We start from the raw sequence: 576,716 nt of genomic DNA on the forward strand, positions 1-576,716 counted from the left end.
GTTGTTTGTTTGTTTTTTCAATTAGATCGGTATCAATTTGGAACAAATTGCAAGAACAAGTCATATCTGCAAAATTTTATTTTTTTTAATTTTTTAAAGAGTCAGACAGATACTGGAAAAAACAACTTTACTGCTTTATAACTACAGGGCTGAAATCACTTAATTATGGAAATGCTTAAACTAAAAATGTAATACGAGATGATATCTTATACTTACTTTTTATGAACCAGAAATAAACTTATCTTGTCTTACATACGATGTAATTTTTGAAAATCTCGACTCGGGGTTGCCAATGTCTATGTCCAGAACCCTAAATGTTTTAGCGTTCTTATCATCGTTATTTGATCGGTGTTGTTTGATGTTCATCATGTAAAATGGATGCAGCTATAATGGTTCCTGGTGACTTTTGGTGAAATATTCTTGATGTGATATTAAAAAAGACTGTTTAATCTGAAGTTTGACAGGATAGGTACTCGATAATGTATTAGTCGAGTGTCAAACATATCAGTTATATTTCATACCAGAAATTTGTTTCTGACTTCCATTACAGAAATTACCCCATCATCTAGGTCCGAATTGTTCTAATTATCCGAAATTTATCTTATTTTATCTTTTTTTGTCGCGGTCAATCAAGAAAAAAGTTGAATAGAAAATAAATAATCAGTACATTAGCCTATTCAATTATATAGATTACCTAAGAACTAGTCCTTCAGCATTCATGCTTGTTCTTTTACACCTCCTGTAAAGATTTATGAGCTAAATTGGGACGTTAATTTCAATATACACGTCTATGGAAAGCTATGCCGTAAAGTTGGTTGGACTCACTTTTAGGGAGGTTTATTCTTGAAATAATCAAGTTTCGATTTTGGTTTGTTTTTTGTTCGACTTTGACAAATTGTTCGATTAATACGTGTATATGTCAGACAACAAGGGGTTGGGGAGCAGCAGTTGTTTGTTAGATTTGTCAGTAACGTGAATGTCCATGCTGGCACATATAAATAAAATCACGTTTAAACACTGTTCAGTATTTAATAACTGCAAAGATGAAAGTTGGACAGGTCAGCGGTATAGAAATAGTTATGAATTATACCAGAGCGTATTTCATGGGAAGTACGTCACTAAGCCACGAAGAAATCGTGAATATCATCGAATTTCTTGGTGAAGATATATTGTATAATCGTAGAGTTTGTTGGCATGATTCTCCAACATTCTACTGACATACGAGAAGAAATCCTACACATGCGTCTTTTGAATGACTTTGTTTTTGTTTTCAAATAAGGATGAATTTATAAAAAAGTTTTCAAGACCAGGCAAAAAGTCCTTTCCGAACCATCCAAGTTCAACTTCAATAATGCTGATGTCTTGTCTTTAACAATAAGAGATTTATTCTCCTCTATCGATCTGTATATGACAAAGCAAATTATACAATCTAAAAGTTGATTTAAACATATTTTATTTGTTCAATATAACAAATGTGATTAGGCACAAGTTATCACAACTAAGAAACGCCTTCTTCCAAAAATTACATTTTACAGAAATCTAACATATCTACAATAGTTTACACTTTCATCAACTTTGATTTGTTATTTTTTAATACTGTATGTAAAACGTTCAATTTTTCCATTTCCAACATAATGATTGATAGGTAGCAAGCTAGCTGTCAGTGTTGCATGTAGTACTCGTCCCCTGCCGTTAATTAATTTTTCTAAGCAACACAGACCTTGATAGCAATGAACCGAGCCTCTTGACAGGAAGGATGCCAAAAGCAGAAAATAACGCAGAAAAATAACTTTATATGCTCTCCCTTGTGCTTAATACTATATGAAGTTTTAATCAAGTTTGTCAACCCTAATTCAATTAAGTGGAAAACAAGCTAAAACAATGACGTCAGAAAGGAACCGGCTTTGTGTCTGACTTTTCAGGTAAACTTAATCATTCTAGTCACATTGTCAGCATACACATGAAAAGATGTAAACTTTGACATTGATCTTTTGACATAGTGGCCTTGAACATTGGTCAATTGGTGTTAGTCTGACAACTTTGCTTCCCGCACCTTTGAAGCCGGTCCCTATGAATGGTGATAAATGTCTATTGTAGTAAGTGACCTTCACAGCACTCACAGCTGACCTTTTGACCTCTAACTAAATCCCACTATATATATTTTCTAATAATATAGAGTGAATCAAGTTTCAATATAATCGATCAACCCTATCAAAAGTTACCACATGGAAGCCAAAATATGACGGTAACCAAAATTTTAGTAAAAAATCTATTTCTCGCAACAGTGACCTTCCTAGTGGACCTTTTGACTCCAAACTCAATCTCACTCTGTATTACCTCATAAGCTTACACTATACGAAATTCCTTTCTGAAGCTATCAATTCGAAACCAAAATGTGACGAAAAATATTGATTTCTAGCAGCAGTGACTTTTGAAGTTGACTTCAGCTTCACTTGCATGGGACTGTTATAAATCAGGGTTGTATTGAATTTTACATTTAAAACATTAGATGGACGGCTTCTCTCTGACACTGATTGGCAAACTATTCCACAGCCTAACAGAAGATGGAATGAAAGATTTCGAAGTATTGGACAATCGAAAATAAGGAACAGAATAGCTTTAATTGATTCTAATCTTGTACAGATTACGTTCTAGGAAGAAGGCTGTGTAAATAGGAAGGACACAGATTATGATGAAGTTTATATATAAATGAAACTTTTAAAAGTTTCCTTCTTTCTGATAATGGTTGGAGTTGGGGTTCTTTATATTAGGATTGTTTACCTGAGAAAGAAGGCATACCGGTAATAATTCTAGCTGTTTCAAATTGTACTTGTTCAAGCTTGTCAGAGAACAATCATCCCGTATATTCTAACACAGGAAACTCAAATACTTTGTATATCTTCAATAATGGTTTTCTACTCAACAAAAAATTGAATTGTCATAATACCGACATTTTCCATACACGTTTTTGTTTGTTTGTTTTTTTTTTTTTTTTTGTTTTTTTTTTATTTGCTGTAATTTATTGAGATCATTTTGCACCCAGAAGAAAGTTACATAAGTGGTACATCTTTGGGATTTTGTTGTGAATAGTATTTTGTTTTATTTTCTTTTTTTTTGTGGATTAAATTTAGTGAGCCAGTCTTGGGACCATTTATTAAGTTTCTGCACGGCTAAAGATTTTTTTAATATCTACACAAGATGATGATGAACACACCAAAGAAGTATCATCGACAAATAAACGTAAAATACTGTTCATGTTGTCATCATTAATTTATATTAAAACCAGAAGTGGGTCCAACACACTTCCTTGCGGTACACCTGCATTTGTAAAGCCTGGATCAGAATACACATTAGTGACTAGTGCTTGCTGTTGTCGTCCTGATATCTAACTTTTCATCCAAATTAAAATTTACATCTGATACCATATGCTTCTTATTAGATCCCATACAGGGTCAAAGCTTTAGACACATCACGAAAAATAAGATGGTATGTGTGTGTTTTTAAGAGAACAGCATACACAATGGTATATCTCAATTGATTTATGTAACACAAAATCACATTGTTTCTAATAAAATAAGAAGTTATCAGGAGAGTAATTATAGATATACTGTGTACTTAAATTACCGATACAGGATTTTTAAGGATACATCACAAGTTTATCATTTGGTCTTATATCAACTGCCATTTTTGTGTTTTTTAATACATTTTAAAGCAAGAGATATGAAATGCTCGGTAAATTGAACGGCGGTAACATAATCAAAATTTTGCAAAAATGCAATCCAGTTTAATTTGTCTATCAAAATTTTAACTAGTTAAAATCAGCATGTTTATATGACCAAACTTGAAGTGAAAAGGCAAGCGATAGACAAAACTGCTAAACATGTATCATGGTCACATATATTACGGTCTGTCATAATAACATGTGAATCAGTGCATTTAGAAATATCACTTAGTAAAATTGAACTAGTAAACTATGTCTTGTTTGTCAGTGACATTGGTTAAATCCATTTCCAACATGATTTGATGTAAGATAAGGTTATGGTTTAAAGTTAACAGATATACATTGATATCTCCCTCCGACAATTATCACATAAGATGTGATTTCTAAAGCTTTCTAAACTGAATATTTCAAATTTTCCCAGAATGGGTGACATGAACTTTCTGGTCTGTATAGAATACACAATAACATAATATGATGAACTATTTCGACTTGTATCCAAATAATTTCTCCATCCAAAAATTCAAATTTCAAGGAGACAGAGTGATAAAGTAATATTCCTCTCCCCAAAAAATTCTATCTTTCTAAAGGGTTTCATAAAACCTGGTACACACGATTCAAATGAGGAAACATAATGATCTCATTATGTTTCAGTAAAACACAAAACATTGAATTCATTAGTGATATTTTTAATATAATCCAATTTATATCGTATCAAAAAGTTACACTTTTGTGTCAATTTAAGGAGAAAGCGATTAAGCTATTTTTTCACTGAAGTGAACTTCTTTTTAACACGGGAAGGAAAAATTAATTGGAGTTTTGTTTTAATTCACGTAAGTGAGAAAAAAAAACATTTAAGTTGAATTAACTGCATTATGTTAAACAAAAAAATATGACTTTAAGAGGCAATATAACTAAATGTTAAAACGATTAAGTTTAAATGCCGCAGTTCATTATTTGTGGAATTAGAAGTGTCATTCTAGTAATTAAGAGTTTCCATGACAGATTTGTTCTATTCACAGATAACTTAATCCCAGAGCGTAAGTAAAAATGAAATGTCATCTATTGGAGTAGAATATATTTTACAGGTGCCCCATCACCAAGTACACCCCCGCATTGATACGTCAGGTACCATGTGTCGTAGAAAGTTCAGTGAAATTGATTAGGTTGGACAAGATACATGACAGGTACCACACGTGTTGTAAGAAATTAAGCATACATAGATCATACTCTGTGTGATAGTTGTCTTCGGCAATTTACTAATTCTCGTACACGTGGTCCAGATAGGGCAAGGCAGGATGGCGTCTATGCGGTTAATTTCTGATCTGGTGTCACTGATACTTGCAGATTTATTTTCATACAAACAATTCTGATTTCAGTCTTTAAATACAATTGAATATATGTGTAAGTGTTCACCCCGGGGAGTGAACATGGGAACCCGACTGATTCAATAGTGCAAATACCAAGACTAACACGTGTTGAAGGCTACTTGTTTAGATTTTCGATGTAGAAGTTTTGTGAATATCTATACAATCGTTTGTACAGGTTTGTAATGGTATGTCAACCCCAACTGGAATGTTATGTCTGAACTTGTTCGATAACGATATCATCCCATTCTGGGACCCATGTGAATCTGTCTGTCTGTTTGCCCGTCCGTCTGTTTGTCTGTCTGTTTGTACATCAGAATGTCACTTGTGCCAAGTTCTTGTAGTTAATGTCACTTGCTTTTGAACGTCCTTGTTCCGGTTATTAGGACACTAAGGGGGAGCTGGTAGGGCCGAGGCTTTAGGGTGTGCAATTTCGCTTTTTAGTAATCACCAAAACTTACACTATATCTATACCTTAACGTAGGTAGTACTCACTAGAACTAACCAAAATTTTCATGACAGGTGTCCTGAATGAAGCCCAGAAGACGTCAGTGGAGATTCCAGGATATTGGATGGGCCGACATTTTTTTGTCGACCCTATAAAATTGCTATTAAAGGGAACACATATCCCCACTAGATCCGCTACTGAACTGTGGACACTTACCCTTTCGCAACTATAAAATTGCTATTAAAGGGAACACATATCCCCACTAGATCCGCTACTGAACTGTGGACACTTACCCTTTCGCAACGCGAAGTCTTATTTTCCCTGCATCCTCGTGAATACTTCTTTCTTTCATATTTCGAATATTCTTTTTTTTTGTTCTGAGTTTGAATCACGTTTTTTTAATGTTGTTATTCATTTGGTGTCAAAATAACCAATAACCCACTGATGCATGATGTTTATATCCAATTGAATTATATGTAGAAGGCAGCACCAGAGACGTATATATCACATGTGATATATACGTCTCTGGTAGCACTAATTGATTCCTTACACTACAAAATAAATTGAATCAAGCCTTTCTTCCGATCTATATTTAAACAATTAACATAGTAATTTTCATTACTTTTAAGTCGTCTCCTGGATTCCATCACTGTAAGCCTGTAGCATCACCGACGAATCTAAGTAAGAGATAGAACAGCCGTATGACGCAATTTAATTCATTATTGTATCTGATTTCTCTTTAATGTCTTTTGTACATCCAGTGGGATTATTTCAGAATTTTAGTGATGTTCACAATTTTTTTTGTTATTCAATAGGTATTTCAGCCATAAATGTGGGTTGTTCAAATCACCATGGGCCATTCTTAGTCCATGATTAATCCGTGTTAATACTATTTCTTTAGAAGTACTGGATGGATATTTATCAAAATTTTGGGACTGATTATAAAAACAAAATGGCTGACAGGTGGCCATCTTGAATTTGACAATTTCTTTAAAGAATGTTTTAAATTTCATCTAACTAGAGCTAAAAATATGAAGGAGGAGATATTTATCTTTTCGGAACTTGCAAGAGTCCAAGTACGTTTTTTTTTGCTGGTATTTTGTCTTGGCTTGCCAGTGTTGCATTAGATTGAAAAGTTAAGTTTTATCATCACAATGTAAACTTTTTTCCTGCAAAGTTTATTTACACAGTTCAGTTGTCTGTGATCATTAGGTTAAAACCAGGACAGAAAGTAACCAGGAACTATTCATTTACAGTCAGGGAAGTAGAGGGAAGAGATAATGGAATTTTGAGGAGCATTATTTGCTAAACGCCAACAAATACTTTATCAACCAAGTTCCCTGAAAGGAAGTTAAATAATGTTAAACATGAGTGTCTAAAATTTGATTTGGTTCCAATCATCTTCTGAATAATGTAATCAAATGCTAGAAATCAGAAAGGTCTTGTCCCTGTAAGTAATGAGAGACCAGATATATATTTGATAAATGACAATATTTCTCAATGACTTTTGGAATATCCATGTTTTCAAAACTGATATGTTCCTTTTTTGTTTTCTACATTTCTATGTTGAGGTTGATGATATGTGCTACACATGTGCTTTGTTATCTATTTTTTTTTTTACTTTATTATGATTGTTTTATTGTATCAATCATGCAAACGTGCAAAGGATGTTATAAAGTCAGAGGAAACCTGAAATACCTCACCATGTCAGGCAGGTGACTCATTACGTCTGCCTGTATGGGCACTTGGATGACCCAGTGGTACACCTAGACATCCAAGTTTGATTCCTGGAAAGGATGTGAAAAGATATGGGGTCCCCACATGGGTACTCAGGTTTCCTCTCACAGGAAGTTTCCTTGCACACTTCCATCTGAGTAAACAAGGGTGATTAATACAAGCTGCTAGTTTATTTTGTAACTGTTGTAAAATAAATAATGTTTACATATCAATGTTTTCTAGTGATCATAATTCCACTACACGTGGCTTGAGATATAGAGGACCCTACACAAGTTTCAGTTCTTTAAAGATTGATGAACCTGAAAAATTGGCAACAAATTCCATAATGCAAATCTCATATAAAACAGGAAACAGTAAAAGATTCTGTTTATAACATAGCTCTAATATTTTGCAAACATTTGTGAAACTATCCTTTTATTATACTGATACAAAAATCTTCATTGGTGACATTCTCACCCTGTATCTCTTTCTTTGGTGACATCACAATGCCCATGATGCTATAGAGTTATGACGTCACATTGGAAACCTTCAGCCAATCACAGCTAGGCTAGGTCAGATTCCATATGTGTAATAACACATATTAATGCAACAGGTCTTATTACACTGCTAACAGGGTAGTTATGTAATTAGTCTCTATAAACTAGAGTTTGTAAGACACTCAAAGATAAGTCAATGGATTTGATCACTTAGTCACTAAGTCTACCTGGTTGATATGTTACCTTTGTGACTAAAAAAGAAAGCAAGAACACCAGGACACTTGTTACAAGTTTATTTATGATATAACTGCCTTCCCAAAGCACTGACTGCCCTGTAATTACAGAACATCACTTTTCTGTGATTCCTCACACCATGTGCATCAATGTTCATCTACTCTAGTCAAGTTTCTATATGTCATTTTCTCAAAATAATTTCTATAGATGTGTTAAGATCTGTTTTACATCAAATTTCAACAATATCATTGATAAAAGTTAAATACGTATGGTTGTGTGTTCTTTCTGTGTATTTTTTCATTCCACTAAGTTCATACAAAAAATGTACATAAAACTTTTAAAATACAGGTGTATTTATTGTCTGTTACATTTGAGTTCCAGTTGCTATCAAATAACTTAAAAATATCATTAACATGCATTTCATTTCTTTAATGCATTGATAATAAATATATACATGCATGTTATTTCAGAACATTTTTCCTGTTATACAAATTATAATAGTATTAAGTAATCCTCATCCTGTTTTGACAAGTTTCCGTATCCTGCCATGATGGCTATAAACAGTGCCATATGCTTTCTTAGCAGGGTAAAGTTTGTGTCTACTTTCAAATATAAGGGCTCAAAGGTTCTACCTTCACTTGACACAATGCACGCTATAACAGCAGTAGGCTTATCTTTTATTTAACTATTTATACAATAAGCCATGTTATATAAAATAACATAATGATGACAGTGGCTGAATTCCTGTACTTATTGACCTTTTATAATTACTATTGCTGGACATGTTCAATCTGTTAATTACAAAAAAATCTTTTTGTTTTTTTTAACCTGTTCTGATAGATTGTGATAAGAACACATTTCTGTATGCAATTAAAAAATGAATATTTAGAACAAACTTTTAAATATAACATTGGAAAATGAAGATTGTATTTTGAAAAATTTTCCAAAAACAATGACAAAAGTTATGATATAAAAGGAAACAAAAAATTGTGTTTCATATGTTCAACAATACATGTGATTTTCTCATATAAAAAAAGGGATAAAATACTCATAATTAGAGAAAACGTTGCCTTGTCTTGGGGTCAGGGGTCATGGACTCTGTTTTTTTTTTTACAATACAATATACAAGATATACCTGTGTGAGCTAGCTCTAAAGAGGGTTACTGGGTATTTACTATAACTTCATTTATCATTTTTCTTGATTTTTGTCTGATTCTCATTGGCTGGATGCAGGTCAGGTGACCACCTATTAACAGCATCAATGAAAATATTTATAAAAAATGTATGTTGCAATGTTATTATTAATATATGTTGTTATTTTGCTTACAGGTCACTCAGTGTTATGGGTGCTAATAAATCATACATAGATATGTTTATAGGCACTTGAAACAAACATTTCACTAACTCGGAGTTAGTGTAACATAAAAAATGGCAGCCAACACAAGTTGGACAGGAAGGTTTCCTAGTTTGTCATAAACAGATATGGAAAAATGTTTTAGAGAATGTATATTATTCTACCAATTCTAAGCAACCAACTAATATTACAGCAAAACTATTTAATGTTTATATTACCACCTCAAACAAACTCATGAGGTTTGAAAATTGTGTTCAGGAATTAGAAGCTACAGTATCATAACAAAATAAACATAGTGTTTATTATATGAATTGTAATCGCAGAGTACCACATCATTGTCCAGATAATTAATCTTTTTCCGCAAAATAAATATCACATGTATTGTGATTCAATATTTTGTATCTCCCTACACATCCTACTCCCTAATCTCCAACGAAATCAAGAAAAATGATAAGATAATTATAGCATTATAATTACAGTTAATACATGGTTATATCAACCTGAAAAATAATATCAACCTTGGATGGTATTTCTTTCTACTGTCAATATAACCATGTATATACCTTCTTCAAGTGATCCATTTGTTTAATATACTTGTGTGAGGCCCTAGAGAGGGTTACTGGGTATCCTCTCTTCTTAAATATATACCTGTGTGAGGCCCTAGAGAGGGTTACTGGGTGTCAACTCTTATTAAATATATACCTGTGTGAGGCCCTAGAGAGGGTTACTGGGTATCAACTCTTATTAAATATATACCTGTGTGACACCTTAGAAAAGGTCAATGGGTGTCCACTCTTATTAATTATATACATGTGTGACACCATAGAGAAGGTTACTGTGTGAGGCCCTTGAGAGGGTTACTGGGAACCCTATCTAATTTAATATACACCAATGTGAGGCCCTTCACAGGGTTACTGGGCACCCTATCTGATTTAATATACACCAATGTGAGGCCCTTGAGAGGGTTACTGGGCACCCCATCTAACTCAATATACACCTATGTGATGCCCCAGAGAAGATAACTAGGTTCTCCTATACACCTACCTATTGAGGATTTGGGTAAACCATGAATCTACTGGGTAGATACTGGGAAATGATACCCAATTCCATTGTAAAATGTATTAACTTGGATTCAATTCAAATTCCCCAAACAGATTGGGAATATATAATCATCATTTCATATCTTTTTATTTAAAAAAAAAATAAGTGCCATTTTGTATGTAACCACCTTGGAGGTATACATGTTGTTATATTTTACAAATAACAGATCCATCAAAAGAATACGGTAAATGAAATAGTATGTTAGGAGGGGCCCAAAGATTTGGTATTACAAGTATACCAATCATGGTGTGAGGGGCCCGAAGATTTGGTATTACAAGTATACCAATCATGGTGTGAGGGGCCTGAAGATTTCGTATTACATGTATACCAATCATGGTGTGAGGGGCCCGAAGATTTCGTATTACATGTATACCAATCATGGTGTGAGGGGCCCAGAGATTTCGTATTACATGTATACCAATCACGATAGAACACATTCTACAAATCAATTTACTCGAGGAAATATACAAATAACAATACAAATAATAGAAAAGTGTGTAACAATATGTACAGTTAACTCACAAATTGACCTTTACACATCACACCACTACTCTGAATAAAATAGACCTCTCTACACAGTAAACTCCCATATAGATCTATAGAGACCAATCTATACCAACACATACAGTTGCACATTCCCAAGATTATAATATATAGTTACCCAGCAACAGAACACTCATCATTCTGTTGAACTTTGACCTTGCACATAGTTTGTATATCAGAAATTAACGATCATTATAGTTAACATAACTAGATATATCACATAACATAAATCAGCAGATGAAAGACTAGACGAGTTTGTTTTAATCTTTCAACAACAACCTTTGTCATCAATAGCTATCCTACAACCCACAACCACTATGTGACCTTGACTGAACTCTGACCTTCATATATAAGGTCTACAAACTGGCAGTGAAAAATATTAAACCAGTAAAAAGACCCTCGTGAATAGTCATACAAATTACATGTACAATATATTATCTAGTGACCTTTAACCTTGAAAGTTAGAGGTCATGGTGTAAGACAGTGTATTACACAGCCACACATTGTCTTAGGTGGTTCCAGTTTAAAATTTGATCATTAGAACCTTCATTTCATTTTAGCTAACTTTGACTCCTGTTCCTTTCCACTGACCCCTGTATAGATAACCTTGGCTCTTTCACTAAGGATAGTACTAAGGATAGTACAATATATGTGACCCGGATCATGGCCAATCTCAGCGACCTTGACTCCTGTTTTGAAGACACAATCCAGTACTGGTGACCTTGATTCCTCAAGGCCAATCCAATGAAGGTGAGTCTGGCTCTGGTCAAAATGTCAGTCTTGCTCAGGTGACTAGCTATTTAATTCTATGATGTTCCGTTGAGAGCAGTGGACATGGGTGGCACCAAGAGGGCTCGGTACTGGTGGAGAGCATCCTTGAGGGCACGGCAGACATTGGGTGAGGAGGAGGTGGTACAGTCGACTAGATAGGGATAGAGTTGTATAACCTGCTTCCATACACTCAGTTCCACTGTAACACAAATAAACTTAACAATTAATATTACAGGTGTAATTTGTTTGCCGAGTTCATTGGCCCATTAACAGCCATTTTGTCATTTTGAGGCAATTAGTCTAAAGTGTCTTGCCCATATACCAAATCAGCACAGACCAGTCCATTTCTTGGCTACAAAAGCTCATTAACTCAGATTTGCACAAATTACAAAAAAATTAACAAAAAACAAAAATTATGAAACTTTCAACCATTGAAAGGAACCAAAGTTTACATGTTTATTACATTAAATATCTCGGTGATCTTACAAATCAAAAACATTAAGCATAACCTACAATAAAACAGAACGAAGACCCCAATGTTAAGTGTTGATCATAAATTAAATATGCCTGTGTACAACATTACCATTTCCAGGAGGGGCCTTTTTCAGTGATACTAATAATGTCGTAATGGCCTTTAAAACTGATGCCATCTCAGCCAAACGGGGTCTGGAACAAAAACACATAGATCTGTAAACATTTCTCATCATTGTCAAAGAGGATATGCAAAAAACAATAGGCCTATAGGCCTTTGTTGATCATTCCGAACCTAAGTGGGAGTTATTTCCCTTCATTTTTACTGCGCGTGTGGGCCATGCAAATCAAGAGAGGTCATGGGGTCACCAACTTTGGGATCGGTGGGATGGGCTGTCCGATTTATGAACAGAACGACAATCGCCCAAAAAACTTCCGGACTCATTGAATTCCAGATACATCATCAAAATGAGGCAGAAATTTAGACACTACTGTAGCCCCGACCAATAGTAAGACCGTCACTATTTGAACGACGGGATTCAAGGTAGTGTTAGCGTGAATGGCTGATGATTAAAACATTCGAAATTTATTTTATTTTATTTCATTTTTTGTTGTTTTTATCTTCAAACTATCATATAAGACCGACGACTTTTACATGTAACTATGTGAAGGGAGGTAATTCAATATGGCGGACGCAGAACTCGGGAACGATAACCCCAAGAATGGCATGTTCCTGTGTATAATGCGCACCCCCTTTTTGACACGACAGTTTTAGCTTGAAAAAGTGCGCACTATACGCGAAAATTTACGGTATGTATGAGGCATTCATTTGTAATTTTAAACAAATTTAAAGATACCTAGGAAGTGGACATTTGCCACTGAGTTTCTCGTCGTCAACATATTTCTTGACAACGTCCTGACAGCGTTGCAACAGAGACAATACAGCAAGTTTGGTGATGGTTCCCTCCTCAGATTTTGTTTGGCTGATAAATGAAAACTGCAGTAATGTTTCAAAACAGGTCTTGGCAAACTCCTCTCGCAGTTTCCGACTTGAGTCTGTATCTGTAAATAACAGAAGGTTCACTAAGACAGTGTGGTAAAAAATGTTATCAAATACAACAGTATTTTACATATCCTAGCAGACTTGTTATATTCCTTATAATAATGAAAACCTGATGTGTCAAAGTGACGTGAATGCCATCACTGTCAAGCTCAGAGAATCTTAAAACTTTGATGTTTTTTGCTTTGTTATGATATGTACTCAACTCATAAAATGAAAATGATATTCTGCCACAAAATCTATGATAAGGAATCCGAAATAAAATTTCCATCTTTCTTTTTCCCCCAAGATTCAATTGGAGTTAGACAAGGCTCTCCAAAAATGGTCTGACTTTTTTTGTTAAAATTTGACTCTTTTTGTTAAAATTTCCAAGAAAATTCTTTCAGTTAAATGACTATAACTCTGAAAAAAAGTTAACCAAACCTGAATTAGACCTTGACCTTCATTTCATTATTACACAACTGCATACATATACCAAATTGCAAAGCTATATCTGAAGCCATTTTAGAGTAAACAAGCAGAAAAAAAGATTTCGACAGAATGGCATATAATAATAACACTTTAAGTCCCCAAAATGAAAACTTCAGTACGGTATTCAAAGTGCAGAACAAAAATACTCTTCTAACATCCTCAAATTTGTTTACATCCACTTTAAAAGCAACCAAGGTAACACAAGGTAATAAAGTAATGCTAACACTGAAAGTTAAAGAGCACCTTCATCATCTACAACTGAGAGAAGACATCAGCTGACAATAAACAGCAGAAATTATTGGGGTCTTTTGACTGAACAGCAGAAGTTGTTCAACACACTCAATGCTAATGACCTTGAATGCGGGTAAAAGTCATTTTCTGAAAACTGTGACATCTCTCAAGGTCAGAAAGCTATTGGCTATATGTCATTGTAGGCCTTTTAGTTATTTAAAAGAAGTTGTGATATTCTTACAACTATGACCATTTTTTTTATTTTTGTTCCTAACACATACTAGTCAAACATCATGATAGGATGTCTTTCTGTGTACCAAATGAAGTGAGTTCCACTGATAATGTGAATCAGGTGTAAAGGAAAACAGTGATGAATGTTTGACTGACCGATGAAGTTGTCGGAGGTAGTAGAATGGATTGAGCCACGATTCAGCAGCTTCATTATTCTCTTGACAAAGTCTTTAGGCATGTTACCAGCGTAGGGCAGAATATCATCTCGTATCATCTGAATCACCTACAATAAAATCAGGCTATATAACCAAGGATCATAGAACCAGGACAAAATTTCTTTGCAAGGCTCATGATATTAAAGATGTGCGACTGGAAAGACACAAAATACAGCATTGTTGTTTACCTGTCATGGTATAACATTAATGTTTTGGATATCATACTGAAACAAATATTGTAGATAGAATGTTTAAATTTCAATTTTGTGTTTATTCAGGTTGATATGATTATAATGAAAAACAGTGTTTCCAACCTCTTCTAATATCTTGTCATAGACCTTCCAAAATCAAGGACTACAGGGTGTTTGAAAGGGTCATCAAATCAATGCTTTGAATTTAGATGATGTTCTTTGTTTTCTCTGAGCATTATTTAAGTTTGTAATTTCAAACACTGATTAACAGTTAAGAAATATCATGATATTTTAGTATTTTTCAGGATTTAAGCCAGTCATATGGTCAATATTGTCTTGACATGACAAAATCAGCTGAGCTGACAACACTTAAAGTGTTACTTAGATTTGTGTCTTAATTGACCTTGACCTTGATTAGTTCAGTAAAATCCTAGTCACTTTGTATGACTTTGTATTGACCTACCTTACAGTCAATGGCTTCATCCCGCTGGAAGTCTTCAACAGACATGGTGGGTGGTGAAGTACTGAAACAAGAGTTACTCCCCTTAGAACAATCCAATATTTTGCATCAAAATACAAAATCTCATTAAGAAAGGACACACAATAAAATGTGCTAATTGAAGATTAAAACTAACCTCTTAGAGAACAGAAATTCCTCCAGTGTATGTGCAAGCTCTGGCCACATAGATTGGAAGGCTGCTTCTACAATACAGATAAAAACATTCAACCACAAAAATTACAAAAGTGTACATGTTTGGATGTGGTTTTTTTCTCACCCTTTAAAAAACAAAAATTTGGAAAGAATTGTGACTGATCTGTCTTTGACACTTAGTTGTTAGGATTGAAATGAGACAATTATTTTCTTAACTGCAAGGTCAGAATTATCAGCTTATACTAATTTGATGTAGTTGACTAGAAGTGCTGATCTGATATGTCTTAGTATGTTTGTGTAATAGTGTCTAATAAGTAGTGTATTATGTTAAGTGTCTGATCACTTTAATTTACTGACAAAGTCTTTTGACTAGTGTCTGATATGTAGTGTCTGTAAGCTAATACATGGCAACTGTATACTATAAAGTATGTATTCTCCCAAAGCCTATAATGTCAGCATTAGACTAAAAAGAAAATACTGAAAACACAGGTCAGTAGAAACTAGTCAGTAGAAACTAGATAGTAGTAGACTCTAGCCAGTAGACACTTGTCAGTATACACTAGTCAGTAGAAACTCATAAGCAAAAACTAGTCAGTAGACACCAGATTGTAGTGGACTCTAGCCAGTAGACACTGGTCAGTAGACACCAAAATGTAGACACTAGTCAGTGGACAGTATTCAGTAGACACTAGGTAGTGGTAGACACTAGCCAATAGACTTTAATCAGTAGACACCAGTCAGTAGATACCGATCAACATGCACAAGTCAGTATATATTAGTTATTAGACAGTAGTCAGTAGACACTATTTTGTATACAGCAAACAACAGATACAAACTGACAGACAGTAGTCAGTAGGCAGTATTTTGTATACAGCAAACAACAGATACAAACTGACAGACACTAGTCAGTAGGCAGTATTTTGTATACAGCAAACAACAGTTACAAACTGACAGACACTAGTCAGTAGGCAGTATTTTGTATACAGCAAACAACAGATACAAACTGACAGACACTAGTCAGTAGACACAATTTTGTATACAGCAAACAACAGATACAAACTGACAGACACTAGTCAGTAGATACCAATCAACATGTTACAGTCAGTAGACAGGTTTAGTGATTAAACTCTATTCGGTAGACACTAGTTACTAGACATCAATCAATAGACACCAGTCAGTAGATACCAACCAACATGTTACAGTCAGTAGACAGGTTTAGTGATTAAACTCTATTCGGTAGACACTAGTTACTAGACATCAATCAATAGACACCAGTCAGTAGATACCAACCAACATGTTACAGTCAGTAGACAGGTTTAGTGATTAAACTCTATTCGGTAGACACTAGTTACTAGACATCAATCAATAGACACCAGTCAGTAGATACCAACCAACATGTTACAGTCAGTAGACAGGTTTAGTGATTAAACTCTATTCGGTAGACACTAGTTACTAGACATCAATCAATAGACACCAGTCAGTAGATACCAACCAACATGTTACAGTCAGTAGACAGGTTTAGTGATTAAACTCTATGTTACAGTCAGTAGACAGGTTTAGTGATTAAACTCTATTCGGTAGACACTAGTTACTAGACATCAATCAATAGACACCAGTCAGTAGATACCAATCAACATGTTATAGTCAGTAGACAGGTTTAGTGATTAAACTCTATTCGGTAGACACTAGTTACTAGACATCAGTCAATAGACACAAGTGAGATACCCATTGAAAAACACTCAGTAGACACTTCTAAGTAGACATCAATCAACAGACACAAGTCAGTTGACAAGAGTTAGCAGACACCTGTTAGTAGGCATCTCTCAGTTGACACCAGTCAACAGACACCAGTAAGTAAACACTAGTTAATAGACACCAGTCAGTAGACACCAGTCAGTAGACACTAGTTAGTAGACACCAGTCAGTAGACACCAGTCAGTAGACACTAGTTAGTAGACACCAGTCAGTAGACACCAGTCAGTAGACATAAGACAGTTGACACTACTCATGATCATCCTGACGAGTCTGGTTGATAAACAGCCTCTACTTACCATGTTTCCTGGCCACAGAGAGACCTACATTGAGGATTGTGAGGAGGGAGTGGATGACCAGTGTCCAGGTGGTGGGGGATGGGCAGTTGTATTTGTAACCCAGGGGTAGTCGGAAAGTCTGAAAGTAAAAAAATCATCTCAAGAGTACAAAACTACAACAACACCATTAATACAAAACTATAACAACAGTACAACCACCACAGCATTAAAACCAGGACAACAAACGTACAATACAATACAGATAAAACAGCTGCCAACTGTACTGTAACACTGGTATATATCTGATATCCTAAAATAAGCTTCTTCTCCAGTAAATATTCAAGGACTTAAGGAGTTGTCTCCCCTTGTTCTAAAGCAAACATTTTTGCCTCGTCAAAGTGTAGTGGAGTAAGAAATTGTAAAAGAACAATTACATCCCTTTCACGATAAGAGCAAATAAACACTTCTAATATCAAATTTATTAATATTGATATGTCAATAGCCTGTATCCAGGACTCTTACGCCTTAACAGATCCGGGGAATTTCATCTAAAAATACTGTACAATATTTTGTAACCTGTAAGATTATCAAGCATGCCAACATTGACAACATTCTTTAATCAGTACTAAGTCCCCTCTCTGGTGAAGATTTCATGGTACAGAAAATCAACTGGTTTAAAACTTTTGTTGGCAGATCCATCAAGTGACTGGCACGTGATAGGCTTTGGTATCTTAGCGTAGGATGAGGAGACAATTTCAGTGTATTGCCTCTTGGACAGAATTATTCTAATTCTGATGTTAAAACCCTGTGAATTGTCTCTTGAATATAACTTTTACAGATTTGAGAAATATCCAATTTAAACTTCTTAACCTGTGCCCAGAATCGTGATCGTTTCAGCGATAATTTTAAATCATTGCCTATACAGGTCTACTCACAACCCTATTAACTAATAAGTTTCACATGATTCCACTTGGTTTCAATTATTTTTAGCACTCTTAACTAAGTTGTTATTAGTTCAGTTACATATGAATCCTGATGTTTCAGTTATTCTTAGCACTTTTAGCTGAAGTGGTATATATTACACTTACACGTGCCTCTGCTCTGTTTCACCACAATTTCACATGATACCCCGGTGTTTCATCATTTAAGGTGCCTTACAATCTACATTTGTATCAGGAGATTTCAGGGATGTTAAAAAAAACACCTGACATGTCGAAAGTATCCTGACAAATGCTAGTTAATGTTGAGTTAAGTAAAAGTTTCCAAGGTGATGAAGTCGTAACATTGTATTGGTACCATGCAACACATGCAGGTACCAGCACAGTGTGTTTGTTAATGTCCTTCTGACAATAAATTTCTTTTTTCAGTCACAAAGGGAAACCTTGTCTATTCAAGGGTATTATAGAAGAACAGGTTAGAAATTTTTAAAAGGTATTTGAAAATTAAAAGGAATATACTGATAAAGAAAATAGAAAAGGTCTATAAAATGTCTCCTTATTTTATGCAAACCAGTGCCATTGTGGGAAGGTTCTCAAGATATTGAGATTTAGAACAGCTGGTGTGGGACAAAGGTGACAGACAATTATCTTAATTATAACTTAATATAAAAAATATCTTCAACAGTACTATTTTTTTAGTTGGTGACAGTTGTAAGATTTCAAACTTTTATCACATAATGAGCATCCTACAAGAGTTTTCACTAAACTAGAAACAAGTTTAAGTTGATGTTGAGCTTCAGAAATATTACATGAAAAGAAAATGAATGTATGAATCTATTTATTACATAACTCAGATACTTGGGCAATATTTGTGAAAAACAGAATTTTATACTAGTATGAAAAATTTTAATCTTTTACTCATGTTGTGTGATAATACATATGAGGTATGCCTTTAGTTAACATCACACTGGTATAGGAACCTTCAGTGGATCACAGCTCACCTAGGTGTGAACAATCGCGTAATTAATTCATAATACTGTTGTAAAAGGATACAAATTAAACAGAATTTGATGAGGAAATTAAAATAGTTATAGGATAACTCCTATGTTATTTTCACAATGTCTTTTACAGGTGTAAAACTTCACAATTGCCCATTAGTACTACTATCTTACACTCTCTATCAGTTAGTGCATGTGCTCTTCAGTCAAGGAGCTGTAGGTGAACATGTGTGACACAGACAAGATGTAAAGGTCACTTGACACCTGACCCAGAGGTCAAGTGTGTTTATGGTGTAGATAAACAGAATGAGGTTATGTCATCCTTCCCACCATTAAATCATTCAACATAAGATAATGCACACACAGGTAACAACTGACCAGGTGTGTAACAACCAGTCGGTCAGTGTCCTTATCCACTACTGACCACCACTGACCACCACCACCATCACGATACCACAGTGTAAATTATTCAAAATTATTATCTCATCACTACCCACTAACTAAATATACATTATCTAACATCTGGTGCTGAAGAGATCATACAGACAGGTCAGCATGGAGCCCTTAATGTCTGTAACATCCCCTCTCTCCCTTGCTTTATTTGACCTTGACCTGGACCTCAGTTATTATATATCTATTGCACATGATCTTGTTTACTAGAACAAGTAATTCTGAGAAATAGTTTACTTCTACAAACCACATACTGACAGAGATTCATACAGCTTGCATGTTTATTTCAAAAATGAAAAAATTATTTTCAATAATGAAATCCGTTGAAATTACTGACCATCCAAAATTCTAATCTCCTATGACTTAGATAATGGCTCTAAGCTCACTACAGGGTCTCTGCATGTGTTAAAATATTCCCAGCGGACTCTGTTGCATAAAATAATTCACCAACTACACAAGCCCTTGTCACACACTGACCACACAGGCTCTGGAGATATCGGACACCTTAATATTCACTGACCACACAGGCTCTGGAGATATGGGAGACTTTACATACACTGACCACACAGGCTCTGGAGATATGGGAGACCTTTACACATACTGACCACACAGGCTCTGGAGATATGGGAAACCTTTTATGATCACAGACAACATATTCACAAATTAATATGGCTATAACCCTATGTGAAACCTGATGAAATGTTGACCATTCAGATATTTTCCCTTATTTATCCTGCGAGATGGTCAGGTGACAAATACATTACTTCTTACTTAAAATCAGAGGATGGACTTATTACAGGCAATAAAATAGTATTTTTACTAAATAACAATACATATTAACAGGCATGGGCTTATTACTTGATGAATACAGCAATATCAATTAAAATATTTCTTAAATTCTGAGTAAATATTGTGCTACCTGTAAATACAATAACATATATATTCAGTTAATTACAATACCAGACAGTGGGGTTATATACTAATACTTGTGGTCCAGTATCTGATATATCTATTTGTATTATTTTTCATTGTCTTAGAACCACCAGCCCTGATGTACCTTGGTATATTCAGGACCTGTTAGTTCCTGGTATAGATTTTCTGACCCTGTTTTCCTAGTGGAGTACTGTAAACAGCCACTGTTACTGTCAGTACAAACAACTAGTCTATATTCCTTAGGAACCCTATATCCTAAAAAGTACCTGAGTAAACCTGCTTCAGTCCTGATTATTGACCATTCAAAGTACATCTATTTTACTGGATAATGAAATGTCCGAATCTGATGACCTTGTTTTTCCACAGGTCAGTCAGACCAACAGAAATGGACAAAGTCCAGCATATTGATTGTTATAACAATAGACCCTCTGTTAAACTGGGATTGAATTTCGGACCATCATTGTCTGACCAGCCTTTGATGTCGGTCAGTCTACATAAATCAGTGGACAAACTAATGTATTATGATGGTCAGATGTCCGGGTGGTCAACAGTGCTATCTAATGTCATGGTCAGTCAGTCAGTGTTGATGGTGGTCATAACCAAATAAAATGTAATTAGATTTAATCTGGTCATCAGTGCTTTTAGGACTGAAGTAGTCATGCTTTCTACAGTGTATACAGCTGACATAGCCTCTATATGACCATTATTTCTGATACTGACGATCAACACTGACCTATTCCTGACATTGTTTTTATGAAATTGGACACTGCAGTAAACAAGAACCTCTACCAATTCTTGTAAATTGTGTCATGAAGTTTCTTATTATTATTATTCGATCATAAATTGACATTTTGACCTACTTTTAATTCATAGATAGAAACCAAACATATCGTAACTTTTTAACTGTGTATATTCTTACTGCTAGTATCTACACTGTACTTATCATCACTTGTAATATTTCCCTCTTACCACTTAATATTAACTCCCAGTTAAATCTAATTTCTATAAATATGGTGACATGTCGCTACATTTTAAAATGATATTCATCTTACATTTTTAGGTATATAGCCATTCTGTTAATTAAACCTATAACAGATTTTAATAAACAGTTAATATGACTACCAATTAAATGGCATTTCTTCCTCATTTTTAGCCTGGTGTTTTTTAATTCTTTTTAACAATACCATATATAAAGCATACCCATAGGAATATTCAAATTTACTTACATCTAACTCAACCTCATTAACATTTTATTGGTTTTTGTTGTACACAGAATGACCATGCATTGTCGTATTAATCGTTTATGCTCAGAAATCCATAGCCGGGACAAAATCCGACAGAGATACACTACATATCAGTCCAGTTGAGATCTAAAGCCTTTTTATCAGGAAGAATTCGTAGTGACACAACATCCAGGTAATGGTGAGTAATCTAACACCCTTAGTACTGCCCAGTGGTCACTCAGTGGTCACTCAGGCCTGGTTCATCTGACCATGATTAATGAGGGGAGTGTGTGAATGGCATTCCTTGCTGGCCTGTGGAGCTGAACTAGAAAGCCTGGCAGCTTGCCTCTGTAACATAAGATCTCTTGCTATATAAATTTCCTGTATCTCTTTCATCATAAAAGATACAATGACCAACAGTGCCCTAGTTGGGCTTTATTAAATTCTTTAGCTTCCTGTGGCCACTCCTTCTTAAACTAAAGCTTGGAACCCAGGGGTCACAACCCTGACTTCTGGCTATGGAAAGAGGAACACAATAAGGCAGGCAGAAACTCTTATGTAAGGCGGTGAAACCTAGCACAGGGGGTCAAATCTCACTAATCCTTGGTAATGTTGACCATTAGTGACCACTACTGAGGCTGACCCACACTTAGGGCCAGTAGTGGACACTAGCTGACCAGGCTAATTACTAGGTAAGGCTGTGTTGTAGACTTCCTTACTTTCTCTGCACTTTAACATACCAATTTTATTTTAATCAGTCAATTCCTAATTCTTTACCTAAATGTGAGGTAGTTTTGCATGCATGAATCTAGCATGAGGTTTTTCAGATTTCAACAACAAGTATTTGAAGATGAACTAGTAACTATTATCAAGGTATTGCAGAGATGTTTGATAGAATGGTAGATAACTATCTATGTCTCTCTGTAGATCTACAGCAACTAAATTTGTGTTTAGTTTATATAACCTCTTCCCCACCAAAAGTACAAAACAAACTATACAAGAACAAACAGTTTTTGGAAGATTAATCATTTTCAAATCTAACATACTGAATTAAAAGGTCCCTACTGCTATATGTATTACATGCGCTGACATCACATTCATCATTGTCTCAAAACAAGTTTGAATAGAGTTCCTAAAATTGTACTTAACCTTCTCTTCTTTCATGTAAATGGCATATATAGACTCAGTTCTCCTAATGACCAGCACCATCTTTATTGGCCTGCCACATCTACTGTGTAGACTGTGAGGGTGATGGTTAGTGGTGGCCCCTAACCACTTGTGATTGTTTGTTCCCCAGAAGTATAGGAGCCATCTTACCTATCGGTTGTTATTACAGTGACTTTATATTGTCAGTGTTGTATTTAACATGACATTTTGTCAGGTCTGCTGTACTTTCATACCACCTCCAGTCCACAGAGACACAATCTGTTAATCACAATTGCAGACATCACTCAATACCTCCCAGTACTCATTTGAAATTTGATCTTCCTTAAACAAAAGTAACACAACTCATGCTGGATTGTGGTTCATAGGTATCTGGTTCATGTTGGGTGACCGGCCATTATTTATTGTGACCTGGTTCATACTGAGTGACTGCCCATTATTTATAGTGACCTGGTTCATATTGAGTGACTGGTCATTATTTATAGTGACCTGGTTCATGCTGAGTGACCGGTCATTATTTATAGTGACCTGGTTCATGGTGAGTGACCGGCCATTATTTATAGTGAACTGGTTCATGCTGAGTGACCAGTCATTATTTATAGTGACCTGGTTCATACTGAGTAACCGGCCATTATTTATAGTGACCTAGTTCGTACTGAGTGACTGGTCATTATTTATAGTGACCTGGTTCATATTGAGTGACCGGCCATTATCTATAGTGACCTGGTTCATAATGAGTGACCGGTCATAATTTACAGTGACCTGGTTCATACTGAGTGGCCGGTCATTATTTATAGTGACCTGGTTCATGCTGAGTGACCGGCCATTATTTATAGTGAACTGGTTCATGCTGAGTGACCAGTCATTATTTATAGTGACCTGGTTTGTACTGAGTGACCGGTCATTATTTATAGTGACCTGGTTCATATTGAGTGACCGGTCATTATTTATAGTGACCTGGTTCATATTGAGTGACCGGTCATTATTTATAGTGACCTGGTTCATACTGAGTGACCGGTCATTATTTATAGTGACCTGGTTCATACTGAGTGGCCGGTCATAATTTACAGTGACCTGGTTCATATTGAGTGACCGGCCATTATTTATAGTGACCTGGTTCATACTGAGTTCATAATACTGACCTGGTTCCGGTCATTATTTATAGTGACCTGGTTCATGCTGAGTGACCGGCCATTATTCATAGTGAACTGGTTCATGCTGAGTGACCAGTCATTATTTATAGTGACCTGGTTCATACTGAGTGACCGGCCATTATTTATAGTGACCTTGTTCGTACTGAGTGACCGGTCATTATTTATAGTGACCTGGTTCATATTGAGTGACCGGCCATTATTTATAGTGACCTGGTTCATATTGAGTGACCGGCCATTATTTATAGTGACCTGGTTCATACTGAGTGACCGGTCATAATTTACAGTGACCTGAATCATATTGAGTGACCGGCCATTATTTATAGTGACCTGGTTCATACTGAATGACCGGCCATTATTTATAGTGACCTGGTTCATACTTGGTGACCAGCCATTATTTATAGTGACCTGGTTCATACTGAGCGATCGGTCGTTATAAATAGTGACCTAACTCACGTTGAGTGACTGGTGGTTATCAATAGTGACCTAACTCTCGTTGAGTGACTGGTGGTTATCAGTAGTGACCTAACTCACGTTGAGTGACTGGTGGTTATCAGTAGTGACCTAACTCACGTTGAGTGACTGGTGGTTATCAGTAGTGACCTAACTCATGTTGAGTGACTAGTGGTTATCAATAGTGACCTAACTTATGCATGGATCATATAAGAAGTTAAATTATCAAATTATTTTTTTTAATGTTGTACTACCATGCTATAATACACAACCACCTGCCAGGAATAAAAAGTATGAGTTGTAATCTAAAGTTAAAACAAAAAATTAGTAGTTAACTTTTCCGTAAATGTCTGTAAAGTTAAACTTCAATTTTTGCTAACTTAGATAACTGAACTAGGCTAAAAGTGGACATCAGTACCACCAGATGGACATCAGTACAACCAACAACAATACAAAAGGTGGTAGAAACACTGTATTTATTAGGATATCATAAGTATTTCCATACCTCCAATATATGAAATAGTTCTCACAGTTTTACAATAGAAGGCCCTGTTACAGTTAACATTTTACCTGTAAGAGTTTAAACACTGTTAAGGCAAGACTTTCAAGCCACGCCAGACATTCTTCTGTGGACCCTACACAATGACTGAAAGTCCTGTCTCATTACGGAAATGTGAAAATGAGAGAAAACACGTGATTTCCTAAACTTTTCAAGATTCAAGGGTCATAACTCCAGAAAACATTGGTTGGCCAAAACCAAATGACACAACAACTGACTTGCATCTTCTCATGATAAACCTTTAAACCAAATTTAGTTAAGTATCTCAATATATCGATGAATAAATAAGTGGAAATCTAAATTACAAAATATATGATAGAATGACGGCCTAGGGCAGCAGTGTGGGCTGTTTCATTATTGGACACGATAATAATGCCCCACCTAGTCTAAGATATATGCAGCTGGTTATCATATTTTCTGCAATGCTAAAAAGTAGTATGATTGATTTATTGATAGCTTGGTTAGAACTGTAGTTAGTGTATATGTTTGACAGGGGATGCTATTCTATACTATACAAGGACACTATATTGTAACCGAAGTCAATACCCATTATAGACACAGGTAGGATACTATGTATAATCAATACCTGCATCAGACTTCATCAATATCTGTACTTCCATACCCTCAATTCACTGACTCCATCAATATCTGTACTTCCATACCCTCAATTCACTGACTCCATCAATATCTGTACTTCCATACCCTCAATACACTGACCCATCAATATCTGTACTTCCATACCCTCAATACACTGACTCCATCAATATCTATCTACCCTCAATATATTGACTCCATCAATATACCCTCAATACATTGACTCCATCAATCAATCTGACTATCAATATCCTTCCATACCCTCAATATATCTGACTCCATCACCCATCAATATCTATCTGTACTTCCTTACCCTCAATACACTGACTCCATCAATATCTGTACTTCCTTACCCTCAATACATTGACTCCATCAATATCTGTACTTCCTTACCCTCAATACATTGACTCCATCAATATCTGTACTTCCATACCCTCAATTCACTGACTCCATCAATATCTGTACTTCCATACCCTCAATACACTGACTCCATCAATATCTGTACTTTCTTACCCTCAATACATTGACTCCATCAATATCTGTACTTCCTTACCCTCAATAAACTGACTCCATCAATATCTGTACTTCTATACCCATAATACATTGACTCCATCAATATCTGTACATTGACTCCATCAATATCTTACTTCCTTACCCTCAATAAACTGACTCCATCAATATCTGTACTTCCATACCCTCAATACACTGACTCCATCAATATCTGTACTTCCATACCCTCAATACATTGACTCCATCAATATCTGTACTTCCTTACCCTCAATACATTGACTCCATCAATATCTGTACTTCCTTACCCTCAATACACTGACTCCATCAATATCTGTACTTTCTTACCCTCAATACATTGACTCCATCAATATCTGTACTTCCTTACCCTCAATAAACTGACTCCATCAATATCTGTACTTCTATACCCATAATACATTGACTCCATCAATATCTGTACTTCCTTACCCTCAATAAACTGACTCCATCAATATCTGTACTTTCTTACCCTCAATACATTGACTCCATCAATATCTGTACTTCCTTACCCTCAATAAACTGACTCCATCAATATCTGTACTTCTATACCCATAATACATTGACTCCATCAATATCTGTACTTCTTACCCTACATTACCCTGTACTTCCTTACCCTCAATAAACTGACTCCATCAATATCTGTAATCAATACATTGACTCCATCAATATCTGTACTTCCATACCCTCAATTCACTGACTCCACCAATATCTGTTCTTCCTTACCCTCAATACACTGACTCCATCAATATCTGTACTTCCATACCCTCAATACACTGACTCCATCAATATCTGTACTTCCTTACCCTCAATACATTGACTCCATCAATATCTGTACTTCCTTACCCTCAATACATTGACTCCATCAATATCTGTACTTCCATACCCTCAATTCACTGACTCCATCAATATCTGTACTTCCATACCCTCAATACACTGACTCCACCAATATCTGTTCTTCCTTACCCTCAATACACTGACTCCATCAATATCTGTACTTCCATACCTTTAACACTCTATACAACACAAGAACATTCAACACCATCTCAATTCCTTCTCCCACTCTATACAACACCAGAACATTCAACACCATCTCAATCCCTTGTCCCACTATCTACAACACCAGAACAGTCAACACCATCTCAATCCCTTCTCCCACTCTATACAACACCAGAACATTCAACACCATCTCTATCCCTTGTCCCACTATCTACAACACCAGAACATTCAACACCATCTCAATCCCTTTTCCCACTATCTACAACACCAGAACAGTCAACACCATCTCAATCCCTTGTCCCACTATCTACAACACCAGAACAGTCAACACCATCTCAATCCCTTCTCCCACTCTATACAACACCAGAACAGTCAACACCATCTCAATCCCTTCTCCCACTCTATACAACACCAGAACAGTCAACACCATCTCAATCCCTTCTCCCACTCTATACAACACCAGAACAGTCAACACCATCTCAATCCCTTCTCCCACTCTATACAACACCAGAACAGTCAACACCATCTCAATCCCTTGTCCCACTATCTACAACACCAGAACAGTCAACACCATCTCAATCCCTTGTCCCACTATCTACAACACCAGAACAGTCAACACCATCTCAATTCCTTGTCCCACTCTATACAACACCAGAACAGACAACACCATCTCAATCCCTTGTCCCACTCTATACAACACCAGAACAGTCCACACCATCTCAATCCCTTCTCCCACTCTATACAACACCAGAACAGTCAACACCATCTCAATCCCTTGTCCCACTCTATACAACACCAGAACAGTCAACACCATCTCAATCCCTTGTCCCACTATCTACAACACCAGAACAGTCAACACCATCTCAATCCCTTGTCCCACTATCTACAACACCAGAACAGCCCACACCATCTCAATCCCTTCTCCCACTCTATACAACACAAGAACATTCAACACCATCTCAATCCCTTGTCCCACTCTATACAACACCAGAACAGTCAACACCATCTCTATCCCTTGTCCCACTATAAACAACACCAGAACAGTCAACACCATCTCTATCCCTTGTCCCACTCTATACAACACCAGAACAGTCAACACCATCTCAATCCCTTGTCCCACTCTATACAACACCAGAACAGTCAACACCATCTCAATCCCTTGTCCCACTATATACAACACCAGAACAGTCAACACCATCTCAATCCCTTCTCCCACTCTATACAACACCAGAACAGTCAACACCATCTCAATCCCTTGTCCCACTATATACAACACCAGAACAGTCAACACCATCTCAATCCCTTCTCCCACTCTATACAACACCAGAACAGTCAACACCATCTCTATCCCTTGTCCCACTCTATACAACACCAGAACAGTCAACACCATCTCAATCCCTTGTCCCACTATCTACAACACCAGAACAGTCAACACCATCTCAATCCCTTGTCCCACTATCTACAACACCAGAACAGTCAACACCATCTCAATCCCTTGTCCCACTCTATACAACACCAGAACAGTCAACACCATCTCAATCCCTTCTCCCACTCTATACAACACCAGAACAGTCAACACCATCTCAATCCCTTGTCCCACTATCTACAACACCAGAACAGTCAACACCATCTCAATCCCTTGTCCCACTCTATACAACACCAGAACAGTCAACACCATCTCAATCCCTTCTCCCACTATCTACAACACCAGAACAGTCAACACCATCTCAATCCCTTGTCCCACTCTATACAACACCAGAACAGTCAACACCATCTCAATCCCTTGTCCCACTATATACAACACCAGAACAGTCAACACCATCTCAATCCCTTCTCCCACTCTATACAACACCAGAACAGTCAACACCATCTCTATCCCTTGTCCCACTCTATACAACACCAGAACAGTCAACACCATCTCAATCCCTTGTCCCACTCTATACAACACCAGAACAGTCAACACCATCTCAATCCCTTGTCCCACTATATACAACACCAGAACAGTCAACACCATCTCAATCCCTTGTCCCACTCTATACAACACCAGAACAGTCAACACCATCTCAATCCCTTGTCCCACTATCTACAACACCAGAACAGTCAACACCATCTCAATCCCTTGTCCCACTCTATACAACACCAGAACAGTCAACACCATCTCAATCCCTTGTCCCACTATATACAACACCAGAACAGTCAACACCATCTCAATCCCTTGTCCCACTATCTACAACACCAGAACAGTCAACACCATCTCAATCCCTTGTCCCACTATATACAACACCAGAACAGTCAACACCATCTCAATCCCTTGTCCCACTATCTACAACACCAGAACAGTCAACACCATCTCAATCCCTTGTCCCACTATCTACAACACCAGAACAGTCAACACCATCTCAATCCCTTGTCCCACTATCTACAACACCAGAACAGTCAACACCATCTCAATCCCTTGTCCCACTATCTACAACACCAGAACAGTCAACACCATCTCAATCCCTTGTCCCACTATCTACAACACCAGACCAGTCAACACCATCTCTATCCCTTGTCCCACTCTATACAACACCAGAACAGTCAACACCATCTCAATCCCTTGTCCCACTATCTACAACACCAGAACAGTCAACACCATCTCAATCCCTTGTCCCACTCTATACAACACCAGAACAGTCAACACCATCTCAATCCCTTGTCCCACTATCTACAACACCAGAACAGTCAACACCATCTCTATCCTATCCTCCTTCTTCCATTACCTACTGTCCTCATTGCTTTACCCATTCTCCTTGTTTCTGTCAGAAGGCTGAAATATATCAGACATAAAGCCTTTAACACCAAAATTGTATCAAGCTGTGATGTCGTAAAGGTTTGACATAACAATCATATTCAACGATGACAAAATTGAGTGTCAATTAACCATATGTGACATCAACCAAATACTTTGTTGTCGCCTCTTAACAATTTGAAATTGGAACAAGAAATTTACACCTATTTCTCCTTCACTTTTGTCATGTTTATTACCTGACAAACTGTCAGGTTTTTGTGGAGAGTTATTAAGTTGTAGATAGTCATGTTTTTGTTTTTGTAAAGTCAGTTATGTGAGTTTGTATGGTGTTATCTATATATAGCCTTACTATCTAGTTTGCCTGTAATAGTGCTACCTGTGGACCTGTCCTACGTATATCAATGAGTATAATTGTCCACCTGGGCAGCACTACTCCTAATAATCAAGCCGATGGCTTTACTATACCCTAATCCCTTCCCTTTGACAATTTCGTAAACACACCTTAATCCCTTACCTGTTAACTGTTACCTGTGTGTGAGATTATTTCCCCTCGAAAACACCTGTATAAGGAAGGCGATTAATACGTAAGAGTTATGTCATTTTGCGAGTGTGGACAAGATTTTGACCAGGAAAGGAAGGTGATTCAACCTGTCCCAGAAAAACACTTACAGACAATTTGTTATGAACACTGGACAAGCTTTCATTTTGGCATTTCAATATTTGTTTTCTAGCATGACAAAAAAATTCCATTCACATGATTAAAGGTACAAGATTAATGATGTTCCCAAGGCTGTATATATCTACACATCTGGTGTACTATATACATGTATATACCTCACCATATAAATTTAATATACCTCTCCATGTCTATTTTATATAAAGTAATAACATTACATATGATATATAAGATATCATGCATATTTAATTCAAATTTATTTTCAAATTTGTTTCCTCATTTTTTTTCTAATTTTGAATACCTGATTTTTTCACAGTAACTGATACAAATAAAATTACCTTTGCTTTTGTGATAACATGGGTTTAGAAATAACAGGTGTACATGTGTTTAATAGCAAAACCAGCTGACTCATTTAACAACAGAATTTAACTTTTCAACCTTTTCCAATTTGCAGTGATATTTAGACAATTTTGCCATAAAATGAAAAGATATGAATCATTCTTATTACAATGTTAACTATATACCCCAAATCAACCTGATCTTGCACCAAACACTCTTTATCTGAATTATTATAGGTCTTCGACCTGCATTAGTTTCCTAAATTTTTATATGATGACAGAGAAAAAAACAACAAAAAAAGCAGAAATCTATTTTCAGGATTATTTAGTGAAATTTCTATGATTTTTTTTAAAAATGATTTGACAAATCTCAAGTCTCCATGATTTTAATTCAGAACCCATTTTAACTGCTTCAGACTTTTCAAATCTTGCTGACTCAAAGAATTCATTTCACAGATCACATTCATCTTTTTTAGTCAGATTTTATGATATGGTAGTGATGATATCAGTCTTCAGACATTTTAGCTGGCAATCTCTAAATAAAAAATCTAGAACATGATGACAATAACTGCTAATTCAGACTTTAATGGGGACTTGTCTGTAACTAACAAACACAACGATAAACGCTACGAAAAGTGACCTATCTCAAAGATATCTCAAAATTTGTGCAAAAAGATGCTTTATTTTTAAGAAGCTGGCCATAACCTGATTGGAACTATGTACAGACTTAGAAAGTCCATGCTGGAACATCTCAAATTGAGAAAATATCTCAACAATTCACATACTTTCATTTCTCTTTTTTTATAACAGTGTTAAGAAATAAGGATTATCTCAGTGAGAGAATACAGAGATCAGTAGAAAATGGATTTAATGTTCCAAACTTACGGACCCTATATATGTTAGATCAAAACCTTTGACTTTTTCGTGGCTGGAATATTTTGTTGCATAGGTACCACATTAAAATGATGACAAACCCAGTTAGACTGAAGAGGAGCTTTTCTTGATGGAAGACAAGGTTATAATACCATTGGAGATTTTTATTGGGGACAAGTCATCTAAGGTCAGTTCAACCAAGATCTGCATCATCTGACCTTGACTAAGGTCACAATGGTGTAACCTTCAGTCATCTGTTGATTTAATGTCCAGTTAAATGACCTCTGTCCAAACATTCTGAACAGAATGTGTTATAGAGATAGCCATAACACTGATCAATTGACTGGTGCTATTGGGGTTGCATCACTGAGAGTAAGATTGCAGAGGGATACAAACAAAAGGACTGGGGCATTCACTCCCTGGGAGGTTATACACCATACACAAGCATTTACATAGCTGGTGAGGCATACTGAGTATTGAAGATAAATAAATACAAGAGATTCTGACTTCGTGTTGAGATAGGTGGTTAGAAACATGATTACCAATAAGCCAATAAGGAAAGGAAAATGATTTAACTAATCAATCAATAACAGAGAATTTGTTTACTCCTTAACAATGCAGACATACAAATCAGCTCCTAGGCAGTGACAACAGAGATATATTAACTACACAGATATTGCATGGTATAGGCAGATGGCCCAAGATCAGGGATACAAAACTTATTTTCTGTTAGAAATGGAATTAATGATATACTAAACATCAGTTTAGCTACAGATTGAAAATCTTATACCAAGTACAGCACTGTAATTATCAACACAGATCAATGTGCAATTTGAATGTAGTTTGCAGAAAAAAAAGAAATCTGTTTTTCACAAATTATTTACAGCAGGGACATATAATACTGTATTATACATCCCTGTTTAGAGTAATTTATTTGTAAGAAAATAATTTGTCAGGATGCAGTTGGACTCTCTGAGCACTAGGAAGTGACCATCAATACCGACCATCAGTACTGTATGTTGACCACCACCAGTGACCACCCAGGGCTATTTCCACTTATGCATATATTGATGAATGGTTATGTCAGCTGACATGACAGTCCAGTGCTGGCTAATTTGTATGATGCCATGGCGACAATGATTGACCACTGGAAGTGACCAGAGTCCCACTGGCCTTGCTCCACAGCTTCCTGACATTGACCCATGATTTATATCCTTTCTATGACAGCTTTAAGTTCCTGGAAGAATATTTCAGATCCTACTTAAGATCCTTAAAGAGTGTCAATCACAAAACAAGTATGTGAAGGTACTTGAAAACCTGCCACTAAAATGTACAAAAACAAGCATATTTGGTTTTAAAACCTAAATAAAAATAATGACTCCCTGAAGCTATCTGTTCTAAATCCTACACTCAGCATATTTAGGGTAATATGTTTCTGCCTCTGTTCACAGAAATACCTGGTAATTATGTATAAATTTATCCCTAAAATCAATGCAATTATATATATATACACACAGTATTATACATATATATATTAACTGATGCATGAAAATTACAAGCAATATCTTCCCACTAATGAAAACTGCCAAACACTCTTGTTTTTTTCAAACCTATAGAAATTTTCTTCTCTTAATTATATAGCAGTAAAACGCTCTATTTTAACAAGAAGGATCTCATTTTAATTTTCTCTAACAACAGGTAAAAATAAGTTTTATAATTTGAACATTAATTATCACCTCAGTCATTTTAACAACATTTTAATGACTACCATCAGAATTAAGGGCTACTTAATTAATATTATTTATCAAATAAAATCAATAAAATTGGGAGGATTTCTGTAAATAACATATCAAATTTATTCTTGATCCAAAAAGCTGGTGGAATGGATCCATTGTTGATAAGATCTTTAGAACCACTATCTGAGCTTTAATGTTTTAATTTGTTGGTAAACAAGTCTCTACAGAGGCCAGTATTTTAGTCTTGTTGCCAGTACAACTAAGTTCTACCTGAAACAACACACAGGAACACACTTGCTAAATAATAACTATTGATCAGTTCAGAGAGAGCACTTTTCAATGCTTACAGGTAATCCCTATTGTCAGTGGTCAGTGTAGTGTGAGAGCACATGGTCAGTCTATACTGGACAGACTGGAGTGGCCATTAGCTAACATTGTGCTCTCTTTGTTATCTTGAATTATTCAACATTGCTGGTTGGGCTAAAGGATCACATGACTTGGCTATAAATAAACAGCCTAGGGGTTAGAGGTCACACTTGGAAAATACTCTATATTAATTGGTCAGTTGATAGCTGTGCAAACTTTGTGTAATGTTGATTGACCACTGGTAACAGGGTCATTCACTGGACTAGTAAGTGGGGTGGACAACTGGATGGTCAGTGACATTTTCAGGAAGTACTACATTTCTCCTATGGACATAGTGCTAGATTGGATTCACTACACCAAAATTTTGTGAAGTGGTCAGTGTAACAGGTCTGGCCATCCTTGGAAGGTAATGCTGAATATTTGGACAAAATTGCATGGAATTTTATCATTTTAAGGCTACAGCTGGCTCAGAATGTTTACTGGTCAGTGTGACCTACAACACAGTGGTCAATTCTGGGGCCATACAGGGGGAATACATATGTAGTGATTCAATATTGCTTGTCTCCTTGGTTGTGTTAAGATCCAGCTTATTGGAATTATTGATTCATATTGCCTGTTTATTACTCTTGGAACACCCAGTTTATTAACTCAGGGCACTATTACATATGGTCAAGATGACCCAACCAAAGGACACTGGTCAATAGGAGGTGCATCATGGGCATCTTAAAGAAAGTTCCAAACCAGAGTTATTTCAAGCTCTATGAGGTTATAAGTAGGTCTGACAGTTTTATCAGGGAACTGCATGATGGTCAAGGTTTCTAATCTTTAATTGGATTTCTGTCAAATATATATTCAATATTACCCAATATTTTATAATGGTTACCACTTTTATTTAAGAAACAACTTGATCTAAAAGTGCATAAATGCTAAATAAAAATGTCTAAAACACCTATTTTCCAACTTTCTTAGCTTTCAAAGAAGGTCATGTGTGATTATAAGCATACAGGCAATTATTAGAACAAATACAATATTTTAAAATAATAGATGTTCATCTCAACAAATTTTATTACTAACATTAATTAATATCACATTTTTTAAAATTTTGTGTAATGAATGGATAAATTTACATTTTAATAGCCAAGATACTTCTGATTAGGAATTTATATGTTAATATCTTTCTGGTTGTAAACTTATCATTTATCAACCTTTTACAGTCACCATGGAGAAGTATTCACATAAGTGTAACTATCTGTACAAGGTTCACTTACTTACACATTGTAATGAGTGAGATGTCAGTGGTGTCAAGTGATGAACAGTACTGTAATATAAACTATACAGTTCTGCATTCCAAGAATGATTAACTGTGATCCGTTAACTGTGGATAGTCATTGTGAGTTACCTTCTGTAATGTAAGTGATTGTGGGTATACAGACCCATTCTATAATGTAAGTGATTGTGGGTATATAGACCTGTTCTGTAATGTAAGTGATTGTGGGTATGTAGACCTGTTCTGTAATGTAAGTGATTGTGGGTATACAGACCCATTCTATAACGTAAGTGATTGTGGGTATATAGACCTGTTCTGTAATGTAAGTGATTGTGGGTATATAGACCTGTTCTGTAATGTAAGTGATTGTGGGTATATAGACCTGTTCTGTAATGTAAGTGATTGTGGGTATATAGACCTGTTCTGTAATGTAAGTGATTGTGGGTATATAGAACTGTTCTGTAATGTAAGTGATTGTGGGTATATAGACCTGTTCTGTAATGTAAGTGATTGTGGGTATATAGACCTGTTCTGTAATGTAAGTGATTGTGGGTATATAGACCTGTTCTGTAATGTAAGTGATTGTGGGTATATAGAACTGTTCTGTAATGTAAGTGATTGTGGGTATATAGACCTGTTCTGTAATGTAAGTGATGTATATAACCTGTTCTGTAATGTAAGTGTGGGTATATAGGGTATATAGACCTGTTCTGTAATGTAAGTGATTGTGGGTATATAGACCTGTTCTGTAATGTAAGTGATTGTGGGTATATAGACCTGTTCTGTAATGTAAGTGATTGTGGATAAACACACCTACCCTTTCCATATGGATTGAATATATCACAGCCCACTATGTAAACACAATAATGAAGGAAAATGTCCTAAAATCATTTCAAAATTCAAGTAAATTTTGGAAATGATGAAAATCTTATCTGTCTTCATCCATACAACCAATGATATCATCTCAACCTCTAACACAAGAAAATGAACACAGTATTATATTACTATATCCTGGAGTTCTCCAATGTGAAAACATACTGTTTTAGGGAATTTTACTTACTACCCATATATTTATAACATCTGAGATTTTTGTCACTTGATACTCCATACAAATGTCAAGGTCAATGAAAATGAAATGGAAATTCATGTAAGATATTCTACATATTATGCACATGTAACATAACCCTTCAACCTTTAAACAATTAATAATTGATGTCTTTCAGAATGATGAGAAGTGACTAGTGATCAACGCCAGAGTGACCTCCCAGCTGACAAATTATAAACAGTGTACCAAGTCTCGTCACATCTACAAAGCACCATGCAGGATCCGTACTCTGCTATGATGCACCGTGACGACCGTTTCTTCAAACCCTACAGCACCAATGTGAGAGCAGGAAATGGAAGTGTCCCTACATCATACTACGGGATGGGGTATCCTGCCCCATCTCACACCATGAGCCATACAGACCTGGCTGGACTTATGCAAGGTGCTGGGCCTTCTTCTGCTGGTTTGGATTATTCTCTTGTGTCATCCAGCAATAGTCAGGACCTTTTGTCCCCGATTCCTCAGAGCCACACATTACATCACACCCCTACTACAACGAACACTGGTGACATGCACGCCACAATGAAGTCCATTGGTAATATGGCTATGTCTCACTTGACCTCAAATGTACCAACAAGTCCACCTCTTCCAAACTCCATGGTGAAACATGAGGTGGATGAAGACGCAGACAATTCTGATTTAAATTCCCCTTCCTCCACAGGAAGTAATACCTCTGGGGGGCACTTAGACCTTGGAAATGGTGATGGGGAACCTAACTTTAAAATGCCACCCAAGAAACGACCTCTTTCTGTACCGGATAGTCAAAAGGATGAATTATATTGGGATAAACGAAAAAAGAACAATGATTCCGCCAAACGATCGCGCGAAGCAAGGCGTATGAAGGAAGAACAAATTGCTCTTAGGGTTGTGTTCCTTGAACAGGAAAACCTACAGTTACGGACAGAGGTCTCTTTGCTCAAGAGTGAGATAGAAAAGTTACGATGTATGCTGTATAACCCGTAACTAGTGTGTATATAAATTGTGCAGTAAAACTGAAGCACGTCCAATGCTCAATTGTGTTCAAGGATACTGTCATATTGTTTTGATTTTCATTTTCAAAGTGACTATATTTATATGTCAATACCATCATTCAACTGTTATATATTGGAATATATTCAAGAGCTGTTTTTTCCAAAGCCATACAGTGTTTTATACAGCTATGTTGAATTTTTAATAGAATCCAACAAAAATTATGGAAAAACCCTTGCCCATGATACCTTAAAGAATAACCTCTCATTTATACATACGGTAAATCAAGTACAAAGCAATGGCTGTTTTGCTTCCTGTTTCTTAAAAATCTAAGAGCTGTATAAAACAAGTTGATAAATGATTAACATATGACCTTGTGAAAGATGTGACTCAAATATTGTGAATGATAGAAATATTCATCATTTCTTTTACTGTCATCCTGATCACAGGACTTACTTCAAACTGGCAGTATATGTTGGAAACAGTAGACAAAGAGAACACCAGAGATTCTAAACAAAATGTTTGATGTCCAGGAAATCCTGTCCATATTAGTTATTTGTTTCACAGTGTAAAATTTCAATAATTCCAATGTCAGATTTGAAAATTTTGTATACAAAAGAGATTAAGATTTCAATAGTTCTTATTGTATATTACAAAAAGTAATAGGTCATGTGGTATGCACAATAACATGACATCACCGCTTCCATGGTGATTAAAGGGACATAATGATGCCTAAAATGGGCAAATAATTATTCCTTGTTATTTCATTATCAGGAATTGAACAGCTCGGTTTTATAGGTATTTAATTTACACATAATAGAATATAACACACCAAAACATTTAAATGTGTATTTCTAGGCTAAATAATGAAATTACTTTTAACTTTTTGTGACAACTATGAAATTTATTTCTAAGAATACTAATTTCAAACAATAAATTTGATTTTGACTGAAAAAATCACAGTAAATTTACAGTTAAGTATATACTTGATAAGAGTTTTGTGTAATCCATATCATGAATAATATTGTTGTTACCTGTGTTTTTTGTTTACAACCTTTATACTGCTGATGTGTGTTGAGACATTTGTTTCTGTGATTCAGTTTGACTTACAAAGGATGCAATCCACCAGCATTACCAGACTCTGTGAAGTATGGCTGTAGAGATTTTCTATTCTGGTTGTACAAATGTATTTTTTCTTGGCCTGTTTTTATTACTTTATTTTCAGTTTAATTTTATTTCATCTTTTAAAACAGTGAAAATTTAAAACCACTTGAATAGTAAACAAACTACAGAACGTTGATTTCGTCAGCTTGAGAGTTGATATTTTGTCTTACATGCTTCATTCAGACTTACAAATATGAACTGTTTTGGTAAGAGAAGATAATGCGTTTGACAATTCAGCGTTATCTGACTATATACTGACCATGTTGAGAGATTTTACTGTCAATAAACTGTACGATATTGTATTGATGAGTGACATATGTGCTTACAATGATAATTAACAAACACTAGTATAAACTTATATAAGTTACTTTGTGGGCCTAGTAGCCAGAATAATGTGAACTACTTCTTCCTGTAGCAATAAGGAAATAAGCCCATGTCTTATAATTATAATTAGAGTGTTAACTTCTTAATGTAGCAATAAGGAAATAAGACCATGTCTTGTAATTGTAATTAATATAATTTTTGATGAAAATCACATAAAACAGTATTATTGTCCTTTAATAAGCCCACCTCACGACTGTGTAGGAAGTGATGAGTTGACAACCCCTCCCCTTCCCACTTGGGCTTATTACATTGGGATAAATAAGTGTATATTGGAACAGAATAAAATACTCAAAAAGTTTCAAAGACAAAAAATTATCCAACAAATCTTACATTAGTATGTTGGTGATGGTTCTGAGTGAACCTCAGAATTTTCATTTTGGATCTCAAAGTAATCCCCTAAAGTTTTAATGATAAACTCCTCTACAATTCATATAATTAGCTTACAAAGTAGAGTCAATGTTATTAATGAAAGGTCTCACACAAGTGACCTTTGAACTCAGGTATTTTACATTTGTATGTTTCTATTGCTGTTGCCTCACCTTATACACGAGGGAGTTGTTAATTACGTGTTTGTCAATTGTACATGTGGCTCAGGTCTTAGAAGAATGGTGCTATTCTCAAAAACACGGTCATGGTTATATCACTTTTATATCAGCAATTTTATCAATATTGACCTCATGTGTACAAATGTTTGTATCATACCCGGTGATCAAGCACATATTTCACATACATGTAGATGTTTTAAGCACATTTAAAGGTTGTTTTTTGAAATTGATCTTGATTATAATTCTCAGGGTCCTTGTTAATTATTCATGTGTTGTTTACCGAAAAATATATTGTTGATTTAAAGGGTTACATTTCCATACTACATTTGTTTTAGAGAGTATGTTACATTTCCATGCTGCTTATGTTTAGAGAGTACATGTTAAAATTCACCTGACATTTTAGTTTCAAGATGGCAAATCTTTTCACTGGGTATTATCTAGTAGAATTAAAATTGTATTTAATAGAACACTCTGAAGAGATTAAGGAAAGTAACAGAGAGAGGAGTATGAGTAAATGGTGATTTGGTGTGACATCAGAGGTGTATAAATGAAATCAATGTACAAAAATGAATTTTTATAAGCCTGTTGTCTTTGATTGATATGGGTGTGAATGGTTGATAGTGGAATCCAAATTTGTACAAATAAATGTTACCTACAGTATATTATATTGTTCCTGTTTTCATTTCAAGGCCATCCTCTGTTACATCAGGAATGCACTAGCTTGCTATTACAAGAAATTTCATTTGTCACAAAACATAAAGGTTTCTGACCTGGAATTTAAATTCTGGTAATCGACTGAGTTATATCTGTCATGCATATTAATTAGTGACTGTTGATGGTGATGCACATTAATATGTCTTCCAGTTAACTTGTAACATTGAAATTTTTACCTAGAAATCATAAAAAGTCTGACCTTGACTAGAAACTAAAATTGATAATATTGTGGTGCCAATAGACTTGGTTCCCTCTATGTATGTGATAAGATATTGACTTATCTAAGTCAAGGGAATTGTTTTGAAACAAATTTCACTTGAGGCAAAGCTAATGTCAGTCTGTGGCAATGGAGGTTTATTCACAGAAAAAAACATAACCATATGGAGATACGATGTAAATTTGTAGCTATACTGAAATGCAGAACTATTATTGGAAAAAACTCACAAAAATAGAGTAAATTTAAAAAAGAGTTGCAAAATCTTTTCCTGAAATACCGAATTATTTTACCTGATGCAGACAAATATATTTGTTGGTGGTGTGGTGTTCAGTGGTTTCATCTTGATATATGGGAACCAGAACAGACATGAAAAAGTATGAGGTGACCTGCCCAACCACATGTGTTTTCCCCGGGTACACTGGTTTCATTCCTCCCACAGAAAGACCCCTTACCTGCTTCGATTTTGGCCAACAAGAGTAATTAATAAAGTTGGAAAAACTTGTTTTGCAATTGTTGTAAAATCAATAAAGTTTCAATTGAAATTTGTGATGGTAACAAAGTTTTTAATTTTGTTCCAGTAATAAAGTACATGTCAACACTTCACCCTCAAATTTATTAATCAATTACCAAAAGATCTTTGCTCTGAGTGCCCTAAGACATATCATTAACAGTCTCAGCTAATACATAGTTATGTATAGGATAGCTGAAAGTCTTTCCTGACTGTACCCCTGGGCAAATCTATTAATAGATATATGCACCCTAGTTTGACCAGGTTTACCTGTGCCCTGTGACACTTTGAATTTGAGTATGTGACACTCCCTTTCACTGGTGTGTTGTCATGGTAACCAGTGCCCCCAAGGGAGTCAAGCAGCTGCCAACCCCACCAAGCTGACAATTGCTCCACCAATACCCACCCAGACCCCCAGGGATTTGAGTGTCACTTCACATTTTAGGGAACAATTCAAATTAGCTAGAGTTTAATTTATGACAAAATTCTTTATCTGTTGTTAAGAAGTAAATCAATCCAAACAGCCAGAGGGTTTGATCAATCTTTCAAAATATTAGTGTGTTTACAATACCACTCTGATAATCTAAAGTGTTACTAAAAAACAAATCCTTGTCCCATATAGACACACTGTCTCCTTAGTAGCCGCTGAAAGTGAGAACTCTACACCAGTAAGTCTTGGTTCTCCGACAATTAAGATGTCACATCATCACTTTTCTTACAAGTATAGACATTTTTGTCTACATATAGCCACACCTATACATCTTTAATATGTTTTCGATTACACTGGAACATTCCCTGTACAATTTTAATACTTACACATGCCTGAAACCATTAGTGTGTTATAAATAAGATTTATAGCAAGGCAGATATATAAAATAATTTAGTATACAGATATATATGTACGTGTAACATAAAACACCAATAATTTGAAGCCTTAATTCCAATGTTGTTTGATAAAATTTCAGGTTGTTTGGTAAGCTATAGGTCTATGTTCATGCCATCACATTCTATTTCAACATAATTGAAGAATAGTGCCATGCAGCAGAACAATATATGCCAATCCCATACCACAGAAAAACACTGTAAAGGCCCTTATTTGGCGGGGATGATATTTTTACTACCTAGTAGCACATTAATATGACTGCAAATGTTATATTATTGGAATAATACTTGTGTATTATATGTTCTTTTGAATTAAGATCATGAAATACTATTATCCAAAAGCAAAAAAAATCCATCAGTGTTTGCGACCTAAATATTATGTTTAAATGAATACAAATGGATATTCTAATATATGTATCGAGTCAAAATGGCAAGAGAGAAATAAGTGAGATATGTTGTGATGACAAATTAAAACATACCACGTTTTAAAAGAATGGAAAATTTAAAAAGTTTATGATATTGTTGAATCAAAATACTGTTCATAAAAAGGCAATAAAATATGTTGTGGTTTTAAATCCATCTAACATACATACATGAACTTTGAGTGAGATCTGTTCAGTACAAGAAATAGCGTTAAAAAAATTGTTTATGGTGGACGACGGATGGGCCGATGATTAATGGATGGATGAGGGTGGACTAATAAAAGTTGATATGCCGGATGAACAGCAACATACCATAATATGTGCCATCAAAAAGTTTTGATAAATGTATAAAAAAATCAAATTTTAAAACAAAAACAATTTTATCAACGTAATGTGTCTGAGGATCCTTAACTTTGCCTATGTGAGGAAATGTAGGCGGGTCGAGTTTCTGAGAGCTGTCAGAAGCTGTGAACTAAACATTCTGGTGGTAACAACTTTTCCATTTGTTAGTCAAGAAATAATCAAGTGCTGAAACAAAAAGCGATATGCTGACGAGGCGAAAAAGATGATAAAATTTTGTAATAATTTAAATTAGGTTGACAATTCATTTCTGTGGGTTGATTACATTTTTGCAATCTCCATGACTCTTCCTGGGCATGGTCTCACCAACAAATGTCAGTGTTCTGGCAATATGACTAAGTGATCTGCATCCCCACACAACATGGAATCATCTGCACTGATGTCTGGATATTGAATAGCTTTAAAGGACAGTTCTATGGTCTAAAGGAGCCTTAACATACTAATGTTGTAGATGTTAATGTTCACCAACATATGTTATACCAAATATCCCTGAACTGACTTGGCAAAAGAGGGTCAACACTGGCTATAGGGTCTAAAACTGAAAATTTAAAATCTCACACAATTAAACACAACACACAACCATACATACAAAAGAACATAAGGCACAAACATACCAAACCAAATAAATAAATAAAATACAAGACCTATCCTACCCATGCATGCAATAAGAATCTCTGTCCAAAATCTTAAATCTATCTTTGATAATCTCAGCCTATCATAACACTTTCTACTTCAATGTAAAACATATCTTCAGAAACCTATCATGACCCTTCTGATTCAGCACATTCACATAAATCACATATATAATTGTAAAAAGTCAGTATTGCAATCAAATGTATGAAGAAGGAATGGAGTGGAATCATAGAGAGCAATAGGCATTTGTAGCTTAGTCAATAAGATCGGAAAGATTTCCAGATAGGAAAACAAAAAAACGAGTGGTAATCACAAATTCACCTGCACCAAACTAACCACTAACCACTAACTATAGTCTGGTGGATGGGACTTTAAACGGTGGTCATGTGAGAATTGTCCACTCTTGCATACTAAAGATCCTCCTGTGACTTTTTGTAAAAAGAGCAGGCATGATAATGCCGGTCCAGGGGTCTAGGGGTAGTGTCAAACAATAAAATTATTCTGAAGACATTAGACGGACTTCAACACTAACACAAACCAAAAATAGATAGGCCCCCAACTCTTCCTTTTATGAGACCTTGGAGATTTTTTCTAAAACAAGTATAATCAAATGATCACTGCCACAGACTGTTCCATCCCTCTGAGGGAGATGCAGGTTGACCCCTCACATCGCGAGAACATTGACATCCGTCGGTGAAATGATACCTGGATACGAGAGGAGTCACGGAGACAAAAATGTCAACCAACCAAGACTACAAGTCACCTGTCATAAGTTTCTCGCAGTGGGAAACCTCTATCATTGTTTTACTTTATGAAATGTTTCACTGACGATCTTGATACATTGTCCCCCGCTGTCTGTTATATCAATGAACTTTGGTCAACATAACGGTTACCACTTCGTAAGAGCTGCCTTCTGTTAACTGTTACCGGTATATGATAAAAGTGAACATGAAAGAATACTAGGACAAACAGTCTTCAGAAGAAGCAAAAACTTATTGAAAGTTATGAATTTAGGGTGGTTGAGTGGAGCAGTCACCTAGCCATCCGGGGTTCATCTCCTAGAACGGACATGAAAAGGTAAGTATCACCCGTCTGACCATGTGGGTTTTCCCTGGGTACTCAGGTTTCCTCCCACAAAAAGACCCCGCGCATGCTTACATCCGGGCCAACAAGAGTGATTAGTATAAGATGAAATAACTTGTTTTGCATTTGTTGTAAAATAAATAACGTTTATATGATTTTATCTGCACTGAACATTAAACATGAGATCTCAGATGGCTCTTGGCACCCTCCATAAATGACTTTTATTTCTTCCCTCATCATGGTGAAGGCAGTACCATGATCAAACCTCCCTATTACTGTGTTTTTAATTTGTCCTTTTAAAGTGAAAATGTCAAGTGTAATGACTAGAATAGAAATGCCTGCATGTTATCAAAATTCAAAATTGCTGCTCAAGCATCTAATCAATCTCAAACTGGCTATTCCCAGGAGGCCATATGAAGACACAATCCAGACACTGAAAAGGTAGCATGCACATGAAGAACAAATTATAATGAATGTGTTCCTCCAGTTCCAATGATATCCCTTTGAAAAGTTTTCAGAATTAACATCAAAATATTTTTAACGTAAAAATTCAAAATGGCTGCTGATGGCCATTTTGAAAAGCTGGTGTTACTCAAAATGAGGCAAGCAAAGCTGGGATACATATATACTGAACTTGTCTCTTCACTAGTTCTTGAGACAAAGTGAAGTACTGACCTTAATGATGTGTTGTAATATCTGTGAATCTACTACAGCTGGATGTTTGGCTGTCGACCGATAAAGATCTACCGCCAGTTCTACAGACTTCTCCGCAAATGGCACAAAGTTCATGGTCACCCAGTCAACCTATCAACACAAAACACAGATGACCTTGTATAGAAGCATAGGTCACGATGTCAAAGTTAACAAATGTAAGTACGTAAAAGTGAACTGATAATGGGAAAGGTTTAAGTCCTTTTGTGGAACATTGGTAGCCCTGAACATAGATATGATGGTGTATGGAAAATACTGATAAATAATGACGGCATCCAGTTACATCGGTGCTATATAGCAAAAGAAAGAAAAAGGAAATCAAATTTCATAATTACAAACTCTAGCAATCGAATGTTGAAGATCAGCTGTCCAATGTTCCTATCACTTTGTTGTCAACTTGTCCACCTTTTATTACACATGCATTTGAAATACTTAAAACTATTAAAATATTTTCTGCAAATGTTATTTAAAGTTTTGTATTAGTAAAACTTATATATATAGTCAAACTGTTGCTTTTGGAAAGTTCATTCACAGAGGATGGTAAGCAGTATAACTGATATCTATGGTTTTCACACATCCATAGTAAGTTACTGATCTCTAGAATACCACAATCTCATCTTCAACAGACCTCCAATAGTATAATTCATTATAGAATATTTGTATAGAAGAATACATTTAAATAAATCCTACCTGTGGCCCTTTCACTGATCCAAAGGCTTTTGCGTCCAGTTGACCATATTTGGGTACTTTGACCCCGTACTCTATAAAGGTCAAGAGTTGGTGGAAGATATCAGGGTACATAGTTTGCATAGATTCTGGACCATTGTGTATTGCCTGCAATTCAACAAGGATATGATTGACATGAGTTATGACAATGTTTAACAAAGTACTCACTTTCAAAAGGTCTCCTCAATGTCCTGATATATGGCAATGTAATTACGCTTCATCCCGAATACAGTATATTATCACAGTCTCTGGTAATTTGAATCAAGTCATATATCTGTGATTCATTTAAACAGATTTTGTTATTAGTTTTAAACAGTATGATATGATCACACTATCTTCACTGCCATAAGTCCAATGGACCAACAGATTACAACTGACACTATGAAAGGGAGTCAGCTTATTACAGGACACTGAAATAGCTACTGAACAGAACATTTTACTATCACCTTTCCAGGCTTGTGACAATTTAAGTAATAAATGATTTGAAGAAAGATTAAAATGTTGACGTTCTGATATGACCAATTGGATTTTCATTCTTTGTTCCATATGATATGTTATTTACCCTGAACGAAAAGTGCTGAAGATGTCAGCAGACGTAAGCTGCTCCCTTAAGCTTTTCAGGGCATGTGTGATAATTTTCTAAGTTCAATTAGGCCTTACTCAGACTTCATTTCATGAAAATTCAAATTAATCATATTAGCATCTTAAGTTTTGTATCGGAAGTGTTCTCATCGATTTCAGATGGTGACATTTGTAATGACGACATTGACATGCCGCAGTTTGGAGTCTCATAGGTCATTGTAGAAAGAAACAAAACAAACACAATTTATCAGAAATTACAGTTCATGGTTGATTGATTTTTTAAATGTCTTTTGTTGGACCTTACAGGTAAGTGGGTCAATCTAGTGTTTGGGAATTGCAATATGTGAAAAAATTTGCCAGTTGGGCAGTGAAGATGTTTACATAATGGGTTCAGGTGTGACGTATGGCCCTTAGAGCCTGCATTCATAGACTCAGTCCTCAGTTAACTGTAATTGACTTCTGGTTTATTGTAAAAGTTGTCAAAATGAAGTGATATTAAGCATTGCCCACATGAAAATAAGTGACATTATGAGATGTTGGATTACAAAGAATATGTAGGAAAAAATTGGTGTTTCAAGAAAATGTGATATTAACCGGAAAATGACATTAACAGACATAACATTAAGTGGGTTCCACTGTAATAGATATAGACGAGCTTATTAGAGGATACAGAAATAGTTTTAATTTGTAATTCTACTGGACAGCATTAGATATTATTATTATCAAAAGGTATAGGCTTATTACCGTTTGAATATGATAAATATTAATCTCTTTAATCATATTCAAAATAGCAATGTGGAGTTCCAAGTCCTACCAACATTTACGTAGATATTGCTATACCTGGATGAGTGCCTCCATGGACTGTAGAGTGGCTTCCTGTAGCGGCGTGATTGTTACATCAGGGTAGGATGGAATGATGAAGGGTGAGGCGTCACCGTGCACAGGCACTGTGAGCGCAGTCCGTAACACAGTGCACAGCTTTTGTAAATCGGCACCAACAAATCTTGTTTTGATGTGTTCGAAGAGGGATGGAAATGTCTGAATCAAGGCAGTAAGAAATGGTTGTGATGGCACATATACCTTCTCAGATCGCGGTGCAGTTTCTGGTGGTTTAGTTGCATTTGTTCCAATATTTAGCCATACTTTCCAGGCTGTTGCCCATAGCGATGGGTCATAGTCCATGTCTGAACTTAGTGACACCTGACCCTCGCCTTCCTGGCCTTTCGTTTGTTCAGATCTATTTATAATTTCCTCCAATGGAGGAGCCATGCTTGGAAGTCCATCTACTACAGATCCCTCCCCTTTGTCTCGAAGGTCACGATTTATCTGTAGAATTTCCTGGAAACTTTTCAGTGCTGCTAGAGACACTTCAGCATTGAGACAAAGGGCAGAGAACTCTATATATTCCAGTAATAGTGACCAAGCTCTTGGGAAATCCCCAGCTAGATAAAATAAAGTCATCAGTTTTAAATAAATATTTCTCTTAAAATTTGTGCTTAATTCATTCTCAATATAAAGAATAGAATGTTTACATGTCCATCAATCTGTAAGGCTGTTTTTTTTTTAATTCAGCATGAGTGGATATACACAAGGCACAAATTATTCTTGCTTGACATAAGCCAACCATACAGTTAGCCTCTAGTTTGAAGGGTTTTGTGTTTGGAGTGGTACTAACCTATATTATGGCTGGATACATTGTTAGGAGTGAAACTGACTTAATGTATGGAAGGATTCTTTGTAAGTAGTGGTACTGACCTATAGTTTGAAGGGTTTTGCGTTTGGAGTTGAAAGTCCTTGCAACTCCAGCCAGAGTGAGGACCCTGGTTTCTGCCCACTGTTTTTCTGCAGTATCCCGAGAGTGATGGATCAGAATGTTGCCTGTGGCAGCCTCGTCTTTCACCCTGGACGCAGTACTAGATAGCTTCTGAACCTTTTCCAGCAAAGGGAACAGCACCTGGTGGTCAAGACAACAGAGGTAAATATTCTCTTTAAAGGAACAAGATATGATAACAAAATGCCAGAGCATGTCACAGTATTACTAGCCTAAAACTGTAACACAATTACTCTGTACATGTGCTTTGTAAAGTTTGTGACATAGTTTCAAAGAAATTTCTATCTCAATAAAAACTTAACATGATTTTGATATATATAAGTCTGTAATTTCAGTAAAATGTACTTCTGGGCAACACTAGAAATTATTCTGCTAAAAGTAAACTGTACAATAGAGTTTAATGAACTTGAGACTTCTTGACTTCCTGGTTACTCATCTAAGACTTTGAAAGTAGGTCAAGATTGTTTAAGTGAACAAACTTGATAGAACTTCATCACAAGATGTCTGGATGTGTCTTGGATATTGTGAAGCTAAAAAGCATGTAGTTCGATTCTGATCCCAGCTGTCTCAATTATGCTCTGTATAGTCCATAGATAAACAAGACTCTGTCACACATTTTAATGTCACATACACTGTTTCTTTGTAAATTGTCCCAGTATGATGGAGAGACTTGTTGAGACAACAATTTAGATCATGTACCTGCCACAGAACTCGTTTCCAAGTTTCTTTATGAAGCAGACCTCCATGGGCAGATATTGTGGAGAACAGAGTCTGTCCAGCACTTTTCCTCACAGCAGGGCGCTCATCCACACACAGCTGGCCTAGCTTCATAAACAGACACATCCATAGCGCATCAAACGCAGGCATGCCCAGTTTGTTTTTCTCAGCATCTGTCATATCCTTACCAAGGTCGCTATGGATACGCTGGCGGTTCTGATAGAAAAAGTCAGCAACATTCCACTGCAAAAGAATATCCATTCATTTAAAATCAAGAATAATGTCCAGTTTAAACCAGCCAGTATAATTAATATGCTGGTTTCTGTTAGGCTTCCATACTGTGTATCCTGTTTTAATGGCTAAGTTAAACCAGGAAAACAAAATCCAATGTGAAATAAGACTTATTTATGGTTTTCATGTACCAGCAAAAATGTTTTACCCTTGAAATGATTTCTGAATCATATTTTGGTGTGCTTAAATTTTAGTGAATTACCAAATTTAAGTAGATTTATTTCATGATGAATTTGCTTAAAATAACTGCATAACTATATTAAAATACTGCATTAGTGCAATCGTAATTTAGCAGAATGCGTCAAGCATGAAAATTGCTGAAATTACCATTAAAATATGTCTGTTTGCAGTATACAGTATTATCAGGACTAATACATTGTGCCCTGTACTTGCTGGCTAAGGCCCTATCCTGTATTATCAGGACTAATACATTGTGCCCTGAACTTTCTGGCTAAGGCCCTATCCTGTATTATCAGGACTAATACATTGTGCCCTGTACTTGCTGGCTAAGGCCCTATCCTGTATTATCAGGACTAATACATTGTGCCCTGTACTTTCTGGCTAAGGCCCTATCCTGTATTATCAGGACTAATACACTGTGCCCTGAACTTTCTGGCTAAGGCCCTATCCTATATTATCAGAACTAATACATTGTGCCCTGAATTTTCTGGCTAGGGCCCTATCCTATATTATCAGGACTAATTCATTGTGCCCTGAACTTTCTGGCTAAGGCCCAATCCTATATTATCAGGACTACCGTTAATATTCGCGTATAGTGCGCACTCGCGTATAGTGCGCAGGTACTTTTGGAGATCAGATTTTAAAAAAAAAAAATCTACAGAAAAATTAATTGACTGGTCACTGCGACGAAACATTTGATGTGGTCTGATCCATTGATAATTAGGAAACCACAATGAGCGTGACCCTAACACATGTAATTACCTTAAGTAAACAAATTTACCCAGGTGACCTAACAAGCATGAACGGCTTGGCTGATTGTATAATTAACGGTTAATGACAGTTACCACGTTGAGTATGAGGAGACTGATGACACCCGGCTTGGGCTGAACATGTACTATTGGTCAGAAAATGATGTTGTTTTAACTGTCTGAACATTTTCAATCCTACCTTGTCCCCATAAAAGCAGGTGGTTTGTTCAGTATAGGCATGATCTTTCATGGTATCTGTACCCACCGCGGTATCCGAAGGTATTTAATAATAGATTGTTTACACCGACTTCAACATGGGGAAACTGCGAACGCCATTTGACTACGCCGAGAGACTGGAGTTTCGTGCCGCCGGTCGCTGCTTCGACATTCCAGAGTGAAATATCAAGGCACGGAAGAAAGAAAAGACCATTTAAATTCCCAACCACTGACCAGAAGGGCTGACATAGGTGTGACAGCGAAACACCCAGAGATGGAGAGAGAGAGCTGTTCAACTTTGTATGCGATCGCCGATATCCCGGCATCGCTGCCAGTACAACAGAACTGCGCGTGCGGGCCATGCAGATCAAGAGAGGTCGTGGGGTCACCAACTTTGGGCATCGGTGGGATGGGCTGTCCGATTTATGAACAGAACGACAATTGCCTAAAAACTTCCAGATTCATTGAATTCCACAGGTACATCATCAAAATGAGGCAGAAATTCAGACACTACTATAGCCCCGACCAATAGTAAGACCGACCGCAAACGAAAAAAAATTAGATTCACCGTAATGCTAGCGTGAATGGCAGATGATTAAAACATTTTATTTTTTTGTTGTTTTTATCTCCAAACTATCATATAAGACCGACGACTTTTACATATAACTATGTGAAGGGAGGTAATCCAATATGGCGGATGCAGAACTCGGGAATGATAACCCCAGGAATGGCATGTTCCTGCGTATAGTGCGCACCCCCTTTTTGACACGACAGTTTCAGCTTAAAAAAGTGTGCACTATACGCGAATATTTACGGTAATTCATTGTGCCCTGTACTTTCTGGCTAAGGCCATATCCTATATTATCATGACTAATACATTGTGCCCTGAACTTTCTGGCTAGGGCCCTATCCTATATTATCAGGGCTGATACATTGTGCCCTGAACTTTCTGGCTAGGGCCCTATCCTATATTATCAGGACTAATTCATTGTGCCCTGTACTTGCTGGCTAAGGCCCTATCCTGTATTATCAGCACCAATTTATTGTGCCCTGTACTTTCTAAATTTAGTCCCATATTTGCAAAGTTTGGGCCCCTTTCCTACATTATCAGAACTAATTCCATGTACCTTTTTCTTGCTAAATCTAGACCTACACTATATATACCCATGGCTGTTAAAAGAAACTGAGAAATCAAACACCTAGCAAACTTATTTCTACAGAATGAAACTCTCACATAATGTATTTTGTGGCTGTATACATTGACATACAAAAACAATTATTATAAGAGTAAACTAGCCCAAACTTGGACAACCAGAAATATTAGCTGCGTGAAAATAAACAACTATACAGTACTTACCAGTAAACCTATGGCTGTTAGACTGATGTTCAATTCTTGGTTCTGCAGTCCAAATTTGGCTGCCACCTCCACACACACTTGTAGGTACATACAAGGAATGATGGGAAGGAAATCAGTGACCACCAGCTGTAGACTCTGGAAGGCTGTCTGTATGAGCTTTTCCCTGAAAACAAAGTTGGCAAAGTGATCATATCTATAAGTGGGTGAAATTCTCATTGAAACAAGAAAGTAATGTAACGTGACACTAACTAATATGTATGGGCACTACAGGATATTTGTTATTCCTTGTACGTCATCTTCCAGATGGACAACGTTGGTATCTAAACTGGACAATATGGTCATCTAACGTACAGTAGAATTATTCTTACAGCTAACAATGCCATGGTGAATGCAACACCTTGCTGTATCATTTTAATAGGATGAAAGTTAAACATATTATAACTCATGGTTATTATTTGCTGCTAGAAAAGATGGAAATGGCACTAACATAATTAAAAATTTGTGTTACATCACCGACCTAACTATGGATCTACCTTCGGTCAGTTCTGCTAACCCTGACTTACCACTGGCTGTTTTTGATAGCCCCTATGACCTCTGACCTATTTCTGGCCATTTCTACTACCCCCAACTTGCTCCTGGTTGTTTTTGATAGCCGCTTTGACCCCTGACCTATTTCTGGCCTATTTTACTACCCGACTTGCTCCTAGTTGTTTTTGATGGAACCTTTGACCCTTGACCTACTGTGACTGTCCACATAACCCCTGACCTACTTTCAGTCAGTCTAGCTACCCCTGACTTAGTTGTTTTTAAAGGCCCCTGTGATCACTGACCTACCTTTGGTTGGTGAGTCTTGGTACCTCTGATTTACTCCCGATTATTTGAGACTGCCTCTATGACCCCTGACTTACTTTCAGTCAGTCTTACTACCCCTGACTTACCCTTGGTTGTTGTTAACAGCACCTATGACCCCTAGCATTAGGGGCCAGCCATGCAGAAGTGTGTCCCCATTGTTATGTAAGATCTGTAGGACACACTCTAGCTGTCTCTGTCTAATGTCTGGCTGAAGGATGTCTGACAATTCCTGTAGGGGGGCTAGGATGGACATCTGAAGTTTCTGTAACAAAATCAAAAGAGAAATTACTACTTTTGACCAAACAATCTTTTTTACCAAATAACTACCATTAAACGAGATATTTTATTTTGAAGAATGTTTCTTGAACATCATTTCCGGTCATCAATCCAAGTCAGGTAAAGCACAAATGGCTGCTCACTTGTAAACAAAGCCATTTATTTCACTTTCTTTTATTTAGTATTTTTGCTGGTAAGTACGAGGAAGGCCTATAGCCTAAATTAAAATTACTGAATAAAATACTCATTTTCTATTTGACATGTCAATGAGAGTAAACTGTGTAAAATACAAATATTAATGACAGTTTACATACCATACAATGTATACATGTGGATTTTAAATGGATGGACTATAATTTATGAGGAATTATAATTAAACTGTTTTAAAGCTTCCAAGGGAACAAATCAAATGCTGAGCATTATATATCAGAAACAAACTAAAAAAAAAATTGATTTAAAAAAAAAACCTCTACTGATTTTTTTATTTGTGTGGTACAGGGGAGATAACTCATATAGTAACTGCAGGAAATGGTGATGTTGATAAATGTTGATGAACAAGTTCAAGCTTTTGTGTGACCTTGCTCTAAACAAACTCAGTGGTATCAAGAGTCTCACACAACTTATCATTGTCATCATTATAAATCTGATTGTCAAACAAAAAAAATTGTTTAAATTTGGGCAAAAACAGTAAACTGAAAAAGAAATGTATCAAGACTGATGAAAAAGGACAAGGATAATAAGACCAACTGTTCTTTGGAGGAAAGTGTCTCCTTCTTCCTCGATGAGAATACATGTAAAATATATCATTGTCATGTTTTAGAAATGACAACAATTAAAATTTTCGCAAGGAAACGATTGGGTAGAAAACTAATCCTGATGATATGGTGATTTTAAAAGTGACCCTAGTCTTCGTCAATCTGTTTTGTTAGTGTGTCTGCTATCAGTTGATATACATCACATTTAAGATGACATGAACCAGACAGGCTTAAAGAGCAGTACTTAGTACATAGTTACAGACAGATTAACAAAACATCTACATTTGAAATTTGAACAATGGTTGACAAGAATTTATATTTTATACTATGTTTTGAGAACATTTAATTATTTGCTTTTAAAGTTGCTGTACATCTTAGTGTTGCTATCTCCTTGAGAAACATTTCAGTTGCAACTACAAAACTTTGCTAAACACACAACTTTTCTATGATTTTTTCCGTTTTCTATTATGAAGATATCTTTAGATCTCAATCCCTTTTGTATTGTCTAGATTCTAACAAGTTTGGAAACGAACCGTCCTACTCTAAGTTAAACATGATACATATGTACATATGGTGACAGGATTTAATGAAGTACAATCCCTGATCATAATTTTATTTCTATAAATTGGTTTCCATTATATTATGTCCATAGCTAATTCTTAAGAGAAGACGAATCAGATGATCATGATGGTTTGGATGTTTGAGGTTATATCTTTGTTTTGAATAAGATAATAAAACCTGGACTACTGAGTATTGATATATTCTGTATATGTACTTATTTTACTGTTATTTAAATATAAGCCTCTTGCACTGTTAATTCATTGCACTAAATTTTTCCATCCTATAATTTGCAATACAACACATACTGTAAACCAATTAATTTTCGCAGCAACTTAGTTTTTTGTTCTTAATGTGTAATTACTCTTCCTGGTGATTTAATTTTGTGGTTTACAGTCATAAATTTGGATACTCGGAACTGATTTTCAGTTCTGTCTGTCTAATTCAAGTGTCAGATGAATTAATAATGGCTAATTTCACATGACATGTTTTACCAAATATATGTAAATGTATTGTGACAACTGAGTTGTGCTCACTCCTTTTTTTGTATGCCAGTCTTTTCTTATTGAGCTGGCATTTATACAAAGTTAGCACACTTTTGTGTGTTAGTTTCACTGAGTAATGCCAAGTCCAGCCTAACATAAGGATCCTAAAATTTTACACCAGACAAGCCAAAATCTTGCACTTTTGTTACTGATTTATAAGATATTCATTTTGCATTATTTTAAATTAGGTAGATAAAGCTTGTGTTGTTATTGCCAAGTGTAAATTATCTTTCATATATGAAATTACTGTATGAGATTATCACTATTTCTCGAGCTGTATCATCAGTTGACTGGAAACATAGACTCCAGTGTATAGGCCTACTCTACCTGTGATTGAAACCATTTCACAGCAATTAATTTTTGTAAAATTTCAGTCGCCTGCGAAAGATGTGTGTGAAAATTAATTGCACGTCGAAATAAATTGGTTTACAGTACAACAATTCAGTGTTTGCATGTTTTATCATAAACATAGCTCCATGATATTCCAACTTGTAGATGGTCACTGTCAAAAGGACAACTTTTTTTGCATGAATTTTAGATTACGCTAATAAGTCTAACTGTCCTCAGAGAACTTAAATATGAATGGAGTAATTAATAAGTACACAAATAATACACTATACACTAGGTGATTAGTGGTCCTGGTCCCCAATACTTTTACTTGGTAAAATATATCTATTAAGTGAGTACTGTTCATTATCATCTAGCTCGAGATAGAGTTACAGTCCTAACCATATTATTGATAAAACATACAACAGAAATCCACGTTTTTTACTGGAAGCTGAGAGGTATTTTGTTGAGATATAAAACTTAAAAGGAATGCGTATTTCCATGGTGTGGTATGGAAAGAAACAATTACTTCAAACAAATGAAAGGTCACGTTTAAGTTACAGTAACCTACTTCTGGTATGTGATACACCCACATTTGAATGCAATGCAACTATGGAAAAATATGAATAAATATATCTTCAGATATCTGTACAGAAACAGAGATGTATTATGTGTCCAGGATGCAATATATTTTGCAGGAAATACACATCTAATATGGAAAAAAAAATCAATATCGATCTTAGGCCTTAATAAGAATATCATGATCCTCCTGCTCAGGGGCTGCGAAAACTCCAACCCACAACAGAAAGTCATAGAAAACAAGTTTCTGTGCCTAGAAAGATGATTATTAAAGAAATTTATTTAAAAAAAAAATGACTCTAAATATATTTGAAATTATATTTTTTGTAAGCTTTTTGATAATGATGATTAACCCTGTAAAATCCTGTATTTTTAGTTAGGCTCGATTTTTGTGGTTTTGGAAAAAAAATTTGTGAACATTTGATCTTGTGGATAAAAAGAGCTCAATAAATCTTATGCTAATTTAAAAGGTCACAGACATATGGATTCGTGGATTATGGAGTTCCATGAAATCAACAAAAACATACAATATAACAAATTTCAATTAAAACATATTGTATGATGTGTGGTAACTACTACTAAGAACTACAGAAGATATAGTCTTATATTGAGCTGTTATTTTTGTTTATGTGTATAACTGAAAAGACTGCTCAGGTCCAGAGGGAGTGATGACAAGCACTATCTAATACAGCAGACACAACTTCAAAACTTACAAAAAAATCTTCAAAAACATAATTTTTTTCTAAAAGATTAAATTGTTTAAAACATGATAAAATGTACATCATTTATTTGTACATGTGTAGATACTGTGTCATCAGATTTATCACATGGCAGTGAAGGAATTTTAATACAATCAGAGTTATTCCCCCTGGAGCAGGAAAAAACTCTACTCCAAAGACTATTATCTTAAATTAAGTAAGTCAGTAACTTTTGCCTGTCAGATTTGACTGTTTATGAATGGTTTACTTCATTCAAAGTTAGGCTGTGTGTGTTTGTATCAGTTTGAATTTCACTGGAAATGCCAACAAGAACCAATCCGAATGCGGTAATTAATACAAACATGACAAGGCGTTGTCGATGAGGCCCGGCCATTTCGTATGTGTACTTCTTAGGATTTTGTGGCAGAATGTTCTTATTGTTTACATTCCTCTCATACAGAAATTTATGAAATCATTCAACAAATCAATATCTTTGATCAGTGAATGTAAGAAGATATCCAAACAAAGAAGATATTTGATAAAGATAGTCATACCTTGATTTTTTTTTTAAGTATACTTGTGTGTAGGACATATTACTATATCAACCATGTAAGGGACTTCATGATGACTTGTTTACTTTAAATATTTACATATAACAGTTTGTCTCTTTCATCTCATTGGCTTGTACTAGTAGAGTATAATGTTTAACAGATAAAAGGCTGTTATCTAAAATTTTGTTGTCCAGCATGTCCATGGTAAGGAAAACAGGATCAAACACCTTTATAATGGCTGTGTGATCCTCCTGTTATATGTGACCTGGAACCATCATAGCAACACCATGACCTCACATATACCATATTGTCTATAAATTGGTTTCAGGGAACATCTTAATAGCATCAAACATTGGTATCACTATTAATCTTTAAATCATAGTCAGTTTTTGCCTTATTTTCCAAGAAATATTTTTTTGTTTTGAAAAATAACCTTGAATTATTTCAGCACAATTTCACTTTTGGATTCAATTACCTTGATGTGACAGCACTGTCATATACTTGCGAAAACATTATTTACGGAGATTATTAACCAGAAGAGATATCATGATTAAATTTTAAATTACTTCAAAAAGGGAATTTTAATAGACAATAACAATCATTACGATTATATAGCTTTGTTGATATGGTTAAAGTTACCTTGGGTAATGTATTTTCAAGTCTAAATATGAAACATTTAATCTTAGAAACTTTTATGGAAAGCTATAATCAAAATCCCTAACTATTCAATAATGTTTATGTGTGTAGATAGGAGCGTTGAGTAGGATAAGTCTGATGTAGGACTTGTCACATTGCCTCTAAAGCAAAGCTCTGCATATTAGAAATTGTACAAATGCATTATATTCCACTAGAGGAGTTTTAAAATGTCACCTTACATTTTAGGTAATTGTTTTACGGGATAGATTTAATGACGAGGTTACATCAGGCGACTGCTGCTTCGTTCTGCGATAAGTAGAGGTTGGGAGACATTTACACTGATCTACACCCGTGGAGTAACTTCTTGTTCGGATCTCACTGATTTTTTCAAGGATGCGAGCTCTTTGCTACGTAATGAACTATCGCTTTATCTCACTACTGTTATATGCATGGCTGTCATGATAGATCTGTATTACTGGTCTTCACAGCCACCAGTTGTCAATATCACGTAAGGAGTTACTCTGCTTCACTGATGGATGGAAACAATTGATAAAAAAAAAAGACTTAAATATCAAAAACTAATTTTTATCTCCTTTAAATGATGTAGAAACAAAAGAATCTGGAATCGCTGTCAAGTGAACATCCTCATCATTAACTTACTTCGTTGTAATCATACAATACTAGTGTTGGGAATCGGTTGAGATTTCCTGATCGATCATCAACTTTGTGTAACCGATCGATGATCGATTAAAATCGATTAATTCTTAATTGTCTGTTTTTGGATATTATTTAAGTCTAAATACGTATTTTGTGTTATGTTTTAACAGCAATTCACGTAATTACTAAAACTGTTGTACCTACACCATCATTTTGTGTGCTTGTTATTCGTTTATTGCACAGAATACTTTTTAATATAAACAAATGTCGTTTTTTTTAAAAATAATTTTATTAATGTTGAAAATAATTTAAATGTTGAAATAATCTATTTTCATACATCACGATGATCGATTACAGATTTCTTAATCGATTAATTGATCAAACATCTCAAACAAGTGATAATCGATTAACTCAATTAATCGGAACAACACTACACAATACCTTCACAAACATCACAGAAAACTAGAAAATCTCTAAGGCAAATCTGAGGCCACTCGCTTCCTGCAGATTAACATCAATTGTCTGAATTTCTATAAATAGTAACAGTAACCTTGACTCTATGACCCATGAACCACATATTCCTCTACAGTGTTATTGAAGCTGACCATTTTTTTAAAACCAGTATTATCAAAATCGGTAAAGAAATGAAGTTGGTAGTGTGATGACATTCATAGGTAACACAGAAAGAACAGGTGAGGAGGATTGTGTTAACCAAAGTATGTGTATCCTGGATATTTGATAGGTAACACAGAAAGAACCGGTAAAAAGGACTGTGTTAACCAAAGTATGTGTATCCTGGATATTTGATAGGTAACACAGAAAGAACCGGTTGGAATTATGAAATAACATAATATGGTGTTTCTGCCAAAGAAACAAAAAATTGTTTTCGGAATGGGTTACCCAGGATATAATGAGTTTGTTTTGTTTTGTGTTCGTAAAACCCATCTTATTATCATTTCTGTCATTGTTGACACCCTGCCATACCGTGAGTTAAATCTTCCTTGTTAGTTTACCTTGACTAACATTACGATGGTATGTTTTACATGCCTGTAGGTGTTTCACTGCTACACCTTTATTGTAAATCACCTGACAGGTGGCTTACGGAAGTGACTAATGACCAGTCTATCATCCCGTAACAAACTCATTCTTTGCTGGGAAAAACATGTCTTGTTTTCCCTTCAATATCACAGATAACAGTTTCAGTTCCAATTGTAGACAGAGTATGGCTTAATTTCTCTTCGTGCTGGATTTTAGAGACTAAGCAATGGAGACTCACTGATTATATGTGTACAGGCAGTTGGTGGGGGTAATAGCAAACCTGTCAGACCCATATATTCTCATCTTTGAAGACCAAACCTAGTACCGAATACCAGTCACGATTGCGTTACACGACTGCACCCATTACTGAATTTTTGTTAAGGAATGGTGGCGACTGGTTAGAGCTTTTCTTTTCTTTCCCTATTTACTACAATTGACAGTACAGAAAATTGCCAAAAAAATTTAGACACGTCATTATCTGTGTTTTTATAAAGAAATGAGGCGACTGTTTCCAGGAACTCAAATGCCTTCATAAAATGAAGACAATTGATGAGGATGAGCGGGTGCTCTGTGTACTATTAGGACTATTACCACAGAGAAAACGGTTAATACACAAACTTCTCCAATTTGGTAGAATGTTTTGTGTGGCAAAGTATTAATGTCATACAACAAACTACTAATGTCAAACAAAACACAATAAATGTCAAATGATAACCCATTAATGTTGTATAACAAACAATAAATGTTATATAACCCATTAATGTTGTATAACAAACAATAAATCTCATATGATAACCCATTAATGTTTTATAATAAACAATCAATGTCATATGATAACCCATTAATGTTGTATAACAAACAATCAATGTCAAATGATAACCCATTAATGTTGTATAACAAACAATCAATGTCAAATGATAACCCATTAATGTTGTATAACAAACAATAAATGTCATATGATAACCCATTAATGTTGTATAACAAACAATCAATGTCATATGATAACCCATTAATGTTGTATAACAAACAATAAATGTCAAGTGATAACCCATTAATGTTGTATAACAAACAATAAATGTCATATGATAACCCATTAATGTTGTATAACAAACAATAAATGTCAAATGATAACCCATTTATGTTGTATAACAAACAATAAATGTCATATGATAACCCATTAATGTTGTATAACAAACAATAAATGTCAAATGACAACCCATTAATGTTGTATAACAAACAATAAATGTCAAATGATAGCCCATTCATGTTTTGTAACAAACAATCAATGTCATATGATAACCCATTAATGTTGTATAACAAACAATAAATGTCATATGATAACCCATTAATGTTGTATAACAAACAATAAATGTCAAATGATAACCCATTAATGTTGTATAACAAACAATCAATGTCCCATTAATGTTGTATAACAAACAATCAATGTCATATGATAACCCATTAATGTTTTATAACAAACAATAAATGTCAAATGAGAACCCATTAATGTTGTATAACAAACAATCAATGTCATATGATAACCCATTAATGTTTTATAACAAACAATAAATGTCAAATGATAACCCATTAATGTTGTATAACAAACAATCAATGTCATATGACTTACGGTTAATGTTATACGAAGAACAATGTCATGAGACAAAAATTGATGTAAAAGAACAAACAATTAATGTCATAAGATAAAGATCAATTGTCATAAGACAAGCATTAACGTCATACAACAAATAATTAATGTCATAAGTCAAAGATTAATGTCATAAGACAAGCATTAACGTCATACAACAAATAATTAATGTCATAAGTCAAAGATTAATGTCATAAGACAAGCATTAACATCATACAACAAATAATTAATGTCATAAGACAAGCATTAACGTCATACAACAAATAATTAATGTCATAAGACAAGCATTAAATCATACAACAAATAATTAATGTCATAAGACAAGCATTAACATCATACAACAAATAATTAATGTCATAAGTCAAAGATTAATGTCATAAGACAAGCATTAACATCATACAACAAATAATTAATGTCATAAGACAAGCATTAACATCATACAACAAATAATTAATGTCATAAGACAAGCATTAACATCATACAACAAATAATTAATGTCATAAGACAAGCATTAACATCATACAACAAATAATTAATGTCATAAGTCAAAGATTAATGTCATAAGACAAGCAGACAAGCATTAACGTCATACAACAAATAATTAATGTCATAAGACAAGCATTAACATCATACAACAAATAATTAATGTCATAAGACAAGCATTAACGTCATACAACAAATAATTAATGTCATACAACAAACAATGTCATACAATAATTAATGTCATATGACAATATACTAATGTCAAACAGCAAACTGTAAATTTCATACTGTTAATGTTAACATCTTATATAGTCAATTGTGAAAGTAAAATGTTGTTTGATATTTAATGCTTTCTACATACCAGGTTTGACTGTAGAGGAGGATCATAGCCATGTTCCAGGGCTGCCCTAACAAGGGAGGTAACTGCCTCTGCACCCCAGCAGCGCATCCCTTGGTGAGGATGCTGACATACCTGTGAATAATATCATAACATCTCCATAAATCTAGGCTGCTTATAACAATAAAAATCTTTTATTTCATTGAACATTCTGTTGTAGATATTTTCTAAAATACATAGAAAAGTGTGTGTTGAAGGTAGAGACTGAATTGATCATGTAGATATGCTGTGATGTGAGATGTGGTGGACTGGTGTTAATGTATAGTTAACATCTTACACGTTGTTGGGTTGAGGTATAATGCCACCCTAGCTAGCCTAACACTACTGACACAGGTAGAGTCTAATTAAAAACCTAATTGAATCTACAAATCTACTATCTGCCCATTATTGTTACAAGTTACATTAACTTGAAGAAAGTTTGACTTCATCCCAACTTACTACGTTTAGCAGCTCGAAGGTTGCCTTTAATGATTAATAAATCTAATAGAAGGATAGCTAGGCAGGTAAATTAATGGCACAGTGTAACAGATCTCCTGTTCAATAAAACTAGTTTACTCTTATGCTATATCAAATACACACATTCCGTAAATCTTTTATAATCAACCCCAAATTTCAGAAAAACGGGGTTTAATGATCTCCTTGGAGAGAAGTAGGAATTCTAAAATTCTCTTGAGAGCCGGTAACTAATGCAAAAATGGAAATTCCATCATTTCCAAAATGTCACTGAGGTTGTTACAAAACAACTAATGCAGGACATGCCCACATTTGAATGACATAAGTTGCTGAACATACTGGTTAATGTGATTTCAACATTAACATGCAGAGCAAATGATCCTCCTTGACAATGTTGTTAGATTTAATTATAACTATTAATTATACAGCAACGACAATCCTGAATATATCACTTCCAAGGAGATCGAGTAAACATAAGCCCTTAAGGTGAGCTGGGAATCTTTACATTGACTCAGCTGCTGGTAATTAACAAAGTTTAGATGGTTACAATAAAAAAGATTTATGATGATATGAATGTTCTGATAATTTATAAAACTTACATAAAAGAAGGATAAAAATTACTACATCCACATATTTGCGGCCTAGGATAGTAGTTCCTTCATTTCTAGATGGCAATTTTGTGAAGTATAAGATTTTAATTCCCCCTTAATGAAGACGATCCACTTTCAGTCATTGACATATACTTCTCCTTGTTAAGACTGATATGTCTTTAAGTAGTGGTGACATTTTCTCTACACAGGGTGACATTGCCAATATATAGACTGACATTGCCAATATTTAGGGTGACATTGCCAATATTTAGGGTGGCATTGCCAAAAGTTAGGGTGACATTGCCAAAAGTCAGGATGACATTGCCAATATTTAGGGTGACATTGTCAAAAGTTAGGGTGACATTGCCAATATTCAGGGTGACATTGCCAATATTTAGGGTGACATTGCCAATATTTAGGGTGGCATTGCCAAAAGTTAGGGTGACATTGCCAAAAGTCGGGGTGACATTGCCAATATTCAGGGTGACATTGCCAATATTTAGGGTGACATTGCCAATATTTAGGGTGGCATTGCCAAAATTTAGGGTGACATTGCCAATATTTAGGGTGACATTGTCAAAAGTCGGGGTGACATTGCCAATATTTAGGGTGACATTGCCAATATTTAGGGTGGCATTGCCAAAATTTAGGGTGATATTGCCAAAAGTCGGGGTGACATTGCCAATTGTTAGGGTGACATTGCCAATTGTTGGGAGATATTGCCAATATTTAGGGTGACACTGCCAATAGTTAGTAAACTTTTTTCAATAGTTAGGGTGATATTTCCACTAGTTAAGGTGACATTTCCAATAGTTAAGGTGGCATTTCCCCTAGTAGGTTAATATATATTGAAATGATAGTACCAAATCCAAAAAAGTGGTAAGTGACAAAAAATAATGATTTTAGAAGGTTTTATTTCTACAGTTAGTTTTTGTTTACCCTGTACACTTGTTCAACATTTGTTTTTCTAAATTTGACTTGTTTCATTTCTAAAGAAAAACAATCAATCAATCACACAGGCATACCAGGTATTCATATAAAGGAAACACATCAATACATAATAACAAACATCACAGATCAAAAGAAATGCCCATCATCTAAATAATACAGTTATAAATTCTAAAATTTAGAAATACTTAAAAACAATAAATACACAGGTAACAAAATATCAAGGTTTCGGGTCATGTTACCTGTCAACAGAAAAAATACAGCTTTAGAACAATAAATAACATATACATTATCTTAAAGTGAAAGTATAAACATAAAAATTCTCCTGAATGTCTATCATTAAAATTATTTAAGTATTAAGCTTGAATATTTCAAGAAAGTCTCTACATGTATGTATAAGAATTAAAATGCATTTCTTCACATTTTGTACAATCAACATTTAAGTTCATTAAAATGATTTCTATTGTGTATGTCACAAAGGACTAAAATATTACAAATATGTCACAATGTACAAAGCAAGATGAACACTCTACCTTAATTATTTTCTCTGTCCATACATGAAATTCATTGTGTCGAAGGATGGAAGCCAGTCTGAATCCCCTGAAATATCTATATACTGAAGGATCAAATGCCAGCCTGAATTTTCCGAAGAGTGTATGTCCAAGGACTGAAGGCTATGTCCAAGGGGACTGAAGACCAGTCTGAATTTCCTGAAGAGTGTATGTCCAAGGACTGAAGGCCAGTCTGAATTTCCTGAAGAATATAAAGTGGTTATACAGAAAAACATCTTATTCAAACACAAAATGTTAAAGACAAGTTGCTTCACAGCCATACACAATGACAGCTATACATGAATGTATATCATTAGGTATATGAGCTGACCTTGGTACAAATGTATATAGAAGGTGACCTTGGTACAAATGTATATAGAAGGTGACCTTGGTACAAATGTATATAGAAGGTGACCTTGGTACAAATGTTTATAGCAGGTGACCTTGGTACAAATGTAATAGAAGGTGACCTTGGTACAAATGCATATAGGTGACCTTGGTACAAATGTTTATAGCAGGTGACCTTGGTACAAATGTTTATAGCAGGTGACCTTGGTACAAATGTATATAGAAGGTGACCTTGGTACAAATGTATATAGAAGGTGACCTTAGTACAAATGTTTATAGCAGGTGACCTTGGTACAAATGTTTATAGCAGGTGACCTTGGTACAAATGTAATAGAAGGTGACCTTGGTACAAATGTAATAGAAGGTGACCTTGGTACAAATGTAATAGAAGGTGACCTTGGTACAAATGCATATAGGTGACCTTGGTACAAATGTTTATAGCAGGTGACCTTGGTACAAATGTATATAGAAGGTGACCTTGGTACAAATGTATATAGAAGGTGACCTTGGTACAAATGTTTATAGAAGGTGACCTTGGTACAAATATTTACAGAAGATGACCTTTAAAGTTTAATGGGGTCTTTACTCGAAACCAAAAAACAGTTATTAAGTTTTATTTCTTTTATATTTCTGTGGAAATACAAGAGGGATGAGAAACAAAAGTCTTTTGTTGAAGGTGACGGCATACACAGGACATTTCTGTATATGTATGAAGTTAAAGGGACAGTGTCACTTAAGAAATTTGTCTCCCTTTCACTGAGTCACAATTACACTTATATTCTTATATAATTTATTTACAATTTATATGTTACACTGAAAATACCAAGTTTGATGCAGTTTGGCTGTACTTAAATATACACTAAAGATGAAACAATACAGTTGTGACATCAGAAAAAGGCATATTGTCTATTAAAATCATCATAAGTCAATTGCAAAGTTTGTATTTTCATTTTCACTTAAAATAATACATTCTTCACAACTAAACTCCAGCAAGGTCTAGTAATTCCATATGAAATGAAAATTTTGAGGATCTGGGACCAACCAACAGAAATAACAAGTGTCCACATAGCAAATCTGAGTAAAAAAACCCATAATGTTGTACTTTATTCTCAGAAAAAGTGATAACAAGACCTAAATGGCAGATTAAAAGTGATCTCTGATAATGAAGGGTTTCTATTCAATACAGAAATGGTAAATAATGGGTCCCTAGGGTTCCAGATTTTCTCTTCCTTAATGCATGTATGAATATATTGGTTTTTTTTTTTTTGATAATTTAATGCTATTTGCTAGATCCTTAATGGGTTTTAGGAATTTGAAATCGTACATTTCATCACACGTCATAGAACCTATTTGATATGACCCTACTATATAAAGGCCATCAGGAATGTCTTCACACCGCTGATGAACGAAACCATTCTATCACTGCACTGAAAGTCATCTTTTATGATTGCTTCACAAGCAATTAGGACATTTTTCTTAGAAAGTAATTTGTCTGCTATTCATCAGTTAGAGATGTTGTCAAATATCATATCCATAATCCAGGCCTTAAGAGAAAGAAAAGCTTGTCAAATGTAGAAATCCATACACGAACAAGCGTACAGATCTCACGTTTCCTTCTGTTATTGAAGAAGTTTCATTTTCTGACATTTTCTCGAGTGGCTTTCTCAGCAATATATTGACCAAAACAGAAAGCTCATTAGGTAAGACATATTAATATTTGAGGTTCTATGATACTTTTGTCGTGATTGAATTGCTTTATAAAAAGAAATATATCTCAGTCCACAGATCTAATAAAGCAAAACAATGACAGAAAGGTAATGATTGAAAATTTTGTTAAGAAATGTGAAACATTCTCCTTGGTAAGGTAGATCCTTTTGGCTCTGTTGTTTTCAACCTTAATCTCATTAAGTCATGTGACACTGTTTACTTTGATTGACCAAATTTACAAGGTAGGTGTCAACTATGAAGCAAAAGAAGTTAAACCTTTTGCAACACCTGGTTTCATGTTCCTTGTACTTTGTCAGTAATCTCCTTGTGAACCCATCCTTCCTTCCTTCATACTTGAGTTTGGATTCAGATTTTGTTGAAATGTCAGTATTTTCAATGTAGGTTCATTTTACACTTTTTTGGGGGCCAACAGATACTTCTAACTCTATGTTAGGGGACAGGTTTATTAATGGCAAATGGATGAACATTCCTTTGTAATTTTTAATCTCACATTTACAGAAATGAGTGGACTTATTACCAGACATGGGCTTATCACCAGACATTGGTTTATTACTAGATATTAACTTATTACTAAACACTGACTAATTACCAGACATGGGCTTATCACCAGACATTGGTTTATTACTAGATATGAACTTGTTACTAAACACTGACTAATTATCAGACATGGACTTATTACCAGACATGGGCTTATCACCAGACATTGGTTTATTACTAGATATGAACTTGTTACTAAACACTGACTAATTATCAGACATGGACTTATTACCAGACATGGGCTTATCACCAGACATTGGTTTATTACTAGATATGAACTTATTACTAAACACTGACTAATTATCAGACATGGACTTATTACCAGACATGGGCTTATCACCAGACATTGGTTTATTACTAGATATGAACTTATTACTAAACACTGACTAATTATCAGACATGGGCTTATCACCAGACATTGGTCTATTACCAGACATGGGCTTATCACCAGACATTGGTTTATTACTAGATATTGACTTATTACTAGACACTGACTTATCACCAGACATGGGCTTATCACCAGACATGGGCCTATTACCAGACATGGGCTCATTACCAGGCATTGGTTTATTACCAGACATGGACTTATTAGCTAGACACTGACTTATTACCAGACATGAACTTATTACCTATGGCCTATCACAAGATAAATGAAGTACATACTTTAAGTTAAGAAATCAAATGAACTATTAAAGTATTTATTTCAAAAGCTTCAGAAGGGTTTGAAACCAGGTCCCCTGGTTTGTGAGCCACACATAAATTCCAAGGTTACATTAAAATAATGTTCAATAGGAAGATCAGAAATTTGTTTAGTCACTGTTATTATGTGTATAACATGTTAATCTTATAACTCTGGGTTATAAATAATCTATTTCAGTATGCAGAAGGGCTGCAACTATCCTATGAATTAGTTGTGTCGAGTGTTTGATCCTATGGTGGCCCTGGAGGGAGATAATTAATGGGGCTACTTGTCCAATCATCTGATGTGTATCTTACTTCTGAAGAGCCAATGTAAAAAAAGTTCATTTGTAAGAAAATAGTAAATTGCTTCACTTTACTAAAATGGTTAACAGATGCCCTTTGCTTCATCTTAACGTTTCCCACTCAAGACATTTTTTTTTGTTATTCGTGTGTTTCAATGAATGAATCAGGGTAATTTGAAAAAAAAAAAAAAATGGTGAAAAAGTTAATTAGTAAGGAAAAAGTGATATGTTTTACTTTACATGGAAAGTGACACAAGGTCCCTCGCCTCATCATCAATTTCCCGTCCCTTGTTACTTTTTTTTTGTTTTATCATGTATGGAAGATCAAAAATATAAAGTGACCTCACTCTACCAAAAACGGGTTCATTTCACCTTTATGGTGACACGGTTCACCTTACCGTGGACTTCCCTTTATCATACTTCACTGTAGCTAATGATTCACAGTTCTCCCTTTTTGGAGTAGTTCACCAGTATCAGATTTCAATTTTATTGACTAGGAATATAGTGAAATAAACCCTCTGTGAATATCACCAACTTATCAGTATCAAAATAGCTGAAACCTGTAATTATCAAGCAGTGATTTGTATTGAGTACTAAGTTCTTATTGATATATGTGTTGAATCCATTTCTGAAACAATTTACATACATTTGCACTCACATTCAAAAGCTTGTCACAAAAAACAGTTAGAATGGCTGTATTTTTTTGATAATGACAGCTAATGGATTATAACATTTTCAGTCATAATCCATTAGCTGTCATTATCAAAAAAATACAGCCATTCTAACTGTTTTTTGTGACAAGCTTTTGAATGAACAAATCCTCATAGGTAATCAATTTCTGATAGTTTTTGGTAATTTCTGGTGATATTTTTACCAATCTGAAGAACACTTCAGTAACACGTGCTACAATTTTTGACCAATCCGAAGAACACTCCAGTAACACGTGCTATTATTTTTGACGAATCCGAAGAACACTCCAGTAACACGTGCTATTATTTTTGACCTATCTGAAGAACACTCCAGTAACCTGTGCTATAATTTTTGACCAATCTGAAGAACACTCCAGTAACACGTGCTATAATTTTTGACCTATCTGAAGAACACTCCAGTAACACATGCTATAATTTTTGACCAACCGAAGAACACTCCAGTAACATGTGCTATTATTTTTTACCTATCTGAAGAACACTCCAGTAACCCGTGCTATAATTTTTGACCTATCTGAAGAACACTCCAGTAACCCGTGCTATAATTTTTGACCAATCCGAAGAACACTCCAGTAACCCGTGCTATAATTTTTGACCAATCAGAAGGGTAGATTGCCCTCATGTAATAAAACAATTAATGTGTATCATTAACAACAATCTCAGCCATTCAACTTTTAAAATTCTGGAGTTACAGATTAAATTATGCTGTTCTTAGGCACCATGCCAAATGTTGATGTCCTTTTGAGTTAGGAAACATGATGGTTATTTGTCTGATGGTTTGGCCCTTCCTATATAACGGGAGTGTGTTTCAATGTTCACCGTAAGTGTTGGGGGAGTAATTACAATGTTGTAATGGTGTCTATCAAAGCCAGATGAGGAGGAGGGGGGGTGGGGGTAGATACTTGGTTCGTTGGCCAGTTCACTCCAGTGTTCCAGTGGCTTTTAGATCATCCTTAAGTGTAGATGACACCTAAGAGCTCTTTAAAACTAGAGGAGTGAAAATACACACAACCAACTATTTATCTTGAAATTGTGTTGTTATCTGATCATATGGATTTGGTTAGGTTTAGTAGTACATTTCAATTGACAAAATACTTGGATTGGCCATAACCATCACAAAAGTACAGATAACATTCAAACCATAAGAATTTGTACGTTATTCTGATAATCTACCTTAAAGTTCACCAAAACAGTTTGTTTTTGTCAAATTTTCTGGATTCCTTTGTGTTTGACTGAAGGAAGCACAGAATTTTGATATGTTACATGTGACAGCTACATTATTCTAGAAGAGGCAAAATCTGATGAACCAAAACACCAAGGATGGCTCTTACAATTATAACTGAACTTACCAAAAGGAAGAGGAAACCTTTTCTTTGTACTTCGGGAAATAAAAAATTTCTAACAGCAATTATCAGCATTAGACATGAATGATACGAAAGCCTGTAAGTTACACACTGGGGATTGAGATACCATTCTAGAGGATCTGGGTTGAGTAAGAATTCTTTGCTAGATAATTTTGATAGCACTCCTTCTTACAAAGTAACAGATCTCAAAGGTAATGTAAAAAAGGCCTATTTAAGGCCAGAAAGATATAACCCTTCCAACAGATGTATAAACAGTTTCTGGAGAGAATAATGTCTACAGGTAAAAACGAATCATTTAACTTGAAGTCTCCAGATAACTCTTTATTTTTAAATATCAGTTTGCCTTTGTACGTTACAATTTACTAATGTAACAGGGAGCCTCTCTGGCACTTTCACGCAAAACCTTTATCAACCTATTCAACGACTTACCATTTCTCTTCCAGCCTTTTACACAGTTTATATCTTATTGACATACAGACAAGATTAGTATTTTCTTTTTATAATTTCCTGATCGCCAGGGTGGGGACACCCATTAAGTAATTAGTGGAACTAGAACTTTATTGAGATTTACAACAAGACTGTCAGCCTCAGTCTGGTGATCACTTCCTGTTCAGGTGCTTTGTGGGAGTTACAGTACACCTGCTCTCCTATTACCCTCGCATCCAGGCAATGATGGCTTGTTCCCCAATTAGTTAAGTCTACAGTGTATCATTTCCTTTGCGTCAGACATATGTCATGTCTTACCATAAGTTAACACAACAATGGTAGGAAGTTTTTAATCCTTCTAGCCACCATTTAAATAAGGGTGAATAATGATAATTTTCTGTTCTACGTAAACTTATTCAATAAAAAGAATAAACTTCAGTATTTACATAGAGAATACAATTCCAAGGTCAAGTTGTGTAAAATTAACTGTGTGACACATCTGGAACAACACTCTCTTTCAATAGCGTTGTAACATAACCTGCATTTCCTATTTTCATTCATTTGAATACTAGCTTAGAATTTATTTTGACAGCTCATTCAATATAGAGATCTATGAAATTTATTGAATTTTGGGGTTGTGCGCGTCAACGTCTGGTTTTCAACTTTTGCTTTGACCAATTTTTCTTTCCCTTAGTTGCCTGCTTCAACAATTTAGGCCCTTTTCAGAAATGAAAGGTCCTTTGGGAATGGAAAAGATGTATGTTGCAGTTTAATTTATTTGGTTTGACTGTATCTAATTTAAAATTTGAATTGAATGGTGCATATTCACTTGTGTGTCTTTTGTACAATCTTTGTAATCTAATTTAAATTTACGATAATGAGTGCAAATACCATGTTTCATATAGGAACAGTCAGCTTCAAGCAAATTTCTCCAAATTCACTACTACATTGCCCATTTAATTGTATTTGATATTAAACTATAGACAATTTATTCAGAATCAATGGAACTTGCAGTGCCATTTAAAATTTTCAAATTTAAAAAATCTGGTTCAAAATTATAGCATTCCGACTTTCAGGAATTCACAAACCTCTAGTCATCTAATATCTGGTCACAGACCTTTAAAATCAAGGTGGAATAGGTATTTCAGAGAATCATTAAAGAAACGGTCTTATTATCAATTATATTGTATTGATAATGTCCCATATGTATTTAGATGATATTCTATGTTATGTTAGAACATTATTTTGTCAAATTAGACAAAAAAAGAATTATTTCAAATTCCTTTTCCATCAAAGGTCAGGTAAGCTTTCTCAAACAACAGTCCTATACATTCATTAACAAACAAAACTTTTTCAAACAACTGTCATAACTTCATTAGCATACAAAGATTGATCAAACATCTGTCTTATAACTTCATTAGCATACAAAGATTTATCAAACATCTGTCTTATAACTTCATTAGCATACAAAGATTTATCAAACATCTGTCTTATAACTTCATTAGCATACAAAGATTTATCAAACACCTGTCTTATAACTTCATTAGCATACAAAGATTTATCAAACATCTGTCTTATAACTTCATTAGCATACAAAGATTTATCAAACATCTGTCTTATAACTTCATTAGCATACAAAGATTTATCAAACATCTGTCTTATAACTTCATTAGCATACAAAGATTTATCAAACACCTGTCTTATAACTTCATTAGCATACAAAGATTTATCAAACATCTGTCTTATAACTTCATTAGCATACAAAGATTTATCAAACATCTGTCTTATAACTTCATTAGCATACAAAGATTTATCAAACATCTGTCTTATAACTTCATTAGCATACAAAGATTTATCAAACATCTGTCTTATAACTTCATTAGCATACAAAGATTTATCAAACATCTGTCTTATAACTTCATTCAAACACAAAGCTTTCTCAAACATCAGTCCAATAAATCCAATAAATACTTTGTGTAAAAATGAATTTATAGGACAGAAGTTTGATGAGACTTTGTGTATAAATGAATTTATAGGAAAGAAGTTTGATGAGACTTTGCGTTTTAATGAATTTATAGTACAGAAGTTTGATAAGACTTTGTGTTTTAATGAATTTATAGGACGGATGTTAAAAGTAACTTCTAATTATGCCTTTTGACTCTGGGAACCTAGCTCTGACAGCGCCCTGTGCTATAATTTTCTCAAACTGTCGATGTATTGACATTTGGTTTCATCCTTTATATGATAAAGTTGTTCTGTACCCCATGAAAGTATGCTGGAGTAGTATATGCCAGAGGTACCTACTTTTGGGAACGTGTGTAAGACAAAGTACCAATTAGAAAAGAATAATGACAGTTTACAAATGGTGACCTACAAACCATACAAGTGCACTTCTGGCCATTGCGGCTTCGTCAACAACCCTCATTGTAGTCATGACAACAAGGAATCAATGACTTACATTTCCTCCAAAAAAGGAAACAAGATTTTGCACATTAAACGATTAGTTCTGTAAGGCAATAAGTGAGATCAGACCTGATTCATATTTTTGTAATCTTTATAGAGTAAGAATACAATCCAGTGTCACTGTGTTTGGATCATTGTACTCATTAGTTACAGACCTCAAGTGTGGCCATTGTTATAAACATCAACTGTGACACTTATTATGAGTGAAAACCTCTTATTATCATGTTTTTTTTTGTCAGGAAAAAATGTGATAATTATGAAACCAGACCTTCTCTTGAACTGTACCCTTGACTTGTTGCTTAACTTTCCCTGACCTTCTCCTGACCTGTCTCTGAAACCTGTCCCCTGACTTATTGCTGGCCTGTCTCTGAGACCTGGCCACTGACTTGTTGCTGACCTGTCCATGAGACCTGTCCCTAACCTTTCCCTCACCTGTCCCTGACCTTCTCCTCACCTGTCCCTAACCTTCCCCTCACCTGTCCCTGATCTTCACCTCATGTGTCTCTGACCTTCCACTCACCTGTCCCAGACCTTCTCTTTACCTGTCCTTGACCTTCCACTTACCTGTCCCCGACCTTCCCCTTATCTGTCCTTGACCTTCCACTTACCTGTCCCCGATCTTCCCCTCACCTGTCCCTGACATTCCACTCACCTGTTCCTGACATTCCACTCACCTGTCCCTGACATTCCACTCACCTGTCCCTGACATTCCACTCACCTGTCCCTGACCTTCCCCTCACCTGTCCCTGACATTCCACTCACCTGTCCTTGACATTCCACTCACCTGTCCTTGACCTTCCACTTACCTGTCCCTGATCTTCCCCTCACCTGTCCCTGACATTCCACTCACCTGTCCCTGACCTTCCCCTCACCTGTCCCTGATCTTCCCCTCATCTGCCCCTGACTTTCTCCTCACCTGTCCCTGACCTTCCCCTCACCTGCCCCTGACCTTCCACTCACCTGTCCCTGACCTCTCCTTCATTGTCAAGACCTCAAAATATTGCTTATCTCCTGAGACCTTTCTGCATATTGGTCCAGACATGCTTCATCGCTTTCTGATGCCTGAAGTAAATCAGGTCAGTACAGATAGGACCAGACCCAGACCTCAACACTGTTGTTACTTTGATATAATATGATAAAAACTATTTAGTCTACATACACCAGTCAGATTCTTATCCATCCATTTCAATTGATTTGGACACAGACAAAAATACTGCCAAATTAGTTTTACAAGGAAGATCCCAATTCGATATATCAGAACATCATCTCAACAAAATGGGAAGAAGACGCAGAAAAATTGTAATGTGTGTTTTGTTATTCCATAAATCTCATCACTTTAGATGACTGATATAGTGAAAGAACAGCACCTAACAGGGTTGTCTAGTCTATGTCCACTCGCGTCCACCAGTGATGACAGGTCTTCAAGTCATAGGGAATGTGTCATATGTTACTGGTGAAAAACAACACTTCGGCAACTGTTTCTGAAAATGACAAACGATTTTCCATGCTTTGAATCGGTACATGTAGTGCACACCAGAGGTCACAAGACTCAGAACCTCCTGATAAATAGTGTTTATCACTGATTGGTCGAAATAATAGCCACTTCTGTACAGGACATTGACAGTCACAAAGATATGATATTCTCACAGAACAGAATTAAATTGTACTTTTAATGGTGTGAGGTTTGCTTCTGTGATATACGTTCGGTAAACATCCAGTGTAAGAGCACAACGAAATGAAACTTGACCACTTAAGAATACCAGTGATAAAGACGATGATAGATGATACATGTTCAATCATTATTGATTATCAGTGTATTGATAACGCCAGGTTTTTCTGAAAATGACATCGGAGCTGCACTATAGTGACAATCCTGTGTGCGGTACACACAGTGAACTTTAACGCAAGGGGCTATGTATGCTAATTGTCGGAATTCAGGTAAAGAGGAGTACAGAGTTCACAAACAAGATAAGTCTTTTTGAGTGAGAGAAGTGATAAGAAATCTTTTGATGTGAAGTTGGTACTGAATGCTCGGCCATTATGGAGCTATAAACATTACAGGAAGTGTCATCCTTAAGCAGCTGTTAGGTAGCACTATCTCGCCAAAAAACTTCAAACATATGATAAGTAAGAGATTGATGATTTAGAATAACTTTTAATAGACGTTACCAATCTCTGGAACAATAACCTTTCCTCCATTCTCCTCTGTAGAAATCTTTGAAATTCACACTGTCAGCATATGACAGCATTTCTGCTAATTTATCATTTACTTTATATCTAAAGACATAACATGAAATAACTGCGAAATGTACATAAAGTCAATTTGAGGTTTCGAAGTTCAAGGAATCTGCCCGAAAAAACTTTTAACAGAAATTATTAAGAAATGGATGATATGTCCTTAAGAAATGATGTTTCTATGGTAGGTTTATAAAAATGCAGGAAATGTATTTAACAGATCAATTTTATACAAAACGAAATGCATCACTGAAGTGTTTATCATGTGCAGCAGTTCAGGATTTTCTCTGTATGTTTTCACCATTCTGTAAATCAAATCTCACTATACATATATTCTGCATTTTGTTTTCGAATGTTAGTCGTGAACATCAAACAATGTCCCATTATTATTGATTAAATTTCATGGCTTGTACATACTCAGTTTAACTTGTGCCGAGTCATTTATTAACCTTGTACTTGTACGTATTCAATTAAACTTCAATCTGTGTCTTGTCATTAATTACTCTCTTAACACAGTAAACAAAAGTGCTCTATTGTAATCCCTTTGTCAGGTAGTGCCTTTGTGGAAATGTGTGGAATTCTGTTTAATATACAAAACTTTAATTCATAAAAGGGGTGACCATCCAAGCTATGATCTTCCTGTACACTCCACGGTATGAGGGCATGTAGAATCTCAGTGATCTCAACAGAACATTTAACTAAATGATAATTATTCTTTTCTTTCTATAGCTAAAAATGGGTTACGGTATATTCCAGGTTATAAATCGCACCCTAGCATAAGCCGCAGGGCTGTGTTTTAGCAATTATTTCTATTTGATCCACATAAAAGATGCACAGGAATATAAGCCACACCCTTTATTACGATGTGGTAACTATTATGTTGACCAAAAGTTTGTTAATGTAATAGATAAGGTAAGGCAATTTATCAAGATCGTCAGCGAAGTTTGAAAATGAATTATACACAGATAGTACTTTATTTTTATTGATGTGTTTGAAAAATGTAAAACAGCAATAATCAAACGCATTTGACTTGGGAAATTTCAAAGATTGTCTACACAAAGATATAGGGCCTGACATTACATACAATATCTCCATCAGTGTCTGTCAGTGAAGGCCCTTGCATGCTTACAAAATTCTGATAGTCCCATATCATTTCTTCTTGTAATTTACACGAAGCCATTCATATCGTGTACAAGCATTGCGGTCCTTCTAGAATTTGACCTGATGACTTATCTATCCCAAGATGCAACAGGCCCTTGTAAACTTCCGCTATGGCTTCCAAAGCAACCATGAAAGTTCAGGAGATATCATTGTGAATCATATTAAAAAGTATTATTAATTACATCCATGAGAATATTATGTTTAATTAAATCTTAAAATCATCCAGTATATGGTTGCAAAACAGTTCGAGATGATCTGTTTCGGTCACGTTATGGACAGGTACTCTTAAAAACCTTGGCATCAACATCTCATACAGGTGTACAGTTATCCTTGGTTTAAATCACTATTTTTTATTCTTTCTGGAAGCATGAAATGTTACAGCAAGGAAAATGATCAAGTAAGTCAATAGTGCATGTGATACACTCTGCATAATGGCCTTATTGTAAAACATAATGGTCTAGAATTGATGTCCAGACAATATTCTTCATTTTCTAAAATTTTCATTCTGCTGATTTTGTTCATTCACATTTAAGCCGCACCCGTATATAAGCCGCACCTGTATATAAGCTGCCCCGTATATAGCTGCGCCCGTATATAAGCCGCACCCGTATATAAGCTGCACCCGTATATAAGCTGCACGCACGACTACCGAGGAAAAATGTCGCAGCTTATAGCCCAGAAAATAGGGTACACTTAAATGTTGGATGGAAACTCACCTTATTCCATGGTGCTGACCTGTCCTTTCTGCTGACCGACTCAGGGTGCAGTCATGATGTCTGCTGTGTTCACCAATACTGGAGTTGACCTGTTGTTTATGCTGATATGCCATGATGTATGGAATCTGAAATAGTAATGGGTAGCAGTTGTATTAATCAGTGTCCGTTTTAACAGTCATTATAATTTGACTGGTTTTGTGTAATCAAATGGAAAGTAAAGCTAGGAAAAATGAAAAGTTAACCAAGAGTTACTTCCCCTGTCAAGTTATTTCTGTTGAATACTAATAAAGCAACACTGGTATAATAACAGTGTAAAGTCCAGACTTAAGTTTTGTCTTGGTTTTGTTTTGTTTCCATTCACTTAACCACAAGTACTGTAGGCCAATGTGAACCAAATGCCATCAGCATGAACAGACAGACTTCCAGGTTCACAGGTACTGTATGACAAGGTTCATAAGTACTGCATGACAATGTGAACCTAATGCCATCAGCATGTACAGACAAACTTCCAGGTTCACAGGTACTTTATGACAAGGTTCATAAGTACTGCATGACAATGTGAACCTAATGCCATCAGCATTGAAATGATAAACAGACTTCCAGGTTCACAAGTACTGTATGAGAGCATGTATTAAACATCATCAGCACTGACAGACAGTGTAACCAGAAAAGAAAAATGTAGTGACCACAGGATTGACAAAATGAGGCGGGGCTTACAATATTAACCTGCTTCTGGATCAGAAAACCATCTGCAGTGATAGCTAACTGGTATTAAATGATAAATGAATTTCTGTCTTGTGTACAGGTATAGGTGTTGTATAATCTACTGTACAAACACTAGGTTTACCTGTAATCACAGCTTACTGACTTACACTCAAACATTATTTCTGCATGTTTTAGATAGTGTGATGTGTACTTTATGCAAATAGTTACAGGATTCCAAGACCTCTGACAGATTTCTAAAGGCAATTAAAGTCAATCTAATCTAACCCTTAGTAATGGTCCATTCCATTTAAATATTGAATTTATCATAATTAGTTTAAAATTCATTCCACATGTTGAAACTCATCAGTTCTTTACATGATTTTTTATCCTGCAAATGAATTTCAATCACATCTTAAATGAAATGTTTTACAGGAAACAAATTTCTTCAACATAATTTTCTATCTGGGAAGAGAATACAAATCAAATCATGTTTGTTTAAGAGTGAAATATTTCTTAACAATCTCAGGAGAGCTCAGAACAAAACAATGCAGATTATAAAATAGCTGATATCTGCCTGATCTACTACTACACTAGTACCTTCCAGATCCTACTGCACAATGGTACCCTACAAATACCCTTGTACACCAGTACACTACAAATACCCTTGTATATCAGTACTCTCCAAATCTTACTGTACACCAGTACACTCCAAATCCTACTGTACACTATTATCGGTACACGCCAAATCCTACTGTACACCAGTGCTCTCCAAATCCTACTGTACACCAGTACTCTCCAAATCCTACTGTACACCAGTACTCTCCAAATCTTACTGTACACCAGTACACTCCAAATCCTACTATACACTATTACACGCCAAATCCTACTGTACACTATTACACGCCAAATCCTACTGTACACCAGTACTCTCCAAATCCTACTGTACACCAGTACTCTCCAAATCTTACTGTACACTATTACACGCCAAATCCTACTGTACACTATTACACGCCAAATCCTACTGTACACCAGTACTCTCCAAATCCTACTGTACACTATTACACGCCAAATCCTACTGTACACTATTACACGCCAAATCCTACTGTACACCAGTACTCTCCAAATCCTACTGTACACCAGTACTCTCCAAATCCTACTGTACACTATTACACGCCAAATCCTACTGTACACCAGTACTCTCCAAATCCTACTGTACACTATTACACGCCAAATCCTACTGTACACCAGTACTCTCCAAATCCTACAGTACACCAGTACAAACAAAACAGTAGAAACATTTGAATTTAAATCTCTACCTCCCTCATACAATGTTAATTGTAGCAATTCACTTCCCATGCCCCGGTTTCATAATTTGCTGAATGAAATCAAGGTAAGGATGCTGGAGCAGTACAAGAATAGCCATTGTACTATCAAAGAAGAGTTATTCAAGATGGACCCCTGCACATTTTCGTACATTTTCTCTTCCCTTTGGAAATTTCCTGTATCAAATCATAAGTTTTCTATTGATAACACAAATACTGAGGTAACTAGGAGTATAAATAACAAAATAACCAGCTATTTTCTTGGCAATATTATCCCCCACAATATAAACATCTTCACATGTTTGTGTCAGATATGAATTATGTAAACAGGACATGAAACAAGGCCATCTGAAAGCTTGGTCATTTAAGTAGGTAACTGATACAAAAGCTGATTACCAGATCATGCAGCCATCTTACTGTCCAGTTTATACAAATAACACCAACTCTCAAGTATTGTAAAAAATTATCTCTTATAACTAAACAATCAATAACGGATACCAGACTTACATTATAAACTTTGGCAATCTTAGGGGCTACTCTGCATGTTTATTTCTAGAGACATTTAAAATGACTGAAAATCCTGATCAACATAGATACTGGGTGAGCCCAGCATGTTGTGGCTGTGTACCTGTGGCCATGTGAGGCCACCAGGTATATGCCACTTAAAAGAAATGTCAGATAAACCATCAGGTTAATATTGAATACTAAATACATTAAGTAAATTGTGATTTATAACTGTAATAACTATACCTGAATTGGGGTAAAAAATTCAAATATGTTGGACTGATCAGGCCAAAATTTTGTGAGTATATCTAATATCTATACTGATAAAACAGTATGGATGCGTGTATTTCTTTCAGTCAGGGTTTATAATATAAAGAGACATATCTACCTTTTCTAACACATTACCCTATGTGCTACACTTGTTGGAGAGAGAAAGTTTTTTTCAGAAATATCAATTAGGAGTTTTATACTGAAAGAACTTAATTTTCCTGCAAACATAAATATTTTAGTGATAATCTTACTGCAGCACTATTCAAGCTTCAGATATTACACTGAAGTATGATTGTGGTTATTGCACTTCTGTAGGTTGTTAATATAGAAATAATTGTGAATACATTTATCAAGGTGCTGATTACTATGAAATTGATATTTCCCTAAACATTCACTGTACCACACAAATTGAAGTTTACACATTTATCAATGTATATCATAAAGTTTATTATTTGAATATAACAGCAATATAACTTAAAAAATTCTCTGTGACACTGTGGGCCCATCAACTTCAAAGCTACTGGATCATATCATCAGGTCCTGTTTACCTTTCATTATCACAAATTGCATGATTAAAGGTATGCAAATACTAATAGGTAAGCATTATAGGTAGATCAATAGGTCTTCATATTATACTCACTACAGCTTAACAACGAATAGACAGTAATACTTTAATATTTGTTTTCCATAAAGGTAAAATTTAATGAGTAAAACATGATGGTTTACAGGTAAAGATCAACTAACACATTGATCTTATCAACAGTAAAAGGCACTTTGCATAATGTTAATGATTGGGGTTTTATAATGCTTACAAAAATCTATCAATACAATGGAACGTATTTTGAAAAAGCTTGTAATTTTCAGGCTATTTCTATCATTTCACTTGCGTAGAAGAATGTATGTTAATAAATCCTTAACAGGTATGTATGCTTGAATTATACCTGGTTTGTAATCAGGGTATCTATGTACTACTGTTAGTTCTTCTGAAAAAAAACCCCACAGATAAGAAAAGCAATTCATTGGGTTACATTTAGTGTTAATGTAGTGACGATGGTGCCTCCTGCTAACAGCATTGAGTAACAGTTCACCTCTACAAAGATCATGCTGGTAGTATGAATCTGTTCTGTTTTCTCATGTAAATGAGTGTTAGTCCACATCAGACATACATCCAATGTATAAAATGACAGCAAGATATGGAGGAAAAATACTTCATCACCCATCAGACTTTCCGTTTCTCTGTATGTGTTGTCTGCTGACATTTTTAGCTGTAGGAGAGTGTTAGGGTGTCTGATGTCACAAGGATGGGATGCACCACTGCCTCAGCGTGGTTCCAACATTTGGAGTCATTGTGTCTGGTCAGTGAGAAACTTTGCCCCATCTTACTATCTTTAGTTTCTGCCTGGGAAGTTAAAGCCGCTGCACAACTTCCTCTACGTTCCTGCTCATTGGTTCGGCAAATAATGCTTCCTGCACCGAGCTTATTGCACGGGTATACAAAGCGGTGCTGGGAATGTCTTGTGTCACTCTATCATACCAATGTATTGGAACCCCATAGGTCAGCTGATCATCAGTAAATTTTGTAATGAGTATATTGTTGAGAGTAAAGAATGGACATGTATATCAACATAATGTTTTCTTTAATGAGTGTGTACTGGTCAGTGGTGACAACAGCGTAAATTAACAGCCCAATCGTTTTCTGTCATAATTACACCAGTCTGGTAATAACAGATTATTTTAGGTCTGACATCTGACAGGACAATAGTAATATGATAAATTATACTGCTACGGTTAAGGAAATCTGATCATGAGCTAACCCATAAAATTAGTAGACCGCCACGTAGAAGGAAACCTGCTATAAAAGATCTATATATGAATGTCTTTAGGAACTGTTTCTAGAATGTTTTCTGTGTGAAACATTAACCGACCGTTACATCAATTTCCGTCTATCATATTTTCAATTTAGTCGTTGTTGTTGTTGATAAGTTACAATGTTTTTATTTCTTTTTGTGAGCGTGCAAAACTAAAGATAAATATAAACCTCCAAACTTTAAAATTGTCGTTACAATATCACATAATTAAATAGTCAACTTAACAATATGTACAAAAATAAACAGTCAACAATATTTACAACAAGAGGCCCAACGGGCCTGCATCACTCATCTGGTATTCAATGTTCATCAAAAATAATCAATGGTCATCATAAATACATTAGCATGTACACCATTGACATTCAAAGTGGGCACATTTAATCAATTTTAACCACTTTCAACAACAAACTTTAGCTTCTGACAATCAACTCTTTCTGTTTTTTTTCCTCCAAATTTGTTGGGCTTTGACCTAGAAACACATTTCTACCAGAAATTCTGTTTTGCAGAGTTTTGGTTTATGAGAAGAAATCTTTCACAAGCTTTGACAAATTTGGCCCCTGTGACCTTGAATAGGGTTAAAGTTTTGCAAACTTTGTCAACCTTCATTCAAGAGACCTACCTGCGTAATATTGTGTTTCTAGAATGTTTGGTCAATTAGAAAAATTGTTCCAAGTTTCAACAAATATGACCCCTGTGACCTTGAATGTGAATCAAGGTAATTTCTTTTCACAAACATTGTCATCTTCATCAGAGATTTTTCAAACCACATATCATGTTTCTACACCTTTTGGTTAATCAGAAAAGGTCGTTTTAACAAATTTGACCCCTACAACTTTGAATATGGGTCAAGGTTTTTTCCTTTCATACACTTCGTCAGGGTTCATACTAGGAATGCATCAGCCAAATATCATGCTTCAGAGCCTTTTGGTAGTCAGTAGAAGTGGTTTGAACAAATTTGACTTCTGTGATCTTGAAAACGGGTTAAGGTAATTTCTTTCTCGAAAATTTGTAAGGCTTCATCCCTGCAACATAGCCAAAACTCATGACTTTGTCCATTCTGATTGACCAGAAGATGTTTTTATCAACGTTTTAACAAATTTTACCCTCGTGACCTTGAATAAGGGTCAAGGTAATTTATTTTCACAAACTTTGTAAGGTTTCATCCTAGGAACCTGTTAGCCAGATATTGTGTTTCTGGGCCAGCTTACCAATACTGACAAACAAGAGGGTCATGGCCCTTAACAGTCATCTGACAATCAACGAATGGATGGACAAACTACGAAAATCATGTATGGTGGTCCGACAAATCTGAGGAATTCAAATTTTGAACATTCCCTTAAAGTATCAGAAAGTAATAAATGGTAGGTTCTGTTCATAAAATACAGTAGTACAATCATGTTACAAAATGGCAACTGTGTTTACCATGTTGAAGTTTTGATCAGACTGAAAAATAACAACAAATCATTTCTTTCTTTTCCTTAACGAATCAAACCGGGAATATTTTCCAATTGGTGTGAATGAAACTTGAGAAGTACTTTAGAATATTTGTTCAAGATGAGCTATGTTGGATTTTGGACCAAAGTGAAAAGAGAAGATTTAATCAGGACAATCTAAGGATTACTTCATGCATGTTTGATATCATTGCCATTCCCTGATAATTTTTGAGGCCTAATGTGGTTAAAATCTACCTAGGCATTAAGAAAGAGTAGTGTTTTGGAGCAAAATATTGTCTAATTTTCCCTTTTGGGCCCCCTCCCCCCCTCCCCCACCCTCACCCCAAGTCCCTTGAGACTGAATCAACTTTCTGAATTTAAGAAGTATTTGTAAACCCCTACTGATGTTACAGACAAAATTTGAACAAAATCCATTCAAGCTTTTTAGAGTAGCATTTTAAAGCAAAGTATTGTCTAACTACCCTTTTGGGGCCCCATCTCCAGGGGTTGAAACAACTTTTTGAATTTGAGAAATGATTCTTTCAGACCAAATTTAAACGAAATCTGCTGAGGCGTGAAACAGGAGTAGTGTATTAAAGGAAAAGTTTATGGCCAGCAGACAACGGATGGTGGAGGGTGGACAGTGGATGGCACACAGGCCACGATGATGGATGATGCATGGTAGCAATAGGTCATCTTGGCCCTTTTGGTCAAATGACCTAAATAGGAAAAGCAGTCAACAATACAATTTCTACAAAACAAATTTCTCCTTGACATCAAGATGATCTAAAATTCCCATTCTGTCTAAATAAGCAATCAATATCTTGAATTTGAAAGCAAATAATAAAACATTTCAGTGATAAAGCGTTCCTTTCTGAAGTCCACATTAAAAAAAACATAAATAAAACACTGTGAAGTTTTTAGATAAACTTGAAAATAAATCACCTCTATAACAGTAACATATATATCACCATTTTCTAAATAACAGTTTTCGGTGTGAAATATCAGCGTCCACTTATCATGTATATGTTTTGACTGAATATCGTAGAATCATATCTCGACAATTTATTTTTTGAATACATTTTTGATATACTTTAGTTAAAACTGAGGCCGTATGTAGATAGTAAGGTTATCAAGCCTTTGGAGAGATCAACTGTTCACAAATTGGGTGATGGTATCAGCACAGAACAAGGTGTGTAGATATGGTTAGTGCTGCCATTACATAGAACATAACTCATCCAACCCATCTATCCCCTATAAAACCTGTCAGGCCCCGCACTACGACTTCCCAGTAATGATAACATTGATGTATAGCTCTTCTCTCCTGGACATACAGTAGTGTGTCCAACTTCTCCAGGATACCAAGCAAGCTGTTAAACTTATTCATATTTAACAAAGTGTTCAAAATTTCCCACTGTTCTATACTGCTAAGAGTCACACTTGTTTGTATTTAGCAAGGTGTCAGACTTGTTTGTAGTCAGCAAGGTGTCCAACTTGTTTGTATTCAGCAAGGTGTCATACTTGTTTGTATTTAGCAAGGTGTCAGACTTGTTTGTAGTCAGCAAGGTGTCAGACTTGTTTGTATTCAGCAAGGTGTCAGACTTGTTTGTATTTAGCAAGGTGTCAGACTTGTTTGTATTAAGCAAGGTGTCAGACTTGTTTGTAGTCAGCAAGGTGTCAGACTTGTTTGTATTCAGCAAGGTGTCATACTTGTTTGTATTTAGCAAGGTGTCATACTTGTTTGTATTCAGCAAGGTGTCATACTTGTTTGTATTTAGCAAGGTGTCAGACTTGTTTGTAGTCAGCAAGGTGTTTGTATTCAGCAAGGTGTCATACTTGTTTGTATTTAGCAAGGTGTCAGACTTGTTTGTATTTAGCAAGGTGTCAGACTTGTTTGTATTCAGCAAGGTGTCATACTTGTTTGTATTTAGCAAGGTGTCAGACTTGTTTGCTTTTTCAGCAAGGTGTCACACTTGTTTGTATTTAGCAAGGTGTCAGACTTGTTTCTATTTAGCAAGCTGTTAGATTTGTTTGTATTTAACAAGGTGTCCAACTTGTGTGTATTCAGTAAGGTGTTCAACTTGTGTGTATTCATCAAGGTGTCGATCTTGTTTGTAGTTGGAAGGGTGTCAGACTTGTTTGTATTCATCAACGATTGTTTGGAGACAGAAGTAAAGTTGATGATTTTTTATTTATCAACAATCAATTTCTATGTCAGTTTATTTCTATCACTGAAATGGTAGGCAATAATATAGGCAATGATACTAACCTTCTAATTTGCACTAGTGACCCTTTGGTCTTTAGCTGCACACTCTATGGCTCAAGGGATATTCTAACTAACTATGGCTATTATTCTCAACTCCTACACTAAATCCTTCTTCGCAAAAGCCTGAAAAAGAGCCATACCCCTTCCCCTGGTGAGGTTTGAACTAACTACCCTTCAGTCACCTGCCAGACAATCTACCACTTGAATAAAGGGTAATTTCCCCAGCTGAGGCTAGTAAGGTGACTTGCACTTTCAGCTTCTACTCTACTCCTTCCTTCACAAATTTTTCACCTCAGAAGAGAACAACAACTGCAGGTTCAATACCTTAGGGAAGCATCTCACTCTCCTATAATGAATGAATAATGAAAAACAACATGTTCATGCTGGGATTAGAACTAGTTAGCCTTCAGTCTTTTGGCATTCACTCAACCGCCTGGCTTGAGGGAAATTCCCACTAGTCGAGGCTAGTAAGGTGACCTTAACTCTCAACTACTGTAGTATAATGACTGTAGAATTGACAAGGAGACAAATTCTGTCATTCTGTGTTCTTAAATCTATCTCATCTTGAGGAGAAAGTCACGAAGAAAAAAAGTGTTGAAATTAGTGAACAACACTGAGAATATATATCAATCATTATTAACAGTTAGTGAAATCAAATTGAATGTCATTAGAAAAAAAAAAAAAAAAATGTAGCTCTTAATTAAATACAATGACAGTGATGACAAATAGGAGTAATTATCATTCTTAGTATTTAATTATTCTGTTTGAAATGAAAAGAAATCACCTGTTTCAATAATTTGCTTCTAAATGAGACATAAACGTATTGCTTCATAGTGCATTGAAATACAACATTACATTATTATTGGGCGAGGCAAAACTTTTCAAATAACAGAATTCTGACTTCGATCTTTTTTTTAACAGACATGTAATGGCCATTAACAGATAATGAACACAAATGAAGATAAAATGTTGGAGTTTCATTTGTTTAATTGCTTTCTTTGAAATAGAGTGTCATTATTTATTTCAAGACATTTGCAGGGAATTGAACCCGGAACCTCTGGCTTACTATGAATGGAGCTTAATATAGCCAATCGATCAATTTAAAGAGAAATTCCCTCTAGCCCAGCAGTATATTGCGGCCAGTATTTCAATTCTACCAAAGTTACATTTTCATCAATAACCCTATCTAAAAATCAATCAATTATTTTCTATCAAATTGAATTAATTTTTACATTTCATTAAATTTTCTTTCCTGACTTGGAATTCGGTGAAAACTCAAAGACAATACATACGTACCAATAGTAAACATGGCAGATTCTCTAGATAAGAAACAGATTTACAGAGAAGTATTTGTAGAGAGTGGAGAAATTTTATTTCACTGGTACACCCATGGTATACTTAAAATGTAATACCTATACAACATCTTCTCGGCAAGTTATTTGATTTTGATGGTAGATATACGGGAAATGCTCTGTCATATAAGTTATAGGCAGGGTACATTTCTCCCCTGTGAAACATAAACTGCAGTGAAACCATCAGTTGTGTTTCTGTTACAAATGTATGTTTGCTTGGAAAGAATTCTCTGTCAAGCTCCATTACATATGGAAGAGAGTTTACATCTCAAAAGTAATGATACACTCGTATCCAAACCAAGCAATTTTCATTACAAAGTAGTGTGAAAGAGACTGGAGTGGGATTAGCCCCTGGGTGCTCAAATTTGTCGACTAGAATTTAATATTCTATTTATAGGATCCTGTATTGTTATTCTTAATGGAAGTATCATATACGTCATAACAATGGAAAATGATGTACTGTTAGAAATTTAAGCTGAATTGATCAACAGGTGTTAGTTACCATGCAAGAAGATAGACAGACAGACAGACATATAAAAAAATCTGAATTCAAATTCAAAGAGATGTGGGCTAGATATGAATGCAAGAAAGATTTACACAGAGACCCCAGAAAATGTTCATGGAAAATAAGACCAGGTGTTCTGGAAGGGTAAACATCTTCTGGTTCATTAATCTCATCTATCATGTGTTCATATCTATATTGTCATCTTCATTCTTGATCAGAGGTGGAGGTGTTAGATCATCACTTCCATTTTTCAATATAAAGAAGATATCAGATGACTGCAAACCTTGCTATTAGAAATTATTCAAATATAACTTTTGTCTCAGAATAGCTGTGAGCCTTCTAAGGAACTGTAATACATTTATCTTATAGTAATTAAAATCTTCAGACAAATCAGTCAAAATTAGGAAATGAAATCAAACTCAGATGAGACATTATTTACTGGTGTGTTCTGCAGGGCTACTAACACTGGGTTCCAACTAATGATAACGTCAAACCTGGCGACTTTCTGCTTAAATTTGGTCATCAAATGAAGATCCTGGCATTACAATGGCATTTATAAGTGTTCTTTAATTACAACTGAAACTTTAATCAATTTATAATTCATAAAGTTAATGCTTCCACAGAAAAGTGGCAGACTTGCCAGGATGTTTAAGGAATGGGGGTAGACTTTGAGGGACGCCAAGACAGATTTACAAGTAATGCTGTCTCTCGTTGTAGCAAAGTAAAAAACATTGAAGTATAAAAATGACAATGAAATGATTGGAGTTTCCCCAATACATCATATTCAACTTCTCTCCAGGAATAGTTAACGAACCCACACAACATCAATGTACAATTAGTGTTTCCTTTTTCTATTCCAATTAAAAACTGAAATTGAAAATTGTCTTAATTTTTTTTCCCTTACTGATTGAATGTTTTTTTATTTGAATCAAAATAAAAGATCATGAGAATGTCGATACGATACCATGGAAACTGCTATTTTCTATCAATCATATGAAATAGTTGGCTCAATTTTCCTAACGTTCATGTCAGTAACGAGAGATACCATGCTTCAAGTTCATCTCTTCTGGTCAAGGATGCTCGAAGTTATCGGGTTATTAAGAAGAAATCAATTTTTTTCTTTACATAAATTCTTGAACCATTCATAATTAGATTTGAACAGTCGACTTGTCAGAGAGAGCTCCCGATGGCTGTTTTATTGCACAGTAGTAATACTGTTTAGCAGAACGGTTAGCGTAATGGCTTTGTTTGGTTTTCTGCATATTTCAGATATACAATGACATTTTAGGAAAATGGGACCTTTTCAATAGAAAAACACTAACAATACTTCATAAATCGATCATGAATATATGATATCAACACTCAAGTATGTTTTAATGTTCACTTCCATTTGTCCTAGTCACAAAAATTTCCTTATTCATACCTGAGTTGTCTTAGTTACCAAACTTTCCTAATTCATGCCTGAGTTGTCTTAGTCACCAGACTTTCCTAATTCATGCCTGAGTTGTCTTAGTCACCAGACTTTCCTCATTCATGCCTGATTTGTCTGAGTTACCAAACTTTCCTGATTCATACCTGAGTTGTCCTAGTTACCAAACTTTCCTAATTCATACCTGAGTTGTCTTAGTTACCAAACTTTCCTAATTCATGCCTGAGTTGTCTTAGTCACCAGACTTTCCTAATTCATGCCTGAGTTGTCTTAGTCACCAAACTTTCCTAATTCATGCCGGAGTTGTCTTAGTCACCAGACTTTCCTAAAGTTACCAGACTTTACTGAGTATTCTTCGTTACCTGACTATATGGATTCAAATCTGAGTTGTCTTTATTGATCATGAAAACAAAGAAACAACAGAATTATAGCTCGTATTCTCAGACTTTCTGAAACCTGTAGTTGTCTACATTTTCTATTGATACATATATGAATTAGTACAGGAGGGCACAATCCAGCACAGGAAAGGTGACACTAACACTGACCCAATCCATCAAAACCCTCGGGTGTTATTAATAACTGGTTTCTCTGTTAGCATTATCTCCCTTTTAATATGTACATACAGTTGAAACTCTTTATCTCGAAATTCAAGGGACTGTGGAAAATATTTCAACTTATCCGAATTTCGACTTAAAAAAAGTGTCCAAAAAAGGTTGACGATATCAGTTACCTGGTGTAGATTACAGTTGGACGAAGTAAGGGTATGATAGCATGGTACACCGTGGTACAAACAGCGTTATTTAATCTGTTATTTGAAACGGTGGTTAATAAACAGAAACAAATAAATTTCTAGTTCTACTTTTATTGTTTATTCTTCCAAACAACAAAACATGTAATAACACCAATTTAATACATCTGAACTCATGTCATTCCGCCCCATCACATGTATAATACCCTTACTTACCAGGAACATATAGATCATATACTTTACGGAATGACAATAAAATGAAAATAAAATTTGCTTTTGATATACAACTAGAAATGATGTATTAAGCCACAAATCATATTGATATGACATTTATATGAATAGATAAACATACGAAAAACGGCACACTAATAAAAGAAAACATTGTACAAGCACTGGGCTTACCAAATTACACACAGATATAGACTCTATTAATGAAAATTACATCCAGCACTTCATTGTCCACGCACTAAATCTAATGAAGCGCCCGATCATAGTCCTTGTTTACTCAAACTAGCTCAAAAAATATTTTCTCTCGGAATTGTGAGGATCAGATTTTGTCAAAAAGATTAATGTTGGTTTGACGGTTTTGTTTTGAACATTCCTGAAGATGCACGCAACCAGCCTAAATGTTTTCATGTCTTGTGTAAAGGCGTTACATGTTTAACGTACGCGCAAGTCACTGCTAAGGATGATGACACTAATTTAGTGGCCGACATTTAATTTGATAATTAAACTGGATGTACTGATACGCCGTAATTAGCTAAGTGTTATAGAAGGACTTGCAAATTATTTCAACTCAAATGGAATTTTGACTCAATGAGTTTCAGTTGTATACAATCTTCAGAGAGCCATACTTACTAATTTTCACTTCTCAGCTTCATCTCTTAACTGTTATGGTAAAAGAAGAGGCCCATAGGGTATGTATTGCTCACCTGGATCTTAAAGCCCAGCAACATTATACATGCCTATAGGATGGGTATTTAAAATGTTTTTTCAAATTAAATGTAAATGTAACCCATTTGTTGGGGCAAGACCAGGTAAATCCTGATATCATTATTGTCTTTCACTTTTAATACCCAGTAAGAGTTATTGGGTTGGTATCTCAACTATATCAAAACTATGACACAGGAATAGTGTCCATTGAGATGTGTCAATTCTTACATAACAAATGTGTTTATCTCTTGATGCCAAGCAATTCTACATATATATGGTAATAGGGTGGTGATTTCAACTGTTTGCAAGATATCACCTAGAAATTAAGTCCAGAGGGGTGTGGCTACATCCAAGGGCCAATTCTTACATTGTGAATGATTTGACATGTCAGATATACGAAGGATGTGGGGATATCCCTGTAAAAATGCAGTAATCTTCTGCTTGGTAGGTCACACATAAACCCGCTGTACTTGTCAAACACTAAAAAGTAAAACTGACCGCCTGGCCTATGTGAGTACAATGACAGATTATCTATTTAGTATCACCAAAACCTAATCCTTGATGACCAATGACTACCATGCTTGAGATCACACTGTATATACATGGCTGTAGTTCCCTAATGAACACAGATTAACAGACATGTGCAGTAGACCATTAGTCAGGACTCAGGACCGGACCGTGGCAAACAGTCAGTTAAGATGAAGTCATTAGACAGATGATCATGTATTACCATGTATATGCTACCTGCTTGGCTAAATAACAAGTTCAACAAGAGAAAGTGATCTGTATGATGTAACATTGAATAGACATTCCCAAATCAATAGCAATTATTTAACCATATCAGTCTTAAATGAAAACTTTGTATTTGGCATCTTGAGTAAAAAAAAAATCAGATCAAAGAAGCATTTCACTTACTGAAAAGTTGACGAAAAATTACGAGAATGTGAATTCTCCCCTAGAAAAACATGATAAAGGACAAACAGGAAGTAGCTACATTGTATAAACTATTTATGTATGATAAGAAAAGATCTGGACAGAATTCCCAGATTCTTATTTGTCTACAATTCTTTCATAAATATTAGTTTCATAGTGAAAACTAAATTTCAAATATGGATCAGTAGATCTAGAGTACCACAAACCAAACAGGTAATCATACATTTTAATATATATTAGATGGTACAAGTTCAATTTATACTGAAAAACAAATGAATACTATTTTATAGAGGATTCATTGTGGAGCATACTAGCGCTGACGTACGTAGTGATCGAGAAAGGTAATGAATCTACGAATTTTTTCCGCTGTACTATAATTCTATGTTCACTAAAGTTTAAAATAGTGTGATGAGATGGTAAACACATATACATGTATAACTACTACTGTAAACCAATGTCTGCTTATTTTTACACTATGATATATATTTTTATAATTGAAACAATAGGGATTTCCAATTAAACATTGGAATGACATTCAACACGTTTCTTAAGGAAAAATGACGGAGGATCCAGAAACCATTATGAATAAACAAATAATTTACAAGTAACATTTACAGGTCTTAAGGCGATCATGGATGGATGTCTCATAAACGTTCCACTACATAAGGTCTGGTCTCCTATCAGTTATAGTTAAAGGAAATTGATACATGATTGGTATAATACCCATAGATTGGTAATCATTCCTGAAGGACATATCTTATTTAGCACATGGCTTGCTGGTCAGGCAATAAACTTGTTGGCTATCTCCGACCAATCACACTTGCTGACCACTACTAGGGACAAAGCTTGCTATGAACACCTAAGGATCTTTTTGCTAAATTAATTTTCCAGATTGGTTGTAAAACAAGCTTAAGATAGATTGAGAATGAGGTTAGTGATTGCTATGGAAATCCTTCCTGTCCAACATGAGTATTAGACGGAATATGAGGTTGGTGATAGCCCATGGAAATCTTTCCTGTCCAACTGGAGTAGTATTTACAGGGAGGACGGGGGAGTCAAGTGTAGATAGGAAAACGACTGACCATGTTGGTCAGACTGGTGGGATTATGGAGGATTACAGTAATCAATAAAAACCATCAAGTCTACCTGTAGATAATTGCCTGAGATAAACTGCAATCATCTCTAGTAGCGTTGATCCTGACCCTGGATCAGATGTCCAGCACTACATAGAATGATGGGTGTGTCAATATAGGGGGTCAGGTGGTCAACTAGGGTCATGGACAAGGGCTATTATCAGCAAGGGCAGTGGTCAATAAGGACAGTGGTCAATAAGGACAGTGGTCAATAAGGGCAGTGCATGTAGGGTCAACAAGCATTGTAGTCAAAAAAATAAAGTAGTGGACAAGAGCTGTTGTCAAATAGGGCAGTGGTCAATAAGGGCAGTGGTCAATAAGGGCAGTGGTAATCAAGGGACACAGTGATTAGGTACAGTAGAGTGATGGACAACAACTAGGGCACTGTGGTCAACATGGTTAGTGGTCAACAAAAGGCAAAAGTCAACAGGAACAGTGATCAACTAGGGCTGATGTCAAACAGGGTGATGAACAACAACTAGGGCACTGTGGTCAACATGGTTAGTGGTCAACAAATGGCAAAAGTCAACAGGAACAGTGATCAACTAGGGCTGATGTTAAACAAGGTGATGGACAACAACTAGGGCACTGTGGTCAACATGGTTAGTGGTCAACATGGTTAGTGGTCAACAAATGGCAAAAGTCAACAGGAACAGTGATCAACTAGGGCTGATGTCAAACAGGGTGATGGACAACAACTAGGGCACTGTAGTCAACATGGTTAGTGGTCAATAGAAGGCAAAAGTCAACAGGAACAGTGATCAACTAGTGCTGATGTCAAACAGGGTGATGGACAACAAGAACAGTGCTGATGTCAAACAAGGTGATGGAAAAAAGGCAGTGAACAACTAGGGCTGATGTCAAACAAGGTGATGGAAAAAAGGCAGAGAACAACTAGTGCTGATGTCAAACAAGGTGATGGAAAAAAGGCATGATCAACTAGGGCTGATGTCAAACAAGGTGATGGAAAAAAGGCAGTGAACAACTAGGGCTGATGTCAAACAAGATGATGGAAAAAAGGCATGATCAACTAGGGCTGATGTCAAACAAGGTGATGGAAAAAAGGCAGTGAACAACTAGGGCTGATGTCAAACAAGGTGATGGACAACAAGAACAGTGGTGATGTCAAACAAGGTGATGGAAAAAAGGCATGATCAACTAGTGCTGATGTCAAACAAGGTGATGGAAAAAAGGTAGTGAACAACTAGGGCAGATATCAAACAAGATGATGGAAAAAAGGCATGATCAACTAGGGCTGATGTCAAACAAGGTGATGGAAAAAAGGCAGTGAACAACTAGTACTGATGTCAAACAAGGTGATGGAAAAAAGGCAGTGAACAACTAGGGCTGATGTCAAACAAGGTGATGGACAACAAGAACAGTGGTGATGTCAAACAAGGTGATGGAAAAAAGGCATGATCAACTAGTGCTGATGTCAAACAAGGTGATGGAAAAAAGGCAGTGAACAACTAGGGCTGATGTCAAATAAGGTGATGGACAACAAGAACAGTGGTGATGTCAAACAAGGTGATGGAAAAAAGGCATGATCAACTAGGGCTGATGTCAAACAAGGTGATGGAAAAAAGGCAGTGAACAACTAGTACTGATGTCAAACAAGGTGATGGAAAAAAGGCAGTGAACAACTAGGGCTGATGTCAAACAAGGTGATGGAAAAAAGGCATGATCAACTTGGGCTGATGTCAAACAAGGTGATGGAAAAAAGGCAGTGAACAACTAGTGCTGATGTCAAACAAGGTGATGGAAAAAAAAAGGCTGATGTGAACAACTAGGGCTGATGTCAAACAAGGTGATGGAAAAATGGCAGTAAACAACTAGTACTGATGTCAAACAAGGTGATGGAAAAAAGGCAGTGAACAACTAGGGCTGATGTCAAACAAGGTGACAACTAGGGCTGATGTCAAACAAGGTGATGGAAAAAAGGCATGATCAACTACAGCTGATGTCAAACAAGGTGATGGAAAAAAGGCATGATCAACTAGGGCTGATGTCAAACAAGGTGATGGAAAAAGGCAGTGAACAACTAGTACTGATGTCAAACAAGGTGATGGAAAAAAGGCAGTGAACAACTAGGGCTGATGTCAAACAAGGTGATGGAAAAAAAGGGCTGATGTCAAACAAGGTGATGTAAACAACTAGGGCTGATGTCAAACAAGGTGATAGAACAACTAGTGCTGATGTCAAACAAGGTGATGGAAAAAAGGCATGATCAACTAGGGCTGATGTCAAACAATGTGATGAATGGAAAAAAGGCAGTGAACAACTAGTACTGATGTCAAACAAGGTGATGGAAAAAAGGCAGTGAACAACTAGGGCTGATGTCAAACAAGGTGATGGAAAAAAGGCATGATCTACTAGGGCTGATGTCAAACAAGGTGATGGAAAAAAGGCAGAGAACAACTAGTGCTGATGTCAAACAAGGTGATGGAAAAAAGGCAGTGAACAACTAGTACTGATGTCAAACAAGGTGATGGAAAAAAGGCAGTGAACAACTAGGGCTGATGTCAAACAAGGTGATGGAAAAAAGGCAGTGAACAACTAGTACTGATGTCAAACAAGGTGATGGAAAAAAGGCAGTGAACAACTAGTACTGATGTCAAACAAGGTGATGGAAAAAAGGCATGATCTACTAGGGCTGATGTCAAACAAGGTGATGGAAAAAAGGCAGTAAACAACTAGGGCTGATGTCAAACAAGGTGATGGAAAAAAGGCAGAGAACAACTAGTGCTGATGTCAAACAAGGTGATGGAAAAAAGGCATGATCTACTAGGGCTGATGTCAAACAAGGTGATGGAACAAAGGTGATATATGAAGTTGTGCTGGTGTTAGACCTTGAAATTTCAGTGATAGTTTAAGACATCTGGAGTCAGTAACTCTGTGGCATGTAATTTTGTGATACACAAACAATTAAAACAGAATCTGAAGAATATTGCCTAAAACAAGTTTTATACAACATTTGTCTGAGAGATTAAGAACAGCTTGAAACAAACAGACAGGATATATTTATGAAGTAAAGCACTGAAGACAATAAGATGTTATCTAGACAGACATGATTAGATTTTTCTGATGTTACATATAATGGTCGGATATTAAAGTATTAAGGTATGAAAAGTGAAACATAAAAAGCTTAAAAAGGAGTGTAAAATGTGATTATATTTGAAGTACAAGTTGTAACGGAAGGTTTGAATCTACATCTGTCTCTAAGGATGTCTGATCACTTGATCTGCCAGGGACTAACCTGAGTCCAGGGATAGGAAAATCTGGAGCCATCCTGGACAAATCGGATAATTAAATCACTTCCAAGTCAGGGACAACATAAGTCTGTATATAACTATATGTCTGAAGGACAATTAGGCTGGTAGCCGAAGAAAGAGTGACCATCCTTCATCATAGACAGGATGGCCTTTCTACAAAAGAGCTGTTGGTTTGCATTTTAATCTTTGACACAAAAACTTTCCTTTTTGATACCAGGTATATATATACATACATATATATAGTGAAAATATGGTAAATTCTCTCTCTGTGTCCAGAAAACATATAAAAACTATACATTATTATACTGTATATATTGATTGAAATTAAAATGTGATTTAATTCTCTTGAAAATGAAACATCAAATGGACAAGTCTGTGCATCAGACTTTGTACTGGTTACTGATGGACAGTGTTAAAACTTTGTACAGGTTACTGATGGACAGATTTATTTGTAAAACTTTGTGCAGGTTACTGATGGACAGTGTTAAAACTGTACAGGTTACTGATGGAGAGATTTATGTGTAAACCTTTGTACAGGTTACTGATGGACAGTGTTAAAACTGTACAGGTTACTGATGGAGAGATTTATGTGTAAAACTTTGTACAGGTTACTGATGGAGAGATTTATGTGTAAAACTTTGTACAGGTTACTGATGGAAAGATTTATGTGTAAAACTTTGTACAGGTTACTGATGGACAGTGTTAAAACTTTGTACAGGTTACTGAAGGACAGATTTATGTGTAAAACTTTGTACAGGTTACTGATGGACAGATTTATGAGTTAAAACTTTGTACAGGTTACTGATAGACGGTGTTAAAACTTTGTACAGGTTACTGATGGAGAGATTTATGTGTTAAAACTTTGTACAGGTTACTGATAGACGGTGTTAAAACTTTGTACAGGTTACTGATAGACAGATTTATGTGTTAAAACTTTGTACAGGTTACTGATGGACAGATTTATGTGTTAAAACTTTGTACAGGTTACTGATGGACAGTGTTAAAACTTTGTACAGGTTACTGATGGACAGTGTTAAAACTTTGTACAGGTTACTGATGGACAGTGTTAAAACTTTGTACAGGTTACTGATGGACAGATTTATGTGTTAAAACTTTGTACAGGTTACTGATGGACAGTGTTAAAACTTTGTACAGGTTACTGATGGACAGATTTATGTGTTAAATCTTTGTACAGGTTACTGATGGACAGATTTATGTGTTAAAACTTTGTACAGGTTACTGATGGACAGATTTATGTGTTAAAACTTTGTACAGGTTACTGATAGACAGATTTATGTGTTAAAACTTTGTACAGGTTACTGATGGACAGATTTATGTGTGAAAACTTTGTACAGGTTACTGATGGACAGATTTATGTGTTAAAACTTTGTACAGGTTACTGATAGACAGTGTTAAAACTTTGTACAGGTTACTGATGGACAGTGTTAAAACTTTGTACAGGTTACTGATGGACAGATTTATGTGTTAAAACTTTGTACAGGTTACTGATAGACAGATTTATGTGTTAAAACTTTGTACAGGTTACTGATGGACAGTGTTAAAACTTTGTACAGGTTACTGATGGACAGTGTTAAAACTTTGTACAGGTTACTGATGGACAGATTTATGTGTTAAAACTTTGTACAGGTTACTGATGGACAGTGTTAAAACTTTGTACAGGTTACTGATGGACAGATTTATGTGTTAAAACTTTGTACAGGTTACTGATGGACAGTGTTAAAACTTTGTACAGGTTACTGATAGACTGATTTATGTGTTAAAACTTTGTACAGGTTACTGATGGACATCTTTATGTGTTAAACTTTGTACAGGTTACTGATGGACAGTGTTAAAACTTTGTACAGGTTACTGATGGACAGATTTATGTGTTAAAACTTTGTACAGGTTACTGATGGACAGTGTTAAAACTTTGTACAGGTTACTGATGGACGGTGTTAAAACTTTGTACAGGTTACTGATGGACAGTGTTAAAACTTTGTACAGGTTACTGATGGACGGTGTTAAAACTTTGTACAGGTTACTGATGGACAGTGTTAAAACTTTGTACAGGTTACTGATGGACAGATTTATGTGTTAAATCTTTGTACAGGTTACTGATGGACAGATTTATGTGTTAAAACTTTGTACAGGTTACTGATGGACAGTGTTAAAACTTTGTACAGGTTACTGATGGACAGATTTATGTGTTAAAACTTTGTACAGGTTACTGATGGACAGTGTTAAAACTTTGTACAGGTTACTGATGGACAGTGTTAAAACTTTGTACAGGTTACTGATAGACGGTGTTAAAACTTTGTACAGGTTACTGATAGACAGATTTATGAGTTAAAACTTTGTACAGGTTACTGATAGACAGATTTATGAGTTAAAACTTTGTACAGGTTACTGATGGACAGTGTTAAAACTTTGTACAGGTTACTGATGGACAGTGTTAAAACTTTGTACAGGTTACTGATAGACAGATTTATGTGTAAAACTTTGTACAGGTTACTGATGGTACAGGTTACTGATGGACAGTGTTAAAACTTTGTACAGGTTACTGATGGAGAGATTTATGTATAAAACTTTGTACAGGTTACTGATGGACAGATTTATGTGTAAAACTTTGTACAGGTTACTGATGGATAGATTTATGTGTAAAACTTTGTACAGGTTACTGATGGACAGTGTTAAAACTTTGTACAGGTTACTGATGGAGAGATTTATGTGTTAAAACTTTGTACAGGTTACTGATGGAGAGATTTATGTGTTAAAACTTTGTACAGGTTACTGATAGACAGATTTATGTGTTAAAACTTTGTACAGGTTACTGATGGACAGATTTATGTGTAAAACTTTGTACAGGTTACTGATGGACAGTGTTAAAACTTTGTACAGGTTACTGATGGAGAGATTTATGTGTTAAAACTTTGTACAGGTTACTGATGGAGAGATTTATGTGTTAAAACTTTGTACAGGTTACTGATGGACAGTGTTAAAACTTTGTACAGGTTACTGATGGACTTATTAATATGTTAAAACTTTGTACAGGTTACTGATGGACAGTGTTAAAACTTTGTACAGGTTACTGATAGACAGATTTATGTGTTAAAACTTTGTACAGGTTACTGATGGACAGATTTATGTTAAAACTTTGTACAGGTTACTGATGGACAGATTTATGTGTTAAAACTTTGTACAGGTTACTGATGGACAGTGTTAAAACTTTGTACAGGTTACTGATGGACAGATTTATGTGTTAAAACTTTGTACAGGTTACTGATGGACAGATTTATGTGTTAAAACTTTGTACAGGTTACTGATGGACAGATTTATGTGTTAAATCTTTGTACAGGTTACTGATGGACAGTGTTAAAACTTTGTACAGGTTACTGATGGACAGATTTATGTGTTAAATCTTTGTACAGGTTACTGATGGACAGATTTATGTGTTAAAACTTTGTACAGGTTACTGATGGACAGTGTTAAAACTTTGTACAGGTTACTGATGGACAGATTTATGTGTTAAAACTTTGTACAGGTTACTGATGGACAGATTTATGTGTTAAAACTTTGTACAGGTAACTGATAGACAGATTTATGTGTTAAAACTTTGTACAGGTTACTGATGGACTTATTAATGTGTTAAACTTTGTACAGGTTACTGATGGACAGTGTTAAAACTTTGTACAGGTTACTGATGGACAGTGTTAAAACTTTGTACAGGTTACTGATGGACAGTGTTAAAACTTTGTACAGGTTACTGATGGACGGTGTTAAAACTTTGTACAGGTTACTGATGGACGGTGTTAAAACTTTGTACAGGTTACTGAAGGACAGATTTATGTGTTAAAACTTTTTACAGACTACTCAAGGCAGAGTTACATGTTATACCAATGTACTATATATTTGTAAAGTTAACTACTGATTAGAATGTTTTGTAATACTTAAGAAAAGTAATAAACATGATACTTACATATGAATTTCTCCAAACAGATAGAACTAACAGTTTGTGCGATATTATATAGGGGTCACTTCAGTGTAGAACTATTTATTAAAAGAAAATTTCTAACCAGACAGTATACAAAATATCTAATGGATATTTATAGCCTGTACATGATAAATATATCTTTTTGTATATGTAATGGGCTCAATAGACCTTTTCATTTGACTGCTCGACTGCATCAATGGTTAGTAAATCCCAAAGCACTTGTCCCTGTCAGTATCACTACCATATCATCAGCATCATGTTAATTCATGACATCAGCAACGTTTGCTCTCTGATGTTACAGTCCTTTTGGGTAAAGTCAAACGAACTTAACGCCATTTGCTAGGAGCTATGAATCTCACCAACGGTAAGATAAGTCTAACACGAAATCTAAACATAAATGTTTTGTTGCGAGCCTCCGAACGAGTTCAATAGTATTAAAACTAAAACCGTGTCACGGAGAGTCCTCCTGTGTACCTCACCATATATAGACCTCGTAAACACCAAACATCGTCTGGTGGAGTAAAGGATAATGCAATTACCTGTCACCATGGTTGCTGTGGTCTGACCCTCGATTGACTTTGAAAGAAATAAACTCTAGCTACATACAGTAGCATTCTACTATTCGAACCGACAAGACTGATTGATACTAACAACGTCACATTTAATTACACAACTGTTTATAAATAAATCATGTTTCACTATAAAAGTAGTAGAAGTATGGTCTTATACACTGAAGACATCAGTCAAAAGCTACTTACAACAAACAAAATATAAAAACAGAAACATACAAATGGAAGATGTATTGCCCAAAGTCTTAAGCAAATCAAAACTTGAAGAGGGATGGAAGTAATCTTAGACAAAAGTCAATTTATCAGAGCACCAGGAGGTGTGTCACAAGATATTGTACAACAGATATGTTACATTGAAATGTTAAAAGATGGATAGATCAGTCGGAACTCATATCTCTGACAAGGTGAACACACACAATGCTGTAATAGTGTGGAGTGGTTGTCATCGCTGACAACAATATGTCACTCAGTCTCCTTGTATTTGTTAGCATGGGTCAGACTTGGCCAACATGGTTTGGTGATAAAACTGTGCTGTCGGCAGACAAGATTTTGTGATAAATGTCACTGTCAGGAAACAAGATTTTGTGATAAATATCACTCTCAGGAAACAAGATTTTGTGTTAAATATCACTCTCAGGAAACAAGATTTTGTGATAAATATCACTCTCAGGAAACAAGATTTTGTGATAAATATCACTCTCAGGAAACAAGATTTTGTGTTAAGGAAACAAGATTTTGTGATAAATATCACTCTCAGGAAACAAGATTTTGTGATAAATATCACTCTCAGGAAACAAGATTTTGTGATAAATATCACTCTCAGGAAACAAGATTTTGTGATAAATATCACTCTCAGGAAACAAGATTTTGTGATAAATATCACTCTCAGGAAACAAGATTTTGTGATAAATATCACTCTCAGGAAACAAGATTTTGTGATAAATATCACTCTCAGGAAACAAGATTTTGTGATAAATATCACTCTCAGGAAACAAGATTTTGTGATAAATATCACTCTCAGGAAACAAGATTTTGTGATAAATATCACTCTCAGGAAACAAGATTTGTAATACAGACCTCTAGTGACTAAAGTCAAGATTTCTTTCCTGTGACAAAACACTAATCTTATTTTAAAATTATTTATAATCATGATCTGTAAACTTCTTTGTCACACTTGCCTGTCACTCAGGATGTCTTTCAGCCCAACTTTACTATCATCTTAGATCTAATTATATGTCCAACTTTCTCAATATTCATCGCATGAACAATCCAATTATAGGCAGAAAAACACAATGGTCAAAATATAATCTATGTTGAAATTTGGCCAACAAAAGTATTTAAATAATTCATAAAATTTGAACATTAAAAATCTTTACTATAAAAATTCCTTAAAAGAACTAACCGAGACTCGAGCCAATGCTGTGATTTTTAGAACAGGTCTATAAAGTTCCCGATACCCGTCACTTGGATACCTACGCTGGCATGCAAGGTGATTGAGGAATCAGGAGCAATCAAAGACAAGTATCAATCGCAACAAGCTCAGGGTAAGGTGTTTGTAAATTTATTGGTTGTATAAGATAGGAACGTTAATATCCACATATGAACTTAGAGCCGTTATGGATCTATTAATAGTCACGGTAAGCATCTCATGAGACTCTACTGTTTACGTCATAATATAAGGGTGCCCACTTTTTTAGTACTTTAGGTCTAAATTTCCACTAGATTGGTGTCCTGATGAAGCCCACCAAGTTCGGGAGAAACCGGTTGACAAACCAATTAATTTACAAACACCTTACCCTGAGCTTGTTGCGATTGATATTTGTCTTTGAATTCCTTAAAAGTGTACAATTTTCTCTGTAGAAATTATACAAAAAGTGCACTACTTCCAGTATAGAAATTCCACAAAAGTGTGCAGCTTGCTTTGTAGATCTTCCATAAAATGTGAATTATCTCCCCTGCAGAAATTCGAAAATTTTTTATTATCTCCCACATAAAAATTCCACATATTGTATTTTCCAGGTTATAAACTGCACCGCACATAAATCGCAGAGCCGATTTTTATTGATTTTTCGACTTGATCCACATATTAGCCGCACCTGGATATAAGTCGAACCCTTTTTTACGATATGGTGACCCCATTTGATATACCTGTAACAGATAACGGAAGGCAGTTCTTACTAAGCGGTAAACGTTACACTGACCAAAGTTTGTTGATATAACAGACAACTGAGGGCAATTTATCAAGATTGTCAGTGAAACATTTCATAAAGTTTGCAAATGAATTATACACAAATAATTCTTTATTTTATTGATGTAGTTCAAAAAACCTAAAATATTAAATATGGAACTTGTTTGGCTTGAGTGCCTTCACAGATGTCAGCATCTGTACTATTAAATATCAACGAAGGCCCTTGCATGCTGACCAAATTCTTATAGCCAGATGTTATTTCTTCTTCTAAGTTACATGAAGCCATTCATTTTATAATCGTAAAGCATGACGGTCGTTCTAGAATATGACCTATAACCTAATGACCTGACGATCCCAGGATGCAACAGGCTATTTATTGTAAACTTCCGCTATGGCTTCCGAAGCAACCATGAAAGTTCAGGAGATATCATTGTGATTTATATTAAAAGGTATGATTAATTAAATCCACGAGAATGTTATTTTTATTTCGATCTTCAAATCATCTTGCATACAATTGCATATGACGTTTCGTGACGATCTGTTTCAGTCACAAACACGTGACAGGTAGGCACTTGTAAAAAAACTCAGTACCATCTCTATGCCAACAATGTTAGAGGTTTTACACTGCAAGACATTTATGATGGGCGCTGTGTAGTCACAGTCGGCACAATAATGACAGATAATAAAACAGCTGACCAGTGGCCTCTGGTGTACTGGTACGCTTCCTGGTGTTTTTTTTTTATACTGCTGATTTTTTTTCCGTCCACATGAAAGCAGCACAAGTATATAAGCTGCAAGCCAGACTCACGAGGAAAAAGGTTGCTGCTTTTAATCTGTTCAATATGGTAAAATGTATTATCTCCCCACAAATATTTCACATACGTGTATCATTTACCCGACATAAATTCCACAAAGTTTTCTTATCTTCCCTACAGATATTTCACAAATGTGTACCACCCATTGAAATTTTCCTAAAAAGTATTATCTCCACTGTAAAAATTCTTCAAAAGTATATAATTTCCCCCTGTAGAAATTACACAAAGAGTATTATTTCCTTATAGACATTTCATAAAAATACACAACTTTCTCCCAAATATAATTTAAAAAAAAGTGTTTTATCTTCCCTGTGGAAACTCTACAAAAGTGTATAATATTCCCTGTTAAAATTCTGCAAGTACATCATTTCCCTTATAGAAATTTCACAAAAGTATGTTATCTCCCTTATAGAAATTTCACAAAAGTGTGTTATCTCCCATGTGGAAATTTCACAAAAGTGTGTTATCTCCCTTATAGAAATTTCACAAAAGTGTGTTATCTCCCATGTGGAAATTTCACAAAAGTATGTTATCTCCCTTATAGAAATTTCACAAAAGTGTGTTATCTCCCATGTAGAAATTTCAGAAAAGTGTGTTATCTCCCAATTTCACAAAAAGTGTGTTATCTCCCTTGCAGAAATTTCACAAAAGTGTATTCCCCTGTAGAAATTTCACAAAAGTTGTGAACTCCCTTGTAGAAATTCTACAAAACTATAAAACTTGCCCTGTAGAAATTCCATAAAAGTGCTACCTCCAATACAGAAATTTCACAAAAATGTATCATCTCCCCTGAAGAAATTTCACAAAATTTATTATCTCCCCTGAAGAAATTTAATTTCACCAAAAGTGTCTTAAATGTGGTTATATTTACATGAAAATTGTTACAAAATCTCATGTTCCAGATTGATCAGAACAGTAAGTTTCCTGTTTGCCTATATAAGTGATCAGAAAACTGAATTTTTAGCAAAGAATAAATTTCCATTGCTCAATCAATGCTTAATGGAGTGAAGGACTTTAAACAAAACATAAACTACATAATGCTGTTCCCTTACAATGAAGCCAGGATATTTGAAATTCAAGCATAGGATATAAGTTGCTACATTTCTAAAATATGACCTTCAACGAGCTGTTGTGTGTGTAATCGCACAGAAGATATGACAAAGTGTTTTCATTAAAATAATGAGAAGAACAATTAGAAACAATTAGATACTGGCACCATCCACTAGAATCAATGTCTCCACCATTACTCCACTCATAGCTTCCTACAGCTTCTGTCTCCAGGCGACATAAAAACTAACGGCCAGCACCTATATCCTGCCTGTAAGCACACATGATTGATTTTTCCTGTTTGCCTATATAAAGGAGTCAGAAAACAGTAATTTTGTGCTATTTTAGATATATATATATATATATACCTGTTATTTAATACAGAAAGTAATAAATTTCCATTGCTCAATCAATGCTTAATGGAGTGAAGGACTTTAAACAAAACATAAACTACAGCCTGTGATGTATATCAGACCTTAATGCTGTGATGTTCCCTTACAATGATCAGACCTTGATCAGGATATTTGAAATTCAAGCAAAGGATATAAGTTGCTACATTTCTAAAATATGACCTTCAACGAGCTGTTGTGTGTGTAATCGCACAGAAGATATGACAAAGTGTTTTCATTAAAATAATGACCTTGGCCAGAACAATGTGATGTATATCAGTGACCTTGATCAGCCTCTGTGATGTATATCAGTGACCTTGATCAGCCTCTGTGATGTATATCAGTGACCTTGATCAGCCTCTGTGATGTATATATCCTGGCCAGCCTGTATACACAGCACATGTATATCATAGCACACATCTTGATTTTCAGTGACTTTGATCAGCCTCTGTGATGTATATAGTGACCTTGGCCAGCCTCTGTGATGTATATCAGTGACCTTTTCAGCCAATGTGACAGTAATTTTGTGACCTATTTTAGATATATATATATATATAGCCTCTGTGATGTAATACACTGACATTGGCCAGCCTCTGTGATGTATATCAGTGAGTTCCCTTTGTATCAGACCTGGCCAGCCACTGTGATGTAAAGTGACCTTGACCTTATATTGCTTAGCCTTGTGATGTATAAGTGACCTTGGCCAGCCCTGATGTATATCAGACCTCTCTGTGATGTATATCAGTGACCTTGGCCAGCCTCTGTGATGTATATCAGCGACCTTGGCCAGCCTCTGTGATGTATATCAGCGACCTTGGCCAGCCCTGTGATGTATATCAGTGACCTTGATCAGCCTCTGTGATGTATATCAGTGACCTTGGCCAGCCTCTGTGATGTATATCAGTGACCTTGGCCAGCCTCTGTGATGTATATCAGTGACCTTGGCCAGCCTCTGTGATGTATATCAGTGACCTTGGCCAGCCTCTGTGATGTATATCAGTGACCTTGATCAGCCTCTGTGATGTATATCAGTGACCTTGGCCAGCCTCTGTGATGTATATCAGTGACCTTGGCCAGCCTTTGTGACTTATGTCAGTGACTTTCATTAGCCCTAACCTTGGTCAGTCTCTTATGTGTGATGTATATGTCAGTGACCTTGGTCAGCCTTTGTGACTTATGTCAGTGACTTTGGTCAGCCTTTGTGAGTTATGTCAGTTATTTTGGTCTGTCTCTGTGACTTATGTCAGTGTCTTTGTTCAGCCTCTCTGATTTATGTCAGTGACTTTGGTCAGCCTCTGTGATTTATGTCAGTGACTTTGGTCAGCCTCTGTGACTAATGTCAACGACCTTGGTCAGCCTCATTAAGAGTGCTGTTATTTTATTATTGAAGAAGTTGATCTATATCCTGTATTATTAACCCAGAATTTGATGGTCAAGGTACAAAGACATTCATTAAAAGTTCTGATATTGCAATCCCGGTCTCTATGACCTCTATATCGAAATGACACATTACATCTCAATATCAGTTACTATGGTAACCAATCTAATCTCCTTTTTTTGGTATCACAAATCCTGATTTGTAATGTATTAAAAATAAAGCCAAAAACAGATATGGTGCTAAACAATGATATTGCCATTTATCTGTGTGTTATTTGACCTGACAGGTGTCATCGCCTTGACCTTAGCAGATTAGTGGAATGTCATCAGCCACTATCTGGGCCCACAGTCTACCACCAAATCAATAACACCTGGGGTCCGCAAGAAATTTCCTTATCTCAGCAAATCATTTCAGATTTAAATATTTATGGAGAACAGAAATAGACAGCCCCTATTAGTTCTGCAGGATATTCTATTTTTCTGGAGAATTGAATGAAATTCCATCAACTGGTATAATCATTTAGACATTAATCTAAAGTAAAAAAATTCAGCTGTTGGAATCTTGTGCACTTTCTCAGTCCACTGGAGATGTAATATGGTATCAGCAAGTGTTTTTTTGGTCAGGACTTTCGCATGTGTCTAATACTTCTCTTTCGTGTCTTTGAAAGCCTTTATGATATGAATTGAATATTTTAATACTTTAAAGATTCCTGCAGAGGCTGTCAGATTTTAAACAGTCCTGTTTTTATATATTTTTTAAATTTTTTTTTCTAAAATGAATTCATACAAATGTTAATGATCAGGTTGACGAAACAGATACTAAAGTCCCTAATCTATCTTATGACTTAATCTGCGAAAAATACATAATCTGTTTTTTCAAGAATTATGTAAAACCACAAATATTTGATGCAACAAAAAAGAAATAAAAAATAAGCTTTTACAACATATGTCATCAATCTGGTTAATAATCATTTTTCTCAAGTTTGATACACTACAACAACTTATGTTATCTGTTCGCTGGGTCCCAAGTTACAATGAATGTTCATCCTATGGCAGAACTTTCTATTATATGACTATGTTATTTATACATCACAACCAGCTGTAGAATTTTGATGGTTTGATAGGTGAAGCAATCCTAATAAGAACATATACAAAGGTATGACCACAAGGAAATTGTCAAATTGACTCCTTTTTTTTTCTTTAATGTACAGAAATCAGTTGATAAAATTAATCACACTTGTTTCGGGAAGATCAAGAAATAATCTATTATAAAAAAGGAAGACATTTGAAATCTACCATCAAATAAGATTTTGGAATATGTATGCTGGGATAGCAGTGACCATATGCATGAAATCTGGAACTTTGTGAATTCTAACTACATGCTATATAGTTCCCTCTCCAGAACTGTCATACTTGTCAACATCACTTAATTATTTATCTCCCATGAACCTTATCAATCTTCTCTACATTCAAATGCAATATGATTGTCAGAAACTGGCGATGTACAAAAATAATAATATTAAATTTCCTTACGAAGAGCAAAATCCCGTTTCTTTGTGTGACAGATGCCACGTACAATTCACGCACATGGAGAAATTCAACACTGCGTAAGATTTCTAATATGTTTAGATTTATAGAGAAAGGCTGGGAGGAAGAGTAATACAGACGCCACATTCTATAAAGGAGATCACTAGGACGCTACATATCAGTAAATAAAATTATGGATAATATCTATCTACGCAAAGAACGGTCCTACTGATGGCAGGAGGAAACCAAAGATCTCTCCAAGGAAAATTCAGAGGATCGTATGGTGATCATCACCGAGTCTGCCGACAAATAACTTGGTACAATGTGACTTAGTGCACCCACGTGTGACTTAGAACACACTGATGTAGTGTACTGACAAATAACTTGGTACAATGTGACTTAGTGCACCCACATGTGACTTAGAACACACTGATGTAGTGTACTGACACATGACTTAGGACACTGTGATGTAGTGTACTGACACATGACTTAGGACACTGTGATGTAGTGTACTGACACATGACTTAGGACACTGTGATGTAGTGTACTGACACATGACTTAGTACACTGTAATGTAGTGTACTGACACATGACTTAGTTCACTGTGATGTAGTGTACTGACACATGACTTGGTACACTCTGACGTAGTGTACTGACACATGACTTAGTACACTCTGACGTAGTGTACTGACACATGACTTAGTACACTGTGATGAAGCGTAGTGACACATGACGTAGTACACTGATGAAGCGTAGTGACACATGACATAGTACACTGTGATGATGTGTACTGACACATGACTTAGTACACTCTGACGTAGTGTACTGACACATGACTTAGTACACTCTGACGTAGTGTACTGACACATAACGTAGTACACTCTGAGCCTATGTAGTCCCCTGAATCTGATATACCATGGCTGTTATTGGCAAGAATGTGTAATATTGATACCCAACACGTCACTATCAAAATCACACATACTTGTTAATAACAACACTCATTTTACATGTTATTAGTAAGTTCCATTCTTAAAACTGAACACCAGCTTTATCTTCTTAGCCAAGGTGAAGTTTGATAAGCTTTAATATGATATTGTAACATCTGTCACTGGAAGGTTGGAACAGTCCCTGATCTAGACCTGACTGGGGAAAATGTTTGTTTTGAAGTCAGTGAAAATTAAATCTTTCTTCGATTTTGGAATGACACTTTGATCAGACTACATTAAGAGTCACTTTGAAAATCAGGCATTCTGGATTACATTTCAGAAAACAATACTCATCTTTCAATTTTGTCTGACTAGTCCTTGGACAAAGGGACATTGTAAAAACTACTCTCAACTGAAAAAACTGAGAAACACAAACAGAATATCAGCTGAGGAAGGAGACATGCTAAAATCACAGCAGAAGTGCTCCATTCCATATTTTCAATTTATATTAAAAGGAATTGTAAAATCAATGTGGTCCATTTGGAAACTTTGATGAATAATAAAAGGAGAATTCTGCTTGATGTTAGTTCTTAAGAAAGTTATTTTAGATTTTTGGTGGGCCTCTATAATGCTGTAGCTACCTATTTTTACAACTTCTCATCCTAACATCATATCTGCCAATCATGCTGGTAGTCTAATAACCATTTATGAGAACAATATTATGTGCAGCACAGAACAAGCCATTCCATGGAGAAAAGTGGCCTTTATAGACAGATCATCAAAGGAGAAAAGTGGCCTTTATAGACAGGTCATCTTTACATACACTACTAAGAACCTAAACAAGTAGTGCATTATAAAGGTAGTTTTATCACCAGACATTCATTTTCATAAAAGATCAGGCTTTCATAGACAGGAACTTGCTATATGGAGGTGGCCTTTATAGACAGGTAATTGTTATGTAGATGTGACTTTAATAGACAGCTATTTGTTAAATAACAATGTCCTGTATAGACAAGTACCTGTGTTGAAGATGTGACTTTTATGGACAGGTAGTTGTTATGTAGAAGTGTCATTTATGGACAGATATTTGTCGTACAGAGGTAACCTTTATAGACAAATATTAATATATAGTGACCTTTAAACACAGGTTTTATTATATACACAGGAAATTGTTATGTATACCTTGTTTTAAACACAGTTTTTTGTTGTATAAAGGTGGCCTTTCAACACAGTTTTTTGTTGTATAAAGGTGGCCTTTAAACACAGTTTTTTGTTGTATAAAGGTGGCCTTTAAATACAGTTTTTTTATTGTATAAAGGTGGCCTTTAAACACAGTTTTTTGTTGTATAAAGGTGGCCTTTAAACACAGTTTTTTTGTTGTATAAAGGTGGCCTTTAAACACAGTTTTTTTATTGTATAAAGGTGGCCTCTAAACACAGTTTTTTTGTTGTATAAAGGTGGCCTTTAAACACAGTTTTTTTGTTGTATAAAGGTGGCCTCTAAACACAGTTTTTTTATTGTATAAAGGTGGCCTTTAAACACAGTTTTTTTATTGTATAAAGGTGGCCTCTAAACACAGTTTTTTTGTTGTATAAAGGTGGCCTTTAAACACAGTTTTTTGTTGTATAAAGGTGGCCTTTAAATACAGTTTTTTTATTGTATAAAGGTGGCCTTTAAACACAGTTTTTTATTGTATAAAGGTGGCCTTTAAACACAGTTTTTTTGTTGTATAAAGGTGGCCTCTAAACACAGTTTTTTGTTGTATAAAGGTGGCCTTTAAACACAGTTTTTTTATTGTATAAAGGTGGCCTCTAAACACAGTTTTTTTGTTGTATAAAGGTGGCCTTTAAACACAGTTTTTTTGTTGTATAAAGGTGGCCTCTAAACACAGTTTTTTTATTGTATAAAGGTGGCCTTTAAACACAGTTTTTTTATTGTATAAAGGTGGCCTCTAAACACAGTTTTTTTGTTGTATAAAGGTGGCCTTTAAACACAGTTTTTTGTTGTATAAAGGTGGCCTCTAAACACAGTTTTTTGTTGTATAAAGGTGGCCTTTAAACACAGTTTTTTTATTGTATAAAGGTGGCCTCTAAACACAGTTTTTTTGTTGTATACCTTATAAAGGTGGCCTTTAAACACAGTTTTTTTGTTGTATAAAGGTGGCCTCTAAACACAGTTTTTTTATTGTATAAAGGTGGCCTTTAAACACAGTTTTTTTATTGTATAAAGGTGGCCTCTAAACACAGTTTTTTTGTTGTATAAAGGTGGCCTTTAAACACAGTTTTTTGTTGTATAAAGGTGGCCTCTAAACACAGTTTTTTGTTGTATAAAGGTGGCCTCTAAACACAGTTTTTTATTGTATAAAGGTGACCTTTAAACACAGTTTTTTGTTGTATAAAGGTGGCCTCTAAACACAGTTTTTTGTTGTATAAAGGTGACCTTTAAACACAGTTTTTTCTTGTATAAAGGTGACCTTTAAACACAGTTTTTTGTTGTATAAAGGTGGCCTCTAAACACAGTTTTTTGTTGTATAAAGGTGGCCTCTAAACACAGTTTTTTGTTGTATAAAGGTGACCTTTAAACACAGTTTTTTCTTGTATAAAGGTGACCTTTAAACACAGTTTTTTGTTGTATAAAGGTGGCCTCTAAACACAGTTTTTTGTTGTATAAAGGTGGCCTCTAAACACAGTTTTTTGTTGTATAAAGGTGGCCTCTAAACACAGTTTTTTGTTGTATAAAGGTGACCTTTAAACACAGTTTTTTCTTGTATAAAGGTGACCTTTAAACACAGTTTTTTGTTGTATAAAGGTGGCCTCTAAACACAGTTTTTTGTTGTATAAAGGTGGCCTCTAAACACAGTTTTTTGTTGTATAAAGGTGGCCTTTAAACACAGTTTTTTATTGTATAAAGGTGGCCTCTAAACACAGTTTTTTGTTGTATAAAGGTGGCCTTTAAACACAGTTTTTTGTTGTATAAAGGTGGCCTTTAAATACAGTTTTTTTATTGTATAAAGGTGGCCTCTAAACACAGTTTTTTGTTGTATAAAGGTGACCTTTAAACACAGTTTTTTGTTTTACTGATGTGGACTTGAGGCAGATTTCACTGCTATCTCTGTTAACATTAATATTTCAGTTCAAATTTTTTTCTGAGTTCAAAGTATAAATTAAGATATTTGACTATTATTCATATCATTTTTGCATGAATCATAAACACATAGCAAAAACAATGACTGTGAAATGATAAACATCCACATGTGTTGATGAATGAGTACTTACTTTGGCTGCTGAAGTATTCTAAGATTTCATCTTTGCAACAGAAACATGGACTGCTTGAGTTAACCTGTAAAAATCAATTTTGTTTTCATTACTTGAGAAAACTCCAATAGGAAGGGAGGTAACTATGAAAATCATTACCTTATAGAAGGGTACTTTTTCTTTTTCAATTTCATCATTTATTACGCATATCAAAAAGCATGAGCATTTCACAATGCTTACAAAAGGAAATAATTGCAAACAGTAAGACAATGACTTTTATTCTGATGTAATTTGGATAGTACAGTCGTATGTACATCAATGTATAGTTAAAACCACAATAACATTTCAAGTATTTCTTTCCAGCTAACCCAACTGTTTGGGAAGAGGTGCAGCACACTCAAAATATTTACAACTGATATACTTTAATGGAGGCTCTATCTCTATGCGTGTCTTCAGTTTATAAAAAAAAACCACAAGACAAATCCACGAATTAAAGTTCTCTCTGATATGTGAAATCACATGCCAAGAATGCACAGATGATGGATTTGAGCAGGAACTAACTCTAACTCTAACACACTTATCTATCACATAGCCTGACCACATGGGTTTTTCCTGGGTATTCTAATTTCTTACCCAGTAAGACTCCTCTTCCATTCAGGCCAACAAAAGTGATAAATAGAAGCTGTCAGTTTGTTTCTCAATTAAGTTTACAAGGTTTTATATCCAATACAAAAATAGTGCTGGAGTAAGAGGTGTCCGAGGTGCCTTTTGACTATCAAATCACAGCAGGTCACATCATGTATTTGTTGCCTTGAATTTTGAATTGAATTGGTGGTATCAACAAGACTGAATTCAGTTATATGTAACCTGAGACCAGAAAAATCCTTTTTAATGCAGGTTAAAGGTCAAAATGTAGGTCAAAGTGACACACTTTCTTGCCTTAGTCAGACTATGCCTGAAGAATGACATTTTAGTGATAAGTAAGAGATAGAGCCTCAGCGAGATAAGTGCAGAAGGAAGGATGGAATGATGGAAAGATAAAGCACAGACCTAAACAAGATAAGTGCAGAAGGAAGGACGGAAAAATGGAAAGATAAAGCACAGACCTAAACAAGATAAGTGCAGAAGGAAGGATGGAAAGATGGAAAGATATAACACAATCCTCTACAGGATAAGTGCAGAAGGAAGGATGGAATGATGGAAAGATAAAGCACAGACCTAAACAAGATAAGTGCAGAAGGAAGGATGGAGTGATGGAAAGATATAACACAATCCTCAACAAGATAAGTGCAGAAGGAAGGATGAAAAGATGGAAAGATATAACACAATCCTCAACAAGATAAGTGCAGAAGGAAGGATGGAATGATGGAAAGATATAACACAATCCTCAACAAGATAAGTGCAGAAGGAAGGATGGAGTGATGGAAAGATATAACACAATCTTCAACAAGATAAGTGCAGAAGGAAGGACGGAAAGATGGAAAGATGGAAAGACATAACACAATCCTCAACAAGATAAGTGCAGAAGGAAGGATGGAGTGATGGAAAGATATAACACAATCCTCTACAAATAAGTGCAGAAGGAAGGATGGAAAGATGGAAAGATATAACACAATCCTCTACAAGATAAGTGCAGAAGGAAGGATGGAGTGATGGAAAGATATAACACAATCTTCAACAAGATAAGTGCAGAAGGAAGAATGGAAAGATGGAAAGACATAACACAATTCTCTACAAATAAGTGCAGAAGGAAGGATGGAGTGATGGAAAGATATAACACAATCTTCAACAAGATAAGTGCAGAAGGAAGAATGGAAAGATGGAAAGACATAACACAATCCTCTACAAATAAGTGCAGAAGGAAGGATGGAATGATGGAAAGACATAACACAAACCTATTATAAGTCCCCTTACGATTTCAACATTACGTATTTCTAGAAGAAGAGTATAACAGGCCTTGGTGATCATTTTACTAACTATAAAGACACAAGTTAAACTGTAGTAGTGATAGTAAGATAATAATAAAACTATGAAAACTATTCTGAGTGTATGTTGGAGCTATTCTTCACAAGTTTACATTAAAATTATTTAAGAGAAGCAGTACAGTATACTTTACTTGGAAATGTGTAATTTTCCCTCTGACAACTGCCCATAAAGGTAATATTGTCAGTTTCAATAGGATGTTGCAAAATACAATTAAAATTGATTGGCTAGTTAAACAGAAGATGTCTACGTTATACTTTTCCTTTATAGCCTATAGCAAACTTCCCCCCTCCCCTGGGCACCTGAATACAGGACAGCTCTGAATTTCACAACTTTTGGTAAAGCCACTTCAGGCTTTACAACTGTAATTTTGAAACTTTGGAGAGACTTCCTCTGGCTCCCTTAGCGTCATAAATTCATAAATTTCAAAATTTTACTTGCCTTGCCTTAAGGATGTTTGTGGCCAAATATGATTATATTCGACCTACTGGTTTTTAAGATGTTGAAAACACGAAAAAGTTAACGAAGGGTGCATGACCACGGACAGCAAGTGATGGCATTAGGTCATTCTTACATGCAGAAATTAACATATACGAATAAATACAGAAGCTTACGTGAATTTTTTGAAACTCCCAATTTGACAACCAAACATGCAGAAATGAACATATACATGTAAAGACAGAAGCTTATGTGAATATTTCTAAACTCCCAATTTGACAATCAAACAAACAAGTTTAGCGGTTCCTGTGTCACTAGTTTCATAATCTTGGATTAGCATTCAAAATTCAAATATTGTTCACGATAAAATATCCTCCCACTTATTGATTCAACTGTAAGTGACAATTAAATCAAACGAAGAAAAAAGTGATTTGCATATTCAGCACAAACAACTTGATATGCTTCCCACTGTACAACTTTGCTATTGCTATGAGGAATCTGACACGAGATTTCGAAATGGAAATGGATGGGATGTGATAACTTTAAATTCGTTTGACTGGTTAGTTGGTGACATCGACAGTTGCTTCACTGATTTAGAGCCATTCAATCACGAAACATTGCACTAAAAATTCTGGAAGATGGAATATAAAATTCAATTTCGGCAAGGTCCAATACTAAAATCTGTTTACTAAGCATCCTGGTAATAGAAGTAGGCAGTCCATAGTTGATGGGAGTGTTGTAGATTTTCAACATGACAGCTTAGGGAAATCCTGAGAAACACATTCATCTGGGTTTTTATAAACAATTACTGGTTAACTGATCTTTAACCTCCACAATTCCAAAGAAAATATCGCAAAAAACTGAAAGTTTGAGTGCTTTGGATTCAATAAATTTCATTACTTTTGCTGTAATGATATTCCATTCTATAAACAGCGAATTTGTTTTAATATTGAAAGATTCCCATGTTTATTTAGATTTTGTTGCAGTCAACTTACGAGCCTGGAGTGTTTAGTGGATTACTGAACCCTTATAGTATTGTGTTAGTTGTCAGAAACAGTGATATCAATTTCAATCAAACTAGATTAATTTACCAGAGTTCTGAAGTTTCATAAGCTGAAATTGTCCCTAAGTCTGGCTCTGAATCTCTTGCTCCTGCAAGCTACTAATCTGTTTCTCAGAGTATGTTCCTCTCCATTACACAAAATGCCTGAGTGGAATGGCTGTTGCTTTGTTAGTGTCTAGACTTACATGTCTAATTTTGGTTGAAATCCGTAGAATATTGTGTTATACAATGCAGTTTGAGTATGATTGTTTCGTTTTATTTTCAAAACCCAGACAGATCAAGATAAAAGATGAAAAAACATGCTCCAAGGTACAGATTAGTATTGCCAGGAACTGTTATCAGAGTTGCAGAATGCTTTGTGGTGTCAGCAGCAGGCAGAAGACAAAATCAGGAGTTGACACTCTGATGACAAATTAGGATGTAGTGAAGGTGAGTAGGGCTCTGCACTAGCTCCCCATAAGATTCCCCACCAAATATGTATTAAGGTGTTGGATGATTTTTCATTGACCACTGACAATGTAAGCTAGTAATAACACTGCCTAATATAGACAAAAATTCTGCTAGCCAGGTAAAAAAAAACCAATCCTTCTGGCCAGGTAAAAAGTAACCAATCTAAACAGGTAAAAAATGAAACCTTTCCAGACAGGTAAAAGAAACAACCTGTTTAACCAGGTAAAAAACCATTCCTCTAGACAGGTAAAAAAACAACTCTTCTGGCCAAAAAGAGAATAACCAATGTACAAAACCAACTTGTCTAACCAGGTTTTCAATTTCAATCTAATTAAAGTTATACAAATAATTGGATAAATAACAGTTAAAAGGACAAAGACACCCAAACACTAACCAGCATATACACCATGTCATCATTCATAATGCTGGAATAATTATTTTGGAGGAAACTATGTAAGTGCTAATTAAATTGAGACAATAAATCTTTCCTACATTTATTTGCTGATGTTAGATACTTTCCTAAATTATCAAATTTGTTTATATTTTCGACATTAATTAACTGAATGAATTTAAACATACTAGGCTTTTTCAAATAATGTGGCTTAATAAAATTGGTAAAATAACACTTACATTTGATAATGAAATAAGATTTGTTTTCTATATTGTTCTCATTACATAAAACACACTTTCTTTCTTCACTGGTACGTCCCTTTATCGCCCATGTTCAATGGCTAAATCATGTGTAGATAAACGGATCTTAGATAAAAGTTTCTGAAAATCAAAATTAACTGGCTTATGTTGAGCAACCAACCCTGCAAGACATGTGATAAAACCATGACTTTTCTAGCCAGGTAAAAATCAACACTTCTAAACAGGTAAAAACCAATCCTACTTAACACGTTAAAAAATAGCCCTTTTAACCAGATAAAAACCAAAACTTCTAACCTGTTAAAACAATCTTTCTAGACAGGTAAACAACAAACCCTTTGAGCAAGGTATAATTTGACTTATAGGCAGGTAAAATACGTCATTTCCGGCCAGGTAAAAAAAAAAAAAGAAAAGAAAAAAAAAACCTTTTTAGAAGGTAAAAAATAACATTTCAAGCTAGGTAAAAAACCAGCCCTTCTTAGGCAGATAAAAACAAATCAATTCATACAGGTAAACAACCATCCCTTTTAGGCAGGTAGAGACCTACCTTTCTTGGAAGTTAAAAGCTGACACCTCTCGGCTGGTACAGACCTACCTTTCTTGTAAGGTAAAAACTAACCCCACTTGTCCGATGAAAACCCAAGGATCAGTAGTTCATATACAACAATTTATACTTTTTTCTAAAATAAAGTTTTAAAGAACACCAACCTTTCCTGTATATGACATGATAATGATAAATTGGCACACAAGGCTAGTTAGCTAAATTAAGGTGGCTGTGTCTCCAAAATTGAACAAGAAGTTGCAGAAATTGTTATGATGTGAATATTTTTATTTTTAGGTGAAATTCTGACAATTAAACAGATGAACAACTCCCCCCATTGGTGCTGTAAATGAAATGTAGATGAAGAATATTTGTAATAATGAGTCACAATACAAAAGTCTATTAAACCTCCTACACTAATCTGTATAGTTTCGACATTAAAACCATTCAGCAACCTGTTTCTACACTCAACACGGACAATAAACCCAACCCTTGAGAGGGTCTGAGTTTTAGTAGATACATGAGTAAACACCAGGGGTCTGAAATAAAAAAGGCTGAGTGGGAAAGGGCAGATTCTTTATTTAAGAAAGTCCCCTTCAAAGATACTGATCCATTGTATAATTAAAAGGTTAAAATTTTACAACAGATATAAATGCAAGTCTGTTGGTAACTTCCCAAAAGCAGTACCATTTGTGTCTGAACAAAACATTTTCTATTTCTTCTTCATCTCAATTGAACAAATTATTTTCAGAAATTCTAACAAAATCATTCCTAAGTCAATTTTCAGCTTGAAAATGTAAGGCTTTTCTTTGCTATCTGATAAAATTCCCAACCCCGTGATAGCAAAATAAATACAACACATCCCTAAGGATGTTTTTATTATTTGCTTAAAAAAACCTTAGGGAAAAACACTCGCTAAAAGTAGAATAAGGGAACATTGAAAGGATCATTAGCTCTCATTCACTGAGCTGGATTCCGACATCATAACTATGTAATCACCATACTGTAACTCAAAATTGCATTCTACGGCTTTCCTTGAAATCCAGTCTGATTTCAATTAATCCATCCAACTCATAACAATACAGGTTCTTACATGGTAAGTTGTGCCATGGAAACCTTCAAATATCTCATTCAAGCACAGTTCATTGTGCTGAGTGGCTGGGCATCACACATCACCAGAGGCAGTGTACTTCTCTTACACCAACAATTACCATGAATTTTGTCACTGAATTTCCTTTTTGTTTTGATCTTCATTCTTAGATTAATTGATCTATTACCAGAAGAAATAACTTTTATGCACCCAAAGAATCTTGAACAGACTGGAACAACAGTATCATTAAGAGGCTTGAATGTCCGTTTACATATCATTGTACCATTAAGTGACTTCAAACACCAGACCTTGTTAGGCTTTGGTACACCAGACCTTGTTAGGCTTTGGTACACCAGACCTTGTTAGGCTTTGCTACACCAGACCTCGTTAGGCTTTGGTACACCAGACCTTGTTAGGCTTTGGTACACCAGACCTTGTTAGGCTTTGGTACACCAGACCTTGTTAGGCTTTGGTACACCAGACCTTGTTAGGCTTTGGTACACCAGACCTCGTTAGGCTTTGCTACACCAGACCTCGTTAGGCTTTGGTACACCAGACCTCGTTAGGCTTTGGTACACCAGACCTTGTTAGGCTTTGGTACACCAGACCTTGTTAGGCTTTGGTACACCAGACCTTGTTAGGCTTTGGTACACCAGACCTTGATAGGCTTTGGTACACCAGACCTTGTTAGGCTTTGGTACACCAGACCTTGTTAGGCTTTGGTACACCAGACCTTGTTAGGCTTTGGTACACCTGACCTTGATAGGCTTTGGTGCACCAGACCTTGTTAGGCTTTGGTACACCAGACACCAGACCTTGTTAGGCTTTGCTACACCTGACCTTGTTAGGCTTTGGTGCACCAGACCTTGTTAGACTTTGGTGCACCAGACCTTGTTAGGCTTTGGTGCACCAGACCTTGTTAGGCTTTGGTACACCTGACCTTGTTAGGCTTTGGTGCACCAGACCTTGTTAGGCTTTGGTGCACCAGACCTTGTTAGGCTTTGGTACACCAGACCTTGTTAGGCTTTGGTGCACCATACCTTGTTAGGCTTTGGTGCACCAGACCTTGTTAGGCTTTGGTGCACCAGACCTTGTTAGGCTTTGGTACACCAGACCTTGTTAGGCTTTGGTACACCAGACCTTGTTAGGCTTTGGTACACCAGACCTTGTTAGGCTTTGGTACACCAGACACCAGACCTTGTTAGGCTTTGGTACACCAGACCTTGTTAGGCTTTGGTACACCAGACACCAGACCTTGTTAGGCTTTGGTACACCAGACCTTGTTAGGCTTTGGTGCACCAGACCTTGTTAGGCTTTGGTGCACCAGACCTTGTTAGGCTTTGGTACACCAGACCTTGTTAGGCTTTGGTACACCTGACCTTGTTAGGCTTTGGTACACCTGACCTTGATAGGCTTTCGTACAACAGACCTTGATAGGCTTTAGTACACCAGACCTTTTTAGACTTTGATACACCAGACCTTGTTAGGCTTTGGTACACCAGACCTTGTTAGGCTTTGGTACACCAGACCTTGTTAGGCTTTGGTACACCAGACACCAGACCTTGTTAGGCTTTGGTACACCAGACCTTGTTAGGCTTTGGTACACCTGACCTTGTTAAGCTTTGGTACACCAGACCTTTATAACCAGATTGGGGTTATTTAGTACACTGATTTTACATAGTCAGAATGTGCCATTGAATCATGGTTTTATTTTCTGTGAAACTGCTGTAGAATGTATCAGCATTTTTATCATTATTGTTTAACAATGATACAGAAGTTGCCTTCAATTCAAATATAAAAAGTATGTTTAAGAGTTTCTATGTTAGAAATGTCTTTCCGCAATAATCACAATGGAATCAATTAAAAAATCACATATAGTAAGCGCAACAGCTGAGCAGATAATCTCAAATCACAGTAGGTGAGTACTCCATGGCTGTTCTACACACTAAACAAAAAGGCAGCTGTCTGGCAGTAATTTTCCCAATACATGACCTCTGTCTCCTTTTGAAATATGTGCACTGGTAAACCCCTTCCCCCTGCTAACATGTCACAAGCCTATACCCTTACACAGTACCTAAATCTAGATCAAGATTGACACAAAACACCTTAAGATGCAGAATATTATCAGGCATACTTAGAGCTTATTGACGTCATAATGACTTTTATAAATGGATAAATCTTGTTTCGATATCTGAACTAACAATTTTGATAAAGAATATCATTTCAAAGTATTTCTTAAAAACAAATTGCTGGCAGGAGACTGTTTAATTCTCTCAACACTATCATGACCCATGCTGCCATTGTACCTGAGTCCAAGGTTTTGAGTGCCGTATCCTACCTGGCTGTAAGTAAACAGACCCTTTACATTAAGAAGGTAGACAAATCCTCTATCTAGATTAATTCTGGAGTACTACTTCAATTGATAGGTTCAGGGAGTACTTTTCAAATCTTCAGTAGAATTCTTCCTTGATTTCTCATTACAAAAGATGGCACTTGTTGGCCTCCACCACACTAGGTAATCAACTCAAACTATATTTTACCTGGAAATGTTACCATCTATATTTTACCTGGAAATGTTACCACCAGTTAATCAACTTAACCTATATTTTACCTGGAAATGTTACCACCAGTTAGTCAACTTAAACTATATTTTACCTGGAAATGTCACCACCAGTTAGTCAACTTAAACTATATTTTACCTGGAAATGTCACCACCAGTTAGTCAACTTAACCTATATTTTACCTGGAAATGTTACCATCAGATAGTCAACTTAACTTATATGCTACCTGGAAATGTTACCACCAGATAGTCAACTTAACCTATATTTTACCTAGAAATGTTACTATCATTTAGTCAACTTAACCTATATTTTACCTGGAAATGTAACCACCAGTTAATCAACTTAACCTATATTTTACCTGGAAATGTCACCACCAGTTAGTCAACTTAACCTATATTTTACCTGGAAATGTTACCACCAGTTAGTCAACTTAACCTATATTTTACCTGGAAATGTTACCATCAGATAGTCAACTTAACCTATATTTTACCTGGAAATGTTACCACCAGTTAGTCAACTTAACTTATATGCTACCTGGAAATGTTACCACCAGATAGTCAACTTAACCTATATTTTACTTAGAAATGTTACCACCAGTTAGTCAACTTAAACTATATTTTACCTGGAAATGTTACCATCAGATAGTCAACTTTACCTATATTTTACCTGGAAATGTTACCACCAGTTAATCAACTTAACCTATATCTTACCTGGAAATGTTACCACCAATTAGTCAACTTAACCTATATTTTACCTAGAAATGTTACCACCAGTTAATCAACTCAACCTATTTTACCTGGAAATGTTACCACCAGTTAGTCAACTTAACCTATATTTTACCTAGAAATTTTACCATCATTTAGTCAACTTAACCTATATTTTACCTGGAAATGTTACCACCAGTAAGTCAACTTAACCTATATTTTACCTGGAAATGTTACCACCAGTTAATCAACTTAACCTATATTTTACCTGGAAATGTTACCACCAGTTAGTCAACTTAACCTATTTTACCTGGAAATGTTACCACCAGTTAGCCAACTTAACCTATATTTTACCTGGAAATGTTACCACCAGTTAGTCAACTTAACCTATATTTTACCTGGAAATGTTACCACAAACTTTATATACAGTAAAAAGTGAAGAAAAGAAAATATTGAGATATACAGTAGAAATTTGGAAGAAAAGAAATGTACAGTAAAAATTTAGGAGAAAAGAAAAGAAAGATGTACAGTTTCTATTTCAACCTTTCAATATTTCATGATCTGGATGCAAAACATCTTATACACATGTGTCTCATTAATTTACAGATTAAATTGTTGCAATCACATCATGTATGACAAAACAGCAAAAGCACCATCCTAACTAAATATAATCGGCTATGTGGTATTTTTTGGAAAATTATACAAGGCAACAAAAAACTGTTGCTATGCTAACAAATGGCCCAAATATCGTTCACTCCTTTTACCATTTTCTATTTTACATACTTCATTCCTATAAAACACACTACAATCTGAGAAAAAAATCTGGTATGTGATTGAGTGTTGAGATCAGGAATCTTACAGAAGTCATCAAACATCTTAGATAAATTGGGGAGAAGTTGATCCTGACTGACTTATACAGCACCACCTGTAATCCTTTTAATGGTTCTAATGGTATAAAAAAACCCCAACTAATTAAATAACCTGTCAGGGACCACTGCCTTAACACTCGTCAGCCGTATAAATGTCTGACATAAAGCCTGTTCTCTGTCATAATAAAACTTAACCAATTAACATAAAAACTCTACAACTCTAGTAACTGTCTCTGCCATAACTCCTTCATCTCCGACGTTTTAAGATGAAGAGTCAAATTAGACATTTAACAAACTTTTTTTCTCATTACTGGCATAGTTTATGTCCAATGTTTCTCTGTTCTACATGCCAATAGTTTCTAACCTACCACAGCACCACAAATAGAGTAGGAGGGATTCATACCTACCATACAACACCACAGATAGACAAGGAGGGATTCATATCTACCACACAACACCACAGACAGACAAGGAGAGAGTCATACCTACCACACAACACCAGAGTCAGACAAGGAGAGAGTCATACCTACCACACAACACCACAGACAGACAAGGAGGGATTCATATCTACCACACAACACCACAGACAGACAAGGAGGGATTCATACCTACCACACAACACCACAGACAGACAAGGAGGGATTCATACCTACCACACAACACCACAGACAGACAAGGAGGGATTACAACCTGCCACACAACACCACAGACAGATTTACAAGAACATTCCCGAATGACATTCATGCAAACATCATGAAATTAAAGTTTTACTTCAATTAATTGTGGGTGTTTTTAATGCATGTGAAATTTGAATAATTCTTTTTATTAATATTTGATATACTTTTATGGGAGATCAGTGATATGGAGTGTACTTTACTTTGAAATGTGTTCACAAATGATCAATGTCTGGTGAATATATAATCAAACACAAAAAATTAAATTAATTGTGGGTGTTTTTAATGCATGTGGAATTAGAATAATTCTATATATTAATATTTGATATACTTTTATGGGAGATCAGTGATATGGAGTGTACTTTACTTTGAAATGTATTCACAATTGATCAATATCTGGTGAATATAAAATTAAACACAATGTTCTTCTCTCAGGTACATACATGCTTTTCATCCTTAAATGTATTGTTGTGTTTGAAAATGATTCCTTTGTGTAATAAGTCAGTCACAATGACTCTGTCATAGTGAACTACATTTTTCACTTTGTGTTAATCATCCCATTGGTTAATTCAATAGAGAATCTATTACACACCCTCATAGCCCAAACATATCACACAACATATATACACCCTCATAGCCAAAACAAGACCCACAGCATATAATCACCCTCATAGCCCAAACATATCACACTGCATATATAAACACCCTCATAGCCCGAACATATCCCACAGCATATATACACCCTCATAGCCCAAACATATCCCACAGCATATATACACCCTCATAGCCCAAACATATCACACAACATATATACACCCTCATAGCCAAAACATATCCCTCTGTATATACACACCCTCATAGCCAAAACATATCCCACAGCATATATACACCCTCATAGCCCAAACATATCCCACAGCATATATACACCCTCATAGCCAAAACATATCCCACAGCATATATACACCCTCATAGCCCAAACATATCTCACAGCATATATACACCCTCATAGCCCAAACATATCTCACAGCATATATACACCCTCATAGCCCAAACATATCCCACAGCATATATACACCCTCATAGCCCAAACATATCCCAGAGCATATATACACCCTCATAGCCCAAACATATCCCACAACATATATACACCCTCATAGCCCAAACATATCCCACAGCATATATACACCCTCATAGCCCAAACATATCCCACAGCATATATACACCCTCATAGCCCAAACATATCCCTCTGCATATATACACCTTCATAGCCAAAACAAGACCCACAGCATATACATTCCCATTGTGGGAAGCATGTACACCTTCACAGTCCACAACATATACACTCTCACAGCTATTAGCATACAGATATACCCTTATAGCCCACAACAACCCTCATGTGATACCTCCCCTCAAAGTAAGTTAATACACCCTCATTATCCTCACAGCTAATCCACTATACCAATCATAACGCATTTAACAGCATTGGGTTATTTTCACATTATGTTACACAGTATAGTCGGAAATGAGAAGCCTGGACTTCCTGTTTGACGACTCCCATGTCTGGACTGAAAGACAAGATTGACCGATCAGGATATGTTAGAGCCCTTTGAACATCAGTATTGTCCATCAGATCAACCAACGTACAATATCTTGTCTTGTCCTTCCTAATAATCTAACTCCTGGGGACAGGATATAGACATCTTCAGTGATCATGTCCGTATAACATAGTTAATATCTACACCGCTTACTTCCTTTTAAACTGTAATATCTCCTGCCCTTGTCGAGGCTCCGGCGCTCTTGATAATCAGTGGGGATTAGCACAAATATTGTCAATAAGGCGTGTTGATGAGTAGTAAACTTGTTGTAGTGCCGACCAATACCTAACAGTACAGCCCAAATCATTTCCCAATACTGGTAATGGTAAACCTTATCTACTGTGGCTTGACAATTAGCACTCGTTTGATAGAGTTTGGGTGAAGAGTGCAGACCTGACTAATGGATAACCAGGGATATGGTAGTGGACTAACAAGTTCTTCATACATTTTACCTACTTACGATCTCACCCTTAAACACCTGGCTTACCTAAATTCCTCCACAGTTCTGGATTAGACCAACTCTCTGGTAATTTTGGAAGATCAGCTAGACAGCGGTCTGCCAGTTCCTGTAATAAACAAACAGATCTTTATAGTATGATCTGGTTTATATATCAAACTATTCTCCATCACAAATTTAACTTCAGTAGTTTGATAAATGTACTCTACTGTTAGTACAAAATGACAGGGAGGTAAGACACAGCCATACTGTCTGTATAGTGTGGGAACTGTATTACTCTACTGTTAGACCGGACAGAGAGGTAAGACACAGCCATACTGTCTGTATAGTGTGGGAACTGTATTACTCTACTGTTAGACCGGACAGGGAGGTAAGACACAGCCATACTGTCTGTAGTGTGGGAACTGTATTACTCTACTGTTAGACCAGACAGGGAGGTAAGACACAGCCATACTGTCTGTAGTGTGGGAACTGTATTACTCTACTGTTAGACCAGACAGAGAGGTAAGACACAGCCATACTGTCTGTATAGTGTGGGAACTGTATTACTCTACTGTTAGACCAGACAGGGAGGTAAGACACAGCCATACTGTCTGTATAGTGTGGTGTATTGTTGTACTGTTAACCGGACCGGTACAAATGAGAGGGAGGCAAGACACAGCCATACTGTCTGTATTGTGTGGTGTATTGTGGTACTGTTAAACCTGACAGGTAGGTAAGACACAGCCATGCTGTGGGTATAGTGTGGTGTATTGTGGTACTGTTAAACCATGACAGGGAGGTAAGACACAGCCATACTGTCTGTATAGCGTGGTGTATTGTGGTACTGTTTAACCTGACAGGGAGGTAAGACACAGCCATGCTGTCTGTATAGCGTGGTGTATTGTGGTACTGTTTAACCTGACAGGGAGGTAAGACACAGCCATACCGTCTGTATAGTGTGGTGTATTGTTGTACTGTTAAACCTGACAGGTACAAAATGACAGGGAGATAGGACACAGCCATGCTGTCTGTATAGTGCGGTGTATTGTGGAACTATTAAACCTGACAGGTATAAAATGACAGGGAGATAGGACACAGCCATGCTGTCTGTATAGTGTGGTGTATTGTGGTACTGTTAAACCTGACGGGGAGGTAAGACACAGCCATGCTGTCTGTATAGTGTGGTGTATTGTGGTACTGTTAAACCATGACAAGGAGGTAAGACACAGCCATGATGTCTGTATAGTATGGTGTATTGTGGTACTGTTTAACCTGACAGGGAGGTAAGACACAGCCATGCTGTCTGTATAGTGTGGTGTATTGTGGTACTGTTTAACCTGACAGGGAGGTAAGACACAGCCATGCTGTCTGTATAGTGTGGTGTATTGTGGTACTGTTTAACCTGACAGGGAGGTAAGACACAGCCATGCTGTCTGTATAATGTGGGATCTGTTTTGCACTAACATGATGTCTTTATAGTGTGGTGAATTGTTGTACTGTTAAACCTGACAGGGAGGTAGGACACAGCCATGATGTCTGTATAGTGTGGTGTATTGTGGTACTGTTTAACCTGACAGGGAGGTAAGACACAGCCATGCTGTCTGTATAGTGTGGTGTATTGTGGTACTGTTTAACCTGACAGGGAGGTAAGACACAGCCATGATGTCTGTATAGTGTGGTGTATTGTGGTACTGTTTAACCTGACAGGGAGGTAAGACACAGCCATGCTGTCTGTATAGTGTGAAATCTGAACTGTTCTACTACTCAACATGAACGGGAGGTAAGACACAGCCATGCTGTCTGTACAGTGTGGTGTATTGTGGTACTGTTTAACCTGACAGGGAGGTAAGACACAGCCATGCTGTGGGTATAGTGTGGTGTATTGTGGTACTGTTAAACCATGACAGGGAGGTAAGACACAGCCATGCTGTCTGTATAGCGTGGTGTATTGTGGTACTGTTTAACCTGACAGGGAGGTAAGACACAGCCATGCTGTCTGTATAGCGTGGTGTATTGTGGTACTGTTTAACCTGACAGGGAGGTAGGACACAGCCATGCTGTCGGTATAGTGTGGTGTATTGTGGTACTGTTTAACCTGACTGGGAGGTAAGACACAGCCATGCTGTCTGTATAGTGTGGTGTATTGTGGTACTGTTTAACCTGACAGGGAGGTAAGACACAGCCATGCTGTCTGTATAGTGTGGTGTATTGTGGTACTGTTTAACCTGACAGGGAGGTAAGACACAGCCATGCTGTCTGTATAGTGTGGGAACTGTTTTGCACTAATGTTTAACCTGACAGGGAGGTAAGACACAGCCATGCTGTCTGTATAGCGTGGTGTATTGTGGTACTGTTTAACCTGACGGGGAGGTAAGACACAGCCATGCTGTCGGTATAGCGTGGTGTATTGTGGTACTGTTTAACCTGACGGGGAGGTAAGACACAGCCATGCTGTCTGTATAGCGTGGTGTATTGTGGTACTGTTAACCTGACGGGGAGGTAAGACACAGCCATGCTGTCTGTATAGAGTGGTGTATTGTGGTACTTTTTAACATGACAGTGAAGGTAAGACACAGCCATGCTGTCTGTATAGTGTGGTGTATTGTGGTACTGTTTAACCTGACAGGGAGGTAAGACACAGCCATGCTGTCTGTATAGTGTGGTGTATTGTGGTACTGTTTAACCTGACAGGGAGGTAAGACACAGCCATGCTGTCTGTACAGTGTGGTGTATTGTGGTACTGTTTAACCTGACAGGGAGGTAAGACACAGCCATGCTGTGGGTATAGTGTGGTGTATTGTGGTACTGTTAAACCATGACAGGGAGGTAAGACACAGCCATACTGTCTGTATAGCGTGGTGTATTGTGGTACTGTTAAACCTGACAGGGAGGTAGGACACAGCCATGCTGTCTGTATAGTGTGGTGTATTGTGGTACTGTTTAACCTGACAGGGAGGTAAGACACAGCCATGCTGTCTGTATAGTGTGGTGTATTGTTGTACTGTTAACCGGACCGGTACAAATGAGAGGGAGGCAAGACACAGCCATACTGTCTGTATAGTGTGGTGTATTGTTGTACTGTTAAACCTGACAGGTACAAAATGACAGGGACTGTTAAACCTGACGGGGAGGTAAGACACAGCCATGCTGTCGGTATAGCGTGGTGTATTGTGGTACTGTTTAAGCTGACGGGGAGGTAATCCACAGCCATGCTGTCTGTATAGCGTGGTGTATTGTGGTACTGTTAAACCTAACAGGGAGGTAGGACACAGCCATGATGTCTGTATAGTATGGTGTATTGTGGTACTGTTTAACCTGACAGGGAGGTAAGACACAGCCATGCTGTCTGTATAGTGTGAAATCTGAACTGTTCTACTACTCAACATGAACGGGAGGTAAGACACAGCCATACTGTCTGTACAGTGTGGTGTATTGTGGTACTGTTTAACCTGACAGGGAGGTAAGACACAGCCATGCTGTCGGTATATTGTGGTGTATTGTGGTACTGTTTAACCTGACAGGGAGGTAAGACACAGCCATGCTGTCGGTATAGTGTGGTGTATTGTGGTACTGTTTAACCAGACAGGGAGGTAAGACACAGCCATGCTGTCTGTATAGCGTGGTGTATTGTGGTACTGTTTAACCTGACAGGGAGGTAGGACACAGCCATGCTGTCTGTATAGTGTGGTGTATTGTGGTACTGTTTAACCTGACGGGGAGGTAAGACACAGCCATGCTGTCTGTATAGCGTGGTGTATTGTGGTACTGTTTAACCTGACGGGGAGGTAAGACACAGCCATGCTGTCGGTATAGCGTGGTGTATTGTGGTACTTTTTAACCTGACGGGGAGGTAGGACACAGCCATGCTGTCTTTATAGTGTGGTGAATTGTTGTACTGTTAAACCTGACGGGGAGGTAAGACACAGCCATGCTGTCGGTATAGTGTGGTGTATTGTGGTACTGTTTAACCTGACGGGGAGGTAAGACACAGCCATGCTGTCTGTATAGCGTGGTGTATTGTGGTACTGTTTAACCTGACAGGGAGGTAAGACACAGCCATGCTGTCTGTATAGCGTGGTGTATTGTGGTACTGTTTAACCTGACAGGGAGGTAAGACACAGCCATGCTGTCTGTATAGCGTGGTGTATTGTGGTACTGTTTAACCTGACAGGGAGGTAAGACACAGCCATGCTGTCTGTATAGCGTGGTGTATTGTGGTACTGTTTAACCTGACGGGGAGGTAAGACACAGCCATGCTGTCTGTATAGCGTGGTGTATTGTGGTACTGTTTAACCTGACGGGGAGGTAAGACACAGCCATGCTGTCTGTATAGCGTGGAAATCTGAACTTTACTCTACTGTTAGACCAGACAGGGAGGTAAGACACAGCCATACTGTCTGTATAGTGTGGAAACTGTATTACTCTACTGTTAGACCAGACAGGGAGGTAAGACACAGCCATACTGTCTGTATAGTGTGGGAACTGTATTACTCTACTGTTAGACCGGACAGGGAGGTAAGACACAGCCATACTGTCTGTATAGTGTGTATTACTGTACTGTTAACCTGACAGGGAGGTAAGACACAGCCATACTGTCTGTATAGTGTGGTGAACACTCTACTGTTAGACCAGACAGAGAGGTAAGACACAGCCATACTGTCTGTAGTGTGGGAACTGTATTACTCTACTGTTAGACCGGACAGGGAGGTAAGACACAGCCATACTGTCTGTATAGTGTGGGAACTGGTGACTGTGAAATAAGGCACAGTCCTACTGTACATATAAGGTGGGAACTGTTCCCCTGACAAACCTAATTGATGCTGTAACTAACTTGTATCTGGTGAGATCCTTTTTGAATGGAGTCAGTGGTCGGAGATTAGGCAGAGAGGCACAACCTAATATTTATGATTAAGAAAATCCTTTTATTGCCTTTGGTGTCAAAGGTCAAAAGGGATATGAACACGAAATGCAACCAATAGATCACAATATAAAGTCTAGAGAAAGGCTGAACCTGACAGACGAGAGAGCATTAATCGGGCTACATTCTGTGATCGGATTCTAAATGACTTAGAAACATATCATATAGTAGACAATGTATCAAAAGAAAATTTGTTCATCCATCATAAAAAGGCAGCCTTTATCTTTCTGCAAAAGCCATCTGCGGATGATAATAGTTTGTACATATCTCGCATTCCAAGGCCTAAACTGGCAGATCAATGGAACTACAGCAGACAGCCAAACTTATACAGTGTTGTAACCTGGTAGCTATGACATGGAACGTAGCTTTATGTAGTCAAAGGCTCAAAAACAATCATATCTTCACTTGATCTCGCCTTATTGACCAGGCAGATGTTGTATCATAACTGTAGGTACACTAAAATCAGTAATAATCAGAGTAGATATACCAGGTACAATGGAGTCAATAAAACACAGAGTAGATATACCAGGTACAATAGAGTCAATAAAACACAGAGTAGATATACCAGGTACAATAGAGTCAATAAAACACAGAGTAGATATACCAGGTACAATAGAGTCAATAAAATACACAGTAGATATACCAGGTACAATAGAGTCAATAAAACACAGAGTAGATATACCAGGTACAATAGAGTCAATAAAACACAGTAGATATACCAGGTACAATAGAGTCAATAAAACACAGAGTAGATATACCGGGTACAATAGAGTCAATAAAACAGAGTAGATATACCAGGTACAATAGAGTCAATAAAACACAGAGTAGATATACCAGGTACAATAGAGTCAATAAAATACAGTAGATATACCAGGTACAATAGAGTCAATAAAACACACAGCAGATATACCAGGTACAATAGAGTCAATAAAACACAGAGTAGATATACCAGGTACAATAGAGTTAATAAAATACACAGTAGATATACCAGGTACAATAGAGTCAATAAAACACAGAGTAGATATACCAGGTACAATAGAGTCAATAAAACACACAGTAGATATACCAGGTACAAAAGAGTCAATAAAACACAGAGTAGGTACAATAGAGTCAATAAAACACAGTAGATATACCAGGTACAATAGAGTCAATAAAACACAGTAGATATACCAGGTACAATAGAGTCAATAAAATACAGTAGATATACCAGGTACAATAGAGTCAATAAAACAGTAGATATACCAGGTACAATAGAGTCAATAAAACACAGTAGATATACCAGGTACAATAGAGTCAATAAAACACAGTAGATATACCAGGTACAATAGAGTCAATAAAACACAGTAGATATACCAGGTACAATAGAGTCAATAAAACACAGTAGATATACCAGGTACAATAGAGTCAATAAAACACAGTAGATGTACCAGGTACAATAGAGTCAATAAAACACAGTAGATATACCAGGTACAATACAATACAATAAAACACAGTAGATATACCAGGTACAATAGAGTCAACACAGAGTAGATATACCAGGTACAATAGAGTCAATAAAACACAGTAGATATACCAGGTACAATAGAGTCAATAAAATACAGTAGATATACCAGGTACAATAGAGTCAATAAAACACAGAGTAGATATACCAGGTACAATAGAGTCAATAAAACACAGTAGATATACCAGGTACAATAGAGTCAATAAAACACAGTAGATGTACCAGGTACAATAGAGTCAATAAAACACAGAGTAGATATACCAGGTACAATAGAGTCAATAAAACACAGTAGATATACCAGGTACAATAGAGTCAATAAAACACAGAGTAGATATACCAGGTACAATAGAGTCAATAAAACACAGTAGATATACCAGGTACAATAGAGTCAATAAAACACAGTAGATATACCAGGTACAATAGAGTCAATAAAACACAGTAGATATACCAGGTACAATAGAGTCAATAAAACACAGTTGATGTACCAGGTACAATAGAGTCAATAAAACACAGAGTAGATATACCAGGTACAATAGAGTCAATAAAACACAGTAGATATACCAGGTACAATAGAGTCAATAAAACAAAAAAAATGTAGATCCCTCCCCCCAAATTGTGTAAACACAACATTTTTATTTGTAAAAGGGTCATGGGTGACCTTTACCCTTGGCCAATGACCACCAAAATCTCTCTAGGTCAGATCTAGACATTGGTGTGGTGATATTTATCTCAACTAAATCTGTTCACAAGATATCTTATTGGCAAACTTTTTATTTCCAAATTTGTCCAGAGTGATCTTTGACCACCAAAATCTGATCAGGTGTTGACCATGGTGGTTTGATACTAGGGTGTGAAATTAAACCAAATCTTTCTGAGGTTTATAAAATACTGGATATCCAGACCTTTTCATGTAGTGCAATTTTTGTGAAAATCTCCAAAAATTGCTTTTTTGAGAAATTTGCATATTTCATTTTTCGCAATTACATTGTTTAAGAAATTTAAATGGCCACTTTTAATTACTTCAGAATTTAAATATATAGCAGTGTAAATTCTAATATCAACTAATAATCTAACTTAGAAGCAGTCCTACTAGATAAAAGTTTTATATACCGTCTCGTAATTCTATATTACAGAAGCATTCTAAAGTACATACAATCTATAGATGTTATTACTCATGTATTTACAATAAAAACAAAAACAAAAAAGGAAAGAAACATGCCAATTTCACAATTTTGAGTTTTTTGCTTTTGAATGGGTTGCTCAATTCACATAAATTAGATAAGTGCTAAATATTCCAGATATACAGTTTCTTGTACAAGATTGAACAAAAGTCACACAAGTAGTGAGTAGCACCATTAAAACAAAGATACAACTGAACCAAACAATGACGTGAACTGCATCATACAGCTGTTCCATCATTCTAGGACTTGTCAGTGATGCTAAGGGCCTTAATGTTATTAAACTCGGAGGTGACTGAGAGAAATCCAAACTAATCAAAAGTACTGTCAGAGTATAGATGGAGAGGAGCACTTACCCCTTAATTCAGTAACTTTTGTAATTTTCCTTTTTCCTATAGTATATTGCCACAGCCTCATTCCAGCCATATTGACCAAACAGGTGTATACCTGGTACACTAGAGTCAATGACTCGCACCATCACAGCCTCATTCCAGCCACATTGACCAGACAGGTGTATACCTGGTACACAAGAGTCAATGACTCGCACCATCACAGCCTCATTCCAGCCACATTGACCAGACAGATGTATACCTGGTACACTAGAGTCAATGACTCATATCATCAGGCCTCATTCCAGCCACATTGACCAGACAGGTGTATACCTGGTACACAAGAGTCAATGACTCGCACCATCACAGCCTCATTCCAGCCACATTGACCAGACAGATGTATACCTGGTACACTAGAGTCAATGACTCATATCATCAGGCCTCATTCTAGCCACATTGACCAGACAGGTGTATACCTGGTACACTAGAGTCAATGACTTGCATCATCACATCCTCATTCCAGCCATATTGACCAGACAGATGTATACCTGGTACACAAGAGTCAATGACTCACACAATCACATCCTCATTCCAGCCATATTGACCAAACAGGTGTATACCTGGTACACTAGAGTCAATGACTCTCATCATCACAGCCTCATTCCAGCCATATTGACCAAACAGGTGTATACCTGGTACACTAGAGTCAATGACTCTCATCATCACAGCCTCATTCCAGCCATATTGACCAAACAGGTGTATAACTGGTACACTAGAGTAAATAACTCATATAACTGGGACAAGTTTTGTTTGTAAAACTTGAACAACCTAAAGTCAATGGTTAAAACAGCAACGACCCAAGTAATATCTCATTCACTAACAGCCTGTTATCATATGGGAAGGACTTAGTCAAGGTCTCTGATCATCTGTCAATACTCAGTACATATAAGCTTACAGTACAGATACATATAATGACTGTTTAGGAAGCCATGAATCAAAATAACAATCTTTATTGACCCAATAATAAACTGTATTGACCCCCAAACAGTGCTGACCAGTCAACAGGCACATTAAAGGTGATGCGGAGGCTGACAGCATCACCATAAATGTCTATTAGTATTGTCACAGTGCCCCACTGTCACTGTCAGTCTGTCTCCGGCCTGACTCTATATAGGATTCCAACTCTAGGGAATGGCTCTATATATAATGTTATTATTAGTAGTCACTTCCTCATCAACCTACACAAAGAGTTTAATTACTTTAGCTACTGATAACCAGTTGTTGATATAACAAAATCTCTTTGAAAATATTGGAGCTTTCAACACCGACAAGAAGGACCTGTCCCATGATATGTAAAACTGTCACGTACCACTGCAGATCAATATGTTTAAACCTACCCAACAGATCAGGTAATTGTATCACATCAGGTAATCATATCAGGTCAGGTAATCATATCACATCAGGTAATTATATCAGGTCAGGTAATCATACCAGGTCAGGTAATCATATCACATCAGGTAATTATACCACATCAGGTAATCATATCAGATCAGGTAATTATATCAGATCAGGTAATCATATCAGGTCAGGTAATCATATCAGATCAGGTAATCATATCAGATCAGGTAATCAAATCAGATCAGGTAATTATATCAGATCAGGTAATCAAATCAGGTAATCATACCTGGCCAGGTAATTATACTTTACCTGTTTTTGCTTGGGTAGTGAGGAGGCATGATGGAAACACACTTACCTCCCACCTCCATGACAGGGACTTATTTCCTGAGGTCTGAACACATTGGTTTTGTTTAAGATGTTCTTTTTTCTCCCATAGTCATAGGAACCTACATGCTTCTATTTGGGCAAACAAGAGTGAATGATATAAGTTGATAGCTTGTTTTACAAATGGTGTAAAATAAATAAAGTTTATAGATACAATAGGACTGACTGTTAGTTCGCTGTTTCTGAACTACATACCCATCACATCAAGTAATCAGTGTCTCATCTGTATCAGGCATCACAATAAGGAATGACAGATGTGTTTGTTTACTGTTTATAAATATATCATATACAAGTAAGTAACTGGCTTATCGATTAAAGAGAAAGGAGAAATTGCTATGACAAACAAACATCTGTTGTTGGAACAATTGTGTTGGAACAATCGCTCTCACTAAATAGCACAGTTCATAGACCTCTCGGAGCAAACAGTTGTCAAGGTTATCTCTCCTGACTAGAGAATCATGTAGTACAAACATGGATGAGTAACATTATCAGTCTATATTTTCTGCTAAATCCATCAGTGTCTACCTTTAACAACATTTTTCTTCTACTCCCTCATCATTCCTCTGTCCTTCAGTAATCACTATGAACAACCAAATCATTCCAAACGAACCGGCTGCAGAGAATTGACCAGTAAACCACTAAGACAGGCCCTGAATCAGCAGTTGTACACTAAGACAGGCCCTGAATCAGCAGTTGTATCTGAGACTTGACCAGTAAACCACTAAGACAGGCCTTGAATCAGCAGTTGTACACTAAGACAGCTCCTGAATCAACAGTTGTATTTGAGACTTGACCAGTAAACCACTAAGACAGGACCTGAATCAGCAGTTGTATCTGAGACTTGACCAGTAAACCAATAAGACAGGCCCTGAATCAGCAGTTGTATCTGAGACTTGACCAGTAAACCAATAAGACAGGCCCTGAATCAACAGTTGTATCTGAGACTTGACCAGTAAACCAATAAGACAGGCCCTGAATCAGCAGTTGTATCTGAGACTTGACCAGTAAACCAATAAGACAGGCCCTGAATCAGCAGTTGTATCTGAGACTTGACCAGTAAACCAATAAGACAGGCCCTGAATCAACAGTTGTATCTGAGACTTGACCAGTAAACCAATAAGACAGGCCCTGAACCAGCAGTTGTATCTGAGACTTGACCAGTAAACCAATAAGACAGGCCCTGAATCAACAGTCGTATTTGAGACTAGACCAATGAACCACTGAAATAGGCCCTGCAGCAGTATACATGGATCTGAGACTAGACCAATAAACCACTGAAATAGGCCCTGCAGCAGTATACATGGATCAGAGACCAGACCAATGAACCACTGAAATAGGCCCTGCAGCAGTATACCTGGATCTGAGACTAGACCAATGAACCACTGAGATAGGCCCTGCAGCAGTATACCTGGATCTGAGACTAGACCAATGAATCACTTAGATAGGCCCTGCAGCAGTATACCTTGATCTGAGACCAGACCAATGAACCACTGAGATAGGCCCTGCAGCAGTATACCTGGATCTGAGACCAGACCAATGAACCACTGAGATAGGCCCTGCAGCAGTATACCTGGATCTGAGACTAGACCAATGAACCACATAGATAGGTCCTGCAGCTAGACCAATGAACCACTATAATGGGTCCAGAACCTGACCAGTTATAATGAAATAGACTAGTAAGCTGCACTCAACACATGATCTTGAACTGTTTTCTTGGCAAATAAATTAATGGACACTTGCAATTGGACCTGTCACAACAAAATGAAGGCAGAATTCTTTTTCAGCACCTGAAATTTCAAACTGCCATTCTTACTTCATCCTGTAGCTTCAAGGTCAACATCGGTTATTGAATATAAAAAACATGTAGTGTAATTCTAATGAACTTTGTTAAGCGAGGAAAGTATCTGTAATTAAATGATAAGAATAGACATGAAGTTCCAAATGACTTTGTTATGGAAGATCAATTTCAATTAGGAAGTGAAGAAAGACATTTGACCAAGGTCAGATACCTTTATTTGACTATGTTTCAGAATTAGATACAGAATTTTATTATAAAAGTCTGCGGCTTTGTGACCTTCAGCTAAGTTACATTTTATTTTGTGTAGTCTCTAGTTGATACATCACATGAGAGATCCCAGAGGGATCTTCATCACCCAACATCAGAGATCACAAAAATCAACTGCAGATGGATCATTTGTTCTTGTTATCCCAAATCTGTTTTTTATAATGTTAGTTTTTTATAATGAAATGTAGGAATTTGAACATTGATAAGTGACCTTTAACCTTTATAATAGGTTAAACTACAGAAGGATCATTCTCCCACATTATCTGTCCCAAGTTTTGTCTTCACAATGTTGATTTTGTTATAATGAAATGTCGGAATTTGACCTCTGACAAAGTGACCTTTAACCTTTATCGAATGACATCTTGTCATTCCCTATAATACTGTTTCATAATGTTGTGATGTGTAGTGTTTGCAATTCAGGTCATAGTGAATGGCATTAATGACCTTGACCTTGGATATTGGCAAGTTGTAATTATTGACATCATATGTTTTGTAGCCTTATATGACATAAGGAAACATATATTGTCAAACTTTTATAAATCAAACTTTGACAATTCAAATTTCTCGATGTATATAAGTTTTTGTCCAGTCCCGAATTTTATTCCTATATACTACTACTAACTTACCCTTTATGAATCGAAGTTTTATAAATCAAACTTTTTCGAAGTATCAAAGTTTTTTCATGGACCGTAAGCTATGAAAAAACAATCATTACCATTTTAAGATTTGAACAAAACATTTACTTGTTCTGCACAGGTATGTTCGCCACGCAGCAGAATTTCACACATTTCAACAAAGCATGCTACCTGACAATGGGATTACAATTGCCCACTATATAAGCACTGTGTTATGATGTTAATTAATGACTGGACTCAGATTAAAATTTAATTGCTTACTTACAAGACATGATATTTGATCAAAGATAATGGGACATGTGATGTTCACTACCGCCATTGTGCTAATTAAGTTAGGTCTAATTTACGGAATTTTAAAAACAATCAGAGAAAATCCTATCACTTGTATGATGATTTTGCTCATTCCCAAAGCATGACATTTCAGTTTTAACCATAAAGGGCATGATTATATGTCAATCATCTGTCCTCCAATTGATTTAGATCAGCCATCGTCAGAACATCGGCAAACACTTGTAATTTCTATGACAGAAGATGTGTAACAACAGTGTCGTCGTTTCAGGACAGAATTCCTCATGATATTAATTTGCTTTCTTTTAAATTAATTTGTGCCTAAAACGTTTATGTATCAGACTTGATATAATTACTGTAACACTTGAAGACCACTTTAATTCTGTGTGTTGTTTCATTTAAAGGCCGTAAAATACATATACTGTGTGACATTCATTTAAACTTTTGTTATATTTTTTAATTTTGTGTTTTGGTATCTGTTGTGTTTTTGTCATCAGCTATATATAGCCATGAACATGAAAACATCAATATAACCCATCACGAATTATTTGATGGTTCTATGTATCAAAGACTTTTTGGTAGACCCTTGAACTTTGAAACATTGTAGTTTAACTTGTATTTTTATTTGAACTTTGTGATCTTCCTTGTGATGACCTTGACAGCATTTGGTGTAAATCCAGACATCAATGCTTTGAAATTGATAGATGCAAAGCTTAACAAAGACAAGAATTAAACTGTCTGACCTTGGCTTTACCCAAGTCTATCTCAACAATATTGTTTTATCATGTTACTGCTGCTTAGACACAGAATTCTAACTGCATGACCCTGCCCTTATAAAGCACAATGAGACTAATTAGAAAGGATCAGTCTTGTCTCCTCCACTCTGAATTGCATATACTGCTTTTCCTTTTAACTTTATCTCCAAACTGAGTGAACAGCACACACTGTATGTTGAAGGTGTTGTAGTAATTGATTCCAAACTACATCTTGATATTAGATCATGGTCCAAATAAGGAAAATACAACTAGATTTCAGATGATGAAGTTCACAGAGTCAATTACCAGATATTAAGAAATAGTGCTAAAATGTTTCCAATGTAAAAAACTAAATTGGCAATGGATAGCCATTTGGAATATCGGAATACCTTAAAACATGAGCTACAAACAAAACATAGACTGAACATATCAAATAAGACAAAAACTTGAAAACAGGATACGTGAGGGGACAGAATTGGAAAAATCACAGTTACTACTTAAGGAAAGAATTTTTTAGCGCAAAAATGTGAAAGCAAAATGATTGCTTTCTTCTATTACACAATCCTGATAATTGTGATAAAAACAGATTATTGTTCAGGGTGAAAGCAATAAATGCTTTCAAAATAGAAACTGTGCCAGAGAAAATAAACCTGTAATAAAAAGGCAAAGTTTGACAGTTCAGGCAAATGCCATCAAAAAGAAAAGATTTACTGGTAGGAGACAAGCATAAAAGACATTAAACAAAATGTAACCCTTTTAATTGTATCTGTATGCTGAAGTCAAGGATGTTAACAGAAATGGTGTTGAAATAAACACTGCTGATCACTTACAAGGAGATATGATAGCACAGGGACAAATAATAATATCACAGACACGAAGGTTCCAGGGCAACTGTCATTATAACAAACTAGAAGGTTAAAAGGTCAACTGTCACTATAACAGACAAGAAGGTTAAAGGTCAACTGTCACTATAACAGACTAGAAGTTACCAGGTCAACTGTCACTATAACAGACAAGAAGGTTAGAGGTCAACTGTCACTATAACAAACTAGAAGGTTAAAGGTCAACTGTCACTATAACAGACTAGAAGGTTCAAGGTCAACTGTTACTATAACAAACTAGAAGGTTCAAGGTCAACTGGCACGATAACAGACTTGAAGGTCATAGTTCATCATGCATTTGAACAGACATGGCGGTACCACATCATCTGGTACTATTATAGACTAGAAGATACTCTGTCATCAGGCACTATAAAAGACTTAAATTTACTGTGTCAACTAGCATTATCATGAACTTGATGTCACATGACATTACTACAGTTGAAAGTCCATGTAAATTGACATCACCACATACTTGAAAGTATTAGTGACACTATCACATACTCTAAGATAACATGTTAACTGACACTATCACATACTCTAAGATAACATGTTAACTGACACTATCACATACTCTAACATGTTAACTGACACTATCACATACTCTAACATGTTAACTGACACTATCACATACTCTAAGATAACATGTTAACTGACACTATCACATACTCTAAGATAACATGTTAACTGACACTATCACATACTCTAAGATAACATGTTAACTGACACTATCACATACTCTAAGATAACATGTTAACTGACACTATCACATACTCTAAGATAACATGTTAACTGACACTATCACATACTCTAAGATAACATGTTAACTGACACTATCACATACTCTAACATGTTAACTGACACTATCACATACTCTAACATGTTAACTGACACTATCACATACTCTAAGATAACATGTTAACTGACACTATCACAGACTCTAACATGTTAACTGACACTATCACATACTCTAAGATAACATGTTAACTGACACTATCACATACTCTAAGATAACATGTTAACTGACACTATCACATACTCTAAGATAACATGTTAACTGACACTATCACATACTCTAAGATAACATGTTAACTGACACTATCACATACTCTAAGATAACATGTTAACTGACACTATCACATACTCTAACATGTTAACTGACACTATCACATACTCTAAGATAACATGTCTACTGACACTATCACATACTCTAAGATAACATGTTAACTGACACTATCACATACTCTAAGATAACACGTTAACTGACACTATCACATACTCTAAGATAACATGTTAACTGACACTATCACATACTCTAAGATAACATGTTAACTGACACTATCACAGACTCTAACATGTTAACTGACACTATCACATACTCTAAGATAACATGTTAACTGACACTATCACATACTCTAAGATAACATGTTAACTGACACTATCACATACTCTAAGATAACATGTTAACTGACACTATCACATACTCTAAGATAACATGTTAACTGACACTATCACAGACTCTAACATGTTAACTGACACTATCACATACTCTAAGATAACATGTTAACTGACACTATCACATACTCTAAGATAACATGTTAACTGACACTATCACATACTCTAAGATAACATGTTAACTGACACTATCACATACTCTAAGATAACATGTTAACTGACACTATCACATACTCTAACATGTTAACTGACACTATCACATACTCTAACATGTTAACTGACACTATCACATACTCTAAGATAACATGTTAACTGACACTATCACATACTAACATGTTAACTGACACTATAACATGTTAACTGACACTATCACATACTCTAAGATAACATGTCTACTGACACTATCACATACTCTAAGATAACATGTCTACTGACACTATCACAGACTTCAATTTACCAATCAACTTTTCACTGGTCTTAATAAAGATTACTTATAACTGTAGATATTATTCATGACAAATACACTTACAAATTCACCATACTGGAAGCAAAATTCACATATGAGATATATTACTCCAACAATTATCTTGTAAAATATAAGCTGAGGCCATGAAAAATAATTTGGGTGTTTTGAGCAGAAATTTGATAGAAATTGCTTCAGTACAACAGCATGTTTTCGGTATGCCTATGGTATGTTACAGAATGGACAGTATCTGATGGCCACATAGAATCTTTTGCATGATGTAATACATTCTACTGAATTGCAAAATGCAATCAAGATACTGTCAATAATTTTCCCCTGAAACCAATTGATTTTTAAGTGCGGTTGTATGAAACAATCCCATAATCTTTGATCACTTATCCTGATATTAAATGCACTTTCACAGCTGTAGGTTTTTGGATTGAAAATTGTGAAATAAATGTCAAATATGGGAAAGCCGACAAAGACTTATTTTTTTACATAAATAAAGGATAGATTTTGTTAATTTTTTGGCAGTAACCTTAGATTTAATACTACCAAGGGCATTGCTTTCCATTAGAAACAAAGCTGATATAAAACAATAAAATGCTCACTCACCAAACAGTTTGCAGTCTTAAAGGACTATACACAGAGCAGTCTACAGGAGACAAAGTCTTAAAGGACTATATACAAAGCAGCCTACAGTCGACAAAGTCTTAAAGGACTATACACAAAGCAGCCTACTGGAGACAAAGTCTTACAGGACTATACACAAAGCAGCCTACTGGAGACAAAGTCTTAAAGGACTATACACAAAGCAGCCTACTGGAGACAAAGTCTTACAGGACTATACACAAAGCAGTCTACAGATGACAAAGTCTTACATCTTACAGGACTATACACAAAGCAGTCTACAGATGACAAAGTCTTACATCTTACAGGACTATACACAAAGCAGTCTACAGGAGACAAAGTCTTAAAGGACTATACACAAAGTAGTCTACAGGAGACAAAGTCTTACATCTTAAAGGACTATACACAAAGCAGTCTACAGGAGACAAAGTCTTACATCTTACAGGACTATACACAAAGCAGTCTACAGATGACAAAGTCTTACATCTTAAAGGACTATACACAAAGCAGTCTACAGGAGACAAAGTCTTAAAGGACTATACACAAAGTAGTCTACAGGAGACAAAGTCTTAAAGGACTTTACACAAAGCAGCCTACTGGAGAAAAAGTCTTACAGGACTATACAGAAAGCAGTCTACAGATGACAAAGTCTTACAGGACTATACACAAAGCAGTCTACAGGAGACAAAGTCTTAAAGGACTATACACAAAGCAGTCTACAGGAGACAAAGTCTTAAAGGACTATACACAAAGCAGTCTACAGGAGACAAAGTCTTAAAGGACTATACACAAAGTAGTCTACAGGAGACAAAGTCTTAAAGGACTACGCACCAAACACCTTACTATACACTCCAGTGTAAGAGTTACAGGGTCAAGAAATATTATGCTGGTGTCAATATTTTAAACAGTCCATACTGTTTAAGGAACTTTATTTTAGTTCCCAAAAAGTGACACTGACCATGTGATACAGACTTCAGGTCTTAAATGGTCATTTCTTAATATACAGCCTTTTAGACTTGAATGGCCCTAAAGGGTTGTCATTCACCACAAAATGTTCAAATGTTAAGGTTCTTACAGGCTGCTTACCAGCCTACATGAAATTCTAGGTCTTTACAGCTCCACATGCCACAGTCTTTGAGTGGGTTGTTTAAAGAACTACATCCCCTAGGCCTAAAGGTTTGTTAAATAGATAGTTTCTACAGGCCGTGTCTGAAAATGTCAAACATAGATCACTGATTTGATGAACTAACATCAATATGTCGCATACATGTTGATCTGATCTTACAGAGCAACGTCCAGAGCAAGAAATAAGCATGCGGAGGGAGGAAACTTGTCCACTGGGACAGATAAGGCAAGCAGTTCCCTTTATCGACAAGTGCAAATCTCTTAAAATCAAGTTAACTGTCAACAACTACTTTTCATCTTCTACTCATGGGAGTATACTTTTACACTTAATGGATGTTAATTTTGTGGACTTCAGCTCAATGCCTTTGTCAAAAGACACCCAAGGGAGATAACTGAATCATGTGCCAAAAATACATGCATACCAAGCAATGGTTTTGAAGAAGTCTTTTCTTCAAATACTGGTATGGTGTTGTAGGAGTACACACTGATAGTATGTTGTAGGAGTACACACTGATAGGGTGTTGTAGGAGTACAAATTGATAGTGTGTTGTAGGAGTACACACTGATAGTGCGTTGTAGGAGTACACACTAATAGTACGTTGTAGGAGTACACACTGATAGAGTGTTGTAGGAGTACACACTGATAGTATGCTGTAGGAGTACACACTGATAGTATGTTGTAGGAGTACACACTGATCGTGTGTTGTAGGAGTACACACTGATAGTGTGTTGTAGGAGAACACACTTATAGTATGTTGTAGGAGTACACACTGATAGTGCGTTGTAGGAGTACACACTTATAGTATGTTGTAGGAGTACACACTGATAGTATGTTGTAGGAGTACACACTGATAGTGTGTTGTAGGAGTACACACTGATAGTGTGTTGTAGGAGTACACACTTATAGTATGTTGTAGGAGTACACACTGATAGGGTGTTGTGGAAGTACGTATACATTTGGCCAATCAGCAAGCTTTAGCTTTGACAGTCGGTGCCGAGTAACGAGTAGCACAAGAGAAAGAGCACCATAAGTTATATAACCTAATTAGTTGTTAAAAGCTAATTACAGTGTAAACCACCTGACATGAACTATGATATACTGAATGTCACATATATATACATACATAAAAAATACACATCCATATGCCTGCTGGAGCTTTCTTAAATTAAAACTCTGACATTCCAATTTTTTAAGAGGAGCAGTAATATAGTATTACTGTCAAGCTGGAAGATGAAGTGGCTAGTTTCAACTGACAAGAACAGATAAAAAAATGTCTTAAAATTGCAGTTTGTGTGATTTTTCTTATTGTAGGGCCATTTATAATACAAGGGTACATAATTTCCTGGTTAAGCATACTGCACAGTAAATATAATCTTCATTATACAGTACGGGTACATAATGTCTTTATTTGTCTTAAACATGCTTGAATTTCTAGTTGTTTCATCGTGATTAATGACCAGACAAACAAGCACATATTTTCGTTACACTGTCTACATTGTATCAATTGATGTAGACATGAAGAGTGTGGAATCTAAAGATTTGTGAACTGATGAATCGTGTCAACATCTGTATCCTGATGATTTCTGACGTCCAACTCATCACTGACATAGATCTACAAGTTCCTAATATTTCTTCTGACAAACCACCTTTACATCTGAATTTGGTCTTCTCGAGAATGACAGAATCCCAAAATGCTTGGAGCTCTGCTGTACAGATAGAAGTTCTATCTTGACATTCAAAGTTTATTACTGTAACAGGTGGATGTTATTCAACCCCTTCGGCCTCAACTAATCATTACATTTATACCACATGTGGAATAAACTGTTAAAGGGTTTTGATTGGTTGATATGGTAAACTTTGACCAGTTCACTGAGGTCAGTGTTTTTTAAAAACTTTTTGAATATCTCAAGTGAAAGAAACAGCATACAACAACTACTTGTTATGTAATCTTTATATATACAACAAAGATGTTACCTATCATGAAACATAAACTCATACAACCTTCTATCTCAAAGAAAAAAACAAAATCTGATCTAACTGAAGGGGAACATTGAAAGATAATCTTATCTGAAAAGGAATACCAAAACATGATCTTATCTGGAGGGGAACACCAAAACATGACCTTATCTGGAGGGGAACACCAAAACATGATCTTATCTGCAGGGGAACACCAAAACATGACCTTATCTGGAGGGGAACACCAAAACATGATCTTATCTGGAGGGGAACACCAAAACATGACCTTATCTGGAGGGGAACACCAAAACATGATCTTATCTGGAGGGGAACACCAAAACATGACCTTATCTGGAGGGAAACACCAAAACATGACCTTATCTGGAGGGGAACACCAAAACATGACCTTATCTGGAGAGGAACACCAAAACATGACCTTATCTGGAGAGGAACACCAAAACATGACCTTATCTGGAGGAGATAAGATATATTTTCATGTTACCAATACTCTGATGCATGTACTACAAATAGTATTGCACCAACATATTGAATTTTACCTTTGATCTACTTTCTAAAATCAAACCTTTAAATGAAAACAGAAAAAAGTTATGGAAACATGTCTAACATCACACATATAATAAAATGATATAAATATGACAAGCACATTTAATCAGGCAACTGTTATTTCCAAGATAAATATATTGTTAGACATATCTACAATGATATACTGAGACATATCTACAATGATATACAGACACATCTACAATGATAGACTGAGACACAATATACTGAGACACATCTACAGTGATATACTAAGACACATCTACAATGATATACTGAGACATATCTACAATGATATACTGAGACATATCTACAATGATATACAGACACATCTACAATGATAGACTGAGACACATCTACAATGCTATACTGAGACACATCTACAATGATAGACTAAAACACAACTACAATGCTATACCGAGACACATCTACAATGATAGACTAAAACACATCTACAATGCTATACCGAGACATATCTACAATGATAGACTGAGACACATCTACAATGATATACAGAGACACATCTACAATGATAGACTGAGACACAACTACAATGATATACTGAGACACAACTACAATGATAAACTAAGACACATCTACAATGATATACCGAGACACATCTACAATGATAAACTAAGACACATCTAAAATGATATACAGAGACACATCTACAATGATATACCGAGACACAACTACAATGATAGACTGAGACACAACTACAATGATATACTGAGACACATCTACAGTGATATACAAAGACACATTTACAATGATATACAGACACATCTACAATGATAGACTGAGACACATCTACAATGCTATACTGAGACACATCTACAATGATAGACTAAAACACAACTACAATGCTATACCGAGACACATCTACAATGATAGACTAAAACACATCTACAATGCTATACTGAGACATATCTACAATGATAGACTGAGACACAACTACAATGATATACTGAGACACAACTACAATGATAAACTAAGACACATCTACAATGATATACTGAGACACAACTACAATGATAAACTAAGACACATCTACAATGATATACAGAGACACATCTACAATGATATACCGAGACACAACTACAATGATAGACCGAGACACAACTACAATGATATACAGAGACACATCTACAATGATAGACTGAGACACAATATACTGAGACACAACTACAATGATAGACTGAGACACATCTACAATGATATACCGAGACACATCTACAATGATAGACTGAGACACAACTACAATGATAAACTAAGACACATCTACAATGATATACAGAGACACATCTACAATGATAGACTGAGACACAATATACTGAGAAACATCTACAATGATATACTAAGACACATCCACAATGATATACCATGACATCATAACTAAATAACATAAAACTTTTTTATAAAACAAGTCCTCATTGGCCCCAAACTAATCTTATCGGGGAATAAATGGGACTTTTCTCATATTTTCGAAAGAGTTATGTAATAAATAGCATCTTACAGTTGTGTCTTTTTGAATTTATTGAACCCATCTAATCATTTAATATGACCTTCATCGTATCTCATTAGTTGAACTTGTTTGATCAATTCAATATTGGATGAAGGCACAGCCTCTTCTGAAAGATCCTATATTTGAAACTTCATAAAGTAGACAGATCAGCTATTGATCATTAGGTGAAGCAGCTGGATCACAGTCACAAACACTCATTTTATATGTGATGCTGATTCCTTAATGCACTAAATTCTCTGTTTAGATTGTCCTTTTTGTTTGATGTAGAAAATTAAAAAAAAATATCAAAGACACTGTCACTCATAACACTGCATCAAGGAAAATAATATTCTTACTTTAAAACCAAAATCTTGCGATTTTTGAAAATAATTTGAGTTTGCCAGGCAGCAGGATTCATTAACATTGCTGCTGGTGCCGTCTTAGCTTTACGTCACTGCATATAGTTCCATACTAAGATGGATGATGGGTTCTAAAAAATACTGAGTAAAAACGTACACATTAGCAGGAAATATTAGCTGAGAATGTAAATAGAATTGACGAGTCTTGGGTAGATACTTTATTGCGCCAGTTTATCGTCAGTCGAGGCTGTAGTCATTTTTCAATCTGTCATCTCTCGTACTGTACAGATTATCACACTATAAAGATGCCTCTTTTTGCTGTCATATTAAAAGGATGGATACCCAAGGCACAGGCTTTCACTACTACATTCTGATGAAACACATTTGTAACAGATCATGTCAGATTTTTTACAGACCACCACCAACAAAAAAAGTGAATAATTGGTAACTTAACTGATCATAGTTTATGTCCAAAAAGACTTTTCATAATGAAGAGAATACCCCTGTAATATGATAATATATTTTAGCTCATTTTACAGGTATCAGGGACAGCAAAAATGTCAAAAAGAGAATATTGTTTAGTACTGACAGGTAACGGTTTTATAAGGAGGGGGAGACCTACTTTGTTTCCAAATTATTCTAGGGTGGCATGTGACAGGCCTCTTGTAAGCTATCCATTAAGTGAGGTAGCCATGACACCTGGTACCAATAAGAGACTGTACCTTAAAATAATCCTGGCTTTTTTCCAGGTTATAAGCAAGACAAGTAAAGATATGTTTTCCAGAAATCCAAAGATTACAGTTGGTGTAGTCTATATTGAGACTTTAAACGCCACTGCAACAAACGCTCATACTGACATGAAAGGCAGGGACAACAAGGAAGGGACATCACAGTAAAAATCATTAATTATGTTATTAATTGTACCTGTTTTATACGCTTTCACCTACATTTTCTATGCTATCCCGATATTACAGTCGATTTCCAATGTCCTGCTTGACCACTTGGTTTGGGCAACCCCTCTCTAATTTAGTGCGGATTACGTCATGTGATAGTTTTGATAACAAGGCAGTTATTTTGTAAACATGAACATTTGATGGAAAGTAGTAATGACAGTAAACAGTGGTGACATGGTCGGTAAAATCCTGTTTTTAGCACTGGATTATGGTAGCAGTCCAATAAACGTTATGTAATAACTCTAAGTCACTTCAGAATTATGAAATATGCAACAATAATTGCAACTGATTCAGTTGGGAAGAATTTTTTTGTTTACAGGCGACATTTTTTTTGTAAATGTGTTATCATATAAGATGCAAAAATTGACATATCCAGACTGTTGATCAACAGATAAGGCTTTCCTTTCTATGATTATTATTTAACATCTGTACGTGCATGTTTCATTAAAACCAACTGTCATTGTTTACAGGTGATAAACTTGATATATATATATAATAATAAAATAATCAGAAATCTAAAACATCATTTACTGTGATGTCGCTTTTAACAGATATAAATCCCAGCTGAGTAATGATAAATAGTGTAGACGAGATTACCTATTTAATTGGGTTTAGAGTTAGGTTAACATTACTAGTAACTTACTGACTGTCCATCTCGTCATTATAGAAAATTGTCAATTTGCTGCAAGTAACTGGAACCTTTTTACAGCACTGTGTTATCTGGGAATGATCATGACCCAGCACCACATTATGACCTGATTACAGAAATATTGTTGAAGGATTTTAAGTGATGTTTAAGCCATTACTTTGAACATAACAGAAAGAAGTACTTAAGTACAAAAGATCAAAAGTGAATCTTAAATTGTCTTTTCACCTGAGATTCAAATCTGATCAAAATCCCTGTAGGTTGTAGCAATATGCCAAATCTCAAATCATTATCTCTGAACAAAGGTAAAAAAATCAGGAAAACTGCCATCTTGCACAATACTTTAAGTGCAAAGGGCAATAACTCTACCTAAATTTCAATTTTTACCCTAATGTGCACTCTATCTGTAACCTGATGTTTGAAGCCACTAACCAAATGCAACGTCATCATCTCTGAACGTAATGGAAAAAAATCCAGAAAACTGTCATCTCGCACAATATTTAAAGTGCAAACGACAACAACTCTTCACCTCAATCTTGGGCTTTTGACCGAGATTTGAATTTGATTGGTTACCTGGAAGTTCAAAGCAATTAACCAAATTCAAATTCATTATCTCTTAACATAACAGAAAAAAATTGTTTTGGGAGGTATGTATGTAAAGACAGATGAATGAACGAGAATAACATATTATGCCTTCCTATTTCATGATGGAGGCATATAAAACAAAGGTAATTTTATCAATTAGCTGTGGTAATTTGCTTTTACAATTAAATCACAATGAAATAGCCATCAATCAAAGAAACCATTGAAAGCACATGACCATTTGACAAACAAAAATAACACATTTGACAATAACAAACAAAATCTCACCAAAGTGGCACACTTGTTCCCAAGGTTTAGCAGAATCTGTGTGCTGATCTCCGCTGGATGGTACCCCAGAACCATATTGTTACCATATATTGTGAGTTTCAATGAAAGATCAATACAGAAGTACAGAGACAGGCATGTGAGGTGGCAGTCCCCTCATCGTTGTCGTCGTCGCTATGCGTCCAAGCAGCATGTCTGAGGGACTGCTGGTAATCGTAAGGTAGTCGTACCTAGACAGGACAAAGTTGGATGTCTATCAACACAGACAATTACATAATCAACTTTTTTTGTGACTTTTTGTCTTAAATCTCCGACATTTATTTGTGCATCAGACAATTGTGTATTATCTTGAGAACTTTTCCACCATTGGCGGTAGACGTCCATGAAGTGACAGACAGAGGAAATATTATAAATGAACTGGTAGGTAATATTCATTTTCTCGTTTGAGGTTAACTTGTTTTTTCACACTTGTCTTTACCATCACAAGAAATCAGTAACATTATCTAAAAATAGACAATAATCTGCCAATCAAAAAACAGTTCTCTTGATCAGGGCTGATGGCTCAATATTCTAAAAAAAATAGTAAAAAAATAAAGGGTTAAAAAAAAAAAACAGCATTCATGCAGAAACATTCACACCATGGTCTTATAATGATTTTGTCTGATTTTAAATACTGACCTGCTATACTGAGGAAATGCTTTATGCGTTATGAAATATAACAAATGACATCATACTGTTTCACCAATAATCGGTGTGAATAATTGATACGTACAGTAGTATCCCCCATTGTGTGGTGTTTGTTGGGTATAGCTTGTAGACTTCTGTAAAGCTATACAATGTGGCAGAAAGTCTCTTAGAGAAGATGAATCCTCATTTAAGGTTTAATCACCATCATTCATACCTTTTTTGTTCAAAGGTTAAATGTTCATGTTTATCAATAAAATTCTATGGCAAAATATTTTGTTTGGTTTAAGGTAAATAATCTACCAATTTAAGACCCGTCTTGTCTCTAATGACAAAATCAAGTCTCTAGACGTTAGGAACTGCTTTGTGAAATACATTTTGACATATATCCTTCGTATGAGGTATTTCAGCATAACATTGTAATGACACTCAAATATATAAAGTAAAGCTTTCAGATGCCTAAACTATCTGTTTTACTAGTTAGATATTATGGGATACATCTGAGCCTTAAGGAAAATGTCTGTAAATGATTTTTTTTTATTTTGGACCATAACATTAGAGAACACAATGATTCTGCGTAATTAAATGTCTGGAATGGCTGCTTAGTCAGACATGTTTAGCATCCGTAATTTTCTGAACCGTTTTCAAAAATAATTGGTGTTGTAGGAAGGGGTTCCTGGTGTCCACTTACGATGTGATATAAGTATATTTCATATTTATTTAAAATAGGACAACTCATTTTGAGTAATAAATCTCTACCCACAAAACTTACATGCAAATGAAATATTGATGACAATGCAGGTCTCACAGGCAAGATAAAAACACAACCATTCAACTTAAAAAATGTAATCTTACTACAGGATAGACTTCTCTGTTGTCTTTTCAAAAATACGTTATTTAGAGATAGTCTAGCCTTCCGCCACAACACTGAAATTACGCTTAATAGAAATTGATTCTTTTTATATACAGAACAAATTAATTGACTGATTTAACATGAACATTGATGTAAATACAATGTATCTATAATTGACAAAATTCTCAAAAACATGATAGAAACTATTACTCTGAGAGCTGTTTCAATGATAGATTTCTACACAAACACTTGTTAAGATACTGATTCAATTCTGAAAATGGGATTCAGTCTGAGAAATGAGATGGTTTTTTTTTATAGAAATGTTTTAAACCATCACCAATCTTCCTTCGTCGGCAATTCAGGGTGATGTTGTGTATAATGCACTTCAATCTCAATGGAACTTTCTCCGTCTAAAATATCTTAAACATTAAAACTTTAGATTGGATAAAATTTCTTTCAGCTGCAGTTAAAAATTCATCTGAATTACAAAAACCTTTGAGTTGGTTATGTAGTTGGCGATCACGACATTGTGTTTACATTTGCACCACAAAGAAATGCATTATACTGTGAGTCTCTAACACCACAGGAAGTACTACATCACTTTCAATTCCTATATTGACCTAAAGACTAAGAGCAGCCATCAGTCATCATAGTTTTGATCAATGGACACATTTGTTACACAGTAAACATGCAGTCTTCCACACTGAAAGCTGGTGTTCAAACCCTTTAACACTGAAGCAAGATAAACAACAGGTACATTGGTCCTGTATCGCCCAACTGGCTTTGCTTGGCTAAAATTGCTTCATTCAAACTGCAGGAAAAGAAATTCTGAAGGTTTGTTTCTATTTACCATTGTACCCCATCCTTCTGGGAGTTGGACTCACCATTCATACAAAGTTGTGTTCCCTTCACCAAAGGATGTTTCAGACAAAACTGGGACAGAATCTAAGAATTACTACAGAAGACAAAGCATTTTAAAGAATTTGCCCTATTTTCCTTTTGGGCCTTACCCTTATAGCCCAAGAGAGCCAGGTGCATAATTTATACAAAATTGATTCATGTTCACCAAAGGATGCTTAGGATCAAATTAGACTAGAATCTGACATTCCTACCAGAAGAAGAAGGAATTTATAGAATTTGCTCTATTTCCCCTAATGTATCCTTTGCCAATCCTACCTTAGGGGGCCAAGATCTACCTATTCGGCTCTGACCTTCCTGTCCCTGGGAACCAAGACTTACAATTTAAATAAAACTGATTCTGCTTCACATAGGATGATTCAGACCAAACTGAGACAGAATCTTAGATTTCTACAGAAAAAAAAGGATTGTAAAGAAAATTAAATTATAGTACAAATTTAATAACAGCTGAAGAATTGAAATTTCCATCTCATCTAGAATTTGATATGAAGCTTTGAAGTATTTCTAATTGGAAGTTAAATCTTATTTGAAGCCTCGAGACTTTTCCCGGTTAGCTATGGGAGTTTTAAACTCATTTTAACCAGATATGAAGCACTAATTATAAACCTAAAACATTGCAATGCTTTTAAAACTTATCTAAAGCACTGAAAATATTTCACAACAGTTAAGCCAAAATTCTGAGTCGTTGCACTGCTTAACTGTATCTGAAGCATTGAAATATCTTACTGAAGTTATATTATAAATCTGAGTCTTTGCCCTGCTTAACTTTATCTGAAGCATTGAAATATCTTACTGAAGTTATGTTATAAATCTGAGTCGTTGCCCTGCTTAACTTTATCTGAAGCATTGAAATATCTTACTGTAGTATATTATAAATCAGAATTATGAATAATTGCTGTAACAATCTTTATTTGAAGCACTGAAATATCTAACTCAAATCTCAATACATGCAACTTTTACTAAAAAATATAAAAAAAAAGAACAATTTATATATTTATAGATATAGATTGATCACATGACTTTTCCTTGGTGGCCATTGGATTTTTATTTAAACTTTGATGGGAATGTTTTTTTACATGCGTTAAAGATAAATTTGCAAAAAGTACTTTCTTTTATACCAGCATGAAACTTAGATATATTCCTTCCAAAGATATATGCTGGCGTGACACTTCACATGATGTGACACCAGTAGTGGGCCCGACACAATCCAAACTGAAATATGTAAAAGTATGAAATAACATATTTTCTCCGATAAATCAGTTATTTGTTTGTTGTTTATTGTTTGTGTATATGTATAACGTATAAGATATATAAATATTTTATGATGTTGTAGTTCTTTCTTGTTGCCACTATTGAATGACAGCAATCCACACAGTAGGAGAATGTGCAAACAGAGATTCTATTCTTTAAAAAGAGTTCCAACAGACCAACAGCAAGGTGCCTTGATGTCACTGACTCTTCCAATCATTATCAAGTGGGCTGAGCTAGATGGGTTTTTTATTTTATCAAGAAATAAGAAAAAGTCGATGAATCAGAAAGCTGTATTTTGTGTACAGATAACATGAAATTAATTATATAATATTGCTTTATATTTTCAGTAAACCCACTTTTATAAATTTTAATCTGTTATGATATCTCCACAAAATATTTTTAATAGACACTACTCAGTATAATTATGTTTTAATCTCATCTTTCCATAATGACCATGTGGAAGTTTTCTCAAAATTTTTCTGAATATCGTAAATTTTCCAAATGGTGCATATATTGAGGCATTATAGTCCATCAGACCACTTGACCAATATATCGTGGCAATAATTATCTCCATTTCAGGTTACAGGCAGCCAAAGAAAATGCTGGGCCATCCAACATTACTTGTTAACACATATTTATAGTGTGACTGGGGGCATACACATCATATCCTATGCTTTAGATAATTTTTTGCCTCTGGTATTTTTTTGTTAAATGTCAGTGGGTTATGCTATAACCAGTGTTAATGACTTTTCAAATGTAACCTACATCTGACCAGAAACAGTAACGCCAGTTGTCTGCCCCTTCTGGCCACCATTACAGGGACAGTTTAGCCATTGTAACTCTTCTCATCATCTTTGACCTATTTTTTTCTCCAATGCTGTGTGACACAATATTATAATATATCTCTAAATAGTATACCTCAAAGGTGAACATGTCTCCCTAGTTACCAAACATTGAAGCAGCTAATTCATTACCATATAATTGACGCCGTGAATGACGAGTCCTCGATGCTACAGGGTATGTTCTACACCATCATTTTGCTGCCACAAATAACAATTCTCTGGGACAGTGTTTTAAAAGCTATCTAATCATATCCCATAATTCATCTCGATATCATCATAGTCATTTTTTACCAAAATGGAAGTTACAATTTTTTGTTTTAATATAATTGCTGAAATCAACAACAATTTACGAAACGATATTGGATATGGCATGTTATATAATCAGACAGCACAGAAACACATTTTTTGTAAATTTTCCAGACAAGACCACACATGCTTATTCGGAATCTTAAGAATCTTCGTGGATTCATTCCAACAATTAAAACATCGATAAATCAATCAAATAATCCGCCTCATTGTGAAGCAATCGCAGATTCAAAAACCAAAAATTAAAAGTCAAAAATCATTAATATTGATTCATGTAAAATCTTTTAATTAGAAAACTATGCTATTATAGTGAGATCAACCTATAGATATGTATCTGATACCAACAAAGATGCAAACCGTAATCTTGGAATAATTATTTTTTTTCTATCCTAATTGATTTATTTCTCCAATAAGCCCTCGGAAACCTTTGAGTCACAGTAAGAAGGTGGGGTTCTTGCAGATAAAACATTTATTGTCAGGTCTACTGGAATTTAAACAGGGCTGCGGTGGCCATGTGGTTAAGGTGTCTGACTGTCTTTATCACTCACAGGTTTAAAACCTAAGTCGAACAGTTGCCAGGTAAATTGGGACAGTCGCCAGGTAAATTGGGGCAGTCGCCAGGTACTAGCCGCAGGTCAGAGGTTTTTTTCCTGAGACTTTAGCTTTCCTCCACCACCCAAATCTGGCACATCCTTCAATGACCTTGGTTGTTAATGAGACTTAAAGTAACAATAAACTAAACTGAATCACTGAAACTTAACAATGTATAACATTTAATTTGTCTGATGACCATGAAAATCTGACCAGGTGTGGTGTGAATATGAACTAGATATTGTTGAAAGGTTCATAAGATATTTTGTACACAACATTGTTTTTTTTTTAAAAGTGGTGAAATTTCAGCTTTGACCATTAACTTGAGGGTTTTTTCTGATACTTTTTTCGTGAGTCTCCAAGTAACCTTTCGTTCAAATTATGTCATAATTTTATTGAACTCGAGTTTGGATTATAATCATTGACATGTTGGTCTTTTCTTGTTGTTTTTTTTTACTGCATGGTGGCCAATCAGGTGTAGAAATCCAAAGTGGTGTACTTTTGTTTGAATACAAACTAAATCTGTTGATGGGTTCATGAGATATCTTGCACACAAGAATTGAACTATTATACAGGGACAAGAGAGAACTATGCATGCTGTTTTACTAAACAGGTTGTAAGATAAAAGTACTTAAACCTTAATGGAGATATTTTCTGTGTGATTGGCAGTTTAGGAGGCAGGGGAAATCGTTACATTCATTAGTTAAATTATTCTTCCCAGGTGTGTTAAAACTTTTCTGCTGTATATCTTCACTTAATACATTAAAATCATGCAGGACTTAAAAGCTAGCAGAAAGATAAATCTGAAGTCACGATTTGTAGATCCTTTCCAATGTTTTACAGCTATTAAGAAAATTTCAACCTGTTAGCACAAATTTATTGAAACATTCTGCCCAACCTTTCGGAAATTTCTGTCTATTCGTGTCTGGAGAATCTGTTTTCTCTGACGTTGTTTTTATTTATTTATTGTTTACCTGTAGAGGTACAGGTATGTGTTAATTGTGACCACACTTCCATTAAAAGCATTTAATTGAATTAGACACCATTAAATAGAGTATAGCCAATGTGCTATTAATATCATTAGCGTTTATAGGTAGACACCCTTCCAGTAAAGTGTGATGCTTTAGGTGCCAAACTACATGTACACCAGTGAGAAAAACAGATAACCTAGAAGTCAAACCTTGAAAAACACAACATTACACAACAAGGCAGCATTTCATTTTCATATCACTATTGAAACAATTACCAACAGAAACGGTTTGACAATACAGAACCACAAAACCAAAGTCAAAACAGTTAATACAAGAACTCTGACATTTTACAACCAGTGAGCTAATTGTTAAAAACCATTTTGTCACTTGTTCTAATTAAAAAAGACAGTAAATTAATTAAGTGTTAAACCTACGGCATTTTACCTGTAACCCTTGCACATCTGATGACAAAATTATCACATACGATAGGTCGAAAACAATTCTGTTGTTGTATTTCTAAAAATTCATTACCCAGTTTCAATATTTAATTTTCAAGGCATGTAATTTTTTTTTTATAAATTTCAACATTCTTTTTTTCCAACTTAAATTAGCAATCATTGTTCCATTCCAATAAAACCAAGTATTAACACACCCACGCTGGGGGAAATGAGCTAGTCAAGTCGTTGTAGCAATTCACTTTTTACATAATACCATTGAAATTCAGGTCATTGTAAAAATCTACTACAGTTGAATCTCATCATCTCAAAGTTAGCACTTCGGGAATTGCTGAAAAAATCACATGACTCAGCAACAGGACCCGATGGTAATCACTATCAGTTCCTGAAACATTTACCAGAGTCATCATTAGATAAACTTCTTGATATCTTTGATTATACTTTTTCAATCGGACAATGTCCAAAAGTCATGGGAAAAGGCAACTGTGATTCCTATCCCCAAACAGGGTTAAGATACGACAAGGTACCGCCCAATATCACTTGTGTTTGTACAAATCTAGAGCGGATGATATATTCAAGATTAATTTGGTATCTAGAATCCAATCATATCATATCAACAGTACAAACCTGTTTTAGATCTAATAGAGGTACCTATGATTATCTAGTTAGACTTGAATCCTTTGTGAGTGAGACTTTTCTACAGAAAAGACACTCGGTTGTGGTTTTCTTCGATTTGGAAAAGGCTTATGAAACAATATGAAAATAACGTATACTGAAAGATCTGCACAATATAGGTATCAGAGTTATCTACCAAATTTTATTTCAAATTTTCTATCAGATATAGTATGGATGTTCATCAGCAGAAAAAAAGTGTACGACAAGGCAGCATTCTCTCTGTTACACTTTTTGGAGTTCAAGAGAAAACAATATTGAAGAACCAACACCCTATATGTCTAAGATTACAGCAAGGTTCCTGAATGGATACCAGAGGTATTCTGTAGAGATCCTTACAATGTGGTCAACATAAGGAAAAAATAAAGGATTCTCACCATCCAGGAACAATTGTTGTAGTCTTATTTATGGACTAATTTGTTGACATATTTCGACAGCTATGCGGCTGTCGTCAGTTGCGCAAAATTGTACTTTATATGTCTTTATATTCTGTAAATTTGTCCTGATGACAGCCTAATAGCAGTCGAAACATGGCGACAAATCGGTCCGTAAATAAAACTACAACAAGTGTTCCTAGATGTTGAGATCCTTTATTTTCTCTGTTTGGAGTTAAACTTAATTGTTGAAACTTTATCCCCTTCAGTGGAAGGGGCTCCTTATGACAACATTATGATCCAAATCTCTCTCTTTGTGGTGTACCCATTCCAGTTGTTGAGCAAACCAAATTTGACAGGATATTGTCGTTCCTTCCACAAATAAAATATCTTAAAATGCCTGAAAACACTGAATGTTCTAAAGGTAGTGTCCCGCATTGGTTGGGGAGATGATAGAAAAGTTTTGCCAAGACTTTATAGAGCTCTCATCAGATCCAAATTAGACTACAGATCCATTGTGCATGAATCTGCTAGACCTTCATATCTTAAATTATTAAACACTGTTCATCACCAGGATCTGAGGTTTGCTCTCCAAGATTTTAAGACCACACCTACAGCAAGCCTCCATGTAGAGGCTAAAGAACCATCACTATATAGCTGTCGAAATAAATTGGCTTTGCAAAACACCATTCAGCTAAAGTCAAATCTTTTAAATCCTGCTTTTTCACTTACATTTGATCCAAAATATAAAACTTTGTTTAAAAAACAAACCAAAGACCATTTCACTATTCCGTATTCAGATTTCCACTCTTTTACAAAACGCAAATATTGATATCCACAAAATTCAGTCATTTGGAATGACAGAAATTCCACCCTGGCTCTTGAATTCACCTGAAGTTGACTTTTCACTATCACCTCCAGTACAGAAGCAATGAAGAGAGACTGGGTGTTATCATCCAAACAGACCTGAAAATATTTCGAACAGTGAACAGAAGCACTTCCTTCAAAAGCATCAGGTAAAGTTTGAGTGCAATTGACCTGACAGAACTTGAGATGTTGTGACAAAACAGACAGAAAACCTGATTACAATAGGCTACCAGCATCTTTGGTGACTGACCTTAACTGCCATTTGATAAAGATTCAGTAAATTTTCAACAAAACGCATGTAGAGATGATTTATCAGATTATTGCAGGCAGGAAGCAGGTGACAAAAAAGACACACAGGAGATTATAGAGAATGCATGGTGCAATAAGCTGTTGTAAAAGTACACATCACATGGAAGGGCTAAAGGCAGGAGAAACTGACACTAAAATGTATGGCATTTAAAAATAATGTCAGAAATTACCAGTCTCAAACCACTCTATGTTAAACCATCAAAATGATATTACCATCAACAGGAATCAGAATATGTTTATCTGGTGTAGCATGTAATACAGAAGTGTTAGGTTATCACAGGTGTATGGGTAGCAATTCAGGTCAAAACCATGTCATATTTATTACAGGGACATAGCAACCACTACAGGCCAATACCATGTCATATTTATCACAGGGACATTGCAAACATTTCATGTCAATACCATGTCATGGTTATCAAAGGGACACAGAGGCCACTAAAGGTCAATACAAAGTCATGTTTATCACAGGGACATAGGGGCCACTTCAGGTCAATACAAAGTCATGTTTATCACAGGGACACAGAGGCCACTACAGGTCAATACAAAGTCATATTTATCACAGGGACACAGAGGCCACTAAAGATAATACCATGTCATGTTTATCACAGGGACATAGGGGCCACTACAGGTCAATACAAAGTCATGTTTATCACATGGACATAGGGGCCACTTCAGGTCAATACCATGTCATATTTATCACAGGGACATTGCAAACATTTCATGTCAATACCATGTCATGTTTATCACAGGGACACAGAGGCCACTACAGGTCAATACAAAGTCATGTTTATCAAAGGGACACAGAGGCCACTAAAGGTCAATACCATGTCATATTTATCACAGGGACATAGGAGCCACTACAGGTCAATACAAAGTCATGTTTATCACAGGGACATAGGGGCCACTACAGGTCAATACCATGTCATATTTATCACAGGGATATAGGGGCCACTACAGGTCAATACAAAGTCATGTTTATCACATGGACATAGGGGCCACTTCAGGTCAATACCATGTCACATTTATCACAGGGACATAGGGGCTACTTCAGATCAATACAAAGTCATGTTTATCACAGGGACACAGAGGCCACTTCAGGTCAATACAAAGTCATATTTATCACAGGGACATAGGGGCCACTACAGGTCAATACAAAGTCATGTTTATCACAGGGACATAGGGGCCACTACAGGTCAATACCATGTCATATTTATCACAGGGACATAGGGGCTACTTCAGATCAATACAAAGTCATGTTTATCACAGGGACACAGAGGCCACTTCAGGTCAATACAAAGTCATGTTTATCACAGGGACACAGAGGCCACTTCAGGTCAATACAAAGTCATATTTATCACAGGGACACAGAGGCCACTTCAGGTCAATACAAAGTCATATTTATCACAGGGACACAGAGGCCACTTCAGGTCAATACAAAGTCATATTTATCACAGGGACACAGAGGCCACTTCAGGTCAATACAAAGTCATGTTTATCACAGGGACACAGAGGCCACTTCAGGTCAATACAAAGTCATGTTTATCACAGGGACACAGAGGCCACTTCAGGTCAATACAAAGTCATATTTATCACAGGGACACAGAGGCCACTTCAGGTCAATACAAAGTCATGTTTATCACAGGGACACAGAGGCCACTACAGGTCAATACAAAGTCATGTTTATCACAGGGACATAGTGGCCACTTCAGATCAATACAAAGTCATGTTTATCACAGGGACATAGGGGCTACTTCAGATCAATACAAAGTCATGTTTATCACAGGGACATAGGGGCCACTACAGGTCAATACAAAGTCATGTTTATCACAGGGACATAGGGGCCACTTAATTCAGCACAAAAAAATCCTGTGAAGCATTTCATATCACAGTATGCACCGCAACTTTGCACATGCCCTGATGATGCACACTGACAATGAAATTTGTGTTTTTATATTAAATTCTCATAATATCCCAACAACGTGATTTTTTGAGAAGAAATGTGAGATTCATATTGCTTACAGACCCATGGAGATAAACAAAAGGTGACTATAATAGACATGAAATTAGATATTCTGCAGGATAAACATTGTTTTGAAATTGTATTAAATAAGAAGTAGTCTGGAGGCCACTGTTGTAATGAAATACTGAATTTTGTATTCATTAATGATAATCAGTCAGAATTCCAAGTAATCTTATACCAAAAATTCAATTAGGAAAAGCCTTCACCACTGTACAAACTGTCATTACCCATACACACTCTAAAACAATATGGCATTAAGTCAGATATGTATACTTAACATTGAAATTGCTCAAGCAAATGCTAGGCTTCTTACAGATATCATTGTTTTATTGTTTGGACGTGTTTTGAAGTATATGAGGAACCTCCAGCCCCAATATTCTACATTGTCAATAATATATGTTTATTGTATATATTGTCTGGTGTTGGCGAACCTTGCTACCTTTAATCCTGCCGTAGGCCTTGCAAGCAGCCATCTTTCTTGTAGTGCCTGACATGCCATTTCCGTATGTAAGGATATTATTACTTAACTGGTAGAGTAGACAACTTACCACTGCAATTGGGCATTGAAATAAATTATCATATTGAAAAAATTCCCTTTATGAAAAAAGCACTGCCTTAAAGCTGGCATCATTTGCTCAAGACGATGCAAATTTATATATTGATGTATACTATATACATAGATAGACGCTGTACACATATATCACTTTGAATTGCCTGTCTCATGGCTTCACTTAAAGTGTCTATAAATCATTTTAAACGGAATTTCATAAATATAATGGCAATTGAATAAAAAAAAAATATTACAAGTACATCCATATAATGCCGTTGTAATACAGGAGATGTTGTAACCCCAATATCCCAAGTTTCATGCTAAAAAAGGACTTTAAGTCACCTTCTGTTTAATAGACAAAACTTTTCTTGTTTTTTGGAGGGGAAAGTGATGAAGATTCTGAGTCTTTCATGGGCAAACATAAATCAGCTTCTATCTCGATTGCTTGAAATGTCGTTTTTTTCAACAAGCTTTTTGGCAACATGCATTTAAAACTATTAACGGTATGTTTTTTAAATCTATAATAATCTTCCAAGACTTTTAGCATGTTTTCAATTCCATATGAAACTTTGAAAAGATATCTTGTTGGCTAAGGGTATATGGTATATATATTATATTGCTGGCTGTGGGTAAAACAATTATATTATACACTGTTGGTAGAGGGAACATGATTTATTTTATATACTATTAATATTGGTTGATGGTAACTGGTTGTTATCAGGTATTTTGTACACATATTACATGCTTTGTGTACAATGATATTTGGCTGTTTGGACAATACATTATATATTGCTAGTTACCATGATCGTTTGAGCAATGGCTGTATACCTGACAGTATCAACTAGCAAGCCCCGGTTAATATGTTCAGTAAGTAATACATTTTGTTTGTTAATGGTTTGTCTGAGGAGTAATTGTACCTGATTTGTTGGATGCACTTTAGGTTTTCTTTCCTCATCCTTCTATCAGCAATGCCATTGTTAAGACTTCACAAAAGCCCTGCAATAGCTTCACCAAACCAAAGCTGGTTTTAGATTCATAATCACGTTTACTCAGCCTGTCTATCATGTCAGTGTTCATCAATGTACCAATGGCTGGTTTTACATTTTATCTTTCCCTAATACGTTGTCAGGAAACATCTGGACTTTTTCAACTAAAACCATCATATTCTACATTTGTAAACATCATTACAACAATTACTGTCTGAAATATCATGGACTTACCTCTAACTCTTAATCGCAGAAACAATAGCATTCTGATACTGACTCTAAAATCTAACAAAACCATTATTAGAAATAATCATAGATCTTTGGAGTTATCTCCCCTTTCTTTCTGGTCTTGGCATAATAATCAACATATCATGTCTCATTCCTAAAATCTGATGCAGAGAAATAAAACATGGCTGTAGGCCTATTCAGCCTCTGACAGGAAATGTAATGTAACAGACACTGACAATGTTTTCAATTGACATCTGCTTTAGAGAGATTTTCACTTTTGACCAATCGTATCCAAGAATCTATACAAACAGCCTTAATAAAGAGTAATATTTTTCTTTTCTTTTTTTTTTTTTTTTTGCAAACTACCTTAAATTAGAATATTTCTGACATTCAATTTAATTTTTAAGTCAGTAAAAATAGCATTACAGACAAGAAAAAAAAGAAATAGAAAAAGGATGAAGCAAAAGGTTGGTATGGCCTTGAGATTCTGGTATCACAGAATAGAACAGGCTGGATTAGGGAAGGTCTCAGAAACCATTCATAAAACACAGAAACAGGCTTGATTAGTGAAAGTCTCAGAAACCATTCATAAAACACAGAAACAGGCTGGATTAGGGAAAGTCTCAGAAACCATTCATAAAACACAGAAACAGGCTGGATTAGGGAAAGGTCTCAGAAACCATTAATAAAACACAGAAAAAGGCTGGATTAGGGAAAGGTCTCAGAAACCATTCATAAAACACAGAAACAGGCTGGATTAGGGAAAGTCTCAGAAACCATTCATAAAACACAGAAACAGGCTGGATTAGGGAAAGGTCTCAGAAACCATTCATAAAACACAGAAACAGGCTGGATTAGGGAAAGTCTCAGAAACCATTCATAAAACACAGAAACAGGCTGGATTAGGGAAAGTCTCAGAAACCATTCATAAAACACAGAAACAGGCTGGATTAGGGAAAGTCTCAGAAACCATTCATAAAACACAGAAACAGGCTGGATTAGGGAAAGTCTCAGAAACCATTCATAAAACACAGAAACAGGCTTGATCAGTGAAAGTCTCAGAAACCATTCATAAAACACAGAAACAGGCTGGATTAGGGAAAGGTCTCAGAAACCATTCATAAAACACAGAAGCAGGCTGGATTAGTGAAAGTCTCAGAAACCATTCATAAAACACAGAAACAGGCTGGATTAGGGAAAGTCTCAGAAACCATTCATAAAACACAGAAGCAGGCTTGATTAGTGAAAGTCTCAGAAACCATTCATAAAACACAGAAACAGGCTGGATTAGGGAAGGTCTCAGAAACCATTCATAAAACACAGAAACAGGCTGGATTAGGGAAAGGTCTCAGAAACCATTCATAAAACACAGAAACAGGCTGGATTAGGGAAAGTCTCAGAAACCATTCATAAAACACAGAACAGGCTGGATTAGGCTGGATTAGGTGAAAACACAGAACAGGCTGGATTAGGGAAAGTCTCAGAAACCATTCATAAAACACAGAAACAGGCTGGATTAGGGAAAGGTCTCAGAAACCATTCATAAAACACAGAAACAGGCTGGATTAGGGAAAGTCTCAGAAACCATTCATAAAACACAGAAACAGGCTGGATTAGGGAAAGTCTCAGAAACCATTCATAAAACACAGAAACAGGCTGGATTAGGGAAAGTCTCAGAAACCATTCATAAAACACAGAAACAGGCTGGATTAGGGAAAGGTCTCAGAAACCATTCATAAAACACAGAAACAGCCTGGATTAGGGAAAAGTCTTAGAAACCATTCATAAAACACGGAAACAGGCTGGATTAGGGAAAGTCTCAGAAACCATTCATAAAACACAGAAACAGGCTGGATTAGGGAAAGTCTCAGAAACCATTCATAAAACACAGAAACAGGCTGGATTAGTGAAAGTCTCAGAAACCATTCATAAAACACAGAAACAGGCTGGATCAGTGAAAGTCTCAGAAACCATTCATAAAACACAGAAACAGGCTGGATTAGGGAAAGTCTCAGAAACCATTCATAAAACACAGAAACAGGCTGGATTAGGGAAAGTCTCAGAAACCATTCATAAAACACAGAAACAGGCTGGATTAGGGAAAGGTCTCAGAAACCATTCATAAAACATGGAAACAGGCTGGATTAGGGAAAGTCTCAGTCATAAAACACAGAAACAGGCTGGATTAGGGAAAGTCTCAGAAACCATTCATAAAACACAGAAACAGGCTGGATTAGGGAAAGTCTCAGAAACCATTCATAAAACACAGAAACAGGCTGGATTAGGGAAAGTCTCAGAAACCATTCATAAAACACAGAAACAGGCTGGATTAGGGAAAGTCTCAGAAATAATTCATAAAACACAGAAACAGGCTGGATTAGGGAAGGTCTCAGAAACCATTCATAAAACACAGAAGCAGGCTTGATTAGTGAAAGTCTCAGAAACCATTCATAAAACACAGAAACAGGCTTGATTAGGGAAAGTCTCAGAAACCATTCATAAAACACAGAAACAGGCTGGATTAGGGAAAGTCTCAGAAACCATTCATAAAACACAGAAGCAGGCTTGATTAGTGAAAGTCTCAGAAACCATTCATAAAACACAGAAACAGGCTGGATTAGGGAAAGTCTCAGAAACCATTCATAAAACACAGAAACAGGCTGGATTAGGGAAAGGTCTCAGAAACCATTAATAAAACACAGAAAAAGGCTGGATTAGGGAAAGTCTCAGAAACCATTCATAAAACACAGAAACAGGCTGGATTAGGGAAAGTCTCAGAAACCATTCATAAAACACGGAAACAGGCTGGATTAGGGAAGGTCTCAGAAACCATTCATAAAACACAGAAACAGGCTGGATTAGGGAAAGTCTCAGAAACCATTCATAAAACACAGAAACAGGCTGGATTAGGGAAAGTCTCAGAAACCATTCATAAAACACAGAAACAGGCTGGATTAGGGAAAGTCTCAGAAACCATTCATAAAACACAGAAACAGGCTGGATTAGGGAAAGGTCTCAGAAACCATTCATAAAACACAGAAACAGGCTGGATTAGGGAAAGGTCTCAGAAACCATTCATAAAACACAGAAATAGGCTGGATTAGGGAAAGTCTCAGAAACCATTCATAAAACACAGAAACAGCCTGGATTAGGGAAAAGTCTTAGAAACCATTCACAGAACACTGAAACAGGCTGCATTGAGAAAGGTCTTGCAAACCATTTTCAAAACATGTCAGGCTGGATGAGGCCTTGGACACAATCACATAACACAGTAACAGGTTGGTCCTCAGAAACCTATTATTTTGACTATGGTGTTGAGTAACTCCTGAGAACCAAAGTATGTAGTGGAAATGTTTCAGAAACTGTTAAGAAGTCTTTAACTCCAAACACACTTACTCAACACTTTCTCTTTGAATAATAAAATCTTCAGACAAATTAGATTCATTGCTGTCATTTTTCATTGATAAATGACATTACAGTTGCCATAGCAGTGATGAGTGTTGGTAAATGGTCAGCTACATTTCTTCAGACAAAAACGAGAGGTTATTATAGCTACACTTCATCAACACTAGACATCCAGACAACATATATACCTGACACAAATAATTCCAGTATTTCTATAAGAAGCAGACACAGCATTTCAAATCTAACTAGCTGGTGGAGCTGGAGTCTGCAGACAAGAATTCTATTCATATTTATCAGTAAATGAGATTCGGCTGACATTGCTGATACTGTTTGTCCAGCAAAACAACAAACAATAATGACCAGTGTGATTTATCATAGTTGTGTATCATTGTACACACAGTTTGTTACTGATCAACAAAGTCCTGACTGATTCACTCTGTATAGAATATAATGTTCCCAAGTGTTTTTGTTCTGGAGAATTTGATATGCAATGTTCCCTAGTGTTTTGTTGTTCCGGGGTTTTTGTTATGCAATGTAAAAGATGTCAAATTAAATCACACCAAAATAAGTAAAAGGCTTCTTGTATGTAATATACAGAACATCCATTGTTGGTAGTTGTTTTATTGGAATATTACTATACATCAGTCTGCTGTTCATGGTAAAGGTCTTCTTAGAAGCATACATGTCTTGGCACTTAAAAGTCATACAGGATAGTCAGGGACATCTCTTACACAGACCAAATTCTGTATACTATGATAAAGGTCTTTTTAGAGACATTTGTGTCTTGGTACTTTCAAGTTCTACAGGATAGTCAGTGAAATCTCTTATGTAGCCCAAATTCAGCATACTATGAAAAAACGCTTTTTTTGAGACATCTGTATCTTGTTACTTTAAAGTTCTACAGGAGAGTCAGTGACATCTCTTATACAGACCAAATTCTGCATACTATGATAAAGGTCTTTTTAGAGGATGTTATTTATTGATCTGTCCTTTGCTTTCCACATTGTCAAGGACTATTCAATACTGCCGGGCCATCAAGAACAAACTGATACACTGTCTAATTGTTTCAATGTAAAACCACTTACCGCATTATCTGTCCTTTTCCTAGAAACAACACCGTTTTCACAGCCTGCAAAGAATAAAACATGAAACTTGAAGAATCAAGTTTGACAAAACATCCATTACAATGAGAAAACATGTTCAAATGAAGCCCTAGAAATAAGGGCAAGACAACAAACAAACAAAATTTACATTGGCACCTAGATAAAGTACATAGAGAATAAAACCAGGCGCTCTGGAATGATAATTTGAGGATAAAAATCATTTTAGAAATCTGGGGGTTTCCAAGCTATCTTCTATATAACCTTAGAATAGGTCGACACAAACTGTAGGCTCTTTGCCTTTATTGTTGTTGGTGATCTTACTGACACATGATAAATAGAATCTCAATGTATCTTAACACCGACTGCTGTCTGTTTAACTTTCATTTTGAAAAAGGGATATCAACTTATGATTGGTCAGTTCTTTACTTCTGGAGCCAATGAAATTGCTGATGAGAGCCTATAAGCTTTTGCTATGACACATTCAGTGATTGGATAAATAATACAATAAAAAAAACATGTTATGTCACAGTTAGAATTGTAAACATAATGGGTTGACTGCATCTTCTTCTGACTAAGTTTAATTTTGTGATAATGACACACACAAAAATAATGGAGTTGAATCTTGGAGCCATAAAGGAAAAAATATTTCATTATTTCAAAAAAAAAAAAAAAAAAACAACAGAATTCAGGATTTGGCCTTGTAAAACCTTGTCAGAATCTGAACTGTTGCCTTTAATCTCAAAAATGTTGAATCTTTCATGTAAACACTGTAGGCAAGCAGACTGCCTACACTTTCATCGATGTTGAACAAAACTAAATAAGATATCAGAATCATATAAGACAGAGATAATTAATAACAAATAATAAACAAAACTGAAAATTCAGGTAACTTAAGTACACTCAGCTCTGGTGCCAATTTTCATAAAAGATCTCATTACATGTATATAATATGATTTGCATAAAGGAAATCTGTTTTGAAGAAAACTGACATGTTAGTATTGAGTTTACAGTCTTTTCATCTCTAATGACCACAAACATGCAATTTACATACATACATAGAAGTTACAAAGATTTCATTACGCAGGAACATGTAACCAATTTAATAAACAAGATTGTGGTGCACAGATTGAAAAATTATCCAGCAGGCGGTTGTTCATTAATTTTTTCATTAGAGTAACTGTTAATTTGATATCCTATTTCAACATGTACAAATCTGAATAAATGAGTACATGGAGGTAAAATTCAATTTGTATATTTTCTTTGCAGTTACAGCAACATATTTTCATTAAAAGCTTTTGATGGTATTACTGTGTCGAGCTTACAGTGCTGTGTAATTACACAACGTAACACTAACAGGGGAGATAATCTATGGCAGATGATTTGGGTGATTATCCAAAATTACATACCCAGTATCTCTCACATCAATTTCTGAGGATCCTTTTAATCAGAATTTTGCACTCAAACCTTTTGCAGTGTTACAAACAATTTAGGAAAATGATTTACAATGTGGGAGTGGGAGGGAGAAAAATACCAAACAAACAAACAAACAAAAAGTCAAAATAAAGTTTAACACAAGTTGAATGACTGAATGGATGTTTACTGGCCGAGCTGCCATTTTGCTTGCTGTTGCCTTGTTATGATAAATCTCTACATCATGTAGCTGTCAGTGCTGGAGTTGTCATAATTTCTCATGAGAAAGTTACACAGGAAATCACAGTTTGGTTACAATTTGAAAGTTTCAGATATAAGTCAGCAAGAGGGACCATGTTCCATGGTTACTGCCTTAATCAACACTATTGGCAAACACATTGGACATCTGTTACATTCAATATCAACGGCAAATGAAATATCAGGCCAATTAACACTGAGGCTTTACCATCCTTGTGCTATATATTAGGAATTTTGGTGAAGATTGTAATTTTCTTTTATTCAAAGATGGTCGACACATTTGTGACCAATAATTTTTCTTTTAAGTATCTGACTCTTTCTGACCAATCACTTCCTATTACAGTAGAGGTTGTGGTCACTTTGACATCCTACTGGCACAGCAATGACCTCCTAACTCTGACCTGAAACTGGGTCAAGGTCATTTATTTGAACAATAAGTCCAATGGGACTGAATGAATCACCTATTCTGTTGCTTACACAGATGACTTTGTTGATTCATTCAGTTTCTGCAAACTTGAAATCCTGTTCTGTAATCATACAACTACACAAAACTGAAAAGAAAGGATTTTAAGTTCCTAACACATGTGACCCATAAAACTTTGAAAGTGGGCTAAGGTCATTCATTTGAAAAACATTGGAATCCATCAAGCATATTACAGACCCAATGATGAACACCCTTTTTGACCCTGGCTATTTAAAAGACAGAAAACAATAATGAACTAAACTTGCTTATTGAAAAGGAAAAAAAGGAAAATTTCCTAACAAATATGATCCGTTTGACCTTAAAAGTGGAACAAGGTGATTAAAAAAAAATTTGGTAGCCCTTTATCCTAGCATGCTACAGGCCAAAAATGAGCACCCTAGACTTTTTTGGTTAATAAAAAGAAGTTATTTATTGATTTAAAGACGTTGGATCAATGTGATATTAAAAGTTGGTCAAGGTCAAAGAACAGATTGATATTATTACCTTGTGCCATTTAGGTATTGCAAAGAAGTAGTTGATGCTAACTTGATGCTAGATAGACACCAAATAAATCTTAATCTTTTAAGAGAGAGACAGTTTGAATGTTTTCAGCAAATATTTTAACCTCATTAAAATGAAAGTAGGTCACTGCATCCTCAATTAACTTAGAGCCAATGAAAATATACCTTATGTAATCTATTATTCAGTTTAGCGTCAGACTATCTAGAGGGATTTGTAATTTAACTCCATGTTTGGAAAGGTTACCAGAGGATATTATACAGTGAGACTATACATCATAAGCCTTGATTACATAAAAATTCTTTGGGGAGTCTTTCTGTAAACAAGTGTCAAATACAAACCTATAATTACAGGTAAAATATCCACTACTTCACAAATGTGTTGTGTTTTCATCTGAAGCTCTCAAACCCAGTTATTCCCCCTGTGGACAAAGCTGCACTGATAAGTGGTAATGTAGCAGAAAATATATGATTGGTGAGACATCTGTGTACATACAGACATGTACAGGATCAATCAAGTACTTTTACACACAAATAACTTTTAAACACTTCACATGACATTTTATCTGTCAGTAACAGATCCACAAGAATTACACAGAATCATATGCATCACCTGTCCTGCTTTGTTAGTATGGTAATTGTCCAGCAATCCGCAAAATAGATGTCTCCCCCCCCCCCCCCCCCTTTCCCTCTGAAACAAGCAAACACCAGATTTACATGTAATTAACAGCAAGTGATATAGACTCATTGCAATGCATAAAAATGAGTTTTGTAAATTTACTACTTCTCAAAATTTATTTAAATATGACCCCCACCCTCCATCAATAACATTCCTTTTTAGAAATAATTTCCAAAAAACTGAGTTTATTTACTCCAAAAATAAAATTTAAATTAATCTATCTGTTGGGCAAAAGATGTCATGCAATGACGCAACTATATTCCTAGTTTAATTGGAGTGGCATTTAAATTTAAAGAGAAATTGTGTAAGTCCAGTCTCTCAGTGCCTCCAATCCCAAAGAAATTGAGTAATTTATGGATATGCTGCGGTGTCTATCTATGTACTCGAACGATATATATCAAGATTGGTTAAAAATGGATTTGAACGTTTTGACAATGAATCTAAACACAAATGTTTAAAGTGCAATTTTCCATTGCTGGAAAAGTATCAAACACAGCTGTATCACTTTTGTGACTTTACTTCACAGTAGATACAAAAATTCACCTCACTACTGACTTGTTCATTTTCTATAACATTGACACTGAAGGTCATTAAACTCAGTCACTTCATTGGAGCTGATATCCTTATCCATCTTAAGATTCTGAATCATTCCATGACCCTGTAAATGGATCAGTGTCATTAATTTTAAACAAATTTTAGAGCTTTCTCATCAAGATGTAAGACAAATATGGTCATAAGAATGACAGATACATGGGGAGGGAGAAGGAAAGTAGATAGATAGATTAAGGGAGAGGTTTGAGATGAGGGTAGAGAGAATGAGAAATAGTTCGGGGAAGAGGTTTGTAGCGGAATGGACTAGTTCCAGTGAGAGGTTGCAGATGAGGAATAGAATTCAAAAAGATGTTTATAGGGAAGTGGATAGATTGAGTGAATGGTTTTAGTGTTGAATAAGATTGAGTGAGAGGTTCGTTTGGAAGACATAGATTGAGTTAGAGGTTTTTGGGAGAGAAATACGTTCAGTGTGAGGTATCTGGTGTAGGAATATAGGATAAACATGACTGATAATGATCTAAACAACACTAGACAAATAAAGCTATTACAAAACCATTAATGTTGATATAATGGAGTTTTAATTAGATCAGTTTTATTCAGCACACTTGGCTTTTTGTCATTAAAGCTCATAAATTACCTATATATTATCATCTTATCGCTAGCAAAAATATTTGAAAGTAATTAGCAATGAAGTCTTCAGCTGATGCCACATCACTCTAATCCAAACATCAATGGTGGTTACTTCAAGAATGTCTGTATTAGATAATATTTAAACATGGAAGCCTGTTTATGCAAAGGGGACAGAGAGAGATTAGATCCAATTTTTCTTATCTCCCCTACCCCCTACCCCCATCCTTCTTCCTGTAACCTTGTTTCCCTGGTTCGTGCCCCTCCAGGTATCTGTCCCATTTGTGTACAGAAAGAGTTGTGTAAGCTACAAACACAGGTAACAGCGGCCCATATAGGTTCCTTTGTCCTAACAAAAAGCATTCATGTTACACCACAGCAGTTGCACCATTTTACCACCTTCTTTTACATAAAACTTGCACCCTTTACCCAACAGTAGCGATGTAATATCAGTGGTGTATTCTATAAACACTAATGGACCAGTGAAGCATGGTAACTTTAACAACCAAGGAGAGCTACTTTTCTCTGGAGACAGAACCATTAAAATCCAGAAAACCTGCCAGAAACTTTTCACATGTGGCATAATCCAACGGAGAACAGGAAGCGATAGATCTGCTTACTTTTCTCGTGTTTTTCATCCGAGATGTTTTACAAATTATATGAGGGCATTCGTATGAGGAAGAAAGCACGTACCACCCAAATACAACATTGTTAGGTGTGCCAAAGGATAAATTATGTAAGTAAACAAAGGCAATGATCCCATCCCAACCTTCGTCTCCGTTTACTTCCATCACTTACTGTATACTTACAATATCACCATCCATTTTTAGCACAACATGTCTGAGAGTGTGCAGGACTACACTCAGGTAGAAATAGATATATACATCTGATTATCTGTTAGACCTTACATTGTTCTGAAAAAACACACCTATGACAGGAAATCAAGGAAATAATGTCATTCTTGATATCCTTTGTCAATCTGCAAGCTCACTATATGAATGCCTATATCTAGGATTGAAGTATAACTTACATTAGGAATGCTGGCAGGTTGATGAATGTGGTAAATATTTCTAATAGGTAATTAGTACTTCTCTAGATGAAAGTCAGTGAGATCAAGGGGAATCCTTTGCATAAATTTGAGAATTCATATTATTAGGGAATTCTGAAGGTTGGTATGAAACATTTTTAATTTGGTAATTATACAATAATAGTAAGAAGTATAAGACTTACTTTATTATTTATAATATGTCAGCTTTTGTCAAAAAGAAAACTTTAAAAAGACATATAAAAAAGAGGCCCAATGGGCCAGCAGCACTCACCTGGTGTATATATATATATACCAGTCAAATATCATGCCTCTAGACCTTTTAGTTCATAAAAAGAAGTCATTTAAATGTTTTAACATATTTTACCCTCGTGACCTTGAATATAAGTCAAGGTCATTCTTTTTTGCAAATTTGTTGGGTTTCATCAAAGGAACATGCCAGCCAAATATCATGACTCTAGACCTTTAAGTTCATGAGAGGAAGTAATTTAAAGGTTTTAACAAATCTGACCCCTGGGAATTGAAAGTACTTCAAGGTCATTTCTTTTTGCAAACTTTGTCAGAATTCATCCTGTGAACATACTAACCAAATATCAAAACACCTGGTGCATTGGTTATAGAGATAAAGTTGTTTAAAGGAAAAAGTTGATGCCAGATCATGGACAGACATATGACGGATGATGGACACAGCCATGGCATAAGCTCACTTGGGCCTCCAGGCCAGGTGAGCTAAACATCTTAACAATATATTCAATAGATCAAAAATAAACAAAATGAATACACATATGAAACACAGACAGATAGGAACTTAGACAATTTATTAACTATTTGTTATTGTCATGAAAAAATTGACAATTTAAGGGTAAAATCTTTTTTTTAGTATAAGAATGATAGGTACTTTAAGTTAAACAGGGTCTTGGAGTTTTCAGAGATCTCGCAATAAATACAGGTTTCTGAATACTAAAGTACTTCCACACTTTAGCGAACCATGTTTTGATAACACAATATTACTGCCTTAGTAAATGGAATAAGAATATTTTCAAAATTGATCTGTCTCTTCAACGATAAAAAATATAATAATGAGATGATCTGTGGGGACAGACTAGACAATTTATTGAGTATTAAGTTAATCATATTTATATCTGATTCCTGATAGCCAATGTAAATCTTTATATGCTGATAGCCAATGTAAATCTTTATATGCTGATAGCCGATGTAAATCTTTATATGCTGATAGCCGATGTAAATCTTAGCCGATGTAAATCTTTATATGCTGATAGCCGATGCAAATCTTTATATGCTGATAGCCGATGTAAATCTTTATATGCTGATAGCCGATGTAAATCTTTATATGCTGATAGCCGATGTAAATCTTTATATGCTGATAGCCGATGTAAATCTATATATGCTGATAGCCAATGTATATCTATATATGCTGATAGCCAATGTAAATCTTTATATGCTGATAGCCAATGTAAATCTTTATATGCTGATACTAGTAATACAGTACAGCTGAACATCACTTGTAACAGCAAACAAGTTCATACAAAGTAAAATCTCTTATCTTTGCTAAAGCATTTCATACACTGTAATACCAGCATCTACATTCCTTGATGTAAGTAATTACATACAGTGTTATAATCCTACCTTCACTGATGTCAGTGATTTTATACAGTGTTATAATCCTACCTTCACTGATGTAAGTAATTACATACAGTGTTATAATCCTACCTTCACTGATGTAAGTAATTACATACAGTGTTATAATCCTACCTTCACTGATGTAAGTAATTACATACAGTGTTATAATCCTACCTTCACAGATGTAAGTAATTACATACAGTGTTATAATCCTACCTTCACTGATGTAAGTAATTACATACAGTGTTATAATCCTACCTTCACTGATGTAAGTAATTACATACAGTGTTATAATCTTACCTTCACTGATGTCAGTGATTTCATACAGTGTTATAATCCTACCTTCACTGATGTCAGTGATTTCATACATTTTTATAATCCTACCTTCACTGATGTCAGTGATTTCATACAGTTATAATCCTACCTTCACTGATGTCAGTGATTTTATACATTGTTATAATCCTACCTTCACTGATGTCAGTGATTTCATACAGTGTTATAATCCTACCTTCACTGATGTCAGCGATTTCATACATGTCACTGATGTAAGTAATTACATACAGTGTTATAATCCTACCTTCATTGTCAGTGATTTTATACAGTGTTATAATCCTACCTTCACTGATGTAAGTAATTACATACAGTGTTATAATCCTACCTTCACTGATGTAAGTAATTACATACAGTGTTATAATCCTACCTTCACTGATGTAAGTAATTACATACAGTGTTATAATCCTACCTTCACAGATGTAAGTAATTACATACAGTGTTATAATCCTACCTTCACTGATGTAAGTAATTACATACAGTGTTATAATCCTACCTTCACTGATGTAAGTAATTACATACAGTGTTATAATCTTACCTTCACTGATGTCAGTGATTTCATACAGTGTTATAATCCTACCTTCACTGATGTCAGTGATTTCATACATTGTTATAATCCTACCTTCACTGATGTCAGTGATTTCATACAGTGTTATAATCCTACCTTCACTGATGTCAGTGATTTTATACATTGTTATAATCCTACCTTCACTGATGTCAGTGATTTCATACAGTGTTATAATCCTACCTTCACTGATGTCAGCGATTTCATACAGTGTTATAATCCTACCTTCACTGATGTCAGTGATTTTATACAGTGTTATAATCCTACCTTCACTGATGTCAGTGATTTTATACATTGTTATAATCCTACCTTCACTGATGTCAGTGATTTCATACAGTGTTATAATCCTACCTTCACTGATGTCAGCGATTTCATACAGTGTTATAATCCTACCTTCACTGATGTCAGTGATTTCATACATTGTTATAATCATACCTTTGCTAAACTCAGTGACTTAATGGAAGACATGCTTTCAGTGACAATATAATTTTCTTATAGTCTTGCAATAAATTCATATGTGTCTTTACTTTTAATAAAAGATCCTGCATCACTCCCCTGTGATTGAATCCCAGTAATCTATAATACCTCATTCTATCCTCAAATCCAAGGACTTCTACTGATTAATTGTTGACAGTGAATATATATATATCAACACTTTCATTATCTATGACAAGATAAAATTTCAAAAGTGTCAAATTATCAGTCTGTAACAAAATGAATTCCTGTTAATCTAGTCCTGCTATTGAAATCTTGTGCGTCTGCGATCAGTTGATTATCAATCTTCTGTTTTATCTCTACAACAGATGTCAGATAAAGTAACCTGCTGATTACTTATAAATACAAACACTTATTATAGTACAAACCTAGAGCTGATCAAAACATGTCTATCTTATTACTCAGTCTCTAAACTTAGCGGTATTTTTATCTAGAAATAATTAACTCCATTCTCAAGCCTTGATACATACTCTGGTAATGAAACAACTGAAACAAAAGCAATTTGGATTGCTTAAGTTTCAATCTTAGATTGAAGTCTTGGTATAAACAGCCTATCAGGTCCTGATTGTTCAATCTTAATGATGTAACAAACCTCGTGTTATTTTATTTTGAACAAACAAGTACAATAATATTTTGTAAACAAAGTTTGAATCATATTGCTGATATTTCAACTAGTATATATTAAACCTGTATATTAAAAATATGAAGAGCCTGGCTAATTTGTCCAGCTGATTACAATTGGATTATTAAATTATTTAAATACATTCTATAAAGAAGGATAACAACAAGTGTCTATCAAAATGAATCAACACACGAATTAGAATGCAGAACAAGCCAATCAAATATAACAGCTATGCTCTTAGATAAAAAAGTACTTTTATCAATTGAAGATAACTGACTTCCAATGATATGTGATAAGAATTTTTATCCATTTTAAGTAATTTTGTAACAAGAACCCACATGAGACTGGCTCTTCTTCTACAAACATTTACTGGCTTGACACATGACATGGTTGGAGGTATGGAAAAAAAAATGACACAGCTGGATGTATGACAAAACAGGACATGGCTGGGTGTATGACAAAACATGGCATGGCTAGACATATGACAAAACATGATACAGCTAGATGTATGACAAAACATGACATGGCTGGATGTATGACAAAACATGACACAGCTGGATGTATGACAAAACTGGATGTATGACAAAACATGACACAGCTGGATGTATGACAAAATCCAAATAATTGAACAGCAGATATGTTCATTAATGTATAATTATTAAAGGTCTATATATGAGGTGATCTCCTCACAAAAAGTGGTATCTTACAGGGGTTGTCTGTTAACACATGTAATTATTTTAACAAACAAATTTATCTTGACAAAGGTGGTCTCTTACAGAGGTTGTATCATATCAGATTTCTTTGTATAATGAACCTCATTGTCCTGTATGAAACACATTTCAATAGGAATTTTTCTGAAATAGGCTGGTTTCTCTGGAGAAAATGTTTTGCCATGAGCAGTCTCTAGTGAGTTTAGAATTCAATTAACCTACTGGTTTCTTCAGGAAGAGAAAATTTCTAATTTGGGTTAAAAAATGTCTCCTTAACCTGAGTTATACCAAGTACACACATCAGTAAAATGTTCTACCATGATGGATCTGGGTTTCAGAGCATTGAATTGATACTTAGTAACACACATATCCCTTAACAAAATAACTTCTTTCTGTGAAGACAGAGCGTCAACAAATCAAGAGAACGGATTAATAGAATATCTTTTTTCAACATTACAGTTATGGAAATAAAAGCGATTTGTTCTGGGAAGTCTATTTGTATGTATGGTTTCTGTCTACAAGATGATTATAGAGAAAACAGGTATATGTTTCTGGAATTTTGGTATTTTCTGTAAAGTTGAATACATATGAATACATTATGTATTTATTTTGCTGTATGCTACAATAACAGTTGGTTTAAACAGTATAAACCTGCTGGTAAAAAATGAATGAGTACATAGAAATAACTGTGATCTCTGATACTTTATTTACAGAGCTGTTATTTTAGATACGGGGAGTATGTACTATGAATGTATCCCCAAAAACAAGAAAAACATTCCTGCTGAATAAAATAGATTTAACTTATCAGCACAGATGTTAAAAGAAGGGCTAACCTTGTCAGACATTACTAGACCTGCTGATGCCAGTCTGCTGAAAATATGGAAATATTTTCTTAAGAGTTTTTATTTTCCATCTGCATTATTTAGCTCTCATACTGTCCGAAGTTTGGACCTAATTTGTGTGATTGACCGTAATCTTCATAAACTCGATGGCTGAAGTTATCATTTTCTACATAAACACGATGGTCTTGAGGTCATTGAAGCACAGGAACAGGAATTGTTAAACATTTATTTGATAGAGATATAATGGTTAAGATGTCAACAGCTAGCTAATACATTTTTCAACAGCCATGTCATCTTTAGAATATATTTGAATTTTTAACAAGAGATCCGAGAGGGACCAATGTCATAGATATAAAAATGTATGATTATCTGTTTGGTTGGTGGTAATGACATGGATTTCCAAATGTGTTGCTTCATAAACAATTTATCAAATTGAAATTAGTAAAAATTAAAAAAAAAAAAAAAAAAAAAAAGACCTATACTGATTTTAGTATGATATTTTCAGCCATCATCGTAGTACAACTTTAGAAAAATACATAGAAAAGAAAAAGGAAATAACATCTTTCAAGAATTTCATAATATTTTCATCTAGATCTAGTGGTCCATAATATTTAAATTTTGTTAACACTATGAAATCAATATTTATATATAAATAGGTAGACAGACATCAACCTGGAAATTTGGTCTGGATCCATTCCTATTTTGAATAAATATTGTTTACCCTGTGCTCCATCCTTGTTTGCCCATCATTGTCTTTTTTAAGGGGAGACCTTTGTAATTTTCATCATTTTTTCATTAAATGAAGTGCTTCTTTGATGTAGCTGATTTTTTTCCCCTAAAGATGCCAACTTTTTAAAACTGATATGGTTAAATGTTAAATGATTGCTATAGATAGGTGAACATCTAAAGAATGTTAGGTCATAAAGATGATTTTTAGCTCCCCTGGCCTGAGGGTCCGAGTGAGGTTATGCTGCAGTAGGTTGTCTGTCCAGCACCAACAGTCTCATTTAAATGACTTCTTTCCAATTACCAACAGACCAAATGTCACGGTATTTGGCTGGTGGATTGCTGGGATGAAGCCCAACGTAGTTTCCAAAAGTAGTGACTTCACTGTTATTCAAGGTCATTGCAGACAAATTTGAGAAAATATTAGGATAACCTCTTCCAACAAAGCCAATGACACAGAAGCATGATATTTGGCTTATAGGTTACTTGGATGAAGCCTGACAAAGCTTGTGGTAAGAAATTACCTTGACCAATATTTAAAGTAACATTGGTGAAATTTGCTGCAACCATTAAATGACTTCTTCTGACTAACCAAAAGGTGCAGAAGCATGGCATCTGACAAACAGGTACTCAAGATGAAGCTTGACAAAGTTTGCAAAAAAATGACCTTGACTTTTGTTGTAACAAGGGTTGAATTTGAAGAAACCTTAAAAAGAACTTTTCCTGACTAACCATGGTATTAGGCTGATAAATTCCTAGGAAAAAGCCGGACAATGTTTGTGAAACTCCATCACCCACAGATGTCTCCATCACACCTTTGTCTTACCCAGAAATCTCCTCTGATCTGTCTTCATCACACCCACGTCTTACCCAGAAATCTCCTCTGATCTGTCTTCATCACACCCACGTCTTACCCAGAAATCTCCTCTGATCTGTCTTCATCACACCCACGTCTTACCCAGAAATCTCTTCTGATCTGTCTTCATCACACCCACGTCTTACCCAGAAATCTCTTCTGATCTGTCTTCATCACACCCACGTCTTACCCAGAAATCTCTTCTGATCTGTCTTCATCACACCCACGTCTTACCCAGAAATCTCTTCTGATCTGTCTTCATCACACCCACGTCTTACCCAGAAATCTCTTCTGATCTGTCTTCATCACACCCAAGTCTTACCCAGAAATCTCCTCTGATCTGTCTTCATCACACCCATGTCTTACCCAGAAATCTCTTCTGATCTGTCTTCATCACACCCACGTCTTACCCAGAAATCTCCTCTGATCTGTCTTCATCACACCCACGTCTTACCCAGAAATCTCCTCTGATCTGTCTTCATCACACCCATGTCTTACCCAGAAATCTCCTCTGATCTGTCTTCATCACACCCACGTCTTACCCAGAAATCTCCTCTGATCTGTCTTCATCACACCCACGTCTTACCCAGAAATCTCCTCTGATCTGTCTTCATCACACCCACGTCTTACCCAGAAATCTCCTCTGATCTGTCTTCATCACACCCATGTCTTACCCAGAAAACTCCTCTGATCTGTCTTCATCACACCCATGTCTTACCCAGAAATCTCCTCTGATCTGTCTTCATCACACCCATGTCTTACCCAGAAATCTCCTCTGATCTGTCTTCATCACACCCATGTCTTACCCAGAAAACTCCTCTGATCTGTCTTCATCACACCCACGTCTTACCCAGAAATCTCCTCTGATCTGTCTTCATCACACCCACGTCTTACCCAGAAATCTCCTCTGATCTGTCTTCATCACACCCATGTCTTACCCAGAAATCTCTTCTGATCTGTCTTCATCACACCCATGTCTTACCCAGAAATCTCCTCTGATCTGTCTTCATCACACCCATGTCTTACCCAGAAATCTCCTCTGATCTGTCTTCATCACACCCACGTCTTACCCAGAAATCTCCTCTGATCTGTCTTCATCACACCCATGTCTTACCCAGAAATCTCCTCTGATCTGTCTTCATCACACCCATGTCTTACCCAGAAATCTCCTCTGATCTGTCTTCATCACACCCATGTCTTACCCAGAAATCTCCTCTGATCTGTCTTCATCACACCCATGTCTTACCCAGAAAACTCCTCTATCTGTCTTCATCACACCCACGTCTTACCCAGAAATCTCCTTTGATCCTTCACAGATGTCCCCATCACACCTGAGCCTTACCCAGAAATCTGGTTTCTAAAGCCCATATTTATGATCACATTTACATGCAACACTATTGTTAAACTGAAAACATGTTTGGTCAAAAAAAGTCATATTTCCAGTAATTGTACTTTGATAATCAAATTATCTCCTGAATTATTGATAACAAGGAAGGTTTTACTAAAAAGCACTGACTGAAATGTTATAAAATGTTGAAATCTGAAGAATGAACTGTAAAAATGAGACACAATTGAATTACTTCCAGCAGCTGGTGCAGCATGAATTCAAAATGATGTCAGGGCATGGTCAACATTAAAATCAGGCCATCTTTGATAAAATCAGGCCATCTTTGATAAATCAGGCCATCTTTGATAAAATCAGGCCATCTTTGATAAATCAGGCCATCTTTGATAAAATCAGGCCATCTTTGATAAATCAGGCCATCTTTGATAAATCTGGCCATCTTTGATAAAATCAGGCCATCTTTGATAAATCAGGCCATCTTTGATAAATCAGGCCACCTTTGATAAAATCAGGCCATCTTTGATAAATCTGGCCATCTTTGATAAATCTGGCCATCTTTGATAAATCAGGCCATCTTTGATAAATCTGGCCATCTTTGATAAATCTGGCCATCTTTGATAAATCTGGCCATCTTTGATAAAATCAGGCCATCTTTGATAAATCTGGCCATCTTTGATAAATCAGGCCATCTTTGATAAAATCAGGCCATCTTTGATAAATCTGGCCATCTTTGATAAAATCAGGCCATCTTTGATAAATCAGGCCATCTTTGATAAAATCAGGCCCAGGCCATCATTGATAAAATCAGGCCATCTTTGATAAAATCAGGCCATCTTTGATAAAATCAGGCCATCTTTGATAAATCTGGCCATCTTTGATAAAATCAGGCCATCTTTGATAAATCAGGCCATCTTTGATAAATCTGGCCATCTTTGATAAATCAGGCCATCTTTGATAAAATCAGGCCATCTTTGATAAATCTGGCCATCTTTGATAAATCAGGCCATCTTTGATAAATCAGGCCATCTTTGATAAAATCACATCTCTTCTTCTTTAAATCAGATCGGAAACCATTCAATTTTTCTATATTGAGAATTGAATTGTAAGAACTGAAGAAACATTAACCTGTATTTCACAGGATATTCCATGTGTACTTCTGTAATACACCATTAAGAATCAACTTGTTTAATCCTTAATTACAGACTTCACAGTGGAGTTGATATCGCTGTATAAGATCAACCAGTTTTCTTTAAATCAAGTGTAGAATGATTCTTAGCAAAACTTAATAATCTGTCTTCTACTACTTCTAGTACTTGAAAAGTTAAAGCCTATTGAATCTTGGGGATAGAGTAAGGACGACAGACAGGCCAAGACAAACTAGGACAGAGTAAGGATGACAGACAGGCCAAGACAAACTAGGACAGAGTAAGGATGACAGACAGGCCAAGACAAACTAGGACAGAGTAAGGATGACAGACAGGCCAAGACAAACTAGGACAGAGTAAGGATGACAGACAGGCCAAGACAAACTAGGACAAACTAGGCCAAGACAAACTAGGACAGAGTAAGGATGACAGACAGGCCAAGACAAACTAGGACAGAGTAAGGATGACAGACAGGCCAAGACAAACTAGGACAGAGTAAGGATGACAGACAGGCCAAGAGTAAGGATGACAGACAGGCCAAGACAAACTAGGACAGAGTAAGGATGACAGACAGGCCAAGACAAACTAGGACAGAGTAAGGATGACAGACAGGCCAAGACAAACTAGTTATGTTGATTAATTACAACGATATGTCCATACATCAAATTCAAGTCATTTTTCATTTTACATTTATTTAAAGACAAAGTTTCATCAAAATTTAAATTCAGGATGCAATGCTTCGTTTTATATTCCCTACAAGTTTTACAAGTCAGTTGAGAAAGAGCTAAAGCACATACGCTACTTGAAATTTTGGCATATTCCAACATACAGGATATACCTAGATATTATTTTTCTCGTGATGATTTGGGTACTTCTACTGACTTGACATGAATAACTGTATTTTTCAGGCTATAAACCACACCCGACCATAAGCAACAGGGCTGGGTTTAAATGATTTTTTTCAATTTAATTCACTTAAAAGACCCATTGGAATGTATGTGCACCCTTTCTTATGATGTGGTAACCGTAATGTTGACCAAAATTTGTTAATATAACAGACAACTGTAGGCAATATATCAAGATTGTCATTGTAACATTTAATACAAGTTTGAAAATGAATTACACAAACATAGTCCTTTATTCTATTGATGTGTTTGAAAATAGCAATTTGAATAGCAATTATCCAACTTGTCTGGCTTTGGAGCCTTCAAAAATTGTCTACACACAGATATAGGGCCTGACATTACGTATCTCCATTGGCGTATGTACTATTAAATATTTGTCCACATATAAGCCTCACCCTCGACCACCGAAGGGAAAAATGCAGCTTATAACCTGGAAAATACGGTACCTATTTCAACAGTAAAGAGAAGAAGTCTGTCAACAGGAATACACATACACAGATGCTAACACCACAAATGATCTTGTTTACAGAATATTTCTGTCTGTGCTCATGTCCTGGGAATTAGATATCATTTATTTGTCTAATGGCTGTTTACTTGCCAGTAATAACCATTCCTGTGCAGTACAACACGGATACATACATAAAGTTACCTCTCTTGTGTGACTCTCTCCTGTCTAGAGGTGTGGAATCAGGTCAGCTGCTGGCTTAACTGATCAAACCTGACGTATACTTTATCAGTAGTGATTGCCTTGGCCAGAATGACAAAGAAGGTTAATGAACGAGGTCTTAGCCCATCTTTCATCATCATTAAATCAAGGAAATAATGTACAGGACATTCCAAATCAGGAAATATGTATCACAGAATTTTTAATGAAGCATTGATCACACATGGTAACTATTTAATTGGTTACCATGTAGTTATGCATCATTGTGACTCTATCTGGTCTTGTAAAGTCTGACTGATCTAGATCTGATAACCTTTTTTGCCATGTAAAAACTCAAATCTAAATTTTAGTTTTAAGTAAAATGTAAATTCACAAAATATGCCATTTGAAAATGTTCATGAATAACTGTGGTGCAGAACAATGAGCTGCTTACAGACCAGAACAAGTATAAAGAGATGGAATCTAAATATCCATTGTTCTCTGAATGGCACAACAACACAGTGACATTTCAGCCACTCTCATGAAAACTCCACTAATGCAGACAAATGGTTAATGGTATTTTACAATGCTGTTCCTGCGACAGAGTACTTACTTAACACAACAAACATATGTGACCTTCTAATAATAGAATAGCTAGAATACTAAACTTGCTGTACTGTACTGTTGGATGATAAAAACTATCCCAAATTGTCAATATAAATTGAAATAACACACTTTTTGATTTGGTGATACAACACACTTTTTGATTGGGAGATATAACACACTTTCTGATTGGGAGATATAACACACTTTCTGACTGGGAGATATAAAACCTTTTGATTGGGAGATATAACTCACTTTTTGATTGGGAGATATAATACACTTTTTAGATAGGATAATTAACATATGATATCTAACTTCTAGCTCATAAGCCCAAGGGGAACCAACTCATAACTTTTGGCTTAAGTTGGGTAAGTGGACAATTTAACAGCATTTGTCACAATTTCTACTCTACCTGCAATAGAGGTGACAATACAGGTAATCCTGTATCAATCTAGCACTTTGCTAAGATAGATATAGTAGCAAATCTTAATCAACAACTCAAAAGTAATCCATTATTATGATTTCACAGTTTCAAGCGACCAGCATCATAAGTTCTTTTTAAACACTGGGAGTTGTGAGTGTTCACACACAGGAGTGGGGAGTGCTCACACACAGGGATTTGGGAGGGCTCAAACACAGGGAGTGGGGAGTGCTCACACACAGGGAGTGGGGAGTGCTCACACACAGGGATTTTGGAGGGCTCACACATGGGGACTGGCAAGGGCTCACACACAGGAATTTGGGCAAGATCACATACAGGAATTGAAAAGACTATATACATAGAGACTTGGGAACACTCATTATACAGAGTTTTTGGAAGGCTCACACACAGGGAGTTGAGAGTACTCACACACAGGGATTTTGGAGCACTCAAAGACTGGAACTTGGTAGCTTTCTCACAAACAACACAGATTGTTCACACACTGTGACTTGGGAGTGCTCACACATTGAGATATGGGATGGCTCACAAATGGGGATAATCAAGAGCAGGAAAGATGGGTTACGAAGTAGTACAGGGTAATATTGATAGAGTGTTGATGATATACAGCAAAACAATGTTTCTTGTAAAAGTATGCTTCATATATCTACCAGTGATTAGATCAACATTTTAGCACTCATCAATGTTACTAAAACCCAAAATTCCAATCGCATAATGACAAGCAAATTATCCCCCTTATGATAATGTGATCTCCAGTAATATGAAGACAAGCAAATTATCCCCCTTAAGATAATGTGATCTCCAGTAGAATAAAGACACACAAATTATCCCCCTTAAGATAATGTGATCACCAGTAGTATAAAGACACACAAATTATCCCCCTTAAGATAATATGATCACCAGTAGAATAAAGACACACAAATTATCCCCCTTAAGATAATATGATCACCAGTAGAATAAAGACAAACAAATTATCCCCCTTAAGATAATGTGATCACCAGTAGAATAAAGACAAACAAATTATCCCCCTTAAGATAATATGATCACCAGTAGAATAAAGACAAACAAATTATCCCCCTTAAGATAATGTGATCACCAGTAGAATAAAGACACACAAATTATCCCCCTTAAGATAATGTGATCTCCAGGAATATAAAGACAAACAAATTATCCCCCCAGGAATATAAAGACAAACAAATTATCTCTCCTGACAATAATGTGATCACCAGTAGAATAAAGACACACAAATTATCCCCCTTAAGATAATGTGATCTCCAGTAGAATAAAGACACACAAATTATCCCCCTTAAGATAAAGTGATCTCCAGGAATATGAAGACAAGGAAATTATCCCCCTTATGATAATGTAATCTCCAGTAGAATAAAGACAAGCAAATTTTCCCCCTTAAGATAATGTGATCTCCAGGAATATAAAGACAAACAAATTATCCCCCTTAAGATAATATGATCACCAGTAGAATAAAGACACACAAATTATCCCCCTTAAGATAATGTGATCTCCAGGAATATAAAGACACACAAATTATCTCCCTTAAGATAATATGATCTCCAGGAATATAAAGACAAACAAATTATCTCTCCTGACAATAATGTGATCACCAGTAGAATAAAGACACACAAATTATCCCCCTTAAGATAATGTGATCTCCAGTAGAATAAAGACACACAAATTATCCCCCTTAAGATAAAGTGATCTCCAGGAATATGAAGACAAGGAAATTATCCCCCTTATGATAATGTAATCTCCAGTAGAATAAAGACAAGCAAATTTTCCCCCTTAAGATAATGTGATCTCCAGGAATATAAAGACAAACAAATTATCCCCCTTAAATAATGTGATCTCCAGTAATATAAAGACACACAAATTATCTCTCCTGACGATAATGTGATCTCCAGGAATATAAAGACACACAAATTATCCCCCTTAAGATAATGTGATCTCCAGTAGAATAAAGACACACAAATTATCCCCCTTAAGATAATTTGATCTCCAGTAGAATAAAGACACACAAATTATCCCCCTTAAGATAATGTGATCTCCAGGAATATAAAGACACACAAATTATCCCCCTTAAAATAATGTGATCTCCAGTAGAATAAAGACAAACAAATTATCCCCCTTAAAATAATGTGATCTCCAGGAATATAAAGACACACAAATTATCCCCCTTAAATAATGTGATCACCAGTAGAATAAAGACACACAAATTATCCCCCTTAAGATAATTTGATCTCCAGTAGAATAAAGACACACAAATTATCCCCCTTAAATAATGTGATCTCCAGTAGAATAAAGACACACAAATTATCCCCCTTAAGATAATTTGATCTCCAGGAATATAAAGACACACAAATTATCCCCCTTAAGATAATGTGATCTCCAGTAGAATAAAGACACACAAATTATCCCCCTTAAGATAATGTGATCTCCAGGAATATAAAGACACACAAATTATCCCCCTTAAGATAATGTGATCTCCAGTAGAATAAAGACAAACAAATTATCCCCCTTAAGATAATTTGATCTCCAGTAGAATAAAGACACACAAATTATCCCCCTTAAGATAATGTGATCTCCAGGAATATAAAGACACACAAATTATCCCCCTTATGATAATGTGATCTCCAGGAATATAAAGACACACAAATTATCCCCCTTAAAATAATGTGATCTCCAGTAGAATAAAGACACACAAATTATCCCCCTTAAGATAATGTGATCTCCAGGAATATAAAGACACACAAATTATCCCCCTTATGATAATGTGATCTCCAGGAATATAAAGACACACAAATTATCCCCCTTAAAATAATGTGATCTCCAGTAGAATAAAGACACACAAATTATCCCCCTTAAGATAATGTGATCTCCAGGAATATAAAGACACACAAATTATCCCCCTTAAAATAATGTGATCTCCAGTAGAATAAAGACACACAAATTATCCCCCTTAAGATAATGTGATCTCCAGGAATATAAAGACACACAAATTATCTCTCCTGACAATAATGTGATCTCCAGTAGAATAAAGACACACAAATTATCCCCCTTAAGATAATGTGATCTCCAGGTGATCTCCAGGATCTCCAGTAGAATAAAGACACACAAATTATCCCCCTTAAGATAATGTGATCTCCAGGAATATAAAGACACACAAATTATCCCCCTTAAGATAATGTGATCTCCAGTAGAATAAAGACACACAAATTATCCCCCTTAAGATAATGTGATCTCCAGGAATATAAAGACAAACAAATTATCTCTCCTGACAATAATGTGATCTCCAGTAGAATAAAGACAAGCAAATTTTCCCCCTTAAGATAATATGATCTCCAGGAATATAAAGACAAACAAATTATCTCTCCTGACAATAATGTGATCTCCAGTAGAATAAAGACACACAAATTATCCCCCTTAAGATAATGTGATCTCCAGGAATATAAAGACACACAAATTATCCCCCTTAAGATAATGTGATCTCCAGGAATATAAAGACACACAAATTATCCCCCTTAAAATAATGTGATCTCCAGTAATATAAAGACAAGTAAATTACCCCCTTAAGATAATGTAATCTCCAGTAATATAAAGACACACATTATCTCTCCTGATGATAATGTAATCTCCAGTAGAATAGACACGCAAATTATCCCCCCCCCACCGTAAGATAGTGTGATAAAAGCTTTAGGAAATAACCACCATGTTTATTTAATTAAGTGTGACAAGTGATTTTAACACCGATTACCCTGTAGGTATAAAACATTGTTGGTAATTTACTACTATTGTGAAGGAAGCACCTGCCACTGTAAAGTTGTAGCATTGCGACATTCTTACCACCTGATGCACCAGTACAGCAGACACTTACCTAAAATATGGATATTGAAAGCTGTGTTGAGAAATTAGCTTAAGTAATAATATCCCCACAAGTCAAAATGTACCATCTGCTGTCAGAACTTACTCCAAAATCTAACCCCTCCAAAGCACCTGCTGACCTTGTCATTGGCAAGGATTGATAAAACAACATCTCCATTGTATATATCATAATATAAAGAACAGTACGATATCTTCTTCATACACAAAACTAACAAACATATTATCTACTCTGTTAAATAGAAGTGATAAAATCATCCAACAATTCAATCAAGTGTTTGCTAAAATCATGCTGTGTTATGATTTTAATATTTGCTGTTTTGATAAATTTGATACCTCCAACCTTGAATATGTATCAAGCCTATTTCTTTTCTTTGCTGTGTTGGACTTCATCCCAAGAACCTTTAAGCCAAATATCATGATTCAAGACCTTTTTATCAATAAAAATAGTTAAGAGTGTTCTTGTTAATTTGATCCCTGTGACTTTGAATATGGGTTAAGATAATTTTGTTTCTTGAACTTTTGTGTGGGTCAAGTTATTTCTTTTGGCAAACATTTTCATATCAATCCCAGGAACCAATTTGCCTTATCAGTAGTGACCAAAGTATATAAATAATTTCAAACAATTTTCTTTCCAGATGTTTGACTAATAGATTACTACAGGATATTTATTTTTCACTTTGTTGTGTAGCTAAAGTAGAATTAATCTGGGATATGTACTGAGATCATGGTGATTGCCTTTTTGGTCTGTCCATGGCAGAGACAATAGTCAGGTAAGGGAGACAACTCTATCTATTGAGGCAAGATCAAGCATGCACACACTACAATGTTGTGTCATTTTGTTTAGTAAATTAAATTGCTTGATGTTTTGTATAAGCTTTAATTAGATTAATTCATTGATGAATATATCAGTATGGTTCTCAGATCTGACAACAGAAAAAGTGAAATGTTTTTGATGTTTAATTCTAATGCTTTGGAACATCGCAATAACATTCTGACAATCATGTCAGTGTTATAACAGTTTGTTATTTTCACATAAAAAACAATTATTTTACCACTTCAAAGAAAAGAATAATACAATTTTTTGTTGATTCATTTTTCTGTCGAACACTTCTTACAATGATCAAAATATATTCCTCCACAACATTTCACAGACATACATCAAGCTACCATACTCAAAGGCAACTCCAGGAATGACGTATGTATCAAAAGAATTTGAGTAAAACTAATGTAAATAAATATAATAAATTAATTTTTCTTTTTTTGACTACAAAATTCAATTTCTTTGTTTCAAGGATGTCCTACATTTATCTAGGTCAAAGCCACTTCGCCCCATATATAAAGATATTCCAGACTAGACATCATAAAGGGTAATGCTTGCATCTGTACTTCGGGACAGATAGACAGACAAAGGATGCCACACAACAACCTCAGTTCATTTACGCCTTGGACCAGGTGAACTCAAAATGACTTGAAATGTGCATAAAATTTCTGTGGACTGGTAAAGCTAAGTGACATAAATCTACAGTTGGAGCTGTTGAAGCCACAGAGTAAAGACCTCAGATCTGTGGATACTGAAGGGATTACGACCTGATGACTCTCCCCTTCCCTGGGGCCCTTCTCTTCATTTGGTATGCATTAATAGCAGGCAATAAGGCTATCCCTTAATGCAATCAATTTATGCCTGTGAAAAGCCGTTCTAATTGCACCCAGGCTGTGGAGAATCTGTGAAATTTTCACAGTAAGGATACCCTTCTTCTCACACTGTCTCTCCCCCATTTAGCCACATCACATACATACATACATATATATATATATATATCAACTCTTCCCAAACCTACAACACACAAACCATTCTCCATCAAATTGTCCAAACTGCTTTGTGCAGATTCAATAATTAGACTGATTGTAAACACTTGCTGCAGTCTTAGAGAATTAAGTAAACATCACTGAGCCACATATTCTGCAGTCTATCAATAAAGACATTAAAACTCTGGACAAGTAGGAATTCGAACTTCAGAAAAGAGGGGTCCAAACTCTGGACAAGTAGGAATCCGAACTTCAGGAAAGAGGGGTCCAAACTCTGGACAAGTAGGAATCCGAACTTCAGGAAATAGGGGTCCAAACTCTGGACAAGTAGTAATCCGAACTTCAGAAAAGAGGGGTCCAAATTCCAGACAAATGGAGTCCAAATTCCAGACAAGTGGAGTCCAAATTTGAGCAAACATTGCTTACATACACACAAAAAAACCTTATGTTTGGAAAGAGCAGTTCTGTTTTCTATTTGTCACCACAGCTTCTTTGAAGTTTTCTATCATACTTAGTATTATATAGAGACCTGAGGAAACCTAACGGTGTAAGGAAGACTTCAGGTATTTGGCATGACCAAACAGTAATATACCAGACAAGACATTCCTTCAAGTTCAATGATCTGTGTTGATTCCACTCAACACTTCACCAGTTGTGGAAACAAGCGATTCCTAAAATATCATTAATGCTGCCACAAGTTTCCATCGCCTGTAAACATGCAGTAGGCTTCCTAAAATACTGCCACGAGCTGGCACTGTACCACCTTGTTGTCCCCGCTACACACTTCCACAAGTCATCTTGGCACCCGCCCTCTAATGATTAGTCAAACATTTAAACATACAAATGGTTTAAAATTACAGCCATTTGTAAACTGAACGGCACCTCTGACACATCTAATACTAACAATGGCGTGTCTTCAACCACCTAGTGACAGCTTACCTTCACACACTAATTAATGAAACCAATCCATTTTCACCGCCTTTCAGTACCACCAAACATATTGCAATGACGACAGAAACTTTTTATCATGTAAAACCTTCTACTTGTATACACATACTGATAAAAACGGTGTATTAAAGGTATAACTGCATTCCTGAAGAAATGCATCATATTGTTGAAAGTTTTTGTTACATGAACTTATCTAAATACAAGAAAAAACATCAGTTCAAACTAGCTGATGACAAATGCTAGAAACATATACCTTCAAATTCTCCACATTCTCTTTAAAATCATACAGTTCTATAGCTCATCAATATCTAAATCAATACTTATTCATACTCTATGCCCTGTGAGGTTGCCCTGTGAGGTTGCCCTGTGAGGTTACTCTGTGAAGTTGCCCTGTGAGGATGCCCTGTGAGGTTGCTCTGTGAAGTTGCCCTGTGAGGTTGCTCTGTGAGCTATTTTAACAAGATGACAAATGGGCCTGTATCACTGGTCTGTTCTACAGATCATGAGAAGAGTTTATTTGAGTACTTTGTTCCCATAATTTTTAAACCCATTTTATAAAAAGACCAAAGTGGTTATGTTTGGGTCCGGTTCCCTTGCTAGGCCTCATTCCCTAGTGATGACTGGGTCTGGTCCTGTACTAAGTCTTTATTTCCCTGGCACTGACTGGGTCTGGTCCTGTACTAAGTCTTTATTTCCCTGGTACTGACTGGGTCTTGTCCTGTACTAAGTCTTTATTTCCCTGGCACTGACTGGGTCTGGTCCTGTACTAAGTCTTTATTTCTCTGGCACTGACTGTGTCTGGTTCTGTACTAAGTCTTTATTTCCCTGGCACTGACTGGGTCAGGTCCTGTACTAAGTCTTTATTTCCCTGGCACTGACTGGGTCAGGTCCTGTACTAAGTCTTTATTTCCCTGGCACTGACTGGGTCAGGTCCTGTACTAGGTCTAGATTTTCCTAGCACTGACTGGGTCTGGTTCTGTACTAAGTCTTTATTTCCCTGGCACTGACTGGGTCAGGTCCTGTACTAAGTCTTTATTTCCCTGGCACTGACTGGGTCTGGTCCTGTACTAAGTCTAGATTTTCCTTGCATTGACTGGGTCTGGTCCTGTACTAAGTCTTTATTTCCCTGGCACTGACTGGGTCTGGTCCTGTACTAAGTCTAGATTTTCCTTGCACTGACTGGGTCTGGTCCTGTACTAAGTCTTTATTTCCCTGGCACTGACTGGGTCTGGTCCTGTACTAAGTCTTTATTTCCCTGGCACAGACTGGGTCAGGTCCTGTACTAAGTCTAGATTTTCCTAGCACTGACTGGGTCTGGTCCTGTACTAAGTCTTTATTTCCCTGGCACTGACTGGGTCTGGTTCTGTACTAAGTCTAGATTTTCCTAGCACTGACTGGGTCTGGTCCTGTACTAAGTCTAGATTTTCCTAGCACTGACTGGGTCAGGTCCTTTACTAAGTCTAGATTTTCCTAGCACTGACTGGGTCTGGTTCTGTACTAAGTCTTTACTTCCCTGGCACTGACTGGGTCAGGTCCTGTACTAAGTCTTTACTTCCCTGGCACTGACTGGGTCTGGTCCTGTACTAAGTCTTTATTTCCCTGGCACTGACTGGGTCTGGTCCTGTACTAAGTCTAGATTTTCCTTGCATTGACTGGGTCTGGTCCTGTACTAAGTCTTTATTTCCCTGGCACTGACTGGGTCTGGTCCTGTACTAAGTCTAGATTTTCCTTGCACTGACTGGGTCTGGTCCTGTACTAAGTCTTTATTTCCCTGGCACTGACTGGGTCTGGTCCTGTACTAAGTCTTTATTTCCCTGGCACAGACTGGGTCAGGTCCTGTACTAAGTCTAGATTTTCCTAGCACTGACTGGGTCTGGTCCTGTACTAAGTCTTTATTTCCCTGGCACTGACTGGGTCTGGTCCTGTACTAAGTCTAGATTTTCCTAGCACTGACTGGGTCTGGTCCTGTACTAAGTCTAGATTTTCCTAGCACTGACTGGGTCAGGTCCTTTACTAAGTCTAGATTTTCCTAGCACTGACTGGGTCTGGTTCTGTACTAAGTCTTTACTTCCCTGGCACTGACTGGGTCTGGTCCTGTACTAAGTCTTTACTTCCCTGGCACTGACTGGGTCTGGTCCTGTACTAAGTCTTTATTTCCCTAGCACAGACTGGGGGGTTAGAGGGAGGTGGAAGGGTGTATGAATTCTTGAGTAAACCTTATTCCATCCGACAACTATACACATCATAGTTATGTTCCATACAAACTTTCCTGATACAAGAACACTGATACCATGCTTACAGGTTACATGTCTAGGAAAACAACTTAGCAACCAATATGTTAAAATCCCCTCATTTAGAGAGCATGATATTTATTGATTCCAAGTACAGCCAAACTAGATAAAATGCATACTTGTTGTATCTTTAAAGCATTTGTACACTCCTGATCTTTTCCTTACTCTTTCTACATCCTGACTTAAGGCAGGTGCCCCTCTATGCCTCCCTGTGTTGTAACTTTGTAAATTCCATCAGCCTAATTGGGCTGATTAATAAAGATTTTTTATCCTCCATCCCACCGATTAGATAGATAAATTAATCATCCACATCAATCAGAGTTCATTAAGATATACATGGTTCATCTTCATATATAAGAGTGCCCGGACCATTTCTGTAATTTGTCGGTAAATATTATCTCATTTGTAGAAGCCAACATTATCCATATTCATTTATCTTTTTAATTGATTTACGTCCAAAATTCATTGAAATCATCTAAAATCAAAGGAAATATATTATGAAGCAATGAGTGATCTGCATGGCACAGAAAGGGAATGTTCAGACCTATAGGCCCTGTATATTATGGCTGTAAATCTCAAGAATGGCTTTTTATTTATCCCTGGCCTATGATCAGCCTTTCCACATAGACCACAACTTATGACAGAAGGGATTCATAAAATACCTACCAGTCTTTCATGAAAATTTGTTAGAAATGAAGGCCATTTCATTTTTATAAGAAATCAATGCAAGATATTTATATTTTTTTATATATATATACATAAAATTCTTTAACTTTTTTTGTCAAAAATGACCAAAAATACCAAAATGTTCAATTAATCTTAATTCTCTAAATCAATGAAACACGGACAAAATAGGAATGAAAGAAAGATCTTTGAAAAGTAGAAGGTGAATAAGACCAAGTGTTGCAAAGGGGAAAGCATCTTCTGCTTCATTGACGACGTCCACCAAATAAATCTTTGTCAATCCAAGTAACAATGACACATGAAAAAAGTTAACAAGACAATGAAGTATATCAAATGGCATTGAACACATTCAATCCATATCACATGAGGAAAAAGAATATTTCTTAAGATGGTCGTCAGGACAACCACAGACATCAACTTTCCCACAATTTTATCAAATTGCATTTCTGGAAACTCTCTGGTTGTGAGTTTATCTGTCAGCTGTCAACATTTTGCATGAAATTGTGATATTGTTAACAGGCCCTTGAATATCAAATCAACAGCAACATATAAATATCAAAGGCTGTGGAAGCAGTTCTGTTACTATCAAGAAATGGAAAACTCTATTGTCTCTATTGGTTTTGTTGTGGTAGAAAAGTGGAGATTATAATCAGTAACTTTTCCTTTTCAGACCAGAACTAACATTTCTGTTAATTGTTTGAACTGTATGACCATCAAACTTCCACATTAAAATTTCTTCAACTGATTCCAAAGTTATCAACAAAACTTGTCACATACCATGAAACTGTTAGTCAGGGGGTAGACTTATTACAGGACATTGAAAAAGTATTGTTTTTTTCATTGTAAACGATCTGGACGGCCAGTCATGACTTATTGCTAAATAATTGTAGTGTACAGGAGCCAGATGTTTGAATTATTACACTACCCAATACACCATCGGAACTCAGCTTGCCCTCTTGACAGAGAATAGACATGAACTAAATACAATTTTATATAGCCACTGTAGAAGAAATAAATTGTCTAACTCACTAACATCATGTAATATATGATTTTTTTCAGAGATTGCTTGAAACTGCCATGATCTATTGAAGTTAAAATCTACAGTATTCTACAGGGGACCTGAATGCTTACTAGGCAATATACTGTATTGATCAGTCATTTTATTACACCGACGTTTTATATCAAAGCACCTTACCACACGATCTCAACGTCATACATCTGTCACTACACCCTCTTCAATCATTTCGCCCGTCATCGTCTATATTTTCACAGCAATTCTGAAAAAGACAAATTCAATCTGTTTCCAATTTTTATAAACAATGAGTAACTTCTGGTCTGCCATATTCCTTATAAATGTAATCTGTAATTTTTTTTATATCACGCTTCATACCAAACCTTTGACAGCAGGTACACCAACTTACGTGTGAATGAAAGGAATAGACGTAAGTTGTTGACCTAGATTTGTGTTTGTAACAGCCAATCAAAATCCTCTATATATCAGTCTTTATTAGATTTGCCAGTTACAAGCTTGTTTCTATTTGATTTGCCAGTTTCCAAGTTGTCACTTATCTTGTCCTGGAGTATCTCGAATCTGATAATTTACAAGGCATCAAGCATTTCAATACAAAATGAAGATGAAACACCAAATATCCCACACATGTTTAATTTGAATTAAGCTTGGAGGAAATCCTTCCATAAATCGATCAATCTAAGCAGTTGGAGATATGGAATCACAGAAATACCCAAACAATCAGAAATTAATGATGGATAATTACAGGTTTGTTATTGCCTGAAGACTTTGTGACAGGGCTTTGCCTGCTCCAAGCTATGGTGACAGGAACCAGTATCTCATCAGGCACAACAAGTGGGTGATGTATGGCAAGAAAGTGTGTTACAGTATGCCATTCATCATAATGGAGTCGGTAGATCCTGACAATGTGAAACCTTGAAAAATTACCTGCCCAGTTGTTCAAGCAATCGAAAACTGCAACTTGTATGTCTTGGTAGATTGATCTGACTTTGCGACCTTGAGAGCATCTTACTGAGTTGATAACACACTGTGTGACCTTGACAATATCTTGTCAAGTTGTTTTGTTCTTGTGAGACTTTGAGAATACCTTGTCAAGTTGTTTTGTTATTGTGCGACCTTGAGAATACCTTGTCAAGTTGTTTTGTTATTGTGCGACCTTGAGAATACCTTGTCAAGTTGTTTTGATATTGTCAAACTTTGAGAATGTCTTGTGATTTGTTTTGATATAGTGTAACCTTAAGAATATTTTGTTGACATTGTATAATCATAACAACAGCTGGTTGAGTTGTTCTCACAATGTGTATGTGACCTTCAAGAACAATTTACTGACTTAATCTGACATAATATGACTTTGAGAATGTCTTGGTGAATTGCTATGACATTGTGTGACCTTGAGAATGTCTTATCAAATTTTGTTTGCATTGTGTTACCTTTGAGAATTGATGTTTTGAATTATTCATTTTAGTGACATTGTGATATCTATATCCTGTGGATTGTCCTTAAATTGTATGACCTTGAGAAGGACTTTTTGAATTGTTGATGTTAGTGGCATTGTGATATTTATATCCTGTGGATTGTTCTTAAATTGTATGACCTTGAGAACGATTTGGTGTGTTGTTCTAACATAAAATATAGGTCTAAAGTTGCTGAAGCATTACAAGGAAAGTGACAGGGCTGAACATATTGGATTGGGTTGAGAGTGGGCGTTGTAACCATGATGAAACAGTTCTGACAAATAAACCCAGTTGTAGCAGCATTACAAACCAAAGCAGTGCAACAAAGTGACACTGATAGATATTGGTGAAATAGGAAACGTACACAGTAGCAAAACGTCACATCAAACCTGTATTTTACTCACAGACCTAATTACACCCACAAATAAAAATAAATCATTGTAACTGCTATATTTTGATTTTTGCTTTTTCACCCCTGTTTTCAAAAAGACAGATTATTTAGATATGCAGTTACAAAATGAGAAAATCATAGCAAGCTGCCCATGAGCCTTAACAGTCATCTGACCACAAAGACCTATGAATGAAAAAGGCAAAATAGGCCTAAAATGAATTGCTGAACTACTCTACAGCTTACATACTAGACTTTGTTGATTCATCACAACATTTTTCTGCCAACTTGAAATCATATTCTTTATACATGCACTACACAACTGCCATTACTTTGGACACATTGTTTGTTGAAAAAGCAAGTTACTGGCCCAATATCAAGACCCTTGGCCTTTCAGTTCTTGAGAAGAAGTTGCTTTAGCATTTCAACACATTTGACCCCTGAGACCTTAAAAGTTGGTCCACTATCAGCACCCTGGGCCTTTTGGTTATTGAGAAGAAGTCAATTAAACATTTTACCACATTTTATACCAGCTGTGACCTTGAAAGTGGGTCAATGGCATTTATATTAACAAAGTTGGTAGCCCCTCATCATAGCATCCTACAGGCCTAATATCATCATCCTGGGCCTTTCAGTTCTTGAGTGGAGGTTGCTTGCTTTAGCATTTCAACACATTTGACCCCTGTGACCTTGAAAATTGGTCCAATATCAGCATCCTAAGCCTTTTAGTTAAACATTTTATCACATTTGATTTCAGCTGTGACCTTGAAAGTGGGTCAATGTCATTTATATTAAGTTTGTAGGCCTAATATCATCATCTTTAACGTTTTGATCATTTAAAGATTTTAACATAATTGATCCCTGTGACCCTTCAAGCCAATCAAGGTCTTTCCTATCAACTAGAGGTCAAATCAACTTCTGAATTTAAGAAATGATTCCCCACTCTCCATAATGTTTTAGACTAAATTTGGTTGAAATCTGTTTAAGCATTAAGAAAGAGCAGCATTTTGGAGCAAAATCTTGTCTAACTTTCCCTTTTGGGTCCCCACCCCCAAGTCCCTAAGTGTTAAATCAACTTTCTGAGTTTAAGAAATAATTCTCTACTCTCAACAATGTTTCACACCACATTTGGTTGAAATCCATTCAAGCATTAAAAAGGAATAGTGTTTTGAAGCAAAATATTGATTACTTTTCCCTTTTGGGGCCCCATCCAAAAGTCCCCAGGGGTCAAATCAACTTTCTGAATTAAAGAAATTATTCCCCACTCAACATGTGTGTTAGACTAAATCTGCTTGAAATCTATTCAAGCATTAAAAAGGAGTAGTATTTTGATGCAAAATATTGTCTTATTTTTTTCTTTCTGGGCCCCGCCTCCTAGTTGCCGCATCAAATTTCTGAATTTAAGAAATAATTGCCCACCCTGACTGATGATTCAGGCCAAAGCTTGTTGAAATCCACTCAGGCAGAAAGGAGAAACAAGATTTTAAATTGTATTTCAACACCTCCCAGTTTGGGGCCCCATCCCCCTTGACCCTTTGGTGTCAAATAGAATTTCTGAATTTAAGAAATAATTACCCTCACCCAATGGTGCATCAGACCAAATTTGGTTGAAATCCATCCAGGTATGAAAGAGGAGTAGGTTTTTAAAGCAAAAAGCTTACACACCATGCACGATGCATGACAGACGAAGCTTGACATCTATAGGTCATCTTGACCCTACTAGTCAGATGACCTAAAAATTCTAGGAGATCATGATCACAAGCTGAATAAATCTGATAAATACATTCAAGACCATCAAATGAAATTACCCTTGGATCATTCACTCACTTTTTCAGCAATATAAAAACATAACACATATCAGAGAATAGGTCTACAACATTTTTGTTCCACCTTCTTCCTAAAACAAAAATCTCAAGATAATTTTACTGCACTGTTTTATATTCGCTGTTTTTAAAGCAACATTTTTTTTATCTTCTGTATAATTTTATAATTATGAAAAGTGCAAATAATATTTGTTGATAACTGATGGCTTCTAGGTATTAAGGTGTATTATATCATACATTACAGTGGATGTTATAGGAGAATCCCAATCTGTTGAGGGCTAGTAATGGCTTACAATTATAACCGTGCTGTAGAACTACAACGACAAACTCCCATTACTGGAATAAAGCTGTCAAAATGTCACACAACCGTATGGTTTGTGGCCTATATTGGTCAAACATTCCACAAAAAGAATGACAGACTCATAATAAAGCTGATCTCTTAAATCAGAATTTCCAATAATAAGGTTTTTAGTTGCAATCATCTAATTGACCGTGACTTTTAGTACAAGTGCTCACTTCAGAACAATCCTGCTATAATGTATGATTTATTGTAAAGCGGTGCTGTTACATCTACTATGATATATTTGTAGTATAAATAATGGCGAGGATAGCCGATATAACATCTTGTTGGAAGTCTTTGACAATGTACAGACATTAATGGAATCTTCATAGAGTTCAATAGTCAAATATAAACACTAACTTCCCCAGAGTCTTCAACATTAATGGGCTATTGTCAAACTTTGTCTAGTCAACGAGGACTGGGATGGAATGGTCACATAAAATTTAGGGATTCAGAGGCTGGTCAAGTATATAGGATATTGCCAGAAACCTTTAAGATTTGCTGGGTTGGCAAATTAAGTGTTCAGAATTTTTTTTGAAGAAACCATGGAATATATGGTTGGCTAGATGGGGCTTGTTTGAAAGTAAGGAATGCTGTCTGAAGCCTTTAGTGTAAAGTGGTCAAGCATTAAGACAACTGCATGAAGCCAGGATTGGAGGTCTGGTCCAAAACAATATCAACATGTAATTATAAGGATAAATAGACTAGTGGATAAAACGGTTGTCAAGGTCATAAGAGGGGAAGGTAGACTGTCTGGGAGCATTATAGACACTTGTAGACTAGCCTTGGTATAGGGTCGACAATTTGATGTATGAATCATTGCCTTCAATAATATCTGGATAAAAACACTATTACAGCTTCAGGAATGGCATGATATTAGCACCGTGGGTAAAACACCTTGTTAACATAAATACTTTACACAGAGTTGGGACCTTCACTGACTAAAATGATTGTGATAGGCACCGGAAGAGTTTAGCTCTAGTGATAGAGGTTGACAATTGTAGACTGTCACAACCCTGCGCTGTATAAATATCACTAATATCAAGCTTCTCAGTTTGTCTTTGAAATATGTATGTCTGTAGAGATAGCTGAGTATGTGTGATCTTTAAGATGGTTAAGTATGTGTGTCCTTGTTATTCAGGAATCCTGATGTTTGTTCTACATAAATTCATGTAACTTCACATTGACATATACATCTTTGACACATTCAAGGCCATGTAAATGACCTGCAGTTAATGATTTTAATAGAGCCTTGATCAAATTGGACATGTATTTCTAAACCAGAAATCACAAGAAAAAACACGCTAACCATTTGATCTTAATTTTCTAAGCCATATTCCATTCTTTTGTCAGCATGGCCTCATTTCGTAGAATTTTCAGTACATTAAGGAAAACCATCATGTTATGGTTAACCAAGCCTTGCTTCTTTGATGGCACCCCGCCATTTTATCTCAATGGATACAGTTTCAGACTTATGGTGAAGATTTGTTTCATACATCTTTCGAGAATCCAACTAACCACAAATGGAAAATTTGGCAATAACGTAATATTGAAGTTAAAAACATTTTCATTACTTTACAGTACAATCCCTCTTACAGTACAATCCATCTTACAGTACAATCCCTCTTACAGCAATCCCTCTTACAGTACAATCCCTCTTACAGTACAATCCATCTTACAGTACAATCCCTCTTACAGTACAATCCCTCTTACAGTACATTCCATCTTACAGTACAATCCCTCTTACAGTACAATCCATCTTACAGTACAATCCCTCTTACAGTACAATCCATCTTACAGTACAATCCCTCTTACAGTACAATCCATCTTACAGTACAATCCATCTTACAGTACAATCCCTCTTACAGTACAATTCATCTTACAGTACAATCCCTCTTACAGTACAATCCCTCTTATAGTACAATCCCTCTTACAGTACAATCCATCTTATAGTACAATCCCTCTGTACAATCCCTCTTACAGTACAATCCATCTTACAGTACAATCCCTCTGTACAATCCCTCTTACAGTACAATCCCTCTTACAGTACAATCCATCTTACAGTACAATCCCTCTTACAGTACAATCCATCTTACAGTACAATCCCTCTTACAGTACAATCCATCTTACAGTACAATCCCTCTGTACAATCCATCTTACAGTACAATCCCTCTTACAGTACAATCCCTCTGTACAATCCATCTTACAGTACAATCCCTCTTACAGTACAATCCCTCTGTACAATCCATCTTACAGTACAATCCATCTTACAGTACAATCCCTCTGTACAATCCATCTTACAGTACAATCCCTCTTACTGTACAATCCATCTTACAGTACAATCCCTCTGTACAATCCATCTTACAGTACAATCCCTCTTACAGTACAATCCCTCTTACAGTACAATCCATCTTACAGTACAATCCATCAGAACTATTCCTGTATGACATTTCTCTCCATGATAAATCATTGTAGATCAGAATAACTTCGTGTATTGTTTGTCTTCCTTATATTACAGTTGTCAGAATTGTTCTTACAAGACTACTGACCTTGACTGATGAGAATAAAGAACTACTGACCTTGACTGATGAGCATAAAGAACTACTGACTTTGACTGATGATAACAAAACTATTTACTTTGATGAAAATAAAGAACTACTGACCTTGACTAATGATAACAAAACTATTTACTTTGATGAAAACAAAGAACTACTGACCTTGACTGATGAAAATAAAGAACTACTGACCTTGAATGATGAGAATTAAGAACTATTGACCTTGACTAATGAAAATAAAGAACTGCAGACCTTGACAAATGAGAACAAAGGACTATAGACCTTGACAAATGAGAACAAAGGACTGTAGACCTTGACAAATGAGAACAAAGGACTATAGACTTTGACAAATGAGAACAAAGGACTAGAGACTTTGACAAATGAGTACAAAGGACTATTGACCTTGACAAATGATAACAAAGGACTATAGACCTTGACAAATGAGAACAAAGGATGATAGACCTTGACAAATGAGAACAAAGGATTATAGACCTTGACAAATGATAACAAAGGACTATAGACCTTGATATATGATAACAAAGGACTAGAGACCTTGACACATGAGAACAAAGGACTATAGACCTTGACAAATGGGAACAAAAGACTATAGACCTTGACAAATGAGAACAAAGGTTTATAGACCTTGACAAATGAGAACAAAGGACTATAGACCTTGACAAATGAGAAAAAGGGATGATAGACCTTGACTACTGAGGTATAAAAGAAATAGTGACCTTGACTGATAAATACAAAAGACTATTGACCTTCACTGAGGAGAACAAAGTGTGGTCAACTTTGACTGATAACGAAGTATAATTGATCTTGACCGACACAAAAAACCTATTGTTCTAGATTGATAAGAGCAAAATACTTATGACCTTGACATATGACAACAAAGGATCATTCACCTTGACTAACACCATAAAAGAACTTTTGACCTTTACTGATGAGAACAAAGAACTAATGACCTCAACTGATAAGAATTAAGAAATATTGACCTTGACTGATGAGAACAAAAGACTATTTACAATGATTGAAAGGAAAACATAACCTTTGACCTCAGCTGAATGGACTATGGACTTTAGTTGATTAGATTACAGAAATAAGTAATTTGACCAATGAGAGCACAGGACTTTGGTCCTTGACTGATGTAGCTGCAGAAGGAAACATGTGTCCCACACAATGAGCATGCTTGAAGGCCAGGATGAGGCCAAGCACATCTATCACTGTCACACTGCTGGCTATAATCTGATAGCCATGTAAATCCTGTCACATGACTACCCATTAATTCTGTTTTCATTGACACATATATGTACTGGCTGTCCTTGTCTCCCGCCTGTGGCTGGTCTGCAGGCCTACTAACTGACCAGTTCAGACCAGACAAGAGGTGACATTTTAAGTCTTCACTGTCAGAGTTTTTCTTGACATGACCATTACTCAAACTGCATCATATCAGACAACATTTCAAGAAATGTGTCCATCATCCTTATATAACAAAAATAAAAAAAATGGTTTGATAATATCTGTCGTTAGCATATATTTGTAAGGAATCAGTAACAGCAGAGGTTGCTTGTCAAATGTTGTTAGACATAGGGACAAGAAAGGAAGCTTGTTAAATATTGTTAGGTATCTGTGACAACAAAAGGTAACTTGTTAAATGTTGTAGGAGGTCCATGACAACAAAGGTAGCTTGTCAAATGTTGTTAGACATCAGAGACAAAAAATGTAACTTGTCAAATGTTGTTAGAGGTCAATAACAATAAAGGTAGCTTGTTAAATGTTGTAGGACATCAGTGACAACAAAGGTAGCTTGTCAAATGTTGTTAGATAAAGGGACAACAAAGGTAGCTTGTTAAATATTGTAAGGTATCTGTGACAACAAAAGGTAGCTTGTCAAATGTTGTTAGAGGTACATGACAACAAAAGTAGCTTGTCAAATCTTGTAGGACTTCAGTGACAACAAAAGTAGCTTATCAAATGTTGTTAGATATCAGTGACAACAAAAGTAGCTTATCAAATGTTGTTAGATATCAGTGACAACAGAGGGAACTTGTCAAATGTTGTTAGATATCAGTGACAACAGAGGGAACTTGTCAAATGTTGTTAGATATCAGTGACAACAGAGGGAACATGTAAAATGTTGTTAGATATCAGTGACAACAGAGGGAACATGTAAAATGTTGTTAGATATCAGTGACAACAGAGGGAACTTGTAAAATGTTGTTAGATATCAGTGACAACAGAGGGAACTTGTAAAATGTTGTTAGATATCAGTGACAACAGAGGGAACTTGTCAAATGTTGTTAGATATCAGTGACAACAGAGGGAACATGTAAAATGTTGTTAGATATCAGTGACAACAGAGGGAACTTGTAAAATGTTGTTAGATATCAGTGACAACAGAGGGAACATGTAAAATGTTGTTAGATATCAGTGACAACAGAGGGAACATGTAAAATGTTGTTAGATATCAGTGACAACAGAGGGAACATGTAAAATGTTGTTAGATATCAGTGACAACAGAGGGAACATGTAAAATGTTGTTAGATATCAGTGACAACAGAGGGAACATGTAAAATGTTGTTAGATATCAGTGACAACAGAGGGAACATGTAAAATGTTGTTAGATATCAGTGACAACAGAGGGAACATGTAAAATGTTGTTAGATATCAGTGACAACAGAGGGAACATGTAAAATGTTGTTAGATATGTGACAACAGAGGGAAATGTAAAATGTTGTTAGATATCAGTGACAACAGAGGGAACATGTAAAATGTTGTTAGATATCAGTGACAACAGAGGGAACATGTAAAATGTTGTTAGATATCAGTGACAACAGAGGGAACATGTAAAATGTTGTTAGATATCAGTGACAACAGAGGGAACATGTAAAATGTTGTTAGATATCAGTGACAACAGAGGGAACATGTTAAATGTTGTTAGATATCAGTGACAACAGAGGGAACATGTCAAATGTTGTTAGATATCAGTGACAACAGAGGGAACATGTAAAATGTTGTTAGATATCAGTGACAACAGAGGGAACTTGTCAAATGTTGTTAGATATCAGTGACAACAGAGGGAACTTGTAAAATGTTGTTAGATATCAGTGACAACAGAGGGAACTTGTAAAATGTTGTTAGATATCAGTGACAACAGAGGGAACTTGTCAAATGTTGTTAGATATCAGTGACAACAGAGGGAACATGTAAAATGTTGTTAGATATCAGTGACAACAGAGGGAACTTGTAAAATGTGCTTAGATATCAGTGACAACAGAGGGAACTTGTAAAATGTTGTTAGATATCAGTGACAACAGAGGGAACTTGTCAAATGTTGTTAGATATCAGTGACAACAGAGGGAACTTGTCAAATGTTGTTAGATATCAGTGACAACAGAGGGAACATGTAAAATGTTGTTAGATATCAGTGACAACAGAGGGAACTTGTAAAATGTTGTTAGATATCAGTGACAACAGAGGGAACTTGTCAAATGTTGTTAGATATCAGTGACAACAGAGGGAACATGTAAAATGTTGTTAGATATCAGTGACAACAGAGGGAACATGTAAAATGTTGTTAGATATCAGTGACAACAGAGGGAACATGTAAAATGTTGTTAGATATCAGTGACAACAGAGGGAACATGTAAAATGTTGTTAGATATCAGTGACAACAGAGGGAACTTGTCAAATGTTGTTAGATATCAGTGACAACAGAGGGAACATGTAAAATGTTGTTAGATATCAGTGACAACAGAGGGAACATGTAAAATGTTGTTAGATATCAGTGACAACAGAGGGAACTTGTAAAATGTTGTTAGATATCAGTGACAACAGAGGGAACTTGTCAAATGCTGTTAGATATCAGTGACACAAAGGGAACTTGTCAAATTCTGAAGTGCCATCTTCTCTCACGATTACAAATTAAACAAATTAATTTGTAATTTTCAATTGTATTAATTGCACTGGTGCGATCTAAAGAAAGAAAAAAAAAATGAAAAATAAATGCACACACTATTATCCTTTTTGAAAATGTCATCACTGACTCTCTGCAGTGATCAATTGATGAATAGCAGGCAAACAGAACCAGAGGGGGAATATATTCATGGCTACACAGTGTAGGTAGATTCTACTTTTGACTATACCGATCATTGTTTGAAATCCTTAGGGTTTCATACATTCTCAGGTTTTTGCTCTCCATTTTTAACACTTGTGCCTATCACCTGATAATCCTTATCAAAATCTCATTTTAAAGCTTTCATGATAATTGATTGTATTTAAAAAAATTACATCTGCCCTATCGTTATTTCCCTCAATGTATTTCATTTTCTTTCATATATGTATATTTTTCAAAATAAAAATTGATTGGAAAACACAGACACCATGGATATAGTCATGCATGTAAAGGAAGTAGAAGTGAAGGCCTTTACTGGTATTAACACACCAAGGACAAGACAATTTATGCTACCATTATCATTTCCTTGTTCAATGACTTTTAATACAATATTGTATCGGAAATGTTAACTTCATCAAAATTTAAAAATTAATTTCACACTTCGGTGAAAGAATATTTTCATCAAGCAATGATACGAAATTTGCCCATGTCACTACCATTCTTGTGTCCAATAACACAGGCAAAATTGCACAACAACGGTGTTCCACAGACCTTACATTTATCACTCTACAGCACTTAAATTGACAGACTGTATTGACACAATATCATCTTGATATCTGTATCATTTAACAAAATAATGATAGAAAAATGAAATCCCTGAAAAAAGTCTGTTTCATTATTTCTAAGGGAAAGGTATCTAGTTTGATAAAAAAAACTGCCAGTTCGGGAGCAGAGAGGACCAATCTTCATATTTATCAATACTGATATCTACCTTTGGTTATATGTATCTGTATCTAGTAAAGCTACAAAATTTCACCTTCAAGTTTTTGAAATGACCCTGAAAAATCAACATATCTCTGTGAATCGTGGGAGGTCAGTGCTTAAGTAGTCAGCATTTACCAATCATAAAACAAAACCTGGCCAGGCTTCCCCTCGCCTAACAAAGACACATATTGATAAACACTATAATTGGATCGGCATAACATATTTTCCTATTTATTGATCTAATCTGGATAAAATCTTGCTGTCAGGAACATTTGTGATCTAAGTTATTAAATGACACACTAACATCATTTGGGTTTGGCTTTGTTCTTTTTTAGAAGAAGAATTATTCACCGGATATCGTGTTGACCTTTATTTCACCTGTAAGTGTCTTGTATGTTTTTAACACAAGGTATAAAAAAATCCCACAATATTTTACTCCAGATTTGAAATTTAATCAAAGTAAAGACATTTATAAAATGTAATAAGTGGACAAATAGAGGGATGGACAGACAGATGGACAGACAGACACTTAGACTGATTATTATGAAAAACACCAGCATCCTCAATGTGAAGCCTTGATTAGTGAGTACAGCACTACAGAATTTTATGGCTGGTTCATGTACAGACTCTGATCATTTTAAAGATTCATGAGAAAAAAAAACAAAACAAAACAAAATCATAGAGCATCCCATGGCAATTAATATTATGTCATATTTCAATCAGACTTGTTAATGGATGAATAACCATAAATTTATCTGTTCCAAATCATTTTAATTTTCAATTCATGACAATTATATCTATAAATAGAGGAGGGGAGGGGGGATTTTTTAAAAATTCTAGAAAGTAAACTCTGTCACCTTGCATTAACACTTCACCCAGTCACACCACCTTGCATTGACACTTTGGCTAGTCACACCACCTTGCAAAGACACTTAGCCTAGTCACACTACCTTGCATTGACACTTTGCCTAGTCACACCACCTTGCATAGACACTTAGTCTAGTCACACTACCTTACATAGACACTTTGCCTCGTCACACCACCTTGCATAGACACTTTGCCTCGTCACACCACCTTGCATAGACATTTTGCCTAGTCACACCACCTTGCATTGACACTAAGCCTAGTCACACCACCTTGCATTGACACTAAGCCTAATCACACCACCATGCATAGACACTAAGTCTAGTCACACTACCTTGCATTGACACTAAGCCTAGTCACACCACCATGCATAGACACATCCTAGTCACACTACCTTGCATTGACACTTTGCCTAGTCACACCACCTTGCATAGACACTTAGTCTAGTCACACTACCTTACATAGACACTTTGCCTCGTCACACCACCTTGCATAGACATTTTGCCTAGTCACACCACCTTGCATAGACATTTTGCCTAGTCACACCACCTTGCATTGACACTAAGCCTAGTCACACCACTTTGCATTGACACTAAGCCTAGTCACACCACCATGCATAGACACTAAGCCTAGTCACACCACCTTGCATTGACACTAAGCCTAGTCACACCACCATGCATAGACACTTTGCCTAGTCACACCACCTTGCATTGACACTTTGCCTCGTCACACCACCTTGCATAGACACGAAGCCTAGTCACACCACCTACTGCTGATCAGAAAACAATGATGTTGAAAGAGAGTTTGTTGAGATAATTAACTTTCCACACTTTTACAATGATACCTCATGGTTGTTGGAGCCAAAGAGGTAAGAATTGTGAGGCACATCAGACAAGAAAGACCAAGGACACGCCAGAAAACCTAGTGGTACTAGATTCCTATCAGTGACCTCCATATAATATGTGAAAAACATACTTCCAAAGACAACTGATCAAAGTCTAGGAAATGCTTTACTTTCATGTCTCATTCCAGACATGTCTAAAACACCTATATTAGGGGAGGACAGGTACCAATATCAGAGCTCATATGTACCAGTCACATGATTGTTATGAAATGGATAACTACTATATTATAAGATAAATAATGTAATTATGACATAGAACTTTAATGACTTCCAAATCATGATGCTTTGCAATGTCTCCAAAACCAGAACCTATAGTTTCCAAGTAATATTGTGAGTACTTGGTAGATTTAGGATATCTCGAAACTATTTTTGTGCATATTTAGAATTGATGCTGACTATATGCAGCCGTGCAACGATAACATGATAGAAATTTTGGCTCGTTCAGGATATTCATTACAACTCTATAATCTTATCATATGAAGTCTTCAGTAATTAAGATGAATCTTGAACCCATTAATCATGGAAAGATGTTTTTCCTTCTTTGTGTTTTTTAATCCCCCAGACGACATGCTACACCATCCTCTTTGATATAGAAAGCCATACAGTAATAGGCCTGTATACTTCCATGCCTTGTTTTGATGTACAGGTCCTATCAAATTTTTGAAAAACAGTGACATTTTCTGAAAACAAGAGGCCCATGGGTCTTAACGGTCATCTTACTACATAAACATTCAGTAGGGACAAGTGTTATTTTTTCTACTTCGAGTGAAATCTTAATAAGAAGCTGTTTTCCGTGATGCAGATAGCAGTTTTGGTGAGCAGTAGGTAACTAAACGAGTGTTACCTATTTTTTTGACAGTGAAGTTGGAGCTCAATCCAACTGATGAAACTTGAGAAGTTTGAAATAGGGGTTGCACAGGAAACCTATGATTGAGCAATCAAGTTGCAATATGGCCTCCCTGGCTGCCATGTCGAAGTTTTGACAAGGATAAAAAATAACAATACTTTGTTGTTTCCTTAACATTCCCACCAATTTTTAGTTCAATGGCAACAGTTGAACTGGAGAAGTTTAAAATGCTTTTCAATATGGCCGCCATCTTAGATTTAACACCGCCCTGAAAACTAACAACACTTGGGCAGGACCATTTCAGAATCATTTCATGCAAGTTTGAGCAAAATCCCACAGGTGGAATTTCAGAAGTTTAAAATGTCAAAAGTTTATACATGGTGCACAGTGTGCGGTGCATGGCGAACGATGACAGACAAAGCACAATGTCTATAGGTCATCATGACACTTGGGTCAGATGACCTAAACAGTACATTTTACATTCTTGGTAATCTTTATTTTCTATAAGAATAAAAAAAAAAATAACGGACGGGGAATAATGGTCAGACAGTTCAGACTATAAGTAGCTATATACAACATGATAGAGAATATTTAATTATTTCAATGCTGAAGAGTTCAAAAGGAACACTTACAAGGAAATACCAGTAGGAAACATCACTTGCAAAATTTATACTTGAAGTCCGATTCCAGCATTCTTAAATGTAGCATTTTCTTAATATAAAGTATAATCAAGATTTTCCAATAATTATTCAACAGAAGTTTGATTTTGTGGACTCAGTGTAGTCCCATAGAAGCAAAAAATGATCTGAATTAAACAATTTATACATACAACTCCTACATACAACTCCTACATACAACTCTGACAAACCACTCCTACATACAACTCCTACATACAACTCTGACAAACCACTCTTACATACAACTCCTACATACAACTCTGACAAACGACTATTACATACAACTCCTACATACAACTCTGACAAACCACTCTTACATACAACTCCTACATACAACTCCTACATACAACTCCTACATACAACTCCAACAAACCACTCTTACTTACAACACCTACATACAAGTCTGACAAACCACTCTTACATACAACACCTACATACAACTCTGACAAACCACTCTTACATACAACACCTACATACAACTCCAACAAACCACTCTTACATACAACACCTACATACAACTCTGACAAACCACTCTTACATACAACACCTACATACAACTCCAACAAACCACTCTTACATACAACACCTACTACAACACCTACATACAACTCTACAACTACCAAAACCACTCTTACATACAACACCTACATACAACTCCAACAAACCACTCTTACATACAACACCTACATACAACTCCGACAAACCACTCTTACATACAACTCCTACATACAACACCTACATACAACTCCAACAAACCACTCTTACATACAACACCTACATACAACTCCAACAAACCACTCTTACATACAACTCCTACATTCAACTCCAACAAACCACTCTTACATACAACTCCAACAAACCACTCTTACATACAACACCTACATACAACTCCGACAAACCACTCTTACATACAACTCCTACATATACCACCTACATACAACTCCTGCAAACCACTTTTAAATATAACTCTTACATACAACATCTACAATCAATGCCCACATATCACCCTTCATACAGCTCATACACACAGATTATACTCATATACATACATCTATACATACATATCTACATATATATCTACATACATATCTACATACATATCTACATACATATCTACATATATATCTACATACATATCTACATACATATCAGAATGTCTACAAGCCTTTCAATGCCTACAACATCATCTTTACACAATGCATACAATCAATGCCTCTGAACCATATCTACATACAGCACTTACCAAGAAACCCTATACAGCATTGTGCAATATGTTTGGCCCTGACCTTTTGAAAACATGTGGCACATCATATCATTCTATGTCTTTATTCATTGATTATCAAACTTATACAGTCAGCAGAGCTAGAAAACAGTCATCTAATACTGGACACTGGTCAACTTATCATACACACATCATACATTTGTCAAGACCCAAAGATGGTCACAATCAGTTGATAGAAACTGAATTCACCCATCACTCTTTTTAACAGTCTATTTGGGTCCCTGTCATTCTAGACAACTCATAGCACATCAAGTGTTCAAATTGATCCCAAGGGAACTAACCTTAGTCGTCCTACATCTACTGATAATGTCATGTGATATCAGTTACACCTAGAGTATGGATCATGTCTGTACAACATCGAAATCTAGAACAAACATTCAGAAAACTTGAATTTTATTTTGTGTAAAAAATGCTTGTCTTCAGAAGTGTTTATTACTCACGAACATTTTCTGTTCATTACATAATATTTACCAGTAAAGAGAAAAGCAGCTCAGTTGTCTCAAAATCTTGACCTCTGGCCTTGTGACTTGCAAACTCAAATCATCTCTAATTAATTAAACAATGTTGTAAGAGCCTATTTACACTAACCTCTGACCTGGTGGCCTTGACCTGTAATCAGCGGCCTTGACATTTCATTTTGATTTAATTGTTTCTTTGTAATGCCTTCAGAAAACATTCACCAGAAAAGAAAATTAGGTGAAAATTTATTTATTCAATTAAAGGTCACCTTGTTCTATCTTATTGATGCTTTTTTTATTGTCCCAACTGTACACACACCTGACCCAAGCCAAAAAAAAAGCAGTAGATATTTTTAATGGTTCAAAAGTTATGAAACAAAAACATTTTCTAAGAACCATGTTATTTTTTTACCTTTGACCTTTAGGTATCTTCTTTCAAATAGGAAACATAATAATCACTATTCTAACAAGACTCTATTAATCAGGTACTAACTGGCAGACAATCTGTACATCTGCTGCAGCACAAAAATAGAGGGAATAAACAACCATCGTATTGAAAAATTGTTTTAGTGAAGAAATGATTATGGTAACTGTGTTTACTTGAATTATTTGTTTATTTCATTTCAAGGTCACAAAAGGAAACTCAATTGGTTCAGTTATATCAGATGCATAAATCTTAATACTAATGACTCCCTTATTGTGCAGCAGAAGTTTTTTTATCAACATATGACTTCAACCTCACTTATCTAACACTGACTTTTACCAGCATTCTACCTGCATTCAAGAAATCTTTACCTTTATCTCATTCATCTAATCTTGGCCTCAAACATTGATTTTCAATCTATTCATCTAAACTTGACCTGTAACAATGACCTTGACCTCTAACATTGACCTTTAATTAATTCATCTAACCTTGACCTCTAACATTGACAGTTAACTTATGTTACTAAACTTTAACACTGACCTTTGGTTCCTTTGCCTTGCCTTGACCTCTAACCTCATCTTTTGACTTATTCATCTAATCTTGACCTTCAACCTTACATACTCTCTCAATTTATCTGAACGTTTTCCATTGAACATTAATTTCTTTTCACTTCAAAAGAAATTACCTGCATCTTTGGTGATAAATCTCTGTAAGAATCTTCAATATTGGAAGGATGCTATCTTGAAATTTTGACCGCAATCTTGGTGTGTGCCATCTCCTAGAAATGGAAAAGAGGTTTTAACAATGAAATGATGTAACGGTGCAAAGACATCATGTAAATAATGAGTGTATTATGTACAGTAATCACTTTGACATTTGGCAGTAGGATCTCTCTTCCAAATTAACCCCAATATCCCTATCTTTCTGCAATGGAACAGTCTAGGTATCTATATCGTTCATACCATTCACAGATATTGGTCATAAAGGGTAAGTGTCGTAAAGGGTAAGTGAGTGTGCAGAGTGCTGTCTATTCCTGGCTGACAACATGGCCAGTGTAACAAGGGTTTAACAATGGATAATAGAAGTCCCAAGCCCAGCTCATGTGTTCAGTGTTTCTCTCACTGCCCTGACAATTACTATTTGTCAAATGTAGTAATGGTAATACCGTACTACAAATAGACTTTGCTTTATCTTACAGCATCTGTATAATAGTAATTTTCTCCAACACTCCATCCACACAGATGCAGACGATAGCAGTCCATTTTGAAATCTGATGGTGCTTTCTGAATTCATTCCCATTACATAAGAAATGGTACACTGCCACCTCAGAGCGTATTGATTGTATTTTGGCTCCTTAAAGCTGATCAGAGATACATTCCTGTCATAAGCCAAACATAATACTATATCAACATATGCCAAGATGTGAGGCAATTTCCTCAGTATATTGACAGTTTAAGCAGAAATGATGTTGGGCCAAATTCCGGCCTGCTTACCCACTTTATACACAAAATTGTAGTAATGCTTAAGAGGTCAACGTGATATAGGTAGAAACAGGCATGATAAAAATCATGATAGAATTCTACCCAGAATGACAGAAACACAGCATACCATCATGTATAAAACAACTTTATTATACAATAGACATAATGAAAGTTTATATTAACTGCTCTTGTTGGCCTGGATGAAGCACTGTATAAGGATCTTACTGTGGGAGGAAACTGGATTTAATTTCCAAAAACCCCAGATGGTTTGGCAGCTTTCTTCATACTATTTCACATCCAGTTTGGGAAATAAACCTCAGTTGTCTAAGTAAAATGAGAGTGCTTTACCATAGGACAACTGACCACCCTTACCATATATACATGTACAATATCAGAATCAGGCTTTACCACTGGACAACTGACCACCCTTACCATATATACATGTACAATATCAGAATCAGGCTTTACCACTGGACAACTGACCACCCTTACCATATATACATGTACAATATCAGAATCAGGGTTTACCACTGGACAACTGACCACCCTTACCATATATACATGTACAATATCAGAATCAGGCTTTACCACTGGACAACTGACCACCCTTACCATATATACATGTACAATATCAGAATCAGGCTTTACCACTGGACAACTGACCACCCTTACCATATATACATGTACAATATCAGAATCAGGCTTTACCACTGGACAACTGACCACCCTTACCATATATACATGTACAATATCAGAATCAGGCTTTACCACTGGACAACTGACCACCCTTACCATATATACATGTACAATATCAGAATCAGGCTTTACCACTGGACAGCTGACCACCCTTACCATATATACATGTACAATTTCAGAATCAAGCTTTACCATAGGACAACTGACCACCCTTACCATATATACATGTACAATATCAGAATCAGGGTTTACCACTGGACAGCTGACCACCCTTACCATATATACATGTACAATATCAGAATCAAGCTTTACCACTGGGTCATAGCCCTGGCATTGCTACATTGCACCTTGCTTTTGTATAAATGATGTATATATTTCAATATTGAAGTTTAAATACAGGGAAAGTAATGCTCCAGACACAAAATTTAAAACAAGAGGCCCAAAGGCCTTGAGGGTCATCTGACTATAAACACCTTTAATGGAACTACAGCTACAGCTTACATAAAGGACATTGGTTGGTTCATAAAGACATTTTCTGCAGACTTGAAATCATATTCTATATACATGCAATACACAAATGCAATTACTCCTGACATACTACTTGTTGAAAAAGCATGCTACAGGTCCAATATCTAGACCCTTGGCTGTTTGGTTATTGAGAAGAAGTTGTTAGAAATTTCAACACATTTTACCTCTGTGACCTTGAAAGTAGGTAAAGGTCAATAATATGAACAAACTTGGTAGCCCTTCATCAAAGAACGCTACAGGCCTTATATCAGCACCCTGGGCCTTTTGGTTATTGAGAAGTTTTTTGAAGATTTCAACATATTTGACCCCTGTGCGTCATTGTCATTATTCTGTAGTCATGGTCATCATGCTGCAGTCATCGCTGTCATCATCATCAGCATCATCAGCATCATCATTGTCATCATCATTGTCATCATCATTCTGTAGTCATTTTCAGCATGATGCAGTCATCGATGTTATCAATGTCATCATCATTGTCATCATCGTTGTCAACATTGTTGTCATCATCATTGTCATCATCATTGTCATCATCGTTGTCATGATCATTGTCATCATCATTGTCATCATTATTAGCGCCACAATGATGACCTGGCAGCAAGCATGCAAAAATCCAATTGTAAGATTGTAATTAAGATTCACAATTAGATGTTCAACAGTTTCACCAACTACTAACCACGATGTTGTTTTCATAATGAATTAATAATTTCAGTGACATTATGACCAAATTACTGACTCTGCCTTCACAGTAGAAAAATTATATTTGTTCAGTATATTTTTGTTTCAAGGTATTTGTATATAATGAGGTCTGCTAATACAATTCCACTGGTTTGAAGATTTGAACATGTACAATCTCTTTCAGATTTCAATTAAACTTTGCAAGTGTGTTATAAACCACACCATAAAATCCTGAAAGATTTTGAACAGTATCTGGTGTGAAACAGAACACAACCGATCTCCATGATCTTTTGAGAATTTCATTTCGAACAGCCTCTCATAAACCTCTTCCTCAGAGTGTACAATGAAAGTTACTGGATTAAATCACTGACGAAAAAAAATATTCAAATAAAAAACCACCGTTTGAACAGTTTCCACATATAATGGAGAACTCTTTTCCTTAAAAAAGACAAATATAACATACCATAATGATATAAAATGTTTTTATGTGTCATATTTCATTGATAAGTCAATGACAGACATACATATGATGTAACAGATATGATCTGTATATATATATATATATGATGATATTTAAGGATACTACTGTGTTACATAGTCTGGGGAATACGATGGAACAGGATATTCTACATCAGCAGCCAAGACACAAGATTTCCTGGTATACATACGTTCCGAAGGATCTAACATCATAGCCTCACTTCAGTTTGCCAATAAAAATTCATCGACTCATGGTCAACAATTAGTGTGAAAGGAAATAAACATTTCCTTCAGTATAAAGGAAATATGAATTTCTTTATACACTTGTTGACCATGAGCCGGTGAATTTTTATTGGCTAACTGGAGTGAGGCTATGATGTTTGAAGATCCTTGATTATTTATGTATGCCATGAAATCTTCCATCTTGGAAAATTTCGCTCTGTGACAAAAACATTTGTGCCTGTAATTGTTAACATAGTTGTTACATTTGGCCTAAAAGTTAAAAATGGCAAAATTTAAACGGTGGCAAAAAATTTTATGATTAACACTATTACGACCAAACAAAGTAATTAACATGGCTCAAATCTGACGAGATAGGAAAAATGGAGAAGGTTCTCAAGGGAAATAACTCTTTCAATAGCTAAAAATAATCCTCTTCTTCAATGTTTGTTTCAATTGTTTTTTATTTTACTTGTCAAAGATTTGTAATAAATCATTTGTTTTGTACAAAATCAATAAAATTTGTTGACTTAGCTGTAATACTCATCCACTACAGATTTCTGACAACTCATCAATCTTGATTATCAAGAAAGGCACTGCAATATCAACACCTCCACAATCCCAAGTTTCTGGTCAGTTCTCAAGATCAATTCTGTGTCAGAACTGGTCAAATGGTCCAGTAAATAAAACAGCCAGATCTATAAAACCATTCCCAAGGCTGTTTCATGTTACAGCATATTTCGAACAAATATTCAGGCAAAGTTCCAAGCATATCGCCGACATTTGACAATTTTACAGGGAAACCTAATTGCTATAATTACGCATCTGATTTAGACATTATATGCAGCTGATCTTATTTTATCAAGAGTTTTGATAAACGCCCCACCTTGATTTGAGGAGAGTGGTAAGACAACAATATGAGAGGGGTCTGTTTAATACACTAACTCATGTTATCCTGACCACACGCACCAAGATCACTCCCAGGTGATGCATCCAACAGTGTTAGCTGATATCTTTCTTCTCAATTATAAAATAGAAGCTTTCACTATATCTCTAACTTATCCACAGATGTAGTCAACCTGACTCCTTAAAACCCATGACAATTAAACACGGTTTTTGGATTGATAAACTACCAGATTAGGAGGGACAATTGAACTCAGCGAGAAGATTACTATTTCTTCAACTTTGTATACCCTGATAACAGTACACATTGAATGTGTTTATGACAAATAGCAATATTGCATGTTGTGATGTGGACTTTGAGTAGCTAGGAGACATGGGGTGTTAAATATACTGCTGTTTATCTCTGGGCGCTCCGGGAAGCTTGAATACAGTCACTCAGGCTTTGAAGAATCCGATAGTTCGCATTCTGGACATGCAGGAGACTCGGTAGGAATGAAAAGTCATATGCAATATATTGAAAAAAAAAAAAGAAAAACTTAATTCGTGAAAATTGTCATCAGGGTTGAAACACAAGCTGCCAATGCTACTAATAAGTATAGTTATCTAGACTAGGAAGTCAGGCTGTTCTGAACAGGATATTACCCTGTTCTGAACAGGAAGCAGCTATCGTATTTTGGAGGCATTAAAAAAGTCTGTGATAAACTTATTGATGTGTTATTTTGGCATTTTTTATGGTCTCTTCACAAAGCATTATAGGCTAGATAACACTAAAAGACAGCGACCAAATGATCTTCCTTATAAAGAAACTTCAACCCAACCCCTCATTCCCTAGCTCTACCTCACTTAAATATTCAATTATAAATAATACAAAATTTTGATTAGTCGTATATTTAACTACACAATCAGGAAATGGCTGACCATAACGGATCATTATATGCCCGGAAAACTTGTAAATGAGAACAAACTGATGGTAAATAACAACTACACACCATATTCTGTCACTTTTTGACACTTTGTGTATTATCATCAGAATATTAAAATAGAAAAATTCACACCAACTTCTAAAACAATACTTCAGTAACCAACGTGTTAATCAAATATCAAAAGTATTCTTTGCATAATCAGCAGAAATAAACTAAATTTGAATTTCATCATCAAAATGAACTGGTACATTCAGCACACTTCTTTTCATAGAGTTCATGTAACTAATGTAGTGATCAAAATACTAAAAAATTATTTATTTCAAAATAATTACCAGTACTTTACACTAGCAATGTATAAAATCCTGATTATGTTTCCAATGATATTCTAAACTGTTTAAAATGAACTCCAAATACAAAAATTAGCATAAACCCTCTGCCAAATCATCCATATCACATACTGTCAAACTTTAGAACCATTAAGGAAACTAGTTAACTGTGACGTAGGACTCTCTCCTTTCGACTATCTGTAAGTATTAACAGGTTTCTTGTGATGTGCCACCGTCTACTGTAAAGCAATGTATTGAAGATCTGCCAATATCAACTGCCAAGAACTTCCAAAGCAAATACATACCAGCAAAGTTTTTGATACTTCGATATCAAAATTTTCCTTTTAGTGTTGTTTTTTATCACCGGTATGTTTGTGTAAGTATATATGAAATCTTTTCACCTGAAAATTGATCTCACAAAGCCAATCTGAAGGCTGATGTGCTGAGGGATGAGTTTGACTGATTGAACCTGTGCTTGGTGATTGGGAGCAGGAAGCCTGCTCTGTGTCGATAACATCTACACACCATTCTATACCGGGAAAAACTCACAGAACATTTCTCAGACTAGGTAAATTTATTCTTTCTATTATAATTTAAACATTGATACAACACTCTTACCCTTTAAACAAATTCTTCAAGATTCAAAGAACAGCAGCTGCCCTGGTACAGATATGTTCAAATTTATTGTTTAGCACTTAAGTCAAAAATATATATAACCCCAAACACTCAACATTTCATTCCAGAATTTGTTATCAACATTCTGGAAAACAATCTGATGCTTATCCTGGAGTTCCAACAAAAGCCTGTTCATATTACCATTACAGAGTTGTCAGCCATTGTTCTACAAATACTCCAAGTTGCAGTTTTTCATCAAACACATCCTTCACCTACATTATATCAAAGATTATGCTTCTATCTCAGATCTGTGTTTTCAGAACTTGATTTGATTCCTAAAATTTGTAATAGTTTACACTGCTAATGTGTTTAAGGACCTTATCAGATATCATGTATAACCTGTAGACCAAGTACCTGTTCTAATAGGCAGTTATACCTAACTATAGCAACACATTAAACCTGACTATAGCAACACATCATACCTGTCTATAGCAACACATCATACCTGACTATAGCAACACATCATACCTGTCTATAGCAACACTACATACCTGTCTATAGCAACAGATCTTACCTGTCTATAGCAACACATCATACCTGTCTATAGCAACACTACATACCTGACTATAGCAACAGATCTTACCTGTCTATAGCAACACATCATACCTGTCTATAGCAACACTACATACCTGTCTATAGCAACAGATCTTACCTGTCTATAGCAACACATCATACCTGTCTATAGCAACACTACATACCTGACTATAGCAACAGATCTTACCTGTCTATAGCAACACATCATACCTGTCTATAGCAACACTACATACCTGACTATAGCAACAGATCTTACCTGTCTATAGCAACACATCCTACCTGTCTATAGCAACACATCATACCTGACTATAGCAACACATCATACCTGTCTATAGCAACACTACATACCTGACTATAGCAACAGATAATACCTGTCTATAGCAACACATCATACCTGTCTATAGCAACACTACATACCTGACTATAGCAACAGATCATACCTGTCTATAGCAACACATCCTACCTGTCTATAGCAACACATCATACCTGACTATAGCAACACATCATACCTGTCTATAGCAAAACTACATACCTGACTATAGCAACAGATCTTACCTGTCTATAGCAACACATCATACCTGTCTATAGCAACACTACATACCTGACTATAGCAACAGATCTTACCTGTCTATAGCAACACATCCTACCTGTCTATAGCAACACATCATACCTGACTATAGCAACACATCATACCTGTCTATAGCAACACTACATACCTGACTATAGCAACAGATCATACCTGTCTATAGCAACACATCATACCTGTCTATAGCAACACTACATACCTGACTATAGCAACAGATCTTACCTGTCTATAGCAACACATCATACCTGTCTATAGCAACACATCATACCTGACTATAGCAACACATCATACCTGTCTATAGCAACACTACATACCTGACTATAGCAACAGATCTTACCTGTCTATAGCAACACATCATACCAGTCTATAGCAACACTACATACCTGACTATAGCAACAGATCTTACCTGTCTATAGCAACACATCCTACCTGTCTATAGCAACACATCATACCTGACTATAGCAACACATCATACCTGTCTATAGCAACACTACATACCTGACTATAGCAACAGATCTTACCTGTCTATAGCAACACATCATACCAGTCTATAGCAACACTACATACCTGACTATAGCAACAGATCTTACCTGTCTATAGCAACATATCCTACCTGTCTATAGCAACACATTATACCTGACTATAGCAACACATCATACTTGTCTATAGCAACACTACATACCTGACTATAGCAACAGATCTTACCTGTCTATAGCAACACATCCTACCTGTCTATAGCAACACATCATACCTGACTATAGCAATACATCATACCTGTCTATAGCAACAAATCTTACCTGTCTATAGCAACACATCATACCTGACTATAGCAACACATCATACCTGTCTTTAGCAACACTACATACCTGACTATAGCAACAGATCATACCTGTCTATAGCAACACATCATACCTGACTATAGCAACACATCATACCTGACTATAGCAACACATCATACCTGTCTATAGCAACACTACATACCTGACTATAGCAACAGATCCCAACTGTCTATAGCAACACATCATACCTGTCTATAGCAACACATCATACCTGACTACAGCAACACATTATACCTGTCTACAGCAACACATCATACCTGTCTATAGCAACAAATCATACCTGTCTATGAAAATAGAACCTAACTATAGTTAGAAACCACAGCTGCTGTCTTTTTCATAGGAATTTCAAATACAAGAATAATTAAAATATTTGTGAAGAAATGTCAATAGTCTAAAAGAAAATGTGATGAATAAGCCAAACCTGGCTTCTCACATACTGTCCAACTTACCCAGCAACATTTAATGTAATACAACACTGAGAGCAATGCATTTCAACTCCTCTTAAACCTAGAAATAATATATATAATTCTTTTTTTCTTTTTTCATTATCTTACTCATCAATGAATACTTTATATATGAGCAAATTATACAGCAGGGAAACAATAACATTCCATGAAGAACATGACTAAATTTTCATCTTCCATATCTTATAACAAGGGATTGATCCAATAGCAACAAGTGATTGACATACAATAATTAAGAACCTAATTTATGTAATCAGCATGACACATATATTTTCCTAATGACATTAAATAAATTATATGTGCAGATATCACAGCAGATTGTGTAGTGAATTATTGACTTTGAATTGGCTCCTAGTAAAAGGTATGATTAAGATACTGCCACCACACAAATGTATACATCTCCATCTCCAAGCCCCACGCTTATTACAGGATATATATGTGCCATCTCCAAGCCCAACGCTTATTACAGGATATATATGTGCCATCTCCAAGCCCCAGGCTTATTACAGGATATATATGTGCCATCTCCTAGCCCCAGGCTTATTACAGGATATATATGTGCCATCTCCAAGCCCAACGCTTATTACAGGATATATATGTGCCATCTCCAAGCCCAACGCTTATTACAGGATATATATGTGCCATCTCCTAGCCCCACGCTTATTACAGGATATATATGTGCCATCTCCAAGCCCCAGGCTTATTACAGGATATATATGTGCCATCTCCAAGCCCCAGGCTTACTACAGGATATATATGTGCCATCTCCATGCCCCACGCTTATTACAGGATACATATGTGCCATCTCCTAGCCCCACGCTTATTACAGGATATATATGTGCCATCTCCAAGCCCCAGGCTTACTACAGGATATATATGTGCCATCTCCATGCCCCACGCTTATTACAGGATATATATGTGCCATCTCCAAGCCCCACGCTTACTACAGGATAAATCTGTGCCATCTCCAAGCCCCACGCTTACTACAGAATATATATGTGCCATCTCCAAGCCCGCGGCTTACTACAAGACAAATGCCTGCCATCTCCAAGCCCCAGGCTTATTACAGGATAAATCTGTGCCATCTCCAAGCCCCAGGCTTACTACAAGACAAATGCCTGCCATCTCCAAGCCCCACGCTTATTACAGGATAAATCTGTGCCATCTCCAAGCCCCACACTTATTACAGGATATATATGTGCCATCTCCAAGCCCCAGGCTTACTACAAGACAAATGCCTGCCATCTCCAAGCCCCAGGCTTATTACTGGATAAATCTGTGCCATCTCCAAGCCCCACACTTATTACAGGATATATATGTGCCATCTCCAAGCCCCAGGCTTACTACAAGACAAATGCCTGCCATCTCCAAGCCCCAGGCTTATTACTGGATAAATCTGTGCCATCTCCAAGCCCCAGGCTTATTACAGGATATATATGTGCCATCTCCAAGCCCCAGGCTTACTACAGGATATATATGTGCCATCTCCATGCCCCACGCTTATTACAGGATATACATGTGCCATCTCCAAGCCCCACGCTTATTACAGGATAAATCTGTGCCATCTCCAAGCCCCACGCTTACTACAGAATATATATGTGCCATCTCCAAGCCCGCGGCTTACTACAAGACAAATGCCTGCCATCTCCAAGCCCCAGGCTTATTACTGGATAAATCTGTGCCATCTCCAAGCCCCAGGCTTACTACAAGACAAATGCCTGCCATCTCCAAGCCCCACGCTTATTACAGGATAAATCTGTGCCATCTCCAAGCCCCACACTTATTACAGGATATATATGTGCCATCTCCAAGCCCCAGGCTTACTACAAGACAAATGCCTGCCATTTCCAAGCCCCACGCTTATTACAGGATAAATCTGTGCCATCTCCAAGCCCCACACTTATTACAGGATATATATGTGCCATCTCCAAGCCCCAGGTTTACTACAAGACAAATGCCTGCCATCTCCAAGCCCCAGGCTTATTACTGGATAAATCTGTGCCATCTCCAAGCCCCAGGCTTATTACAGGATAAATGTCGGCCATCTCCAAGTCCCAGACTAATTATAGGATAAATCTGTGCCATCTTCAAGCCCCAGGCTTATTCCAGGATAAATGTCTGCCATTACCAAGCCCCAGACTAATTATAGGATAAATCTGTGCCATATCCAAGCCCCAGGCTAATTATAGGATAAATCTCTGCCATCTCCAAGTCCCAAGCTATTTATAGGATAAATCTGTGTCATCTCCAAGCCCCAGGCTTATTCCAGGATAAATGCCTCCCATCTCCAAGCCCCAGTCTTATTACAGGATAAATCTGTGCCATCTCCAAGCCCCAGGCTTAATACAGGATAAATGCCTGCCATCTCCAAGCCCCTGACTTATTAAAGGATAAATGTCTCTCCCTTCCAAGCCCCATGCTTATAACAGGATAAATCTGTGTCATCTCCAAGCCCCAGGCTTATTCCAGGATAAATGCCTGTCTGTCTTATGACAGGATATAGAGAGCGAAATAGGCCATTATATATGTGACAATAGATAATACATTTTTTTAAATTTTTATTTATCTCAGTATGACAAACACCCCACTAACACAGAGAGACCTCTACCTTCTTCATCTCCTTCTTACAATAACTTTTCACGGATGACATAAAAGAAAAAAGGTTATTCTAAAAAAAGTTCTCAATCATAAGCATTGTATTTATATGGTTTGGTAATAACAATATTTTATAAGTATTCTGCTATATCCCTCCTTTCATTTCCTGGAGAGTGGTATGTTTATAACAGTGTGGTGCTTCAGTCATCTAACCAGGAGTTTCATTGATAAACAACCATACCAGTAACTAAATGAGAGAATAATGAAGTAGTGTCATCACTGACAAACAAACAGGTTTTGACAGAGAGTTGAAAATATTCTTCATGAATGCTTTATCTATTTCATCAAATTAAATATTTTCTAGTAAAAATTATTTGTTACCATTGATGCCATTGTAGACTACATAATGAAGAAAGGCCTTTCACTAAATGGTAGGGTGCAATTCACTGACCAGTCGACCATTTCAACATCTTGTTTACAATGTTGAACTATAATTGTATTCAACAGCTTTATTTCTCCATTTCGGACATTTGCTTTCCCTATAGTAGGACCATGAATACGCAGAATTTACATGGCTTTAACTTGACCAATGGCCAAGTCACACTCTTGATGGCAGATCTTGTTTGTCACGTACTGGATGGAATTTTTGCTCACCAGAGCTCCCAAAAGATTGAGGTCTAAAATGCCTGCCCCTAAGCTTTGAACATGCTCAAAACTTGTACCGAGTACTTAACCCACATGAAGAATATTGGCTTGCTGTGGACCTGTGGCCATGTCATGTAGGGCGTGTCAGCTGCAAGCATTTTGCTGGCACCCTGAAGACATGAAGTGGGCATTTTGCTGGTAAGGAATAGTGTTCACACTGCCAACCTCTGTGTGTGCGGTAATTTCTGTGGGCATGGTGTGAGATATAAGAGGAAAGTGAGGGCATGTTTAGAGCTTGTTCCTGCCTTCTTACTGGTAACCTGTGGTCAAGCTGCGGCCAAGTTGCTGTGGCCAAGTTGCTGTGGTTCAGTTAGGCTGTGGTTCAGTTAGGTTGTGGTTCAGTTAGGCTGTGGTTCAGTTAGGTTGTGGTTCAGTTAGGCTGTGGTTCAGTTAGGTTGTGGTTCAGTTAGGCTGTGGTTCAGTTAGGCTGTGGTTCAGTTAGGCTGTGGTTCAGTTAGGCTGTGGTTCAGTTAGGCTGTGGTTCAGTTAGGTTGTGGTTCAGTTAGGCTGTGGTTCAGTTAGGCTGTGGTTCAGTTAGGCTGTGGTTCAGTTAGGTTGTGGTTCAGTTAGGCTGTGGTTCAGTTAGGCTGTCCCCTTTAAATAGTCAACATAGAAGAATTCCTTTAGTTGTCAATACTGCCGTACAGAGACCTCTGGTTGCTCAGGCTGTTTACAGTGTTGTTGCTAGCCCTCCTAAGATGCAGATGAGCGATCTTGTCCCTTGGTGGCCTTCTTTGACGACTTTGAATTTAATCTGCGGAGCATCATGACACTATATTATGTAGCTGAGAAATGTCAGGACCTCTCCCTGGAGCCTGTATTTATATATCTTCACACCATGCAGGCAACTCCTGTGCTGAAATCACATAGGTATAAGCTAACAATAGCTAACAAAGAAGCTCTCATTCATCATCCATGCAGTTGGCATGCCCCCTTTCTTGAACAACTACTTATAAATGAATAACAAGAATTTTATCATTCAAAATCAAAGTGATTTTCATTTTTTAAAATGAGTGATAATGAAATATTGATAACAACATCCTGAAACAATTTTCCTTTGTTGGAAGCTAAAATCCCCTGAATTAAGCACTAATCTTCCTTACTGATATCAGTAGAATATGGCATGTATGATTTTGTAATGATTATGTAAAAATCACACACACATCAAAATATAAACAATAGAAAACCAAGACAAAACATACCCAGCAGAGTTAGTGTTAGTGGCCATGGTTTGGTTGATTCTCGCATCAAAATTCCGGTAACTTATCAAAACAGATTTCCATGTAATATGATACAAAATTTCTCACAAAAACTAAATCTCAACATAACTCAGGAACACCTAAAGTGAAGACAGCAAAAATAAAAAAGAGGTTTCGTACACAAACATGCGATGAAAATTTCCAAAATAACAAAAAGTGAAAAATAGAATATGTATGTTTTGAAAAGTCTTTAACACAATAAACAAAGCTGTTCAAACCAACAACTTCAATGTGAATTTCTCACCAGTGGCTTGTGTTATCAGACCAGACATTATATTATCAATGATGTAAGTAATATATCTGAGTTAATGACATCACTTAATTCATACCTAAACACTTCATCCACATCACGGACAATGATGTCACTTTCCAAGCTGCTGAGGCTGAACCGTATGCATTTTTTTTTAGGTTTTTGTTAAGTTTGTATTATCTGTTGACATATCTATGCCATGATCATGAATCCTTAGTCACCATTGATGATTTCTTGTCTCAGAATTTGTCACATTATTGTGTATTTCTAGACAGCTAATATCATAAAATTCATAAACATAAATTCATAAACAAGGCTGAAGAGTTTTACAGGGTCATCAAGGAAAATCACTTTAAAATCTATTGTATAGTTATCACATTTTTATGAAAATAAACAAGGCTGAAGAGTTTTACAGGGTCATCAAGGAAAATCACTTTAAAATCTATTGTATAGTTATCACATTTTTATGTATTCAGATGACCTTATATGTAATGTGTGAACATTATTTTGACATAAAAATAGATTCTAAATGGTAATTTGAAATTTTAATATTGATGAACAGTAAAGAAGTATCACGTGATTCTAGCATTTTTCACAATTTAAACGGGTCAATATAAGGCCATTATCACATGAAATATCTGACCTGACAAAAAACTGGTGAGTTAGCGTAACTGCTCACAGTGGAATCTACAAGTTGAGTCACAGTATCGATTGTCACATGTCGGTGTTTCCTCAATATACACATTCCTGAAACTCACGTCAAGATCTGAGTTACTTATTCCAATTCTATTTACTTATAGCACCACTAACTGCTTTTGATTCAGACCCTTACTACTTGTTATCACTGCTAGAAATACTGTTATCCGAGCAAAGTTACACATCATTAGATGTTAGATCATGCTGCAGTTTTTATCTAGCGTAGATCTCTCACATATTTCCTATCTCAACTGGCATATAATGTTGAGAATATCGAAAAGAGGAAAAAAATAAACAACACAAAACTATTTAATATACTGAGAATGGTCTTTTGTAGTATTTACAACCAAACTTATATATCTGGTCACTGATCAAATTGTTCAGAGTTACAGTGATACAACAAATCTTGTCATCATATCAATAATTTCAGATTAACAAATCAAAAAATCATACAATAAGTAACGTGTTTAAAATGAAATAATAAACTTCCTTATTTCATCACATTCAACTCCTAAATCTAGTCTCATCTTCATGAATTCATTCAACTCCTAAAACTAGTCTCATCTTTTTGAATTCATTCAATTCCTAAATCTGGTCTCATCTTTATGAATTCATTCAACTCATAGATCTGGTCTCATCTTCATGAATTCATTCAACTCCTAGATCTGGTCTCATCTTCATGAATTCATTCAACTCCTAAATCTGGTCTCATCTTCATGAATTCATTCAACTCCTAGATCTGGTCTCATCTTCATGAATTCATTCAACTCATAGATCTGGTCTCATCTTCATGAATTCATTCAACTCCTAAATCTGGTCTCATCTTCATGAATTCATTCAACTCCTAAATCTGATCTCATCTTTATGAATTCATTCAACTCCTAAAACTAGTCTCATCTTTATATGAATTCATTCAACTCCTAGATCTGAACTCATCTTCATGAATTCATTCAACTCCTAAATCTAGTCTCATCTTCATGAATTCATTCAACTCCTAGATCTGATCTCATCTTCATGAATTCATTCAACTCCTAGATCTGATCTCATCTTCATGAATTCATTCAACTCCTAAATCTAGTCTCATCTTCATGAATTCATTCAACTCCTAAATCTGGTCTCATCTTTATGAATTCATTCAACTCCTAAATCTGATCTCATCTTCATGAATCCACGGCAGATTAAAAAATTACTTAGACATATCACCAATTTATATATTTATCATGTTTATGTTATAGACATAGAGAGGTAATCTGCCAACTTAGTGTTTCCATAACATTTCAAAAGACCTTATGATAGGAGAGTTCCACTTGAAAACGAGGCACAGGGTGTAAAAATTCCCTTGCATAATGGCTTTAAATGTTAAGTGCCCTTTATTGATTTACAGAGTGATGTGTAGTGAAATTCAATGTTATTATTTTGAAAACAACAACAAAGAATGATGTTTTGAAGACCTGTTATGAGAGTATCATGGAAGTCTGAAAGAAAATAAGAAAATGCTGACTGCTATAAATCATTTTTTACTGATCCGATGAATCAAAAAAATAAATTTCTGATGCCTGTAATTGCTTTGATCCCTGTGAACAAAAGACACTTTTAAAATTTTGCCATGAGAAAAATACAGTGTGTATGTCCAACACAGAGACTGTTAAAGCAAAAAAATTATTTCCAAATGTATAAAGAATTAATTAAATGAAGGTAGAAATTTAACCAACAACCATGTAATTAACAAACCATTTGGTGCATATGAGTGAAGAGTGAAATGGGAAATCTGGAATCTGAATCCACCGTGATGGTAATACAGAATACATCAACATGTATATAAGTAACCACATTATCCTGTAAATGTGATCACATCTGACTGTCATTTCATCATATATACAACCAGGTATACTAATACACAATTATATGGCTTATTATAACATGGCATTATAAGCTTGCCATAACAAGGTCAATGCAGTCTGTTTGAGCTGACACTTTGCAGCTAGTTTTCAATCTTTTCACAGGAGAGTTTTTTCTAAGGGAGATAATAGAAAGCAAGTATGTGAAAAGATCTGTTATATGAACCTGGTAGAAAATACTATGAATACTTTGTTTAGAAGATCAACCCAACAGGAAATGAATTTGAATAACAGAAAAATGTAGCTGTAAAATAGTGGAATTCCTTCTTATAAGGAATAGAGAATAAACCATTTCCAACACCAACGAAACAAATACATATAAATTTATATTCGGCTTACTTCCACACAAGGACACCTTTGTGGCAACAGTAACAGTCTTGCAGCTTGAAATAGATAACTCAATAAGTCTATTCGCCATATTTATCTGCCGCTTTCCTAAAATAGCCCCAGAAGTAATCCTGTAGAGAAACAAGTATTCTGACACCCAAACATCTGTTAACAGCCTGTATTAATTGTAATCACATGATTTATTCTGCAGTTTTTTAGACTGTTTGTTTCATCTGTGATAAATAGCTATATGGACTTGTTATTGTTGTCTGATAGATGTCATAAACGTTTTTTTGTAACTGTGAGTATCTATGATCTTCTCTGAACTGTCAAGGAATCTATCTTCTCACCGACTGTAGATAACCTGATAAATAAATGGAAAGTCTTTGTTGTTGGTTTCTTTGACTGACTAGATATGGCGTGTTTTCATTGACTAAATTTGACTTAATGTTAGGGATCTGTTGCTGTTTTTTTTTTTTTTTTTTTAGTTTGACATAATTAGTATTATAGTTAATTGTCTAATTTCAGGAACCTGTTGTTTTCCAATCTTTTTTTGGATTGATCTAATAAGTTAGAATTTTGGAATTTAGTGTTTTTTTGTATTTTTCCCCTCAGCTTGAGCTAATGAGCATTTTTCCCAGTTGTCTTTTTTCCCCCAATTATTGCAAACTGTCTCATGTTCTCCTTGACCTACTGTCTTATATAAGGAATCTGTTGGTTTCTTCAGATTGATCTAATTAGTACTTTTATTTTTCTAAACTTAGGAATCCTTTTTTCTTCTGATAAAACTAATCAGTATTTTCATCTACTGTCCAATATATCAGTTGTTTTTTCCAAATTGAACAAATTAGTATTTTCCCAAACTGTTAGTAATCTGTTGTTGTCTTCAGATTGACCAAATTAGTATTTTCCCCTACTGTCTAACATAAGGAATCTGTTGTTGTCTTCAGATTGACCAAATTAGTATTTTCCCCTACTGTCTAATATAAGGAATCTGTTGTTGTCTTCAGGTTGACCAAATTAGTATTTTCCCCTACTGTCTAACATAAGGAATCTGTTGTTGTCTTCAGATTGACCAAATTAGTATTTTCCCCTACTGTCTAACATAAGGAATCTGTTGTTGTCTTCAGGTTGACCAAATTAGTATTTTCCCCTACTGTCTAACATAAGGAATCTGTTGTTGTCTTCAGGTTGACCAAATTAGTATTTTCCCCTACTGTCTAATATAAGGAATCTGTTGTTGTCTTCAGGTTGACCAAATTAGTATTTTCCCCTACTGTCTAACATAAGGAATCTGTTGTTGTCTTCAGGTTGACCAAATTAGTATTTTCCCCTAATGTCTAATATAAGGAATCTGTTGTTGTCTTCAGGTTGACCAAATTAGTATTTTCCCCTACTGTCTAACATAAGGAATCTGTTGTTGTCTTCAGGTTGACCAAATTAGTATTTTCCCCTACTGTCTAACATAAGGAATTTGTTGTTGTCTTCAGGTTGACATAATTACCATTTTACTGTGACTATTATACACAATTACTAGAGATGTGTTGTTTTCGTCTGATCACCTTAATTTGTATTTTTACGCTGTCTTGCAATCTCTTATTTTTCCTCAGCTGTCTGGATCTGTTTTGGGTGTGATCATCCAAATAGCTGTCTGCCATTCTGACCTAATGATATTGATGTATATAACCAAATTTATGGAATTTACATCTCTGGGGAATTCCATGCAAAACTGATTTACTAGTAATCACATCCGAGTAAAGGATTCTGTTTGTAAGACTCAAACTCATATATATATTTGCTTCTACAAATGCAATCGTAAGGTGTAAAATTTACAGGTATTAGACCGTCAGGGGAGAGTGATGGAAATCAGTCCCTATAGTAGTATATTCAATCTCCATTAGCTAGCCAATATCAACAAATTATCTACAAATATACAGATAGATTTCAGACGTAACCAGAAACACAACTTAATGATTTTGGGTTTTTATTCTGATCTTGTGACACAGAAATGATTTTTTTTGTATATCCCTGCCTATAATTAAAGCCACCTCTATAGTCCAGCATACAAACCTATATATTCTGTATACAAGGTTGGAGCTCCTGCATTACCTCGATAAACTGGACATATAACCAAGGTTAAAATTAAAACCTTTAAATGTGAAAAGACATAGTTCCTTAAGATGCCAAAGGTCTGAAATATATAATGTCCAATGATATGTGTCACTTTTCCTTTTTAATCTATTCAAAGCTGTTTTTACAAACTCAATCTGTTGATTGCAAAATTCTGTATTTTATTCTTTTCTTTTCTCTATAATGTATGGCATCCCATTGGTACCCAATGAAATCTTACAAAAAAATAAAATATTGCACATATACACAATAATTATTGTGAATATATATGTTAATATATGCTATACCTTTGCCAACATACATAATGCTTTAAAAATTATTTCCTATATTCGCAACAATTATTGCAAAAATATTGAATATATTTGCAAAGGTATTGCATATTTTTGCAAAAGTATTGCATGTATTTACAATAATCACTTTTTTTCCACAAGTTTTCATTTGGCACCAATGGCCTTCCATGATAATGCAGAGAAAAGTTTAACAATAAATTTCTAGAACAGAAATGATGATGAAGCCTAACCCACTTATCTGGCCTGCTTTGTTTTAGACAGTGGATGTAGTCAGTATGGGTATGATTTTATCTAGGGATGTCTTTGTGACCTATCTGTCCATGTGTTGTTTGAGCCTGTGTAGGCACCATCTACCACACATATCATCACATCTTTATTCCATGTACTATGATATTGATCATATCTTGGTATATATTTTCCCGTGTAACCTTTCTCCCTGACTGTCTCCCCAGGTGTGATGTTTTCTATACTGGCCAGATAATGCTGAGTGCCCCTGATAACCCTCATTTCTGTACTGATTGTACTGTAATGCTTGATTAGTATTCTCTATAGATATATTTCAGTGGAATGTGATGTAACAAAACCTGCTCTATCATCCTGTATAATCCTTTCACCATCTGGTACCCTAACCTGTCCTCAAGTCTCTTCCAACTGGCTTACTTCTAACATTGTTGTAAATATTGACTCTTGTGTATATAAAACTAACATCTACCTCTACCCCCAATCCTACTACCTCTGACACAATTTTTTCCCTTTCAGATATTTTATTAATTTATTACACCTCTAATTCTTCACTCTGACGCATATTGGCATCCTCATACCTACAAGATCACCCTTACTGACTTCACCAAGCCTTTCCTCTCTGTCGTCAGTTCCCTACCTCATTCCTACAAGATCACCCTCACTGACTACCCCAATCCTGTCCTCTCTGTCGTCAGTTCCCTACCTCATTCCTACAAGATCACCCTCACTGACTACCCCAATCCTGTCCTCTCTGTCGTCAGTTCCCTACCTCATTCCTACAAGATCACCCTCACTGACTACCCCAATCCTGTCCTCTCTGTCGTCAGTTCCCTACCTCATTCCTACAAGATCACCCTTACTGACTACCCCAATCCTGTTCTCTCTGTCATCAGTTCCCTACCTCATTCCTACAGGAATACCCTTACTGACTACCCCAATCCTGTCTTCTCTGACACCAGTTCCCAACCTCATTCCTACAAGATTACCTTTAGTAACTACACTAATCCTGTCCTACACAATACCAATTCCCTACCTAATACCTATGAGACTGTCCTCATTGACTACATCCAATCCTGCACCCTCAGAATAATTCCACCACCCAATGTTTCAAAAACAACCCATCCTGTCTGACCAGATCTCCCAAAGGTCTCCAGCTAAGCCATCTCTACACACCTGTTTGCTCTGATCCTACATCTCTATGAAAATGAAATCTTAATGTAGAAATTGTGTACTGATATAGTCTTAGCCAAAAACATTAACTTATTTGCGAGATTTTCTTTAAACCATTTCAATTTCATCATATCAATCAAGTGTGCATCATAAAATCCAATATACCTAATATTGGTATTGCATCACAAGCAGCAGACGATATACTAAAGCAATTTAACAGTTGCACTAAAACCACCATGTTACATGGATGCAGAAGCAAATGACTATATTGACATCAGAGTGACAACATAAGCTGCAAGCTTCATCAAACAGGCAAGTTTAGAGAAATGAATTAGTCACATAATTACAGATAGATTCAGGACATTTAGAATATACCTGTTGCAGTTGAAATTCCTCGATTCAGAAGGAAAGCTACCAACAGCAGTAGTGATACCTGACCAAGATAGATGCTCTGTGAAATAGTCAGGATATACACTCAGTGCAATAGATACATGTTTGGGGAAAGATTCCGTGTCAGTAACAGACTAGTGTATGGTTGTATCAGCAGAGATTCAGTGTCAGTAACAGACTGGGGTATGTGTGTATCAGTAGAGATGCAGTATCAGTAACAGACTGGGGTATGTGTGTATCAGTAGAGATTCAGTGTCAGTAACAGACTGGGGTATGTGTGTGTCAGTAGAGATTCAGTGTCAGTAACAGACTGGGGTATGTGTGTATCAGTAGAGATTCAGTGTCAGTAACAGACTGGGGTATGTGTGTATCAGTAGAGATGCAGTATCAGTAACAGACTGGGGTATGTGTGTATCAGTAGAGATTCAGTGTCAGTAACAGACTGGGGTATGTGTGTGTCAGTAGAGATTCAGTGTCAGTAACAGACTGGGGTATGTGTGTATCAGTAGAGATTCAGTGTCAGTAACAGACTGGGGTATGTGTGTATCTGTAGAGATTCAGTGTCAGTAACAGACTGGGGTATGTGTGTATCTGTAGAGATTCAGTGTCAGTAACAGACTGGGGTATGTGTGTATCTGTAGAGATTCAGTGTCAGTAACAGACTGGGGTATGTGTGTATCAGTAGAGATTCAGTGTCAGTAACAGACTGGGGTATGTGTGTATCTGTAGAGATTCAGTGTCAGTAACAGACTGGGGTATGTGTGTATCAGTAGAGATTCAGTGTCAGTAACAGACTGGCGTATGTGTGTATCAGTAGAGATTCAGTGTCAGTAACAGACTGGGGTATGTGTGTATCAGTAGAGATTCCGTGTCAGTAACAGACTGGGGTATGTGTGTATCAGTAGAGATTCAGTGTCAGTAACAGACTGGGGTATGTGTGTATCAGTAGAGATTCCGTGTCAGTAACAGACTGGGGTATGTGTGTATCAGTAGGGATTCAGTGTCAGTAACAGACTGGGGTATGTGTGTATCAGTAGAGATTCCGTGTCAGTAACAGACTGGGGTATGTGTGTATCAGTAGAGATTCAGTGTCAGTAACAGACTGGGGTATGTGTGTATCAGTAGAGATTCAGTGTCAGTAACAGACTGGGGTATGGTTGTATCAGTAGGGATTCAGTGTCAGTAACAGACTGGGGTATGTGTGTATCTGTAGAGATTCAGTATCAGTAACAGACTGGGGTATGTGTGTATCAGTAGAGATTCAGTGTCAGTAACAGACTGGGGTATGTGTGTATCAGTAGAGATTCAGTGTCAGTAACAGACTGGGGTATGTGTGTATCAGTAGAGATTCAGTGTCAGTAACAGACTGGGGTATGTGTGTATCAGTAGAGATTCAGTGTCAGTAACAGACTGGGGTATGTGTGTATCAGTAGAGATTCAGTGTCAGTAACAGACTGGGGTATGTGTGTATCAGTAGAGATTCAGTGTCAGTAACAGATTGGGGTATGTGTGTGTATCAGTAGAGATTCAGTGTCAGTAACAGACTGGGGTATGTGTGTGTATCAGTAGAGATTCAGTGTCAGTAACAGACTGGGGTATGTGTGTATCAGTAGAGATTCAGTGTCAGTAACAGACTGGGGTATGTGTGTATCAGTAGAGATTCAGTGTCAGTAACAGACTGGGGTATGTGTGTATCAGTAGAGATTCAGTGTCAGTAACAGACTGGGGTATGTGTGTATCAGTAGAGATTCAGTGTCAGTAACAGATTGGGGTATGTGTGTGTATCAGTAGAGATTCAGTGTCAGTAACAGATTGGGGTATGTGTGTGTATCAGTAGAGATTCAGTGTCAGTAACAGACTGGGGTATGTGTGTATCAGTAGAGATTCAGTGTCAGTAACAGATTGGGGTATGTGTGTGTATCAGTAGAGATTCAGTGTCAGTAACAGATTGTGTGGTATGTGTGTGTATCAGTAGAGATTCAGTGTCAGTAACAGACTGGGGTATGTGTGTATCAGTAGAGTAACAGACTGGGGTATGTGTGTATCAGTTCAGAGTAACAGATTGGGGTATGTGTGTGTATCAGTAGAGATTCAGTGTCAGTAACAGATTGGGGTATGTGTGTGTATCAGTAGAGATTCAGTGTCAGTAACAGACTGGGGTATGTGTGTATCAGTAGAGATTCAGTGTCAGTAACAGATTGGGGTATGTGTGTGTATCAGTAGAGATTCAGTGTCAGTAACAGATTGGGGTATGTGTGTGTATCAGTAGAGATTCAGTGTCAGTAACAGACTGGGGTATGTGTGTATCAGTAGAGGTTCAGTGTTAGTAATACTTCATGTGGTTTTGGGGTATAATTTATCACATCCTGGATTAGAATGCAACAGTGAAGGGACATGTGTAAAAACGCTTAGATCAGTGTTGAAAGATTGATTGTTTGTGTTGATTTTTTTACAATTGTATACAGTGTTTTTATAAGCTCAGAATATTTTTGTTATTGGGCTGAGGACATTCACCACATTAAATCTGTCATTGAGCAAGTTGCGGTGATAAATCATTATTGAAAAGAACAAAAGTAATAATGGCCTTCTCTTCTATTGATGTTCCTCACAAACTCACATCTTGATCAATGAGGCTCATAAGGTGTCTGCAAGCTCTGTCATAAATATTTTTTTACAAACCAATTTAAACTGAAAACAGACCCCCAAAAAAGGGAAATTTTAGATAAGAAGTACAATCTTCCCATAAACAGTTAATACATGTAAAATGCATGTAAACAGTCTCTCCCACAGAATTATAAGAGACCTTACAATTAGTAGTGAATAAGTGTCAAAAGGAATGTGGAAAACGTTGTCAAAAAATGTGAGCACAACAGTGTCTAAAGGAGTGAGCACAACAGTGTCTAAAGGAGTGAGCACAACAGTGTCTAAAGGAGTGAGCACAACAGTGTCCAAACAAGCTAGGACGATAGTGTCCAAACAAGCCAAGACAACATTGTCTAAAGAAGTGAGCACAACAGTGTCCAAAGGAGCCAAGACAACAGTGTCTATTGGAGTGAACACAACAGTGTCCAAACAAGCTAGGACGATAGTGTCCAAACAAGCCAATACAACATTGTCTAAAGAAGTGAGCACAACAGTGTCCAAAGGAGCCAAGACAACAGTGTCTATTGGAGTGAGCACAACAGTGTCTATTGGAGTGAGCACAACAGTGTCTAAAGGAGTGAACACAACAGTGTCCAAAGGAGCCAAGACAACAGTGTCTATTGGAGTGAACACAACAGTGTCCAAACAAGCTAGGACGATAGTGTCCAAACAAGCCAATACAACATTGTCTAAAGAAGTGAGCACAACTGTGTCCAAAGGAGCCAAGACAACAGTGTCTATTGGAGTGAGCACAACAGTGTCTATTGGAGTGAGCACAACAGTGTCTAAAGGAGTGAGCACAACAGTGTTTATTGGAGTGACCACAACAGCGTCTAAAGGGGTGAGCACAACAGTGTCCAAAGGAGTGAGCACAACAGTGTCTAAAGGAGTGAGGACAACAGTGTCTATTGGAGTGAGGACAACAGTGTCTATTGGAGTGAGCACAACAGTGTCTAAAGGAGTGAGCACAACAGTGTCTAAAGGAGTGAGGACAACAGTGTCTATTGGAGTGAGCACAACAGTGTCTAAAGGAGTGAGCACAACAGTGTCCAAAGGAGTGAGCACAACAGTGTCTAAAGGAGTGAGCACAACAGTGTCTAAAGGAGTGAGCACAACAGTGTCCAAAGGAGTGAGGACAACAGTGTCTATTGGAGTGAGCACAACAGTGTCCAAAGGAGTGAGCACAACACTGTATAAAGGAGTGAGAAAAATATTGTCTAAAGGAGTGAGGAAAACATTATCTGAATAAGTGAGGACACCAGTTCCCAAAGAAATGAGGAGTGTTCAAAAGAGCCAAGACAACCATGTCCAAAGGAGTAACGACAACAGTGTCTAGTGGAGTAGGACCAACAGTCTCCAAAGGAGATAGGACAATAGTTTTCAAAAGAGCCAGAACAACAGCTCCTCTGGAAACAACACTTCATTCAGTCAGTGGCAGTACCAATGTGTTGAATGACACTTTGAAATATTCTATAGTAGAGTTTTGTACTAGTTCTAATTTTCATGATACAAATTGCATGATGAATATCAAACTTGCAAATTTAAATGAAGCCCTACTATTCACACCAGAATCTGATAAATATATATTGAGACTTAAAGATGTCTATAAGACATTTGAAAACCCCATTCCTATTTACATCAGGATCTGATCAGGTGTAGAACTTGAGGTTATGGTGCCCTGGGGTAAATATGACGCACATCTGTAGAAATGTTCTGAAGGCTAGAATTAAGTACTCTGGTTTGGACACCAAATGGCAAATTTGTGTATTGGGAAATAATTCCCTTATATGGTACATAGATAAAAGATGAATCAACCATTACTTTTCTAAATGTATCCAGTACAACATTGATATCACAACAAACAAGGAAATGGATCCAGTACACCACTGATACCACAACAAACAAGTAAATCGATCCAGTACACCTTTAATACCACAACAAACAAGGAAATGGATCCAGTACACCTTTAATACCACAACAAACAAGGAAATGGATCCAGTACACCTTTAATACCACAACAAACAAGGAAATGGATCCAGTACACCTTTAATACCACAACAAACAAGGAAATGGATCCAGTACACCTTTAATACCACAACAAACAAGGAAATGGATCCAGTACACCTTTAATACCACAACAAACAAGGAAATGGATCCAGTACACCTTTAATACCACAACAAACAAGGAAATGGATCCAGTACACCTTTAATACCACAACAAACAAGGAAATGGATCCAGTACACCTTTAATACCACAACAAACAAGGAAATGGATCCAGTACACCTTTAATACCACAACAAACAAGGAAATGGATCCAGTACACCTTTAATACCACAACAAACAATTCACATATATGAAATACCAACATGTCAAATTTCTAGCATTTTCTGAATCAGTTCAATTTTTTTATTCCTATTTAAGAATATTCATGAAATGTGCAAAAATTGATGATTTCATAGTAAATCCTAACACATAAATTATCTATCAAAGTATAAAATTCCTTGATTCTATCCTTAATGTCATGAATCTAAAACCTATAAATTATGTATAAAAAAAAAAATCCTGTGATTTTATCCTTAATGTCATGAATCTAAAACCTATAAATTATGTATAAAATAAAAAAATCCTGTGATTTTATCCTTAATGTCATGAATCTATTACCTATAAATTATGTATAAAATAAAAAATTCCTGTGATTCTATCCTTAATATCATAAATCTAAAACCTATAAATTATGTATGAAATAAAAAAAATTCCCCTGATTCAATCCTTAATGTCATTAATTTATTACCTATAAATTACCTATAGAAACAGTCATCAATCTTCAGCAACAGAACACAATCACTGAGGGTAAAACTATAAAATTTGTAGTCTCAATAGGGAAACACTCTATCAGGTGAAATTTAATGAGCTCCAGGCCTAAACAGGGATGTATTCCTAGAGCGTGAGGATAGGGGTGGGTCAACACCACTCCCTCTTCACACTATAATGGCTCTAACAAAAAGCCTGGGCTTTCCCATCCTCAGGTGTTTTTCCTCCAAATCTCATAAGGTGCACACCAATCCACTGCTAGACTGCTATGAAGTGTGCCAATATGCCTTTCTTGGTGTGTAAATGAAGATAAATACACTGGTAAATGTGATGGGTGTGCAGCATGAGTTACTACTTCGCCAGTAAAAAAACCACAGGATTATACAAACTGTTTTTATGACCACATCAATGTACCATCATTGGAGGCTGCAGTTTTATACCATATGTTGACTTTTATTGAAGAACGTTATTTCTACATAATAAAGATGAAAATATATCTCACAAAGCTATAAAAGATGAACCTTAGTATTCTTGTCTGTGAGATAAAAGTCAACCACAAAAAAAAAATACTCAGAAACCTAAATAACACACAGAAAAAATTAAAATGAAATTTTACTCAAAAATGTTCACATGACAGAATGTCACCACTCCCATCCATATAAGTTACATAATTTGACAAATTTCTATAAATAGTAAAGGTGACCTTGAAACACAAACCCATCTGATGTATACTCATAATATCATTTGACATTTGAGTAAAGTTGGACTAAAATCCTTTCAGAAATGAAGTCACTAGAGTGATGTTACTGAATTTTTAATCTTTTCTATAAACCGTTATGGTGACCTTGACCTTGACATTGGAACCCTGAGACAGCAACTCAATGAATGTATTGTTTATGGTAGACCTTGTAGTGTTAATAAAAGATCAAATACCTAAATTCAGAAATTAAGTTACAAGAATGTACTCTCTGAACTGGTTGATGAATTTCTTTAATACATGACAGGCCCTAACATCGTAGGATGTGGCCTGAATTAAAGGACCCTAACTTTGTAGGATGTGGGGTGAATGACAGGACCCTAACTTTGTAGGATGTGGGGTGAATGACAGGACCCTAACTTTGTAGGATGTGGGGTGAATTAAAGGACCCTAACTATGCAGAATGTGGGGTGAATTAAAGGACCCTAACTTTGAAGGATGTGGGGTGAATGACAGGACCCTAACTTTGCAGGATGTGGGGTGAATGACAGGACCCTAACTTTGCAGGATGTGGGGTGAATTAAAGGACCCTAACTTTGTAGAACGTGTGATGAATTAAAGAGCCCTAACATTGTAGGATGTGGGGTGAATGACAGGACCCTAACTTTGCAGGACGTGGGGTGAATTAAAGGGCCCTAACTCTGTAGGATTTCATAAGATGTGACCTAAATATAAAGGGTCCTAATTTTCTATGAACAGAACAGAACATTCTGACAGCTACATTATGCCAGACTAAGCTGACCGACTTACAATCACCAGGAAACAGTTGGAAATATTCTCAGCAAATTTAAGATTATCAATAAAACAATAGCTTTTCCTATAAGAACAGCTAGTCAATCCATTAGAGTGTTGGCACCAAGTGCTTGTCTCCCTGACACACAACCATCTTGTGTAGCTCACCAACATATGGCAGCTCCCACCCACACCTAGTCACTAAGGACAATTCATATCACCATTTCTCTTCTCCAATGTTGCTCCATCATTCCTAACAGAACATCTAGTACAGCAAGTCTAGCTGTGAAACGACTTTGTGATATATGTTATACTTATCATTCAATAAAACACTTACCAGTTATCTTAGTGACATCAATGTGTCTCTGGTGTGTGAGAGACTCATTCATATCAATGTCAGGTATCTTACATAGTGAATATGATGTCAATGTTGGACTTTCAGGTGTTCAAGTTGATAGCATACAAGTCCTGGTGCCCAAGGCAATAATGACAAATGACGAAAAGGAGTACTGACTTAACATAGAGTATGTTTTACAGTATCCTCATTATACTGAGCTCTTCTGAAATCAAAACATACCATCTTTATCTTACAAAATATACCGTCTTTATCTTACAAAATATACCCCTACCGTCTTTATCTTACAAAATATACCGTCTTTATCTTACAAAAAGTCTGGGACTTAAACATTAATTCTTGATCAAAGTTTAGGGGTGGACTGTCTTAACACACCAAATTCAAATAACTTGTATTGGTTTTGACAGGGGGAACTCAGTACAGGGATGGAAAGTTTATTTAGTCAACTACGGTAACTGGTATTGGCCACGACAGAGGGAATTCACTATAGGGACAGATAGTTTATTTAGTCAACTACGGTAACTTGTATTGACCTTGACAGAGTGAACTCATCATGAAGGTGGAACGGCTATTCAGTTAACTGTGGTAACTTGTATTGGCCTTGACAGAGGGAATTCACTATAGGGATGGAAAGTTTATTTAGTCAACTACGGTAACTTGTATTGGCCTTGACAGAGGGACCTCATCATGAAGGTGAAATGGCTATTCAGTTAACTATGGTAACTTGTATTGGCCTTGACAGAGGGAATTCGGTATAGGGATGGAAAGTTTATTTAGTCAACTACGGTAACTTGTATTGGCCTTGACAGAGGGTCCTCATCATGAAGGTGAAATGGCTATTCAGTTAACTATGGTAACTTGTATTGGCCTTGACAGAGGGAACTCAGTATAGGGCTGGAAAGTTTATTTAGTCAACTATGGTAACTTGTACTGGCCTTGACAGAGGGTCCTCATCATGAAGGTGAAATGGCTATTCAGTTAACTATGGTAACTTGTATTGGCCTTGACAGAGGGAACTCAGTATAGGGCTGGAAAGTTTATTTAGTCAACTATGGTAACTTGTACTGGCCTTGATAGACGGAACTCAGTATAGGGGTGGAGCAGTTATAAATACAACTTTGGTAATTTGTATTGGCCAAAACAGAAGGAAATCATTACAGGGATTGATCTTCTATTCATTAAACTACAGTAGCTAATAATGGCCTTGACTGAAGGCACTCATTATAGGAATGGATTGGTGCATATTAAGTTAACTACGGTAACTTGTATTGAGCTTCTTATTATTTTGTATTTATGTAAATGCTAACGACTTGCTTATGATCACCACAGATCATTACCATATACAATGCAGATAAGTGACCATTTAGTGCTGGTTCACAGCAAGAAACACTGCCAGTGGAAACCAAAGTGTGAAACAGACACAGTAGTACTTTCTTTACATTACTGTCAGATCAACAAGACAAGAGTATAGCCATAGACTTCAGTAAAAGTCAAATAATAGTCTGGTAAAAAATAGACAACAGGCAACATTTAACTCAACCAACACGTTTCTGTTGAGGTTGTTCAAATCTTATAAACATACAAAGTTGCCTGGAAAAAAATTATAGCTACTTTATTGATCTTTTCCGTGAATTTTTATGTGTTTTCCTTGACATGAAGAGTGACAATCTTTACAGCAGTATCACACAACAGTAAACCTATAGTTTCCTAGTTTTTATTAGATAATCCTCTGGTCTGATTTCACTGAGTTAAAATAGGCGTAAGTAAAAAAACTACACATAGGAGAGTTCTTTAAAAAGGGACACAATACAGTAATAAGCTTATTCATTTTTTTGTATCTTCAAGCAGAAATATCTTTTTTTCCAATCTCTTTTACAAAATAAATTAACATTTAAAGGATATTGATGTGAGAAAGGTTTGTAGTCAGACCTAGCCATAATGCTGAACAAATACCAACAATGTAATGAAATCATGGACAGATGTTTATAGTTGTGGTCAAACTGGACACTGCCACATCAATATTGATAATACAATGTAAGGCTTGACCAGCCATTGATTAAATATAATTAGATTATACCCTATTTAATTAGCCATTCTGTGGAACTGGCTGGTAACAAAATATCCTCTTATAACTGGCAGTTCTATTCTTTTGTTTTCCAGCACCTGGAGAAAACCAGTGACTGGAATGAAGTGTGAATAATTCCAACATGATTTCCAGTATTATCAAGGATTGGACAATGTTAGATGCCTCAGGACATGAGGTCAAGTTACAGACTTCACAACATGACAATTTGTCCAGTAGTCTGCCATTACAATAGGCAGTTGAACATGGTCTGTTCTCTGCTATAACACCTTCAGCTAGGTAGGTTTCCAAGCCATTATCTTTTAAGCGATGAATTTGAGAAATTGTGTAGGTGGGTGTACATAAAACCTTTTTTTAAATCAAAATAATCTTCTTGCTAACAGATGTTTACACTGAAGCTGTCCTTGTTGATACAGATGAGAAATGTCAATAACAAAGTAACACAGAAATGATGGGCTGAAGTCTAACAGGGCCGACTGTCAGGGCAAGCTACAGTTTTACACAGCAGGCTCGAGTCGTACAGGGCAGTATCTCAGAGCAGGCTACAGTCTTACAATGCAGGCTAAAGTCTAACAGGGCAGACTGTCAGGGCAGGCTGAAGTCTAACAGGGCAGTCTGTTGGGGCAAGCTACAGTTTTACACAGCAGGCTCAAGTCTAACGGGGCAGTATCTCAGGGCAGGCTACAGTCTTACAATGCAGGCTAAAGTCTAACAGGGCAGAATCTCAGGGCAGGCTACAGTTTTACACAGCAGGCTAAAGTCTAACAGGGCAGAATCTCAGGGCAGGCTACAGTTTTACAATGCAGGCTAAAGTCTAACAGGGTAGACTGTCAGGGCAGGCTCAGTTGTACTACGGCAGTCTTACAATGCAGGCTAAAGTCATACAGGGCAGACTGTCAGGGCAGGCTGAAGTCTAACAGGGCAGTCTGTAGACTGGGGCAAGCTACAGTTTTACACAGCAGGCTAAAGTCTAACAGGGCAGACTGGGGCAGTATCTAACAGGGCAGACTACAGTCTTACAATGCAGGCTAAAGTCTAACAGGGCAGAATCTCAGGGCAGGTTACAGTCTCACAGAGCAGGCTCAAGTCATACAGGGCAGAATCTCAGGGCAGGCTACAGTTTTACAGAGCAGGCTTAAGTCATACAAGACAGTATCTCAGGGCAGGCTCAATCTTACAGAGCAGGCTCAAGTTGTACACGGCAGAATCTCAGGGCAGGCTCAATCTTACAGAGCAGGCTCAAGTCATACAGGACAGTATCTCAGGGCAGGCTACAGTCTTACAATGCAGGCTAAAGTCTAACAGGGTAGACTGTCAGGGCAGACTACAGTCTTACAATGCAGGCTAAAGTCTAACAGGGCAGACTGTCAGGGCAGGCTCAATCTTACAGAGCAGGCTCAAGTCATACAGGACAGTATCTCAGGGCAGTCTGTTGGAAGGCAAGTCATACACAGTTTTACACAGCAGGCTCAAGTCATAACGGGGCAGTATCTCAGGGCAGGCTACAGAGAAGTCTTACAATGCAGGGCTCACAAAGTCTAACAGGGCAGAATGTCAGGGCAGGCTACAGTCTTACAGAGCAGGCTCAAGTCATACAGGACAGTATCTCAGGGCAGGCTCAATCTTACAGAGAAGGCTCAAGTCATACAGGGCAGAATCTCAGGGCAAGGCTCAATCTTACAGAGCAGGCTAAAGTCTTACTGTACTGTTTCTCAGGGCAGGCTACAGTCTTACAATGCAGGCTAAAGTCTTACAGGGCAGGACAGGTGTTACAAAGCACTGTCACGGGGTGGGCAGTCACATAAAGCTGTCTTCCAGTCTTACAATGCAGGCAGTGTTACAAAGCAGGCTAACACGGGGTGGGCAGTCTTCCATGGTGGGCTACAGCCGTACAGGGCAGTCTGACAGGGCAGGACAGTGTTACAAAGCAGGCTATAGTCTTACGGGGTGGGCTACAGTCACATAAAGCTGTCTTCCATGGTGGGCTACAGCCGTACAGGGCAGTCTGACAGGGCAGGACAGTGTTACAAAGCAGGCTATAGTCTTACAGGGTGGGCTACAGTCACATAAAACTGTCTTCCATGGTGGGCTACAGCCGTACAGGGCAGTCTGACAGGGCAGGACAGTGTTACAAAGCAGGCTATAGTCTTACGGGGCAGAATACTGGGTAGGGTACAGATATAAATATCTAAAGGTGACAGATAACAAATTAGTTCTGCAATTGCATACATATTGATATATACATATATATATATATATATATATATATAAATATATTATATTATAGTGCTATCTGTACTTTTAAATGACTGTAGCCGTAACAAATACATTTCTGAACTGATGGAGAGTATGAAAGAATTGGAAATATTGACCAGCTCCTATAGCAGAGGACAAATTATTTTCAGAGAAGGAAATGTATTAAAATTGAACAGACTCTGCCTAAAGCAAGTACAATTTGTTTTATTAGATTAGATATATAAATAAAGTCCCATTCATCAATTTGTTGGTTTTGGCCGTAGTTTTTCTAATCCTTCTTGCCTTGAGCAGATGTGTTCATTTCTTTGTTCCTGTTATATCAGAAAGCATCCTGTTGTCATTCTCTATGTTTAAATTTGTATAGAGAATCATGATAATGCTAGCATTGAACCTACTCCTACAAAGAAGATTAAAAACGAATAAAAAGTCTTTACTGGCAGCAAATTCCTAGTGAACATGTGTTGCCTATACTAGAAATCCAACAAAATGGTGATAACCCGGCTTTGAGCTCGGCTCTAACAATGTACAGCCACCGATGTATAACAAGGAATCTGTTCTCTGAAGAAAACACACAAGTGATGTTTTATGCCATCCAAATGCTATACCACCCGAGAAGCTAGCTCTTTCTTGGGTAATGAGGTTATAGATGGTCAAGGAAAGGTTTTTTCATCTTGTAACCAATTCAGATTGTTCAGTGTATGAATACAATCGTTGTTAGTCTTTTCTAAAGATCTTCAATATGCTTCCTTAGTGAGTTGACTTTTTTATAACCCTAGAGTATGCTGATCTATAGACTTACAGTAAAACTACACAACAAATTTAATAACGAAAAAATTTGTCCTTGAACAATCAGGCTCTGAACATGTGAGATTTCATTTCCAATACCAAGGTTTCATTAAGCACCACATAAGATCATCCACAAGGGTCTGTAACCATGGACACTGTATATGCTGTAGGAGGATTTGAACCAGGGACTACATACACTGTCAGATATGCTATTGATGGAGCTGAAGGCAAAATTCTTTCCAGCTGAGTTAGTAAATTGTGCCTTGATGGTTTAGCCTAAATACCGGACCTAACCATTCTCCTAAGGATGATAATCATTTACATTATGTAAGAGTTCAAAGGTGTCTTAATGTTTGTTCTTAGGTCTATAGAGTTCTCAGGTGTCTTTTGTAATATTCACAGGTGTCTTAGTGTCAGTATGTGTTGAGGTGTCTGAAGGTGTCTAGTGTCTATAGATGTCTTGTTGTTACTACAAATTTCCATGTCCTTAGGTGTCTAAAATGTTGACAAGTTTCCTCTTGTTTTGGTGTCTTGGTACCCAAAAGTGTCTTAGTGTTAGCATGTGTTCAGGTGTCTGTAGGTGTCTTAATGTATATAGGCATCTTGGCATTGATAGGTGTCTTAGTGTCATTTAAGTACCCACATGTGTCTAAGTTGTTGTATTATTGGGTCTGATTACCCCCCTAATAATGTTGTGTTCTTATGTACCCATAAGTGTGAGATTTAGAATGACAGATCAACACCACATTACAATAAACCATTGTGATCTACATTAACCACAGGCCAGCACCACACCAATTATACAAACAGTTACTATTTATTTATATCAATAATAACAGGTCAAACACACTTAGGGGTCAACATAACAGGCTGACTAAAGTGAGCTCATTAACGTCCCCAGTGATACTGCCTTCACTGCTTTACACACCAAGACAAACATCAGTTCCCAGGAACTGACCACTTTGCTTTGAACCATTCATTAGGGTTATGTCCAGTATTGTGCTGAGTGCTCTGTAAACATGCACCATCATTTTCAAAAACCCAGAAACCATCAGTGATTATATATAATCTTTCATATCTTTACAAGTCCTGACTTTGATTTAAAGTCCTTCAATATTTGTTGTTGAGAAGCGGTCAATTTGGTTCAAATTTCCAATAGTGTCCTGTAAACTGACCATTTACATTTGCTCAACGCCAATCAAATAACTGATCACTTCAGCATCTATTAATTTCTCAAGCACCAGTCTTCACTCCAGCATCATGATATGGGGCAAATCAATACCAGCTAAAGTAGAATGCATAACTGGTCACATAACATAGGTAGCTTATCGCACTGATCACATGCATCAGTAACATGTCACTCAGAAATTTAGGACATCTACGGTAAGTTTATATAATGAGTAATCACTCTGTAAGAAATATTTCAGATAAGATGCACCAGACACGAAAAGTAAGAAGAGAGAGATCCAGAGAATGTGATGAAAAAGGACCATACAGAGTATGATGAATGAAAGAGAAACCATACAGAGTGTAATCAGAGAGGAACATACAGAGAATGAGAGAGAACCATACCGAATATGGTATGAGAGAACCGTACAGAATATGATGAGAGAGGACCACACAATATGATGAGAGAGGACTATACAAAATATTACGATACAGGGCTATACAGAATAGTATGAGAGAAAACTATACAAATTATGGTAAGAGAGAACCGCACAGAATATGATGAGAGAGGACCACACAATATGATGAGAGACGACTATACAGAATTTTATTAGAGAGAACCATACAAAATGTGACGAGAGAAGAGCATGTAGAATAGTATGAGAGACGACCATACATAATATTATGAGAGAACTGTACAGAACATGATGAGAGCTAGATGGCCATACAGAATATGATGAGAGCTAGATGACCATGGAGAGTATGATGAGAGCTAAATGACCATACAGAATATGATGAGAGCTAAATGACCATACAGAATATGATGAGAGCTAGATGACCATGGAGAGTATGATGAGAGCTAAATGACCATACAGAATATGATGAGAGCTAAAAGACCATACAAAGTATGATGAGAGCTAAAAGACCATACAAAGTATGATGAGAGCTAAAAGACCATACAAAGTATGATGAGAGCTAAAAGACCATACAAAGTATGATGAGAACTAAAAGACCATACAAAGTATGATGAGAACTAAAAGACCATATAGAATATGATGAGAAAGGATCACTCAGAATATACTAGCAGAGTGCAGCAGTGTATCATAAGAGTATGGAGGTGCTATAGGCAGTGATAGGTAGACTGTGTGTACTGATCAATAGGCACTCAGTAAGACAGGCTAGCTGCTGAAGCTGTATCCTATAGGTGTAGCGTAGCCCCACCTCTGTCACTACAAAATCTCTAGTCAATGTGTATGCTACTTCTACAGTGTGTTGGGATTTAACTTCATCAACAGGTTAGTTAACATCTATTGCTACACATCAATTATCTTTTCTATACATTTGTAATAGCAGTAATGAAATATTAATTTTGATGTCAAGGTATCAGGTATAAATTATACATTGTTTATCATATATCAAGGTAAACAACATTCTGTCATTTCTGTAGGATATTTTACTGCTTGATATACAGAACAGAAATTAAACATCACTTATTTATATGAATCTACAAGGAATATTAACTGTACTATATAGCATCATTGTGAAGGTTGAAACTGCGTACTTTATTGATGTGAATATGTAATCAACAATGTGGTGGCCTATTCATAGCTGTCATAAATGACCACGGCATTTTCTTATAGAATAAATCTAGCAGAACTAATTATACAATTATATATTGCAGTTTGATCAATCCAGAACTTTTTAATTGGAAACATTTTGCTGTATTTCCTCTGATTATTATAGCATCAATTCTGATTTTTACATTTGAGCTGATATTTATAAATAGCCTGTGTTATACATAATCAATTTTTTTCACCATAATTATAAGCCTGGCAACAAAACAACTCGGACATTTATAAAACACGATACTACAGCCAATTTATTTTACATCGATCATATGGGCAGATAAATAGCTTCATGTTATATATATACATGATTTAGAGTTAATGTCTTTTTTGAAGTGATAATTTGCCACTTTTAAGGCCGACAAATTAAACAGTTACTATGTTGTTAATCAATGTATCCGTTAGAAAGACTTAGTCTTGCACGCTGGATGGCGAAAACTAATTTGGAGAAGATTTGTTGACTCTGTATAGCTATATTTTGTCAGTGATTGTCATGAAAACAGGTTTTAGACCGGGCTAATCAAAAACGTCATTCTGAACCTGTGAAACATTTGATTATTTGCTTCATTTTATTGTATCTATTTCACTAAATGATAAACACAAACAGCTGTCATAACAAAGGTTGTTAATCTACATAGGTAATATCCTTATTGTTCTGTCATACAAAACTACAAAACATTCCTATTATGTCTTACAAAACAACAAAACATTCCTGTTATGTCTTACAAAACAACAAAACATTCCTGTTATGTCTTACAAAATTACAAAACATTCCTGTTATGTCTTACAACAACAAAACATTCTTGTTTTGTCATACAAAAACATAAACATTCATGTTCTGTCACACAAAATTTCAAAACCTTCTTGTTCTGTCACACAAATTTGCAAAGCCTGCTTGTTCCATCATACAAAAACACAAAACCTGCCTATGTGTTATTCCATAAGAAATCACTAAAGCTACGTGTTCTGTCATACAAAAACACAAAAGTGACTTGTTCTGTTATACAATATTACAAAATATTATTGTTCTGTCATACAGAATTACTAAAGCTACTTGTTCTGTCATACTGAATCACTAAAGCTACTTGTTCTGTCCTAACAAAGCACAAAACCAATTCATATTATGTCAATGAAAAACCTTTGCCTAAAACATTACAATGAGTGCACAATATACTTTTCATCTGTTGCAATAAATGACAAAGTTTACCAGTAACATTCCATTAACTACCAAATTTTCTGCGACAATACAACAAACTTTGAAACTTTCTGTCACAATACACTGAATAATGAAACCTTTGGTACACAATGCCATTCACCATGAAATCTTTTTTTCACAGAACAATTAACTAAGGAACCTTCCTTTCACAGTACAATTAACTACGAAACATTCCTTTGACAGAACAATTACCTACAAAACCTTCCTTTCACAGTACAATTAACTAAGAAACCTTCCTTTCACAGTACAATTAACTACAAAACCTTCCTTTCACAGTACAATTAACTACAAAACCTTCCTTTCACAGTACAATTAACTAAGGAACCTTCCTTTCACAGTACAATTAACTAAGAAACCTTCCTTTCACAGTACAATTAACTACAAAACCTTCCTTTCACAGTACAATTAACTACAAAACCTTCCTTTCACAGTACAATTAACTAAGAAACCTTCCTTTCACAGTACAATTAACTAAGAAACCTTCCTTTCACAGTACAATTAACTACAAAACCTTCCTTTCACAGTACAATTAACTACAAAACCTTCCTTTCACAGTACAATTAACTAAGGAACCTTCCTTTCACAGTACAATTAACTACAAAATCTTCCTTTCACAGTACAATTAACTACAAAACCTTCCTTTCATAGTACAATTAATTATGAAACCTTTGGTTCAAGACACAACCAAGTTGGAAAACTTTCTTATTCACTATTATTAAGTACTGAAACTTCCTGGTATAGTAATTTAATATTGAAATTGTTTTCTAATGTAACAATGTGTCAAAATATACTGTATTCCAGTAAGTATCAGCCTATTGGTTATGGGTTGAAAGATGTGGACATATTCCTGAATAAGAATCTGTAAATTAGATTGAAGATTTCACCAATAAATGTCAATACTGCCTACCATGAGGTTTCCAATACTGCTTTCCAGGTCAAGGACACTGACGATAATTATTTATTATTATATTGATACTGGGCCTGTTAAATGACTATGATTTACACACTAACGGCCAGTCAGCCTATAATTATAGATCACTGCTAGCTTTTATTTATCATTAAAACAATGGTTAGTCCTGCTAAATGTGTCATTATCAATAATATTGATTCAAAATTATAACCCTTAATAACCCTGAATATAAGAAACTGCCATTATCAATTGATGCAAAATTACCTGTGACATAAACAAAGATTTACTTCAAGTCAGGTGTAACTATGCATATGTCTAGATTTACCAGTAGTAGGTTGTGTCTATATCTGTCTAGATTTACCTGTAGTAGGTTGTGCCTATATCTGTCTAGATTTACCAGTAGTAGGTTGTGCCTATATCTGTCTATATTTACCTGTATTAGGTTGTACCTATATCTGTCTAGATTTACCTGTAGTAGGTTGTGCCTATGCCTATATCTGTCTAGATTTACCTGTAATATGTTGTACCTACGTATAAATCTAGATTTACTGGCAGTAAGATATACCTACACATAAGTCCAGACTCACCTGTGGCAAAGTGTACCTGTATATATGCCAATATTTACCTGAAGGAAGAAGAACTTGAATGTAAGCTAATTTACCTGTCATATCATGTTCCTAGCTCACATTTACCTCTGGTAAAATTACCTATACATAAGCCTTTATTTACCTGTGGTAAGATGTACCTATATATATAAAGAATACATTTACCTGTGGTAAGACGTACCTATATATATAAAGAATACATAGTCGGTGTCTTACAATATAAACTGCATTTTGGCGAGGGCAAAGAGAAACAAAAGTGACAAACTTCTGGCGAGCAACCTTTGTCTTTCTGTCCCAAGTCTGATTGAAAATCAGACAATCAAAATTTCAGTACTTTTGATGTTCTATCTTTGTCTACCTGTCATTGACGTTATGCTGAATTTTGCCTTATGATGTACACCAAAGTAATTGCTCAGTGTAGAAATGTAGTTCCAAACTTTAACGGAAATAACAGCTATTTTATGAATTTTCGTAAATAAACTTATTTATTGCAACACTTAAAATCACTTATTTCAACAGCTATTTATATCATTAAACTTCATTTCAAAATAAATTGAGAAAATACTTCTATTGAATTACTGCATGTGCTTCAATACAGCTGATTTCTGTCACTGCCGAATACAGCAAAAATATATGTGGCAGGCGTATTCTGACAATGGTGATACCAGTTACAGGATAAAAGCCTTGATTCACCTTTGGTAAGATGTACCTATATATAAGCTTAGATTCACCTGTGGTACGATATACCTGTGTTTTACCTGTAGTGAGATGTGTCTATGTATAGGCCCAGATTTACCTGTAGTGAGATGCGTCTATGTATACGCCCAGATTTACCTGTAGTGAGATGCGTCTATGTATACGCCCAGATTTATCTGTAGAAGATGTGCCAATATATAAGCTTTGAATTTACCTATGGTAAGATATATTTGTATATAAGCTCAAATTTGCCAGTGGTAGTTTGGTTTTTGACGATGTTAAATCTGTTTCGCATTTAAATGATTTCCAATTTCGATGATGCGAAAAGATTATCGACAATGAGATGCTAGTAACAGGATACCCTGTAATTGTACCCTGTGTTGGATAACAGAAAGTCTATAACCAAATGTCCGGTGCATTTTGCGATCATGTACAACAGAATGCACATTGACAATACCTATCTGACACAAATCACTCAGGGTGGCACACACTCTGAACGGAACGGACAGAAAATATCAATTAAACAATGGACCATGAATATCCCACACATGGATTTAATATCTCAATGTCAAGTGTCTTTATATTCTGATTACAGAAAAAATCTAGTTTATAAATATTGTAATTTTTTGGTTTTCATTTCACTGAATAGTTAAGGTATTGTGTACATTAAAATTCAGTTATTCACTTTGTACTTTCAATAAATCTAAATTAGCTCTCTGGTATTTATCACACCAATACAAACATGAATGAAACATTACTATCATGTTTTACCTATCAATACAAATATGAAACACTTTTTTGTAACATTTATCCTAAACATTTCTCAAATGCGTACCATTTCATTAGAAATTTGAAACATTTCTCTGACATTTACTTTACCAACAGAAATTTGAAACAACTTTCTGATATTTACCTAACGTATTTCTCTGACATTTACTGTACCAACAGAAATCTGAAACATTTTTATGATATCTACCATACCAATAGTAATCTGATATTTTTCTTTCAGATATTTACTGTTTCAATATAAATTTATAACAATCCTCTGGTACATTTTTTGTAGTATTTACCATAAAAATTAAAACGTGAAATATCTTTCTGATGTCTACAAATCCAATATAATTGTTAATATTTCTCAGATGCTTAACATAGGCATATAGATCTGTAACTTTTCCCTCTAATATTTACTGTGTAAATACAAAAACATTCTTTTTCATATTTATGTACTGAGAGAAAAGCTGTTTTGAAATCAATCTGATTTAATTTGTTTCACTTTAATGTTTGCTGTATCAATACTCTCCTAAAATAACTGAATTTTTCTGTTTTTACCAAAATATATCTGAATCATACCATTCTGATAACTATTCCAAAATAAATCTGATTAATTTCACTTTGATATCCAAAGTACAAACAGAAATCTGAAATTTTCTGATATCTACCATGTCCGTTTATTAACTGATGGTTATTTTTGGTAGATGAAAATTTACAGAAGTTGCATGGATCAAGAAGCTTCATCCTTATCAACAGAAACCCTATGAAAATGACTAAAACCAGGCATCGACAATATTAAGGTCATCAATTTGGGGATGAAATAGTGAATGAGGTAGTATATTCCTATTTTATGGACAATTAAGTCCAGAGAGCCAATGCATTGAAAAGGGGCAAAAATGGGGGTGGGGGTGGGGGAGGGGGGGGTTATCTCCAAATCAAACCTAATATCAGAACTAAAACTTCTGCCATACTGAGAGGAAAAGCTTCATTGGACAACAAAGTTTCCACTAAACTGTTCAAAAACTATCATAATGCACAATTTTTTTTGATATGTAGATGATTACTCAAAGTTAGTTTACATTCGTCTGGAAATGTTTCATCCTTAAGACATATCTGAAACAGAGATGTGTAGTTGGTAAGGCAGCTCTTGTGATAACACACATGCCTTTCACCTCCCACAGTAAGCCTCCAGCCCTGCATGCTTCCATTCATGCAGGCAAGCAAGGGATTGATCTATCAAGTACACAATAACTAAGTTTCACCATTGTTGCACAATAAAGCTCATTGTTTTTTAGATCACCTTGTCGCACAAGGTGGACTGCATAATCAAATCACTTTCTGTCTGTGGCTAGTCGTCCGTAAACATTTTATGCTATGGCTACGCTTCTGAAACAGTCCCTGAGAACTTCTCCAAACTGCCAGCAGGTAAGTCCCTCGGTCTTCAGATTGATTTGATGTTCAGGATAGTCGTCAGTGGTCATATTGAGTTTTTTGGGGAAAAGTTATCACTACTTCTCCATAACTATCAGAGGTGACAAGATCAATCATAGCTTTATGTTTCCTTGGTCTCTATATAGTCAGTTCTAAGTGATATTCAGCATGATCCAGTTTTCAAAATGGCTGCCATGGCATCCATCTTGTTTTTGTTTATGTTTATATCTCCTAGTTTTTGGAGAGCATAACAGGTACACTATTTCATGTAGGATCATCAAACTTAGTTAGTGGGTACATTGTGTGATGTCTAGAAACATCTTAGACAGAAGGTGATTTGTTGGCATAACAAGGCCACTGGGACGTCTTGGACAAGAGGAGTGTCTTGGCACATGATAAAATCACAGTGACAAAACACATATCGTAAATAGGGTGTCAGGCGACCCATACAAAGTTCACTCCACATTCATACCTAACTCCTCCTAATGTTGATACCAAGATCCTCTAGGATCCTTTTTTTTCTCTGCTGTGAAAAAATATCTCTAAGAAAAATCCATAAGGAAAGTGTAGACCGGGGTAATTTGTTCTTAAATAGCATAGTCAGGAAGACTATAGACCAGATATAATGGAATCTATCAGGTGTACATTTTGTCATAAACAACGATAAGAAACGCTCTGTCTGAAAGTACAACCAGAGTTAATTTGTCTTTGAAATGTCTTCTGTACTAGTAAGAACACCGAGAGAACTGACAACACAATGATTACTGACCACTTATCAAATCACCAGAGTCGGACATCATGCCTGGTCGATTTTTCTTGTCACAGTAATTAGTCTAACTGTTGCCTGTTTTAGGCTATTGCCTATCAATATGGACACCATAAACTCATTAGACAGGGGAGAGTACTTAAAAATTCTGACCTACAAGAATGGTGAGCTGTTCTCCAAACATGATAATTTGACAAAGTGGTTAAGTTACACAGAAGCTGTGTCACTGTCTGCTCAATCAATCAGTATTCACAACCATGGTTATTTCTGAAGCTCTTCAATTCTTACCCATTAAATCTGATGAGAAAGGTGTGTAATGTGACACACTGGGTCTCTAGTACATCACAATGTTGTCCAGCATCAGTCAGGGACCATCTCAGTAACCAATAAGTGTGCAGTCAGGGACCATCTCAGTAACCAATAAGTGTGCAGGCAGGGACCATCTCAGTAACCAATAAGTGTGCAGTCAGGGAGCATCTCAGTAACCAATAAGAGTGCAATCAGAGAGCATCTAGCAACCGACTAGGGTTCAGTCAGTTCAGTCAGCAACCATTTTTCCAAGCAGTCAGGGACCATCTCAGCAACCATTTTTCCAAGCAGTCAGGGACCATCTCAGCAACCGATTTTAGAGGAGGGAAATACTATAGAAAAAAATGAAAATAAAAAATAGTTATGTCAATATTGAAATAACAGCAATTCTATCAGGACCATCTCAAAACAGACAAGCAATCCTAGAGGGATCTACCATTGGTTTATCTTTCAGTGGCTTAATGTAAAATTGATCCTTCATTCTTTTCTATCCTTTTCTCTTTAGAAATCACTTTTGATATCTTTCAATACAGCAGCATATGGTAGCAACATAAATGTAATTGAAATGACCTTGACCTAGAACAATAAGGTAATTGAAACGACCTTGACCTAGAACAATAAGGAAAAGATTTTGTTCAAAGGTTAAAAAATATTGCTGTAGCCCTTTACACACAGGTTACAATTAAACCTTTTTTTTTTATATTAAATGATTCTTAGAAATTCTGCTTAAAATCTGCTTATAAAACACATCCTGTATTTGAAATGTTCCGTTTCCATGTTGAAATATTCTGTTTATACAGAGCAACAAATTTATTTAAAACCATGTAAGCTTCTGCTCATCAAAAATCACATCCTCATCTTACAAGATATCTCTGAACTTTAAAAGAAAAAGAAATTTAAATGTCAATGTTTCATTACAGGCTCCTATTGTTTTCATACCACACCAGAGAGTCTGACAATGGTTAAACTGACAAAAACATCTTAATTCTACAGTTTACAGAGGTTTTATCAACGTAACACCCAGAAAACTAAGATCTGGGATACAAAAAAGTCCTCAGAAAGGTGATCTATGTAAGTACTATAGGTCAACTGGGCTCAATGTCAGGCAGTACTAAAGGTCACACTACAGATCCTAGAATATCAATGATAATATTCAATTGTCAAATCTAAGACATGTAAGTACAAAACTAGTGAATAAGGAGAAACTATATATGAAAATCAAGAAGATCCATCAAGTCACAAAAATTAGCAATAATAAACTTTCATGGTGAATATCTACAGTGGCATCATGTCAGCCATTTCATTTTTCTGATTAGTATCAAAATCAAACTGGCACAACGAGGAACCATAGAGAACCTACATCAGTAATTTAAAAAAAATAATCCATCCTGTACATCTCAAGAAATAGCCATAATAAGCTTTTATTGTTAAACGTCAAGATGGCCAACTGTTTTTCTGATCATTCATAAAATCTACCTGCTTACCCAGGGGAACTTTCATATAACACTTCAGAAAGATGTATTGATTATTTCTCAAGAAACAGTGGTAACATGGATTGTTTACTAATGGCCAACGAATGGATGGATAAATGAATGATGGACATATTGTGATTTAAATATAAATATTCCATCATTGTAAAGCTGTGACTCCCCCAGGACTAGACATTGTATAGCTGTGAGTTCACTAGAACTAGACATTGTATAGCTGTGAGTTCACTAGAACTAGACATTGTATAGCTGTGAGTTCACTAGAACTAGACATTGTATAGCTGTGAGTTCACTAGAACTAGACATTGTATAGCTGTGACTCCCCCAGGACTAGGCATTGTATAGCTGTGAGTTCACTAGAACTAGACATTGTATAACTGTGACTCCCCCAGGACTAGACATTGTATAGCTGTGAGTTCACTAGAACTAGACATTGTATAGCTGTGAGTTCAATAGAACTAGACATTGTATAGCTGTGACTCCCCCAGGACTAGACATTGTATAGCTGTGAGTTCACTAGAACTAGACATTGTATAGCTGTGAGTTCACTAGAACTAGACATTGTATAATTGTGACTCCCCCAGGACTAGACATTGTATAGCTGTGACTCCCCCAGGACTAGACATTGTATAGCTGTGAGTTCACTAGAACTAGACATTGTATAGCTGTGAGTTCACTAGAACTAGACATTGTATAGCTGTGAGTTCACTAGAACTAGACATTGTATAGCTGTGAGTTCACTAGAACTAGACATTGTATAATTGTGACTCCCCCAGGATTAGACATTGTATAGCTGTGAGTTCACTAGAACTAGGCATTGTATAGCTGTGAGTTCACTAGAACTAGACATTGTATAGCTGTGAGTTCACTAGAACTAGACATTGTATAGCTGTGAGTTCACTAGAACTAGACATTGTATAGCTGTGCATTCCCTTTACCCATCATGGCCAAATTAAGGTTTAACATGGAGCCTACAGGGTTTAAATGAAAACTGTGCACTTCAAATTTTACAATGTTGGTTCAGATTCTGCAAAACCAAAATGCTGAGAACTTGTTATAAAGTGTAATATTGAAATCACCAAAGATAGTAGCCGCAAAAGGAAGTTGGTTTATAGTATTTGAAAATTTGTATGGCTTTGTATACAGATGATTCTGTCATTGAATTCAAACATACTAATGATGTACATCTTGATGTAAAGAACATGGACGCCTCAGAATCAGACTTAATCTCATTTTCTAATCTCTAACCAAGCACTCGAGAGAATAAATTGTTCTCAACACTGAAATTAACATCAGATTTACAAAACATCCTTGCAGTATGGACTATACACGTATATTCAAGATTGATGAAATTGAAGTAAGATAAAGAGTCATGTTTTATTTATCAGCAATGTTTATTAGATTTGTGCTTTAATTTGCAGCACTAACTTTTCGCGATTTTGCTAAACCACTAAATTTACGAATGTAAATTGCATGTGAAAAAAGGCTTGTTTACATGTTCTGAATTCTTGAATTAGTCTGTACAGAAGAAAGATCAAAATCAATTATTATTGGCTAAAAGACATGCTGTCATAGTAATTTTAATCTATCATCATTGTCTCTGAAGAATTAATAAAATCAATTCCTTCAAAGTCCAGAAAACGTTGACCTTTCTCAGAAGAGAAACATGATTACTGAACTTTAAAATGGCATAAGTCATCGAGGCCTAATCATCATCATTCACATCACATTTATCTTCATTGTAAAACAATTTCTTTAATTCAAAATTTATGTTCAATCTGATATGTCACTTATTAACCAAATTACAGAAAATCATAATAGCCTCAGAAATGTTGCTTAAAGTTTTTTTACGCTGTGCACATGATATAGAAAATCTGTGATAATCCTACATGTCTATAAATTTCTGATAATTTAAGTATCAAAATAAAATTAAACCAAAATCCAAGTACAGATTAATATTATCAACACTACAATGACACTGAGAGCCTAATAAATACAGCATTCACCATATCTTAATGATGCCCCCCTCATCCCCATCCAGCATGTACTAGTACCCTGGGGAGTCCCCATCCAGCATGTACTAGTACCCTGGGGAGTCCCCATCCAGCATGTACTAGTACCCTGGGAAGTCCCCATCCAGCATGTACTAGTACCCTGGGGAGTCCCCATCCAGCATGTACTGGTACCCTGGGGAGTCCCCATCCAGCATGTACTAGTACCCTGGGGAGTCCCCATCCAGCATGTACTAGTACCCTGGGGAGTCTTCATCCAGCATGTACTAATACCCTGGGGAGTCCTCATCCAGCATGTACTAGTACCCTGGGGAGTCCCTAGCCAGCATGTATTCTGTATGGTACTCTGATGTATCCTTGTTTAATTGGTCCCAGTTCAGTAAAATACTGGTTCCCTAGGGTGTCATTGATCATCATGTCCTAGTTTTGTATCAGACTGATCTAAAGGACTGACTCCAATCTTACTTACAACTTCATTAACTAACACCAATTCAATTACAAACACTGCCTGAGAAACAAGCTGATTACTGCCTTAATTCATTGCTCTGCTATAGTGTATTCATTTTGATTTAGTGTCAGTCGAGACCTGAACACCAACAGATTGTCTGTCTCAATGGAAGTCACTGTTATCTGGCTTCACAGAAAAACATTGTTACTGGAGCCATTAGACTGGTCAGGATTTCTTTATATCTGTTCTCAGAAATTAGTTTAAGAGTCAGACATCATGTGTACTTGTTACAACCTGAAACTTAATGTAAGATTCCACCTATGGATTGGTCAGTAAGACTTGTATTCTTACACTTAATACAGCCCTAAGACAAGCAATAACCTGAACACTCTGTATCTGCTGCTGCTCTTTTTTTTTCTTGCACATAATTTGTTCAAATTACACTGGCCCCTTATAAGTTGATAAAATATTGAGATTTAGATATTTATACTGAGGGAATCAAAGTTCAAATTCTGACCACACGAAAATATTTAATTCTAAAGGTCTGAATGAAAGGGAGATAAGTCAGTAGTAGAATAAAACTGGTCAATTCTTAATATACTGATAGCCAGTCTTCATAGACACTAGACCTCACAGTACAGACCCACTAGGAGATGACACAAGGTTTTAGAGTACTCAGTTGTATTATAACCTTTGCCTACTAGGAGATGACATGATGTATTACAGTACTTTATTGCATCACAACTTTTGCCTACTAGGAGATGACATGATGTTTTACAGTACTTTATTGCATCACAACTTTTGCCTACTAGGAGATGACATGATGTTTTACAGTACTTTATTGCATCACATTTTTTGCCTTGTATGTAAGGCCATGAAGCGTCAAGTCATTAATGTTTTATACTCATCACATCTCCAATGTGCATTTAATTAGAAACCTTAAAGGTATTTCTAAGCAGGCTGTTTACCTTGTCACCAGCAGGCTGTGTACCTGGTCACCAGCAGGCTGTTTCCCTTGTCACCAGCAGGCTGTGTACCCGGTCACCCGGTCACCAGCAGGCTGTGAACCTGGTCACCAGCAGGCTGTGTACCTGGTCACCAACAAGAAAGCTGTGTACCCTGTCACCAGCCAGTTGCTTACCTGGTCACCAGCAGGCTGTGTACCTAGCCATATTGTATGGTCACCAGCAGGCTGTGCACCTAGCCATATTGTATGGTCACCAGCAAGCTGTGTACCTAGCCATATTGTATGGTCACTAGCAGGCTGTGTACCTAGCCCTATTGTATGGTCACCAGCAGGCTGTGTACCTAGCCATATTGTATGGTCACTAGCAGGCTGTGTACCTAGCCATATTGTATGGTCACCAGCAGGCTGTGTACCTAGCCATATTGTATGGTCACCAGCAGGCTGTGTACTTTGCCATATTGTATGGTCACCAGCAGGCTGTGTACCTAGCCATATTGTATGGTCACCAGCAGGCTGTGTACTTTGCCATATTGTATGGTCACCAGCAGGCTGTGTACCTAGCCATATTGTATGGTCACCAGCAGGCTGTGCACCTAGCCATATTGTATGGTCACCAGCAAGCTGTGTACCTAGCCATATTGTATGGTCACCAGCAGGCTGTGTACCTAGCCCTATTGTATGGTCACCAGCAGGCTGTGTACCTAGCCATATTGTATGGTCACTAGCAGGCTGTGTACCTAGCCATATTGTATGGTCACCAGCAGGCTGTGTACCTAGCCATACTGTATGGTCACCAGCAGGCTGTGTACTTTGCCATATTGTATGGTCACCAGCAGGCTGTGTACCTAGCCATATTGTATGGTCACCAGCAGACTTTGTACCTAGCCATATTGTATGGTCACCAGCAGGCTGTGTACCTAGCCATATTGTATGGTCACCAGCAGGCTGTGTACCTAGCCATATTGTATGGTCACCAGCAGGCTGTGTACCTAGCCATATTGTATGGTCACCAGCAGGCTGTGTACCTAGCCATATTGTATGGTCACCAGCAAGCTGTGTACCTAGCCATATTGTATGGTCACCAGCAAGCTGTGTACCTAGCCATATTGTATGGTCACCAGCAGGCTTTGTACCCAGTCACCAGCTTGCCATTCACTTGGTCACCAGCAGGCTGTGTACCTGGGCACCAGGAGACTGTGTACCTGGTCACCAGTCAACTGTAACTATGTGTAATTTGTTTTGCATTGTCCTATTGATTAACGTTACTGGACATCAGGTGTCATAATAACTAATATTAATAGTAACTCAGTTTAGGTACATTGATTTCCCTGTGGTCATATCAGTTGCCCTATGGCCAGTCTGACACTAATCCAGACTGACCCAGTGGCTAGGTAAGAACAGGCCTGACCACTGCTGTGATATTATTGGTCAGCATTACAACACAAGGCATGCAGGCAAAGATGTTACATGATCAAGGGCCATTGACTATGTCTTTGAAGAACTGATGAAAATGGATCCATTTTATTTTCTATACCTTGTGAAGTTATTCCTTAGGGATTGAGATCTTATTACAGTAAATATATTCGTTGAACAAAACAAGTTTTACTGCAGATCTGACAAATAAAGCAGTTTCTAATGCTTTCAGTATATCTTAACTTAAGGTGTAGTCAAATTATATTTGATAAACGTTTCATGCGGAAATGAATATTTATTGTGTAATTTTTGGCCAATAAAATTAATGGCGAGCTTTATGTTATAAGCTTCACGTTTTCATTGGTTTATAAATTATAAGAAATTATCTGTAAGACATAATTGCCCCATCCCCATTCATGAAAGTACCTTTTCTATGGATGATACAAGGATTTGTTAACCTGGTACAGCCGAGGGAATCTTAATATCATCTATTGAAGGTCAACAAATCTTCATATTAACTTGAACAAGAGATCCCACAGAGATCTTGGCACCCACTATTGTTTGATCTTCATTGGATATTTTCCCTTCCTTTCTCATCTCTGGTTTTGTTCTTGATTATATCAAATATAAAATGCTATCTTAGGGAATAGTGATTATAACCTTCAGCAGCCAAATCCAAAATGGTCTCCTGTTAGCTAATTTTGTTTTTCTGATAAGTTCCAATCTCCAAAAGACTCAATTAGAGACCAAGAGAAATATACATTTAAAAATTTGAAAAGATCCATCTATAGCTTATCAAGAAATAATGATAACAAACATCCATTGTCAAAATCAAAGATGGCTGCCTGATTGCCATTTTGTATTTTTGAACAGTTCCAAAATGAAAAACAATACAACTAAGGAAAAAGGAGTCCCTTCGTAAGAAATTTGAAAAAGATTCATCCAGTAATCTTCCAGAAATAGTAAAAACCAAACCATAGCTGTCAAAATCAAAGATTAAAATCAGACAAGGCACGTCTAGAGATCAAGGGGAGCCTACATATAAAATTTTAAGATCTATCCAGTGCTTCTCAAGAAAAAGTGATTACATTAATTGTTTTAGGACAGACAAATGGGCTATGGACCTAGGACCACGGACACTAGGCTTTTCGCAAAAAATGCAATGTTGTTATATGATATTGCGTTAAAGATGTCCCTTTCATTTCTAAAGATCAGATTATAACTCATTATAATAAGTTCATTTTTAGTCAAAGTTATCAATTTGTGATGACAACCTCTCATCATGAAAATTCCCTGTTACTATTTATAACACTATCTGATGAACTTACAGGAGTTACCAATTATGACAATTGACCATTTGACCTTGACCCTGATATGACAAGGTGTAGTACTTAATGTTATGATACTACAGTTTAAATATAAAACAAATCAGTGAAGAGGTTCTCACGATATGACACTGATCCAGAACAGGAGCTAACATGGTCATATTATTATAAAATTATTGAACAGGAGGCCTTGGTTTATGTCAAATCTGATGTCAATCAATCCTTGTATATGCCTCAAAACTGGTCAATAATTGTTTATTTATGACAATGATCCATACTTCCAATTGGTAAGCAATTTCAGCACAATCTACTGGACTGTTATATTAACCTGTGAGACGCCAGACAGGATCTTGTACTGTTATATTAACCTGTGAGACGCCAGACAGGGTCTTGTACTGTTATATTAACCTGTGAGACGCCAGACAGGGTCTTGTACTGTTATATTAACCTGTGAGACGCCAGACAGGGTCTTGTACTGTTATATTAACCTGTGAGACGCCAGACAGGGTCTTGTACTGTTATATTAACCTGTGAGACGCCAGACAGGGTCTTGTACTGTTATATTAACCTGTGAGACGCCAGACAGGGTCTTGTACTGTTATATTAACCTGTGAGACGCCAGACAGGGTCTTGTACTGTTATATTAACCTGTGAGACGCCAGACAGGGTCTTGTACTGTTATATTAACCTGTGAGACGCCAGACAGGGTCTTGTACTGTTTTATATTGACCTCAAATGCAAAGATTCTGCTTCTTTTGGTGTAACATCACCATATATTTAGATCTTAATGAAAGATGTTTTGACCAATCAGCTTACAAGAAAGTCCTATATTCCATGACCTAGAACCAAATTGCTGAATACGAGACAGATTGAGAATATATAGGACACAAGTTCACCTATGCATTGATACCTGTTTCCTATCATTATTACAGCTAAGGTCTGCTTTTAAATTGTCCACGTTAATTTGTAAGAATTTAGGATGCATTCACTGCTAACCTAAAACACATACAGATGTAACAAGAGCAGAGGTTGTGTTACAATCCATAGGAAAAAAATTCATTGTGTCTAAACTTGTATGTCTTCTGCATTCGATTGTATCTAAAAATGTCTTCTCCAACTGATTGTGTTTAAACATGTCTTCTGCAACCAGTTGGTTTATTTTACAGCAAATTTATCACAAATCCCCATTACGATGAAGGTACATGCCAACTGTAATGGATTTGTGTGGGTTCATATTCAGGACTACCTATATATGGAGACTGTGTTGCTTTTACTCTCATAAACTGAACACAACTCCAAATAGGCAATGATTATCAGCGGTAAGTGTTGTAATGAGATAGTCAAAATATATCCCCTATCTACATATCACACCAAACTTGTCCCAGTCTCATTACATTCAAGTGTTAAAATCGCACAAGATGCAGACAAGGTTCTGTTACTATGGAGATGAAGAGAACACCCTATCAGTGAGGTTAACATGTGATTACAAGTCCTATGTATTACTTACAATAAAATAAAACATTTTTCAATATCAATATATTTCTGAAATGCTGGCAATAAAAGTACTAGGTAAATTCCGAATATCATTTGTGGAAAATTGCAATGGCATATAGTAAAGAGGCAGTTGTCAACAAGGCATCATACGCAGCAGGATACTGCAATGATTTAGGTACGAAGCTGCAGAAATCTAGCAGTTAAATGGTTCTACACCCTGGAGACAGAACAGTAGGCCAAGATGTATAATGGTGCATGCCATTTATCACCATCATACATTACAGACTGTCAACAATTCAATATAGCCACTAGGATATTCACAGCATGTACAGCTCTACCACAAAAAATTCAATTTCAACAGATGAATGAATAAAATTACGATATATGAAATTAAATTGTTGCATTATTGAATATTACTGAAGCCAAAGATATAATCTCTAAATGTAGGTAATTTGTTCTTGTTATTCCAGACATAAAAATACAACAAAATTTTCATTTATTTATCAAGGTAGGTATAAATACAGCTGAGACTCTTCTCAAAATTGCTTGAGTCGAAATTCCGTTTGAGTCGAAAAAATTTCTAAGTCCCGATTTTTTCTTTTCTATATCATCGTAATTTTTGTTTGGATGATTCGAAAAATTTTGTTTGAGTTTAAGTGATTTTTTAGTTCCTTCAACTGTAAAGAAAGGAAAAAGTCATTCCTTGTCTCAAATTTTTTTTTTTTCAAAACAGCGCTAAGTCTTCTAAAGAAATCTATTGATACGTTCACCAAGTATAATGTCACCTGTGCAGAACACATGGCTAACTACGATGTATAGGTATATGTACACACAACACTCTAACGATTAATCACCAGTTAATTATCCAATTAAATGTTGGCTTCTTAATTAGTGTCACCATCCTGTAGTAGTGCCTTACCTGTACATTAAGCCAGTAGCCTGTTTACACCAGACATAAAAGTTAGCTTGGGTTTGTAAATCTTTAGGAACAATAACAACGAAACCTTTGAACCGGTACAAACTTTTTGACGAAATTTGATCCCCATGATTCTGAGAGACTAATTCTTGTACATGTTTACATGTACTGTGATCAGGAACTCTGCTAGATTAAGTGTTTGGACAATAAAATGCTGAAAGTATTGTTCCTTGATAGAGTCTATATCTGTGTGATTTGGTAAGTCTAGTGATAGTAAAATATTTTCTATAAGGGGTAAAAAATTTCCAATATCGCCTTTTCCGTATTTTTTTTATTTATCGTAAAGTCATTTTGATATGATCTGTAGCTTCCTACATCATTTTTTGTAGCGTATCAAAAGTATATTTTAGTTTCGTGTTATTGTCATTCCGTAAAATATATGATCTATATATGTTTTGTCAGTAACACAGAATGAAGTGAAATCCCATGTAGTTGACTGGTATTGACGCGAGTACAAATGTAGCTGAATTGTATAGTTATTACATATTTTACTATTTGGATGAATAAACAATGAAAGGAGAAAGTAGCAATATATTTTTTCTATTTATTTACTGCCATTTCAAATAAGAGATTAAATCATGCAGTTTGTACCACAGTGTACCGTGCTATCCTAGCCCTTCACGTTCAACCATACGCAAGCAACATCAGGAAATTGGTGTTGTCAATCTTATTTTTGTTTGAGACGAAATTTGGATGAGTCAAAATATTTTCCACAGTCCCTTGAATTTCATGGTAACGAGTTTGGACTGTACAGTGAAATTATCGGTTATTTATCACAGCAGAGAGGATGCAACATTTAATGCCAGTTAAAGGGGTAAATGGAGCTTCACAATGGATGACATAATGTTTACTTGCACTAAAATTTCACGACATGTTATAGTGTTTCATTACATGCTTTTAATTGTTGTCTTCAAAAATTTGTAAAAAAAAAGTACTGTTAAATGCAAAATCTGATTGGAGACAGTGTTTAATATGGTTAAGTAATGATTTGCTTTGTTGTCTGAACAACAGTAAAAATTCTGATAATTTTGATAAAATACGGGGTTAATTGAAATTAAATCATTTCAAAAAGGTATTTATTTTGTGAGACTTTTGAATGTTAATATAATTTCAAAATGTCAAAGTTCAATAACCAAATTTGAAGTTTCTGAAGTAAGGGTTTAATGATTTCATTTTTTATTTCATTAGCTTCAGTTGTATTGGATGTAACTTTGCACTGAATGAGTGCTTGCTTGATAATGTAACCCAGTGCTTCTGACGGTGAGAAAGGGAAGTAACTCTACCGACCAATTATTACTTGTCAAATTAACATGAACATTCCGAAATTGTGCTATATATGGAAAAAAGAATAGGAGCATATTAATTGATTAAAAAACGAAAAAAGGAAAGTATGCTTGGTTCTTTGGGACAAGATGTAATTGGTTACCAAAAATTAATTTAAAAGAAAATAAGACAAAAGACGAAATTGAAATATGACAAAATTATATCTGGTGCTTTCGAGTGCATGTAATTTTAATTTGAAGGTCAATCCAAAGATTACATGATAATATGTAGATTTTGAGGTTAGAATATAAAAACAAAGTGAGCAGGAGTTGCCACTGATAATTCTTATAGAATTCCAAAAGTGGTCAACAGTTCCTTTTGACACTTACACTGACTAATGACCATCAATTATCAGGTATAGAATTCCATGGATTGACACTTTGGTATAAATATTAAGAAAATCTTGTGTGTTATAAAATATTTTGAGCACAAGCTATTTTTATTTTAAAACAATTAAGTATGACTTCTGACCTTTTAACCTTGACAGATGAACATCAAAATCAAATAAGGTGTAGAAATTGATCATGTGATCTTATTGAGTAATTATGAAGGAAACCTGTTAGGAGGTTCATGAAATATCTTGTACAGAAGCTTCATCAGACTACATTACAGTGAATACACACTACACATCTCTGATAGACAATGTGTTGCCGGTCCGATGTACAAACAAACACCTATTTACAATCTTTTAACTGATCTAATCCACCAAATTTACACTTTTTCATTTAAGGTAATTGGCGAATTTAATCGTCAAGGCTGGAAAAAAGGTAAAAAATAGACACAGTAACCTTCAATGTATGGTTTGGGGGAGGTTAATCAGACAGTCATTGACCACATGTTAATTAAACAACGAAAATTATTGCACCCCCACCGACCAAGTAATTAAGCATGTCTGTTGTAGGATAATGGACTGTAAAAAGTAACATTACACCTACCTATGATCTGTAATACAAAGTAACATCATTCTGTTATATCAGGTAAAATCAAACTGTAATATTGGGTAACATCAATCTGTAATATTGGGTAACATCAATCTGTAATATTGGGTAACATCAATCTGTAATATTGGGTAACATCCTATACTCTGATACTAGGTTAAATCCTACATTCTGATACTGGGTAACATCCTACACTCTGATACTGGGTAAAATCCTACACTCTGATACTGGGTAACATCCTACACTCTGATACTGGGTAAAATCCTACACTCTGATACTGGGTAAAATCCTACACTCTGATACTGGGTAACAAGAGACTAATGGGTAACAAGAGACTATCACCTCCCACAACTATGACACCCCCTCCAACAAGAGATTATCACCTCCCATAACTATGACACCCCCTCCAACAAGAGACTATCACCTTCCACAACTATGACACCCCCTCCAACAAGAGACTATCATCTCCCACAACTATGACACCCCCTCCAACAAGAGACTATCACCTTCCACAACTATGACACCCCCTCCAACAAGAGATTATCACCTTCCACAACTATGACACCCCCTCCAACAAGAGACTATCACCTTCCACAAGAGACTATCACCTCCCACAACTATGACATCCCCTCCAACAAGAGACTATCACCTCCCACAACTATGACACCCCCTCCAACAAGAGACTATCACCTCCAACAAGAGACTATCACCTCCAACAAGAGACTATCACCTTCCACAACTATGACCCCCCTTCCAACAAGAAATTACCACCTCCCACAACTATGACACCCCCCCACCCCACCCCACCCCCCACCAACAAGAGACTATCACCTTCCACAACTATGACACCCCCTCCAACAAGAGACTATCACCTCCCACAAGAGACTATCACCTCCCACAACTATGACACCCCCTCCAACAAGAGACTATCACCTTCCACAACTATGACACCCCCTCCAACAAGAGATTATCACCTCCCACAACTATGACACCGCCTCCAACAAGAGACTATCACCTCCCACAACTATGACACCCCCTCCAACAAGAGTCTATCACCTCCCACAACTATGACACCCCCTCCAACAAGAGACTATCACCTCCCACAACTATGACACCCCCTCCAACAAGAGACTATCACCTCCCACAACTATGACACCCCCTCCAACAAGAGACTATCACCTCCCACAACTATGACACCCCCTCCAACAAGAGACTATCACCTCCCACAACAATGACACCCCCTCCAACAAGAGACTATCACCTCCCACAACTATGACACCCCCTCCAACAAGAGACTATCACCTCCCACAACTATGACACCCCCTCCAACAAGAGACTATCACCTCCCACAACTATGACACACCCTCCAACAAGAGACTATCACCTCCCACAACTATGACACCCCCTCCAACAAGAGACTATCACCTCCCACAAGAGACTATCACCTCCAACAAGAGATTATCACCTCCAACAAGAGACTATCACCTCCCACAACTATGACACCCCCTCCAACAAGAGACTATCACCTCCCACAACTATGACACCCCCTCCAACAAGAGACTATCACCTCCCACAACTATGACACCCCCTCCAACAAGAGACTATCATCTCCAACAAGAGACTATCACCTCCCACAACTATGACACACCCTCCAACAAGAGACTATCACCTCCCACAACTATGACACCCCCTCCAACAAGAGACTATCATCTCCAACAAGAGACTATCACCTCCCACAACTATGACACACCCTCCAACAAGAGACTATCACCTCCCACAACTATGACATCCCCTCCAACAAGAGACTATCATCTCCCACAACTAAGACACCCCCTCCAACAAGAGACTATCATCTCCCACAACTATGACACCCCCTCCAACAAGAGACTATCACCTCCAACAAGAGACTATCACCTCCCACAACTATGACACACCCTCCAACAAGAGACTATCACCTCCCACAACTATGACACCCCCTCCAACAAGAGACTATCACCTCCCACAACTATGACACCCCCTCCAACAAGAGATTACCACCTCCCACAACTATGACACCCCCTCCAACAAGAGACTATCACCTCCCACCACTATGACACCCCTTCCAACAAGAGACTATCACCTCCCACAACTATGACACCCCCTCCAACAAGAGACTATCACCTCCCACAACTATGACACACCCTCCAACAAGAGACTATCACCTCCCACAACTATGACACCCCCTCCAACAAGAGACTATCACCTCCCACAACTATGACACACCCTCCAACAAGAGACTATCACCTCCCACAACTATGACACCCCCTCCAACAAGAGACTATCACCTCCCACAAGAGACTATCACCTCCCACAACTATGACACACCCTCCAACAAGAGACTATCACCTCCCACAACAATGACACACCCTCCCACAAGAGACTATCACCTCCCACAACTATGACACCCCTTCCAACAAGAGACTATCACCTCCCACAACTATGACACACCCTCCAACAAGAGACTATCACCTCCCACAACTATGACACACCCTCCCACAAGAGACTATCACCTCCCACAACTATGACACCCCCTCCAACAAGAGACTATCACCTCCCACAACTATGACACACCCTCCAACAAGAGACTATCACCACCCACAACTATGACATCCCCTCCAACAAGAGACTATCACCTCCCACAACTATGACACACCCTCCAACAAGAGACTATCACCTCCCACAACTATGACATCCCCTCCAACAAGAGACTATCACCTCCCACAACTATGACATCCCCTCCAACAAGAGATTATCACCTCCAACAAGAGACTATCACCACCCACAACTATGACATCCCCTCCAACAAGAGACTATCACCTCCCACAACTATGACACCCCCTCCAACAAGAGACTATCACCTCCCACAACTATGACACCCCTTCCAACAAGAGACTATCACCTCCCACAACTATGACACACCCTCCAACAAGAGACTATCACCTCCCACAACTATGACACACCCTCCAACAAGAGACTATCACCTCCCACAACTATGACACCCCCTCCAACAAGAGACTATCACCTCCCACAACTATGACACCCCCTCCAACAAGAGACTATCACCTCCCACAACTATGACACACCCTCCAACAAGAGACTATCACCTCCCACAACTATGACACCCCCTCCAACAAGAGACTATCACCTCCCACAAGAGACTATCACCTCCCACAAGAGACTATCACCTCCCACAACTATGACACACCCTCCAACAAGAGACTATCACCTCCCACAACTATGACACACCCTCCAACAAGAGACTATCACCTCCCACAACTATGACACCCCCTCCAACAAGAGACTATCACCTCCCACAAGAGACTATCACCTCCAACAAGAGACTATCACCTCCCACAACTATGACACACCCTCCAACAAGAGACTATCACCTCCCACAAGAGACTATCACCTCCCACAACTATGACACCCCCTCCAACAAGAGACTATCACCTCCCACAAGAGACTATCACCTCCCACAAGAGACTATCACCTCCCACAAATATGACACACCCTCCAACAAGAGTCTATCACCTCCCACAAATATGACATCCCCTCCAACAAGAGACTATCACCTCCAACAAGAGTCTATCACCTCCCACAAACTTTATAGTCTTGTCTTTCATCACAATATCAGAAATTAATGACCAGAAAATGAAATATCAAATTTACAAAATCAATCCGACAAGGTTATTTTCATAATTTGACATTTATCTGCAATCAAACCAAACTAAAACTGTGGATATCCATGGAAGAGAAACACGATCTACATGTTATGTTTGGTCTGCTACACCTATTTCCATAATGTTAGTTCTGCCTTAGCTACCATTAGACATGTTAACGCTGTCAGTGTGAATTTCATCAGGGTCAATCAAAGGCTTGATTGAAATGGTATTCATCATAATTACAGAGATCCAAGTGAATGAGAAGAATTAATGAGTATGGCCATCAATTCTATGATATATGTGAATGAGTCTATTGTGATATTATTATCTGGACATGATTACAATGACAGACATATTTATACATCTAAACCTGACAATAAATTGGATCATTTGTTCAATCACAAACTCCATATGTAAGTTCAACGAAGACCAAAAACAAATATGTTACATATATTGATAAATGAATTCTGTTTTTGTTCCGAATCTAGACCAGCACATTTCCATTAAAGCAAGCGGCAATAATTTCACATCCTAATAGACTTCTCTCTCGAAATAAAGTAACGTCAATATCTGATTTTAAGTAATCTATTATTCATTTCTCTTTCCGTTTTTGTATGTTGTTATTTTAAGAAGTAATTATTTTTTATGGTACACAAGTCAATTACACTGAAGTAGAATCAAACTGGTGTACATTTGTGTCTCCTTAACCAGACACGCTGTTTTTATTTTATGAGAATTACATGCTTTTATACAGAGGATACAAATATGATAAAAGCAAGGTGGAGGTGAGTTTTTCTGACACATTAAGGTATAATCCCTCGACAACACACTTTACTCATGTATCAAGTCAAGACCTTGGAGTCAGGAATTAATAACGTTCTGATGTCATGTAATAAACTTTACCTCGAGTTTATTCAAACCAATCTAGGTCACAATGTCCTTCATTACTAAGTTAAAGACTAATGATTCACCAGAAATTTTACTGCTGATAATGGCTACCACCGATAAAGGACAAATTTATTTCTGTGTGATCTAGATGGTAATTATATCAACTTGTTTCATAGCATTTATATTGTCAAAACAGCTAGATGTTAAAAGTAAAAAAATGTCTACAAAACATAAATACAGCTGCTTCTATGTGACCTTTGACCCTCACACCTTGAGAGGTGGTCACCTTAATATCTTAGACAAAGAACTTAATATTATGATATGGGATAAATATGATACGATACTGATTCAGAATATGATGTGACTGAATGTGACATATGTGACGTGATGGGACGTGATGGGACATGACTGGACATGAAATATGTGAAGAGCATCACAGGACTGAAAGCTGTGGTTAACACAATATACCTCACCACACAATATACCTCACCACACAATATATCTCACCATACAATATACCTCACCACACAATATACCTCACCACACAGTATACCTCACCACACAATATACCTCACCACACAATATACCTCACCACACAATATATCTCACCACACAATATACCTCACCACACAATATACCTCACCACACAATATATCTCACCACACACCTCACCACACAATATACCTCACCACACAGTATACCTCACCACACAATATACCTCACCACACAGTATACCTCACCACACAATATAACTCACCACACACCTCACCACACAATGTACCTCACCACACAGTATACCTCACCACACAATATACCTCACCACACAGTATACCTCACCACACAGTATACCTCACCACACAATATACCTCACCACACAATATATCTCACCACACAGTATACCTCACCACACAGTATACCTCACCACACAATATACCTCACCACACACCTCACCACACAATGTACCTCACCACACAGTATACCTCACCACACAATATACCTCACAACACAATATATCTCACCACACACCTCACCGCACAATATACCTCACCACACAATATACCTCACCACACAGTATACCTCACCATATTAAACACAATATAACCCACCATAAAATACAAATTAAGAAATTAACATTGTCAGCTAATCAGCATTACTTCCCCTTAAATCATTAAATAAGTAGAGAAAGAGTTCAATGAAGTCAAATTACAAATCTCACAGATATGGCAGACCTGAAATATAGAAATATAACTCTCTACCAACACTGATGAAACAGTAAATTATCAAGTTGTTAACATGTACCTCCTGCTGTAACAAGATTGGGAAGCCTCCTGTGGGATAGTTATCAAAGGTGATGAGCACCTGTCTACCTCTTGCATGGCAGTCAGTGATGGCTGTACTTATTTTGGAGAGGTTGATGTTAAAGGGTATAAAAAATATTACAATTTCTGATAACAGCAACCGCTTATTAAAATTTCTGCTTCCAACACAAATTACCATCACTTATCCACATCTCTGATACCAACACAACTATCATCACTTATCCACATCTCTGATACCAACACAATGACCATCACTTATCCACATCTCTGATACCAACACAATGACCATCACTTATCCACATCTCTGATACCAACACGACTACCATCACTTATCCACATCTCTGATACCAACACAATGACCATCACTTATCCACATCTCTGATACCAACACGACTACCATCACTTATCCACATCTCTGATACCAACACAATGACCATCACTTATCCACATCTCTGATACCAACACAATGACCATCACTTATCCACATCTCTGTACCAACACAATGACCATCACTTATCCACATCTCTGATACCAACACAATGACCATCACTTATCCACATCTCTGATACCAACACGACTACGACCAATTTATTCATATATTTGATATCAACACAGGCATGTGGGTGTTTAGCTAAAATGGTATCAGAGCTATCATATTCCAGTTGCTGGAGGCCAGTTACCACCAGCAGCCAAAGAAAGGCTGAAAAACACATCATATTCTCTCGGAAATATGATTTTATTTTTAGAAATAATTACAGATTTAAAGTAAAGAATCTTCCAGGAAAAGTCATCGTGTTCAAGACCTAGATGATCATTAAAGTTTACCCTGCCAATTACTGACAATGCCAGTTGATATCAGCAATGCGCACAGATTCAACTGCTCTAGATCTCTATCATAGATAAATACTTCTCTGCATGGAATAATTCTTACAGCTTCAGAGAAAATTTATCGACAAATTTGTTTGACTCAAACATACTCAAATATAAAAATCATTTAACAGTAAGTGAAAACCCATTTTACCATTTTGGACAATTGATTGTACCTTTAAGTGGATATTCCTGGCCATAATGTTCAACACCATGAAAAACTATGAGGTTATAAAAGATATTAACCAGCCAGCTGTAATTTCTGGAAATAAAAACAAAACCAAAAGTCAACAACCAGCTCTATATAGCAGACAAATGAACTGCATTATACCATATAATTGCCTAAATATTTTTGACATCAATAATAAAGCTAAAAGGATACAAATGAAAGAATATTCCTGAATTATCAAGCGGTCATTGATCTTACCCTTCCTGTAACTGCAATAACACTAGCAATATTGATGATATAAACTTGTCCTCTTGGTCATGAGGCAATTTTTTTTATTGTCCAGTATATAAAAAATATCAGTGCTATCCCTGTAACTTTGGGTATGTGAACCTTTCAAGTATGTTTCTCCCCAAAATTTCAAAAACTTATCTATTATTTTTTCTGAGAAATTTTGATATCAGTTTTAATGTAAAAATGATGGTGTTTGATTGGCTACACTCCTCTACTTTTTACGCAGTTGACCTTATATCCTAATACTAATGGGCTCTCAATACACCACCATGGTTAACTGACATACAGGCCTCCCACCATGTCCAGCTAGCCACATCAGCATCTGTAATAAGGTCCTGTTCACCGAAGGAACACTTGTATACAACAATCCTCCACTCATAATCAATATTGATAATCAGCTGACAAGCAAACTCCAGGTCTGGGATCACCCCATACTACATATATATATACTTACAATAAATTTAATCTCACAATAATATCAAATTCCATTTCATCAGATATTCCCACACAGTATTAGCTTTTAGTTCTCCTTTTCGTTTGTTTCACAGATCTCATTGATAAAAATTCTTTTATTAATTTTTTTCTTTCCTTTATATAATTTAGGTAAAAAGAAGATATTTTACTACCATCAACTGACTTTTTCAAGAGAAAAATAATTAAACAGCTATACAAAAATTGCCTAATTATTGAAACTGATTTACTACAGCCAATCAAACACAGAAACATTTTCTATATCATGGTGTAGGATATATTATAAAAACATCATTTACTATATCATGGTGTAGGATATATTATAAAAACATCATTTACTATATTATGAAATAGAATATATTATAAAAACATCATTTTCTATATTATGAAATAGGATATATTATCATCATGGATATATTATAAAAACATCATTATATCATGGTGTAGGATATATTATAAAAACATCATTTTCTATATCATGGTGTAGGATATATTATAAAAACATCATTTTCTATATCATGGTGTAGGATATCTATTTTATAAAGAATACTTTCTATATCATAGGATAGGATGTGTTATAAAAACATCATTTTCTACATTATGAAATAGGTTATATCATCAAAACATCATTTTCAGGACTTAAACCACTAGAAATGCTAAGAGTTGAGAAATCTTGTTGCCTAAATGTTACATAAATCAAACATTACTTCAAAGTAGTCAAGGACACATTATAATACAGTGAAAAAAGACTTTCTCCCTGGTGACACTGATGTTGATACCAATTAGAGCAGGCGCTGGCGTATTTTTTCAATTTCTGAGCTGTTTATATGTCCTCAGCAGTGTTTCAGCTGTGAATTGAATCGAAAGTGTGTTTGACAGGAGTTACATTTTTGGCCAGAGATTTGATGACAACAGATTGGTCTGAGTGACCTGTTTATTTCCATGAGTAAAATTTTTATCTTTTACATTACAGGCCTATGGACTGCCGAGCTGCCTTCCATTGTGCGTTGGTGAGATGTCATATTCATTGTGATAATTAGCTGTCATTCACATCTCGTCACAACCAGCAATGACAACAAACACAGAAACGCTAACACATTCCATTGCCACATCAGTATGCCGGCTCTTCTACCACCATACAGTATCGCAATATCATATTTCTCAAGTTTGGAAGTCTGTTCGAACCTCAAACATGTGAAAGCCATGTCATTCCAAGTGAAGCATTCCTCTGAGTGAATAAATTCGTCCTCAAAATAATCTTATTAGACTTGGAAGGAAAAACCAACACAAGTTGCTCTTGAGATTAAAACCTAGTAACAAGACCATACTAAAAGTGAATTTGATTTCGCTCATTAAAATTAGAAGACAGTAAAGATCTTAAACCCATTATTGGCTGCTGGAATTTGGTAAGCCGTAAAATTGACATAGCTACGAGATTATGTCAACTAAATATCAGGATTCTGATGGCTGTTTCTCTAGATGCCAATGACGTTGGACCTACATGAACTCACAGCATTTGATAGACACAGATAAAAACCCAGCGATGGTGTTACAGGAAAGTAGAACTGAAATGACAGTTTCAGAATGATTCTCTTCCTATGGAATAAAGCTGTGTGAGAAATAATTCACAGATAGATCTAAAGATTGGCCTTGACGTAAACAATATGGATACATATTCGCGTCTACAAAACATAAAACTGCAAACATCTGTAAAACTGGATCTTGTGCTTAAACCACTTATAAAGTAATAAAATTTGATGACATTAAACTCGACAAAGGAAGTTAGATAAATACTACTATTCAAACATAGATACAACCTAGAAAAGTATGTACATTAATCAACAGATTGCAAAGAACATACTTACTGGATCAGAAACATGTTCAGAGTTGTCTTTTCCTGATCTGTACTCTTCAACCTCAACCTGCAAGACAGAATTGTGAAAGTGGTATTACTGAAATGATATTCATTTTACATTAACATTGAACCAGTACTGTTTTTCTCATTCTATCAAGTGCCTTTAATGTCTGTATTAAGCATCGAATTTAAATTTGTGTAAAAAAGTCCTGCCTGCATTGAATTTACTGACATTTCTTAGTGTGAACAGTGTGCCTGATTCAAAAGTTTGTGCCATATAGAAGAAAGGATGGGCAACATGGATATTCTAATGGACCACATCAACTTAAACACAAGTTGGTACACGCCCCACAGTAATGTGGAGCCAACAAACCACACGCCTATGGGCAGTGCCCCAGGGGCAGAGACAGTCAACCAGTTCATGATGCAATACAGCCAGTATCATGGATTTATCAGTGCGGTCATTTGTGTGTTTGGAGTCGTGTCCAATATTCTAAACATTATTGTACTAACACGACATCACATGATAACGCCCACAAACTACATTCTGATCGCGTTGGCCATCTCAGACGTGCTCACAATGTCTTTCTACCTTGTATATGCAATCTACTTTTACTGCTACGCTATCCCTTTCACGTCGTATGGTCACTCCGAGGGCTGGATCTATTTTGTGTGCATCAATATTCTCGTAGTCATCACATGCCATAACATGGCTATGTGGCTTACTGTATCACTTGCTGTGTTCCGATATATTTTTGTATGCCATCATGTCGTAGCCAATCAGCTTTGCAGTCTTCAGCGTGCGAAAATAACAATTGCTGTGGTGATGTTTACAACCATTATTACGTGCACCCCAAACTACTTCCTGTACCGAGTGTACCCGTTGGACCCCGACAAAAATATGACCGGTTATTGGGTGGGCCAGAGTGAGTTTGCATCTAATAACATTTATTTTCAACCAATCACTTTCTGGATATATGGAGTAATAATAAAAATAGCACCGTGTGTTCTATTAACTATACTTAGTGCATGTATAATATTCAAGATGAATGAGGCAAGTAAGCGTCGCCAACGGTTACTTCAGCAGTCCGGTCGACACAATGAGGAGGCCCTGGCAGAACACAATCGCACCACAATGATGTTGGTGGCAGTGGTACTGTTCTTCGTCATAACAGAGTTCCCACAAGGTATCTTAGCAGCCATTAGTGGCCTAAATGAAGCTTTTTTCCAAGAGGTCTACTCGAACCTTGGCGACATCATGGACCTCCTCGTTCTTATCAACAGTGCCATTAACTTCATCCTCTACTGTATCATGAGCCAGCAGTTTCGCGACACATTCAAAAACTTGTTTGTCTGCAAACTACAGAAAGTTCGCAATCACAATTCGAACTCCTCCCGACAGAATGGTACCTCCTATTACAATATAAAAACTGAGGCTACACAGGTGTGATGTTTATTTGTGTATAGACGAAACTAGTGAAACGATAAATAATCAAAATGATCATGTGACGTTTAATGCTTGTGGCCTAAGTGTCCAGAATAGGCAATACGAAAGTTTCGGTAGCCTTAGTAACAAACAATGGCAACTGTTACTAAAATTCCGGTGACACGTTACTTTGACTACTGTTACAAATGGTGACATGTTACTTCAGTATAAGTAACTATTCAAACCTAAATTTATCCACACTGCCGCTGTGGTTTAGTAACAATGATACTCTTTTTTGGTTTTAGTAACTATGACAACTGTTAATCTGGCTTTATCACAAGAACAACTGATATGACCCGCTTTGATCAGTTATTGACAAATGTTACTTCATTTTCGTAACAAACCTGTACGTTACACTGGTCAGATCTAAGATGACAGTGGCCTTAGCAACATTAAGTGTATTATCCATTATGTTGCCAAATTTGACCATAGAGCAGTTACCTTCAACTTGGAAATAGGATTATTTACTGAAGTTATGGTTTACAGGGCAACAAACATTGCGTTTACAGCGTGGCCTTGCAACCATTGGTGTGATGAAATATTAACGAATGATTTTCTTTTTTTATTGGTAAAACAACGACAGTCTGATAATGTGTGAGAAATGACATCAAAGGTCCCTTGCGGAGAAAATGACTGATCATCCTCATAGAGGTGCCAAACTCTCAGGCATTGTACTATAGAACAATCGGGGTTTGATGAGAGCCTCTTTGTGATTTATAATGTGTATCTCTTCGGCTCTTCAGCGTTACTTCAAATAGTAATGAAATCCACTAGGAAACGCAGCCACAAGCAAGTAACATTTTTCACTCATGAAGTGTACAACAATTTGTGATTGTTCTTGGTCCATCATAAAAATATCACATATTGTTAGATAAAAGACAAGAACACATCAACTGTGGATTAGGGAACTGTTTGGATTGTTTGGTGTTACGTTAACATCGCAACAGACAATGGTGGATTGACATTGAAAATACATCGGCAGGTCACTGCGGTCTGTGGATTTTAACAGTTGAATAAGCCAAAGCTACCGATGGAATTGATTTGGTAAGAATAGCCTAGTTACAATGTGGATTGGTTACCATGGATATCTGCCTACTTATCATGTGGTTTGGTTACAGTATACATTATTCTAGTTACCATGTGGATTGGTGATCATGGACAACAGCCTAGTTACATTGTGGCTTGGTTACCAAAGACATCAGTCTAGATACCACGTGGATAGATTAATGCGAATATCAGCCTAGTTACTGTGTGGAATTGTTACCCTGGAAACCACCTTAGTTACCATGTGGATTGATAACTGTGGACATCAACCTAGTTACCATGTGGATTGATTACTGTGGACATCAACCTAGTTACCATGTGGATAGGATACTTGGACATCAGCTTGGTTGTGGATTAGTTACTCTGGAAACCAGCCTAGTTATTATGTGGATTGATTACTGTGGACATCAACCTAGTTACCAGGTGGACAGGTTACTTGGACATCAGTCTAGTTACTTCGTGGATTAGTTACCATGGACATTAGTTTAGTTACCATGTGGATTGGCTATTTTGGACAGCAGCCTAGTTACTGTGTGCAATGGTTACCATGGACGTCTGCTTATCACTGTGTGGGAAACACATACATAATCCACATCTGTTTTCAGATATGTACATACCAATATCGGACACTGAAAGGTGGTTTGTGTGTACGCGTTAAAACAAAGTCGACACATGAAAACATGTTTGATTTGTAGGTGGATTACTGTGGCCAAGAAAACTTTGACAAAGTTTCTGTGTGTGTTTGTACTGACAATTGAAAAGTTGTGTATATCTACTTTTCAGTAGTCATCACTTAAACTTCTGTTGTGGATTCACAACTACGGAAAGAACAGTGTGGCTCCATGTGTAACTATAGAAAAATGTGTAGATTTGTCACACACTGTGGAGATTATGTAAATGATAAAGTGTAACTAGGGAGATTACGCAAATACAGTGTGGCAATACATGTAATTATGGAGATTACATAAACAATATAGTGTGGCAATACACGTAGCTATGGAGGTTACGTAATTACCATAGTGTGGCTATATGTAAGTATGAAGGTTATGTTAATACCAGTGTAACTTATGTACACTATATGGTATTTGTAACTACGGATATTACATAAATACTGTAGTGCGGCTGTTGTAGTGCGGCGATTACGTAAATGCCACTATATGTGAATGTGAAAGTGTAACTTTAGCGATTTTAGGGTGACTACTGATGTGAACAGTGAATAGAGACTTTTTAATGACTCCAGTGTGACACAATGGAAGGAGAAGACCAGACATGCTTGCTGCCCTGTAAAGTGTGACCTGCTGTATTTAGGATGACGACAATGGCTTTGAAGGCTATTCCGGATAGAACAGGTACATATGGCGATACAACAGTAGCTTGTCAGGGGCCAACTCACCAATCAGAATACATCAATTAATAGAGACCTACATGGCTTAGTTAACTGCTGTCCAACGAGGTTGCTGAGGAGAATAAGTCATATGTGACATACAGACACAACATTTGGTAAATGTAGAGTTTTCCAGTTACAGCCATGATGATTTCATTATTGTTGTCCTTGCTGCCATATAAGTGTATATAGAATATCATACTGTGTATAAAATTCAGTTTGTCGTCAAATTGTCACCATGGCTGCAACACAGGTAAAAATCAAACGACAGGTAGACATTTTAAGCTCATGTACAGTAAATATGGCCATGCATGGCTCCTTTGACATATCTGTGTCCGTCAGCCAAAAATCATGTTTCATGTACATTGAAAATAATTTATTGTCGGAAATTGATCATCGTTATATAAACTGTTTATTTGTTTATCTAAAGTTTTACCGTTTGATTATATCTTGTACAGATCAATTTAAGGTAATCACCAATCTCCAAACAATACAAACAATGTGATGTTAAACATCCTCATCCATCTAAACAACACATAGCAATGTTAAAACATCACTTCCTTACTAAACAACACATTACAGTGTTAAAACAACACTTCCCTTCTAAACAACACATTACAGTGTTAAAACAACACTTCCCTTCTAAACAACACATTACAGTGTTAAAACAACACTTCCCTTCTAAACAACACATTACAGTGTTAAAACATCACTTCCCTTCTAAACAACACATTACAGTGTTAAAACAACACTTCCCTTCTAAACAACACATTACAGTGTTAAAACAACACTTCCCTTCTAAACAACACATTACAGTGTTAAAACATCACTTCCCTTCTAAACAACACATTACAGTGTTAAACAACACATTAAAACAACTTCCCATAACCAACACATTACAGTGTTAAAACAACACTTCCCTTCTAAACAACACATTACAGTGTTAAAACAACACTTCCCTTCTAAACAACACATTACAGTGTTAAAACAACACTTCCCTTCTAAACAACACATTGTAACGTTAAAACATCACTTCCCTTCTAAACAACACATTGTTAACGTTAAAACATCACTTCCCTTCAAAACAACATATTGTTAACATTAAAACATCACTTCCCTTCTAAACAACACATTGCAATGTTAAAACAACACTTCCCTTCAAAACAACACATTGTAAGATCAAAACATCAGTTCCCTTCTAAACAACACATAGCAATGTCATTTTCATACACATATTACAAAAGATTTCTGACATAAATATATATAAGATAAATATATGTAACTTGTATTCCATGGTATAAAACTTATTGGTTGATAGTCGAGAATATCCAGGTATTTTCCAACTATGTTTCCTTCGACTCCCTACCCCCGTAAATAGATAACATAATGATGCGTAAGGTTAGTGCACAATGCCCATCTAGATTTTGACATTTTCTTTCGATTACATCAATCGATTCCTGGACTTTAAAATTTAGACCCTTAGCATCACTGATAAGTCCTAGAAGGATGAAACACCTGTACGATGTAGTATAATTCATGATTTGGCTCTACGGTGTCTAACTCTAAATTTGTATTAAAAGGTGCTATTCACTTGTGTGTCTTTTGTATAATCTTCGAAGTTTTCTATCTAAAGTAAACATATTAAAGTTTCAGATACCTTTCACTATATAAAGTTCTAGGACATCAAACACCCTCCCTCCCCCCCAACCGAACAACCCTTTTTGTTCACCAAGTACAATAACATGAATTCTAGACACAAGAAACTCTAAGTAATCTGCAGTTTTATGGGGCATCACACTTGCCAAACCCTGAATGACATTTACCTTAGAACAATGGCAGACATAATCTTAAATTTTATTACCCACACAAATCCTGGTCTGGCTTCATTGCTTAATAGTGTCTGACAATACTGTATGGCTTGACTTTGACCTTTTTCCGTCCTATTGACAAAAAACAATCTGACTAAACCTGAAGTCCACAATGTCAATATCTCTGAATTAAAACTGAAGTCCTTGAGAAAAGTTTCGGTGCGTTTTTATTTCTCAAAGACAGACTAGAAGTTGAGAAAATGTTTTTATGGCCTCACTTTAGAATCATTTAGTGGTGTTGAAAATCGGTAGACGTGATGTTGAGAAATGCCAATCTCGGTGAAATGTGTTACCGATGGTCTGCTCGTCAGTATTGAAATAACAAGAATTGCTCTGCAATACTTTTCTGCAATTATAGTACATGACATTAACATGACATCAACATGACATTGATTATCATCTGAATGTAGTATTCTACACGACATATTTCACATCTTTAAAGTTTTCATCAAACTTTAAAAACTAATATGATTCATATCTTTATTTGGATACCAAAACAAAAACACCAAAGGCAAACACAATTCAAAACTTCAATCAATAAACTTCAACTCCAAAATTCATTTTCAATTAGAACCATAATAAAGATATGGCCCTAAATTAGCATTATTGATGGGCCCTAAGTTGGAAAAGCTGTATGATGCAGTTAAGTTTATTGTTTAGCTTTAATTTAACTAATTTGACATTTTCATAAATCTAAAATAAACACCTAAGTGCAAGGTGTGTTTTAGTTCTGAAGGTGAGTTTAATTTAACTTAAAAAAAAAACTAAGTGAAGTTAAGGCAAATCTGGGAATATAAACAAACCAACCAGTTATCTTAATGTAGATACAGATATATTGACACCAACTATCCTCACACATCTGACAGCATGCCTTCTTCTACTTGTCATCCTTAAATGAAACAATGGTTCAATATATCTATCCAGTCCAACTCTGACAGCATGCCCTCTTCTATTAGTTACCCTTAAATGAAACAATGGTTAAATATATCTATCCAGTCCAACTCTGACAGCATGCCCTCTTCTATTAGTTACCCTTAAATGAAACAATGGTTAAATATAGCTATCCAGTCCAACTCTGACAGCATGCCCTCTTCTATTAGTTACCCTTAAATGAAACAATGGTTAAATATAGCTATCCAGTCCAACTCTGACAGCATGCCCTCTTCTATTAGTTACCCTTAAATGAAACAATGGTTAAATATAGCTATCCAGTCCAACTCTGACAGCATGCCCTCTTCTATTAGTTACCCTTAAATGAAACAATGGTTAAATATATCTATCCAGTCCAACTCTGACAGCATGCCCTCTTCTATTAGTTACCCTTAAATGAAACAATGGTTAAATATAGCTATCCAGTCCAACTCTGACAGCATGCCCTCTTCTATTTGTCAAGCATTCATTGGAACAGCAGTGTCTATAATCCAACTTGGTAAGAATGCAATCTTCTATCTGTTAAGCATTTATTGGGACACCTGTACCTGCACAGTCTATCTATAATATAGAATTAACTGCAAGCTCTCTTCCATTTGTCAAACATTTATTGGAACAGTTTTACATATGCAGTCTATCTCTAAACTCCAGATTTTACAGCATGCCCTGTTCCATTTGTCCAGCAGTACTTACACTGACCAATCAGGTACAACATAGTAAACATCCCAACACATGCTCCATCCATCACTGGCTGGCAAGTCTAATGGTCCTATCTAAAACTCCATGTCCACTGCCCTCTATAAATGCTTGGTCATTCATCAAATCTTTACGAGAAGTTCTTTGTGAACAATTTATTTCTAGCACAGCAAGGAAGCATAAAAATTATATAAATCTTCTATAAATTGATTAGGACATCGCTGCCCTTTTCCACCTTCAGAAATGTATTCAGTTTTGTCTAAAATCATTAGTATGCTTTCCCAGGTGCATATCTGCATCGCCATCTTTTTTACTTTTACTTAAAAATGAGATTGAGGTACAACACTATAACTACTGCACTGTCAGCCATAGAGGCCACAGTCCAATAAAACTGAAACCAGTACCGATAAGTTCCTTAATGAACAAATCTAAAAGATTTATATGAAAAAAACAGTCAAGCTTTCTTGTAGTAAAATATCAAAAAATACAAATTAAAATACAAACTACATCAATTATAAAATCCTGACACCAAAAACCTTTCTCCTTTGGATTCAAAGGCAACCCCCCTCCCCAACCCCTGTGCTTCACTTTCATTTCTCCCATTTACTATCATAGAATTTTCCATCACTTGAAAGAAAACGTAAAGTTAGCACCAAGATATAGTCATACTTGGATGGTTACAGAATGTCCCTTTTTAACAATCAATTTCAAAATACTACAACCTTTTATTTCAAAATGTCTTTACAATGTACTGATGACCTTCAAGTCTCGACTACCACTTGTATAAAGACTTTGATGAACTATGGAAAATGAAAAGTAATCTTCATTTGGTCTTATTTTTGCACCAGAAATGGTATAAATTTCACCCAATTCAATCTTCCATCTCTAATCGCGACATAATTGTATGTAAATGATTTTTTTTTCCCAATCCATATTTCGAAGGGAAACTTTTCAGTGTACATGGTGTGTTTGTAAGCATATAGTGCACTTATTAGATTAAATACGATGTAAGATATTTATAGATCACATCACATTAATCTCAAACAGATGACATCATAGTAAATCTTAAAGAGATGCCATCAAAGTAAATCTTAAACAGATGCTGTCATAGTAAATCTTAAACAGATGACGTCATAGTAAATCTTAAACAGATGCCGTCATAGCCAATCTCAAACAGATGACGTCATAGTAAATCTTAAACAGATGCCATCAAAGTAAATCTTAAACAGATGCTGTCATAGTAAATCTTAAACAGATGACGTCATAGTAAATCTTAAACAGATGCCGTCATAGCCAATCTTAAACAGATGCTGTCATAGCCAATCTTAAACAGATGACGTCATAGTAAATCTTAGCTTAATAGTTACCGGTAGATTTAATCTGCCAGCATAAGATTGTTATAGATAAAGTCTGTCAAAACAAGTCTGAGACACAAAATCATTACCAATCTGCCTCTTGACTAAATCCCAGCATGTATGCAGTTATTGAGCAGTGCTAAGTAGTCATACGCATTTAGAATATCTATTAACACTAGATGAAGAATCTGAAGAGTGCCATTAAGTTTATAGCAAGTGTTCCAGAGACAGTGGCACTACTTCTGAGGATGGTCTGTCATCTCTGTGTCAGAGGCCTGTACCTTCTAAAATGTTTATGGCAAGAAATTATTAAAAATGTCTATATTTTCTTCAGAGCAGATGTTTTAAAACAGCTGTTTATCACTATGTAATTATCACCAACTTCTGCAGTAGAAATATAACACAGAGGTTAGGAGGTGCATTATTTCATTTCTATGACAAGTATGCATAGGAAATACATTGAACATACATCAAAACTGCACCACTGGTGAACAGTGAACATACATCAAAACTGAACAGTGAACACACATCAAAACTGCACCACTGGTGAACAGTGAACACACATCAAAACTGCACCACTGGTGAACAGTGAACACACATCAAAACTGCACCACTGGTGAACAGTGAACATACATCAAAACTGCACCACTGGTGAACAGTGAACACACATCAAAACTGCACCACTGGTGAACAGTGAACATACATCAAAACTGCACCACTGGTGAACAGTGAACATACATCAAAACTGCACCACTGATGAACAGTGAACACACATCAAAACTGCAACACTGATGAACAGTGAACATACATCACATACATCAAAACTGCACCACTGGTGAACAGTGAACATACATCAAAACTGCAACACACATCAAAACTGCACCACTGGTGAACAGTGAACACACATCAAAACTGCACCACTGGTGAACAGTGAACACACATCAAAACTGCACCACTGGTGAACAGTGAACACACATCAAAACTGCAACACTGATGAGCAGTGAACATACATCAAAACTGCAACACTGATGAACAGCAAACATACCTCAAAACTGCACCACTGGTGAACAGTGAACACACATCAAAACTGCACCACTGGTGAACAGTGAACATACATCAAAACTGCAACACTGGTGAACAGTGAACATACATCAAAACTGCACCACTGGTGAACAGTGAACACACATCAAAACTGCACCACTGGTGAACAGTGAACACACATCAAAACTGCACCACTGGTGAACAGTGAACATACATCAAAACTGCACCACTGGTGAACAGTGAACATACATCAAAACTGCACCACTGGTGAACAGTGAACATACATCAAAACTGCACCACTGGTGAACAGTGAACATACATCAAAACTGCACCACTGGTGAATAGTGAACATACATCAAAACTGCACCACTGGTGAACAGTGAACATACATCAAAACTGCACCACTGGTGAACAGTGAACATACATCAAAACTGCACCACTGGTGAACAGTGAAGACACATTAAATCATGCATTAAATCTGCACTGCTTCACAGTGTACAGTGTACATGAACTGGTGCACAGCAAACATGTTGGGAGACTGCATCACTGAGAGATGTGCAGTGTATATACTGAACCCTTTGAGGTAACACATGACACAAAGTAAACCTAGATTTTCCTTTAAGGTGTACAGTAATATACTCTATATTGGAAGGGAGGTCACATACATCACTCCACCACAATACAAAGCATCACACATCTACCTTTCACAAATATCATCGATTCTTTTTACATATGACATGACTGAAATTAAGTACAAATTAAACAAACCTGAAATGACAGCTCTGAATTTTGGGTCATAAAGACTGGCTGAGCATATTTAGATTTTAATTAAAGACTTCCAACATTTGATTAAAACAAAGTCCTAAAATTCAGATCTTTCAATTGGGTTGATGTGAAAAGCATTTCACAATGACAAAAATGAATCAAGATATTTACTTTCAAAGAATAATAAAGTTTGACTATATACAAAGATTTCAGTCCTTTTACACAAGTTGTTTTTATCTGTTAGCAAGCTGTACTTTTGTTCTCTATATATTTGCTTTCTTTGTCTTCTAATATTTGACCTTGAGAGTTGTTTTTGTTGTTATTTAGTTCTACTAATTATATATGTATAAACAATGTATTACACTGTATATAAGTCAGCATGCTGTAAAGAGAAAAAACAAAAACTTGTTACACAGTGTTATAAAATGTTATAGGATGTTAAACTGTGTTATACATTATACAATGTTATACAGTGTAGTGTTGTCAGCTCTGCGCCAGGTAACCAGTGATGTGTTATCAGTCTGTGTTAATCTGGTTATCACATGTTATCAGTACACGCTCCAGTAAACAAGTGTTATCATTTGTGGCAGTATCAAGTAATCTGATGTTATCATAACTATATTTATAGTTAACAGAATTTATCAGTACATAAACCAGATGCTTATTATGACAATTGTGTCCACTTTATCAGTATATACTCCATTTGACAGGTAATTTCAGTTTCCATCTGGTTAACAGTGATATCAGTATCAGTCAAGTTAACAGCAAATAACAGTTTCACCCTAGTTAACAGGTGATATCAGCACCACTCCAGTTAACAGGTGATATCAGTTTATACGCCAGTTAACAGGTGATATCAGTGTCACTCCAGTTAATAGGTGATATCAGCATCACTCCAGTTAACATGTGATATCAGTATATAATCCAGTTAACAGGTGATATCAGCATCACTCCAGTTAACAGGTGATATCAGTATATACTCCAGTTAACAGGTGATATCAGCATCACTCCAGTTAACAGGTGATATCAGCATCACTCCAGTTAACAGGTGATATCAGTATCACTCCAGTTAACAGGTGATATCAGTATATACTCCAGTTAACATGTGATATCAGTTTATATGCCAGTTAACAGGTAATATCAGTATAAACTCTAGTTAACAGGTGATATCAGCATCACTCCAGTTAACATGTGATATCAGTATATACTCCAGTTAACAGGTGATATCAGCATCACTCTAGTTAACAGATGATATCAGCATCACTCCAGGTAACAGGTGATATCAGTATCACTCCAGTTAACAGGTAATATCAGTATCACTCCAATTAACAGGTGATATCAGTATCACTCCAGTTAACATGTGATATCAGCATCACTCCAGTTAACAGGTGATATCGGCATCACTCCAGTTAACAGGTGATATCAGTATCACTCCAGTTAACAGGTGATATCAGCATCACTCCAGTTAACAGGTGATATCAGCATCACTCCAGTTAACAGGTGATATCAGTATAAACTCTAGTTAACAGGTGATATCAGCATCACTCCAGTTAACATGTGATATCAGTATATACTCCAGTTAACAGGTGATATCAGCATCACTCCAGTTAACAGGTGATATCAGCATCACTCCAGGTAACAGGTGATATCAGTATCACTCCAGTTAACAGGTAATATCAGTATCACTCCAGTTAACAGGTGATATCAGTATCACTCCAGTTAACAGGTGATATCAGTTTATATGCCAATTAACAGGTGATATCAGTATCACTCCAGTTAACATGTGATATCAGCATCACTCCAGTTAACAGGTGATATCGGCATCACTCCAGTTAACAGGTGATATCAGTATCACTCCAGTTAACAGGTGATATCAGCATCACTCCAGTTAACAGGTGATATCAGCATCACTCCAGTTAACAGGTGATATCAGTATCACTCCAGTTAACAGGTGATATCAGTATATACTCCAGTTAACAGGTGATATCAGTTTATATGCCAGTTAACAGGTGATATCAGTATAAACTCTAGTTAACAGGTGATATCAGCATCACTCCAGTTAACATGTGATATCAGTATATACTCCAGTTAACAGGTGATATCAGCATCACTCCAGTTAACAGGTGATATCAGCACCACTCCAGTTAACAGGTGATATCAGCATCACTCCAGTTAACAGGTGATATCAGTATCACTCCAGTTAACAGGTGATATCAGCATCACTCCAGTTAACAAGTGATATCAGTATATACTCCAGTTAACAGGTGATATCAGCATATACTCCTGTTGATCTATTTTACTCAGTGAATCACTAATTTTGAGCTCTGATTTTAGAAAATGTGCTGTTGAAGGGTAATTGTTATCAGTATTGCTTTCACTGTCACTTATCTTGTCAAACTTAGTAATTAAACACACATCATCTCTGCTACAAGTGTTCTAGTTGTTTTTATTAGATAGTTTTTGGATGTAAAACCTGTCACAAAATAAAATACTTATTTAAGTAATAAATAAAATAATATCAAAAAAGGTAGCAATATGTAACACATATTAGCTATATTTGACACACTGTCAACAAACTGCACAATGTGACAAGAGTCTCAAGTTCAGAGAGCAGCACATCCTCCCTGTGTTAGAGTTTGGTTTCCTGGACCTCAATAAGTTGTTAGCAAAATAGCAAATAAAGACTAGATACGATTTTGAGTTTGATTTCCCAGACCTCAGCAAGTAACTCACAAAATAACCATTTGATCTGTTTTGGAGTTTGGTTTCCAAGACCTCGGTAAGTAGCTAGCAAATTAACATTAGATCTGTTTTGGAATTTGTTTTCCCTGACCTCAGCAAATGGAAAACAAATAACTAGATCTGAGTTGGAGTTTGGTTTACCAAACCTTTTTAAGTCGCTATCAAAATAACAGCTTTGATCCATATTTGAGTCTGGGTTTCCCAGCCCTCAGCAAGCCACTAGCAAAATAACAATTACATCTGTATTGGAGTTTGAGACCTTGGAGATTGATTGATAAATGGGAGAGCACTGCGCTTTAAAACTTCTCAAGAGGTGGAAGGACACAACTTGAATTGCTTTCCGATGGTTAATGAAATCTAAGGTGGAACAGTCACAGATAGAGTAAAACTCATCACACCACAGCATGGCACCAAAACAATTGCAATTGTGATTCTTAATGGGAATGTAAAATATATCAACTTTATTTGCCCTAGCTTTCTTCTCTCAGGCAAATATATTCACCCAGACTCCTTCTTGAAGGGAGTGTATAAATTGAAGCCAGGATGTATTATGATCTTGAAAACTACAAGCTATACATCTTTGACAGAAAGTTTTTTTCAATACGATTAATCCAACATATGAATGGAACCTTCGTCTCCATAGCAACCAAAAGACTCTTACACTTCTTAGTGACAATGTAAGGTGTACTTTTTACCCTTGATTCATGGAAGCAAGGTTTTGTGTTTTTAATCCACACTTGTGAGGCAACATATTACCCTTTCTACTGTAAATGACAAACTTGATAATGGGGAGTTGCTTAGACAAGATATTGACCATGAGGGACCAGTTCAGGTAACCATGACAATAATCTGCAAAACAAAGTCAGATGCACAACTACATAATGTTCATAGACAACATTTTGCTGACATCGGATGCAAAACTTTTAGGAGTGTCTGAACAAAATTTCAATCAATCAAAAATCAAATTATGTAACCATGTCAACAAACTACAAATATACATAAAAGTATATAAAATTATTAAATACATACAGTACTATATTGAAAATTTGCATGTGGTCAAGGAGTGGTCTAGACAAGTTTCCATGGACAATACATAGTTTAGACAGAAAATTCTGACAAACAAACACAGCAAAGCAAACAACCAGTGATCACTTTAAATCTGTGCTTCATTTAGAATGGAAAAAATTAACTGGAAAGAAAAAAAACCTAGATGACAAAATCAGGATTCCTTCAACCTGTTTCCTATCTTTCCAATATTGTAGAAACATCTTTCTCTGGGCTTTATTAAACACTTAATTCCATTAGAGACAAAATTAATACAGACCTGTTTGTATCAGTGTGTGCTGAAGTACAAGAATTGATGAGCACTAAAGTCTTTGGGTAAAAACAACCAATGCATTCTGAGGAACAACAAACATGGAATGGAGAAAAAAGGCTGGAAAATGTCAATCCTCATTGTTCACAATAAAACTAACAATATGTCTTCATACATACATATACAAAAAATCAATACGAGAATTAATGAGCATGGGTTTTGTCTTTGGGTAAAAAAAAAAATCAATGAATTGTAAAGTACAATAAACTAAAATAGATAAACTAGTAAAATTCCTTCATATTTACTCAATAACTACAGGTTGATTGGAAATCGAAGCAAGAAACCTTGGTTATACAACAGTACAAATGTACCAAAAAAACACAAAAATCAAAAGTGATTAAAACTACTAAAAAAAATTTGTAGACTCAGAATGTGTCAGTGTTTCTCTGTAATGACTTGTTATTCACAAAACTGATTTTCATACATATATATATATATATAATATATGATCAAATGTGACCTTTGACCTCTGGCATTGACACTGTCAATATGTCTGATAAAGGAGAATTATATTCTCCATGTCATATTCCTACTGATGTGTTCTACATAAACTTGAAATCCTGCTAACTGTCACTTAAAGGATTTAAGAATACAAGAGGTCCATAGAGCTTCTATCGCTCACTTAATATTTCATGACAACAGCAAAATATTTTTATTCATCGCAGTAATATGATAAAGATTTTCCGACTTGATCCAAAAAAGTTAATGAACATGGTTTATATCTAGGACCTTTTTACCAAACAATACTTAAGTCTTAACTTAACCAAAAATTAATTCCTCTAAACATAATGATATTGACTTTATTTGGTTTTGTGTAAATCTCTTAATTCATCAAATTAAAAAAATTATTTAAAAAAATTTCCCTCTATTTTCCTAACCGGGTCATACATGTGTGACTCTTCGAGGGACTGTGAACTGTGTAAGCTACCCTTATCTGAAAATGCACCACACCAAATTTTGTCAAAACCCAACGAAAGTCTCCTTAGTTTGAGTACTCTAAAGAACTTTACATATGGGTGGGGACAGACGTCACCAGACAATAGACAATGTGTGAGGAGAGCTTAGCTACAGACATATCATTGGGCAGACATCACCTGACAACAGACACTGTGTGAGGAGAGCTTATCTACAGACATATCACTGGGCAGACATCAGACAAAAGACACTGTGTGAGGAGAGCTTATCTACAGACATCACCTTAATACAGACACTGTGTGAGGAGAGCTTATCTACAGACATATCATTGGGCAGACATCAGACTACAGACACTGTGTGAGGAGAGCTTATCTACAGACATATCATTGGGCAGACATCACCAGACAACAGACACTGTGTGAAGAGAGCTTATCTACAGACATATCACTGGGCAGACATCAGACAAAAGACACTGTGTGAGGAGAGCTTATCTACAAACATAACCTTACAACAGACACTTTGTGAGGAGAGCTTATCTACAGACATATCATTGGGCAGACATCACCAGACAACAGATACCGTGTGAGGAGAGCTTATCTACAGACATATCATTGGGCAGACATCACCAGACAACAGATACCGTGTGAGGAGAGCTTATCTACAGACATATCATTGGGCAGACATCACCAGACAACAGATACCGTGTGAGGAGAGCTTATCTACAGACATATCATTGGGCAGACATCACCAGACAACAGATACCGTGTGAGGAGAGCTTATCTACAGACATATCATTGGGCAGACATCACCAAACAACAGACACTGTGTGAAGAGAGCTTATCTACAGACATATCACTGGGCAGACATCAGACAAAAGACACTGTGTGAGTAGAGCTTATCTACAGACATATCACTGGGCAGACATCAGACAAAAGACACTGTGTGAGTAGAGCTTATCTACAGACATATCACTGGGCAGACATCAGACAAAAGACACTGTGTGAGTAGAGCTTATCTACAGACATCACCTTACAACAGACACTGTGTGAGGAGAGCTTATCTACAGACATATCATTGGGCAGACATCACCAGACAACAGATACCGTGTGAGGAGAGCTTATCTACAGACATATCATTGGGCAGACATCACCAGACAACAGATACCGTGTGAGGAGAGCTTATCTACAGACATATCATTGGGCAGACATCAGACAACAGACACTGTGTGAAGAGAGCTTATCTACAGACATATCACTGGGCAGACATCAGACAAAAGACACTGTGTGAGTAGAGCTTATCTACAGACATCACCTTACAACAGACACTGTGTGAGGAGAGCTTATCTACAGACATATCATTGGGCAGACATCACCAGACAACAGATACCGTGTGAGGAGAGCTTATCTACAGACATATCATTGGGCAGACATCACCAGACAACAGATACCGTGTGAGGAGAGCTTATCTACAGACATACCATTGGGCAGACATCACCAGACAACAGATACCATGTGAGGAGAGCTTATCTACAGACATATCTTTGGGCAGACATCAGACAACTGACACCTTGTGAGGAGAGCTTAGCTACAGACATATCATTGGGCAGACATCACCAGACAACAGACACCTTGTGAGGAGAGCTTAGCTACAGACATATCATTGGGCAGACATCACCAGACAACAGATACCGTGTGAGGAGAGCTTATCTACAGACATATCATTGGGCAGACATCACCAGACAACAGATACCGTGTGAGGAGAGCTTATCTACAGACATATCATTGGGCAGACATCACCAGACAACAGATACCGTGTGAGGAGAGCTTATCTACAGACATCATTGGGCAGACATCAGACAACAGACACTGTGTGAGGAGAGCTTATCTACAGACATATCATTGGGCAGACATCAACAGACAGCAGATAAAGTGTGAGGAGAGCTTATGTACAGTTACACTAGTGTTAAAACTGTGGTTAGCAATAACAAATCAACAAAGCTCTTTAATTAGCATATAGTTATCCGGACACACAAATATCATTTTATCCAGCAGGGGATTTATGTAGTAGAATGTCGGTCAGTCATCAAGCTTCTGTACAGACAGAACTAAACAGAAGACAACATGAAAGAGCTGATTGTGAGGACTTCATTACATTAGACAGAACTGGAATTGCCTCTAAAGAAAAAGCTCCTAGAACTCTATGAATACTTGTCAATGCCAACATGCTCTCTGTTTTTGAAGTCTTCAACAGAGTCAAAAAGCATAGAATAACTCTGGCAATATAACAACACTCACTGCTGCAATATGACTAATTAATATAATGAGACTTGACATTTAGAGATGGTAAAAGAAGGCTGTATTGTGAGAGGATGGTGAAATTTGGATAAACCAAATTGGAAGGTTCCAAATGGAATTCCTGCTATCTTACACTTGCCAAAAACTATGGAAACCTGAGGAAAGATTCACTGCTGATGGCCTAATGCCTTGCAGATTTACAGCGATTGTTAAGCATGCAAAGGCTTTGAAAAGTTTCATCAGAAGTGCAATGAATTTGGCAAATTTCCAAAAACAATCAAAGTTGGAAAAAACAATAAGTAATCCCCAGTGTCTACCTAGAAACATGAGGTTAATCAGATGATGTAAGTCAAAACAAACATACAAACTTCCTTCATGCCTTCAACAACTTGCAATCATTGTCTTAATTGAGCTTCCAACACTTGGCATCTTGTTTTTAATATCAACACCTTGTTCCTGTAAGCATGTCTTTGTCCACCAATCAATGATGTCTATCGTTGTCAATCATTTCTGTCTGATCACCAAACCAATGTCTCTAGCCAACACACATCAATGTCTCTACCCACTAAACATCAATGTCTCTACCCACCAAACATCAATGTCTCTACCTACCAAACATCAATGTCTCTACCCATCAAACATCAATGTCTCTACCCATCAAACATCAATGTCCCTACCCACCAAACATCAATGTCTCTACCCACCAAACATCAATGTCTCTACCCACCAAACATCAATGTCTCTACCTACCAAACATCAATGTCTCTAGCTACCAAACATCAATGTCTCTACCCACCAAACATCAATGTCCCTACCCACCAAACATCAATGTCTCTACCCACCAAACATCAATGTCTCTACCCACCAAACATCAATGTCTCTAGCTACCAAACATCAATGTCTCTACCTACCAAACATCAATGTCTCTACCCACCAAACATCAATGTCTCTACCCACCAAACATCAATGTCTCTATCCAACACACATCAATGTCTCTAGCCAACACACATCAATGTCTCTACCTACCAAACATCAATGTCTCTACCTACCAAACATCAATGTCTCTACCCACCAAACATCAATGTCTCTACCCACCAAACATCAATGTCTCTACCCACCAAACATCAATGTCTCTACCCACCAAACATCAATGTCTCTACCTACCAAACATCAATGTCTCTACCCACCAAACATCAATGTCTCTACCTACCAAACATCAATGTCTCTACCCACCAAACATCAATGTCTCTACCCACCAAACATCAATGTCTCTACCTACCTACCAAACATCAATGTCTCTACCTACCAAACATCAATGTCTCTACCTACCAAACATCAATGTCTCTACCTACCAAACATCAATGTCTCTACCTACCAAACATCAATGTCTCTACCCACCAAACATCAATGTCTCTACCCACCAAACATCAATGTCTCTACCCACCAAACATCAATGTCTCTACCTACCAAACATCAATGTCTCTACCCACCAAACATCAATGTCTCTACCCACCAAACATCAATGTCCCTACCCACCAAACATCAATGTCCCTACCCACCAAACATCAATGTCTCTACCCACCAAACATCAATGTCTCTACCCATCAAACATCTATGTCTCTACCCACCAAACATCAATGTCCCTACCCACCAAACATCAATGTCTCTACCCACCAAACATCAATGTCTCTACCCACCAAACATCAATGTCTCTACCTACCAAACATCAATGTCTCTACCCATCAAACATCAATGTCTCTACCTACCAAACATCAATGTCTCTACTCACCAAATATCAATGTCTCTACCTACCAAACATCAATGTCTCTACTCACCAAACATCAATGTCTCTACCCACCAAACATCAATGTCTCTACCCACCAAACATCAATGTCTCTAGCTACCAAACATCAATTTCTCTACCCACCAAACATCAATGTCTCTACCCACCAAACATCAATGTCTCTACCCACCAAACATCAATGTCTCTACCCACCAAACATCAACATCTCTACCCACCAAGCATCAATGTCTCTCCCCACCAAACATCAATGTCTCTACCCACCAAACATCAATGTCTCTAGCCTCCAAACATCAATGTCTCTACCCACCAAACATCAATGTCTCTACCCACCAAACATCAATGTCCCTACCCACCAAACATCAATGTCTCTACCTACCAAACATCAATGTCTCTACCTACCAAACATCAATGTCTCTACCTACCAAACATCAATGTCTCTACCCACCAAACATCAATGTCTCTACCTACCAAACATCAATGTCTCTACCCACCAAACATCAATGTCTCTACCTACCAAACATCAATGTCTCTACCCACCAAACACCAATGTCTCTACCTACCAAACATCAATGTCTCTACCTACCAAACATCAATGTCTCTACCCACCAAACATCAATGTCTCTACCCACCAAACACCAATGTCTCTACCCACCAAACATCAATGTCTCTACCCACCAAACATCAATGTCTCTACCCACCAAACATTAATGTCTCTACCCACCAAACACCAATGTCTCTACCCACCAAACATCAATGTCTCTACCCACCAAACATCAATGTCCCTACCTACCAAACATCAATGTCTCTAGCTAGTAATCATTGATAACTAGAGTTAACCAACATTCATTGCTGCGGCCAGAAATATGAGTGTCTCAAGCCAAATTGCTTTTTTAGTTGAACTCTTTGTTGAATTGCTATGAAAGTGTTAAACTCAAGATTTCACTGCACAGAATAAAACCTCTCCCAGACAGTGTAACTACATCCAAGGCACCACACAGTACTGTCAATGTGTTTTAAATATGGAGATTTTCTAAAAGGCACCTTCATCATTCTTGTCAGATATCATCATTTCTTTCTGATATCTTTATTACAACAGCTTAGTCACTTTCAAAACTTCAAAATATTTTGTCATTTCTCACAAACAAATTCAATCTTATCCAAATATTGGGCACTCAAGTCTTCTAGATTTTACAGGAACATCAAATTGCCAGAGCAAACATGATCAACATCACCTGTCAAAAGCTGGAGCTATTCATATCTTTGTCACTGGTGTAACATTGACAAACAGTGCTGTCACTTGTGTAACATTGACACACAACACTGTCACTGGTGTAACATGGACACACAGTATTATCACTGGTGTAACATTGACACACAACACTGTCACTGGTGTAACATTGACACAAAGTATTGTCACTGGTGTAACATTGACACACAGTATTGTCACTGGTGTAACATTGACACACAATATTGTCACTGGTGTAACATTGACACACAGTATCATCACTGGTGTAACATTGACACACAGTATTATCACTGGTGTAACATTGACACACAGTATTGTCACTGGTGTAACATTGACACACAGTATCATCACTGGTGTAACATTGACACACAGTATTATCACTGGTGTAACATTGACACACAGTATTGTCACAGGTGTAACATTGACACACAGTATTGTCACTGGTGTAACACTGACACACAACACTGTCAATGGTGTAACATGGACACACAGTATTATCACTGGTGTAACACTGACACACAACACTGTCACTGGTGTAACATGGACACACAGTATTATCACTGGTGTAACATTGACACACAACACTGTCACTGGTGTAACATGGACACACAGTATTAAAAATCAAACATGGTGTAACATTGACACACAGCCATATTGAAATATCCATTTACTGATGGTGTAACATTGACACACAGAACCAATCCTTACACAAACCTTTGATCCCCTTCACCCAAGAATACTTCTGATTTGGGTGGTATCAAATCATCCTAATGGAGAAGTTGGATTTGAAGGAATTTGCTCTATTTCCCCAATTGGGCCCTGTCACTCACCTCCAATGGGGCTGGAATCCATTGTTTTTACACAACTTCTACTTCACCAAAGAATACTCTGAGTAAATTTGGGCAAAATTCAATCATTCTTATGTGAGGAGCATGATTTTAGACAATTTGCTCTATATCCCCAAATAGACACACCATTTATACAAAATTGATTTCCTTCATCCTGCAATGCTTCAAACTAAATTTGGGCAAAAACCAATCATTTCTACAGGAGGAGTAGAATTTTAAAACTTCCTGTTTTGAGCCCCGCCCTCCAGGTCCTTTCAGGCAGAATGAAAAATTCATACAAAATTTGTTCCTGTTTCCCAAGGGATGCTTCTGACCAAATGAATGTGGTCAAAATCCTGTAAGTCAAACAGTGATTTGTATGACAAGTTGGCTGACGAACAACGGATGCCGCAGTATGCCATAAGCTAACTTAGTCCTTCAGGCCAGGTAAGCTAGAAACACAGGAATCTAGAAAACATCTGTTAGAATAATCATTGATCTACACTTGCATTAAGTCATCTACATAACTTTCCATTCAAACATTATCAGTTTTATACTCAAAAGGACGATTAAGCCCAACGAACATTATTAAGTCACAAAGCTCAAACAGCCTAAATAAAGACAACACCAGCCTCTAGGTTCCTAATTACACAGAACAATGCCAAGATTGATTAAAGCATCTTCATCTGTCTTCTCAATGTGCACTATTGCATATCAAACAACACTTCATTGTAAAGAACTCCAGTAGTAATGTTATCTAATTGACCAGTCACCTCTCCGTGTCCTCCAATATTACATATAGCTACACAATAACTGCTCTCATTATCTTCTTGTTTCCTGTCTTTCACATACAGCTCAATCATGCTTCACAAGCAAGATATAAAAAAAAAACATGATTTTGATTTCTGATTGAATACAAGTCCTGATTCAGTTCATAATTTCATAATAGTTTGGAAAAAACTCATGTATCATTTAATCTGACATTTAATGAGGTCTGACATATGTCAGCATCACAAAAGTCATGTTATCTATTTGATCTATTAAGGATGAGCATACTAGTGTACTGTAAGGAGGATTCTGATTTCTTATAGATACATAATGGTAACAGTGAGCAGTTCAAAAAGGTGTGATGTTCAATACCTCCAGGCCACATGATGTTCACAACCAGGAGTTTGAGTCTGTGTGATGCTCAATACCTAAAGGCCACATGATGTTAACAACCAGGAGTTCAAGTCTGTGTGATGTTCAATACCTCCAGGCAACATGATGTTAACAACCAGGAGTTCAAGTCTGTGTCATGCTCAATACCTCCAGGCAACATGATGTTAACAACCAGGAGTTCAAGCCTGCGTGGTGCTCAATACCTCCAGGCAACATGATGTTAACAACCAGGAGTTTGAGTCTGTGTGATGCTCAATACCTCCAGGTCACCTGATGTTAACAACCAGGAGTTTCTGTGTGATGTTCAATACCTCCAGGCAACATGATGTTAACAACCTGTGTGTCATGCTCAATACCTCCAGGCAACATGATGTTAACAACCAGGAGTTCAAGCCTGCGTTGTGCTCAATACCTCCAGGCAACATGATGTTAACAACCAGGAGTTTGAGTCTGTGTGATGCTCAATACCTCCAGGTCACCTGATGTTAACAACCAGGAGTTCAAGTCTGTGTGATGTTCAATACCTCCAGGCAACATGATGTTAACAACCAGGAGTTCAAGTCTGTGTCATGCTCAATACCTCCAGGCAACATGATGTTAACAACCAGGAGTTCAAGCCTGCGTTGTGCTCAATACCTCCAGGCAACATGATGTTAACAACCAGGAGTTTGAGTCTGTGTGATGCTCAATACCTCCAGGTCACCTGATGTTAACAACCAGAAGTTCAAGTCTGTGTAATGCTCAATACCTCCAGGCCACATGATGTTCACAACCAGGAGTTCAAGTCTGTGTGATGCTCAATACCTCCAGGCAACATGATGTTCACAACCAGGAGTTTGAGTCTGTGTGATGCTCAATACCTCCAGGCAACATGATGTTAACAACCAGGAGTTCAAGCCTGCGTGGTGCTCAATACCTCCAGGCAACATGATGTTAACAACCAGGAGTTTGAGTCTGTGTGATGCTCAATACCTCCAGGTCACCTGATGTTAACAACCAGGAGTTCAAGTCTGTGTAATGCTCAATACCTCCAGGCCACATGATGTTAACAACCAGGAGTTCAAGTCTGTGTGATGCTCAATACCTCCAGGCAACATGATGTTAACAACCAGGAGTTCAAGTCTGTGTCTGTTCCAGGTCACCTGATGAAGGAGTTCAAGTCTGTGTCACAATACCTCCAGGCCATGATGTTAACAACCAGGAGTTCAAGTGTTTTCCAGGCAACATGATGTTGACAAAAGTCTGTGTGATGCTCAATACCTCCAGGTCAAGATGTTAACAACCAGGAGTTCAAACCTGTGTCATGCTCAATACCTCCAGGCAACATGATGTTAACAACCAGGAGTTCAAGCCTGCGTGGTGCTCAATACCTCCAGGCAACATGATGTTAACAACCAGGAGTTTGAGTCTGTGTGATGCTCAATACCTCCAGGTCACCTGATGTTAACAACCAGAAGTTCAAGTCTGTGTAATGCTCAATACCTCCAGGCCACATGATGTTCACAACCAGGAGTTCAAGTCTGTGTCATGCTCAATACCTCCAGGCAACATGATGTTCACAACCAGGAGTTTGAGTCTGTGTGATGCTCAATACCTCCAGGTCACCTGATGTTAACAACCAGGAGTTCAAGTCTGTGTGATGCTCAATACCTCCAGGCCACATGATGTTAACAACCAGGAGTTCAAGTCTGTGTAATGCTCAATACCTCCAGGCCACATGATGTTCACAACCAGGAGTTCAAGTCTGTGTGATGCTCAATACCTCCAGGCCACATGATGTTAACAATGAAGAGATCAAGTTCTGTTTTTGAAGAGCTCAAGGTCACAAGCCAGTGATAGGATAGTGTTTTATGCTTATTGTGACAAAATGTTGACCAACTGAAGCTGTTAATAATGCAAACCTTTGAGCTCAAGATGGCATGATGAAGACAAAAGAGCACAAGAAAGAGTAAGAGAAAGAGCTCAAAGTCACAAGACTGAGTGATGTAAAGAACTCAAGGTCACAAGACTGAGTGATGTAAAGAACTCAAAGTCACAAGACTGAGTGATGTAAAGAACTCAAAGTCACAAGACTGAGTGATGTAAAGAACTCAAGGTCACAAGACTGAGTGATGTAAAGAACTCAAAGTCACAAGACTGAGTGATGTAAAGAACTCAAGGTCACAAGACTGAGTGATGTAAAGAACTCAAGGTCACAAGACTGAGTGATGTAAAGAACTCAAAGTCACAAGACTGAGTGATGTAAAGAACTCAAGGTCACAAGACTGAGTGATGTAAAGAACTCAAAGTCACAAGACTGAGTGATGTAAAGAACTCAAGGTCACAAGACTGAGTGATGTAAAGAACTCAAGGTCACAAGACTGAGTGATGTAAAGAACTCAAGGTCACAAGACTGAGTGATGTAAAGAACTCAAGGTCACAAGACTGAGTGATGTAAAGAACTCAAGGTCACAAGACTGAGTGATGTAAAGAACTCAAAGTCACAAGACTGAGTGATGTAAAGAACTCAATGTCACAAGACTGAGTGATGTAAAGATCTCAAGGTCACAAGACTGAGTGATGTAAAGAACTCAAGGTCACAAGACTGAGTGATGTAAAGAACTCAAGGTCACAAGACTGAGTGATGTTAAGAACTCAAGGTTATAAGGTTAAGTGATGTAAAGAGCTCAATGTCTCGAGGGGTGACACAGAAAAAAGTTAAAGTAGGTGTACATTGAAAAAGAAGGTGACAATGAGTTCCAGATGGGGCGGTGCAGATAAATACATGGTGATCTGATAAACTCAAGATGGTATGACTGTGACAAAGAGAAATCAGGATGGTGTGACTGTGACAAAGAGAAATCAGGATGGTATGATTGTGACAAAGAGAAACTCAGAATGGTGTGAAAGTGACAAAGAAAAACCCAAGACGGTATGACTGTGACAAAGAAAAACTCTGGATGGTGTGACTGTGACAAAGAGAAGCTTGAGATGGTGTGACTGTAACAAAGAAAAACTCAGGATGGTGTGACTGTTACAAAGAGAAATCAGGATGGTGTGACTGTGACAAAGAGAAGTCAGGATGGTATGATTGTGACAAAGAGAAACTCAGGATGGTATGATTGTAACAAAGAGAAACTCAGAATGGTGTGAAAGTGACAAAGAAAAACCCAAGACGGTATGACTGTGACAAAGAAAAACTCTGGATGGTGTGACTGTGACAAAGAGAAATCAGGATGGTGTGACTGTGACAGAGAAATCAGGATGGTCTGACTGTGACAAAGAGAAGCTTAAGATGGTTTGATAGTGACAAAGAGAAACACAAGATGGTGTGACTGTTACAAAGAGAAACTAGGATGGTGTGACAGTGACAAAGAGAAATCAGGATGGTGTGACTGTTACAAAGAGAAATCAGGATGGTGTGACTGTGACAAAGAGAAATCAGGATGGTATGATTGTGACAAAGAGAAACTCAGGATGGTATGATTGTGACAAAGAGAAACTCAGAATGGTGTGAAAATGACAAAGAAAAACCCAAGATGGTGTGACTGTGACAAAGAAAAACTCTGGATGGTGTGACTGTGACAAAGAAAAACTCAGGATGGTGTGACTGTTACAAAGAAAAACTCTGGATGGTGTGACTGTGACGAATAGAAGCTTGAGATGGTGTGACTGTCACAAAGAAAAACTCTGGATGGTGTGACTGTGACAAAGAAAAACTCAGGATGGTGTGACTGTTACAAAGAGAAATCAGGATGGTGTGACTGTGACAAAGAGAAGCTTGAGATGGTGTGATAGTGACAAAGAGAAATCAGGATGGTGTGACTGTTACAAAGAGAAATCAGGATGGTGTGACTGTTACAAAGAGAAACCAGGATGGTGTGACAGTGACAAAGAGAAACACAGGATGGTGTGACTGTTACAAAGAGAAATCAGGATGGTGTGACTGTTACAAAGAGAGATCAAGATGGTGTGACAGTGACGAAGAGAAACACAAGATGGTGTGACTGTTACAAAGAGAAACTAGGATGGTGTGACAGTGACAAAGAGAAATCAGGATGGTGTGACTGTTACAAAGAGAAACTAGGATGGTGTGACAGTGACGAAGAGAAACACAGGATGGTGTGACTGTTACAAAGAGAAATCAGGATGGTGTGATTGTTACAAAGAGAAATCAGGATGGTGTGACAGTGACAAAGAGAAATCAGGATGGTGTGACTGTTACAAAGAGAGATCAAGATGGTGTGACAGTGACAAAGAGAAACACAAGATGGTGTGACTGTTACAAAGAGTAATCAGGATGGTGTGACTGTTACAAAGAGAAACCAGGATGGTGTGACAGTGACAAAGAGAAACACATAATGGTGTGACTGTGACAAAGAGTAATCAGGATGGTGTGACTGTTACAAAGAGAGATCAAGATGGTGTGACAGTGACGAAGAGAAACACAGGATGGTGTGACTGTTACAAAGAGAAATCAGGATGGTGTGACTGATACAAAGAGAGATCAAGATGGTGTGACAGTGATAAAGAGAAACACAAGATGGTGTGACTGTTACAAAGAGAAACTAGGATGCTGTGACAGTGACAAAGAGAAATCAGGATGGTGTGACTGTTACAAAGAGAAACAGGATGGTGTGATTGTTACAAAGAGAAATCAAGATGGTGTGACAGTGACAAAGAGAAACACAAGATGGTGTGACTGTTACAAAGAGTAATTAGGATGTTGTGACTGTTACAAAGAGAAACCAGGATGGTGTGACAGTGACAAAGAGAAACACAGGATGGTGTGATTGTTACAAAGAGAAACACAGGATGGTGTGATTGTTACAAAGAGAAACCAGGATGGTGTGACTGTGACAAAGAGAAACCAGGATGGTGTGACAGTGACAAAGAGAAATCAGGATGGTGTGATTGTTACAAAGAGAAATCAGAATGGTGTGACAGTGACAAAGAGAAACACAGGATGGTGTGACTGTTACAAAGAGAAATCAGGATGGTGTGACTGTTACAAAGAGAGATCAAGATGGTGTGACAGTGACAAAGAGAAACACAAGATGGTGTGACTGTTACAAAGAGAAACTAGGATGGTGTGACAGTGACAAAGAGAAATCAGGATGGTGTGACTGTTACAAAGAGAATCAGGATGGTGTGATTGTTACAAAGAGAAATCAGGATGGTGTGACAGTGACAAAGAGAAATCAGGATGGTGTGACTGTTACAAAGAGAGATCAAGATGGTGTGACAGTGACAAAGAGAAACACAAGATGGTGTGACTGTTACAAAGAGTAATCAGGATGTTGTGACTGTTACAAAGAGAAACCAGGATGGTGTGACAGTGACAAAGAGAAACACATAATGGTGTGATTGTTACAAAGAGAAACCAGGATGGTGTGACAGTGACAAAGAGAAACACAGGATGGTGTGATTGTTACAAAGAGAAACACAGGATGGTGTGATTGTTACAAAGAGAAACCAGGATGGTGTGACTGTGACAAAGAGAAACCAGGATGGTGTGACAGTGACAAAGAGAAATCAGGATGGTGTGATTGTTACAAAGAGAAATCAGGATGGTGTGACAGTGACAAAGAGAAACACAGGATGGTGTGACTGTTACAAAGAGAAACCAGGATGGTGTGACAGTGACAAAGAGAAACACAGGATGGTGTGATTGTTACAAAGAGAAATCAGGATGGTGTGACTGTTACAAAGAGAAATCAGGATGGTGTGACTGTGACAAAGAGAAACTCTAGATCATGTGATGCTGAATGCAATGTGATATAATAACAAAAAGAAGTTCAGGATGGTGTGACAGTGAAGATCTGAAGGTAACAAAAGCAGGGAACAAGTTTATATCATATGTCTCTTTTAATGTAGTAAACAGGATATAAATGAGATCTGGTTGATACAAGTATAAGGAATGAATTCTTTAAGTACTCAAATTATGACAAAAATCGTTAAACACAATCTTGTCAAACACTGATTTTCTAAGCTGCAGGGTGAAATGTGCTTGGCCTTTATCTCAGAATCCAGTCAAGTTTCAGCTTCTAGTGATTTTCATCTATGGAAAACACTTCACAAAAATGGATGTATTTGTCAAGTTATTAAGATAAATCTCCTAAAAAAGCCAAAGGCAAAACATGAAAAGAGTGACTCTCTGACCTCATAATATCACATGTACAATAAGAGATCTTGGAGGTGTCAGGGTTCTCAATAACTCACGTTATTGGAGACACAGAAGATGATCAGGTGCCTATGATATATCATTCAGAATCTTTAATTATCATAGTCATTTTATCAGAACTTCGGGTCATTCCCTACAATTTTACTCATTATTTATAATACTATTAATTTAACATTTACAATGCTGATAACTGCAGTACTGTGAAATCATTAATGTAAGTATGGGACTTATTTCTGTTGATTTCTTAAGCACTCAATATTCATGAAATCATGTCCATGAACTGTTATAAACCATAAAAGTACATTCATTCACTGAGATATATCTATCCATGAAAAAAAACCGCAAAACTGAGCCCCATGAAAAAATATTATTTTTAGTTTCTTTTAACACAATACTGTAACCCTTGTTCTTTTCAATATTTCAAATTTTCACAATTTCACCCTAAAACTCCGTTTCTTTAAAAGTATGTGTCAGGTAATCTTAACAATATAGGCAGGTAAAAATCTAATCGAAATCTAGAGTTCCTGAGAAAACTTAATTGTGATCTTGACAACTTAATTGTGATTAACCAATGGCCACCGAAATCTTGTCAGTTACAGAACTCTGTTCAGTTCTATATGTGCAAGGTAAATCTGGTTTATAGTGGAAATGTTGGGGAGGCTGCATCTGACCTACATTTTATGCTTCAGTGAACACTGTACTATTCACAACAACAACATTGTAGCTGCAGGCATGCCTGCTGTCTGTATCACCTGTGAGGGATATTACAGATTGTCCAGATATTGATGGACTAATTCTTCAGCTGCTCACATAAGGATGTATGTACTAAATCTGCCTGTATCATTAATGTGTAATGATAGCTTGTATGAAAAATCCTTGGAAATGAAATTGAAATCTGAGAAAATTTGAAGAAATATTGTAGTGTCATCTATTTCTATTTCTGACAATCAATCCCTTTATAAACCTAAAAAAAAAATCCTTTTTTCACACCGTTTTTGTTTAATTTTTACTTGATTTTTACTTTAGTAATACATCCACAAGTATTACCTGTCTGTAAGTATAAAGTAAATGAAAACAACGGTTTAAAACCTACTAAATATTACTACAGCAATATCTGTAGACCAGCTGTTACACAGAAATCATGCATCAGCAAGGATGGTGTCCTCTAGGAACACGAAAGTATAATAATGCAACACATCAATAAACTGCACTCATTGACACTAAATAATTAACGTCATAATATTTACCAACACACAGCAATTCTAATTACACGACTGTATGTACATTACATCACTATGCTATTCTGTGCTAAAATTCACCTCCTTCTGCACTACTACTGTTTCCTACATATTTTCCTGTTCTTCAGCAGATTCAGTGAGTTTCAGGCTTTTTAATATGGCATTGCTATTTTTATATTCTGTTTCATTACAGACAAGTCTGACTGGTTTTAACATTATACATGATAATTATGTAATGCAATTTTCACATTCAAAACAAATATTGTCTGATGTTTATCCATGTCAGATCATTTATTTCACAAAATGCTTCCATGGCTACCCAATTCCCTGATTCAATGATCATCGTCTGTGATGTAAAATGTATGAAATAGCTGAGATTTCAGATTCAGAAAACAGTATACCTGGAAACAAAACAAATGGTAATTACTTAGCTATAAACATTGTGCTGAAACAACAGGTCTCGTGATCACAGGGAATTGAAATAAACAAAGCAATAACTTATAAACAAAAAATGTGCTTTGGTTTGATCATCAGAACTAACAAACTACAAGAGGCCCAATTGGCCTGCATTGCTCACCTGTTACTTGATGTTCATCAAAAATAGAATCAGTGTGAATATCACAAATATGTTGAAATGTACCCCATTGACATTCAAAGTGGGCACATCCAATCAATTCACAGCTTCTAATACTCAACTCTGAACAGTAACAGTTATAACCAATTTCTACAACAGACAGCTTCTAATACTCAACTCTAAACATTGACAGTTATAACAACTCTAAACATTGACAGTTATAACCAATTTCTACAACAGACAGCTTCTAATACATAACTCTAAACATTGACAGTTATAACCAATTTCTACAACAGACAGCTTCTAATACTCAACTCTAAACATTGACAGTTATAACCAATTTCTACAACAGACAGCTTCTAATACTCAACTCTAAACAATGACAGTTATAACAACTCTAAACATTGACAGTTATAACCAATTTCTACAACAGACAGCTTCTAATACATAACTCTAAACATTGACAGTTATAACCAATTTCTACAACCGACAGCTTCTAATACTCAACTCTAAACATTGACAGTTATAACCAATTTCTACAACAAAAAGCTTCTAATACTCAACTCTAAACATTGACAGTTATAACCAATTTCTACAATAAACAGCTTCTAATACACAACTCTAAACATTGACAGTTATAACAACTCTAAACATTGACAGTTATAACCAATTTCTACAACAGACAGCTTCTAATACATAACTCTAAACATTGACAGTTATAACCAATTTCTACAACAAACAGTTGTTTAGATGTTTAACAAATCTGACCCGTAACCATGAATATGGGTTAAGGTAATTTCTTTTCGCAAACTATTTCAGGCTTCATCCTCAGAACCTCTCAACCATATACCATGCATCTGTGCCTTTTGGTTAGTTAGAAGAAGTAAGTTAAGGTTTTGACAAATCTGACCCCTGTGACCTTGAAAATGGGTCAAGGTCATTTCTTTTCACAAAATTTGTGAGCTTTTAACCTATCTAGCCACAAAATTTCAGAAGTCACATGAATTTGGAATACATTTTGACATTTTGAAAACAATTTCCTTTTTAAAGGTCTGTACCTTCTTTAGAGGTGCAAGCATTAGCAGGCAAGCCTACATGGACTAAATATAAAACCATAAATTTGTTACAAAGAATTTTCCAGAATAATGTTTCTCCAATAAATGATTAGACTTATCAAAATGGTTTGTCATAGCTGGTGGCTACCCCATTGAACTGCAGAAAGCCATCCAGAGCAGGCAAAATCACTACAGCATAGGACAGCTTTGCTTCCTGAGAAACAAACTACCCCAGGAAGATGGTGCTGAATTACACACCTCTGATCTTCACCTGAGGTTGTCCAACACCACTGACAAAGCTGTCATTGCCAAGATCCCTAGATCTATATCCACTCACCTTGGTAATCAGCCATATATCTATAGACATTGCTGTGGTGAAAAGGTGCACTTCATAAGGTGATAGAGTTCTGGAACAGTCTTGTCTTTCCACAAGAAGTTTGCAGAAACCTCTGGGGTTTTTTTTCTTTTCTCTTTTTCCTCTCAATTTGTCATACTTTGTTTACCTGAAATATATTAAACAAATGATAAATTAGAAATGGATGTCGAATAAGTAAACATTAATATATGGCTATAAATCTTAATTTGAATCTATCATATACATTCAACATGTATCAACTTGCATGGAAATTCATAATGCTGATTCTACTTAAGGAACAGGAATGGGACAAAACAGTCAACAGGTGACAGAACAGAACTGGACGTGATGAGATGCAACAAACAGTGTGTCACAAATTGACAATAACCCCTCTCTTCCCTCCAATAAAATGGTGGACCATGAAAATTTATGAAGGTGACACCTCTATTTTACTTAATGCTCGGATATTTCCAACAACTTCAATCTTAATCGGACAGTTCCAAAATGTGTTTATGACTGATTATTGAGACATGGACAGTTGAAGCCATCTTTGGCTTTGAAATGACCAGAATAATAACAATATTTGGTCCAGGTCATTTGAAGATTACTCTTCGTAACTCTTAGTTACGCGGTATATACAAAATGTGAAATATAAAACTTGTGTTGCTTACAAGAAAAACATAATTGTGCGATCATGCTTCAAATTGGCTAATATAAAACAGCTGTATCAAACTGATAACAATTAAGATAAAAAAAACACCAGGTCAGCAACGTTTCTTTCAAAATCCTAATTAATTTTCAACTCAACTTTTTTTGAGATTGAAACAATATAATGTCCATCTATTTGAGACAGACTTAGAGAGATTTACAACACTTTGGTCTGGTGAAATCATTCCTTGTTAAGTTTCAGTTGTAACTCCCACAAGTGGCTATCCATCCTATACAGACAAGGATTCATCAGATATATAACCCCTAAGTTATGGCCATCTTAATTCTGCTATCTGTACTTTATTTTTCAAACACATTAACTTTTAAATGTTAATGTTTTTTTACCAGTATCTACAATATATAAAACTCATAGCTCCTTCTATGTGACTATCAATTTCAATGTATCTATAATACATTTCACTCCTAACCCCTAAGGTACTGCCATTTATATCCTGGCAGCATCTGCTACTTGACAAACTTTATAGATCAAGTCCAGAAACTGACATCATCCACGGCTGTTTTCTCCCAGTACCCACATACCTCCATTCATCAGAAACATTAGAAACTTTATTAATCTTCAGAATATGCAGAATTTACAAAGAAAATGTGATTTATCAGTAAGTATAGAGCCAATTAATCAATATTAATGTAAAAGGTTCACATAATATTCGGCATTATAAATTAGTCGTTGAACATTTTTCTGTACTTTCTACCATCATTAACATCACCACCTGTTGTTGTAATTGATAGGGAGCAGTGCCTCAAATAATGAATGAAAAATTGGTTATTGTCAATTCATACAGGAGAAACTACATGTAAACTATTCTGATTAAACTTCAGGTCAACAGAGTGAAAATAAATTTGTGGCCGAATATTTGATATGTCTACATAACTACATATACAGGCATTAACCAGAATAAAACAACTTTTAATGTCTAAATAAACAGATAACTTTAAAAGTTTACGAGATACGGACACAGACAGTTAATTAATCGTGAAAGTTTATACTTATTTATGTTTTAAAGTCTTTTTTTATAATCTCACTTTATTAGAATCAATTCTCTATAGGTCCCCCTAGAACACTATGCTGATATATCAAGATCCTTGTATATCCAAGGTATGTTATTAAGCTTGAAACTGTAATTCCAGGGTTAAAACAGGTATAATAAATTACTGTTTCTTGTCTGTATATAACCATTATTTACATACCTAATTAAGGCATACTTCAAAAGAAATATGTTTCAAAAGCTAGTGATAAACAATCTCCATAATCAACAACATGCTTACTTATATCAATGAGAATTTGGGCCACATAGACCGAAGACTACAGATAATAGGAAACACTTCCAGCTAATAACCACTGTGAGGAGACTACTATTATCTTGCCCTATACATTGAGAGTAGAGAGTGACGCTTATCAACTCATATTCCCATTATTCACATTTATTTTTAAAAAAAGAATGCACCATGTAATCATGACTAGATTATTTTTATAATTTGACAATATTATTTTTTTCAACATTCGTCTTATATTCACAGGAGACCAACAGAAGGTTCAGAACAATATAATGATTCTTCCCCACCACAGAAACGATCTGCTTGTAATAAATGTAATGTAAAATTTCATTGTCTGTTCCTAGTTTTTATTTCTTATCTAAGTTAATTAGAATATATATATATCTCTACTGTAACAATAAATTCTGATTTAGATAACAAAATGACATTTTATATTTCAAAATTAATAGAAACCTTGCTTATAGATATAAAATTTATTGACAATATCAATAATAAACAGAATGATTTTCTTCTCATAAATCAAATTTCCAAAATAACAACATTTCTCCCATAAAATGGTGAGCAAACACAATCAGTGATCTGGGGGTGATACAGGAAGTGGTATATAGGGAAGGGAGATAACTTTTTTGACCTCAGACATACCCACATAACAGGTTTCTGAGGAAGAGGCTTGAACAACGTAATAGGGCAGGCAGTGTGTTGATCAGATTACAGTTGTAGACTGTCTCAAAACTAAAATTAGCCTTCATATTCTAACCTTCTGACTAACGGCTTCAAATCAACCTCTATGTTCAAACCTTCTGCCTTACGGCTTCAAATCAACCTCTATATTCTAACCTTCAGCCTTACGGCTTCAAATCAACCTCTATATTCTAACCTTCAGCCTTACGGCTTCAAACCATCTTCTGTATTCCAACCTTCAGCCTTGTGGCTTCAAATCAACCTCTATATTCTAACCTTCTGCCTAACAGCTTCAAATCAATCTCTCTGTTCAAACCTTCTGCCTAACAGCTTCAAATCAAATCTATTATTCCAACTCTCTGCCTACAAGACTTAAAATCTACATTCTTAAACAAATAATTTTTTTTATAATTCATTATTATTTTTTTTCATAGTTACCACTTGACATACTGTACTAAACCATTGTCAATATAAAAAAAAAATGGTAAATACTATGTTATCTGTTTCAAAATAATATTCCCATAAAAATAAACAACATTTCCTAACAGTCTTTAAAACCTAGTTATTCTATTCCTTTTTCTTAATAATAAAAGATTACCCCATTTTTCAAGACAAACTTATGACATGTAAAATGCAACACTTAACACACAAAAGCAAGAAATGTCACCAGGACATCTTTGTCACCAAGACATTTCTTATTATCAAGTGCAGGGATGGGTACACAGGAAGCCATTTTAATTACCCATCACATTTTCTTTACACAGACACAGTGGCACTTCACCTCCATCAACTTCAAAAACACTGTTCCAGCCAGCAATCTCTAAATTACCATATTTTTAATCACAAAAATGTCAAATAAAGAAAAGGAAATATTCCGAGTATTAAATCGTGAAATTATAATTCAATCTTCAAATGTGACATCTCAGTACTTTTGAGTACCATGTTATCAACAGCATCAGAAGCTATAATTATTGATATGAAATCTGCCACAGTTTCCACCTAAAATCTTGACATCACCGAGAACAATGCACATTAAATTCACCAACAACAGAAGGAGGAACCTCTGTAGAACACTCTGATTACAAACACCTCTATAAGCACGATCTCACAGCTTTTATCTTTTATCATTTTGTGACTCTACAGGTATAATGAGATCATAATGGAAAAAATTAAGAAGAAAATACTCTAGCCAGGAAAACTGCCTCCACTAACACGACACAAAAAATATCCATAACCAAAACTAATTGCACACCATGTTCACTAATTAACAGAGTCGTAGGATTTAATTAAAAAATTTCATTATAAAACTTTTTGGCATCACTCTGTCTGGATGCTTTCAACAAAGATATTAAATTCTTGGAATCTGCAGACAGTTTCCATGCTTTATATTATATTGGATTGAGTGGACCACAAATTGCATCACTCAACATTTATTACAATATGATCAACGGTTCAGGAGTAGGGGTTTTAAAAGATGTAAATTTTCCAATTATTCTATTTGCATCCAGCCACAAGGGAATCTACACATTATTAGGTAGTTGGTTACTTACCGTCCATATACAGAATTATAGCTGGTCAGTCAGATTTATTGGAGGTCTCGGCTTCACCTCAACCTCTATTAATTTGGCTGACTATCTATATTTCCGTAGACAGACATTAACTTACCAAATAACTGTTTTATTTCATCAAGCAGCTTTCCTACCGTTACGTAAGTGAAGCAATCCTAAAGCTATATGAAAGTAACATAAGACCTTCGCACTGAATAAATCAGTTTACTGTACTTTATCCCAGGGGTGACCCTCTGTCATACTAATACAAAAGTAGGTAATTCTTTAAACATGAAGACAAACAATCATTGCATGATCATAGTGAAATGATGTGTCTTCTTTGACCATTCATTATCTTGAAGCGACACATTCAATAATAACGTCAGTGACCATATTGTCTTCTGTAGTGCCAAGCTACCTACTATAGAGATATTAGATGGTCATTTCAAAGGGTCCACTATCCAACAGGAGAGGTAGATTTTATTCTGGAGATGCAATCGAGAACTGAAATTTATACTGGTAATAAAATGGATACCATTTTCTTTTTTATTTCATTTATTTTTTTCAATCAAGTCTACGATTACAACAAACTCTTCCACCATTGATGTCTTTTATAACAATTCTTACTGTCTTATTTACATTTAATGTTTGACCAGTATTTCCTGAATAAATATACTATTCAAATACCTCTCATGTATGTCACAACAACACTCAACATCAAAACCTTGAACTGACCTCTTGACCTTTGAAAATTTCCATAAACCTAATACACTTAAACATGTTTGTATCTGTTAATGAACCTGAAAGTGACAAAAGTATGACGGAGTAAAACCTAATTCAAAATTAAGTGAAACTCTGCTTTCCTCCCACAAAAAGACCTCTCGTGCACTTAAAACTGGGCCAACAAGAGTGATTAGTATAAGTTGAAAACACTTGTTTCTAATTTGTGCTGAAATAATTAAAGTTTATATTTGATTCAAAATTTCAATGTGTAAGGAAGATGATAAGTACAGGGGCTTATTGAGAAGTTGTGAGTCTTATATTTAAGGGTTTGACTTTTGGCAGACATATTGCATTATTTTTCAACACAATCCTCTTCGGTATCTACACACTTTTGCCAGTGATGTTTTAGGGCCTCAATGTCACTTTTAAAGAAGTCATTTTCTCGACAATTCAGAAAGTCCTCCACTGCATGTATGACACCATCATCTGACAGAAAGTGGGTACCAGAAATGGACTTTTTCAATTTTGGAAATAGATGAAAGTCTGATGGCACAAGATCAGGCAAATAAGGTGGATGCTCAATTAATTCAAAGTCACAATCATTAATGGCAGCCGTGACAATGACAGTCCTGTGAACAGGGGCATTGTCCTGGTAGATTAATATACCTTTTCTACATTTTATGAGTTTAATATTTTTCCTGCATTGGAAGCGATGCATAATATGTGCCATTGATTGTTTGTCCCTTTTGCAGATAATCTACCATCAGAACATAATCAGCATCCCAGAAAACATTTCCAGCTAATGAAATATTCTTTGCCGTCTTTGGCAAGGGTGAACCAGTGTGCTTCCATTGTTAAGACTGTTGTTTGGCTCTGTGGTGAAATGATGGACCCACATTTCATCCATAGTCACAAACCTCTGCAGAACTAAGCAGGATATACTTATAACAGGTGTTGATCAGCAACGACAAAGTCCACCTGGTGTGCTTCTAATCAGTAGTCTTGGTACCCAACTGGCTGAGAGCATTCTCATTGCAAGATCTTTCGTAAGAATGGGATGTACTCGTTCCTTTGAATTCCTAACTGTACTGACTGTATATCTCTCTGCAACTTGCCTCTCAGCTATAACAATATCATATATATTCAGCATTTCCGGAGTTGAAACAGTGACAGGCCTTCCAGGACGGGCGTCATCCCCAAGGCTCTGCCTGCCACGCTTAGATTCTGCCACCCACCTTTTCACTGTAGAATATGAAGGAGTATCATTCCATAGTGTTGCTACCATATCTGAATGGATATCCTTAGGTTCTAGACCTTTCTTATGCGACACTGAATCACTGCTTTTTCAGTGATTTTGTATATTTTGCAAAAGTCACTATCCTTTTTCAATTAAGTGCTACCTCTTTGACATAACCTGAGAAAATGACATCAGTCTTCGGTTACGCAGCCTTTCATAGTCAGGGAATAGTAGAGCTGAAAAAGGACATCCCTGCTTAACTTCTTCAATACAACACTCACATCTTATCAATCAGCCCTCGTATTTAATGTGACAGATAATTCAAGCTAAATAAGGAAGGAAGTTTCAGTCTACAAGATAATACAATAAATTAACAGGTGAAGAAAGAGATTAAATAGACTAGCACACATTACAATGTAACATCCCCGTGGTGGTTAAATATTGAACATTGGCATGACTTGGAGTAGGGGCTTTCTATAAAGTGTCAACTTTCCATTACATTTACAACACAAAGAAATGGGTCAGTCATTGTCTGGTGAGCAATGGAACTAGAGAAAACAAGAGGTCCATGGGTCTTACTAAACAGTTATATGACTATAAAGATCTTCCTATGATATAACATCAAATGGGTCTGTATGCATCGCTCTCCTGGTAATCACTGTTATTCACAAATAAAACAACACATACTCCATTGACATTCAAAGTGGACACATCCAAACTTGAGGTTTTAACACTCAACTTTAAACAACACTAAACTTCCAGCTAAGTATCATGCCTAAGCCTATTGGTTAATCAGAAGATTTCTATAATGACAAATTTGACCCCCTTGACATTGAAAATCTTTCTGTCATTTCTTTTTGCAAATTTTATCAGGCTTCCTTTCTGGAAATGTACTACTTGCACAATAACATGCTTCTAGGCCTTTTGGTTAATCAGGAGAAATTGTTTCAGTGTGTGACAAATTGCCCCCTGTGGCATTGAATACAGATCAGGGTAATTTCTTTTTGCAAACTTTATGGGGCTTCAGCCCTGGGATCTACCAGCAACATATCATGCTTCTAGGCCTTGGTTTCAATAAGAAAAAGTTGTTTTAAGATTTCGACGAATTTTATCCCTGTGACATTGAATTTGAGTCAAGGTCATTTCTTTTGCAAAATTTGTTGCACTTCATCCCAGAGACCTACCAGCCAGATATAATGCTTTTTGTAAGTCAGAAGATTTTGTTTAAAGGTTTTGATGAATTTTCCTTCAAGCATATGAGCTAAAAACTAGGTCAGTTCTGTAATGTTGAAAAAGTAAAATGTACAAGTTATACATCAACCGTATACCTGACTGTAGACTTTCCCTTCAGGCCATGACACAGTGGCATGGTCACATGACATATTTCCTCACAGACATGTTGTACCAGACATACTTCCTAACTTAAATGTGATTCTATAACATTGTACAAAAGACACACATGAACACCACCTAAAAATATATGGAATAGGAGCTAATGCAACGAAATAATTATTTAGATAAACATGATGAAACACCACAGAATATATGTAATAAACACAACCATGTTACTCAATAATATGATGACACAAATATCAATACAAATGTGCCATGAATTTTAGTACCTCAGGGAACTAATTTTGTCACTTAAAATTATCCTGAAGAAGCCAACAAAGTTTGGATGAAACCAGTAAACATTACCAATAATACTGCAATTGATTGCTACTCTAAGTTTTGTCTGTATTCTTCAACCATCCTGCACACTGGGTGATATTCTGGTAAGGGATACGAGAAATCAACCAAACTTTTAATCAATCAACGACATTTCCTCTAAGCTGGATATCAATTTGGAATCACTGTAAGTCTACATATTTTAGCACTGATAAGTATCACTTCACTTCCACACTGAAAGTATTGTGTTAAAATAGGATTGCACCAATATTCACCACTGTTTACATCTTTTAAAGAGCCATCATCATTATTGATGTGCGAGTTCATCATTGTGCTAATTTGCTGAACTGTGTGTATGAAAATGCACTAAAATTTGATTGCAAATCCATTCTCGCATTCATTCTAGAAATACTTTCTTACTCATATTTCACTCTAGAAACACTTTCTCACTCACATTTCGCTCTTAAAATACTACTTTCTCACTCACATTTCACTCTAGAAACACTTTCTCACTCACATTTCGCTCTTAAAATACTACTTTCTCACTCACATTTCACTCTAGAAACACTTTTTCACTCACATTTTGCTCTTAAAATACTTTCTCACTCACATTTCGCTCTAGAAACACTTTCTCACTCATATTTCGCACTTAAAATACTTTCTCTTTCACATTTCACTCTAGAAACACTTTCTCTTTCACATTTCACTCTAGAAACACTTTCTCACTTATATTTCACTCTAGAAGACACTCCCTCACTCACATGTGGAACTGAAAGACACTTCCACATTCACATTGGATTCTAAAAGACACTTCCACATTCACATTGGATTCTAAAAGACACTTCCACATTCACATTGGATTCTAAAAGACACTTCCTCATTCACATTGGATTCTAAAAGACACTTCCTCATTCACATTGGATTCTAAAAGACACTTCCTCATTCACATTGGATTCTAAAAGACACTTCCTCATTCACATTGGATTCTAAAAGACACTTCCTCATTTAAATTTGGTTCTAGAAAAACCTTCCTCAAATACATATGGTACTAGAAGACACTTCCTCCTTCAAATCTGATTCTAGAAGATACCTCTTAATTCACATGTGATACAAGGAGACACTTCCTTATTCACATATCCCTGTAGAAGAAAGACTTTCTCAATCACATTTCATGTCAGAATAACATACAAAAACAGACTGATTGCTTAAAATGACTAAAAATGCCAACTTGACCATATATGGTAAGTGCAGACAGAAGAAAGACCTGTTGCCAAGTTTAGACCCAGTGGGGATTAACACCTTGCCAACCAGGAAGGGAATATTTGGGTACAAGTACAAACTGTTGTGTTTGGGGTGGCTCCACTTTCTTTTTGTAAACCAAAATTGCCCCTAATCAGGCAAGGCAGAGCTGACTACCTCTGGGATCAACTTGGGCCCTTTATGATTTGTTCACTAAACATCATGCTATTTATCTTCACATTAACATGAACTGTAAACCCATAAAACTGTCTGGAAAACATAATACATTCCATTTCACTTACCATAACAAAAGATTATACACGAAATCCAATATGGACATTCTAGTTTTCGAATTGTAGAATTTGCATAGTTTTTAGCGTTAGTTTAATGGGCGTAGTGAAAAAACACTCAGTCTGTCTGTATCTGTCGTAAGTTTCTTACAAACATATGCCACGTATCTGCATTATAAAGTATTCTCTGGTGATTTGTGTGTGATGTCTCCGGTTACCTGTATATGCTCTGACACAATCTCACACCAACCATTCCTCAATCCATTTTCTTTTTCACACTAAAATTCCTCCGGAATCTATTTATTTTGATACGAATACAACAACATTACAATATACAATTTGCATTTTCAATGGAAAAAATACACCACACCATTACCTATTAGAAAAATATTACCATGTGTAAAATTCTACAGTAGCTATATAGTAAGATCACCAATCACATGGCCATTACAAGATTGTGATGAGATTTCAATATCAATAAAGCACTATAGGCAGAATATGGCTAATGCAGGAAGTTCAAGGAAGTGTGGTTGTACTTTTGCAATGCTCTGCAAGGATACAGTCAGTTTCAAACTTTTCTGGTTCTTTTATCAAATTGGTGATACGTCTTTAAAAAAAAACTTGACATGAATGATGGAAAATAATTGGTTAGATTAATGGAATATGACTTGTTTGATAATACCACGGTCTGTCATAAAATATTTCTTTTATGACGTTGCATAGATATGACGATCCTTAACTGTCTATAATGGATTTGTCAACAACCAGGGGAGACATTTAAAAGTCACTGAATTTTCCTTAAAAAAGCATTCCATCACTAAATACAGGACAGATTTGACAGGTCCCAAATCTCCCTAAAATGGATTCGTCACCAACCAGGGTTCAGACTTGACAGGTCCCAAATCTCCATAAAATGGATTCATCACCAATGACAGGACAGATTTGACAGGTCCCAAATCTCCCTAAAATGGATTCATCACCAATGACAGGACAGATTTGACAGGTCCCAAATCTCCATATAATGGATTCGTCACCAATGACAGGACAGATTTGACAGGTCCCAAATCTCCCTAAAATGGATTCATCACCAACCAGGGTTCAGACTTGACAGGTCCCAAATCTCCCTAAAATGGATTCGTCACCAACCAGGGTTCAGACTTGACAGGTCCCAAATCTCCCTAAAATGGATTCGTCACCAACCAGGGTTCAGAATTGACAGGCCCCAAATCTCCATAAAATGGATTCGTCACCATAACAGGACAGATTTGACAGGTCCTAAATCTCCATAAAATGGATTCGTCTCCAATGACAGGACAGATTTGACAGGTCCCAAATCTCCCTAAAATGGATTCGTCACCAATGACAGGACAGATTTGACAGGTCCTAAATCTCCATAAAATGGATTCATCACCAACCAGGGTTCAGACTTGACAGGTCCCAAATCTCCATATAATGGATTCGTCACCAACCAGGGTTCAGACTTGACAGGTCCCAAATCTCCCTAAAATGGATTCGTCACCAACAATGGGTTCAGATTTGACAGGTCCCAAATCTCCCTAAAATGGATTCATCACCAACCAGGGTTCAGACTTGACAGGTCCCAAATCTCCCTAAAATGGATTTGTCACTAACCAGGGTTCAGACTTGACAGGTCCCAAATCTCCCTAAAATGGATTCGTCACCAATGACAGGACAGATTTGACAGGTCCCAAATCTCCCTAAAATGGATTCGTCACCAACCAGGGTTCAGACTTGACAGGTCCCAAATCTCCCTAAAATGGATTCGTCACCAATGACAGGACAGATTTGACAGGTCCCAAATCTCCCTTAAATGGATTCGTCAACAACCAGGGTTCAGACTTGACAGGTCCCAAATTTCCCTAAAATGGATTCATCACCAACCACAGGACAGACTTGACAGGTCCCAAGTCTCCATAAAATGGATTCATCACCAACCACAGTACAGATTTGACAGGTCCCAAATCTCCCTAACATGGATTCGTCACCAACCACAGGACAGATTTGACAGGTCCCAAATCTCCCTAAAATGGATTTGTCACCAACCAGGGTTCAGATTTGACACGTCCCAAATCTCCCTAAAATAGATTCATTGCCAACCATAGAACAGATTTGACAGGTCCCAAGTCTCCCTAAAATGGATTCATCACCAACCATGGGGCAGAATTGACAATTCCCAAGTCTCTCTAAAAATAGATTTTATTTGAAAGTCAGATGCTATCCTAAAAATAGATTCCTTCAGCAACCACAAGACAGGTTTGACAGTTACAAACTGATGCATTCCATGCTCACCCGCTTCCCTCAAGCCTATCATGTTCTGGTAAATTTCTGACATGGAATACTTTTCTAATCAGATAATCGATCATAAGTGTACACCTCATTTTCCCTTAATCTGTCTGTAGCTAATCAGAGACAAACAATTGGACATTTTTCAGGCCCTTCTCAAGAAAACATACCATCATGTCTCCTAGCTGCTTCCATGGTGATTTTTCTCTAAAGTAACTTTATCAGAAAGTGTTAAAAGGAGCACTTTTCTGGGGGTTAGACCAGAAAATTGTCTGCTACAGACGTCTGTCTTGATTTGTCAAAGAGATCCTCGTCCTAAAGTGCTACTACAGTGGCCCATGCTTAACGACTCCAGGGGAAGTTTGCTTGTACTTATTGGTGTAACATACCACTGTCATGTATCCGATACTTGTCATCATCTGCATGTAACAATGTAAGATATTCAAAACAAATGAAGCGTTCACCACTGTCTGGCTCGTTTATCACATAAGGCAGACCAGTAACAGCCAAATGATCAAGATTGATTATCATTATATATCATACATAGACAAAGTGCCTTAATTTCCAAAAGATTGGACTGACAAAAAAACATGACCACTATAAGGGTATAAAAACATCTAGGGGGTGGGGAGTTGTAGTCAGATTGAAGGAAAGGGCTGTGAGGTATCCACATATCTGGTTAACTATCAGTGATCAATATTGTTGAAAATTGATTAACAATATTTCCTGCTTCACATTACATGGGGTTTGTGAGATAGGCTGGACAATCATTCTCATGTGTATATCAAATCACATTATCATATATATGGTAATGCTTTGGTTTGCATGATGTTTAAAGAGAAAATACATGGTAGGGATAATTTTCATACATAAATTTTAACTGGGGTGTAAAAATTTTCCGGATATGAAAAAGCGACAGGGGACATTGAGAAAAGAGTCCGTTCCCTTGAGAAACTTTCAGACAAGGAAAAAACTAGTATACAGAGACATCTTGTCCCATATCTTGAATACTGCAACATTGCTTTCATTGAACATCTACATAGCAAAGCTGATTATGTCACTAATCAATGATCAGAATGACAGTAAACCTAATAAGTGAGATAACATTGCAAGAAAAAGTCTGTTTTCCATGATGGATGTTCGAGGAGTCCAAGGGACATTCAGGCCACGGCCATTCTTCCAAATATAATTGTCTTTATGTATATGGTTTTGCAACCTTGTAACATCAACCTTCATATAAACATGTCAGAAGCTAGACAAAGCCTTATATTATGACAAGAGTTCCTCGGAACTGTATGCGTCGCCTGCATAAAGTGTCACGGTCACTCAGAAATCAAATTGGATGTCAAAACTAATCTGTACCCTTGCAACAAGAAGCCATATACCAAATTTCATTTCTATAACTCAAAGCAAAACCAAAGAAAGTCCAGAAAACAATATTCCAAGAGAATTTTCTAAGTTCAAAGGGGCATAACTCTGCCAAGAAGGCTTACAGACAGCCAGGAATCAAACTTAATCTGTACCCTTCCAACAAGAAGCCATATACTGAATTTCATCTTGATTACTCAAAGCATGACTGAAAAAAGTCCGGGAAACTTTCATACAGACGCCGCCACAGATGTGTGACGATGGACAAAGTGATCCCTAAGTGTACGCTCTGCAGGCGACGCAATAAGCCTGGCTGATGGTAAACTTCACAACACCAGGTGTTAGAGATGTAGAGTGATGAATACTTTTTTCTGGTCTCATTGGAAAGAAAATGTTATATTAAATAGTAATGATAGGAGATGACCACTTTCTATTATGCTTTAAACTGATATGTCATTGGCAGTTCCTCCTTTCTCATTTGGAGGACATCATATTAACAGGTGTTAAAGATGAAGCTGCCTGCACTTACACTCCATCAACAAATGTTTTTATTCACTCCAACCTTAAAAGATACCAAATATGGCTAACAGCTGTTTGTTTTCACTTTTTGTGAGTTGTCATTTTGTGAGTTTATGTTCTGTTGGTTAGTCTATGTTCTGTTTTTCAGTCCATGCTCTGATTGTGAGTTCCTGCTCTGTTTGTGAGTTCCTGCTCTGGTCGTGAGTTCCTGCTCTGTTTGTGAGTTCCTGCTCTGTTTGTGAGTTCCTACTCTGTGAGTTCCTGCTCTGTTTGTGAGTCCCTACTCTGTTTGTGAGTTCCTACTCTGTTTTTGAGTTCCTGCTCTGTTTGTGAGTTCCTGCTCTGTTTGTGAGTTCCTGCTCTGTTTGTGAGTCCCTACTCTGTTTGTGAGTTCCTACTCTGTTTTTGAGTTCCTGCTCTGTTTGTGAGTCCCTACTCTGTTTGTGAGTTCCTACTCTGTTTTTGAGTTCCTGCTCTGTTTGTGAGTTCCTGCTCTGTTTGTGAGTCCCTGCTCTGTTTGTGAGTTCCTACTCTGTTTTTGAGTTCCTGCTCTGTTTGTGAGTTCCTGTTCTGGTAGTGAGTTCCTGCGCTGGTCGTGAGTTCCTGCTCTGTTTGTGAGTTCCTGCTCTGTTGTGAGTTCCTGCTCTGGTAGTGAGTTCCTGCTCTGTTTGTGAGTTCCTGCTCTGTGAGTTCCTGCTCTGTTTGTGAGTTCCTGCTCTGTTTGTGAGTTCCTGCTCTGTTTGTGAGTTCCTGCTCTGTTTGTGAGTTCCTGCTCTGTTTGTGAGTTCCTGCTCTGTTTGTGAGTACCTGCTCTGTGAGTTCCTGCTCTGGTAGTGAGTTCCTGCTCTGTTTGTGAGTTCCTGCTCTGTGAGTTCCTGCTCTGTGAGTTCCTGCTCTGTTTGTGAGTTCCTGCTCTGTTTGTGAGTACCTGCTCTGTGAGTTCCTGCTCTGTTTGTGAGTTCCTGCTGTTTTTAGATCCTGCTCTGTTTTTTAATTATGTTCGTTAAATCTAACAAATAATATGATTTTAGATAAAAAGAAATAGAATGCAAAACAATTACATTGTACTGTTATGTAATAGAATGAAAGAATAAAAATGTGTTGTCATCAAAGTAGCTGAAGTGTTTTAAACTAGTTTTAAATTTTTCTTTGATGAAACATTAAATGAATAAGATGTTTTGGAAAACATTCAAATAAAACAGTTTCTGATAGAAAATGTTATGTAACAATCAGCCCCCTCCCTCCTCCAGCTTTCTTTAAACAAAAAAACATCATCAGACATACCATTGCTTTAAAAGAAATGAATATGAAGATTTCCAGAATTAATAGGAAGCAGATGCTTGTTAAAATTTTTATAGTGCGCTGTTACTCTCCTTCACTCCTTCATAAACTTGTATTGAGTAACACAATCAGATGACATAATGGCAACAAATAAGGGAGTTAACTCTACATGCCAAAATTCATTAATTTCAAATTCATTAAAAGCTGATTCAAAAGTAAAAACATTGAATGTCAAGTTAGATTGATGTAATAAAATCCTTTTGGCCTTTATCAATATTGAATAAAAACTCCTCAGAATGTACTATAAACATGCAATTTTTGAGTGAGTTAGCGTATTTAGAAAAATATACATTTGTAGGACTGTGTTAGAGAATTTCAAATTAAATATCCCTACAGTCTAATGGATTCAGCCCAATCTGTGTTGCCTGTGAACAATAAATCTACTATACAACATCTACAAACAAAATCAAAGCAAGTTATACCATCAGACATCTTTCCATGTTCAATCATATCAGAATAAATTGGTCATAATTGTGGTACCGGTAGCTTCTGACATGGAAATCCAACAGTAACCACAAAAACCCACCAATAGCCACAGTGCTTATCAAATCTCAAGTCATTTCATCCGGACAATTACACATCCATACAATATCATTTGGTTATTAAATTTATGATTGTCTTTTGGGAAATATCTGTACTAATTTTAATTGTTTTCTTTTAAATTATACATGTGCCCCTACAAACTAATTTGGTTTAGTCCAGATCAGACAGCCAGCCAGTCCACTGTGACCAATAAGGGTGTGGGGGCTCCACTCAGATCATATAGAGAACTGATACAGTTTTATTACTCCGAGGGAAACTGATACAAAACAAGCAATTCTATTAATTTGCTGTCCCTGTGAGCATCCTTATCTCAGATGTTATAAATCAGGTACTTTTCTTACTTTTTATTTCCTCATGCCTGTAAGGAAATTGTGTTTTGTCCTGATGTTTATCAGTGAATAATTTACCAAACATTTTCTATAGCTCTTTAATGAAGTTACAAACTTATACAAAGAATAATAACGATCAATATCATTTTTGCCTGCATCTATAAAACAAAATCTAGATACTTTGATGAAATCTTAAATCTGGTGCCGTTATAATGATCATGGAGCTGTTTTTCTATTTGAGATATCATTCCTTTCTCTAATAGCATCATTGCTGTCACAACAGCAACAGAATTAAAACAAATTCTTCATCAGATTAAAAATCAGATTCCTCCAATATCTATCTCCAATCGCAGTCAGTTTTACCATGATGTGTGTAGCTTTCACACGAAAGGAATTTCTTTTGAAAAAAAAATCTGCCCCGTTTTTTTCGTATTCGTTTTTTTTCCAGATGACTACTTAAGACTATATTTCTTAAAGCACTACAATGCTACACAATCAGTACATAAAGTTTAATTTCCTAAAAAAAAATAAATTACAAGTCTAGGGTTAATTGGACATAATGTGTCGCTCGGCATTGTAATTCTGTAATTGAGAAATCCCCTTAAAATAAACAGGTTTGTACTTTACCTTTGTAACACAAGAGATTTATCTACACCTCTAGCGTGGTAATTAGGAAAACACCAATTATTTCACCGAGTCAAAAACACACAAAAAACAATTTATTATCATTGTATCTACTTTATGACATTAGCCGTTAAGGAATGGAAATTTTGTGTGAGGAGGTATCTGGTGTAATGCTTTTACATAGTGTTACACTGATAACGTGTGTGGAAAGTTAATGTACAGACACCAAACATCCATTAAATTTCTTCAAGCATGTGATCCTCAATTACATCCTTAGTCATGTTCCCAGGTCAAATCTTCAGTCACACACACAATCAAGGGCCATAAATATAGTGTTCCCAGAAAATCCCTTTATAGAGAGGTGAAATGAAAGTTGACATTCCCAGGGAGTTCCAGCGTGAAGCAGTGAAGGCAGAGTCATGGCCTCAGAATCTCTACCGATCATAATTGTGTCAAGACCTCTGAACCAATCACAACTGTGTCAGGACATCTGAACCAATCACAACAGTGTCAGGACATCTGAACCAATCACAACAGTGTCAGGACATCTGAACCAATCACAACTGTGTCAGGACATCTGAACCAATCACAACAGTGTCAGGACATCTGAACCAATCACAACTGTGTCAGGACATCTGAACCAATCACAACTGTGTCAGGACATCTGAACCAATCACAGCTGTGTCAGGACATCTGAACCAATCACAACTGTGTCAGGACATCTGAACCAATCACAACTGTGTCAGGACATCTGAACCAATCACAACTGTGTCAGGACATCTGAACCAATCACAACGGTGTCAGGAAATCTGAACCAATCACAGTTGTGTCAGGACATCCGAACCATTCACAATTGTGTGTTCTTTATCAACAGCAAGAAATAAACACAACAAGAGACCAATGGGCTGTAACCATCATCAGATTAAAATGAATACATATGATAGAGGCTCAATGGGCCTGAATTACTGACCTGTAGAACAGTTTCCAACTGGTACTGAGCCAACTTAATAAAACAGCATCTAGTCACACCAATCTAGATACTGAGTCAACTTAATAAAACAGCATCTAGTCACACCAATCTAGATACCGAGCCAACTTGATAAAACAGCATCTAGTCACATCAATCTAGATACCGAGCCAACTTGATAAAACAGCATCTAGTCACACCAATCTAGATACTGAGCCAACTTGATAAAACAGCATCTAGTCACACCAATCTAGATACTGAGCCAACGAAATAAAACAGCATCTAGTCACACCAATCTAGATACCGAGCCAACTTGATAAAACAGCATCTAGTCACATCAATCTAGATACTGAGCCAACTTGATAAAACAGCATCTAGTCACACCAATCTAGATACTGAGCCAACTTGATAAAACAGCATCTAGTCACACCAATCTAGATACTGAGCCAACGAAATAAAACAACATCTAGTCACACCAATCTAGATACTGAGCCAACTTGATAAAACAGCATCTAGTCACACCAATCTAGATACTGAGCCAACTTAATAAAACAGCATCTAGTCACACCAATCTAGATACTGAGCCAACTTAATGAAACAGCATCTAGTCACACCAATCTAGATACTGAGCCAACTTGATAAAACAGCATCTAGTCACACCAATCTAGATACTGATCCAACGAAATAAAACCGCATCTAGTCACACCAATCTAGATACTGAGCCAACGAAATAAAACCGCATCTAGTCACATCAATCTAGATACTGAGCCAACTTGATAAAACAGCATCTAGTCACACCAATCTAGATACTGAGCCAACTTAATAAAACAGCATCTAGTCACATCAATCTAGATACCGAGCCAACTTGATAAAACAGCATCTAGTCACACCAATCTAGATACTGATCCAACGAAATAAAACCGCATCTAGTCACACCAATCTAGATACTGATCCAACGAAATAAAACCGCATCTAGTCACACCAATCTAGATACTGAGCCAACGAAATAAAACAGCATCTAGTCACACCAATCTAGATACTGAGCCAACTTAATAAAACAGCATCTAGTCACACCAATCTAGATACTGAGCCAACAAAATAAAACTGCATCTAGTCACACCAATCTAGATACCGAGCCAACTTAATGAAACAGCATCTAGTCACACCAATCTAGATACTGAGCCAACTTAATAAAACAGCATCTAGTCACACCAATCTAGATACTGAGCCAACTTAATGAAACAGCATCTAGTCACACCAATCTAGATACTGAGCCAACTTAATAAAACAGCATCTAGTCACACCAATCTAGATACTGAGCCAACTTAATGAAACAGCATCTAGTCACACCAATCTAGATACTGAGCCAACTTAATGAAACAGCATCTAGTCACACCAATCTAGATACTGAGCCAATGAAATAAAACCGCATCTAGTCACACCAATCTAGATACTGAGCCAACTTAATAAAACAGCATCTAGTCACACCAATCTAGATACTGAGCCAACAAAATAAAACTGCATCTAGTCACACCAATCTAGATACCGAGCCAACTTAATGAAACAGCATCTAGTCACACCAATCTAGATACTGAGCCAACTTAATAAAACAGCATCTAGTCACACCAATCTAGATACTGAGCCAACTTAATGAAACAGCATCTAGTCACACCAATCTAGATACTGAGCCAACTTAATAAAACAGCATCTAGTCACACCAATCTAGATACTGAGCCAACTTAATGAAACAGCATCTAGTCACACCAATCTAGATACTGAGCCAACTTAATGAAACAGCATCTAGTCACACCAATCTAGATACTGAGCCAATGAAATAAAACCGCATCTAGTCACACCAATCTAGATACTGAGCCAACTTAATGAAACAGCATCTAGTCACACCAATCTAGATACTGAGCCAACTTAATGAAACAGCATCTAGTCACACCAATCTAGATACTGAGCCAACTTAATGAAACAGCATCTAGTCACACCAATCTAGATACTGAGCCAACTTAATAAAACAGCATCTAGTCAAACCAATCTAGATACTGAGCCAACTTAATAAAACAGCATCTAGTCACACCAATCTAGATACTGAGCCAACTTAATGAAACAGCATCTAGTCACACCAATCTAGATACTGAGTCAACTTAATGAAACAGCATCTAGTCACACCAATCTAGATACTGAGCCAACTTAATAAAACAGCATCTAGTCACACCAATCTAGATACTGAGCCAACAAAATAAAACAGCATCTAGTCACACCAATCTAGATACTGAGCCAACGAAATAAAACAGCATCTAGTCACACCAATCTAGATACTGAGCCAACTTAATAAAACAGCATCTAGTCACACCAATCTAGATACTGAGCCAACAAAATAAAACAGCATCTAGTCACACCAATCTAGATACTGAGCCAACAAAATAAAACAGCATCTAGTCACACCAATCTAGATACTGAGCCAACTTAATAAAACAGCATCTAGTCACACCAATCTAGATACTGAGCCAACTTAATAAAACAGCATCTAGTCACACCAATCTAGATACTGAGCCAACGAAATAAAACCGCATCTAGTCACACCAATGCACCCTAAAAAACAGTATCTTGTCACTCAAACCTGCCAACTCTTCTGTCAGTACATACATAAACAACTGTTAAGCAAAACATCTTTTTCTTTCCAGCTTATTATTTTGCCGATAAGGTATTTAACAAATGTTTGTATCACTTTCACAAAACGTGAAACACTAGTTAAGATATCAGGGTTATATGATACAAAACGATTTAGGTGTGTGCCACTCAGCTTCCAGAAGACAAGTTCTCGGCCCTGGTATGCGAAGCCTATCACAGGTGTTTGCTGCTCTCTGTACCGCAGCCAATTAAGTTATCACAGTAACGTAAACTGGCAAGAAAATGTCGAAAATGTGGAACATCAAATAAATGAAATTAAACTAAACAGTCTATAATTGAAACAATTTCGTTTGAATGCAGTAACTATTTCGGAGAACACATCACTCAGATGTTTGTGTACTGTGTATGACAATAAATTACTATAAGTCTGGAAATTCTGACAACCATTAATATGATGAGATCGGAAATTACAGGATCAGAAAATCGTAATGTGTAACCCATCAGCTTACCTCTCTCTGACAATGATGAATTAGACAATGCCCTTATATTCCTCTTACCCTTAATCTATTTAAAGGAGAGATACTTCAGTTTATCTCTAAAACCTTGAGAATTTACAGCTTTGAAAATGTAGCTTTTTCCAAAATCATAATATTACATCTATAAAGCTCCAGAATTGGATATGTAACCTTTTAAAAAACACTAAACTCAAAAGCATTACCCACGAAACTCAGGTCCAATAAATTGGAATTTCATATCATAAATAAAACTAGGTAACTTACATCTGTGATGTACACATGTAACATATTTGCTTGATGTTCTGTTAAAAGTATCAGATATCTGAAAATTACAAAAAATGAATTGAATTATGAGGCTAACGCACTTCCCAATTCAGATCTTAACATTTCTTTCGATCAATCTTTATTTTCTTTGCCTCCTAGAATTCAAAATCGAGTTCCTCAGCATCACTTACGAGTCCTATAAAGATGAAACAGCATATGACGTAGTTTGGTTCATCATCTAGCTCTATTGTATTGAACTCTTTATATGTATTGAAAGGCGATATTCACTTGTGTATCTTAAATAAAATCTACATGTTACAGAAATCACTGCCTTTTATACTAAAACTGCTGTCCAGGTCACTTGTCATTTTTCTTAGAGCCAGGAACAGCAATGTTGTATACAAATTAAGCATTGAAAAGAATCCTCCAGAGTTTGATCAGCAAATCAGAGAGGATGAAAAGGACTTGACGCCATTCTCTCCACCAACTAAAGTGTTTGTTTAACGCTCTGAACTCTGTATGACTGGCCACAACGGTGTCGACCTTTGACCCAAAACATATATCTATCAATATCTCACCACAGGCATTATTAAAGGGCTACATTTACTCTGTTTAAGTCATGTTTACTTTGTGAAAAAAACATCAGACATCAAATTGTGATAACCAATTTTGGACCTGAAAAATCTTTTCTCGGCGGCTCTTTGATTAACACTAACCTTAGAGAATTAGTAACAATTCTTAGTGTACAACCAGTAAGTTCTGTTTAGTTCTATCAACACAAATTGATTGTCACTCCTTTAGAAAAACTGGGCAATGAATAAAAATTGAAGAGATATGTATGTAACATGATGAATTAGTATTATTAGGGGTATATGTAATAATTCATTTAATATTTATTAAAAACACTAAAACCAACTAGGCAAATCAGGGAATGGTCTTATTTGATTGATATTGATGCTGTCTTTGAGTGGATAAAGTGCTTTGAAAAAATCTGAAAAGAAACAGTACAGAAGAAACAAAGGTAAATGGGACTGTATCACTCACCTGTTCAGCAGCTTTAAAAAAATTGAGTTATCTAAGTCCATTTTTGTGAACTTGAAAGTGAGTCAAGATCATTCATTTGAACAAACTTGGCAGCCCTTCATCCCAGCTTGTCATAAGTAACCTGGATATTTTGGTTATTGAGAAGAAGTTGTTTAAAGGGAAAAGTATAAAACCCTAAGGCAGGCAAGCTAAAGCCTTTATATCCAAATGACCTAGGAAGTAACAGGAAAATAAGCAAAAGTGAAGGGTTTACTTTTCTAAAGAAGAAGTTGTATAAACTAAAATGTAACAAGGAATATATATCAATACGATTTATTTAGATACAACTGTTTCTATAGATCAACATCACAGCTTCAGGTTATGTGGCCCCTGAAAAATAGTTTAAATATTATAAAATATTCTCTTGGCACGACATGTAGAAAAATTAATTTTTAATATTGTCCAGAAGTGAAAAAGTCCTAGAAGTATGGTCTTTGAGAAGATATTGTTGATGCCTCTGAACAGACAGAACTGACAATAGATGGACAATGGGTATTACATCCCAACACATGCTCTCATGTTACTTACGCCAGAAACCATGGAAAAAGAAATGAGATTTACAATTTTATGTGTCTTGTGACAGTAAGATAAGTGCCAGTGCCAGATGTGACAATATACTCTGTATTTGTCTGTTATACCGGAAGTTCCAATAATGAAGGAAAATGATGGAAAACATGTCCAATGCTTCGAGTAAATCAATATCTTTAAATTCTCTTAAATGGGTCAGATTAAGCATAATATTGCAGGCTCAAAAGGTCACAAGGTATAAATATATTTAATATTGTGCCTAAAATGGAAAATCATCTATAACTATAACCAAAAATAGTTGTTTACAGTAATATCTCATAAGGTCAATCCCAAGTTTATTTTAAAACACTGCTATTTTCATGACCATCTTATTTACAAATCCATTTTTGGCTGTATTTAAAAGAAAGGAGTGGGAAAGAATGGGTTATTTTTAAGGCTTAATCTTAATTTTGAGGCATTTTATCAACTCTTAAGACTAAGTTGACAAAGCCTTGTCATTCACAGTCATAGTTACTTAAATCTATACATGCTTACCAATAAACTCACTTTACTGACCAAAGTAACTTGGTAATAGTAAAACATACATATATCAGGTTTTTGATGAAAATTGACTGCAAGAACTCCAAGGCATATTTTTATGTCCGCCCTACTTTCAAGATATATTTGACTGTAAGGAATCACAGCTTATCTTAAAAGCTTGCTTATTTTCTAATTAGACATATTCTTTATATTTTAGGGTATGTCTAGATAAGTATTGTTTTCCTTGAAGACTTGTATTGAAGCATTTTTTTTCGTCATGTAACATCTTCTGTATTTTTTGGCAAATTTATTCTCGTTTTTCTGCATGTTATTGTGTACATCACTGATTAAGGCTGTCACCACTTTGATCTGCATAAAAATCATTTCATTTTGACAACACTTACACAAAATAGTGAATCTTGTAAGAATAAAGTGATTTTTTGTATCTGTCACCACAGCGTACTGGAACATCGTAATTAAGACATGTTCATATCATTATATGTGTTCTTTTAATTAACATGTGTGCACATATGTTCCATTCATTAACACATGTACATGTATGTTCCATTAATTAACACATGTACGTGTATGTTCCATATACTTATACTGATATTCCAATGAAGAACACCACTTGTATCCCACAAAGGGAATTTCAGTTCAATCAACATATACTATGTCTATTGAACCAGGCAACATTCGTATAATAATCCCAAATGTACTCAACACGGGAACCCTGAATAGTGAAGAGGCTGTCCAGAAATTGATGGTGGAAGAAAAGACAGACAGTAAACACTCCATCAGAATTACTTTTCATGAAAAATTTTAAACTTAAAGAGAATTTTGTTTACAGTATGTCAGATATAATCATTTCCCTACGTACCCAAACACACATTTCAATATAGCCTTGAAGTAGTGGTGTAACCAAAAATTCATTTATCAATCTATTGCGATAGATTTGCTTTCGATAGCAATAGGTTGACAACATATTTTTAAGTCAATAACTGTCATGATATTTTGTTCAACTATCAATTGTTAGTGATAATTTCATAACTGGACAAAAATGCTACTTGAAAGCAAGATTTTCCACCAAGTTATTGCCAAATGGCCGCAACACTTGTTTATTTCATGAAACCATCTTTGGGACCTAGATCGGGGATAGCACTAAAGAGATGAATGACATAATCACCTACATTGGAAATAGAATTTTAAACACAAGTTGTTAAATCATTGAGCGTTTATATCTTAGATAAGTGTTACATCATCATTGTTTCCAGTTAGATCTAATGAAATCTACAAACTATGGTAGTGGATGTGTTTACTTCTCTACCTCCAGTTCCATATTTTTCTACATTACCTGAAAGATGCTGGTCTATATAATAGACTATGACGTACCATTTTAATATTTTCTGTTAATATACCCATTTAAGACTTTTAGCATTTGTCTTTTACCTTTTGGTTTGTTTAATGTTATTCCCTTATGGATCGCTGTGTGTTTTACCATTTGATGGCCCTAATGACCTTTTATGTGTTGACAGGCCGTTAAGAACGTCATAATAATAGTAATAATATGCACCTATAATCCATGAAATGATCTGTTTCGATAAAGAACGTGGTGGACGGAAGTGGCATTTTAAAAATCATTCGAATAAAAAGGAGTAAAAAACAAGGGAAGGATAGCATTATAGCATTAGATGAAAATGAATGACAAAGTGTCTCAAACCTGATCACAATTAAACTCCTCTTTGTGAAATTACAGGTACCTTCCTCTGGTAAATATGTCCTACCTTTATTAGACTACATTTTTTTAAAACGGCACTGCCAATGATGTATGAAGTGTGTCAAACTTACCATCTGAACCAAAACATTATATGATTGTTGAATTAATTCATCACTTTTTAAAACATAAAACAAGTCTGAAATAAAAGTAATTATACTAGATTTAAAACTAAGGCTAATATAAAAGTAATAGTCTTGAGTCCAGCTGAGTTTCACAACAAATATCACAGAATAGCATGTTTATGTTAAGAAGGAATAATTTGAAAATACATAAGTGTAAGGATTATCAGTGTGGAACCATCTTGATTGTATATATTGTAAATATTTTTTTCAATCTAAGCATTTGCTAAATTGAGCATTTAAATGGTAAGTGACGTCACTTTATTTCTGGGTAAAAAACATTTCCAAGGTAAAAAAAACTATTGTGATAGTATCACAATAATCACTTGACTTAGGCATTAGTCTTACCTACTCAAACCTGATTAATTTTCATTTACTATTTATTTATAGCATGTCAGTAACATGTTATACAGGATTTAGCTATCAATTATTATCACATCATAGTAGACAATCTGATTCCATCTCTTAATGAAGCCTATTTTTAGTACTTTAGGGCTAGAAATTGCTTGTACCATCGCCCTTAAGAGCCATCGCCCTTAAGAGCCCATAATTGGACAAAACCAGCAGGTGAAAATAAAGTTGGAGAATTGTCCTAATTCTTGAAGCTGATGTTATATTGTGTTGACTCTCTATTTCCTATGTAAGTTATACCTTTAGAGTGGACCTGTCTTAATGCATATGGTTTAGGTATCCATATTTCAGCAAACACATCAACACCTAATCTACATAACAAGGGAACTACTCTCTTTAGTGGTGACAGAAAAATAATTCACTTTTTTCTTACTGAATATTCTTGTAAAGAAAAAGACTATGATAGAATACAGTTGAATATTTCATAATAACATTAACTTTTCCTGTCCACTGAAATAAACAGGATCTAAAAAGTGTCACCTTCAGAAAAATAATCAAAATGTTGTTCTGCGCTTGATGCTGAGTTTAAACTGTGGTTTAACATAAAAATATGGCTTATAATTAAAGTGGTTTTTTTTCAATTCAAAGAAGACCACTGACAAACAATATTCAATAAAGGTGTTCTAAAGTCCGAAAAAACCAGGAGACTTTCTCTGGCACTTTGTAACAGATGTAAACACAGGGTACATAATGAAGACCAGAACTACGTAACCAAGTTTAGCATAATTCAGTCAACACTATCAAATGTGTGAGAATTTCCATATCTAGGAAGTCTTGCTCCATTTCTAGACACCAGACAAATGATAAGGTAATGGCACGCCACACATCAGCAGATATATAACTGTTTTATGATCACAGATACAGAAAAGAACAAATTTACTGGCATTTTCTGTTATTTTCTGACCACAGAAACATATTACAGTCATTTGACAATTTTTCACAACTGTGGGAAGAAGACTTTATTGCTGGCTGATAATATAGGATACCGGATATAAGCAGGTCAAGCATTCAGAGTAGGTAATGGAAACATGACAACATTCACGTCAAACCTGATAACATGGCCACCTACAATGTTGTGTTTGGTGAAATAACTGTCTACCTACATTAAAGTCGTGCTGATAAAATTCAGTACAATTTAGTGTCATCAACTATCACCGTTAAAGTGAAGTTAGAGATAAATTGTAACACAGTATTGTCATCAGTTTCACAATGAGGCAGTAACACAGTGAGGATATGTCACAGTGAGGATATGTCCCTATGAGGATATGTCACAGTGACGATATGTCACAGTGACAATGTCACAGTGAGGATATGTCCCTGTGAGGATATGTCACAGTGAGGATATATCACAGTGAGGATATGTCACAGTGAGGATATGTCCCTATGAGGATATGTCACAGTGAGGATATGTCCCTATGAGGATATATCACAGTGAGGATATGTCACAGTGAGGATATGTCACAGTGAGGATATGTCCCTGTGAGGATATGTCACAGTGAGGATATGTCACAGTGAGGATATGTCCCTATGAGGATATGTCACAGTGAGGATATGTCCCTATGAGGATATGTCACAGTGAGGATATGTCACAGTGAGAATATGTCCCTATGAGGATATGTCCCTATGAGGATATGTCACAGTGAGGATATGTCACAGTGAGGATATGTCACAGTGAGGATATGTCCCTATGAGGATATGTCACAGTGAGGATATGTCCCTATGAGGATATGTCACAGTGAGGATATGTCCCTATGAGGATATGTCACTGTGAGGATATGTCACAGTGAGGATATGTCACAGTGAGGATATGTCCCTGTGAGGATATGTCACAGTGAGGATATGTCACAGTGAGGATATATCACAGTGAGGATATGTCCCTGTGAGGATATGTCACAGTGAGGATATATCACAGTGAGGATATGTCACTGTGAGGATATGTCCCTATGAGGATATGTCACAGTGAGGATATGTCCCTATGAGGATATGTCACAATAAATGTCACATTGAGGCAATGACACAAGGAGGCAAATTTTATGTCACTTTGAGACTATATCAAGAGTGAGGCTACTCCACAGTGAGGCAATGTCACAGTGAGGTTACTATGTCACTAAGAGGCTATGTCACATACAGTGAGGCAATGTCACACTGAGGTTAATCATATGTCACTAAGAGGCTATGTCACATACAGTGAGGCAATGTCACAGTGAGGCTACTATATCACTAAGAGGCTATGTCAGAGTGAGGCTACTCCACAGTGAGGCAATGTCACAGTGAGGTTAATCATATGTCACAAAGAGGCTATGTCACATACAGTGCGGCAATACCATATCAAGTCTCTGTGAGGCTATAGATCATATATATGACCATATTTTTCTGTTGACGACAGCAAAACCTGAATATGGAAGTATCATAAATATATGTCTATTGTATGCATTGATATATAAAAGCAGGTGCTTTGAGCGAAAGATCTAAAAAAATCTTGTTATTAAATTTCTGGAGAGATAATTTTGCCACTATAAACACTTGGCTTGGTCAAACCATCTGCTGTTGATCAGAAAACATTGTTGTTTCCTCCAGGTGTGTTCAGAGAAAAATTAGTGACAAGGTAATTCATTTTTCACACTTTGTGATTCTTACATAACCTTATGTTGCAGCAGGACAACACAAGACCCCATGTTGCTAGTGTTTGTCATGACTTTCTGACTCAAAACAACGTCCAAGTTCTTGATTGGCCACGATACAGTCCAGATTTGTTCCAGTCAAGCATTTGTGGGACGAGCTGGACAGGAGGGTTAGGAAGCATGTCAACGTCCTATATAACATTGCTTAACTCACGCAGGCCATTATTCAGAACTTTAATAATATCCCTCATACAGCAATAACCACCTTGATGGGGTCAACGTTAAGGAGAGTAACAGCAGTGACTGAATCCAGGGGTGGGCACATACGCTACTGTCTTGGATCAGGAAACGGCGTAGGGTACCCTTGTTCAAACACTATTCATGCAAACGCTGTTTGTGATAGGACAACAAAAATCATCCAAATGAATTCAGTAATGATGAAATAATCAATAAACCCAAACAATAAACTAATAATCAATAAATCATGTAAAATAATAACTATCATTAAATCTCTATGCCTTGTTACAGTAGTACTGACAGAAATGTTGCTCAGGTTTACAGAAAATTTCTCCAGTGCACTGAATACTCACTATTAACCGACTCTACAGAACTTCATATTCAACCTACAAATGTTTTAAGTAAAAATAACCTACAAATGTCTAAATGTCAGAAAAAATCTTTCATTTTTCCATTTCAATAGTACAGCACTGACACATGACCTCTTAGACCTTTCAAGGAAAATACATATATCCAATTACTAGCTATAAGTATGTGACAGACTCTACAAAACTTCTAAATAAAAGCACTTTGTGGTAAGAACATAAACAGCTGCAGATTTGTTTGTCACAAGTCTCTTGATTATACAGCAGTAAAAGGAACAGTTACAGACATGCAACATCAATTTGTAAAAGTAGGCAGTGACATATATTACACTAGGTATGGTTAGAAGACAAGTTATAAAGTATGTATAAAATTTCTGTTATCACCTCAAATTTAGTGCTCATCTGGGCACACTTAATATACAGAGGAAACATTAATAATTTGTTAACTACAAGAAAAAAATCACTTTTCATAAATCAGTTGAAACTTGAGACCATTTTGGATTTACACAGCAGAACAGAAATATGACATGTACTCGACCATAGTCTTTATCACATAAAATGTGAAATGACAGCTCTGTGTTATTGTAAATGTATACTTACACCTAGTAAATAGCTTCCTATTATTGTCCCTGTACCTCTGCTTAATAATGGACACTGTCATTTCTAGTCCTACTATTCATTAAATTGATGCCCAATATTTTTTGTTGAATATTTTGTATTCAGCCATTAAACAGACCAGAATTTTGATCGGACTTAGAATTTCTAAAAACACTCACATTTTACAGGGTGGGACCTATTGATTCCAGTAATAATATCAAAAAGGACTCTTGAAATTAATTGCAGATTGAAAACTGATCATTATATAACAGACCATAATTTTTGTTGAATATCTGACTACCAAATGACAGACCATGTCTGTGAAATGTTGATGTTCTTGTATCTTTGTTGATAAAAAAACAGGTTTCTACTGACATACATGTTTTTGTGACCCTGCCACACATCTTAATCTCTTTCACACCGGTTCCAGAATGTATGAATATATAGAAGTATAGAATTTTGTGGTTTTGTTGTAATTTTCCCGATTCCTTCCAACTGATGGACAAGTCAACCTCATAATCACTAACCTATAGCAACTACCTTCATAAAAAGTAACCGATGGACCAGTGGACTTTTGTTAACTTGTAGTAAATATTTTCATAACCAATAACTAAAGGACAAGTAAGTTAGACCTTGAAATGTATAAGCAATGTTTCTTTACCAGACCTGAATGAAGTACACCTGCTGCTCAGAAGCTTCAGTGATGTAACCTTGCTGTGGGGTGTAGCCTTGACAGACAGATCAAGCAGTTGGACAAAAAACGAGATGAGATTATGAATGGTGCATCAGCTTCCTAATATTGACATAAGGTGTAGACATGATCGTAAAAAACTCGTAATGACATCCCCAAGTGTCAGACAGCATCTCATTAAGACTGCATTAGTGAGATACAAATCGCTGGCTAATATAAGACTAAACGATGATGGCATTACCAATAGCATTTAAGTGCCAACACTTACTTAGCTCCAAGATCTGGGCATACCTCAATCTTTGCTATGCTAAAGCCTTACATGAGGTCAGGGCCACACAAGTAGGAAGTGTTTAGAACAATACCTACTTCATTTACTCTACACCTGTCTCCAAACTACAGGGCCCTATACAAAATACACAGACACTCATGACAACTGTTGACTGTCAAATCTCTACTGAATGCTTTTATTAATGAAAACTTGGTGGTGTAATTTTGTAAAGGGTTGTTGTTAACACACAAGGTCATCAATACTAATCTAGCTATCTCATTCCCTCTCATTTCAAGCTCTCTTTTGGGAGGAGGTTGGGGGGGGGGGGGGCAAAATGCCAATTTCTAAGTGGTAAGAACTTATCATCATGTTAAAATGCATTAAATTCTGTAATGTAGACAAACTTTACCGAAATAAACAATGTCTGTGGTGACAAGCACTGCCTTGAATAATCTTTATCTATCACACTTTTTGGCATAGACAATACTCTGTATTCAAATTGTTCATGATCAAGCTTATCTACTCCAGTCAAAGTTACACCAATTCACAAATCCTGACATCAACACTAACACCAAAGGTGGCTATAACTTCGTGGCTGTAGACAGCAGGACCACAATGCTGTTGACACAGAGATGACTTCAATAGTAGAAGTCTATTGGTAATGACAAAATTGCTTCCCAATTACCAGTCAATCCAACCCATCAGGGAAAGAGATCCCCTCCACAATCTATATGCATCACGAGGTCTTTTCTGAACTCCCTGACAGGGATGGTACACCAGAATCCACACAATCGCCTGTTTAGAGTTGGAGTAAATATTCTTCTCTGACAGCTAATCCTTTCAAGGCTTGTGATGTACATAATCTACAGGATGAATATAAGCTGAACACATGACGACTGCCATAAACAGGGGGGGTTTCTATGTTAACATGAAGATTAACAATCACTATCGCTGTAGTTGGCTAATCAGACAAAAGCATACAAAGGGCATGTGATTAGGAAGTTTAGCAATCTCTGTGAACCTACTGGCATGTTTTAAGGCTGATTGCCCCCAGGGATTGTCAGATTCCATGTTCCTTCTTGTCACAGTCGACATATTTCATTTTTGATGGCCAACTAAAAGCTACTAGCGAAAGATAAGTAAAACTTGACCTTGACTCCACAATTTGTCTTTTCATGACAACTGTAATATTGGAATCTCCATTTCAATGGATGCTGATAAAATTTATTGAACCGGTTCCTGTAGAGGCTTTTAATATAAGTCCTCCAGCTAAGTCAGACAATGACATTAGAAAACTGAAATGTTTTAAGTATAATATTACGATGTGGGCGTTCTCTGAATTTCTGCAGTTGGCAAATATAACTTTATAATGTGGATCCAGCTGTAATTCTGTAAATGAATCATTAACTGTAAACAGGATAAAGTGATGGACGTTGTCAAGTTGTCCATAATTCTATAAGTCAGAAGTCAATAAGTCATGTGTATGTCAGACCTAAAGGAAATACTGGCTAATGATTAGACAGAGTCCTTGACATTTCAATAACCTAATCAAGGCCAGCCACCACATAAATTGTAGGAATGTACGGTAAACCAATCTTAGAAAATCCTCACAGCAGTTTTATATGTACACCAATGCTGTGTACAAGGGGACATAACAAAATCTGACCATATACACCAATGCTGTGTACAAGGGGACATAACAAAATCTGACCATATACACCCATACTGTGTACAAGGGGACATAACAAAATCTGATCATCTACACCAATACTGTGTACAAGGGGACATAACAAAATCTGAATATATACACCCATACTGTGTACAAGGGAACATAACAAAATCTGAATATATACACCAATACTGTGTACAAGGGGACATAACAAAATCTGAATATATACACCCATACTGTGTACAAGGGGACATAACAAAATCTGAATATATACACCCATACTGTGTACAAGGGGACATAACAAAATCTGAATATATACACCCATACTGTGTACAAGGGGACATAACAAAATCTGAATATATACACCCATACTGTGTACAAGGGGACATAACAAAATCTGAATATATACACCCATACTGTGTACAAGGGGGTGTAACAAAATCTGACCATATACACCCATACTGTGTACAAGGGGACATAACAAAATCTGAATATATACACCCATACTGTGTACAAGGGGGTGTAACAAAATCTGACCATATACACCCATACTGTGTACAAGGGGACATAACAAAATCTGAATATATACACCCATACTGTGTACAAGGGGACATAACAAAATCTGAATATATACACCCATACTGTGTACAAGGGGACATAACAAAATCTGAATATATACACCAATACTGTGTACAAGGGGACATAACAAAATCTGAATATATACACCCATACTGTGTACAAGGGGGTGTAACAAAATCTGAATATATACATCCATACTGTGTACAAAAGGACATAACAAAATCTGACCATATACACCAATGCTGTGTACAAGGGGGTGTAACAAAATCTGAATATATACACCAATACTGTGTACAAGGGGACATGACAAAATCTGACCATATACACCCATACTGTGTACAAGGGGACATGACAAAATCTGACCATATACACCCATACTGTGTACAAGGGGACATGACAAAATCTGACCATATACACCAATACTGTGTACATGGGGACATAACAAAATCTAACAATCCATCAAAACAGTCTCATTTACACTAATATTTAACTGAGTACAAGGGGACATAACCCTATCTAACAACCCCTCACAACAGTCTCATTTACACTAATACTTAACTGAGTACAAGGGGACATAACCCAGTCTAACAACCCCTCACAACAGTCTCTTATACACTTAATACTTGACTGAGTACAAGGGGACATAACCCAATCTAACAACCCTTCACAACAGTCTCTTATACACTTAATACTTAACTGAGTACAAGGGGACATAACCCTATCTAACAAACCCTCATAACCATCTCATTATAAACTTATACTTAACTGAGTACAAGGGGACATAACCCAGTCTAACAACCCCTCACAACAGTCTCATATACACAAATACTTGACTGAGTACAAGGGGACATAACCCAATCTAACAACCCCTCACAACAGTCTTATTATAGACTTACACTAAACTGAGTACAAGGGGACATAACCCAATCTAACAACCCCCTCACAACAGTCTTATTATAAACTTACACTAAACTGAGTACAAGGGGACATAACCCAATCTAACAACCCCCTCACAACAGTCTTATTATAAACTTACACTAAACTGAGTACAAGGGGACATAACCCAATCTAACAACCCTTCACAAGAGTCATATACACCAATACTAAACAGAGTACAAAGGGATATAATCCAATTGTAACAGCTTTTACAACAGTCCAATATACACCTACACTAAACTGAGGCAAGTATTAGAGGACTTAATCCAATTTAACAAACTCCCATATATTTGTCTTAAAATAAAAACTGTTATTTGGCAAGGATGAGAAAGACAAGAGAGTTGAGCCTTTGGCGGGTAACTTTTGTCTTTCTGTGCCAACCTAAAATGCAGTTAAATTCTGCAACATTATTGAAAATTAAGACTAAATCTAAACATCAGCAGTTTGTTAGGCCTATTGTTAACCTGATGTAACCGTGAATGGTGCCTGAAGATGCAGGTCAGTTTAATTGCTTTGTGCAGAAACATAGTTCTACACTTCAATAGATATAAAAAGCAATTCTATAAATGATGGGAAATAAACTTGTATCACTACAAATAAAATAGCTTATTTCAACAGTTTTCTACATTTCTAAATGATATATTTAAATAAGTCAGAAAGTATTTTATAATAGATTTGTTTTCCAGCATTGTCAAATCCTACAATGACAGCTATAGTAAATACCAATACTGAGGACAAGGGGACCTAATCTAACCTAACATATACATTATTAAGTACCTCCTAATACTTAGCACAAAGGGACATAACTCAATCTAAGAAAACCATCAGAATAATTAGGGATCACCAAATCTAAAATGGACTGTAAAGATATATGATATAACAGCAGTATAAAATGGTTAAACAGTTTGGAATATTCCATTGGTAAATGCCAAAAACACTCTACAATTCAGTTTCTCAACATTCATACAGAACTTCAGATCAATGACAATAGTGCAACAAAGAAGAAGTTTTAAAAATGTGTTTTTCAAGATGGCAGTCACAGTGGCCCTATTAAATTTCAGATTGATTGGAAAATTACAAGACCAAGTCCATCTAAGGATCGCTTTAGGGCTAAATGACATTTGAGAAACTTGAAAATAAGTTTCAAATAGGTGCTGTTCAAGGAAATGATGAATGTGCAATCATGTTACAAAGTGGTTGCCATAACTGCCATATCCTTTTGACAGCGACTGCATATGTATACGTCAGAAATATACATGCTGCTGAAAGCCAGTATCTCAAATTTAGCAATGACCATAGCATGCTTAATCATATGGTTCCTAAAAGACTGAGCGTAATTTTGCATATAATTTTTTCATATTTTCTTTGTTTGTTTCAACAAGGAATGATAACGAATTCCTGTGATTTTGTAAGTTTCAGTACATTGTTGCTTTTTTCTGGAATGCTAAAGTGTACATTACGGCTCTTCAGTGGAAAAGAATGAGATTTACTCATACACACGCTACAACACTTGTAACCAAGATACTGTTTACACATGTATATGCTGCCACACTTTTAGTGTATGAAATACCCTGTATGGATAAATTAGAAAACATTTTATCTAGAATAAAGGATTTAAATTTCTCATTTTTGGTGTGTATTTTAATAACTCATTTTGCATGCAAAATAATAAGAACATACAAATTGATATCATTTTCTTAATTCTTAACAAAATTTGACCAATTTGTTGTCGGGAGCTTTGTCATGTTGACCGCCGTTCTTTACATACATTGTCACACTACAAAATACTGGGACAGAAACCAAGTATGTGTTATCTTACTGCAGCAGGATGGACATCGCACAGCTTGACCGGTGGTCTTTACGAATTACCATGGTAAGGATTCAATACCTATTGAAATTCTGTTAAGGAAAACATTCCCAGATGGTGAAAAAGATAATTAGAAGATACAAAAAAAGTACTCACTCTTCTTCATAAAACAGGATGTGGTCCACATCAAATAGTGAGTACCAATACTGTTTTTACTATTCTCATTATATAAAAATATATGAAAAAAAAATTGTGATTTGGTTGATCTATGCAATATATTTTATAAGCATATCTGCTGTGTCATTTATAATGTATCAACATTATAGATAATAAATATATACATTCAAGATTGTGATTTTTCAGTCTGATAAATAAATATCTATTTTCAGCTGGAAGGGTGTATGATGAATATAACTAGACGGAGTTGTCGCGGTATGAAGTGACTTCACAGAACATACATCTAAACTGAAATTACAAGAACCGATAAATAGATTATTCATAACACAATAAAAAGTGTGTAACGACTTAAACAGAAATAAATGGTATTATCTTATTCGGTATCATTTGTACTTTAATATATCAATAATGTCGTTGTAGATGCCAAAATGGATACAAGGGCATTGATAGAGAGAAAAGCTGTACATGCAGTTGCGGAACGTCTGCAGGAAATGAAGCATCCGGAGATAGAAAAAAATGCGAACAGGCAATTCAATGCTGTCTTTGGAAACAGACATGCTTGCTTCCGCTCTTCTTCCAATTTTCCATTTTCTTCAAAAGAAGTTCAGCCTATCAAAATAACAGGAAAATGCAAACTGCCTCTACAACGTGGTTTCATTGGGCTTAGCTGGTAAATATGACAACATACATAAATAAAACTGTATGTTATATTCATACATAAATATAGATATAGCATAATATTTATCTTCAGGACCCTTATCTTCTTTTTCATTCTAATATAATGATACATATTGTATCTGTATCATGCTGGATTGAATGCAGTGTAACACTGACTCAAATTAAATATCTACTTCGGCTTTTTGATTGACATCAGACATACATTGACTGACAACAATATTGTGATTTCATTAATTTTTGCCATTTTATACCAGAAAAGCATGAGTTATATCATTCTTAGAACCAAATGTTAATTTGCATAAGAAGAAACATCAGCATAAACTCTACGGTAAACTACAGCTGCTGAGCTGTTTTTAAACTCAGACAACAGAAGTCATCACAAAAAATAATTAGTGAAGCTGTACAAAATTCTGATGCCGGACTCTGGTCAACTAAAATAGTCTAAACCTACCTGATGATGGATTAAATCGTTACAAAAAATAAAATAAATACAATAAACACAATAAATATGATAAATATGGTGTTTTCTCACTTGCAATTCCGCAGACTTCCATCACAACAAGGGCAGATAAATCATGGTCATCTCTAATGCACTTAATTGCCCTCTCTTCAGCATTAAACAGAGATATTATCTAAATATATGTATAAGTCAATCCAGCCACTTTCAATACACAAATTAGACCCATAAAGCAACTTGGCTTCATCCAATTTAGCCAACCTGATGTACCAGTTATGATAATGTGGTTCAGAGATGGTGACAGTCGTTTCAGTGCAGTGTCTGAGCCAAATCACTTTGTTCTCGTACACATCTTAGGTGAAGGGAATTCAAATGACTCTGAAGATAACATATCCAATGGAGTTTGGCTGTTATTGTCCAGGCAATTCACAAGTATACAAGAACAGCAACTTGAGAAATAGTATGTTCATCAGTCACCAAATGTTGATCACAATGATATGAATGTCACCAAATGTCGATCACGATGATATGAATGTCACCAAATGCTGACAATGATAATATGGAATTATGAGAAAGGAGACATCAAAAGATGATAGTATAAACATTAAACAAAGTGCACATGAACAGCATGGAGAGAGTGATGATCCTGGATATTGAGGAGTTGATGATAATTAAGTCGACAAAAGCCAAAAAGGAACTGTGTAGGGAGATTAACGAATAGAAGAAGTCACCATCAGATATTCACAAACTGACAAGACACAGAGAGCACAGGAACTGTGTGGTGATTACTGAAGTAAGAAATAGACCATCACAAAATGTTTATAAATGTGGTGTTGACAGGAAATATGAGCAAAGTGTGAGCGAAAAACTGAAAGCGAACACAAAATTAAGAGAAAACTAGTACATTGGCAAGAAGAAAAATATAAAATGACCAAGTAGATAGTGACTACACAACTAGCAATGAAATTCCAAATTTTCAACAAAAACATTACAAAATTCCTCAAAAAGATGTGTCTCAAACATCAGATTATTCCACATCAGCAGAACTCCTTATCGAATCAATGATACCAAGAAAAGACAGTTTATGTAAGAAAAAAAGGAAGTTCTCACCCCAGTACGATGTCCCCAAATCTTCACTTCAATCATTTGATTCTTCTGAAGATGACAAACTTGAATCTAAGGAAGGTGTGAAATATGACCGTACTGAAGATATTCGAGTTCTATCAGACCTAGATATTTCTGATTTTGAAAGTGGTGATGAAGGCAACAAGGACGATGAAGAGGAAAACACACTAGTACTTCAGATCCAAAGCTGAAATGGACACATAAATTGCAGAATGTTACAAAGAAGACCTTTACAGGTCCTAAACCTGATGTAGTCATTCCTTTGTCATTGTAAACAAAAGAAACATTCCACGAGCACATATTCAGAATGAAGTCTACCAATGCCTAATTTATTGCGCAGCAAAAAGAAGGCAGTCCCAGGACAAAACCTGGAGAGAGGATTCCCATATAATGTCAATATACAGGGCATAAAATCTTTCATTGGTTTCCTCATGATAATGGCCTTGACCCAGAACCATGCCTAGATGATTACAGTCTACTCACCTTGCATTTAACAATCAGCTAGTCTCAAAGTCTATGTCCAAAAATTGGTTTGAATCCGTACAATGATTTTTCACATGAATAATCCTTATAGCAATCCATCAAGGCAACCAGACAAGGCTCTAACAAAAGAGAACATCAAAAAAGATCCTCTTTACGAAGTTTCACTACTTATGGAAGGTGTGAGGAAAAACAGTTTACAAAAGTACAATCTTTACCAGGAAGTATCTGTAGACCAAGTGATGATCAAGTGCCATGTCCAACAGTGGACAACTGTAGGGGCTCCAAATAAAACGACAAAGAGAGGATTTAGTGTCTTTGTGGATGCTGATGCTGTAACTGGTTTCCTGTGAGTTTCCAATTTATTTAAGGAAACAAAAGGAAATCAGACTTACACAGCATGTTATTGACAACTTTACAGAGGGCACTGATGGTAGGAACCATGTCATATTTGTGGACAAGTTTTACACATCTGTACGTTTAGCTGTATCCCGTTTTAGAGAAATCAACATTCCTGTGTGGATCTTTCAATACTGGTAGGAAGAAGAGGCCTGCAGACCTTCAAGTAGACAAACAAAAGCAAAGCAAGACAAAATCATAACCTTACAGAGAGATAACTACCTCATAAGACAAACCATAGATGGACAACTAGTTGCCACTACTGTTGGCAGGAAACAAGGACAATTTTTAATTTAAACACTTTTCACAACCCTATTACAGATGAAAGGCATGACAAAGTGGAACAAAACATCTGAATGCATCAGGGAAATGGGGAAAATTGGAATTTCCATGGCCTGAGGAAGTTGTTGAGTTTAACAAGTACATGGGTGGAGTAGTTACAATCTACGAGGGCCGAGCATCTACTGATGGACTTACTGTGTGTGGTTTGGCCTAGATATGGCATTAATCAATGCCTTATTGATGTACAAAGACACTCAACGAAAAGAAACCCACAAGGAATTTCAGCTAAAGTAAGTATTAAGATCATTTATCAGCTATTCTGGTTTTCCAGGAATGTAAAAGTATGTTTATAATTATTATCATTATATTCTTTATGTCTTTGACAGGTAGCTTGGAGGCGATAGTAATCAAATACATACACCAAAACAGGTAGATGTCGTAGCAATTTCGTCTCTGTTTAATGTGTCACATAAGTCATAGCAGTGCCATGTTTGCAGATATTGTAGCAAAATGAAAACACAAACTGGAGTAGGGCAAGCACGAGAAACAACATACAGATGCTCTAAATGTGGTGTTTACATTCACAGATATATATGAAGTTACTTAAGCTTTTAATCAATAACTGCATTATTCTTTATTAAATAAATACCATGCATATATATATATATCCATAATGCAGTATTGTTCTCTTTGTTATTTTACAGAAAGTGTTTTCTTCCATACCGTGAAACAGGGATTCAGAAAAATCCATGCAACAACATTGAACTTCAGACAGAAGTTGTTAAAACACCATCAAAGTTGCAGTCTACTAGAGGTAACAACAGATATATATATATATATATATATATATATATATATATATAATATCGTATTTACATAGACATATTTATATATGTTAAAAACATACATATTATTTATCATTTCTATAATCATTTATCTTAAAAACACAGAAACCAAAACACTACAAGAGATATGAAGGTCAATTCAATCTGTATTCACAAGGTAAGAAAATGTTAGTAAAGATAACTACCTCTGCCTGAATACGCCTTCAATGATACAGGTGTAGCTATACACATTATACATGCTTTATTTGGTTTTATTTGTAGATCGAACTCCCAAAAAGATAAAGACTGATGACAAAACATCAAATACTTCCGTTATAATTGACACATCCAAAAGAATTGGAAAGAATAAAAACGATCCTGTGAAAAAGACAAAAGGCAGCTTATTGCAATGTTCCTCTTATGTTTCAGTTAACAGCATTGATGATTTTAAAAGGCTTTCCAAAAATCATAAATGTTGCATCAAAAATCCAAGTTCAAAGCCATTTTGTTGAATAATATTTCTGACTTGAAACAACAAATCCAATGTAAATATCAGGTGTAGCAAAACGTTAAACATGGGACGAGCAAGACAACATAAATGACCTATCATTATATTTCCAGATTTTTTAGGTTGAAGGCACACCCCTCAAAAGGGAATACTTTATATTTGTCTAAGTAAACGGCTGTGTATCAATCTGTTCAAACAGCTAATTGTTTTGATTATTTCAAAAATCATATCCTATTCATCGGCAGTGAAAATTGTATTTCGTAAGTACTACTAGTAGCCATTCCATACAAATCCACACTGCATATGTGTTATTTGAGATACAACCAAACCTTGTAGCGTACCAGTCTGTATTGAAGATTTGTAATGAGAAATTCTATATAAAACCACAACATAATGATGCGTATCAAAGACTTGATATATGAAATTCTACATAAATCCCGAGCATATTAACAAGAAGATTTATAATGAGAAATTCTACATAAACCTACAGCATAATATTTAATATATCTAGTATTACATAAAGTCACAGATAGTAATATATTAATATTTGAAAACCACAGAAGACTACAGCATTCAAATCCGTCCAGAAATTTTAACATTTCTACAGCAACAGGAAGAAACTGCAACCTACCAATAGGTAGTCATTGATGTAGTATGGTAATCCACAGTGTGCCGATCTCCACTGGAGGCAAAGTATCATTTTATTCCTTAGCAAAAATATACTAAAGGTCTCGAAATACAACAACAACAAATACTAAAAGAATCATTATGGATGTTCTGCTGTGACTTTAAATGTATGCGTAAACCCGCTGTAGCAGTTACATAAATATGGATATTCTCCAATGTCAATAGAAGTCTGTAACGTATAAAACATGAAAACCTCCTTATGATTGAAGGTCCATGATGTACTAATGCATGCCTGAGTCTAATTAGTAAAGACTAATTGTCTTTTAATTTACATCTACTTTGCTATAATATACTGGATATTCAATCATTCAGATATGCCTTGAAGTATGTTTGCGAAAAAAAACAATAAAATGTATGAAAAAGATCAATTAGGTATTAAAAGTTTGTCTGAAATAAAATATATTCATTATTTATCAAATTTAATTACAATCAACTAAAAACAGAATGAAACCAAGTCATATCTTCTTTCAATTAGTGTCACATTAAAATTGAGGACAGGAATCAGCTTTAGTAAACTAGCTTGGTTATCACATCAAAAAATGGCAAAAACCGGTTGTTGAAATGAAAAGTCTGCAGCCGTCCTACGACAAATAATTACAGCTCTTGGAGAGCCGTTTTTTAGTGCACACTGATACAATTTGGACGTGCTGCGCTATAAGATAGTAGCCCTCCAAAGGATACTGAACTTTCAATGTGGGCCAAAAAATAACAACACCTAAGCTTCCTTTCCTATATATCCCCACTGATTTAAAGCTCCATGGCACCACTGGAACTTGAAAATCATTTCAGGTACGTCTCAGCTGAATTCCAATAAAGGAACTTGACAAGATATTTACATGTTTATGCAGTAAAGAACAAATCAGCAACACATCTTCCTTAGTTTAACAAGCAAAAGTCTATTTGCTCTACAATGTAAGAAAATAAAAGCAAAACTCACCACTTTCTTTCAAAAAGGATGTGACCCCATTAAGTTTGAAGCTGCCCAGTCAATCACCAGAAGACAAAGCTGGAGTAGCTTCCCTTGAAATTGTCCTTCTTCCCTGGTCTTTAGAGCTATGGCTAAGTATATTCCCTTTGATATCCTCCCTTCCTGGTCATGCATTCTGAGGTTGTGAGGTAGTAGTCTCCCTTTATATCCACTAAAATGATCTGTACACTTACAGGTTTCTTCCGTCTTTCACCTTTTGCTGTCTGCATGTCCGACGATGTACCTAACCTGTCTTAAAACACCTAAAAATTCCTAGCATAGCAATTCCTAACAAAACGATGGGCATTTCTTTTAGGTCTTCTAGAACATCTTCATTGAAACTGGTCAAAGTTCAAATTTGTCATAATTGTAAGTTCATTTCACAGTTTCTACTTTTCAGTTACTTAAATGTGTAAAACTGGTATGTAACAGAGAAAGAGAGAATGGAACACCATAAAGAAAATGTGATCTGGTTTGTTAGATATAGTCTTATTCCAGTTTCAATGAAGTATGATTACAGGTTTTAGTCCTACCTCCAGTAAGTGAGCAGTGACTGGTCGCCACAAGACCTCAACACGGGCTAGATTGACAAGACCGGTCTCCAGTAACTTAGCCACGGCAAACAAGGACGGTTCCTGTAAGTAAAACATGCCCAGTCAAAAGCATTGTATTGTTTACTAAATATTAGATATTTTAATAATAACTATCTTTCCACACATCAGTTATTACATGTAAAGATTTAATTCAACATTCATCTATCATTGCATGAAGAGACCATATTACACTACATGCCAATTAGTTTTTCAATTGACACTTCCCAATGTGTTACCTCCCTTTATCAGGAAAAAACTACTCAAGAACCTTCACACAGCAGTCGAAAAACAAGGTCCAATTTTGATTAATAATTTGTTAGATATAAATGTTTAGCTAATATATTTTCACTTTATTAAGCATCCTCCTTCAAGTAGAGCTTTCATAGTATATGTATATATAGATAGAGGCCATATGTAGAGTAATGATATTCATCATATCCTGAAATAAATGCGCCACATCTAAAATAAATTGTAAACTTAATAACATCATTAAAAAACATTTGACTTTCAGAATATCTTCTTCATCCAGGGACATTTTCATTTGAAAATGATGTAATAATCATAATGTTTATTTAATCAAAGAACTTTCGCAATAAAGATGTTCGGGGAATAGAACTTGTTTTTCGACCAACTGCGGCAACCAAAATGCAACGGGAAGCATAAAACCCATCAGATATCCTTTTCTGTCGCCGGTATGTCTCAAACCCACATTCTTGGGGAGAAGGACTTGAAGCTTATGTTTGAATGTAAGCATCACATCGGTGTTCACTGTCAGCACAATAGCAATCATATTTTACCAAGGCACTATATAAGTAACATTACAATCATATGTTTGGTCTCTTTTTATCATTACTTTTGTAATGGATTATCCTAAACTATTATCAATGCATTTGTAATATCAAACATCAGCTGACATATCAACACCCATACCATTGACTAGCTCAACTAATATATTCTTACTGTTACATATTTATACAAGAGGCCCAAGAGGCCTGCATTGCTCACATGGCTCTTAATTCAGCTATTCAGTCATTCAACAAAGAATTACAAAAAGGTAGAATAATTTCCCTATTGGGCCCTCATCTTATGGTCAAATTATACAAAACAGATTCACCTAAGCATGCCTCAGATGAAATTGTGACATTATCAAGGCATTCCTACTTGAGAAGAATGATTTCTAAGAATATGGCCTATTTCAGCTAAAGGCCCTTAGCCCCTTCTGCCCCAGGGAGCTAAATACCATTGTTTATACAAATATTATTTCCCTTAACCCAAGAATACTTTACACCAAATTGGGACAAATTCTAGGAATTCCTATAGAAGAATGCTTTTAAAAGGACATGCTCATTTGAACCTTTCCCTCCACAGTGGGCCAAGGCCCATCTATATACAAAAATAACTCTCCTGTACACAAGAATGCTTTATACCAAATTGGGACAGTTTCCAGGCATTCCTACAGAAGAATGCTTTTAAAGGATTTACTCCATTTCCCCTATTGAGCCCAGCCCTTCCCCTGGGGGCAAAGACTGACCATTTATACAAAAATAATTCCCCTGTACACAAGGATGCTTCACACCAAATTGGGACAGAATCCAGGCATTACTATAGAAGAAGAAGAATTTTAAAGAATTTGGCCTACTTCAACTATTAGGCCCAGCCCTCCCCAGAGAGTCAAGTCCCACCATTTATACCAAAATGATTTCCCTTACCAAGGCATTCCTGCAGAAGAAGATTTTAAAAGGATTTGCTCTATTGAACCCTCCCCTCCCCAGTGGGTCAAGGACCATCTACATACAAAAACAACTCCCCTGTACCTAAGGATGCTTCACACCAAATTGGACAGAATCCAGGCATTCCAATTGAAGGATTTTAAAGGATTTGCTCTATTTCCCTCATTTCCATCTATCAACTCCCAAGGGGGACAATTCACAATTAATACAAAATTAATTCCTATTCACTCAAGGATATTTCAGACCAAATTTGAGCAAAATCCACTAAGACATTTCTTAAGAAAAAGTTGACAGACATTGCAGTGTAGCATAAGCTCGACGGTCCTTTGGACCAAGAGAGCTGAAAAGACTAAGCACTTTTATATACAGGCCACATATTCCCTAAGTTTTTATAAATGGCGTGGGATATTGGTACAATTAATATACAATAAGTAACTAGGAATACATGTTTTTATGTTACTGACAAGCATACTTCCAATTCTACACCCATTACCATGCTCTTATTATTTCAATGATCATCTTTCTATATTGACATTACCAAAAAGTATCTTTCTCTAGCAACAATACCAAACCATGTTTCTACATCAAGAGTATCAAAAATAATCTTTTTACATTGTACATTGACAATATCCAACATCATCTTTTTACATCGACGATACCTTGACAACACCTAAAAGAACCATTCTACATTAACAACACCAAAAAGAACCTTTCTACATTGACAACACCAAAAACCATCTTTCACGTCTTTCTTCATTAACAATACCATTTTTTCCTTTTCTACATTAATAAAACTAAAAAATAACTTTCTACATTGACAAAACCAAACAATACCAGTAATAATTTTCTAGATCAACAGTATCAAAACCAGCTTTATCTCTGTACACTGACAATATCAAATCTATATCTCTGTACACTGACAATACCAAATCTATATCTTGTACACAGACAATACCAAATCTATATCTTGTACACTGACAATACCAAATCTATATCTTGTACACTGACAATACCAAATCTATATCTTGTACACTGACAATACCAAATCTATATCTTGTACACAGACAATACCAAATCTATATCTTGTACACTGACAATACCAAATCTATATCTTGTACACTGACAATACCAAATCTATATCTCTGTACAGTGACAATACCAAATCTATATCTCTGTACACTGACAATACCAAATCTATATCTCTGTACACTGACAATACCAAATCTATATCTCTGTACACTGACAATACCAAATCTATATCTCTGTACACTGACAATACCAAATCTATACTTTGTACACTGACAATACCAAATCTATACTTTGTACACTGACAATACCAAATCTATATCTCTGTACAGTGACAATACCAAATCTTATCTCTGTTCACTGACAATACCAAATCTATATCTCTGTACACTGACAATACCAAATCTATATCTCTGTACACTGACAATACCAAATCTATATCTCTGTACACTGACAATACCAAATCTATATCTTGTACACTGACAATACCAAATCTATATCTCTGTACACTGACAATACCAAATCTATATCTCTGGACACTGACAATAACAAATCTATACTTTGTACACTGACAATACCAAATCTATACTTTGTACACTGACAATACCAAATCTATATCTCTGTACAGTGACAATACCAAATCTTATCTCTGTTCACTGACAATACCAAATCTATATTTCTGTTCACTGACAATACCAAATCTATATCTTGTACAATGACAATACCAAATCTATATCTCTGTACTCTGACAATACCAAATCTATATCTTGTACAATGACAATACCAAATCTATATCTTGTACACTGACAATACCAAATACCAAATCTATATCTCTGTACACTGACAATACCAAATCTATATCTTGTACACTGACAATACCAAATCTATATCTCTGTACACTGACAATACCAAATCTATATCTTGTACACTGACAATACCAAATCTATATCTCTGTACATTGACAATACCAAATCTATATCTCTGTACACTGACAATACCAAATCTTATCTCTGTTCACTGACAATACCAAATCTTATCTCTGTTCACTGACAATACCAAATCTATATCTCTGTACACTGACAATACCAAATCTATATCTTGTACACTGACAATACCAAATCTATATCTCTGTACACTGACAATACCAAATCTATATCTTGTACACTGACAATACCAAATCTATATCTCTGTACACTGACAATACCAAATCTTATCTCTGTTCACTGACAATACCAAATCTATATCTTGTATACTGACAATACCAAATCTTATCTCTGTTCACTGACAATACCAAATCTATATCTCTGTACTCTGACAATACCAAATCTATATCTTGTACACTGACAATACCAAATCTTATCTCTGTACACTGACAATACCAAATCTTATCTCTGTTCACTGACAATACCAAATCTATATCTCTGTACTCTGACAATACCAAATCTATATCTTGTACACTGACAATACCAAATCTTATCTCTGTACACTGACAAAACCAAATCTTATCTCTGTTCACTGACAATACCAAATCTATATCTCTGTGACAATACCAAATCTATATCTCTGTACTCTGACAATACCAAATCTATATCTTGTACACTGACAATACCAAATCTTATCTCTGTACTCTGACAATACCAAATCTATATCTCTGTACTCTGACAATACCAAATCTATATCTTGTACACTGACAATACCAAATCTATATCTCTGTACACTGACAATACCAAATCTATATCTCTGTACACTGACAATACCAAATCTATATCTCTGTACACTGACAATACCAAATCTATATCTCTGTACACTGGCAATACCAAATCTATATCTCTGTACACTTACAATACCAAATCTATATTTCTGTACACTGACAATACCAAATCTATATCTTGTACACTGACAATACCAAATCTATATCTTGTACACTGACAATACCAAATCTTATCTCTGTACACTGACAATACCAAATCTATATCTCTGTACACTGACAATACCAAATCTATATCTCTGTACACTGACAATACCAAATCTATATCTCTGTACACTTACAATACTCTGTACACTTACAATACCAAATCTATATTTCTGTTCACTGACAATACCAAATCTATATCTCTATACACTGACAACACCAAATCTATATCTCTGTACACTGACAATACCAAATCTATATCTCTGTACACTTACAATACCAAATCTATATCTTGTACACTGACAATACCAAATCTATATCTCTGTACACTGACAATACCAAATCTATATCTCTATACACTGACAACACCAAATCTATATCTCTGTACACTTACAATACCAAATCTATATCTCTGTTCACTGACAATACCAAATCTATATCTCTGTACACTGGCAATACCAAATCTATATCTCTGTACACTGACAATACCAAATCTATATCTTGTACACTGACAATACCAAATCTATATCTTGTACACTGACAATACCAAATCTATATCTCTGTACACTGACAATACCAAATCTATATCTCTGTACACTGACAATACCAAATCTATATCTCTGTACACTTACAATACCAAATCTATATCTCTGTACACTGACAATGCCAAATCTATATCTCTGTACACTGACAATACCAGATCTATATCTTGTACACTGACAATACCAAATCTATATCTTGTACACTGACAATACCAAATCTTATCTCTGTACACTGACAATACCAAATCTATATCTCTGTACACTGACAAATACCAAAATTATATCTTGTACACTGACAAAACATATCTCTGTACACTGACAATTCCAAATCTATATCTCTGTACTCTGACAATACATACCTCTGTACACTGACAATTCCAAATCTATATCTCTGTACTCTGACAATACCAAATCTATATCTTGTACACTGACAATACCAAATCTATATCTTGTACACTGACAATACCAAATCTATATTTCCGTATGCTGTCAATTCCAAATCTATTACCTACTTACACTGACAACACCAGGTTTTCTCCTTGAAATCATGCCAAATGACCCCTTGCCACTAGCAATGCTAATTTTTACCATGTTCCTAATGCTACCTGGTATTTTCAATGATCATCCCCACTTTCCTGTTTTATCGTCTTCAGTAGCATGACAAGGTCCATGTACAAATCCCATTACATAAACTCATAAACTCTTATCTCCAGAATAAACATTTCTCAATAAATAGTTTCAATTGCTTATTGTGGAAAAGCATTTTACCAAAAAACATTTCAAACTTTTAATCAAGAAATATAAAATTGATAATAACAATTTTTCATGACAGGCACAAAGTCATGAAAGTCTAAATTGTTTAGGAGATTACACAATCCTTCATGCCCCAAGCCATGAGATATTGTAAAGGGACAAAAGACAAGATGAGGTTACACGGCCCTTCACCAGCACAGCTATATATATACTTAGAGCTTTATCTAGCTTGTCTAAATGACTTCTAACTCTCCACACACACGCAACCCCACAGTGAATCTTACGACCTACATTAAGATATAATTCCCACATCTCTGCCGTTTGACAATATCTTTCCATGTTAAGAAGACAGAATGAATATACAAGAAAATGGCTTAATTTTGTGTGTAAAGGCCTACAGCTACAGCTTTGAAGTTGTATGTAATCAATTTTAACATCGAACAACAGTCATATTACTGAATAATTGTGTTTGGATCTTACATTTTTGTTCAAATCAAACATTTCATCACAAGTGAATAACATCTATATGAGGGTGCAATATATGGATATAGGGAGTTATAATGTGTTGTTTGTTCACTTACAAAACACACAACAACTGAAGAGCTACACAGAGGGGACTTGTCAGCCATTACTACAGTAACTTCCATCCACAAAACTGACACAGAAAGCCACTTAGTTACAACACCATAGAGACAATTCAGTATGTCTGTGGGAGGTAGTAGGTGGTGTGTGGTACCTAGCTACCATACCATAGAGACATTTCAGTATGTCTGTAGGAGGTAGTAGGTGGTGTGTGGTACCTAGCTACAATACCATGGAGACAATTCAGTATGTCTGTAGGAGGTAGTACGTGATACGTAGGCTTCTTGTTATTTCATGTCATGTATGAAAATGTGATAGGGGTGTGACCATCTTGTCTGAGGTGATGTATGGTAATGTGTGGGGTGTGACCATCTTGTCTGAGGTGATGTATGGTAATGTGTGTGGTGTGTGATCATCTTGTCTGAGGTGATGTATGGTAATGTGTGGGGTGTGACCATCTTGTCTGAGGTGATGTATGGTAATGTGTGTGATCATCTTGTCTGAGGTGATGTATGGTAATGTGTGTGATCATCTTATCTGAGGTGATGTATGGTAATGTGTGTGGGGTGTGATCATCTTGTCTGAGGTGATGTATGGTAATGTGTGTGGGGTGTGATCATCTTGTCTGAGATGATGTATGGTAATGTGTGTGGGGTGTGACCATCTTGTCTGAGGTGATGTATTATAATGTGTGGGGTGTGACCATCTTGTCTGAGGTGATGTATGGTAATGTGTGTGGTGTGTGATCATCTTGTCTGAGGTGATGTATGTATGTGTGGGGTGTATCATGATGTATGGTAATGTGTGTGATCATCTTGTCTGAGATGATGTATGGTAATGTGTGGGGTGTGATCATCTTGTCTGAGGTGATGTATTGTAATGTGTGTGGGGTGTGATCATCTTGTCTGAGGTGATGTATGGTAATGTGTGTGGGGTGTGATCATCTTGTCTGAGGTGATGTATGGTAATGTGTGGGGTGTGTGATCATCTTGTCTGAGATGATGTATGGTAATGTGTGGGGTGTGATCATCTTGTCTGAGGTGATGTATGGTAATGTGTGTGGGGTGTGATCATCTTGTCTGAGGTGATGTATGGTAATGTGTGTGGGGTGTGATCATCTTGTCTGAGGTGATGTATGGTAATGTGTTTGGGGTGTGACCATCTTGTCTGAGGTGATGTATGGTAATGTGTGTGGGGTGTGATCATCTTGTCTGAGGTGATGTATGGTTATGTGTGGGGTGTGTGATCATCTTGTCTGAGATGATGTATGGTAATGTGTGGGGTGTGATCATCTTGTCTGAGGTGATGTATGGTAATGTGTGTGGGGTGTGATCATCTTGTCTGAGGTGATGTATGGTAATGTGTGTGGGGTGTGATCATCTTGTCTGAGGTGATGTATGGTTATGTGTGGGATGTGTGATCATCTTGTCTGAGATGATGTATGGTAATGTGTGGGGTGTGATCATCTTGTCTGAGGTGATGTATGGTAATGTGTGTGGGGTGTGATCATCTTGTCTGAGGTGATGTATGGTAATGTGTGTGATCATCTTGTCTGAGGTGATGTATGGTAATGTGTGTGGGGTGTGATCATCTTGTCTGAGGTGATGTATGGTAATGTGTGTGGGGTGTGATCATCTTGTCTGAGGTGATGTATGGTAATGTGTGGGGTGTGACCATCTTGTCTGAGGTGATGTATGGTAATGTGTGTGGTGTGTGATCATCTTGTCTGAGGTGATGTATGGTAATGTGTTTGATCATCTTGTCTGAGGTGATGTATGGTAATGTGTGTGGGGTGTGATCATCTTGTCTGAGGTGATGTATGGTAATGTGTGGGGGGTGTGATCATCTTGTCTGAGGTGATGTATGGTAATGTGTGGGGTGTGACCATCTTGTCTGAGGTGATGTATGGTGATGTGTGGGGTATGATCATCTTGTCAGAGGTGATGTATGGTAATGTGTGTGGGGTGTGATCATCTTGTCTGAGGTGATGTATGGTAATGTGTGTGGGGTGTGATCATCTTGTCTGAGGTGATGTATGGTAATGTGTGTGGGGTGTGATCATCTTGTCTGAGGTGATGTATGGTAATGTGTGTGGGGTGTGTGATCATCTTGTCTGAGATGATGTATGGTAATGTGTGGGGTGTGATCATCTTGTCTGAGGTGATGTATGGTAATGTGTGTGATCATCTTGTCTGAGGTGATGTATGGTAATGTGTGTGGGGTGTGACCATCTTGTCTGAGGTGATGTATGGTTATGTGTGGGGTGTGTGATCATCTTGTCTGAGATGATGTATGGTAATGTGTGGGGTGTGATCATCTTGTCTGAGGTGATGTATGGTAATGTGTGTGGGGTGTGATCATCTTGTCTGAGGTGATGTATGGTAATGTGTGTGGGGTGTGATCATCTTGTCTGAGGTGATGTATGTGTGTGGGGTGTGATCATCTTGTCTGCGGTGATGTATGGTAATGTGTGGGGTGTGATCATCTTGTCTGAGGATGTATGGTAATGTGTGTGGGGTGTGAACATCTAGTCTGAGGTGAAGTAGGGAAATGTGTGTGGGGAGTGATCATCTTGTCTGAGGTGATGTATGGTAATATGTGTGGGGTGTGATCATCTTGTCTGAGGTGATGTATGGTAATGTGTGTGATCATCTTGTCTGAGGTGATTTATGGTGATGTGTGGGTTGTGATCATCTTGTCTGAGGTGATGAATGGTAATGTGTGGGGGGTGTGATCATCTTGTCTGAGGTGATGTATGGTAATGTGTGGGGGGTGTGATCATCTTGTCTGAGGTGATGTATGGTAATATGTGTGGGTTGTGATCATCATGTTTGAGGATATATACGGTAATGTTTAAGGTGTGACATTTGTATTGTCTGAGGTGATGTATGGTAATCTGTGTGGGAGTAATTTTTGTCTGCTCTGGGGCCATTATCTATGAGATGTCACCTGTCTCCCGTCGTGTATGATATTCTGTGTTGTGTAAGATTTGTCTGACTAAGTGGAGGTTATGGTTTGCAAAATATTGTAATTAATGTATTTAAGAGTACTGTACACCAAATGCATATTAAATGTGTAGTGATGTTGTATTTACATCTGTACAGCCATGACTTGATATGTTAGTTATTTTTTCAATCCTAGTGTGACTACAGTGTTTGTTGTGTACGTGACAATGGTATGGTGCATTCTTGTGTATTGGAAAGAGACATACTGTAGCTTAGCACTAATTACATGATGCATGTCTGTAACACCTCTGTGCATCTAGTTTATTACCAATACAGTCACTTTCCTCAAAAGTGGTTACTTAATTCTCTATACAATTGGCACTATGGTACATTAATGCATTTTAATAGTACAACATCACATCACATGTTGCAGAAGTCTGCTGGTGAAAATATTGATATCGAAAGTGAGAATCTAGATTTCACCCAGACTGCTCATTTAAATACAGCCTCCAGTGTTTCATTACCTTTTGCTACATATTGTCGCAAATAGGTAGGTTTACCCATAATCCTTCTGAGTTCTGAATATTTCCATGTACCGCTCAGTCTCAGTCTTACATGCACTGTATGATCAAGCCGACTGAATTGAAGTTTAACATTGTGTCTGATAGGGATATTCTTGTCATCCCCCTACAAACATATTGAAAACCAATTGAGAGCTGTGTGGTACAAACTTGCAATGTTTGTCTGCTTGTAAATCTACGCTGGTGTTGGCAGAAACACCACCAACGTGTGGTTAATTACAAAACAATCCCTCAGCCTAAACTTTATCCAAGATGGAAACCATTTGACATTCTTTTACAGCTTTATCCCAAGGGAGCTTTTGGCATTTCAGGAAAACATATTTTTGCGATTCATCAGAAGAAGTATGTTATGAAAATGAAATCAATGAGATCTTTTTTCTTTTTCATCTTTTCTTTCCTTTTTTTCTTCTTTTTTAAAGCTTAAATTGATCAATGGCCTGTAGGGAAACGAGACAATTCTAATGAAAACCAGGAAATTATGCAGAGAAATCACATAATGTCTTCAATTCACTCAAATTAGATTTATTTTGTGCATGCAGGGATAAAAAAATAACATCGGCAGAACGGAACAAAGCCCTACGGATCTTTAAGTTTCCTAATAATAATTAGTATCAGCTGTAAGGTGATGTTATACCTGTTCTGATCACAGGTGTGTTGTATACACATAAGTAACCAAACAGCACAAAAACATACATGATGTGTCCAATAAATATACGCTTTTCTTTTCGTTTTTTATCTTATTTCATACATTTACAAATAAGTATTTTAAAGTCATATGTTCGTTGAAATCGGAAACTATGGATTCCTTTATTTTGGTTAAATGCCCTAAATCGGAGTATTTAAATGAAGAATATATCCTAAAAAAATATAGAAAATATCAACTTTATTTTAGAACAACTGTGAAACAAGCTATCAGTTGATATCAATCACTTTTGTTGGCCCCGATGGATGTGTGTGGGAGATCTTACTGTGGAAGGAAACTGGAGTACCTAGGGAAAACCCACATCATGAAGGTGACACCATACCTTTTCACGTCCATACTGGGAATCTAAGCTGAGCCAACTTGGTGAAAGGCAACTGCATTATCACTTAGCAACCCAACCACCCGAACATATACTACACTGTCTTTGGATCTAAGAATAGAAACTGAGAGATTTACACCCAACACCATCTGCTTTTTATTTGCTTTAAAAGTTTTAGTATTTATCATTAAAGTAATTCTAACATTCAGGAAATATTTCAATAGGTATATAAATTACGGAGCTGCCATATTGAAGTAGAAACAAACCACATTATGTTCACACATTCAAGTTTAGGAATTCCCAAGTCAAGGTGTTTTTAATCTAAGTTATCTATGGTTATTAGCTGTAAAGGGAAGGTATGGTATACCAAGCAGTGATGGTTGATTGTGGGAGAGGAAACAAACCCAGGCATTATATAGTATTATATCTCACTATCATACACTGTATTCCAGTATATACCTACCTCTAGTGATGATAATTTTCTGACTGACTTGCTATATCTTTATTACAACACAATACAGTTTGGAAAATGGCACAATCAACATTTCTTTAAAAGCTCAAAATCCCACATAAAGCTGCAATAAATCTGTATCTTTCGGGTCACGAAATCCCTTGTAAAATAACAATGAAACAATATAATAGGTCACATGATGTTTTCATTGGCAATCATCACAGGTACAAATCCTTTTACGATCATTACCACATGTATAATAGGCTTTTTCTCTTGTCTGTATCATCCTTAACGATCACCAAGGGATTCCAAATTTCCCAGGAGCAAATCCAAATCTGATCCCATTTAATTCTAACAAGCATTGGAACACTGATCTAAATGGAAGTAGGTCACGCTACGCTTGAGCCAATATGATAAATGTACATCGCAAACATCTCAAACTTCCATATTAAGCAGAATAAAAAATGTCTCTCCTTCCTCTTTTGTTTTTGTTTTTTTTCAACATTTCGTAATCTTGTGTTTCACACTTAAGTAGTCACTTGAGTTGTAAACAGAACTGGTGAACTTGATCACCTAGTACTAGCTGCTTACGAGGAAGTTGTTTGGTATTGTAGAATTAATCGTGGATCTAAAGCACTGCTTTCTATCGAAAATATCTGCTGAAATATTTTTCACAAGTACAAGTTAATCGTATTGGTGCAAAATTTCCTTTTGATGGCGTCATCTTTTCAATCATAATTGAATTTTCCAGATGTATTAACAGAAATGCAGTACTTGTTATCAAGTGAGGCTGATGTTCTGAAGCTGTGACAATGAAGATACTTCTATACATGTTCGAGGCCAATCTTAATAAAACAAATACTTCAGAGCAGTTATGGCTGAAATAAAAATTCCTTAATTTTATAGATAGTATAAGTTTTTGTTGTTTCAATTTGATTTAAAATTATAAATGATTACTACAGACATATCATCATCTGATTGATGCTGATGTTTAAATATCAAAGTTCAGGAACATGTTTCAACGCAATCTACTGTAAAACTCAAATTTACAGTAAAACTCACTTGTGTGGAACAGGCTTGAATCAAATGAGTCAAATGATTTGTTGGTCCTGATTTTTTCTCTGCTTTATCTTAGTAAATTAAACCTGGATGACTTGAACACTGTTGAGTTGAATACTGCATTTAGGTCGAATATATTTTGTGGTCCATCCCTTTAAATTTGACCAAAAATTTCCATTTTTTGTCTCAAACATTTAAGCGTCACCTTGTCCCCAGTAAAAATTTCCTGGCTTCAGTCCGAATGACTGAGTGTGACTGAGTGTGATCAGTCAGGCGTATCTGTGTTAATGGACCGTATTGTAAGTTTCTGGTAAGTATTTGATCTGTTTTAGTTACAGAAAACGCAGAAGTCCAATGAGCGCTTGATACAATAAACATAGGCAATTCAGAAATACACAATACAGGATCTTAAATAAGTTTTCATTTTATATCACATTTTATGAAAGTTGTCATGGAAGTTCGTATTTCTGCAAGACTTGTTGCGCAAATTTAGATTAAAACTTCAAGACGAGTTTTATAAAATGAAAACAAATCTAGGATTTTTCCCATTACCTAACATGGAAAACTTAAAACTTTTAAATGTGGAGGAAAAAATCAAATGGAGCCAGCTATTTTTTGTGTGAAATTTTTTAACTTCATGACAAAACATAATTTTTAATAAAAAATGACACAAAAAATATTACATAGGCAAATTCACTAAATAAAATATGTTATATCAGAAGAGTCTATGGTTATGTGCTCCTTTACATCTACATCATATTTTTTAATGAGATCTGAACCATGAAAAGAAATCTTACAAGGCCTGAGGTAAATAGTGTTATTAATAACTACCACTAAAAATTATCATTCACATATTGGAAATTTTATTGAAAGCTGACAGACAACTGACAGCAATGGCAGATCAGTTAATATAACCCAAATTCCCAAAACCATAAAAGATGTTACATAACTGATTTCCCAGAATTCCATATTACATATGCTATTATCGCCATAATAGTGCAACAAATCAAAATATAATCAGATATTTTTCAACTTTTTAAGATTTTTTTGATGAAAGGATACAAGCCCTAAAGAGGTGTATATAGTAATGATTGTAACTACATGTAAGAACAGCATGCAGAGGATCATTTAGCTTTTGAATCTCCCTTGTGTTTTCTCTATATAGGAATAACTGAATAAGCGTGTGAAAGTCAGGCTTTGCCAGATTTCAATTTTATAGGTTGGTCCCTCGTGTGTTATTTTCTACTGTATCACATTAACAGTGCAATGATAACATGAAAAGCCCTACTCCAATGCTCAATTGATGTGATACTACCATCATACGCATTTAACCATAAAGTAGACAAAATCTCTCGTTCTGTGGTTCGGTGAATATCAACATCACATAAACAATGGATTACAGATCTAAAGATCAGTGACCTCTTAAATCAACATATATGGAGCTTTTCATATTAATTCTATTTTCTTCAGTGAAAGATAATAATATTATGCTAAGACAACACATTACTCTGTTTCCTGTTCTGATAATGATTTTTGGTGGGGGGAGGGGGCAGGAGAGAATTTTTCACTCACAATTACAAAAAAAAAATTATCAAAAAAAAGGAAGCAAATTTTCTACAGGTTTAAAGTTACTTCCCTTGTCAACTTTTTATTTCACTTGTGAAAAATTGTGCTGATATATTGGCACATATAAATCTATCTCAGGAACCCTAACACAGTGTATTTATCTCAGGAACCCTAACACAGTGTATCTATACCAGGAACCCTAACACAGTGTATCTATCTCAGGAACCCTAACACAGTGTATCTCTCTCAGGAACCCTAACACAGTGTATCTATCTCAGGAACCCTAACACAGTGTATCTCTCTCAGGAACCCTAACACAGTGTATCTATCTCAGGAACCCTAACACAGTGTATCTCTCTCAGGAACCCTAACACAGTGTATCTATCTCAGGAACCCTAACACAGTGTATCTATCTCAGGAACCCTAACACAGTGTATCTATCTCAGGAACCCTAACACAGTGTATCTATCTCAGGAACCCTAACACAGTGTATCTATCTCAGGAACCCTAACACAGTGTATCTATCTCAGGAACCCTAATACAGTGTATTTATCTCAGGAACCCTAACACAGTGTATTTATCTCAGGAACCCTAACACAGTGTATTTATCTCAGGAACCCTAACACAGTGTATTTATCTCAGGAACCCTAACACAGTGTATCTATCTCAGGAACCCTAACACAGTGTACCTATCTCAGGAACCCTAACACAGTGTATCTCTCTCAGGAACCCTAACACAGTGTATTTATCTCAGGAACCCTAACACAGTGTATTTATCTCAGGAACCCTAACACAGACAATAATACTTTGGTCAACACTGATGATATATATAGTTATACAAGCTGACCGAAATTTAAAATTCACCTTTATAAGAAGTTTGTTAATAGAAATTTTTCTTACCTGTAGTATACAGACCATAAACTTAATTCAAAATTTGTATGAATTAACATATTCTGTGCCAGACTTAGTCAAAGCACTTTAGTGCGGCTGCTAAATCTATTTTAGCTAATTCACCAATCCCACAGAAATGTGTCTGAAATTATACAATTTAAGACCAGTCATCTGACAGGAAAAAGTGTGTTATAGACAGATATATACATCTTTTTCTACATATAGTACACATATCTCTCTCGGCGATATCATCAACAAATGATTAAGAATATGACAGACCAGTTGTCGACCAAATATCTAGCTGTGGTACATATGACAAAAGACCAGTTGAGCTTTGAACAAACCTACAGTTGTGTCATTAATCCGGTGTGCCATGAAGAAATATGAAGTTTTAGTAGTCCCTAGCTGTAAGAGGATCTTCCAGACATTTCATTTGAAACTTGAAAGAGATTTCAATCTGTAAACCATTTGGGCATGCCTCAATTCAATTTGAGACATGTTGAAGAATATGTCTGTAAGTGAATTGAATAAAGTTTTGGAACCATTCTGATTTAATAGAAATGGTTGGAAAAGTTCAGCAGACGCCAGACATTGAAAATTGAAAATAAAATAGTCTAATTCAATATATGATATTTTGATTGAAAAATGGAAAAATGATCAAAGCAAACAACATTTTGATTGTTTTACAATGTATTTTTCTTTTTTTTGGTAAGGGGAGTAGGGGATAAAATGTTAATATTAATTTCTTCCAAATTTCAAACTTAAAGGAGTCATTTTCATAGTTTGAACTTTGTAAATCGTTCCTTTGGATTTAACTTTCTTAAATCCTTCCTTTCGTGTGAATTTTGTAAATCATTTGTCTGGTTTGAACTTTGCTAAATCCTTCCTTTGGTTTGAACCTTGTAAATCCTTCCTTTGGTTTGAACTCTGTAAAATTGTTTCACAGGTTGAGCTTTGAAAATTATTTGTTTAGTTTCAACTCTGTGAAATCCTTCCATATTATGTAATATCTGTACACAGAGAATGTCTCTATCATTTGCCTTTATATATTCATGATTTCTTGATTGAGATTCAACTGATCAATCTAAAGCAGTAGTTAAATTTCTAAATGTGATCAGATAGTCCAATTTGTGATCTGACCAGCCCCATTTGATATCTGCTAGATTAAAATAAAAATAACAGTCAACTCAATGTTTCAAGAATGGTCCAGTGACCTAGATTCAAAAATAACACCCAACTCAATGTTCACAGATTGGTCCCATGACAGAAATTCTAAAATAACAATGTTCTCAGAATGGTCCATTGGCCTAGTTTTTAAAATAACAGCCAACTCAATGATCCCAGAATGGTCAACTGACCTAGATTCTAAATTGCAGCCAACTCAATGTTCCCAAAATGGTCCCATGACAGAAATTCTAAAATAACAGCCAACTTGATGATCCCAGAATGATCCACTGACCTAGATTCTAAAATAGCAGCCAACTCAATGTTCCCAGAATGGTCCCATGACAGAAATTCTAAAATAGAATATTAACAGAATGGTCCAATGCATCATACAGATTCTAAGATAGCAGCCAACTCAATGTTCTCAGAATGGTCCATTGACCTAGATTCTAAAATAGAAGCCAATTTAATGTTAGCAAAATGGTCCCATGACACATATTCTAAAACAGGACAAAATGGTCCCCAGTAACCTAATTTCTAAATCAGAAGCCATTTTAATGTTCAAAATACAGTCCAATGACACAGATTCTAAAATAGGAGCCAACATTCTGTTCACAGAATGGTCGTGTGACAGTTATTCTAACTAGAAGCAAGCAAAATGTTGCCAATATTGTGAGTTTCTGAGATAGCTAATATAACAGATCACTACAGCACTGGAAGAGCGCAGAAACAAATCCTCCACGACAAGATTAGTAAATATTTGGAATGAGAATGAGTGGCCAGACCAGTCCTTGATCTTTCATTTCTCTGGTCAATAGGGGTATGCCAGACTTACAGTGTCAATTAGTAAGGAAAAGTTTGGTTCTGTATGACAGATTGCAAGCCAAGTACTGTCTGACACCATCGCACTATATCACAGCCTTTTGATTCATCACAGAATACAGTGCTGTACCTAAATCTCTAGACTTGTCACAGGTTACAGTATTTACAGGATTATAAATATTTCTCATCATCTATGGTTATTATAATATTTCTCATCATCTATGGTTATCATAAATATTTCTCATCATCTATGGGCATTATAAATATTTCTCATCATCTATGGTTATTATAATATTTCTCATCATCTATGGTTATTATAATATTTCTCATCATCTATGGTTATTATAAATATTTCTCATCATCTATGGTTATTATAAATATTTCTCATCATCTATGAGGATTATAAATATTTCTCATCATCTATGAGGATTATAAATATTTCTCATCATCTATGGTTATTATAATATTTCTCATCATCTATGGTTATTATAATATTTCTCATCATCTATGGTTATTATAAATATTTCTCATCATCTATGGTTATTATAAATATTTCTCATCATCTATGAGGATTATAAATATTTCTCATCATCTATGAGGATTATAAATATTTCTCATCATCTGTAGGGATTATAAATATTTCTCATCATCTATGGTTATTATAAATATTTCTCATCATCTATGGTTATTATAAATATTTCTCATCATCTATGAGGATTACAAATATTTCTCATCATCTGTAGGGATTACAAATATTTCTCATCATCTGTAGGGATTACAAATATTTCTCATCATCTATGAGGATTACAAATATTTCTCATCATCTATGAGGATTACAAATATTTCTCATCATCTGTAGGGATTAGTGACCAACAATAATCTTTTCATTTTGATATTATTGTACGAATGGAACTAGAATTGGTGATAAACTTGTAAGCATAAAAAAAAAAAAAAAAGATGTATCATTGATAAAAATAGTTTTGTTCATACACAATCTTGTTAATGGTGAAATATCACTGTATTCATTGAATCTGTGACCTTGTCATGTAATAAAGATCAACAACAATGTATCAATTTCATACTTCAATTCATAGGAGAAAATTAATAAAAAAAAATGCTTTCAAAAAAAATTTCAGTTGTGAAAAGAATTTGTGATGGATGTGAATACTTCAGCACATTAGTTTGGAAGAATGCTGCATGCCTCTGTTCCCATAGACTGCCAATCCACCTCACTGAAGGATGGCTAATGTAGAAAGCCTACAAAGACACCATGTATATGTACTAATGCATTACACAACTTGACAGCTAAAGATGTAGGATCTTTTTTCAAATGAGCAAAAAGTCAACTCTAGGGAAATTACTGCACTGCTTTGGAAAGCTTACCCTGATTTTGATCCAAGTACAGTATATAAAGCCTTCAGAAAGGAGGATTGCTTGTCTCTTTCTATGCTGACAAAAGTTTTATGTAGCATAAAATGTCAATTCTACAGTAAAAGAATCCTAAAGAACAGGGGTGGTATGTAGACTTAAATTTCTAGGTGTAATAATGCCTTGTATTTTACCTTTTCATTCTGTTGGCAAAATGGTGACACAGAATTCTATTTTATTTAGATGAAATGAACCTACAATGGACAGAGCTTGGTGGTCAGTGCCCCTACAAACACTCAGCAATACCTGGAAACCTGTAACGCCAACATATCTCTATGAACTCAGCAATAATACCCTGAAAACACCAACTACAGTCTTATATATGTTCATATGTTAAATTAATCCATTAGATGGCACATGGCTTTTTCACAACTTAATTGTGCATAACTGACAACCCTTATTGTAGGCGGATTTCTACACAGTAATGAAAACGTATCTTTATGTTGGAGTTTCAGTTTAACGAAAATGACATACAGCCAGAAAGTACATGTGACACTCACTATAAATGATTTTGTTTTCTATTTTCATACTAGAACAAATTAAAGGCAAACATGTTCCTTAAATATTATCAATTTGATTTCTATAATCTATATCTGTACATATGTGACCTTATTATGATTTCTTTGTAGGTGAAGGCTGTATTCTACCTTATATATCACAAGTATGATTCATGTTTAGAAATTACAAGAGGTTCAATGGGCCTGAATCGCTCATCTGTTCTCTTGCTTACATGGAAGAATTTGTGGGTTCATTAAGTCAAGTTCTGCAAACCCGAGAGCCTCTTGTTCAAGCATGCTGCTATACACATACAATGTTCTGAACACCTTTGACCCCTGTGACCTCAAAGGTGAGTCAAGGTTATTCCAAGTGACCAAAAATTGTACCATAGAACTTTTGATTATTGAGAAAAAGTTATTTGGAGATTTGAACACATTTGACCCCTTTGACCTTGAAAGTGGGTATGAGTCAATCCTTTGAACAAATCAGGTAGCCCTTTATCCTAGCATGCAAATGCCAAATATCAGTACCTACAGCCTTTTGGTTATTGAAAAAAGTTTGAAAGTCTTAATACATTTGATCCCTGTCACCTTTAAAATGGGTCATGATCAATCATTTAAACCAACTCATCATTAAACAGAGGTAAAAGATATTTCACATATCAATATCACACGCAGGTGAAAAATTTCATTGTCAACATTACAAAAAGGTTAAATATTTTACTACTTACTAGTTCCATATCACTCAAAGGTAAACGATTCTATTAGTTAATATCACAAAGAGGTAAACGATTTCACTGTCAACATCACAGAGAGGTTAAACATTTCAATAGTCCACATTACACAGAGGTAAACGATTTCACTGTCAACATCACAGAGAGGTTAAACATTTCAATAGTCCACATTACACAGAGGTGAACGATTTCACTGTCAACATCACAGAGAGGTTAAAAATTTCAACAGTCTACAGTACACAGAGGTGAATGACTTTACTGTCAACATCATAGAGAGGTTAAAAATTTCAACAGTCTACAGTACACAGAGGTGAATGACTTTACTGTCAACATCATAGAGAGGTTAAAAATTTCAACAGTCTACAGTACACAGAGGTGAATGACTTTACTGTCAACATCACAGAGAGGTTAAATATTTCCATAGTCCACATTTTGTTAATCTTTAAATACTAAAATAATTATGTTTTCTATCAAACTTTTAGTTTTTTGTTTTTTGAATATTCAAATAACTGCAACAAATAAAATTTCCAACCAGATGTGATACATATAAAATACAAGAGGCTTCAATACATACAGACAGACAAAGTAGTACCTGATACTACAACATGCCAAATATTGACTTACTACTAATGGACATGATTATTTCATGAAATCTACTTCAACATGATAGTACCCTCTACAGAGTCATCAACAGTACCAAATAAATACTGTAGAAATGACAAGCTATATTTTACCCACATGAACACTTACTATATATATATAAATCTAGTTTGATATACAATAGGTTTCTTCACCAGACGAACGTTAACCCGAGTTTGTCATAAAATCTTTTGGAGTTAGATGTGGCTGTCGCTGTGACAACATCTCTGCTACTTATATTCTTTTGTCTTTGTCGACAGCACAAACAAAACCAGGATCAAAGCATTATCCCGTCTCAGACACTTTCATTAAAATGGCTCCAGAAAAACCTACACAGCTGAAAGTGCCAGTTATGCCTTAAAAGCAGGTCATAAGGTGCCTGACTATAGGTCTTTCATTTCAAGACGATACAGCAGAACTCGCCTAGCTGAAAGTTATCTGACAGAAAAGCTAAGCTTCCTATAATGAAGCTGTGTTCCTGTTCATAGTAAGTTTTGATCTCATCTTTCTCAGCAGTAACTATGAAAGAGTTATATGACAGAGTTTATGTGTTAGAAAATTTGAGACTGAAGTCTGTGTTACAGGAGTACATAAGACTGAAGTCTGTGTTACAGGAGTACGTAAGACTGAAGTCTTTGTGATAGGATTAGCGACTCTGAAGTTTGTGTGACATGAGTTTGTGAGACTGAAGTTTGTGTGACAGGAGTTTGTGTGACATGAGTTTGTGAGACTGAAGTTTGTGTGACAGGAGTTTGTGTGACATGAGTTTGTGAGACTGAAGTTTGTGTGACAGGAGTTTGTGAGACTGAAGTTTGTGTGACAGGAGTTTGTGAGACTGAAGTTTGTGTGACATGAGTTTGTGAGACTGAAGTTTGTGTGACATGAGTTTGTGAGACTGAAGTTTGTGTGACAGGAGTTTGTGTGACAGGAGTTTGTGTGACATGAGTTTGTGAGACTGAAGTTTGTGTGACATGAGTTTGTGAGACTGAAGTTTGTGTGACATGAGTTTGTGTGACATGAGTTTGTGAGACTGAAGTTTGTGTGACAGAGACTGAGTTTGTGTGACATGAGTTTGTGAGACTGAAGTTTGTGTGACAGGAGTTTGTGAGACTGAAGTTTGTGTGACATGAGTTTGTGAGACTGAAGTTTGTGTGACATGAGTTTGTGAGACTGAAGTTTGTGTGACATGAGTTTGTGAGACTGAAGTTTGTGTGACAGGAGTTTGTGAGACTGAAGTTTGTGTGACAGGAGTTTGTGTGACATGAGTTTGTGAGACTGAAGTTTGTGTGACAGGAGTTTGTGAGACTGAAGTTTGTGTGACATGAGTTTGTGAGACTGAAGTTTGTGTGACATGAGTTTGTGAGACTGAAGTTTGTGTGACATGAGTTTGTGAGACTGAAGTTTGTGTGACAGGAGTTTGTGAGACTGAAGTTTGTGTGACAGGAGTTTGTGTGACATGAGTTTGTGAGACTGAAGTTTGTGTGACAGGAGTTTGTGAGACTGAAGTTTGTGTGACATGAGTTTGTGAGACTGAAGTTTGTGTGACAGGAGTTTGTGTGACATGAGTTTGTGAGACTGAAGTTTGTGTGACAGGAGTTTGTGAGACTGAAGTTTGTGTGACATGAGTTTGTGAGACTGAAGTTTGTGTGACAGGAGTTTGTGTGACATGAGTCTGTTTGTGAGACTGAAGTTTGTGTGACAGGAGTTTGTGAGACTGAAGTTTGTGTGACATGAGTTTGTGAGACTGAAGTTTGTGTGACATGAGTTTGTGAGACTGAAGTTTGTGTGACATGAGTTTGTGAGACTGAAGTTTGTGTGACAGGAGTTTGTGTGACATGAGTTTGTGAGACTGAAGTTTGTGTGACAGGAGTTTGTGTGACATGAGTTTGTGACACTGAAATCTGTGTGACAGGAGTATGTGACACTGAAGTCTGTGTGACAGGAGTATGTGTGACATGAGTTGTGTGACTGAAGTTTGTGACACTGAAGTGTGTGTGTGACTGAAGTTTGTGTTGTGTGACATGAAGTCTGTGTGAGACTGAAGTTTGTGTGACAGGAGTTTGTGTGACATGTGTGACATGAGTTTGTGACACTGAAATCTGTGTGACAGGAGTATGTGACACTGAAGTCTGTGTGACAGGAGTATGTGACACTGAAGTCTGTGTGACAGGAGTATGTGACGATGAAGTCTGTGTGACAGGAGTATGTGACAATGAAGTCTGTGTGACAGGAGTATGTGACGATGAAGTCTGTTTGACATGAGTTTGTGCCACTGAAGTTTGTGTGACAGGAGAATGTGACAATGAAGTCTGTGTGACATGAGTTTGTGAGACTGAAGTTTGTGTGACAGGAGTTTTTGAGCCTAAAGGTTGTGTGACAGGAGTATGTGACATTGAAGTCTGTGTGACAGGAGTATGTGACACTGAAGTCTGTGTGACATGAGTTTGTGACACTGAAGTCTATGTGACATGAGTTTGTGACACTGAAGTCTGTGTGACAGGAGTATGTGACAATGAAGTCTCTGTGACATGAGTTTGTGACACTGAAGTCTGTGTGACAGGAGTTTGTGCCACTGAAGTCTGTGTGACAGTAGTATGTGACACTAAAGTCTATGTGACATGAGTTTGTGCCACTGAAGTCTGTGTGACAGGAGTATGTGACAATGAAGTCTGTGTGACAGGAGTATGTGACACTGAAGTCTGTGACACTGAAGTCTTTATGACAGGAGTATGTGACGATGAAGTCTGTGTGACAGGAGAATGTGACACAGAAGTCTGTGTGACAGGAGTATGTGACAATGAAGTCTGTGTGACATGAGTTTGTGCCACTGAAGTCTGTGTGACAGGAGTATGTGACACTGAAGTCTGTGTGACAGGAGTATGTGATGATGAAGTCTGTTTGACATGAGTTTGTGCCACTGCAGCTTGTGTGACAGGAGTATGTGACAATAAAGTCTGTGTGACATGAGTTTGTGACACTGAAGTCTGTGTGACAGGAGTATGTGACACTGAAGTCTGTGTGACATGAGTATGTGACACTGAAGTCTGTGTGACATGAGTATGTGACATGAGTTTGTGCATGAGTATGTGACACTGAAGTCTGTGTGACAGGAGTATGTGACACTGAAGTCTGTGTGACAGGAGTATGTGACGATGAAGTCTGTGTGACAGGAGAATGTGACACAGAAGTCTGTGTGACAGGAGAATGTGACACAGAAGTCTGTGTGACAGGAGTATGTGAGTCTAAAGTCTGTGTGACATGAGTATGTGACACTGAAGTCTGTGTGACATGAGTATGTGACGATGAAGTCTGTGTGACAGGAGTATGTGACGATGAAGTCTGTGTGACAGGAGTATGTGATAATGAAGTCTGTGTGACAGGAGTTTGTGACGATGAAGTCTGTGTGACATGCGTATGTGACGATGAAAACTGTGTGACAGGAGTTTGTGCCACTGAAGTCTGTGTGACAGTAGTATGTGACACTAAAGTCTATGTGACATGAGTTTGTGCCACTGAAGTCTGTGTGACAGGAGTATGTGACAATGAAGTCTGTGTGACAGGAGTATGTGACACTGAAGTCTGTGACACTGAAGTCTTTGTGACAGGAGTATGTGACGATGAAGTCTGTGTGACAGGAGAATGTGCCACTGAAGTCTGTGTGACAGGAGTATGTGACACTGAAGTCTGTGTGACAGGGGTATGTGATGATGAAGTCTGTTTGACATGAGTTTGTGCCACTGCAGCTTGTGTGACAGGAGTATGTGAGTCTAAACTCTGTGTGACATGAGTATGTGACACTGAAGTCTGTGTGACATGAGTATGTGACGATGAAGTCTGTGTGACATGAGTATGTGACGATGAAGTCTGTGTGACAGGAGTATGTGACGATGAAGTCTGTGTGACAGGAGTATGTGACAATGAAGTCTGTGTGACAGGAGTTTGTGACGATGAAGTCTGTGTGACAGTAGTATGTGACACTGAAGTCTGTGTGACATGAGTATGTGACGATGAAGTCTGTGTGACAGGAGTTTGTGACACTGAAGTCTGTGTGACAGGAGTTTGTGACACTGAAGTCTGTGTGACATGAGTTTTTAACACTGAAGTCTGTGTGACAGGAGTAAAATTTGGACTTTCAAGCATCATATAAGTAGGTATTTAATGTCAAAATTTGAGACATGCTCATTAAAACTCTGCAATATACGTAGCTCAGACAAACAATCTCAGCACTTACAACCATTCCTACAATTATATGTCTATCTCTCCAGAGATGAATTACTGTGAAAGCGCATAAACATCTTCATTAAAAATAATCTCAAGATGGCTTGAAGAAGTTAGATGACAGGATGAGACAGAGAAAGTGACAGACATGTTGAGAACAGTTCACAAGTTCTGTGTAAGGTTCACATGTTTTTGAAAAGATTCAAATGTTTTAATTCAGGTTCACAATGTTTTATGCCATGTTCTGAATCAGTTTTACAACTTTACAAGTTAGGAATCAAATTCACATGTTTGTGCAATGTCAACTTTGGAATAACTGGTTCTCATGTTCTGAATAAGGTTCACATGTTCTGGATCAGTTTCACATCTTCTGAATCAGGTTCAGATATTTTGTGTCAGGTTCACATGTTCTGGATCAGGATCATATGTTCTGAATCTGATTCACATGTCTGAGATCATGGTCCAATGTTCAGAATCTGATTCACATGTCTGAGATCATGGTCCAATGTTAAGAATCTGATTCACATGTCTGAGATCATGGTCCAATGTTCAAAATCTGATTCACATGTTTGGGATCATGGTCCAATGTTCAGAATCTGATTCACATGTCTGAGATCATGGTCCAATGTTAAGAATCTGATTCACATGTCTGAGATCATGGTCCAATGTTCAGAATCTGATTCACATGTCTGAGATCATGGTCCAATGTTAAGAATCTGATTCACATGTCTGAGATCATGGTCCAATGTTCAGAATCTGATTCACATGTCTGAGATCATGGTCCAATGTTCAGAATCTGATTCACATGTCTGAGATCATGGTCCAATGTTCAGAATCTGATTCACATGTCTGAGATCATGGTCCAATGTTCAGAATCTGATTCACATGTCTGAGATCATGGTCCAATGTTCAGAATCTGATTCACATGTTTGGGATAACGTTCCAATGTTTTGAATCTAATTCACATGTTTGAGATCATGTTCCATTGTTCTGAATCTAATTCACATGTCTGAGATCATGGTCCAATGTTCTGTTTCTAATTCACATGTCTGAGATCATGGTCCAATGTTCAGAATCTGATTCACATGTCTGAGATCATGGTCCAATGTTCAGAATCTGATTCACATGTCTGAGATCATGTTCCATTGTTCTGAATCTGATTCACCTGTTTGGGATAACGTTCCAATGTTTTGAATCTAATTCACCTGTTTGGGATAACGTTCCAATGTTTTGAATGAGGCTCATATGCTCTAGTTCCAGTTCACAGTTATTCTTCTTAAGTTACAGTAGTAAAACCTACTGTATCCATGGAAATTTCCGTAGGGGGTGAATTTCCCAACTTCTATAGCTAAACTATACGCGTGGGGGTTAATTTTCGCAATCATTTTTTATTCTATTTCGTCTGTAAAATTTAAGCACATCACAAAATATTATGCATGGGGGAAATTTTCACGATATAATGACCTTTGTGTAATAAGGATAAATTTTCCCCTTGTGTAAATTTCAACATTTTTCAGTATTTGATTTATATCTTTTCTTTTCTGAAACTCTGTAATATAACAAAAACAGTTAATCTGGGGTTTTTTTTCAGCTATTAAAATCCTGCAAACTTTCCAAATGAATTTGATAGAAATTGTTTGCTTTTTTTTTTTTTTAAATTAACCTTGCTTTTTTATCGATTATTTGCTGATTTCTTTAACAAACAAACACGGTTCTACAGGCCTGTAAGTTCAGAATTACATATGATGAAATCTATTGAGTGGGCAGCCACGTATCCACTGGTGACTGATGATAGGCCAACCAGATCAGTGTTAACTGGAACATAACACAACCAGATTAGTGTTAACTGGAACATAACACAACCAGATTAGTGTTAACTGGAACATAACACAACCAGATCAGTGTTAACTGGAACATAACACAACCAGATTAGTGTTAACTGGAACATAACACAACCAGATCAGTGTTAACTGGAACATAACACAACCAGATTAGTGTTAACTGGAACATAACACAACCAGATTAGTGTTAACTGGAACATAACACAACCAGATTAGTGTTAACTGGATAGTGAGACAAACAGATTAGCATTAACTGGAGGGTAACACAACCAGATCAGCGTTAACTGGAGGGTAACACAACCAGATTAGTGTTAGCTGGAGGGTAACACAACCAGATTAGCGTTAACTGGATAGTGGGACAAACAGATTAGCATTAAATGGAACATAACACAACCAGATTAGTGTTAACTGGAGGGTAAAACAAACAGATTAGTGTTAACTGGAGGGTAACACAACCAGAGTAGTGTTAACTGGAGGGTAACACAACCTGATTAGCATTACATGGAACATAACACAACCAGATTAGTGTTAACTGGAGGGTAAAACAAACAGATTAGTGTTAACTCGAGGGTAACACAACCAGATTCGGATTAGCGTTAACTGGAGAGTAACACAACTAGATTAGTGTTGACTTGATAGTGAGACAGCCAGATTAGTACTGAATGAACAGTGGGGCAGACAGATTAGTGCCGAATGGACAGTGGGACAACCAGATTTATGATGAAAGGACAGTGGGACAACCAGATTTATGATGAAAGAACAGTGGGACAGCCAGATTTATGATGAAAGGACAGTGTGACAACCAGATTTATGCTGAAAGGACAGTGGGACAGCCAGATAATTGCTGAATGGACAGTGGGACAGCCAGATAATTGCTGAATGGACAGTGGGACAGCCAGATTAGTGCTGAAAGGACAGTGGGACAGCCAGATTAATGCTGAATGGACAGTGGGACAGCCAGATAATTGCTGAACGGACACTGGGACAGCCAGATTAGTGCTGAAAGGACAGTGGGACAGCCAGATTAGTGCTGAAAGGACAGTGGGACAGCCAGATAATTGCTGAATGGACAGTGGGACTGCCAGATTAGTGCTGAAAGGACAGTGGGACAGCCAGATAATTGCTGAATGGACAGTGGGACAGTCAGTTTAGTGCTGAAAGGACAGTGGGACAAATAGATTAATGCTAAAAGGACAGTGGGACAGCCAGATAAGTGCTGAATGGACAGTGGGACAGCCAGATAAGTGCTGATTGGACAGTGGGACAGACAGATTAGTGTTGACTTGACAGTAGGACGACTAGATTGCTGACTTAATAGTGGGACATCAAGGTTAGTTATGGCTGGTTAGAGGGACAACCAGATATGTTCTGATTGGTTAGTAGGACAACATTATAAAAGATGATTGGATAGCAGCCTAAGGTTGATGTTGGATAGATATTGTAGGTATTGATAAGCTACTGTTTTATACTACATAAAACACCTTTGATTACTTCTATTGGCAGACTTAATAATTATTTGCTGTTATAAACTTTCACAGCCTACCAATAAATATATTGTACACTCCTGGCTTGGCTGATACTGGTTTCAAAATACTCATAAAATGCTTTAAGTGAAATGTCACGTTATACAGAAAGTGTCATCAAGCTCACAACTTTCCTTTTGATATACTGTTATCTGTGCATCTTAAAATTTCCCAGCAGTATTAAGTTTATTATATACAGCCCAGGCCAAATGTTTTACGAGGGGAAAAAAATCAGCAGTGAGACAATGCATGTTTCCACAGTAGATTAGTGAGTAGGAAACAGAAATATTGAAAGGTAGTGAAGTGCTTTCAGCTGGACTTTGTAGTCAACAAAAATGCTACCTATAAGCAAATGTACCTCGCAGGCCATGTCCTCTACCTCAGAGGAACAGTAACATTTACAGAGGACTCTGATACCCACAAGTACAGCAAATTACCTCCCTTGATGACTGTGAAAAAAAAAATTCTTCAATTAATAGGCTGAATGTATATTAACCTTGACCATTCCATCTGAAGAGGAACAATAAACAGAAGACCACAGGGATATTTACATTCCTGTGTAACAAACTGTCAGGTTCCGATCACACAGAGAACAGATAAAGTCATCACTCTCTAAAAGTCCACCAGAACACACTCAAGTGTTAACAAGATTGAATCTCTTACATAGTTACTTCCCTTGAGAACCAGAAATCAAATGCACTTCAAGACCTATTGTAGATCTAACAACACCATCAGACCTGGAATTGTCAAAGGAGAGATTATCACCAACAAAAGGATTTGTCAGGGGAAAGATGATCAGGATTGTCAGGGAGAGATTATCACCAACAAAAGGATTTGTCAGGGGAAAGATGATCAGGATTGTCAGGGAGAGATTATCACAACAAAAGGATTTGTCAGGGGAAAGAACAGGGAGAGATTATCACCAACAAAAGGATTTGTCAGGGGAAAGATGATCAGGATTGTCAGGGAGAGATTATCACCAACAAAAGGATTTGTCAGGGGAAAGATGATCAGGATTGTCAGGGAGAGATTATCACCAACAAAAGGATTTGTCAGGGGAAAGATGATCAGGATTGTCAGTGGAGAGATTATCACCAACAAAAGGATTTGTCAGGGGAAAGATGATCAGGATTGTCAGGGAGAGATTATCACCAACAAAAGGATTTGTCAGGGGAAAGATGTCAGGATTGTCAGGGAGAGATTATCACCAACAAAAGGATTTGTCAGGGGATTGATGATCAGGATTGTCAGGGAGAGATTATCACCAACAAAAGGATTTGTCAGGGAAAGATGATCAGGATTGTCAGGGAGAGATTATCACCAACAAAAGGATTTGTCAGGGGAAAGATGATCAGGATTGTCAGGGAGAGATTATCACCAACAAAAGGATTTGTCAGTGGAGAGATTATCACCAACAAAAGGATTTGTCAGGGGAAATATGATCAGGACTGTCAGTGGAGAGATTATCACCAACAAAAGGATTTGTCAGGGGAAAGATGATCAGGATTGTCAGGGAGAGATTATCACCAACAAAAGGATTTGTCAGGGGAAAGATGATCAGGATTGTCAGGGAGAGATTATCACCAACAAAAGGATTTGTCAGGGGAAAGATGATCAGGATTGTCAGGGAGAGATTATCACCAACAAAAGGATTTGTCAGGGGAAAGATGATCAGGATTGTCAGGGAGAGATTATCACCAACAAAAGGATTTGTCAGGGGAAAGATGATCAGGATTGTCAGGGAGAGATTATCACCAACAAAAGGATTTGTCAGGGGAAAGATGATCAGGATTGTCAGGGAGAGATTATCACCAACAAAAGGATTTGTCAGGGGAAAGATGATCAGGATTGTCAGGGAGAGATTGTCACCAACAAAAGGATTTGTCAGGGGAAAGATGATCAGGATTGTCAGGGAGAGATTGTCACCAACAAAAGGATTTGTCAGGGGAAAGATGATAAACATTATCAGAATTGTCAGTGAAGAGATTATCAACAAGGTCAGGATTGTCAATAGAAGATACCATCAACAAGGTCAGGATTGTCAATAGAAGATACCATCAACAAGGTCAGGATTGTCAATAGAAGATATCATCTACAAGGTCAGGTTTTCAGTGGAGAGATTTGCTTCATTATCAGGATTCTTAGTAGAGAGATTATAACAAGGTCTGGATTGTCACTTATCACTTGTCGCAAATGTTGATTTCTAGAAGTCGTTGATTAATACCAGGATCTACTAGAAAGTCGCCCAGTTTGGCTAAATGGAATATCATCAAAATTTTAACAAAAAATTGGACCAAAATATAATTCACATACAGAATGTCCAATTCCTGTAGAAATAGTTACGTTACGCTAGCCCAATCCAAACTTCCTACACTACCTACCAATGAATACTTCATTAATGCATATATACATATTTGTCTGGACATCAGTTTCAGACCATTATGTATTTCTGAATAGCCATTTTGTCAAGGCGTATCACAGGCATTATTGGCCTGTTCGACCTCCCTCCAGGATAATTTTGGTTGCTGTAACATGTAACACTTCAAGAAAGAATAAAAAACAGTGATTAAAACCATTCACCACAGAATATTCTGTGTTAATATTTCACTAACAAATTTGTGTATTTTTTTCTGAATACACATTTTAACATGTCAAACATACTCCCAGATATGATGAAATAACCAATCAATCCATCCACGGATACCAGAGCTGTTGTCTGCCAAGTGAACAAAAATTGACCATGAATAAAAGGCTACACCTTCTAGCAATTTTTTGGTACTATAAAAGTCCAAACATGCACGTCTCATATTGGAAAAGTGGTGTTTTTCAAATTATCACTTTTGGTGATTCATTTCTGATTTTAACCAACTAGCAAATTGTAGACAAACTGATAAAAAATTAACTTTATTTAAATAGTTTGTGTTATAAAAAGGAGGTTTGCTAAGAAATATGATTCATTTAGGAAAAAAATTATCAAGAAATAAAAACTGGAGTCTAACCCTCCAGAAAAGGTACATACATAACACAGATATACACCTGTTTCGCACCATTATTTTATTTTGATTTTTTTCATGTCATCAGCATGTCATTTCCTTTCACATGATGATTTTATGAAATACATGTGTACTGGGTCACTGTAAGCTATCTCAAGCGTCTCTGAGATTTAGTGATGTCATCAGAAACAGAAATGCAGTCACATGTCTGAGTCACATGTCTGAGTCACATGTCTGATACACATGTCAATCATTTCAGGTGAGTGAATTTGAGTCAGATCTAAGGATATTTCTTAGAAAAAGACCGGTGTTTACTGATCAGTTTAATAAATAAATCTTATAATATGAACATATTTGAATTAATTTTTGTATTTGGATGGTTGCTGTTTGTTGACGTTTCATTTTCGTGCTTCAAAGCATTATAATCCCATAACAATAAATCACCTGTAAGAGGCCCCATCCATATTCTTCATTGTCTCATGTGCATTTGACAACAAACAATTCCTTGTAAAGTGCCTTTTAAACAAACAAATTTCCACATCCTGCTATTGCTCCACACAAACTATTCGACATTGAATTATCTAGAGTTTCAAGTCTCAATTAACATGACAGTTAGGCAATGTATTATGATGCTTGTGTAAACAAAACAACATAGCCATCAAGATCCTAATGCTCATTTGTAAATTATATACATTTAAAGTGAGCAACACGGAAGACTAGAAATGATATCAGCCAATCAGGTCACAGCAGCCTTGTTAAATATGCACTGTATTTGCCGACGGGATTAAGGTAAAAGGTCTACCAAGCAAGTTTCCTAATAATCTCACCTGTCCTTCAAAAGATATCAAGTGGAAAGCAGCATCTAGAAGGATAGAAAGACAGATGGATGGACGGAAAGACAGACTTAAGGACAGATGGAAGGAGGGACAGAACCCATTTGAATATCCCCAACCAACTTTGTTGTAGTATGAATTAAAATTTCAATGTTAACAGTTTGTGATTTGTTGATCTCAGCGATCTGGATTGTCGTGACTTTTGTGCACTTGATAACTTGTGAAAGCATCTGGATATTTGACATACATCTAAATATTTACGGAAACATTTTTTTTTAACCCCAAATAACCAGATCTCAACAACAGTGGGAAGATCATTAAGTTGTCAAACACAAAGCTTGCCATTTTTGTTGTTCAAGCACAAAACAAAGTGTATTGTATGTAAACAAAAACATGTGGATGGCGTATGAAATGTGACGAGGCCAACACCTGACACACTTCACACATTATAATTTAATCTTACAAAAAATATAATTCTAGTGTATATACCAATAAGACGTCACATGAAATTACACTCTTTATATATAAAATAGATTTCTAATAAGCTGTGGACTAACATGAGTTTCAATCTTGATGATAACAGGATTTTCCATCGATATGCTAGATTTGGTATATTTCAAATATTTACTCACTTGTATTTTTTCTTAGTGAAAAAAGCTTCTGTTGGAAAAATACAGGACACATTATGGAAATGCTATGCATAAACCGTTCAGTTAATTAGATATTTACATTATGTACATTTTTATTACACATGGTAACTGATTCATTCCAATACTTGTACATTCGCTTGTATGTTGAACCTCAATAGCATGTTTTTCTTAATAGATTTAATTCATTATTGATTCACAAAAAGCTACGAAAACATTTGATTGTAACATGCGTAAAGATGAATCCTGAGACCAGGTAATTTACTGAAGTGTTAACGATCAATATTGTGATTATCTAGCGACTCCAGGTATAATCGAATGTACCTCAGGTAAACCACTGTTCATCAATTTCTGAATGTTTACCATACCAAAACTTATTCCACTAAACTCTTGATACACAATGGATTTTTATACAGATGGATTGTTCAACAGATTTATCTCAAAGATAATTCCTAGCATAGCCATTCAACATAAAAGATTTATCAAAAACAATGGCAACACAGAACACAAATACCACTTCTTTACACAGACCAGATGAGATGCGGAAGATTTACAGATCAATAGACCGATTCAAGAACAAGATATTGGACCAATATTTGTAAATCCTGTCTTCCTGAGTAAACAACCATAAAGTATCCATAAAACAATGGGAACACGAGCCTTCATTCTGATTAGATACAGCCATGTTTACCGTCCAACTCAAGTACTTATTCTACATCACACTTATGTTTGGTAATGTAAGGATAAACTGTGAGACCATCAAGCACCTCATGGACCTTGTCACAACAATAATTCTAGTGAGAGAAATCTATCAAATACAAAAAAGTATATGTCAACATAATTGTGGGTGTAGAGTTGTACAACATTTCTTTAAGTGGGTATCTTCCATCCCAGAAACTCTGCAAGACACATTAGCAGCCCATATTTGACAATATAGGTACATCTACATACCATTAACATCACCATTACCTTGTACTTATAAGAATTGATAATACAGTTTGGAAAATTCTGTGTACTGTTAGTAGATTCTGTAGTTACTTTCACGCTTACCACAATCAATAGTCTGTACTATCGTTATGACGAACAGTACAATAAGAACGAAAATTATTTCTCCTAATGTTAGAATTGCCACAAGAGGCAGCAACCCTGATGATCACAGTCATTAAGTCTGTATGGAAAGAGGCCATGAAAAACTTGACTCAGTACACTGATGGAATCAGATAAGGGTTTTATAGGACACAAAACACTGGGTATACATATCCAGCGTGCATCACTGATTATTTTAAGAGAAGGGTTTACAGATACGGAACTATCGAACATTCTTGTCAACTGTTATACCTAAAGTCATAGTGCACATGACCTTTACTTAACCTGACAAGCAATGCAAGAAGGTATTTCAGACTGAAAAGCTTCTTTCATACATAGTCATGTGACAATGAATAAATGACAGGAAGCGATTTTTCTTCTTTTTTTTTTTTCTATAGTTAGTGACTTTGAATTTCAAATTCCAACCTGTGAATAGTAATAATTTAAGTACCATATTTTCCGGATTATAAGCCACAGCATTTTCTCCTTGGCAGTCAGGCATTTGGCATATATACCGGCGCAGTTTATATGTGGACGAAAAAAATCCGCAAATTAAGAAAAAAAAAATGAAGCATACCAGTACAAGACGGTACCAAGTTTATACGAGTACCTGTCCATCATGTGTTTGTAACTGAAATAGTTAATCTAGAACTGTCATTTGAAATAGATTGAAATAGAAATAATATCCTTTTAATATAAATCACAATAATATCTTCTGAACTTTAGTGATTGCTTCAGAAGCCATAGTGGAAGTTTACAATAACCTGTTGCATCCTGGGATCAATAGGTCATCAGGTTATAGGTCAAGTTCTAGAACGACTGCCATGCTTGTTTACTGTAAGAATAGCTTCACGTAACTTAATATGGGACCATAAGAATTTTGTCAGCATGCAAGGGCTTTCCCTAAAATTTAACTGTGCAGACACCGATATTGTTCAGTAAACCATACATATCATTAGGCCCTATATTTGTGCAAAGACAATTTTTGGAGGCTCCCAAGCCAAATGAGTTTGATAACTGCTATTATATGATTTTGAAACACATCAATAAAATAAAGGGTTATCTGTGTACAATTCATTTGCAAACATATATTAAATGTTTCACTGACGATCTTGATAATTTGGCTTCCATTATCTGTTATATCAACAAACTTTGGTCAACATAAAGTTTACCACAAGAAAGAGAGTGACTTATGTTCTGGTGTGGCTAATTTGTGGATCAAATTGAAAGAATTGTTAAAAATTGGCTCTGTGGCTTATATACTAGTGCTGCTTATAACCCGGAAAATAGGGTACTTTAAGTAGGTATGTCCTGTTTGATGTATTTGTCTGAATGTTTTATTAGATTATTGGTCCTTGTCTTCTGTTCAGGTATCTCTAGGGATAAGATGTGAACATGATTCAGAAATGTTTACAAAAAATTAGTAACTTTAATCCCTTATTCTAGTTCTCCATCTCCAAACAAACTTCAGGATCAATAATGAACAAAGGGCAATAACTCTGTATATACCGAAACACAGGTACAAGGTTCCATTTTAGTATTCAACATTCAACCATTAAAAAACATCTTCGCATACAAATGACAACTGTACATGAAAGATTATACCCCCAAACCTAGTGTGACTCTGACTGACAGACAAATTGATAATTGAATTGTTAACATATAATCCCTGTCGGTAAGGACTACAAGCTCTTGAGGTGTCAGCAACACTAGATTGATTGAAACAGTATGACCATCAAGTCATTGTTCTGTCCTCTTGGGTCCTTTTAAAATGTACATATCACAGTTGTTTTTCATGAGAGCAATCCCCTCCTCCACCCATCCGACGTGAACGGAATAACCTTCGTTTTGCGATCTAATGTTGATGGATACTGACACGCAATGTCTATATTTGGTTGTGGATTAAAAGGAGACCTGTTAGGCCTCTCATAAGTCTGACAACAGTCTGACATTGTATGACGCAGGCTTTATAGGGAGAATCACCTCTCCAACCAAGATCTAACATGATTCTTAATGGAAAAGCTAAAAAAACACAATAACAGCAAAACAGGTTATTAATGTTTGTAAAACTTGTAATATATGAAAGGGATAATTTTCATTCTTTTTTCATAGTCAATCACTATCCCAGAGAATATTGAACTGTGATTCCCAGTGATATGACAATATTCACAGTTCATAATTAATTTTTATTTAAAATGAAGCAATGATATACATTCTTTTTTTTGTTTTTTGCTTTAAAAAGAAAAAAAATACATGTAATTATATATCACCTGTCCCACTTTGCTAATATGGTAATGTTTCAGCAAAAGTGCTATTTACCTCAAGGTGTCAATGATGTGATCTATCTACATACCAAATATAGTTAAATTTCACTTTATAAGCAATGGATTTTTAGATGTCAACCCTGCAGCCATAAGAAAAGTAACACCATAATATTACTTCTGAGTTTTTCCATCACTTGCAACACAAAAACTTAAAGAGTCAGGAGAGTATATTGCTTTATCAAATTGTAACTCTACTTTTCAAATCCTCTACATGTTGTATACAGGGCCACAAACACTCAGAGTGTTTGCTTACATAGCATCAAGGCGTGTGGTTTCAAATTCCCTACCTATGGTGTTGTGTATTTCTCATGAAACTGAGAAACAGACCTGTCTTTTCTTTCGTGGGTGTGTCCTTGGGAAAGACACTTAACCCTAACTACTCTGGATGGCATGTAATGGGCCTCCTGTATGTTGTTCAGTGAGGTAGCCACCAGCTACTACAAGAAAACTCTGCCTAAAAATGACCCAGACTGTTCACTGGGTGATAAACCCAACAAGCAAACAAATGATTATGTTGTATACAGCTTGATTCTAGTTTGTAAAATTTCAGCAGGACATGTGAGATATGTAAATGATAGATTTGATGTTACTTTTTGATTAGCAGTGCAGCCCTACATGTGCTTGTGTGACAATATATCATGCTACAAGTTTTCCTATTGATGTTCCAAACATCACAGAACAGACTTAGAATCCAAACAGATGTAAAATTACATAGCAACGGCTCCCACTTGGCGTCTCCTCGTATAACATCTCTATATTGACATCAACACGACAAACTCTCATTATATCTACTATTCCATCTCTTAAGGCTTCAAATATTTCAATTCACTTGAAATCATAACTAGAATTATTGAAATCCTTACAAAACTGTTTTTGATAAAATGTGAGCTGTCTCAAAATTTAAAAGCTTCAGATTTGTATAGGTTGTAAATGACTGAAGACATGATAATATATTGGTGTATAAGGCTTCCCATAAAGACTTCCCATGGGTGTCCGTAAATATCTCATTAAGTCATTACAGTAAATCAATTATAGTTAACAAGGCAGTAATATTACATTTTCTATTAGGAACATCAGAAATTATCAATTTAATAAAAAATCTGACATCACCACTGCTGTGAAGATGTTTGAAATCTTTCTTGCTGTAGGTTCTTGTTACATACTGTATTCAAAACAGCATCAGTTTTTATTTAGATATGATCAAGAGATTTTAGAATTTTTGTAGACTTTAACTTGAATCACTCCAAACACATTTCATTTATTAAAATGAAGAACAAAGTTTAAAATTATCAACAACAACTAAACAGGAGAATGACAACACGTTACATAACTAGAGGAAACATGCAGACAGCAACAAGTACATACAGAGAAAGACCTGAGACAAAGTAGACAGAATCACTTTAAATCAAGTCACACATCTATTAAAATCAAACCATACCTATTCCCATCAAAACTTCCACAAAATTCATCACTTATCCACATACCGTGAGTTTAACGAGTATAAATTTAAAAAAGAAAAACATCCACAAAGTTATTACTTTTTCTTTTTAATTAAATTGATGAGAATTGACAATAAAACTTTGCATCAATATTTCCTTAATTCAATTTGTTTTCTATTCCTTCATATCGCTAATGACCTATGAAATTTTACACTGAATTTACTGGAAGATTTATCGAAGCTATAAAGCAGATATGGATCCCAATAAAGGAAAAAAAAGTGGTTATCCAAGCTTTAACACATGCAGTTATGTATTTTAATAACTGCACGGTGAAGTATGAGTTTAATGTTAGTAAATGGTGATCAATTCCAACCCATTAGAATGTAGGAAAAATATGCAGTTGTTTATTAAGACGTACTTGAATTTATATGATGTGCATATGGAATGAGAAGGAAAAAAATATCTTTATCACACAATGGAGTTGTCTCCCATGGAATGCTTTCCTTTTCACATTTGTTTTTGTTGACTAAGTATTTTTATTCAATCTTATACAGCATTATGGTGAAACATATCTATTTTATACTGGATAACATGATTCTTTTTTATTGAAAGTTATATTGTTTGATTACAAGGGTAAAAAAGGATCTAATGTGGGTTTCTATTCATATGAGATTTACAAATTGAGTCTAAGAATTGTTAATTTTACTGAAACAAGGTAAAATGGAAATTTTGTAACAAGTTTCATAAATCTTGCATGAAATGGAAACAGATGTAAGATTCTGTTTATCAAATAACCTATTCACTTTTGCAAGTATTTTTCACAAAAGTAATTTATTAGACAGCTACAAATTTTGATTTGAATGTATACTCTAAATCATTTCTTCTTTGGTGACATTACATTACATATGACAGTATGAAGAAATGATGTCAAAATGGAAACCATGGCAACCTCAAGCCAATCAAAACTCACATGGTCATATTACACATGTGATTACAACCAAAATTTCTGTAAAGGGTGTTATTTGTTCTGTAGTGGTTGTGTCCATGAGTGGGAATAACACTTAACCTAAATTGATCTGGATGGCATGCATAAAGCTTCCTATACTTTTTTTGTGAGGAAGTCACAGTTACTACAAAGAAAACCGACTTCCAAATGACCCTGGCTGTTCGTGAGGCGATAAACACAACAAACAAACCAGGAAATAGATAACAGGGTGGTTACATGATATATAGTCATGTATTCATGTAAACCTGTGAATGAAACCCCATGTGACCTAATCACATGTTAAAAAAATGATTAGGCACCACTTGAGACCTTCAGATCCCATCACACTATCTACATTAGATTTAACCTATGTAAAACACTTTAACATATCCAGGAGTACAGATCTCTTGTGACCAAACAGACTATAAATTTTTTTCAAAAGATCAAAATATATTGCACCTTTTTTTATGAAAATGCAAAAGCTGGTGTTGAAGAAACTGAATTTTATGCAATTTTCTGTATTCCCAGAAACTTGGTCCTGATTGATTCTTTTGAATATTTAATGGACACTATGATGTGTCATACAGATTGGGAATAACAGCTTTTACCTCCTGAAGGTACCAATTTAGCCATTAACTATGTGCTATTTCTCACTTGGTTATATTTGCAAACTCAGGAATATGTAGGATGTGAAAAAAAATGAACATTCTAAACTGCTAAGGTAGCAGTTAAAATTTTATACCACATACAGTGTTACATTAAAAAGGTTTTTAGTTGATTTATAGATTTGATAGTGTGTTGGATTGCATACTTTTCCACTTGATTTATTTGTGTTGTGTTACAGGTTTTTAACAGCATGCACAAATAAAATCGGTAAAGTAAAACTCGTTGTGGGTGTTACAAAAACAGAACAACATTCAAGGCATCCTGTGAGACGGAGGCTGAAAATGCAGGCTTGAATGACAACACTGGATGATGGAGATATGGATGATGATGAGGATATACATGTAACAGCTACAGTAAGCTTTAAGTAATGAAATATCACATACTGAGTCCCAGGAGGCAAAGTACATTCCCTGTAGTGGTAGGGGAAAAAACAGCCTTACTTATAAACACCACATAACTAGCACAAACACTTATTTTTTTTTTTTTTTTTTACAAATGAAAAAATTATATATAAAAAAAATATTGTATGCAAAAGAAATGCAAATTAATTAAGATGAATACACAAATTCACGTAATTCATTTCAAAACTGGTCAACACATGAACACTGACACAGCAACAGGACAAAATTAGAAATTTATCTAAAATTTGCAGCATGAACATTTTAAAATTCTAGCAAAAATTCATAATAAAATTTGAAAATTAGCATTCAGGTACATCATGTTTACTGTCTAAGGATATGTACTCATTCTGACATGCATGAACTTCTGACTACAACATCATGTACAAAGGAAGATAACTCTAACTACACTTCCTACAGACATATTGGTACTGTTGCAAAATCCCCTGCATTCTTTTCTTTAATTCACACAAGCATTGGGTAAGATTGGACATCCACTAAACATAATTTCAAACAGTCAGAAATGGGGAATTGAATTATGATAACGATGAAATTTCTATATCTGTTTCAATTAGATACTATCCATTTCTCTGAAACTTGTCACAGAAACTACAAAGAATCAAACCAAATTTACTTAAATAAAAAAAGAAAACAAAAAATAACCATCATGGCAAGTACAAATTTTTTTCTTATCTGTCTTAGCCAATCATTACCTTTCCTAATCTGTCTCAGCCAATCAAAACTTAGAAGCATTAAGGACTATGCTGTCACTGACTGAGGTTATTATAGAACTGTACTTACCCTGTTGGTGTAGGCCAGCTCCATTGCTTCAGCTGACAATTTACACAAGGCATCGATCAGGTGGTGCAGGGCCACATCATCCAGGTACCTGGGACAGGTTAAATATGGCCATTCATGACATTTTACCAGTGAAATATCAGAAATTATCAATCTCATAAAAACTTTTTCAGTAATATTGCACAATCATTTGCGATGTTATATGGTTCAGGGGAAAAATCACAGATAGTAATGAGACTTACTGGGAGCTCTCAAACAGCCGTGACAACATGGCCGACAGTACAGGTAGGTCAGCCATGACAGCAGTAGTTATAACAGCATTTGACCCCTCCATGATCTGTTGACTAACTTTCAGACTTCCTCCAGAGGACGGTTTCAGGCCTAGTATCCACACTAGGTGCTGCAGTGATGTATACAACATATTTTATAGTTATCTGGATACTCAAGGTAAACACTGTTATAGGCAATTAGGTATAACATTAGATCTCTGTCCAATGTAACTCAACACAATTGTTTATATATGTAACTTGAAAGAATATGACACTCGGTTATCATATAAAGGGAAAACCACTTGATACAATGAACATATGAGAGGACTGATGTAGCACAATCTAATTGGAGAACTGAGGAGATTTAAGTGTAAAAGACTTACTTGAAGCGTTGTTAACACAAGATGCCATGCCGTCCCTAGGATGCCACCGTGACAGTGAGCCACTGACAGTAATGCCCGCATACACTGGATGTTCTTAGCAGTTAACTGGTTAAACACAGATAAGATACTAATAACTACACAACATTATGTCTCATACTTCTCCATATATCATAAAGTAAATATGTGTTGTATCTTTTAAAGTACATTTCTTGTTCTAAAAATTTGTTTAAATATTTCATAGCTATATTTCTCAAAATCCCCAAAATTGTATAAAGTTTAAAAAAAAAAAAATTAAAAAACAAAGTTTCACAAAGTCACAAAAACAGGTTGGAGATTTATGAGCTACAACACTTGATTAACCCTAGTTGGATTAGTCTAGCATTTGTACCTTGTCCACAATTAAACTTAATGAAAAGCTTTAGAATCGTACAGTTAATTAAATAACATAACTCCAATTAATAGTACACTGTAAGTTAAATTCAAAACCTGAAATGTGTGTTGGGATAGGATGACAACATATTCCAGGACTGGTAATGAGAACACGTGTACTTTAAGAGACAGTAAGCTTCACACCAAGGTGATTCAACAATCAATCAACTAGTCCAATTAATGGTCAACTATACGTGGAAATCAGAATCTAAAAATGTGGGTTCTATGGTTGCTAATGACAGTACATGTATTTGGAGAGACATTAAGCTCGACACTGAGCTGAACAAGAAACATTAACAATGGTTTGATAATCATAGTCCAATTAATGATTAATTAAAGACTACAATTAAAATGAAAACCACAAGCTGAGATGCTCCTGTTTATATATAAAGCAGGTTTGGTGATAATAACTCTATTGTGTCCAGGTATTTTTTTTTTTTTTATATATATAATTTGAGCTAGTTACAAACAATCCTGCCAGTGCCAAAAACATAACACCTATATCCGATTCCTCGACTCTGTCACATTTGAGATAAAAGCAATTGTCATAACTGATTACAGCTACATTTAAGTACTTTTATCTACTTTTATCCAGGTTATTTCATATAAAATGTTTATGTGTAAGTCAGAAATTTGTACTGAAGTTTTCACGGGATTTTTCAAATTAATTTTACCATTAATATTTTGCTTTACATATGTCATTAAACCATAATTCCAAGTCAGAAGTCTGTCCGTACTTATTGGGGCTCAGTATCAACTACTGCTATTTCCTTGGCTTTCAATAAGCTCCTGTTTCTGAGTCAGAATTGTTTGCTGATTCCTTGGGCTTATTGCGGAATTAATAAGTAAATACCAACACATTGGAAATAAGCAGGAAATGAAGTAAAACAAAGCCACAGAAATGACTCAACTAACAAACAGATCTTTGGAATAGAACTTTTAAAATCCTTTTTCAGTCTTCAATAATTGACTGCATGAAAGAGAGAGTAAAGAAAACACACAAACAGCAAACAAATCAGTCTGACAACTTAGTACCTACCATGACTGGCCCGGTGTGGGCTCCGGCAGGAAGAGAGGCTGTGGGCAGGGGCGTTCCCACAGCAACCACTTGACTCCTCTCAACAGCCTCGAGCCCCAGGGAGGGAAGATCCTGGCTCGAAGTCCTGTAGTGACCTTAACAAATACACAATATATATTAATACATTATGCATTTATTGATTGTGTGTGAAAGACTTATGGATACTTATTTCTTTAACATTCCTCAAGGTCAAAATCAGCAATGAAGGTGAACGGTAATAGGGAACAAAACTTCTCCCTTGGAAAAAAGGTACAAAATATTTTCAAATACTAAAACAGAAAAGAAAGTTTGAGAATGTAACAAACGGTTGCACCTATGCCGAAGCATGTTAAAGTTGTCAAAGCAACCTTTGACCTCTAACTTTGACCGATAATTACCTAAATACGACCAGGTGTAGAACTTGATGTAATGATATTGTGGTGTGAATATAAATAAAATCTGTTGTGAGATAATCAAGATAGGACTGAACAGAATGCAATATGATGTAACAGGCTATATGACAGGAGGCAACATAACAAAATATGACAGAAGGCAACATGATGTAACAGGCTATATGACAGGAGGCAGCATAACAAAATATGACAGAAGGCAACATGATGTAAAAGGGTATATGACAGGAGGCAACATAACAAAATATGACAGAAGGCAACATGATGTAACAGGCTATATGACAGGAGGCAACATAACAAAATATGACAGAAGGCAACATGATGTAAAACGCTATAAGACAGGAGGCAACATAACAAAATATGACAGAAGGCAACATGATGTAACAGGCTATATGACAGGAGGCAACATAACAAAATATGACAGGAGGCAACATGATGTAACAGGCTATATGACAGAAAGGCAACATGATGTAACAGGCTATATGACAGGAGGCAACATCATGTAACAGGCTATATGACAGAAAGGCAACATGATGTAACAGGCTATATGACAGAAGGCAACATGATGTAACAGGCTATATGACAGGAGGCAACATAACAAAATATGACAGAAGGCAACATGATGTAAAAGGCTATATGACAGGAGGCAACATAACAAAATATGACAGAAGGCAACATGATGTAACAGGCTATATGACAGGAGGCAACATAACAAAATATGACAGAAGGCAACATGATGTAACAGGCTAAATGACAGGAGGCAACATAACACAAGAGATCCCAGAGGGATCTTGGCGCCCACCATTTGAGGATCTGTTTTCAGTTCTTGAAGATTTGTTTATTTTTTTTTGTTTGTTACAGGTGTTGTAAATGTTCATGAACTGGTCTTCATTGAATGTACTCAATGATGGCACAAGATATTCTTTTTAAGCACCTATTAGCAAATATCATTCGAAAAAGATCCCAAAGTATTATTAGATAGCAGTCAGTTACAGGTGGATAATGGACAATATGTTTGTGCTGTATTACTGTCGACATCCAAGATGGCTGCCTGTAGGCCAACTTGATTTCCAAAAAAGGTACAATGCACAACTAGGGACCAAGGGAAACCAATATCTATGAAATATCAGAAGGATCCATCCAGTACTTCCTCAGATATAGCAATAACAAGATTTTACTCTCAAAATCCAAGATGGCTGCCTGTCAGCCATCTTGATTTTGGATCAGTCCAAAAAGGTATAATGCACAACTTGGAACCAAAGGGAACCTGCATATAAAATTTGAGAAAAATCCATCAAGTACTTTCCAAGAAATAGCAGTAACAATCTTTTACTTCCAAAATCCAAGATGGCCACCTGTCGGCCATCTTGAATTCGAATCAGTCCAAAAAAGGTACAATGCACATCTAGGGACCAAGGGGAAACTGCATGTGAAATTTGAGAAAGATCCATCCAGTACTTTCCCAGAAATAGCGGTAACAAACTTTTACTTCCAAAATCCAAGATGGCCACCTGTCGGCCATCTTTAATTTGAATCAATCCAAAAAAAGTACAATGCACAACAAGGGACCAAGGGGAACCTGCATATGAAATTTGAGAAAGATCCATCCAGTACTTTTCCAGAAATAGCGGTAACAAGAATTGTTTACGGACGGACGGACAGACGGACCACGGACCACGGACGCAGGGCGATTTGAATACCCCACCATCTGATGATGGTGGGCTAAAAATATGACAGAAGGCAACATGATGTAAAAGGCTATATGACAGGAGGCAACATAACAAAATCTGACAGAAGGCAACATGATGTATAAGGCTATATGACAGGAGGCAACATAACAAAATATGACAGAAGGCAACATGATGTAAAAGGCTATATGACAGGAGGCAACATAACAAAATATGACAGAAGGCAACATGATGTAACAAGCTATATGACAGAAGGCAACATGATGTAACAGGCTATATGACAGGAGACAACATGATGTAACAGGCTATATGACAGAAGGCAACATGATGTAACAGGCTATATGACGGGAGGCAACATGATGTAACAGGCTATATGACGGGAGGCAACATGATGAAACAGGCTATATGACAGGAGGCAACATAGCAAAATATGACAGGAAGAGACATAACAGTATGTGAAATGACGAAGCACAAGATATGGATAACGCTATTATCGTCCAGTAAAATGATACAGACATAGATACAGCAATAAATCCTTATAAAGCATGGAACCAGTAATAAGCCCATGTCTGCAATAAGTCCATCCATAATTATAGACAGTCCCCTGGTCTTATTACAGGGTATATATGATATCTGTAATATCATACCCCAATGTTACACCTTAAAAGTCCCCTGGTCTTATTACAGGATATATATGGTATCTGTAATATCATACCCCAAGGTTACACCTTAAAAGTCCCCTGGTCTTATTACAGGGTATATATGATATCTGTAATATCATACCCCAATGTTACACCTTAAAAGTCTCCTGGTCTTATTACAGGATATATATGGTATCTGTAATATCATATCCCAATGTTACACCTTAAAAGTGATAATGTAGCCCAACCTCAACAGGTATTTATACTATACCTACCAGGTATTTGGTACCATATTGACCTATATTAAGCACATAGTTTAAGTCAATAGAATATTTGATTAATATGAAAATTTATCCTGATTGTCATCATTATGCTTTTTGTAAGTTTTTGGTTATTGGAAAAAATGTAATCATTTGGTATCAAATCAAAGAACCTTACTTCTGATTGTTAAAAGAGTTGATTAAAGTCACAGTTCAAATAGTTAAATCTTTTACTATAATTATCCTACTGAGCCGGAAGTAGGTGATATAAGGATAAAAGACGTACTTAATCTACTATGTTGCCTGTTTAAGAGATATTTTCTCTTCTAGGTCACCAATACAATGACTGGGTGATAGGATCTGGTATTTACCTCGCTGAGCTGCCTGGGCATTGGATTGGCTGTTGAGGATGGTCAGTGTATAGTGTGGTGGTAAGGATGCTTTACACAAAGCAGTGATGAAGGCATCTCTTGGTATATTCATCTGTAAAACTCCACACAGATTTGCAAATGTCTGTAAAGATTTCAGTATAGCCTGTGTGGCACTCTCGTCAGTACTGTAACAAAAGTTTGGTTACAGGAATAAGATATCAAATTTTTAGCTTTTTGGTTTTGAATAGGTGACAACTATGTATCAAATCATTATATTACTTCATTAGAATAAATTAAGTTTCCTTACCAATTATATGTAAATATCAAACATAAGTATCAGACAAAGATCTCTGAGCAAAACCACATAATCTATTCACTGTCCAGTTTTCAAAGCTGCAGCCTACCTAGCGTCCAGTAGAAGAGACATTACCAAGCGTCCAGTAGAAGAGACATTACCTAGCGTCCAGTAGAAGAGACATTACCTAGAGTCCAGTAGAAGAGACATTACCTAGCGTCAAGTAGAAGAGACATTACCTAGCGTCCAGTAGACCAGACGTTACTTAGCGTCCAGTAGAAGAGACAATACCTAGCGTCCAATAAAAGAGACATTACCTAGCGTCCAGTAGACGAGACATTACCTAGCGTCCAATAGAAGAGACATTACCTAGCGTCCAGTAGAAGAAACGTTACCTAGGGTCCAGTAGAAGAGACGTTACCTAGCGTCCAGTAGAAGAGACATTACCTAGCGTCCAGTAGACGAGACAATACCTAGCGTCCAGTAGACATTACCTAGCGTCCAGTAGAAGAGACATTACCTAGCGTCCAGTAGAAGAGACAATACCTAGCGTCCAGTAGAAGAGACGTTACCTAGCGTCCAGTAGAAGAGACATTACCTAGCGTCCAGTAGAAGAGACAATACCTAGCGTCCAATAGAAGAGACATTACCTAGCATCCAGTAGAAGAGACATTACCTAGCGTCCAGTAGAAGAGACATTACCTAGCGTCCAGTAGAAGAGACAATACCTAGTGTCCAATAGAAGAGAAATTACCTAGCGTCCAGTAGAAGAGACATTACCTAGCGTCCAGTAGACGAGACATTACCTAGCGTCCAGTAGAAGAGACAATACCTAGCGTCCAATAGAAGAGACATTACCTAGCTTCCAGTAGACGAGACATTACCTAGCGTCCAGTAGAAGAGACAATACCTAGCGTCCAATAGAAGAGACATTACCTAGCATCCAATAGAAGAGACATTACCTAGCGTCCAGTAGAAGAGACGTTACCTAGCGTCCAGTAGAAGAGACGTTACCTAGCGTCCAGTAGACGGGACGTTACCTAGCGTCCAGTAGAAGAGACGTTACCTAGCGTCCAGTAGAAGAGACAATACCTAGCTTCCAGTAGAAGAGACATTACCTTGCGTCCAGTAGAAGAGACGTTACCTAGCGTCCAGTAGAAGAGACGTTACCTAGCGTCCAGTAGACGAGACATTACCTAGCGTCCACTAGAAGAGACGTTACCTAGCGTCCAGTAAAAGAGACGTTACCTAGCGGCCATTAGAAGAGACATTACCTAGCTTCCAGTAGAAGAGACATTACCTAGCGTCCAGTAGAAGAGACATTACCTTGCGTCCAGGAGAAGAGACATTGCAGCCAACATCCCACACCAGGAAGAGTTGATTAGCTCCTCATGTAGACCTCGTTCTTCATCTGTAGTAACATAAAACACATAGCATTACAAGTTAACAATTCAAGCAAATCAACAACAGAAAAAGGCCGATTACAGAACAAGAGGTCCAATGGGCCTGAATCATTCACCTGTTCTGAAGCTTACAAAGAAGACGGCATTGTCAGTTTGTTAGGACAACTTTTTCAAACATGAAAAGCAATTCTCTAACATACTACTACACAAACATAATGACCAAGGACTTATCAGTTATTGAAAAGAAGATGTGAAGTTCTTGACCCATGTGACCTTGAAAGTCAATCAAAGTCATTCATTTGACCAAATTTGGCAGCCCTTTATCCAGGCATGCTTCAGACCCAATATCAGTACCCTTGGCCTTTTGGTTATTGAAAAAAAGTAATTTGAAGATGCTTACAAATTTGACCCCCGGATGTGTCCTAGAGAGTGGATCAAGGTCAGTCATTTGAACAAACCCTGCCACTGCATTAGCTCATTAGCCCTTCAGACAGGTGAGTAAGAAATCTGTCTAAATATCTAATTCATCCTCCCAATGCTTTTAATTCCATGGGATTAAAGTGCTGCAACAGTAGTGATGGAGTCAGAGTGATGCTTACTATGTTGTATATTGTGTATGCTTTTTTGTTGAAATCAGTCTAAATTTTGGGTAGATATTGAACAGAAACACAACAGTGACAAATATGCATACAAATCAAAACTCCTCATTTTCTCCTAAAAGGAGATGGGGAGGGTTGTTTTTTTTTTCTTTTTTTTTTTCAATATCATGAATTAGCAATACCTGTTAGTTGTTGGTGCTTGCTAGTCTTGTGATCCACCATCTTCTGGTCATCTTTATTGCCAAGGTCACCCTGTAACAGGTGCTGTACACTGGAGACCACCTCCACCAGACAGTGGAAGGCCAAGGACAGTCCATAACCATCCACAATGTTAGGTGGGTCCACCTTATCCAGCATCTCCAGGCTATTAACAATCAAACAATTCATTATAAGTGACAACAAGGAGGTGTTGTAACTGTCTATAAAATTAGAAACTAGAAAATGTGTATAAAACATAAAAGCAGAAAGTCCTGCACAAACCCAAATCTGATTAGGTGTAAAACTTTATGTTATGTAACTTTTAGACAAAGTTTTAATCCAGTTTATTTAGGAGTACTAAGTTATATCTATTCAGAACAGGACGAGACTGGATCCAACAGGACAAACAGAGAGACGGACAAAAATAACACAATATGCTGATAAAGTAACAGGGACCTGTAAAATTAATCAGATATTATAGCTAGCACTTGTTTGTTGATCATGCTAGTTACATATGTAACAGGAAAGAGTTCAGATAAATTTAACTATTCTCTCAGTTATACAATAGTATACTCCATATCTAAATGATACACTGGTATGTAGAAAATCAATTGTTAATTTTAATATCCTTCAAATATATTCCATTGATGTTGAAGATGATAAACACGACATGTTATATTAAGGCAGTACATCACATGATGACCAAACTTGGGATGATTTTTACTTACTATAGGGATCTCGCCTGACCGCTGACTATCACCAATGGTATCCATGTTCCTCGATACATAAAGGCAGGCTGTGGGGTCACACCACCACCTACAGGAAGCCCCCCTACCATGGCCGGTGGAGTGCCCTGGGTGTCAGGTGCTTTTAATCCTTCAATAGAAATTTAATCAATAAAGTTCACTATCAAAACCTTGGGTTTTTTCTATGTCAAATACCATTTAAAGGTGTATTTAATACACTTTACTGGTGCATTCCTGTTTTTGAGGGGGAAAACCTCTCTTTCCTTTGTGAAAAGATAGCTCATATGCACTTGATGTCAACACTCATATAGGGTCACAGTCACTTTATGTAGCGTAACTCTATCATAATTAGACAGCATTATCAGATCTGACACAATTCACTGATCATCAATGATGATTCTATGTATTCACTATACTATAACAACAAAGAAAGTATGGGAGAAAATAGTCAATCACCTCTGTATGATATAGACAGAGACAACTCAAGCAGAAGGTAGGATTTTTAAGTTTAACACCATATCTTGCATTTGTTGAGGTTAAAGATTCTGCTCTCTTGTCATAAATCATGTTCTTAAGGTTAACTACAAAACAAAGTCCATATACAATACAACTCGCAATAAATACCTGTTTGGGCAGTTTGACCAACGGTTGGATTCATAAACTGAGACTGAATAAATGCTCCAAGGCCATTGACCATATCACGGAATATCTTTGTAGAATGTTGCTTCATGTCGTAACTCTGACAGAAAGACCTGAAACAAGACAGACATGATTATGTAGTCATAGTCGAGAGTATTCTATGTTACTTTCATCACTGAAGTAATTAAAATCAAGGACAAACTGTGTGTCCTTCATCACTGAAGTAATTAAAATCAAGGACAACCTGTGTGACCTTCATCACTGAAGTAATTAAAATCAAGGACAAACTGTGTGACCTTCATCACTTTAGTAATTAAAATCAAGGACAAACTGTGTGACCTTCATCACTGAAGTAATTAAAATCAAGGACAAACTGTGTGACCTTCATCACTTTAGTAATTAAAATCAAGGACAAACTGTGTGACCTTCATCACTGAAGTAATTAAAATCAAGGACAAACTGTGTGACCTTCATCATGGAAGTAATTAAAATCAAGGACAAACTGTGTGACCTTCATCACTGAAGTAATTAAAATCAAGGACAAACTGTGTGACCTTCATCACTGAAGTAATTAAAATCAAGGACAAACTGTGTGACCTTCATCACTGAAGTAATTAAAATCAAGGACAAACTGTGTGACCTTCATCACTTTAGTAATTAAAATCAAGGACAAACTGTGTGACCTTCATCACTTTAGTAATTAAAATCAAGGACAAACTGTGTGACCTTCATCACTGAAGTAATTAAAATCAAGGACAAACTGTGTGACCTTCATCACTGAAGTAATTAAAATCAAGGACAAACTGTGTGACCTTCATCACTGAAGTAATTAAAATCAAGGACAAACTGTGTGACCTTCATCACTGAAGTAATTAAAATCAAGGACAAACTGTGTGACCTTCATCACTGAAGTAATTAAAATCAAGGACAAACTGTGTGACCTTCATCACTGAAGTAATTAAAATCAAGGACAAACTGTGTGACCTTCATCACTGAAGTAATTAAAATCAAGGACAAACTGTGTGACCTTCATCACTGAAGTAATTAAAATCAAGGACAAACTGTGTGACCTTCATCACTGAAGTAATTAAAATCAAGGACAAACTGTGTGACCTTCATCACTGAAGTAATTAAAATCAAGGACAAACTGTGTGACCTTCATCACTGAAGTAATTAAAATCAAGGACAAACTGTGTGACCTTCATCACTGAAGTAATTAAAATCAAGGACAAACTGTGTGACCTTCATCACTTTAGTAATCACTGAAGTAACGGAAATGGTAACAAAAGATTGGAAACAAAGATATCTAGTCATACCTGAACTAGAGTCAATCGTATCATAAGATCAGAGTCAAAGATTTCTAGCTCAGCCTCAATAAGAGTCAGTGGTAACAGAGTTGCACATATCTAGCCAATCCTGAACTAGAGTCAATTGTATCCAATAATTAGAGCAGAAGATTTCTAACAAAGTCTGTAAAAATGGTATCAAATAATTCAAGACAAAGATATCTAGCCATGACTGAACAAGAATCAATGACAACAAATCATTGCAGTCACAGATATCATGACATGTTTAAAGATGAATTACTGACTTTGAACTTTCAAATCACTGGGAATAGAAACTCTATCTGCTTGACTACCAGGAGCAAGTACTTACCTCACTAAGTCTGGCTGGACACTAAGTTTATGAAGAACTTCTAAGGATAGACATCTCTGCCACATCGGTTTTTCAGGCTCCAGAAACTTCACAAGAAGGGACAGAAATATCTCACACTCTGTCATCTTGAATATAGAACAACAAAAATGTAATTGGAAATTGTAAAAAGCAGCTTTTTGCATGAAAAAATTGAAAGCTATTAAATCTAACAAAGGACTACAATGAAGTCCAGCTTCAACCTGTCACATAAGACTGTCAGCAGATTACAAATCCAATTCAGGGCAACAAGTAAATTACTTACTACCTAGGTGATCTTTTAATAAACCAAATAAGGAATTCTTCTAGGCATCAATAAGCATTCAGCTGAATTAGTATCTAAGGAATCATTTAATACTATAACAATGTATTTAGGTGTTTTTATGGAGAAAAATATCTTAATAATTTCAAAAAACTATTTCCAATCCTCGCATTACATTATTAAATTATGGAGTATGATGCTTCAACATCCTGACTACACAGTTACTGCAAATTGACATGTAAAAGGTATGGAGACAATAAACAATTAAATGGCCAGAGTAAAGATACATGTCTAAGTCAGTAAGTTGAGTAAGATGTAATGGGTAACCACTTCTTAATAACATTAAAATTGTGGTTCAGTTAAACACAATTTGTTTGATTCAGTTTCCATATAAATATAATACATAAAATGGATCTTTACACTTCATTTAATTGTATAGTGAAGCTCTTTCCATTCTTTAGTTTAATATTGTGTTGTTAAAAGATGCCTATTTCTTCTTTTTTTCTCTTCTCCATAGCCGTTGATTTTCAACAGAAACCTGACTAACATAACAGCAGCAGAAAGTAATGAACTAGATTTAGTATATTAAATTTCTTACTAAGATTAAATCAACATGATAAATAGTTTGCTCAGAGATGACCCATAGCTTGTAATAGTAGAAAGGACTGACCAATAATTTGTAGAAATGTTTGATAAGTGCCGACACAATCCGCAGTAGCCTCATCACAATAGGAAAATATGGTTTCTCCACTGGGGCTGGCGAGGGAGGGGCAGGTAACCCCTGTCTGTATTTGAGGCTTGGAGAGAACAGTTTAATGACAAGAGGACAGACTCGTTCCTTCAGCAAGAAACTGAACTCAGGATGCTGAAATCAATTAAACATTGATTTTTCTTGCAGTTATATGTTAAAACATTTTTAAAATATAAAAAGTGCTGCTATTATATATGTTATATGTATAATTTAACGTAACAATATCAGGTTATATTCAAAGTCATCAGTAAGTATGTTAAATATGATGGTCACCAGCCAGTAAAAGTCATAAATCAATACTTTCTTTGAAGTATTAAATACAATGCTGACTTGAAATGCTTTATCAATGTATATGAAATATATGTTATATTTCATGTGAAATAGGATAATAATACAAAACAGTACTTTTACTCTCACCATTTTAATTCAGTATGACTCTGATAAAACAGTCTTTCCACCCAAAAAAACAAGAGTATTGATATGAAATTTCCCTTTAGATTTTTGGCCACTCATTATTATATTATACAAGGTTAAAGTTCAAATATTTCATACTATGTAAATTTGGTTAATGTTTCATTTCAAAATAAAAAAGAATGGAAGACAGGAATACAGAACTGCAATGTTTTTTGTCCTTTTATAGATTAAATGGCCTAAGGGCACCCTTTTACTAAACATGGTCCAGTAAAGGAAGCCGATTATGCCTGATTCATCCCTAAGCAGAATTTGGCAGAGTGGTATGTGTGTGATTGTACCTGGAGAAATATTGTAGGGAAGGACGTAAGGACCGCCTCTAATAACTCTAGTCCAAACGTCCGTGTCATCTCTGTCATCCCCACAAGCCAGAATGGCTGATCAGCATTCACTAGCTGACAGAGGTCCTGGTAATAGACACATACAACTTTATCAGTTAAGCTACCTGAATGTACACCTTGTAAAAGTGTCTGTATATATAGTGATGGTAACAAAGAGTGGGGCAAAGACACAAAATATTACAGGGACTAGAGAGTGAGACTTCTATCACAGCAGTACACACATAATATTACATTATAATCGATCGCTTTTTGGTTTATACATACATAGAGCTTGAATCATTTCCCTTTCTGAAAACTGATGAAAACTATTCTCTGTGTGTAAAAGATTACATGTATTTGAAAATTTTAAAATCAATTAGATAGAAAAGGTTAAAGTATCATCAATTTGTATTACAGCATATCTTACCTGGAATAACAGGTAGGCATCGCCAGCACACGGCCGCAGTGACTTCGGAGCATTCCTACTCCCTACCTTTAATTCCTCAGTGTTCAGAGGTGATCTTTGTTCTGTAAGTTATTATCGAAAATTTTCAAAATGAAATTAACAGAAAAATCAACTTTAAATGTATATTTTTTCGCAGAAAACTACCTCTGAAGTCAAATGGTAAACAAATGGATATACAATTGCAGTAAAATTGAAGATGTTTCTAAACATCAACAGTGAAACTAAATATTCATTGGAGCAAAAAGAACAGACTATCAAACATGCAGAGTTTAAGGAAACAGTTATGGTACTGAATTTTACCCTGTGACTGGACTTTGTCTTCCACAACAACCCTCTCAAACACATTACTGACAAGCTGTTTGATAATGGCTGCTGCTGTGTTAATGGTGGTGCTATCCTTAGTGAAGTGCAGCCTGAAGCACAACACCAGAGCCTACAATACAAAAAGTCATTCAAATCAATCCAATTCTGTCCTACACAGAAATCTTAGTCTGAAGAAAAAAACCCAGTTCCTACTACAGATCATTAAAATTGATTAAATTTCACTCTAACCAGGATTCTTGGTCTGAAGAAAAACACCAGTTCCTACTAAAGGTCATTAAAATCGATTAATTTTACTCTAACCAGGAATCTTAGTCTGAAGAACAACAGTGGTGCCTACAAATAAAATGTACTTAAAATCAAGTAAATTTCAATCTATACAGTCACATATCAGGGTATTATTTTATAAAAGACTATTCCGAAATAAAGTGAGAATTAAACTAAATATCTTTATTACATCAGGGGCCATTAAAGAGAATTTTTAGGACATTTGAACAAAGTCTCACTTCACAAAAGTTAAAGATGAAATATTTCACTCTGGATACACGACCCATTACTTACTTTAGCTAGTGACTCATGCTGCACCACAGAGTTGGTGGTGATAAGGAGGATCGCAGTCTGAAGAAGTTTCAGTTCCTCCGTGCCAGCTTCCATCAGCTGCCACAACATCTGTATCACATTGTTAGCTGCAGTCTACAAAACACCAAACAAATTCATAAAATCCTTACAAAATCAGGCCATGTATAGATATTTATCTTATATATAAATATGAGAAAACAACCTTTATCAGAACAATTTCATCTTCAAGAAAAACATTGAAACAATTTACAGGGTACCTCTGAAATTTTTATGATTATATGAATTTGATAATTTGATCAAATAGGTTCTACACAGGAAACATGGCATTCATTTTCTAGATAAAGTCATGGAACTTAAGACCAGGTCTGGTGTGAGATAAGCATCTGAATATTTCAAGTATAAATAGCATAGACATGGATTCATGTGACACCAGTCTTCCATAGACATGGATTCATGTGACACCAGTCTTCCATAGACATGGATTCATGTGACACCAGTCTTCCATAGACATGGCCTTGTTTGTGATGAGCCTTTACACTTACCATTGACAAGGCCTCATGTGAGATGAGCCTTTGAACAGTCATCAAACATAATTGGATTATTTTGGAATTTTTCGTTTCACAACCAAGTACAAATGGATGTACTATTTCTGCACTGGCTGGCACCAAACCTGTCATAAAGGCATATGTTGTTGATTGATACAGGGCATTTTAAATGCAATGTAATTTAAGAACCAGGATCTCTAGGACACAAGACTAGTGTGGGTACCATATAATCACACTTGGTAGATAATATATCCATTTGAAATAAAATAAAATAATGTAAGGAGCCAAAGATATTACTTAGATTTTCAATTTTAATATTCAGGGGATTCCCCCAAGTACTTTTCATCCATGAAATCAAGCAATTATGAAATCATATTTTTGAAAAACCAAGAAAATTTAAGCTCCACAAAAAAAACAAATTTACAGAGTGTGATATTTTTTATGATATAACTGAATCTCCAATGGACTTCATTCTACATGACATTAGTGGAAAATTTTAAATCAACATTAAAACTTTGATACCAACCAGCAATGATGTCCTCATTCTTGCTACAAATTGTTCGCAGCCTTAGCTGGACCTGCTCTGATGCCTACAACATGGAAATTTTATTAACTTTAATTAAATATTACAAAGAAACAGAAAGTACATAAGTAAGATTTACTAACGTTTTGATTTCTGGTCATAAATGTTACTTACAAGGCTCTGAAATGTGTCCAAGAAAATATTTCTATAGCTGATTATCACAGTTATGTAGCAAGAAACAAAACAAATGTACTGTTCCAGATTTTATCAGTAAACTGTAAATACCCATCTACATGTACATGTAATTAGCATCAAGGATTTTATTATAAAAAAAAAAATATGCTGAGTTCCATTTTAAGATTCCAGGGCTGTGTTTTAAAATTCTGAATTTTACTGGAATATTTAAGGAGTTTTTGAAGTTCCTAAATACAAAATTAAAGTCTACAGCTAAGACGAAAGACACACTTGCTTCACTGTGTGTCATCATTATGCTATATACTTGACATTGCGGCTGGTTTGATCAGATCATGCCCTATCCACACAACTTGATCACATCCAATTTGAGCAGTCCGGACCACTAACCCTGATACAGACAAACCTTGTTATCTAGAGCTTGTTGTTTAAGACATTATTTAATTTTAAGCACTTCATTGGTCCCTGCCATAACTTTTTATAATACATTTCAACTCACTTAAGTTTTCCCATAGGTCCCACCAAGTTGGACATAACAAGGTTCAACTGTATGTAAATATGAGGACTTGGTGTTCCAATTCCTGCTTGCTCATTATATATTATCTGCATTACTCTGTCACATGAATGCAACCTGAACAAGAATTTAACCTAAGTGTCCAAAGAATCAATGATTGGGTTTATCAAAATAGCCACATCAGCTTATTCCATCCTGAGTAGCAGAAACTATCTTTAACAAGTTACGGAAATCGGACCCATTTATCAGTGATTTTTGAGACTTGAATATTTGAGTCCAGGACTCATTCTTTTCCAGAACTTGCAAATTTTGATAATTTACTTAATTTGTTTGTAACTGGACTCAACAAACTTTTGGAAATGGTGCTCTAGACACACCAGGCAATAGTGCTCTACACACACCAAGAAATGGTGCTCTAGACACCAGGAAATGGTGTTATACACACAACAGGAAATGGTGTTCTAGACACCAGGAAATGGTGCTCAAGACACATAAGGAAATATCTAATATTTCTGCTTATTCATTTTGTATTGTAAAATGTGTTGCTTCAAGACTGAAACCAACTCAGTCATTGCTGTAATGAACACCCATGGGGATGACAAATGCCATCACCTCATCATCTTTAATAGTTAGTGTGTGTGAATGTCATATTTGCTTGTCAACATTCCCTTTTTGGTCAGAATCTAGTTAATATCAAAGTTTCTTAATTCATGTAATTTCCTACACCACAGTTGATGTTTGAACCACGTCAATAAATGCCATTTCCTGTGGCTTTAAGTGTTGAAACATTGTAAATGCCAGATTTGCCTAGTAAGATAGGCAGTGTCATAAACGTTGCTGATGTTTACAGTACTGTACCTCTTTCACGTTTGGATGTTTTCTCCGGCTCTCAGACGACAGAGTCCTCAGATCTGTCTGCAGACTATCCAGCAATTTCTTGGCCATTGATGTGTTGGGCTGGCCTGACATCATATCGGAATTTTGTAACTATCAAACCGTTACGAATCAGATATATCACATCACTGTTTATACCTACAAGGAGTAAGTCAGAGCCAGGTGGAAAAGCATTGGTGTGTCACGTTATGATGGGGGAGTGGATTCCCTATGTTTACAGTGTCAGCAACTGTGATTCAACCAGCGTTTGTCCGATATATTCAGTATATGATAAATGTCGTGAAGTGAACAAGTCCGCATGCACTGAAGTGAGTCATTTACGTGTAAAACATAATCAAATATTATTACCGCAATCACGACTGAGTTGTCATACAAGGGGGTTAACTCTAAAGACATCAACTTCCGGTAATGCGGGTGCGTTCGGCATAGACTTTCAGGTCTTAAAGGGGTTGTAGCCAAAAAAAAACTTACTTGTGAAAGATATGATCATTGGATCATGATAGCCTCTAAACTCTTTTGGATAATACCAAAAACATTTCTGGATGATCCGTCTTCTAAATATGCCATGAAATATAGCGTTTATGCAAATGCAAAAAGATGAAATCAATGGACAGTTGAAATTTCTCTGCATTTTTATAAAGTACTCTGAATCGATTTTCACTTTCGGATAGGTTGTAGCCGAGTGCGTTCGGTAACAGGTGAGTTTGATAACCTGCCAGCGCTTCGGCTTTTTTCCAGTAGTTTTCGGGATTCTTTGGCACCAGAAATCTGTGACGTCAATTCTGCCAGACTGCCGTGACTGAATGAAACACAGTGGAAGTCTCATATAATATGGTAGATGTTTATGCGAAATTGTTCAATACAAAATGATATGAGAAGAAATAACACAGCTGAGACGAACAACAAATAACAAATCAATCTGGTGAACTCTTCATCATCTGCACAACATGTTAATTGTAGGCCACATATCAATGTCAGCACGTGCTGACATCCCTTTCACGTCACGCGTATACATGGTTTGTTGGTTGGTTAGTTAACAGGTTTTCCGTCTCCTTGACTCCTCCCGTGTTCGGGTATCATCATCTCACCGACGAACGTCAGTGTTCTGGAGATGTGAGGGGGCGACCTGTATCCCGCTCAGCGGGATGGAACCGTCTGTAGCTGTGATCATTTGATAATACTAGTCTTAGAAGACGGCTCCAGGGCTTTATATTGCCTTAACCTAACTCGAGCAGTTAGTACATGTCCATGAGCTGAGAGGGAGAGTTGGGGCGGGGGGTATCTATATTTGGTCTGTGTCAGGGTAATTTGAAGTCAGTCTAACATCTTTTAAAAAATGTATTGTCTGATGCTATCCCTAGACCTCTGGGCCGGCATTATCACGCCTACTCTTTCAACGAACAGTCTCAGGGGGATCTTTAGCGTGCGAAAGTGGACAATCCTCACACGGGCCACCGTTTAAAGTCCCATCCACCGGACTATAGCTAGTGGTTAGTGTGGCAGATGAAATTATAATTAACATTATTATTAACACTTTTTTGTTGGAAACCTTTCCAATCATATAGCTAAAGCTACTTTATCACTTTACCAATGGCTATTGCTTTCTGTGATTCCACTCCATTCCTTCTGTATACTTCTGTTCACTATACCGACTTTTATAGTTATATATGCGATTTATGTGAATGTACTGATTTAGAAGGGTTATGGGAGGTTTCGACTTGATATGTTTCATTGAAGTAGAAATTGTTATGATGGACTGTGATTATCTAAGTTATCTAAGATTTTGGAGAGGGAGAGATACTTTGTGCATGCATGCATGGATAGGATGGTTTGACTATGTTTTCGGTTATGCGTTTAGTAGTAGTCGGGTGTTAATTCTAACTAATTACATTTTAGTATAGATAGAGCGGGATTAAGTTATGTAATCTAAACTATGTAATTATTGTGTAGAAGCAAGTGGGTGAACACCTCGAGTTAAATTGACCTTGACACACCTGGACACAGGCGTTTGTCCAGGGTTACCACCTGGTCTCAAGACGTGTTATTTACCTGTATACAGGCTAGGCAGAATAAGAGAATGGATATTGTAACATTACTACTAGCCCTAATGTTAACTATTATGTCTATCAGAATGTAATGAGGTAACATCGATTTTTTTCATCTCAAAATTCAGACAGGATACTTAAATACATATTCTTTATTTTTGTGGTATATATCAACAAAGTGTTGACTTATTGCAGGAACCTATAACACATACACGTCGATCCTCGCTCATTGGTCGGATTTGTGAAGCATCCTATAAAAAAATCTTTGATAAAAATATATGAATAACAAATACGTTGTTTTTGTCGTTACTATTGGTCTGCATTATTGATTTACGTCTCCTCGGATGACAAACTCCGAACATTGTTATCTTGTTTATGAAGATATCGCTTAACCTCTTGAACATAATATGGAATGGATACACCGAACACATTCTTGACACATTATCTAACATTATTTTTTCTTTGCCCATGACCTTTAAATAAGAATTGTATTTCTATTTATTCAAGATAACGAATACTTAAATTCTACAGGTAAAATTTACGAATGTTGAAAGTTGGTCCCCGGGGCTGAAGTTGGGAGCTATTTTTAATTCCAAATTGTGAAAAATTGTAGCTGATGCGTGTAAGAATGTAATAGCAGAAGTGCCGTTCAACATAAATTCGTCTTACCAGAACTAGTTAATTTGCACAAAGTGTTGCACACATCATAAACAGCTTTTAAAAGGCCGTGAATATCTACTTTTTTCGAATACGGGTTGCAAAAAGACATGCCATGGACGTCTCTTATCGCATACATTGTTTGATTTCGACAGGTTTTGAAAAAAATGAGTTTAAATTGATATTGTTACGGAGTATATCCTGAAGGATTTGTTGTGTCTAGCATTTAAGTACTTCATATTATACAATAAAAAGTCAAGAAAGTGCGAACGTGGCGGTTTTTATCTGACATCAGATGGTTAACTTACATCAGTGATATCACTCGTTCATCGCTATCACAACAGCCCTATAGAAATGTACCGGTAATCTTCCATCGTGCGTTCGATCTGCGACCTTTTCAGTTATTTATGTGATATATTCCGTTGACTTGACTCGTAGGAATTGTCATATTTCAATCCCGGCTGCATACATATAAAAATTACTTTTTACAATTTTGATTGTGATATGAATTATCATTGAATAAACAATTATAACTGGTGCCCTCATGCTGGTGTACGAACAGGCATGTGGGTGCTATCAAAATTAATCCGGGTTTTTCATAATTCATTAATCTGGAGACCGTAAATATTATCATTTTTACTTTCAAATTAGTCATTAGGAAATATGACGAATCCTTGATTTGTAAAACATACAGGTCACGCTGATGAAAATTTCACTGGAATCTTTACAAATGGAGATATACGATTGATGAAACAAAAAAAGTTAATGGTACAACAATATTTACTCATAGAATATAACAAGCAGCAACACCTGTAGTTCAATCTCTTGTAATAAAACTATGATATATAATTTCCAGGAAGTTACACGTGGTACGTGTACAAAAAAATGAAATATTGGTGAGGTAGTGTCCGTTTAAGTATCACAAAGATAAGTAATGTATCAATGAACCAGTGATCAGACTTATTTATTCATTAATAATTTTCTTCAAATTTGACCTAATATATTCCCTCTATATCGTACCCGAGGACAATGTTATAAAAGGAAAATCGGAAGAACCAATCCAAAAACTAACCTGAAGTTACCCCTGCATCACCCGCTGACATCCTTCTGATGTCATACCTTGGTTTATGTATTAAGGTATTGGGCCCGTTGTCGAGTAACAGCACGTGGCGCATGCGTGTTTAGTGTTATTAACCTGTACACAAATTTCACTCCTTAGATGACTAAGTGGATGGATCGAGGTGATTTCATTAATAGACCAAACTGCTAAATAACAACTTGTGTATATTACATGAATACGGGGAAAATTGAATTTCATAATTCATTTCATATTTTCTGGAAATATTCCTCCAAACCTGTGATACAATTTAACATCTCATACATAAGTACTGTAATTATTTTAATCGAACTTGGAACTACCGGTATTTTGATGCTTTTTAGAATTGCCGACCTAACATAAGGAATGCACACTGTTGTCAATTCGTCGCATTGTAATGAAATATGTCTTTCACCTGTTCATGAATTAAAAAAAAAAAAAACCCAGCAGACAGACACCAACGTTAAAGTAATTTTATAGATATTTTTCACTGATACGCAGTACCAAGATATATAACTTGTGAATATGGATATTCTGGAACAAAATACGACTGTTAAACGACATGATACTGAATAACGATTATCACTAGAGTAAATAAACAAACTTGCTTTTGATATAGATTTTTTTCAAAATCATCTTTGATCATCAACTTTGAGGTTTTTTTTCTGTTTAATTCCCCTCAACACTCATTTATTCGACAAATATTTGATTCACATCTCTGGTTTCTGATACAAGAGTGATAACCACCATTTGAAATGATGTTGCAATTTGTTTGGGTTTAGGGCTATTTTTAAGAATATTATATTTACTAGCCCACTGATGCGAATCGCTGATGAATCATGCACACAATTCCTGGAAAGTCTATATATACAGCATATATTGATACCAGAAATAATGAAGGCAGTCTGTAAGGCATATATTATCATAGTCTGTCACGACATACACGCATGGATACACTTTATATATGTACACAGATGTAGACTGTATCTTATAGATCTACTCCGTGAAGTCATGCAGAGGTGGACCATACAGTTTATTTAATACACAAACCGATGTAACTATGGAATTTAAATGGATATAGAATGTTCCAAATATTTTTATAGAAAGTGTCTTAAATTTGCCGGAAAATAATGATAATAATAAAAAAAACATGTACGATTGGTAGAGATTATTTGAATCTGTTTGAAAAACAAAGATTGAAAGACGTAAAGATTTATCAAAAGTGATTGAAAGATATAGAAAACCCTTCAGGTGTATTTAGTAATTACCATCTATTTTGATAAAAAAAAAAAGTAGAAAATATCTTGTGAGACTTTAGCAAAAACAAATTATCGTTAAATATAGAACCTCAAATATGGAGTGATATTTCTAAAGAAAACTGAATTCGTAATCTATGTTTTAATGAAAGTGGTCTGGAATATAATTATTTATTCAGGATAGAACATGTATCTGTCATAAATAAAAATTAGTACTGTCATTACCCTAGCATTATCCAAATGAGTGGGCTATTTACCGTATGTAATGTAAAAGTTTATAAAATATCAGCAAGTTTCAAGAAAAAATATTGAATGTAAAAATATATTATGATTGTAACTGTAGCATTACATTGTTATCCGCCGTGAATAGAGTATGTACTTACATACTGACATCCTGAAATATAATTTGTTTGTCTGAAAGATCTATCAGAAACAAAATTGGATTAAAATATGTAGCTGTATTCGTTTCTTCCTTTCAAAGAAGCGCAGTTTTCGGTGTACACTTTTAATGTTTTGATGTATTACATTGTATAAGAAAACAGCTTCGTAAGATTATTGTTCTCAATTCCTAGAAACATTCAATTATTGGCTTGGCCTACTACAGTGTATCAAATGTTGATAATCAAATTTTAGTTCACTAAGGGACACAACTCGTCTGTACTTATAATTGTGTCCACTACTACGGAACGGAACACTGCCATATTTCGTTTTGACGATTCAAATAGTCTCTCGTAACAAAATTTCTATCGCGTGTTTTATTTTTTTGTGAATAATTGGATATGTGATTTTAGTGGCATTAAAAACAAAGATTTACTTAAAGGGGGGCAACTCTTATGTAAGTAGGATCCCTTGTTATATATACATTGGCTGAATTCTATTTTTTAATCCGTATATCTTAATAGCTAATTTACACGCACATAGAACAAGGCTTAAAAACAAAATGAATGGTAAATTTTGTAATAGAGGAAGGGAGACAGTTTTGCATGTGTTTTGGGAATGCGATCAGCTGTAAAGTTTTCAAACAAGTTTGGAAATGTTATTAAACGTACAATCAACTTCTCTCTTTAAAAACAAGGAAACTTTGTTATTTGTTTTGATAGATAACACATATATTTATAAGAAAAAAGATAATGAAATACTTCTTCGCCACAAGTATCTATAGAACTAGATATCTCCAAAATTGTAATGAAATTAATTTGAGATACTCGTTAAATTGAACGAATTCCGTGTCATAATGAGCAGAAACCAAATCATTCCTGATTTAAAGAATGGCAGCAAGGAACGACACTACGCCGCCATTTTATGGCGAAGGTACTTTGTGTGAGTTTGATACGTCAGGTATCCGTAACAATGAAAATAATTCAGGTATTTTTTTTATATTGAAGATACGTACATCTACAACAGGTATAAATGCCTTAGTGATGAGGGTGCTTATGAACATTTACAGCGTATTTTTACTATGCGTTTTCTTGATTTTTTTATCAAGTTTCAAATTGTCATACACCTGTTGACACGACAATGTCTATAGTATATGTATGACTTCCTACCTGATGGTACACATACCATAGTGTATGTACTATGTAAAGGGAAAGTGTGGTATTTGTATAGGGTATAAAGTATATTGATCTGGCTTTCTGGGCATAATCCGTACACAACATAATAAAAACAATGATAATTTTTAAAATATGATAGTTTTAACCACGAATTGAAAACAATTAAATATACATGTATTGTTGTAGATAATATATATCCACATATTGATGTTCAGCCGTTGTATACTATTCTAAATATAGCTTTGTGTAGAGACGCTTTGTATCTATGATACTTAATGGTTACATAGTAAAGTGGCATTATCGACAATGAAATCAAACACGGGACATATATGGTATCATACGTCAGGTATATCGTTTCCTAGGCACGTGAACCTTTATACGATGGTAATGTATACATGTACATGTACGTACGCACTGCGCTTGGATCATTCAGGTTTGTGATTTAAAAATAAATGGTCTATTATTAGTTTCTTATTGCACCACCCGTGGTAAAATTGTGTATATATACTGTGGAATCTCGGGTTGGTATCTGTGAGTGGCTCTGTCTGTCCTTATTCTGACATCGGACAGACGTTATGGTGTACAAGATTGACAAACGCCGGGTATACTCCGGGAACACGCTCAGGGCGTCTAATTCAAGGTTAGAATTTTACCTCCCTAAATTACACAGGGCACAGGTGTACTTTATATATTAACGCAGACCTTTTATTTGTGATTCGGCTTTACCTATATATCTGTGAGCATAGTTTACCGCTAAATATCTAGTTTATTTATTGATTAACAATAGCATAAACTTTATTAATGTAAGTCTACCTCCATTTTCTAAGGCACATATCAATTAATCAGACATAATGATATTTCGCCGTCTACATTCATTATTTTTATATGAATCAGATGTGTTGTTTTTTTTTTTTTTTTCAAATGAAAGAAACTCTGCGTCTTATGCAGAAGTGAACCTATATGTGTTACTTATGTACATTTTCGGTATTTGTAGGTCTCGAGCTTTTTCTTAATGAGGAAATGTGTTTGGTATATATCTATATATTTAAGTCACTTACAAATGTATCATAAATCAGTATGTAACCAAACAAAGCCATCTTCAAGCGGTAGGATAATTTAAACCTTTTGATAGTGTCAAGACAATATTTATGACAATATAGATCATATTCACGCGATATCTAGCGATACAGTTTTGTTCTACAATGTTGACATTTCTTATCAAAATTTGATTTCCATGGTTACTGATGCCATGACGTTGTCATTATATATTAATGTCGTAATCTTTTTTATTTTATGTGAATTCAGTTCTGTAACATTATTTATTTCATAATTATCCGATTATCACTGATTACAATAGTGATTTTTGTCATCGGGTGTTGACGATGGATACAATATTACCATGGGTTTATTTTGTACTCGTGTGTTGACGCTATGATATTTTGTGCTGGTGTGTTGACGCTATGATATTTTGTACTCGTGTGTTGACGCTATGATATTTTGTGCTGGTGTGTTGACGCTATGATATTTTGTACTCGTGTGTTGACGCTATGATATTTTGTACTCGTGTGTTGACGCTATGATATTTTGTACTCGTGTGTTGACGCTATATTTTGTCACCAGATTTAACGCTATGATTCTTTGCTTCCATATATGGAATGTGGAATTAATGTTTGTACTTTAAAGTTTTTCTTGTTTCACTGTAGATATAATCGTCAGTACAGACGACATTCATGCCTGGTACGACACTCACAGAACGTTACCAAGGTTACTGGTATCTTTAAGGAACTTGGACTGGACAGGGACGGTGTTGTGTATTCTTTTAATAAAAAAGGGAGATGGCTGTTACCACAGATCCTAAAACAGGAAATCCTAATGGATAGCAAAGAACTCGGCGACGTCAAAGTGGAGTTAATCGAGTCTCATAAGTTAAAGAAGCAAGGGACATGCACCGGATTTCTGTCTAACAAAGGGTGCGTTCGAAGGGTAATGCCAAAGAAAACATACTTCAATGCCGCAAGTTTACAAGGTCGAAAAACGGAAGAAGCTACTTCTAGTACAACACCTCATTTGAAAATGAATGTTTTGTATCCATGTCCGGCGACAAGTTCCATAGCCCACAATCCCAAGTACATCCGGTTTGAAGATAAGCCTACTGATGACTTGGAGCAAGATGGTAATGACAGACCACAAGAAAGTAATCCAATTAAAAGCAAATCAAGGAAACAAAGAAGGAAAAATGGAACAAAACAATGGGTCGACAACTATTTGGATGACTTAGAGCAGGAAGAAAACCATGATGATGATGAAGATGATGATGATGGTGATGAATTAGACTCAAATGAAAACGTCCGTGATCTACCCCTTTCAGTATCTGTCGAGGATATCTTGATTCATTCCAGCAGGATGCAAGACATATTATCTGGAGGAGCAAAGGTGCCGAAATATCAAGTGACCAGGCGAGAAACAAAAGACAGAATCGTATATTTGAATAGACAAGAAGAAAAAGTGAAGGAAAAAGAGGTAGATATAAAGAAGGCGGATGTGACGTCAGGGGAAGAAACGATTCATTCGATGGAATATGTCCGCGTTAATATCCCTACCAATGAGGTTGCTATAGAAACACTTAAACAAACATTTGGTGATGACTACAGTGAGTGCCGTTGCTCACCAAGAAAATTTGTCATCGACATCACCAAAAAAGTACAGAATACTGTCCTAAAGTCGAAAGCTTTCCGTGATGTCGATGTATTTAGTTTGGACCTTTCCTCAGCTTTGATATTTGTCTACGACATATATGGCAGTTTAGATAACACCGATGCTGATGTGTTCAAAATTTGTCTCAATATGATGACGAGAAAATCATCTACCAGAATCAACACCTTTCCGGAAGGTAGCGTATGTAGTGTAGAGGATATTGTCAACAAAGCTGTATCATATACAGAAACTATTCCGTGTGATGAATTTGTACACAGAGATTCGCTACTGCCATATGCAAGACAGCCTCACACAGAATTTGAGATACTAGCGGAAAGCAGAGGAACAAAAGTCCAGTCGATCAATCCAATTCACCATCGTATAACGGTGAAAGATCTTCTTCAGAGCCCAGAAAAAGATCTAGATCAAAATGAGTCTCTGGTTGCGCCGGATTTGGAGTTGCTTCCTCCAGACACTTGCTCCATTTGCTGTGAAGCTATTGAGGAGAGTTCGGCCACTGCTCTCCAGATCTGTGGACACTGGTTCTGTGACCGATGCTGGGCTGACCATCTGCTCTCGGTTACGAATAGTGGATCAGGGCAAATTACGTGCCCAGAATACAAGTGCCGATCTGCTGTTGATTATAACATTTTACTTACCACATCAAACATAAAAATAGTGCAAAAGGTTTTTCAACGAAGATTAGCAATTGACCTTGAAATTGAACCTGACTCAAAATGGTGCCCAAACAAGCATTGTGGACGTTCCATTAAATGTGAAAGGAATACTGTAGGGAAACAAGCCACTTTCACCTGTTTGTGTGGAACCAGTGCTTGCTTTGACTGTTTGAAGCAGGCACATTGGCCATTAGCATGTGAGGACTTTGCCTCTTATTCGAATGCACTTCGAAAATTTGGAGATGACGAAGAACCAGGTGAAGATTACATCCGTTTTGCACAAGGAAAGGAGTGTCCGAGATGCAAACAGTTCTTGGAAAAGAATGGCGGTAGTTCTTACATGAGATGCGTCTGTGGCTGTTATTTCTGCTGGGGTTGTGGTAAAGACTTCCAGAACCACGTTTTCAGAACAATCTGCACGCGAATAGGTAAACAAAGAAAAGGCGAATTATATAAAACCAAAAAGAGGGCACTTAGTGTAACTCAAAGTTCCCCTAATGACCATACGGGATATGAAAAAGCAGTGTATTACAGAAACCTTCGTCGTTCGGAAAATGTTAAAACCTTGTCGTCTGCTGTACACAAGATGTCGACTTCACTAAGAATGCTCCATCGACGTCTTGGTAACCGCGTTGGTGGGGAGTTAGTGGACTTCACAACGTCAAAACTGACGGACAAGATGGCAGTGGCGGACAAGATTAAGCCGTTTCTGAACAGCATAATAGGGGTTTATCTGGAAATAAGTCACATCTGCGAGGTGTCTACAGTATACCTCAATACATCAGACAATCTAGACAGTATGAGTAGATCGTCAAGACATGCGGTAATCCGGACAAGAGATCGCTTGGAAATGATCGGCAACGATATATCACACGTGTTCCAGTCTTCTAACAAACAAAACATGAAAGAAAATATTACACATCTTTGGACTCTCCGATTCCAATGTAAAAAGGCAGTTGACAGTCTGGTTAAGCTGCTGAAGTGCTGACTAATTTCCTTACTGTGTTATCCGTGGACCATTTCGAACACTCGTGTGAACCGTATACAGCGTGAAACGTTGTTCATTATTTAACAAATTTAATCTAGATATGTACTTCTTCATATCTAAAATATTCTATTTCTGACCATGCGCTCAATATTTTAATTGTTTAAAACATTAAAGTGAACGTCTCTTTCAAACTGCTACCAGAATTGAATTAATGAAATGTAATACAACATAATAGTTTTCTAAACTGACAGTGTAACATTATCAAATCATATTTCAAGCAAATGTAAATAACATTGTTTTTAATGTGAATTAAAAACACTTGGGGACCATTCGTTTAACATTGGTCAAAATATTGACATATTATTTTCTCTTGAATATCTAGTTAACTCTACTGGTAAATTCATGCAAGGGTATGGATTCGTCGTTCGTCCGGCGGTCCATCTATCATTTCAGTCTTTAAAATGCCGTTTACTGAGAAGAATTCCAGCGTGAATTTTGACAGAATTTGGTCTAGAGTTAAAATTATACGGATCAACAGGGGATTTTAAAAGCATTACATTTGCTTTACATCGTAAGATGTTTAGTTCAAAGAGACAGATCCCAACATGGGAAATTCGTTGTCATATTTATGTTTAATTAAATGGTTTTTAGTGATTATCGATATATATGTATATATATCGTGAATGATGCCGTCCATACAGACCTCTGGTGTTTGTTTACCAAAGTTGATTTTTTGTCCATGAGACGTTATACAAGAAATTCTGTTGTTTATTGTCATGTACCAAATGCCATTTTCATACGTTACTAAATAAAATATGAGAAATAGATTAATCGTTTTTGAAGTGGGGTGGGGTGGGGGAGGGGGCGGGGGTGGGGGGGGGGGGGGGGAGCGGGAGCGGTTGGAAGGGAAACCAAATTTGCTTAAACACTGAGTTTCGTTCCATTAGAGCCCGGGGGACAGGGAAATAGAGTGAACTTTTAACATCCTCTTCTTCTTCTGTTGGAATGACAAGATTTTGAAGGAGAGAGGCAGAGGGGCAGGGAGGCAGAGAGGCAGAGGGGCAGTGGGGCGGAGAGGCAGTGAGGCGGAGAGGCAGAATGGCAGAGGGGCAGTGAGGCGGAGAGGCAGAATGGCAGAGGGGCAGAGAGGCAGAGAGGCAGAGGGCAGTGGGGCGGAGAGGCAGAGGGGCAGTGAGGCGGAGAGGCAGAATGGCAGAGGGGCAGAGAGGCAGAGGGGCAGTGGGGCGGAGAGGCAGAGGGGCAGTGAGGCGGAGAGGCAGAATGGCAGAATGGCAGAGGGGCAGTGGGGCGGAGGGGCAGAATGGCAGAGGGGCAGAGGGGCAGAGGGGCGGAATCCAGTATAAAATAGAGGAATATCTTTTAAATCGAATCGTTCAAAACACGTTTTTTGGTCGGGGGGGGGGGGGGGGGGGGGGATGGAAAACAAATTTTGTGTAAACAGTGGGTCTAATTTTGTTCAAATCTGGGTTGAGAGGATTCAGACATTGAAGATGAGAAATAATTCGAACTCACTGACATCCTTCTTCTTCTGTAAAATTCCTTTTTCTGTAAGAATAATTGTATTTTGCTCTAATTTTCCCAATCGTGGTCTAATTTTGTTCAAATCTGGGTTGAGAGGATTCAATTCTAATTGAATGGTGGGAGTGACCTCTTAGAGACAGAGGGACGGAGCCAATTAAGTGAAATAGAGGAAAAACTTTAAAAATCCTTCTACTGTTGGGTTAACAGCATCATAAAAAAGTTTATCTATATTTATATAGATAGGAACTAGAAGGGTGGAACAAATTATGGGGAAAATGGCAATTTTTAGAATAAAAGCCTTCTCATTTAGGATGACAAAATTTTGCCTGGAGTATCTTTGGGAAAAGTGGAATTGCTTTCGTATAAAAATTGGGTTTGAAGTATGATACTGTTTTTACCAAAACCGTTTAAGAACATCATTGGAAAACCAATTTTGCAGAGTGCCAAAGTGACAGGGCTCAATATTCGAAAAAATATATCCTTCTTTATCTAGAGGAATGACGTTTGCCAGAAGCATCCTTTGGGAAAGCGAAACTAACTGGGCCGGAAGGGCTGGTTTAACTGGAAATTTACCTCTTGTCTGATTCTTTAAAATCCTTTTTTCTCTCATAAGAATAATTGCATTTTTCTTTTCACGAATTCGGTAAAATGTATGTTGTTTCTGATTGTCTAATAGATGTGGGTATCAACTTCTTAAAAATATCTATGGAGGAAAATAAGAAATGTTGTGCTTTAATGAAGTTGGATTTGATTACAGTTAACCTACTTACATCTTTTTTTATTCCATGGTAGTAGCAAAACAAAATAAAAATCAGTGTACTCGCTTCATAACCACTATACAATTATTTTGAGTACACCTCGAGTGTTATAGCTCCGCGACCAAACTGTACACCTCTTTTCTCTTTTTTCATTCACTCTATTTCTAAACAATTTATGTTATACTATGATGTCCAACATATTCAGAAATAAGGTCGTTGAATATCAAACCATACCTATATCGTTGATCACCTGTTTTCAAATTGATTCAACTGTTTTTTACCAATGTAAAGTTCTTCGTTATTTTGGGAGGTATCTAAATCACGCTACGACCAATAGAAAGTCGTTATTGCAAATATAAGTTACTAAATACATCTTTTATTGTTTAGATATATTAGGAGGGCTGATTGATAAATTGTGAGATATTTAAGGGTTTGGCTTTTGGCGAACATATTGTATTATTTTTTAACAACAATCCCCTTCAGTATCTAAACACTTTTGCCATTGACATTTCAGGGCCACAATGTCACTTTTAAAGTTGTCCTTTTCTTCGACCGTTCAGAAAGTCCTCCACTGCATGTATGACGTCATCATCTGACCGAAAGAGGATACCGGCCCGCTTCCTTATAGGGTTGCGTGTTATTATGATGACGTCATTATGTTATGACGTAATTGGTTCTATCTTATACATGGTTTTTGTACATGTATATTTTTGTATGCATATTTGTGTGTAGAAAGACGTGTGTTTAGCATGGTCTGAATTTCAAAATGTTGTGTTTTTAAATTAAAAATTAATGTTTATCAGTAACGTTTGTTTATAAACTCGGGAATTACAAGTGGCGGAAAAGCAGATGTGACATATGACGTTTTATCCTACACTTCCGTACCATAGTAGATGATATTCATGAAAGCGATACTAATAGTACTATATATATCTGTGTATTTCTATCGGACTTTAAACTTGTTACGATATCAATTCTGCGAGACTATAAAAACTGCTTTATCTAATGTCTATACACAAAATCATTTAAAACCTTTTGTTGAAATTGAAAAGGATACTGGTAGCACAGACCAAATTTGTCGAGTACATTCACGTGACTTACTGGTTGCAAGTGCCAGATAGTTCCTGACGGCACACGTGACTTACTGGTTGCACATGCCAAATAGTTCCTGACCGCACATGTGACTTACTGTTAGCACATACAAAATAGTTCCGGTACATTCACGCGACTTACTGGTTGCACATGCCAAATAGTTCCTGACCGCACAAGTGACTTACTGGTAGCACATACAAAATAGTTCCTGTACATTCACGCGACTTACTGGTTGCACATGCCAAATAGTTCCTGACCGCACACGTGACTTACTGGTAGCACATACAAAATAGTTCCTGTACATTCACGCGACTTACTGGTTGCACATGGCAGACAGTTTCTGTACCTACACGTGACCTTTATGATTTACTTATAAAGTGCAAGCGTCCAAAGACGACATTTTTTAATGTGAATTATATCTTAATGTATCTTTGAAAAAAGTGTTTTATCAATTTTCCACAAGATTGTATTTATTTAGATTTTAAAATGTTCAAAATGTTATTTTATTCGATGGAAAAATTACTGAGAAGAGGGAACGCCATAAGCAAATTGAGACGCTTCATTTGTTCATAAGATGTACAAAATGAGGATCTTTTTAAAGCCGTTTCTCCAAACAACTAGAGACATAGCAGTTGAAAATATTTTAATTCTGGGATTCACCAGTAAAGTTAGAAAATGCAATCTATTTCATCAATTTTCCTTTTGCTATTGTGATGAAAGGAGTCATTTATATTATCATTTATGATACTAAAAATATTTATATATTTCCGGTTCTTTCTGCTTTGGGCTAGACATTGAAAGGCTTGTATCTTTGTCGTTGTTATATACGTTATAAATTAATTGATATGATGTATTTTCTTTACAACTGTGTTTAAGTGATTTGCTTTGTTGATTTTAATAAAAGATAAACAAAAGGCGTCAACCCGTCTTTATCACTAGCCCCCCACCTTGTGGTTTTATGGCCTATGTGGGGTAGTCGCGGGGTACTTGCCAAAGGTTGGAAGTTTTTCTTTGAGTACTCTGGCTTTGCTTTACCACTCCAACCTGACACGTCATTAAGTGAACCTGGCTGTTAATGAGACGTAAAGCAATACTTCACAAAACAATTTTATTTTCCCGTTTTATTAATTGCCTTTTAATACATTTCCTTTCCTGTACTGGTAATATAGAATTCAGATCTCCCCTCATGATGATAGAATAACTGGTTGATTTCTTAACCGCTCTATATAATAGCGAAATATCAAAAAACTTGAAAGTGAAATTTTTGATACAAGATACTCTATTGAGAATTTAAGAAAATACATGTTATTAATTATTGGATAGGAACTGACGAATCAAATTTCTTCTCTCCCCTCTAACTTGGTAATGGAGATCGCTAATTTGATGCTGTTCATTCGAATCTTAGACACCAGTATAGTTTTTAAAACTATGACTTATTTTAATTTGAGGAAACAACCAGCTGTACTTATCGACATATTTACGTTTTCTTTGAATGTTGTCGTTGTGATGTTGAAAGAAGCATCCTCTTTAAGATATTAAACGATTTACAGGTACCTTGAGATTTAAATATTTATTGTACAAACCGCAGGTTAATTTTAACTAACTTTTGTGTGGAAAAGAAGAGGGTTTGTCACGATGGATACCAATGTAAACGATTTTTCGGGTTCATATGAACTTTTAGTAGAAAGTATCGATCGTGTCTATATCGATCTGATCACTATTTGTTATATGTTGTATACATGTTCATCATATATACATCTCTCTCTCTCTCTCTCTCTCTCTCTCTCTCTCTCTCTCTCTCTCTCCCTACTCCTCCTCTCTCTCTCTCTCTCTCTCTCTCTCTCTCTCTCTCTCTCTCTCTCTCAAAATTAATTATACATTTATTGTTTATTTCAATATGTATTTTCTCAATTTTACACAGTATTCATGTCAAAGTATAATGGGAAGTGCGATTATAAGTAACAATAACCCATTTGCAATATTTTGCAATAAAATAGTTTACACTAAAAGTAAACTAAATATATAACCCCAATATTCATGTAGTTTTATATATCTTTATTATTACGCAATGAAATGACAGTAATTGTAATAAATAGAAATGGTGACAGATTACAGATTTCTGAAGCTCAAAATTAATTACGTATGTAATGAACTTTGTCGGCCTTTTAAACACCGATATTATATATTAAGAACAACCAATTTTCTGACAATTGTCAATTCTCGACCAGTTTGATAATGTTCCCATTGGAACATATTATTCCACATAGTTAACCAAGTCCTTGACTATTTTCTCGCACTCGATACGAAGATGAAATAGACGCGAGATGGAAGATTTCAAATCCAGATTGTTCGCCTTGCTAAAAATTCTGAAAATATCTTTAGTCAGACGTTGGAGACGATCTCGCATCTCTGCCAAATTTTGATCTCGTGATTTCTCGAGGAACACGGTAGTGTATTCGACGACGCGAGATGCCTCGAGGTTAACACTTATCATACTAGTTAGAAATGGATGGATTTTATCTATTGAAGAGGTATGAATATTTGATGGCTGGACTTCAAAGTTTACAAGTTCTGCACCTATGTCATTATCTTTGCGTCGTTTGTATGACGTCAGAGCTCTGCACATGGTTCGAACGGCTGACGTCATCACTTTTACCCTAGAAGGGTTAGTACTCTTGCGAATGGTTACAGCACGTTTATACCAGTCTGGCATGTCACTAGTGAGACCATAATTGCTTTTATGAACGAGTTTGAATTTCCTTGTCCGAAAGTTATCAGCCTCTGTAGTATACATATCCCCGTTGAAACAAGACTCCGGAGGATGCAACTCCATTTTTGTTCGACATCCCCAGCAGAAATTTGTGCCACATATACAATACATAGATAAACAACCACCTTTCTTCTCCATAAAAACATTGCAAACAGGACAACGTTTTCCACGAAGAGTGAACGTGAACACTTCCTCGGGAGAATTTGCCCTTTCGATATGTCCATGCTCCTTAAGTTTCTCCAAATACTTGTCGTGATCCCTACATGACAATGGCCAGTGAACTGATTGTAAACAGTCAAAGCAGAACTCGGTTCCACATTCGCAAGTAACATTAGTGCTTTTCCAGATTTCATGTTTTTCACACTTAACAACGCGTCCGCACTTTTTGTTTGGGCACCATTTGGAGTCTGACCTTTTCGCAATGTCCGTGCTAAGTCGTCGTCGAAACACTTTTTCAACAATTTGAAGATTCGAAGTTGTGAGTAAAATGTCGAAATCAACAAGAGACTTGCATTTATATTCAGGACACGAAATGCTCCCGGTGATACCATCGGCTGCCGACGTTACATGGTCATTCCAACAACGATCACAAAACCAGTGTCCACATGCTTGTAAGGCTGTCGCAGAACTCTCAAGAATTGATTCAAAGCAAACGGAACACGTGTCTGGAGGAAGAGATTCAAAGCTTCCTGTTGATTCATGACATTTCTTTTTAGCCTCTTTCAGCATGTCTTTGATACTGATGGTTTCTGGAGTGAAGACCGTTACATCTGGGAGAGGTAGTTTCAAAATACTTTGGCTGGTGTTTTCTGGTCTGGTGTAAGGAGTCGGTGTATTCCTTTGTACAAAGTTGTCATAAGGAATAGATTCTATATAGGCTACCGCGCCCTGAATAATTTCTTCAATTCCAAATACATCGTTTTCAGGAAGAGTGTTTATTTTGAGACAAAGTTCGGATGTTTTCATGTTAATGGAAACTTTGAAAGAATCTGTGTCTGTGCTGTTGAAACTACCAAACATATCGTAGGCAAATATCAGGAGTGTTGACAGGTCAACTCTATTCATATCTCTATTATGGAAAGCTTTAGCTTTCATTAGTGTTTTGGTTACTCTATCAGTAATGTCAATGATGAACTTCCGTGGGAAGCAGTGGCATTCAATGTAGTGTTCGCCGAAGGTTTCCTCGAGATGCCCTGTTAACACTTCTGTGTTTGGTATGAAGAAGGTTAAGTGCTTTGCTATTGGTATCACGGATGAAGCGAGATTAGTTAAATATTCTTCCGCCTCTTCATCCTCTTTCCTCCATGGTCCCTCTGCAAATAGCTGTTGGTGATATGGTCCTCTCGAGGTTTCTTCAGGTTTTGATAGTTCAAGTTCTTCGAAGAGTAATTTTTGCATATCGTTAGAATGAACAATGATGTCTCCGACATATACTTCATTTGGACGTTTGTAACCGTCCTCGTTGATTTCGAAATTTTCGTCTTCGTCTTCGGAATAGTCAAACTCGTCGTGTTGCTCGTACAACGTCATGTCCTCAAATAGTCCCCTTCTGCGTGTGTTTGCTCTACTTTTAGGAGGATTCGACTCTTTGTCACAATGTTGCGTAGGGGTCGGAGAGAAATCGAGGTATTTAGGATTGTGAGCGAGTGAGCTTGTTGTCGGACATGGAGTAACAATGTTGACCGTTACTGTCGAAGCTGAAGTCTTGTTTTGAAGGCTGCTGGCATTGAAGTAAGTTCCCTTAGGTAAAACTTTTCTCAGAAAACCGCTATTAGAGTGAAATCCTGTACACTTCGTTTTCCGTTTCAATTTATGGGATTCAACAAGATCCATTTTGATATTAGCATCATTGTGTTTGAATTCATGTTTTAAAATTTGTGGCACTAGCCATCGTCCTTTCTTGTTAAGGGAGTATGCGACATCGTCTTTGTCGAACCCAAGGTCTTCCAAGATAGTTTCGTTGATGCCGTTCGTTGATTGACGAATAAGATACGACTGCCTTCTGTACAGATGTCTGTCTCTGTTAAAGGGGAAATAAATATCAGTTACAATATGTACATAAGTAAGTTGTACCATTGTTTTGGTAGAGTCATCCTTTTGTAAAATATACATATTTGTATTTTGTTTTCTTTTCTTTTTATTTATTCATCTATCTATTGTTGTAATCTTGAAATACATGGATGTATGGCATCAAAAACGATGAAAATTGTTACATGTTAATACACTATTGACACTTAAATCAGTTGTCTGTTATATACATATATAAAATAATCTATCAGGAGTTGCTTCCCTTAGAATATTTTGTTTTTGATGATATTCTAATATACTTAGCGTATCACCTGTAAGGAAAGTAAAAATAAGATATCATTACTTCTCTTTAAAAAAACTTTTTATTTTGATTGTCCTGACTAGTTCGCAAGTATGAAACATGTAAACTATGTATAAATGATACATTATCAACGAATTTAGATCTTATGAGTCCGTGATTATTCCTATATTGTAACGTCATGTAATATCATACAAAACATTTGGACTTAAATATTCATTTTACCTAGACGACAAATATACCGGTTACATGTACTGGATATTTTAAAAATTATTTTCCTGATCATAGTATGTAATATTTGTATATTGTACATTTGGTAAAATTCTCGTGTGAATTACTTTTGTTGTATAAACATTGTCATTAGATAAAGTGCGAAATAAAATTCCCAGCAAGCAGATTTAACAAACAGCTAATCAGGACACCATATATCGCTGTATGAATTAATAACAATGGAGACATATCCGCGAAATTTAAAACTCGGGAACATGTCCGAACTGGGATAACCGCGAAATATTAGCCCCTACGAACTCAAACAAATATGCAGTAAAAAACGCTTTGCCTCTAGTTGAACATCTTATACTACATATGAAGGCAACCATTTCGTAATTCGTTGCACAACTTGAACTGTATCTCAGGAAAAACAACGAGTGGAGAAGATTGTGTAGTATATACAGGTGTAGATATTATAATTAACTTGTTTATAACTCCATTTTGACGATAAATAAAATAGCACTACAGACGAAAAAGGAATTCTTCCTATGATGCCAATTATTAAATAAATTACATATTTAATTTATCTTACAATTCAAGATTTTTTATGAAGACCGCTTCTAAATATAGTACAAATTATTGCTGTACTGAACCTATATGTACGTTGTCATACGGAACTTACCTTGAATTAGAAGTTCGTAGAGTGTTGCCGGAGCGAACCCGAGACTTACAAGTCTTGTACACCATGCTGATAATTATAGAAACGCTTCTGTTCAGCAAAACACTCAGTAGACTTAACTGTTGTACTGTCAACAACCGAGTAGTGTCGTGTTTATATACAACGCCACGAGTTAACACCTGGTGGTGCAATACCGTATGCTCTGTTTTCATTGGCCAATATATAATGGTAATGTTCTATATTTAGAATAGCTATTTCACCATTAATTATGTACACAATGCACGCTCTAAACTATCTATATACGAATGGCCAGGTAATATTCGACTGCACATTGCCACTATCTATCACCGGTTTTGCGGGCGGTAAATATGTTAGAAATGATTATTGAAATAAACGATACAGTTATGAAAGCAGTAAAGATTTTCCTGTTCAATTTTCCGGAACTTTAAATGGTAAAATACATTATCAGTGTTGGTGTCAGTCTATTGTTACTTATACCTCTGTCTTATTTGCAAAATTTGGTACGTAATGCGTTTTATTTTTTATCATACATGTTTTATATACGTTTGTACATGATATATTGTGCTTGTTAATAGGTTTTTAACAAGACTTCTTTTAAATCATTATGTCTCCATTTCATTTCACTGTGTGCAGGGCTATATAAGATGTCTTGTGTTAGTATGTTTTTGTATTATGCTGTATGTATCTTAATCAGTATATGTGTAAATTATGCCTTGTCGCAAATTGATTATGTTTGTTCAATAAATCACCATATCGATCGTAACAAAGTGTCATAATTGTAAATTACAGTCTGTATTAAATTGTTACTCCGAGTTTTTAATATGTGTATTAGAGTTTAAATATCATGGAATAGAATTAGGTTGTACTTTTTCAATTTTTAATTATAATTATGCTACACAAACTGTATTGCGTTGACATATTTCATCATTGTTGTTGTACTATTTTTTCACAAAAAAGAAATTTCGTTTGTGTTTTATGTCGCCACCATCACTATCTGTAATTTGTATCAGCCATGGTGCCATCTAGTGAGAGGTTTTGGAACTACTATTTTCATTCATAGAACTTTATTCATAAGATATCTCAGCTGTGTGTTCATTGCAATGATAGCAAACTGGGATCCGTTTGGTTATGAAATCTGTAATTAAATCTGTTCGAAAGATCCGGTACTAAATAAGAAAAAAATCGGTATGTATTTAGAAGTACCTTTTTATCCGAATCAAAATACTCGCGTTCATAAAACAAATTTCGTGAAATTTTGCATGCCACTCCCGGTCATGAGCTGGATCCAATACAACTTATGCCTCGACAACAAGAAAGAGTTGATCCAGACAGACATTATCAATCAGCTTTTATTATTTATATGTAAAAATAAGAATGATATTAAAAATAGACGCTTTGACTGAAATCATAGCAATGTCTACTTTTATTATGATATATGCGATACATCATGTACATACATGACTGATGTATGTTTTTTCAGAGCAGAAATCTTTTTTACTTTACAATAATCCATGAAAATTCCAAGTAATACCAATTTCAGAAAACTGTTCATCCCCAGCAGTTATTTCCACCTCTTTGTAGATATATGAAATCCATTCAGAACAAAGACAACAGACCCACAAGTAATCCGTTAAGTGACGAATCTGTCTACATTCGTCCCTATTAGGGGTTTGTTTACTGGGGCAGCATTCGCTTATTCGAAAAAAATATCATTACTTCCCACTGTTAAGGTGGGAAGTAGGTCACCAAACCATATCATTACAATCGATATGTCCACAAATACAGTTAAAACTCGGAGACCAACTTAGACTGAGGGGTAGTCTTAAATAACATCCCCAAATGAATATGTGAAGTGTTCTGAAGAATAGACCCGAAACACATGGAGTCATGTCTTTTCATATCCAGTCGAGAATCAAATCTCCGTCATCATAAGAGATGATTTTACATCAGGCTTGAGCTTGTTACTAGATCCTCTTGATATTTTTTAAAACTGGACAAAAAAAAACCCTGTGTAGTTAGGTTTAGGAACAAAGAAAATACAAACCTGTTAGCAGAATTTTAATCCAATCTCAAATTCAATGAAAATATGATAAAATGTGTACAAATGACAGTTTTACTCACAGATTCTTTTGAAAGTACAAAGATAATAAGACCTTGTGTTCCGGACGACTAAGTGTATTCTGCTTCGCTTAAAGAAACGAAACCCTTCATAACTTTTGGTCAAACGACTCCTCTGTTCTATAAATAAAATCGGTCAAAAATGTTGTACTTCCAAAAGTTAATTAACCAGAAAGATATTCACTTTCAATTTCAATATTCAGTTTCACTGGACATTTACCGTATTAGAATCTGAAATGACCTGCTCAGCGATCACACATTTAAAAAAATCTTTACGAGATATTTAGCATTATTGTTTAAATCTTCCTTTTTGGTCATATTTTGCCTTAGGGTTTCAATGATTTCGAATTTGAATTAAGATTCTGTCAAAGAGTCGGTATTTTCTTAGCTGTGCATGTCAGAGGCTCATTGAAATGAAAACTTCCTATAATTTAGTTATAAATTTTACACGTGGAATAAAAACCCATATCTCATCGTCTGCTCGTTACCGCCATTTAAAAAAAATTAAACTCCGTTTACAGTGAGATTCACATCGTCTACACTAGAATTCTGTCTGCACCCTTTCAAATACATTCACGTGAAAGATTAAAATCTTTTGATTATGTTCCTCTGTCCCTCAAATTCTCGTACCGGTTGCTATGGTTGTTCCCCTCAACTGCGACCAATCATAAAACGTGATTTCACCCAAGACAACTTATTATCACAAAATCAATATACACGTGTACCCGATTATTTCATTCCTATACTTCGTAGTCTTGACTACTTTATAATTGGTTGTGAAAGTTTCGCTGGTTAGCTGTAAAATATAGAGAAGGCAGTTTTTTGTTTAATGTTACTTTACTCTGGAGATTGGTTTGTTACAAAGTATTTACAGACTTGTACACTAATATATAGGATTATCAATATCAACATAGACATCATAAATAACCAGAAAATATACATGTATGATATACAGGTTAGATTAATTAATTCTAATCAAAATCATTGTTGTGGTTTCACATAATGGATTGCGAGAGATGCTTCCTTTTATAAAATTGAAAAAAAATAGCAACAAAATTCTGAAATATATGTAAGGCACATTTAGTTCACATAAAAGATATATCAGTCCTGAACAAATATTTACATATCTTTATCATATGAAATAAAGAGTAGAGGATAATTTATCTAGTTATATGTAATTAACTATAAATACTGACATTTAATTATTTCTATGTTTATGACATCGTTGCTTACATGGTTGCCTGCTTTCGGTATAATGTTTTTATTTCTGTTTCCATTAACCTGCATCAGGTCTGCTAAAATTACATTAGGATAATTAACAAAATGGATATGTAATCAAGAAACTTTAAAGATGAATAATTGATAAATAAGCATTCCTCTGTCTATAGCTTGTGTATATTATGTTAAACATGAGACGTACTTTTTACGACAAACCAAGTATGCATTTGTGTGTCATTGATAAATATACAATACTCTAGTTTACAAATATCGGCCAGTATTATATCTTTTGGCTAGTCAAGAAGACTATATATGTGTGTCACTCTCGTTTATGAAAGTTGTGTTTTTAATTCCTGTTTGTTTACCTCTATGATATTCAACTTTCCCTGTATTTGATACCTTTCCTTCACTTCTTCCTCGGCTTGTCTCCTCTCCTATACGTACCTCTTCTTCGACCACCTCTAATCCACGTCCTACTATTGATTGTTCTTGCACGCTGTTTTTAAGGCAAAAACAGCCGCCGTTTGGGGATTTTTCAATACATATTCTTTGCCAGACGTTTCCTATTTGGTCTTCATTACAAGCGACTGGTTTGCCGTTCATTTCGAAGTCGGTAACACGATATTCCTTTTTAAATTGTTTTCTCATATCGTTCAACAGTCTGGTCAAATTTGCGTTTTCTTCTTTTTTGTGTTCAGGAAACAAAATAGAATCTAACAAAATAGGTAGAAGTCCGCCTAAAACAGTACTGGGTGCTTGATCATATAAAGAACTATCGAAATTTTTGGCAACAATATACTGCACAAATATTATCAATGATACAACGATTCCCCAAAAAATGAATTTAACAAAGTCTATCATGCAAGTCAGTTTCAAATCTCCGGGAGAATGATTACTATCAGCTTTGCATAGATCCAAAAAGAAATCTCGGTCGATTGCGGATTCTCCGTTCGGCAGATAATACAGCACAAACCTGTTCTCCATTGTAAGGAAAAGTGTCTGATTATTTCCTTTTGTTGCTGGCCATATCTCACTCTCTGTATTTGAAGGAACGACTCTGTTTTTAAAGACGGGTACATTGGAAGTCTTTGTTTCATCCACTGACTGCATGATATGTTTCATACACATCTCGAGGAACTCAAGATATCGTTTGTGAATTTTCCGTAGTTGATAATAACCATTTGTGAAAACAAATATCACAGCTCCAGATACTAGTGTGTATATATTCGGTGCACTTTGTAATGCTAAACCAAGTAGTAGAATCACAATCACTCGTGACAAAATGGCTATTACGAAAAATGCCGAGAAGAAAAATGTTACCTCCAAAATAATCGTTTGAATGGAATCAATCACCTCGCCCTTGCAGAATCCAAGCGTGACTCTTGTTGCAACCATCGATATCGGAACAACGATAAAAATGGTAAGACTGACAAGTCCATCAAGTAACGTATGAAAAGGATCCTGCTTATAGAGCATGAAGACTGGTATTAGAATCCCGGCCGTTACTACCAAAAAGAATAAAACGTGAAGAAGAAAATGTAAAAAAGTATAGAGACGTGGTGCGCAACAACATCCTTTACACCACGTACATACCGCTACGCTCACCTCTTCAACAAAAGCCTTTAGAAGGGACAGCTTACCAAAAGAGTTGTAGGATATCAAAGCGTCGTTTTCGATGTCGAACCAAAACCCTGTGATATCAAGGTGATACAATTTTGGTTCGTCAGTAATTTGTTCCCAATGGTCAGATTGGTGACCTCCACTACATTCAACCCGACAACATTCGCACTTCATCAAATTCAATGGTTTGAATGTTAATGCTGGTAAGTTAATTTTCTCAGGAGAAAGTCTAACTTTGTCAGGTTCATCATCATGTCCTTTTGTAATTTTGCATATTCTTCTCTGTGGGTTGTGTAGTTTACACAAAAATAGGCGTGCCTTGGTATGAAACAAACGTCTGTACATAGTAACTACGACAACACAAAGTATCGATAGAAATGTTACTCCAAAGTTCAGAATCCTCTTACAAAGAATTACCAAATTATCTTCATTTAATCTTATCCATTGAGAATCTTTGATTGGAGTATCCGTGCACTCATGGTAATACGTGTCCCTAAACAAGAACCAGTCATCCGGTTCCTCGTAAGGTTTTGCCAAGCACAACTTCTTGATCAATAATTTTTCGTTGCTATCTTGTTCTCTTGTTAATCCACAAAGAAGCCAGTTTTTGACAAGAGTTTCATTAGACGTGACATTTGCTAAACATCCAGGAGGAGAAGGGTTTAATTGCATTGATTGTCTTACCACTTTATCGCTCAGGAGAGGAAGATTTATAGTTAAAAATTCCATTTGTGATTTGAGTGTCAATAGTTTCTGTCCTAAATCCGTTTTGACTAAGTCAAATCGGTAATGACTGTAAACACTATTGTTGACATCTGCGATTTTCAGTTCCAGCACTATTAAAGCGACGTCCGTTGTAATCAATTCTTCTAATAACTTAAAGAAGCTATCATGTTGTGGTCTTGTTTGACAATCATTTCCCAATATCAAAGTCTCGTTCACACATTCACCAATAACACTTTGACCATTTACTCTGTCGATCAAGTTGTAGGCTGCACATAGGACCAGAACAGTTACAAACCTGCTTGACGCCATGCTTCTACGTCAAGTATATTGTATACAATTCAGATCAATACTGCATGTGTAATTTAGGTCAGGTGTTTATCAATGCATGAAAACGATGGGTTGAATTTCCGATAAATACCTGTGCACATCTGCCTGTCTTGCTGATTTGCTAGCCAGAATATAGATTTGGTGTTCTTGCCAGTGACACAAATCTATTGTGCAGAAATGCAGTTTCAACATAAAGACATTATTGTGCAACCAATCAAACAATGGGTAGTCATGATAGCCATGTGTGAATACGAGCTTTAAGGTAGCAGGGAACAGTAAATTTGCAATTTCCCTGAAATGTTTGGTCATGAGAAATAATACATCATTACATTCAAATATATTTATAAGCTATATAACAATTATATTAACAGTAAAGAGATCAAATTTCTGTAAATCAAAATTTTCCTCTAATTTCTGACATGTGATTGCCATGGTTACCTACTGAAAAATATGCTAAAAATGCTAGATTATCGCTAACCCAAACCTAACACTACAACTTTTTAGAAGAAATTTATTTCTAAACAACTGTCTTAAAATCAACAACACTGTCATGGTACCTAACTACTTACATTTCAGCAAATTCCAACTCGGAAATACTTCATAACATCACCACATGTAAACACTATGAAAATTTCACTTCCTGTAAAGCTGATTTTTGATGAGTAGACGAAGATTCGAGGCTGCCCAAATAGTCATCTCCAAAACAAAGCTAAAATATTATTCGGAAAAAAATGAAACCCCACATTGCCCACTTCAACATGACAAGACCAATTTTAGCAAGGATTTATCTTTAAAATTTTGATTAAGACGTTTATAAAGGGGTAATCTAATGAACAAAAATATCACCCATGGTCACACCGAGAAATTGTGTACTGCTACCGAAAAATAGAGACTAGAAAGAGAAATCCAGCTTGATTAAAACACGTTTGCATCGATTTGCATATTAAAAAAGTAACGAACAACAAACATATCTGATGTGAATTAGCACATAACTTTATTATGGAGTAATTTACATAAATAAAACAAAATTGAATAGTAATTATATCATACTAAACATGACATTGTACCGACGGTTATACTGGCCTAAAACATGCCATTGTACTAACTGGTATAGTGGTTATATTGTACTAAAACATGACATTGTACCGACGGTTATACTGTCCTAAAACATGACATTGTACTAACAGGTATAGTGGTTATATTGTACTAAAACATTACATTGTACCGGCGGTTATACTGTCCTAAAACATGACATTGTACTAACAGGTATAGTGGTTATATTGTACTAAAACATGACTTTGTACCGACGGTTATACTGTCCTAAAACATGCCCTTGTACTATCTGGTATAGTGGTTATATTGTACTAAAACATGACTTTGTACCGACGGTAATACTGTCCAAAAACATGACATTGTACTAACATACGTATGTACAGACGTTTGTTCATACCAATGCATGCCTGCTTTTGCGTAAACCATTGAGAAGAATATGCAAAGTTAAAAAAGAATATGATGATGAACTTGACAAAGCTAGACTTTCTCCTGTGAAAATTATCTTACCAGCATTAACATTCAAACCATGGACTTTGATGAAGTGCGAATGTTGTCGGGTTGAATGTAGTGGAGGTCACCAATCTGACCATTGGGAACATATTACTGACGAACCAAAATTGTATCACCTTGATATCACAGGGTTTTGGTTCGGCATCGGAAACGACGCTTTGATATCCTACAACTCTTTTGGTATGCTGTCCCTTCTAAAGGCTTTTGTTGAAGAGATGAGTGCAGCGGTATGTACGTGGTGTAAAGGATGTTGTTGCGCACCACGTCTCTATACTTTTTTACATTTTCTTCTTCACGTTTTATTCTTTTTGGTAGTAACGGCCGGGATTCTAATACCAGTCTTCATGCTCTATAAGCAGGATCCTTTTCATACGTTACTTGATGGACTTGTCAGTCTTACTATTTTTATCGTTGTTCCGATATCGATGGTTGCAACAAGAGTCACGCTTGGATTCTGCAAGGGCGAGGTGATTGATTCCATTCAAACGATTATTTTGGAGGTAACATTTTTCTTCTCGGCATTTTTCGTAATAGCCATTTTGTCACGAGTGATTGTGATTCTACTACTTGGTTTAGCATTACAAAGTGCACCGAATATATACACACTAGTATCTGGAGCTGTGATATTTGTTTTCACAAATGGTTATTATCAACTACGGAAAATTCACAAACGATATCTTGAGTTCCTCGAGATGTGTATGAAACATATCATGCAGTCAGTGGATGAAACAAAGACTTCCAATGTACCCGTCTTTAAAAACAGAGTCGTTCCTTCAAATACAGAGAGTGAGATATGGCCAGCAACAAAAGGAAATAATCAGACACTTTTTCTTACAATGGAGAACAGGTTTGTGCTGTATTATCTGCCGAACGGAGAATCCGCAATCGACCGAAATTGTTTTTTGGATCTATGCAAAGCTGATAGTAATCATTCTCCCGGAGATTTGAAACTGACTTGCATGATAGACTTTGTTAAATTCATTTTTTGGGGAATCGTTGTATCATTGATAATATTTGTGCAGTATATTGTTGCCAAAAATTTCGATAGTTCTTTGTATGATCAAGCACCCAGTGCTGTATTAGGCGGACTCCTTCCTATTTTGTTTAATTCTATTTTGTTCCCTGAATAAAAAAAAAAAAAGAAAAAAAAAAAAAAAAAAAACGCAAATTTGACCAGACTGTTGAACGATATGAGAAAACAATTTGAAAAGGAATATTATGTAACCGTGTATCGTGTTAATGGAAACAGAAATAAAAACATTATACCGAAAGCAGGCAACCATGTAAGCAACGATGTCATAAACATAGAAATAATCAAATGTCAGGATTTACAGTTAATTACATATAACTAGATAAATTATCCTCCACTCTTTATTTCATATGATAAAGATATGTAAATATTTTTCAGTACTGATATGTCTTTTATTTTTTATTTTAGAATTTTGTTACTATTGTTTTTCAACTTAATAAAACAATCTGTCCATTGACCATAAGTGTATGAAGGGTTTTATTTCTTTAAGTGAATCAGAAGACGCTCAGTCGTTCGGAACACATGGTTTTATTGTCTTTGTACTTTCTAAAGAATCTACGAGTAAAACTTTGTTCACATTTTGTCTTATTTTCATTGGATTTGAGATTAGATTAAGATTCTGCTAACGGGCTGGTATTGCCTTTGTTTTCTAAACCTAGCAATACAACTCTTTTGCTCTTCTAGGGCTCGTCAGTAATCCTAAGAGACTAATTTTTCAATCCTTGGAAACGACTGAAGAAAATCCAAACTGATTCCAGAAATGGACGGGGAGGTGCACTTGACAAAAAAAATAAACTATAGAGACTGATATTTTTACTATCCAGTTAATGCGTTTTTTCTGAACCGTTAATTTATTTGAATAAAGTTATTAAAATGGCATGTTAATCTGAACAGCAAATTACACACAACTCTATGTGTCTCTTTCAAAAGGTGATTATAAGAGATATCTTTGTTTTCTTTAGATAGATTACAGTCAATATAGAAAACGAAAAATACACCCGCATTGTTGACAAACTACGTTCTCTAAAATAGTACAAAAAGGCACACAAGTGAAAAGCACCATGTAAATGCCATCTACGCATTTCTACGTATTGTGAGTCATATGCCCCTTATTTGTGAAGGTAATGTTCTACTGATTATATCTCATGAAACTTGAGAAAGAAATCAACAAGGCGTTAATCTTTTCCATCAAATTATATCACGGGTGCTCATTTTGTGCAATAAATACGTCTTCAAGTACATTAATTTCTTACATGTGTGAGGCTCATAAAGGTAAATACGTATATATAATGTTTACCTGTACTCCACAGAGTAGGTATTGATATTGTCACAAACAATTTGATATCTGTAAGACATTTTTTTAGTTTTTATTTACCATATACATGTATACCAAAAATGCAGGCTGAGGTTGAACTAACAATTTCGGTTTTCCAGTTACAACAAATAATTTATAATAGATTATGATATGCAAAACTGTGTCAGGTAAAAATAATAATAAATTTCATTTCATTAAATGTATATGTTTGTGATACCTAAAGCCCTATATTGATGCATGTGATTATATATGTATACATCTGTGTTGATTGAATCTAAAGAGTGTATCATAGATCCCTAACACTATATGTTGTGCATGTATTATATGGATACCATATACCTGTATTTTTTTCCTCTAAGATTTTGCACTGTCAGATCTACTGCATGTTTTCTACCCAATGGCTTATGACAGATCAATTTTCTTAGGACACTGTACTTTCTTAACACAAAAAATATAGTTCTGTGATTTTTTTGCTCTGAATTAACATCTTTTTCCCATTATTTGTAGGTTACGCAATACATTTAAGATAATTTATCAACGACTGCAAGTGATTTTAGATTAACATATCATGAATTCACAAAATACACATTATCGTATGGAATGGACAAAATTATAAGGACCACTTTCTACCGGCCTTCATCAGATAGAGAAGAGATGATATCATGATACCTTTATATAACAAAGGGAGTGGGACATATGGATGGTTGGTGATAATATAACATGAGAGTCTCCTGTCTTACATGCACATCCTGAACATATTTTGAAAACTGTTTTGATAAAAAAAATAACAATAAAGAAAACGTATATTTAAAATCACATGGGTGTTGAAAAGGATTTATTTATTTATCTATTCATTTATTTTTGCGCTGATTGAGGTTTGAGTATGCAGACTTATACATATTATTTTGCACTCCTGTTTCATAAGTGTACAAGAGGATGCTTATATTAACATTTTTCTACAGATATCAACACAGCCTGCTGTAGCATAGGCAATGTGATAATCCAAATCATTCTGTGCCATCGGATCCAGCAAATTCTTCATTTATCGTTACCCTTATCATTTATTGTATGGAGGATTAAGCAAGATTATACTAATAACTGGTTTTGGAAATATCATTATGGTTTTAGCAGTATTACTTTTACACTGGAATACAAAGCGTTTTCTGGTATTGTACAGATATATTGCAATTTTTATAAGATACTGACTACAATAGCACATTTTGAGCAGTGTTATATCGAATTTTTAGAAACACGTTCAAAAAATATTCTGACTAGTGTCTGTTATGATCTTCTATACTTTTTTTTGTATCTTGTACAGCACAAGTGAAGTAGAAATATAAAGACATTTCGATGATCAACCGTCTTCAAACATATTGGTCATCATGATAACTATTGATAAGAGAATAAACTTGCTCAAGAATTGATTTCATATTTTAACTACATGTAGTTGATGTCACTTTGAAAAAAATTGAAGTTGAATTTGAAAAATACAAGTGTGGCTAAAAACATAAGAGAAGTAATTGAAAACTGGAAGAAACAACTGAAATCAAATCTTCTGAAAATTGTTATTTTTTTCAAACTAAGTTCTCTACCCAGACATCTGAAAAAAGATATCTAATAAGGCTTGTAATTGCATTAAGAATGGTTATTTAATAAACCAGAACTTTTTAAGAAAAATATGTATAAAATAACTTTTTATTCAATGTAACACAAGTGACAAACACATTTTTTTTTATTTTCAAAACTTTCAAAAGTTGGTTACCATGGCAACTTTGAAATGTTAAAAATGTGAAATATATTATTTTGTTTCAATATTTTGATACATTTTTTTGTGTTTCCTATCATATCTTCAGGTTGTTGTCTAAACGATTAATTATGTAATACAAACCGTTTCTATAGATTGACATTAAGGTAGGCAGAAACGAAATATGCTAGTTTTACAACATAAGATGTTCTAAACACGAGCTGGTAACCATGGCAACACCTGCGAAACAATACATTTCTGGCATGTGTATGTGTTTAAGTTCCTAATCCAGTAGTATACAATACTATGGAGTTCCTTAATATTAGTATTTCTTGTATTCAATTCCATCATCGAAAACACTTGTTAATGATTGAAATAATTTTTTTTTTTTTTTTTTTTTTTGAATATTCAAATTTTTGGTTGCGCTGGAAACGTCATTATTGATAAAACTTTTTTTGTCACAAGATCTGAAGAGCTTGTATTCACATGATTCTCAATATATAGGGGTTGCTTACCAAAACGTTTACTTGGGGAAATTCATCTTGAAGCAAATTGACAGATTTTCTTAAGTTAAATTCAGGGATTAATGTTTGACTAAAATTTGATTGCTTTATTTCATTTCATTTTAAGATGTTGATCTTATCACACACATTTTTTCTTGAATTAATTTTTTCCGACACTCGTAAGCATGATGGTTAAAATGCAACAGCTATTTCGTTTCATTTTTTCATAAAATTGCAGGGTTAGTTTTTAAACAATTTAGAGGATTCGAAAATAGTACTGATTGATAGAGCGTTTGGTTATGATTACAGAAATACTTACATTGCATTTATATAACGTTTATCATAGGCAATATCATTTTTTAAAACATTCTCTTGAAAGTACTTCATTATCATCTTATCAAGTCAGAAATGCCGTGTCTACATTTTATGAAATCCTATCACATCAAATTCGCGAGGCGCCACCGTTTCTATGATCTTGCTTGTTCTTCTTCTTCTACCTGTGTATCTGATTTTGTAAATGCATTTTTGTGTCTACAATGTGTACTTCAGCAAGCCGTTCTTTTACGTCCCCTTGGCTCATAATGTAATAATCGAATGAAAATTGATTTTTTTTAGGATGCACCATAAACAAGACAGGATTAATGAAAATTAACAATCCAGCTAAAATGGCACTGGGTACTGATTTGTAAACCGAATTTTTGACATCTTGGGCGATCATATTATTCAGTTACCTTGCTATGTAAACTACGATTCCTCGGAAAATGAATTCAGTTCTTTTAAAGCTGACCATTTTAAATCACTTGGCGAAGAATCTTTGCCAGTTTCTTAGATACAGAATACAGTCATGGCATATGGAATATCACAAACTATTTTTGCAGAAAGATTTTGTCTCTTTACTTCGAGTTGGCCATAAATCGTTCTTTATATCTGAAGAAACAACCGTGTTTAAAATGACAGTATAATCATTATCACTCTAGTCAAAATTACCACAACAATATTTGTATCTCCAAAATTAATAACACCTTAACATCAGCCCTTCTTTGCAGCTTTGGAAAGTATATCAAGACACTCATTGTTAAAGAGGTCTCGGAAAAATGTACTTTTTTGTACTTCATATTGGATTCCTCATACAGTTGTTGCATGTACAATTTTATAATCGACCAATGCTAACTTCTATTCCTAATTCGTTTACAGAAAAGCTAGTGCTTGGTGAGAGTATAGTTTATTGTGATGTTACCTAGACAACAAGGGGGAGAAAGATCAAGTTTACCAAATAGGATCAGAGTTGTTATAAAACAGCTAGATTTCATGTTTCTGTGATAAATTTTACAGCCTGCAAAACACTGTCGCTTTGTACAGATGCAAATGTCGGTTGTTTAAAAACGTCCCCAGAAGGTAAACCAAGGTAATTTACGTTTACATATATTACTTTAAAATACAAATAAAAATAACAAAGAGCTGGCAGGATTGGCCAGTCATGCTCCAGGAAATATAATCAATAATACCTTGTGTTTTTATTTGACGTGAGAATATAAACCAGGATGTATACACCAGTTCAGGTGTTCAGATTGTCGGTTATCGGTGCGCACAAGCCCAGCGTCGTTTTGCCGAGGTTATACTTCTTTCATCCCTACATAATATTTCACTGTTTCGGCAGTGACGCGTACGAATAGCTGCGGTCAGGGTGTAGAGTAACAATATAAATTTTCATAAAATGGATACAATATGTTTCAAAGATAATATTCAGGCGAATGACGATTTCTTACGACAACTTTATTTCTAAACAACAAGATTTACACTAAGGCTCTTGAAAAAAGTACAAGGAGAATAAAACTATGTGTTTCATAAGAGTAAGCGTCTTCTGCTTCACTGACGACACTCGCCATGTTAATCCTGATCAATCAAAGTAAGTAATGTCACGTTCGCAAATTAGAACAAGGTATACAACAACGGAACACACAGGCAAGCCAATAAGCATCAAACGGGTCTATTTCTAGTTATCAAATTCCTCATTGAAAACAAAACGTTATATAAGCGGTTAATCAATTCAGTCGAAGTACGATTATTTTTACATGTGAACTCGTTTTTATTTTTATTGTATATAATTCGCTATTTAGCTGTCAACTATTTTCCCAATATGATTAAGTCGAAAATTTCTAGCTGTATATTCACTACAATTTCCAAACATCCTTTTTGGGGGAGGATGTAAATTTTCTTGGCTGGGCTATGTATTATCGCAGGTCGTGATTTTGAGGCCCGGACAGGGCACGAGTCTGAAATTGTGTTCCTTCGTCTGTTAATTTTATTGTATTAATATTAATGAATAACACAATGCATCATATACAGTTATACATACTGATCCAAAGGTTTCTAATTTGAATTTAATTTAATTTGAGATGTGCTCGATAAGTTGAAACTCCTTATTACAAAATCTGATCCTTAATGGAGAACACAATTAAGTCGTTCCTTCTGCTGACCGAGATTGACATTGCGGGGTTGTCAATTCAACAGAAAAGGCTCACCTGTCATGCACACGTTGTCTTATTCTCCTTGTTATTTTCCGATTGTCTCCATGTAAACTTTTCTTTTGTTCTTAGTTTAGTTCTATGTGATTGATTTTTAGGTGAATTTAGATGTCGTTTAAATGCCTGTAGCTTGACTGAAAAAAAAAAGAACAAGAAAATACCAATAAGTCAAAATTATCATGATCCAAACTAAAATTCAATAAAATTAGGGTCAATCTAAGTAAGTAACGTCACGTTCATGAGAACAAAACTATCGAGCATCCAACATGCCCACCTTCCTAACGCACAAAGAACTAGAATAATTCTCAACGAGACCATTATGACGACCGTAAATCTTGCCCATAATTTTCAACAATAGGCGCTTGTCCGTCGCTTGATTGGACCCTCTAGCTACGGCGTCAACAATCATTGCTGAACTTCGCGTGAAGTAGTAATTGTTATTTTTCAAATAAAACAATACTTATAGAACCAGTACTATGCTTTTTCCAAGGTCGAAATAATGGGCATTCAAACTGCGAAACTATGGGTATATGGGTTCCACTCAGAAGATTATTTAAAAGATTTCTGAAAATCTTACATAGAATATATAGAGTGACTTTATATGTATATGAAAGCACATTGTTAGATCATTGAAACGTTGGCCATGTTAAGTGATTTAAAATAATATTTATATATCTGTAAATATTCCCACATAATTATCTAGGTATCAGTGTAACACCACGCATTACATATGTTTTGTTATAACACATGTCTAATATGACCTAATTGAGCAGTGATTGGTTGAAGGCTGTCATTGTTTCCATTGTGACGCCATCAGAAAAAAAGAGATAATAAGTAAAATTAATAACAATGCAAATATAACACTGTTTACATGAACGTTTTACCAGAGTATATAACGTTTGTGATAAACAGAATATTACATGATTATCCATTTCATATTCGATTTATGAGACTCGTCAGTAAAATGAAAAATAATCCCACACTCGTTTCACCAATTTCGCGTGAATGGAAACTGACGTAAAGCGTTCTACATCGCGAATGTTTTAGAGTGGAGCCATACAGTGCAGTTTTACAAGTCACGTGACATGTAAAGTGAGGATACATTTAGGTTAAATAGACCGTCCAAATATTAGTTTGCTTTGGAATGATAATAATAATGCTCCGCATCGCATATCAAGTTAAATGAAAACATGATTGCTAATAACAGATACAAGAATCAAGGATAGTCTTAAATTCTTCGTCAACTAAAGCAAAATCTGAAATCAGTTAGTGAATTTTCTATGATGTTGACGAGGTTCAAGGAATTTCATATCAATATGATGTAGTAAGATCAGATGGACTTTGATGTGAATTTAATCACTGGGTGTGATGAGAATTCTTGTTGGAAGGAATACACTTTTGTAAGTAAGTTATCGTACCCAGCAATTGCTAGACTGATGATTAAATATCATACGACTGCAGCCAGTACACCTTATAAAACCGATTCAGGAATTGAGAGTTATTTCCCTTTATTCAACATGCGGTGGCATAAATACGATTGTCATCCATGGTGTCTACAGAACAAAGATTAAATCAAAGGCTTAAAAATCATATCATTTTCCCTACAAAAATGAACTGAATGAATATGAATTCAAATCTTCCTACTCATTTTTATGAAGATATAAAATTTAACTTAAGGTAACTTTGATAATTTTGTTAAATTCTATCTAATTAAGTGCTCACATTCAGTGCGATCTATGATTATAACAAGGTTACTTCAATAATTATGTTAAATTATATCAAGTGTTCGCATCCTGCGCGGTTTATGGTTATAACAAGGTAACTTTGATAATTATGTTAAATTCTATCTACTTAAGTGCTCACATTCTGCGCGGTCTATCATTATCACAAAATAATTTGGATAATCACGTAAACTTTGATATATATTCGAGTAAGAGCCGGTATTTGATGTTGACTGCCATGCTTCTAGAGATAAAGTGTAACAGCTAATGTATTTTGGATGGAGGAGTTTCAAAGTCATAATAACCATTGTAATAATTTATTTCCCCCGTTTTCTCATGGATCTCTGCACAATTGCCCATGTATTGCTTTTGAGAACCTGACATTGACAAGATACTTATGGCTCCTGTGCTTGTGTTTGTGTGTGTAGAAGGAGTGGGGATCGTGCGTGGGTATCAAACTACATACTGTTTCTTCGTATTGCCTTTAACACTATTATCAAAGGATTACTTATTTTTACGGCAAGACGATTTGATTCCATGAGTAGTGAATTTGAGGCCTAAACATGTCATACAACAACAGCGAAGTCATCATTAACGTCGGTAATTGAATTAGTAACTTTTGAGGTGTTACAGCGAGGAAGACATGTACTAGCTGTATAGATATCAACTTCATCTTCAGATCGTTGTTTATCATGTTGACTGTGAACTATCTATTTATCAGTATCACGTGGCCCGCCCTTGACCAAAGTATAAGTAGGATTACTTACTTTGGTTTGTGCTACAAAGTCTCAACTAAAATGTTCTATGCATCTGTCCCAATATTTCACCATATTATACTCTTTCGCCTCATCATTAATAAAATCTTCCATCACGTGGAATGAAATAGGAGGATATCAAATTAAGGAGAAGACTATTAACATGAGACTTAACTGTAATGCAATCATCTTTCTCGTAGGGTTGAAATCCCCCTTCCCCACTACAGGTGGGTTAAATGATTTCTTTTCTGTGTACATCTCTTCTGTGGGTTATATTGTTTTATAGCAACTGACATGATCGAGTAATGACAAGGAACTATCGGACGTTAGACAAGGATCTCTGCGACGTTAGACAAGGAATTCTCGGACGTGAGACAAGAAAATCTCATGTGATAACCAGTGGTATGTTTTCCCCATCTTGTCCGACATTTATGGTGTCTGACATATTTAGTGCCTAGAGACTTCACAATTAAAATGACGTAATAATCATACACATGTAAAAGTTTAGACACACCTGTCCAGAACATACTTCTACGAGATAATCGTAACATATGATATTAATACATTTTCAAAGTTGCATACCCTGATGTTTCTAGTGATGTACTAACGGTCTATTCCATACCCTGATATTTCTAGTGATGTACGAACGGTCTATTCCATGCCCTGATATTTCTAGTGATGTACTAACGATCTATTCCATACCCTGATATTTCTAGTGATGTACTAACGGTCTATTCCATACCCTGATAGTTCTAGTGATGTACTAACGGTCTTTTCCGTACCTAGATATTTCTAGTGATGTACTAACAGTCTTTTCCGTACCTAGATATTTCTAGTGATGTACTAACGGTCTATTCCATACCCTGATAGTTCTAGTGGTGTACTGAGGGTCTTTTCCATACGCTGATGTTTCTAGTGATGTACTAACGGTCTATTCCATACCCTGATGGTTCTAGTGATGTACTAACGGTCTATTCCATACCCTGATGTTTCTAGTGATGTACTAACGGTCTTTTCCATACCTAGATATTTCTAGTGATGTACTAACGGTCTTTTCCGTACCTAGATATTTCTAGTGATGTACTAACGGTCTATTCCGTACCTAGATATTTCTAGTGATGTACTAACGGTCTTTTCCGTACCTAGATATTTCTAGTGATGTACTAACGGTCTATTCCGTACCTAGATATTTCTAGTGATGTACTAACGGTCTTTTCCGTACCTAGATATTTCTAGTGATGTACTAACGGTCTATTCCATACCCTGATAGTTCTAGTGGTGTACTGACGGTCTATTCCATACCCTGATGTTTCTAGTGATGTACTAACGGTCTATTGCATACCCTGATGTTTCTAGTGATGTACTAACGGTCTATTGCATACCCTGATGGTTCTAGTGATGTACTAACGGTCTATTCCATACCCTGATATTTCTAGTGATGTACTAACGGTCTATTCCATACCCTGATGTTTCTAGTGATGTACTAACGGTCTTTTCCATACCTAGATATTTCTAGTGATGTACTGACGGTCTTTTCCATACCTAGATATTTCTAGTGATGTACTAACGGTCTTTTCCGTACCTAGATATTTCTAGTGATGTACTAACGGTCTATTTCATACCCTGATATTTGTAGTGATGTACTAACGGTCTATTCCATACCCTGATGGTTCTAGTGATGTACTAACGGTCTATTCCATACCCTGATATTTCTAGTGATGTACTAACGGTCTATTCCATACCCTGATATTTCTAGTGATGTACTAACGGTCTATTCCATACCCTGATGGTTCTAGTGATGTACTAACGGTCTATTCCATTCCCTGATATTTCTAGTGATGTACTAACGGTCTATTCCATACCCTGATGGTTCTAGTGATGTACTAACGGTCTATTCCATACCCTGATGGTTCTAGTGATGTACTAACGGTTTATTCCATTCCCTGATGGTTCTAGTGATGTACTAACGGTCTATTCCATACCCTGATGGTTCTAGTGATGTACTAACGGTTTATTCCATTCCCTGATATTTCTAGTGATGTACTAACGGACTATTCCTTACCTAGATATTTCTAGTGATGTACTAACGGTCTATTCCTTACCTTGATATTTCTAGTGAGGCACTTACTGTCTATTTCATACCCTGATATTTCTAGTAATGTACTAACGGTCTATTCCTTACCTTGATATTTCTAGTGAGGCACTTACTGTCTATTTCATACCCTGATATTTCTAGTGATGTACTAACGGTCTATTCCTTACCTTGATATTTCTAGTGAGGCACTTACTGTCTATTTCATACCCTGATATTTCTAGTGATGTACTAACGGTCTATTCCTTACCTAGATATTTCTAGTGAGGCACTTACTGTCTATTTTATACCTTGATATTTCTAGTGATGTACTAACGGTCTATTCCTTACCTTGATATTTCTAGTGAGGCACTTACTGTCTATTTCATACCCTGATATTTCTAATGATGAAGTACTTGCCGATCAAGTATTGCTGATATTTCCTCCTGGTTTAAAATTGTCCATCTATGTACTGCGTTTTTTACTTTTGATATTGTTAATAAACTGATGTTTTACCAAGTTGTATGATAAGTGTGATTCTGTTGATCACGTAATTCACAGATTCTAACAGACATCCGTGAAAAACAGCATTTATTTGACTTAGATAAAGTCTTAATTGTCAATATTGTTACTCAATATCTCGTTCGATGCCATGAAGCCGTGACGTCACCATGAAATTGACGAGCGCCTTCAACCAATCACTTCTCAATTAGGTCATATTAGACACGTGTTATAACAAAAGATATGTAATGCTTGGTGTTACACTGATATCTAGATAATTATGTGGGAATATTTACAGATATATAGATATTGTTTAAAATTACTTTACATGGTCAACGTGTCAATGATCTAACAATGTGCCTCTATATAAATTCACTCTATATATTCTATCTAATGTACGAGAGTGTTAGAAATCGTTAACATTTACCAGAATTTGTCATTTCCATCAAATTATATGTTTTAGTGGAACAGTTACCTGCTGCTCAAATACCTATTGTTTGACTGATTTTTATGCCTATTATTTCGCAGCTTTTATGCCCTTTATTTTGCAGCTTTTATGCCCATATTTCGCAGCTTTCATGCCCATATTGCGCAGCTTTTATGCCCATTATTTCGCAGCTTTTATGCCCATATTGCGCAGCTTTTATGCCCATTATTTCGCAGCTTTTATGCCCATTATTTCGCAGCTTTTATGCCCATATTGCGCAGCTTTTATGCCCATTATTTCGCAGCTTTTATGCCCATATTGCGCAGCTTTTATGCCCATTATTTCGCAGCTTTTATGCCCATATTTCGCAGCTTTTATGCCCATATTTCGCAGCTTTTATGCCCATTATTTCGCAGCTTTTATGCCCATATTTCGCAGCTTTTATGCCCATATTTCGCAGCTTTTATGCCCATTATTTCGCAGCTTTTATGCCCATATTTCGCAGCTTTTATGCCCATATTTCGCAGCTTTTATGCCCATATTTCGCAGCTTTTATGCCCATTATTTCGCAGCTTTTATGCCCATATTGCGCAGCTTTTATGCCCATTATTTCGCAGCTTTTATGCCCATATTTCGCAGCTTTTATGCCCATATTTCGCAGCTTTTATGCCCATATTTCGCAGCTTTTATGCCCATTATTTCGCAGCTTTTATGCCCATATTTCGCAGCTTTTATGCCCATATTTCGCAGCTTTTATGCCCATTATTTCGCAGCTTTTATGCCCATATTTCGCAGCTTTTATGCCCATATTTCGCAGCTTTTATGCCCATATTTCGCAGCTTTTATGCCCATTATTTCATTTAGCTATTCGGTAATGTTCTCCATTAAATTACATTTACAGTTATTTGTTTGGTTTCGAAAATAAAATGCCCACCATTATTCATTGAACATTTTATCCAAACTCTTTGTTGTTTGATGACAAACAAATGTTTAATTATACTAAATCGTGATTTCAAAATACCAAAGAATTATCGATAATACACTGGATTTTCTCCAGTAAACATGTGATTTCTAAGATTTTCGAGTCACTGATACTACACTGAACGATAAAGATGTCATAGTTCTCTCTTAAACTATGCTATAGTATCACATATCTTCATAACTCTAAGCATAACAGTACAATCTAAACCTTGACAGATATTTCAGTTTTTTAGGTTCAAAGGTCAACAGAGTATACAAACTAAATATTGTAACAGACATGGCCTCTGTCTCTATCAGGTTATAGGGAAAAACTTCACAAACACTATAAAACGATTCGGGTATTCTAATATAACATATTATAAATAATTTAACGATTTCGACTTCTTCTAAAAAAAAGCACACGTAAAGTTGGTTATTTTCCACTGGAAATATTTTTATAAGAATTATCAGTATTTGATGAGTTTTGATGGTCTGTTTCATGACACTTGATAACTTTCCTTTAACCTTTATATTCAATATTGCTTATCTCAGGTGACCGTCAAGGCCGCTAGGCCTCTTGTTTTATTAATGTTGTGTATCACAGGGATGCTGTCGTTCATCATACATCACTCATACTGTCAGAAGTCGGTGTGGTGGAAGACAATAATGTACTACATAGATATAATTACTTATGGAATAAATAAATCCTGAATGAATTAAAATATAATAAAATTCCTTATAAAGGTGTTAACTTACAGATGACCTTATTCTGCTAACTGTGACATTCCTTGTGTGTAGCATGTCATTGGTATCTTTCCGATGCGAAGCCCCTGTCAATGTCATCAGGTGGTACCAGTCCTCTTCAGATGTTTCGACTCAAAACCACAACATCCTACGGCTGGTGGTGGCCAAACCACTGCTTGTCTACGTTGGCTTCCACATCGAATCATCTCGTCGGTGCCATAGCCAGCATGATGAAATGGTATATTTCTATGATAATAAGCAAAAAATAATATCAAATTAATAATTTTCAAATTGATTCAACAGGCGCAAATCTCCATAGCAACCGAAAAAATGTAAATTTGAAAAAAAATGAATTAAATCCTTTATTTGATAATGCGCTGAAATTGAACTTTTTGATAGAAAAATGTTAGTGAAAAATTTATTTAACAAGAAAAAAGTTGTCGTTCTTTTTCTTTTAACCCAGGTGTCATTTTTTTCAAAAATCAAGAAACAAACTTGGTTATGAAATTCAAGAAATGTGATCCACCAAATCAGCAATCATATGTTTCAAATCTGTGACCAGTGATGATTTACACATAATATGCAATAGAAAAACATCGAAATTTTTGACGCTAAAAATCTCATCTCGACGCCAAAAACGTCCTCGCAAATTGCAGTCTACAGGCAAAATATCTACAGAACGTCATATTAAGCGCTCCATTGGTATCGAAGAATATCAAAAAGCGAAAGTCTATGATATTACGTTGGAATTGATTTTACATTGAATTATGCTCTGCTTACAGTCAAACATGGGTTTCATACGCCCTTAAGGTTTCAAACTTAACTCTGTCCATGTTGGATGCTAAATTATTTCACATCACCATCTAAACATTACTTGTAATATATTTGCAGTCAGTAGTGGACTGGAAGAAAAATCTGTTTCTAACAGGAATATCACTGAACTGAATTTTCTGATAAAATCGGTAGATCCTGCGCTATTCCGAGCGAAGCGCATTACTCTACTGATCACGGTATTGTAACGTGGGTAAACCGGCTCTTGACATTGGCGCCAGGACTGTTGGAATATCCCTATCAATTTTGTCATTCTGTCACAAGCCAATTTATCGTTTTATCTTATTTTGAAACACGGACCATGTATTCTGTTTATCCTGCAACATTTATCAAAACTTCAACAATTTGCCTTTTTTCAATTTTGTTTACCTGGTGTTGACGTAACGCTGAATCACCATGTTCTCCCCGAGGAAAAAAGTTTCAAACTTTAACGGATATAACGGTAACTGTGTGCACATTTTCATGGATAAACTTATTCTTTACAACAAATGAAATCGCTTATTCAAATAGCTTTTTAGCAATGTAAAAATCATGCAAATCAGAAAGTAACTTTGTCGAATACAGCTAAGATATTGTAGTGTAGGTGAAGGAGGTCTATGCAATAGATTTTAGAGCATTATATGGATTTTTGAGACAATTGTCCCGAAAATCCTGCTTAACCTGCGCGTTGAATACCTCAGCATTCAGTTTAAACATCTTATGCCAGATTTTTTAGATATGAAATCATAAATGAGCACTACAGTCTGCCAATTTTTATGATTAAGTGTTTACTGTATAGACAGATTAAGGTATAGTGGTCTGTATGTGATATATGTAATGCAACAGAAATAATACCGAATTCTCAATTCTGATCAACATTAACATCAGACCTTTCGCATTGATGATGACGTTCAATACTTTTGTTTCGAGACATCCATTGGTATTGATAACTGAAATCACGGGCTGAAATATCTATATCCAAATCTGTGCTAAAATCAAGGATTCGGTCGGAACGTGGGTACTAACATACAGTGTTCTTGTCTTGAAATGTCCCCCATGAGAGTTCATCAGGTTTAATTGTAGAAAATTTCGCTCAGTTACCATTTATAAACACTAAACAGAAGTTTGCTTTTCTGTATCTTAGCTGAATGGCTTGTTAGATAGTTTGCAGTTATATCTCCAACTTCTACAGTCGTCTGTCATAACCTTTCTGTGTATATGGTATCTGCTTATGATGGGTTTCCGAGAATAAGGGAGGTAACTCTTAAAATGATTGGGGTAAATGCTACATATCATGAATATGAATCATGTCCAGTTTCGAAGTTTCAGGTACTCATATTTCGAAGTATTTTCGTGTCTGTTTAATGCCACTGCTTATTCCTACTGAAATTTTCTGGAGATTGTTAGAGAATCCCCTACCTTTGTATGGTTTAAACCAATGGTTTAAACGAATGATTTCTGGACTTTCCGGCATCTTGACTGTCAGTCGAGTCCCCCACGACAGCTTCTTGTTCGTCGTTCGATAAAATATTACTTTTTGCATGTTGAAATAATACTTTAATCGATATCATAAAGTTACAAATGTGTTGTATTTTATCAATATTGCGTACAAAATTGGCCAAAAAATAAAATAAAAAGTTCTTAAGTGGAATCAGCTAAAGATGTTTAGCCATAAAATGTGTATTCAAACCTTTAAATCAAAGTAGTAGGCCTATGTTTTGAGAAATGAGGAAAACTGATGAATGCATTGGCCTACCATCATGTTTGAGCGGACCTCACTGACGTAGTAACAATGCATCAATACGCCTTGTCTGAATCATATTGGCATGTGATCAAAATGTGTTGTGTCATTCCGAAAATTCCATTCTTCTGATAAATACAGTTACATATTAATTTGGAGTCTGTCTTATCCACTTGGTCTTTAAAAGGTATTATTTACATTTTAAAGAAAGAAAATCATCGAAGACGTCATCTTCCATGTACCCACGGTCTTTTTAAATGACATTATAGATTCTACTTATAACTCCAACGGATTATGTATTAATTTCAAATATATTGGACTGTGTATTTAGTCAGCATGATTACATTTCTTCATCAGCGTTTACACATTCAAACGATTTTATTTGGAAACCTTGTTACGTGTTTCGTTTGAAACAAAACTGAGAGAGACGAAGCGTAATTTAGGTTTAAGAATATCACGCGCCCGCTACAGAGAGCCGCTCGATGCGTATCAGACTCTCGTGTCTATTTTTAAGCATTACACAACGCTAACGACGTACTTTCCAGACTTTTTTTTTCAGAATTAGCAGAATGATAAAGGCTATTGTGCGCCGTTTGCATTAGTCTATGTGTCATACAGGCATCAACAGAAAATCTACGCAGCACTTTATTTAGGTCTGCATATTTGAAATAACGCGAGATTTCAGTGATAATGTAGGTAGGTCACGTGAGGAAAGCCTGGAAGAACCAATATGGCGGTCGTGCAAAAGCCAGAGACAATGAACGGTGATATCCAAGATTACACTCCAGGACCGCCTAGAGACGATGTTAATGAAGCGGCAAACTTGCAAGATCAGGTATGAATATCACCCTTCCATAATGTCTCATTCTGGGATTCTTACTTTGATTATGACGTCAAGATAATAATTGTTTACTTTGGACAAAAATTCCTGCAAGGTTGACAGCGAGACAATCTGAGAGCTAATTAGCACAACAGGTGCTCGGAACGTCGCGGTGTCGCCTCGATCGGACGCCAGGCGTTCTTATGATTTGGACAATGATATGTCGTTATGTCGACGTGTGTGTGTGATAATATGGATGTGAGTCAGTCGTGAGTCAGGACCGGCCTCTGTAGGGATCCGTGCAGCCAAAACAAATGTCATCAGCACTAATGACACAGTCGCATACATCGTGTCACGATGTGTGTTCACATCCTACCTGAATTTATAGTTGGTATTTGAGATCTTGTCTAAAATTATGTTCTGTTTCTTAACATGTTGGTCACCTAAATTCAATAATCGCACAGTTACATATATGTCATGCAATCTGTCATTTTGTATGTAAATCAGCGGTAAATTGTAACATATTTTATAGGAGGAGCCGTTACAATGTGAAATGATGCAATTGGTATATTCGGTTGACATAAAGTGTTAAACAGGAAATATTATTAGTGATTATGTGATACAGTACTGACAGTAAGCTGTCACTTAAACATTACCCTATAAGAGAAGTTATCAAAGCTTACTTTTGTTATATCACGTTTGTTTTTGGTGCTTTTAATAACCTTTACAAATATTACTGAACTACCATTGGTGATTTATCAATGATGGAATGAGATTTTAATGTTAATTCTTTATTTGACATGCATCTTGGAAATGGTGGTATTATTATACTTGAACTAGATGATTTTTATTGACAGCTGTCCTGCGACAAAATAGTCGCAAAATTGAGGATGGCACTGACAACAGCATCATTAACATTTCATTTTTTGGTTTAGATCTATCGCTCAAAAGTATGTAGCTGTAAAAGGAGCAGATCTGTGTCACTTGTATATAGTGTTAAATACAGTCTCTGTCACTCAGCTGATGGGGCAAGCTTTCTTTGCCTCAGTTGGTGAGCTGGTCGATTATCATGCCAGAGACCTGAGTTTGATTCCTTGTAGCAGCTCTTAACAGTAATGTGCATTTTCCTTGTTCTTTCACACATCCAACTTCTGCCAAAATTGAATAATGGCCAGATCATGTCATGGACACCTCAACACATCCATCATTTTAGAAAAAATAACTTGGAATATTTTATGGTCCAGCAACTCAGAAAATCAGTGGTGCTGAGAACTCACTTCAGGTTAATGACAATGTGAATTTTATTTTCTTTGATGTATGTTTGAAACCAGAACTTCAGATTTTGAGGAAGTTACTCTAAAGTCTTCCTGACTTTTTAGATTAGATTTATGGTAGTCAAAGCCATATTACAGCAAAATAATTATCAGACACATTTTTTTTCTCCCTCCCAAGGAAGTATGGTATTATTTTTAGTGAAATACCATATTGGAGTTGAGTGAATTTGAGAAATGAAGAATTCACAAAATTTTCTGTGCATGTTTTGCAATGCATTAATATTTAAACATGGCAACAACAATGAACCTCCTATCACTAGTTGTTGGTTACAGGTTTTCTATGAGCCTTCCTATTACTAGGTATTGGTTACAGGTTTTCTATGAGCCTTCCTATTACTAGGTATTGGTTACAGGTTTTCTATAAGCCTTCCTATTACTAGGTGTTGGTTACAGGTTTTCTATGAGCCTTCCTATTACTAGGTATTGGTTACAGGTTTTCTATAAGCCTTCCTATTACTAGGTGTTGGTTACAGGTTTTCTATGAGCCTTCCTATTACTAGGTGTTGGTTACAGGTTTTCTATGAGCCTTCCTATTACTAGGTGTTGGTTACAGGTTTTCTATAAGCCTTCCTATTACTAGGTATTGGTTACAGGTTTTCTATAAGCCTTCCTATTACTAGGTGTTGGTTACAGGTTTTCTATGAGCCTTCCTATTACTAGGTGTTGGTTACAGGTTTTCTCTCTTTCTTAGCCTCCTGTCATTAGGTATTGGTGCATGTCTATCAACGAACATCAACATTCTAGCAACATGAGAGGGGAGACCTGCATCCTTTAAACATCTTAAACTTTCATCATAATTTGGGCCCAGATCTGCACTGCTACTTGGGATCACTACCACAAAACCTGAGGAAAAATTGCGAAAAGTCCTGTCCTAACCATTACTACTGGATAAACCAGTATGATATGCCATAATTATAGAGAATTATTTATCAATTCTTAAGAAAAATGTTTGGACAGGTACATATGGATGGTCAATATATATATGAATACACATTTTATACCAAAATTGTATGATCTGTGACTTTTTGGATAACTATCATACATTTGTATAAGTTTGTAATGTTGATGATGATGTCACAATAATTAGTGGTGTAACGATAGGTTGACTTACTATTGTACTCTGAAAGCTTTGCTCCTGATAGCAACAGGTTGATAGCATATTTTCAAGTCGTTAATTATCACTATAGCTTGGTCAACTATCTATTGTTAATGATAGTCTTTTTTAACTAAACAAAAATGCTATTTGAAAGCAAGATCTTTTGCCGAGTTATTGCCAAACAACTGCAAGCCTTCATTCATTTACAAAAGCGTCTTTGGGACCTTGATCAGGATAGTGCTAAGTGCAAGAATGGCACAATCACCTACTTAGAATGGAAACAGAATTTTTGCAAAGTTGTTTCATCATTGAGAGTTTATGTTTTACGTAAGAGTTATATATCGTCATTTCCAATATAATCTAATTAAATCTACAAACTATAGTAGGGGAGGAGGACTTCTTTTACCCAAGGTCCATGTTTTAGACCCATCCATGAAAGGACCCATTTTCATAAACAACATGAAAGAAGGAAAATCATTCCCAATAAAGATGCTAAAAAAAAAAAAAAAAGTATCAGTAGGACAGCATTGAAAATTAATGACAAAATGTCTCAAAACCGGTCACAGTCAAACTCTAGTTTGTGAAAGTACAGACACTTTTATTTGGTAAACAGCTATATATATAATCATATGTTTAGGCCTACTGATGTAATACAAATGTATGTATGCTCTGCCACAGATATACAGTACAACTGTATACTACATTTTAGCATATATGGACATCTGAACCCACCAAAGAGAGTACATAAATTCTGTTTATATGGTGTATTGTGGGGACAAAATTGTAGGGCTATGAGAAAGGATTACAAGGCCATACTGGCTATATTCACTTATCATCATATTGAAACATGTAATGCAAAATATCAGATAAGTGTTATTGGGAAAAGTGATATTTTTGTGCGAAATAAAAAATGGAATGAATTTTGAGAATTGAAGAATTAAATGTAATTCTTGTTCTTAAAACAATACGATATAAGGTATACAATTAAGAGATGTCAAGAAAAAAGATGGTTAGCATATTTTGAAGATGCTATTTTGTTTTTACAATTTCTCAGAAATCTAGTTTATGGATTAATCACCAAGTGATTACTAGAAAGAATACAGTAATTCCTAAATTCCTAATTACAATGCTGCATGCTGTTGTAATGCATGTACACGGCAATTCTTAAGTATTAAAGAACCTGTGTTTGTATTACAAGTAATTACTGTGCTTTTTGATTAATTTCACATGTGAATTATCTTATTGATAAAAGAGATAACACTATAATTTCTTTTATTTTTTAATAACAGATTCATAATATACAGAAAGTTATCAGACTGACCAAAGAGAACTTAGAGGCCCTCAATGCCACCTTCGGAAAACACCAGAATCCAGATCCCATGTACATTCAAGTAAGTATATAATACAGTGTCAAGTTTTTGATATATCAGTTCGGATCTTTTGCTCATCGTAAGTTATTGTTTGCCAATGAGCAGAAAGACACTTTCTTTTTAAATTGTTTTATACTGATAACCAAAGTTTTTAAAAAATGATTGAGTAGAAATAAAATTTATTTCATAATTAAGACTGATAGGAAAACCAGAGACAAGGTTTTTAGAAAGTGGGAAGTGATGAAATTCTCTAAGACTGATAGGAAAACCAGAGACAAGGTTTTTGGAAAGTGGGAAGTAATGAAATTCTGCTTGGTTACATTTGATGATTTGATTTTCTACATAAAATAATTATGCTGGTGTTTTATTTTGCTAGGAGTATGAAGCGTTAGCAAACAAAATTCATGAACTGCAAGAAAAAGAATCTCATCTGATGACCTGCTATGAACAGATATTATACAATGAACGAGAGTCTCCGACAGATGCTACCCAGGAACAGGAGGGACCGCTTAAGACACCTACTCCCATCCTAGGATCTACCCAAGGAAATAACCTACAGACTTCAGGCCTTGCTGCCCAGTCCAGTCCCAAAGCACTTCGGGCAGGTCATGTCAAGGCCTATCTCCCAGATGAACAAGTCACTTCTGTAAGCTTTCTTTGTAGCCAATCTTTACACAAAAGTTATTTAGTTTCTTGTCTAGGGAAGAGATGGCGATTGGTTTTCCTGGTCAGTATGAATATAACAGGAAATGATGATAGGCTATTTTCATTTTATAATTTTTCACCAATATTTTACACTGTTGCTGTTGATCATCTTAAATATCAGAGGATTAAAAAAAATAAAGTCCTTATCTATTAATTTTACCAGAGTTACTGCCCTTTTTTACCTAACTTACAGATACATACTACTTTATCATTACATCATGATGTACTAAAGCTGTTTTGTTTATCATGTGTTCCTTTACAAAGGAAGTGAAGACATGTATATTTGGTGTCCTTTTAAGACCTAGGTCTTAAATCTGATGTCAAAGTTATATTATGACTACATTAACAAATTTTGTTTTCGCGCTTGAATAACTTAATTTCTGTAGAATGAATCAAACACTTAACTTTATACAGCTTACTGGAAATTGCTTGATTTTTAAATCTTTTTTACTATAAAATTCACCTATGTTTCATCAAATTCAGAAGTAAATCACTTCACTACCTCCAGATTTGGTTTCACATGTGCCTTTTGTGTGACTCTGCAATTTTACCTTATTCTGAATATGCAACCTCAAATATTCTGTGTAGTTAAAAAGACTGAGGACTGATATGCAGTTGCTATCTTGTGTATTAACCATGCCTATAAGTTAAGATAAGTGAAATAATAGACACATCCTGTTACGTGTTATGGTACTAATATCATTGGATCATTTAGTAATAGTATTTAGTACAGGGAAATGTTTTTAGAACAACACTAAAATGATATGTTGTTTATTACTTCATTCTGATATAGTCATCAATTCCATACAAACAAATGGTACTCATTTTCAGGCTCGAGTCGAACCAGGTATTATTCTTAAAGAAGCTTTGAAAAAAGCCATGTCAAGACGAGGATTAGAGACAGAGAAATATGAAGTATATGATAACAAAACAAAGTAAGTTTATTGACATAAAAGGTCGTCTAATTAACAAAACATCCAGTACAATACTCAGAAGTCCAGAAAGTCATGATTACTGTTAATTTGATACATCAATCATCTGATGTACAGTTTATGATAATTTGTTTATTTCTTTAGAAACTTTTTTCTTATTTCTATGGGAGATCTTTACATTTTAATAACTGTTTCCTGCCATGATATTTGGTTGAAAAAACCTGTTCAATAAATCAATAAATGGGAGAAGACATCAGATGATGTCGTCGCATTTTTGGCACTTACTAATGAATCTGATATGATTGTATGTAAACATATTTGAAAGAGAGAAAAAAAAAGAATTTAGTCATCCAGTAAAAACAAGGATTTATTGATCAGGATGTCAGATGTACAACAGGAAATGTTTTCACATTTGTACACAATTGATGGACAAACTGAATAATGTTAAATAACACCAAAATTTCAGAAGTTTAGATTTGTTAGCTTTAATAAAAGTTTTGAATTAAAATCATGGACATTGAAAAAGTATTCCTGTGTTATAATGCTCTTTGTCTTTGTATCCTTATGCCTGTTTTTCTGGATCTTTATTCAGAATGCCAATATCCTGGGATATAGACATGGCTAACCTTGGTCCTGGGCGAGAGCTACGTGTTCAACTCAAACGAGGACAACCATCCTTGTTTATGCATAATATTGTAAGTAGTAGCATATCTCGGCTTTACTGTTTCACAAAATACTGAATTGCAATGACTCCCAACAAAAAAATTTACAAAGATGAAACTTTAAAGCAGGAAATAAGAGGTTGTTTCCTGTTTAAGTTTTAACCTTGAGAACATTTCTACCTGTTATGTAATGTTGGCTGTATGATGAATTTTAAAAGGTAACTGGCATTTGTGTCCTGGTGATTGTTCAAACTATTGTACCTAAACTCTATACAAATACAAGTAATCTGAGCCCAGTATAAACAGATTCTTTGCACATAATTTGTACACCAACTGTAGGCTGGTAAGTAATGAATGGTGACACATTAATCTTATCAGGGCTGTTCCAGTAAATACCCACCTATGAACTTGTTGATTTTAGGTCATCTGACCCAAAGGGTCCGCATGACCTATAGCAGTTGTTGTCATGAGCCATCAGCCATGCATGAACTTTCCACTCAAATGACTTCTTCTCAATAACCAAAAGGCCCAGGGTTCTGATATTAGACCTGTAGCATGATTGGATGAAGGTCTACTAATTTTGTTAATATGAATGACCTTGACCTGCTTGCAAGGTCAGAGGGGTCAAATATGTTAAAATCTTTTAACAATTTAATCTCAATAACTAAAAGGCCTAGGATGCTAATATTTGTCTTGTAGCATGCTAAGATGTAAGGCTAAAATTTGATCCACATTTAATTAAGTTTGCAAATGAATTATACGTTATACATTTTGGTAATCTTAAGCTTTGTTAAATTTCTTTTGTGTTCCAGGTTAGAAAGACCTACTTCTTCTTAACGTTTTGTGATGGATGTGGGAAGTCGCTTTTTCAGAGTCTGATGTGTAAGACCTGCAACATTCGGTTCCACCAGCGATGTATCAACAGGGTCTCTTTACTGTGTCCCTGGCATGATGCCATCGATATACACAAGCCGTACGTATACTACTACAGGGCAATTACAAAATGGTCAGGAAAGATGACTCTTGATTTTAAAAGATGTATTTTTTTAGAATGTTTTGTATCAATGATTACTAAAAACAAGACATTGTAATACAATGAAAACACAAAAGTCAGAAAGGTTAAAGTAATTTTTTGGTTAATATCACATTTTACTGAAACACTTTGCTTTGTAAATAACATAGTAAATATCACATGTTGACAGTTTGAACACAATTTGAAGCATTTTTCCCTGTAGGTTTGGTCTCCTATTGCTATGTAATAAAGAGAGTTCCATGTTGTGAACTTCCTGTCTTTCAGTAGTTATATTGAAATGATTGTTATGGTTGAAGCTGTTGCCTGGTCATGGTAATGGAAGATTGCTAAGGCCAAATGTTCCATGTTGCGAACTTCCTGTCTTTCAGTAGTTATAATGAAATGATTGTTATGGTTGAAGCCATTGCCTGGTCATGGTAATGGAAGATTGCTAAGACCAAAAATTTCTGTGCTTATTTTGATATTAGCTTTACAACTAAAAATATTAATAGCTTTCCTCAATATGGATTAAACTTGACAATTTAACAATGAATAATCCAGGTAAGAGAAGGTGAGTCCCATGTTTAATTTGTTTTGTTCATCAAAGGTCAAGATCTCATACTTAGGCTTCTTATTGTGCCCTATGTAATGAACTACAGAAAGGTCTGTTCATTCAGTCTACTTCTCCCCCCCCCCCCACCTCCCTCCTTAGGAATGGCTATTCTGATCAGTCTACTTCTCCCCCCCCCCCCCCACACCCCCACCCCCACCCACCCACCTCCCTCCTTAGGAATGGCTATTCTGATCAGTCTACTTCTCTCTCCCCCTGCCACCTCCCTCCTAAGGAATGGCTATTCTGAATTGCCACAAATGGAATTCATGGCAGTTCAACTTATTTGATTGTTTAACATGGAAATTAACTTATTGTTATGATTGTTAAATAAGAAAAAAATCTATTCTTTATGATTGATGATGATTCATATTAGTTTCAAGCACCTAACCCTTCTTCTGTTCTTCCGTTTCCTTGTTAATATCTTGGAAGTTTTTAGCAAGCACTGTATGCTGTTTCATTGTACTCTATCATTTTTATTTTCTGTTTTCTGAAATCAGTACTTACTAGTTGTATATAAATTTTTTCTAGTTTCTGGAATTCCCCCCACAAATATTTTCCTGTGCTTTTTGTAAACTCTTGCCATTAAAAACAGCTGTTGATCAAATGGTTTGAAGAGACGTTTTTCTCTGATGATATAGCTTTTTATCAGATGTTGAATTAAAGTTGCATTATATCTGAATAGCTACATTACTATGTGAAATACTTCACAAGATATAGGTATTTTAAATGTGTTCCTTTTCAGTTTTCTCCTGCACTAAATGGCTGATTATTTACAAACCAACATCATGATTCTCTTCTAGGTGGCTCCTCAGTACACGATTTAAAAAAAAATTGTGGGGACATGGCTTCTTCAATTACATTTGATATTTTTGTGACATGCTCTTAATTTTCAGTTTGCATACTGTGGATGTTGACAATACATATTATATTCGAAACCGAAATCCGACAATATCCAGTAACCATCGTAACAAGCCAACTCCACCTCTTGGTCACAGAGAACGTTCTACATCCGCACCCAATGTTTGTCTTATTAACGTTGGTGATGCGTCGGTGGCTGAGGTAGGTGTGGGGGTCACCGATTGCAGCGTGAGGACTGCATTGTACAGCTGTTGTGGTGTCTAACTGTATCAAGTAGTGGCCAAGACTAACGAGTCCGTCCTGATCACCTATCATAGGATTTGTCAAACTTCAGAGTGCCATCATTTAAGTTTACCAATATTATTATTTATACTATTATTTCAAAGGAATTAATACTGACAAGAAAAAGGATAAATATGTGAAATTACCAATAGCTTGTTACTTTTCTGGCTATAGAACTCTTATTACATTACATTGTGAAAAATCTTACAAATTTGATATAGTTTAGGACTAAAAGTTTGGAATGTTATTTCATTGTATTGTAATTAAGCTGATGGCACACAGGCAGTAAATCCTATATATAGGGCAGCAGGACTGATTGGTTCAATGCCTATAGAGGTGGCTTTGCACTAACTTTTTTTTCCATTTCTATGTATGTATACATGTTGTATCCCCGACCGTAGACGTATATGTTAGCTATGTATTTTTATTGTATTTCTATTTTGTTTGCGTATGTGTAGATTCTCTCAGTCCATGGCTGATCCCCGCAAAGTTTCGGCGTCCCGATCTTTTTCATCTGAAAAATCCTCCTCGGTACCTAATGTGTCCGCATTAGTTATAGCATCCAGCTGTGATTATGAGGTAGGTACAATCTGACAGGACCCATGGCATGTCAAAAGGTACTATACACATCAAAGTCACTTCTAAAATTACAATTATGGTAACCCTCTAACACCAGGATTAAGATAATGAAACACTTTCCTGAAAAGAAGAGTTTGAATGTCAAGGTCAATTGCTTACACTTTAACATGGAATCGCAGAATAATTAAAGTTTGTAGGATGTAACAGAAACAACACCTCCATGGAAAAAATTATTATCCTTATGCCTTGCTTTCAAAATTTTCAAGAAATATGACATCCTCTGATTTAAACAGGTTTATATAGCATATTATTGTCAAAATCATCACTCAATATTTAAATTCAAGTGAAAAAGAAATTAAATATTTACTTAATTACATTACTTTTTGCTATTATTAGATTCATAATAAGTTACAAGAGATAATTTGATATTAAAGTGCCAATTGAACAAGGTTGTGTTCATGCTCAGATGTGAAATGAACTGTAAGTCCCCGTGTCTTGATGACCATTTAAAATGACTTTTATAGATAATTTGGTAAATAGATATAAAACTTTCCCCTTAATGTTATTAGGGGACATGTAGTGTTGGCCATGTTGATCTCTTTTGTCTTATGGCATCCCATTCTGCAGCAGTATTGTATCGTGTATCAAAACATGTTCCTGTAATATGAGATATCTTTGAAATTCTTCTGCATTAAACAGATTACATATCATTATGAAAAAATTATCAATGTTACAACATAAATATTATACAGAAGAATATGTGGTATAGTATCTTTGCTGACATGTCTTATAACAAACAGGGTGGTGTCAGATGTTTGTACAGTATATAATGTTGGGCGGGTCTGACAAATACACGGCTAGATGCCTGTCTTGTATAAGCTGCATGCACTACTAACTGGTTGCACGAGAGCCTGTTTCTATGTATTCATATACTATGTTTAGTCAGTTATACTTCAGATGTATTTACAAAAAAATCTGACATCAGGTCTAGTTTCTTTTTAGTTAGTAACATGTTTTGTTTTCACTTTATTTTGTTTCTTGTAAACTTAAGAAAAAAATAAGGAAAAAAGAATATTTGAGTAAGTGTTGATCCAGACTTAGAGATGTATGATGTAGTAAATACTAAAACCTTTGTGGTGTATGTAGATATATCATAACCATACAGTATGAGCTCTTAGTTAATGACACATGTATTGTAGTTGTACAGTATTGGATTCTTGTAGCTTTGTGATGTTGTAGTCATAAAGTATGGATTCTTGAGGTTCTGTGATGTTGTAGTCATAGGGTATGGATTCTTGAGGTTCTGTGATGTTGTAGTCATACAGTATGGATTCTTGAGGTTCTGTGATGTTGTAGTCATACAGTATGGAATCTTATAGTTCTGTGATGTTGTAGTCATACAGTATGAATTCTTGAGGTTCTGTGATGTTGTAGTCATACAGTATGAATTCTTGAGGTTCTGTGATGTTGTATTTATACAATAGGGATTCTTGTGATTCTGTGATGTTGTAGTCATGAAGTATGGATTCTTGAAGTTCTGTGATGTTGTAGTCATAAAGTATGGATTCTTGAGGTTCTGTGATGTTGTAGTCATACAGTATGGATTCTTGAGGTTCTGTGATGTTGTAGTCATACAGTATGGAATCTTATAGTTCTGTGATGTTGTAGTCATACAGTATGAATTCTTGAGGTTCTGTGATGTTGTAGTCATACAGTATGAATTCTTGAGGTTCTGTGATGTTGTATTTATACAATAGGGATTCTTGTGATTCTGTGATGTTGTAGTCATGAAGTATGGATTCTTGAAGTTCTGTGATGTTGTAGTCATGAAGTATGGATTCTTGAAGTTCTGTGATGTTGTAGTCATAAAGTATGGATTCTTGAGGTTCTGTGATGTTGTAGTCATAGGGTATGGATTCTTGAGGTTCTGTGATGTTGTAGTCATACAGTATGGATTCTTGAGGTTCTGTGATGTTGTAGTCATACAGTATGGAATCTTATAGTTCTGTGATGTTGTAGTCATACAGTATGAATTCTTGAGGTTCTGTGATGTTGTAGTCATACAGTATGAATTCTTGAGGTTCTGTGATGTTGTATTTATACAATAGGGATTCTTGTGATTCTGTGATGTTGTAGTCATGAAGTATGGATTCTTGAAGTTCTGTGATGTTGTAGTCATAAAGTATGGATTCTTGAAGTTCTGTGATGTTGTAGTCATAAAGTATGGATTCTTGAGGTTCTGTGATGTTGTAGTCATAGAGTATGGATTCTTGAGGTTCTGTGATGTTGTAGTCATAAAGTATGGATTCTTGAGGTTCTGTGATGTTGTAGTCATAGGGTATGGATTCTTGAGGTTCTGTGATGTTGTAGTCATACAGTATGAATTCTTGAGGTTCTGTGATGTTGTAGTCATACAGTATGAATTCTTGAGGTTCTGTGATGTTGTAGTCATAGAGTATGGATTCTTGTAGTTCTGTGATGTTGTAGTCATACAGTATGAATTCTTGAGGTTCTGTGATGTTGTAGTCATACAGTATGAATTCTTGAGGTTCTGTGATGTTGTAGTCATAGAGTATGGATTCTTGTAGTTCTGTGATGTTGTAGTCATACAGTATGGATTCTTGAGGTTCTGTGATGTTGTAGTCATAGGGTATGTATTCTCATATATGTCACGGTGGTCAGCAGTTAATATGTATTATTCAGTTATTATTTGACCATATGATTAAATTTGGTTATCCTTAAATACACACACAGTGTTTTGATATATAAAGTTATTATGGAATTTTATATCACAGTAAATGTTTAAGAAATCAATGTATATTTTAGAGATATTGTCTTAGTATTTAACAGACTTGACTTGCACTGTGGTAGGTAGGCACATAGGATATGACGATTCTGTGCATGAGCATCTTCAGTTCCTGAGAGCTAATGCCACTTATGGCATTCATGTACCCCAAGGTAGTGTTTTTCATGTGCTAGTATAGCATTATGTAGACTCAATATATTATTCTCACCTTATACTTTCATACATCACAATCACATATTATCACAGTTATATCACAAATACACTACACAAAGATGAAAAACACACGTGTGTTAAAAGATAACTAAATTGAATTAATTGATCAGAATATCTTTGAATAATACATATTGAATTTTCTCTGCTGTGACATTATACTATAGGTTGCCTTTTAGACCATACCTCATAAATATCGGTGACTTTCTGTAGATTTGGTGAAGTTATGTACGATATCAAAATATTTAAAAAGAAATGGACCTACAGATATGATGAAAAAATGTTATAAATTTAGTATAATACTAAGACATTAACAATAAACAGTATGAGCTCTTTTGATTCAATGCAAATGTATTGATATCTCTCTTGAATTGTGACATAGACATTCTTCATGAAATCTTAAACATTAGTTAAGAAAAAGGCATGGTGATTCAATTAAAAAAAGTGCTGTACATGTAGTATGATACTAAAGTACTCATGATATTGACTAGCTTACAAGATTAGATAATTTCTGAAGATAGATTGTGTGACTGTACATATATATAAAACTAGAAGTGATACTTTTATGTACAATAATATGTAAGGATATTGAGAATTGACATTGAGTATATATACATAATGTTGACCTTGCATTTGCATGTAATGTATTGTCAACACTTCTAATCACTGTATGTTGACAAAGTAGGACAGTTTCTAATGATTCTTATGGGTTAATGAAGAATTTGGGGAATACTACCCATCACGGAAAAGGGGGAATTTTTAGCTTATGTTGGGAAATAGAGAAATTTCAGACAGCCATTTTGGTCTTGATTCTAGATCTTCATATAAAATATATTTGTCATACATGAAGATAACATGAATAAAACATGGCAATGATGAGGTTAGATTTATATTTCTTTTTCATGATGGTATCATTTGAAAATATGTTCAGTAAAAATATACTAATTAGCTCAGATTCAGAGAAAATTCCCTATTTATGAGAAATTTCAATATGTTTTCAGTAAATTTTCTTGATGGGGATTTTGTTTATATTGAGAGAGGAAAACGTAACACATGGGGAATACTACCCTTTACCAGTAGTAAAATTTGTCTATATTAATCTGTTTATTCTAAAGAAATAGATTAAATTTACATCATTTAGGGATCATCTATCCTCCAAATCTGGGGGTTACCATCCCGAACGATCTCTGCCTCATTAGTGATCAAAACCCCTGGAAATTCGAGGATGGGGTTGATCAAAGATTTCTCTTTTGTAAAAGAAATGGGGGTATATTAGTGTTATGTGTTTAAGATAAAAAGAAAGATTTAACTTATTTATTTGAAGTTTTAATTGTAATGGAATGTATTGAATGTTTCAGCTTTACAAAATACTCCTTTGTAAAGTTGTGCATATGTTTGCCCTTGTAATACCTGTCGTTGAGTCTTGACTGTTGTATCTCATCAGACAAGGCATGCCTATATGTGATTCCATATTTATGTTTGTTGCTTGGCGATTACAGTATGGAGAAGTGTTTGACCCTCCAAGTATTGCATCATCAAATAAAATACAGGTAATTTTTCCCAATTAGCGAGATACGGTCATCACATATATTTAGATCGAAAAAGGAAATAATACAAAATATTTTTTGTGTCTTTGTAGGTATTATTGAGTATTTCTATTTAAAGTGTTACAACTGAATTATGTTAGAAATGATAGATGTAGGTTAGATATTAAAAGTGACTCTAATGACAGTCTCCAGTCCCTGTCCTGTCCGTGTTTGTGGTGTATGAATGCATGCTGTAATGTTTACTTGAAACCAAACCCCTCACCATATATTGCCTTCAAAACTTTCTCAAAATACTTTTTTCTTTAAAATACTCTTTTTGAAAAAGACTTTATTTTCAGAAGACACATTTTATAAACTAATTGAGTCCTGTAAAAATAACAGATTCAAACAGGTTTGAAAGTTAGAAAATGTAAACAGAAAATCCATATATTGTTAGCACTGGAGAATTAGTGAGGTCTTGGTTATACAGTGTACCAGTACGGTCATTATATATGTCAGTGATGCCTTGATCAACTAAACAATATATGCTACTGTATGGTTGTGAACATTACACTAATGTAGAACTAAGTATAACTTTGTATAACTTAGTTGTAGTATACTTACTGGTATCTATATATACGTTATGAGTTTGTGTAACTTTGTATAACTTAGTTGTAGTATACTTAATTGTTTCTATATATAAGGTATGAGTTTGTTTAACATTGTATGATATAGTTGTAGTATATTATACAAAATGTATGAATTTTTTTTTTTTTTTTTTTACATTAACACATCTAAGCTATTAATACATCTAACCTAGCATTATAAATAACCTTTTTTATCATATGTCTTTATGATAATGTGAGGTATATAAAGAGTGACACTGCAAAGTGGTGATCTATTTCTATTAATTATAAACCACTGTTGTGTTGTAGGGCTTCGATAGATACGTAAATCCAGCCATAGTTACAGCTACAGGTAGGTACTATCTAGTGACATGAATAACTTCACAGTATGAGTGAACGAGAAAACTTGATTGGTTGAAAATTATGTATGAAAATACCTTTGACTGATTAACATTATATCATCAGTGGGGGAGGGGGTGGGGGGCTATTTGAATTGCCCGACATCCATGGTCCATGATCTATCTGTAAGCAATTTTTGGAGAAGCACTGAATAAACCTCTCTCAAATTACATATGCAGTTTCCCCTTGGCCTTTAGTTATGACCCTTATATTTTTGGACTGATCAGAAAAAAAATGGCTAACAGGCAATCACCTTGGATATCAGATTGTTATCGCTATTTCTTCAAAGTAATGTTCATATTCAGTATCATTAAGAGCTAAAACAGAGAGGAGGAAGGAAAGAAGGAAAATATCCAACTTTGAAAAAAACAAAGATCAAACAAAGATGGATGCCAAAATTCCTCTGGGATCTCTTGTTGGAAATAATAAAAGCTGATTGGATGAGGTGATATTTGAGCTGAAGGGGGAAGATTATATTTGGAAATGGTATTTAGAAATAGCTAAATGGGTAAGATTGTATTTGGGAATGGTATTTAGAAATAGCTAAATGGGTAAGATTGTATTTGGGAATGGTATTTAGAAATAGCTAAATGGGTAAGATTATATTTGGGAATGGTATTTAGAAATAGCTAAATGGGTAAGATTATATTTGGGAATGGTATTTAGAAATAGCTAAATGGGTAAGATTGTATTTGGAAATGACAGTGAGGAATAACTGAATAATATTATTTGGAAAGGAAAATAGCTGGTTTGCTATACTTTCATCGTGATTATATTTTGATACAATAAAATCATAAGACGCTTGATCCTTAATTTGCTTTTCAAAGCTGTGAGATATATGTTGAGGTAACCCTGTCCCTGTCTGTATTCAGAGCCAATTATCCGTGTGAACCATTCCGCTCACAGTCCTCCAAACAGTACTCCAGACTCTCCAACAAATTCAGGTGCCCATCATCAAAAGTCCAGTTCTACAGATGTTGACCGTAGGATCAGGGTAAGCTGCCACATTGTTTAATTCTAAAGCCCAGTTATACTGATGTCAGTTGTAGGACCAAGGTAAGTTGTTATATTGTTTAATTTTAAAATCCAGTTATACTGATGTCAGTTGTAGGACCAGGGTAAGTTGTCACATTGGTGCCAAAGCATAGCTTTTCGAGTGTGCTTATTACAAGTCACTCTGATATCCCAGAGTTACTTCCCTTCATTTTTCTCTATCATCTGATAGAGAATAATTGCAAGCCAAGATTATACAAATGAACATTTGTTTGTATTTCTATTCTAGTCCCTGATAGATAGATTGTAGTTTGTCTTTGTACTGCCAGATATACATGGTTTACCTCAGATACCTCAGACTTGTTTGAATGTTAGATAAATGATCAGAATTTCACAATACTATCAAAAAAGTCCCAAGGTTTTGATCCAACATTGGCAGAAAATTTATGGAATATGGTAGACTATGAACTATTGTGTGTAGTGTGATTTACATAATTCCTTTTCCATGTGCAGCGCCACAGGAGGGACTCTAATGAGGATTGGGAGATCCCTGCTGAGGACATCCAGATGGGCCCACGGATAGGGTCAGGGTCCTTTGGGACAGTGTATAGGGGATACTATCATGGCCATGTGGCCATCAAACGGCTCAATGTCACAGACCCAACACCTCAACAACTAAAGGCTTTCAAAAATGAAGTGGCTGTTTTAAGGTGAGTCTAATTCACTTCAGAAGTTAATGAGAGATATCTTTTCAATCCCTTAAGTATTTGTATTTGGAAGATTGTTGGAAGATTTTTTAATCATTGAGGTTTTGCACTTTTGAACATTTCTGTAAATGATACGGTGTGCTGTGTTGCCTTGTATCTAGACAATTGTTTATTAAGCATTAACTATATCCTCCCATATTGCAACCTTTTTATCATTACCAAGAACTATGAGCATAAAAATTTACTTATGCATAACTTTGATGGAATCTTTTATTTTCAGAAAAACAAGCCATATGAATATATTGCTTTTCTCTGGCTGGACATCACGGCCCCAGCTAGCTATCATTACCCAGTGGTGTGAGGGTTCCAGTCTCTACAAACATTTACATATTACAGAAAATCGCTTTGAAATGGTAACTTTAATGGAAATCTCACGGCAGACAGCACAGGGCATGGAGTAAGTATACAAAGGGAAATATCTATTTAGGGTCTTTTTTGGCAAATTAATATTCAAATGTAATTGTTATTAGTGTAAATCTAAAAGAGCTGAATGAAGATTGCATATAAAATTCATGAGTTCTCGATTTTAACAATGCAGTTGAAAATGAAGAATAGAATAATTTGATGTGATACATATGATTTGAAAATTGTGATATTTTCGTCTGTTTTTATATCTATAAATATATTTATTTCACTGTTTTTCAGTTATCTACATGCTAAGTCAATTATCCATAGAGACCTGAAGACCAACAGTATCCTTTTAGTTAATCACTTCTGAATTATTTGCTGGCCTCAATTCAGTCTTGATAGAATTTGAAGACACATTGAAGCACACAAAAAGCTTTATTGAATTACCATAGTATTTTGATCCAAAATAAAGAATAATGACATGCTGTTATAGTGTATATACTACAAATACGATTATCATAATGAAGTATAATACATTCAGTCCTAAACATAAATTCCCATTGATAATATTTGTATGAAGAAATAAATTTCCTGTTGTACCAGTGGATATAGAAACAGTTTTCATGTGGATGGCTTTTTAATTGAATGTTTACCTTAACCATTTGTAAGATATATTTTTAACAGATAACTTGACTGTGAAAATTGGTGACTTTGGTCTGGCTACAGTGAAGACGCGATGGAGTGGTTCACACCAGTTCCAACAGCCCACAGGGTCTATATTATGGATGGTGGGTAGAGTCATCAGTAATACTGTGTTTCTGAAGCTGAGAAAATGTTATACAGATATCATGTACATGTTTCATTTATTGTTTAGTGAAATATGTTGCACATTTGTCTATTTCATAATGATATCACAAGTGAGACATCAGATGTGTCAATATAACCTCAAAAATGAAATGATTTAAATTTCCTTCAAGATTTTTAAAGCAAATCAAAACTCATGTGATATGTTATCTCATATTGACCAAAAAATGCAGGGATGTATTATGTCATCTCGTATAGACTAACAAGTGCAGGGATGTTATATCTTCTCATATTGACCAAATAGTGCCGGGATGTAAATATGTCATCTTGTTCAGACCAAAAAGAGCAGGGATCTAAGATATCTTCTCATTTAGCCCAAAAAATGCAGGGATGTAAATATGTCATCTTGTATAGACTAGCAAGTTCAGGGATGTTATATCTTCTTGTATAGAACAAAAAGTGCAGGGATGTAAATATGTCATCTTGTATAGACTAGCAAGTGCAGGGATGTTATATCTTCTGGTATAGAACAAAAAGTGCAGGGATGTAAATATGTCATCTGGTGTAAACTAAAAAGTGCAGGGATGTTGTATGTCTTCTCGTATAGAACAAAAAGAGAAGGGATGTTATGTGTCATCTCGTCAAGACCTAAACGATGTATGTACATCGATTGTTAACTGACAGAAAAATTCAGTATTAAAAGTAATTAATAATATGTCAAAAAATGAAATATGTTATAGATATGTTGAACTGGAATGAACTGAACGACATCACCTTGTAATTTTAGGCTCCAGAAGTGATACGTATGAAAGAGGCTAACCCCTACACAAACCAGTCAGATGTCTACGCATATGGCATTGTTCTGTATGAACTAATGACAGGCCAGCTACCTTACTCTAATATCAATAACAAAGACCAGGTAGGTTTGTCCACGTAAATGCTACAGTAGTGTTTTTACTTAATTTTAAGACAGCTGTAATATTAAAGTTGGTTTAATGCTTGTGAGGTGTGGTATTTTCCTGATGTGTTAGTTCTTCACAGATAACAAGCTTTAGGTCAACAATGTATTGATTAATTCTTCCTAATGGGCCAAACATTCTATTACAATTATTTCTAGAGAAATATGTGTTGTAATATTTGAAGAGATAAATAATGTTTTATGAAGAATGTGTTGGTATTTAATAATAGATTGCTCTTTTTATGATCAACAGTGAAGTTATATACCCTGTAGTGTACTTTTGTGAGGATACTTTACTTGACTTTGAAATACTTGTGGCAAAAGGCAAGTATAGGATCATTCTAGACGGTTATAGTCCTTCTGTAATAACCAAGTTGTTGCTTTCATTCATTGTAATTGTTCGTTTATTCTAGGTTTTTGTCATAGCAATTCTTTCTTAGTTATTTTCAACCGTGAGTGGACAGTTTGTACTCAAAGGAAGAATTACATATGTATTCAATATTTCATTGTTGAAAATGTATCTAGAAATGACGCATTGTGTGTACATGTTTAGAGATGACTGAATTATGGTGCTTCTTACAGATCCTGTTTATGGTGGGGAAGGGCTTCCTAAAGCCAGATATCTCCAAAACTCGGTCAGATACCCCTAAACGTTACAGGATGCTGATGCAGGAGTGCTGTAAATTTGATAGAGAGCAGAGACCTCTCTTTCCACAGGTAAAATTAGACTGATTAGCAGTAGGGATTATCACAGGATTTATATGATAATTATATTGTTGGCAATCAAGTAAAACTGGCCTTTTTATCGTCATAATCAGACTTGAAGTTGTATGATATGATAGCAGTGAAAGTAAATCTTGTTTATTGTGATGTTAATGTATTCTGTGTTGACATTGTTATCATCAAATGTGTCATGGTATTTCTGAATTGTGATAATGTCAAATATCAAATCTGTTATCTTCAGATATTGTCGGTGATGGAATCAATTGTGTTATCACTACGTAAGCTTCGACGGAGTGCATCGGAGCCAACACTTAATCAATCCCAATCTGAGGACTTAGATTTAATGTACTTGTGTGCTTCTCCTAAAACACCGATCAACAGTCAATATCCGCAGTTCTTCTTCTCCTCGGCACATAATTAATGTCTATAGAGTGTTGTGTTGCCAGAATGTTGCCATAGCGATTAGCTTCAATCACCCTGCTGCTACTCTACTATGTATTCAACCAATGCAACTATTGGTCTGGTGTCTGAGGATGGAGGGATTATATATGTATCTGTGATATGGAGTGGAGATTTCGTCAACAGCCAGACTTTTGTGCTGTCATGATTGGCAAATTGGAGGTGAAAAAACTGAGGGGTTTAGACAAGGACAAGCCCACTTTTGACAAATGGCCAGAGGTCACTGTCAAAGTTGAACTTTGTGATACAGTGCTTTTAGCCATGTAATCTAGACCCCAGATCCCTCCACATGTGGCGCTCATGGAGCGATGATCAGCTATGGAGAAGTGGTACATTCCCGACTTTGCTAGCCTTTTTTGGGTGGTTAAATGCCCACTTTGCTAGCTCATATGTAACTTCTGTGCTAGTCTATAAAGACTGGTGTAATTCTCCAGTGCTAGCTAGCCTGTGGGCTGATAATATTTCTCTGTATTGCACTAGCCTGCATGGACTCCTACCTGTGCTTTGGCTTATTTGAAGCCTGAACGCGAAATAAGGAAGGTATGACTTCAAAATGGAAAAGATGGCGTTGTAAAGAGAAAAAGAAGGACAAAAATACATTTTCTTGCTATAAAGAGATGATGGTAGACTGGAGAATTGTGTGCTTTATTTACCTGCTGTCTGTATAGGCTGATACTAGCCTTGTATAGGCTGAAAGTGTCCCAGAGTCAGTATAACCCAGCAAAGCAGATGCATTTGAGAATGTTACTGACAATGTGGTTTCTATTCATTCTCTTATTCTAAATTATGAAATATTGCCTCCAAGAGGAATGTACTAGTAATGTTTCTCAATTCTGCCAATTAGACTATATATGAGCTGGTGGCCTCTAAGAGGATTTGTGTACCCCATGTGTGATGCACATATGTGGGTACTTTGTAGCTTACTGTGGGAGGGCATATTATGAGTGGAGGGCAGTGTAAGAGGGCAAAAATGTGATTTAAGATATGAGGGCATTGTATAAATTTCAGTGTATTTGGATGACAGAATGAATTAAAGGAAAATGTGTCCCCGAAGTAGTGTGTGTTTAATGTACATGTGTGTAGAATATGTGAAAATTGAGAGCATTATATTTGGTATGTAATGTGTTGTGTGTATGTTTAGGAAGGATAATAAAGAAGTGATATTCTAAATTTTTCATAGTGAAAAGCATAGCACTGGGGATAAACTTGTCCCTAATTGTTTCATGGATAGAGAAAGAAGCGAGATGCTATATATATATATAGACCTATACATTGATTGAAATCGTAAACATAAACATACAATTTTGATGGTTATTGAAAATTAAGTCTTCTGGAAACTAGTGCAACCATACAACACCATTTTAATGTTGTTTGTCTCTCATGATCACAGTTTATAAGTAACAGTTGTCTACATAGATGCATTTTATACAGTGAAAAATGGTCTGAATTCAGTGGCGGGAAGCTTGGTTTGCACTGAAACATCAACGTGTGTAGGAATGCTGTAGGAAATATGTGCCATGTCTGTAAGTATATATGAAGGTTTTCTATAAATGATTAACCTTGATTATGAAAAACATGTCATCATACATTGTCTCACTTTCCTTATAAATATTTAGTCTCAAGTTATTGACTTTATCATTTTTAGAGGGACAACTGAGTATACAGGAAAACTGAACTTGTCTTCTGATATATTCTATTGGCTATGTGTGATTGAAACATTTATTAGAGAGTAGGGGTGACCCCTATAACAAAATCCTGTGAGGTGAAGCCAAGTATGAGCTATAGAATGTCAGTCCGAGACTGAGATGAATTGATCAGGAACATATACGGATAACAGATTCTATTTCTCGTAAAAATTTGTCTTAGTTGCCTGAAAAATTTCAGATTAAACTAGATTACCTCCCTTTTGTTTGTACATGAACTATACAATTACAAATATGTTATGATATCATTTTAATTAAACTTCAGTTCGTATTTTAAGTCTGACCCTCTTTTATTGATATTTCCTTGATATCCCCGAAGTGTTTATTAATAGATACCACTCAGCTGAATTATGTTTTAATTTTTTTATAACTACCAAGTGGAATTTTCTCAGATTTTCTGACCGTACACAACTTATGAAGGTTAGATATATATTGTATATGGGAAAGATGAGAAATGTTTGATTTAGCTTTTTTTTTTGTGTGTAATTTCTTTGAAAGTATTTGAAATTGTAGAATCTTCAAAATCAATGGATTCTGATATATTCTCATTAGAAAAAAGAAAAAATGATTGAAATAAAAACAGGATTTTTCAAAATTTTATTTATTTATTTTATTTTTGTAAGCTGTGGTCATGAGTGAACATAATAGTTACTTTTAGATTAATATGATAGTAATTCTAACTCTGAACTGATATCAGATATACCATTGGTGTGATTTTGAACCTGGAACAGGAATTTTTAATGTTCAATTTGAAAAATTATCTCCCATTGATGTAAATTCAGAATATGTTTGATATCAGTGTACTTGAATACATAATTTCATTAAAATTGAGAGTTCTAACTTGAAGCTTCCTTTCAGGTCTGTATGAAATAAGTTTAATGAATGAAAGTTCTATGTAAATAAATTAAGGACATTGCTCTCAGATCAAATTTTATATCAAAGAGGTTATTTCTGTTAAATGTTTTCACTCAAGTAAGCAAGTGTCTTTAAAGAATGATTAAGGGAAATATTTAAGTCCTTTCAGGTTCTTTTCACACTTGTGTAGCTGTGCAATTGTTATATTTGGGTGGAGAGTATTTAATTTCTACAAGGCACTATTTGTAAAGTTGTGTGTGACATTGTGTCTGAGGAATGTGTTTGATTTGTAAGGTATTTGTTAAATCATGTCTAATTTCTACAAGGTACGTGTAAATCTGTATTTGAAGAATGTGTTAGCTTTTGAGGTAGTAGTGACATATACACTCAGAGTGAAGAATATTTAATTTCTGTGAGGTAGTATATTTGTAAAGCTGTGTGTATGGTGTGCAAAATTTAAGGTCGACGTGTGTGTGGTATGGAACCCTCCTGTCTATCTGGATGTTAGATAATAGACAAGATACGAAAGTTTGAATTGTAAGAAAATTCCAATATAACCTCTTTCTCATATACTACAGGGCCTATTAAATATTGCTTGATTATAAACATCTTTACATTATACCATTCACAGGGCCTACTAATGTGTAAAGGAGGGTTTATGTATACATTCATGGGGCCTATTTATATGTAAATGGAGGTTGATGTTTACCTATAAACAACAGTTTACATATTCATTGATGAGGCCTATTTAATTGCAGACAGGGGCTTGATGTGAGTGTGATAAGAAACATTGTGAAACACATTAAATGGTGCTGTGTAGCCATACAAATACCACTAAATCACTAACAACTTCAGCAGTAACGATTGAAATAGAGAGTTGGTCAATTTCAATATCATTAACGGTTTTCTTTCAGTTATTTACCAACAAGGTTTGTTATAATTTTTTTTATCAATGCAGAAAACCAAATCTTCTTTGCAAAATCTAACAACTACATATAAATTGAACCCTGAATTTGTATTGAAGTTTTGAGTGTATATTGTCTGTTACTAATTTTATTAGTGATCAGGTGTAATTTTAAGACTACTTAGTACAATTTAATTTTTATCTATGGATAAATCTCTCATTGAGATCAGGATTGATTTATACATTTGTTTTCTATTGATGTAAACATAAGCTTACTAAAAATAACATTTTTGTCTGAATTCACATTGCCAATGTATAAGTAAATGCCAGTCTATGTATTCATAAACGGGGCCTGTTTATATGTGAGATGTTAGTATACAGTGTACTTGGTGAGGACTTGTTTATATGTGATTGTGGTATATGTATACATTATACATTGGCAGGGCCTATTTATATGTAATGAGGTGTGTGTTTACATTATACATTGGCAGGGCCTATTGATATGTAAATGAGGGGTGGTATACATTGTACATTGGCAGGGCCTATTTATATGTAAATGAGGTGTATGTATACATTGTACATTGGCAGGGCCTACTTGTGTGTAAATAATTGGGCCTGTTAATATGTATATGGGTGTGTAGACATCTACCAAGTCTTTCTGTTCATCTTTATCACCTTTTATTATGTCAATCCACAGGTAGGAAACATTAATAATGTCTTATCTTACTCATCTCCTAATAGGTGTTGCACATATTTCTTAATTTTTTATGCTTTAAAAGGAGAATACAACATTTGAAATTATCGTTTTTATCTTCGCTAATGACAAATGTACAGATAGGTTCAACATTATCAGTATAGGAAGTTTTATGTGTCTGCCATTGTAAACCTATAACAAGTGAATTTCACATGTCTTGTCACTGTGGCCTACAACAAGTGAATTTCACATGTCTTGTCACTGTGGCCTACAACAAGTGAATTTCACATGTCTTGTCACTGTGGCCTACAACAAGTGAATTTCACATGTCTTGTCACTGTGGCCTACAACAAGTGAATTTCACATGTCTTGTCACTGTGGCCTACAACAAGTGAATTTCATGTGTCTTGTCACTGTGGCCTACAACAAGTGAAAGGCATGTGTCTCTTACTGTGACCTACAACTAGTCAAGGTCATGTATATGTTACTATGACCTACAACAGATGAAGGTCGTGTGTGTTGATGTGACATACAGCAACCTACAACAGGTGAAGGTCACCAGTACTTGTGTGTTGCTGTCATCTGTTACTATGGCCTTTGATAGACAAAAGCCAAGTTGTCCATTTGGCTACATGTAGTAACTACTGTGAGAGTCCAGTCGCTGAAAGTTATGTTTAATTTAACTGTGGGCTGTAAATTCAGTATTAACAAGATTTAACAGAAATCTCTTCCTTTATGACAAGGACGACTACTTACACATAGTCTGTGAAGATTGAATACATGAGTGTATTTTACTTCATTTTATTAAGATACAATCTTGACCCAATATCAATCTATAGCTTTATATATATATATACTTACTGGTATATCTTGTTACAAATTTTAAGCTATTTTCTTACATTGTTCAATATGATTTTATTGTTTTGTTTCTGTTATTGCTTAAGATTTATTTGTATATATATGGAGATGAAATGTGACAGATAAATCTATTATTCCATGAGCAGATTGCCTTACTGTGGATTGACATGCTTGAATGATGCTACGATTGGTAGCTCTGTTGTGTCAGTACTCATTATAATGAATAATAATGAATTATTTCCAACTTTATTTATAAAACAGAATGAGGGATTGGTGTATGTATATATATATATTTGTTGAAGCTCACAGATCTTAGCTCTGTAGTGTGAGTAGTGTCCTATGTGTCTGGCGACTCACTATACAAATTTTTTTAATGTGTTGTCCTACCTTTGTCTGATTCTGATCGTGTGCTGTTAAACAATGAACATACATAGATCTGTATATGTTGAGTACTTATATAATACCTGTGTATGATTCACTTAAAAAGGCAGGGTATAGTTATAGTATTTTAACTTTACTTCCCTACATCAACAAAGTCTGGGAAGATATTAAGTACATTTATAGCTTACAACATGATTTCAATCAAAATACTTTTACCACCTACTTAAGCTGCTATATAGTGCTCATTTAACAATGGCTAGGTGTTAACAGACCCAACTCCCTTGTCATGTCAACAAGCTGGTCACTTCCCCTAGTTCAAGGACAGATTTTCAACAAATTACAAAAGGAATACAAGCGAGAATGACAGTTATACTTGGAACTTGACACAAAGGTTAAAAAGATATTGTGGTACACGCATTTACAAATAATGTAGTCAGTAATTATCCATCAATTTTCCTGGTTTGTCGAAATATGTAGTTAAATTACTGGAAAACTTGAAAACTGAACACTGAAAAAGTTGGTTGATTTTATGGGTACTATAATTCCACAAATTCTTGTCATAATTGGTATAAATTGATTTGTAGAACCATATCTATCCACAAATAAAATGTTCACAAAACAGTGATTGAAAAGCTACATAAATTGAGCCCCACAAAATATATATTACAGTAGATCTCTTTCATCTTATGACATTTACAAATTAAACATTTATAGCTTAAGTGGCATTTAGATAAAACTACAGAGATGAGCAGCCAACAGTATTGAATTTAACACTGTCAGTATAACATTAAGGTCGCCATACCTCAATAGGTTTTACTTACATAAGTATGGTTTTACTGCTGTATACATGTTTTGTTAATAGTTATCTCCCCTTTCATTAGAATTGCCATGGGGAAGATGAGTTGTAATTTGATTAGATAAATGAAAAGTTGTTTCGTATTTAGATTATATATCTAAATCTTAAATCCACCTAAAGTGTCTGAAGAAAGCTTCTTAAACTTATTCAGTTCTTGGCCCAAAAGTGTTTTCGATGCATGCTTTCTGTAATATTTCAAATATTTGTCACCCAATAGTGAGCTATGGTACTTCTTTAATGTTATGGTCAGCACTTGAAAAATAGTTATAGTTCTTTTTCTCTGGAAAAGTGTGACCTGATAATTTAAATATGTGACATTTCAAGGTGATACAGAAATCAGAGATCAATGCATACATTATAGATATATTTGGACTGAAAGCATTTATCCTACTTTTTTTTGTGTACGTACCGTCATCTGTATAAGAGAATTTAAGTTAACTTTGGTGTGACCTTTCACACCTTTTTGAATATCCACTTCTAACATTTATAAAGTGAATCTTGTTTTCCTTTTAAATTTGCTTTTAGTACATTTGTGTGTGTCTACCATATGACCTCTGACACCTAGGTAAATCCGGAGGTAAACCGTGGGTGATATTTGACACCTCGGTGTATATCACCAATGTTCTCCTGACCTTCACAATAATTTAGCTATTCAGTGAAGATATACAGTTTACATGCCTGCCTGTCTGCCAGAGTTTGTTCTGCCTGAAGTATTTTCAGCAGTTTCCTTATGACCAGAAATACTGTTGATGTATGACTGTTACCATGGTTACTTGCATTGCTGACAAAATCCCTCCAGTGTCACACAGATGGAATTTTGCTCAAGGTCCAGTTACTATAGTTTAGAGGGATATAGCATTTATGTTCTATTTATAGGTTAAATAGTTGTGTTTTTCTAATGATTTTGTTTCCATTGATGACTACTGGTTGAAGCCAGGATCCTTGGAGGTTATGTAGTAACTTATTTATTATTGTATGAGAGCAGATCATTATGTCACTGTTACCGTTTGTAATTATGCATAGTGTAATTGTTGGACCAAAGAATGGTATGGAAGCCTGTGTGGATGAAAAGGGTACATGAGTGTATCATTAAAATGCAAATATAAACATTTTCCTTTCTCTACTGTGATTGGTCTCCTTCTTTGTTTATTTACATATTTTACATGTTGTAGATACAGTATATGATGGGATCATTTAAGAGGGGGTTGCAATAACTCGGTCAATTAAAGAGAGGTCTTGCCTAACCTCAGGTGAAGTTCTGAGATGTGTGATTTCACACTTCATGCCCATGTTTCTCAGGAAGAGGAGAAAAAGACCTGACTGTGCTAAACATGACATGGATGAATGGGGGGTTGGGCGGGGAAACAACTATTGTCTGGAGTAGATACATAATTCAGTATCCAGTAAAATTTATCAAGATGCAATAAGTTAAATGAGGGGGGAGGGTATAGACTTGTCTTAAAATGTATTACTTTTAAAAGCTAATAGAGAAGAATGCAGAAGATGCTAACAGCTAATAGAGAAGAATGCAGAAGATGCTAACAGCTAATAGAGAAGAATGCAGAAGATGGAAACAAGGCCACCCTCCACTCAAACGAAAGTTTAAATTTTCATCAGAATACATGAATGGCCGTTTGTCAGAAAGCAAAAAGTACTGATATCATGATTTAAGGTTTAACTAAGTAAATTGCCCTTTATCATATATTTGAAAGGTTCCTTTCTAACATACTTAAAACAGAGAGGGAGAAAAGGATGACACATTTGAGCTAAAATATAACCCAACACATATTAAAGGGTAGAGCGAATCAAATCGCCTGTACCGTTGTAGTAGCATCAGGGATTAATTTATGAAAAATATGACAGAATCTGTCACAAGTGTTCATTTTGGTTTCGATATCATCTAGGGAGACTACCGGTAGGCAAAAATAAACTAATATGGACTAAACATTACTTATACATGTACAGACTTTGATTCTTCAAGACGTTACAAAATTTGAGAATGTTGAATAAGATGCTACAAAAGATTTCACAGCATTTATCTCCTAACCTCAAAAATACAGGAGATATAAATAACCTCAAAAATACAGGAGATATAAATAACCTCAAAAATACAGGAGATATAAATAACCTCAAAAATACAGGAGATATAAATAACCTCAAAAATACAGGAGATATAAATAACCTCAAAAATACAGGAGATATAAGAGTTTTCCGAATACTGATGTGAAAATATGTAGTTTTGAGTAAAGATTTTGAACTTAGAAATAATTGACTGTGTATATATACAATTGGTGATTTAGATGCAGGTTCATTACATGAAATTTTTAAACAAAGAATAGGGGACTGAAAAAACGACTGAAGCATATTTACAGTAAATCAACACTGAAAAACAACAGAAGCATATTTACGGTAAATCAACACTGAAAAACGATAGAAGCATATTTACGGTAAATCAACACTGAAAAACGACAGAAGCATATTTACGGTAAATCAACACTGAAAAACGACAGAAGCATATTTACGGTAAATCAACACTGAAAAACGACAGAAGCATATTTACGGTAAATCAACACTGAAAAACGACAAGCATATTTACGGTAAATCAACATTTTATTGATATGTTGTAAAAGCTATCTTGTGACGCATCAGAATTCACATACACGGTCTACAAGTTGTATAAATCTAGACTGGAGAGTTTAAGGCGAGTTAAAAAGATTTCTATCACTTATGTTAAAGAGATTAAAGTTTATGACTTTGAATTGTTACAAGGAGTTTCCATTCATTTGAGTAATCATAAGTAACAATAAACCTACACAAGTATTGTAACAGAAGGAATGCAAACAGTTCAAGAAGCCAAATTTAAATCTTATAGTATTAAAGATAACACAAAAACTGAATTTAACGAGATCTAAGAGGGCTCTTAGCCCCCACGATTGTATGGTCTTTATTGATTATATATCAATATATATATATACACGAGGGCTGATCGATAAGTTGTGAGCCTTGTATTGAAGAAGTTAAGCAGGCATGTCCTTGTTTAAGTTGATGAGATAGCTCTCTAAAGTTTTCTGGGATGCTGTAGATATTCTGATGTTAGACTGTCTGCAAAAGGGACAAACAATCAATGCCACATATTGTGCATCACTTCTTAGGCGGTTAAGATAAAATATTTAACTCAAGTGTCACGGAAAACTCTGTAAAGGTATTTTGTTCCACCAGGACAATGCCTCTGTTAACAAGTTTGTCATTGTCTTGGCAGTTATCAACAATTGTGGCTATGAATTGATTGAGCATCCATCTTAGTTGCCTGATCTTGCTCAATCGGACTTATCTATTTCCAAAATTGAAAAAGACCATTTCCAGTACCCACTTTCTGTCAGATGATGTTGTCATACTTGAAGTGGAGGACTTTCCAAATGGTTGAGAAAAAGATTTCTTTAAAAGTGGCATTGAGGCCCTTAAACATGGCTGGCAAAAGTGTAAAGATACCGAAGGGGATTATGTTGAAAAATAATGCAATATGTCTGCCAAAAGTCCAACCCTTAAATATGAGGCTCATAACTTATCAATCAACCCTTGTATGTATATCAGAGGTCTTTTCACCCACCATTTTTGGTATGATTTTTAGGTCATCTGGACCCGAAGGGTCCGATGACCTATAGTCATCATGCTTCGTCCGTCGTCGTCCGCCGTGCGCCGTGCGCCATCCGTAAACTTTTCATTCAAACGACTTCTTCTCAAATACTAGAAGGTCTAGGGGGCTAATACTTGGCACAGAGGATACTGGCATGGAGCTCTACCAAGTTTGTTCAAATGAATGACCTTGACCCACTTTAAAGGTCACAGGGGTCAAATATGTTAAAATCTTTAAACAACTTCTTCTCATTAACCAAAAGGCTCAGAGTGTAGATATTGGGCCTGTGACATGCTGGGATGAAGGACTACCAAGTTTGTTCAAATGAATGACCTTGAACCACTTTAAAGGTCACAGGAGTCAAATATGTTAAAATCTTTAAACAACTTCTTCTCAATAACCAAAAGGCTCAGATTGCTGATATTGTGCCTGTGGCATGCTGGGATGAAGGGCTATCAAGTTTGTTTAAATGAATGACCTTGAACAACTTTCAAGGTCACAGGGGTCAAATATGTCAAAATCTTTAAATAACTTCTTCTCAAATACTAGAAGGCCTAGGGGGCTAATACTTGGCCCATAGCATGCTGGCATGGAGCCCTACAAAGTTTGTTCAAATGAATGACCTTGGCCCACTTTCAAGGTCACAGGGGTCAAATATGTTAAAATATACAAAGGACTTCATCTCAATAAGCAAAAGTCTATGAGTGCCGATATTGGGTCTGTAGCATGCTGGGAGGAAAGGCTACCAAGTTTATTTAAATGAATGACCTTGAACAACTTTCAAGGTCGCAGGGGTCAAATATGTCAAAATCTTTAAATAACTTCTTCTCAAATACTAGAAGGCCTAGGGGGCTAATACTTGGCCCATAGCATGCTGGCATGGAGCCCTACAAAGTTTGTTCAAATGAATGACCTTGACCCACTTTCAAGGTCACAGGGGTCAAATATGTTAAAATATACAAAGGACTTCATCTCAATAAGCAAAAGTCTATGAGTGCCGATATTGGGTCTGTAGCATGCTGGGAGGAAAGGTTACCAAGTTTATTCAAATGAATAACCTCAACCCACTTTCAAGGTCACAGGGGTCAAATATGTTAAAATCTTTAAACAACTTCTTCTCATTAACCAAAAGGCTCAGAGTGTAGATATTGGGCCTGTGACATGCTGGGATGAAGGACTACCAAGTTTGTTCAAATGAATGACCTTGAACCACTTTAAAGGTCACAGGGGTCAAATATGTTAAAATCTTTAAACAACTTCTTCTCAATAACCAAAAGGCTCAGATTGCTGATATTGTGCCTGTGGCATGCTGGGATGAAGGGCTATCAAGTTTGTTTAAATGAATGACCTTGAACAACTTTCAAGGTCACAGGGGTCAAATATGTCAAAATCTTTAAATAACTTCTTCTCAAATACTAGAAGGCCTAGGGGGCTAATACTTGGCCCATAGCATGCTGGCATGGAGCCCTACAAAGTTTGTTCAAATGAATGACCTTGGCCCACTTTCAAGGTCACAGGGGTCAAATATGTTAAAATATACAAAGGACTTCATCTCAATAAGCAAAAGTCTATGAGTGCCGATATTGGGTCTGTAGCATGCTGGGAGGAAAGGCTACCAAGTTTATTTAAATGAATGACCTTGAACAACTTTCAAGGTCGCAGGGGTCAAATATGTCAAAATCTTTAAATAACTTCTTCTCAAATACTAGAAGGCCTAGGGGGCTAATACTTGGCCCATAGCATGCTGGCATGGAGCCCTACAAAGTTTGTTCAAATGAATGACCTTGGCCCACTTTCAAGGTCACAGGGGTCAAATATGTTAAAATATACAAAGGACTTCATCTCAATAAGCAAAAGTCTATGAGTGCCGATATTGGGTCTGTAGCATGCTGGGAGGAAAGGTTACCAAGTTTATTTAAATGAATGACCTTGAACAACTTTCAAGGTCGCAGGGGTCAAATATGTCAAAATCTTTAAATAACTTCTCAAATACTAGAAGGCCTAGGGGGCTAATACTTGGCCCATAGCATGCTGGCATGGAGCCCTACAAAGTTTGTTCAAATGAATGACCTTGGCCCACTTTCAAGGTCACAGGGGTCAAATATGTTAAAATATACAAAGGACTTCATCTCAATAAGCAAAAGTCTATGAGTGCCGATATTGGGTCTGTAGCATGCTGGGAGGAAAGGCTACCAAGTTTATTCAAATGAATGACCTCAACCCACTTTCAAGGTCACAGGGGTCAAATATGTTAAAATATACAAACGACTTCTTCTCAACAAGCAAAAGTCCATGAGTGCTGATATTGGGCCTGTAAGATGCTTGGAGGAGAGGCTACCAAGTTTGTTCAAATGAATGACCTCAACCCACTTTCTAGGTTTGGCTTGCTTTTTGTCAGATGACCGTTAAGGCCCATGGGCCTCTTGTTGAGAGCTCCAAGAGAGATCTTGTCACCCAACATTTTTGTTATGATCTTTAAGAACTCCAAGAAAGATCTTGTCACCCACTATTTTTGGTTTGATCTTTGAGGGCTCCAAGTGAGATCTCGTCACCCACTATTTTTGGTATGATCTTTGAATGCTCCAAGTGAGATCTTGTCACCCACCATTTTTGGTATGATCTTTGAGGGCTCCAAGTGAGATCTTGTCACCCACCATTTTTGGTATGATCTTTGAGGGCTCCAAGTGAGATCTTGTCACCCACTATTTTTGGTATGATCTTTGAATGCTCCAAGTGAGATCTTGTCACCCACCATTTTTGGTATGATCTTTGAGGGCTCCAAGTGAGATCTTGTCACCCACTATTTTTGTTATGATCTTTAAGAGCTCCAAGAGAGATCTTGTCACCCATCATTTTTGTTATGATCTTTAAGAGCTCCAAGAGAGATCTTGTCACCCATCATTTTTGTTATGATCTTTAAGAGCTCCAAGAGAGATCTTGTCACCCACTATTTTTGTTATGATCTTTAAGAACTCCAAGAAAGATTTTGTCACCCACTATTTTTGGTATGATCTTTGAGGGCTCCAAGTGAGATCTCGTCACCCACTATTTTTGGTATGATCTTTGAATGCTCCAAGTGAGATCTTGTCACCCACCATTTTTGGTATGATCTTTGAGGGCTCCAAGTGAGATCTCGTCACCCACTATTTTTGGTATGATCTTTGAATGCTCCAAGTGAGATCTTGTCACCCACCATTTTTGGTATGATCTTTGAGGGCTCCAAGTGAGATCTTGTCACCCATCATTTTTGGTATGATCTTTGAGGGCTCCAAGTGAGATCTTGTCACCCACCATTTTTGGTATGATCTTTGAGGGCTCCAAGTGAGATCTTGTCACCCACCATTTTTGGTATGATCTTTAAGAGCTCCAAGAGAGATCTTGTCATCCACTATTTTTGGTATGATCTTTGAGAGCTCCAAGAGAGATCTTGTCACCCACCATTTTTGGTATGATCTTTAAGAGCTCCAAGAGAGATCTTGTCACCCATCATTTTTGTTATGATCTTTAAGAGCTCCAAGAGAGATCTTGTCACCCACTATTTTTGTTATGATCTTTAAGAGCTCCAAGAGAGATCTTGTCACCCATCATTTTTGTTATGATCTTTAAGAGCTCCAAGAGAGATCTTGTCACCCACTATTTTTGGTATGATCTTTAAGAGCTCCAAGAGAGATCTTCTCACCCACCATTTTTGGTATGATCTTTAAGAGCTCCAAGAGAGATCTTGTCACCCACTATTTTTGTTATGATCTTTAAGAGCTCCAAGAGAGATCTTGTCACCCACTATTTTTGTTATGATCTTTGAGGGCTCCAGGTGAGATTTTGTCACCCACCATTTTTGGTATGATCTTTGAATGCTCCAAGTGAGATCTCGTCACCCACTATTTTTGGTATGATCTTTGAATGCTCCAAGAGAGATCTTGTCACCCACCATTTTTGGTATGATCTTTGAATGCTCCAAGAGAGATCTTGTCACCCATCATAGTAGGATCTTCATTAGTTCTTTATCAGCGAGATTGTTTCTCTTCTTTACCATTCCTCAAAATATCAGTTAAAAACCAACAACTCGGGAGCAAAAGGAACCTACATAACAAATTAGATACTGACTCGTCCAGAACTTCTCAAGATGTTGCTATAGCCAATTATCATCTTAATACAAGATGGCCAATACAAAACTAATTAAATATACAAGAGAGAACCTGTTTGATCTGTCCAGTACATGTAATTCTAAGATAAAGAGATAACAAATTAGGCTATTAAAATCCAATATAGCCACCTGTCAATCAATTTCTTATGATCAGTTCCAAAATTGAATGTGCACTACTTCGGACCCAGGAAAAAAAATTCAAGAGTGATGCATCTAGCACTTCTCAAGAAATAGTGATAACAAGTACTGTTTGAGGACAGGATGATAAACCACAGTTGAGAGATTTGAAACAGCCCACAATATGATGACTGCAGACTAAGGATTGTATTTCATCATATAGGATCCCAAGACAGTTTTCACAAAGTATTAACTAAAAATGAAAGTGAAAGACAACTCTGGTATTAAAAAGTCTCACTAGGGTATGATACAGTGTATGTACCAAGCTGTCATCGTCACACTGAATCCCATGAAAAGTTGTGTACAAGATATCTTTGTCAAATTGGTTAAATGTTAGCAAGTTCTGAACCCAGAAAATTAGCCCCTGAAAATTCTCAATATTTTCTGGTCTCAACTTGTTCTCATTGCACTGAAGTGATGAATTTATTGAACACAACAGGGTAGAGGATACTTTACAAATTGATATATTTAGAATGATAATAAAACCTGTTTGAGTCAGAATGACCAACTAGAGACCTCATAGTCTCAGATGAATGGAAATGGCTGGGACAAGGATCCATTCAAAATAACAGAGGAATATATTTTACTGCTGACAGTGGCCAGGATCAAAGGACAACACGAGTTCTGCATTGAAGTTACAAAATTTGATTACACTTTGTTGCTACTGCAAAGGGCTGGATATTGATAATAATCATTAGTGGCAAATATTTGACTCAATCAGGCTTTACTATGTGTGTTGATGAAATACATGTTTAAATAAATTAGTTATCTACATCATAACATACATAGAAATGGTGACTAGATTTCAGATTAAACAAAATGGTTCAGATGTTGTACTTCAATATGAAATAAATAAATATATGTGATAAACATATTAATTGTCAGTTTCAGGTGTTGTAATATCTTGTATGATTTAGATAGGCACAGATGGTATAAATTTCAATAAATAAGGACACATACGGGATCTTTTCAGAGAGAAAAAATAATCTTACTTTCATAAATCTTGCATAAGTTGAAATACATCCACCAGTTTTTATAAATAAATCTGTTCATACAATCAGAAGTTTTTGCTAAGAAAGACACTGCTTCCATGTTCATTCTTAAATCTAAAATCAAACTTTTTTGGCTGTATGTCTTAGCTGTGACTGAAATATATAATGGTAAAAGTAACATATATCATATTTCAATGGAACAGAATTTCTACATTTACAATGTATTAAGTAACACTTATAACACAAACAGTATTCAATGTATGACAGTAGTCTTGAGCTTTGTTTTCATTGATTTACAGCCTGTATACAAATTTCAATTACTTGAATCCAACATGATTAATATACAAAAATGTCTTGTTCTGGTAACAGTTATTATATATAACAAGATATCTATTGAGTGATAAAAAAATAAATATTTAAAATCATGTAATTATTATGTAAAAATTGTATCATATAAAAAAAAGTAAATGCATAGTTAGAAAAAAAATTATTGATACCCAAACCATTCATGCATGAATGGTTATCAATACCGACAGGAAGAACAACAATATAGCACTTAGAATGATAATTTTCTTAATCTATCCAACAACATGTGTATAAATAGTAATTTAACTGATACATGTCTCAAAACAGATGGGTGTACCTTAACGTCAGTGAATTTTTACCTAAGTTTTACGTAACAGATCAGATCAACACTTCAGCTGAAGGAGATCCAATTTGTACTTCTTTTAAAAGGAAAAATTGTCAAAAATGATACATTTATACTTCTAACTTTATTAAGTATAATAATATCCTTAAATCTAACACTGTCACATTATTACAAGCTGCCTTGTGAAACAATATCATGGGTTAATTACAATTTACCTGTAATTAACAAATACATGGATCTGAATGTAATTTCCTTATTTAGCCAATGAAATTTGCCGTAACATTCACAAAGAACAGGATGATCCCTTGTTCAGCCAATGAAAAATTCTGTTTAATTCTAATGGAGCAGGATGATTCCAACAAGTCTACTTGACCACTTGATGTATATAATATACATAAGTATCGTCTATTGTTGTTGGACCTTTGTCAAGAAATTACAGATTAAATCAGAAAGTAGGAAAAACAGACCACAATGTATAAGTGCCATTTCTAAATACCAGTACCCTAACAATATATCTATACCAGTCTCCCAGAGACTGTTAACAAGTGTGGTTATCTGGATATTGACTGTAATCTGTAATTTATCTTGTGATTCCGACAAAGACAGAACAAGATCACACATTAAACCTTTCAGATTACTAGCTACAGTTACTTCTATAGTATTATAATTCAAAAAAGTATATTTTGGCCCGTTTCAGTTCAAACAATGCTCAGAAAAGGAGAGAGGTATGCCTATTGTGTGGCTTCAATTAAAAAACAATTGCACTCTGAATACAGTTTAAGTAAAACCAATTTTGCAATTTGGTATAAAAAGGTCACTAGTAATTTGAAAACATAATTGTTAAAATAAAAGAAGAAAAACATACATGAATTTCCTGCGACTTGTCGGTTAGAGGTAACACATCTATACATTTTGCTAAAATTTATGAATCTTTTCTCCATCCACTACTGTTCTTATAAATTTTAAAGTCAATTAAAGAAAACTAAGATATATTAAAATAACTGTTTAAACTGGTCCTAATTCAAACTGTTGAGCTGTTACAGTGTAAAAGTCATATGTCAATAATCTCTACTAATGGCCGTTAATTCTCTCTTCTCGGCAGCAATTAGACTCGTGGTTGACAAGTTGCTACTCAGGTGAGTCCTTAGTATAGTTGTAAATGGAGAATTTACTGGTGGCAAGGACAGTTAAGAAAGACGACCATCAGGAGAAAATAGCCAGTAGTCTCAAAGTGTTTGGTGAGTTTCCCCCAGACACAATAGCAGTCTTCCATATCAGTACTGGTTTCATGAATATCTTTGGTCCAACAGGAAAGTTATTTGGACGGTATTACCAAATAAATAGATAAAGCAAATTATGTCATCAGGAATACTCCTCAACTAGCTCTTCATGAAGAACAGGAGCAGACAACTCCAGATTTGAGTATTGTAGTATGTACTGCGTAGGGCGTCGTGTGTACTCAGTCTGGTGCACGGTGCTGACAGATTTGGTTGATAACTAGTTCAGAGTACCATCTGTTTATATCACCTTCCACATGATAAGAAGGCATTTCATCCGTAGGGACAGCATACTTTTCTGTTATCTGTCAATACAAACATTTACCTGATTAAATTAACCCAATAACGATCAGAGGATTGATACAACAAATATAACTTTTGTGTAAGTGTAAGAAAACACTTGCTCTTCACTTGGCTATTAATCCTTGTCGGGTATTAAGCATAAAACACAATTCAGTAAAAATGCCAAGAAATCCTATTTATTTTGGCTCGTAACAAACCATCTTGCTTCCCGGTGTTTCCTTGCAGAGCTTGTTACTGTTTTAATGCCTTGAGGTGTAAGATATCATTCCCCCATGTTGGTAATGGAAACAAAACAACAACAGTTTATCAAATAAAAGGTTGGTCATCAGAGCAGTGATATACCCACTTTTCCCTAATATACTGACCTTATGAAAGTGGCAGGCACATTTGCCCTGGAGGAAGTCTTTGTATCGTGCCATTGTCATGTTGTAGGTAGGTACAACCCCAAACCCATGCTGGGTTGCAAACTGTGCAGTCTCACGTTCCTGGCCCAGCAGTCGTCGCTGTTCTTCCTACAATAGAATTTCATCTCTCATTATTTCTTCATACAGTTCATCAGGAAATCCGTGACTAATAGATTATTTCTGACTCAAAGTCACAGGGTGATCTTATAATGGGGAAATGAAATAGTACTTGTTGATAATGCTAATGCACAGCAATAGATATTGTTGGGCCTAATATGCTAGGCATAGATTTATTTCTACAGATAAGTACCATACATTTACATAGATATATCCATCACAATTTAACTTTTTTTGATAACATCAAGTTGTGTTCAGATCAACATGTATGTCTTCGTTAAGGAAAGATAACTCTTTCATCAATCAAGGCTTAACACCAAAACAGAGAACATGTTGAGTTTACGTTGATCTATCACAATCTCTGGTACATCTTTCATGTCTTGGGTATATCAAATATATTTACCATTGGTGCAAAGCGAACTCCATTAACAAGCTGATGGAAGCCAGCACCCAGTCCCTTCATTACAAGCCTGATGCCAGTGAGCCTTTCCCTGGGTGATTTTAAATATCAAATTAGATATTAAATTCATAAATGAATATATGACCATACATATTCTCTGACGAAACCATTGTAACATTCATATTTGTACCATGATATTATAAAAGTTTTTTGAAAAAGAAATAATTATATAATTTTTAATAATTATAACAAATCGTGTAATAATTATGATATAAAATTGCTTTCCTTCAATTTTTAGACATCCCAAAAGTGTGTTTATACCTTTTATTGTGGGACAAATGTTAGAAAATTCAATAAAACAAAATGAAGATTTTCTGGTCGCAACTGAGTTACAGATGATATGACTATGTACCTGTTTAAGACCTGGAGTATAAGAGAGAGAGATGGTGTTTGCCCAGCCAGTGGACACCTACCACCAGTATTGAGTGGATAAGACTACGTACCTGTTTAAGGCCTGGAGTATAAGAGAGAGATGGTGTTTGCCCAGCCAGTGGACACCTCCTACCACCAGTACTGTGTTGGTTGAATTCTCTAATGGCATTGTCCTGTCACAATAAAAACAAGTGTTACATTTAAATATAATGATCTATTTTCATTGATATTTATAAAATTTAACTCTGTCTTCGTCCCATACCTAGATATCATCTGACAAATTTCTACACCAAGCAAACCTTTTTTCCTTAGACTCCAATACTGCATATCAATGAAGTTCCACAAATACGTTATCTAGTGAACTTACCTTTACAGACATATTGGCGAGTACATGATTTGCAAGTGTTGATCTAGAAATTATTTTAAATTCATGATTAATGAGCTAATATGACCTGCACCTTGCAATATTGGTAACCTTATCAACATGAATGCCATCTACATATAACAAGAGGCCCATGGACCTTAACGGTCATCTGACAAAAAGCAAGCCAAACCTAGAAAGTGGGTTGAGGTCATTCATTTGAACAAACTTGGTAGCCTCTTCTCCAAGCATCTTACAGGCCCAATATCAGCACTCATGGACTTTTGCTTGTTGAGAAGAAGTCGTTTGTATATTTTAACATATTTGACCCCTGTGACCTTGAAAGTGGGTCAAGGTCATTCATTTGAACAAACTTGGTAGAGCTCCATGCCAGTATCCTCTGTGCCAAGTATTAGCCCCCTAGACCTTCTAGTATTTGAGAATAAGTTGTTTGAATGAATAGTTTACGCACGGCGCACGGCGGACGACGATGGACGAAGCACGATGGCTATAGGTCATCTTGACCCTTTGGGTCAGATGACCTAAAAAGTCAATGAGTTGGTACACAGACTTATAAAACTTACAACGTAATGAGTTGGTACACAGACTTATCACACTTACGACCTGAGGAGTTGGTACACAGACTTATCACACTTACGACCTGAGGAGTTGGTACACAGACTTATCAAACTTAAGACCTGAGGAGTTGGTACACAGACTTATCACACTTACAATGTAATGAGTTGGTACACAGACTTATCACACTTACAATGTAATGAGTTGGTACACAGACTTATCAACATATGATGTAATGAGTTGGTACACAGACTTATCACACTTACAATGTAATGAGTTGGTACACAGACTTATCAACATATGATGTAATGAGTTGGTACACAGACTTATCACACTTACAATGTAATGAGTTGGTACACAGACTTATCAAACTTACAATGTAATGAGTTGGTACACAGACTTATCACACTTACAATGTAATGAGTTGGTACACAGACTTATCAAACTTACAATGTAATGAGTTGGTACACAGACTTATCACACTTACAATGTAATGAGTTGGTACACAGACTTATCAAACTTACAATGTAATGAGTTGGTTCACAGACTTATCAAACTTACAACGTAATGAGTTGGTACACAGACTTATCAAACTTACAACGTAATGAGTTGGTACACAGACTTATCAAACTTACAACGTAATGAGTTGGTACACAGACTTATCAAACTTACAATGTAATGAGTTGGTACACAGACTTATCACACTTACAATGTAATGAGTTGGTACACAGACTTATCAAACTTACAATGTAATGAGTTGGTTCACAGACTTATCAAACTTACAACGTAATGAGTTGGTACAGAGACTTATCAAACTTACAATGTAATGAGTTGGTACACAGACTTATCACACTTACTATTTTATTATTTGTACACTTTCTTATAATACTTAATGAGTTGGTACACAGACTTATCACACTTACAATGTAATGAGTTGGTACACAGACTTATCAAACTTACAATGTAATGAGTTGGTACACACTTATCACACTTACAATGTAATGAGTTGGTACACAAATCAAACTTACAATGTAATAGTTGGTTCACAGACTTATCAAACTTACAAGAAATTTTCTTATCAAACTTACAACGTAATGAGTTGGTACACAACTTATCAAACTTACAATGTAATGAGTTGGTTCACAGACTTATCACACTTACAATGTAATGTTGGTACACAGACTTATCAAACTTACAACGTAATGAGTTGGTACACAGACTTATCAAACTTACAATGTAATGAGTTGGTTCACAGACTTATCACACTTACAATGTAATGAGTTGGTACACAGACTTATCACACAATGTAATGAGTTGGTTCACAGACTTATCACACTTACAATGTAATGAGTTGGTACACAGACTTATCAACATATGATGTAATGAGTTGGTACACAGACTTATCACACTTACAATGTAATAAGTTGGTACACAGACTTATCAAACTTACAACGTAATGAATTGGTACACAGACTTATCAAACTTACGATCTGATGATTTGGTACACAGCCTTATCAAACGCAGGTCTGTGGTCTGTTGGTAGCCAGAACTGTGGGTAGTATGCGAAGCTGAGTACTGTGGAATTGTTGTTGACATTACGGTATATTTTGAGATTGTGCGTTTTGTCCCACTGAGTCAGTGAGCCATTGATCCGTTCTAAAATGTAGTGAAGAATCCCACGATTTGTTGAATCTCCGATGAATAGTAACTTCCGTCCTGCTAAACACTTCTGGACCTGGGGAGCACTCAGGAACTGGGATGTACAACCAGATGTCTGCCAACGGGCCTGTTTCCAATAACAACTGGACATCTTTCGGCAGTTCTCGCATGGTACATACCACACTGGAAACAAAAAACAACTTTATCTTATCTCATTCTAAAGAAATTTTCTGTGGCTTTCTGGTCTGGTGAACTAATGCTCCAGATCTAAAGATGATGTAAGGAAATATTGTTTAAGATAAAAAAAAGTTTTTTTCAATTTAATTCAAGAAATAAAGGCTATTATCAAATATGAGTCCCTACACTGATGGGGCTGGACATCTTGCTAAGTGGACCATCTGGAATGTCCTAATCCCTACGCTGAGGTTGAAGGCTGGAAATCCCTATCAGTGGACCAAACTGTCTGAATTGTTTGAATCCCTACCCTGAGGTAGGGGCTGGACATCTCCGTAGGTGGACTAGACCTACCTGGGTTGTCAGAGTCCCCACAGTGAGTTTGGAGACTGCGGATATTTCTATTATTGGACTAGACCTACCTGGGTTGTCGGAGTCCCCACACTGAGGTAGATGACTGGATATCTCTGTCTAGACCTACCTGGGTTGTCAGAGTCCCAACACTGAGGTAGATGACTGGATATCTATGTAAGTGGACTAGACCTACCTGGGTTGTCCGAGTCCCCACACTGAGGTAGATGGCTGGATATCTCTGTAAATGCTGACCACCGTTTAACCTTGCCTGTTACAGGTTGTAGGCCACAAGGCTGTGAGGGGTCAAAGTGCAGACTGCAGTCCTGAATATAAGGAGGATTTACATTTTACATGTAGACTAATATATCTAACACAACATCATACAAGGGAAATATCTACCTTATCTGTGAGTATAGAGGAGTCTTTGTCTGAGGGTACAGGCGAGACAACTTACAAGTTTGAGAGTACAATAAAGAAGAAACAACTTACAAGTTTAACAGAAGAGGGGAGACAACTTTACCTGTTTGATAGTACAAGGAAGAATACTCACATATTTCACACTAAAGGGGAGACAATTTAATTTGATATACAGCAGAAACAACAAACCTTACTTGGGAGACATTGGGAGATTTCCAGTGCACAGGTGAGAGAACTTACTTGTTTGAGGGTACAGGTAAGCAGTGGCATGTTTTTGGAGTACTTTGGCAGGTAGAAATCTGAGGCTCGTCGTCTAATGGTGATGGTGTAGGTACTGACCACCCAAGACTGGGGTTGGGCAGGATCCACGATCAAAACATGCACCAGATTATCTCCAACTCCAAGGGTGTAGTTTGTCATCCTTCAAATTCAAAAGTTTACTGGAGTTTTTAACATCGCAACACCATTAAATATGCAGCAGAAATCATTGATATTTTATAAACAACTTTATTCAGAATAAGACAAATTTGTGAATGTTTCAAATCTCGAGGTTAAATGACTTACATACAATAAAGATTGCTATGAGTGTAAAATTTCATCAAAATCCACAAGGAATGAATCCACTAGCGTTGACAAGGAATTTCTAAAAATAGTATGATGACCTTGACCTTTAGTATACATACAGGGACAAAAAATTTGTTTTTATTAATTTAAAAACGTTAAATGATTTTTGACTACCAGTTTGTTTTATATTTGTTTCATTGTATGACTTTCTATACTAGTACTTCTAAAGGTTTCAGTGAAATATGTATATAATAATCAGTCAAGGAATAGATATACCATGCTGTCCTGTAACAAGCTAACTTAAATTTCTCACCAAATGGCAGGGGAAAAATACATTAGCTTGTAATTCTATTAAATATAAAAAAATGTTTCTGGATTTATTTCCAGTTAAACATGATATAAATTAAACTATTTGATAAAAGTCCATAAATCTGTGACCATATATCATGAAGTATTTACAGCTGACACCTAAAGACAGATCTGTGTTAGGTATGTGTCAGCCGGCAGTTCTCACCAGCTTCTCTATAGGACTAACTGACAAGGATACAGACTGATTTCCCTGTAATGACCCTTCATTGTTATAAATGACAGCTCATCACTGATCACACCAGGTCAATGTCCAGCTACAAAATATCTAGTTAAAAGGCTGAACTACTTTCATAGGTGTTACCCTGTTATATATTGTCATGTCAGATTTAACACCTTATGTTTGTCAAGAATAAGCAAAAGAAAACTGAACATTTTCTTCGAGAATCACAGATGGAGCTAAGTGTCTTATTAAGGGTAATGGTGGTTGGATAGATATACAAGACTGACAGTACAACCCCAAACCCCAACCACCCTCCGACTCTTCTGGATCTGCCAATGATTTGTGTTATAAATCAGTACTTACTGTGCTTTACTATCACCGGTGTCAATTCTTGCCTCATATTTACAACTTCGAGCCTTGGCAGTTATCCTTAACAGGAACATATCATAGTCCACCTCAGCATGATAGGTCAGGTGACTGGGGTCAAAGTTCGGTGTTAGAGAGAGTTCTGGGATGGTTTGGATGCTTGAGAGGTAAGGTGCATCTCTCGGGTCTGGGAAGGATAAAAGGAGTAATATCTCATTAAAGTTTTTATCTGCATGCAAGGGAGACAATTCAAGTGGGTTTCATTTCTGGAAGCAAGAAACAAACAAAATATACATGGCGTATATGTAAATGCTGGGTAACAAAGAGAATCATAAGGGAGACAACTTATGTAAAATGATATTTACATCAAAAAGACAAAATGTTGTATAGTATTGCTTGAAAGAAAGGGTAGACAACTCATTCTCATTTCATATCAAGAGACATCAGTTAATTATACTTTGTTGTTATAGATGAAAGAGACACATCTACTCAAATGGCAAAAATTCTTGCAGTTTGATGTCATGAACAGATATAAAAGGAAGAAAACTCACTTTGGTTTTAATTATTAGATACACATAGGAGACAACACATGCATCCTGACACAAAAGGGAGACAACTAGATTCTCACAGGTTTCAGTAGTAGAAGCATTTCACAAATGACCATATGCTAGAAATCTTACCATTACTACAGTCCAGCTGCCCAGGTCTCCCTTTTGAAAAATGGAAACATGAATATTTAAATTCAAATTTCGGTAAGCAACTGCCAGTTTGCTTAGATATGACAATAACTGAAGTCATTCTCTAAAAGAGAGATTATTAAAAACATGATTCAATACTCTGGTCTTCGATGATATAAAAATTTAACACATTTGGTAAGCAACACCTACCTGTGGGAGCTTTCTGTAATGGAGGCTGTACTGGGGCTCGTGGCCTGGAACATACAATCTTACAATGGTGAAAACCAGGGAAAAAATGACACATAAAAACACATTTTTATATATCTATATCAAATATCTTACAGTGATTTTAAATAAAATGAGCTCAAGACTATTCTTACCAACCTATCTTTGTAAACTGAGTGATATGATTTAAAAGACAACTTCTCCTAAATAACATCATTGTAGTAATTAGCAACAGCGCTGGAAATTAAACAAAACAGGCACAACAAATACTGTTTTTTTAGCAACATCCACTGGTTTGCATGAAAGTAGGGAAAAGCAAGACAACTGTCTAACCAAAATGTCACTTTAGAAAACATAACTACATGCAACTATAACAAACCCTACAAATCTTAATGAAAGAAAGAGGGACATTATGCTATGTATTTCACTATCCTCCTATCAAAAATTGATGTAGAGTATACATAAGAGGTCCATGGGCCTTAAGGGTCCTCTGACTATAAACACCTATATATGAAATAGGCCTAAAATAAATTGCTCAACTACACTACAGCTTACAAGAAAACAACATTGGTTCATAAAAACATTTTCTGCAAACTTCAAAACATTTTTTTATACATGCTAATACACAAATGCCATTACTTCATACCTATTGGTTGTTGAAACAGAAATTTCACTTTACCCAAGAGATATTGAATATAGGTCAAGGTCAATTATTTGAACAGATCTACAGCCCTTCATCTACTCATCTATTAAAGAACCAATATCAACAGCCTGGACCTTTTTGTTTCTGAGAAATTAGAAAATTTTAACACATTTGTAACCCTTCATCCCAGCATAACACAGGCAAAATATCAGCATCCTAAGACTTTAGTTTACTGATAAGAAATAATTTATAGATTTCGACATATTTGACACTTTTGACCTTGGAAATAGGTCAAAGTCATTCATTTTATCAAACTTGGTAGCTCTTTTTGGGTATTGAGAAAAAGTCCTTTGAATGGAAACTTTATGCACGGCAGAGGTTGCACAACAGACCGCACAAGGCACACAACACATAACGACAACCGAAGCACAATAGCTATTGTCATCCTGAACCTTCGGGTCAGACAACCTAAAAATTGACATCATGTGACACTGACCTCTGTACAACTTTTTCCTCCAGTGTTGGACCTTGGTCACTTCTGTCATCCAGGTAACTATTCTCCATACTTGTCAACAGTGAGTGGAGGTCCGAAGTCATGTGACATATCGACTGCTTGTCATTGGTTGAAAGTTCTACACCACTGAGTTGATGTAGTGACCCAGATCTGGACAGTATGGAGGTTTGTCGCAGTTTGTTTATGACACCTGCATACTGACTAGATTTTAGATGAGGATAAATCTGTAACAGAAATCAACATGTAATTACAAACACAATTCAGAATTAAATCTACAAGTATTTCACATATCAAAACACAAGTTGTGTCCATTAATAATCAGTCTTGCTGGACAGGAGAGGAGGGAAAGAGGCATTATAAGGTGGAAGAAAGTAAACAAGAGGAAACAGGCAATAAGTGTAAAAAATTAGAAAGGGCAATAAGAGAGTTATGACTCTTACACACTGCCCTCCTTCTCCATGAGATCTATCTACCTATGACACTTCATGATGATACCTCTTATAACTTTAGTGTAATGCTCCAGACAAAATTCAAGTATGAAAAATAACAAAGGGCTATAACTCCTAGATTATGCAAAAGGGAGTGATGGCTGTGGTGCACTATACTTCTCCTTATTGAGATCTATCTTTTAATGAAGTTTTATGTTGATGCCTCTTATAGTTTTTGTGTTATGTTCTGGACAAAATTTTTGACCGACAGCTGGACAGACAGAAAAGCAGCAACTATATGCCCTTCCTTCAGAGCGCATAAAAAGAGTTTAACCACAGATGGAATGTCGGAAATGTTGAAGTCCATGGGATATCAAACATGTATATGTGATTACATAACAGTAGTATAACTGACAGAGAAAATGTATTGACAATGTTATTCATAAGTGTCAATTGTAGTGTACATGTTAAAATACCTTCAGAAACTGGGTGGGTGCACGAAACTGTTGTTTGTTGTCCAGGAGGTAGACAAGATCATGGTCTGTAAGGCACACTCCAAAACTTCCAGGACAATCCTAGAGATAGAAAACAATCATATGTGACCAAAAACTGACCAGAAAATTTTACCAGGAACATGTAAGATGTTTTTCATGTTGATAACATCAAAAAGTCAAATACCTACATAAAACATATATTTGACATCAGAATTAGCTCACTATACTCGTACCTGATTGGCTAGGTATACATCTTGTCCAACATTGTCTAGTACTGCAGCCACATCCATAGCGATGCGATCAACAGATGCCATCATAGTCACAGTGTCCTCCAACACCTCCACAAGTCTGGTTGTGAACTCTGGCACAGACACCTACAAAGGTCAGGGAAATGTCACAAAGGTCGCAAGAAGGTTAAAGGTCAAGTCATTCCTAAGTTAGACAACGGCCAAGGAAATGTCTCAAAGCCACAGGAAAGGGTAAAGGTCAGGTGACTCCTAAACTAGTAAAAGGTCAGAGAAATGTCTAAAAGGTCATAAGAAAGGGTAAAAGTCAACTGATTCTTGAATAAGTCAAAGGTCAAGGAAATATCATTAACAGAAAGACTAAAAATCAATTGATTCAATAATTAGTTAATATAACTGTTACAACAAATTACCTGAAGTATGATGGTCTGAAAGTCTGTAGTAAATATCACATCAATATCCAAAAGCTGGGAACACCTCGGACATCTGTATCAAACATAACAAATTAAAGATTTAATAATTCTATTAATGTCTTTGCATTTTGCATTTAGATCTAATACAGACAGGTAGTATCTTATCGAATAAAAAATGTGTCTAAAATTAACTAAGTAAATCATTTTAAGATTTTTTATATACAAAAAAAATTTATTCAATAAAATTTCATAACCTTTATTTTTAGACTGGATGTGTACTTACCCACAAGCCTCAGAATCATTACTTGTGTGTGTGTCAAGTTCTGTGCTGAGAAGAAGAGCCACAAGTTTGTGTTGTAAATTGAGCCACCACTTGGTGGCAGCTTGTTGACCGTACTCCTGTGTGATGGCCCTGCGGACTGTCAGTATAGTGTTGTGCTCCTGTAACGGTGTAACAGTTGGTATTACAAACACTTTATTGACATTTAGATGTTACATTTTTTTTGTTTTGGAGTTAGTTGGTTTTAAAAACCTGTTTGGTATTCAATTTCACTAGTTTAATCCCAGGAGAAACTTTTTTTTCTGATCCTTCATGATGTGTTTGTGATATTGAATATATAATTTTTATGAAGGGTGATGTTAAGCTTTGTGCTAATGACTCAAACCAAGTACTTTCAAACTTATATTTATTGAAAATAGAAAGGGCAGAATCTTATATATCAAAAGGTGTCTACAGTGATTGTGTTGGGTTGGTGTACCCAAATAATGAGTTCCACAGAATTATTTTAGTGTGTGACCAGTGGTGGGGTCAGGAAAGAATATACAAAAGTGAGAAAAAGTCCTAACCTTAAAAGACTGCTGTCCCAGCCGTGATCCCTTGGGATGGAGATAAACCCGTAGTGGGGACAAGGAAGAGACCAACACTGAGAGTCGTAAAGCTAGAGAATGGTTTCCAAGCAATAGAAAACCTCGGGGTGAAGTCCACACTACTGTGTCTTTCTCTAGATGTCTGAAATCAAGTCAACACAGCTTCAAAACTTCACAGTTTCACATTCAAAATTTCACAGTTTCAAAACATTAAAGAATTGTTGAATAAAACCATAACATTCTTATATGTTCTGAATTAACTTTTTTATCATTATATTTTTCATATATCAATATTCAATTGATACAACTGAATTTCAACCAATCCTGTGTCAATGAATGTTAGTTTACAATCACCACGATATCTGAAATATAACTGCTAGTTAGTATTTACTGTATATCACTAAAGCAAACAAACAAACAAACATATGTCTTCATGGCGAGTGACATCCATTATCATTTCATTTGAGTTATTCAATAAAAGAAAACAATGCATATCTTACATTTGTGTTTGATGTAGCAGTCTGGTAACCGTTACATCATCCAGTCTGGAATGGCGTGGTGTGATAGCATACTCGAGGCTAGGACTAGGATACTTTGGGGGCTGCAGCAGAGTCTTAGAGTCAGACATCACCATACAGAAACTGTAGGGGGACAGCTCTGAAAAAGAATGGAAAGTTATAGACAGACACCAAAACTATAGGGGGACAACTCTGAAAAAGGATGAAAAGTTATAGACAGACTATTTATACAAAAACTATAGGGGGACAACTCTGAAAAAGGATGAAAAGTTATAGACAGACTGTTTATACAGAAACTATAGGGGGACAACTCTGAAAAAGGATGAAAAGTTATAGACAGACTATTTATACAAAAACTATAGGGGGACAACTCTGAAAAAGGATGAAAAGTTATAGACAGACTGTTTATACAGAAACTATAGGGGGACAACTCTGAAAAAGGATGAAAAGTTATAGACAGACTGTTTATACAGAAACTATAGGGGGACAACTCTGAAAAAGGATGAAAAGTTATAGACAGACTGTTTATACAGAAACTATAGGGGGACAGCTCTGTGAGAGGACCAAATGTTATAGGCAGACTGTCTTTACAGGAACTGTAGAGGGACAGCTCTATAAAAGGACTTAAAAGTTATAAACAGAAGACTGTCTGTAAATAAAGAGACAGCTCTGAAAGAGAAAAGAGTAAAACCATGAAAATTATCTGTATTTCCTGAATACACAATATCACATGTCTACAAAAATGTGGAAAGAGACAGATGGTTGTGAAAGACAGATAAAAGTGACAGAAACAGAGAGACAAAATTTATACACCAAGTACGAATTGTGGATATAGATACATACAGCTACATAAAACTGGTTGATGAGATTTTTTGTTTGATGTCATCAGTCATTTTTTATGGACAGCAGCCAGATATTGTGTCAGTTATACAAACAGACGTCCTCCTAACAGTTCTAGGTTGTATATAGGATTTAGTGTGAGAAATCTTGGCAGATTTACCAAACTTCCACCAACTGTTATGACGTACTGAGAAATGATAAATAAAGCCCTCAGTTGATGTAAGCAGCTAAAGGTTTATGGTTACAAGGAACTGTATGTCATGGGTGTGTGTATGTAAATATTCCAAATCAGCTTATACCTGTCCATCAACAGGTACACCAAGGGAAGTCGTCACTCAAATTCTAGTTAGGATCCATAACATCAACTTAACCATCAGGTCCATTTATAAACAAGTGTTTTCCTTTCAAACTATTTATCTTTTTGAAAACATAAGCAATTTGATTTAGAATACATATGCTGTTTCTTAATGCTTTTACAGCCCACGCTGAGTACCTAATCTTCAGTGTTTATTTGTAACGAAGGTACTCATGATTGAAGGGTCTATTATAAAATTTGGCACCCTCAATTGATTGCACAATCATGGTACAAAGTGGCCACTGTACTTCTATAGAAGTATATTTTTCAAAAATTGATAAAAACAAGACTGTCCGCTTATCCTTTCTGCCTTCTTTGGCTTCTGCAGACAATGATTTCTATTCTATATAAAATATATCAATATAAATGTGCCTGCAAAAATGTAAATTCAGACCATGCCACCAAAAAAAAACTTTTTTTTTTTTTTCTTGAAATGTGTATTTCAAGATGGTGGCTTCAGAGGTGATTTTGGACCAACCCAAAAATTAACAACACTCAGACATGGTCATCACAGGATCATTCTTGATAAGTTTCAGCTACGGTAATTACATTGGAAAAACTTGTTTCAAGATGTAGAGGCCATTTTGGATTTGGGACCAATCCAGACCCAACAGACCAATCCAAAAATTAACAACTTTTTCGGTCATTTCAGGTTCATACAAGGCAAGTTTAAAATAACTTCAAACTTGAAAAGTTTACATATTACATTGGACAAAAGGCAAAACATGATGGCTAAAGGTCATCATGACACTTTGGGTCAGATGACGTGCAAATAAGTTAGATATAAAACTCCAATATTCAATGGATGTCTTCTGCTTATTCCTTATCAACCCAATGAGGCTATCAGAACTGAAATTTTAAATGTATCACTAATTTTATAACTGACTTAATTTTAAGATGAAGAAGGACATGTCTTTATGTAGAAGATATTCACATCTATAAAGAACCCCAAATGTGCAAAAATGAAACTTACCATCCAGGATATTTTGTAATGAGGTCTGGGCAAGACACAGTTTGGCAGGTGACATCAACTGACTGGCAAGGGTAGGTATCCAGTTTACCTGATATCAACATAACAACATTTATATCTGTTATAGGGTAGGTATCCAGTTTACCTGATATCAACATAACAACATATATATCTGTTATAGGGTAGGTATCCAGTTTACCTGATATCAACATAACAACATTTATATCTGTTATAGGGTAGGTATCCAGTTTACCTGATATCAACATAACAACATTTATATCTGTTATAGGGTAGGTATCCAGTTTACCTGATATCAACATAACAACATATATATCTGTTATAGGGTAGGTATCCAGTTTACCTGATATCAACATAACATTTATATCTGTTATAGGGTAGGTATCCAGTTTACCTGATATCAACATAACAACATTTATATCTGTTATAGGGTAGGTATCCAGTTTACCTGATATCAACATAACAACATTTATATCTGTTATAGGGTAGGTATCCAGTTTACCTGATATCAACATAACAACATTTATATCTGTTATAGGGTAGGTATCCAGTTTACCTGATATCAACATAACAACATTTATATAGACTGTACATGACCTGATATCAACATAACAACATATATATCTGTTATAGGGTAGGTATCCAGTTTAGATATACAACATTATATCTGTTATATTAGTTAAATCAAAATAACCATATATATAACCTGATAACACATATATATTGTTATAAGATGCATATACAAAATTATAAATTAATGATATCAACATAACAACATTATATATCTGTTATAGGGTAGGTATCCAGTTTACCTGATATCAACATAACAACATATATAGTAATCAACATATATATCATACATTTATCTGATATCAACTAACAACATTTATATCTGTTATAGGGTAGGTATCCAGTTTACCTGATATCAACATAACAACATATATATCAGGTATCCATATATATCTAAGTATATATCTGTTATAGGGTAGGTATCCAGTTAAAATTATAACAACATAACAACATATATATCTGTTTAGGGTAGGTATCCAGTTTACCTGATATCAACATAACAACATATATATCTGTTATACGGAAGATCTCAAGTGTAACAGAAATACACAGAAAAACATATATATCTGTTATAGGGTATTTTATATTTACCAACTGATATCAACATAAATATATATCTGTTATAGGGTAGGTATCCAGTTTACCTGATATGGCATATATATCTGTTATAGGGTAGGTATTAGATATAACAACAGCATATATATTGGAGGTACAATTGTAACATAACAGCATATATATCTGTTATAGGGTAGGTCCATCCAACATAACAACATTTATATCTGTTATAGGGTAGGTATCCAACATAACACAGCATATATATCTGTTATAGGTAAGTTGGAGTAGGTATATCAACATAACAACATATATATCTGTTATAGGGTAGGTAGATAGACAGTTTACCTGTAGGTATCAACATAACAACATATATATCAGATAATAACAACATATATATCTGTTATAGGGTAGGTATCCAGTTTACCTGATATCAACATAACAGCATATATATCTGTTATAGGGTAGGTATCCAGTTTACCTGATATCAACATAACAGCATATATATCTGTTATAGGGTAGGTATCCAACATAACAACATTTATATCTGTTATAGGGTAGGTATCCAGTTTACCTTGATATCAATGTAACAACATTTATCTAGACTGTACATGAGCTCAACATTTTGCGTGAAAGGTAAGTAGAGTATACCAAATTATTTCATTAGTTAAAAAAATTCCACTCTAACCTGACACAATTGTAAGATGCATATACAAAATTAAAATTAATGAAGTAAAACCCTCAATCAGCTCACCTCCTGTCTCATGAGTCAGGATTTGTAAGCAGGCATATTAGACTAAGTAAGGGATCAATATGGTTAAAATTAAAACAACTGAACAATTTCTTTTTCGAGAGTGTTAGTTAATATTTTGTTTTTGCATCTTCATTAAACCACTGATATCAACAAATCGGTTACATGGTAGTTGGTAGATATGTCACAGTATGTTGGAGGTACAATTGTGAGATAGACACCAGATAACAACAGGGTAAGACTCACCAGCTGGTAGATATGTCGTAGTAAGTTGGAGGTACAATTGTGAGACAGACACCAGATAATGACAGGGTAAGACTCACCAGCTGGTAGATATGTCGTAGTAAGTTGGAGGTACAATTGTGAGACAGACACCAGATAACAACAGGGTAAGACTCACCAGCTGGTAGATATGTCGTAGTAAGTTGGAGGTACAATTGTGAGACAGACACCAGATAATGACAGGGTAAGACTCACCAGCTGGTAGATATGTCGTAGTAAGTTGGAGGTACAATTGTGAGACAGACACCAGATAATGACAGGGTAAGACTCACCAGCTGGTAGATATGTCGTAGTAAGTTGGAGGTACAATTGTGAGATAGACACCAGATAATGACAGGGTAAGACTCACCAGCTGGTAGATATGTCGTAGTAAGTTGGAGGTACAATTGTGAGATAGACACCAGATCATGGACCATTCCCTTGATAAGCTTGTGTCCTTCTCCAAATTGATTGGCACGCCAGGTCTCTCTAGAAAAAATGCAGTTACATACAGATATATATATAAACATACATACAAGAAGTCCAAGAAGATCTTTGAAAACTGGATATTTTCCATTCTTTTCTCTGCTCTTTTCTGTTTTTGCTCTTAATAATAATAAATTTGAATGTCCCTTTGCAGAAATAGTGATGATAATCTTTAAACTGCCAAATTCAAAATTGTCACTTGGAAGTCATTTTATTTTCCTGATAAGTCCAAAAAATCAAGTGGGCACAACTAAAGACCAAAGGGAACCTACATATGAAATCTGAGACAGGTCCATTCAGCACTTCTTAAGAAATAGGGATAACAATCTTTACTAGGTGAAATCTATGATGGCTGTCAGCCATTTGTTTCTCTGATCAGTTCCAAAATCAAACAGGCACAACTAGTAACCAAGAGGAACCTATACATGGAAATATGAGGAAGATAAATGCAGTATTTCTCAACAAATAGCGATAACAAACTTTCAAAGTCAAAATCCAAAATGTCCACCTGTCAGCCATTTTGTTTTTCTGATCAGTATCAAAATCAAACAGGCACAACTAGGGATAAAGGGAAACCCACACACGAAACTGAAGGAATATCTGATGATGGTGGGCTAGAAAATATCTACAGTAACGCATCACAATACATTTGTACATGTTATTTTTGTAATCCCTGTAATTATATATCCTCAGAAGGTCATACTTCATCATGTCCAACTCTTGCTAATAACTCGAAGGCCGTGTTTATCTCAGAGCGTTAGTACATACTTTCTTTTCTTTAAACAAGTTATGATTAATAGAAATACTCGACAGTTTCTCTAGATCCTAAAAACTTTGAAACAATTAAGTTAGACTTTATATATGGATTCTATATACTTAGGGAAATTACGTCCCCTGAATTCTCTTTTCACTGGTAAGATGTACATTTTTCTGGTAAATATTATATATATATCTATAGGTAGTGATAACTGGTACATAATATATCACCACAGTCTTGGAAAACAAAAAGCCTACAGTGTTAAACCTGGATATTTCCCAATATATAAGATACATTTGACTGTGCTACGTTGTATACAGTTGTACTGGTGTGTCAGTAATACAGAAAAGTTGTCACACTTTACAGAAACACTTTATATTTAATTCTAAATCTTTTAACATAATTTCCATAAATCATCCCTGTCAATTTGTCATTCATCACAGTTACAAACTACATGAACATTGAACAAGTGATATATCTGTTTACAATTTCACGCCAGGAATCTTTAACTCTTAACAAATATCTTTTATTTTTCAAAAGGCCTCAACTCTGTGATGGAAAGAATACCACCCGACAAGGCCACCAATTTCTACCTGTGTACCACACCAGTACATCAATGAATGGAGATTACTATCAGTGGTGAAATCTTCTACACATTCACACCTTTCAAAACCACTCTTTCATCTCTCGTAGATTTGAAGAGACACAGATGTAGGAAAAGATAAACAAATTAAACGAATAACACTATAAACAGCGTCAGTAAAATATTCTCAGATCGCAGAATGGATTAATTCACAGCATTTCTAACAGGATGTTTACCAATATTTAAGAAGTACCGTATTTGTCCTGTAATAAGCCCATCGAGCCTACACAGAAACTCTGTAGTGATGGGCCTTATTCGCACAATAATGAAGTTTTTACAGGAAGGTAAAAAGATGTGGGTGGGCTTATTGCCAGTCATGGGCTTATTGTTAGATATATAGAGTATCACAGAACTACAAGTTTTTTCCACACTAAAGATGAGAATTATGCTATTTTGATATTTCTGAAAAGAAATATATGTTTATCACAAAATGATCACAAATGAAGTGAGTTGAATTAACACAGGTTTTCAATCCACAGTACATAGAAATAGGGACTATTACTCGCCATTTCACTCGTGATGCAAAAAAAAAAAAAAAAAGATTAAATCTCTTCAAGTTCAAAATAAGCATACAAAACTCACCAATGTTGGCAACCATTTTGAGGTCATTTTCATGAAAGGATCTTCTGAGGGTGTCAGCTTCTGGTGAGAAACTCTCATTGGATCCTAGCACAAGAACCTTCCGTCGATTGGAAACAGCGATTAGCTGGTCCTCTAGCTGTAAAGAAGGGAACACAGTTTTAATCTTTAGGTCCTTGTTTTATAACACAGTAGATATATTTGTGTCTGATTCAGGAAGATCAACCAAACAGAACCCTTCTGAAGGTGGTCAGAATATGACTTGTTGGAGTTCTACAAAGTTTTACTGTCTAGAAATAGGAGGTAGGAACCACAACACCAATCTTATATACAAATAAAGTCTTCCTTTCCCGTATCATTACAAAGAAGAATTTAAAACTAACAGGATATTCAATTTAAGTAAAGGGTATTTTTTTTATCTTCTCTCATCAGAAGAATGTAAATGAAAAGGTTTGAGTTCAATATGTTTCAGTACCAAATCAGTACTGGATTCTCTTTAAAATTTGTCTGAATTTGATGTCATAGAAAAGGTCTTTTTATTTTTAGAACATAAGGATCAAACCTATTTCAAAGATTCAGCACAAAAACTTGATTTAGAATTTCTTACAATAAATTACTGTGTCTTGAAAATTCTGAAAAGAAAGTTAATCATACATATATATGTTGAAACCCTATACTCAGGTGTAGAACTGGGGTACCTAATGATAAAGATATATGATGAAACCCTACACTCAGGTGTAGAACTGGGGTACCTAATGATAAAGATATAAGGTAAAACCCTACACTCAGGTGTAGAACTGGGGTACCTAATGATAAAGATATAAGATAAAACCCTACACTCAGGTGTAGAACTGGGGTACCTAATGATAAGGATATAAGATAAAACCCTACCCTTGGATGGACAGAACTTCTACACCCTTTAAGGTAAAATATTACTTTCCTGGACGATTGAAGCAGTTATATTAGTTTTAAATTTTACCTGTACATATATCTACATCACTGTCTGCTGAAACAGGGACACAAGTATTTAATGAAAGATCAACCTAGACAACATAGTTAAAAAAATACTGTAAAATGGTCAGATTTTGAGGGTTTAACTTTTGTGATCATATAGTGTATTGGAACTTCATCCCAAATCCATGGTTTCATCTTAAAATTGAATTTAAAAATTTGTCATGAATTTTTAGTATTATAAAATTCATTTGCTTGTTTCTTCATCAATTTTATAGATGAATAAACTACCGGTACTCTGAAATATATTATTTTGAAAAACCATGAAAACGGAGCTCTACAAAAATATATTGCGTGTTATGTTGCCATGTGTCAACTTATTGATAAATTCCTTAGAATGCTTTAGTTATAAATCTATCAGACATCTACCTAACACTATATCACTTCATCAATTTCTATCGTACATCATAATAACATTGACCACTGATCATAACACTCCACCCAAGGGAATGTTTATGGTACGATTGTCAGCCTCTGGCCATCTACAGGTCATGAACAGGAAGGTCAAGCCCATCTTCTGTCATATGTCACCTGTGTCATCTATTAATTACCTGTTGTGTCCGAGCCTCACCTGTACACTAACAATATCTTAATTGTGTGGACTCACCCTAGACAATTCTGTAAAACCTGTTGCTTTTCATACCAAATTTTTATAACACTTATTTTCACTTTTTAAACCAAATTTTACTCTATAAGCTTAATTTGCTGGCATACCAAATTTTATAATCGTCTTCATACTATAATACTGCTAGATTTTTTTATTAAACCTGACTGTGTTAACTTTTGGTTAATAATCCTAAACATTGTGCCTTTGAAAAATATGGTTTATTGTTTAAATATTGTATTATATTGTATTATTAAACCTATCTCACTATTATGTAATGTTACTAAATTCTATATAGTTAAACTTTTGTTATATAGATGCACCCACAAAATATTTGTCAATTCATTAAATCAGCTGTAAGTTTTGGCAGATATCCAAGTAGGAAATGAGGCGGACATTGAAATTTTAGATTATACTCCAATCACTGAGCACCACTTAACGAATCTCTGTTCCACATAATGTCACAAACAGCCAGCTTGTTTCTCTGCTAGATACCTAGATAACCTGTTGTCATCCACATGCATGGATTGCCCAGCTGTAGTTGTGTAAATGTAGATAAATAAACACCCAACTCTCTACCACTTATCATAGCAATCAGCAAAAACCTGCTGCTACAAAACACTGTATTTCTTAATATCATAAATTAGACACATGTATCGCATATAAACAGGCATGGTGTATGAGAAACTGGCCCCGTTAGTTCAAAAGCATTTAATACCTAAAGGTTTTTGTGAAAGGTCTCTGTATACTAAAATCTTAAATAAATAAGCTGTGTATCAAAAAACTGGTGTTAAGCAGGATGAAGACAGCCACGATTGTTTGGCATAATTCTCAGATGTCATGTAATTTGTATCAATATTTGAACAGATCTGAATCTCAAAAAAAAAAACAAACAAAAACAACCAAAAAGCAAATGGACACAGAAATACTTTATTCAGTTCTGAGTGAATGATACCAGGAACTAGTCAAGATGGATACTCCTTTTTAACTAATTTCTACATCAGAGAAACACCAGGAAGTTCAGCACTCTCTATGCCTAAGACCTTGGGGACACGTGATAACTGTGTTTCTGGTGTGAAGTGAGTCTAAGTGTAAAAACTCCAGCAAGATTTCTATTTTAGTTTTAAACATAATCCAGTATATCAACATACAGCATATCAATCATATTCACCAAACTATATCTCTGATACAGGAGAAATCTTCTCTGCCTCACCCACTGATATTACGGTAAACATTCTCAGAATCCTGATACTCTGAGGAAAATCTCCCCACCCCACCAATACTGATATTACGGTAAATGTTCTCAGAATCCTGATACTCTGAGGAAAATCTCCCCACCCCACCAATACTGATATTACGGTAAATGTTCTCAGAATCCTGATACTCTGAGGAAAATCTCCCCACCCCACCAATACTGATATTACGGTAAATGTTCTCAGAATCCTGATACTCTGAGGAAAATCTCCCCACCCCACCAATACTGATATTACGGTAAATGTTCTCAGAAACCAGATACTCTGAAGAAAATCTCCCTGCCCACCCACTACTGATATTACAGTGAATGTTCTCAGAACCCTGGTTCTTTGAAGAATATCTACTAAAGAAATTAAGTGTCCCAACTCAAACATTTTTAAAGTTTTATGGTAAGTGTGCTCCGAAGCCTGACACTCTCAAGACTATCTCCCTGACTCACCTATACCAACATTATGGTAAGTGTTCTCAGAACTCGGTAATTCCAAAGAAAACCTCTCTGCCTCATCTTTACCAATATTATGGTAAGTGTTCTCAGTACTCGAACACTCCAAAGAAAACTTCTCTGCCTCATCTTTACCAATATTATGGTAAGTGTTCTCAGAACTCCAACACCCCAAAGAAAACTTCTCTGCCTCATCTATACCAATATTATGGTAAGTGTTCTCAGAACTCGAACACCCCAAAGAAAACCTCTCTGCCTCGTCTACACTAGTAATGATACTGACAGTTATGAATGCTGTTTTTGATTTCTTTCCAACAATGGCTTCACATTGATCCCACCCAATACCTAACAACAGGCCAGTGTAATGGTGTTTCTCATTACCCAAAACATTTTTCATATATTATAGTTACAACACATCCAACATGTATTTAATATAATAAATGTCTAACAATATATCTAAATAACATTAAATAAAAAACCAAGTATTATATGTCATTTACAAAAGTTGTGTAAAAACATTACAAAGATTTCATTTATTATGATTTCAACAAGGAGACCATTTTTTAAAATAATCTCTTTCATGTTCATTCTCGAACACCAAGGAATGGGAGGTATAAATCGTTTCTAAAAATCTAGTTTCCATGTGTGCAGCATACAAGTATGTGGTCTTATTCATGTCAATAAACTCAACTTAATGTATCTCTGTTGCCATCACTCCTCCTTTCTAGAAATAAAATGGTCATCAGACCTGTAAACTTTACAGTTAAGGTTTCCAGAAATTATTAGATCTGAGGTTTTTTATTAGTTAAATGGGTGTCAGTGAGATTTTACTGGACTAGGTTGGTGGGTGTCAGTGAGATTTACCTTGACTAGGTTGGTGGGTGTCGGTGAGATTTACCTTGACTAGGTTGGTGGGTGTCAGTGAGATTTACCTTGACTAGGTTGGTGGGTGTCGGTGGGATTTTCCTTGACTAGGTTGGTGGGTGTCGGTGGGATTTTCCTGGACTAGGTTGGTGGGTGTCGGTGAGATTTACCTTGACTAGGTTGGTGGGTGTCTGTGAGATTTACCTTGACTAGGTTGTTGGGTGTTGGTGAGATTTACCTTGACTGGGTTGGTGGGTGTCTGTGAGATTTACCTTGACTAGGTTGGTGGGTGTCGGTGGGATTTACCTTGACTAGGTTGGTGGGTGTCTGTGAGATTTACCTTGACTAGGTTGGTGGGTGTCGGTGGGATTTACCTTGACTAGGTTGGTGGGTGTCGGTGGGATTTACCTTGACTAGGTTGGTGGGTGTCGGTGGGATTTACCTTGACTAGGTTGGTGGGTGTCGGTGAGATTTACCTTGACTAGGTTGGTGGGTGTCGGTGGGATTTACCTTGACTAGGTTGGTGGGTGTCGGTGAGATTTACCTTGACTAGGTTGGTGGGTGTCGGTGAGATTTTCCTGGACTAGGTTGGTGGGTGTCTGTGAGATTTTCCTGGACTAGGTTGGTGGGTGTTGGTGAGATTTACCTTGACTAGGTTGGTGGGTGTCTGTGAGATTTACCTTGACTAGGTTGGTGGGTGTCGGTGAGATTTACCTTGACTAGGTTGGTGGGTGTCGGTGAGATTTACCTTGACTAGGTTGGTGAGTGTCAGTGAGATTTACCTGCACTAGGTTGGTGGGTGTCAGTGAGATTTACCTGCACTAGGTTGGTGGGTGTCAGTGAGATTTACCTGCACTAGTATCTACCTGTAAGAATGTGGTGAGAATTTGTAAAATTCACAGGTGAGAATCTGTGAGATTTACCTGTAGGAGCCTGGTGAGAATCTGAGCTGACTTTGAAGCCTGGGACAGATGTCTATGTTTGTGATGATCCTCCAATTGTTGTTGTCGAGGAACGGGTATATTACCAACTTTGCGATGATTTTCCAGCCCTGGGGGTTGAGGATTCTGCACTCTTGTACCTTTTGAATCTGTCCAAGGGAGGTAAGTCCCAATTTGATAGGTAAGTAAGGTGGAAAAACTGGCCAAAATTACCATGACAACAAAGAGCTGTTGGAGGGAGCGACAACAACGAATCACTCGAAGTCTGGCTACGCACATCTTGTCTGTAATAAAACAAAATCAACACTTATTAATTACTGATTAGATGTCATTGATGACCATTAATGTCACATTATATATCATACCTGTATATAGTGGTCAGATGTCTCAGACGACTGTATATGTGACATCGTACATCATACCTGTTAATCAGTGGTCAAATGGCTATGACAAATAATTGTGGAATTGTGAATCGTACCCGTTAATTGGTGGTCAGATGTCTGCGACATTTATACATGTGACATCGCACCTGATAGTGATCAGATAGCTGTGTCGAATATTCATGCGTGTGACATTGTACCTGTTAATTAGTGGTTAGATATCTGACGACCATACCTGTGACATTGCACCTGTTAATTAGTGGTCAGATATCTGACGACCATACGTGTGACATTGCACCTGTTAATTAGTGGTCAGGTATCTGACGACCATACCTGTGACATTGCACCTGTTAATTAGTGGTCACATATCTGACGACCATACGTGTGACATTGTACCTGTTAATTAGTGGTCAGGTATCTGTAACACCACAGAACATTGGCAAGCAAATTAGATTACAGCACAGTTCCTTCCACAGATTAATCATTTAACAAGAGAACAGTATTGTCTAAAAATATTCGTTTACCGAAAACTGCTCAATTGTCGGGGAAAAAATCTGTAAGGCAGAGTATCACATCACATTAGCAATGAATCTCTGTAAAAACACACACAAAAAACAGAAGTATCTGAGGCAGCAAGACAACTGATCTAGGCCATCGTGTCCTGGTTAACAGTTGTGCAGTGTAATTTCACACCTGATTTAAGGTTCGAGGTTTAACTTAAACAACAGGTTAGTGGCCTTTAACGTTGAGCACACCTGTTATAAGTTGTTACTCACCTGTCTATTGTGTAGTATAACACACAGACATCTATCTTATAAATACAAGAAAGCCTTAACAATAATAAGGTATATGAAGCTATCTATAATACAGTAAACTGGTGTGTTAGAATTTCTTCATAGAGAATAGGATTGGCTGATACACTAAATGATCACTGCATCATCTTATTTTATATGATAAAGTTCTATATATGATTCAATTAAAAACACACACTATTGTTGGCAGAAAAAGTACAATTTATACATTTCTGCCAACAAAAAACATACAAGGCTAAAATGATAAGATATTTCATTTTTTACATCCAAAAATTATTGATATTTGCATAGTTTTTGTAAGTACATGATTTCCTAAGAAAAGTCTCATTTACCTTAAATAGCACTGGTAATTTTTCCATGGGTATCACTATGAAAGAAAAGTGCACAGATTGCCCCAAGTGACACTGTAGGATGTAAGCGACTTTTCTCCAGCGGCGGTATAAAATGGTATCAAAATGATAGAGACAGAAAAGGTTAATACTGGGATGTCGGCCCCAGATATCCACACTCAGGTTCGGTTACATACCTCACTGGCACATTACAAAGGACAGATCAATCCCTGAAGCGTCTGCCATTTGTTTAAGGAAGTGCTTCCACACCTTACTGACTTTTATACAATACAAACCCTTAAAACCTTTGAGCGTCTTTAAAGGTGTAAGTTTGATATCATGAACAGCCAAGGCCACCCCATACAACATAGGCCCTTCATGTATGGTGGTACATCACCCGGAACACACCTGATGGGGAGGGGGCAGGTAACAGAACACCTGGGGAGTGGGACACACACATGTATCAGTAACCTGATATGTCGTAACAAGGCCAGCACTACAGAGACCTAAGGTCTCCTCCTAATGTTCTTCACTTATGTTTTCTTATGTACACTAGATTAGAATCTCACACTTGTGTGGTTTATTATGTCAGAGCTCTCTGTGATGATAGTTGTATTTCATAGCAGTTTATGAAAAAATGAGTAGGATATTGGGTATTAGCACAAATGTACAGTCTCCTCTTGTAGAGAATCATTGTAAGAAATGACACCATTATTTAACAGCAAGTTTAAGAGTCTTGAAACTTTTTATTTCACTATCACTAACATAATCTTACTACAAGTACTACAACACTTATGATGTAACAATAGGCATATTTAAATCACTATTAAATGTAACCTCACCATATAATGTACATTGTAATTGAGATTTTAACTTAAGGGTGTATGCAAGTTGACAGTGAAATATGGATCGTATTGGAGTTCTAAACTTGAGGGTATATGCAAGCTGACTCTGAAATATAGAACGTAATTGAGTCCTCAACTTAAGAGTACATGCTAGCTAACAATGAAATGATGCCATACACTGTGCTTAAAACATTATGACATGAATCAAACTTTTAAAGGGAGATAACTCTTCTAAGATCATTTAATACAGTATACCAGTAGTAGTATATATCCTTGCATCAATGATCACAATTTTGTTACCCATCATGCCTTTTTGATGTAATTTACTTAAATATCTTTCACTTTGCTTTTCAAAAATGTTAATGATAAAATCTATCATTGAGATATTTTATTAATTACATAACTTGTGAGTAAGGATATCCTGGTTAATTACGTAACTTGTGAGTAAGGATATCCTGGTTAATTACATAACTTGTGAGTAAGGATATCCTGGTTAATTACATAACTTGTGAGTAAGGATATCCTGGTTAATTACATAACTTGTGAGTAAGGATATCCTGGTTAATTACATAACTTGTGAGTAAGGATATCCTGGTTAATTACATAACTTGTGAGTAAGGATATCCTGGTTAATTACATAACTTGTGAGTAAGGATATCCTCTAATCAGTACCTAGAAAGAATTCATATGCAAAATCTGATAACCCTAAATTCCCAGCCATCCAACAGATCAACCAACTCCTCCCAACTATAGAAGCCACATTATTGTTACAAGATGTCTATCACTCTGATCTGTTCAGATCAACTTCTTCGATTACATCACCAGTAGGAGGCCTCTAAAACTTTTACAATCCTGTATCAATTTTATTCTTGTGAGCCATGAAATCAGATCTCTACCCTGGTGACAAGGATGTTGATTAAGATCCTTGCAGACTCTACCTTTGTAGTGTGTATTGACAGATTCCGTTTAGACTGCGTGTCTATGGAATCTCTTACTATACCATACATACAGTTCAGGTCATCCAGTTCTCATTCTGATCATGTTCTAATCTTTAAGTTCAATAATGATGTAGATCCTTTCTGTTCATTATTATTTACAACAATTGAAAAGATTGGGATGAAAAAAACAAGGTTTACCACAAAAGAACACCTGTTTCAGACTTTAAGGAGTAAACGTCACTTTGAATTGCGGTCTACACAGATATAATTGTGTACTTTATCCTATCGACCTACATACATCTTCATCTTCAACCACTGTTCCAATCCTCAAATGACCTGACCTTCCACCCTCCATTTTGTTTTACTTGCCTCATCAACTGTCAACTTCTCTATCCTCAACTGCTTGATAATTTCACATTGCCTTCAACATCCTCATCCCTTTTACCACCTTGTCCAGACTCATTACTGACCAAAATGCCTTCATTGGCCTTCTCAGTGTCTTAAATTTGGACTTTGACATCTGACCTTGACCTTAAATTCTGTCCCAGGAATGCAGATCAGATTGCTACCAATACAACAGTACCAGATATACTTCCATTACAATACCTCACCTAGCTTACTTAACCTAGGCTTCCTCTGGTCCCTCCTTCACACTGTACTTCCATACTTGATCTCTAATCCCTTCCCTCTTCTCCATCCCTCTTCTCCTTCCCTCCTTGACTTTTGCTCCCAATGCTGCTCCTGTCTTTGCCCTTTACTCAGTTATTTGATCTTTGCTTTCTCCCCTGATCATTGTGCCATACTTTAACCTTTGTTCACTCTCTTGACCTTTGCTTTATACCTTGTACTTTGCCCCTCCCATAATGGTTTTTCCCATCCATGACCTCCTCTCTCACCTCTGCTCTATCTTTTCCATAAATTAAACTTTGCTCTCTCCCTTGACCTTTGTTCTCTACCATTCTATATCTTAGCCTTCACCTATACCATAACCTTTGATCCTACCCCTTCTTTTCATCTATGACTGCTACTTCACCCATGACCTTTGCCCTCTTCCTTGATCTTTATTCCATACATTGACCTGTGCTCCCTCCCTTGACCTTTACCCCTCCATTGAACCTTCTTTCCACCTTTGACCTCTACTTTTTCCTTTGACCTTTGGCCTTTTCTTTAAATTAAGTACTCCTTTGACCTCTGTTCCACTCAAAAGACCCCTATATATATATCAATAGACAGCCATATGATTACAAGTCAATCACTTCCTTTCCACCTGATGCCTCAATTAAGTAATCTTTTTTTTGTATCCTGCTTCCCTTAATCCTCTTTCATGACCCGATTCCAGACCAACACTTCAACCAAGACTTCATCTCAACTCAGCCACCTCAATTCATGCTATCACCTACTCTATACAATCCTTTTCTTGACCTTCCATTGTCCTCCTTTTCCTCATCTTACACCTTTATCATCATCCTTTTCTTACCTTCTAATTATCAGCAACCCTTTCCACTTTTCCTTGAACCCTCTGACTACGTCTTACTCTAATCCCTGTCTGTCCTTTGAAAACGTCTTTTAGACTCTAAAGCTCAGGTTCCAGCATTTCAACCTCTGCCCTGCCATGTACACAGTAGTTACACTAACAGCTGACATGAGCCGACTTAATCTGAGAGATCTAATACCACCCTAAATCAAGCTTAAGCAGGTCAACCTTTTTTTTTGTAACATATATTTCAAAGTTTGTAATAAAAATGTCAAAGAGACAAAAATGGAATCTCAAAAATTTCATAAACTACAGAGTACATGTAAATCATATTTGAAGTAATTTTAAGTAAATTAGTATCAGAAGTACCAGTGTATAATGCACCATAAACTACTATGTATGTGCTTAGATATGCACCAGATAAGGCGTTTGCTGGGACATAAGGGGCCCTGCGATATGATGCTGACACCACTATACTACATTACTTTTTAGGTCGGTGACGATGTCATTGGTTCACCAGCCTTTTACTGCAATCTCCCTTTTTATCTTTATCTCTCACCTTTACAGAGTCAATCAAGCATGTCATACATATCCCCTAACTTTGAAAAATGTCTCAGAATTTTGTATTTGTTATGTGTGATTTTTTTCAATTTCACTCCGAGTGTAACATTTCAAAGCTATGTTTTAATGCCTTTCCCATTAACGTAACTGCCTATAAACTAGCTATCCTTACAATTACTTTTAAATGACAAATTTAACAAAACATTTTTTCTCTGAAGAATTTATTGAGAATTCCACAGAATCCGACATCTTTTTGAAGAGTTAATCCCTCAATACTGCTGTTCAAACCTGGAATGATTTTATCTATTCAAATCACAACCACACAATCTATTAAAGGTGCAAAAGAAATGTAACCCTAGAAGCAAGCCAGATTACTGAGATAGTTACGCCTTATTCAATATTACCACATCCGTCACCTTTAGAGTGATCTATAGTAAACTCAAAATTCCTTTAACAGTTTACGCTCCAGTAAACTGTGATCCAGTCAACTTGGAACAGTCCCCATCCCTTGTCCCCTCAACACACATATAGTACACACACTCTGACCTCAGATCCTCTTCTCTTCAAAGCACATTATAATTTTTGCATGAACTACATTTTCACATCTTTCAAAATAAACAGAAAAGACATGTTATATACATGTCCATATATGATAGCATAAGAAGTCCTACTGATTCAATAAAGGAAGGATTAGAGAGAAATTTACTTATAAAGAAAACTAATCATCACCACAGCATATACGGTATAGGGGGTAAAACACATTCAATAGAAAGTAAATGGAATCAAACAGGATTATGGAATGATGTTGACTTACCCTGCCACTTTAAAATAACAGATTTATCTGTAGGTATGATTCTATCTAGTATACTGATAGTTCAACAATCTCTTACATCCCATTAATCAAAAGTTATGGCCAATGCTTAAGATATTACTATCTAAGTACTTGTACGATTGCCCCTAACTTACCTTATCTCTGTGGTACAAGGCCAGCCAGAGTTTAAACACCAAAGTTTTATCTTCATGAAACAAAACCCGTCTGTAATCACTTTCTAACCATTAGCTCAACTGATCTGACTTCCTCCGAAGTACAAGGCCAAAGAGTTCAACCAGAAAAGAAAAATACGCCAACTGTCGAACTATTTAATTTGTAGCCATCAGAAATCCAACACAAAATCCTTATACATATATTCAGTGCAATGAGTAAATACAAATAAAGGTATAACCCCTTGTGCCAAAAAGATACCAAACTGACAACCCTTCATAGTAACCCTGTAAGCCTGGATGCCAAGATATCAAAATAAAAAACCTATATTGTGACCATGTAACCCTGAATGCTAAGGTATCAAACTGACAAACCTACATAGTGATCATGTAACCCTGAATGCTAAGGTATCAAACCGATAAGCCTTTGTGGTAACCTGAAAACCCTGGGTGCTATTCAGATATCAAACTGACAACCCTTTATACATATAGTAAACCTGTAACCCTGGGTACCAGTGAGATACCAAACTGACAACCCTACACAGTAACCCTGGGTGCCAGTGAGATACCAAACTGACAACCCTACAGAGTAACTCTAGGTGCCAGTGAGATACCAAACTGACAACCCTACAGATTAACCCTCGGTGCCAGTGTTATTTGTTATAGATATATACCAAATTGAAGTCACCATATATTATAAGAACTTTCTGTAAAACAAACACACTTAGTTTGATTGTTACATTCAGTAAAAACCATATAGGTAGCCCAACTGTTTCTGTAAAAAAAAGGTCAACTCAAATTAGAAAAGATGACCATATGATGTTACAATGTATTTTGTAGGTAACACTTACTGTAAAAGGGCTGTTACTGACTGTGGCTCCCTTGGGATCTGACAGTATACCTAACATCACTCCAATGGTTTATGTCTGAAGATTTACACCTGTGTTGTGATGACTATATAGATCTGTACAGGTAAGACAGAATGCCCTACTACAGCTCCAAACATTACCCCAGGCCAAAACCAACAAAATTGATTCTATCTTCATAATAAAAGCACAATGATAAATTGAATTTTCCACGCTGCGGTATGATGCTTGTATATCAGGTATTTATCACAAAAAAACTCCTTTAAACCGCCACAGGTTTGTGTGGTAACTGTTAGTGTTGACGTGAGCCCATAAATAAAAATATTTCATATACTGTACATCATTTTTCTTGTGTAGTTGTACAGAGAGATCTGTGTGTAAATGATGTCCCAGAGGGTAAAGGTCAAAACTTTTGTCACCTGTACTTTGTAAACATAAACAATTCTCAGTAGATCCTTATAATACTTTTAAACTGAAGTTAATTATAAGTATATTACTTTACAATAAAGATATGTTTGTTATAGTTTAAATATATTAAAATATTGAAGAAATGAGCATTCGAGATAATTCAACATATGAATATTATTTCATAACATTTTTTTGTGATAATGAATATTATTTCATAATATTTATTATTCATAATAATTTTTCAAGATATATAATGTGGATGGATTACATCAATATTAATTGAGTGTGAAGATTTTTATACGGATATATGTTTGTAATGACATCAAACACAGTCTAAATATGTCTGACTTTAACAGCTAAAACAACCATTATGCACAGGTTTTTCACATATTACATATTAACCTAGCACATATATATTAATATGTAAGTTATTGACAAGAACTTGACAAACTTTAAAAGGAATTATTAAACTGTTTTTGTAGACATGTATTCTCTATCAACTGTAGATAGTTACAACTTACATTACATCACCTCTACATAAGTAACTGGATTACACATGTATCAACACAAAGCTTTACAGTAAAATATGTGCATTCATAATGATCACAGACCAAAACACAAAAGAAGAAATGTGAATATATAAATAGAATTTGAATTCCTTGGTATAATGTGAATTTGGATTTCGAATGTGAATTTCTGATGTGTTACGATGCATTCAATTTAAATTTCGCACTAAAAGAAAAAAGCACTAGGCTACAGGCAGCTATCTACTAGCTTATCTTGCCTTCGTTCAAAATGTAGAATCAGAAATATTCCAAAGATCAGAAATACGAAAGCCGTAACTATTTATAATTCAAATACTTTTTAGAGAAAGTCTTAACTTAATCACTCAACCAGAACTTCTTGATGTTTCAGTTACATATAAATACTAAGGCTTACTAATAACATGTGACCTGCCTAATTAAGACATCACATCTGTACAGGTAGAATATTTACAACTTTATAAGCCTCGATTCTAGGACTGCCCTAACAAGTCCTGCACTGAAGAGATGTATACCATACATATGTACACAGACACACTGTACTTGTTACATAAGACTACCAACAAAGGGCTGAAATTGACAGCAGGAAGTTCACAGGTTGCTAACAACCCTAATTAATGACTATTTACAGTATAATTAGGCCGCAATACTACAGTCAGTGGTTTGGGTACTATAATGGATTTCATATCAACCATCAGCTACAGCTGTGACCTTTCAGTCAAAGAAACTTCGGTTTGTAGAGTTAATCTGTCATTAGAAAACCTTTAGCTATATATGTCACAGAAAACCTTTAGCTATATAATATGTCAATAGAAAACCTTTAGCTATACAATATGTCAATAGAAACCTTTAGCTATACAATATGTCAACAGAAACCTCTAGCTATATAATATGTCAATAGAAAGCTTTTAGCTATACAATATGTCAACAGAAACCTTTAGCTATATGATATGTCAATAGAAACCTTTAGCTATACAATATGTCAATAGAAACCTTTAGCTATACAATATATGTAGCAATATGAAAGCCTTTAGCTATACAATATGTCAATAGAAAACCTTTAGCTATATAATATGTCAATAGAAAGCCTTTAGCTATACAATATGTCAATAGAAAACCTTTAGAAAACCTTTAGCTATATAATATATAGAAAACCTTTAGCTATATAATATGTCAATAGAAAACCTTTAGCTATACAATATGTCAATAGAAAGCCTTTAGCTATACAATATGTCAATAGAAAGCCTTTAGCTATACAATATGTCAATAGAAACCTTTAGCTATATAATATGTCAATAGAAAACCTTTAGCTATATATGTCACAGAAAGCCTTTAGCTATATAATATGTCAACAGAAAACCTTTAGCTATACAATATGTCAACAGAAAACCTTTAGCTATACAATATGTCAATAGAAAACCTTTAGCTATACAATATGTCAATAGAAAACCTTTAGCTATATAATATGTCAATAGAAACCTTTAGCTATACAATATGTCAATAGAAAACCGTTAGCTATACAATATGTCAATAGAAACCTTTAGCTATACAATACAATAGAAAATGCTATATAATCAATAGAAACCTTTAAACCAATAGAAACCTTTAGCTATACAATATGTCAATAGAAAACCTTTAGCTATACAATATGTCAATAGAAACCTTTAGCTATACAATATGTCAACAGAAAACCTTTAGCTATACAATATGTCAATAGAAAACCTTTAGCTATATAATATGTCAATAGAAAACCTTTAGCTATACAATATGTGATAGAAAACCTATATAATATGTCAATAGCTATACTATATAATATGTCAATAGAAACCTTTAGCTCAATATACAATATGTCAATAGAAACCTTTAGCTATACAATATGTCAATAGAAACCTTTAGCTATACAATATGTCAATAGAAAACCTTTAGCTATACAATATGTCAATAGAAAACCTTTAGCTATACAATATGTCAATAGAAAGCCTTTAGCTATACAAGATGTCAATAGAAACCTTTAGCTATACAATATGTCAATAGAAATGTTCTAATATGTCCATGGACAATATTTGATCATATAACATGTCAATGGAAATTCACTGCCTATATAATTTGTCAATAGTAAATATTTGACTATATAATATGTTAATGGGAAATCTCTCATTATATATATGTGTATGATATGTCATGTAAAACATCTGGCTATGTAAAATCTCAGTAGAACATAATCAGCTATTTTATGTTAATGGAAAATATCTGGCTAAATAAATCTAGCTTATACAGTGTCAATGATAAACTTGAATCAACACAATGTCAATGAGAAAATTGGATCAACGAAATTTCAAGGGGAAATCATTATAAAGATATATTTACAAACAGTAAAATTGGAGTAAACAAAGTGATTGTTGAAACATAAGTAAAGCAATGAAGCAATGTCTCAACACTTCATAGAAATAAAGTTATTAGTGATAACAAGTCAATTATTGTCCTAAAAATCTCAGGTAACCAAGTGTCAATAGCTACAGTGACTTGCAAATGATATAATGACAAGCATTATATACCGGTAAACTTTGTAACAAACTTTGTAATGTTAAAATCAGAAACATAAGTAAAACATAGGTAACAATTAATATTTCTGCTTATAATAAAGTCTGATACCTTTAAATTGTAAAGGATTTTAGAAATAAAAACAAAAGTGACTGTACAGTACCTCTGTTCAACCCAACCTTGCTCTTGATAAATTTGCCTCCCTTCACGTTTACTCCAGATCTACCAATGACTTATTGAACCTATTTGGCATACATGCATTCTAGACTTTCCACTACAATACCCAAATGTTACTTTTTTCCTACAGCTTTTTGATGTTTCTACTCACCTAGCTATCAGATTTCACTTTTTAAGACCACTTCCAGCTGAGCTTTTTATTTCCAGGCTCCTTATACTGGTCACAAATCCAGGTTCCATTCAAACTTTCAAATTCATTCACAGTGGTTTGTTTTTCACATGCTGAGCTCGTAATCCCACAATAATTGAAAGATAGCAATCAATCCTTGTAAGAGAGTAGAGATCACCTGTAGAATGTGTAGATCACAATCAAATCCAGGTAAAAACACAGAATGACTACCTGTGTGAAACTATTTCTCCAAATTGAGGTTAGGAGTGAGATCACCTGTCACAAACACATCTATGTGTAGGCCTAATCAGTGAGAGGATGGCAAGCGTGTGTGACATGCTGTACACACTAGTGTCACTCAGGAGCTGTCATTTGTTACCTCGGATCTAATGTCAGGATTGGAAGTGTCTCTCTCGTAGGGACTCTGTAACTGTCCCCTAGCTGTCAGAGCTCAAGGAACCCTCTGCTGTCAGAGCTGATACAAGGGCTGCCTCTAGAGTGTCTCCAAACAGAGCTTGGATTCTCTACTTTGCCTTCTATCAGAGCTGGACCAGGGATGCCTCTTCAGTGTCTCCTGTCAGGGCTAGGACCCTCTGCTGTGTCTACTGTCAGAGCTGAGACCAGGGCAGGCTCTAGAGTGTCTCCTGTCAGTGCTGGGACCCTCTGCTGTGTCTGCTGTAAAGCTGAGACCAAAGCTGCCTCTACAGCATCTCCTGTCAGGGCTGAGACTCTCTGTTGTGTCTATGTAACTGTCAGGGCTGGTACCCTGGTTGGCCCTGCTGTCTCTTGTCAGGGCTGGTACCCTGGATTGCCTCTACTGTGTCTCCTGTCAAGGATGAGACCAGGGTTGCCTCTAGAGGGCTTGGATAAGGGTTGCCCTAACTTTACCTCCTGTCAGATCTGGGACCCTGGGTTGCCCATACTGTGTCTCATGTCAAGGCTGATACCAGGGTTGGCCCTGCCCTGTCTACTGTAAAGGCTGGTACCAGGGTTGGCCTTGCTGTGTCTCCTGTCAAGACTGGCACAAGGGTTGGCCCCACTGTGTCTCCAGTCAGGGCTGGGCAAGAGTTGCCTCTGCTGTGTGGCCTAGGATACCACAGCTTGGCCCAACACTTCACACTGAGATACCATAATCGCTCAACACTATCTCGTTTTTTTTCCTTCCTGAAGAAATCTGCAAAAAAAAAACCATTAAAAATAATAAACATTAAATAAGTTATACATACATGTTTATCAGCTGTCCCTTATATTTACAAGATATGACAGAATGACCTCATACATTTTTTTTTTTACATATAAACAAGTAAGACATTACTCCTGATTATGTATATTTCTACAGCCGAGGAGAGGTGGAACAAGCTGGTGAGAGATCACAACTTTCTCCTGTCTATATATACCTCAGTAATGGTTTGCTACTCCAGTCACACCACACACTGAAAGGACAGGGCTATTTATCTGACTAAGGATTTAGTTAAATCACGTATATCCTCCTGAAAATTACCTGTTTACTCAACAAATTTCCCTGGTTTTTGATCAGTTGTTGTACTAAATCCCCATGTATTGACCAAATTTTAATGTTTACCCATCTTAATGACAAAGACCTGTCCATGCTCTCTTCTAAAGTCACATCATGGCAATGTAGGAGTGACCTTTTGAATTTCTTGGCCATAAGAATGACCTTTACTTTACCTGTATCCAGGAAATTAAAGGTTTCTGTTTATTATAGATCAAGACAGACACCTCCCACTTATGCTCCATTATACCCAGACAGCCACACATCAACCTTTAACAATACTCAAACCAATTCTGTTTATTTCTCTAGAAAGGCTATTTTATAAAGAGAGATAAAATAAGTAATCAGTAAGACTAACACACGTCATTGCTCCTAAGATCTAAGTATCATCGTTTAATCAATTTACAGAAGTTGTCTCGTGACCTTTGACACTTTTACCTTGACCAATTACCATCTTCATATGATAGGTGAAGCAACTGATGTTATTATACTAATGAAATATACATAATATGACACAGATATAGACACAACATTATAGGATCGGACGGACAGACTGGGACAGACAGACATATACTATATACCCCTAATAAAATAGCAGGGCATAATGTCTGCATTTCTCCCTGTGGTCAGTCAGTCCAGAGTCATCAGTATATTTCTACCAGTGGTCAGTCTGTACAGTGTCATCTCTGTATTCTACCAGTGGTCAGTCTGTCCAGAGTCATCTCTGTATTCTACCAGTGGTCAGTCTGTCCAGTGTCATCAGTATATTTCTACCTGTGGTCAGTCTGTCCAGTGTCATCAGTATATTTCTACCTGTGGTCAGTCTGTCCAGTGTCATCATATATTTTTACGTGTGGTCAGTCTGTCCAGTGTCATCAGTATATTTCTACCAGTGGTCAGTCTGTCCAGAGTCATCTCTGTATTCTACCAGTGGTCAGTCTGTCCAGTGTCATCAGTATATTTCTACCAGTGGTCAGTCTGTCCAGTGTCATCAGTATATTTCTACCAGTGGTCAGTCTGTCAAGTGTCATCAGTATATTTCTACCAGTGGTCAGTCTGTCCAGAGTCATCTCTGTATTCTACCAGTGGTCAGTCTGTCCAGTGTCATCAGTATATTTCTACCTGTGGTCAGTCTGTCCAGAGTCATCTCTGTATTCTACCAGTGGTCAGTCTGTCCAGTGTCATCAGTATATTTCTACCTGTGGTCAGTCTGTCCAAAGTCATCAGTATATTTCCACTTGTGGTCAGTCTGTCCAGAGTCATCAGTATACTTCTACATGTGGTCAGTCTGTCCAGAGTCATCAGTATACTTCTACATGTGGTCAGTCTGTACAGTGTCATCAGTATATTTCTACCTGTGGTCAGTCTGTCCAGTGTCATCTCTGTATTCCTACCAGCAGTGTCATCTCTAAACATCTAAATATGGCTTTAGTGATTAAAACACTTTGTACTAATGCTTGGTGATATATCAGTTTTTCATCCTCCTTATGTCTAAGTTGGTTGATTATAAGCAGCAGGGTGTCAGATACTGTACCTTGTTCAGTTCACATTATTCTAGTGTCTATTCAATGACCACAGTCTTCCTATCAGTTAAGCTGTTATATTAGGAAATAAGCTCTACATCCAAACAATTCTCCTATTCTTACAAACATGAAAACATCTGTTTATAATCAGACCCTATTTAATTACATGAAATTACAGTTATCTTCTGATTCTTAAGAGAAATTAAACATAGCATCATTTTCTGTGACCTACGGTCAGAAAATACTGATTAGGGTCCCCGTACATCACATGTTGCCCAGTGACAAGTGTTCATTTCTTCTATCTAGGCAGATTAGAACAATTTCATAGCACACTGTAATCAACAGAAATAAGCCTTAACAATTTTTCAGGTCTTTACATTTCATCAAAAGTAAACTATTTCAACCGATTTTTTGCCACTTCAGATAAGAATCAAAGATAAGTTAAATACAAAGACTTCAGCACTGCTGATTATTTTTAGATGAAGTGTTGATGGTATCTTGTATATAGAGCTATTGTCAGCTTCAAGGATGTAGACTGTTTGTCAACTTGAAGGAATTTTAATATAACCTGCTGGAAGTCCCTCTTCATCAACGAGTGCAGTGTGACTGCACAGCTAGACCTTAACAGACACTATATAAACTACACGACTATACCTAAATTTTTATTATAAAGTTTACATAAATTTGTAATAAAATGTATGTTAAATGCAACTTTAAAAAATGCACACAAAAATAAAACCGACATAAATGTTCTGGTAGGGTTGGTTCAATTTGTACACATCTTTCAGGCATCAAAGTTCGCTGTGATTTACTCTTACGTTTTCTCCCTACAGGGTGACAGTGTCAAAAGGTTTAATGTGTATGTAAGTCTTACAGCCTTATAGCCAATAGTATGTGTTAAATTTCAAAGCTACACTTACAAATATACATTAAATCTACATATAAAAATATTAAACACTTCCTACTATCAAGTAAAATAACTTGTTTAGAATATTCATATAGAATAGTTTTTGTTTAAGTTGTTACACTCAATGTAATCTTCAAAATCTGCTGATGTAAACACAATTTTTCTACATTTTGATAAAATTTTAAACATCAAAAATTTTTTCTCGCAGAATAAGGAAAGGTCACTTGGACTCAACCTTTTTGGTGTTTTTTGTTGTTTTTTTTCAGTCTAGGGAAACTTACAGAAAATGTCTACAAAGATACAAGTATGTATTAAGTATAGTCGTCAGTATTGGAGTGTAAGACAAGTGTCTGTAGATACAGCACAATAAATATATTATATGGTGGTGAAGTTTGAGACACTGGTCTACAAGAAATATATCTTTTCTGTGTATTTTATATTCTCTTCCATAAACAACCTGATTAGGTTACACCTATCAAAACTCTCTTCTTAAAGTGTGAGCTAAAAGTAAGTCTTGTTCTTATGTTGTTTTCCTAATTAAATCAGCGAGGTGTGTATGATGGCCCGAGACCCACCACATCAGATACACCTCAGTGTCTCCCCTGAGGTGTTTAGGAATAGATAATGCCTAATTACAGGCTGTGTGCAGTGAATGGTACTTTTAAGTATTGAAGTGACCTTTCCAAATTTACACATCAAACATTTTATTACACACTGTTCATTCCATTGAATGTGTAATATGTCATGCTCTTCAGATGTAAAGAAAAATCGATATCATAGGTATACAGGTGTCTTCCCTCTTTATACTAATCAGTTATTTCTGTCTGTCCCGCTGTCCTGATTACCATACTACTCTTTCAGCATACAGGTGTCTTCCCTCTTTATACTATTCAGTTATTTCTGTCTGTCCCGCTGTCCTGATTACCATACTACTCTTTCAGCATACAGGTGTCTTCCCTCTTTATACTATTCAGTTATTTCTGTCTGTCCCGCTGTCCTGATTACCATACTACTCTTTCAGCATACAGGTGTCTTCCCTCTTTATACTATTCAGTTATTTCTGTCTGTCCTGCTGTCCTGATTACCATACTACTCTTTCAGCATACAGGTGTCTTCCCTCTTTATACTATTCAGTTATTTCTGTCTGTCCCGCTGTCCTGATTACCATACTACTCTTTCAGCATACAGGTGTCTTCCCTCTTTATACTATTCAGTTATTTCTGTCTGTCCTGCTGTCCTGATTACCATACCACTCTTTCAGCATACAGGTGTCTTCCCTCTTTATACTATTCAGTTATTTCTGTCTGTCCTGCTGTCCTGATTACCATACCACTCTTTATGTATACAGGTATCTTCAGACTTGATACTATTCAGTAATGTATAGTTTATATAGTCAGTAGCTTTATACTTTTAGGATCTTCACATCGATATATGAGGTTAAAATCCTGAATGAATAAATGCCATCAGATATGATATACTGCCATCAGTTCTGGACTAATGAGGACCACACTAACTGCCATCAGTTCTGGACTAATGAGGACAACACTAACTGCCATCAGCTCTCGACTAATGAGGACCACACTAACTGCCATCAGCTCTGCACTTCATGAGACAACACTAACTCCCATCAGCTCTGGACTACATGAGGACAACACTAACTGCCATCAGCTCTGGACTAATGAGGACAACACTAACTGTCATCAGCTCTGGACCACATGAGGACAACACTAACTGCCATCAAAGGAGGACAACACTAACTGCCATCAGCTCTCAACTAATGAGGACCACACTAACTGCCATCAGCTCTGCACTTCATGAGACAACACTAACTCCCATCAGCTCTGGACTACATGAGGACAACACTAACTGCCATCAGCTCTGGACTAATGAGGACCACACTAACTGCCATCAGCTCTGGACCACGTGAGGACAACACTAACTGCCATCAGCTCTCGACTAAATGAGGACCACACTAACTGCCATCGGCTCTGGACTTCATGAGGACAACACTAACTGCCATCAGCTCTCGACTAAATGAGGACAATACTAACTGCCATCAGCTCTCTGCTTAATGAGAATCACCTAATTATGATACTGAAATCTTTAACATCTAACCTCTGGAACTGATCCTGCATTGTGTCAAGGATCATACAAGACATATATCTTCAAAAGATCAGAATGATTTCATGTAAATTTCATTTGATATCCAGTATGGGAAATGATTTTAAAATTTCAGTAAATTGTATAACACAATATGTCAATTGAATTATCAGGTTTAGAAGATATATAGGTCAATACACTAGCGACAGATGGTCGGATGAACATTCTGTATCATATATTAAAACTAGAGATCATAACCAAGATGTACAAAGCACACACTTTCTAGGTCTGTTTGATACACCTTTGTCATATATCCCAGAATACCTACTGGACTCTCCATTGAAAGTGATCTGAAGATATGCCCTGTGCCCCTGAGGTAAACGACACATTCTATGTCTCTCTTCCCATTGTTATAGCAGGTTATTTATTACCTGAAAATGCTTGTGTTTATTTTTGGCCTGTATCAATTTACCTCTGTAGCTTACTCAATCTCATTTTACAATGTAAAATTTTTTTGCCTCAATTTACCTTAGCAACATTTTTCATAACAATGATATTTAACACATCTAATCTTCCTTCTCAACTTTCTACAATCTCATTTACAATCTTCATTCATTGAGTCATTCTCTGATTGTCAATCAAATTGACCAGAAGATATACGCCAGATTAGTAACTATATCCATACAGGTATATGGGTAATACAGCCCAGGGGCAGACGATTGGGTGTCACCTGTCTCCTCCTGGTCACCAGGGGGCAGCACTGCAGTCACATGATACTGATTACCTGTCTCAAAGTCAGTTATTGCCAGGTATCAGGAAAATATCTCGTGCCTGTAAGGCTACTCCTATCACGCCTGCTGATTACAAATTAAAAATGCATATACAGAAATACCTGAAATCGTTCTATCATTTACGCCAATTAACCTGTTGTCTCTCTAATTCACAATAGACTGATTTGGTGCCTGGGACGGACAGGTCCATTTCATTTGTATGGGAGTGGAAGGTGACTGTTGGTGTGACAAGACAGATCAGGTGAAGGTACAGTAGAATTACTGTCTTCAGCTTAATACTTCACTACTTCTGACATATGTCAAACAATTTAATCAGTCAGGACACCAGTATTTAAAGTGACATTTCTGCATGTATCTCTTCATGTTATAAAAAATTGAATTTGATTAATAGATTTACACACACATGTTAAGGATGAATAAATATATTTATGAAGAAAATTTAGTTACTTCACTTATAATAAAAATTTAATTTAAAAATCAGGTTAAGGGAAAAGTAAACAAGATGAGCTGCATGGCTGCATGGCTGCATTGGTAAAATGTTAGCCCCTACAACTGACTGGTCAGCTGGGTGGCACTAATAACCAAATATGCATGGTCTATCATTTATGCAGTGTGAAAATGTGAAAAATATAGGAGTGCCCTCACGAACGAGCATGAGAGTATACCTAGTAAAATATGACAATAGTTTCATATAAATATGACAAATACTATTTTGTTTAAACTGCAATTTTTCATTTATATTCAAACTTTTTGAATTTCGATTATCCATCATTTAAGGATGATAAAATTTCTGGTACAACTATACATTTTAAATGTAAATGAAAGGAGATAGACAAGTTGATATCTGATTGCTTTAAATTACATCATGTCATAATTAATAAGGAAACAGAAATATTTCAAACAAACATGATTTCCTCTGAAGGTTCATTCCTACAACCAATACCATGGCATGCCCTCAGCCAATAGGACCCTTCCCTTTAATAGAAACACAACAATGAATATACCTTACCAGCAATATTCACCAAAACTTTTTTCCTAGGGAAATTTTTAAGCTTACTGAAATGTAGTCTTGTGTTATTTTCTGATAATGAGTTTTCCCAATATAATCCATATTTTTGAAGGCAGTTATAACAGTTTTTTTCTCAAAAACTCGAAAACCCTTGAAGCCCTGGATATTGGGGTTAATTACTTAAGCAGAATTTAACTATGTTAGTATGATGGATATGGCAGCCATTGTATCCTCGTGTACCTGTGCTAGATATATAGCTGTACAGGTGATACCTGTCAGTAAACAGCTGATCAGACTGTATCATACCTGTCCCACCCTGTGATTACCTCAAACCCCCTCCCGGTCAACTCTGTATCATACATGTCTCACCCAGTGATTACCTCCCAACCCCCTCCCGGTCAACTCTGTATCTTCTGTAAGCACACCTGTGACATACCTATGCAGGTGATACCTGACAGCTGTGATATAGCCCTCTCCCCCCCTCCCCCCTTCACTTCAACATCCCCCCACTTCACCCCCCTCCCCCACACACTCTTCATACCTGTGTTGCAAAAAGTATCAGCTGTCAAAGACTTTGTATCAGAGGCCATGTCTGTACTCCATCTCCCCTCTTCCCCTCCCCCACCCCTCCCCCTCCTTCCCTATCCCATCATTGTACCTCTACAGGTGATATCACCTGTGTTACAGAACAGCTGTCCAGACTCTGTATCAGACACCATGGCTGTCCCACCCTATAATCACCTCCATACCATGTGTTCTGAACAGGTATGATATTACCCAGGGCTGTCAGTGATAACACAAGTAAGTTTTCTTGTTTCTCATGAGAAAAAAAAACACTCCTAACATTCTGTGTTGATTAGTGCAGCCAACAGATCATGGCTGGACAGTGTAGGATCAGAGTACAGGTAACACTTAGGCAGGTTTCTTTAACATAAACAATCCCTGACCTTTCCCTCCGTCTACCACATGTAGAATAATCTAGTCTCCCCCCACCCCCACCCCACCACTCCCTCTCTCTCTTCGTACTTACATAAATAATTTCTAGTGAAAAAACTCAATAATCCAGATTTTCAGGAGAGAAACATTTTGATTAGAATCAAACGTCATTAAAATCTGTAAATAGGTCACTAGTTGGATTAAAGAGGGTTCTCATGAATCCTCATTTTGAATTAAATGGAAATGTTTCCTAATTTATTTTTTGTCCATTTTCTGAAGCCTCTTTACACACATTTCATTTTCAATTACGTGAATTAACTTATTTACAATATCTGTTTGGGTCCCCACATTTACAAGTGGGGAGAGGGGAGTCCTTGCATATACACTGTTAATACATTTCAGTGTTGAATTCACACCAGCAAATAAAGTTATATTACAGCTTTAACATAAAACTTCAGCTTTCTCTTTATTTTTGCCCTCTAAACATTTCTTATCAAGGTTAAACTGCAGCAAAGTTTCCCCATACACAGAGAAGTCTGTACCTGCTCAGCCCCAGGGATTCTACAAATCTTATTTCAACTTACCTGTCACATCATTTTTTATTTCTGAAATATTTCTTTTCTAGAAAATATAACTTACTAGTATGTATCTTATAAAAACATAAACTGATTTAAAGACAATGACAGAATATATATGCCCTTGTGCCACCATAAGACCTTATTGTAGTAAAAGATGAACTACCCTAATATTTCAGTGTGTCAACACTTTTTTACATAAAACCATACTCAATTATTTTGTGGCAGCCAAACACTTGTCAGACCAAATCTTGTCATTAAGATTTATAACCTTTCTAGGGAAATTAATCTTCATACAGAGAAAAAAACACCAAAACAAGACACTGTATTACAGTATTGAAAATCTTGCTATAATAAACCATTACTTTTCCAAATATCATTTTTACAAACATGCCTTACTCTTTTGTAACTGGTGTTTTCACAGCTATTTTCAAAACTTTTGTATATCTAATGGTCATTGTTAGCAAATTTGGGTTTGTGATAGTGTACAATAGCCTTTAAATTTTACTTCAGTTAAAACAGCCAAATATTCCTAATTGTTATATGTAAGTTGTCTCTCATTGCCTATTCATACAAAAAAAAATATTACATTACAAAATAGGAAGTTTTAATGGCATTATATAATTAGACATAAATAAAAAGAACTCTGGTCTTTGTATTGGAGTTGTTTAGTGGTTTTAGACAGGTAAATAATTAAATAAATACTCAAGTGTGACCATGGCAGCCTCTAATATAATGTTAAGTATTTGAAAAAAAATCCCTCAAAAAACAAAGGGTCATAACTATGTATAATGTAAGGCACAGGAGACCAAAATAAGAACATTCGGAAATCTCGTCTCCTGTAATTATAATATCTAGCATAAATGTCCACAATATACATGATGTAGGAGTGACAAAACCGCCATGTATGGGTCATAAATGGTCAAAACAAAGCATGACATATCCATCATGCCTTGTAACAATTAATTTATATTTTCAAACGTGTTGTTTATTCACTAGACATATAATACCTGCTCTTTATAACTTATTTGGTGAGAGTTGCTACCGTTGTAAGTTGTTTAAATCGAATATTTCATGTGATCACATTAAAATGATTTGATGGACTATATAAAAAATTAATTATATGACATGTACAATGCACACCTGTACAGGTATAGATAATGAGTACCTGTAATAAGGTCACTCTACATACTAACAGCGACCTGGAATTCCAACACCCAAGATCTTGTGAACACAATTACACAAAACTACCAATCTATTGTAAAGATGAGTACAATGATAAGAGCTGATATGTCAATCCAATGATATAGACACTACGATTCAAATCACATACACATCCCTCACAAATATTCATAGGTATTGAGAATTTATAAGCTGTGAAGTGTTTTTGAATGACATGTCATTCACTTGGAGGTGAACATCCCTCTGTGAGACAATTAGTCGTTGTAGATCGTCGAGTAATCATACAGGTGTATACACAATGTAAAGATACCTGCACAGTTCTGCTGGGTCCATTAAATGACATACAAGCAACCTAGTGTACTAATTATATTGCTACTTGATAACAGGGAGCATGTATACTGTTACCTTATTGTCTGGTACAGTTATAGTAAAGGAGCAGATATATGCATGGCCAGACCAGGAACAAACTACCCTACAAACTCTGACTGGCATTCTACCATTATTGAGCTACCTGATAGCTGACAACCAACTCAATCCAATTTCCCTACATTACTCTCTCCTTCTTTCCCAAAGACACAACTGTTTACAACCCAGGTTCGAGGGTCCCCATGTCAAGCATTCACCTACTTGAAAGAATGGTTGGTCACAAACGCAAAGTGTAATAGAGAGAGAAAAATGCACTGCCAGGCTGAGGTTCGAACCTGGGACCTCGGAATTCTAGACGAATGCTCTACCTGATGTCCTACAATGGACTCTGACAAGTTCTGCTACACTGTCAACTGTTTGAGTCTGTAAGCTACAGACATTTGGCTGTGATCCATTCACCTAGATATATACATCTATATCTACTTATCATCAACAATGACATAACCAATATATTGAATTTTTAACACAAATGTACTTACAATGTTATTCTGCTATACTGTTGTCAATCCCTGACACAATGTAACCTATCCAATCATGCATGCAACTGTAAATGATTTTAACAGTCTTCTCAAAAGACAACAGTGCATTTTTTTCTCTTGTCCATCTAATTACACGTACACTTTTTTCAAACTGTTCCTATCGTATTTCAATGTTTTAAACCGCCTTTGTATTTACATGTATATGCAAAGTTCATGAGGTGTCCTAATTATAAGCTGGCCTAATATTGTCTCAACTTACCTTGAGGGTCCACACCATTGACTGGTAAAGATTGAATCGCTGTGGCCAGAAGTCAGCATATCTCTGCTCCGATATAGAGACTTGATCGGTCTTATAAGTCAACAGTAACACACACCTGTTGGTAATAGTTTTTCATTATTATCTGTCCAGTAGGTCACCTGCCCAGAAGCTTATATCTACCTATTAAAGCTGTTTGTAAACACTTATTGTGTTTGTGTCATTGGTTCTAATATTAAAATCCATTTAGTGTTATTTAAATTACACACTATTGGCTCTACCTGCTGATACATAAGATGATAGGTGTGGTTTTAAACTGATCAGCACACCAAGTCAACTCACTGCATCATGGCTCCTTGTACAGGGAACTATTCTCAACCAGTGAAGGAAGAATTCTGATTTTTTAAACAAATCATTCCATAAAAGTGCAATTTCAAATTCTTAATAATTTTAAGAGAAAAAAGTCTTCAGGAATATTGCTTAATGTAAACTTTTATCAATAAAAGTTTTATAAATGTACTTTTCTTAAGCTGATTTGTGCAACTCAAACTACTTTTTTACTGAAGTATGATAAGGGGATTCTTCAGTAATACATTAAGAAGTTTTCAGATGCACTTTAAATAAGTTCTGATGTACTTCAAGTACTGATATCAACTGTCTAAAATTATAATACAACCTGGATGGACATCTAAAACTTTCAAATAATTGATCTTCAAATCAACATAATTAGATACTGAAGAGCACATTATTTCTCACTGTACATGTAATATGTACAAAAATATTCAAGTTTCAACGATCAATAATCTTGGTTTGAATTTTACAGCCAGGACTATTTGAGGGAAAAAGAGACACTTACTGACGACCTTAAAAATAATAGCAAAAGACAATTACAAACCTGTGGGTGATGCAGATTTCATCAAGTTATACTTATAATGCTAGGAAAACTATAAGCGGAGCAAGATTTTACAGAAAATATGAGAAAAAAGTCCTTTCTAAGCGTTCAATATATAAATTTGTGATAAAATGTTGTCAATAAACTATTTACCCCATAAAAAATAAAAATTCCGTCCTTTATGGGCAAAGTTTGATGTCATTTGTTCTAGTATCTGTTTGTGTATGTTTAACCACAACCAAGCAAATCTATTTCCAGTTCCCTTCAGAAAACGCCTCCACTGGAGTATGGCCTATAGCCTGAAAGCATGGTGTAAAGTTTCCACCTGTTCATCTATACAGAGGATGTTGATGTTAGGAATAAAAGACAATATTGGAAGAAACGCTTATAGAAGCAAGCTACCTGTGAAATAGTACCAGTTTGTTCGGGCAATGGATTGGGCAGAACCATTCAGAATGTCCACAAACACTCAATTTGTATAACATCTCTATGGTAGAGGTGTTTGTAAGGTGTTATCTGTGTGTTGACATATGATTGTCTGGTCACAATGAGAAAACCTCAGCTCTGATTTCATAATGTTTAGTGTTGTGACCAATAACAAAGCACACTTGCCAAAGGTTATTGGGCCACGATACCTAATTCCAAATATCATTACACTCTCTGAAAGAAATGAAATGAGGTCAACCCTCTTATAGAGGTCCTAACAAAGTAACATGTTCCATGGCTGGTACAGTAATGGACAAAACTTGGTGCTTTATATATATCAAGGTCATTTGATTGCTGAAAAGTTCATGTAATGAATACAAGGGATACTTAAAGGTAATTTTGTTTAATGTAACACAAACTATGAAAGATCGTAGGTACAGATAAAATAGATATTGATGTGCTGAATGTAGTTTGGCACTGTATGACTTAATGTCTTAAATTCTTAGCTGCAACATAAACAGGATGTCTTTAATCACAAATGGAAAAGAAATCACAAGTCATCTCAAAATTTGAATTTTTTTTTTAGGAAGCCTTGTTTTTATAATTTGTTATACTTATATACAGATTATGTAAGTAAAATCAAATTCTGAATATAAAATTCAAAATAAAAGAAACAAAAATATCAGATGCTGGGATATAGACAGAGATAAAGCACCAGACTCCAACATATCACTAGCTGTAAATTATTTGTCAGGTCATGCAAGGACAATATGCCGCTGTTTGGACTTTAATGAAGGAGGGGTACAAAGATAGTGTCTCTGTTCACCTGATCTTATCTTCACCATTTCTGGGTCAGGTGACAAAAGGATGCAGGGTCAAAGTTCAATATGATGATAATTTTAAACCAGTGATAATTGTATCACCTGTATGATTGGGACACCAATAGCACTCTACATCCCTGTAATAGATACTCACTCACTATGCACTTCGTATTCCCAACCCTTCATTACTCTGATTACTTCTCACTTAAGTGATGCATTTACCTCTAAAATTATACACAATTTTCACATGGAAACTGGTCATAACATTAGGATATTTTGTAACAATTTTGGATCATAAAGAACAAAATTTATTTCAATTCATAAAGGAAATATTTACCAATTTTACTGGCTGTGAGCACAAAGAATACCACCGTGGTGATATGTGTGGCCTTCAGAATCTGTATCAGTCTACTTGTTCTCTGTTACATGCTCTGAATATCTAAGAAAATAACCATTTAGATGTGTTTCACTTGGGAAAAGAACATGAAAAGAAGACCATATCTGACATCTGTTTCCTTAATTTGAAATTTCAAGTCACATTACATAAAATACGATACAAAAAATTAAGCAAAGGGCCATACCTCTCCACACAGTGATCTACAAGACCCAATTTCAGTGTGAATTATACTGCTTTCACAGGAATGAGACATATATAGAGTTACTGAGAATACAAAGCTAAGATAGAAATTACATAATGCTCTACAAACTATTTTTTAAAAAAATAAAAGAAGGGCCATAACTCTGTATAAAGAGAAGTGCAATTTAATTTAGTCCATAATAACTAACTTCTGACTTTCCAATATAGATACTGGATGAGAATACTAATTCTACAAAAGGTAAATATGACTAGCAATTATGTTAAAATCCTAAGAACTTTTCCCATCAAAACTGAACAAATGGACACAAATTTGTATTATAGGGAGCATGACAGCTGACTTTAATAATCTAAGTAAACATGACGCTCTACCTTCTCAACCTCAATAATATTAGAATGGATTGACACCAAACCATGTAGAGGCTGTACCATCACAATACGTCCCATCACAGACACCTGTTTAGGAAAAAAAGTACAACAGCTTCATTGGGTATGACTGGTTTGCTTCGACAGTTAAGTTGCCCCATAGGCAAGTCACTAGGGTATGATTCCTTGATCAAGCATGAAAAAGTATGAGGTCACCTTCTGACCATGTGAGTTTCCCATATGTATACGACAGATCTCATCTCAAAGTAAAACCAGAGCATTTACGCTTCAATCAGTCAACAGGAATGATTTATATAAGCTGGTATATAGTTTCTCCGTTGTAGTAAGACAGATATATGTATCCTTGCTACTTTTGTTATTGCAACACAATCATATCAAGTATCATTTGTCACACTATAAGTCATTGTAATATCACTTGGTACAGGCAATGATATTGAATTGATATGTCAGTCGGTTAAATCAGATCCTACAGTGTAAAACACAAAACTAATTCGGAGTAAATCACACGACAGATTGGCTATATATGTGTATCTTGATTTCGTCAAAAATTATTTCTGTTGAAGTCTTTGCTATTTAGCTCTCCAGTTTCTAAATGGAAATCTGTTCCAGTAAACTTTGGCAAAACTGACAAAATCATTTACATATTTCAATAATTTACACAAACTGAACTGCATAGTTGCCATGGCAACATTTGATCACAATTCTAAAAAGAAGATTCAACTAAAGGTTTTAAATCTTGACGAAAAATGTGGATGGGGAGGGAGCAAAGTCTAGTGTTATACGTGAGCCATATATTAACTTCTGATTAAAACAGGCATTTACTTGGAATCAAAGTGAAAGCATGATCACCTACACTAAACTATGAAGATGTAACCTTAGTACATCCTCTATAACGAGCAGTTTTAATATATGAATTAAGGATGCTAGAGGAAATAATGCTTTAATTCTATACACTTTACAACTCAGTAAGGGTCACCATGCTTGTTGGTTGGTTTTGGCTACAATATAAACATATGGAGGACATGCATGTATTGCATGTATCCCAGGCTTGTTAGTGTATTTTATTAATCTCTATTTTACATGTAGGATTGAATTTCTGTCCTTCAATGCTAAGTATGTCAATCCATGGGAAAGTTGTGAAAAGGATGTGGTTCTTATTTAGTGTGTTGATTTTTTTTTCAATTTTATCTTTGAAGGAAGAAATCTTACCCAGGTCCACGCCCAACTTCCGAGATGAACCCCGCCTCCTTGTGACTGCCAACTCCACACAGAGACAAGCTGTGGACGAACATGGTCCACTAGATCTGTAGTCTTCTAAATCCTGGTTTCCATGGATACAGGGCTAGTGGCAGTCCCGCCCTGAAATGTACCCCAGGACATAATGACTTTGACAGTTGATATAATAATTCTCAGCTGTTTAGAAATTTTCGGATAAACACCAGCCGTCTGTTTGTGCCTATTGGTAACTTAATCATATTTGGAGAGAAATCACGTTTTTTGGTCGTATCTTACATTCAGTCCCTCTGCATAATTTCAGATATGTTTATTTTGTAAATTTTTTTGACAAAAACCAAATAGAAAACAAAAAGCATAGCCAAGATCTAATAGACGGAAATCATCACAATCCATTTTCCCAACAATCCCACCCCCCACCCCCCATCCCCCCCCCCAAAAAAAATAGTAATACATTTTTGAGAATATCTTTTTCACACTAAAAAAGACATCCAATTAAAAACTCCTTCATAATTCTTCTGCTAGGGTACCTGTACACCTTTCATACATTTATATATAAAAAAATGTCTAGCCTATTATGTCCCAGGCGGTAGGGTTATAGGAAACTTGGGGTCACAATAATGTTGTTATGACGGAAGTGATGGAGTAGAGCAAAATTGATTTTCAAACTACCGTTGCAGGTAAATGTATGGCTGTAGCACGGACCTCTACGTTTGGGAAACACTGATCTCGACCACCCCTTGGATTTTAATGATTCAGGTAAAACACTCTGGATCATTCTAAAAGCCCAGTAAAGCCAGGTATCTTAGTTTCCGAGAACTGTGATATTCTCTGTTGATAAAACACGATACCTAGAATCAGTCCTGTGGCTTTTCCTTTTCACGTCTCACCCATACATCTCGTGGTCGGCAGCAATTAATGACGGCACATACCATCTCAAAACTTATCAGCACGTGCGCTGAAAAACGATCCTTCCGTGCATGTTAAAAAAATTCTCTAAGTTTCGTTGTGAAATGGACCAGCGGTGAATGGATCGACCCTGTAATGAGCAACCCAAAACCTAGCACGCGCTAGCTGATACCATAACTACGTGCAGGTGAGGCATTTGACCGCCAGCTGATACAGCAAAACATTTCTGGATAAACAGCAATTAAAACGGTCTGGACAGATTTATTACGTTTTATTGGGGTCAATGTGAATTTTCCGGCTTTAAATACTATTTTTTCACGTCTTTAGCCTTAACATAAAATTTGAATGTTAAATATTTTATTGGTTAATCTGATTACTAATATTTCGTCTAAAAACTCGCAAATGTAACAAGTATAATCATTTTCGAAATTAAAGAAATATATTTTTTGTGAAAGCAAGTTGTATTCGTCTGCTTAACGACAGGACACAAAAAATTATATTTATTGACAAGCGAAGGAGAGTAGGCAGACGATCGTTCGCTGAAAGACCGAAAGGTCGTAATAATGGACGTAAAACCCGTTACAATAAATAAGAGGAGACAAAATACCCACTATATAGCTATCATGGATTATACCAACTTACATTGAAAAGGGGAAGTATGACATTGAACATCCTTGGTACAATGCGTAATGATACCAGGGACGTGTTACACATCCCTCACATTGTGTGTGATCATATATATCGTATATTTAAGGAAACCATTGCAAAGTTTAAACGACTTCTAACTTTGAAATGGCTTGAAGTTATTTCAGTTTAATTAATTATACTGTATAAAGCTGTCGGCTTGTTTTAGATTCAGGGCATATAGTGTTATTTCCACACCCAGAAAATTAATCTTCGATATGAAGAGAATAATTTTATTTCCACATGAAGTGTCCGCATGACTCGTACAAATAATTACATTCATCCGCGATTTTATTTTTTCTTGGTCACGTTAGTGACAATGATTGAACATTAATGTCGGAGAATTTAAACCCTTAAGACCTTGAGATACATGTTTGTTTATCTTCCTTAATTACAATGCCAAAAAATTCATTAAGATTCAATTTAAAGTTGTGTTAGTGTTGTTGGAGTTATCTCTCTTGGATTTTAAAAGGAGTAACCTCCCTTACCATGATTTTGGTATCTTCCATCAATGTTTTTTCTCAACATCACATCCCAAATGGACCATGGCGCCCCCATTATTTGCTCTTTATAAACTTTGAAAGTTTATCTTTTCCCTTCTTTTTTCTTCTACTCTCTGTTTTTGTTCTTAATGATAAGAAATTTGAACATCCCTTTGCAGAAATAGCAACGATAATCTTCACTTGCCAAATCCAAGATGGTCGTCTGAAAGCCATTTTTTATGGTCAGTCCCAAAATCAAACGGACACAAGAAGAGACCACATGGAACATATGTATGAAATTTGAGGGCGATTCATTCAGTAGTTCTTAAGAAATAATTGTATTATCTATAAATATTACATAAAAAATATTACAAGTCATTTTCAAGGAGTACAGTTGTGGCAACATCTTAATGGCAGTGATGAATTATGGTGTGTTAGTTTGAGATACTTGATAACATTTTGTCTCTATTAAGCAGATTTTGTCAAAAAAGAATGCTGACACTAAAACATTCTGATACTAATCGATGCTAACACTAAAAGATTCCGACACTAAAGAATGCTGACACGAACCCATTCTGTCACGAAATGATGCTGACACCAACACATTCTGATACTAATGGTTGCTGACATTACTACCGATGAAGGGAAGGTGTGAACGACACACTTACTATAGTATTGAACAAAGTATTGATACTATTGTATTGAAGTATTCAAATAATCGAGTCAATTATACAACGACCTCTGTGATTGGTCGGGGGCGGAGTTTAGACAACCTGAATAGTTGATCTGACACCCAATTTGTTCCGGTAGGCGGAGTTATTGTACACTATCAGTTGCATAACAATTACTAAGTAATCGCTGGAAAAATGTCCGACGACGGCAACAGTACGCAAAATTTTCTTCGACGAAATTATGTCCGATACGAACGATATGGGGAATCCTGTTTTTGTACAAGGCGATGTGGTTGTGATGGATAATTGTGGATTCCATTACCATAGACAGGGAGAGCGCATTTTAAGAAATATGCTGAAAGAATATGGCGTGTCCCTGGTTTTTCAGCCGCCTTATTCCCCGGAATACAACGTAACGGAATATGTATTCAATGTCATGAGACAGAGGCTTCGGGCAAATACCCGACTTGTGTCAGAATTTCTGGAACTTGCAGTAGTAAAACCAACCAAGTTTGTTCACATGTTGCGGATATGTATAATTTTCGATGGAAAGATAAAAAATAAAATAAGAAATATATGGGACCACAGAATTCCTTTATTTTTTAATGCAGTATGAATTATCGGCATATATCAGGAGGTCCCAGGTAATTCGTAATTCTTTGTTACATATAATAGAGCTTGGGCTTAAACCGAAATATTTTGAGCCAACCTCCCCCCCCCCACCTTTCAAAAAAAAAAATAAATAAATAAAACTAGTACAGAATGACTATATGACTATATTCACTGTTAAGATGTTATGAATTCTCCGGTCCCAGTGATCTAACCGGTTGATATATATTTTGTACGTAAATTAGTTTAGTACTGAGTAACTTTCGTTTTCTCGTTGTACCATCGATGGAAAAGCAAGGTATCATTGGGTGTAGAACGAAAAAAATGGGACAACCCAATTAGGTCTGATCTGAAGCCACCTGTGACTTGGACTCTTCCAATTAACCTCTCGCGACAGTCGAGTGTTTGTAAAATGCCGATGTCTGCACAGTATTTTTTCACCTGGCTCCACCCACAATCGATCTAGACTTGGCTCTGCCAATCAGAGAGCTTGTTACATAAATTTAAGGAATTCGATTGGTGAAGTACTTCAGTACAATACTATCAATACTTCTTCAGTACTACAGTACTTGAAACGTTCACACCTTCCCTTCATCGGTAGTAACACATTCTGTCACTAAATGATGCTAAAACTAACATATTTTGACACTAATACATTCTGCCACTAAATGATGCTAACACTAAAGGATGGTAATATCCTGACACTAAAGGAAACTGGCACTAACATATTCTGACATTTAGAAAACTGGCACTAACATATTCTGACATTTAGAAAACTGGCACTAACATATTCTAACATTAAGGAAACTGGCACTAACATATTCTGACATTAAGGAAACTGGCACTAACATATTCTGACATTAAGGAAACTGGCACTAACATATTCTGACATTAAGGAAACTGGCACTAACATATTCTGACATTAAGGAAACTGGCACTAACATATTCTGACACTAAAGGAAACTGGCACTAACATATTCTGACATTAAGGAAACTGGCACTAACATATTCTGACATTTAGAAAACTGGCACTAACATATTCTGACATTAAGGAAACTGGCACTAACATATTCTGACATTAAGGAAACTGGTACTAACATATTCTGACACTAAAGGAAACTGGCACTAACATATTCTGACATTAAGGAAACTGGCACTAACATATTCTGACATTAAGGAAACTGGCACTAACATATTCTGACATTAAGGAAACTGGCACTAACATATTCTGACACTTAGAAAACTGGCACTAACATATTCTGACATTAAGGAAACTGGCACTAACATATTCTGACATTAAGGAATCTGGCACTTACATATTCTGACATTAAGGAAACTGGCACTAACATATTCTGACATTAAGGAAACTGGCACTAACATATTCTGACATCAAGGAATCTGGCACTTACATATTCTGACATTAAGGAATCTGGCACTTACATATTCTGACATTAAGAAAACTGGCACTTACATATTCTGACATTAAGGAAACTGGCACTAACATATTCTGACACTAAAGGAAACTGGTACTATTAGATTCTGACATTAATTAATGCTCTAAGTGCCTGACATTACTGTGTAACAATGGAGATATTGTTAAGTAAATCTGTACGCAAGACTTTCAAGGCTCCAAAGCCAAATTGCTATTTTACATTTTTTATACAGTCAATAAAATAAAGGATTACCTGTGTATAATTCATTTGTAAACTGATGTTAAATTTTTCACTGATGTTCTTAAATTGCCTTCTGTTGTCTCTTTTATCAACAAGTTTTTATCAATGTAACGGTTACCATATTGTAAGAATGGGTGAGGCTTATATTCTGGTGTGTATCAAATTGAAAACATCCCTGAAAACCAGTCCTGCAGCTTATACTCGGGTGCAGTTTATAGCCCAAAAGTAAGGTACCATTATATGTATAATATAACAAGAGACTGTCAGAGGTTATAACTATTGTTTAATATAAACACATATGTTATTGTAACATGTTAAAGCCAACAACAAAATAATCATAACTTATACAAAATTAGAAACATTTCTATTCCAGAACACAGTGTAGTCATCTTGAATAATAAAATTTCTGCTAATATTTAATGCTTACACCACAGGTAAAAAGCTTGATCTATGAAAGTTGTCTGTATATAATGTTCCTCATAGCAGTATTGCACAAAAGTTTTTCCATCCACCTTTACAAATTATAAATACATTTTACTTTATTATTGTAAAGAGTCACTAACATGAACACATCATATATAACATCAATAAATGGTATCTCACTACCACAATAAACAATTGACCAAAAACCTTAAAAAGGTGTGAAATATGCCTGCACTACTTTCACAAGTAGCATTGTAACTATGCCCATTTTTATGACCAATAACACATGCTTTTTGTAAAGACAAAATAAAGTATCAAGATTATTTTCAAAATATCTTTTACCTAAAGAATGGTAAGAAATTAATCATTTTCTTGTTATCATTGTTTGTTGCAGAAAAAAATGTTAATATCGCTTTTATTCTCGGCTACAGTTTGAAAGTTTTTTTAGTTTAGTTTATAAATTTTAATTCATGTAAAATAATTAATTTTCGTGGTGATTTTATTTTTTTTAACCTGTGGATACTGTTCATCCATGAATTTAAATGTCCATTAAAGGATAAGCATGATTAAACCTAGCAGGGATTAAATAACTAGTGAAGGTTGTGAGCAAGACCTATCCACATAATCAAGAGCCAATGAAAATGCAAATTTCATAAAACCACAAAATTTGAGCAAAAGAAAATAAATGTTTTTATAGTAGATAACATGACATTTAGTAAAATATCACCACCAATATAAACTAGCCAATAGTGATTGCACTGCCCATAAACATCCACAATCTTCAGACTAACACGTTTGTATCAAATTAGTGACAACAAGGAGATCTGATGAGGGAACCAAGGGTGATTTGTAATGGTCATTATTCTTCAGTCCTCATCATGACTAACCTGATATAGAAGGAATTGTAGGCAAGTCAGAGCAACCACATATATGAATCCTAATTACACTATATACTTCGTGACATCTTTCATATTTCACCAGTGCCTAATTTTTTATACATAAATACATGGCAAGTATGATCAACTTGCAAAATATGAGAAACAGTTACATTTTCTATTTTCAACTCCATGGTCTTCAATGATAAAAGTATGACATGGCTAAAACTACCTGGTCATATAGTAAATGTGATTTTTTTCATTTACATTTGATGTCAGATTATTGCTAAGATTCATATAGTACTTTACTTCATCATTTCTACTCTCCTCTGTAGCATGAGTAAAATCTCTCATCATGATCCGAATCAATCAAATGTTTTATGGCATCTAAATACATGTGCTACAATGTACAAATTACAACCATGTTTTACTGTGAGAAGAAATACAAACTTTTTACTTTGTTCTAAAAACATTTTCATAATTATTTCATGGTGACTACGGACAGTCCACATATGTCTCCTTTCCATGTCTTTAAAGATGTAAAAGAATCTTGTACAAGGAAAATGCCTTGTCTTTATCAAATGTTTGTTGTACTTACAGGTAAAAGTACAATGTGATTAGTTCTGTATTGGGTGTGGAACCACCTGACTCATGCTACTCTCTGGTTCCTTTTTCTTATGTAGCATGATGCGAACACAACCGTAAGAGTACATGGGGATGGGGGTATTCCCGCATATCTCCCAAGTGTTCTTTACAGGGTCAAAACACTCAATGATGTCCGTGTACAAGTTGTCCTTTGCCCCACGTCTTCTCCCTCCAAATGCATACAACTTCTCATCCAGAACAGCTAAACTCACAAAGTCTCTTGCACAGCTCAGATCAGGCAACACATCCCAGGTGTCCGAATCTGGTGTATATCTAAAGCAGCCCTCCAGTCCCACCACATAAATCTGTCCATCTAAGGTGGCCCCATTTAGGCACATGTCACAAGCTGGCAGTGTGCGGGTCAGTAAAGTTGTCGTGTTTGAGATGGTATCAAAACACTGAACAACATCTGTCACAATCTCATCGCTGTTTTTGCCTCCAAACAGGTAGATTTTCTTATTGTATGACACATAACCCATATTCTCTACTGGGTGGACAAGGCTACCAATTTCAGACCAGGAGTTATTCAGACTTTTCCACATTTCTATGGAACCAAGCACGTTGTACTCATCAAATCCACCGAGCACATAAATGCAGTCATCAACCACAGTCATAGCATGTCGGCGCCTAGCATGCATCATATTGGAACCACGGATCCATGTCTCAAACACACTGTCATATTTCCAAAACTCCTGACTTCGCAAGCCACCAGATACATATATATTATCAGCAAATGCACATACTGCAAATTCATTCCTCTTCTTGAAGGGCAGTTGTTTCAGTGTAGTGAAATGTTTGGTATCTGCATGATAGCTTTCTACTTCATTGCTCAGACCATCAGACAGGCGACCACCCAGAAGTACAGCCGTCTCATACAAGGGGGATGAAATGCGGGGAGTGATCTGGTAGGAAGGAAGCATACTTCGTCTGGAATGGATATTGTGGTATGTTATGGCTTGATTATACAGCTCCATCCCTCGCTCATCCTGTGTCACATGTGCTGACTTACTAACCACGTCAATGAGAAAAAGTTGACTGAGTAACGGAAATTTGATACATTCCAATATTTTAAAGCGGAATGATTTTCTATTGTCATTGTCTTGTTCATAATCCAGCCATTTTATTGAACTTTCAAATACTTCATCCTCAGATGTACACTCAAGTCGCCTGTCACTAAGCAGGTCCACAACACATTCTATTGACAACTTGGTGAAATCTTCATCTTGTCTGATACTCTTGAAATGGTGACAAGCATATTCCTTGGCGAACTGATAGAGTGGCTGGTGAGCGTGGCTATCACCCAAGGTCAAGGCTGCCAAACAGTTTGTCTCATTGATATTCTCTTTGAAAAACTTGAGACACAGATCAACAAGGGGTGTAACTTGGAACAAGTAAGCTTGGCGAAACAGTTCTTCCACAATGCCTACAGTAATCTGTACTCGCCCCGTATAGATAAAATGCAAAAGATTTTCAAATACATCAGCATCAATTTGTTTTAAATCTATTGTGTTTTTAAAGGATTCTTCCATGCCCGACGAGAACATGCACTTGAAGTAGGAAGATCCTGCTGCAAGAATGACACGATGACATGGGAATTCCTGTCCATCCACTCGGATGTTGATATCACTGTATCCACCCTCAGTCCGGAATGATTCAAAGTTACTAATGAGACTTCCCGAATGTTCATCACTGGCATAATTGATGGAAGTGTCAGATGCTGTTAAGCTGCTCATTGAATCAGATTTTTCCATTTTTCTGTCCAAAGGAAAGAAATAAGTTTATTAAATGATTGGACAAAATAAAATGTATTTATGCATCCATATCTAACTGTCCATCCGTATTTTATTGTTCTCAAAATTTATTACAATTTAAACAGTGCTGTAAATAAAACTGGCATTTCTTATCATTGTCTTCATGGAGTACATGTTACACAATGTGAAAGTGTACTTTCATCTAATTTTGTCCACACCAAATTTCAACAGCTAACAACAACCTAGTATCGTTATCGAATGATCGAATCGAAATAATGTTGTTTAGAATGATTACAACACGGGTGTTAGCCTCGTCTTTCAATACACTTATATATTGGTATATGATCATAAGCTGACCGACGAGGCTAGTACCTGTGATTGTAATGCACCTTTATATCAGGTTTCATGGTGATATTTGTAAAATTGGCGATTTACAAGTAATGAAGCGATTGGAATCTCCAAACAACAAGTAAGATGTGTGTTTGGTAATAAAACATCAACCGATCAATATGCAAAGTTTCAGGACGACGGTAAGACATGTACAGTACAGCTGTCAGTCCATGTCTTCCCAAAACAGAGTATCTTTCGGTCCAAATACACGACACACCTTCAAGATGGCAGACTATTCATGGATGCTGATAGCCGTAATAATTACCTTGATGGTTGATACAAGTACCAGTGATGTCAACCGTGTATTCGACGAGAAAAGGACATGCTGGTGTTCCTCGTTAGCGTGTCATGTTGATAGATGAACAGTTGAACCGGACATTATAAATTTCATCAGGGGAGGTCACTCTGGCGGAGAGCTAACTAATCGGCAAAGTCCGTCAATAGTCGGAACTGACAGATATTCACTGACAAAAATTGCATAAACCTCCACCAAATTGAAAATGAACAATTTCTGTTTTTTTTTAAGTGGTTGGTAAAACAGGAAATTATCTACGAAAATGAAAATTTTGGAAAGTTTTTTTTTTGCTTTCTTCTGGATCAAGAAATTACGGAAAAGTTCAAAGGGTTGCTAGTTCGAACCCCAACGAGGGCAATGTGTTTTTCGTTACTCTTTCGTGTTACAGTAAACCTCATTTCGTGCAAATATGACTGAAATGTTGAAAAATTCCATGATTTTGAACAACAAAAAATAGTGTATATTTTTGCTGTTGTGTCCGATTGGCAATATTTTTCAGGTGTGAATTAGGCATGTACTACCATAACATGCCCTTTTGACTACACATATGCAGCTATTTCCACGGGATACTATGGGTTACGTCCCCTTAGCGCTTATTGCCTCGTATTATTTTATTTATTTTAACGGGTTTTACGTCCACTATTACGACCTTTCGGTCTATTGACTCGTAGGCACGAGAACCCACATGTAGAATATGTTACATGGTACACATCGGACTGATTTTGAAATTAAATCAGTAATTGCATAAATATCCATGTTCAAAATCACAAATAAAAAATAATCACATCCAATGATTATTATAACAATCACAGTGTTACAATTCATATCAACGATATCTGTGGAATACAAACATCGCATTTTATTATATGAGTGCATAAAGTCTGTTATTTCGAAGGGTGTGCCAGTAAAACCCCAACTAAGAACCTTTGTAGTTTACCTGGACAGGTGTGAACTACAGCCATCTCTTTCATAGGCAAATTTCTCATCGTCCAACTCAATGTCCTATATCATGTTACACATTACGTCAGTCAATATACGATGAAATCATCTGACACTCCTGACTTTGCTTAAAACAAATGAAATTGCGAGAAGATATAGAATTTGATAATATATTTTAACAGAACAATTGATTATCACTGTAGCAATTAAAATTTGAAGATTAGCAACTGGAAACTATTGATCAAGGATTCGGATTGGACGGGATCAACAACATCTATATTTTAAAGTAACTCATTATACCAAGGAAAAGAAGAACAATGATTAGAAATTGATTAACCACAATATTTTAAAAAAGATATCTTGTCTCTACTGTGGCAATGCCTCCGAGTATCCAATACAAATACATGGTACAGTGCAAATCTCGAATTCTTTGAACTCGTAATTTTCATTTCTCACAAAGACTGATGACTTACATTTATAAATAGCAGTCAATAGTCAATTAATTTATGTAATCCATTTGCTTGGTTGTTGCAAATTCAATCCATGGTCTTAATTTTTAAGCAACAAGTCCGTGATTTTTTTTTTTTTTTTTTTTTGCAAGTCCAAAATAATGATATACAGTGTGCTAAATGCGATACTAGGACGCCAACATAATTAAATCTTCTTTTAAACAAGTCTTGGACGACTATGGCAGGTAAAACCAGAAACATATTTCTACTTTTCCTTGTTGTTTCAAATGCTAGAAAATGTATATTTGTATCTATTTTGATATCTGATTATTATGATTGTCTAGAAACGTTCGATAACGTATAAATTGATATTTTCTGTACGATGATTGTATTATGGAATATTTGAATAGAAATACTGTATCAATTATAGTAAATTAGCATTGCTGTCTGTATTTTTTTTGTAAGAAAAAAAAACACGTAATAAATCTTTTCAAACCAAACAGTATAGTAGAAACCTTAATTTTCGAATTCGTCTCGCTAAGTTTTGTGACAAATACTTTCTGTTTACTTAGATTCTTTTAAAAACAAAATGCGAGTTTGAGCTATTCACAACTGAAATATCACCCCATATTGCAAAAAGTCATTTGTAAATCTGTGGCGCGAAAAATGTAATTAATTTTCCGTAACAGAAAAGAAACAAGATTATATGATTGCCTTACAGTAATTTAGCTACTTTTCCAATGAAGAAACTCCCTTGTTGAGTAATTTAACATTACATAAGGTAAACATATCGTTCATTTTGTGTAAATTTTGGTATTCAAAGTAGTATTACGGAATGAATTTACATCGTAATTGACAAACACTTACATTTAAATAGATAATGAAATTAGTCACCTACTACAAAAAAGTTTTTTTAAATGGGAAAAAACAAACGAAAACAAAACAAAAACAAAAAACCTTTTTCTGTAGCGACCATGTATAATCTTGTGACTCGCAATGCCTTTGTGCCATTTCTACCTTAAGGGTGTGGTTGGCCAGCCTTTTCTTTATTGAATGCGAGTAATATGCATTTGTTTTATAGATTCTTGTTACCACAGGCGGAATCCCGGCTAATTGTTGCTTATTTTACAGAGTATGCTCGTTTTAGAATATGCAAATAGTGAATATCACAAAATGCATGAGCTTATATCCTTCATAATGTAAAGAACTTCACATTAACCATGTTTCTTTCCAGATTTCCTGTACATTTCTGTCATATTGGAATCTCACTGCATCGGCATCGAATGGGAAGTTTTACCAAGGGAGTCCTGCGCCCACGTTCAGATAAGATATGGCCGCGACGATAGGTACACAAGGCAAGCAATTGGCCCTTGTTTACGATGGGCAGAAATGGACTGTAAGGACCTAAGAACACATTAATGTTTATCTAATCTTGCGTGTGATATTAAAGATTGATCCATAGAAATAGCGACAACAATCGTCAGGTATCAAAAACAAGATGGATGCCTGGCGGTCATTTTGCTTTTCCGATCAGTCCCAAAATAGAACACACACAGCTGGGAATCATGGGGAACAAACAGATGAAATTTGGGGATTTGAGGATTTGAGAATTTGGGATAGTGTTGGCAAACTCCACAACTGTCGAAATCGAAAATGGCTGTCTTACGGCTATAGAAGTTTACATGTAAGATTGAAGAAAGATACGCTTAGGACTTGTCATGAAATCGCGATCACAGACTTGAACTTTTAAAAATCCAATATGGCTGCCTCTCGATACAATGTTCTTGCATACTGAGGGTCCAAAGTGGGTTTACATAGGAAATACGAGAAAGATTCACCTAGAAGTTCTCAAGAAGTAGCGATAACAATTTCAACTTCCAGTATATCCTATCGAACGTTTTCCCTATCAGTCTAAGCGCGATTATGCATAAACAGAGAGCGGTTGGATCTTCATATGGCATTTGAGAAAGATTCATCCAGTGCTTTTCTCCGGAGGAAACAGTGATAAACAGAATGGTTTAAGGACATTTGTGCGACTTGAGACATATCATGAAAGCTATATAAACTGCCCATCGTCATCAAATAGCGGGCTAAAAATGTACGAAACGTCACTATGATTTATTTACCCCAGACCTGTGTAGATATACATGTTTGAAACTACAATCAACACTATAACTAACCAGCATTCTTTCTCAAATTCTGTCGTGTTGAATTCGTCCGGAGGAGGTATCGAGATGGCGGTACTGAAGCAGACTGCACATTCCGACAACAATCCTTACAATCCCAATGAGTTAAGAACAGTAGTGTTCAACACTACCGACTGTAATGCGAAAGGTACAAGCGAGCTTCCTAATTCATGTGATATTAATCTGAAGTTGATGTTTGTCCTAATTGAACTTTTAAACGGGTAGGATGCAAGGAGTTTCCCTTTTTCTACTTGTTTTCTTGTTCCTATCGTCATATGTAACAGCTGCACCCTAACAGTGTTAAACATGTTGGTAAATTTTGCATCTGATTTATATATATCGGAATATTGATTCAAAATTAAAGATAGTTTTCAATGCCGGGGATATTTCAACGGAAGTCAAACATACTGGTAAACTGTATGCCCTCCATTGACACGTAATCTCATATGAACAAAAGTAATCGAAAAAATAATTATTTACAATGTTTTAAATTAGTACTACAGCACACGGCATACACAGATCTCGGTAAGCAGTCTTAAATCCCATCTTTATGGTCATCCTGCATTGTCCAATTTTAAACGAAACGCAATTGAAACGAATAACATATAACATTCAGTTTGAATATTTGCCATTGGTTATATGTTGATGTGATCAAAATTTGTGTTAAAGGTGTGTTTACAAATTTTCACATACAAAATACGGAATAAATGCATTGTAATTTAGCAACAGTGTATATAGCAGGACGTTGCTATACTCCGTGCAATCTTGATATGTCCCCTCCGGATCACATACGTAAAACTATTCTACTTTCTGCTTTCAAGCAGTCATATAGATGTCAATCTTCATGTCACATTCTCTTTATTTAAACTTTGATATATCAACATATACAATACCATCATACTGTGTGCAGTTTTAAAGAAACAAAAAGTCCCTAGTAGTTGGAATGTTTATCTTCGCCTAGAAATCATGTTAATGAGATTAAAAGATTGAAATTAACTAAACATATTGTATTTTGTTTTCTTTTATTATTATTTTTTTTTAATTTATTTTTTTTTTTTTTTTTATCAATTTGAAATAAGTTCCCTAGAGACCTAACCTTAGGCATTCTTGTCTCTACGGGGGGACACTTTGATCTTTGGCAATGTGGTACTTGGTTTAGGGCACCCTGTCTCTATGGGGGTACACTTTGATCTTTGGCAATGTGGTACTTGGTTTAGGGCACCCTGTCTCTATGGGGGTACACTTTGATCTTTGGCTATGTGATACATGGTTTAGGGCACCCTGTCTCTATGGGGGTACACTTTGATCTTTGGCTATGTGGTACTTGGTTTAGGGCACCCTGTCTCTATGGGGGTACACTTTGATCTTTGGCTATGTGGTACATGGTTTAGGGCACCCTGTCTCTATGGGGACACACTTTGATCTTTGGCAATGTGGTACTTGGTTTAAGGCATCCTGTCTCTATGGGGGTACACTTTGATCTTTGGCTATGTGGTACTTGGTTTAGGGCACCCTGTCTCTATGGGGACACACTTTGATCTTTGGCAATGTGGTACTTGGTAAATGGTATCTTGTCTCTATGGGGACACACTTTGATCTTTGGCTATGTGGTACTTGGTAAATGGTATCCTGTCTCTATGGGGGTACACATTGATCTTTGGCTATGTGGTACATGGTTTAGGGCACCCTGTCTCTATGGGGACACACTTTGATCTTTGGCAATGTGGTACTTGGTTTAAGGCATCCTGTCTCTATGGGGGTTCACTTTGATCTTTGGCTATGTGGTACTTGGTAAATGGTATCCTGTCTCTATGGGGGTACACATTGATCTTTGGCTATGTGGTACATGGTTTAGGGCACCCTGTCTCTATGGGGACACACTTTGATCTTTGGCAATGTGGTACTTGGTTTAAGGCATCCTGTCTCTATGGGGGTACACTTTGATCTTTGGCTATGTGGTACTTGGTTTAGGGCACCCTGTCTCTATGGGGACACACTTTGATCTTTGGCAATGTGGTACTTGGTAAATGGTATCATGTCTCTATGGGGACACACTTTGATCTTTGGCTATGTGGTACTTGGTAAATGGTATCCTGTCTCTATGGGGGTTCACTTTGATCTTTGGCTATGTGGTACTTGGTAAATGGTATCCTGTCTCTATGGGGACACACTTTGATCTTTGGCAATGTGGTACTTGGTAAATGGCACCCTGTCGCTATGGGGGTACACATTGATCTTTGGCTATGTGGTACATGGTTTAGGGCACCCTGTCTCTATGGGGGTACACTTTGATCTTTGGCAATGTGGTACTTGGTTAATGGTATCCTGTCTCTATGGGGGTTCACTTTGATCTTTGGCTATGTGGTACATGGTTTAGGGCACCCTGTCTCTATGGGGACACACTTTGATATTTGGCAATGTGGTACTTGGTTTAAGGCATCCTGTCTCTATGGGGGTACACTTTGATCTTTGGCTATGTGGTACTTGGTTTAGGGCACCCTGTCTCTATGGGGACACACTTTGATCTTTGGCAATGTGGTACTTGGTAAATGGTATCTTGTCTCTATGGGGACACACTTTGATCTTTGGCTATGTGGTACTTGGTAAATGGTATCCTGTCTCTATGGGGGTACACATTGATCTTTGGCTATGTGGTACATGGTTTAGGGCACCCTGTCTCTATGGGGACACACTTTGATCTTTGGCAATGTGGTACTTGGTTTAAGGCATCCTGTCTCTATGGGGGTTCACTTTGATCTTTGGCTATGTGGTACTTGGTAAATGGTATCCTGTCTCTATGGGGGTACACATTGATCTTTGGCTATGTGGTACATGGTTTAGGGCACCCTGTCTCTATGGGGACACACTTTGATCTTTGGCAATGTGGTACTTGGTTTAAGGCATCCTGTCTCTATGGGGGTACACTTTGATCTTTGGCTATGTGGTACTTGGTTTAGGGCACCCTGTCTCTATGGGGACACACTTTGATCTTTGGCAATGTGGTACTTGGTAAATGGTATCATGTCTCTATGGGGACACACTTTGATCTTTGGCTATGTGGTACTTGGTAAATGGTATCCTGTCTCTATGGGGGTTCACTTTGATCTTTGGCTATGTGGTACTTGGTAAATGGTATCCTGTCTCTATGGGGACACACTTTGATCTTTGGCAATGTGGTACTTGGTAAATGGCACCCTGTCGCTATGGGGGTACACATTGATCTTTGGCTATGTGGTACATGGTTTAGGGCACCCTGTCTCTATGGGGGTACACTTTGATCTTTGGCAATGTGGTACTTGGTTAATGGTATCCTGTCTCTATGGGGGTTCACTTTGATCTTTGGCTATGTGGTACATGGTTTAGGGCACCCTGTCTCTATGGGGACACACTTTGATATTTGGCAATGTGGTACTTGGTTTAAGGCATCCTGTCTCTATGGGGGTACACTTTGATCTTTGGCTATGTGGTACTTGGTTTAGGGCACCCTGTCTCTATGGGGACACACTTTGATCTTTGGCAATGTGGTACTTGGTAAATGGTATCTTGTCTCTATGGGGACACACTTTGATCTTTGGCTATGTGGTACTTGGTAAATGGTATCCTGTCTCTATGGGGGTTCACTTTGATCTTTGGCAATGTGGTACTTGGTTTAGGGCATCCTGTCTCTATGGGGACACACTTTGATCTTTGGCAATGTGGTACTTGGTTTAGGGCACCCTGTCTCTATGGGGACACACTTTGATCTTTGGCAATGTGGTACTTGGTAAATGGCACCCTGTCACTATGGGGACACACTTTGATCTTTGGCAATGTGGTACTAGGTTTAGGACACCCTGTCTCTATGGGGACACACTTTGATCTTTGGCTATGTGGTACTAGGTTTAGGACACCCTGTCTCTATGGGGGTACACTTTGATCTTTGGCAATGTGGTACTTGGTTTAGGACACCCTGTCTCTATGGGGGTACACTTTGATCTTTGGCAATGTGGTACTTGGTTTAGGGCACCCTGTCTCTATGGGGTTACACTTTGATCTTTGGCAATGTGGTACTTGGTTAATGGTATCCTGTCTCTATGGGGGTTCACTTTGATCTTTGGCAATGTGGTACTTGGTTTAGGGCACCCTGTCTCTATGGGGGTACACTTTGATCTTTGGCAATGTGGTACTTGGTTAATGGTGTCCTGTCTCTATGGGGGTTCACTTTGATCTTTGGCAATGTGGTACTTGGTTTAGGACACCCTGTCTCTATGGGGGTACACTTTGATATTTGGCTATGTGGTACATGGTTTAGGGCACCCTGTCTCTATGGGGGCACACTTTGATCTTTGGCTATGTGGTACTAGGTTTAGGGCACCCTGTCTCTATGGGGACACACTTTGATCTTTGGCTATGTGGTACTCGGTTTAGGGCACCCTGTCTCTATGGGGACACACTTTGATCTTTAGCAATGTGGTACTTGGTTTAGGGCATCCTGTCTCTATGGGGCAACATTTTGATCTTTGGCAATGTGGTACTTGGTTTAGGACACTCTGTCTCTATGGGGACACACTTTGATCTTTGGCAATGTGGTACTTGGTAAATGGCACCCTGTCTCTATTGGGACACACTTTGATCTTTGGCAATGTGGTACTTGGTAAATGGCACCCTGTCACTATGGGGACACACTTTGATCTTTGGCTATGTGGTACTAGGTTTAGGACACCCTGTCTCTATGGGGACACACTTTGATCTTTGGCAATGTGGTACTTGGTTTAAGGCACCATGTCTCTATGGGGACACATCAGTATCAGTAGACAAACAACAAACCATGGCCAACATCATGAAATGATCTCACTTGATCCTTCAGGTAAGTGATATAAAATGTGGATGCCAAGCAAATCATTGATTACATGTAACAGAACAGGAAAAATACACATTCCTGTAGGTTGCCTGGCCAGGAATTGAACTTGGGTTTCCGTCCAGCATGATAATCGAAAGAAGCATGCTCCATCAGCTGAGTGACAGAGACTTCACTTAACACTATATATAACCCACAATGACCTATCAGCTGAGTGTTAGAGACTGTATTTAACATTATATACAAGCCACATTGACCCATCAGCTGAGTGACAGAGAATGTAATTAACATTATATACAAGCCACATTGACCTATCACCTGAGTGACAGAAACTGTATTTAACATGATATATACAAGCCACACCTACTCACTCCTATTGCAGACATATCCTCATAGCTTACACTGGCCTTCTACCTAGAGTTGTCCTTCCTTGATCTAACTATTGGTGTGTGGACAAATTACCAATAGTTAAGATGTTTACGATCATTTTTAGTAATTGTAAGAGTTATCAGTGAGTGAAATGATAACAAATAGCACAAGAACAGTTTATTTTCTTATTTGTCATTGAATCTAAATAGTTTCATGGGTATAAGGCTTGGAAAATAAGAACAATTATCTCGACTCCAACTATCCATCTGGGTCACTTTGCTGTATCATTTCTGTCCCAGGATGATCTTGAGAAACTTCAGCTGTGTCTATATGTGGTCTGAATGTCTCCACACTTGAAACGTCCATTTGTGACTCGTTACCTCCATCCAGTACGTCAACCTGTGACTCTGCACTTCCACTACATATGTCTATTTGTGACTCAGTACCTCTACTAAGTGTGTCCACTTGTGACTCAGTACCTCCACTAGGGGTATACACTTGTGACTCAGAACTGGGCTCCTTTCGTTGTATTGTCACAGTAGAATCGGTATCTACTGACATAGCTGTTTGATCTAATGTTTGGGGGTTAATGTTCGGATTTACAATCTGGACATCCTCATCTCCTTTATCAGTAGTGTTGTCTTCACCAGAATCTGTGAAAAAAATCCCAAATTACAGCATACTTAACCAATGAATTGATTAATTCATAGGAAATTCTATTTTGTTTGGTTCCTTGGTAAATATACATTATGTTAAAACAGCTTGATATTTTTTCTTTATGCCCTGTATTAAATACAAAGTTAACCTCTAAATGATTTCATGAATTAATCAATACAACAACACCAGAAATAGCCAAAATAAGCAATCTGAAACAATATTTATCATTTTCAAAAGAACTGCTGTATATATCATCACAAGAAGCCTATCTATGACATTCTTTAGCATCAAGAAAGGACAATGACACAATGAAGTGAACTTTCTCTCCCTTTGATATGTAATAGTACCTGTCACCATACAAATTTACTAATATGTTCCATCAGATCCATAATATCTGCACAGAGTGACATTATGTATCATTAATAGGAATCATTATTAACAAATACATTTGCTATTGTCTTCAGTTATAATTCTGTAGTCTGAAGCTAAATTTTGGACACACCAGACTACATTTACACAAGATTTCTATATATTAAGTACACAGATACTGACCTACATTAACCTCATCTCGCTGTGCTCTGGAAACAAATACACGAGACATGTTCAGCTTCTTGTCCACTTTACACAGGTATTGAAGCTTTTTCGTAGGTATTTCTGCAGCCTCATGGAACTGCTGTGGCTCTACTGTAAGTATAATTTATAAAATGTATTGAAGTAACACAACACATTACAGTTTCAAATCAAATTATAAAGCATTTTTAATCTCAGTTTTATACATTGTAATTTCTAATACAAACTAACAATACAAATATCCACTCAGTCCAAACTATGTTTGTGTTCCATTTATAATGCATGTACAATTAAAGTAAAAACAAAACTTATTTATCAACAGTACTCACCAACAGGAAAAATATGACAGAATAGAGGTATTATAAATATTTAAGCACCATTACAAATAACAAACCTTTTTCTACATCTTCCTGAGTGAAAATCAGGTTTGTTCCCATAGTGTCAGCATACTCCCCAGAGAAGGTATACCGGTCTAGTTGTAATAGAGGTTTGTCTGTGTTTATACCCTGTCAGCACAATACATCCAAATTTAATCGAATAAACACACGACTGCAGCAAGTTCAAAACAATTGCAAGGATATCTGACTTTTTTCTCTTTTAGATCTTGGGACCTTCCTCTACTTATTTTTTCTTTAAGCTCTTAGAAGATTAAAAATCAAAGGTCTGAGAACTCAAGTAATTATGACCATTTACTTATATAAGTGCTTGTCAAGAATGAGTAATGTATTACTATGATGTTTAATCGATTAGTCTTTTAGTGATGTTTTCAATTATGTTTTATCATTCATAAAAGATAACATGTTTTAATCATTTTCTCATCCCTGACAAAGCTGGTATCATATTATTTATGTTATTATTATCGTATATATATTATATAACATTATTATGTTATTATTCATGTTATTTAGTTGATATGTTTATCCACCCTAAAAATACTTACCAGGACCTTACATTCTCCATCACATTGTGATATAAAGTCACTCTCCAAAATACCAGACAACTCCACAACCACAGTGGTCTCCTGAAATATGTATATATATTATATAAAAAACGAGTTACCTCCCTTATGCCAGTGCAGATTTATTACCCAGCGGTTACCATCAGCTTTAGCAAAATGCTTTGCCTAAAATCACAACATATTTTCAACAATGTTATCATTGCACTAGTTCTTTTGTTAGATTAGTAAGAAATATATAATGTGTATTTCTAGCGGGTGAAATGATTGCTGCATAAGGGATATCTACGATCCTATGTTCATTCCGAGTTTGTGGTTTTTAATTTCGTACTCGTTGTCTTTCTTACCTCTTCTTCCCATTCATCAGATCCCTCAACACTTCCTGTGAGTTCTGACATGATATCAAATTATGCTGAAATCTTTATTTCCGCTAAATCTTCGTCAGATAGGCCTTGTGGTTCTCACATGGTTTTATTTACACCGGAAACCCGCCAATATTGAAGGGAGATAACTTATAATATCAGCGTTTAGACGAAGGCTACTTCCGCAGACTACCTCACTAATTGGAACAGATTTTCACATGATGATTGGTAAGTCCTGAAAATCAGTCTATGATAAAGTCTTTTTCGCCCCCAATAACATAGTCGTGTATATGTGTATATGTGTTATATACCCTACTGATCATTGTAATCAATAAAGCAAAGATAAATTGCTTACTAGGCCATATTTGAAGCGTGATTATGGGAAATTATCAGCGTATCAACAAATATAGAGAAAAAATATAAGGAAGTCGCATTAAAGAAATATTGCACCATATATATATTTGGTTGCATTATAAGATAAAATAATTAAACCAATGTCGATGACATGAAGTAGAAATTGCCTAAAAGCGAGCACATTTCGGTAGATAATGTCACATGTAGACCCATTTAATCTTCCAGTTTAATTCGGCTTCACTCCGATAGATTGTATCTCATTGGAAAGCAAATTTCATAAATGTTCAAATAGAATTTAATTCAAGTAGTCATATTTTATCATAAACATGCAACCTGATCAACAAATAGGATTCCTCACTACATGTTCAATGTTTCAATATCTTTGAACTAAATCGGGAACTTCGAATTCGGTACCTTTTTCATAAGTGACGATGCAAATTTCTAGTTTCCGGAATTTAAAAAAAAGATCCGCTTTCCTTATTGCCTTAAACCAGAAATCAAGTGAATAGGAAATCTTGTATTATTTGGTCGTGGTATATGTTTTTTTTTAAACAAGATTTTTGCCAACATGCATTCTAAACCAATCAACACCTCGGATGTTTTAAGTCCTGTTTGCGATAAAAGTTCCAGCTGTTTTAGGCTTATCAAATATGCGATTTGTTGGTTTTTTAACCACTGTAACCACAATATTATAAAGTGCTCGATGCGCCCCCTATCAACACTACACCGTATCTCAGAATGAATGCATTGGAGTATGTTATGGGTAGCGAGTTTTGCTTTTTCGCTTTGAGGAACCTTCGAAGTCTTAATTGAATGTCAGTTTATGTGACTTTCAAATTGTACATTACAACATAAAAAAATCAAAAGCAGATGTTTAAAAGAGCTACCATTTTCAACACGTGCAGGTTGATTACTCCAAACACAACAGTCGTCTTGAATGAAGTCAGGTTGATAGAAACCTCGCCACGTGCGAACTAGTCATGCTTTTATAAACAAAAAGTAGATATATGTGTACGTACCTTATTCCGGAATTACCGAAATGTGACATGACCATTTTAATAAAGGGGTTTAAAGTTTTCACATTAAAGAAAGAAAGAAGAAGAAAATTTACAATGGAATTGTGAAGTTTTGAAAATGTTAAAAATTCGATAGTATTTCATGAAAATGTTCATTTAAAGATGACTTTGCGTATACTATCAACTTGTTATCCAGAGGAGAATGTACAGGAAGTATTGGGAATGATGAAGTTTCACCCAATCTTAATTTGTATTCGTGATAGGCGGCGCAGATTCTACATATATATTAGTACATAACATCTGTCATTTAGCAAATTGTGCTGATTTTTTATTTTATGTTAAAATCGAAAAAAAGCTTATCTATTTCTAAAATCTGTGTTTACGGAAACGCATCAGTCATCTGTATCTGTTGATAAATGATATATTATTCTATGTTGAAAAAAATGTGTTACTCCTTACTGATTCTTTTACTGCTCGATATTTGGTAAAAGCAATAAATTAAGCGAAATGGTTTGGGGAAATGGTTATTTTAGTTTGTCTTATTATGCTGATATTTACATTACTTTAAGAGTTAAGGGGGAGACATATCTTGTGTAAATTCGGGGCTTTACCCGCTGGTGTAGGAGGGGCAAATAGGGGAAATTTAGCCAATTAGCCAAATTCCTTCTTCGTGTTAGAAAAGACAAAATTTTGTTCACATACACTCCGATGAATCCTTTCCTGAAAAGGGCTTCATTATTTTTAGTCAGTAGTGATCCAGTTTCTATTGCAATGAAAGCATTTTGACCGAATTTCGTTGCAAATATTTAAAGCTGAAGGAGACACAGTTTTATGTAAATCACTGGAGAGAGGCGGGTTCCAATATAGGAAATAGAGATAGGAGTTTAAAATCATTCTTCTGCCTAGATGAAGGTATGTTGTCAAAATTTAGTTTGAGGCTTTGAAATTCCTAGTGGAGCTTCTTATAGGTGTAGGCATTTTAAGAGCCAAATATGATCATAATTAGTTCAAGATATTGTCATTTATATCATCTATCCATACAAAACCGACGCTATTTTCTATCAAAATTGTACAGTATAGATAACTTTGAAAAAAATGCCGTTGCTTTATAATTTCGAAAAATACTAAAATGCGAATGTTCGTATTTCACGACAAAGTAAAGAACGAGAGGAGGAAAAAACGTCGTTTTGTGGCTTTAAACCGGTAGCAGCAAGTACGTTAACGGTTGTAATCTTTAGAAAAAAAATGAGGGAGCTAATTTCCTAACAACTGTACGTCAAAGGCATAAAGAAAGCACAAAGATGACATTCATATACACTTCTCATTTTTCACGACTAAAGGGTTGAATATTTTGTATGTAGCGCATAGTTAATGAATAGAAAAAATGATATCCCGTATATGTACCATGCAATACTTCGCCTTTTTAGATCTGACTATTCAGCTTTATATTTCCGTAGAATTTCTTATGAAATACTATTTAGACATAAGATATGACGTCATATCACGAAGACACATTGAAACGATATTTCATGTTAGAGTTTTACGTCATTTCGAGGTAACGAAAATTAGCTAAACGAAATAGATATTGGATTAATTGGCATGTTATGATAGAAGACCTCGGTTCTATCAATGGTACTTTCTCATCCAAACCATAAATACCTTTAAGCGTAACACAACGAACATCTCCTAGCTATGACGTCACTGAAGACATCAATATGACATTAATTCCGACAGATTGTAAAATAAGAATTACCAACATCATTCCCAAATGAATAATTAATTCTCGCAGCAGATTTCTTCAACCATAATTTTGGTATTCAAACATTCGCTTCTTTTAAAATGCCAAAGTGTAAGCTGAAGACATGTCTTGTGTGTACAACATCCCAGCCAAGCTACTGTCAACCCGAGTATTGATTTGTTTCACAAATTAACTCCAAATACGGCAACGGAACGTTTCTTTGTGTTTTAGAGACACTTCACCTATACTTGGTTGATAATGAAAACTTCAAGGAACGTGCTAAATGTCTTTATTTACATCACTAGTTTCTATTTGTAGAGCACCTTGACATTTCCTAAAGAAAAAAAAATACGAAATAATTTGTAACCATGACGTCGTCAAAATACAGAACACGAGAGAGTACCCAAAGGATTTGGTTGTTATGTGTTTACTGCTGACTATAAAATATCACAGGTGCTTCCGTTGAAGAGAAATTCAGAAATCCCATAGGGACCATATATGCCATTAAGACTCAGTATCTCTTTTTCCTGATCAATACTCACTCGTCATGAAAATAATACCAACTCTCGCAGATGTTTCTCACACCAGTTACCTATAAGTTATTAATCTTGTTTAGTTTTTGACAATGTGCGATTGTAGCCATTCTCATGCTTATTTTCAAATCACTTAAGATAAAAAATCATTTCCATGTGGGTGATATTATTATTTGTTTCTATGTGGGTAATGGTCTTGCCCGTCGCTAGATCATAGGTGATGTTGTTGTGCATTGTAAATGTGATCTTAATTGGGGTTAATGTTGTCCTGACGACTTGGTTTCCCAGAAATCAACCTTTCTTTCATAGAATCCATCTCCGTCTGTGCCAAAGCTTTGTCTTGATCGGCCCGGTATACACAGCCGATGAAGATGACGAGAAGGAATCCCGAGAACACTAAGCCACATACGACTATAGTGACAGGGTGTTCGGAGCAGTAAGTCAGAAGTTGTTCCGATTTGGAAGGCGGTGGTGTCAACTTCACAACATAACGAGCTGTTTTCCATGGTCGCTTTGTTCCGTCGTTCAGTTGCCGTGACACTATACATGTCCAGACGCCTTCAAAACTTTTATCAGCTTTCTCGAATCTGTCGTCTTGTTGCTGACTTGCCAATATGTTAGAACGAAACATTTTATCATTTATCCACCAAGTTCTGGTAGTGGTCGGGAATATGTAACCAATAGGTGCACTGTTTGACTGTAACACAAGGACACCTGTTTCCTGAACAAATGTGTTGGGTTCATTGGACTCCACGACAAGGGTGAATAAAACCACGCTTTTAAACTGTTTTGGTTCATATTCTATTCGACAAATATAAACCCCTTGATCAGTTGTTTTTAAAGCTTGAATAGATAAAATTCCCAGCTGGTAAACCATACGGTCATTCTCGATTTCCAAATCATTGTCATTGTGGACCCATTGACGAGAAGCTCGGGCATATTGTTTAAATATTGCCTTTGTCACATCGGTGTTACAATTTAATGCAACAAAACCACCAATGGATTTTGTTAAACTATGATGTTCTTTTTCAAGTGCCTTATCCACCATTAGATTTAAATTCTTTGCCAAAGGTAGTTCTGCAACTGCAGTACGAGTATAACGAAGATGTCCGGGAGGAGCCGTGTTGGCATGGGCGCCATTGTTGTAAACGTTCGATTGGTTTGATAGTAAATTGAAACTTGTTTCTTTGTAAACCTTTTGCAATCTTCCTGTAAAATAAAACAAAAACATTCTAATGATGCCGAGCTGAATTTGTTTAGCACTTTCTGTTGAAATATCTACTCACAGGAATCAGATACTCTTTATAATTGTATTATTACAAGTATTACAATTGTAAGTGACATGGCTAACCAAAGTTTTTTTCCCTTTTATCATCAGACAATTAACTTAAAGAAATAACCCGAACCTCAAACTGGTTCATATTGTTTAGATACTTTTGAATGATAAGCAACTACACTACGAAAAAGTTTCCGGAAATGAAGATTAGTGGAAATATTAATTTCCCACGGGATAAAGGAAATGACAAAATTCACATGTTTATCCGCTATTGGTGTGCAATACTCCTTTGTAACACTGGGTTATGGTATAGTAAGACAGAGACGTATATATCACATGTGATATATACATCTCTGAGTAAATAGAACAAAAAGCTAGTTCAGATGACAGTTCATCGTTATAACACGATGTGATGGTTTGATGTTATGCCAAAATTGTCATGAACGATGTTCTTATTTCTTTAACCGTTAATTTGAAAACAAGGACAAGCAAATAATTGAAACTTTTATATCCATCTGTGTATGTGCGCAATCAGTTGTGGATATTTAGTGGTACTTCTATGGTGAAAACTAAATCCCATGTGATTTTGCATGAATCGTGAAAAAAAGTCCACGATTTTGATTTAAAAATAAATCCTTTATTATTTTGTTCGGGCTTTGTCCTGTTACCACATCATAAGGCCAGAAAACCCGTCATAGAATTAGAGTTTTCTCGAGGAATACAAACAAACAAAAACGAAGTTAAACATTCATATAATTTCATAATGTTATACACGCATTTCCGTCGTAATCATGGATATTTTCCTTGTTGATTCGGATGTACCTACTTAATATTAGCGGTTGGCACTGACATCTCTATCTGTTAGAGCGGGGACTTGCGTAAACCCAGATCAAAATTCGAGGTTGTGATTTGCGTTTCACAGGAAGATGAGACGTGTCGGTATTCTTGTGTGTTGTTCATTGAAGTAGCATCAGCTACTACAACGAGACTCCGCTTCAAAATGACTGTTCACGTATCAATAAACCCAGCGAACAGAAAGGAATTACTAAGGTCACAGAAAAGCTTGTATTATCAAGCGTCTAATTAATTAAGATTGATATATTTAAAAGTAGGTGGTCGCTTACGTTGACCGCAGATAAGGCAAAAGGTAAAACTTGAATGAGACTTGGAGTTTGGAAAAAAAATTATGTTCTCAAATACACAAAAAATAAAACCACCTGTCAGCAGGATTCTCACATAAATAGAATTGATGTTATAACACAAATGATAAATATTATACCATTGAGATAGCATGAATTAGCTTTCAGTGTGATTCCTGCTATTGTGTACAGAGATAACTACCTCTGTTTCACACGTTCTCTAGAATGCCTGATTTCTGCGATATAACCTGTCTGTTGTGAGTTATGTTAACAAAGTAATATTTTTCTTCACATCAACTTTACCTTTGTAATTTCTATATCCGGGAAAGTTGCAAAACACGAACTCGGTATACAAATAAATTATAATAAATGAAATATTACTAAGTATATTCATGCTTTTCGTATCTTCTGTTTCTGGATAAAGCACTCGCTATGATGACGTATTGTATGACGCCGTTTTCAACACAAATTTTGAGACGTCATAATAGGATGACGTCATTCAAAAAGGTCATTCAATAATGTTTTCTCAACTATTGTGTCCATGGATAGGAAAATTGGAGAACGATCATGTTGATAGAATCATAAATATGTTGGAACAGAAATGATGCTGGTCAGTAATTGACTGTAGATGTTGTAGAAAGTCACATACAGAAGGTGACAAAGGGATGAAATGAGCGATCGTCATCAAATGGCGTCGTCTAATTATAAATGTAGTAATACATGTAATAATGGCGAGGATATACATTTCTACATAAACGGTGTAAGGTACAACAGGACGTATTGACAGGAAATCTGGTGACATAAAACCAAGGTATGCAGACGTAAGAATGACCAACATCATATTGTGCCGTCACAACCAGATTTACATAAGACATTAATGACCGGTGATACGTTGACAGATAGTTGTATATGTACATAATATACATTGATGCTAAACTCCTCAGATCTGTATTGTTCAGCTCGATTCGCCCCCGTCAGGATACGCCCACGTTTTCTGTTTTCTTTTGTCTGTGTCGATGTGACCAACTGAACTTGGATATATCTATGGCTGTTCCTATAACAATATTATCAACATTTACCCTGTATCAAACATGAAAACAAATTCCATGTCGCAGTAAAGATGGTTATAATGTGACTTGGATATTAGTTTTCAATCCATATAATGTTATTTTCATTCCCAAAAAATTAGAGCTGGATAATTTTCTGGTGAAGATCCTTATTTACTATGGCAGTGGCATGTGATTTCGGTATGTTTTATAAGGAGAATATAATTTATTTGATCGATAATCGACGTAAAAAGATAGGATTTCTAGCTTAAACATATAATTTCATTTCAGAAACTTTTTTTTTAATTTTTGCGAGCATTGGCGAGCAATTATTAAACTACGAGATGAGTTTCTTAAAATATAAAGCCAGGAAAACACATTTAAGCATCTTTTTATCAAATAACCACTCAAAAAATATATTTTGGCTGGTTTAAAGTAAAAATATGGAGGACAAAGTGAGATAGGGGCAGCCATTTTCTTGCACCATTTCCAACTCATGACGTAATGTTATTGTCCAAATTATAACATCATAGTCGATTATTGACTGTACTAATGAAAAATGACCCGTGGTAAATATTACAAGGAAGAATTCACTGGATAATAGGCAGATTATGTTATAAAAAGGTTTTATCTATTCATCCTAAACCCGAGAATATGTAGCGTTGACATTCTTATTTAATGGCGCCACCCTCGACAAGACAATGCTATTTTTGTCCGAATCAATACTGGACCGTTTTCTGAGTTTGTCTAATAGTTATATTTAACTGAACTGTGACGAAGTATGACTTTTGGCAATAATTTCTGGAAGACCTTTGTTTGGATTGGAATCAATATTCAGTAATAATCATACATTTTAGGATACAGGATAACCTCTCTCCGAGTTCTCAGATTCACGTGACATCTGACAGGGTCAGCAAAACATGTATATCTGTGTGTAGACGTTAATATATTCTGTAAGAAATTTGAATTCTCAGGATAATAAATTGTATTGATTAGGATTATCAAGTCCCTGTGAAATCTGTCAGGGTCAAATTCAAGTGCTTTATTCAGCTTTAAGCTTTTTAGCTCACCAGCAAAACACCAACAAAACATTTGTACGCATCACATTTTTTTCGGAGGCATTTAATAGTACAATGAAGACTTGATATAAAAAAAATCGCTCGTTAATTATATACAAGTCATTTTTACATCCATACTAGCCTGATTAATCCAAAGATTACAAAGTCAAAGCATGAATATTTTCTGTTTTACAAAGGAAGACCAGTCATTACAATTAGCGTTAACATTTTCAGACATTGTATACAATTCCTGATAGGCTGTTTGCAAAATACAATTTTTAAGTTTTAATGTCTTTAATCAATATTTGAAGATTCGAATAAACACACAAAATTTTCAAAAGAACATCTACCAAGTTCATAATAAACCATTATATCACAAGCTGAGTGTTTTACCCCTTATAATTACTTATAGAAATCTAAGTGTATCTTTTCAATGATATTACAATTATTCACGCCCAAACTAGATATGTAATAGAGAATACTCCTTACGTACGTATCAAAAAGATGTTACATGGTTTAAACATATAAACTTAAATTTTTACTTTTGGAATATGATGCAAACAATATACGGCCATTAGTACTTTATGTGACACATGTTTAAGTATATATGTGCGTGTGCGTGCGTGTGTGTCGGCGTTAATGAAGTCTATAAGTTATTAGAATTCTCAAGTCTCTGTGATATCTGAAGGTCAATATACCGCCACGAAGACTTATGTGATATATATTTAAAATATTTAGAATAACTGCAAATATCACGTCACTAACGCTTAATTCGACGTGTTGGATTTAAGTTATTTTGATGCATATATATATGATGGATGGGGTGGGGTGATAATGAATTCTGTTAGTTGGTACCTGACAGGGTCAATATACGGACATGAATACCATAATGTGATATACAGTAAATGAGTGGGACGTTAATGAATTGTTAGCAATAAGAATTCTCAAGCTCCTGTGAAATACGACAAGGTAGAGTAATCCCAGGTGTCTTTGGAAACGTAATTAGTTTAATTACCCCTGTCATGTCACAACACATCTTGTCTGCTCAATGTGCTTACAAAATGCCTCAACATACTTTGGTATTATGATTGCAGAATGTTGATTATGCAGACATTTGTGCAACAGTAGCTGGTGGTGTTTCCCGCGCTCGCCATATGTCATTTGTATGAAAGGAGAGTTCCACAGATCTTACAAGTGACCCAGTAAGTCGCACGTGCATGCATCTGGCGTTTCTCAAAATAATACACAGATATTGTGTGGGGAAAGCGATGTCTATTACTGACAGTGGATATGTTGTTGGTGGTGTTAAAGTTCATCACGTGACTCTGGTTTTCTTACGTCATAACATGGTATTTATACCCCCAGTGCTATCCCTGTTTCCATACTAACGAGTAACTGTCACAAACCGTGCAAAATATCGCTACGCATCAAAGCTACACCATCTAATTCCAGTTAGGGGCGCTTATATATAAATATGAATTACGCACGTGTATTCACGTGCGGTGTATGATGGAATGCATGTGGTTTTCTCTCCAGACGATCCCAATTATACACACGGGACCGTATCTGCGGCCAAGCCGTCTTTTATCAATATTTTACTTCTCACAAACGAGAAAACGAAAACAATTTTACCACAAAATGGTCTATGTATGTTGATGTAGACTAATGTTACGTATCTACACAGCAGTATTACTCGCCACGCCTATCACTGACGTCACGTTCCTCTCTAGTGACTTCAGCTGACGTCTGGTCTTACGCAGTATTCTGGTCGAGGTGATTTTATTATGCCGTTCATTTCTTAGCTGTAGTGATGGGATATAAAACTCTCGATACTTAATCGGGATTTAACAACTGCTGGTAAGATATTGACCGAACGTGTCGTTTTACATGCCTGTCTTGTGATTGTGAGTACAGGTCTTAATAATCTCCTTCCTTTTTTCCGAAATCAGGCACTAACGTGTGATGGTGTGCAAACAAAACTGACATTACACTTCAGTTTGTCCGAAAATCAGACACTGAACGTGTGATGGTGTGCAAACAAAACTGACATTACACTTCCGGTTTGTCCGAAAATCAGACACTAACACATTTCCGGTTTGTCCGAAAATCAGACACTAACGTTTGACGGTGTGTAAATAAAACAGACATTACATTTCCGGTTTGTCCGAAAATCAGACACTGACGTTTGGCGGTGTGTAAAGAAAACAGACAATACATTTCTGGTTTGTCCGAAAATCAGACACTAACGTTTGACGGTGTGTAAATAAAACAGATATTACACTTCCGGTTTGTCCGAAAATCAGACACTAACGTTTGACGGTGTGTAAATAAAACAGATATTACACTTCCGGTTTGTCCGAAAATCAGACACTAACGTTTGACGGTGTGTAAATAAAACAGATATTACACTTCCGGTTTGTCCGAAAATCAGACACTAACGTTTGACGGTGTGTAAATAAAACAGATATTACACTTCCGGTTTGTCCGAAAATCAGACACTAACGTTTGACGGTGTCTAAACAAAACAGACAATATATTTCCGGTTTGTTCGAAAATCAGACATCAACATGCGGCATTGTTTGAACGAAACATACATAACGTTTCCGGTTTGTTAATAATAATGTGAGTAATAGAATTATTTTTTATGAACCAAAGAACCCTTGCAGACTTTAAAAATCGAAAATCCGACAAAATAGATCTGAACTCGTCTTTTTTTTTACCTGATCCAAGAAAACACTATACATATAGGTTTAACGGTTTTGGTCCTCTGATACCGTGAAGCTTCCACGACCTTTGCTATATTTAACAGAGTTCGCTGGTATGAGCTTGGCTTCATTTTCAACTTACATCCCGGACAGTCTATCATCAAGTAGTTGCCCCTGTATTGTCACATTTCCCTGTATACACCAGACAGTAAAATAGGCCTGTATAGCGAGATCGATTTCCGATCATTCAACACTTAAGCCAAAAGCGAAAAATATAACAACTTCGGAGAATTATCTTCCATTTTGGTTAGCTTAAAAACGTTAGATTGTTAAGTTGAGCGATATCAACCTAAACTTGTTCTGCGTTAAATGGACTTCCTTCTCTTACGTCAGTGTTGTGGATGTTGGCGTACTCCACTTTACCGCTTGGTCGACTTCTTCCTATTACAGACATTTAAGACGGATAATAACACAATCAGTGAATTATGGCAATACTTCTATGTTCTAATGCTAGGGACAATACTGCTTCTAAAACTCCCAGTGTCCACCTGGTACGTCGTCCGCTGTAGTGTAACATCCGTCTGGGATTGCTGTACAGTATACATGTGTTTCGTTGAGAATTTTATCCAGCAGCCATATTTACATAGTTGATTTATTATCAAGTGTTCTGAATACTCTGTTCAGCGACCACATGTATCTACTGTCTGTTTGTATCGTTGAGAATTTTATCCAGCAGCCATATTTACATAGATTCGATTTATTATCAAGTGTTCTGAATACTCTGTTCAGCGACCACATGTATCTACTGTCTGTTTGTATCGTTGAGAATTTTATCCAGCGGCCATATTTACATAAATTCGGTTTATTATCCAGTGCTCTGATTACTCTTTGCTGTGCCCACGTGTATCGAGTGTCCGTTTGTATTATCCAGTACTCTAATTTCCTTCTTTATTAGCTAGTGCTGCGTTCAACGGCCGCTTTGACCAGTGTTCGTTCGTATTAGCGAGTACTCTGTCCAGCGACCACATGTATAGAGTGTCCGTTGTATAAACAAATCCACTGTATAGCATCCGTTTATATTTGGCGTCCGTTCGTTTTATCTACAAAGTGTCTGTTTGTTTTATCCAGTACTCTGTCCAGCGACCACTGCGACCACTTATACAAAGTGTCTGTTTGTTTTATCCAATACTCTGTCCAGCGACCACTGCGACCACTTATACAAAGTGTCTGTTTGTTTTATCCAGTACTCTGTCCAGCGACCACTGTGACCACTTATACAAAGTGTCTGCTTGTTTTATCCAGTACTCTGTCCAGCGACCACTGCGACCACTTATACAAAGTGTCTGTTTGTTTTATCCAGTACTGTGACCAGCGACCACTTATACAAAGTGTCTGTTTGTTTTATCCAGTAGTCTGTCCAGCGACCACTGCGACCACTTATACAAAGTGTCCGTTTGTTTTATCCAGTACTGTGTCCAGCGACCACTGCGACCACTTATACAAAGTGTCTGCTTGTTTTATCCAGTACTCTGTCCAGCGACCACTGCGACCACTTATACAAAGTGTCTGTTTTATCCAGTACTCTGTCCAGCGACCACTGCGACCACTTATACAAAGTGTCCGTTTGTTTTATCCAGTACTGTGTCCAGCGACCACTGCGACGAATTATACATAATGTCTATTGTATTATCCAGTACTCTGTCCAGCGACCACTGCGACCACTTATACAAAGTGTCCGTTTGTTTTATCCAGTACTGTGTCCAGCGACCACTGCGACGAATTATACATAGTGTCTATTGTATTATCCAGTACTCTGTTCAGCGACCACTTATACAAAGTGCCTTTTTGTTTTATCCATTACTCTGTTCAGCGACCACTGCGACCACTTACATATGATGTCCGCTGTATCATCCAGTAGTCTAGCGACCATTTGCATATAGCGTCCGTTGTATTACCCGGTACTCTTTCCAGCGACCATCTAAATATACTCTCGTTGTATTATCACTAGTAATCTTTTCAGCGACTACCATTTCCTGTGTCGAGTTCTTTGACCAGCTTCGTTTTGTTTTATCACATCAATAATTTGTCCAGTGTCGTTCATTTTATCTAATGTGACAAAACGGACGACGCTGGACAAAACACTCGATAAAAGAAAACGGACGACGCTGGACAAAACACTCGATAAAAGAAAACGGATGACGCTGGACAAAGCATTCGATATGACAAAACGGACGACGCTGGACAGATTATTCGATTTATCAAAACGGACGACACTGGACAGTGTATTCGAGTGTTTTGTCTAGCGTCGTCGGTTTAATCATATCCAGTACTTTGTCCAGCGTTGTCCGTTTTGTCACATTGAATACTCTGTCCAGCGTCGTCCGTTTTGTCACATCGAATACTCTGTCAAGCGTCGTCCGTTTTGTCACATTGGATACTCTGTCCAGCGTCGTCCGTTTTGTCTCATCGAATACTCTGTCCAGCGTAGTCCGACCATCATCCTACGTTTATCATATATAATACGCACTCTGTCAAGTACCGTCTGTTTTATGAAATACAGTGTACACCGACCCCCATTTATCACTCTGGACAGTGTCAATTCATTGTGCACTGAACTACTCATTATGTCAATCATATTCCACTGGGGAAAATACATGTGCATATGTTTTTGAAAATAAAAAAAACATATTGACAGTAAGTACATCATCACATTATTAGGATGTTGTGATATTCATACAAATTATAAAACGACCTTAAGATGGTGTTATCGGTTACCGTTAAGGTTATCAGTGCGCGTGTTTGCACGAGATGTCCTTTGAGGGCCACTTGTGTGTTATCTGTCCTCTCCAGATCGTCCATTAGACATGCTGTATCACTACTGTTTGTCCTCGCTATAACAGCTTGTCCGTACGATAGAGGCCGATACGGAGCTGTTGACCCCACGATGACCTGCTCCGTTTTATCTATTCATGATTAGAACTTGTCTTTTGTATGGTTACTTGTATTGTATAGTTTGTTTCCACGGAGTTTAAAATCTGTGACTCTCGCAAATCGATAAACACGCAATAGAAACGTGATCCGTCTAATTTAACACTGT

At 36.0% G+C, this 576,716-nt stretch overlaps 10 protein-coding genes across 11 annotated transcripts; 4 read left to right on the forward strand and 6 right to left on the reverse strand.

Annotated features, from left to right (window-relative positions):
• Positions 1 to 8,024: 8,024 nt before the first annotated feature.
• LOC132549279 (protein MON2 homolog) lies at positions 8,025 to 408,856 on the reverse strand. The gene is made up of 34 exons (XM_060213195.1): positions 408,547 to 408,856; positions 406,986 to 407,049; positions 406,457 to 406,584; positions 405,897 to 406,028; positions 405,315 to 405,447; positions 404,976 to 405,076; positions 404,510 to 404,635; positions 403,677 to 403,871; positions 402,709 to 402,833; positions 401,038 to 401,165; positions 400,396 to 400,543; positions 399,652 to 399,833; positions 398,794 to 398,878; positions 397,173 to 397,357; positions 393,785 to 393,918; positions 392,317 to 392,421; positions 391,907 to 392,064; positions 391,668 to 391,755; positions 351,510 to 351,611; positions 61,661 to 61,771; positions 52,638 to 52,813; positions 51,700 to 51,862; positions 48,889 to 49,149; positions 48,114 to 48,312; positions 47,199 to 47,800; positions 45,741 to 45,884; positions 45,015 to 45,143; positions 17,323 to 17,440; positions 15,255 to 15,321; positions 15,083 to 15,143; positions 14,370 to 14,496; positions 13,078 to 13,282; positions 12,333 to 12,415; positions 8,025 to 11,948 (listed from the first exon to the last, which is right to left on the reverse strand). The coding sequence occupies exons 1-34, from the start codon at positions 408,658 to 408,660 to the stop codon at positions 11,785 to 11,787; spliced, it is 5,043 nt and encodes a 1,680-aa protein (XP_060069178.1). The 5' UTR covers positions 408,661 to 408,856; the 3' UTR covers positions 8,025 to 11,784.
• On the forward strand, positions 36,672 to 37,421 carry LOC132549309 (thyrotroph embryonic factor-like). The gene has a single exon (XM_060213233.1). It carries the CDS (start codon positions 36,672 to 36,674, stop codon positions 37,419 to 37,421), a length of 750 nt encoding a protein of 249 aa, XP_060069216.1.
• LOC132549306 (G-protein coupled receptor dmsr-1-like) lies at positions 277,354 to 278,514 on the forward strand. The gene has a single exon (XM_060213228.1). The coding sequence runs from the start codon at positions 277,354 to 277,356 to the stop codon at positions 278,512 to 278,514; it is 1,161 nt and encodes a 386-aa protein (XP_060069211.1).
• Positions 408,857 to 415,764: 6,908 nt separating the features above from the next.
• LOC132549250 (uncharacterized) lies at positions 415,765 to 419,548 on the forward strand. The gene is made up of 2 exons (XM_060213164.1): positions 415,765 to 415,829; positions 416,893 to 419,548. The coding sequence occupies exons 1-2, from the start codon at positions 415,765 to 415,767 to the stop codon at positions 419,546 to 419,548; spliced, it is 2,721 nt and encodes a 906-aa protein (XP_060069147.1).
• A 5,646-nt stretch (positions 419,549 to 425,194) lies between these two features.
• Positions 425,195 to 428,993, reverse strand: LOC132549276 (uncharacterized). The gene is made up of 2 exons (XM_060213193.1): positions 428,929 to 428,993; positions 425,195 to 427,730 (listed from the first exon to the last, which is right to left on the reverse strand). The coding sequence occupies exons 1-2, from the start codon at positions 428,991 to 428,993 to the stop codon at positions 425,195 to 425,197; spliced, it is 2,601 nt and encodes an 866-aa protein (XP_060069176.1).
• Positions 428,994 to 454,095: 25,102 nt separating this feature from the next.
• Positions 454,096 to 476,573, forward strand: LOC132549307 (serine/threonine-protein kinase B-raf-like). 2 transcript variants are annotated; one of them, XM_060213230.1, is made up of 16 exons: positions 454,096 to 454,200; positions 457,905 to 458,006; positions 458,362 to 458,631; positions 459,522 to 459,625; positions 460,215 to 460,317; positions 461,097 to 461,257; positions 462,803 to 462,968; positions 469,106 to 469,148; positions 470,068 to 470,189; positions 470,702 to 470,898; positions 471,176 to 471,352; positions 471,601 to 471,647; positions 471,973 to 472,091; positions 472,895 to 473,026; positions 473,648 to 473,782; positions 474,030 to 476,573. In XM_060213230.1, exons 1-16 carry the CDS (start codon positions 454,096 to 454,098, stop codon positions 474,207 to 474,209), a joined length of 2,163 nt encoding a protein of 720 aa, XP_060069213.1. In that variant the 3' UTR covers positions 474,210 to 476,573. The 2 variants fall into 2 exon arrangements, with proteins under 2 accessions (XP_060069213.1, XP_060069214.1); XM_060213231.1 differs by lacking the exon at positions 462,803 to 462,968 and adding an exon at positions 463,508 to 463,628.
• Positions 476,574 to 491,213: 14,640 nt separating this feature from the next.
• On the reverse strand, positions 491,214 to 515,228 carry LOC132549298 (cadherin-like and PC-esterase domain-containing protein 1). Its single transcript, XM_060213220.1, has 21 exons — positions 514,932 to 515,228; positions 509,837 to 509,972; positions 507,739 to 507,857; positions 505,220 to 505,307; positions 503,034 to 503,190; positions 502,513 to 502,675; positions 501,950 to 502,107; positions 501,667 to 501,739; positions 501,242 to 501,382; positions 500,991 to 501,089; positions 500,069 to 500,310; positions 498,909 to 498,958; positions 498,708 to 498,737; positions 498,025 to 498,214; positions 496,809 to 496,989; positions 496,345 to 496,474; positions 495,452 to 495,806; positions 493,099 to 493,200; positions 492,599 to 492,686; positions 492,040 to 492,186; positions 491,214 to 491,676 (listed from the first exon to the last, which is right to left on the reverse strand). The coding sequence occupies exons 1-21, from the start codon at positions 515,226 to 515,228 to the stop codon at positions 491,554 to 491,556; spliced, it is 3,069 nt and encodes a 1,022-aa protein (XP_060069203.1). The 3' UTR covers positions 491,214 to 491,553.
• A 32,089-nt stretch (positions 515,229 to 547,317) lies between these two features.
• LOC132549248 (kelch-like protein 24) lies at positions 547,318 to 551,494 on the reverse strand. The gene is made up of 2 exons (XM_060213162.1): positions 551,401 to 551,494; positions 547,318 to 550,749 (listed from the first exon to the last, which is right to left on the reverse strand). Exon 2 carries the CDS (start codon positions 550,743 to 550,745, stop codon positions 548,967 to 548,969), a length of 1,779 nt encoding a protein of 592 aa, XP_060069145.1. The 5' UTR covers positions 550,746 to 550,749; positions 551,401 to 551,494; the 3' UTR covers positions 547,318 to 548,966.
• Positions 551,495 to 560,381: 8,887 nt separating this feature from the next.
• On the reverse strand, positions 560,382 to 562,856 carry LOC132549294 (general transcription factor 3C polypeptide 6-like). Its single transcript, XM_060213215.1, has 5 exons — positions 562,740 to 562,856; positions 562,378 to 562,458; positions 561,832 to 561,943; positions 561,420 to 561,551; positions 560,382 to 560,863 (listed from the first exon to the last, which is right to left on the reverse strand). The coding sequence occupies exons 1-5, from the start codon at positions 562,788 to 562,790 to the stop codon at positions 560,469 to 560,471; spliced, it is 771 nt and encodes a 256-aa protein (XP_060069198.1). The 5' UTR covers positions 562,791 to 562,856; the 3' UTR covers positions 560,382 to 560,468.
• A 3,786-nt stretch (positions 562,857 to 566,642) lies between these two features.
• On the reverse strand, positions 566,643 to 567,604 carry LOC132549278 (uncharacterized; the record flags this gene model as incomplete). The annotated part of the gene is made up of 1 exon (XM_060213194.1): positions 566,643 to 567,604. A coding segment is annotated over one exon (962 nt), but the record flags the coding sequence as incomplete, so codon positions are not given.
• Positions 567,605 to 576,716: the final 9,112 nt, after the last annotated feature.

Source organism: Ylistrum balloti, unplaced genomic scaffold, assembly GCF_031769215.1.
Source record: "Ylistrum balloti isolate Yb309-2 unplaced genomic scaffold, AGI_CSIRO_Ybal_v1 Utg370052, whole genome shotgun sequence".
In the NCBI taxonomy this organism is placed as follows: Eukaryota; Metazoa; Mollusca; class Bivalvia; order Pectinida; family Pectinidae; genus Ylistrum; species Ylistrum balloti.

Bases quoted from the DNA above. Each gene is read 5' to 3' on its own strand.
- LOC132549309 (XM_060213233.1), top strand. From the start codon at position 36,672: ATGCAGGATCCGTACTCTGCTATGATGCACCGTGACGACCGTTTCTTC.
- LOC132549306 (XM_060213228.1), top strand. From the start codon at position 277,354: ATGGGCAACATGGATATTCTAATGGACCACATCAACTTAAACACAAGT.
- LOC132549279 (XM_060213195.1), bottom strand. From the start codon at position 408,660: ATGATGTCAGGCCAGCCCAACACATCAATGGCCAAGAAATTGCTGGAT. The intron at 404,636-404,975 runs GTAAGATATGCT...GTCTATTACCAG, and splicing joins ATGCCTACCTGTTATTCCAG to GACCTCTGTCAGCTAGTGAA. The intron at 15,322-17,322 runs GTAAGTAGAGGC...TCTGTATTGTAG, and splicing joins CTCTGTGGCCAGGAAACATG to AAGCAGCCTTCCAATCTATG.
- LOC132549250 (XM_060213164.1), top strand. From the start codon at position 415,765: ATGGTGTACAAGATTGACAAACGCCGGGTATACTCCGGGAACACGCTC. The intron at 415,830-416,892 runs GTTAGAATTTTA...GTTTCACTGTAG, and splicing joins CTCAGGGCGTCTAATTCAAG to ATATAATCGTCAGTACAGAC.
- LOC132549276 (XM_060213193.1), bottom strand. From the start codon at position 428,993: ATGGTGTACAAGACTTGTAAGTCTCGGGTTCGCTCCGGCAACACTCTA. The intron at 427,731-428,928 runs GTAAGTTCCGTA...CCCCTTTAACAG, and splicing joins CTACGAACTTCTAATTCAAG to AGACAGACATCTGTACAGAA.
- LOC132549307 (XM_060213230.1), top strand. From the start codon at position 454,096: ATGGCGGTCGTGCAAAAGCCAGAGACAATGAACGGTGATATCCAAGAT. The intron at 462,969-469,105 runs GTAGGTGTGGGG...GTTGTGTTGTAG, and splicing joins GTGATGCGTCGGTGGCTGAG to GGCTTCGATAGATACGTAAA. The intron at 470,899-471,175 runs GTGAGTCTAATT...TTTTATTTTCAG, and splicing joins AATGAAGTGGCTGTTTTAAG to AAAAACAAGCCATATGAATA.
- LOC132549298 (XM_060213220.1), bottom strand. From the start codon at position 515,228: ATGTGCGTAGCCAGACTTCGAGTGATTCGTTGTTGTCGCTCCCTCCAA. The intron at 501,383-501,666 runs GTAATTTGTTGT...TGACCTTTGTAG, and splicing joins TTCAGACCATCATACTTCAG to GTGTCTGTGCCAGAGTTCAC. The intron at 495,807-496,344 runs GTAGGTCTAGTC...TTTTGTTTCCAG, and splicing joins TGGGGACTCGGACAACCCAG to TGTGGTATGTACCATGCGAG.
- LOC132549248 (XM_060213162.1), bottom strand. From the start codon at position 550,745: ATGGAAAAATCTGATTCAATGAGCAGCTTAACAGCATCTGACACTTCC.
- LOC132549294 (XM_060213215.1), bottom strand. From the start codon at position 562,790: ATGTCAGAACTCACAGGAAGTGTTGAGGGATCTGATGAATGGGAAGAA. The intron at 561,944-562,377 runs GTAAGTATTTTT...TTGTGCTGACAG, and splicing joins ATGGAGAATGTAAGGTCCTG to GGTATAAACACAGACAAACC. The intron at 560,864-561,419 runs GTCAGTATCTGT...TTTTTTTCACAG, and splicing joins GCGAGATGAGGTTAATGTAG to ATTCTGGTGAAGACAACACT.